Consider the following 564,298-nt stretch of genomic DNA (forward strand, 5'->3'; position numbering starts at 1 on the left):
TGCCTTACTATTTTCCACAGTAACTGCACCATTTTACATTCCCACCAGCAATGCACCAGGGTTAAAGTTTCTCAAATCCTCTCCAACTTAAGTAAAATTTTAATCTTTGTTTATATAACCCTTGATATTAAAAAGTTTTCTAATCCCTTTGTCTTTTATTCTGCATTTCTAGGTGGCATGGTTGTTTTTCAGTCCGATACAGATGTTCAAATTCTTATTATTCTATTGTACACATCTACCTTCTTTGATTATAAAAGCAATATTTACTCATTGAAAACCTACAGTTCATATAATCCATGTTTCTCGAGGTTTCACCAAGCTTAGAGTACTGATGTGATCACATTAATAATAGTATCTGAAATTTTACTGCCTCTTGCTCCCAGGCAGATCTTCCTTCCTCCTGTTCTGCCCTGCCTGAGGTCGGTCCTGAAAGTCCTCAGGAAACCCCTGCATGAACTGCGGTGGTCTCGGGGTGGGGTGGGGGGCGGTGGTGGAAGTGTTATAGTCACTGATGTAATTTCTGGGGAAGCCACTGGAGGGCAGCAGCTCCCTCCCACTCTTTACCCTCGCTCTGGTGAAGACACTGACTCGAGGCCAATTCCCTTTTTGAAGCAGCAGCTCTAAGATCATGGCATCCGGTCCCATCACTTCATGGCAAATAGATGGGGAAACAGTAGAAACAGTGGCTGGCTTTATTTTTTGGGCTCCAGAATCACTGCAGATGGTGACTGCAGCCATGAAGTTAAAAGACGCTTGCTCCTTGGCAGAAAAGCTATGACCAACATAGACAGCATATTAAAAAGCAGAGACATCACTTTGCCAACAAAGGTCCATCTAGTCAAAGCTATGGTTTTTCCAGTTGTCATGTATGGATGTGAGAGTTGGACTTTAAAGAAAGCTGAGCACCAAAGAATTGATGCTTTTGAACTGTGGTGTTGGAGAAGACTCTTGAGAGTCCCTTGGACTGCAAGGAGATCCAACCAGCCCATCCGAAAGGAGATCAGTCCTGAATATTCATTGGAAGGACTGATGCTGAAGCTGAAACTCCATTACTTTAGCCACCTGATGCGAAGAACTGACTCATTTGAAAAGACCCTGATGCTGGTAAAGATTGAAGGCAGGAGGAGAAGGGGATGACAGAGGATGAGGTGGTTGGATGGCATCACCAACTCGATGGACATGAGTTTGAGTAAACTTCGGGAGTTGGTGATGGACAGGGAGGCCTGGTGTGCTGCAGTCCATGGGGTTGCAGAGTCGGACGCACTGAGCGACTGAACTGAACTGAACTCTCAAAGTGCTGCATGGCAATTACTGTACAGAGACAGGGGTGTGTCTGTCATATAGTTTCTGGTCACACTTTGTCACTTTGGTTTCTACAGCCCCATGAGGAAACTCAAGCACAAGTCTGAATCCAAAATTAACAATTGATGGAGAAAGTGAAAAAAAAAAAAAAAAAAGCTTTAACAACTGATAGCTGGACGCTGATAGCTGGCCGTAGTGTTCCCCCATTGAAAACGAACAATTCTACAAGAGTTTACAATTATCAGACAGTCATTCTGATGGTGGAACAAGGCATTAACTATACCATGCCATAATCATATCTAAACACAGCTAGAAATAAAGGCATCCAAGCACCACAGAAATGTCCAAACACCTCCCTTTTCTAGTTGCATGAGTGACTATGCCTTCCTAGGTAAAAATTAAAATCCCCAATCATTGAATTGCCCCTTCCTCAGGACAGACCTCAATCTGGAACAAGTCTTTGCCTCCCTGTCAGTCAACCAGCCCAAGTCCAGATGCTAATGAGACCCTCCTAACTCATTCTTAACCTTGATCCTCCCGGGTCCTGGAGTGTGCATTCCCCCTTTCTGCAGGATTATAAACCTAACTGTTATCTGACAACAGTTGTATTTCTAGTGGCTTTTTTTTTTTTTGCATTGGGTCTTAGTTGCTGCGTGCAGGCTCTTCTCTAGTTGCAGCACGCCGGCTTCTCATTGCGGTGGCTTCTCTTGTTGCAGACACATGGGGTTCAGTAGTTGCAGCTGGTGGGCTCTAGAGGGCGCAATCAATGGTTGTGAAACACGGGCTTGGTGGCTCCGAGGCATGCGGGATATTGCAGGACCCGAGACTGAACCCGTGTACCTTGAGTGGGCAGGCAGATTCTCAACCACTGAGCCACCGAGGGAGTCCCTCCAGTGGCCTTTGACTGACAAGCTTTGCCTGGAGATGTTTAAGAGATTTAGGCTGCTGTCACCACTCTGCTTCGTCACTGTCTCACCCCCTCTTCCAAACTGATGCCTGCAGAACGACTGGAGTTTCAGGTGAAAAAAATTTTGTGTTTTTTTCTGAAAACTTACAGTGAACATGGAATACTTTTATAATTTAAAATAAAATTACACCTTTAAAATAATAGTACCTAAGAGTGTATATACTCTTCTGCCCACTACACCACTGATAAAAAAGCTTTGAACATCCCTATGATTTTCTCCTTGTTTTACACATCAAAATCATGACTATACCCTTTCTCTCTCTCTCTTTTTTTAATTGGAGTATAATTGCTTTACAATGTTGTATTAGTCTTTACTGTACAATGAAGTGACGCTGCTGTATGTATACATATGGCCCCTTCCTCTCGGACCTCCCTCCCATCCCACCCCTCTAGGTCTTCACAAAGCAAAGAGTTGAGCTTCCTGTGCTTTATCATAGGCTTCCACTAACTATCTATGTGTAAAATAGATAGTTTGTGTGTATGCGTGCCAAGTCACTTCAGTCGTGTCCAACTCTGTGGACTGTAGCCCCCCAGGCTCCTCTGTCCATGAGATTCTCCAGGCAGGAATACTGCAGTGGGTTGCTATGCCCTCTTCCAGGGGATCTTCCTGACCCAGGGATCTAATCTGCTGTTTCTTATGTCTCCTGCAATGGCAGGCGGATTCTTTACCACTAGTGCCACTTGGGAAGCTCCGTAGCGTATATGAAAGTGAAAGTCGCTCAGTCATGTCCGACTCTTTGTGACCCCATGGGCTGTACAGTCCATGGAATTCTCCAGGCCAGAATACTGGAGTGGGAAGCCCATTCGATTCCCAACCCAGGGATCGAACCCAGGTCTCCCGCATTGCAGGCAGATACTTTACCAGCTGAGCCACAAGGGAAGCCCAAGAATACTCGAGTGGGTAGCCTATCACTTCTCCAGCGGATCTTCCCGACCCAGGAATCAAACCGGGGTCTCCTGCATTGCAGGTGGATTCTTTCCCTGCAGAGCTAGCATACATCAATCCTAATCTTCTGATTCGTCCCATCCTCCTCTTCCCTCTGCTTTTTGTTGGTTTTTCTACCCCTTCATTGCTCCTCTTTTTTACATTTTACTCTCCAAGAGCTTCTTTTCTTAGCTTATACATATATATTCACTTTTATACCATTCTTCCCTCCGTGAGTTCTACGGTAGGGCCTGCGAGCTCTCCAGTGAGTAGTAGCTTCTGGCAGAAGCGGGACCACCTCTTTCTGCCCAGCTTGGGAAAAATCACTACTTGATCGTGGCTCTCCTTTCTGTTGACCCTGAGTGGGGATTTAAAATGCTGTTCGATGCACTCCTGGTCACTACAGCTGACACACTGGGGCTGACCTTCCAGATGAAAATGGTTTGTCATCTCCCGACACAGGTAACAATCTTGACAATTAAACTCCCCCTCTTCATAATTTGTGATCTCATCACCACCACCTAGGGGCTTCCCAAGTGGCCTTAGTGGTAAAGAACTGCCTTCCAATGCAGATGACATCAGAGATGTGAGTTTGATCCCTGGGTCGGGAAGATCCCCTGGAGGAGGGCATGTCAAACCACTCCAGGATTCATGCCTGGAAAATCCCATGGTCAGAGGAGCCTGGCGGGCTACAGTCCACAGAGTCACAAAGGGTAGGACACGGCCGAAGCAACTTAGCACACACACACCATCACCTAGACTGAGATAATACTCTTGAACAGCCTTTAAAGAAAATGATATTGGAAGAGTGATATTTAAACTACTTAGATTAGAAGAAAAAAATGCTCATTTTTCTTGCTCTGTAAATTACTCATCGATATGAGGAACATATAAGAAATGCTGTTATTTATTTATTTTTTAAAAAATTAATTTTTTTTACTTTACAATATTGTATTGGTTTTGCCATACATTGACATGAATCCACCACAGTTGTACACGTGTTCCCCATCCTGAACCTCCCTCCCATCTCCCTCCCCTTACCATCCGTCTGGGTCATCCCAGTGCACCAGCCCTGAACACCCTGTATCATGCATCGAACCTGGACTGGCGATTCATTTCACATATGATAAGTTACATGTTTCAATGCCATTCACCCAAATCATCCCACCCTCACCCTCTCCCACAGAGTCCAAAAGACTGTTCTATACATCTGTGTCTCTTTTGCTGTCTCGAATACAGGATTATCGTTGCTATTGCTGCTGCTGCTAAGTCGCTTCAGTCGTGTCTGACTCTGTGCGACCCCATAGACAGCAGCCCACCAGGCTTCCCTGTCCCTGTGATTCTCCAGGCAAGAACACTGGAGTGGGTTGCCATTTCCTTCTCCAGTGCATGAAAGTGAAAAGTGAAAGTGAAGTTGCTCAGTCGTGTCTGACTCTCGACTTCAGCCTACCAGCCTCCTCCGTCCATGGGATTTTCTAGGCAAAAGTACTGGAGTGGGGTGCCATTGCCTTCTCCGAGGATTATTGTTACCATCTTTCTAAATTCCATATATGCGTTAATATACTGTATTGGTGTTTTTCTTTCTGGCTTACTTCACTCTGTATAATAGGCTCCAGTTTCATCCACCTCATTAGAACTGATTCAAATGTATTCTTTTTAATGGCTGAGTAATACTCCATTGTGTATATGTACCACAGCTTTCTTATCCATTCATCTGCTGATGGACATCTAGGTTGCTTCCATGTCATGGCTATTATAAACAGTGCTGCGATGAACATTGGGGTACACGTGTCTCTTTCAATTCTGGTTTCCTCGGTGTGTACGCCCAGCAGTGGGATTGCTGGGTCATAAGGCAGTTCTATTTCCAGCTTTCTAAGGAATCTCCACACTGTTCTCCATAGTGGCTGTACTAGTTTGAGAAGTGCTGTTATTTATTAATAATTAGAAATAGGTCTATCTTATCTGATATGGCAACTTTATGTAATAAACTATTATGTAATAATAATACATATTTATTATGTAATATGGAGACGGCAATGGCACCCCACTCCAGTACTCTTGCCTTGAAAATCCCATGGGCAGAGGAGCCTGGTAGGCTGCAGTCCATGGGGTCGATAAGAGTCGAACAAGACTGAGTGACTTCACTTTCACTTTTCACTTTCATTCATTGGAGAAGGAAATGGCAACCCACTCCAGTGTTCTTGCCTGGAGAATCCCAGGGACGGCGGAGCCTGGTTAGGCTGCCATCTATGGGGTCGCACAGAGTCGGACACGACTGAAGTGACTTAGCAGCAGCAGCATTATGTAATAAACTTTATGTAATGAACTATTTTCCTTTATTAAATCTTTTACTTCCTAAATCTTTACTAAATAAAGTTTTTACTTATTGAGTACCCCAATTCATTCATTTCAGTCAATGAGATTTTTTAGAGTTCCTCCAGCTGCATTTAATATTTCAGAGTCATGCATATCCTTTTTGTGTTTTTCTAAATAAATCCAAATTGAAGCTTTTATGACTTGTCAGAACTTTGTTCTGAGAAATAACACGTCCCAGAACAGCCCAAAGGAACACAGAGGAGCCATTTTCATTTTTAGTACAGAACTCCATACAATATGACCATCAGAGACAGTTGTACTCTTTATATTTTCACGTTCCTACTGGCATTGTGAATTTTTTATCACTGAAAAACTTAGCAATTCTCAGTGTGGGGACCCAGATGAAAATCTTCACAAGTTCAGAGAAAGCAAGATTATTATAAATAAAAGACTGCAGACACAGATGGAAAAATATCAAGATCAGTGTTACCAGTGTATTGCTGCATTCCTGAGGCATATTTTTATTTTGATCCAAAGGCCTAACAGGTTTTTGAGAGGTGGAGGAAGGTGGGGGGGAAAACCCAGCTTTGCCTTTTATTTAGTCACTAAATAACATATCTGTTAATACTTAATTTCATATATAATCAAAGTAAACATTTATCTTAGGCTTTCCGTGTGTCATGCCCTCTCTTGAGTTTCACATATATTGACTTGTTTACTCCTTAAACAACGCCAAGATATCAATACTATTCTTATGCCTGTTTTACAAATATCCAAACTGAGCCATAGAGAGATCAATATTAATAAATTACCAATGTTGTCCACTAATTAAGTGGTAAGGTTAATTTTAAACTTCAGAAGTCTGGGTCTTATAGTTGTAACCTCTTCTCTATTGGATAGAATCCTGAGACAGTGATCAGACCCCCATCCTCCTCCCTGATCCAGGCTGGGCCACCCTAGGCCAGTTGAACACTTCCTGTAATTCCTGTCTCAAGTCACAGGGGAAAAGGCTGCAAATGTTTGGAGTCGGTACATCCCAGTTGAGTGGCTATCCTGACAGGCCACCCGTCCCACCAACTTTTCTTGAATTCTTGTCCCTGACTCTTCAGATCTGACCTGTTTCCAACTTGTATCCAAGCCTGCTTTGCCACCCTTCCCATGGATTCTGTAAGCTTGTCACCTAACTTCCGGTAAATCCCCTTCTGCTTGAGTTGCCAAAGTCACTTTCTGTTTCTCACAACCAAAGAGCACTAATAGGACACCACTGGATGCTGGGGAGGATGCCTGTTTCTTTAAATGCTCTCTGCTGTACGCGTGCTGTACACAAAGGGGGTACCTGGGCATCGAGCAGGGCTAGCCCTGCGGGTCAGTGGCCTAGATGCTATCCTAGATCTTCCACCTACTGGTCTCTTATCTACAAATGGAGCCAATAGTAGTACTTATCTCAAAGAGTTGCCCTGAAGATTTAATGTGAGAAACACATACAGTGCTTGGAAGAGTATTTGGCATATACATGTGTGTGTTACTCAGTTGTATCTGACTCCTTTCGAACCTGTGGACTGTAGTCCACCAGGCTCCTCTGTCCATGGGATTCTCTAGGCCAGAATATTGGAGTGGGATGCCATTCCCTTCTCCAGGGGATCTTTCCAACCCCGGGATCAAAACCAGGTCTCCTGCCTTACAGACAGATTCTTTGCCATCTAAGCCCCCAGAGAAGTCCACTTGTCATGTGCTTAGCATCCAATATATATTACGTTTTCTATTATCAAATGAAAATCATCCCAATGATTTTGACCTGTATATATTGCTATATATAATATATAGCAATAATTTAGGTCCTCACATATCTAAGCAAGGTATTAGTTTAATTTAAAAAATCTCCAGAGAGAAAATTTCTGAATAAATCTATATGTATGAAAAGATGTTCTTTAGGTTCTGTATCACTCTCATTTTAATATATATTTTATCTAGTGAAATATTTCTTCTTGTTTTAACTATTCCCTGAGATACAATGCTGTGACTATATTAATTTTTCATATGAGTAGGTGAATGTCTGTAATAAAACATGGTGGTGGCAGTTTAGTCACCGAGTCATGTCCAAATCTTCAACCCCTTGGACCGCAGCCCGCCAGGCTCCTCTGTCCATGGGATTCCCCAGGCAAGGATACTGGAGTGGGTTGTCACTTCATCCTCCATTGAAACATTGCAATAAATCTTTATTCTCTCTGAGAAGATCATCTCGAAATGTGTATAGATAAAGCCACTTCAGTTTACTTTGTATAATTAATGAAGCTTTAAAATATGAGTTCTGAGTAAAATTTCTAGCATCTTTTTCTCCAAGGAGGTTGCATTCACTCTGGACTTTTTGGAGGCAGCTTTAGTAGGTGAGTGATTGTCAACCTTGTGAAATAGCTAAGTGAGAAACATATATTGTTTTTTTCCTATTGACCTGAATTATCTTAATTGGCTCCACTGAATTCATTAGATAAATATTCAACCCTCAGATTGTCTTTCCTGTTTAAAAGATCAAAGTAGGCACTGAGAATGGTTTCTGATTAAAAAATGCAATTCATCTAAAATAGAGGCAGCTAACTATAAAATAGCGTAGCACCAAAGTTAAGCTTTTAAAATGAAAATTAAAGTTTCAATTGCAGAACTCAATATGAGTAAGTGAGAAAGAAAGTTCTCTTTAGGAAAAACAGAGACAAAAAACACATAAACAAGACAAAGACATTTATAGGCATAGAGATAATTCAAGCAAGTGAAAACATAAAAAATAAAGCTATTAAAAACATCCTCAGAGAGATAAGTAAGGATATGAACTCACGAAATAATAAAGAACCCTTGGAAACTGAAAATATTATAGCAGAAGCAAAAACTTTAATAAATGATTTGGAAGATACAGTTGAGGAGTCTTCCAGAAAGAAGGAAAAAAACCTCAAAAAGATGGAAATTGGAGAGAAAAAAAAGTACAGGATTACCGCAAAACATCCAATTTCTATCTAAAATGTGACTACCTCTAAGATAAGGATTTTTTGTTTGTTCTGTATATTGCCTAGAACAAAACCAGACACATAGCACATCCTCAATGTGTACTTTTTTTTTTAATGAAATGAGTTGAAGACATAAGAACAGAGAAAATAGAAAGGAACAAATTATCAGATACAAGAAAAATTTCAGCATATTTCCAGAGTAAAAAGATCTTAACATTCAAAAGATTCCTTAGCATAAGGAATGGGGAAAGACCCATATCAAGATACATGATTGCAGAACTTTAGGAGATCAGAGACAAAGCTTCCAGAGAGGAGGAGAAAATTCATGCACAAGATCAAGAATCAGAGCTGCTTTGAACTTCCCAAGAGCAAAGCACGAACTATGTCAGATAGCAGTTAGGAGTTGTCAGCATGTGATTTTATACATTCTTTTATATGTCTTATGATACAGAGAAAGCTATTTCACTTATGCACAATGACAGAGAACAATCGACTTTAATATCACGTAGAATCAGTACTTCTGTGCCACACGTGCGTGCGTGCTAAGTCGCTTCAGTTGTGTCTGATTCTTTGCAAACCTATGGACTGTAGCCCACCAGGCTCCTCTGTCCATGGGATTCTCCAGGCAAGAATACTGGAGTGGGTTGCCTTGCCCTCCTCCCGGGGATCTTCCCAACGCAGGGATCGAACCCACCTCTCTTATGTCTCCTGCACTGGCAGGCGGGTTCTTTACCACTAGTGCCACCAGGGAAGCCCCCCAGCGCCACTGAAGTCTTTTGAAATAGTCATCAAATATGAAAAGCAGGTTCATGTCTTGAATTTTGTAGCTTGATATAGTTCCATGGTGCCAAATTAAAATTAAAACCACTAACTATTCAATCTGTTGAAGGTGCCCTCATTGCATGCAATTCTAACAGGTAGAAAATGGAGGCAAAAAGTGGACATTATAGGACTTCCTGGTGGTACAGTGGATAGGAATCCATCTGCCAATGCAGAGGACAGGAGTTCGATCCCTCGTCTAGAAAGATTCCACATGCCTTGGGCAACTAAAACCTGTGTGCCACAACTCCTGAGCCTGTGCCCTAGAGCCCACGGGCTGCACATGAAGCCCGAGTTCCTGGAGCCGGTGCGACAATGGAGGCCACCGGAGTAAGAAGCCAGAGCAGCGCCAGCAGAGAGCAGCCCTTGCCCTCCTCAGCAACAGAAGGCCCAGCACGGCCGAAGAGCAATCATCACAACAACAAGTAGATACAGTTTTTAAAAAAGTAGAAATTATATAACACAAAATTGATCCTCTGCTGCTAAGTCACTTCAGTCGTGTCTGACTCTGTGTGACCCCATAGACGGCAGCCCACCAGGCTCCCCCGTCCCTGGGATTCTCCAGGCAAGAACACTGGAGTGGGTTGCCATTTCCTTCTCCAACGCATGAAAGTGAAAAGTGAAAAGTGAAAGTGAAGTCGCTCAGTTGTGTCCAGCTCTTCGTAACCCCGTGGACTGCAGCCCACCAGGCTCCTCCGTCCATGCGATTTTCCAGGCAAGAGTACTGGAGTGGGGTGCCATTGCCTTCTCCGAATTGATCCTCAGATGTCCACTAATAGAGACTTCCCTGGTGGTCTAGTGGGTAAGACTCTGCATTCCCAGCGCAGGGGGCCTGGGTTCAATTCCTTATCAGGGAACTAGATCCCATGTACTGCAGCTAAGACTTGGGGAAGCCAAATAAATAAATAAGTGTTTTTTTAAAATGTCAACTAATAGAGTAAAAAAAAAAAAAAAAAACTAAAAATGCTTACCTCTGGCCAGTATTCATGTGGTGACCAGGGCCAGTGATACTGCCACAAGGCTCTGTGTATCTGGATTGTCGATCTTTGAATATCCAGGTACTTTCAATCGTAAATGACGGAAACTCAACTCAATCTAATTTTAACAAGAAGACAGTGAAAAGGCTCCAGGCAATGTGAAGTCTGAGGATGGGTCCTGCTTCTAGCATAAGTGGATCGAAGGGTGCAAATCACATCATTAGCTCTCTCCTTCCACCTTTCTCTTCGTGTTTCTCCTTCTTGCTTCTGTTTTTCTGTGTGTAGCTTTATTTTCAGACAGGTTTTCTCCACATAGGAACAAAAATAGCAACTAAACAGCCCAGGCTTACATTATTCTCACAAGTAGCAATTCCAAAAATAAGAATGCGACGTTTACTGCCCTAACATTTGCATCAATCTTTGAAAACAACTTAGATGATGTCACTTGCTTCCTCCTCAACTGAGTGTCTGTCTAAGGGCAGTAAGTACTCTGATTGGGCAGCCTGGTTCATCAACCCATGTCACTGACAGGTCCGCCTGAATCCCATGAATTGGGAGGGAGAGAGAGCTTTCAAAAGGAATGGATGGAAGAAGACTCCTCCATATCCACTACCCCAAAAGTAACAGATGGCCACTCACATGAAATTTTCCCCTAGGAGTCAAAAGTCTTCATGGTATTGGAGACAAAACTCAGCGGTTCTGTGTTTTTTAAATTAATTTTTATTGAAGTATAATTGCTTTAAAACTCAGTAGTTTAACAAAGCGCATACTTGAGAAAATTATCACCTTGACATGATGGATGGCTTAATTCAAATTTAAAAAAAGAAAACACGCACAACATTATCGAAATCACTGGAGGTATAACATCCTTGGTTTCTAGGAGATATGTAAATGATTCTATTGTATTTTTAAGTTGTAAATGGATGTTGCCAGGTTGCTTGAAACTGGAGTGTTAGTAGCTCGCTTGGTCGTGCCAGACGCTTTGTGACCCCATGGTCTGTAGCCCGCCAGGCTCCTCTCTCCATGGAATTCTCCAGGCAACAATACTGAGGTGGGTAGCCATTCCCTTCTCCAGGGTCTCCCGCATTGCAGGCAGATTCTTTACTCTCTGAGCTGCCAGGGAAGCCCAACTTGAAACTGAAGTCACAACTTTGTCCATAGGACTTTACACAGAGAGACACATCTTGGGAGATAAATGCAAATCTCAAATTATTTCTATCCACATGTGCCCCCAACATCGTACTAATATTTGGTGGCCATGATATTCCCACAGTCTCTGATTCTTGAAATCAAGTGTGGACTCATCCTCTTTTTTGAAAAGTATCTCTCTTCTACCACTTCAGTTTATAATTATTTTTGGCTGCGCTGGGTCTCCGTTGCCATGCGCGGGTTTTCCCTGCTTGCGCCAAGCAGGGCCTGGACTCTCCAGTGCTGAGTGCAGGCTTCTCATCGCAGTGGCTTCTTCTGTTGCTGAGCGCAGGTACCAGGCACACGGGCTTAGCTGCCCCACGGCCTGTGGAATCTTCCTGGACCAGGGATCAAACACATGTCAGAGTCTTATCTTATTCTTAACCCTCAGGGAAAGTCCTCTACGACTCTAATACAGCTCTGGGACTTGATCTGACCAAAACACATTCTATTCCTTTTGCTTAGTAAATCATCTTTCCTTGAATCTGTCAGAACCTGCCTGACTTCCAGCTTCTCTATCTTCCCTCTCCCCACAGACGCCAACCATCTGGCCCCTAAAATAAACCTCAGTGTCTGGAAGGCATCCTACCAATTGTCCAGGGACTTGGCACACAAGTTATACTTACTGTTAGACCAGCTCTGACTTCAGGCTTCAGTAACTGGGCTTCTGACTTGTCCAAGCCACATTTTCTGGCTATCAGTTCTAGATCGGTTATCAGTTCTACATCCCTGTCTGTTTCCTGGGCCTGAATCCCCGGCTTAGAAACTTGTTGGGAACCTCTCTCTAGACCTGGAGACTTTGCTTTGATCTTAATCACTCCCTCCCCATTCTTCTCATCCCAGGGACTGGGTACTCACTGTTGATCTGAAACAGATTGCCAGATATTTCTCCAGCAAAGATGCGTGTATGTGGGCTCAGCAGAGAATTACAGTTCAGGGTCTACAACCATGGTGAGCCATGTGCAAGTCCCCACAGAGCCAGGGAAGGAGAACATTTTTATAGAGGGAAGAACGGACAGTAAGAATTAGTTTTCCACAGTCCACAACTTTTCATCGGCTGAGTCCTTGCCAGGAAAGAAGTCTTCTTTCTTCCTGTTGGACTCTGCTATCCGCACAGAATGTGAGAGCTTCCCCATTCTGGCCTCTCAATTCGGTTGAGGTTTCTGTTTATTATTTTTTTCCAGCACCATGACCTCCGCATGAATATCTGACAGGTGACTCTCGGTATTTGGAGATCTATGTAGAGAAGCATTAAACATCTACCATCTGAGACCTTCCAACTTCTTCGTGTTGGGCCCATGCTTTCCTGGACTGTAGCCTGCTGTCTCTTACTGAGGCTTCCAGAAAGTTCCAGCCTCTTCAGCTCATTTGTTGTTTTTCAGTTGCTCAGTCGTGTCCAACTCTGCAACCCCATGGACTGCAGCATGCCAGGCTTCCCTGTCCTTCATTATCTCCTGGAGTTTGCTCACACTCAAGTCCATTGAGTCAATGATACCGTCCAACCATCCCATCCTCTGTCGCTCTGTCTGCTACTCTATTGGTTCCTTTCTATGCCTATTTTGCCTCAGCAGGGGGAACCCATTTACAGCCCTTCTCTACATCTCTAAGGAGAGCAAGGTCATTTCCTGTCCTGCTGCATTTTCTCAATAGTTTAAGTTCCACTTCATGAAAAAGTTGCTCATTAAAAAGAGTAATTTAATTGGGTGCTTGGAGAAGATGCCAAGCTGGATTGTAGGAATTTTTATACTTCTTTTGTGCTATGTTCATAAAAAGAATTTATCCTTAACTTCCCTTACCATTCTAGATTTTGTTGTTTTTTTCTCTCCGTCACCTTTAGTGTTGGGGAACAGACTCTTTCCATTTCATAGGACTTGGAGTCACGAAATTCTAACAGCCTTTGTCTCAAAGGTTAACCCAGGACCAGGACCTGGCCATGATCTCACCAGGATCACTTTCTTCCCCTGATTGGCCAACCAGAGAGGTTGGCCATACCAGAAGGATTGGCCAGCCCTTCCCTAGGATTTCATGTGTACAGATTTTTCAGATTATTTGTTTATTTGTTTATGGTTCTGCTAGGTCTTCGTTGCTGTGTGGGCTTTTCTCTAGTTGCGGTGCACGGGCTTCTCATCATGGTGGCTTCTCTTGTTTCAGAGCACAGGCTCTAGGAGGGCAGGCTTCAGTGGTTGTGGCACGTGGGCTCAGCACTTGTACACAGGGAAGCCCTGACGTGTACAGGTGTGGACAGAAAAGTGGCGGAGTTGTGCTGTGATATAGCCTGGGGCTGCTGGAGCTGTCTTCCCCACCACATAAGAAAGGCACCCAGAATGAAGATATGAAACCAAGATGCGAAGATACAAAATTAGGGAATGCAGCAAGCCAAGTAGAGATGAGAAACGAGAGAAACTTTTAATGAACACGCTTCTTGCTCTTCCCAATATGTGAACCAGTGAGCGGCTTTTTATTTTGTTTTAGCTAGTTTGAGTTGAATTATTGTCCTTATAATTAAGAGTCCCCACTAATAGAAGTTTATTTGAAGATATTCACATATCTAACCAAAATCCATCTGCTGGAGTCCTGGGGGCTAATCTCTCCCCTATCTTCCCCTTCAAGTTCTAACCCAATGGATAGGAGAGGTAGAAAGAGTTCTTCCTTATAATCTGTGTTGGGGGTTCCCTGGCACTTCAGTCATTAGGATTCTGCGCTTTCACCACCACGGGCTCGGGTTTGATCCTTGGCTGGTGAACTAAGATCCCACAAGCTTCGAAGCACAGCAAATAATAACAGTAATATTAATAAAATGTGTTGATATAATGTGGCTTCAGTCTGAGGCTAAATTCGGGCTAATCTCAATTCCCCGAGTCTCTTTAGGCCCTCAGTTCCTCTAGGCCTGTCAACCCATCTTTAGGGAGAGTGGGTCTGCAAGGAAGGCACTCCCTCAACCGGCTTTGGGTCGACCTGCCTCAGAAATCCTGTCACCTGTAGAACAGAAAGTGAAAGTCACTCAGTCGTGTCCGACTCTTCACCAGAATACTGGAGTGGGTAGCCTATCCGTCCTCCATGGAATCTTCCCAACCCAGGAATCAAACCGGGGCCTCCTGCATTGCAGGCGGATTCTTTACCAGCTGAGCTATCTACATGGCAAACGCAGCTGCTGGTGAAGCCTCTGAACTCCCTTTGTAGTGCCGCGCTCCTGTCTCCAGTGGCTTGTCTTGATGCCACTAATTACATCAGTCACTCTTGGTGCAGAAAAGGATGGCACCCTCAGGAAACCAACCTCTACAGAAATCTTGCTTCCTCTGGAATGTGAAGGAGAGTCATTCCCCTTACGGGGTCCTTCTGTCCCTTCCTTAGCACCTCACCCTAGCTCCTCCCACATTATTACTGCTGTAGCTAAGTCACTCAGTCATGTCCGACTTTCAGCAGCCCCACGGATTGTAGCCCGCCAGTCTACTCTGTCCGTGGAATTTTCCAGGCAAGAATACTGGAGTATGACAGAAAACCACAAAATTAGGTAAAGCAATTATCTTTCAATTCTAAAAATTAAAAAAAAAAGGAATACTGGAGTGTGTTGCCATTTCCTACTCCACGGGATCTTCCTGACCCAGGGATGGAACCTTCGTCTCTTGCATCTCCTGCATTGGCAGGCAGATTCTTTACCACTAGTGCCAACTGGGAAGCCCATATCATTCAAAGTACCTTTGTTTAAAACAGCATATTTATTTGTTTGGTAGCATTGGGTCTTAGTTGTGGCTCGTGGGCTCCAAGGCTCCAGGCTCAGTAGTTGCGGAGTGAGGGCCTAGTGGCCTCTTGGCATGTGAGATCTTAGTTCCTCGACCACAGATCGAACCTGTGTCCCCTGCATTGGAAGGTGGATTCTTAACCACAAGACCACCAGAGAAGTACCTCATTCACAGTACTTTACCCTCAGGGGTTGGCATAAAAATCAGGATGGAACAATCAGAGTTGGTCTCTGGACTTTCTGAACTGAATGGAACCTTCTATGCCCCCTTCCTCAGATAACACCACCTTCAAAGTCACTCTCCTTTCTCCGGGTCTTCATACAAGCTCTCCCTTCAAATGGAATGCTTTTCACTGTCATCTCACTTAAATAGCCTTTTGTCTTTTTTTTAGGCTTCTGATGAAATAAAAGTCACGTTTTATGGCAAGAAAAGAAAAATTTAAACATAAGATTTTTCTCTGACCGTCTGGGCCTCCTCCCTTCCCTTTAGCGTGTGTTGTGTGTCTGCATTTACCAGATCTCGTGAGGGGATAAACATTCCTTCTTCATCCTGTAAAGGGTCGTGATGACACATGACTTGCTTTGTACCTGCAGACCCAGATTGTGTAAACTGTCAATATGTCTTTTGATGTTTAACTTTTTCCTCATAAATGTATAACTGGGTTTTGACCTCTAGTGGGTAAAACAGTCCTCAGAGCCTTCTGAAAGACTGTCTGTCTCCCAGATTGGCTCGAAAAAAAATTTCCATTCTTTTCTTAGATTGATTATTGATTCATTTTTTTTCTCAACACGTCAAATATGACTTCCTCAGCTTAAAGATGAGCCCCTCAAAGAGGTTTTCCCTGGCAGTTCTGTTGAAACTAGCTTTCCCTCGGGAATTCCCTGGCTGTCCAGTGGCTGGGACTCTGTGCTCCCCTTGCCAGGAGCTCAGGTTCTTTGGTCAAGGAACTAAGATCCCACAAGCTGCAAAAAAACAAGCTAGAACTCCCACTGTGATCTCCATCTCAGCCCCTTATTCTACAACAGCAGCAAAATGATCACTGTGTTTACGTATAGGCTGATGTAAGAAAATAGAATATATTTACAATTAAAAAATGAGATAAAGACGTACTTTCAAATATCTTTTAAAAATACACTATAAGAGACAAATTGGGGAGGGAAGTTCAAGAGGGAGGGCACATATGTACACTTATGGCTGATTCATGTTGATAAGGCAGAAACCAACATGATATTGTAAAGCAATTAGCCTTCAATTTTAAATAATTTTTTTTAAAAAGGGGGGAAATGATCCCAAACCTGGATTGGGAAGATGTTGCATTCCTGATAAAATGCTTAAGGAGTTTTCTGAAATGTAACTGGTTAGGACTTATTCTGGAAAAATCAATCACCTGTCCATTTAACTGAGTAGAGTGACCTAAATGAGCATTCTTTTATCCTCAATCTACGGGCTTCCTGGGCTTCCCCTGTGGCTCAGCTGGTAAAGAATCTGCCTGTAATGTGGGAGACCTGGGTTCGATCCCTGGGTTGGGAAGATCCCCTGGAGAAGGGAAAGGCTACCTACTCCAGTATTCTGGCCTGGAGAATTCCATGGAGTGTATAGTCCTTGGGGTTGCAAAGATCTGGACACGACTGAGCGACTCTCACACTTCACACACTTCACATGGGCTTCCCAGGCGGTGCTAGTGGTAAAAAAAAAAAAAAAAAAAAAAAAAAACCCACCTGCCGATGCAGGAGACGATTTAGCACATACACAGAATTAATTAACTGATTTTCCTATGAAACAAATAACATCTTACAGTATCTTTACTTGCTATATTTATTCATAACTTGTTTCTAGTCTTTACCTCAAACTAGACCATAAGGTATTCAATTAAGTTCCAATAGGTCAGGGACCAGATGTATATTACTTATGTCCAGAAACAATTAGCATACTACCAGGCAAATAGTAGGAGCTGCCAGGATATTTGTTAAATATCAGTCATAAGTGAGTGAGTAAAATTTTAATGTGTGCCCATTTACAGACTGGATACATTTAAATAAAACTTAGTGTGACTCTCCTCTTTTCAAGACAAGTTACCCCAAAATGTGGTCCCTTGTTGTTTAGTTGCTAAGTCGTGTCTGACTTTTCGTGACCCCACGGACTGTAGCCCACCAGGCTCCTCCGTCTATGAGCTTCTCCAGGCAAGAATACTGGAATGGGCTGCCAGGCCCTCCTCCAGGGGATCTGCCTCCCAACCCAGGGATCAAACCTGGGTGTCCTAGGTCTGCACTGGCAGGCGAGTTCTTTACTACTAGCACCAACTGGGAAGCCCTTGACATGTTGAATATTTTAAGTTGAAGGAGTTTGAGAAAAACAGCAGAAGCAGGAAGGTCACGCTGACCTTCCTTTTGCCCTTCTCCCCTGAAGCAGGTTATAAAAGCCTCAGGTGAGAGGTGCCCTCCTTGTGCCTGGAGGAGAGGAGTATTCTTACCTCTTGAGACAAGTGGATCTGAAGAAGAATCCTGACAGACAGGACTTGCTAAGTTTCCCTCAGTTTACAACCCTTGCCTCACACGCCTTATCCTATCGCATTTCTTCCTAACTGCCCTCCTCTTCCTAGTTCTAAAAGGGAACAGGTGGGCCTCTTTAGGTGTCTGCAGTTTGCATTCCTACCTCCTCAGTAGGTACTCTAAAGAAATGCTTTTCATCATTAACAGAAGATGGGAGAAAGGAGGGAATGGCAAATAACTAGACGTTTTTCTTTTTCATATTCCTTCTGTTTGAAATCGCATAAGGTGAGGAATTGAGTGTGCAACACCATAGAGAAAACACTAAAGTATAAAGCCTGCTCCTCAGAGGCCTACAGGGACAATCCTTTGTACCCAAACAGATTTTCAGTTGGGCACCAAAAGGATTAAGTGATTTGTCTTGGCTTTTGTACTTCATTAGTGCCAAAGTGGCTAGTTGTAAGTCACTGACACCTCAACAGGTAAAGCATCTCTGTGTAACTGTTAGGAAACCATCAGCCAAAACCTTCTGCCCTGGCCAGGCATGATAATAATCGCTTGCATGAGCTATCTCACAACAGGAGGTCCCGATGAGGAGCAAGGAACTGACATGAGCTGCTGCCAACCAGAAGAATTCGGGAGAGTTTGTAAAAAGGAGGGAGGAGATGCCAGCTTATAATATGTCCTGCCAACCTCCCAGAAACCCTCACTCTGGGAACCATCTTGACTGAGAGAGGTCCATGCTAAAGACCCTGGAGTTGGACCAAATACGGGCCCAGGCAAGATGATTGGCCAGAGGTAACTAGAAGAACTAACCTCACCACCAGGAACCCTGAGACTGTAAGCAGGCAGAGCACTTCTCTGGGTTCCCTTCCCCTGCTGCTCTCCACTTGAGCACCCCTTCCCAATAAAGTCTTTTGCACTGTCAGTATGTGTGTTTCCTAGGACACACACTTCTGAGTGCTAGACAAGAGCCCACTCTCAGTAACATAACTTCTAAAAGAATGCATTGCAAATGACCTTTGTATGATTTTTAACTTACTTAATGCTCTCTCATTTAAGATGTCTTTTATTCTCTTCTAGATTGCAGCCATATATAAATTAAAAGATGTTTACTCCTTGGAAGGAAAGTTATGACCAACCTAGACAGCATATTAAAAAGCAGAGACATTACTTTGTCAACAAAGGTCCATCTTGTCAAGGCTATGGTTTTTCCAGTGGTCATGTATGGATGTGAGAGTTGGACTATAAAGAAAGCTGAGCACCGAAGAATTGATGCTTTTGAACTGTAGTGTTGGAGAAGACTCTTGAGAGTCCCTCGGACTGCAAGGAGATCCAACCAGTCCATCCTAAAGGAGATCAGTCCTGAGTGTTCATTGGAAGGACTGATGCGAAGCTGAAACTCCAATACTTTGGCCACCTGATGCGAAGAACTGACTCATTGGAAAAGACCCTGATGCTGGGAAAGATTGAGGGCAGGAGGAGAAGGGGACAACAGAGGTTGAGAAGGTTGGATGGTATCACCGACTCAATGGACATGAGTTTGGGTGGACTCCGGGAGCTGGTGATGGACAGGGAGGCCTGGCATGCTACGGTTCACAGGGTCGCAAAGAGTCGGACAGGACTGAGAGACTGAACTAAACTGAGATGCAACTTTACTCCAAAAAAAAAAAAAAAAATGTGTTGCTAAATCCTTCATTAGATCTAGTAAGTGTCTGAGATGCAATAGGCCTCCTACATGTCTTCCTTCCTTTTGCCAGTGAGGGTTTCCAGTTACACAAATGTAGGTCTAAGGACACTGGAGAAGAGATTTTCAGCCTCGCACCATTCAGGCAAATGTTTAATGTCCAACCAAAGAACTAATTCTACACAGGACAAAAATAGATGGAAATGGGTTATTTGTGGTTCAGAATGGCTTGCTTTTTTGAAAGCACAGAACTATTTTCATTTTTATATCATGCTCTCTTCTGTACAATGACTTAGAAATATAGAAATTTTCAAGAGTATCTGTTATTCTCAGTGGCACAAAATGGATATTTAAAAGAGCCTAAATGGAAAATAGAATGCAATTCACTGTACTGCTGCTTTCAGTATAATTTGAATCTTTTTTTTTAAAAGACACATACTGTTTTTCTCACTGATCATGAAAGAAATATCTATCATGAATATCTATCTATAAAATATCATGAAAGAAATATCTATCATGAATAAATATCTATCTATAAAATATACGAAATAAAAATCATCAGTAATCCCAAACCCCAAAAGTAATGACTATTGACATTTTGGGATATTTTCTTTCAGTCTTCTTTCTACAGATAAGATCCATGTCAAGGGCATGAGACCTATGCAGTCACACAGTACTCGTGTTCAGAAGAACCCTACCTTTGGCTTAAGACTCGTTGCTATCTTGGAATTAGTAATGATTTTTGAACAAGAGTTTCTGCTTTTTCATTTTGTACTGAGCCCTGCAAATGATGTAGCCTGTCTAGTCTAGAGATGTTCACACACACACACATACTGATTATATACACATATATTACATGCATATAGGGCTTCCCTGGTGGCTCAGAAGGTAAAGAATCCACCTACAATGCAGGAGACTTGGGTTTGATCCCTCAGTTGGGAAGATCCCCAAGATAAGGGAATGGCAACCCACTCCAGTGTTCTTACCTGGAGAATCCCATGGACAGAGGAGCTTGGCGGGCTACAGTCCATGAGGTCACAAGGGTCGGACATGACTGAGCACCTAAGTACACAACACAGACAATATAAATATACAATATATTTATTAATCTGTCATTAAAATTCTTTATAAACAGTTTAAAATTTTGCATAATATTTCATAATATGGAAACATAATTTCTTATTGAATTATGTTCCTATTTTTGGTACTGAGATTGTATAAAATTTTGTACTGTTATAAATAATGATGAGGGACATCTTTTCATATTATTTTAAAATATATTTCTAATTATTTCCATAAAATAACATCCCAGAAGTAAAACTGAAGATTTGAATATTTTGGAACTTTGTATTTAAATTGCCAAGTAGCTTTCCAAGTAGAAAGATTACTATTATTAGCCAAGTACAAGAAATTCTCCTTCATACCCTTAGCAGCAAAAAATATTATTATTAAGAAATATTTGTTACTTGAATAAGGTAAAATATTATCCAGTTACCTTAATTTCTATTTCTTTGACTACTAGAAGTTTTAAACAGTATATATTAGTCATTTTTATTTATTTTTTTGGAATTGCCCCAGAATGCAAATTTCTCAATGGTTTTTTTAAGGTCTTCATATCCTCCCACTTCCACTTTATCTTCCACCTCTCTCTTCCTTCTCATCCCCCCTGTATACTCTCAGCTCCAACTACATTGAATTTTATTCACTTCTGAGAAGTTGTCATGCTTTCTCTTCCTTCTGCCCCTCCAAACATTCTACATACGATTTCTGGACATCTTTTCCTGTAGTTCTCTTTCTGGTTAGCTTCTATTTGTCTTCAGCTCTCAAACATAATTTCCCTTGAAAACTTTCCTTGAATCTCTAATTAGATTGGGTACCCCAACTAGAGACCAAACCTGCACTTCTTTCTTTCTTTTAATTTTGGCCAGACAGCTCAGCTTTCAGGATCTTAGTTCCCCAACCAGAGATTGAACCCATGCCGTCTGCAGTGGAAGTGTAGAATCTTAATCACCGAACCACCAGGGAAGTCCTTTCTTCTAAACTTCTTATATTGGAATAATTTTAAATTTATAGAAGAGCTTGCAAAGCTAGTATAGAGTTCCCATATACTCCTCACCCAGCTTCTCTTAATAATAACATCTTGCATATAGTGGTATGTCTGGCAAAACTAAAACGTGAAAACAGATAAGATACTATTAATTAAAATACAGACTAATTTTTTTCACTAATATTCTTTTTCTGTTCCAGGGTCCAATCTAGGAGACCATATTGCATTTAGTCATCACTTCATTTTTAGTCTGCTATACTTCTTATGTTATAGTACTTGGTATATTTTATTCCCGTTGCTTCCCTCCTAGAATTTACGTTCTATGAGAACAGGGACTATGTATCTTTCACCATCGTATCCCCATTTCTTACAGTATTCATAGTAAGTAGAATATGACTGAGTATATCACTGAGTATAAAACGAGACTTTTCTTAGAGAAATCTCTCAATAAAGGGAAAGCACATCCACTTACTTTCTTACAAAATCTCTCATATTGTGGGGCATTTTCTCAATTATTTTACTCAGAATCATAAAACAAGGTTCAAGGAACACACATCAGCCTGAAACGACCTCATTAAATGCTGGAGGCTTAGAGATCTTCTGTTGGGATCAGGAAAAATGTTTTAAATGTCTTTTAAAAGACATTTTAGAACATTTAGTTATCTGCGTTTTGGAGGTTGTGACCTCACCGTTGCAAGGCTGCATGTCCTTATAAACAAGGCTTTTAAAAGGAGGTGGGTGGGGAGAAGAGGAGATGGAGACTGAGGGACAAAGACGCATTCTAAAGTTCACTGTCAAAAGCTTTTGCAGCTATTCAAAGGAGGGAGTGCAGCACTTCTCTGATCCGAACTGCTGTCTCAAAAAAAAGAAAAACAAACTGCTATCTCAGAGGCTTCCCTGGTGGTCCAGTGGCTAAGATTTCAAGGCAGGGGGCTTGGGTTCAATCCCTGGCCAGGGAACTAGACCCCACAGGCTACAAGTAAGAGTTCAGATGCCGCAACTAAAGATCACGCATGCTGCAGTGAAGACTGAAGATTCTGTATGCCTCACCTAAGACCCGATGCAGCCAAATAAGTAAATAATTAATTAATTAAAGAACCAAAAAAATACTGTCTCCTGCCTTGAACTGCTACAATAGCCTCCTAAATGATGTCTCCTGAACTCTCTCTGTGCAACTACAATTCGCTGTCCATCAACATCCAGAGTGATTTTTTTTTAAAAATTCAAGTCCTGCAATAGTTTTCCAATCGATCTCTGAATAAAGATCAAAATCCTGAATGATATACAAATCCTTGAGCACTCACTTTCCTGCCTCCCTCTAGCCTGCAAATCTCAACTTCAAGCCTCACTTCCCGGATCTTGTGTGTCCTCCAGTATATGCTCTCGGCCTTCAGCTGAGCTTTTCTTAATAGCCCTTGTGAGAGTTATAGTTGTAAGTATAAACTCTGTGAGAGCAAGAGTTAGGTCAGTTTTTTCTCACTTTTATATTTCCAACATCTAGCAAAGTACATGGCATAGGTAATCTGAAGCACTTGAAATTAGTTAAAAAAGTGAATGACCTCCTTCTGTAACAGTGAGATATCTATCAGTTCAGTTCAGTTGCTCAGTCGTGTCCAACTCTTGGCGACCCCATGAATCGCAGCACGTCAGGCCTCCCTGTCCATCACCAACTCCTGGAGCTCACTCAGACTCACGTCCATCGAGTCAGTGATGCCATCCAGCCATCTCATCCTCTGTCGTCCCCTTCTCCTCCTGCCCCCAATCCCTCCCAGCATCAGAGTCTTACAGAGGTCTAAAAGAGGAACCTTTAATGTTTGTACTTTTCAGTTTCTGGGCATCCAGACGTTACTCTGAGTTTTGACATCATAAGAAATGACCATCTAACCTGGCGACGACCTTCCAATTCTATGATTCTGGGATCAAATACCTGTTCAATTTAAGTAAATCTTATTTGTAGATCCTCATTTTTAGATGTCTTATCAATCAAGATAATAATTAGTTATTATTATGCTGCCTAATTCTTTGAGAAATCTTTCATCTCTACCTAATTTCAATCTGATATTTAGCACATGAGAATGTCCTCCCCGAGCCCTCTCGGCCAGGGTTGTTTTTCAGGTATTCCAAATTCTTCCCCTGGCTAAAGACATTTCAGGTGTCCTACGAATGAGGGCTCACTTCCCAGCATTTGCAGCTGACACAGAGAAGGAAGGTAACTCTGTGCAGCATGCATTTCATGAAATCTCCTTGGAAAGTAAAGTTTTGCTTCTCTGACTGATTCAGTTCCATAACTTGCGTGCCTCTTATAAGTTTGAGGAGTGGCCACCAGGCAGTGGTGTAGAAAGAACTGTCAACTGTTTGTACTTCATATAACCTATCTGGGAGGTAAAACTGAATTAGCAACAACTGTATCTCCCAGGGGCACAATGCTCTGTGCAATGTGCTTGGAGAAAGTTGTTATCAGAAGTTGTGTCTTGCTCAGAGAAGCCACAATGCTCTATATCCCTCAGGCTATTTCTTTACTCACTGGCCACAGGCTTGACCCGGAGCTCTAGCCCTAAAGAACTCTCTACATTCCCTAAATGTCCCAGGCACATCTTCCTCCTTCTTCCTGAAGGTCATCATAGTTGTCTATTCAAAAGATCACAGATTTTTTAAAAAGCCTGCCTTCCAGGGGAATTTAGGGGAGAATGGATAGATGTATACGTATAGCTGAGTCTCTTTGCTGTCCACCTGAAACTATAATAACATTATTAACTGGCTATACTCCAATATAAAAAAAAAGTATAAAAAGTAAAGAAATAATTTAAAAACCTTCTCTTTTATTTCCATAATGATTATCATCCTGCAATGTAATAAATATTTTATTTGTTCCCAGAATTTGTCTACTTACTTACACTAAAATGTATTCTCCTTAATGCAGGAATTTTTGTTTGCTTTATTCACTGTTGTAGTCTTAGTGCTTAACACATAGTAGGTGCTTAATAAATATCTGTTCATAAAATTGATGATGTCCAATCAATATAATAAAGAACATTTAAGATTAACTATATCGTGCATAGAGTTTAATGCAGTTGTTCATTTCAAATTGTCAGACAAAATTCTCCAACTTAAAATACACACACAACAACAACAACAACAGCCCATTACTTTGGGAGAGTATATATACAAGTGGAAGAAATGAGGTGCAGAATTAGGGAATTCAGACTAGAAGCACCACTGACGAGTGAGAACTTGAGGACAGTCTAAGTCTGGTTATATATCACACGTGCAGGTGGGGCCTTGGTTGCTAGAAATAATTGCCCTGAATAATTTCTGAAAGTTTCTGCCACTCCTGATCTGCTTATCTCCACTGTCCCCAGGGCTCGGCAAACCTGGTTTGCTTCCTTGCCAGAGAGGTGAGAAGATGATAGCAGAATCAGTGTTTTATAACCATGGGAATGGGGTGAGGTAGCTTCCTGGGATGAGGACTGGGTTACAACAGCGGTTTCAGGAACCTGGTTCCACCTAGCTGGACCTGTGCAGGCACTGGCTTCCCCAGGGTTTTCTTGGAGAAGCAAGTAACTCAGAAAATGCACAGGATTGTCTGCCCCTCTTTCTTGCCTTCCAACAGATAGTTCTGAGGCCCATACATCCTCTCCAGAGGGTCCCATGTGGCTGAGCAACCAGTTGTGTTTCTTTAAGCTACAGCCCTCTGCTCCTTACTCTTCCTTCCCTGGAATTGCATTCATCTTCCTTCTCCACCCATATCCTATGTGCAATAAAAATGAGCTTGCTAAAGAGCCTCTTGATGAAGGTGAAAGAGGAGAGTGAAAAGGCTGGCTTAAACTCAACATTCAGAAAACTAGGATCATGGCATCCAGTCCCTTTACTTCATGGCAAATAGATGGGGAAAAAATGGAAACAGTAAGAGACTATTTTCTTGGGCTCCAAAATCACTGCAGACAGTGACTGCAGCCACAAAATTAAAAGATGCTTGCTCCTTGGAAGAAAAGTTATGACAAACCTAGACAGCGTATTAAAAAGCAGAGATACCACTTTGCCGACAAAGGTCCATCTAGTCAAAGCTATGGTTTTTGCAGTCAAGTACAAATGTGAGAATTGAACCATAAAGAAGGCTGAGCACCGAAGAATTGATGCTTTTGAACTGTGGTGCTGGAGAACTCTTGAGAGTCCCTTGGGCTGCAAGGGGATCAAACTAGTCAATCCTAAAGGAGATCAGTCCTGAATATTCATTGGAAGGACTGATGCTGAAGCTAAAGCTCCAATACTTTGGCCACCTGATGTGAAGAACTGACTCATTGGAAAAGACCCTGATGCTGGGAAAGATTGAGGGCAGGAGGAGAAGAGGGTGATAGAGGAGGAGATGGTTGGATGGTATCATCGACTCAATGAACATGAGTTTGAGTAAACTCCAGGAGATAGTGAAGGACAGAGAAGCCTGGTGTGCTGCAGTCCATGGGGTTGGAAAGAGTCAGACATGACTGAGCAACTGAAAAACAACAACAAAGCTTTGTCTCAGGCTAGAAAACCCAGGCTAGGGCATAAAGAAGAGGAGGGACTTGTCACAATTCAGTTTCAAAAACATTACACTAAATCAAGACATATCTTAGCCTTCAAATTCTTCTCTCATGTGTCATATGGCAAAGAAAGTAGATTTTTACTTCAAAATATTAATAGTTAAAATATTACTATCTAGGGGCTTCAGTGGTGGTTCAGTGGTTAAGACTTCAAAATTTCACCACAGGAACATGTGTTTGATCCCAGTTTGGGGAAGTTCTGCATGCCACAAGGTACAGCCAAGGAAAAAATCATATATATATATATATATATATATATACACACACATATACATACATACATATACACACATATATATATATATATGGAGAGAGAGAGGAAGTGAGGTACACGAGAGAATACATTTTAAAATATTCAGTTCAGTTCAGTCTCTCAGTTGTGTCCAACTCTTTGTGACCCCATGGACTGCAGCATGCCAGGCTTCCCTGTCCATCACCAACTCCCGGACCTTACTGAAACTCATGTTCATCGAGATGGTAATGTCAAACCATTCATCCTCTGTCATCCCCTTCTCCTCCTGACTTCAATCTTTCCCAGCATCAGGGTCTTTTCCCATGAGTTGGTTCTTCACATCAGGTGGCCAAAGTATTGGAGTTTCAGCTTTAGCATCAGTACTTCCAATGAATATGCAGAACTGATTTTCTTTAGGATGGCCTGGTTGGATTTCCTTGCTGTCCAAGGGACTCTCAAGAGTCTTCTCCAACACCACAGTTCAAAAGCATCAATTCTTTGGTGCTCGGCTTTCTTTAGGTCCAACTCTCACATCCACACATGACTGCTAGAAAAACCATAGCCTTGACTAGACGGACCTTTGTTGGTAAAGTAATGGCTCTGGTTTTTAATATTCTCTCTAGGTTGGTCATAGCTTTTCTTCCAAGGAGCAAGCGTCTTTTAATGTCATGGCTGCAGTCACCATGTGCAGTGATTTTGGAGCCCCCTAAAAAAGTCTCTCAGTGTTTCCATTGTTTCCCCATCTATTTGCCATGAAGTGATGGGACCAGATGCCATGATCTTAGTTTTTTTGAATGTTGAGTTTTAAGCCAGTATTTTTACTCTCCTCTTTAACTTTCATCAAGAGGCTCTTTAATTCTTCTTCGCTTTCTGCCATAAGAGTGGTGTCATCTGTGTATTTGAGATTATTGATATTTCTCCTGGCAATCTTGATTCCAGCTTGTGCTTCATCCAGCCCAGCATTTTTCATGATGTACTCTGCCTATGTGTTAAATAAGCAGGGTGACAATATACAGCCTTGATGTACTCTTTTCCCAATTTGGAACCAGTCTGTTGTTGCATGTCCAGTTCTAACTGTTGCTTCTTGACCTGCATACATATTTCTCAGGAGATAGGTAAGGTGGTCTGGTATTCCTATCTCTTTCAGAATTTTCCAGTTTGTTGTCATCTATACAGGCAGAACGGAGAAGGCAATGGCTCCTCACTCCAGTACTCTTGCCTGGAAAATCCCATGGGTGGAAGAGCCTGGTGGGCTGCAGTCCACGGGGTCGCTAAGAGTTGGACATGACTGAGCGACTTCACTTTCACTTTTCCCTTTCATGCATTGGAGAAGGAAATGGCAACCCACTCCAGTGTTCTTGCCTGGAGAATCCCAGGGACAGGGAGCCTGGTGGGCTGCTGTCTATGGGAGCCTCTGTGGGGTCACTCAGAGTCGGACACGACTGAAGTGACTTAGCAGCAGCAGCAACACAGGCAGAAAGTGAAAAAGAACTAAAGAGCCTCTTGATGAAGGTGAAGCAGGAGAGTGAAAAAGTTGGCTTAAAGCTCAACATTCAGAAAACTAAGATCATGGCATCCAGTCCCATCACTTCACGGTAGATAGATGGGGAAACAGTGGAAACAGTGTCAGACTATTTTTCTGGGCTCCAAAATCACTGCGGATGATGATTGCAGCAATGAAATTAAAAGATGCTTACTCCTTGGAAGGAAAGTTATGACCAACCTAGACAGCATATTAAAAAGCAGAGACATTACTTTGCCAACAAAGGTCCATCTAATCAAGGCTATGGTTTTTCCAGTGGTCATGTATGGATGTGAGAGTTGGACTGTGAAGAAAGCTGAGAGCCCAAGAATTGATGCTTTTGAACTGTGGTGTTGGAGAAGACCCTTGAGGGTCCCTTGGACTGCAAGGAGATCCAACCAGTCCATCCTAAAGGAGATCAGTCCTGGGTGTTCATTGGAAGGACTGATGTTGAAGCTGAAACTCCAACACTTTGGCCACCTGATGTGAAGAGCTGACTCATTGGAAAATGCCCTGATGCTGGGAAAGATTGAGGGCAGGAGGAGAAGGGGACGACAGAGGATGAGATGGTTGGATGGCATCATTGACTCGATGGACATGGGTTTGGGTGGACTCCAGGAGTTGGTGATGGACACGGAGGCCTGGTGTGCTGCGGTTCATGGGGTCGCAAAGAGCTGGACACGACGGAGCGACTGAACTGAATTGAACATAGTCAAAGGCTTTGGCATAATCAGAAGCAGAAGCAGATGTTTTTCTGGTTTTCTTTTGCTTTTTCAATGATCCATCAGATGTTGCCAATTCGATCTCTGGTTCCTCTGCCTTTTCTAAATCCATCTTGAACATCTGGAAGTTCATGGTTCACGTACTATTGAAGCCTGGCTTGGAGAATTTTGAGCATTACTTTGCTAGCATGTGAGATAAGTGAAATTGTGCAGTAGTTTGAGCATCCTTTGGCACTGCCTTTCTTTGGGGTTGGAATTTTTAAAAATTTTAAAAATTACTATCTAGAAAACGTCAAATAATCGTAAAGTAAAAAGTTGGTAGAATTTCAAGTGAAGACTGAAAGACATGAAGATGGGTTATTGTAGTCAGGAAAACTTCTCTAAAAATGTATTCATTCACTCAAGAAAGAGTATAAAGCACTAACGTAGGTGCTGGAGATAACAAGTGCTGGAGTAGTGAGCAAGACGTATGGACCCTTCTTCTGAAAGGAGCTTAAATACCACGGAAAGAGACAAATGACAGACAAATAAATACTTAATATAGTATTTGACGATGCAATGTCAAGTGGTAATAAATGACATGAAGAAAAATAAAGAGCAGAGGACGGATAGACTGATGAAATGTTCTTTTGGGGAGCATGGTTAGAGAAGGCCTCTCTGTGAAGGAAACCTAAGCTCAGACGTTCATGAAGTCAGAGAAGGATTCTTGGGAAAGTCCAAGGACTAGCACCCAGCTTTGCACACTCAAAAGACATTTGTTGGATTAGCCTTTTTTTTTTTTTTTTTTTAATTTTTTGGCTGCACTTCGAGGCACATGGGAGCTTAGCTCCCTGACCAGGGATTGAACCCAAGCCCCCTGCATTAGAAATGCAGAGTCTTAATCACCGAATTGCAGGGAAGTCTCAAGCTTTGAACTGAGAATAAATACAGAGTAAGGGAAAGAGAAAAGCTTTTGCCTATCCTTTTTGTCTCAAAATTGTCTAAGTCTGAACCTCTACTAAATTCCTCTTGGTGGCTGGTGGTATTTTTTAAATTAATCAACATCAAAAATCGAAGCTACATTACTGCAAGACTGCCTCTAATCTATTCTAGCTCCATTAATTTATGTACCTCATATCCATATAAAATGGTATATACTTTGAAAGCAAAGTCTATATTCTTTCAGCATTACATTCCCTGAAATATCTAGTATGGTGCCTATCACAGAGTCAGTAAATACTTATTTGTTGAAGTTAAATTTTTATTTTTATTATCATAAGTGCTTCTGGGGACAAAAGCATCAGACTTCTTGAAATTCCTAAATCACAAATAGGTGTTTAGTTTAGCCTCCTTGAAACTATGCATGCCCTGATTTAAAAAAAAAATAAAATGCATGGTCTTGAACAGTTTACCTAACCTCTCTGAGCCTCAGTGTGTAGCAAATGGAAATAATAATTCTTATTTCACAGAATTTGTTCGTGCAAGAATTTTAAGATTTCTTTTAATGTGGACCATTTTTAAAATCTTTATTGAATGTGTTATAATATTGCTTCTGTTTTCTGTTTTGGTTTTTTGGCTGTGAGTCATGTGGAATCTCACCTCCCCAATCAGGGATTGAACACAAACCCCCTCCATTGGAAGGAAAAGTCTTAACCACTGCACTGCCAGGGAAGTCCTTGGCACAAGAATTTTAAAAAGAACATAAATCATCTAGTATAGGATCAGACACATGGTAGTATTTACTAAATTGTTGGAAACCAAGAAATAAGGAATTTTCAGGGTTGATCTGGATCAGGTTATTTGATCATGTAAAGAATGTGCTAGTTTTTTGTTAACAGCATTTGTTATTAGTTATTTCCAATAATGAAATCGTAATATTCTCACAAGATTAATTCTTCAATCAGCTTTACTAAGATATAATTTATATGCAATAAAATTAATCAGTTTTCAGTGTATGTACAGTCTTTAATGAATCCATACAGTTATGCAATCAACCCCACAATCAATATGTAGAATATTAACATCACTGTAAAATGTTCCCTTATCCCCTCTTTGCAAGAAGTTCTATCTTTGTAACCCTCAGATCTGGCAACCATGATTTACTTTCAGCAAAAGATACTTTCAATTTATTAAGCAAATATTTATGAAGGCTTTTTATTTGAAAGTCCTTGAGCAAAATACTTCATAGAATACAAAGTAAGATAGTTTGTGCCCTTAAATAGCTTAACATCTATTCTAGTTTTATGCAATTTTGAGATTGCTGCTGCTACTGCTATTGCTAAGTTGCTTCAGTCGTGTCTGACTCTGTGCGACCCCATAGACGGCGGCCCACCAGGCTCCCCCGTCCCTGGGATTCTCCAGGCAAGACCACTGGAGTGGGTTGCCATTTCCTTCTCCAATGAATGAAAGGGAAAAGTGAAAGTGAAGTCGCTCAGTCGTGTCCGACTCTTCGAGACCCCATGGTCTGCAGCCTACCAGGCTCCTCCGTCCATGGGATTTTCCAGGCAAGAGTACTGGAATGGGAAGTTTCCATATGCATTATGCCCATTAAAAAGGACAATGGCACCCCACTCCAGTACTCTTGCCTGGAAAATCCCATGGATGGAGGAGCCTAGTAGGCTGCAGTCCATGGGGTCGCTAAGAGTCGGACACGACTGAACGACTTCACTTTCACTTTTCCCTTTCATGCATTGGAGAAGGAAATGGCAACCCACTCCAGTGGTCTTGCCTGGAGAATCCCAGGGACGGGGGAGCCTGGTGGGCTGCCAACTATGGGGTCGCACAAAGTCAGACACGACTTAAGTGACTTAGCAACAGCAGCAGCAGCAGGAAGAAAAAATATTGCAAACAATTCCCTTTCTAAAAAGAACACTGAATGAGAACAGGTAACTTCATGAATGCCACTAATTATAATTTAAGAAGGCATACATTCATGATTGCATGATGAACTAGATTATTATTTAAAAGTAAGCAGTTTTTAAAATTAAATAACATGCATTTTGGAAAAAAGTAGAAAAATCCTAAGTGCACAGCCTGATCTTTCCAGGTTATTTAATGTCAGCCTAGACCAGCTCTCTGACCAACACAGTAAGTAAAAAGGCAACATCCTAAAGCCTTTTGGTTTAGATAGAATTATTACATCGTTGGAAAAAAAGAGGTAAGAGAATAATGTTCTGCAAAGGCTCACAAAGAATCGTGGGGATAAGTAGTGAGAAAATGGATGGCCCATTAAAATTCATGAGGAAATGCCGGTTAAATTCCATGAATAACAAAGCGATTATTATGCAGGATCAGGTTTTCCTTTCATCATTACAGAAAGACACAAAATCATTATTGTGATCTGCCATGTGGTTTTCCATTGTTGTTAGATGCTGGGACCGGCCTCTTAAATGTTTCGTGTTACCCAGGGGAACGGTCACAGTGGTGACGAACCGTGGTTGCAGTGCACATGGCTTTCTGTGGCTCTAATTGTCCATGCATCTAAAGCAAAGGAAAGGAACAAATTAAAAAGATGAGCAGAATGGCTGGGTGGGCATTTTCTTGTGATCACAAAGAACTGAGTCTGTCCTCAAACTTAGCGTCCTTTGTGTCACGCTTTACACCTGCCAGTTGCGGAATAGGTGAAGCTGGTATTTGTGTTTGGAACCTCCTTAGCCAATACCATGGGGACTGCAGTTAATTTCAGACGTGCTAATACAAGCGAATCAAGGAAGGGTATTAACATCAGGAGAAACAACAATCTGAAAAATAATCCTTTAATATGTGTATCAGTTCAGTTCAGTTCAGTGGCTCGGTCGTGTCTAACTCTTTGTGAAAGATGTGTATAGTGGGGCCAAAAATGTATCCACACTGTAATTCCAATATACAAAAAAAAAAAAAAATGTTTCTCTTTATTTTCTTTGATGGACCGAATTTTATAATGGGAGGGAAAAAAAAGACCCAACCTTTAAGCTTGTCAGTTCAAGGTACCTTCCTTTTTTTTTTTTCAGTTTAAAAAAATAGTCACTTTTTTTTTTGGCCTCATCACTAGACGTGCAGGATCTTAGTTCTCCAACTGTGCCCCCTGCAGTGGAAGCTCTGAGTCTTAACCACTGAACCGCCAGGGAATTCCTATAAATAGTTACTTTTGAATAATACATTTTCTTTTGGGTAGGTGCAAAAACCTTTCACATTACTTTCCCGTTAACCTTGCTTCTCTTCCAAATAGTGTGTCTGGATGTACAGAAGGACTTACGACCTTGTGGTGGGGAGGAGAGGAGAGGCCTCAGATCTCTGTGTGGTCTCAGGATGCAAATTTGTCCCTGTGGCAGAATGGCACCTCTGTGGACTGGTGGCCATCGAGGGCCCCTTTGAGATGTGGCCAGTATTACGTGGTCTTTGGGCAGTGTGCTGGTATCATCACTGGGTCTGTGGTTTAGGTCATTTGCTTTACACACTAAAGCCTCTTAATTGCCCTAGACTCATCCTTATTTCTGTGCTCTCTCACCAGGATCCATTGCAGGTCACATCAGAGCCAGGACCACTGCTTCAGGCTGATCCATCCACCCACTTCTCTGTGTCATTGTTGAAAAATCCACTGTATCAGTTCTTGTACATGTGTGTTAAGTTGCTTCAGTCGTGCCCGACTATGCACTCCAGCACGCCAGGCAACTCTGTCCATGGGATTCTCCAGGCAAGAATACTGCAGTGGGTTGCCATACCCTCCTCCAGGGGATCTTCCCAAGCCAGGGATCGAAGCCAGGTCTCCCACATTGCAGGCAGATTCTTTAGCGTCTGAGCCACCAGGGAAGCCCATATCAGCTCTTAAGCTGAGTCAAACAGAAGCCGGGCATGAGCCCTTTCACAAAGCCCTTTCAGCTTTCTCCTCATGCTGTCTAACATATCATCCTCCTCTAGAAAGTTGCCCAGCAGAAAGGCACCAAAACACAGGGGTCTAACTCTCCTTTCCACCTTCAGAGCCACCACTCATCGTCCACTCCCTCTCTGTCTCTAAACGGACTTTCTCTACATCCTCCTGCTTCACTAGAAAAAGGTGGGCACTGAATGTCTCCATCTTAACGGCAGACAGGGGTGATCCTAACAGTGTAAGTGGTCTTCCTCTGCAAGACAACCAGGAACTGGGGATTTACAAGATGTTTATTTTCCCCCCAATATTATTCCAATTTCTTTTTGAAGGAGCATGGCAAATACTCCCTAATTATATAAGCTATCGGTTCAGTTCAGTTCAGTTGCTCAGTCATGTCCAACTCTTTGCGACCCCATGGACTGCAGCACACCAGGCCTCCCTGTCCATCACCAACTCCCGGATCCCACTCAAATTCATGTCCATTACGTTGGTGACGCCATCTAACCATCTCATCCTGTCGTCCCCTTCTCCTCCTGACTTCAATCTTTCCCAACATCAGGGTCCTTTCCCGTGAGTCAGTGCTTCACATCAGGTGGCCAAAGTATTGGAGTTTCAGCTTCAGCATCAGTCCTTCCAATGAATACTCAGGACTGATGTACTTTAGGATGGACTGGTTGGATCTCCTTGCAGTCCAAGGGACTCTCAAGAGTCTTCTCCAACATCACAGTTCAAAAGCATCCATTCTTCAGTGCTCAACTTTCTTTATGGTCCAACTCTCACATTCATACATGACTACTGGAAAAACCATAGCCTTGACTAGACAGACCTTTGTTGGCAAAGTAATATCTCTGCTTTTTAATATGCTGTCTAGGTTGGTCATAACTTTTCTTCCAAGGAGCAAGTGTCTTTTAATTTCATGGCTGCAGTCACCATCTGCAGTGATTTTGGAGACCCCAAAATAAAGTCTGCCATTGTTTCCATTTTTTCCCCATCTATTTGCCATGAAGTGATGAGACTGGATGCCGTGATCTTTATTTTCTGAATGTTGAGTTTTAAGCCAACTTTTTCACTCTCTTCTTTCACTTTCATCAAGAGGCTTTCTAGTTCTTCTTCGCTTTCTGCCATAAGGGTGATGTCATCTGCATATCTGAGGTTATTAGTATTTCTCCTGGCAATCTTGATTCCAGCTTGTGCTTCATCCAGCCCAGCATTTCGCATGATGTACTCTGCCTATAAGTTAAATAAGCAGGGTGACAATATACAGCCTTGACATACTCCCAATTTGGAACCAGTCTGTTGTTCCATGTCCAACTCTAACTGTGGCTTCTTTACCTGCATACAGATTTCTCAGGAGGCAGGTAAGGTGGTCTAGAATTCCTATCTCTTTAAGAATTATCCACAGTTTGTTGTGATCCACACAGTTAAAGGCCTTGGAGTAGTCAAATAAAGCAAAAGTAGATGTTTTTCTGGAACTCTCTTGCTTTTTCGATGATCCAGCGGATGTTGGCAATTTGATCTCTGGTTCCTCTGCCTTTTCTAAACCCAGCTTGAACATCTGGAAGTTCATGGTTCATGTACTGCTGAAGCCTGGCTTGGAGAATTTTGAGCATTACTTTGCTAGCATGTGAGATGAGTGCAATTGTGCGGTAGTTTGAACATTCTTTGGCATTGCCTTTCTTTGGGATTGGAATGAAAACTGACCTTTTCCAGTCCTGTGGCCACTGCTGAGTTTTCCAAATTTGCTGGCATATTGAGTGCAGCACTTTCACAGCATCATCTTTTAGGACTTGAAATAGCTCAACTGGAATTCCATCACCTCCCTTAGTTTTGTCTATCAGTGTTAAAAAAATTTATGACCATGGAGGAGAGAAAAAAGAAATTTGTGATTTCATATTTTAGGCTGTTCATTATTTAGGCCTTTGGGGAAAACAGAATTTCAAAATGACTTTCAAAAATTTTCCAGTTTGAAGCTTGAGATAGGGAGAGTGCATTCTGGTTCTTATTTGGAGAACTTTAACTGCTTTTATTTTTCATATGGTCCTTTCCTCTCCTCTCTGTCTTTTCCAGATTCATTTAATTCTTCCAACAACAAAAGACTCACAGTTGCCTTGAATCTATGGATAGTTAGAAAAACAAGGCATGGACACACCAAAGCTCCCACAGGAAGTGTGTACCTTACCTTCTGTGTGCTTCCATTTCTTTTCTTCCTTTGAAAACTACTAAACATTGGTGAGAGGAGTGTTTTGGATGCTTTGTAATATGTACGGAAATACCGTCTTAGATCTCAAGGATCTTCTACCTTCAACTTCTCTGCGGTAGAGGGTCAAAGAGATAACCAGGAATGGGATATGGTACATTGTCTTTCCTATAAGCTGTGTTTACAATGATGTGGAAAAGACACTTTTGCAAGCTCCCTCCATGTTCTCATAACCAGTAAGATGTTTATAAATAACTACTTATTTGCACAAATAGGCTTGTTTATTGAGATATTCCTGAGGTGCTTTGAGAGTTTTTCATGTAAATAGTTCAGATATATAGAAAAGCAAAGAAAATAATAAATGTCTATGTTATTTTTTAGCTGCTAAGTCGTGTCTGACTCTTTTGAGACTCCACAGACTGTAGCCCGCTAGGCTCCTTCTGTCCATGAGATTTCACAGGTGAGAATACTGGAGTGGGTGGCCATTTCCTTCTCCAGGGGATCTTCCTGACCCAGGGATCGAACTATGTACTTAACAGCAAATCTTAACATGTTGCCATATTAGTTTCAGATTCTTTTAAGAAAAATAAAAATTACTAACATAGTTAAAGCAACCATTTCATCATCTCATTTGCTTCCCTACTTTACCACAGGTAACCAGTGTCCAGAAGTCAGTATGTATCCCTTGTTTTTTGTTTAATATTTTATTACACAGGTGTAGTAATTTATTTTACTACATTAGCAATGTTATTATTTTTGTGTGTTTAAAAATGTTACTGAGACAGTATTATGCTGTATTTAAACCTTTTTTTGTATCATGCTATAAGTGTACTTTTGCAACTTTACTAATATAGAATTTATTTCTATCTTATTTTGCATGTTCTCTTCGTGTTTTTACTTCCTTTTCTGTATTTTCTCAGCTTCTATTAAGTTTTTATTTTTCCTCCACTTCTACTGGCTTGGATATTGCATATTAAAAAACATTAACCTTTATTTGTTATGGGAATAAAAAGAACTTTCTCTGGTAAACAGACAGGATTTCAGATTTATTTACATAATTGCTTATGCGATACAGAAAAAATATCAGAAAACAAATTGTGCTATTTTCTTATACGCTTACACATTTTGAAATCCATCTTTTCTTCACTGTAATTATACAAAAGCTTTAAGCTTTCATTTATTTTTCCCTTGGATTCTTTCTCTTTTGGTTAGAAGTTCATGGTTGTCAAGTATATTTTCTTTATAATAGTAAAACTAACAAGAACTTAACTTTGCTTCTCTTTCATACTTATATAACAATACACACTTTCTTTTTATTAATTCAGTGTTTACCCTTAAACTTATAACATGCACACTCAACCAGTCTAAGATATTGTCAGCCTCTTTCGAACAATATACAATCTTAGAAGCATCAATTCTCCCATCGTTCATGTTACTATAGTAATTTGATTTCACCTTTTCAAAAACCCTCTCAAGTTAGAAATAAGCATCTATATTCCTATAAATCCTCGGTTTAATTTAGATTTACCAGTAAGTTTTACTAACTTTTCTGTCCACAGTTAGTACTTACAGCCAATGTTTCTTCCTGGTTTCATTTTCCTTCATACTGAACTATAGACTTGAGTATATTTTAAGCAGCAATTTATTACTATTAAACTATTTTAATATTTGTCTGACTATACATTAACTTCAGCCTCACTTTCAAATGATACTTTGCGTATAGACTTCTTGACAATTTTTCCTTAACCATGTGGTGATCCCTGCCATTCTATTGTTTTTTCTCTATTTTACTGATGAGAAATCTGCTGATAATGTATTATTGTTCACTTGTAAGAAATGTTTTTTATCTTGTTGCTTTAAAGATTCTTTTTCAGTTTTGTTCTATGTTTCACTTTGTTTAGATGAAACATATGATATATGCTTCATATAAAACATGTTTTATAAACATTTATATGTTTCATATGAAAATATGTGATTTTTTGTTCCTTGCTTGGGCCTCAGTGATTACCTACTCATATATTGCTTCTTTGTTGAATTTTGTTTATTCTATCACTCTGGAGCTCCTTTTCAACAGCTACTGAGTCTTCTTTGGGATTTCCCTGGTAGTCCAGTGGTTAAGACTCTGCCTCCCAAGGCAGGGAATGCAGGCTCCATCCCTGGTTGGGGAACTGAGCCTGTGCATCACAATGAAGGAGCTCGCACAGACAAAATTTAGAAAAGCAAAATCAATAAAAATAAATATGTAAAAAATGCATAGGGTCTTTTTATTCTGGCCTCATATCTCTTAAATTTCTTTTTCATGTTTTCTATCTCTTCATAATTTTGTGATTTCCTAAGCTCTGTCTTCTACTTTACAATTTTCTCTTGATTTGTTTAAACTGTCCATGGGCTTTTTAATGTCAAAGAAATATATTTTTAATGTTTAATTTTACCATGTTTGCAAATCTACCTGTTTGCTTTTATCATGTTTTCTTCTTCCATTATGGTTCTATTTTTTAGATTGTTTAAATAATTTAAAACATTTATTTTATACTTCAGGTTTTCCTGTTATTTCTGGTTCTTGAGATCGTTTTCCTGTTTGTTGGGTTTCCTAATCTCTCTCCTGATGGTGTGTTTCTTCATGTGATGTGTAGTTTTTTGTTGTGAACTCATTAGTAGGGGATGTTTACTCTATGGAAATTCCCTGCAAGGGTCCTCACAGAAGACCGTCCCCCAGAACAGTTTTTAATTTTCTAGTAGATCTGCATTCCCCTTTGGTTTTTGGCATCTAGGAATTTTTCTCTTTCTAATATTTTATCAAGCATCTGTAAGCTTTTTTTTCCATAAGGTAAGAGTGGATCATTCAGATTTAATGCACTAGGTTGCTGGAAATTCCATGTAGTCAAAAAGATGAATTTTCTCTCTAATTTACAATTATGTAAAAAGAGACATGGCTAACTTAGTGTAAAGTAAAAATTATACATATGTGCAAAGCCTTATAACTATCAACTAAAATTTCATCATTTTAGTACTCCCTAGATTATTAAATTAGATTTGTTTCCTTTGTCTAGATTGTATTTCCTTTGTGTATATTTACTTTGTGATGAGATTTGTAAAGTCGGTGGTGTTGGATAAAGCTTAGAAGTATTTTGTAAGAATTGGGTTTAATTCTGCTTAGTCAAATTTCTTGTTCAGTTCAGTTCAGTCACTCAGTTGTGTCTGACTCTCTATGACCCCATGGACTGCAGCACGCCAGGCCTCCCTGTCCATCACCAACTCCCGGAGCTTGCTCAAACTCATGTCCATTGAGTTGGTGATGCCATCCAACCATCTCATCTCATCCTCTGTCATCCCCTTCTCCTCCCACCTTCAATCTTTCCAAGCATCCGAGTCTTTTCCAATGAGTCAGTTCTTCACATCAGGCTGCTGAAGTATTGGAGCTTCAGCTTCAGGATCAGTCCTTTCAATGAATATTCAGGATTGATTTCCTTTAGGATTGGCTAGTTTGATCTCCTTGCAGTCCAAGGGACTCTCAAGAGTCTTCTCCAACATCACAGTTCAAAAGCATCAGTTTTTTGGTGCTCAGCTTTCTTTATGGTCCAACTCTCATATCCATACATGACTACTGGAAAAACCAAAACTTTAACTAGACATACCTTTGTTGGCAAAGTAATGTTTATGCTTTTTAGTTGCCTAGGTTGGTCATAGCTTTTCTTCCAAGGAGCAAGTGTCTTTTAATTTCATGGCTGCAATCACCATCTGCAGTGATTTTGGAGTGATTTGCAGTGATTTTTACAGAGATAAAATTCTGACCCTGCTAAATAGAATGAACTGAGACAGAAAATCCAAGACAGAAACTGCTCTTTTTATTTTTTTTCCAGTTTTTCCTTTTTTCATTCATTTAGATTTCGTATCTAAGGGATATCGTACAGTATTTTTCATTCTCTCCTTGACTTACCTTATTTAGCTTAATGTCCTCAAGGTCCATCCATGCTGTAAAACATTTTATTTTATTTTATTTTTGACTGAAGTATAGTATACAAAGCGCAGTATAACACAAATATACAGTGTTGTGTTAATTACGTCGTACAGCAAAGTGACTCAGTGATCACGCGCTCAGTCGCTCAGTCATGTCCGACTCTTTGAGACCCCAGGGACTGTAGCCCTCCAGGCTCCTCCGTCCATGGGGATTCTCCAGGCAAGAATACTGGAGTGGGTTGCCACGCTCTCCTCCAGGGGCTCTTCCCAACCCAGGGATCAAACCCAGGGCTCCGGCATGGCAGACGGATTCTTTACCATCTGAGCCACCAGGGAAGCCCATTCAGTTATACATACATACAGACACATATATATTCTTTTTCATATTCTTTTCCCTTGTGATTTAACTGTATAGAATACAGTTCCCGGTGCCATACAATACGACCTTGTTATTTGTCTACATTGCTCTTTTTAGATAGGGTGTAATAATTGGAAAATAAAGTGAAAAAGTTGAAAAACAAAAAGTTGGAAAAATTTCTCCAACAGAACCTATCACGGATTTTAACTGTATAATTTAAAAGCATAAATCTCTACTTCTGCTACATTTTTCTCCCATGAAGAAATGATGCTTGAATAATCAGACATCTATATGAAAAAATAGAACCTTGACTTTCCTGGTGTTCCAGTGGTTAAGAATCTACTGGACAAGGGACATGGGCTTCATCCCTGGTCAGGGACGATCCCACACGCCACAGAGCAACTAAGCCCATGTGCCTGCCACAACCACTGAAGCCCGCACACTCCAGAGCCCAGGTGCCACAACTTCCAAGCCCAAGTGTCTAGAGCCCATGCTCTGCAACAAGAGAAGCCCCTGCTCACCACAACTAGACAGAGCCCACCCACAGCAGTGAAGACCCAGTGCAACCAAAATTCAAATAATTAATTAATTAAAATTTTAAAATTAATTAATTAAACAATTTAAAAGACCCATAGCTTATACAAAGATCAATTCAAAATGGATTATAAATCAAACTATATAACCTGCAACTATAAAAACTCTAGAAGAAAACACATGAGAAAATCTTTGTGACCTTGTATGAAGCAAAGATTTCTTAGATACCACACCAAAAGCACACACACACACAAAATTGGTAAATTGAACTTCATCAAAATTAAACTCTTCTCTCTGAAAGATACAATTAACAAAATTAAAAGGCAAGCCAAAGACTAGGTAAAAATGTTGGCAAAGCATATATCTGATAAAGGACTTGAATCTAGAATCCATAAGGAATTCTCAAAACTTAATAATAAACTAAGTAACCTCTCCCTCCCACACACCAGTGGGCAAAAGATTTGAACAGATATTTCACCAAAGAAGATACACAGACTATAAATAAATACACAAAATATTGTCGACATCATTCCATAGAGATATGCAAGTTACAACCACAATGACATCTGACTACCATCCATTAGAATGGTAAAACAAACAAACAATCAAATTGACAATATCAAGTCCTAGCAAGAATGGAGAGCAACTGGAATTCTCATCCATGGCTGGTAAAAGTGCAAAATGGATCAGTCACTTTGGAAAAACGGTTTGGCAGTTTCTTGTAAACGTACATTTATCATTTGACCTAGCAATTCCACTCCTATATATTCACTCAAGAGAAAAGAAAATATAAGGTCACTCAAAAATCTGTATGCCAATGTCTATGGTAACTTTGTGCATAATCACCAAAAACTGGAAACAACCTACATTTCCTGAATTAATGAACTGATAAATAAATTGTGGTACATCCATAGATCAAAATACTACTCAAGAATAAAAAGGATTACATTGTTAATACACACTACAACTGTATTCAACTATAGCTGAATCTTAAGGTAATTATGCTGAATGAAAGAAGCCAGACTAGAAAAGAGTACATACTGTCTGATTCCTTTCGTATAATATTTTGGAATAGGCAAAACTATAGAGACAGAAAACAAGTGGTTGCCAGCATCCAGAGGTGAAGGAAGTGACTGACGCACAGAGGAGCACAAGGGAATTTGTTAGAATAATGTAACTGTCTGATATCTTTACTCTAGTGGTGGTTATATACTATATGCACTCATCAAAAAATGCATACAACTAGGGACGGGGGAGCCTGGTGGGCTGCCGTCTACGGGGTTACACAGAGTCGGACACGACTGAAGCGACTTAGCAGCAGCAGCAGCAGCAGCATACACTAAAAGGGTTTACCTGGTGGCTCCAAGATAAAGAATCCACCTGCAATGCAGGAGATAAGGGTTTGATCTCTGGGTGGGGAAGATACCCTTGAAGAGGGCATGGCAACTCACTCCAGTATTTTTGCCTGGAGAATCCCATGGACAGAGGAGCTTGGCGGGCTACAGTTCACAGGGTTGCAAAGAGTCAGACATGACTAAAGTGACTGAGCATGCATGCATGTATACACTAAAAATATGACTTTTTACCATTCAGAAATTAGGGCTCAATAAAATTTACCACATCCCCAAAGTCTCATACACACGCTCTATCACAGATTTTAATGGTCATATTTAAAAAGTATAATTCCTCTCTTTCTCCTATGAAAAAATTATATCATAACTGAGAAATCAATAAGGACAATAAAACTTTAAAAGTTAGAATGTAAAATACTTATGATACAAAATCTTTGTGCTTTGAAATAAGTAACATTAAATATGTACAGTATTTAAATGTTTACTTATGTTAGTAATTTCAATCTTTTTTACTTTTTGATTTTATGAGTTAAATGTGAATAAAAGGTTTTGTTTTTGTTTTCTTCCTAGAGATATAGTACTGTTTCATTTTTTTCTTCAAATAATGTTGATGCTGGAGTTTCTCAGATAAACCCAGCTTGCCACCTTCAGGCAAGTGAAAGATTTACAGAGACGGTCACCAGAGATAAAATATTAATTTTGCAGATTTCTCAGTCATCTGTAATTAATAATATCTTGGTCACTCCATTAGTGTCTTTGTGAGATTTCCTCTATCCAAAATCTTTCCCTGGCATTTACTGCAATCTTTCCAACTTTCAAAGCTCAGTTCAAATAGCATTAACTCCAAAAAATCTCTGGTCACTCTAGCTAGTTTTTCCTCCTGTAATTATTTAGCTCTTTGACTACTAGAAGGTAATGATAATCTCTTATGTGTATTTTTATGCCTCTGTATGGCTATTAAGAAGGATGAATAATATGGTTGTGCTTTCTAATACTTACTGAACGAACACATGAATGAATGAACAGGAAGTTAAGAGTACTCTTTGAGCTTTCTAAAAATATCTATATATTTATTTATCTTTGGCTGTTTTGGGTCTTGGTGGTGGCACGCAGGATCTTCACTGTGGTGTGTGGACTCTAGTTGTGGCACACGAACATGTGGGATCTTAGTTCCCCAACCAGGGACTGAACCCCCGTCTCCTGCATTGGAAGGCGGATTCTGAACCACTGGACCACCAGGGAAGCCCCTCACTGAGCTTTTATCTGAAAGAGTTCCTGTTTTATTGATAGACTAATGGGAATGCCACACATTCATGCACAATTATTACATATATGTGTAAAATATCAATTTTCACTGACAATGACTAAAAGTGTCACACGCTTTATTAGCTTCTGCATGAAATAAAATTTAAAACTAATTTCTTTGGCCACACCACACGGCATGTGGGCACTTACTTCCCCAACCAGGGATCAACTCTCAATCCCTGCATTGGAAACACAAGGTCTTAAAGACTACCAGGGAAGTCCTTCAATTAAATATTATTATTGATGAATGATTAATGACTGCTTGGTAAGTGGCCTTGTGATACTTATCAAATCTTAATATATGCACACCAAAAAAAGAACAAAGAAAGAGAAGAAAGTAGGATGATGTTGATTTTTTACTTTTGAACTGAAGGGTTCAGAAAGAGTTCAGTCGCTCAGTCATGTTCGACTCTTTGTGACCCCATGGACTTGCAGCACGCCAGGCCTCCCTGTCCATCACCAACTCCCAGAGTTCACTCAAACTCATGTCCATTGAGTCGGTGATGCCATCCAACCATTTCATCCTCTGTCGTCCCCTTCTCCTCCCGCCTTCAATCTTTCCCAGCATCAGGGTCTATAAGTTCAATGGTATGGCCATCTAACTGTTTTCCTCAAAATGCCTAAATCTCTAACATCTACAGGAATGTTAATAGAATATATAACAGTGGCATAGGGTCCACTACCTCACTTATAAAATTCTCTATTGTTTCTGTCTGACTGTCTGGTTTAGGGAGTGAGGTTCTTCTTCATGTCTCCATTCCCTGCAAAACATACAAGCTTCCCTCTCACTTTCCAGGCCTACATGCATCCAGGACTGCTAAGTGACTAAATGGTCATAGTTTTGGCTTTTAACTTATTTTTAAAGGAGGAATGGTCCATACTTCAAGTGGCTCATCTTGAATGCCTGCCACTAGGACTTTCTAGTGAAGGATCCTCTTTCTCTTGGTTACTTCAAGGGCGCCTTAATCCTTCAATCAGTTCTTCCTTTCTCCTTACATTCTCTCTTCTCTCTGCCCTCTCGAGGCTCAGTCTTACCTGCCTGAGAAAGGCAATAACCAGTTCTTCAAGCACACACAGAAGCTCCGATCTAGGCCTCTAGGTCGGCTGTGTACTTATGTCTTTGTTTCTTCTCTGGTGAGGACTGGAGCAGAAGAAAACTCTTTGGTTTACAAGAAAGACAGAAATTAAGGAGAGAGACAGAGAGGAACAATCAGATTCATATTTGGGGATACAAATTTGTCACAAATGCAGATGTAGTACACCTACTTTGATTAAAAGTTTCTTCTTCCTCTTCTAGCCCTGCGTTCATTCTCAAGATGTGAACGTACTTTTTCTCCCTCATCACTACCTCTGTGTTTCAAGTCTCCTAAAGACACCCTGTAATTACACCCCCAACAATTTCACTGACCATGAATGATGACACATACACTGTATCAGCAGCAGCTTTTTCTGGCTATTCTCTTCTCTCTTTTCATTTACCTTCCTTGATTCTAATCAAACATCTCCAAGTGCATTAAGTACATTTTTCAGTGTGCTCTCTAATTCTTTTCCCACCCACTTACAGTCTGGCTCTTATCTACTTCTCTTTACCAAAACAACTATTGGTTTGGTCAAATTCATGGATTAAAAAAAAAAAAATCCACGGACTTTGACACTATCGCTCACTCTCTTTCTTGACTTTCTGTTATGATTAACATTCAACATATTGCCATTTTTCTGGTGTTTTTTTGACTTTCTGGATTTTACTGTATTAATATCTGTGATGATTTTTCTTTCTGTACCACTTGTTTCTTTTAAATTATAACCATGGTTCTCTACTCTCCTTTCTTTCTGAAAAGGATTTAAAAATTATGTGTGTGTGTGTGTGTGTGTGTGTGTGTTAGCTTTCTCTAGCTGCAGTGAGTGAGGGCTACGCTCTAGTTGCCGTGTGTGGGCTTCCCATGGCAATGGTTTCTCTTACTGCGGAGCATGGGCTCCAGGCTCTTGGGCTTCAGTGGCTGCAGCTCACAGGTTCTAGAACACAGGCTCAGTAGTTGTGGCACATGGGCCTAGTTGTTCCGAGGCATGCGGGATCCTCCCGGATCAGTGCTGGGACCCGTGTCCCCTGCACTGGCAGGCAGATTCTTCACCACTGAGTCACCAGGGAAGCAAACTGAGATCATTCTGTCCTTTTTGAGATTGCGCCAAAGCACTGCATTTTGTACTCTTTGTTGACTATATGAGTACTACTCTATTTCTTCTAAGGGATTCTTGCCCGCAGTAGTAGACATAATGGTCATCTGAATTAAATTCGCCCAATCCGGGCGTGTCACCATAAAGAAGGCTGAGCACCGAAGAACTGATGCTTTAGAACTATGGTTCTAGAGAAGACTCCTGAGAGTCCCTTGGACTGCAAGAAGATCAAACCAGTCAATCCTCAAGGAAATCAATCCTGAATATTCATTGGAAGGACTGATGCTGAAGCTGAAGTTCCAATACTTTGGCCACCTGATGTGAAGAACCGACTCATTTGAAAAGACCCTGATGCTGGGAAAGATTGGAAGGCAGGAGGAGAAGGGGACAACAGAGGATGACATGGTTGGATGGCATCACTGACTCAATAGACATGAGTTTGAGCAAGCTCTGGGAGATGGTGAAGGACAGGGAAGCCTGGACTGCTTGGGAGTCTCAAAGAGTCAGACACAACTGAGAGACTGAACAACACCATCACCAGGGAAGCCCCAAAACTGACTTATCATGCCCTGTACTCAGCAATACCTTGCCAATATTACAAATGTATTTTTGCTTTTTTGTGATTTCTCTGATTTGTCATAGTTTAAATTTCTAGCAGAATACAGGATGTTAGGAGATTCCTTTAATGGATAAGAGAAATCTGGAATGTCCTTCTACAGATTTATTCGTGTAGAACTCAGGTTTGGAGAAGTTATTAGAAAGTTGCTCTCACTAAAAATCTGATAAACCTGCATTTTAGGAGATGCTTATCAATCCCATTTAAAAGGAGTTGGTATACATATATTTTTAATGAGTATAGCAAAATCTTAAGGTCCAATGACATCTTTTGAAGCCTAGTCAGATAGGAGAGTAGGGACTTCTAGTTAATGTCAAGTGATAATTTGAGTTGTCTTTGACAGTAAATACTGGTTAAGTCTAACAGCAGGAAGAGTTGGAAAGTCCAAGAAATAATCTTCTTGCACCGCTTTTGTTATGATTGACACTACTTACAAAATTGCAAGTTTCTACAACAGAAAGACCTGCTTTGCAAAGTACCTATCCTGAAAAATTCACCCCACCTCAATCGTTGTATATGTGTTTAACTTCTCAATTCTTGTGGTTTCCAAGGAATCAACAACCATTAAAATGAGCTTAGCGGACTTCCCTGACAGTCCAGTGGTTAAGACCCCTTGATTCCAGGGCAGGGGGCACCGGTTTCATCCTTGGTTGCTGAACTAAGATCACACAAGATGCCCGTGGTGCAGCAAAATAAATAAATAAATGCGATTAACTTCTCTGGAAATCAAATCATTCATCCAACCATCCAGTAACTTAAAAAAAATATTAACAGCCCACTTTGAAACACTTTGCTGGGTCGAGTGTATCACAGTTTTCTAAAGTTGCTGCCCTGCGTCTAGCTGGGGGAAAGGAGAAGGAAATATGCATGTAAATAGAATTTAACATGCAGGGTCCTGCGCATGTTCACAGTGTCCCCAATGAACAGCGCAGGGAGCCTAATTTTTGACACTACAGAACAAGAAGTTCAGGTGTGCCTCTCAAAACCGTGTGCCGTTGCAGGACACTTCAGTACGAGCAATTGTGGCTCAGCTAGTAAAGAATCCGCCTGCAATGCGGGAGACCTGGGTTCGATCCCTGGGTGGCAAGATTACCCTGGAGAAGGGAACAGCTACCCAGTCCAGTATCCTGGCCTGGAGAATTCCATGGCCTGTTATAGTCCCTGGGGTCGCAAAGAGTCGGACACCACTGACCGACTTTCACTGAAGGTGACAATGCTGTGGAATGCCAAACGCTAGGAAAGATTTCAGCTCCTGACAAAGGGTCACATCACGCTAGGTATGTGAAGGTTGGATATGTCTGCAGCGACCACTGATTAAAAAAAAGGCGTCTCCCAGCCCTTGCGCACAAGCGGAGACCCTGGACCGGGCCCTCCTGGACGTCGGGGCTAGCTTCGCGCGCGCAGCCGCAGCGCACGCGGGCTGCTTGCGGGAAGCACCCGGTAGCCGGCGCTCCGCTCGGCGTCGGGGAAGGCGGGCTCCTCGTGCCACGTCATCAGGCGGCTCCCCCGCCCCTCGCCCGAGTCGCACGCGCGGAAGTAAACACCGCGACGTCATCAGGGCGCGTCTTCGCCTCTCCCCGCCCATCTCCCCAGGACCGGTGGACGTGCTCACCTCCGCTCCGGGCCAGGTCTATGTCCCGGTTTCCCGCCGTCGCGGGCAGGGCGCCAAGGCGGCAGGAGGAAGGTGAGAGATCGAGAGACCTCCAGGAAGAGCGGCCTTCGGCAGGTTCCGTCGCGGATAGAGGTGCGGTCCGCGGGACTCCGTAGAGGCCAGCGGGAGTGGTAGCACGGGGCTTTGGGGAGGGGGCGGGGGGATGAAAGTCCGCCTGAGACAGGAGGAGAAAAGGAGGCTGCAAGGTGCAGCCTTCCTGTCGCTCTCTAAGCCGGAGGCGAACTTTGCGTCCAGTGAGCCACTTTGGACTGGAGAGGGGCGGTCCCAGATCTAAGTTGGGCGAAAACCCTGCTGAGGGGCAAAAAAGTGCACCCCAACGCCGGGACGCGTTCTGCTCTTAAATAGGCTCAGAAAGCCTTTGTTCTCTACCCACCCGTTCCCCCCCACCCCTCCGCCCCTCCGCCGGGCCGCCAGCCTGCCTTTGGGTACGGTATGAAGGGAGCCAGTTTCCAGGAGCCAGTTTCCATGGTTACCCACCACTTGGCCTTCTGGGATATCAGTCGCTCTGAACGGGGACCTAACTTGAACCGTGAATCAGAAGCAAATACAGGTGGCTTTTCATTCAGCCGAGAGTTTTTCTACCCTGTTCCAGTTTTAGGGTCTATTATTTAATAAAATTGGGTTTTGTGCTTCTGAATAGGTATACCTGCAAATATATTGCCTTGTGCTAGGCTTACTTTGTCGGATACTTTGAGTCAGGCATTAAGAAATGCTCAAGTTGATCTCACTAAAAAGTTGCTTTGAGCTTAGAAACACTCGCTCGCAAATGGGATGTAAGCGATTTCACCGAGAAGTCATGGGTTGATTCTTTCCAGCCCTAAAATTCTATTGTCACTCTCTTTTTCAGTTTTGGGAAATTGAGATAACTTTACAGGCCTTTTAATTGCACCTCCACCCCCACCCCCGCCCTGTCATTACAGAAGAGAAAGGATGCACATCACAGGAGGGAGGAACTACTCCAACTTTTCCCATTCAGAAACAAAGAAAAAAGCTTATTCAAGCTGTGAGGGACAATTCATTCCTTATTGTTACTGGAAATACAGGAAGTGGTAAAACAACTCAACTCCCAAAATATCTATATGAAGCAGGTAATTTTATTCTGGGATAATATTGGGAGCATTTAAAAATATCCTCTTAAAAGCTAATAGGACTTCTGTATTATATAAATGCCTGTCATTTGTTTTACAGTCCGATTCTTCTCTTGGCACACTGTCCTTGTATGTTTCGCTCTTTTTTACAGTCTTATTTCAGATTCCGGAATTATTTGAAATGGCATTTTCAGTTACCATAAAAATTCCAGATAGAATTATAGGTAGATATTGATTCTCGGCTGTAGAGTAGGCTGTCTTGCAGTAGACTGTTGAACGTTAGGTATTGAAATGATTTTCAGGGGAAGGGATATATTGATATCTGTTGCTGACATTACTATTTCTGGGTTCTTTTTCCAGAGTGATATCAGGTAACTGTTTATTCCTTGATTTTCCTAACACCAAGCCAGCTAACAAACTACCCTTACAGTGTCTTTCCTTTCAATATGGTGAACTTTATATCATAAGGTTGGTATACAGCAAAATTATGTTGGATATTATAAAAATTTCTTAGCTTATATATTGGAGAAGGCAGTGGCACCCCACTCCAGTACTCTTGCCTGGAAAATCCCATGGACGGAGGAGCCTGGTGGGCTGCAGTCCATGGGGTCACCAAGCGTCAGACACGACTGAGTGACTTCACTTTCACTTTTCCCTTTCATGCATTGGAGAAGGAAATGGCAACCCACTCCAGTGTTCTTGCCTGAAGAATCCCAGGGACGGGGGCTTCTGGTGGGCTGCCATCTCTGGGGTCGCACAGAGTTGGATATGACTGAAGCGACTTAGCAGCAGCAGCAGCAGCTTATATATTAACTTACTCGGATAAGTCAGGTCTTTTAAGATGCTGTCTGTTGGGCTTCCCTGGTGTCTCAGTGGGAAAGAATCTGCCTGCCAATACAAGAGACGTGGGTTGGATCCCTGGTCTGGGAAGATCCCACATGCAGTAGAGCAACTAAGCCCATGCGCCACAGCTATTGAACCTTTGCTCTAGAGCCCAAGAACCGCAACTCCTGAAGCCCTCAGCCTAGAGCTTGAAACGAGAAGCCCATATACCACAACTGGAGAGGAGTCCCTGTTGCTGAAACTAGAGAAAGCCCATGCACCAGTGAAGACTCAGCACAACGAAAGATAAATAAATAAGTAATTTTTTTAGAAAGATGCTGTTAAGACATACCACTATTTTACATACTATTAGTAAAGAAAAAAATACCATCAGTTATAAGATCCATTTTGCTTTCCGAGATACTAAAATGGTAGAACCTATGAAAAGTGGTATATTTAAACTTCTGTGGAAAAAGTAAATCTATTTTAGGAAGTGTGTGGAATTTTATGTCTTCCCAGGGGTTAAAAATTTTTGGCTTACTCTTTAGAGTAAATCTTAAGACTGAAATTGGAAAAAATCTAATTAAAATATGTACATTTAAATGGTTGTTAATATGTATTCTTATGTATGTGAGAATGGTTATTATGTATATGTGTATGGTTATTCATATATACTCTTATTTTTAATTAATACTTAAGTTTCCATGGTGCAAATGTAAGACAATGTGTTGTTAATTTTGCCAAGTTTTCTTTTAGAAACTCTTGAACAGTTTGTATCGATTGACCAGAAACAGTTTAATGGGAAGCAGTGGTTAACATTTTTGTGTATTTTACCTCTGCATTTGGTAGGGTTTTCACAACACGGTATGATTGGTGTGACCCAACCACGAAAAGTAGCTGCCATATCTGTTGCTCAGAGGGTTGCTGAAGAAATGAAATGTACATTAGGATCCAAAGTAGGATACCAAGTTCGTTTTGATGATTGCAGCTCCAAGGTACCCAAGTTCTGTTTGTATTTAGTTAAGTAGTGTGAAGTTATAGAAAGAGTGGGAAAAGTTATGGAAGATTTTGACTTCAAAATTCCATCTGCATTTTAAAGAAACAAAGCCTCAGATTAGAATTAATTTGTATTGCCCGTTATTAATGTCTTGTCCTGGGTGCCTTCCCTTTTCTCCTTTTCTCCCTTCTCAATTAGTTTTGTGACAGTTATGTTGACTTTTTCATAGGATTCCCTTGTGTATTTTAGCCGTAACAGTTCTTGACATGTAACTGACATTTGTGTTCTTTGAAAAGCAATTTTATTATAGTAAAATATACATAAAATAAGATTTACCATTTTTAGTATTTTCAGATCACATTTAGGTAAACAGTGCAGTGGCATTAAGTACATTCATAGTGTTTTGTAACCATTACCACTCTCTATTTTCCGAACACTTTCACCATCCCAGAAAACAGTGCTGTATCTCCACGTTCCCATCCTCCCACCTCCAGTAGTCCCTGGTACCTTCTATTCTGCTTTACATCTCTATGTATTTCTATATACTTAAAACGTGGAATCATGCAATTTTGTGTGGCTTGTTTCATTTAGCTAATGTTTTCAAGGTTCATCCATATTATATGGTTGAATTCTTGAAGTCAGTGCAAAACTGATAGTTAACAAACTTATTGAGCAAATATTTGTTGAACATCTTCTGTATTCATGGTAATAGTTCATAGCCACATTCAGAAATCCCCTCAGGATTTCTGAATCCTGAACCAGATGCAAAATAATCCCTGATTTGCTTATGGTCCCTAATAGGAATGGCTAGCAATAATGGCACAGAATAACTCCCCAAAATACTGTCTTTGCATTCCTGGTGGTCACTGCTGGGATTTTTCTTTTCTCCTTGGCTTGTTTTATGGATAGCTCTGTTGTTAACTCCTATTCTCACCTTTTAATGCTAGTCGGCTGATCCTATTTTTGTAATAGGACAATGGTCAGGGAGGAATAGCATGAGAAGAATGGTGCCACCTTCCTTTTTTCCCTAAGTTCTCTAAAATAGCAGCTGAGACAGGAGGACGAATCCCATTTCATTATTGTTTCCCACAGCTTGCTCACCAGAGGTCACTGTGTTGTCTTAACCACTTTCCACTGACTTCATTGTATTTCCTTATTGTTGCTTTATCCCAGAACATTCCCCTTAGTTTTCCTGCCTGTGTAGATCACAAGTTTCATAATTTACCATCCATGTTATTAAAATATATTATTAGACTATTTCATGTACTCTCTTATTTAGTCAGATTAGTTTGATCCCTTGATGTCTGTACATTTGAGAGGAAAAATTTAATTTGCGAAACAGGAGTGCATTTCTGTGATTTTTATTTTTATGTGTATGTTAATGTACTCTGCTGTTTGAACATTAGGAAACAGCAATCAAATACATGACTGATGGATGTTTACTGAAACATATTTTGGGAGATCCGAATCTTACCAAGTTCAGTGTCATTATTTTGGATGAAGCCCATGAGAGAACTCTAACTACAGTGAGTATTTAACTTTATTACTTATTTATTAGACAGTTTTCTTTCTTTGGGGGTAGCTTTGTACTGTACAGTGAATTGCCTTCCCTTCCTTACATTTTAATCAATTAAAATATGAATCCTTTGGTTAAGGAAAGCAAAATATTTAAAATAAGTTGGTTGTTATGTACACTTGTGACTTATTAGAAATTTACTTTTCTTTCAGGACATCTTATTTGGTTTACTGAAGAAGCTATTTCAGGAGAAGTCTCCTAACAGGAAGGAGCATTTAAAGGTCGTGGTGATGTCAGCAACAATGGAATTAGCCAAGCTCTCTGCATTCTTTGGAAATTGTCCAATATTTGATATACCTGGAAGGCTTTATCCAGTCAGAGAAAAATTCTGCAATTTGATTGGTCCACGAGATAGAGAAAATACTGCATACATTCAAGCGGTATTACTTGTCATCCTTATTATGTCTTTTCTGTATCTATGATTCTAGTTGACTGAGTAGTTTGGTAATTCATTTTTTCTCTAGTGTTTTAATGGCAGCCTTTATAGGTCCTAGGACTTTTGAGAATCAGATTTAATTTTTCTGTGGAACTGAGAGAGCTGGCGGTAGTGGTGGTGGGACTTTATCTCCACTAGCATTTTATGCTTGTGTTTCTTGCTTTAGATTGTGAAAGTGACCATGGATATCCATTTGAATGAAATGGCTGGAGACATCTTGGTTTTTCTGACTGGTGAGCATTCAGTACTAGGTTTAAAAATTTTGCCCTTTATACGAGGGGAATGTGGCACCACACTACTGTGTACCTTTGTTGGAAAATCTAGGCTCTACTCATTTTATCCTAGCCTTTTATGGTTATCTGAGTAGTTTTAGATGTTGTATTTATTATAAGATAATGTAACATAATTTTACACTGCCCTAAAAGCACAAGTCTCCTTGAAGTGAAGTCGCTCAGTTGTGTCCGACTCTTTGCGACCCCATGGACTGCAGCCTCCCAGGGTCCTCCGTCCATGAGATTTTCCAGGCAAGAGTATTGGAGTGGGTTGCCATTTCCTTCTCCAGGGGATCTTCCTGACTCAGGGATTGAACCCGGGTCTCCTGCATTGCAGGCGGACGTTTTATCCTCTAAGCCACCACAAGTCTCCTTAGTAAACATATGTAAAATACACTGACCTTTTAGTAGGAAGATACTAAATGGTAAAATATTAATATTTTTATTACCATATATAGAGCTGTTAACCACTAAACAGTCCTGGATCTGAATGACTAATTTCATTATTTCAAAAGACGTCCTACTGGCTGCTTTCTTCTTTGAGTGGTGGGATGGTACTGTGTGGTAGCAGTGCACAGGCTGTGGAATCCGTGTCTCATAGGCATGCTTTTTTGGATCAAAAATAGAATAGTTACATCTCAGACTGGTGTGATTCTTCAAGTAGCAGCATTCTGCTAACAGATCTGAGTCATTTCATGGCTCACCTCCTACACTGCCTGTACTAATGTCAGAAGTGAGACATTGTAACAATCTCTTAGCCTTTTTAAGGAACTTAAGTATTTTTGACATCAAATGCAGTATCCCCTATGGTAATGATTAACTTTATTGAATCTTCCCCAAATACCATGTTAGCAAGATGAAAGACTTGATGACTGTAAATGTTTTTATTCCTTTAGAGATTTAAATTCCTTGGAAACTGGTATTTCCTGTATTTTTTATTTTATGTTGGGATTGGGTACAACTTGTGTTCATCTACTTTAGATCAAATGAGATGTTTAAAATATGCAAAACTAACATAAATCTAGAAAGCTTTTTCTTTTTCATTCTTAAATTAATTTTGCTGTTCAGTTGCTGACATTATTTTCTCCCCTCATTTCAGGTCAGTTTGAAATCGAAAAAAGTTGTGAGTTACTTTTTCAGATGGCAGAATCTGTTGATTATGATTATGATGTCCAAGATACCACTCTAGATGGCTTGTTAATATTGCCCTGTTATGGATCTATGACAACAGGTAATTACTCACTAGAAAAGAAAATTGATTTTTAAAGAACTTTATATTGAATAATCTATTGGATAATCACATGTTTACAACAGTATGCAGATAGTAAGTGTTTAGGTTAATGAATTTCACAAAGTGAACTCACCTTTGTAACCAACAGCCCAGATCAATAGTGTTTGGATAACCATCCTTCATCCCTTGGGAGACATGACTTTTTTTTGTTTTTAATTGAAGCCTTTTTACATTCACTTTTTTAAGACTTTGGTCATCTATCCCCCTTATTGTTGTTAAGAGAGGGCTGTGTCCTCTCCCAGCAAAACAAAAATATTGTTATGAATTTTTTGAAATGAGGGCTATAATTCCTTGATAGTAGTACCATAAATTAAATCTAATTTGCCACTGCCACAGAATTTCTAGGAATCTTATATATCCAGATGTATCAGAGAGTGGATTGTTTTCTTTTTGTGTAGCCACACATACTAGTCTACTTTTCAAGTACGATGTAGTTCTTTTTTAAGTTCAGAGAGCAAATTCTAACTCTGATCATTCTATTTGTTCATAATAAATGTTACTGAATGAGGTTTAGATTTGTTTTGTATAACTATTGTATTATGGAATTTGACTTGTAATGCGAAAGGGAAGTTAACCTGTAGTCTCCTATTTAGACTTTGACTGGGATTAGCATTTATGTAATGCAAAAAAGCAATTGAATGTTTTTATATTTTATGTGTAGTTTTGTTTTTGTTGAGTAGGTGGTTCTTATCCATATATTAACAAAAACAGTTCAGAAACGTATGTGTTGGTAAATAACCGTAGACATGCCGTTTTAGAAATTCCTTTTGTGATGATGGTATTGGGCCCACACACTCAACATTGACATCTATTTTAAATTGTTACATCTTCAAGGGAATTCTTAGGGTCTTTGTTAGGTATTTAAGGTTCTCATTTATTTTGGAGATTCTGTCTACTAATTTTTTTATAATTTACTTTGTAACTGATAAGGTAATTCAAAACCTGCTATAGTTGCTTTGTGTTAATTGTTCATACATACTTCGTATAAAGTTCATTCTTTCCATCTTACTGCCACATTGAAAATAATAGTTCTTTATCTGCCATTGCTTCTTGTTTATCTTCCTGAAATTCAGTTTTTATACTATTAAAGCTTGCTAGTGACCTGTTCCTCAAATCTCATGGCATTTTTCTATTAGTTTGTATTTTGATTTTGGGTTAATAATAAGTCTCCTTAAATGCTGTTGTGTAGGATAGTTATTTGGTTCTTCTGACCACTATTTCCATAAGGCTGTTGCCTTACCACTCTCCCTGGCCTTTGTTCCCCTCTGAATATGACTATTTTCTAAGGTTTCTTCCTTAGCTTGCTATTTTCTTAGAATTCTCTGTTTTGGAGAGGTTGGCTTCTAGGATTCACCTGTCACTTCTTTGTGACTACTCCTGAAAGCTGTCTGTAGTTCAGTCTCCGGTACTCTAGGCCTCTTGGGTCTCACAGGGCTTTCTGGTTTGCCTTTATCTTCTCCAGAGCCTTCGTTTTTCATCTTTTTTTCCCCTCATTGTCATTAGAATTGGGATCCTCAGTTTGTTTTCCTGGGTTGTTAACATATCCAGCTAACTGATTTTCCCTGATTTAATTTGCCATCCTACCTGCTGTGGTAAATATAATCTTCCAAAAGCACAGCTCTGATTGTGTCGGTCTCCTATTCAGTACCTCCAGTCATTTCCTATTGTCAACTGAGTTAAAATGCCAGCTTAATAACTTGCCGTTCATTTTCCTTCCAATATGACTTTAGCCAGCTTTCAGCCTTAAATATCAGTGTATGTGATTTTCTTTGTTGGTGTATATCAGTTCACTTCAGTTTCTCAGTCGTGTCCAACTCTGCAACCCCATGGACTGCAGCACACCAGGCTTCTGTGGCTTCATCACCAACTCCCGGAGTTCACTCAAGCTCTTGTCCATCGTGTCGGTGATGCCATCCAACTGACATGTTGTCCCCTTCACCTCCTGCCTTCAGTCTTCCCCAGCATCAGGGTTTTTTCCATTGAGTCAGTTCTTCTTATCAGGTGCCAAGCAATACCTTCGTTTATTTCATTCTCATTGGACTGTTCAGTTCAGTCACTCAGTCGTGTCCGACTCTTTGCAACCCCATGAATCGCAGCATGCCAGGCCTCCCTGTCCATCATCAACTCCTGGAGTTTACCCAAACTCATGTCCATTGAGTCAGTGATGCCATCCAGCTGTCTCATCCTCTGTCCTCCCCTTCTCCTCCTGCCCCCAATCCCTCCCAGCATCAGGGTCTTTTCCAGTGAGTCATTTGTTCCCATCAGGTGGCCAAAGTATTGGAGCTTCAGCATCTGTCCTTCCAATGAACATTCAAGACTGAATTCCTTTAGAAAATCAGTGACTTGGTTGGATCTCCTTGCAGTCCAAAGGACTCTCAAGAGTCTTCTCCAACATCACAGTTCAAAAGCATCCATTCTTCAGTGCTCAGCTTTCTTTATAGTCCAACTGTCACATCCATACATGACCACTGGAAAAACCATAGCTTTGACTAGACGGACCTTTGTTGGTAAAGTAATGTCTCTACTTTTTAATATGCTGTCTAGGTTGGTCATAGCCTTTCTTCCAAGGAGCAAGTGTTTTTTAATTTCATGGCTGCAGTCACCATCTGCAGTGATTTTGGAGCCCCCCCAAAATAAAGTCTGTTTGCATTGTTTCCCCATCTATTTGCCATGAAGTGATAGGACCAGAAGCCATGATGTTAGTTTTCTGAATGTTGAGTTTTAAGCCGACTTTTTCACTCTCCTCTTTCACTTTCATCAAGAGGGTCTTTAGTTCTTCTTTGCTCTTTGCCATAAGGGTGGTATCATCTGCATATCTGAGGTTATTGATATTTCTCCTGGCACTCTTGATTCCAGTTGGTGTATATAGGTAAATGGTAAGGATGAGAAATTGGGTTTGAGTAGAGCCGTTACTGAAGCATTCTGTTTGTTTATTTATTCCCCTTTTGGTTCCAAGGGCACTGTAAGGTGAGCTACTGGTGATCCATATGATCATAACCATGTTTATTGTAGCAGTTTATGACAGTGCAAAGAGGCATTCGGATGGAGCTGATGAGGTACTGAGTAATGGGTGAGATGGAGTTTGCTGAAGCAGAGAGAAGGTAGCATTCCTGGGATCTAAGGCTTTCTTTATAAGCCTGGTAAATACAATATAGCACTTAGTTTCGTTGTTTTTGCTACTTTGGGTTGTGGGGAGAGACCTTAATACAGTGTTATTTCTTTTATTTCCTATTAGCTTGAGGAACAGAAAGCTTGCATTTGGGAGTGAGGACCGGGAAGAAGGGTTTCCTGCCTATAGCCTGGAGTGAGGGGGTTCGGTAGGTTTGGTGTTGAGGTAGACCTTATGAGGTGGATATTTTATATTTGCTCTTAACTTCTGAGCTAGCTGTGAGTGTGGCTATTTTAAGGAAACATCTTTAAATACCTCCGTGCTTGACATAAAAAATTCTCATCTGTCAACTGTGAAGAAGTGCTGAGGTGTTCCTACTACCACCAGGTCATAGGACCCCCTGCTCACCGGGCTGAACTCCCCCTGACCCCCACCCTTGTGATGTTCATTCAGGCTCAAAATATAAGAGCTATTTTTTATTTATTTTCCTCTGGCAGCATTTTTGTGATTCTGTGTTTGTTCCTTCCTGAACTTGAACTCCTCCTTTCCCTTTTACTCTCCCCCGCTCACTGTTCGAAATTCTGCTATTTTGTTTCACAAGTGCAACCAACTCCGTGAAAACCCTTCCTGCTTTCCGTCCTCACAGCTGGCTTTTCTCTCTTCTTTGTTTGACCCTCACTGTGCTTCACTGTGCCTCTGGTGGCATTTAACACTTTTAACGTGTGTTACGCTTGTTTCATCCCCTCTGTGAGACTGTGGACTTCCTGAGGACAAGTACTGTGTGTTGAGAAAGTTCTAACTAAATGTTTTAGAGTTCCAGGTTTTTCTCTTTCTGCTTGGTATTGTTATATTAATGTCTTATACCAAACTCAAGAGTAAGAACCTTATTGTTTCTCTCAAACCTTTTCTGTCTTCTTACTTCCTCCTTTTTGTTCAGGTCTTACATTCCTTCATGTTTGTTGTGCATTTAGGGAAAGCTAAACCCCTACAAAATTTATGAACTGAAATATGCTTGTTGCTTCATAAGTGACAATTATTTGCATTGAATTAGGCATTTTTCCCACTCCAGTACTCTTGCCTGGAAACTCCCATGGACGGAGGAACCCGGTGGGCTGCAGTCCATGGGGTCATGAAGAGTCGGATGCGACTAAGTGACTTTACTTTCACTTTTCACTTTCATGCATTGGAGAAGGAAATGGCAGCCCACTCCAGTGTTCTTGCCTGGAGAATCCCAGGGACGGGGGAGCCTGGTGGGCTGCCGTCTATGGGGTTGCACAGAGTCGGACACGACTGAAGTGACTTAGCAGCAGCAGGCATTTTTAGCACTGAAGTAATTCTCTAATTCAGTGCAGAAGCCTTTTGTGGAGGGTGGGAATCTTAGATTTTTTTTTTAAGTAATGAAAGCCATGGCTGTTTTTCTAGAAAAATGCACATACACCCATATATATATATATGAATATATGCATAATCAGATTTCTTTATTTTACAGATAGAGGCTAAGTGATGTTCCTGAGGTCACATGGTGAATCTACATTTGATTACTGGTTGTTTATTCAGTAGTGGAGGGTCTAACAGTGCATGTGTTTCCACAATAGATGAAGAAAAGGAGAGGAGTTTTACCTTGAGGTGGTGTAGAACATTTTAAAAGAGGAGAAACTGCTCATTTAGATTATTGCATACATCCAAAAATAGTTTTTTCTCTTCTGATTACAAAACAGAGATACTTCTTTCAATATGTCGAGTACCAAGTGTCTAGGATAGTTTCCTTAAATGTTAAGATTAAAGATGTGGGGGAATAAGGCGAGTGAGTTTCACATAAAAGCTTTTAGTCTATGTGTTTTCTCCCCAAATGAAAAATTTTATCTTATCTTAGAAAGAAATACATACTTTTTTAAAACAATAAAATCATCACAGTAAGAAAAATCATTAAACGTAGGTGCCACCAACATGATTAAGTGATAATCACTATTAATATTCTGAGGTATATTGTTCTGACCTTTTTATTTATACATTTAGATATGTTTTATTGTTTACATTTTTTTTAAAGAAAAATGGGTTGATTTTACATATGCTCCTTTGTTTTTCTTTTCTGCCCTTTGTAGAAGTTTTAAAAGTACAGAAAAGTACCAAAAAATGCCTTTTCCACTATGCAGAATTAACCTAGATGGTGTCTCTCTTTAAAGAAAAATTACTCAATTGAGGGAAAATGGTACAGTGTCATTATAATGAATTCAAGCAGTGTACAAAATTACAAAGGTAAACTTAAAGAAATCACCTCAAACTCCATCCAGAAATAACCATCTTTAACATTAGAAAAAACATTCTTCAGATCTCTGTGTATGTGTGTGTGTGCGTGTGTACATATAGAAGGATAAATAAGTAGGTAGGCTGAAAGAAATACCTTTTCAAGAGTGAGATTATACTATTAGTTGCTTTTTTAGAAAGTAATTTTACTTGAATTTACTTGAAGGAATTGTTTAACTTTTAACTTCAAAGTAAATCTTTACCATGAGATATTTTATAATAAAGATTGCTCTAAGTTTAAACAAATGAAAATATTAAGCTGAAGTTAATATCTTCCTTCTAGACTATATTTGGTGCTTACTTTAGCAGCACATATGCTAAAATTAGACAATATTTGATTGGAGATCTTATCTATTGCCTGATTTGAAAGATGAAGACTTAAGTACTTATATTCTTCTATATCTTCCCCTTCTGATTTTTGTCAGTTATTTTTACATTGTTCAGATGTATTCAGTGTTTATCATCAATCCTTTACCATGATTTTTCCATTCCTAAACTACTTTTGATTAATTTTAGATTGGGTAGATTTTAACCTTTTTTTTTCTTTTTTTTAATAGAAGGGATCCTGGGCGTTTTTGTTTTTTTTTTTGTAGTTCTTTTGTTTAAGAATGTCAGGCTTTCTCCTTTATACTTGAGCTACATCTTGGCTGGGTTTTATGTTCTTGGGTTGCACTTTCTTTTCCTTAGAACTTGGTAGACGTTGTCCAGTTGTCTTCTGGCATTGAGTGTTGCTGCGGAGAAGTCTGAGGCCAACCTGATTTTTTTTCCCCTCCTTGTAAGTGATTTGTTTTATCTGTCTGATTGCTTGAAATTTCCTATTTTTATCCTTAAAGTTCAATAGTTTCATTTAGAATATTTTTTGGTGTTGAGTGTTTTATAGTAAAAATTTCCTGGAATTTTATGTGCTTTTTAAAAAAATCAACTTTATTGAGGTATACTTTTCATACAATAAACTATGCCTGTTTTAAGTATACAGTTTCATGAGTTTTGAGAAATGTACATATATGTGTAGGGGCTTCCTAGGTGTCTCAGTGGTAAAGAATCCACCTGCCAATGCAAAACATGCAGGAGACGTGGGTTCAATCCCTGGGTTGGGAAGCTCCCCTGGAGGAGAAAATGGCAACCCACTCCAGTGCTTCTGCCTGGAAAATCCCTTGGACAGAGGAGTCTGGTGGCTGCAGCCTATGGGGTTGCAAAGAGTCAGACATGACTTAGCAATTGAGTACACACGCACACGTATCTGTGTAGCTACCCCACAAAAACGATAAATTGGTTGCTGTTTTGATCTGCAGTTTTAATCGTTATGTTGGATTGCCTCGCTTCTATATATTTTAGCTTCCTTCCAGTTACGTTATCTTTTCAACTACATTTACTGATTATCTCAAGCCTTTTCTCTGTGTCAGAAATTTGATTTTCAGCTGTGTTAGTGAGGATTCTCAAGATATTTTTGATGCACCCAAAAATGACTTCCAGTGGGGGTAGAGTTTGAGCTGAACAGTGTTGTACTACTTTTATTTTGTTCCAGAATCATTTTTTCCCCCTTTGATTAAGTTTCTGTTTATAGCTCTGTGTTCCTTTTATACACATTTTCTCTTTCTTTCTCTTATCTCTCTCTCTCTCACACACACACACACATACACACACACACACACATTCTCTTTCAAACATGTTTCTGCTTTAGGAACAATTTGAAACAAATTTTATGAGGATGTTTCAGTTGGCCTTACATATAATATGTAACATACATGTATCTTAGGAATATTAAGAGTGTTAAGTGGTAGAGCCTCAGTGTCTTTATTTCTTGGTAGATTTTGAAACATCTTTCTGCCTTTTTGCCAATCCTCCCTGCTCGCCTGTTAATTTACATCCTGGTACCTTATTAGGTGGGCTTACCTGGTGGCTCAGTGGTAAATAGCTTGGTGGAGGAGACATGGTAAAGAGCCACTGCAAGAGATGCAAGAAATGCAGGTTTGATCCCTGGGTCGGGACGATCCCCTGGAGGAATGTATGGCAACCCACTCCAGTATTCTTGCCTGGAAAATTCCATGGATAGAGGAGTCTGGTGGGCTACAGTCCATGGGGTCACACAGAATCAGACATGACTGAGAACTAAGCTCGCATGCAGTGAAAGTATTGTTTCCCCTTTTCTTTGTGGAAACTGAGAATGTGCTTTAGGACATATGTATTTAACTTTTCCTCCGAACCTTTACAAAGAGACATAAAATTGGCATATGTTCATACTTGTGGAATATGGTGTTAAAGTATATGGGTGAAATGTAAATATGGAACAAATGTGAGTCTTGTCAAAATAGCAGGTTAAGGACTTTTTAATTGACTAGTGAACAGTGATAAACTGAAATCTTGCTTGAACTGAAGATGAAAATTAGGTACTTTTAGAAATGAATTAATTGAAAAACAGAGTTGATCATAAACATGTTCAGAATGGACATTTCTAATTTATGTAAACTTTTACGGTAATGTGGAATTTTAAAAGTAGAAGGATCTCTGTTATTTATACCATGCATTTTAAAATTTATCAATTCATTGAACTTTATTGAGCATTTTCTATGGTCCAGGCATTTTAGGTACTGGGGTGGGAGGGGAGTGGTATGTCTTGAATAAGAGAAAGTCCTTGTTCTTACAGAGCTACATTGTAGTAGAATAGATAGACAGCAGATAAATGTGTAAACATAATGTGAAATACTGGGTAGTGTATGACTCATTTGAACTATCTGGAAGAAATGAGGTACCTAAATCTAAGAAACGCCTAAAAAATAATCTTTATCACTTACGTGTCAGTTGCCTTTCTAGCACTTTTTTTTTACTTAAGTTAATTTCAGGATGATGTAGAAGAGCAGTAATGGTTGACTTGGTTTTAAACTTGCCTGTCTATATGTGAATCTTGGGCAAGCCACTTGAACTCTCTGGGCTTTAGTTTTCTCATCTATAAAATGAGATGGTTGGCCTAGTACATGATTTTAAAACTGTGCTCGTCTGTGTCATTCCTTTTCTCCTTTGTGAGAGTTCAACTTTGGTCTGTTTTATATACTGGGAATACCTGGATCTTTATAAGGTTTTATTTGGAAACACGTTTTGTACTTTATTTAAAAATAGGTTTGGTTAAGATTTCCTTGGCTGCTGAGGAGAGAACAACTTGAGGCTGCTCAAGTAGAAAAATTTTTCTAAATGAATATGGGTATATCTTGTGGAAATCAAATGCAACTATGCATTAAAATTTTTTTCTTTTTACAGTATATGTATATACTGTTCAGTATAAATGTATATGTTGAAATATATATATATACAGATACAAATACAAATTTATATATACAAATATAAATACGTATGCTGATAATTTCTTTTCATATGCCAGTAGATTGACTTGTGTACTTCCTGGAATGACCAGGGAGTCACCAGATCTCCATTTTTGGAGATCACTGAAACAGACAATCTACCAAATCTCTTGCTTGACCCCTTGAGCTTTTCCTTCATCCCACCATGACCACTCATTTGAAAACCTAGCATTGTAGACTTTGTCAGTATCATCATTTCTGACCTTAGTTTTAAACATCTTTCTGATGATTACTTCCTGTTTCTGCCAATTCACTCTTCGAATTTAACAATTTTCAGAATGCATCAAGACTTTTAACAGTTTTCACTTATCTCCTTTCACCTATGGTGTTATCATTTCCTTGCAAACAGCAACTCTCCTATTCTGTTCTCTGCTTAACCAGGCAGGTGGGCAAGTCTGGCCAAATCCATCTTTCTACTTGTTTTATACCATGTCTCTTAAGGCTTGGAGATCACCAGGCACCCAGAAATACTCTCTTGAGAATTGTTACAGATGATTCATTCTTTCCTCTCTTTAGACTAGCTTTCCTCTATATATATTAGTCACTTCCCTATGGTTTACAAGTTTATTTTTCCTCTTTGCAAGAGACTGGCCTAATCAAATTGAGCATCTCTTGGACCTTATTCCAAGAGATTCAAAGGAGAATGAGAACTGGTCCAGTTGGAGAGAGGTTTATCCTTGGCACCATAAACTATGGCCAGAGGAGCAAAGTTACTCTGAGCATTGCTGCTGGGGCTCACCCTTCAGAATGCGTGGGTAGTGAAAATCAGGATGGTGTTACTTGTTGAGAGATGGAGTCATCTGAAAAAGGAGAAGGAAATGGCAGCCCACTCCAGTATTCTTGCCTGGAGAATCCCAGGGACAGGGGAGCCTGGTGGGCTGCTGTCTTTGGGGTCACATAGAGTCGGACACGACTGAAGTGACTTAGCAGCAGCAGCATCTGAAAAAGTAAAAACTGATTAACCTTAGTTAATCAGTCTTTAAAGCATAGAAAGGTTCTTAATCTGTAGTGCATGGATGGGCTTTAGAGAGCCCCCGAACATCCTGATATTGTTAGAAAAATTTTGTGTATGTGTACATGTGTGATTTTTAATGGAGACGAGGCCCACAGTTTTTAAAGTCTCGAAGGGAGCTATGACCTACATAAAGGACTGCTGTAGGGTTAACTTTAGCAAGAGTAATCTGGTTCCGTGGATCTAGATATCTTAATAGTAAAAGATGAGTAAAAGAGCAGTTCTTGCTATTGTATTTTTAATTCAAGATAATTAAAGAGGTAAAGAAAACAACTTCTAATGGAAAGAAATGAGTTTTTCAGAACTTGAGTTTGACACATGCATGTTACACATGCATGTTGTGAATTATTCTTTTCTTTTCATATATGTTTTAGATCAACAGAGAAGAATATTTTTGCCACCTCCACCTGGAATTAGAAAATGTGTCATATCCACCAATATTTCTGCAACATCTTTGACAATAGATGGGATCAGGTAAACTTTTAAAATTCCTTTGAAAGCCAAGGAAGCCACTTAGCTAATCGTAAAATATGCAGTTTGTGTCTCTGTGCCCGCCACCAGTTCCCCTCTCACCTCCTTAACTTGTAATCACCCAGCGTTTTTTGTAATTATTGTTTGCTCTGAATAGGAAATGGAGTAGGAGGTGCATATAGTATTTCTGTTGGTACTTTTAAATACTTGTACTTGGCAACTTGTAGCTTCCTCTTCCCAAATGTAAGATTATGTGTAATGTTTCAAGGATTTCTTTAAGTGGGAGGCCAAACCTGTTTTTCTATGTTCCCATTACCAGCAGATACCTAAGAGGATCTGATATTCCCTTCTGACCTGTCAGCTCCACTTCATATAGTTAGCTTTGTAAACCCAAGTATTTATCTGGAGGTACTGTTTCTTGCTTTTCAGCTGTTTGTGAAATGGACTTTATATTTCAGTGTAATCAATGATGCCATCAAATTTTTGAGAAATTTTGTAGCGAAACACTTGGAAATTTTAAATCTAGACTGAGAGCTAAATGAGAAGTTCTTTTAGACCTTTGAGCCACATTCCTTCTGGATGTTTATCTTTTACCCAGTATATTTTATGTCCTTAACTAAGTCTGTCTCTGCCAAAGGATGACTGGACCTGCCGCAAAGGTTCTGTATGTTTCTTTTGGGTAAAATGATCCTCCAGATCTAAGAGGAAGTTTAATTTCCTCTGCTTCTCTTAACTTTAAAAATAATGGTTTCACTAAGGGCTTAGGTGAGCAATTCTCTTGAGTAAATTAATCTCTGTAATTTTTTGTTTCCAGCCAAGGCAATATTCATGAAATAGCGTCTTTCAGAATGTTCCCTTAGTGAATGATAGACTTAGTACTGTTTCTGACTAAGTTTTTAACCTGACTTGTTCTCCATTTAATTGGCTTAAAGTGGTGTTGTTAGAGAGTAAATGGAATTAATTCTGAACCTGTTAGAATGATTTAGAGCTGATTTTCAAGTTTTTCATTTGTTGTTGTTTAGTCACTAAATGCGTGTCTGACTCTTGCGACCCCATGGACTGTAGTTCATCAGGCTCCTCTGTCCATGGGATTTTCCAGGTAAGGATACTGGAGTAAGTTGCCATTTCCTTCTCCGGGGGATCTTCCCCACCCAGGGGCTGAACCTGCATCTCCTGCATTGGCTGGTGGATTCTTTACCACTGAGCCACTAGGGAAGCCCTTATTTTCTATGGGACAACATAAGATTTACATTGAAAAGTGGATAATAAAGTAGTATTTATTCCATATACAGTGTTGTGCAACCACCACCTCTATAGCGTCCTAAAACTTTTCATCACCCCCAAATAAAACTATATACTTTAAGGAGTTGTTGCCCATTTATGCCTCCCCCCTAGCGCTTAGCAGCCACCACTTAATGAATACCCTATGTTGGGTCTTTCATATAAATGGAGTTACAGCATGTGATCTTTTGTGCCTGGCTTCTTCCACTCAGCATGTTTTTTGAGGTTCATCTGTGATGTAGCATGTATCAGTACTTCATGCTTTTTTATAGCTGAATAGCATTGTTATATGTGTAGACCATAATTTGTTCACCCTTTCATCTCTTAATGGTTAATGAACATTTACGCTGTTTCTACCTTTTGGCTCTTATAGTGCCCCTATAGTGCACTATGAATATATGTCAGCAAGTGTTTGTTGAGTGGGCTTCACAGGTGGCTCAGTGGCAAAGAATTTGCCTGCCGGCGCAGGAGACGTGGGTTTGATCGCGGGGTGGGGAAGATCTCCTGGAGGAGGAAATGGCAACCCACTGCAGTGTTCTTACTTGGGAAATCCCATGGACAGAGGAGCCTGGCGGGCTACAATCCACAGGGTCCCAAAGAGTGGGACACGCCTGAGCACACACACATGCAATATGCTGAGTACTTGTTTTCAGTTCTTCTGAGTGTATCCCTAGGAATGGAGAGTTTGAGTCATATTGTAATTCTACGTTTAATGTTCTGAGGACCCACCAAACCATTTCCCACATTGGCTGAACTATTTTACATTTCCAAAATAGCAGTGGAACCAATAGAGTTCCAATTTCTTCACTTTCAGGTTTTACCCTTAACTGAAAAGTTGTTGTGTAGTTGTTAGTTTGATAGAAAAGAAGTATCTAAAGTGGTTAAAAATTAGCAAGTCTTTCCGTATTTTCTAGAAACTTAACTTTTTTCCATGCTCTTTAGATACGTGGTGGACGGTGGCTTTGTGAAGCAGTTAAATCACAACCCCAGGTTAGGATTGGATATCCTAGAGGTGGTTCCAATTTCAAAGTAAGTCTCTGTGTTAAGCCTTTTTGTTCAAAGAGCAGTTCATTAGATAATTTCTAATTGCTTTGAGAAAGAAAATGAATTACTTAGGAAAAAATCACAGAACATTTTGGGGACTTTTTTGTTGTTTTTTTTTCCTAAAGGAGTGAGGCGTTACAGCGAAGTGGCCGAGCTGGCAGGACTTCCTCAGGAAAATGCTTTCGGATCTATAGTAAAGATTTTTGGAACCAGTGTATGCCTGACCATGTGATCCCTGAGATTAAGAGAACTAGTTTGACGTCTGTAGTTCTGACCTTAAAGTGCCTTGCCATACATGATGTAATAAGGTATGTAGACAATTTGAAAAAAAAGAAAAATGTGTTAGGGAGTCAGGTTTTTTCCTCTGAAATTTTTTTGAAGTATTTGACAGATATGGCACTCCATTTTCAAGGTTTAACTAAACCCAAATAAAAGGTTTCTTTCCCTTGCTTTACTGGGTTTTGATCCCTTGCTCATATTTTAACCTTGGCTTAATGGAGTATTTCAGGCTGGTGTTTATTTGGATCATTTAGTGACCACTGTTTGTCTGTAATGAAAGGTATACAATGACCTTAATTCCACTTTGAAAGTGTTATGTTTTATTTTGGGGGGGATTAGCATTTTTTATGTAGCCAGCATGGTACCAAGTACCATGAGAGGGGAATACTCAGTAGGTTTTGCTTTCGCTAAGCTTAAATTCTAATGGGGAAATGAGATTGAGATATGAAGCAAAGAATAGAACAACTGTTAAATTTTAGTTAAATGTTGAACTATATAATTAGTATGGGACAGAATATTGTAGGGCCTTGAAATTTTACCATTATAAAATGTATGGTAGAAGAAATAGTGAAAGAAGAGTATTGTCTTTGTCTTAATTTTGCTTTTAATTGCCTGGGGATGTTGAAGTGTCAGGAACCTAGGGAGAAGATGACCATACATTCTTTTCTTTTTTTCATGCATTCTTTAAATTCATAATAAGGGAAATAGTTACTAGATACATCCAGATATGTTTTATATACTCTTGGAAAGCCATCTAAGATTTTTTTTTTTGATAGTTATTGTAACAGCAGAGATTTTCTAGATGAGAATAAAAATCCTAGAAAGAAGAAAGCAGATATATAAAATTGTTTCATATATGATACATATGAGAAAGGCCATTTTAAAGAAATCTAATTGACCAAACAGATGAACTCAGATTGAAAGTATTTATAAAGGCTAACAGAGCAGCATATAACCAAGAATAAATATATATTAGAAAACTAGAAACAATAATTGCTCAATATCATCTGCACTGAATTATTTTTCCATCTTAAGTTTTAAGACTTAGAAAGTACTGAAAGTTTTTTAAATGTTAGAGACCAAAAAAAAAAAAAAGACTTCTTTCCCCACCCCTCTTTCTTTTTACTTCTAGTTTTATTGAGATATAATTGACATACAGCACTGTGTAAATGTAAGGTATACAGCATAATGACTTATATACATTGTGAAATGATTACTACAGTAAGTTTAATGAATATCCATCATCTCATACAGATAAAATATTAAAGAAATAGAAAAAAAGTTTTTTTCCTTATGATGAGAATTCTTTCATATATAACATACAGCAGTGTTAATTATATTTACCATGTTCTATCTCCCCACCACAGAGAACCAGAATTTGAAGTAGATGGTATAGTATTCATAGGTAACAAAAGAAAATAGAGCTTTTGTTGTTACTGTGCTTCCCCATTCTCCTCCATCAAGGATGATTTTAGGGACTTTCCTGGTGGGTAGCACAGTGGATAAGAATCTGCCTGCCAGTGCAGGGGACACAGGTTCAATCCCTGGTCTGGGAAGATCTCACATGTCATGGAGCAACTAAGCCAGTGCGCCACAACTGCTGAGCCCACCTGCCCAACTACGAAGCCGGCACACTCCAGGACCTGCGAGCCCAAATACTGAACCTATGAGCCTCAGCTGCTGAGTCTGTGAGCTGCAGCTACTGAAGCTTGCACGCCTAGAGCCTGTGCTGTACAAGAGAAGCCCCTGCGATGAGAAGCCCAAGCACGACAGCAAAGAGTAGGCCCTGCTTGCGGCAACTGAAAAAAGCCCGAGTGCAGCAACGATGACCCAGGACAGCCAACATAAACAAATAAATAAACATTTTTAATAAAGAATGATTTTAAAACTGAAAAGAGAACAAGTCTAGATAAGAAGGGATGACGACTAGTATGGATTAGAAAATACTGAGAGAAACCCTAACAACTGCAGATGAGGTTGTCTTGAGGCTTTAGACATTATTTCCACAGTACTAAAAGAACTTGCTGATATAATGTCAGAGGTACTGTAGGTCATCTCTGAGAAACTATGCAGAACAGGTTACCAGAAAATTGTGAGCAACTAAAAAAAAATAAATTCTCTATTTAAGAAAAGAGCAGGTTATAGAAATAGCTGCCTAGTAAGCTTTACATTGATTCTTAGCAAATTCTACCATTGTTTATTGGAAAAAGGTTTAAGAGAATATAATGTTGGTTTGTAATCATCAATGTGAATCAAAATGGATCACAAAGAATATGTCCTCAAACCATTCCCTTTTCAGTTTGAAGACAGGACCATTCACATAATGGCTGCACCACAAGAAGTGATTGAATGATAACCTGATGTCTCTTGTTTTCACCGCAGTATTTAACAAGGTTACATCTGACATCTTTGTGAATAAGAATATGACAATACTGCTGAATTAGGGTATAGCTGCCAAATAGCCAGACCCAGAAAGTATTGATTAATTGTTCACCAAGCCTTGATGGGGGTTTTACTGGTAATATGCTGAATTTCACTTTTTCCTGATAAGCAATTTTAATGAAAATATTAAATAAATGTATTAAAATAACGATTTCCAGATTTTTGGTAAAAATTTGTATACCTAATAGGTAGATGATTAAAACTAAGATTTAGAATGGTCTCATAGGCCAGAACCTGGGGCAAAAATCACCAAGGTAAAAGTCTGAAAGGGTATATCTTAAATCCTATGTTTTGATTGCACATTAAAGAAATTCAATGTGGAAAAGATCTGAAGTTATCTGATGACCACAAACTTAATATGAGTTTGCAGTTATTCTGTTTAAAAATTTTAAAAAATCCTACTGCATAAACTATGATTATTAATAGACTGCAGTGTCCAGATGATTGGGAATTATAGCATTCCTGTTCAGTATTGGTCACTCCGCATTTGGAATTCAGTTTTGCATGTCATTGTGTTTCATGAGGAGTTTGACAAACTAGATTGTTTCTTAAAAAAAAATGATAATTATGTATGGTGGGTCTCTTAGAAACCAGATAATACAAGGAGAGTTTGACAGAATTGGTACTTGATATAATCAAGGGGAGAAATAATTGTCCTTTTAACAAATCTAAAATGGCTCTTGTGTAGATGAGGAAGCTGACTAGTTTGGTATTGCTCTAGGATTGGGGTCACAAAATCTGGTCCAGGCTCATTGATAGTTTTTGTAAATAAAATTTTATTGGAACACAACCATGCCTTTTCATTTATGTATGGCTGCTTTTGCTTTAGCAGTAGAGTTGAGTGGTTGTGACAGAGACCATATGGCCTGTAAAACCTAAAATATTTACTGTCTTGCCTTTAAAAAGTGGCTTCCCTTGTAACTCAGTTGGCCTTTAGAAAGTGCTTGCTAACTCTTGTTCTAGCATATAACAGGACTTGTTGGTACAAGTTGTAGGAAAGCTGACTATAGAACAGTTGACCAAATTTTTGTTTGTTTATATTGAAATAGAGCTGTCAGTCCTGGAATGGACTTTTTTTGTGTAAGATATTGGACCTTTTGTCCCCTTTTGGACCTTTTCCAAAGTGAGAAATTGGAGTGGATAATGTATCATCTCAAAACTAATGGTGGAAAAATAATCCAGTGCAGATAATAAGTAATTACTGTCCCGGTGGGCAGGTGTATATTCACCTTGGTTATATGTCTCTCTGCTGTCCTTTGTGAATATTACTTTTTTCCTTATTTGAAGAAATAATTATCTTCAAGTGTGAAATAGATCCCATGCTCTAGAGGTATCTCTCAATAGTCATACTGACCTTTGTGAATACTGTTAATTGTCTTATGTTGCTTAATGATAGTGTGGTATGTAAGAGAATGTCCTTTCTTTCAGGGGACATGCTCTGAAATATTTAGGGGTAGATTGGCATTGTATTTGCAATCTGTTTGGAGACAGTTCAAGAGAAACTAAGTCCATACATATCCCTACAGACAATAAAACAAATTGGTAAAGTTAATTGAAGATATTTATCATTGTATCAAAAACCGTTTTGAGGTACTGTTAAATAATTTGTAATTTTTTAGCCACTTTCAGTTAATTCTTCACTGTTTTTTTAAATTGTAATAAAAATTACAGACTGCAGAACAGAATAGATGATATTGGCTATGAAGAACCTTTGTTAAGTAGAGAGGAGTCGTGAGAGTATTGCAGCTAAGGGGGAATAAAGAAAAGGGCTTCTTCAATTAAATAGGAGAGTGTGATTCAGAGAAAATGTCCTCCTTTGTGGAATGCTGATGACCATCATAGAATGCTAAAAAGAAAAGAGAGAGAAAAGAAAGACTTGAAAAAACAGAAGGAAAACCTTTTAAAGAAATTTTCAAATCTGTATAAAATCTTGCCATGTTCAAGGAATGAAGTCTCATTTTATGTATCACTTAAACACACAGGTTCCCCTATTTGGATCCACCTAATGAAAGACTTATTTTGGAAGCTCTTAAACAACTTTACCAGTGTGATGCTATTGACAGGTAAAGAAGAAAAACCCTTAAAACCAACTACAATAGATGTTAATCTGTCTCTTTTTTTTAAAGGGTTCTTAATATTTCCCTTTATCATTAGAAAGTGATTTGTTTGAATTGAATGGATTGTTTTCCCTGAAATTAGAATTTGTTCTCAGTCTTCCCTCACCACAATTCTGAAATTATACCATAATATTGTTTTTTTTTTTTTTTTTTAGTATTGGTAGTATTTAACAAGTAATTTGTAATTTCTGAGCACCCTTTCTATTGCCAGGCATTGTGCTGGGCACATCAAAATAATAAGCGAGCCAGAGTCCTTGTTCTCATGACTGTGATGGGAAAAGATTTGGTAATTATTATTGTCTCATTTCCTTAAGGACATTTTCCATGCTTCTGTAGCATTGTGTGTCTGTTATTATATTACTTTATTCTTCCTTATTGTTTAGTTTGTTGGATATATAGGCCATTGAGAGCAAGGAATTTTATCATCTTTATGTATTATGATTATACAGTAGAAGTGAGAAATAGATTTAAGGGCCTAGATCTGATAGATAGAGTGCCTGATGAACTATGGAATGAGGTTTGTGACATTATACAGGAGATAGGGATCAAGACCATCCCCATGGAAAAGAAATGCAAAAAAGCAAAATGGCTGTCTGGGGAGGCCTTACAAATAGCTATGAAAAGAAGACAAGCGAAAAGCAAAGGAGAAGAGGAAAGATAAAAGCATCTGAATGCAGAGTTCCAAAGAATAGCAAGAAGAGATAAGAAAGCCTTCCTCAGCGATCAATGCAAAGAAATAGAGGAAAACAACAGAATGGGAAAGACTAGAGATCTCTTCAAGAAAATTAGAGATACTAAGTGAAGTCAAGTGGGCCTTAGAAAGCATCACTACGAACAAAGCTAGTGGAGGTGATTGAATTCCAGTTGAGCTATTCCAAATCCTGAGTGCTGCACTCAATACGCCAGCAAATTTGGAAAACTCAGCAGTGGCCACAGGACTGGAAAAGGTCAGTTCTCATTCTAATCCCAAAGAAGGGCAATGCCAAAGAATGCTCAAACTACCGCACAATTGCACTCATCTCACACGCTAGTAAAGTAATGCTCAAAACTCTCCAAGCCAGGCTTCAGCAATATGTGAACTGTGAACTTCCTGAGGTTCAAGCTGGTTTTAGAAAAGGCAGAGGAACCAGAGATCAAATTGCCAACATCCGCTGGATCATGGAAAAAGCAAGAGTTCCAGAAAAACATCTATTTCTGCTTTATTGACTATGCCAAAGCCTTTGACTGTGTGAACCAGAGATCAAATTGCCAGCATCCGCTGGATCATGGAAAAAACAAGAGAGTTCCAGAAAAACATCTATTTCTGCTTTATTGACTATGCCGAAGCCTTTGACTGTGTGGATCACAATAAACTGTGGAAAATTCTGAAAGAGATGGGAATACCAGACCACCTGACCTGCCTCTTGAGAAATCTGTATGCAGGTCAGGAATCAACAGTTAGAACTGGACATGGAACAACAGACTGGTTCCAAATAGGAAAAGGAATACGTCAAGGCTGTATATTGTCACCCTGCTTATTTAACTTCTATGCAGAGTACATCATGAGAAACGCTGGACTGGAAGAAACACAAGCTGGAATCAAGATTGCCGGGAGAAATATCAATAACCTCAGATATGCAGATGACACCACCCTTATGGCAGAAAGTGAAGAAGAACTAGAAAGCCTCTTGATGAAAGTGAAAGTGGAGAGTGAAAAAGTTGGCTTAAAGCTCAACATTCAGAAAATGAAGATCATGGCATCTGGTCCCATCACTTCATGGGAAATAGATGGGGAAACAGTGGAAACAGTGTCAGACTTTATTTTTTTGGGCTCCAAAATCACCGCAGATGGTGACTGCAGCCATGAAATTAAAAGACGCTTACTCCTTGGAAGGAAAGTTATGACCAACTTAGATAGCATATTGAAAAGCAGAGACATTACTTTGCCAACAAAAGTCTGTCTAGTCAAGGCTATGGTTTTTCCTGTGGTCATATATGGATGTGAGAGTTGGACTGTGAAGAAGGCTGAGCACCGAAGAATTGATGCTTTTGAACTGTGGTGTTGGAGAAGACTCTTGAGAGTGCCTTGGACCGCAAGGAGATCCAACCAGTCCATTCTGAAGGGGATCAGCCCTGGGATTTCTTTGGAAGGAATGATGCTAAAGCTGAAACTCCAGTACTTTGGCCACCTCATGCAAAGAGTTGACTCATTGGAAAAGACTCTGATGCTGGGAGGGATTGGGGGCAAATGGAGAAGGGGATGACAGAGGATGAGATGGCTGGATGGCATCACTGACTTGATGGACGTGAGTCTGAGTGAACTCTGGGAGTTGGTGATGGACAGGGAGGCCTGGCGTGCTGCGATTCATGGGGTCGCAGAGTCGGACTCGACTGAGCGACTGAACTGAACTGAACTGTTGTTTCTCTTATCAGTGTCCACAGTGTATCATATTCCTTATATTGAATTGAATTTCTAGAGGTAATTTAAAGTTATCTAACTTATTCTGAGTGATAAACATTTCACTTGTACTCTTTGAAGGCAGAAAGACTTAAGAACTTTTTCTTTCCATTAAGGAGTGGCCATGTGACCAGATTGGGTTTGTCTATGGTAGAATTTCCTCTCCCTCCACATCTGACATGTGCGGTAATAAAGGCTGCTTCTCTCGACTGTGAAGATTTACTGCTTCCAATAGCAGCAATGTTGTCTGTGGAAAATGTCTTCATTAGACCTGGTAAGAAATTCATTGATGAAATTTTTTTAATTAATAGAGTTTATTTTTTAGAGCATTTTTAGGTTTATAGAAAAATTGAGGGAAAGTACAGAGTTTTCCCTATTATTAACATTTTTCAGTAGCATGGTACCTTTGTTATAATTAAAGAACCAACATTGATACATTATTATTACTGAAGAGTTCACTGTTTGTGTTGTAAATTCTATAGGTTTCGGCAGATCTGTAATGACACATATTCACCGTCAGAATATTGTGCAGAGTAGTTGCACTGTGTTCCACCCAGTCATTCCTGCATCCCTTCCCCCAAACCCTTAGCAACCACTGAAATTTCTTTTGTGTGCCTTTTTCAATATCGTCCACTATATATTTCGACTATACAGATTCCTGTATTCCTGTACTGGAAGGTATTCCTTCCAATACCTTTTCGGATTGACTTCCTTAGCAGTGTGCTTTTATGGCTCCTCCGTGTCTTTTGGTGGCATGATAGCTCATCTCTGTTTTTTGGCGGGAGCACATAGACTTTCTCCAGTCATAGCTCATGGGGCTTCTCTAGTTGCAGCGTGTGGATTTGGTTGGCTCATGACATGTGGGATCCTAGTTCCCCGACTGGTGTCGAAGCCATGTCCCCAGTGTTAGAAGGTGGACTCTTAACCACTGGACCTCCAGGGACGTCTCAGCTCATTTCCTTTCATTGCTGAATAACATTCCATTGTGTGGAGTTTGTTTATCCATTTTCCTATGGAAAGACCTCTTGGTTGCTTTCAAGTTTTGGCCGTTTCAGATAAAGCTGCTGTAAACATTTGTGTGCAGGTTTTTGTATGAACAGCTTATTGCCAAATTGTACGATAAGAATATGTTTGTATTTATAAGAAAGTGCCAGACTGTCTTCCAAAGTGTTTGCCATAATGCATCCGCGCCAGCAGTGAGCCTGAAATTCCTGTTGCTCTACCTTCTCTACAGCTTCTTGTGTTGGCACTGCTTTGGGGTTTGGGCCGTTCTAGTAGGCGTGTAGTGGTATTTCACTGTGGTTTTGATTTGTAGACCCCGATGGCGTACGATGTTGATCGTCTTTTCGTGTGCTCATTTGCCATTTGTGTATCTTCTTTGGGGAGGTGTCTCTTCTGGTCTTTTTAAATCGGATTGTTTGTTTTCTTGTGTGTGTGCTCAGTTGCTCAGTCATGTCCCACTCTTTGCGGCCCCATGGACTGCAGCCCACCAGGCTCCTCTGTCCATGGAATTTTCCAGGCAGAATTACTGGAACAGGTTGCCATTTCCTACTCTAGGGGATCTTCCCCACCCAGGGATCGAACCTTTGTCTCTTGCATCTCCTGCATTGGCAGGCGGATTCTTTACCACTGCTCCACTTGGGAAGCCCTTTGTTTTCTTATTGTTGGGTTTTAGGAGTTCATTGTATGTTTTGGATAACAGTTCTCTATCAGGTGTGTCTTGTACAAGTATTTTTTCCCAGTCTATGACTTCTTTTCTCATTCTCTTGACTTTGTCTTTCCAGAGCAAAAGTTTTTAATTTTAATGAAGTCCAGTTTATCAGTGATTTCTTTGATGAGTCATGCCTTTGTGTCATATCTGAAAAATCATCACTGTACCTAAGTTCATCTAGATTGCCTCCTATGTCATCTTCTAGAAACTGATGTCCTTCTGTTCCAGCCCCATTTGTTCAAAAGACTCCTTTCTCCACTGTAATGCCTTTGCTCCTTTGTTAGAGGTCATTTGAGTGAATTTGTATGTGTCCGTCTCTGGTCCATGTATTCTCTTCCACTGATGTGTTTTTCTGTACCTCTGTGAATAGCACACTGTCTTGATTATTGAAGCTTTATAGTAACTCTCGAACCTAGATAGGGTTATTTCTCCAGCTTTCCTCTTCCCCTTCCTAAAACATTGTTTTAACTTTTAGTTAACTTTTAGTCTTAGCCACTGGGTCTTTCCCTTTTCACATAAACTTTAGAACTTGTTTGTTGATATCCACAAAATGACTTTCTAAGACTTTAATTCAGATTACATTGAGTCTATAGATCAAATTGGAAAGAAGTGACATCTGGACGGTATTGTCTTCCTACCCATGTATGTGGAATATCTATTTATTTATATCTCCGGTAATTCACTGAACATTTTTTTTTTTAATTACTGAACATATTTTCATCACCATATATCTAGCCCTGCTGCTGCTGCTGCTAAGTCGCTTCAGTTGTGTCTGACTCTTTGTGACCCCATAGATGACAGCCCACCAGTCTCCCGCGTCCCTGGGATTCTCCAGGCAAGAACACTAGAGTGGGTTGCCATTTCCTTCTCCAGTGCATGAAAGTGAAAAGTGAAAGTGAAGTCGCTCAGTTGTGTCTGACTCTTAGTGACCCCATGGACTGCAGCCTACCAGGCTCCTCCATCCATGGGATTTTCCAGGCAAGAGTACTGGAGTGGGGTGCCATTGCCTTCTCTGGTATCTATCCCTACAGGACATGAAACTGAAGATAAACGATTTTTTCATTTTGTTATTCTTTAACTTAGTTTTTTGAAGTATAGGGGGTATATAACGATCCTGGCTGAGAGAATTTCCTTTAACTGGTAAAGGAAGATAACGTGGTGAACCTTTGCCTTGTTACAGTACATTAGTAATATATTAACTTTTTTTTCTCTGTGATCAAAAGAAATGGTAGCTCAGCCCTTGTACCCTTAGAGAAAGGATTATTTTGAGGTTTTCATGTCTTTAGACTTCTGCTTCTTTCCTTTCTTAGCGTGTCAATATGCGACACAACTTAGTTCATCATATGTAAGCTTTGCTCTCTTCTACTCTGTGTGTGGGGAGGGGAGGCACAACTTTCTTTTCTTTTCAAGGAGCTCCTGAATTGATAGTGTATCTTGCCTACAACCCAGACTTAACAGTAGTGTGCTATCTCACTGGCCATATCACTTTATGGCTATGAGTGTTGGTTCAGATTGGTTTATTATTGTGATGATTATAATGGAGGATAAATTTTTGTATAAAAATACTCTGTAGTCCAATCAATGTTCTACCTATCCCAAATAGATTGCAATGTAGTATTGGTGTTTTGTGTGTGTGTGTGTGTGTGTGTGTGTGAAGGATAGAGAAACCTGGTGTGCTGCAGTCCATGGAGCTGCAAAGAGTCAGATATGACTTAGCGACTGAACGGCATATATATATATTTATATGTGTATATATTATTTATACTGGTCACATTTATATATATTCTTGTGTATACATATATGTATACACACGTATATGTGTATATATTATTAAATTATACTATTAACATTTATTTTATATGTTATTTATTTGTGTATACATATATGTACACACATATATGTATTATACTATTTACATTTTATATGCATTTTTTGTATATATGTATATGTACATCTATATTTTATATATATATTTATTTGGGTATACATACATTACTCCTTGGAAGGAAAGTTATGACCAACCTAGATAGCATATTCAAAAGCAGAGACATCACTTTGCCAACAAAGGTCCATCTAGTCAAGGCTATGGTTTTTCCAGTGGTCATGTATGGATGTGAGAGTGGGACTGTGAAGAAGGCTGAGTGCTGAAGAATTGATGCTTTTGAACTGTGGTGTTGGAGAAGACTCTTGAGAGTGCCTTGGACTGCAAGGAGATCCAACCAATCCATTCTAAAGGAGATCAGCCCTGGGTGTTCTTTGGAAGGACTGATGCTAAAGCTGAAACTCCAGTACTTTGGCCACCTCATGTGAAGAGTTGACTCATTGGAAAAGACTCTGATGCTAGGAGGGATTGGGGGCAGGAGGAGAAGGGGATGACAGAGGATGAGATGGCTGGATGGCATCAGCAACTCAATAGACATGAGTTTGGGTAAATTCTGGGAGTTGGTGATGGACAGGGAGGCCTGGCGTGCTTCAATTCATGGGGTCGCAAAGAGTCGGACATGACTGAGCGAGTGAACTGAACTGAACTGAACATGCACACAGACACACACATCTCTATTTATTTTATATGTATCATTTATTTGTGTATACATATGTGCACACGTCTATATTTATTTTATATATATATTATTTGTGTATACGTATATGCACACCCACACATACTGTTTATTTGGCTGTCCTGCATCTTAGTTGTGGCACATGGGATCTTTTAGTTGCAGTGTGTGGGATCTAGTACCCTGAGCAGGGATCAAACCTGGGTCCCTGCGTGGGGAGTGTGGAGTCTTAGTCACTAGACCACTGGGAAGGTCCTGCAGTGTAGTTTTTTTAAGTATCAGAATTTTGATTCTAATAGTATCCTAATTGCAGTTTTTTTTTTTTTTTCCTAGTAAAATACTATATGCAGTAAATAAGGTTGGCTGGCTTTTGTTAGGTAGTATCAAAGCTAATAATACTCTTTTTCAAAACTATTATAGAGTATTGAAGTGAGAGTCAAGAGATCAGGATTCTAGACTGTTGGTCTGGTTTTTCTGGATTTCATTTTTTATTTGGAAAACCAGGGAGTTGGATTGAGGTGATCCAACTCTAACAGAAATGTTGAGAGTTGTACTTTTTATACCTTTTATATCTAGTCGTACCTTTTATATCTAGTTTCAGCAAGTTTTTAACATTCTGCTGCATTTGCTTTATTATTCTATTCTCTTTGTTTCTCTGTGCATGTGTGAAGTGAAAGTCGCTTAGTCGTGTCTGACTCTTTGCGACCCCATGGACTATGCCCATGGAATTCTCCAGGCCAGAATACTATAGTGGGTAGCCTATCCCTTCTCCAGCGGATCTTCCCGACCCAGGAATCGAACCAGGGTCTCCTGCATTGCAGGCAGATTCTTACCAACTGAGCTATCAGGGAAGCCCTTAAAAGTGAAAGTTACTCAGTCACAACCTTTTGCGACCTCATGGACTACACAGTCATGGAATTCTCCAGGCCAAGAATACTGAAGTGGGTAGCCGTTCCCTTCTCCACGGCATCTTCCCAACCCAGGGATTGAACCCAGGTCTCCCGCATTATAGCCGGATTCTTTACCAGCTGAGCAACCAGGGAAGCCCTGCATGTGTACATATATATATTTATAAGTATTTATAAATATACATTTTATTTCTTTTTCTGAATCATTTGAGAGTAAATTGGAAACATTGTGCTCCCTTACCACAGAATATTTACATGTAATTTACTAAGAACACAGGCAATCTCTTATTTAACCATGGCACATTTATCAAAATTAGGAAAATTAACATTGATACCTGATGCAATACTATCATCTAGTCCAGAGTTCATATTCAAATTGTTCATTGTCCCTAGAATATACAGAAGTGGTTTTAGAATCACTAAGCTATACCACTGTGAAAGGCAGTCCTTTATAACTAGAGTTCAATATTTGCTTATAGTTTTTTTCTTCTTTTTTAAATTTTTATTGTTTATTGTTTATCTTTTTTTTGGTTTTATTTCTCTCTTCTTTTTTTTTATTTTGAGGTAAAATTTGCATGTAGTGAAAAGTTTAAGTGCTGTGTCTGTAATTCAGTGAATTTTGTGAAATACATTTACTACTGTAACCCATACTCCTGTCAAGATCTAGTTTTATCACTCCAGAAAATTCTCTCAGTGCCCCTTCTCAGATTCCATCCCACCTTCTTACAGCCAGCCTCTTTTCTGATTTTTTCAGGTTAGTTTTGCCTCTTCTGAAACTTCATGTAAATAAAATTATATAATATGTGCATTTTTGTGCTTGGCTTTTTTTGGTCAACATATTATATGTGAGATTCATCCATATTTTTGTATGTATCAATGCTTTGTTTTTTTTTATTGTTGACTAGTATCCTGTTGCATACTATAATTGGTTTATCCATTATCCTGTTGACAGACGTTTGAATTGTTTCTTGTTTGGTGCTATTTATGAATACAGCTATTTTGAACATTCTTATGCAAGAGTTTTGTAGATATATATTTTTTATTTATCTTAGGTAAACTAAGAAATTGCCAACTCTTGTGGTAAATTTTGAAATCAGTGTTGTTTTGGTCATTCTATATTTTTTGCATTTCCGTATGTTTTTAAAATCAGCATATTAGTTTTTTCAACATAAGCCTGCTAAGAATTTTGATAGGGATTTTGTTGAACCCTTAGCTGGCTTTTTGCCATTTCTTAATATATCCTTGCTCTAGGGATTATAATACACATCTTTAATTAAAATTTACTCAAAGTTAATATTTTATTGCTTCATGTGAAATATAAGAAACATTGGAATTGTTTAGTTCCACTTATTCCTCCATCATTTGTGTTATTATTGTCATATATATTATATTTACATAGATTATAAACCTCACAATTTACAGTAGTATAATTTTTCCCTTAAGGCTTCATGTATCTTTGAAAGAAGTCAAGAGAAGAGAAAAATTAAGTTGTTTCCATAGCTAGAAGTAAAATTCCAGGTTTTTAAATTCTTATTTAGAACCTCTATCTGTGATAGACTGTTAGTTTTGTAGCCCTTGAAGTTGTTCAGGTCTTAGGTTTTGATTATATGTTCTTTGGTTTTTCTTCTTTATTAAGTCCTTGAGGTGGTTTTTGGTACCTAGAGGGCTTTTACTTGGGTTTAGGAACAACTTTATTACAGTTTAGCAACTTCAGGAAAGGAGGGACTTCCCTTTGCTTGCCTAATATTTGGCCTTTAGATATCTATGAACATAGGACAGTCTAATTCTTTAGAATATTGAGATAATAGCCAGTAGGAATGTCTTGTATTTTGTGCTTTGATGGGAAATTCTTAAGTAAGTTTTGTCTTTATGAAGCACTTGATATCATTGATGTTAATGGGTATAAAGGATGAATTACCCTGAAAGCACTCAAATAACACAGAGATTTATCAGTGTTTTTAAATTCCAAACAATGAAAATATAACTGTAAAGCAGTCGCCTTGTGTATTGTCTTGTCAGACTCAGGATTAGGTTTTATTAGGTTTACTTGGGCATCTGCACAGTCTTCCAGAACATCAGGACAACCTATAGTTTTTTGGTAGGTTTCTCTGATCTTTCTGTTGAACATTTGGGTGGTCTCATATATGACAATTCCATAGGTAATATCATATTCAGTGGTGAAAGCCTTTCCTCTAAAACAAAGATGCTCACTTTAGCCGCATCTGTTAACATAGTATTGAAAGTCTGAGCCACAGCAGTCAGACACAAAAAAGAAATAAAAGGTATCCAAATTGGAAAGAAGAAGTAAAACTTAATCACTGTTTGCAGATACTATACATATCTCAAGATGACTCTCTTGAACTTTTTTCTTTGTTTTCTTCTTTCCTACCAGGAGCTCAAACTCGAAACCTCTTGACACCAATGTTTTTAAGTTATTATCTCCTAGCGTCATTTATATTTGTCCTGCCTTTCCATTCTTTTTATTACCATCCTAATGGGGCTTCCCTGGTGGCTCAGACAGTAAAGCGTCTGCCTACAGTGCAGGAGACCCGGGTTCGGTCCCTGGGTGGGAAGATCCCCTGGAGAAGGAAATGGCAACCCACCTCAGTGTTCTTGCCTGGAAAATCCCATGGACCGAGGAGCCTGGTGGGCTACAAGTCCATGGAGTTGCAAAGAGTCGGACATGACTGAGCGACTTCACTTCACTTCAGACATAGAAAACTCTAAAATTTCTGCCAAAAAATTATTAGAACTAATAGTGATTTCAGTAAAGTTGCAGGATATATTATTAATATTCAGAAATCTGTTGATTTTCTATTCACTAATATATGAACTATCAGAGAAAGCAAGAAAGTAATCTATTTTGAATTACATCAAAAAGACTAAAATATTGTTAATAAATTTAATCAAAGAAATACTCTGAAGACTTTAAGTTACTGAGGAAGGAAATTAAAGATGATATAAAGAAAGGGGATGATATCTCATGTTCTTGGGTTAGAAGAATTAGTATTATTAAAAAGTCCACACTACTCAAAGCAATCTATGGATTTAATGTAATCCCTTTTAAAATACCTGAGACACTTCACAGAACTAGAACAAATAATCCTAAAATTCATATGGAATCATGAAAGACTCTGTATTGCCAAAGCAGTATTAAGAAAAAAGAACAGAGCTAAAGATGTCACACTCCTTGACTTCAGAGTGTACTACAAAGCTACTGTAATCAAACAGCATGGTATTGGCACACACACACACACACACATACACACACACACAAACAGACACTTAGATCAATGAAACAGAGTAGAGAGCCCAGAAATAAACCTGTATACTTACGGTTCATTAATGTATGACAAAGGAGGCAAGAATATACAATGGAGAAAAGACAGTCTCTTTAGTAAATGGTGCTGGGAAAACTAGACAGCTACATACATACTTGTGGAATGTTTGAAAAAGAATGTATAAAAGAATGAAATTAGAATGTTTTCTCACTCCATGTGTAAAAATAAACCCAAAATGGATTAAAGACCTGAAAGGAAGACCTGAAACCAAGCAGAACACTCTTTAACAGATGGTGTGATCACTCACCTAGAGCCAAACATCCTGGAATGTGAAGTCAAGTGGGCCTTAGAAGGCATCACTACAAACAAAGCTAGTGGAGGTGATGGAATTCCAGTTGAGCTATTTCAAATCCTGAAAGATGATGCCGTGAAAATGCTGCACTCAATATGCCAGCAAATTTGGAAAACTCACTAGTGGCCACAGGACTGGAAAAGGTCCATTTTCATTCCAATCCCAAAGAAAGGCAATGCCAAAGAATGCTCAAACTACTGCACAATGGCACTCATCTCACACGCTAGTAAAGTAATGCTCAAAATTCTCCAAACCAGGCTTCAGCAATATGTGAACCGTGAACTTCCAGATGTTCAAGCTGGTTTTAGAAAAGGCAGAGGAAAAAAAAGAAAAAAGAACAATAAAGAAAAGGCAGAGGAACCAGAGATCAAATTGCCAACATCCGCTGGATCATGGAAAAAGCAAGAGAGTTCCAGAAAAACATCTATTTCTGCTTTATTGACTATGCCAAAGCCTTTGACTGTGTGAACCAGAGATCAAATTGCCAACATCCACTGGATCATGGAAAAAGCAAGAGAGTTCCAGAAAAACATCTATTTCTGCTTTATTGACTACTCCAAAGCCTTTGACTATGTGGATCACAACAAACTGTGGAAAATTCTTCAAGAGATAGGAATACGAGACCACCTGACCTGCCTCTTGAGAAACCTATATGCAGGTCAGGAAGCAACAGTTAGAACTGGACATGGAACAACAGACTGGTTCCAAATAGGAAAAGGAGTACATCAAGGCTGTATATTGTCACCCTGTTTATTTAACTTATATGCAGAGTATATCATGAGAAAACGCTGGGCTGGAAGAAGCACAAGCTGGAATCAAAATTGCCGGGAGAAATATCAGTAACCTCAGATATGCAGATGATACCACCTTTATGGCAGAAAGTGAAGAGGAACTAAAAAGCCTCTTGATGAAAGTGAAAGAGGAGAGTGAAAAAGTTGGCTTAAAGTTCAACATTCAGAAAACTAAGATCACGGCATCTGGTCCCATCACTTCATGGGAAATAGATGAGGAAACAGTGGAAACAGTGTCAGACTTTATTATTTTTTTGGGCTCCAAAATCACTGCAGATGGTGACTGCAGCCATGAAATTAAAAGATGCTTACTCCTTGGAAGGAAAGTTATGACCAACCTAGGTAGCATATTAAAAAGCAGAGACATTACTTTGCCAACAAAGGTCCATCTAGTCAAGGCTATGGTTTTTCCAGTGGTCATGTATGGATGTGAGAGTTGGACTGTGAAGAGAGCTGAGTGCTGAAGAATTGATGCTTTTGAACTGTGGTGTTGGAGAAGACTCTTGAGAGTCCCTTGGACTGCAAGGAGATCCAACCAGTCCATTCTGAAGGAGATTAGTCCTTGGTGTTCTTTGGAAGGACTGATGCTGAAGCTGAAACTCCAATACTTTGGCCACCTCATGTGAAGAGTTGACTCATTGGAAAAGACTCTGATGCTGGGAGGGATTGGGGGCAGGAGGAGAAGGGGACGACAGAGGATGAGGTGTCTGGATGGCATCACCAACTCGATGGACATGAGTTTGGTTGAACTCCGGGAGTTGGTGATGGACAGGGAGTCCTGGCCTGCTGCAATTCATGGGGTCTCAAAGAGTCGAACACGACTGAGCGACTGAACTGAACTGAACTGTAGCAATATTTTTTTGGATCTGTCTCCTACGGCAAAGAAAAAAATATATATATTGTATATGTGTATATATATACACATACACACACACACACACCACCCCCCCATACAATAGAATATATTTATCTTGGGCATAAAAAAGAATGAAATTCTGCCATTTGCAACAAATGGATCAAGTCAGACAGAGAAAGACAGATGCTCTGTTATCATTTATATGTGGAACCTAAAAAAAGAAAATAGTGTGTTATTTGCTCAGTTGTGTCCTACTCTTTGTGACCCTGTAGCCTGCAGTCCATGGGGTTGCAAAGAGTCGGATACGACTGAGCGACTTCACTTTCACTTTTCACTTTCATGCATTGGAGAAGGAAATGGCAACCCACTCCACTGTTCTTGCCTGGAGAATCCCAGGGACGGGGGAGCCTGGTGGGCTGCCGTCTATGGGGTCGCACAGAGTCAGGCACGACTGAAGCGACTTAGCAGCAGCAGTAGCAGCAGCAGCCTGCCAGGCTCCTAGGTCCATGGGATTCTCCAGGCAAGAAACCTGGAGTGGGTTGCCATTGCCGTCTCCTGGGGGTCTTTATGACTCAGGGAGTGAACACAGGTCTCCTGAATTGTAGGCAGATTCTTTACCATCTGAGTTACCACATATGCATTTATGTAAATAACAGAAACAGACTTACAGATATAGAGAAAGAAATAATGATTACCAGTGAGGAGAGGGAAGCAGGGACAGGTAAATTTGGGGTATAGGATTAACAGATACAGACTGCTATGTCTAAAATAAATAAGCAAAAAAGATATATTTTATTGCACAGGGAAATATAGCCATTATTTTATAATAGCTTTAAACGAAGTATTTGTTGTTCAGTTACTCATTCATGTCCAACTCTGTGACCCCACGGGCTGTAGCACACCAGGCTTCCCTGTCCTTCACCATCTCCTGGAGCTGTTACTCAAACTCATGTCCATCGAGTCAGTGATGCCATCCAACCATCTCATCCTGTGTCATCCCCTTCTCCTCCTGCCTTCTATCTTTATCAGCGTCAGGGTCTTTTCCAGTGAGCCAGCTCTTTGTATCAGGTGGCCACACTATTGGAGCTTCAGCGTCAGTCCTTCCAGTGAATATTCAGGATTGATTTCCTTGAGGATTGACGGGTTTGATCTCCTTGCAGTCCAAGGGACTCTTCAATAGTCTTCTTCAATATTATATTATTAATATAAAGTATAGTAGTAGGATTATACTTAAATGAAGTATACTCTGTAAAAATATTGAATCACTATATTATTGTTCATCTGAAACTGATATAATATTGTACATCAACTATACTTCAATAAAAGCAATTTGTAAAATCTGGCTGCTCTGTTTCAATTTTTGCTGGCCTGCCTCTATTGGTATTACACCAAGCTGTTAGTCTCCCCGGATTGCTAGGTGATTGATCTCTTGTTTTTAACAGTGCCCTAGAGCACAAATTGCTACATAGTCTGATCTAAATAAAGTTAGACACCTTGGCAGAGGCATTCCTTGGCGTCATCCAAATCTAATTGCTTGAGGCAACAATTGCTATTGGTTTCTTCTTCATACTTGGAGAGACACTCTTCTTACATGTACATATGTGATTTAGGGTTAATTTTTAAACTTAGATCATCAAGAAGTTTAGCTGCGACAAAATGCAGCTTCAGTTTTTGAGCATGTGACTTGCTGAGATCTTGTTATATCCCCAAATATGTATTTGTTGTCCAGCTGCTATATAGTCTTTATAGGTTAAGCAATTCTTTCTTGGGTCTTAGTCTTTGTAGATCACCTAATTTAGTTTATTACATCTGCTCTGCTTAGACGCTCAGTTGTGTCCAACTCCTTGCGACCCCATGGATTGTAGCCCACCAGGCTCCTTTGTCCATGGGATTCTTCTGGCAAGAATACTGGAGTAGGGTGCCCTTCCCTCCTGACCCAGGGATCAAACCCATGTCTCTTCTGTCTCCTGCATTGGCAGGCGGATTCTTTACCACTGGTATCACCTGGGAAGCCCAGTTTATTATACTTATTGGTAAAACTGGCTAGTATTTTCAGATCTATCATTGAATAAAGATTTTTAAACATCAAAATGATGATGCCGTCAACATTTTTAATAATCTCTCTCTTGCTGTAGTAAGCTGTGTACACAGTGTCTGCTAGTATAGATGTTGCTTTAGAAGTCAAACAATGGAGTGAGGGCTCTTAAGTGTTTTTAAGATGGTAAAGAGCATTGCCTTAAAATGGACCAAATTTAAAATAACATTGTGTTGGTTTTAAATTTTTTAAAAATATTTAAACTGTGATATATTTAGAGATAAGTGGTACTTTATTACAGCCTTACTCCCCTGCTTCTGCTCTGAAGATTGTTGTTATTGAAACTCTTCCTATGTAATAGTTTTGTTTTCTGGTTGATTGTATATAGAAAAGTATTGCATTATCTTCCCAAAGGAAGAAGTTAAGCTGATACAGTCTACAGTCTTGTTTTGCTGCTTCAGTTCCTTGTTTATGTTTTTTGCCTCAGAGCATTATTTGTCTGAGGTGAAACTGATAATAGAATTTCATCTGGGGAAAGATAAAAAATTAAAGAAAATGACAAGTCTACTGGGAAAGTAATTAAAGATAGATAGTCAAACTATTGTTCAGTCAGAGGATAAACTTGCTGAGATTGTCAGAACTGTGTGTGGTAATGGTTTTTTTTACTTTTCTACATTTCCTGAATTTACTTTGGGACTTCTGTCAGTTTTAATTTTAATTAATTAGGTTATTTCTGAGGGAAGAGTTAAGGAAAAGAAAAAAATATTCTCTGTATTTTCTCTTGGCTTTGAGAATAACTGGGAGGAGAGACAGAGAGAAGGTAATAGCTGTGTGGGAAGGACAGCCAGAAAAGCAGTGGGCTCTGTACATGTTTTAAAGTCTGAGCAGGCAGCCACCATGAACAACAGAGATCCAACGCTGACCACGCAGAGTTAATCATCACAAAATATAAACTGAGTTTAGAATTGTAATCACTCAAGTTTATTGTCCAACTCTTTTTGACCCCAAGGACTGTAACCCCCTCTGTCCATGGGATTCTCCAGGCAAGAATACTAGAGTGGGTAGCCATGCCCTTTTCCAGGGGATCTTCCTGACGCAGGGATCAAACTGGGGTCTACTGGATTGCAGGCAGAATCCTTATCATCTGACCCATTAGGGAAGCCCTCACTGCAGTTACTCTGACGTTTTAATAAGAAAGGGTAAGCGTTTGTGTGAATAGTCGTGGTGGGTGTTGCAGCCACACTGAATGTCTCTAGGGTCAGGTGCAGGGAAGGGAAGAACTGAACCATCAAGAGGCTTCTCTGAGGTCCATAGCCCAGAGGTCCGAGGCAGCAGGGACTCTGTTTATATCCATTCAAGGATGTCGGAGCCCCTGGTTGATAGGTAAGCTCGTCTCTTAGTGTTGGAAGCTAACACATGGTTAATGCTTTATTTTAGTGCATTTTGTCTTTTGGCCTAGTATCTTTAGATACTATTAGATAAAATAGATACTATTAGATAATTAGACAAAATTAGATATTTCAGCTTAAAAAATCAATGCTCATGACTGATTCAAGACATGAGCGTTGTATCTTTACCTTGACAGGACCATTTGTGTGGTGTGTGATAAATCATATTTGCTCCCCTTTTGTCTCTAGCTACTTCCTTCCATTGTTACCCAGGTCACTTAGGTGGAAACTACTTAAAACCTGGGATGGAAGACTTTATATCTTCGTGAGTGTTTTGTTTAATCAGATTGCATTCTTCCTAATACCAGGAACTGATGCTTTGCAGATTCACATTGTAGTCTGTGTAAGTGCTGCTCCCTGCAATTAGGCAACGTGGGGCCTCTGCTCAGTCTAGCTGTGATGGGTATAATAGGAGCTGTGGCTTGATGTTGCGCAATGAAGGAAGAAGCCCTAGAAAATTTTGAGGAAAAAAAAATGTGGCCAGGGGACTCCGAAAGAGATTAGCCTGGGTAAAGTGCTGTGTGGGGAACTTGGGCAATCAGTGAACATATAATTCCTGAGTGGGATTGGGTCAAAGTCACTAATAGATAAATCAGAAACTTAAGGGTGAGCAAAAGAAACCAGACGCATAAAGTACATTTATATAAAGTTTAAAAACAAATAAAGCCCTTTCATTGGGTTAAAAGTCGGAATGTGGTTATCCTTGTGGTGGGGGCTGAGTAGTTATTGAAAGAGAGTGAAGAAGGGGCTCTGGGATGTTGGTAATATTCTGCTTGTTGATTTGGCTGTCGAGTACATTGGTGTGTTGGATTTGTGAATATTCACTGAGCAGTACACTCAGAACCTGTGTAGTTTTCTGTATGCATGATATTCTTCAGTATAATATTAAAAGAGAAAAGTTTGTAGTATTTCGGTTTTACATATGTGATGGTCCTAATTGTCTGTAATTAGGAATTGGATAAATAGAGGTGGGTTAAATTGTGTTATATCCTTATACCCCTGAGAAATACAATGTAGGTATGTTTGAGAATGAATGCTTCTATACATACTTAGTTAAACTGTTATTAAATAAATAAAAGAAGTATCAGAAGAAACTTATGAAGAAAATAAACCATCATACACAATGCTTATGTGTGTATATATGTGTGTGTGTGTGTGTGTGTGTAGAAAATATCTTAAAGGACACATACTAAATAGTTAACAGTGGTTAGCCCTGAGGATTGACTTGTGGATAATGTGACAAAGTGGGAAACATTGAACTTTTACTTTTTTTTTTTTAATGTGAACATTGGTTACTCTTACGGTGAAAACAAATAGTAAATTCCAGATACTCTTTTAAAGGTAATTTGATTGAGAAGTAATGTTGCTATTCTAGCAAAAATCTCCAAAGTGATTAAAGAGGAAAAGGAATTGTGGGAGTAGTTAGAGGTCTACAGTCCCCCACCGAAGAGTTAAGTCATTCTCCATTATTTCCCCTCAGAGGGTGAGGCAGATTTCAATATGCTTGAATAAACAAAGGGAAGAAAGAGGCTTGATGTAAAGTGGAACTAAACTGCCTTTCCAACTGTCATTTTAGTTGATCCAGAGTACCAGAAGGAAGCAGAGCAGAGACACCGAGAGTTGGCAGCTAAAGCTGGAGGATTTAATGACTTTGCAACTTTAGCCGTCATCTTTGAACAGTGCAAATCAAGGTATGTGAGATAGTTCTTTGAACTGGAGAGCCTTCGTTTGAAATACAGCTTCAGTAAGAATATGACTTCAGACAGTAAGTTTCAGTGGGGATTATACTGACCTCAGTGTATTTTTGTGAACATTAGTGAGATTTCTCTGTGAGGTGACTGTGACCGTCATTTATTGTGTAATATTAACTCTTGTCTTTCTTCTCTGCTTAACCTTTCTTGAAAACTGACCTCATAGAATTTTGATTCTGTATAACTAGTTTAGATGAGAAAATGATTGGATGTTTGTTAAAGCATATATATATAAAGAAATCTATTTACAAGTTATTTTAATTCACTTAGAGGTGTATTAATTTGTTTTTTCATATTCCTTAAAGTGCTTTCTTATTAATTGGACAGGTCTCATAAAAGAGCTGACAGTTGCTTATCTGTTTCTAGTTGTGTGATAGAAATGAGAATGTTAGACTTGCACTTGTGAAAGATACTTTTGAGACACCAGTGTTTTTGTGTTGCAGTGGAGCTCCAGCTTCATGGTGCCAGAAACATTGGATTCATTGGAGGTGCTTATTTTCTGCATTTCGTGTTGAAGCTCAACTTAGAGAACTGATCAGGAAGCTTAAACAGGTGATTGCTGTGACTTTTTTTCCCCTTGAGTGGCGTTTTGGCAAGACCTTCTGAGTTCTCTCCCCAAAACCGTGTGTATTATAGGGTGTTGAAGAATGACTTGTAGGAACAAACGCCGTTACTGACCCTGTGCACACAACTCTGTTGTCCCTTATCCTTTTGGGAGGCTCTTTTCCTGGCCTTGGGTAATTTCCTCATAGTCATGTGCTTATCAGTTCTCAGTTGAACTCTTGAAGCCCTCCTGTAGATCTCTGGGGTCCTCTGCAGATTGCTTCTCTCCTGAACTTTGGCTGGGGATTCTAGCCATCTTGGTCTCTCTGGATTCTCAGCTCTGTCTCTTTAACTCAGGGAGTTCTCCAGGTTTCACTCGGGTTTTTCCTTTCCTGTACCTTGGTTCAGAATCTCTCTCAAGGTTGACTGTAAGCTGAAACAGTTGTTGGAGTTAATTCATTTTTTTTTCCTTCATTTATTTCTCAGACTCGTTGTCCTTCATATAGTGCTTTGGAAATCATTATTTCATATGTTTTGTCCATTTTTTTGGTTGTTTCAAGCAGAAGGGTCAATCTGGTGCCTCATATTCCGTATCGGCCAGAAACAGAAGTCTTTAGAAATTTGGAGTTTTCAAACCAAAAGATTGTTTCAAGTTGTTCTCTGAGACTTACCACTATACATGTATTCTGTCTACAGCAAAGTGATTTCCCAAGAGAGACCTTTGAAGGCCCTAAACATGAAGTCCTGCGAAGATGTCTTTGTGCCGGTTATTTCAAAAATGTAGCTCGAAGGTAAGCACTAAGAGCTTAAGAGACGGATAGAGAAATATAACTGTATTTGATGACCATATTGAACTATTTAATATTACAGACAATTTGATTTAAGCTCTGTGTTTATGATGACATCAATTACAGAGAACCTTCTTATAATTGTCGCTTGTGCCGGGGAAACTGCAGTGGCTGAGAGTGGGATATTGAAACTCATGTGGGGAGGAGGGGAGTCTGCAGGACAGCTGTCCAGCATGGGGGGTTAGTGCCCAAGCTGAGGGACAGTGGTTTTCTTGCAGAGAAGTGGCTCTTTGTGGAGCGTGAAAGCCAAATAGGTTGAGGATGGCATCCCTGATGAAGGATGGTTTGGTGTGGACTGTCAGGGCTTGAGCAGGATTGGGGAAGGTACTCACATGGGAATTGTTTGGTTGTTTGAATGTCAGAGTCTGAGTGAAGGGAGGGCATCTTTGTGGGAAAGGGGCAAGAGTGGTGGTGATGGGAGATTTGTTATATACAGAGGAGTCGATCACATAATTGAAGACATTAAAGTAAATGGTGAAGGGAGTTAAAAATACTAAAAGAAAACAGGAATGAGCCCTGTGGTATTGATTGAAATTTCAGATATTACAGTTTTTATTTTTTATTAAGTGGATGGATAGATAGATACGATAATAAAAAATAGGTGTTACTCTGTGTGTGTGTATGATATGTATTTGTATGTCTGTAAATATTTATGTAACCTAACTATGAGATGGACTAGGAGCAATAACTATAATAGCAGTGAATACACTTTGTGCCCAGATCTTTTTTTTTATTTTTGGCTGTGTCAGGTCTTGGTTTCGTCACTTGTGGTCTTTGTTGGATCACGCGGGATCTCCCGTTGTGGTGCATGGACAGACTCTAGCTGTGGCATTCGGTCTCAGTAACTGCAGCGTGTGTGCTTAGTGCTCCACAGGAATATGTATAAAGTCTTATAGGAAATCCGTTGTGACAATTAAGGTTTCACTCTGATAAGTTTTTTGAATAACCTTTGTGTAGGGAAGTACGGAAGAGGATAAGAATTTCACATTAACAGGAATTAGAAAAATTATAGATAAACTGTTCTAATTATATTTTAGAATAGTGAAAATTATTTATACCTTTGAAAAGAGATGTAGTATAATAAATGTAAAGAATGCTGTATTTAAGTCCAAAGACCTATGTTTGGGACTTGCTTTCACCATGTATTAGCTCTTTGATCTTGAGAAATGTGGTATCGTAGTTTCCCAGCCAGGGATCAAACCCATGTCCCCTTCATTGCAAGGCTGATTCTTAACCACTGGACCACCAGAGAAGTCCCTCTGCACAGATTTTGACTTGGAACAGCCATCTGCCACATAAAGGACCTTTGGAGAAATAAGGCTGGAAAAGTACACAATGAGCCCCAAACATCTTATTTTACCTGTAAGCAAAGTGGTCATCAGTGAAGGTGGAGGCCATGTGACCAAGTACAAAGGAGCCAGTTTGAATAGGCCCAGGCTGATCGAAGATGGGATATTTTGACATTCATAATACTGATAGTAATGGATTGAATAAAATGTGAAATCCTGGGTCTATAATCATATAAATTAACAAATGAGTAAATTAAAAGTTTAATGACAAATGGAATTGTTTACAGAGTTGAGCACCTTTTCACAAATTTCTTGTTAATTACAAAGGGAAAAAGTAACTTCTTAGTGAAGAAGCCTGGCAGATGTTACCTAAATCAGACAAGCAAAGTGAACATCATCAGAAATGAAGTAAATCAAAATCTTGTTCCTCCTGATAGGATGTAATAAAAACAGAACATCTCTTCTGTGATATTCTTGCCAAAGATCTGTAACCTGAGTCTAATTGTCTTAAAACAGACAAAATCAAATTGAGGGACATACTGCAAAATAACTAGCCTGTAATCGTTAAAGGTGTCAAGATCTTGAAGGTCAAAGATAGACTGGGGGGTGTTTTCCAGAATAAAGGAGACTAAAGGATCATAAAAAGTAAAGGCAATACATGATTTCTGAACTGGGTCGTTTTGCTATAAAGGATATTGTTAGGACATTTGATAAAACTTCAGTGGGTTCTGAGAATTAGATGCTAGTAATATATCAATGTTAATTCCCTGGTTTTGATGGTTTTACGTTGGTTATGTAGGAGAATATTCTTGATTATAGGAAATACACACTTTCCTATTTGGGGATTTGGGGATGATGAAGCAAAAGATTGGTGACTAACTTTCAAATGATTCAAGTAAAAAAGATTTTTGTACTGTCCAAATATGGACTGTGTAGATATATATATATACAAATAATTATAATGCAGTCTGACCTGGGTTATAATAGGAATATATGTAAAGTTTTATAGGAAATCAGTTGTGTGATTAAGCTAAGGTTTTATTCTGATAAGTTTTTGGAATAATCTTTATGTAGGGAAGTAGAGAAGAGGGTAAGAATTTATGAAGTTAATAGGAATTAGAAAAATTATAGATGAACTGTTCTAATTGTCTGTTTTAGAATGATGAAAATTATTTATACCTTTGAAAGGAGATGTAGTATAATACAATATAAAAAATACTGTATTTATGTCCAAACACCTATGTTTGGGACTTGCTTTCACCATACATTAGCTCTTTGACCTTGAGAAAGCTATCTAATTTATTTGAATCTCAGTTTTGATCTTTTAATAAAGTACCTGGCTGTCAAAACTAGTAGGTTTATTTGATGCTTCATTATGAAAGCATTTTGGAAATTCTAAAGCACAAATACAATATTATTGTTAATATTACTACTTACCAACCAGAAAGTTTTATAATTAAGTAAAATCACTATATAAGTTGTCTCATTAGTTTTTTGTTTTTTGGCTGCACTGCATTGCTTCAGGAATTTTAGTTCCCTGACCAGGGATCAAATGCACGCCCTTGGCAGTGGGATCACAGAGTCTTTACCACTGAACCACCAGGGAATTCCCTGAATCATTAATTTTAAGATGAATTGGTAGAGAAGTTATAGTGACAGTTAAATAAATACAAACCTCTCCATACAGTACTCCTTGTAGTAGGACATATAATTTTTCATTGTTAGTGCTGTACTTATTTAATTGTTTTTACTGTTCTTGTCTTTGATCCTTTGGTTTTTCGGTTCTTAGGTCTGTTGGGAGAACATTTTGCACAATGGATGGGCGTGGAAGCCCAGTTCATATTCATCCTTCCTCAGCAGTAAGTACCTGAATTTTTACTAATAGAAAGAAATTTCTTCCTATTGTAAAGGAAGCTGTAGAAATTTCTTCCTTTTGTAAAGATGTAGGAATAAGTAATATACAGATGTCTTCTACTTTTCTCTGAAAAAAGAGATGTGAGGATATGTTTAGCATATATCTTATTACATAAAGGTATTGGTTGATGTGTGCCTCCTATTTGATCGAAGAATATAAAAATTAACTCAGAAAACCTGAGGCTGTTAATGTTTGGTTGGTCTAATCTGGAATAAGGCAGGTTATTGAGTTGTCATCCTTAAATGAATTCTTTTGTGTAGCTTCATGAACAGGAAACCAAACTTGAATGGATCATTTTTCATGAGGTATTAGTTACCACCAAAGTTTATGCAAGAATTGTGTGTCCAATCCGTTATGAATGGGTGAGAGACTTGCTACCCAAGTTGCATGAATTTAATGCACATGATTTGAGCAGTGTGGCCCGCCGTGAAGTGAGAGAAGATGCGCGAAGGAGGTGGACCAATAAGGAAAATGTAAAGCACCGAAAGGGTGAGTGAATCACGTGTTCTAGAGCGCAGGCGTCCACATTCTCATATAGTTGCAGAAATGCTGTTACAGAGCTTCGGTCCTGGCTGTCTCCTCAGACAAGCAAACAGTTGTCATGAGCCTCAGACGTACTTTGACTTCCTTCTTTCCTTCCAGTTAATCATGTTTTTCTTAACCCCTTTGTCCAGCAGCATTATTAAAAATATCTATTGAACTTTGGCCATGTGCTAACAACTTCAATAACCCCATTAAATTTCCACAATAACCGTATGAAGTAACTACATATCCCCACTGTATGGATGAGGAGATACTTAGCAGCGTACAATAATTTGCTGAAAATCTCAAAGCTAATATTTGGTGAATCTGGAGTTTGAATCCAGGAAATTTGATTCTGTGGCCTCTATTCAGTCATTATGCCAGATTGCTTGCCAGTAGTGCTTTACTATTTTTATTTCATTTATAAAATTTTGTGAAATATTACCTCGAACATTTTTTTTTCCAAGAGATTTTTTTTTTCTTGAAATGTTAGGCCCCTAATTGCAGTAGTTAATATTACTACTTATCAACCAGAAAGGTTTGTACTTAACTATAAAATGACTAAGTGTCTCATTAGTTTTTGCTTTTTTGGACCATTTCCTTCTGGAGGCATAAACACTTGTAGTGAACTAGGACAGAAAGCTTAATTCTCAGCTCACATGTAAAAAAAAGCTTTTCAGCAAAACTTTTGGAGGCTGATTGATGGAACAAATTGCATTATCCTTATTTAACATCACTGGGAAATAGAATGGGGGGGATTTTGCCCAAGATTATAGAAGTGTCATTGGCAATGTTAACTGCTAGGTGTCTTGTTGCAGTGTATAACTGCACTATGGGCTTCTCTCATGGCTCAGTTAAAGAACCTGCCTGCTGATGCCGGAGGCGGGGTTTGATCCCTGGGTCAGGAAGATCCTCCTGGAAAAGGAAATGGCAACCCACTCCAGTATTCTTGCCTGGGAAATCCCGTGAACAGAGGAGCCTGGTGGGGTTACAAAAGAGTCAGACATGACTTAGCAACTAAACAGCAACGGGAATAACTGCACTACTTGCTTCAATTAGGGTCAATTTTTCTGAGTTCTCAGGCCTCTATACTCTTATTTTTAACCAGAGACTTTATATCATTTCTTTTTAAAGGGCAAAATTTAATTTCCTTTTTTGCCCCCCTAAACATTAAAAAACAAGAGCATCTCTTTCTCTTAACATTTCTAATACCGAACTCAAAACTAAAATTTTATTGGATTAATTTGTAATGTTTTCAGATGGAATATCCAAAGAAGTCCTAAAGAAAATGCAAAGAAGAAATGATGATAAATCCATATCAGACGCACGTGCTCGTTTCCTCGAGCGGAAGCAGCAGAGGTCCCAGGATCACAGTGACACACTGAAGGAAACTGGCTAAGCAGTGAACCCTGCAATTCAGGAAGTAGGAAAAACAGCCAGAAAATGTGTTTCTACTTTGCCATTTATGTCAGACAGCACTACCAAGAGGAAGTGGTCAGCAGCTGTTTTTAAGCATAATAGTTAAAAGCAAATCAGAGCTCATCGGTACCAATAAATGGAAGTTTCAAAGAAAAACATTGAGTTGCCATAGTCATAGGCAATGATACATGAAACCAGTGAAAGACAATATATGTGGTATTTTCCTCACTTCAGTTTTGCTGGCCTTAACTGGTATCAAATGCTGTCAGTGAGATATTTTCAAAGAACATTGAATTGTATTTAATCAGTATGTATTCCATTTGCATTGAAGCATTAAAAGTTATTTTCCTTAAATCTCTTTAAGGCCTTCTTGTTGCTAATAGAGTAGTACTATATCAGGTTATCAGGTTTGTGACCATTTCCTTCAGAAGGCTAAACATAAGAGGTTTTTACTCAGCAATACTTAGACGTCTAACCGTTTAATTGCTACAGAGCTTTATAGATATTTAGAGAAAATACTTAATCAATTAGTAAATAAGAAAATTGCCTATGGCAAGATTCTTTGTTGAATTAATATTAATCCTTAAGTTGACTTTTCTGGAATTATACAAATTCCTTTTTATATAAAACTATATTGTTTAAAACAGTAGCTATAGCCATTAACCAAAGGACAGATGATACATATATGGTCTTTTTTTAGCTGTCCCTGCATACTTGTATCAGCACCACATATGTAAATGTGACAGTGTTTCAAACAGCCTTCCACCTGGCCTACTGTCTTGCCTCCAGCTGCTTGGATAGGACCATTTAAACATTTATTATGCTGATCTTGAAATGGGATTTTCAAAGCAGCCAACTCTACATCACCAGTGTTTCAAATTGGAACTTGAGGCTAGTTAGTATCACACTCAGGCCACGCTCAGCATTTGTCCACTCTGTTGTTTACTGCCTTGTATTCTAGTTATTTGTGTATTTGTCTGTCTCCCCCACTAGATTATACGCTCCTTGTGGGCAGGGACTGTGTCTTTTTCATCTTTGTATCTTTCATGGCACCTAACACAGTGCTTTGCACATAGTAGTCATTCAATGTCTGTTAAATAAAGCTATTAGTGTTGTTCAAATTCAAAAGACATCATAATGTGTGTTTTTAGTTATTTTTTGCTAAAATTTAAGAATCTAAAATTTTTATAGATAACAGTCTTTTGCAATTCTTTCCTTTGGCATTCTTCTGTTAAGTATTAGAAACTTGAAGCGTTTTTTGAAAAATCACATGAGGACCCAAATCCATGTTTGTTCTTGAGGTAAGGTGAGTGGGAATGGTTTCTTGGAACATTCTCAGCACTGTTAATTGGTCGTTTTGAATCTTCAGTGCTCAAGACACTGTTTCAGCATGTTAGCCCTGTCATCTTCTCTTCCCAGGTCTACGTATCAGTGTATTTCCTTTGATGTGGTGGGGGTGTATGTGGATTCTTGGAATGAAAGCTCTTTTACTTCAGTAAATTATTATTAAGCACACATTCTAAGTCTATATCTATAATTTCATCAGTTTTTCCAGTAAGGTTCTTTATAGCATTTTCCCCTAGTTCAGGATCCAGTCAAGAATCATGTATTGTATTTAACATTCTTTAATATGGAAAAGGTGTCTTCTGGTTTTGTTTGTCTTTCACATTTAACCTTTTTAAAAATTGAAGTGTAGAGAACTTGGGATTAACAGCTATACACTACTATATATAAAAGAGATGAATGATAAGGACATGCTGTATAGCACAGGGAACTATATTCAGTACCTTACAATAACCTATAATAACTGTACTCAACATCTTATAATAACATCTTATAGTGGGAAAGAATCTTAAAAAATACATATATGTGTATGTATATATAACTGAAACATTGTAAATCAACTACAGTTTAAAAAATAATTGAGAAAATAAACTGAAGTACAGTTAACCTATAACCCTGTTATTTCCAGGTGTGTAACACAGTGATTTGATATTTCTGTACATTACAAAATGATCATTACAGTAAGTCTAGTTACCATCTGTCACCATACATGGATATTACAATATTATTGACTCTGTTCCCCATGCTGTACATTTCATCCCCAAGACTCATTTATTTGTTACCTGTGAAGGTAACAAACCTGAAGACTGTATCTCTTGATCTCTGTCACCTATTTCACTCATCCCCCTAGTCCTCCTCTGTCAACCACTTGTTTATTCTCTGAATCTATGACTGTTTCTGTTTTGTTATGTTTGTTTTATTTTTTCAGATTCCACGTAGAAGTAAAATCATATAATATTTGTCAATCTCTGACTTATTTAGCTTAATACCCTCTAGATCCATTATGTTATTGCAAATGGCAAGGTTGCATTTTTTTTTATGACTAATACTCCATTGTAAATATTTGTATCACATCTTAACCATTCATCTATCAATGAATACTTAGGTTGCTTCCATATCTTGGCTGTTGTAAACCATGCTGTGGTGAACATAGGGATGCATATATCTTTTAGAATTAGTGTCTTTGTTTTCTTCAGAAAATACCCAGAAGTGGAATTGCTAGGTCTTAGGTTCTATTTTTAATTTTTGAGGAACCTCTATACTGTTTTCCATAATGGCTGTGCCAACTTACATTCCCACCAACATTGTAAGAGGGTTCCCTTTTCTCCATGTCCTTTCCTACATGTATTTGTTGTCTTTCACATTTAACATATTTGAATAACATTTTTGACATTTTTTAATAACAGGTTATTTTATACAATAGAATGTTCTCAGTTTGGATTTCGCTAATGTTTCCTCATGGTTTTGTATTTGTTACTGGAATACTACATAGGTGATACAGTATTTTTCCCAAGGCATCAAATCTGGAGGTATATGGTGAAAGAAAGAAAGAAAGAAAGAAAGTGAAGTTGCTCAGTCGTGCCCAACTCTTTGCGACCCCATGGATAGTAGCCTGCACCAAGTTCCTCTGTCCATGGGATTTTCAAGGCAAGAGTACTGGAGTGGGTTGCCATTTCCTTCTCCAGGGAATCTTCCCAACCCAGGGATCAAACCCAGGACTCTCACATTGTAGACAGACGCTTTACCATCTGAGCCATCAGGGAAGTCCAGAGGTATATGGTATTTGCCCCTTATTGGTGATACTAATTTTGATTAATTGGTTAGGGTGGTTTTTTAAATTTCTTCAGTCTAGTTACTTTTTTTTTTTTTTAACTTTACAATATTGTATTGGTTTTGCCAAATATCAACATGGATCTGCCATAGGTATACACGTGTTCCCCATCCGGAACCCTCCTCCCTCCTCCCTTCTAGTTACTCTTATAATTAAAAAGTAGTTTGTGGGAAGAAATACTTTAAAATTATATGAAATAGCCTGTTCCTCATAAATTATTAATTCTCTGAATTTATCAGCTGATGATTCTTGCCTGAATCAGTTGTATTCTTATGGTTGCAAAATGGTGCTTTTTTCCCTAACTGCTTCATATACAAGTGATCCTTGAACAACATGGGTTTGAAATGCGTGGGTTCCCTTATACACTGTGCTTAGTCGCTCAGTCATGTCCAGCTCTTTGTGACCCCATGGACCCCATGGGATTCTCCAGGCAAGAATATTGGAGTGGGTTGCCATGCCCTCCTCCAGGGGATCTTTCCAACCCAGGAATCGAACTGGGGTCTCCTGCATTGCAGGTGGCTTCTTTACCAGCTGAGCTACCAGGGAACCTGTTATACACAAGTTTTTTTTTTTTTTTTTTTTTCAATTAATACCTAGTAGAGAATTGGATACTACATGTGTTCATTGAATCTGAGGATGCAGAACCACTGATATGGAGGGCTGACTGTAAAGTTATATGAGGATTTTCAACTGCAGGGAGGGTGGGCACCCCAGATCACAGAGGTCTTGAAGGGTCAACTCTATTTATTTAATGGCATTGCTTTGTAAGGAAGAACTTTCCTTGAGGTAAGAATTTCCAATAAACACTTGGGTGCCAAAAACAGCATAAATCAAGGCAGAATTAGAAAACTCAGGAGATATCTGAGAGGGGTGGTAAACAGTCTTACTTTATTTGGTGCATTGAGTGTGTGTGTGCATGTGTGTATGAGTAATAGGCTGAAAATACTGGTTGAAGACAGATTATGGAAGGCTTTGGAAGCCAAATTATGGAATTTGGACTTACTTGGTACTATATGGGCTTCCCTGGTGGCTCAGCTGATAAAGGATCCACCTGCAGTTCAGGAGACCTGAGTTCAGTCCCTGGTTGGGAAGATCCCTGGAAAAGGGAACAGCTACCCACTCCAGTTCTGGCCTGGGGTATTTCATGGACTACAGTCCATGGGGTCACAAAGAGTCAGACATGACTGAGCAGCTTTCACTTTGGTACTATATATGAATTTATTGGCAGGGAATGACATTATTACATCTTTGAGGTAATTGTGACAATGGTATTGATAAGAAAAATAGATTTCTACTGAGAGGACTGTGAGAGAAGTATGAGAGGAATTTTGAATCTAGTTAAGGTGGAAAGAGTCTTGGAGGAAAGGTTGTGGTTATGGAAAAATTTGTTCTTAAAGAGGAACAGACATTTCTCTAAAGAACACATACAGATGGCTAACAAACACATGAAAAGATGCTCAACATCAATCATTATTAGAGAAATGCACAGCAAAACTACAATGAAATATCACCTCACACCAGTCAGAATGGCCATCATCAAAAAGTCTACAAACAAATGCTGAGAGCGTGTGGAGAAAAGGGAACGCTCTTGCCCTGTTGGTGGGAATGTAAATTGATATAGCCAGTATGGAAGACGGTATGGAGATTCCTTAAAAAACTAGGACTAAAACCACCATATGACCCAGCAATCCCACTCCTAGGCATATACCCTGAGGAAACCAAAATTGAAAAAGACACGTGTATCCCATTGTTCACTGCAGCACTATTTACAATAGCTAGAACATGGAAGCAACCTAGATGTCCATCGACAGATGAATAGATAAAGAAATTGTGGTACATATTCACAATGGACTATTAATCAGCCATAAAAAAGAATGCATTTGAGTCAGTTCTAATGAGCTGGATGAACCTAGAGCCTATTATACAGAGTGAAGTAAGTCAGAAAGAGAAGGATGAATATCACATACTAAGGCTTATATACGGAATCTAGAAAGATGGTACCGAAGAATTTATTTGCAGAGGCCTCAAACAGAGGCTCTGTATCAACCTAGGGGGGTGGGATTGGGAGGGAAGTTCAAGAGGGAGGGGTACGTGTGTACCTATGACTGACTTATGTTGAGGTTTGACAGAAAACAGCAAAATTCTGTAAAGCAATTACCTTTCCATTAAAAAAATAAAAAGAATGAGGATTCACCTTAAAATTACTGAATAAAATAAGTGAAGATGAATGTTATCATAGAAATATGGGCAAAGAAGATGGTCAGTCATTTTGTGAAAGGAAGCCTGGTCAATAAAACACTGAGTCTTACTAGAAATTCGGGAAGTGCAGTTGAAAATAAGTGAGATCCCATTCTTTTCCATCATATTGGCAGCAATTAATATGCCTGAAAAGTGTTGGCATAGGATAAATTGCTCTTAATTTAGAGGACATACTAGCAATATTTATAAAATTGAAAATGTGTGCAACCTGTGATGCAGCAAGCCCAACTTTAAATTTATATCCTAGGAACTCTCTGAGAGTATATAAAATATTCTGTTTCTAGTAAAATTTGACTCCTAGAGATTTAGAATCAGTTTGAAGATTTATATTACATACAAATTATTAAAATATTTCTAGTAGTAAAAAGTTGATAATTACATACATAGCTATCAATAGGGGGAAATGTTTAAGTAAACTGTGATATGTTCTTATGGTCAAATTCTTTATATCAGTGGAAGTGATTTTTGAGACTCCTGTTGCCAAACAGGTGAACCACTTTACATTCCTAACAGCAATGTAGTGAAGTACCTTTCTTACTGTACTGTATGAATGTGGTCCCTCAAATCCTTGTAAATATAGACAAGAAAGTGTCTCATTATTAATTTACATATTTAGATATTCTAGTCTTTTTCCTTAGTTTTAAATTGTCTACAAGAAATGAAATTAATAAAATTAACTGATAAGAATTTGATAGGACCAGATAAGATAGTAAGTATTTAACTTCCAAGGCATACAGTCTGTTGCAGCTACGATGCTGTTGTAATATACAAGCAGCCATGGACAGTACAAAAACAGATATGGCTGTGTTCCAATAAAGCTTTATGGACAATGAAATTTGAATTTCATGTAATTTTTGCATGTCAAGAAATATTCTTTTGATTTCATTTTTTACCCACTTGCACTTTATTCCAGAAAAGCTGCTTTTCACAAGCCCGTTCTGATTCAAATTATTTTAATTGAAAACAACTTAATTTCATGAAATACTAAGGGCTTTTTTGGTTTTCACTTTTTTTTTTAATTTATGTTTGGCCATGCCATGCAGCTTGTGGGATCTTAGTTTCCTGACCAGGGATCAAACCTGGGCCATAGCAGTGAAAGCACCAAGTTCTAACCACTGGACCACCAAGGAATTCCCAACTTTTCTTTATAGCAGACCTGACAGGATTGAACACAGCAGTAATTTAATTTGTTAAAAAAAACTTTGTTATCTTTATTCTCCCAAAGATTTTCAAAGTAACCTGTATTACTTTAAAGGAAACCTGAAAATACAAATAATACAAAACTCTAATGAAGCTTTGAAGATTTTTCAAATAATCAATTATTTTACTTGTCCAGATAAAATCTAATATATGTTTCTTAACCTGATTTGCCTTGGTGCTCAGCTAAATCATAAGAAATAAGATGGGATGACCCAGAATATAATCTAACACCCGATGTGGTACTTTTTGTATGTGGTTGATATTTACAAATGCTGTGCTAACTCCAGGTGTGATTATTCACAAGGTAAGTTGGCCTGGGCTTCAAATTAAATAGGTAGTACAGTCGATAAATGCTATAGTAGCTTAAGAAGTAAGGCAAATAGATTTTAAGGTGTATTTTTAAGTAAGGGTTGGACTTGGACTAGCACAAAAAAGGAGACAGAATTTGTGTGGTTGCAGAGAGGACTAAGGGATAAACAATGGAAAGATTATCAATGTCACCTTGAGAAGGGCTCTTTTGAAGGGTTTTGAGGTTTCCAGTTCTATAATTTGGATTAAGATTAGATAGGTCATATGAATGATAATTTGAGTGCTGCTCATTCTTACAGATAGGAAAATTTGAAAGTCAGCGTGGACTAGAGTTTTCTTTTTACAGCGTGCAGCGCTTATAGACTGCCGTTTTGTGCTAGTTTGCTATTCCATCTAGTTCACATTCAAGAAATGGAATTTTTAAGGCCTCTGCAGTAATGAGTATAATCTCATCTCTCCATCTGATCTGATGGCTTAGCTTGATAGTCCCCAAATATGGAGACATGAAGCACTGTTCATCTGGTTAGTTTTTATTCTCACCCCGTGGAAAGCTTTATTTTGAGTAACCAACTTTATATATCAATTGGCCTAACCCAAAGAGACCTTTTTCATGCCTTTTGGTGCTGATAGGACTGGCTTAGAAAAAAAAATTTTTAAATCAGTAAATACGATGTAGGAAAAAAATTGAAGTTGGCATATTTTTCATTACTGGAGTGTTACAAAATGAATAGTAATTAGATGGTTGTGTACTGTACAACACTAAACTCAGTTATTTGGAATATGAGCAACAAAGAAAAGGAAGGAAGCAGGTTGTGGGTTTATTTTACCTAATGCACTTTTATCACCATGACACATCGAGGTTTAAGGCATTTGAAAAAAACGGTAATTTCTACATTTGCTACATATTCAGATCCCACTACATTTGCAAGACTACTATATATATCACTTCACAGTGATGAACCTGAGCTCTTTAAGATTCAGAATTGATTTCCCCATATAAAAAATGTTTTTTAGAACCTTTTCAGGGACTTCCCTGATGGACCAATGGCTAAGACTCTGTGCTCCCAATGCAGGGGGCTCAGGTTTGATCCCTGGTCAGGGAACAAGGTATCACATGCTACAACTAAAGATTTTGTATCCCTCAACTCAAAAAAGATCCCATGTGCCACAACTAAGACCCAGTGCAGCCAAATAAATAAAGCCTTTTCAGAAGATTGTAACATTTTGTTTAAAATTGTTTTTGACTGTGCTGGGTCTTCATTGCTCCGCGGGCTTTTCCCTAGTTGCAGCAAGCAGGGGCTACTCTAATTGTGGTGTGCAGGGTTCTCACTGCGGTGGCTCTTCTTGTGCATGGGCTCAGGAAGTAGTTGCAGTTCCCTAGTTCTAGAGCACAGGCTCAATAGTTGTGGCTCAAGGGCTTAGTTTGCCCATGGCATGTGGGATCCTCCATGTCTTCTGCATTAGCAGGTGGATTCTCTATCACTGAGCCATCAGGGAATCCCCTTAACATTATTTTTCACTGTTATACACTGAAGTGTTTGGTAATCAAGTAAATCCTGTTTCCTTGACTTTTCCTTGACTTTCAGTTAGCCAAAACTTTACCAAATGTCAGTCCTTAATATTCTCTTCTGAGGATGAGTTTATTATAATACCATAGTAAGGCGACAAGGCTGGAAAAGGTCAGTTTTCATGCCAATCCCAAAGAAGGGCAGTGTCAAAGAATGTTCAAAGTACACTACAATTGCGTTCATTTCACATGCTAGCAAGGTAATGCTCAAAATCCTTCAAGTTCGGCTTCAACAGTACATGAACCAAGAACTTCCAGATGTATAAACTGGATTTAGAAAAGGCACAGGAACCAGTTGTCAAATTGCCAACATCCGTCGGATCATAGAGAAAGCAAGAGAATTCCAAAAAAACATCTAATTCTGCTTCACTGACCACGCTAAAGCCTTTGACTGTGCTTTAGTGTTAGTCACTCAGTTGTTTCCAACTCTTTGTGACCCCACGGAATATAGCCTGCCAGGCTCCTTTATCCATGGAATTCTCCAGGCAAGAATACTACAGGGGGTAACCATTCCTTTCTCCAGGGGGTCTTCTCAACCCACGAATCAAACCCAGGTCTCCTGCATTTGCAGGCAGATTCTTTACCATCTGAGGCTGTGTGGATCACAAAAAACTGTGGAAAATTCTTATAGAGATGAGAATACCAGATTACTTATCTCCTGAGAAACCTGTATGCAGGTCAAGAAGCAACAGTTAGAACTGGACATGAACAACGGACTGGCTCAAAATTGGGAAAGGAGTACTTCAAAGCTGTGTATTGTCACCCTGCTTATTTAACTTCTATGCAGAGTACATCATGTGAAATGCCAGGCTGAATGAGTCACATTGCCACGAGAAATATCAACAACCTCAGATATGCAGATGATACCACTCTAATGGCAGAAAGCAAAGAAGAACTAAAAACCCTCTTGATGAAAGAAGAGAGTGAAAAAGCTGGCTTAAAACTCAACATTTTTGCATTGGGTCCCATCACTTCATGGCAAACCGATGGGAAAAAAGTGGAAACAGTGACAGATTTTATTTTCTTGGGCTCCAAAATCACTGCAGATGGTGACTGCAGCCATGAAATTTTAAGACATTGTTCCTTGGAAGAAAAGCTATGACAAACCTAGATAGCATATTAAAAAGCAGAGACATCACTTTGCTTACAAAGTTTGTATAGTCAAAGCTGTGTTTTTCCCAGTAGTCATGTGTGGTTGTGAGAGTTAGACCATAAAGAAGGCTGAGTCCTAAAGTATTTATGCTTTCGAATTGTGGTGCTGGAGGATTCTTGAGAGCCCTTTGGACAGCAAGGAGATTAAGCCAGTCAATCCTAAAGGAAATCAACCCTGAATATTCATTAGAAGGATTGATACTGAAGCTCCAATACTTTGGCCACCTGATGCAAAAAGCCGATTCACTGGAATTGGCTCTGATGCTGGGAAAGATTGAGGGCAGGAGGAGAAGGTGACAGAGGATGAGATGGTTGGATGACATCACCAATGCAATGGGCATGAGTTTGAACAAACTTAGAGATCGTGAAGGACAGGGAATTCTGGCATGCTGCAGTCCATTGGGTTGCAGTCAGACACGACTTAGTGACTGAGCAGCAACAGCATTGCTGCATAGTGCATTGCTACTTGTAGAACTATCCCTGCAGTGTAACAGAATTTTTAAATTGGTAGGAGAACATGTTTGTGGGTCATGCCCTGCTTTGGAAACGGTAACTCCAGGAGGTGAAAGGAGACAGTTGTACATATTTAGAACGGGGTGGGCTGGCGGGGTGTGGGGGGGCAGTGAAGGGGGAGCCCATAACAATCATTCTCACCCCTTCATTCTGTAGATCTTCTCAAGCTTCTTTTTGACTTTTGTTTTTCCATGTGAAAGGGAGGTTGTGACACAGTATCTGATTTTGTTGATCAGTAGTGTTGGTACTATTCTGGGTTTTTCTGTCCCCAAAGCTCTGTGTATCACTATATTTGAACCAACTTTTCTGAGCTGACTTTTTAAGGTAATGTTCTGAGCTACTTCATTCCTCTGCTGGAATCTGATTTAACCTTTAGAAAACTTTGGAGGGCCCTAAAATATGCTAGATTCTAGATTGTATTCCCACAGGGGTAGACTGGACTGTTTACTTGGAACATGGTTGATCCTGATGCAGAATAGATTCAGTTCAGATCTTATTGCTATCTTTGATACATTATAAAACTTGTCTATATAAATCAGGTTTAGGACAGGCCTGGGCAGAGTGATAACTGAGTATATGTTAAGGTCCATTTTATACTAAAATAATACCATGAAAATTATTGTCTTGCTTTATAAATGTCGTTTTGAGTGAGCTTTACCTGATCGGTGACTTGTTCAGGATCAAAATAAAGGGGGCACTGATACCCAAGTCACTTATTGGCCTTTAATATGCTCTTTAATCCTGCTGGGATTCATAGCAGTAGTCCTAGGGGGCTGAGATGTTTCTCAAAGCTGCTGTTTAAATGGCAAAACCACTTATCTTACTTAGGTAATGCTAAAGTATATCCTTGATTTCATTAAAATCTGAATTTAAAATATTTGGTACAGTGGGTTAAGTTTAAACTTCTGCTTCAAAATTAATCTCTTAATGTCTGAGAAATGCCTTTACTTTGTGGCTTTTGCAATGCAGTTAGTTCAGGCTGTTTTTAAAAGGTCAAGTTAAAAGGTATGGGCCTTAAATCCACCATTGCTTGAAGATGAAAACTACAGAGGAATCCTATAATGAAGTTTTTCTGATGTGTCATTCTCACTGATATGTATAACACAGGTCCTGGCATAATGTTCAGGAGACAATCAAGTTTTCTTGTGTAGGTTTTGAGAAACTGGCACTCCTCGAAACAGCTGACAAGTAATGCAGTTTTTGCTATTGGCACTTGGTATAACTCAAAGCAAGTACCTACTATTGAATATTCTGCTAAAAATACCTTCAAATTCAAAAGAATGACTATTTTATTAACATTGCTACCTTACTAAAATATTGGATTTCTGAAACCAAAAGCCATGATGACAATAACATTTATAGTCTTATTAAAAGACTTTGTCAGAGTTCAATAACCTTATAAACCAGATAACAAACGCTGAGTGTTTTTCCCCCTCCATCTTCTCTAACTTAAGGTAGTGCCTGAAAACAAAGCCATTTAGTTACTGCTCAGGTAACCGTTAACAGTGACTCAGCCTCTAGGGCTTATAAACAAAGTATTGATAACCTTTTGTCCTGCTTCTACACATTAACAAGAACAGTGTACTACCATAAAAAGCTGTCTCATTATCTCAGCCAAAAATCCTTAGTTAAGGCACAGATTTGGGTTTTGGTGTTATTTTTTTTTAAGTTTATCATCTAGTACATTTTTTTCTCTTGAAAAATTCTAGATTTACTGAAGGATACAGTGTTCAAAATGAGTTGGTATACTGTAAATGATTGTGATAACAGGGCATTCATTTCTCTGCGTGATGACACAGCAGTCGCTTTAACAATCTCAGTGCATTTTTGGTTACATATTCCACACCAAATATCCAAGCTAAAATCCATTGCTTTGTGGATTCTGACCGTACATTTAAAATTAGAGGTCTGTCTGAAAATGCAAGACTCTTATTAATAAAATTTTGGTCGCCGGTTCATACTATAGCTCATTTGTATCCCGGATTCTGAGACTGGAAATGTAAGTTGATTAAAGCTACTGCTTTAACTGTGTAATAGAGCAGCAACACCTTCAGATCTTTAATTTAGAATTTGCATCCTTCCAAAAAAGATTCAAAGCAGCTCGTGTTTAAACTGGTTATTAGGTCATTTCAAATGCTGCAGAGTACAGAACATCTTCAAGTATTTAGCTTAACAAAACATAATGAAATTTTGCCAAGCATAAATATTCACTCTGATGACATGGTGGTGGGGCTTTTCTTTGCAGAATAGTCTATCTGCTATTTTAACTGCCAGATTCTTCTCTCATTCTCAGTATGTGAGACATACTTTGGGGAAAACATTAAAAGCAATTTAAATGATTAAGCAAATTTCTCTAAGTAAAACTGCTTGACACACAAAATTACTGTCTCCCTAATAGGGGTTTTATGTTTAACTGAAAAGGGCACTAAAAATAATTAATGTGTACTTGAATAGCTCAAGATCTTTCTGGAAAAACCATTACATCTCTTTTAAAACGAAAGGAACAGAACGAAAATTCTTTTATCCTTTATTGTATTTGTGCTGTTATGAAGCATCCTTATAGCTTATATTTAGCAACAAAGTACTGGGAAGATTATTAACTGATACTGAATACCGTAGACACCTTAAAGCAGTGAGAAGATACGATGCTTCAGCTTTGAGGTACTTGCATTCCCAAACACTGCTAACTTACACTGTTGAGGTGGTCCCACTGAAACACACCGCTAATAGTTAATCTTCTCCAAGAGCGAATCTTAGTCACACGGAGGAAAAACCCACCTAAATCTTTGAGGCTCATTATTTGACATGGCTGAAAAAAAAGTCTTCCTGCTACAATTTCAGTCCTATTCTTGAGCGCATTTAGGACACTCAAAATCTCCAGCAAATTACTAGGCTACACTCATAAACACGTCTGCCAAAATGTCCGCAGAAACGTTAAGAAAGGCCATCACAAGGTCTATTTGAGATACCTCATCAATGGCCTTCACTGCCCTTTGAGTCAATTGTTTAACATCCGAAGAGACTATTAGCTCTGCTAGAATCCAAGCGTCAGCTTCTCCAACCGTCAGAAGGGCAGAGAGGATTTTAAGCCCCATTCCAATGCCCCCTCCTTGGGATGTAACCACCACCCACCCACCACACGGAACCAGGCGGGGGAAGAGGGCAGCAGCCTACTGCCAAGAGCGCTCTGCAGGGAGCCCGTTTCCCTGAGTCACGGAGAGGGCGGGAGGCTGGGCCCATCTGCCCATGCCACGTCCTCTTCGTAAAGGACTCGATTTAAACAGGGCGCATAGGGGAAGGCAGCAGCACCGCCATTCTTCAGGGCGGCCCAACAGCCACCTCGTTCCCAAGAGACGCCGCACTTCCCCAGAACTCGCTCTGCATTCTGGCAGCGACCAGCCGACCTTTCCCGACCAGCGTCACGTGCACCCGGAAGTACGTGGGTGGGACCTAAAGCGCCCACGGAAGTGACGTTGGTCGCCCCTAGTCGCATGATGTGGCAAAATGCAAAAAAAGGTGGTGGAGGGGGAGGGAAAAGCAAGCGGCTGGGTAAAGTGATGAGGCCAAAAAAGTAGTCCCTTCGATGCCTCTATTTATTGCAGTGTCGCAGCCGTCAGCGAGTCCCTCGGCGCACTGCGACCCGAATTCCTGCGCACCGCGGTACCGCGGCACTCCGTGGAGGGGTACATAAGGCGGAGGGGGGGTGAAGTGACTGGGGCGGAGTTCTGTTGCCGGGATCCCTCCGCAGGGCTCAGCCGTTTCCGGAGTCTGCGCTGCGCCCGGTTCCGCCATTGCGGCTCTCCCGGACCCTGGAGCCTCCGCCCCCGACCTGAGCTCTTTCGTCTGCCTGCCAGTTTCCTGCGTCCCCGGAGACTCTCCTGCTGAGCCCAGCCTCCCCCCTCCCCCTTCTCCTCCTCTCCTTGGAGAGCCCGGGCAGCCACTGCCCCGCAGCCCCAGTGACAGGAGGAGACCATACCCCCCGACAGCGCCATGGCCCAGATTCTGCCAATTCGTTTTCAGGAGCATCTTCAGGTGCGGTGGGCCGGGGCTTGTGAGGGCTGTGGAGACGAGGGAGGTCTGAAGGAAGAAGCGGGAGTCTGAGTCCAAGCCAAAAAGAGTAGAATCGGAGGAGGGTGGGTATCGGTTCCTGAGGTAGATGGAGAACGGTGCACTATCTCGGAAAGCTTAAAGGGTTAAATGATTGATGTGGGGCTTGGGTGGCAAGGAAGCGAGTCGAGATCCGTAGGGGAGCGAGGCCACGCTGGGGTTTGAAGGCCGCTCTGTCTTCGCTTCCTGGATGGCGAGGACTGCGCATGATAAACCCTTCCACCCCCCGGTTTTATTCAGTTCATTCATTTGGGTTCGTGGAGCCGGGGACGGGGGGAGTTGTGAGGTGGTGGTGATCTCCCGCGTTTCTTCCGGAGCAGGAATTCTCTTCTCCCAAGCCAGCGCAGGGCTGTCACTTCTCATTGCTCTCTCTCTCCCCTCTCCCCCCATCGTGCCTGCACCTAGGAGTTGTGGCGCGGGTGGGTTGGGGAGGAGCAAGCTTTTTTTCTTCCTCCCTCTGCGCCTCTCAGAGGGAAGGGCACCTTCCCCGGGGGTGGGGGAACGACAGCAGCTCCTCTCTTGCCTTGCCCAAGGCAGTAGGAACAGGGAAGGTCACTGAAGGAAAAGGAGGAGGATAGAATGGGGGAATGTATTTAACTGTGTGGTGTCAATTTCAGAGTGCGTGGGGCGGGGGTGGGTCAAGGTTCTTAGGGGGACTCGCCTTTTTTCACTTTCTTAATTTGTCTGCGGATGGTGCAGCTTTTATCCCCTCTTTGGTTCTAGAAAAGAGAAATGAGTTGTTCAGAGGTTATCGTGGGGTCTGCCGGAGGTTAGCAGGTAGTTGGCTTGGCGTTGAGTACCTCCCTCAGGATTGCAAGGAATTGAATGAACCCTGGGGATATGGCACACTTGCCCTGAGATACGCAGGGTTATTTGGTCTGTAATTGGCTGCCTTTAGTAGGTTCTAGAGTTCTTCCTCTTGGTGCAGTATCCTGTAGGCAACAGACTGTCTTTATCTGGCAGCTTGCCCATGGCGGGCCCAGGCAGGTGATCATTGGAGGACTTGACTGAATTAAGTCGTCTTTTGAGCTTCTGATTTTCCTGGTTCACCAATCCTTGTTTTACTTTGGCTGAAATAAACTTATTCATAAAGTATGTTTTCTTTCCAGTTACCTCCTTAAAGAGTACTGCCTCCCCTCAATCATTTGAAGGACTAATTCGTCATGATAAGATGTCAGTGGTTTGACATGACACTGATGCTAGTGACCTACTAGACACTTTATCATGGAATGCTATTTACTTTCTGCCATTGTTACAACGTATATAAAGCCTTCTTGTATTAGGTTTAATATTCTGGCTGTCAACATAAATTCGTTTTTTTACAGATTATCACCTTTGCTTGCATCAGCAAGACTTCTTTTCCTTTGTCTTGAAATATAATGAGTAATCTTTACTCAAAAAAATGAGTTAAGTAATGTACTTTTATTCAGCCATTTTTGGTTTTCAGATAACTCATCCGATGCAATAGAACACTATTTGACAAAAGGTCAAAAAACATTAAGTGACAGAATGGACCCAGAAATTATTGTTCATGCTCCATCCAAATTTTTATTGCTGTGGTTACTATTGTTGAATGTGAAGGGTTAGGAAAATAATGTCTTTGAGTATGAAAGGAAAACACACCCTTGTCCTCACACTGTATAATCTTCCTGTAGACAAAAGTATGTAAAATCATACACAAGAAAAGCAGTTAACAATTGCTGTTTGCTTTACAAAACAGAGGCATATCCCACTAGTGAATCTTGTTTCTTGACTGGTGGTAGTTTGAGCAATAGTTTTCTCATTTCTATTAATGAAGAAACAAGATTATTGAATAATTCCAAAGGTTGGACTTCAACCGTGTCACTAATTGAAGACACATTTAATATGGGTTTCCTTTCTAAGTGGTTCATAGTTTTTGCAAATTCTTGAGTGAAGCCATCTTCTCAAATACTTTGAAGAGTTGAGTGTAAAGTAGCTATGCAAATATACTTAAAGAATTCAGTCTTTAAATTTTTGGAGTAGTATATATATCCCATGCCTAAGCTTAAGCTTGCGATGGTGACTGTATACTAAGGATTATTTTAATTGGCATCTTAGGTCTTTGACCTCTGAGCCCCTGCCAGTTTGCTAAGTAGCAAAAACTTTCTGAAACACTTAAGATAATAATTGGGAACAAGAATTGAGGAACTTGAGTGTAGCATTAACCTGTGAAAGCTTCAGAGGGTGAACTTGAAACGAATTTATTTTTATACCATCTAACTACTTAGACCAACCAAAGGGTCTGTCATCAAGGGTTTACAACTACATCAAATGAACTTAATATTTTAAGTTATGAAGTTTTTTTTTCTTTTTTAAGATGTTTAGGCTGATAGCAGTGAACAGATGAGTGCCTATTTGAACAAGATTTTGTTAGAATTGCAGGTTCTGAAAAAAATCCTAGGCTGTGTATAGAGTGCCTGCAGTTATCATTTCTTAGCTCATTTAGTATCTTTATGCTGATTGACACATTCTGCTGTATTCCCAGGTTTTTTGGGTCTGAATTAAAAATCTCCCAGCCGTGTTCTTTTCCCTTTGATCCATAAATGCAGGCATGGAATGTGTTGTGAACTCAGTGGTGGGGGTTCTTGATAATGGTTATTTTGATTTGCAAAGAGAAAGCAGTGCTGAGTTACTGGGATATGTTATATGCTTAACTCTGCCACCTGGAAGAGTCATACTGCCTAGAATTATGTGGCAGTCTACTCTAGGAATAGCTTCCACATTTAAGATGTATCAGGTTTTTCAGTATTTTCCTAATGGTCAATTTACTCAACTTCTAAAGGGGTGTGGCTAATTCTAAAGGCTTCCCTGGTGGCTCAGAGGTTGAAGCGTCTGCCTTCAAGGTGGGAGATCTGGGTTCGATCCCTGGGTCGGGAAGATCCCTGGAGAAGGAAATGGCAACCCACTCCAGTATTCTTGCTTGGAGAATCCCATGGCTAATTCTAGGGAATGTGCTTTCACTCTGTTTAGGAAATAATTTAAGACATAAAATGCTGTGTGTGTGTGTAGAATCACAGTCGTTTTCATTTTGGTGTGGAGTGAAGTACATGATTTCAGGAACCTTAACCTATAATATTTGAATTATATTTAACAAGATGTTTTCCTGTTAGTTACTATGTGGCTTTAACTTTTTGAAAGCTACTCTGCAATAGACTTTCTTCCATGATGAAAATTTATACTAGCTACAAAGGCATATTGAGCACTTGAAATGTTACTGTTATGACTGAAGGACTAAATTTTTACTTCTTTTCAGTTAGTGTGTAAATGTCAATAGCTACATGAAGCTATTAATGAGGACATTGGACTGCACAATTGCAGGCAATGCTGATGTGCTTTGTAAGAGTGAAGATTTATTTGGTCACCCATATTTATATGTCTAGAACATTTAAAAATATTTATTTACTTGACTGCATTGGGTCTTCGTTGTGGAATGTGGGCTTGCCCTGCAGCATGTGGGATCTTGGTTCCTGTGCCAGGGATTGAACCCATGTCCCCTGCATTGGAAGGCGGATTCTTAACTACTAGACTCCCAGGGAAGTCCCTAGGACATTGTGTTAGCTAACTCTTATTAATACAGAGTGTTGGTTGAATACTGTCTCTTTTGGGAAGTGGTGATGATGGATAGTGACTAGTGAATGGAAGGAGCAGCACTTGTGAGAGTGTGTTGTGTCCTATGAATGTGGCGGGTGCTTCCAAGTCTTCACTTAGTATCTTAAACAGCTGGAGAATGAGACTCAAACTAGTGCCGAAAGGAACACTGCAGAGTGGGATTTAAATCTAGGTCTTCTGACACTAAATATTTCAAAGAAAAGCAATGATTGGCGTTAAGATGGTTATGCAGTATCTTGGTGTGCTTTTTTTTTTTTTTTTTTTCTGTTGGACTTTGCTCTGAGAAGTGGCTTCTCTACTGCTTTAATGTGTGGTTAATGATGTGGTATAGTAGACAGAGCAGGGGTTTGGAGGGTGTTGAGATCAGGGCCATCCAATAGAAAAATCAAGCCATATCTGATTTTCCAGTGGCCATATTAAAAGTAAAAAACAGGTAGAATTAATTTTAATGTTTTGTTTAACTCAGTGGACCCCAGATGTTGTTATTTCAATGTGTAATCAGTATAAATCTTTCAGGTGAGATATTTTATATTCCTTTTTTGGGGGTACTGAATTTTCAAAATCTGATAGGTATTTTATGCTTAGAGCACATCTCAGCATTCATAAAGTTATAGTTGGAAAAACAGGTTTGCATATATAGGTTGTTCCAAAATAAGTTTGCCATAATTGTCTTGATTGTTACTGTTTAATTTTAATTAACTTAATATTGAAAATAAATTCAGTCACAATGACAACATTTCAGGTGCTCGGAACTGCATGTGGCTTGTGGAATATGGCTGGAGTATTGGAGAAGGCAGGTTAAGACTTGCCTCTTGCTCCTTTTTCTCTCTAAAATAGGTGTACTACCTCACAGAGTTATCGTGAAGGTCTGTCTATCATGTATGTGAAAGTACTTGGTGTATCATTTGAAGGGTATTGTTAGCTATATAATTTTTGTCCAGTATATTTTGGTCAGATACCTCTCAGCCAGTGACACATATATGTAGACTTAAGACCTAGATTTTTATGGTTTATAAATATTTGGTACTCAACCTGAAATTTGAATATTTACTATATATCAACAATTATGTTACAATAAGGACAAAGTGGTGAACAAAACTGACTGCAGCTTGCATTGACTAGTTCTCAGAGGCTGTCCACATGTAATTGTAACCATGGTTGTTACTGAATGTTTGATACAATGCAGGGTTTAATACAAATAGTCGTATGACACAAAATTGATTCTGTTCTGAAACTACCTAAAAGAAAGAAATTTGTACATTAATCATTTCTTATATCCCATGAGTGCTCACATGTGCCATTGGTACATCCGTAATCAGTGTCGCTTGGTCAGACAGATGAGACTCCTAATAAACCACATCTGATAAAATGCCCACCTGGAATGCCAGTCAGGCCTTTGTTAGTGTTGTTTATTTGTTCTTGTATAAAATGATAGTGCAGAAATGTGTGTTCACTTAGATAGGAAATGAGATCTTAGTCCTTCATATTAGAAAGAGGCTATTTTTAAAAATTTATTTACATAGCTGCGCTTAAGCTGCTTCATAAAATCAAATTGTAAGCCATAGCAAAGTTTACAGCTCTAGATGTCCTTCCCCCGCCCCCCCCCCAACCCTTCTTGGCCAAGCGCCTGAGGCTAATGCTCTTAACTCAGGGGGGTGGCAGGAGGCCTGGATCTGAATGTATTATGCAAAACCCATCTGTCAGACTTAGATTTTTGTCCCTTCTTTTGTGTTACAAAAGACATAATTTAAGATAGAGGGTGTAACTATTCATCAAATCTTAATTGTCCTGAAATCTACAAGATCAAAAATTGACCATTAGAGTTATTTGAACACCTACTGTTGTGTCAGGAACTCTGCTAAATATTTTACATTCATGATCTCACTTGATTAGCAAGAACATCCTTTCAGGTAGGTAAGGTTAGCCTTATTTTGCAGATGGGGAAAATAGAAGTTCATAGCAGTTAACCTATAGAGTCGCACACAGCTAGTGAGTGGGAGGTTAAACGTTAATATTTGCTCTTTCATTGTGGCATGTTGCCTCACTTGGTGACTGATCTGTATGCTTTGTATATGTGCTGTGGTGATCTTTGTATACATTCTACTAGTAGGAGGAGCCTGGTAGGCGTCAGTCCATGGGGTCGCTAAGAGTCGGACACGACTGAGTGACTTCACTTTGACTTTTCACTTTCCTGCATTGGAGAAGGAAATGGCAACCCACTGCAGTGTTCTTGCCTGGAGAGTCCCAGGGACAGGGGAGCCTGGTGGGCTGCTGACTATGGGGTCGCACAGAGTCGGACACGACTGAAGCGACTTGGCAGCAGCAGCAGTTGGTTGTTTTTAGGTCAGTAGTTTTTATATTATGAGAAAAGTAGGGGCCAGGTGAACCAACATCTGATTTTCTGTGCCTTTAAACAGATACTTAGCTGAGGTTTTTCAAAGGGCTTTATCCAGGTTCCTGGTAAAAAGTTGTGCAGAATGATTGGGATCCGGTTAACTTGTAATATCCAAGAATTATCTATATCCCTTTCATAAGGCTGAACTCAAATTTCTCTTTCTTTCCTTAATGACTGGAGAGTGAATATGTTCCAGTCTGAAGCCACTTGTGAAAGCAGGAAACTTCTCCCTTACTGTATTATTCATGTTTTTTGTGTTTATTCTAGTGTAAAACTAGACTGGAACTCAAGGAAGACTCTTGTGCTGGGGGAGGAAGAAAGGGGAAAGTGGGAGTAGAGCACGCTTGTTCAGTTTGAATAGCATAACCATAGATGGGAAAGGGGTTAGAGATTTGTGGGATTGGGCTTTGGAGGCAGAACTGCCGGTAATATTAATACTTCCTGTTGTGAATCTTTGGGTAAATAAGGGCTTTTCTTTAAGTTCTGAAGTACAGCAGATTTTATTATTTATTTATTTATGGCTGTGCCTTGAAGCATGTGGGATCTTTAGTTCCCCTACCTATAAAGAAAGCTGAGCATCGAAGAATTGATGCTTTTAAACTCTGGTGTTGGAGAAGACTCTTGAGAGTCCCTTGGACTGCAAGGAGATCCAACCAGTCCATCCTAAAGGAAATCAGTCCTGAATATTCATTGGAAGGACTGATGCTGAAGCTGAAACTCCAATACTTTGGCCACGTGATGCGAAGAACTGACTCATTGAAAAAGACCCTGATGCTGGGAAAGATTGAGGGCAGGAGAAGGGGGTGATAGAAGATGAGATGGTTGGATGGCATTACAGGCTCAATGGACATGAATTTGAGTAAACTCTGGGAGTTGGTGATAGACAGGGAGGCTTGGCGTGCTGCAGTCCATGGGGTAGCAACACACGGAGTCAGACACGATTTAGCAACTGAACTGAACCTGTGCAGGGATTAAACCTCTGCCTCCTGCAGTGGAAGCTTGGATCTTAACCACTGGACTGCCAGGGAAGTCCCCTGAAGTACAGCAGATTTTAAAGCCTATTTTTGAAAGAGTAGGAACTGGGTCCATTGAAACCATTTTGTCACATTAAAATTTTTAATTATGCAATATACCATTGTGTAAAATGTCTCAGGTGTTTAATCCAAGCTCTATCTTCTTAGCTTTCCTCAACTTCCTCATTTATTAAATAATTAATACTTTTTGGCAGTTGTTAAGTTAGACTATAGTATGTGTTTGTATTTATATCATGATACTTAGCCCATACAGATATTCAAATATTCATCCTTAGCCCTTTTGCTGGAGGGCCTCTTCATCCAGTAGAGTTGAACATATATGCTATGCAAGAGGGGGAAAAAAATGCCTATTTAGTGAATTATTGAAGCCAAGCTCTTGGAGTTGTACCAGATTCTCCTCCTCCTCCTCCTCGTTTTCTTCATCCAGTCCATTTCTGAAGTGGGGGAGGAAGAATTGAGGTCTTGGGGGTTGCAGTTTTTAAGGACCCTTGGAATCATGTGAAATGAAAAATGAGAATTGGATTGAGAGTTGCTTTCATCTATTTCTGACCAGCTGCTCATCTGAGAAAAAGGGCTTAAAGACGACTATTGTGGATAGAGGGAAGCAAAAGACTATCCACATATGCTTAGCTTGACAAACTGACTTTGGGTAGATCTCATTATTTGAAAGATTAATAATTAGGGAAGACAACTTGTAGGCAGAAGATAGTTTACAAAATCTATCTCTTTCCCAGTTCTCTATAATACTTTACATTCTTTCCTACTGAACTGTGCAAATCTATGGCAGGTTTCTTTTTAAAACCTCTGCAAAGAGTTTCCTTACATAAACAGTCTTACCAAGTACTCGTATTACTGAGTCCTTTCACAGTTGCTTCTGTTTGAATTGAATACTACAACATCATTCAGTGAAGGCTACCATGGACTTGAAATCAGCTGCATTGGTAAGAGGTAACACCTCTTATTATTCTTCTCTGTATTGCCTCACAGTTAAAACTGTCTGATGTTGTAAGCAAACATTTTGAATACTGCTTGAAAACCAGTCCATTAGGGAGATGTTTCTGGAGATTATAATCCAAAAAGAAGTGTAAAACAACTCCTGATACATAAAAAGAAATCAGAGGCATGTTATAAATTTACCATGATTGCACCATAATGAATTTTTTAAAAGCACTGTGATGGAATGGAGATGACTTTTCTACTGCTAATGAAGACTCTGTTGTGAAACATGCATTTGAAGAGTTTAAAATGGTTTCTGAAATGTTAACAGTAGACAGTCATTTCCAAGTTACTCTATACCTTTAAATGTCTATAAACTTAAGTCAAATGACTACTTGAATTATATATTAAGCACATCTAAAATTAAAATTAACCATTTAAAAATGAACAATATAGTGGTATTTAGTACGTTCACAATATTTTGCAGCTATCACCTGTATCTAGTTCTAAAGCATTTCATTAAACCAGAAGGAAACCTCATGTGCATTAAGCTGTCTTCTTCCTCCCATCCCCCCAAACTATTAATATGCTTTGTCTCTGAATTTATCTGTAAATGGAATCATACAGTCTGTGATCTTTTGTGTCTAACCTCCTTTGCTCAGCATACTGTTTGAGGTTTAGCCATATGTATTAGTATAAGTACTTCATTCTTCTATGGCTGAATAATACTCCTTTGAATGGATATACCACATTTTATTTTTCCTTTCATCAGCTGATGAACATGTGTTCATTCTACCTGTTGACTGTTGTGAATAGTGCTGCTATGAACATTAATGTACAAGTTTTTGTTTGAATACCTATGTTTAGTTATTTTGAATGTATACTGAGCAGTGGAATTGTTGGGTCATATGGTAACTGCACTCTGCAGTGTGGGAGATCGGGGTTTGATCCCTGCGTCGGGAAGATCCCCTGGAGAAGGAGATGGCAACCCACTCCAGTATTCCTGCCTGGAGAATTCCATGGACAGAGGAGCCTGGCGGACTACAGTCCATGGCATCAGAAAGAGTTGGGCATGACTGAGTGACTAATACTGTAACATTGTGATAAACTCTGTATTTTACCTTTTTGTGGGACCACCCAACTTTTTCACAGCGGCTACACCATTTTACATCCCCATCAGCCATGTATGAGAGTTCTAGTATTTCCACATTCTCTCCAACAGTTATCAGAAGCTTTTTTGGATGACCAGGGAATGGTCTGCTTGGGAAAATGAATACCCTGTTGGGTGTTTTTATTTCTGTGTGTTCTCTCCCAATCTTTGTAGTTCTGCCCTCCATTAAATTGTGTGTCCTGCTTTAGATTGCATTTCCATTTCTTCTGAGATAATTAATACCTGTAACCACCACCTAGAACCAGTCATAGCTTTGGTAGCGTTCAGTTGTTTTGTGCCAGCTAAATGGCATTTATACATGAAAGGGCAAAACCTGGGGAGTCACATCTATCTGCAAGATTTGGGGTGTACATGTATTCCCCTGCAGCTTGGTTAGAATTACTATGTGATATTTCATCAAATTATTGGGTTCTTATTTTAAAGAATGAGTCACATATAAGGTTTGAAATTTTCCAGTTAGCTGGCTACAAGTAGGAAAAATTCTTTGAGTCTCCTGATAGTTTACCAAAGCTAGTAGTCTTACAGTTCCTGTCTGCAACTATGGTTCCTTCCTGAAAGTATTAAACATTTTGGAGTGAGTGACCAGAGTTAAAAATAAAAAATTCTCCTGAGAATGATTGCTTCAGAGATTTACATGGAATAGAAACAAATGTATATGTTAAGTATGGAGTCTACAAGGGCATTTTTATTTGTTGCTTAAAATTTGTGAAGTACATAGAAAACAGTGGCTGCTATACAATTGATGAAAGAACTAAAGGAATGCTGCGTTTTCAGCATTTTTAAAATTTCCTATAGAAAACAGCAATCGCAGTTTTTGACGTTGTGCTAGTTTCCTGGAAAGGCTCAGCAGTTACTACTGTCAGCATTTTCTTCACTGTGATTAATGCTGGTGAAGGTAGAGGATGTTTGGAACTTTCAAAGGAAGTCATGCTGAGTGAAATCCTTGGGTAGGAAGTTAACCAGATCTTCAAGCACTTAAAAATATCAGTATTGGGTGACATCCAAGTATCAACAGGACTAAAATTGTTGACTTCTTTACTCTGTAGCCGTAAAGTAAATAAAGACTTAAGTCTTTATCAAGATACAAGATTCAGGGACTTCTTCTCTGCCTAGTGGTTAAGCCTGTGCTTCCACTGCAGGGGGTGAGGGTTCCATCCTTGGTTGGGGAACTAGGATCCTGCAGGCCACATGGTGCACCTCCCCCTCCCCCCAAAAGACTCATGATTCATTTACAAAAAATGTAACTGAAGTGGGATTATAAGAGAGCAGGCACAAAAACTGCCTTGTCTGAAACACAGTATCTGTACATTCTTCCTTTACGTTGTAACTATTAAGACAAAAAAGGAGGAAGGAACCGCAAAGTGTAAAGCCAAGCACTAATTGTGAAACATAATCCATAATAATGCTGTCATAGACACAAAGTTTAATATATTTTGATCTTCAGCTGATTCAGCTGGTAAATGAGTTGTGTCCTGAGCTTACTAGTCATTCATTAGGAAGCAGACTCCCCGGGTGTGCTTATAAAGAAACCTGTTTCCAGTAAATGTTCCTGTCTGATCAGATGTAGGAAGTGCTGGATGAAATTAGTAGACTCAAAGCAAATTTGTTATTCTTTAAATTGTATGATATTTGTAGGCACAGACACAATTGTGATTGATTGCTTAGACAGACGTTAGGCTGATGGAGAGTGTCATTTTTAGCTAGTCAAAGAATTGGACATTGAAAAAGTAGTCTGGTTTTAGTTGGTTGAATTGTCTGATGGCAGAATTTTTTACCCTTTTTATTTTTTCTACCCTTTTTAATACATGTATACTATTGGATTAATATAGACATAGTCCATTTGGTTCCTTTAACAACGTTTTCATAGTTTGGTCACTAATGTATTCTAATAGATGCTGACTCAATGTCAATGGATTTCCTGATTTCCTTGATACATGAAGGTTTTTCCAAGCTTTCTTTAGTAACAAGAATTTTGAAAAAAAGCGATTCCCACATTGGCCCTCACTATGTAATGTTAGTAGCATAACATCAGAGCCAATCTGTTTTCGAATAGTTTGTCATGAGACCATGGTCCCAGAGTTAAATAACTGTAAAAGGATAGAAATCTCTAAAACAAATTCTTATGTGCCCCCATGCTATTCTAAGAGCTTGTGTGCTTAGTCTCTCAGTCGTGTCTAATTCTTTGCAGCCCCATGGACTGTAGCCCACCAGGCTTCTCTGTTCATGGGGATTCTCCAGGCAAGCATACCGGATGGGTTGCCATGCCCCACTTCAGGAGATCTTCCCGACCCAGGTATCAAACCCAGGTCTCCCTCATTGCAGACGCATTCTTTACTCTCTGAGCCGCCAGGGAAGCTCTAAGAGCTTGCCATTTATTAAACTGCTTAAACCTTTTATGCAGCACCTAATCATGCCTTACTCCCCCTCATACAGGGATAGACACTTTCTCTTTTCTGTTTGCCACATGGACAGTTAAATCAAGTATAGTTTCAAAACCAAGACCGGAAAATCAAAGCTTAAAATGTTAAAAACTGATGAGCATTTAACTTAGATTTCTGAATCTAATATTGCTGAAGTTAAAAAAAAATTTTTTACCAAATTTCTTTGATTTTAATACAGTCTCTTTCAGAGTCAACATTTTTTAAATTGAGGGTTCATCTTACAGTTGTACTCTTTACGCAAAAGCTTTTTGACATTGATGAGCATCTTAGAAATTGAGGCAGTGGTGGTTTATCAGGCACAGAGATGGGCTTTTCTTTTCCCCTGTTCTCTGAAGAAATTACATCAGCACCTGGGCCTTAGCTATTTGAATGTTTAGTGCTTTCTTGAAAGAAACACGCAGAGTGAGGTGGGCTCTTCCTTGGACCTGTAGCATTGAACTTTGTAGACTTTTTTCCCTTAAGCCTCCTGCAGCTACCTGGGCTCTGAAAGTTGTAATTTTTTTCTGCTTCTCCTTGTCTTGTCTGAAATCCTTATCTAAGGTGCGTGTGTCTTTTTGCCAGCTGTCCTTTATATTTTGCCAGAGTTTAATTTAAAAAAAGTTCTCCCTTTCTCCTTGTTGGACTTGCAAGAAAAACTTCTGAAAACAGTGCTCTCCAGTAGAACTGTGCAATAATGGAAATATCATTCTGTGCTTTCCAGCATGGTAGTCACATGTGGCAGTTGAGTACTTGAAATGAGATCAGTGTGACTGAGAAACTGAATTTTAAATTTTATTTACTAAGCTAAAGTACATGGCTACATGTGACCATATTGGACAGTGTAGCAAACCTCTCAGTTCTAATTGTCAGATGTTATTCAGCTCCTTTACAGAGCAAAATCAAACCAGATGAATGGTTTGATTTTCATCTCTACCTTTTAAGGTTGTATTCTGCCTTCCTGCCCTACAGGTAAACTGTCCAATAAAGTCTAATCCTTATAGCTTCAATTTAATTTTCAAGTTCTGTAAGCTTTTCATCCCTTTTCTAAAACTTCAAAAAATAATAACTGCACATTTTCATAATACTGGTGAGAGCATATACCCAGTCATCTAGATTTTTAATGCTATTTTGCTGTATTTGTTTTAAACATTTTTAAAATTTAGGCTATTATAGTGGTTCATAAATATTCCAGTATGCATGCATCTTTAGAAAATAAGAAAAGCTTTTTATAATCACAGTAGCATTATAACATCCTGATAGTTAATTCCTCAATGTTCTGAAAACCAGTCCATATTCAGATTCCCCTTATTGTCCCTAAATGTTAATTTGGTTTGTTTAAAGCAGGATCCAGGCAAGATCTGTATGTTGCCTTCAGTTATGACTCTTGTAAGAAACATTCTAATTCTTACAGAGTTTGAGATTTACAGAAAAGTTGAAAAATGGTACAGAGATTCTTTGCACACTTTACCCAGATTTGTCAGTTCTTAATTTTTTTTTTGCTACATTTGATTTATCCTCTTTCAGTACATTTTTTTAACTGAACTGTTTGAAAGTGTTTTGCGGATATGATGCCTCTGCCACTACATACTCTGCTGCTGCTAAGTCACTTCAGTCGTGTCCAACTCTGTGTGACCCCACAGACGGCAGCCCACCAAGCTCTCCCGTCCCTGGGATTCTCCAGGCAAGAACACTGGAGTGGGTTGCCATTTCCTTCTCCAATGCATGAAAGTGAAAAGTGAAAGTGAAGTTGCTCAGTCGTGTCCAACTCTTAATGACACCATGGACTGCGGCCCACCAGGCTCCTCCATCCATGGGATTTTCCAGGCAAGACTACTGGAGTGGGGTGCCATTGCCTTCTCCTATACTACATACTCTAGTATGTGTTTAATAAGAATAACAGAATGGTCTTATACAGCCATATTGTAGTGATTGAGGTGAAGAATTTGACAGACTAGTGTTAACCTCAGGCTCAATTCAGATTTCATCAGTTGTTCCAGTAATGTTCTTTGTAAGAAAATTCAGGATCATGAATTGCATTGAGTTGTCCTGTCTCTTTTTAAAAGAATATAGGTCATTTTTCTTGTGGCATGTTCCCCATTTTGTGTTCGTCTGATGTGTCTTCCTGATTGAATTCAGGCTGTATGTCAGGAATACTGCAGAAGTGATGTGTCCTTTGTAATGCTTCACATTGGGAAGGGAAGCACATGCTGTCATTTTGACTCATTGCTAGTTGTGTTAACTTTTATCACAACCCTTGCATGAGGGTTGAGTCTAACAGTTTTCTTCACCATAAATCTCCTTTCCCTTTGTTTTGTGGGAAGATATTTTGAGACATTACAAATACTTGTTGTTTCTCAAAATTTCATCTGTTCTTGTATCCGTTGATGATTTTTGTCTGAATCAATTATTGTGTTAATTGCAAAATACTGACTTTTAAAGAATTCCATCAGTCTTTTACCATTTTTAAGTTAGCTTTCTTCTGCAAGGAACAACTTCTCCTGTTTTATTTATATTAGTGCAGAATCTTGGGTTTCATAAATCCTTTAATCTGTAATTATCTTGAAAAGTAATTAGCCATATACAATTAGTAAAGAAATGTTGTCCTTTTGTGTAAGAATATTTGAGCCTTTAGAACTATTGAGAGGCAGGAATGGCAGAGGCTTTCATTCTTTAAGAAAGTTTTTATTTGAGGAGCTATGGTTTAGTTGGGTAAATGGATCTGAAATAGTGGGGCATGGGCAGATTAGGAAAAATTGGGAAATTTTGGTTTTAGAAATGTATTGGGGGCTGGGGAGCGGTGTGTGCGTGTTTGTCTGACCCAGCTAGCTTCAACTCTTGGGCGCACTAAGGGAGAAAGTGCTTTCCACTTCAGCTGTTTCTTAGCCTTGAGCTCTTTAGGGTAAAGAGAATTATTTCTCCTGACCTTACACCTTCTGTTTGCATTAGCTTTCCTGGCTTGCTCCCTAAACAAAGGTTTAGGAGATATATTTGCCAAGTTTGCTAGAAAGCCTCAACAGTACTGTTCCATGTGCCCCTAAAAATAATAATTGAAGTAAAATGGGGTTACCTGGCGTGGATATATTACATGATTCCATGTTATGTGATTTTGAAGAGTCTCGTCTCTACCTGACTTTTAATTGGGTAAATTAAAGAGCAGAATTGGAAATTTTAAAGAGTAATTTCCTTTTCTCAAAAGAAAAAACAAACAAACATGCAGTGTCTACTAAGTTGAGCACAGAGAGACTAGTAATCTTTTTATCAGTAGTTCAAAGAAATTCACACCCTGAGTTTTAGCCAACTTCTAGCACAGCTGAATTAAGCAGATAAAATGCAAATTCAAAAAAAGCTAATCTTGAGCTGGCCGAGTACTCATGTATTATATGTGCTAATAGTATCTATTGAGGCTTTACTATGTTCTGAAAGCACTTCGGTTAAATCCTCACAGTTGTGGGAAATGTACTATCATCTCATGTTTCAGATAAAGAAATGGTAGATATACAGAGATAACTGATTTACCTTTGGTCATTTATGTGGCAAAACTAGGGCTAAACCCAGACATTTTTTCTCGTATGAATCCACAAAACTGATTTTGGATGGCATTTGTAGTTTATAATCAGAGTTATGCATTTGTATGGTAATTGTCTATTTGAATGGAGAACCTTCTGTGTTCTCTGGATTGTGGGGAATCTGAAATAGTGTTTCTGACTACAAAACTAAGAATGCAGTGTCTTTTTTGTCTTTTGGCATGTAATCTAAATTGGGGGGACAGGGGAAAAGGAAACAATTCTGTATCATTTGTAAAATATAATTCCAGGGCACTCCAGAGTTTGGGTGTGCTGATTAACATAAAATCTATTTACAGTCAACCCTCCTCTCCTTATCTGTGGTTTCCCATACATACAAAGGCCTTAACCAGCATCTGTGGACTTTTGATGTCTGCCAGGGCACCTGGAACCAATCCCCAGTGGGTAACTAGGGATGGATGACTACTTATTTTTTAGCATCTGAACTAGATTTAAGTGTCAAGTCTTAGAGTAGTGCCACTTACAGACTAGTATGCAGAATCCAGCCTGGAAACAAAACAAACTGCGAAGTTTGGTGACTTCTTCACAAGGGAGCAGTCAGTGGCTGTGTGCTTCTGTGCATGTGCCATTAGTGCTTTGGTTTTTTTTAACGGAGACTAGTGTTGTTTCTTTTTAAGGGAAACTGGAAATATATATATATATTTTAACCTGTGCATAGGGTATCTAAGATGGAAAAGTATCCCTAGTTGCTGGCGGGAGAGAGGTATTACTGGAAACGTGGAGTGAGTGCCTTTTTTTTTTTTTTTTTTTTTTGAGTGAGTGCCTTTTAATAGTAGTTATACCCGTTTATCACCCCACTCCAGTACTCTTGCCTGGAGAATCCCATGGATGGAGGAGCCTGGTAGGCTGCAGTCCATGGGGTCACACAGAGTCGGACACGACTGAGCGACTTCACTTTCACTTTTCACTTTCATGCATTGGAGAAGGAAATGGCAACCCACTCCAGTGGTCTTGCCTGGAGAATCCCAGGGATGGGGAGCCTGGTGGGCTGCGGTTCATGGGGTCGCACAGAGTCACACATGACTGAAGGGACTTAGCAGCAGCAGCAGCAGCATACCCTTTTGTATAGAATGAATTCTTTGTCATATGCATGTCACAACTATTCAAAAAGAAAAAGATTCATTTTTTTTGGACCGAAGGGTATTTACTCCATATTCTTATTTTATAAATAATAGTTATAAAATAATAAAAATTATTTGAAGTTTAAAAAAGATACTTTATTATAGAAACTTCCAAGAATATCTCAGAATATTCCCAGCTTCAACAGTTGAGAGTCCCTTGGATACCATGGAGATCAAATGACTCAGTCCTAAAGGTAATCAACCCTGAATGTTCATTGGAAGGACTGAAGCTGAGGCTCCAATAGAGTTAAGCCACCTGATGGGAAGAGCTGACTCATTGGGGAAGATGTTGATGCTGGGGAAGATTCAGGGCAGAAGGAGAAGGGGACCAAAGAAGACATGGTTGGATGGCATCACCGACTCAATGGACAGGAGTTTGAGCAAAGTCCAGGAGATGGTGAAGGACAGAAGGGAAGCCTGGCATGCGGCAGTCCACGGGATCACAAAGACTCCAACACAGTTTAGCGACTGAACAACAAACAACTTCAAAAGTTGTGATATTTTGCTAATTGAGAGGATAAAAAATGTGGACAGTTTGAGTATTATTGTGTATTCTCTGAAAACAGCTGCAAGTATGTAGATGCTTAGCATGTTCTCTGAATTTATTAATGGTTTGTTCCACAGTCTGTGATTCAGTTTCTGTGGTATATAGCTCATATACCATTCAGTTCAGTTCAGTTGCTCAGTTGTATCTGACTCATTGTGACCCCATGAATCACAGCACGCCAGGCCTCCCTATCCATCACCAACTCCCGGAGTCCACCCAAACCCATGTCCATTGTGTTGGTGATGCCATCCAACCATCTCATCCTCTGTCGTCCCCTTCTCTTCCTGCCCTCAATCTTTCCCAGTATCAGGTGGCCAAAGTATTGGAGTTTCAACTTCAACATCAGTCCCTCCAGTGAACACCCAGGGCTGATCTTTAGAATGGACTGGTTGGATCTTCTTGCCGTCCAAGGGACTCTCAAGAGTCTTCTCCAACACCACAGTTCAAAAGCATCAATTCTTCAGCGCTCAGCTTTCTTTATAGTCCAACTCTCATATCCATACATGACCACTGGAAAAACCATAGCCTTGACTAGACGGACCTTTGTTGGCAAAGTAGTGTCTCTGCTTTTGAATATGCTGTCTAGGTTGGTCATAACTTTCCTTCCAAGGAGCAAGCTTCTTTTAATTTCATGGCTGCAATCACCATCTGCAGTGATTTTGGAGCCCAGAAAAATAAAGTCAGCCACTGTTTCTACTGTTTCCCCATCTGTTTGCCATGAAGTGATGGGACCGGATGCCATGATGTTAGTTTTCTGAATGTTGAGCTTTAAGCCAGCTTTTTCACTCTCCTCTTTCACTTTCATCACCATTAGACCTTTATAACTGACTAGAATATTTTATGGCTAGTATATGTTGTTTTGAAAATGAAACCTGTTTAAAAACATTACAGTGTGTTGGGTTTTGTTCTTTGTCTGCACTGTGCAGCTTGTGGGACCCTAGTTCCCTGACAAGCAATCAAACCTGGGCTTGCAGCAGTGGAAGTATGGAGTCCTAGCCACTGGATCGCCAGGAATTCCCTTCGTTGTATTTTAAAGTTTTAATCTACACAAATATCATTAGACATAGATATCTAGTATGATAACCCTTTTATGTGACCCCATTTTGAGAGTGCATCTAAACCAGAATTGTTTTGGGATGTTTTCCTTTTTAATATACCCTTGGAAAATTTGGGAAGAATTGGTGAGTGTTCTGGGCTGGAAAAGGTCAGTTTTCATTGCAATCCCAAAGAAAGGCAATGCCAAAGAATGCTCAAACTGCTGCACAATTGCACTCATCTCACACGCTAGTAAAGTAATGCTCAAAATTCTCCAAGCCAGGCTTCAGCAATATGTGAACCGTGAACTTCCTGATGTTCAAGCTGGTTTTCGAAAAGGCAGAGGAACCAGAGATCAAATTGCCAACATCCGCTGGATCATGGAAAAAGCAAGAGAGTTCCAGAAAAACATCTATTTCTGCTTTATTGACTATGCCAAAGCCTTTGACTGTGTGAACCAGAGATCAAATTGCCAACATCCGCTGGATCATGGAAAAAGCAAGAGAGTTCCAGAAAAACATCTATTTCTGCTTTATTGACTATGCCAAAGCCTTTGACTGTGTGGATCACAATAAACTGTGGAAAATTCTGAAAGAGATGGGAATACCAGACCACCTGATCTGCCTCTTGAGAAATTTGTATGCAGGTCAGGAAGCAACAGTTAGAACTGGATGTGGAAAAACAGACTGGTTCCAAATAGGAAAAGGAGTATGTCAAGGCTGTATGTTGTCACCCTGCTTACTTAACTTATATGCAGAGTACATCATGAGAAACGCTGGACTGGAAGAAACACAAGCTGGAATCAAGATTGCCGGGAGAAGTATCAATAACCTCAGATATGCAGATGACATCACCCTTATGGCAGAAAGTTAAGAGGAACTCAAAAGCCTCTTGATGAAAGTGAAAGAGGAGAGTGAAAAAGTTGGCTTAAAACTCAACATTCAGAAAACGAAGATCATGGCATCCGGTCCCATCACTTCATGGGAAATAGATGGGGAAACAGTGGAAACAGTGTCAGACTTTATTTTTTGGGGCTCCAAAATCACTGCAGATGGTGACTGCAGCCATGAAATTAAAAGATGCTTACTCCTTGGAAGGAAAGGTATGACCGACCTAGATAGTATATTCAAAAGCAGAGACATTACTTTGCCAACAAGGGTTCGTCTAGTCAAGGCCATGGTTTTTCCTGTGGTCATGTATGGATGTGAGAGTTGGACTGTGAAGAAGGCTGAGCGCCGAAGAATTGATGCTTTTGAACTGTGGTGTTGGAGAAGACTCTTGAGAGTCCCTTGGACTGCAAGGAGATCCAACCAGTCCATTCTGAAGGAGATCAGCCCTGGGATTTCTTTGGAAGGAATGATGCTAAAGCTGAAACACAGTACTTTGGCCACCTCATGCGAAGAGTTGACTCATTGGAAAAGACTCTGGTGCTGGGAGGGATTGGGGGCAGGAGGAGAAGGGGACGACAGAGGATGAGATGGCTGGATGGCATCACTGACTCGATGGACATGAGTCTGAGTGAACTCCGGGAGTTGGTGATGGACAGGGAGGCCTGGCATGCTGCAATGCATGGGGTTTCAAAGAGTCGGACACGACTGAGCGACTGAACTGAACTGGGCATTCTCACTGAGAAGTATCAGCAATGAGGAAAAATTCTTACTGACCTTATTTGAAGAGGTGGGAGAAAAAGTAACTTTCTGTTAACCTATTGAAATAGGTCACTTATCCTAACAACTGGGAGAGACTTTTTAGGAAGGAGAAGTTTCCTATTTATTTATGTAAATAGGCATTACTTAAGTATGCTTCTTAAAATGTTTAAATGTGTAGATTGGTGAGGATTTGCCATCTAGTTTTTACTTAATTTTTTTTTAATAAAGTATAAATCTTTCATATGCAGTACAATGTTGATAGAGAAGGTTAAAAATATATATACACAGCTTTCTTGGTAGAATGTGTTTAATGAGAAAAAGTAAAAGTACTACATAGATTGAGGAGAAGTATCAGGACGTGCCCCCACTTTGCACCAAATCTTTGCTTTTTTCTGCAAATAAAACAGCTATGAGGCTAAAGGTCTCTGCTGGCTTTTGAAGACATTTCTTGATGCATTTATCTGGAGATCTGGGAAAGAATAAAACACATGTTTCTTGACTTACCATTTTCCCTCCTCTTTATTATCTCATAGTGTTTTCTTCTCTTACAGTTAGTTGTCTTCTACCTACCTCTTATGTGGAGGAATAAAAAAGAATCTCTTGGAATCATTTAGTTCAGTGTGTTTGTGGTTTGCATCCTTGTTTTAATTTTACTGTTTGATTAGCACTGTTTATTTTTACTTTCTCAGACATTGTAGGATTTAAGCTGTGACAGCTGAGACTCAAAATTGCTTTTGGTGAATTTTTGGTAGTAACTTAGAGGCCTAGAATTCTTTTAAAGAGTAGTTTAGAAGATAACTTGTTGCTTTTATGTATATGGTTCTGGGAGCTCTAGGATCTACTGAAATATTTTTTTAATTATTGGAAAGGAAACTCAATGAAACTTGAGCCTGAGGACTGGTCTACTCAGAAATACAAATGTATCCACCTCTTATGAAATTAGACAGCCTGGTTTGCATAAGGCATCCCTTAACCCCCCGACAAGGTCCCTTCATGGATTGTTGAGGACCACTTCTTTATCTTCCTCCATTAGTTCTGAAACTCAGTGTCACTAAAAGTTAAAGTTAGGAAGAAATGAAAATTGGTAATTCATAAAGTTGTAACCAAACTCACTTATAAGTTACATATCTCACAGCTTGTATACTTGCCTTGCACTACAGCATATACTTGAGCTTGTACAACTAGTTAATCTTCCACTTTATTACCATGTTTGTGTTAATAGTTAGACAATTGCTTGGTTACGTACCCTGGTATTCAGTGACCAAGTTACTGTAACTATACTTTATCATTGTACCTACAGTCATTGAGGTGTAAGAGGGAAGTGAAATTACAATGTAGTCTCTTAATCTTACGTTGTATTCTTTTGAAATCCTGGACTGGTTATAGTTTAGCACTATTAGCAGAAGAGTTTGACAGAATAATTTATGTAAAAGACAGTTACCTTTAGGGCTTGCCAGGTGGCTCAGCAGTAAAGAATCCACCTGCCAGTGAAAGAGACATGGGTTCAATCCCTGGGTCAGGAAGATCCCCTGGAGTAGGAAATGGCAACCCACTGCAGTATCTTGCCTGGAAAATTCCGTGGACGGGGGAGGAGCCTGGAGGGCTACAGTCCGTGGGGTTGCACAGAGTTGGACAGGACTGAGTGACTGAGCATGCATCACAGTTACCTTGGCTCAGCTGGTCCAGAAAGAGTAGTGACAGTGAGTTTTCTTTTCCCGTGCTTAAAAAAATTTTTTTTTCATCTTCCTGCTTTAAAATTTTTGTTTGTATTTTGTTCCATGTGAACTTGTTACCTATTGGAGGAAAAAAATAAAACCCTCCCGCTGGTCAAGGCTAAGAAAGCCTTCAGGTAGCCTTTGAGTGGTGGTCTATTATACTACATTTAGTCACCTAGAGAAATGACCCAGTCTGGTAGAAATCTCCTTCTCCTCTTGTTCTCAGTTATATATTTAACTAGTTTTTAAAGATGTGTCATCTTTAGATCTTGTATATTTGCTTAGCAAATTAATAGCTTCTGCATACACAAAGCAAATCTGATTCCATTATTTTCCTTGTTAAAATCCTGAAGTAGTTTCCTTAGGATCAATTCCTGATTCTTACTGGGGTACATCTATCTTACCAGTCTAGCCCATACTTGTGTTTGTAATCTTAATTCTCCAAAAACCTTTCATACATAATCTCTATTCCCAGTGTTACAAGAGCACTTAGAATTCCCTTAGCAGACCACACTTTTTTTTTTTAGTTATTTATTTAGCTGTTTTGGGTCTTCGTAGCAGCACATGGGCTTAGTTGCCCCACAGCATGTGCGATCTTAGTTCTCCAACCAGGGATCTAACCAGCATCCCCTGCATTGAAAGCAGATTCTTAACCAGTGGACCACCAGCAAAGCCGCAGCAGACCACACTTTCATATCTCTAGGCCTTAATATGTGCTCATCCTTCTGTGGTGTGTTCTCTAGTCTACTTCTGTTGAACACATTCACTGCCTTGCCTGTAGGCTTCCTTTGACTGGATCTCTCTTACGTATCTTTGTTTTGGCACTTTTTGCCAAGTATTGTAACTTACTTGTCTGCTCTGGCTGATCCAAGTTACTTTAGACCAAGAACCCTGTGAAATTTTTAACTCTCTCATTTTATGCTATAATTTATCAATAATTTTCAGTTTCCTGAAGTCCAGTACATATGATCAAGTAACTACTAAATCCTAAAGGGGATTAGAGAGGACGATCTAATAGTTCAGAAATCCCAAGCCATGAAACATTGATTACCTCAGGTTCCTTGACCCATAAAGGCTACCTCTCAGATGTAGCTCTTACCTTTATATCTGTCTGTTCTTCCTCTTAGTTGTCACCAGATGGTTATACCTCTCAAGTTACAACTGCAGGATTATAACAAAACAATTGAAAACCATACTTGTTGGAAGAGAGAAGGTCCATTATATTAATTGCCTCATTTGAATCCGTGTAATGGAGTTGTCAATGTTGACCTTGAAGTAGTAATGGTTAAATGAGGATTTGTAATGATGACCACACATGAATATCAAGTCTTTCTAATTCACTTGGTAGCATGATTTATTAATATTTTTTGTTTTTTTCTTCCCTCAGCTCCAGAACCTGGGTATAAACCCAGCAAATATTGGCTTCAGTACCTTGACTATGGAGTCAGACAAATTCATCTGCATTAGAGAGAAAGTAGGAGAGCAGGCCCAGGTGGTAATTATTGATATGAATGACCCAAGTAATCCAATTCGAAGACCAATTTCAGCAGACAGCGCCATCATGAATCCAGCCAGCAAAGTAATTGCACTAAAAGGTATAAACAGATTGTGTTTTTTTCTTAAAACTTTTCCTATAGGAATTTATTCAAATACAGTAATTAGAATCTTTTTTTTAGTATATTAAGTTTGGTTAAACAGATCTGCAAAGTGAAAGCTGTTACTGTGATTTTTTAAACTATTTTCATGACTTTTACTTGGCATAATTCTGTGAGCTGTCTTACTTTCTACACATACTTGGAAAATTTTAAGATTTAGATTAAATGAATTTAAGCTTTATATCTATGGTGTGGTAATATTATATTAAAAACATAACCCCATTTACAGAAGACACAAGAAATTAGTGATTTGTTTTCTGGAGTAAAATATACTTTACTAGTATTAGCAACTATACATTGCAGAATTTTGTTATGGTGATAAACTTGCTCTTCATTCTGTGTCTTTTTTATATGTCAGGTTTGTGTTACATTTAACGAATTCTAAAACTGGCTTGAACTTAGACTGATTTTTAAAAGTGTGTGTGTATATATAGGTAGGTATTAACTTTTTGGAATCAATGGTGTTAGTTTATTCAGACTGACTTTTTAATTGTCATAGTAGGGAACTAACTCTACAACCTGGCAGTCCAAACAGAGTTCAGAGGCCCTCATACTTTCTGGGAGTCTTACGTTAATTTTTTTCCTTTGAACTTTAGACTGAAAGTAGAATTGACTATTTAAAACAGACTCTTACGAGGGCTAGGTAACTATCTCAACTTGAAAGAGACATTTAGTTGGCTGTTTTTTGGTTTGTTGCTTTTCTTCTTGATAGTAGGAGGAAGTGTTCAGATTCTTGGTAATTTCTTGGTAAATTTGTGGGTGACTTGTTCCAGGTGCTGAAGTATTTAAATAGACTTGTTTTTTCCACATGATTTATATTTTGTGTTTAGTAGTGACACTGTTTGGAAATTAAATTGATTGGGCGAGGGGTGGACTGAAAACATACTCAAAGAAGTCATTGTTACATCTCTGCAAGATAGAAGTTGATCTCATCTCTGGGAAAGATGGTCCAGATTTTACCTGGGATACTTGTTCTGTGGCAGGGGTCTGTTGTTTGCAGTACATATTTAAGGTAGTAAGTTCCCTTCAGCCTCCTTAAAGAATTTAAATTCAATTGCTTAACAGCTCTCATTCCTCTATTATAAGGCCATCGTTTTAATTTTCTCATAATTCTTTTCTATTTTTAATGTTGTTGTTATTTTATCACATTTCTTAATGCTTTCTTATGTGTGCAGATGGTGAGTTTTCTTAAATTAGATTGTATTAGTTATTGTCCTGTTTTATAAAAAGAATAAATTGAAAGAGTTTTCAGAGCCCCATACAGTAATACCATTATAGATCTGTGCCTTTGTGTCTACACTACATAGTTAAGCTGTCAACCCTTGCCCTCCTCCCCAAAACACCCCATGTACATATGCTCCAACCTCTTTCACATAAAGAATAAAACATGTAATTAACTAGGGGTTGGGGAAGAAACAAAGGAAATTTAAATTATTCCCAAATATGGCTTCCTTCTGAATCCAGTTTCAAATCCCTTAGTTTCTTTTTATAAACAGGACCGTAACTCTCACAATTGTTCAAGTCTGGTTGTGGTTTACATATTGTGTGGGATGGGGATAACATTCTTCATTTTATGGAAGAAGTTTTTACCCATGTAGTAATTAAGGAGGGTTGTGGTACAAAGCTGTATGTTTTGTGTCCCGTCCCATCCCTCTCTCCACCCCCACTCCCTTACTACCTTATAATTTTTGTTCTTCAGGAGCCAAATTCTCTGAGGCTCAGGAATGGAGTTTTCCTTAGTCTCTAAGGACTAATACGAATTAGGCAACCTAATGTTAGCTGTGGGCTTTGATCTCTATTAACTTAACCCAAATCACTTTTTGGATTGTGATGGGTCTCAAATTTTCAGTATAAACCTTTGCATCTGACTCAGTGAACTCTTAACATTCACAGCAGATTTCATCTTCTTTTACTAAATGTTTGCTGTTTTAACTGGTTGAAGCTTGAATTTTGTTCTTACCTTTAATATATTAACATCTGAAACCTTCCTCCTTTGTCTTCCTCTCCTTTTCTGTAGCACCTCTACCTTCCCTTTGTATCTTAAACCAATACAGTGTAGCATGCACCTCTCTCATGTGTTAGTGGTACAGGTAGAGTTGAAGTAGATCCTCTTCCAAAGAAGTTTCCACAAGATATATTTGAATGGGGGATGGCTGCCTTTTAAAAAGTAGACGTTTTCCCCATGTGCTTGAATCAGATTTGTTTTTTTCTGTGTACCAACCATTTTTTTTCTGTGTACCAACCATTAAGTTTATGGGTAAGCATTCTTAATTAAGTATGAAGGTTACAACTTGTTTTTCATCATTAAGGGAGCTGTTCATTTTTAGTTGGGATTTAAAACTCTTTGGAAGTAATACTATCTGTTTCAAGTGTATTTATTAGAGGTGATAGTTTTTGCTTCACGTTTAGGTGTAGATTGCTCAGTCCCAGCTCCTCAGTGGTTGCAGCTCTGTCACTGTGACTACTGTAGATGTTATTAGTCTCACGCTAGGACCATTTTGTTTGGAAGTTACAGATTTTGATGCAGAGATAGTCTGATCTAGCTAGATACTAATTTATCTTGAGCTTTGCTTTCTTAGTGATTCATAATTCTTACTTTTGTTTTTAGCTGGGAAAACTCTCCAGATATTTAACATTGAAATGAAAAGTAAAATGAAGGCCCATACCATGACTGATGATGTCACCTTCTGGAAATGGATCTCTTTGAATACGGTTGCTCTTGTTACGGATAATGCAGTTTATCATTGGAGTATGGAAGGAGAGTCGCAGCCGGTGAAAATGTTTGATCGCCACTCTAGCCTCGCAGGGTGCCAGATTATCAATTATCGAACTGATGCAAAGCAAAAGTGGTTACTTCTGACTGGCATATCTGCACAGGTAACATTTTTCTAGTTTTGAATAAAGAAAAGGTCTAGAGAATTTATGTGCTTGAAATGTAGTTTATTTTGAAATTGGATCTTCTTTGCCCATCTGACTCCCCCCCCCCCTTTTTTTTTAAAAAGAAATAAAAGTTGCTGGTTTAATCCCTTATACTGTCATACAGGTTGGAGTACTCTTAAGGTGTTTTGAGGTCCTCTCTGCGGGTTGAGGGAATGAGTTTGAGTGATTTGGAATTTATTGTGGATATTTACTGCAGAATGAGTACTCCTGCTGCTACTGCTAAGTCACTTCAGTCGTGTCCGACTCTGTGTGACCCCATAGACGGCAGCCCACCAGGCTCCTCCGTCCCTGGGATTCTCCAGGCAAGAACACTGGAGTGGGTTGCCATTTCCTTCTCCAATGTATGAAAGTGAAAAAGTGAAAGTGAAGTCGCTCAGTCGTGTCCGACTCTTAGCGACCTCATGGACTGCAGCCTACCAGGCTCCTCTGCCCATGGGATTTTCCAGGCAAGAGTACTGGAGTGGGGTGCCATTGCCTTCTCCGAGTACTCCTATATCTTTCTTTTTTTTTAAAAAAAAGGATAGTGTAAAAAGATGGTTGTATGTGAGGCACATTTTAAACATTCATGTTAAGCTTTAATAGAATGTTTGCAACTAAATTTTAAATTAAGTATCAAATCTACATTGAGAGAAAAGGAATTGTAAATCCTTCTAAAGATGATAAAGTGTTTTAATTATTTCACTGATTATTGTATCTGAAAGTTACTGGTTCGTTGGGACCCTAAACTTTATTCTGCTTGATCTTTTGTAGCAAAATCGTGTGGTGGGAGCTATGCAGTTGTATTCTGTAGATAGGAAAGTGTCTCAGCCCATTGAGGGACACGCGGCTAGCTTCGCACAATTCAAGATGGAAGGCAATGCAGAAGAGTCAACGTTGTTTTGTTTTGCAGTACGGGGTCAAGCGGGAGGGAAGGTAAGTTTTGCCTCTGGAAATTGTTTTAATGAGAATTTGCCTTTTGTCTTTCTGTTACTAATTAATTTGTTATCTGATTCCAAAATAGTCTTCTCTTTTGTTAATTTGTTTTTAACATTCAGATTGGTGGTGATTTAATTTCTTTAAATTCTGTTTCTGGTGATACTTGTCTAAAGTGAATGTTTCTTAAGCAACTTGTTTGTGTCTGCTGTTTATAGACTTTATTTCATTGCCTTTACCAAAGGCTTTCCTGTGCATTAAGAATCACTAGGGTGGCTAAAATGTACATTTGTATGCCTTCCATCTAGAGAGTCTGATTCAGTAAGTGGAGCTCATAATGTGCATTTTAAATGCTGTAGATGACTAGGTAGAGTGGACCACAATTTCAGTACCGTTGCCTTAAATCAGAGCTTCTCAACACTGACTACATTGAAATCACTTGGACAAGTTGAAGTGCTTTGCAGGGTTCTTAGTTGCAGACAACAGAAACAGGGGATGGTTGCTTAGAGCATAAAGTTTAATAATGAAGGTATAGTGGGTAGTTTGCATTAGCTAAGAAGGTTTAGAACCAAGCTGGGAGAATTAGGAGGAATAAGGGAGAGTGGGCAGCAGCCAGAAGCCCTGGCGCAGAGCTCTGAGGCCCTGCTGCTGCTGCGATTGCACTGCTGGATGCCCGCTTGGCACGACTGCCCCTGGAAACGCAGTCTGACTGCTCTCCTCATCGCCATAGCAGGTTCTCTGAAGTCTTAATATATTTTCCATGCTAAGTAGTTTTAAAAAATCAAGATCGAGATTGCTTAAAATACAGTAATCAGTAACCTGTAATCTGGGCGGGAACATACGTACAGAGGTAGCGTTCTCCCTAAAAGTTTAGAGTAATAATCCCTGAACCAAGGAATGTTGCTACCAGCCTCTCAGTAGGCTAATGATAAAAAATACAATTTAGATATTTAGATCTGAATTGATGAATTTTAAACAAAAAACCCATATACATTAGAAATTAGATGCACTAATTAAGACATAAGGCTGTGACATTTTTTGAAAAGTCCTCCTAAGAAAAAACCTTGTGTATAATTTTTGTAGTATCAGAAAACCAGTTTATAGGTTCTTGAGCTTACTTGATATATTGTGCTATATATTTTATAGTCGGCCATGGTTTTTTTAAGGGAAGGCAATTTTTTCAGTATGGCTAGTCATTCTAATTAAGGATGAGACCCTGTAACTTTCATATGGTTATATATCTTGGAAACCGAGTTATTTTTTAAGTCCATTCCTCACATGACTAAGCAAAATATATAGTAGTCTTCCATTAACATTATTTGCTCTCTCTTGCCATTGCTTGCTGATGTACAGCATCAGACATTTTAAACCAGAATGTTCTCATCCAAATTTCTGAGGTGTCTGTGATTAAAGCGACTACTCATGTTGAGTCTATACTTAATCTGTATTTAGAGTAGGTGTGGGCAGAGAAGACTTTAATAACTTCAGTTAGATTTCTATTTGGAAAATTTAATTGTAATCGAAAGCCATGAGAATGCATTTTTGTGTGTATTGTTTTACCATTCTTTAAGGTAGATTGAGATGTGGTTGAGCTGTTCAACTGACTTTTTAAAATTTTTATCTTGAAGTAATACATATTATTTGTGGGAAACGATCCTGTGCTCTTTTCCTAGTTTACCTTAATGGTTACGTCTTACATAGCCATTTAGTACATTTGACAAACCAGAAATCAACATTGGTTCAATTATATAATTGTGTAATTTTGTCATGTATAGATTGAAGATACATACTATTCCATTACCACAAAGATTACCTTCTTGCTGCCCCTTTATAGTCACAACCACTTACTGCTAGCTTGCCATCTCTAACCCCTGTAAATCACTACTTTACTTTTCATTTCTGAAATTCTGTCTCTTCAAGAATGCTTTATAAGTTGAATCATATAGTATGCGATCTTATGAAGAGTAGCCATTTTTTATGTGTTTCCACTGGACATTGTGTCTGAAAGTTCATTTTATTACTGAGGAGTGTTCCATAGTATGGTTGTTACCATATAGTTTCAGTTCAGTTCAGTCGCTCAGTCATGTCCGACTCTTTGCGACCCCACGAACCACAGCACTCCAGGCCTAGTTCAGCTATTTAGGACATTTGGTTGTTTTCACAAATAAAGCTGCTATGGTCCTTTTTAGCAGTTGATCATAAGTTTTACTTTTCTTTTGAACAGTTACATATCATTGAAGTTGGCACACCACCAACAGGGAACCAACCATTTCCAAAGAAGGCAGTGGATGTTTTCTTTCCTCCAGAAGCACAAAATGACTTTCCTGTTGCAATGCAGGTATTTTAAGCAAAACAAAGGAACTTGAAATTTGTTTTCTAAACACAAGTAATTAAAAAAGTACTACTGACAGTATAATTTTAAGTGGTGCCTTTACTCAGAAATAGCGAAACTTTGTAAAGTAATACTTCTTTATGTAATACATAAATTGGGTTATCCCAGGTTCTTCAAAATTATGTTTTCTCTTTTATCTTATACAGTTTATTAATATTCTTGTGTTTTATGTAAGAGCTTGGGACATTGCATATTTGAATCTGCAGTAAAAATGAAGAAACCATAAATACTAGTTTTTAATTTTTCATAAAAGCCTCTTGTCAAAATCCTAGAATTTTACCATCTCTGAAATGGAATGGGACTAAACTTTCTGATTGTTCATTATTACTGAAGTACTTATTTTCTTTATACAGATCAGTGAAAAGCATGATGTAGTATTCTTGATTACGAAGTATGGTTACATCCACCTCTATGACCTTGAGACTGGTACCTGCATCTACATGAATAGAATCAGTGGAGAAACGATCTTTGTCACTGCACCTCATGAAGCCACGGCTGGAATAATTGGAGTAAACAGAAAGGGACAGGTAAGGACACCTTGAAAATCAAATTAGGTGATAAAAGAAAATAACACTTACTACGGTTAGCCTTTTGCCAAAAAGTAAATGGTAATTTTGGATGTCAGAAAATAATGTATATCTAAAAATACAGATGCATATATATATTATATACTACTATGTACTCTGCAATCTCTCTTTAACTGTATCTCAAAGAGAAGGAACTATTTGGCATATAGTATAGCCACCTAAGGATTGTGTTTGTGTCTCTGTTATCAAGAGAAGTGGCTCTTCATGCAAAGAAATTGATAGGGTGACATCTGACAGATTGTATACTTTTTTTTTTTGGCTGCACCCCAGGGCTTGTGGGATCTTAGTTGCTTAACCAGAGATTGAACCCAGGCCCCAGTAGTGGCGAGTCCTAGGGCTGGACCACCAGGGGATTCTAAGACTGTATACTTTTTATAGAGTTTGCTTCCTGTAATCTGTAAGACTCATTATCAACTACAAGGAAAAAAATTCTTCCTTTGTCTTTTTTCTCACCTCTTTAATTATTACTGAATGTTTAATGTGGGAAGGTGATATGTTACAGTAGCTCTGGTAGGTTCAGTGGGGTACTTGAAAAGTTACCCAGTTTGCTGTTCTGACTTGTCACATTTGACAAACCTCCTCACACCACCTAACCCAAGTGATCTTTTTTTCTGTATTTTAGTGTTTTAATGTAATTTAAAATATTATGCCTAGAAGTATCTTTTTCCCTAAAAAAAATGGTTAAATGTTATTGACCTTTCCTTTTGTTTGTTTTCCTCCAAATTATTGTTTTTCCTCAATGGTAAATGAAAGCAGATAGGTTTTTTTTTTCTCCTTTATTCTATTAATTTTCAGAACATAGTATGTATGTGAAGAAAGAAATACTGTAGAGAAAGGGAGTCTCTCCCTACTCATCCATCCTTTCCATCGGTTCCACACCTGATTAGGTGCTTCTGCTTTAGGGAGCCCTCCCCATGGCACTTAACACAGTGAGTTACAGTTGCTTGTTTAACTACTTCATCACTGTTCTTCCTTAGGAAAGGGGCTTTTCTTTTTTAATTGTATTTCTGCACTAGTCAGTGTCTGGCACAAAAGCCACTTTAAAAATTCAGTAGCATTCATTTATTGAGTTGCATGTGCCTCTCGTGGAAAAATCAAGAATGAATGTGTCTTTTGGTGAACTAGATTACTGATAATTTATAATCATAAAGTTGTTAAGCCAGAGATAATTGTTTTAACTAAAATATCCTGAAAATTTTACCATTATATATTAATATTCATAACTTTGATTATTGATTGTTTCCCTTCCCTCTCTCCACAAGTTTTCTTTGCCAACTGCTTTGAATAAGATGAATGTTCACAATAACCTATAGGGCTCAGGGCTCTACTCTTTTGATCAGAGCTAACTATAGCTGGACCTGACCCAATGCCCTGAAGGAATGAGTATGGTTTCTGTTGGTTGCAAAATTAAAAGTGATCAAGATGACAGTCTGAACTTGGTAGAACTGAATACTTTAGAAGATACAAGAACCATCTTTTCCCCCTGTATGTCTTAAATACTGGTTTCTAGAACTCTGCTAATACAATCTAAAAATGGGATAAAGATGAAACTATGGATTTGGTATTTGGGGAAGGCTACAGAAAGTACAGTTGGAAGTGGGTTTGTTCATCTTCCTTATTTTTCCTAAGAAGTAGTATTAAAGATGAAAATGTAAATAACTATAAAGAAAGAATTCTTTTAAAAAAAGACCTCTTAACATGGGGTATTAGTGTCACATTGCAGATAGAGAATGACCTAAGCTTTGGAAGATGGAGGTCAGATCTGTAGAAAGGAAACACTTGGAGGTTAAAATTTCATTTTCCTCAAAGGGAATAATAGAACAGGCAAATATATATTACTTGTTTGGTTATTGAGTTCTCACTTACTTGGCAAATATTAAGCATTTACTTTGTGTTCAACACTGCCCTGGTGCGAAATATACAATTAAAGACAAAGATAAGTTCCTTTCTTTATGTGGAATAGTGACTGAGAAACACTGGTATGAGAAATAATGGTATGAGAACTGTCATTACGGGGAATAGAAGTAGTTTATAAGCTGGGGTGTGTACCCAGATCTGGTGTTGGGGAGAGGAATGGATGCATGATGAAGGACTCCTTTTCTCTTTGGCAATTGACAGAAATTCAGCTTTTAAGCAAATAGATCGGCATTCTGTGACAATGACTTACTTGGGGAACTGAGGGTAGGTAATTAATTGTTCTTTAAAAAGAGCAATTAGAAGTTGCTCTTTACTGGTGCCACATTTATTAAGCATCTACTGTATACCTTGCAATATATAAGGTGTGTGAGGATTTAGTGGTCCTTTCCCTCCTTGAGTATATAATTTGAACTCTGGGAATGTAAATGTAATTAAAATTACTGAAAAATCAGAGTTAAGAGGAATCTATCTTAAACTTCGTCCATGTGAGCCCATGCCATGTTAAGAATGGATGGTAGCAAAGCAATTAGAGTTTGGACTGTATGAGATCGGGAGTTACTTATATTACAAGACAGCTCTATTTTCAGTTCAGTTTAGTTCAGTCGCTCAGTCGTGTCCGACTCTTTGCGACCCCATGAATTGCAGCATGCCAGGCCTCCCTGTCCATCACCAACTCCCGGAGTCTACCCAAACTCATGTCCATCAAGTTGGTGATACCATCCAGCCATCTCATCCTCTGTCATCCCCTTTTCCTCCTGCCCGCAACCCCTCCCAGCATCAGGGTCTTTTCTAATGAGTCAACTCTTCGCATGAGGTGGCCAAAGTATTGGAGTTTCAGCTTCAGCATCAGTCCTTCCAATGAACACCCAGGACTGATCTCCTTTAGGATGGACTGGTTGGATCTCCTTGCAGTTCAAGGGACTCTCAAGAGTCTTCTCCAACACCACAGTTCAAAAACATCAATTCTTCGGCACTCAGCTTTCTTTATAGTCCAACTCACATCCATACATGACCACTGGAAAAACCATAGCCTTGACTAGATGGACCTTTGTTGAGAAGTAATGTCTCTGCTTTTGAATATGCTATCTAGGTTGGTCATAACTTTCCTTCCAAAGAGTAAGCATCTTTTAATTTCATGGCTGCAGTCACCATCTGCAGAGATTTTGGAGCCCCAAAAAATAAAGTCTTACACTGTTTCCACTGTTTCCCCATCTCTTTCCAATGAAGTGATGGGACCAGATGCCATGATCTTCGTTTTCTGAATGTTGGGCTTTAAGCCAACTTTTTCACTCTCCTCTTTCACTTTCATCAAGAGGCTTTTGAGTTCCTCTTCACTTTCTGCCATAAGGGTGATGTCATCTGCATATCTGAGGTTATTGATATTTCTCCCGGCAATCTTAATTCTAGCTTGTGCTTCTTCCGGCCCAGCGTTTCTCATGATGTACTCTGCATATAAGTCAAATAAGCAGGTTGACAGTATACAGCCTTGACGTACTCCTTTTCCTATTTGGAACCAGTCTGTTGTTCCATGTCCAGTTCTAACTGTTGCTTCCTGACCTGCATATAGGTTTCTTTAGGAACCCCCATTTGGTTTAGCAGCACCCCTTAGTCTTCTGTTTTCTGCCCTCTTTTTTTTTTTTTTTTTAAAGTGGCAGCAAGAAAGCAGCCATCACAGTTTTATATTTTGTCACTCAGTGGTCATCAGCATTAAATATATCTAGTATCTGATGCTCAAGTGAACGCATTGCAGCTGTTCATTAGATCTTAAATTGCAGGTTCTCTCAGTATGTGTGGAAGAAGAAAACATAATCCCTTATATCACCAATGTCCTACAAAATCCTGATTTGGCTCTGAGAATGGCTGTACGTAACAACTTAGCTGGTGCTGAAGAACTCTTTGCCCGGAAATTTAATGCTCTTTTTGCCCAGGGAAATTACTCAGAGGCAGCAAAGGTGGCCGCTAATGCACCAAAGGTACGTAGTTATGAAAATGAAAATTGCCATGTTTGGATTGATGCCAGCGTGGTCTGTTTCTAATACTGTTAGGAGTGGAACCAGCTTCCCACAGAGAAATGAGTATTTTTTTAGGATATGTTTTCCAGTAGAATGAGTTTCTTCTAGATTTAGTTAGTTAACTTTTCTATGCTTTAGATTTGGTTAACTTTTTAAAACTCAGATTGTTAGAATGATGTGTAGATCTAACAGGCTCTGATTTACATAGATGTAATAATGTTTACTTAGTTGGATCTTATGATAGCTACTGATTTTATGTCTTAAAGATGAAACAGATCTTGTTCAATTCATGGTACGAAGAGTTGTCTGAACTTGACCTGAATTTATCCTCATCATTTTTGTATTATGTTGGACTGAATTAATACCTTACTCCCTGACCGGTAATGAAATTTTTACTTAACCTAATATGAACCTGGAATAATACATTAGCATTATGATTAGGTTGGTATGTTTCTGATTCAGAATAATCTCATAACATTGAATCAGAAGTTTGACAGACATTGCCTGAATCTTTACCATTCAACGTGTTGAAAAGTTGAGATTTGGTTTCAGTAGATGGAATTATGCCTTTAAAATTGACTTAACAGATCCATGAAGTTATTAGTGTGATATTGAATCATCTTTAAAAGGAGTCCTTAACATTTCTGTTTCTTAAAGGGAATTCTTCGTACCCCAGACACCATCCGTCGGTTCCAGAGTGTTCCAGCTCAGCCAGGTCAAACTTCACCCCTACTTCAGTACTTTGGAATCCTTTTGGACCAGGGCCAGCTAAACAAATATGAATCCTTAGAACTGTGTAGGCCTGTACTTCAGCAGGGGCGGAAACAGCTTTTGGAGAAATGGTTAAAAGAAGATAAGGTATATTAACTTAACGTTAACATATTTTCACTTTGATTAAATACCACGTTAGCAAGTTAAAAACACAGGCTGTACCAGAACATCTCCATCCGTGATTCATTGTTTGTAGGAATGGTGAAAGAATAGACACTGCATGAGATGCATAGGCGTGTTTTCTTTTGAAAATGGGTTATTATTGTGGCATGTTGAGGTATCTTTATTTTAAAAGGGAATCCAGGATTACTTGCTTGGTGGTTAAGCTTAGTGTGAGACACTTTGCATGCTTTGCGTATTTGTCAACATGTATAAACTCATGGGGACCTAAGAATGTATTCCTGTCTCCCACATCCCACACTTGGGATGCCCAGTATTTTCAGCCATACAACATTGTATCTTTTCTTCTAGAACTTCCCAAATATCAAAATGGTGGAGCCGGTTAGGTGTGTAAGGGAAATATGTTATATACAACGTGGAATTGGTTAACAGGACATCAGGACTGATTAGCAGTGATGCAGATCCCCAGAGTCACTTCACAGAGAATGTTAGCTGGCATTACATGAAAAAATATTAACTTATTAGTTTCTTGAAGTTATTTAAATATGAATATTTGAAAACTGTTGTTAACCAGCTTTCTTTACTGTGGGATTTCTCTATCCATTTTATGTTCACTCAGTAGTTAACGAGTTTCTTTTCACATAGAGCATCTAATAGTATTATGTTTTCTAGTGTATATTATGAAAAATGTCACCTATTTGTAAGACAACTAATGAGTTTAAACAACCCATTAGTGATATTATTGCTTTCATACCACTATAGAAAGCCTTTCTCCACAAAGTGGCAATGTTGAATTGTCATGTCTTACATCAGTGTCAAGAACTGAGGTGGTCCTATTTTATAGCACTCTGGGTTGTGAATAAGTTTTAATGTTAGACCTTTCAGCTTTAGTGTATGTTGGTAGTATTTCTGCATTACCAATGCTAAATCCTTGTTTCTTGACCCAGCTTCTGGCAGTCTTAGAGGATACTGGAGGATAGAACTTCAGAGTTGGGGTGCTTGGACAGGAGTCTGCTGAAGAATAGTTACTAGCCACATAGTACTTGAGGTCCGTCCTAATTGTTTAAGATAAGGGAGGATGAGAACAGCCAAGGTAACTGAGTTGACCAATATAACAATGTAAGAGCTTTTTGGGTATCATTACCTATTTTGGTGAATGGTCATGTAGGATTCATTTGTGGTGAAAAGGACACTGGTCAGTTCTACATTAGTGTATTCAGTCGAGAGGGTATAGACTCTGATAGAACGTCTCATTATTGAATATCAGTGATAAGCGCTATTCTTTTGACATACTTATAAAATAGAAAGTCAACTCTAGTGTGTAAAGCAAAGCTCCTTTAGAGAAGCGGTTTCCAGATTGAGCAGCTTAGGCAGATTGAACGGCACAGAGGAGTGTGTCTCCATGTATACCACCTTAAAATTCTAACATATTTATCTGCTTGACTTCGTGAAATTAGTGTCCTGCTTTACAACTTTTAAACCCCAAAGTCAAGAAGATAATGAAGCTTAGGTCCTACAGATCATTCCCTAATTTTAAAGTGGTCTTTATGGTAACCTCAGCTGGCTTTTTGAATCAGATTTTCATTTGATAGCATTACATTAGGAGCTGGATTATTCTTGTAAAATTGAGACCATCTGGGACTGATACCTGAATATTCTTAATAGTGAGAAGTGCAAGATTCTGCTTCTTAAATATTTATATGCCTAACAAGATAGTTGGTAGAATCTGTACATGTGAAGTCTTGGTGGGTTTTTATCCTTAAGTAGAATGTGTAGAGAATTCTACTGAGACTTTGCTCTGAATACAAAATCAGTAGTCTTTATAACCATAACTCCTGCGTATTTATAATACATTTTGGGACAACTGGGTAACTAAATGCCTGTCATATTAGTTATTATTTATAATGGAAGTAGTAACAACTGCCTATTTATAAAATAGCTCATGGATTACTAAATAGCCTCTTTTCCCTTTGGACAGCTGGAATGTTCTGAAGAACTGGGAGACCTTGTGAAATCTGTGGACCCTACATTGGCGCTTAGTGTGTACTTAAGGGCTAACGTTCCAAATAAAGTCATTCAGTGCTTTGCAGAAACAGGTCAAGTCCAGAAGATTGTTTTATATGCTAAAAAAGTGAGTTCAATGAAACAAATTCTGAACATAAATTCATTAAAACATTAAGAGAGAAATTATCCTATAGTCACTCTCAGTTTTAATAGTAAATTTCCTTAAATTTTTATGATTACTTGGGAAAGTATAAAGCACTAGTATGGTTCTCATTTACAGAATCACTTTTCAAAAATGGAGACAGTTACTCTTGCATGGCATTTAGAACTTAAACTGCTAGGGCATGTTTAACCTATTAGAACAAATTTTTTCATGTTCAATGAGACTGAATAAGCTGATTATAAAAATTTATAGCCGTTTGTTCAAATATATTATCACCAAGATCAAGTTGTCTTATATAAACCAAGATCAAATTGAGCATCTGTTAAAACTGAATTTGTACTTTCACCAGTAGTTCTGTAGTAAGAAGATTCTATTGTAGAAGCAGTATTTATTTCCCACGGGGGTGGGGGGGGCACCCATTGCTTTTGGTTTGTTTTTGTTCTGTGATTTCTTCTGTCTTTTAAAATCCATTATTGGAGTATAGTTACGAAAAAGCCTTTAAGTAATATAAAAATGGAACTCTGCAGCAGGGCTTACATTTTTGTCTGTTTTTAGGTTGGATATACTCCAGACTGGATCTTTCTGCTGAGAAATGTTATGCGTATCAGTCCAGATCAGGGGCAGCAGTTTGCTCAAATGTTAGTTCAGGATGAAGAACCTCTTGCTGATATCACCCAGGTAAACAATTTAAAATGTATTTTGTAGAAGTTAATTTATGTAGAGAATCGGGGTGGGGGGAGCGGATCTGAGTTTAAACAACCTGGAGAACAGGTTAACTTTTTTATTTGTAGAACTTAGAGCTGTGTTTATTTATTTACATGGATAAATTTCAACTGTGTTACCTAAGAAAAGCAAGTTGTAGAAGAATGGACAGTAAGATACCATCTATATATATAGCTTTAAAACATGCAAAACAAATCCTACCTCATTTAGTGATATATGTATTAAAAATACAAAAAATATAGGTATAAGAAAACACAAAGGCTAGTCTCTGCCACTTGGTGAAGGGAGAGAGAAAATGCATATATGAAGTGGGAATCAAGGACTCTTTCGTTTTTATGCTTTTGTGTATTTTAAACAGTTCATCAGGGACTTCCTGGTGGTCCAGTGGTTAGGAGTCATGCTTCCACTGCACGGGGTACAGATTCAGTCCCTGGTCAGGGAACTAAAGTCTGGCATGTCCTGTGGTGTGGCATGCATGTGTATATCAATCAGTCAATCAAAATTTTAAATCTTGCAGTTTATATTCTGCTACTATATAGTATCTTGAAATATTTTATGGGTGTGTTTACTAGAACTAAAGTAACTGTGGAAGATAAAACTTCCTGTTAAATTATGAGGTTATGTTATCTAAATAATATTCTTTAAATCTGGAATTTGATCTGGTAGTGTTTTATGTATGAAGAAAGAGATAATGTTTAATTTCCTTTCACTTACCTGTATTGTCAACTGTATCATAAAGTAGTTTTTAAGTATCTTAAAAACAATTTCCCTTACATCTTTTTTTGCAGATTGTCGATGTGTTTATGGAATACAATCTAATTCAGCAGTGTACTGCATTCTTGCTTGATGCCCTGAAGAATAATCGCCCATCTGAAGGTCCTTTACAGACGAGGTTGCTTGAGATGAACCTTATGCATGCACCTCAGGTACGTGTTTTCATGCATTTTATAGCATGTTTCTGTCACTGTTTTTCTATAGCTGTTATTCACAGCTGCTTAGATTAAGTTATTTGAAGCTACTGAGGTTTTTCTATAGCTGTTATTCACAGCTGCTTAGATTAAGTTATTTGAAGCTACTGAGACGCCCATTCATCATTTTAGAAAATTTGGCTAAAATTCTCTTTGTACTTTCTCTCCTTTATCAGTCCAGTATTGGATCTTAAGGTGTAATCTGGATATGGAGTTACTGATACAGGTGGAGTGGTAAGATAAACTCATCCTTTTATGTTTTTCTAGGTCGCAGATGCTATTCTAGGCAATCAGATGTTCACGCATTATGACCGGGCTCATATCGCTCAGCTGTGTGAAAAGGCTGGCCTCTTGCAGCGTGCGTTAGAACACTTCACTGACTTATATGATATAAAGCGTGCAGTCGTTCACACGCATCTTCTTAACCCTGAGGTATTTCAGTGTCTTGCCTATTAGTTACCATTAATTGGTATACTGAAAATGTGTTTGTGTAACCAAATGATCCATTGGATTTAATATTATTTCACTTATTTATTTTGTCCTCTAGTGGTTAGTGAATTACTTTGGGTCCTTATCAGTGGAAGACTCCCTAGAATGCCTCAGGGCCATGCTGTCTGCCAATATTCGTCAGAATCTACAGATCTGTGTACAGGTGGCTTCTAAGTATCATGAACAACTGTCCACTCAGTCTCTGATTGAACTTTTTGAATCTTTCAAGAGTTTTGAAGGTAATTAAAAGTTCGAATCATTTTAAATGACTTAAGATAGGCAAGAGGGGTATACATCATAGGTTATTAATGGTCATAGGCTATTGGAAATTCTTTCTCCAAGCTTATTTTGATGGAATATTTTAAGTTTTATTGTCAATAAATATAGTCAGGCATCATCTGTATCAGGTTCTAGGGACATGAGGTGAATAGACTGTCTGCATGGATATATTATAGGTCAGTTAAAGGCAGAATCTTAACATACAAATATATGTAGTAGCTTTGTCATATTTGAATAAGATGAAAATACTAATGATCGGGTATATAATGATCATGTTTATATTGTCTGACTTTTGTAATGGCAAAGGATTCTAGCCGAGGAAATTTTGTGACTTGTCCGTGTAGCAGGTTTTCTCAGTCTCAGTGCTATAGACATTTTGGGCTGGATGATTTGTTGAGTTGGAGGGTATGTTGTTGTATGCCTGTAGGATATTTGGCAGCATTGCTGGCTTCAGTTCAGTAAATGCCAGAAGCATCTGCTCCACCAGTTGTGACCACTGAAAATGGGAAGAAAACCATTTCGTCCACAGTTGAGAACCACTGTTGTACTGAGTGCTAATGTGATCACTGTCAGTGGCTTTTAGATTCCTTAGCTAAACATCTGGTCTCTGCTTAACTTTTCCTCCCTCTTTTTATTGGACTACTCTAGACAGAAGTAATAAGAGATTTCTACATAATTTTCTTAATTTTTTCAGTTCTTATGTTAACTGTGTGCTACATTTATACTCTTCATTCAGTACGTAGCCCCCAGCCGCATATAGCTGTGTAAATAAAAGTATTAAAATTGAATGCAATCAAAACTTTAGTTCTTTAGTCACACTAGCATTTCAGGTGCTCAGATGCCACATCTGGTTCGTGGCTGCTATGTTAGTTAGTGCTGATCTTAATAGAGTATTTGCATCACTGCAGAAAATCCTATTGGACAGCACTGCATTAAATTCTTTTTAAGCTACTTTTGTGTGTTTTCTATTAACTGCATATAAAAGCACCTGTGTAGTGGACTTCATTCAGAATTTCTCATCTGGAATATGTTGTGATAATTAGTTTTGATATTAAGTAGCTGTCTCCTATTTCTCAACTACCATTAGTAGAAAGCATTGAATTTTCTGGTCTGTAGGGATTAAAGTATAAATCCATTTATTGAACTGATTAGTGGATTATTTAATATTGAGTTTTTTGAGCAACTAGTTTTTATTTGGGAGTGGAGTGTGCAGTATATAACAGTGTTTTGTTTGCTTGTTTTTTAGAAGTTTGGTATAATTGACATAATGTTTTTTAATTGCTTAAGTATTTTTTCAGGTCAGTTGCTCTCAAAGGTACACCTGTGCTTAATTTCAATTATTTCTTTCTTTAAGGTCTTTTTTATTTTCTGGGATCCATTGTTAACTTTAGTCAAGACCCAGATGTGCACTTTAAATATATTCAGGCAGCTTGCAAGACTGGGCAGATCAAAGAAGTAGAAAGAATCTGCAGAGAAAGCAACTGCTATGATCCTGAGCGAGTCAAGAATTTTCTCAAGGTAAGTGGTTTTGAGTAGCACATTTTCTGGTTGGCTTGAAGATCAGCAGTCCTGCAAGGGTTTGCTCATAGTTTAATTTTTTTTTCCCCTAAAAGTGAAATTCTTAGAATCTCAAAATTGTATACTGAATGATTTCTTCTAAATTTCATACTCTGTGGTTTCCTTTGAAATAAGGAAGGAAATTGGTAAGTAATATTTAAGAATGACCATCTGTTTAAGTAAAGAGAAAAAAAATCACTATCTTTAAGGAATTTCCTTTATTTCACTTTAATTTTAGAAGAAAATTTTTGTTAAGTGATTGTAGACACTCAGTGTTATTTTAGAATATCATTTAGGCACTTTTTGAATATTAAGTTCAGCTTGCCCTCAGTATTCTTTTAAGGGGCCTGTGTATGCCAAGGATTCCACTGTGTAAAGGAAATAGGTTTTTCTCTGTCATCAGTTAGCCCAATTCTAGAAATTAAATATTAATCATGCGTAATTTATAAACTGAAGGCACAGTCAAACAGAAAAACTACAGCTTTGTGACACACAAATTTGGTTATGGAAAAGTAGAACTGCCTGTGTTGGAGTGAAGAGTAATAGTTTAAAGATTCGTAGGTCTTTAAGGCACACCTAAGGGCAGTTTATTTTATTTAATGTTTAGCTTTGTCATACTTACTAATTACTTTGTGGGGAAAATAAGACTTTAACGTTGGCAGTCATTTATAAAAATTAGGAAATTACAGAACATTCAGATCCCCCCAATATGTATTTATACACTTTTAGTTCAGTTCAGTTGCTCAGTCATGTCTGACTCTTTGCGACTCTGTGGACTGCAGCACACCTTCCCTGTGCATTACCAACTCCCAGAGCTTGCTCAAACTCATGTCCATCGAGTTGGTGATGCCATCCAACCATCTCATCCTGTTGTTCCTTCTCCTGCCTTCAGTCTTTCCTAGCATCAGGGTCTTTTCCAGTGAGTCAGCTCTTCGCATCAGGTGGCCAAAGTATTGGAACTTCAGCTTCAGCATCAGTCCTTCCGATAAATATTCAGGACTGATTTCCTTCAGGATGGACTGGTTTGACCTCCTTTCAGTCCAAGGGACTCTCAAGAGCCTTCTCCAACACCGCAGTTCAAAAACATCAACTTTACACTTATATTAAAAATATATTAAATGATTTCAAAGATTGTATATGAAGTTCTTAAGTATTTTTTCTTTTGGAAGAATTTTAGATTGAAACTAAAACCAAAATATTCATTGTGTAAGTTAGTAGGAAAAAATAGCCTTTTCTTACTCCTACAGTGATCATTTTTAGATAATGTAGATTAAAGAGCTTAAACCCTTAGGAGTTTTAGTGTAATGATGTAAAATGCTGAAGTTGCCTTATATTTTAGATTAAAAGATAAACATTCCCCCAAAAGTATAATGTCTGGGCCATCGTGAATATTCTGAAGATCCTGGCTAGAATGATATGTGTGAACCCAAGACTTCTGGGGTCCGAAAAAAACATCCAAATGAGAAAGATTTGATACTCCGTGCTTGACCTAGTGTACCTATAGTACAAGTCAGTTCCTCCGTTGAGTATCAATACTGTATCCTTTTTGGAAAAACGCTACCAGATCTTAGTGATTTTGTTTTTCTTAAGCTCTCAGCTTTTATGCTTCAATTGTAATTTCTTTAGCATTGAGTTGTAATATTTGAGTTATCATATATATGTAAAGCAGGACTAAGTTAACTATTTTCACCTAATTATGATCTTAACGTTCAAAAAAAACTCTTGAAACTAGGATGTGGCTGTCTTACCTTGCTTACCCCTCGAGATCTAATTAGATGAGGAATCCCCCCTCCATGCTTGTGAATTGTGTGCAAATCTAATAGAGGAGAGTGGGTGTGAATTACGGGCTTTTGAACCAGTCAGACCTGGTTCAAATTCCTTTTCTTTCTATAATGAGCTGTTTATTCCTTCAGTAAATGCCTAGCTCTTACCTCAGGCAAATTAACGTGTTGCAGCCTCGGTTTCCCCAGCCACAAGCTGTGTTTGTGAGGAACCTGATGCCATAGGTGTTCAAGTGATAACCGTGCTTAATAAGCTGTGTTGGTGGCCTTGAAAATAAGCTATTATCAACCTTGCTAGCAGGCAAGTTTTGTTTTTCTGATTTTAAGTTATTCCTAACTTGAAGGAATTTTAATTCCCGCCCAAGTTAGAGGAAAAACCTAATCTCTTATTTAATAATTGGAGATGGGAGCTCAGTGCTAAGATGCCACTGTTGGCTATTCAGCCCAATGAGAATGAACATACTGGACCATTTACTCACTTTCCTTCCTGATCTGCCGTTTGTAGCTACATGCTACATCTTATCATCACTGGTATTCAACTTCATTTTGGAGGTACTAGTTGTATTATAATTGGTGGTGTATGTAAACTGTGATAATAAAAACACTTCTCTGAATCTAATCTTGAATATTAGACAAGGGCCAGTTATATACTAGGCACGAGGAGAGCAAAGAGTGATAGAATAAGAACTCTGCTTTAAAGTAGCCTGTAAGCAGGATGAAGTTCTGTCATTAGCGTTGACTTGTGCCCTAAACTTGTGGAACTCTAATCTTGCATAGAAAACATAAAACTGTTCTTCAGACCCATGCCTCTTGCTACTTTTGATCTTATTTTCCGTCTTTTTTTTTTCCTGGTTTTGTTGCAACCTCACTGGCCTGCTTGTTATTCCTGTAACTCCCCAAAACCTCTCCTGTCCCAGAGCCTTTGCTTGCCCTTTCCCATTTTCCTCACAGACCTTCCTGACCTGCTTCTGTACCTTCTTAGAGATTTCTAACCAAATGTCACAAGGAAGGATGTCTCAGATTACCCTCCTCCTATCTAAAATAAAACCTGTCTATCCTCACTACCCTCTTATCTTGTTCTCTTTTTCTTTATAACACTTAACATTGTCTCTTCCCACCAGAATGTAAGTCTCTTTGGGGAATGCTTACTTTGTCCCCTGATATATCTCCAAACTTTGTATTTAAGAAAACCTGAATTTGTTTATATAGTTGCCATTTTGATCCTAATGTCTCTAATCATAGTATCTAAGGAGTAACCTTTAAGTAAAATTTTAAAATGTTAATAGCATAATTATTTTATGTATGAAATCATATGCAAATTTAGGCAATTGAGAATGTATCCCAATTTTTCTACTTTTTTCAAATTTAAATTTTCTTTGCCAATACAAATAAGTTATCTTTCACAGTAGAAATCTTAAACACTCATGCATGAGACTAGAATACCTAAGTAATCTTGGATTACTTGCCAAGTATGTTTTATCCCTAAGTGGTTTATATATGTAGTAAACAAGATAAAGATTAAGTGTGTTGATGTTTGTTTTGTAGGAGAAACCTGCCCTATTAAAAAATCTTCTGCATAGGTAGATCAAACACTTTTTAGAAATGATTGTAGCCGCTGTTAGTACAGAGTTTCCAATGGTGCTAAAGGACTTTCCTTGGTGTAAAAAATCTGCAGCTGGACTTCCACTTCAGATTACAGCCATTTTGATTTTTTTATTACTATTTTACAGGATTTCTTACAACTCCAAGGTTTAGTGTTCCTGAACACTTCATAGACCAATCTTCAAATTATTTATAATTGGGTGGCTTATACATGCTAGACTTAGGAATTTTATTCTTACCTTGCAAATAATGTTCTTAGTGGCTGTCATTGAGGAAAGTCCTGTCCTGCTTAGTTCTCCTTTAGTAGACTGTTATAGAGGAATCATTTATTGAGAAATGTTTCACTGTGTGTAAATGAATTCCTGATGGAAACTGTTGTTTTTTGTGCTGTACCTTATGTCTATGGAATGTAACAGGACATGTATCAGGTAAATGCCCAGTACAGGTGTTACCTACCTGTCTGTAACATCTGTGTCAGTCTGTAAGTAGGATTATAGCTTGGTATTTGTAATGGTAAAAGCAGTTCGCAATTTAAAGATGATTTAAATGCTTTTTATTTTATAAACCTTTTTTGTTTTTAATAGCAACATGTGGTGTATTTAAATTCATGGCCGTCACTATCATTCTGCTCCTTGTAGGATTTATTATAACAGTATTAGAAGCTGGCCATATAGATTTGAATGGGGAGGGGTGTTCTAGAAAGTCATCAGTTTGAAACAAATGTGAGCCATATATGCCTAATTTTGACAATGTGAGTCTAGCTCATAAAGCAACTACAAATTCAGTTGTTGCTATTAATGAAAGTCCCGGTGTGATGATTTTATATCTTGAGTGCCGCTGGAGACTTATAAATCTTGTTACTCTTTTGTTGTAAAGGGTATATGTGGGAAGGACCTGGTATTTTGCTATGACTCTGGATATTACTTCATAAAAATTCATGGAAACTGAGTTGGACGCTCTCCAACTATTGGGACATTTCTTTCTTTAAAAGAAGAACCAAGTTTATGTGAACCTTTCCCACAAGTGTGGAACCGATTCTCATTTTACACCGATAACCTCACAGAAGAAGAAAATTAAGGTTTCTTTTTTTTCCCTCCAGGAAGCGAAGCTAACAGATCAGTTACCACTTATCATTGTGTGCGACCGATTTGACTTTGTCCATGATTTGGTGCTCTATTTATATAGAAATAATCTTCAGAAGTATATAGAAATATATGTACAGAAGGTAAGTAAAACTTAGATAACTTGAAAATATAATCTTACAAATTTTACTTCTCACGCTGGACATCTTCATCCTTTTGAAACCCTGTGCGCAATAAGAGTGGTGTGCTACAGTGGCTTTCCGTTTTTTTTTTCCCAGCAGAATCCTTTCTTGGATTAAAATTTTACATGCATTCCAAGTATGTAAAACAGAACAGAACTGCAGTAGTTGAAAAGTTGAGTGGCCTATGCCTTACTTATCTGATAGTCCCTGAGGTATCCATGTAGAGGCCATAGCCTCCAAAGCACAGTATTAAAACCATCTTGAATAAAGGTATTAGAAACTTTGCATTCTAACTCCAGAAATAGAAGGGCAGTTTGCTATGATGGAGGCCTTGTTACCAGATAATATTTCCAGTCATTCTGTTCCTTTCGCTTCTTTGGACTTATTTCTCCTTAGGAGTAACCAAGGCAGACTTCCTACTAAATTCCTTTGTCTAGTTTCAAATTTAGAATCCGTTTATTACTGACTTTTAAAACAGGTTGAAGAGGATAATGCGTTTTTCTTGCTTTTTGCCTTTTTTTTTTTTTTTTTAAGAACTCTTTTCAGTTTTGTTTCTTAGTAACATAATGACATTCTTCCTTTTTTTTAAACCGTAGGTGAATCCAAGTCGACTGCCTGTGGTTATTGGGGGATTACTTGATGTTGATTGCTCTGAAGATGTCATTAAAAACTTGATTCTTGTTGTAAGAGGTCAATTCTCTACTGATGAGCTTGTTGCTGAGGTTGAAAAAAGAAACAGGTGTAGTACTGTTTTAATCTTGACAAGTAGGATAAATTATTAGTCTCTCCTAGCATGGTATTAAATAGAAGTGTAAGCTGTCAGTTGCCTAAAACTACTCAGTACGCATGGATCTTAATTCCCTAGAGATACCTAATTGAGAAGTGATAAGCTAGCTGTAACTTGCTGTATACGGCTGTCATGTAGAATATCTGTTAATCTAGTCATTCACCTTTTTTTGATTAATTTTAATTGGAGGATAATTTCTTTATAATATTGTGGTGGTTTTTGCCATACGTCGACATGAATCACCCATGGGTGCACATGTGTCTCCCCTTCCTGAACCCCGCTCCCAGTTCCCTCCCCACCGCATCCCTCTGGCTTGTCCCAGAGCACCAGCTTTGAGTGCCCTGCTTCATGCATTGAACTTGCCCTGGTCACCTATTTTACATACGGTAATGTACATGCTTCAGTGCTGTTCTCTCAAATCATCCCACCCTCGCCTTCTCCCACATAGTCCAAAAGTCTGTTCTTTACATCTTGTGTCTCTTTTGCTGCCTTGCATATAGCATCTTTACCGTCTTTCTAAATTCCATATATATGAGTTAATATACTGTATTGGTATTTCTCTTTCTGACTTACTTCACTCTGTATGATAGGCTCCAGTTTCATCTACCTCCTTTGAACTGACTCAAATGAATTCTTTTTTAGAGCTGAGTAATATTCCATTGTACATATGTACCACAACTTCCTTATCCGTTTGTCTGCCCATGGACATCTAGGTTGCTTCCATGTCCTAGCTATGGTAAACAGTGCTGCAATGAATATTGGAGTACATGTGTCTCTTTCAAATCTGGTTTCCTTGATGTGTATGCCCAGCAGTGGGATGGCTGGGTCATATGGCAGTTCTGTTTCCAGTTTTTTAAGGAATCTCCACACTGTTCTGCATAGTGGCTGTACCAGTTTGCATTCCTACCAACAGTGTAAGAGCATTCCCTTTTCTCCACACCCTCTCCAGCATTAATTGTTGTAGACTTATTGATGGCAGTCATTCTGACCAATGTGAGAGGATGTCTCACTATGGTTTTGATATGCATTTCTCTAGTAATGAGCATTCACCTTCTTTTTGCATGTTTATAATTATGTTAAGTCAAACCACATAGCTGTGTGTTTTTAATGTAAACTATCTAAAAAGCCTCCTTTTAGGTATGATACCTAGGAACTAATTCCTGTCTGGTAAATTATCAAGTATGACAAGAGAAAAGCATTCCCTGTGTATTCCCTGAGTTAAACTTGTTTTTAAGTTGAACCTTGATATAATATAAGTTAGGAATTTCCAGTAGAAGAGAACATACTATGAGTGCTTCTAATACTTATATCATGAAGTCTTTTTTTAGCCAGGACATTGTGTGTTCACAAAGTGCTGATGTAGTAAATGAGGTTAGTGAGAAGTAATGAGGTTAAGTAGGAAGTTCCTCTAGCAGTGAAACCATCTCAAGAATAGGGTTTAATTTTAACCTGAGTTGGTACAAGTGTTCTACTAATGGTAATCACAGAATTTATATCTAAATGTTTCAAGCTAAATGTTTCAGAAAATGTTTGAAAAATTCTGCACTTAAGGACAATGGAGATGTAGAATATATACTGATTTTTATTTTTTTAAAGCTTGAGACTGATTTAAAGTGATTATTGTTGTATAGTTGCTAAGTCATATCCAACTCTTATGTGACACCATGGACTATAGCCTACCAGGTGCCTCTTTCCGTGGATTTCTTGTAACTATTTAACGTGTTATTTAAACCACGGTAAGAGTGTTGGTCATCTGAACCATTGGGAAATAAGCTATAACTTATGATTTTATGACTGCTAGAATTTTAAACCTAGAGCTTCTAAAGTTACCAGATTTTGTTCCCAGTATGTGTTTACGGTACTGCTTCTTTTTGCTGTATGAAATGTCGCATGTTAATTGTGGTAAAATTAAAAGGAACCTCAGATAATCTGGCTTGTTTTCTCATACCACATCTCTGTCCTACTCCTAAACAATAACATTACTCAGAAGTCCAGCCATTTGCCCCATATAAAAAAGAATAATCTGTGAATCTGTAGTCTCTTCTCTCTCTGTCCTATCTAGATAATGTAGCAGATAGGTCCAGGAGAGTATGAAAGACAGTCTTATATATCTTCTATGTGACATTGGACAAATCCTTTAACCATCTCTGAGTCTTAATTTCTCAGTTTCTGATAGAAGTGTTGAGAATTCAAAATAGGATATGGGAAAGCACTTTATAGACCATAAAGTACTTACATAGCATGTCAAGAGTGTGCTATTTATAATATAGTATGTGTATATGTGGGTTTTTTGTGTGTTTCTTTTCCTGTTTTATTTTCTTACTAGATTGAAACTGCTTCTGCCTTGGCTGGAGGCCAGAATTCATGAGGGCTGTGAAGAGCCTGCTACTCATAATGCATTAGCCAAAATCTACATAGACAGTAATAACAATCCAGAGCGGTTTCTTCGGGAAAATCCTTACTATGACAGTCGTGTTGTTGGAAAGTATTGTGAGAAGAGAGATCCGCATCTGGCCTGTGTTGCTTACGAGCGTGGCCAGTGTGATCTGGAGCTTATCAATGTGAGTACTGCCGGCTGACATATAGAGAAGACAGCGTTTTTAAAACCTGTTATATAATGTTACACTAGTGAATTTTGAGAGTTTCAGAGTGGTTTTAGGTAATACGGAGCATTTTTGGAAGATGCATGCTTTTTTTAAAAAAACTTTGCTGATAATTATGAACTTAAACTGGCCAAAGTAGTTGATTACATTTATATTTACCCATTGACATTTATGCCCCCGGTTTTATCACACATGTTCTCATACACTCATATGTACACACACATGTATATATTTTTTACATATACGTGTATATGTATAGGCACATCTGAACTTTTAACCTTATGAGAATAAATTGCATACCTCATGGCCTTATAAGCCTTCAGTGTGTATTTCCTAGGAATAAGTGTATTCTCTTTCATGAGCACATTATGGATAGCAACCTCAGTCAATCTGACACCAGTAGAATACTGTTAAAAACCTGTTTCATTCTGATTTTGTCAATTGACCTGAGAATGTCTTTTAAAAGAAAATTTTCCCTTTAGTCTAGGATTACATACTGCTTGTACGTGTCATATCTTTCATGTCTCTTTTAACCTGAAACAATTCTTCAGCCTTTCTTTGTCTTTTATTGACAGACATAATTGTAAAAATAGTCTTTTTCTCTTTTTTTATTGAAGGTAAAATTCACATAACATTAGCCATTTGAAAGTGAATAATTCAGTGGCAGTACATTTACAGTGTTGTGTCATCACTGTATCTCTCTTGTTCAGAGTTCTTGTTCCAAGTTTTCATCACCACACGAGGAAATCCAGTACTCACTAAGCAATTGTTCCACATTCCCCGCCTCCTTCCAGCCCCTGACAACCTCCAAACTGCCTTCTGTCTCTCTGGATTCACCTATTCTGCATATTTCTTATTAGTGAAAAATCTCTTGAAAAAATAGAATGTTCCTCGCTTTGAATTTCTCTTATTGTTCCTCCTGATTAGATTTAGATTGTATGTTTCCATCCAAAATGCATTACTTAAGTGATGTTTTTCTTATTCTGTAACATGCAAAAGCACCTGATGTCCTTAGTCCTTCAATTTGAGGGTCACTTTTTATCAAGTTGTCAGCTTCTCCATTATAGAAATAAATTTCCCCTTATAGATGTGTTTCCCCTTGCAGGTATTAAGACCATGCGAGTATCCTACTGTGTGTGTGTGTGTGTGTGTGTGTGTGTGTGTGTGTGTGTGTGTGTGTGTGTGTGTGTGTGTGTTCCCCTTGCAGGTGTTAATTAGTCTGTGAGTATCCTATTGTGTGTGTGTGTGTATGTTCGTGTATGTTTGTGTGTGTGTGTGTGTGTGTGTTCCCCTTGCAGGTGTTAATTAGTCTGTGAGTATCCTACTGTGTGTGTGTGTGTATGTTTGTGTGTGTGTGTGTGTGTGTTCCCCTTGCAGGTGTTAATTAGTCTCTGAGTATCCTACTGTGTGTGTGTGTGTGTGTGTGTGTGTGTTCCCCTTGCAGGTGTTAATTAGTCTGTGAGGAGACAGTTAAGACCATGTGAGTATCCTATTTGTGTGTGTCCCCGCCCCCAATTTTGACTGTTAATTCTTACTAAGCTATTCTTAATGTGTTGGTTGCAAAATGACAATTTTCCAGCTTCATCACTTTCTCCGCATTTATCAGTCAGCTTGCGTATTTTCATGGACTTACGAGTTCTGTGGGTTAATGACGCATGGTTTTGATTTTCAAATTATCCCCATTTTGGCTGATAGAAATCCCATGAGCCTGCCTCTCATGGCTTTGTGTCATGATCTCATTGCTCTTGAGCACATCTTGTTTCCTGGTCCAGCAAGTTATACAAGCTCATTTTATACCCTCCCCTGCCATGGATCATCCATTTTTTTGAAGGACTTTGATTTTGTTCAGTGGGGAGTGCCATTAGAAACCCAGATCTAGATTCTAGGGTGTATTTCCTTCTAGGATCTTTGAGTTGGGAAAGAATGCATCTGTGAACATACAAATTCATATACGTATGAACATATGTATGCATATACACATGGGAAAATGAACACTGAAAGAAAGCTCTGAAGGTGGACTAGCCTTACCAGATGTTAAAGCACATTATAAAACCTCTGTAATTAAAAATTGCATCCTGGTGCATGAATACACAGGCCAGTAGAGTAAAATATAAAAGTCCAAATACAGATCCACCATCAGGGTGCTTTTTAAAAGCCTTCAAAAATTAATAACTTTTTTCTGTTGTTTGAATTTTAATAAGAAAAATATATGGTTGTAAGTTACTAAAGATTACATGTAGAAGTAATGGATTTTTTTTTTTTTTGGTATGAAACACTAAATAGGGTATAATGATAGGATATAACCTAGTCAGTCTGTAGAAAGCTTTTATTGTTTACCTTGAAATTAATCTTTAATTTCTCATTTAGGTCTGCAATGAGAATTCCCTCTTCAAAAGTCTGTCTCGCTATCTGGTACGGCGGAAGGACCCAGAATTGTGGGGTAGTGTGCTGCTGGAAAGCAATCCTTATAGGAGACCCCTCATTGATCAGGTAAAATTTGCAAATGCATTCATCTTTTTAACTATAAATAAAACCTTTTCCCTCATCATATACCAAATATACTCAAATGGATCATATTTAACTGTGAGAGATGGCAGTAAAAAATAGAAGAAAATAAAGATTATACTAAAATATATATATATATATATATATATACATGTTAACGAAAATGAAGTATATCTTCTCCAAGAAAATACATCCCCAAGGAGAGAATTTCATTACATAAGACTCCCTCAACTCATCATAGCTAAAAGGATAACAGTAAATTAAACATTTAATAAAATCAGTAAGAATTACTGTTACAGATACCTGAGAAGTAACCAAATTGATTGGAAACATTCAAGACAAGGGTAAATCAGCAAAGGATAAAGACTGGTGAATGATCTAGTAGATAAATGTTAAGTCTCAATAGTAAGCAAAGAAGATGCGAGTTTATAGCTATAAATAATTGAAAACATTTTTTAAAACCTTAAAAATTGAAGGTTGTTAATAATGGTTCTTAAATTAATAATAGAAGTATGAATATGGAAGAGAGTAAATTGAAGAATATTAATTTTTCATTCCTCTTCTAGGAAGCATTTCTAAGGGAAATTCCCAAATTGATACAAAGCTTCCTAGAGCAAATATTCATTGCTGCATCTGGGAGGCATGCAAATAGCCATAAACAGAAGAATTACTGAGTATATAATGCCACATGTATATGGTTGAACTTTATGTGACCATTAAATTGATAATGAGGAGTGGTTATTAGGAATAATTTTTAATCAGGGAAAAGATAGAAATTATACAAGTAGGGTGATTCCTCTACCCATCCCCACCCCCCCACCCCCCCCCCCCCCCCCCCCAAAAAAAAAAATTTGGAAGTACACATTACGGATATATGTGGACTTACGTAGAAAGATCTTTGGGTGGTAAATTATCTGATTCCTTCTTCTCGACCTTTCATTTTCTACTGAGAGGCCAGCTTATTCTTATAAGATAATATCATCAAAACCACCGGAACTCTCAGTACTTATTGTATATCCTCTGCAGGTTGTACAGACAGCCTTGTCTGAAACTCAGGACCCCGAGGAAGTGTCAGTAACTGTCAAGGCCTTTATGACTGCAGACCTTCCTAATGAACTCATTGAACTGCTGGAGAAAATAGTCCTTGATAACTCTGTATTCAGTGAACACAGGTATGCTATGAGAGGGGTTTCCTGGCTCTTTATAGTCAGTCTTTAATTATGGCCTGTCAGTTTGGGAAAGGAACAAAGAGACAAATGTTAAGAGAATGTTATCTTAATTCTCATTCTTCTAATACCCTCTTGTGACCCTATCTCCTGAGACGAAATACTTAAGAGCTACAGTGTTTATTCGTTATGACTAATGAGCCTTTCAAATATTGCATTCAAATCTTTCTTTCTTAAGGAACCTGCAAAACCTCCTCATCCTCACTGCAATCAAGGCTGACCGTACACGTGTTATGGAGTACATTAACCGCCTGGATAATTATGATGCCCCAGATATTGCCAACATCGCCATCAGCAATGAGCTCTTTGAAGAAGCATTTGCCATTTTCCGGAAATTTGATGTCAATACCTCAGCAGTGCAGGTAAACCTTGACATTACCCGAGCTGATTTCCTGTGTAACGCCTTCTCTTGGTTCACTGTATGCATTGTCCTCGGAGAAAGGGCATAATTTATTACTGTGATAATAGAAGAGCAATAAAATCCTAACTGTTTAAATGTAATTGCTAAATGGTAAGATTCATTGTTCTATAACTGATGAAGAATTGGTTGCCTAGGTCTTGATCGAACATATTGGAAACTTGGATCGGGCATATGAGTTTGCTGAACGCTGCAATGAACCGGCAGTCTGGAGTCAGCTCGCAAAAGCTCAGTTGCAGAAAGGAATGGTGAAAGAAGCCATTGATTCTTATATCAAAGCAGATGATCCTTCATCATACATGGAAGTTGTTCAGGCCGCCAATACTAGTGGTACGACTTCTCACCTTTATGTGTTTGCCAGAAAGTGTGCCTAAGCTAAGCATTAAGTTTTACATCCGTTCTGCATTGTGTTGGAGCTAGAGACTGGTGGTTTGCCCTCCTCCTTAGTGCAGATATTAAATTCTGATCTAGTTCTAATCTGATAACTTTAAGGAGAAGAGGGATTCAGCTCATTTGGTCAGTAGTAATACAGAGACATTAATAGAAGTTTCACTATTTTGATACCTTTCACAGTTTACATTTGTTACTCTCTATACTGTTTCTTTGAAAAGGAAATTAATAGCAGTTCTCATGTACTTCAGCGAGAAGATAGATGTTGATATCGTAGTGTTTGGATTTATTCATTTGTTTTTCTGTACCTAGGAAACTGGGAAGAGCTGGTGAAGTACTTGCAGATGGCCCGCAAGAAGGCTCGTGAGTCCTATGTGGAGACAGAATTGATCTTTGCGCTGGCTAAAACAAACCGCCTAGCAGAGTTGGAAGAGTTCATCAATGGGCCAAATAATGCTCATATCCAGCAAGTGAGTTTCTCATTCAAATTTTTTTTTTTAAGGAGTGTAAAAATAGTTGGGTAACTTTACTAGCTTATTAGGATCAACACATGACAACTGAAAGTTACTAAGGAAAAACCTTACTGGAAAAATGTTGTTTCTTCATATTAAATTGAGTCCTAACTTTGAAAGGAGACTGAGTTTCGGCTTGCTGAAAATGGTTTGTGTTTTTTTCAGGTTGGTGACCGTTGTTATGATGAAAAAATGTATGATGCTGCTAAGTTGTTGTACAATAATGTTTCCAATTTTGGACGCTTGGCATCCACCCTGGTTCACCTGGGTGAATATCAGGCAGCTGTTGATGGAGCTAGGAAAGCCAACAGTACCCGAACATGGAAAGAGGTAATCTAAATGACAGTTTGATTGATGAATTAAGATGCTATTTAGGAATATTCTTTAAACTGATTAATTGAATTAACCAGCCATATTACACTTGAGTTCACATAACTGAAATTTTTAAAATTGTAGGTCTGCTTTGCCTGTGTAGATGGGAAGGAGTTCCGTCTCGCTCAGATGTGTGGGCTTCATATTGTAGTACATGCAGACGAGTTGGAGGAACTTATCAACTACTATCAGGTAATGCATTGAAGTCTTTTATGTTAACTGAGATCTTTTGCCACGGATATTCTCATCTTTAATTGCATTTTTTCTATTATTTAGGATCGTGGGTATTTTGAAGAGCTGATAACCATGTTGGAAGCAGCACTGGGACTTGAGCGAGCTCACATGGGGATGTTCACCGAATTAGCTATTCTGTATTCTAAGTTTAAGCCACAGAAAATGAGGGAGCACCTGGAGCTGTTCTGGTCCAGAGTGAATATTCCTAAGGTAACTAACCTTTCATTGTAAGGCAACTCTATAGCTAAAACAATACTTCAGTTTTCATTAAAAAAAATTTTTTTTTTCCTATTAACTAGAATTAGAGACCCATATCTAAAGCAATTAAATCTTCCTTGTGCAGGTGCTAAGAGCTGCAGAACAAGCCCATCTTTGGGCAGAATTGGTGTTTTTGTATGACAAATACGAAGAATATGATAATGCCATAATTACCATGATGAATCATCCTACTGATGCATGGAAAGAAGGGCAGTTCAAAGACATCATTACCAAGGTATGTACCTTCTTTAGAAGATAGTCTTTAGAAGGACGAAGCTCATGAGGAAATAACTCTACCTCATATATGGATTTTTGCTGTCTTAGGTTGCCAATGTGGAGCTATACTACAGAGCAATACAATTCTACTTAGAATTCAAGCCACTGTTGTTAAATGATTTGCTGATGGTGCTGTCTCCACGGTTGGACCATACTCGTGCAGTCAATTATTTCAGCAAGGTAATAATTTTTAAAACCTCAAAAATTCATAGCTAGAAACTAAGACGTTCTTGGATAACTTTGTCCATTAGCAATGTACTACATTTGTAACACACCCTTATTTTAAAGGTTAAACAGCTACCGCTGGTGAAACCCTATTTGCGTTCAGTTCAGAACCACAACAACAAATCTGTGAATGAGTCACTGAACAACCTCTTTATTACAGAAGAAGATTATCAGGTAAAACATTTTGGTTCTTGGACGTGTTCTCGAAATTCACAAAATTTAATTTTTTTCTCAAAAATCTCAAAATTTACACTTCTCAAAATTGTAAAGTTGGTATGTTTTGCAGTTTAAAAAGCCTATCATCCCTTAGGATGGTAAACAGTAGGTACTTGTGTGCCTTGGATCTAAATTTAGTCAGGTTTTCAGGATTGATAAATATGATATCTCCTAATTAAATGCCAGGTTTGCAGAGTCCAAGTTAATGCTTTAGAAAAATACTATGGTTACTTCATCCGTAAACATCTAGATTGTATATTGAGTTGAAAAAGTTTTTGATCTCTTAAACTAGTTCATAAACCTTATATGGTATTAACTCTTTTATTCACTGTTTTTCTTGGCCAGTAGCTTATCAGTACCTGTCTTTTTCCTTTGTGAAGAATTTTGCAGAAACGTAAAAGTTAAGGTTAAGCTAAATTGCCTTTTAGCTTAGACTGAGGAATGTTGATACTTGTTCATAGTACAACTTTATTGTTTGATTCTTGAATCTAGGCTGTCTTAATTACAATAATGGCTCATTGATCAAGTCGTATTAAACATATTTATCATGCAAGATACTGATCACATTACATGCAGTCAGTCATATACAGTAATGGCTCATTGATCAAGAATGATGGAACATAAAATTTAAACTAAAATGAAATACTGGTTTGGCATTTCAATGGCTTTGTTTTATTTTTTAAGGCTCTGAGAACATCGATAGATGCTTATGACAACTTTGACAATATCTCACTTGCTCAGCGTTTGGAAAAGCATGAACTCATTGAGTTCAGAAGAATTGCTGCTTACCTCTTCAAAGGCAATAATCGCTGGAAACAGAGTGTAGAGCTGTGCAAGAAAGATAGCCTGTACAAGGTGAAGAAAGATGGTGGGGTGGGGCTATTAAGCCAAATACTAGATGATCTGTGTGAGTCCTAAGAGGGCATATTAGAAGTGATTATGGTCTATAAAGGTATTAGTTTTTGCAAATATGGGAATTGCCTTTAAGCTCCCAGTTGAGGAGATGATAATTATGTCACTTCTTAATGTTGGAGGCTGTCATATGCTTATGTCAGACCTCTCTGTTAAAAAGAGAATGCATTCCTTTGTCTTTTCCTTTTCTTTCAGGAAATCCTTAATTTAAATGATAAAACTGGGAGTTTTTTTTCCCCTCATGTTATTTACCAGTTCATCATATTTGAATTTAATGTTTGACTTTCTTCCTTTGCTTTCAATAGGATGCAATGCAGTATGCCTCTGAATCTAAAGATACTGAATTGGCTGAAGAGCTCTTACAGTGGTTTTTGCAGGAAGAAAAAAGAGAGTGCTTTGGAGCATGTCTCTTTACTTGTTATGATCTTTTAAGGCCAGATGTTGTCCTGGAAACTGCATGGAGGCACAATATTATGGATTTTGCCATGCCCTACTTCATCCAAGTCATGAAGGAATACTTGACAAAGGTAATGGCACCTCTGAGAACTAATTATCTTGAGGATATGTAAAATTCCATGTATAGACTTTCTGTTTGCAAAGGTTTTCTCTAGTGTAATTAATTTAGTTGATCATAAAATATTCCTATTCTCCAGTACTTTTTAATACCTGACAAATGACATTAATGGAAAGGTAACTCAGACATATCTTGGCAGAATGTTTACACTCAGAATACCACAGAATGTATTTCTGAAGGGCAGATAGTATTATGTCCATATTGTATGGGTTTTTTTTTTTTTTTTAACGTTTGATAGAAACATTTTTTGTCAAAATAATGTCTTCCTCAAATCAATTCTTGTAACTCAGATGACCATTACTTAGTAGTGTAGATTCCCTTCTCTTTGGTTGGTTCTTGACTTTAATACGTATGCCTGTTTCCCATGGGAAAGTTACATCTGTATTCTTAATGTCCTGTTAATCTTCTCAATATTTTGATAGTTTAACCCCTTATTAAAAAATATTACAGAAGGTTAACAATTAATGACACATTTCTTAAAAGTGCATTAAACAAGCTCGGGGTATAATCATCTTATAAAATTAACTTATTCTTCTTAGTATCTGTTTTTGATGTTAGGATGTTTTTACCCTGTCCTGCTGTGGAACATTTTAAAATGGTCCTAAAGGATCCATTTTGTCAAAGCAAAACATGCTTATTAAAGTCAGTTTCGCATCTGATCTTTCAGCATGTCTGAGTTAAGGCGGGTGTCAGGGTGGGAGGTCCACTACTAACAACCCCCAGTGTAACAGTATCCTTGGGCTATCATGTCATTAGATATCATTGTGTTAAGTTACAGTTTTTTTGAGAATTAACATTTTTCTGTGTAGAAACTGCTTAAATCCAGTGTAAGAAGAAAAAGAAAGTTGCCTTATCTTAGCCACAGATGAGAATAGCTTCTTTTCTTATGCATAATGCCAACTTGTGAGACCTGGCTCTAAGCTGCTGTTAACTGAAGTGCTGTAAATTTTACTAGCGATTAAGCTGCTTTCTTTCACACTTGACTCTAGCATAAATTCTTCTGCAATAAGCTCTGAAGTTAAAAAAAAAAAAAAATTCTGAGTTTTGCTTCCAGTATGCCCTTTATTTTCACTTCTCTCATACCTTTTTTAGTGGTTAGATGTTTCTCCCCTAAACCTTTGTTGCTGATTCTACCTTTTTATGCTCAATATGGAATTTGATTTTTTTCTAAGCTGCACCTTCTGAATTCCTTTGCAGGTTGATGCAATAAAGGAAAAGGTGAAAGTTGATTCTTTTCCATCTTTAAGTCTGGAGGACTAAGTCTAAGGAATTTGCATGATTTTTTTTCCTTCCTTTTCTACACTGCTGCTTCTGCTTTTTCCCCCCAGTAAATTTTCACTAAAGCCTCTGCAAGTCCCTTAAAATATAACTATAATAGAGCTCTAGGACATTAGTAGATGTTTGCTACTAATCGGCTAATAGGCTTTAGGAAGGGCAGGAGGCTAATCAGTAGTTGGTTCACAGTCTCTCTTAAATATATTATTAAAAACTGAGCATGTTGAGTTTCCATATTAATTCCAAAGTTTCAGGAGATTTCTCTTCCCTGTCAGGGTATCTGGACCATAATAGGATTTTCTCAATACTTAAAGTAAATTTAAACAGCCTCTGGTATTATTTTGTGAGTGTGCCTGACAGTTGTTGAATTTAAATATGTATATATATGCCCTAAAAGGCTTTTGGGGGTTTTTTGTTTTTGGTTTTTTTTTTTTTTTTTTTTTGGGTATTGAAGGACTGTGATCCAGTTTCTGATCTCTTGATTCTTACTAATTTTTTGCTGAAAGTAGATACAAGAGATACTAGCTGCTTCCGAAGAGACTTTCCTCATGTTTCTCCAGGTGTCCAGTTCTTATGGTGCTAGTTCATTTTCAAGAGGAATCAAAACTTTTAAAATCATCAGATTAGCTTGCTATAATTGTTGCTAAGCAACATGGATTATTTCTGTAAAATATGGAACCATATTAACTTCTGCTTTCTATAATAAGGTACATCTCTGAAAGCTACAAATTTGCTGTTACTCATCCCTTTGGCTTGTCCAAAGTCAAATTTAGGCACCTTTTGGTTGCTCCTTCCTTCATTGGCTTGTCTCTATCCTGGTATAAATGAAACAAACTTATAAACTTGTGTCTGGTATCAAATTCTGGTGAGAAAAGGGTGGGAAGATAAAGGACAGTTAAAACAATTTAAAATAATTGGAGGAGGGGACAGTGCCTTGGAATTACGTTGAACCAAACCAGAGTCACCATTGGAACTTAGGGCAAACCTGAGTAAAATGCATTGTGTGTGAGGCCCTTCAGCAGCTAGTAAGCAAGGCAGTTAGAAAGCGTGTGTGTGAAAAATAGGTAATTGAACTGCAGTGTTATGCGTTGTTTTAAATCAAGCATGTACAACAGTCATTGCAATTACATCATACTACTTTCAAAACTCTTAAAGCATTGCTGTGGGCTGTGTGTGTTTCTTGAGAGCCTGTATAGCAACAGTCATCTTCAGATCTCACTTCTTGCTTCAGTACTTTTGCCTTTTTTTCATGCACACATACACCAAAATAACTGACTGCATGTTAACTTTTCCTCTGCAGCATATTGCAGTCTTTGTGGAAAAGCCTTTTACATTGTCGTGAATTTTCAATAGTACAGATGGAATTGAACTCAGTGACATGTTTACCTGTAATTTTTCTTTTTTAATCCAAGGATCAGAAACTTTTGTTACAGCTCTTTTAACAAAAGCTTGTGTTCATAAAAGCCTTTTCTGCTTTTCTGTTTGGAGGAGTCCAAATTGGGTCATTGGAAACAATAATTGGATATTGCTGAGCCAGAGGCTGTCCCATTAAATAGAAAAATCAATTTTTGCTGAACACGATGCTCCTCCTTCACAGTTGTTACTTTTTGTTTTGTCTCTATGCCCAACCTGCCTATGTCTGTGCCTGGGCATTGTGACATTGCTAGCTCTTCTAAATCTTTAACATACTTCTGTCTTCAACATCCGACTCAGACATTAACTTTTAAACACATATTCACTTTAGAATCTTTTCCTTGAAAGTCTGGCAATGTATTATGCAGTGGGTTTTTTTGTTGTTTGATTTTTCTTCTTAGAAGTTATTAATGTACACTCATCCATGTACTTTTTTTAAATAACTTCTTTAGCTCACTCTTGGATACTTAGCAAAACCCCATCTGACTGTCCTTGGTGGCACAGATTGTACTTTAAATTAGAGAGCTGTAGTGATTTTTAAGTTTGGGTGCCAAACAGTGAGTGTTTCTTGTGGTACTTATACTCCATAGTAGTCTTTAATTTGATAGTGGAGTAATTTTAACACATGAGCCCTTAGGTTATAAAATTTAAAAAATGAAATACAGAAGCAAACTAATAACCCATCTTCCTAGGGTAGAAAAACCACATTTTATCTGAAGGTGTCTAGAGTCTGACTCATAGCACTTTTCTCACATTTTGCTCCCTGACAAATTAGGGTGGATTAGACCCACATTTAAGATACTCACTATAAAACAATTAAAATACATGTAAAATACTGTCCTAACCTTAATGGCCTGTGTAGGATTGAAACACTGTTTTTTAAATAGTTGCAAATAGAAACTAGGTGCTGCTTTAACCTTTCTGGGACCAAGTCTTTAAAGCCTTTTCACTGAAGTCCTGCATGTCTTTTTTTGTGAGTGATTTTTCACTATTTGCCTTTTTGAAGGACATGCCGTGAACACTCATAAAAAAGTTCTATCCTGCACTCTGCCTCCCCATCTCAGCACCCTTAGGACTTTGAAACCCTCTAGTAATAATTGAGATTTGAAATTTAGTTTTACATCAAGTGTAATGATATACCAATGACAAGACTATATAGTCTAAAAGACAGATACATCACAGTTTAAAGGCAAATGGAAGTGGTATGGTGATTTCCTAGTCTGTGTCCTGCTGCCACCCTCCCTAATCCTTCACAGAATTCCAGATTCAAACTGTGCTAATGCTAGAAGGAGCTTTGTAGATTTTCTCATTCAGCTGACTCACTATATAGACAAGGAAATTTGAGGGTCAGTGCAGTGGTTTGCCAAGGTCATGCAACTAGTTAGGGAAGGATCTATGCATTCCAGCTCTTTTCTTTCACTAATATGTTTGGACTCCTCTAGAGTATTATTTCTGTCTGATACTATCCACTTTAATTTAGAATAGCTAGTATATAACAGTCATTTATTTCTTGGGCTTAATTAAAAGGTAAACATTTCTTCAAGAAGTTGGGGAAAAATCAGGCATTCCTTGGTTACTTAGAAAACAGAGCATTAACACATGCAGCCTGTCTTTATATAAAAAAGATGAAATATGGAGCCACTTGAATCTTAAACTTCAGCCGGCACATAATCAATATTGACAGAAGTTGTGCACAGTGGGCAAAAAAGATAGTTGGTTCTGCAGACATACTTACCTCGTCACAAGACTTACTTCACTTTTTTGAATACCATTTCCTTTGGGGAAGGAAGTCTTGTCCAGTCATGAGTTCATCATTGTTATCTTTAGTAGGGCTAAAACTTCATCAAAGAAAGTGGTTCCTCTGGTTATCTCCCTCCCTCAGGCTGGCTGCATCCTAGCATGCCCAGTTTTAGCCTGGCGTGAGCTTTTATGGCATTTATAAATCCCTCCTTCCTGAGGGTTTATAATGACAGTGCTAAAAATCACCTTGACTGAAGTATGAACATTGCCATTGAATTTGAAGGGGCCTGAGAATGTTCTTTCTACTCTAGTCTGTTTTATTTTGACAAAATTTAACATACTAAGGCTTTTCCACTTTCTGCCATAAATCTAGGTTTATAATAGTTTTGAGGTTCTAATTACCATTACCTGTTTTTCTCTAGGTGGATAAATTAGATGCTTCAGAATCACTGAGAAAAGAGGAAGAACAAGCTACGGAGACACAACCTATTGTTTATGGTAATCTCTTTCTCTGCGTAACCTCAGAAATATAGTAGACAAACAGTTCATTCTAAAGTGCAAAAGGCTCAGTAAGTTAAGGAATAAGTCTCTACTGTCATTTTTTTCTGAAAACAGCCTTAGAGCAGGCATTGACCTTATTCACTAAGATAATTTTAAACGCAAAGATAATCTCAGAAAACAGTTTCTTGAGATCAGAACGTGATTGATCTATGGCCTGATCATGAATTATTGCCTATTCATGAGTTACTGACAAAGAATTATTGGTGAACTCAGTTTTCAAAACTGGAGAAGGTGAGAGATCATGCCATAGTCATCTTAAGTATGCTTTATAGTAGTACATCTCTTTAAATTCTGACTGAGACAGATAACTGAATAAATAGTTTCCATTTGAAGATTTTCCAGAGAGGATCTTCAGACTGAATATTTAAGGCAATTTAATGTTTTCTTACTTGGTGCCTTTCTGAAATCCTTCCCCTTTCCGTTTCTCTCTCGGAGAACAGTGATTTGAGTAGTGAATTTGAAGTGTGTAGGTTATAGCTCTTGAACCAGGTGGTGTTGGGAGGAAGGTATACAGTTACAACTATTGTATCTCAACCTGTTAAAGGAAATGATAGTAAACAAATCTATTGTGGCATTATCTCCATTTTTTACTTTACATGAAAAGGACTTTGGGAATTTAGATGACAGGGTAGTTTTTATAAAGTTGGAAAACATAAAGTAGATTCTCAGAGATGGGAATAAGATGCTTGACATATCTGTGACAAGAAACAAGGTAGAAACAGGGTGGGTGTAATAATTGGGGGAAGCTACTGAATGGCTTCTCTTCAGGGTGTTCAGATGGATAGTCCTTGTAAGCAGTTGACAGTGGGGTTGAGCCAAAGACAGCTGTTGACAATGCCACCTTCTCACCATTCCACCCCCCGTACCACACCCCCACATACCCGCACACACCCCAGTCCTGGCCAGCTGGCTATGGAGAAGCATGATGTTAGAAAGAACTACTCTGGCACTTTGTCAGGCAACCTCCTCCTGCCCCCATTGCCTTGAAGTTCTCTGCTCTTTATTAGAGATTTGCACACTCACGGGGTTTTTCTTTATTGTTCTTGTTTTCTCGTGATTCCATTGTGATACGAAGAAACTGAGAAGCTTAATGAAAAAACAACATGCTTATGTTATTTAGAAAAAAAAAGTGGGGTTGAAATTTCAAGGTAGATGTCAATATCAAAGCTAGAAGTGGTTTTTTAACAAACTGCTGGTTCCTAGAGTTCATTCACTGAAGACAGTTTGGATTTTTATTCACCAAAGGAGAGACATTAGGTCACTTGTGGGAGAAATACTACTCTGGATTTACATTAGAGACAGATTAAGAGTACTTCTTTTGCAGGAGGTAGGGAGAGGTGTTAGGTATGTTCTTCTATTTAGCCCGTTTCTCCACAGGTTGGTTCCTCTGTACAGTAACTATTTAAACTTCATGAGAGTGTTAGCTTAGTATTTGAAAGAGGTTGTATCCTCTAATGTATTTCACACCTAATGCATATTTGAATATATCTTAACTTTTTCATTTTGGTACTGGATACTTGGTTTTGTTACCATTTAGAGACATCTAAATCAAGAATTTAAATCTTAACTTTAAAAGTTCAGTTGTGTTAAAAATGTATCTTAAAAAATTGTTTTCCTGTGCTAATTATATTGTCACCAGATAAAATGTGCAAACACCATGTGGTGGTGATAGGCTTATTGCTGAACGTCTTGCCTAAGCATGTCGAGCATGCATGTGCGTATTGCTTTAAATGACATGTGAAGTAACATCATTACTTTTACAGTTCTGGCCCTTGGCCCTGCATGGTTTTTGTTGGCTTTTTAGGCAGAACCCTTCCTAGGGTGACTGCCATGCTGAAATTGAGACAGTCAGTCAGAAGTGTCCCGTCCCTCCCCCTCCCCCCCCCGCCCCACCCACCCAAATTCATTCCAAGTTGTGGTTACACTGCTGCAGTCAGGTCGGGGGTGTGGTCATCCTGCGGTGCTAACAGTCTCTCCCGCCTCCTCGCCCCTGCCCTGCCCCTTTCTGCTCTCTTCTGTAGGTCAGCCCCAGCTGATGCTGACAGCAGGACCCAGCGTTGCAGTCCCTCCCCAGGCGCCGTTTGGCTATGGTTACACTGCACCAGCCTACGGGCAGCCTCAGCCTGGCTTTGGGTACAGCATGTGAGATGGAAAGCTGATCCTGTAGTCGCCTATTTTCGTACCGAAACATCGTCTCTACTCGCTTCTCAGTTTATAACAGGGGAAAACAGACACATGTTCTTGTAACCTTTATTTCATGAAGGACTACTTTTTGTTTCTAACTATAAACTCGGATCACCTATGTTTAAAGCTTATTTCACATTCCGCATCATTTTAGAATTTATTTTCAAAGGGGAATAGTTTCAATGTTTTATTCACTTGGGCTTTTCTTCTTCCCCCCTCATTCTTTCAAGAACTGCTTAATACTCAATCTATTGTGAAGAACCTGATTTGCACTCTGTAGTGTTTAAAGGAAAAAAAAAAAAACTCTAATATTGAATCTCTTAAATTTAGTGTATGTAAACAGCTTACAGTATGTATTGTCTAAATGCATTTAAATCTCTTTTATTCAAAGAAAAGCTAAAGCAAAAATACTGGTATATGACCATGCAAGACTGTCAATGCCAACAAAGACAACACTAATGAGCATATCCTCCGTGGGATCGCAGTGCTCTCCAAATTGTTTAAAAAATGCATTACAGACAACTTGCCTGACTTTTAAATGAGCATAAAAGGCCCTCTAACCTATGCAGGTTTCCTCATTATGCATATAGAAAATGCTAGTGTTTTTGCTCACTTCATATGTAACAGGTGCCCTTACGTTGTGCTGTATCCTGTGCTTTTTCTGTGGGACCATTCCATTCAGGAACAAAGAGCACCATGATTCCAATCTGTGTGTATTTACTAACCCTTCCCTGAGGTTTGTGTATGTTGGATATTGTGGTGTTTTAGATCACTGAGTGTACAGAAGAAAGAATTCAAACAAATATTGCTGTTCTTCAGTTTTGTGGAATTTGAAATTACTCAAATTTAAAATAAATTACTGGACTGTGGAAATAACATGGAGAATGGCAGTTTTACTTAAATCTCTCTTAAACCACAAGAACCATTTCATACTGGATACTAAGGTAGTATAGGGAGAAGGGGGGTAAGGGCTGGGACATTTGGAAGCACTGTATCACACTGTGTGCACTCCAGTCGTTCGTGAGGTCCATGCAGAGGCCAGAACAACCCATCAGGGCTGACGTGGGCTACCTCCATCATTTCAGGCAGCACTTCAGCTGTTGATCTGAGCATTTCATTCAGATGAAGAGATCATGGATGTTATATTAACTTGAAATAAGAATGTATAAGCACATAGTCAACATGCTGTTCTTCACCATGAAATATAAAGGCCTTCAAATTATATTTTAAGTTGTTTTTTTTAAATCATTGTTTGAATTCAAGTTTTTTTTGCATATGACTGAGAATGTTACTCTAAGTTCATTTCACAGTTAATTCTCAGTAGAGCTAGAGAGCCCCCACCTAGCTTTGTATTGCTCTAAAGTTGAGTCATTGACCATAAACACCACAGAAGTGCTTTTTTAAAGCTTAGAACTGCTGTCTTCCTCCCCCCACCACCTATATTCCTATAGGAAATTACAGTATTAGTTGGAAAAATCCCTTTTTGTTTTTTGTTTTGTCTTAGGGACCATCTTGCTGCTCAGGTCCTGGGAATACTGGTATTTCTCCTGGGTCTCTGCCCTCTTTCTTCATGTTTATCAAGAGGGAGAATAGTAATGGTCCCTAGGAGCTCCTTCTCAGAATCAAGATTTGTTTTCCTAGACATACTTTGAATCAACTGGTTTTTATCAACAGAATGATTTTTCTCTTTTCCCTGCCCTAATAGAAACAAGTTAAAATTTTTCAGTAAAGCTTTTCTTAGAGCATAGTTAAGAATTTTTTTTTTAACTTAATTTTAATCTGGTGCTATGTCTGTGATACCGAGTTGCCACTTAAACCATCCATAATAATGGGCTATAGTAGAAAGAGAAACTGCAGCAGTGTATTACTTAGGCTTAAACTGAGAGCAAGCTGAACTTCTGAGCTTGTCCCTCATGTGTATGTTAACACCATGAGTACTTTTCAGGGTTATTTGGAGACATGTTTAAATCACAAAACAGGTAGCTCAATACTGGGCAGTAGTATTGAGTGCTGTACAAGGAGAGACAGAATGAGTTAGTAATAAAGTATAAGGGATTTCAGTAACTTTCCTCTGAATAGGATGATGGTCAATGGTCTGACAGAAGGAACTAAAAATAAGAGTTGTTGTCACTCTAAAAGTAATTAAAACAGAAGGGAAGAATGGGAAAGAGGTTAATAGGAAACTTTCGAGGTAAATATGTTTTCAGTGATCCTCCTCCTTAGTATCCAAATGTAGACATTATATCCCCCCCCCCCCCAAAAAAAAGTGCTAATTGTTGGCAATCATTTCAACAGACATTGGTACGATAGCAAGAGGTTGGTCTCCATGTAAGGCTGCTTTAAATTAATGTAAGTTGATTTAGTCATGCAGATATCTCACTGTAGTGGTTCTCAAACTTAGGATCTGTCTATACTCAAAATCATGCAAGTTTTTTTTTTTGAAGATGTAAAGCTATTTTTATTCATAGATGACTTAATCTTGTATGAATAAAATCCTAAGCAATGTTTTTATAAAAATAACTCTTTAAAAAGCTTGTTTAGAAAGGTCTCAAAATTAAAAGAGCAATAAAAGCAGTATGAAATTTTGCAAAACAAGAATTCAAGAAAATTAGTGATAAATTTAACAAAATGTAACTACAAAATCGTGCTGAAAGAAACTGAAAATTAAAACAAATGGAGAGAGAAAATACATTCATGATTTAGAACTTGTAAGATGCCAGTTTTCACCAAAAATACCTACAAAGTTGATGTAATTTTTGTCAGTATCATGGAAGGCTCCCCTGCCATAAATTCACATAAATATGAAAGTGAAAAAACCTAGAATAACCAGCTCGATTTTGAAAAAGAATAAAAGATTTTAAACTCCCTGATTTAAAAGTTTACTATAAAGTAACCATATTCAAATGATTGACGATCCCAAAGAGCACTAGTTTATGTGGGATTGTATCTATTCCTGCTTACTCAACTATTATTGATAGTTCAAACAACTTTTTAAAACTGTTAACCCATTTAAATGACAGTAATAAGCATTGCATGTTAATGTAAGCAATAATAACATGAGCATATTTCCCCAAAGGAAAGCAAGAATGAATGGCATTGTTGTATTTTTTCCGTCTGTAAAGTTCACCTGAGCAAAGACTCTTCCGTATTCAAAAACTTGGCTTCATACAGCTATTTAGTTAGGAAAGGAAAAGAGTATTTTTTTGGCCACAGGGCATGTGGGATCTTAGTGCTTTGACCAGGGATTGAACCTGTGTCTCCTGCACTGGAAGGCAGATTTAATCACCTTTCCAGACACTTGTGATTAGTTGAAATGTGGACTCTGAAACCATGAAAATGAATCTTTTGTAGTTTATATCTGCTGAAAATCTAGATCTGGATAAGTAGATTCTGTCAGTTGTTCTTGCAAGTAAAAATGTTTGATGACAATAGCAGCTAGTTCTGCTCAGTACTCAGCTAACACAAGTCTTTTTTTAAGATGACAGTTATACTTCAGTGTGCACCAGAAGTGTTTGATGTTACATAGAATATTAAGACAAACAAGTCAAGAGTCAAATTTAATAATTTTTTTACTGCTTCATCAAGGACATTAAACTTTTTAAATTAAATGTAGGGCAGTGAAAACTATACTGACTCCTTATACAGATAGGTGCCCGTCTTGATTTATGAAAGGTGCCAGCAGTATTACTCACGGTTGCTTTTTTATCATCACTGCAAATGTCAAAACAATGGAAAAGAATGAGTATCAGGGAAATTGTTTTGACCCTTTGCAGGTGTCTTTAGAGAACCCAGGGTTCTCTGCTTTGTGAATGAAATAAAATTATGAACCTTACAAAATAGCAAAGTACAGGCGAGCTAGAAAACATGTTTCCATAACTACCAGCGTTTGTATCCTAGTAGATATGCCACGATTAACCTCAATTACGTTGTCACCAAGGGCAGATGGTCCTGTTGGGGATGCGCTGTCTTTGAACCTGGAATCGTCAATCTCTGAGGCAAACCTCAGAAATTATCTGAAGTGGAATCATACATTTAGGACTAAGTTCTCTCCAACTCAGTTACATGCTGTTGCATCACTTTGGAAACCAGTATAAACATTCTGTTTAGAAACAGTTGCTACTGTGGCATCATTCACAGTTGCAATTTCTTCTGTGCTGTCAGACAGCAGTGTAAAAGACGACTGACCTCTAAGCCTGGCTGCAGTAGTCTTTAGTGTTCTGCCCAGATGCCACTGACCTAGACCTTGGAGTTGTGCTACATTGCTGCTTATGTTGAAGTTAACAACTAACTAATGCTAATCGTTGAAGTTAACCATGGTGAGTTGCAATCAATATGCGCCTGTTACCAAAATTCTCCCTGACATCAAAGTTCTTAGGAATATACTTAATTTAGAAATACTGGCAGAATCCCCCCAAAGAGAGCTTTCAAGACAAACAGCTTTTAGCAAAAAAGGAGATCAGGAAGCTATGTGACTCTTGGGAGCTGGGAACCATCATATTCTGGGCAGCTGGTAATTATTTGGATCATGTCATGCTGAATGTATAAAGATGAAAAGGGAGATAAGGTGCCCTTAAATAGCTGAATTGTCCAGTTCCTTAAGTTCTAGGTAAAGAAAATACTGGGATGTTACGATGATAAGTAATAGTCACTTCACAATTACCATAAATTTCTATGTGGGCCCATAACCACCTTCAAGGTCCATGCAAGTCATTTCACAAGTTTCAGTACCTGCAGGACAGGAGTGAACTGAAGAGATGTAGAACCACTGCTGAGAAATTTTAGCCAGCGTGGGTGAGGGAAGAAACGTGAAACACGGCACAGGTGGGTTAGGTCAGTGCTGTCAAAACCTCAACTTTGAGAAAAATCCACAAGGTTAGATTTTAAATTCATTGTGGATGGCTATACCATTATCGATAAAATATTCAAAAACAGGTAAGGAAAAACAGACTGCAGTTTACATCTAAATTGGGAATACCCTAGAACCCCTGATCCTCCAAGGAGGACAGCAACATAGTCCTGGAAGAAGAGCTGCTGCTGCTGCTAAGTCGCTTCAGTCGTGTCCGACTCTGTGCGACCCCATTGATGGCAGCCCACCAGGCTCCCCCGTTTGTGGGATTCTCCAGGCAAGAATACTGGAGTGGGTTGCCATTTCCTTCTCCACTGCATGAAAGTGAAAGTGAAGTCACTCAGTCGTGTCCGACTCTTAGCGACCCCATCGACTGCAGCCCACCAGGCTCCTCCGTCCATGGGATTCTCCAGCAAGAGTACTGGAGTGGGGTGCCATCGCCTTCTCCAGAAGAGCTAGTAACACACAATGGGGCCTAATCACTCATAGGAAATGCTGTTTCCCACCTCTAATCCAATTTTATTATGATATGTGCCTCTCATCTTAAACATTTCTTGTTTCAGCACTCATCACTTGAATCACCAGGACTTATTAACCAAACTTTTTTTTTTTTTAGCCCAAGATAACTCTCTAACCAGGCCAAGTATATGACAGAAGAACACGTGAATGGAATTTCATCTCAAGAATACTTAGCTGGGGGAAGAAATTCAGCTTTTATTGTTAGAATTTGACAGTTTCAAACACGTGTGGTGGAACCACCATCATCATACAAAATTCCACCTAGTAAAGTTTTAGGTGACCGGTGACCTTGTCAATTAGGTCTGCTGGTCCTGGTCCAATTCCTAAAACAGTTCGAGAGCCTGGTGCAATCTGAGTACGTCCTGCATCTTGAATTAAACTTACAGTCAGTCCCAGCACTTTTGCATGGGTCAATAATTCAACCAGAGTTTCTTCATCAGGAGCTTTGACCACCACTTTGGGCTGGCCACAGTATTCCCACTCTTTGAGTAACTCAGGGTTTCTCCTTTGAATTTGCTTGTAGGCAGAAACAGCAGCATGAGAGCACTGGGCAGCCACCTTCCCCTTCCCCATCTTTAAGTCATTTCGAACCACAAGAATCATTTTGTACTCCCCACTCTCTCCGAGGATACTTGCTTCCGTTTCAGTGTCAGGATTTGTCTCCCTCACTGAGCTCTTGGGGAGCATCCCAAAGCGCATTCGGAGGCCCCAGCCCAGGCACACGCCACAGGCAACTCCGGCAACCAAGCTAAGTGCACCAGGATTAGTCAGATACTCCATAACCAGGGATCTGGAGATCATCTGAAAGGAAAAGAAAGCAGTCATTATCAAGGGAGGGAAAGTTATAGTTTATCAGATACAACACCCTGACAGTATATAAGCAGCAGTACTTTAATTCATCCAGAAAAAAGGCAATATATGTTTTGGATCTTGGGCAGGTACTGTTTCTTCTCCCCTGAGTACTAGAAAAAATTCAAGAATACAGGCAAAGCAGTTTAGATCATTTTGAATCTCAATGTGAGGAGTACATCTCTCTCAGATATAACAGCTCTGCTCCTCAGTCTTTGCTAAGTCTTGTGGAGAAAGGAAATGTTCTGTTTTACCAAAATGCCTAAAGTATCTAAAAGAACCAAGAGTAACTCACTCTTTTCTGAAATATAGTGCTTATTCACTTGTGTCTTCAATAATGCAGTAGTTCTCGATGTACCAACCCCTCAGGGAAGTTCCCGGTTGTCATAGCAACGGGCCTGGAGTGAGGTGGGCTGCTGACGTCTACCGACCCTGGCACGGAAAGCTGAAAGCCTCACACAAGAATACTGGTGCCCCTGGACATTACTGTAGGTGAAAACCCCAGTGTCAGCTTGCATGTGAATGCAAAGTACTTTTTCCATAGTTTTAATACACACTGAATTTGCCAGTAGACAACCATCATAAAAACAAAGGAAGATGATCCTTCATCCTTTATTACTTTAGAAATTCCTATTACCCCAGCAAAGCTGTTCATGGTGTCTGAATCGTCAATAAAGTATTTACATAAGTCTACATTTGAGGCTGTTGGATTCAATATACTTCAGTGTACAGGTATAAACAGTCATCAGTTTCTTCCAGTGGAATACATGGTATCTAAGCATTTATGAAGTACATCACGTTTGTAGAACTTACAAGTGGTGGCCTTGGAATTCTACAGTGTGTCATCTGCATGGCACAGATAGCAGTCCTGAAAATTCATACTTTATCATAAATGTTGTAAAAAATCGTCATTTAAGTTAAAATTAGGATGTTAAAATTGAAATTATACTATAGGCAAAGTGTGCAATGTTATCAAATATTTTAAAGTGACGACTGTACAGGAATGTTAAACTTTATTTATTTGGCTGTTTTGGGTTTTAGTTGCATCATGTGGGATCTTGGGTTGCTACACATGGGCTTTGTTGCCCCACAGCATGTGGGGGTCTTAGTTCCTTGACCAGGGATCAAACCCACGTCCCCTGCACTGCAAGGTCGATTCTTAACCACTGGACCACCAGGGAAATACTCATTTTTGAGACGTAATTCACACACTATAAAATTCACCTTTTTAAAGTGTACCATTCAGTGCTTTTAACATATCTGCAGTATTGTGCAACCACTGCCACTATCTAATTTCGGAACACTTTCACTGCCCCCCAAAGAGACCCCTGTAACCGCGAGCAATCACGTCCCATTTCTGCTTCCCCTAGTCTCTGGTAACCACTAATCTTTGTCTTTATGGATTTACTTATTCTGGACACTCGTAAACGTCAAACCATACAAAAGGTGGCCTTTGTTTCAGGGTTCTACCATCCAGCATATTTTCAGGGTTCATCCATGTTGTACCATGTATCACACTTCATTCCTTTTTCTCATAGTTTTGATACACACTGAATTTACCAGTAGTACAACCATCATAAAAAACAATGATCCTTCATCCTTTATTACTTAAGAAATTCCTATTACCCCAGCAAAGCTGTTCATGGTGTCTGAGTCAACAATAAAGCACTGATGTATTCAATGATGATGAATAATGTACCGTACCTACCAGCTGATTTTCTCCAGCAGTACTTAACAGCCTGAGTTTAGGTAAAAACACAGAAGGGATAACCTCATACTTCACAGAGAAAGTAGAAGCCGAAAGACTAAAACCACCTAATCACTGCCTCCAAACATATAACTAAATCTGCCGCACCGATATTCTTCCTTCATCTTCCTCTTCTATAACAGACGGCTGGATTTATCCAAGTTTGAATTCTACTAAGAGCACTGAGACACGGGGCATAGGGGAAGTTAGGGTGAGAGCAAGAATGAAATGACAGATCATGAGAAAGGTGACAGGATATCCACATGCTATTAAGAACAGGTATGATGGAAGTGAGCTGGAAAGGCAGTTGGCTGAGGCTAGAGAGAGATGTCTGGGGTTTCGAGTTAGGAAATAGAACATTAAGTGATACAAAGTCCAGAGTGTAGCTATAGGAATAGGTATGTACAGTGCAGTCAAAAAGCTGTCATTAAGCACATCTGCTTTCTTAATTCTTCTATTTTTATGCCTCCTTCATCCCACAGATACTAACTGGTCTTGCTCTAGAATCTAGGGGAATAAAGGAGAAACAGTCCCTTCATGCACAGAGCTTACATCCTGGTAGTGGTTTAGAGATGACCCAATCCTAATTTTGAATTTCTTTCTTATGTTTTAAAAAAAATTTTGGCCACGCCATGTGGCATGCAGGAACCTTAGTTACCCAATCAAGGATAGAAGCTGTGCCCCCTGCAGCTGAAGCGTGATGTCTTAACCACTGACTGCCAGGGAAGTCCCTCTTTCATTTTACTTTGCTGCTGCTGCTGCTAAGTCGCTTCAGTCGTGTCCGACTCTGTGCGGCCCCATAGACGGCAGCCCACCAGGCTTCCCCGTCCCTGGGATTCTCCAGGCAAGAACACTGGAGTGGGTTGCCATTTCCTTCTCCAATGCATGAAAGTGAAGTAGCTCAGTCGTGTCTGACTCTAGTGACCCCACAGACTGCAGCCTACCAGGCTCCTCCGTCCATGGGATTTTCCAGGCAAGAGTACTGGAGTGGGGTGCCATTGCCTTCTCCACATTTTACTTTAGTAAGACTTCATGTTGTCAGAACTCAAAGCTTCAGTGGTATTTTGAAGGTACTGTGTTATTTGATCCACATAACCGTTAAGAGGTCAGCATTCTTTCTCTATTTAAAAATGAGGAAATGAAGGCAAAGAGAAGTTAAAAAACAAAAACCAAAAAACACGAATGTCTGCTGGCTTCCTTTGTGCCAGACACATGCCTTGACTGGGAGTATAGTGATGAACAACACTGGCCACCGACAGTGCCTAGGTAAGTGGAGGAGAAGACAACTGCATGTCGGGAAATGTTATGGAAAGATGTTAGGGGAGTGTATAAAGTGCTTTAGCTCAGTTTAGGAGGTCAGGGAAGGCCACCTTGAGGAAATACTTAAAATGCAACAAAGCAACAAGAAGACAGAACGAGGAAAGATCATTTCAGGCAGAATGAACACCAAGCAGAAGAGCCAAAGGACAGAAATACGGTGTGCAAGTGCCCTGAAAGTGGTCCAGACAGCCCGAAGACGGAAGGGGAGAGCGGCAGAGAAACACGCGAGAAAGAAGGGCGGGCTACAGGTCGCAGAAGGCCTCGTAAGCCACGCTTAGCAGCTTGGAATTCTAGGGGTGATGAGACACTGCTGCAGGGAAATGATTTTTGTTTTCTAAAAGATCACCTGGGACTTCAGTATAAAGACGGAATTAGAAGCTGGCAAGAATAGATACAGGGGACTGATTAGGAGACTGCTATAATGTAATAACAGTAAATTATTTAGCAGTCACTAAATATTTGCTATATATTAGGTATTGACACTCTACATAAACTGTCTCCTTCGGTGTTCCCAACACTGAAGTCCTTTAAGTAAATTTGTAATTATTATCCCCATTTTTCAGATGTGAAAATTGGCTCACAGAGAATATGTCACTCACCCGAGTTCAAAAAGCCAGTAAGGGGTAGCCTGACTCCAGAGCCTGTGTTCTTAACACTACTCTACGTTGCCTTTCCCAGTAGTCTGGATGAGATGACAGTCAGACAGGAGTGGGGACGTGGGAAAGGAAAGCGGCTGAAGCACACCTGTATAAACTGGTGATTCACTGGAAGTCTGGTGATAAAAGAAAGGGAGAAGTTTAGACCACCACCTAGATTTGAACAAATGGAGACTGGGGGTATACTCTTTATTGATGAAAACAGCAGGTTTGAAAGTAAAGGACACTGAAAGGTTTCAGATATATTACATCAGATTTGACCAAAAGACATCCTGGTTGAGATGTCCAGGAAAAAGAAAAAGACATGTCATTTTAGAGGTCAGAAGATAAGCGCAGGCTACAAACGCATGTTTACAAGACCTTAACATATTGACTGAAGGCTGATAAGCGGATAAGGTCACTGGGTCAAGTACACGAGGGAAGAAAGGAACCCTGAGGAAACAGGTATTCAGGGGTAAAAGGAGTGACAAAGAGGGTCGTAAGTGGCCAAGCCTTCAGCACCTAGTTTCAGTCTTCTTTCACGACTGTGCCCAAAATGGTGACAGGCTCTACTGACAGCACTTTATGGCTCTAGATGCCTTGGCAGACACACACACACACACAAGAATTAAAAAATAATTCTTAGCAGAACCCACATATCTCATAATGCATCTATCATTTAGTTACTATATGATGCTTACAGATCAGCAGAACTTTTTATGATAATCTAACCGCCAGACTACAAATAGAACAAATAATTATATAAAAATGCATATATACAAACTTCTATGTCAAAGAATTAGAAGGATTTTCTGCACCAATTACTAGGTTGCAAAATAACCAAATATTCCACATACCAGACTCAGGTACTATCTGGAGAAAGGCAGTACATACAGAGGAGCTACTGTGTGTTGAACAGCAAGCTAAAAACCCTTTACTTCCATTATTGTTGCTAAAATAAGACAATAATACCAGCCTCTTTTTAAAGATGAGAAAAATAAAGATCAGAGAAGGTGCTTATCCACAGACACAAAACTATTAAGAGCAGTATAAAATACACTCATCCAAAAGGTCATGATGGAAAGTTTCTCATTCTCTCACCTTTGTTTAAAAACAGATCTATCAATGAGTCACCATAAACAGAAAGCAGAAAAAGTTCCAGAAAGAACCAATTTGTTTATTGCTTCTGTCCCTAATCTTATGAAGTCCCTAATTCCAAAATGCTGAGCTTAATGCTAACATCTCTGTTCTTTTAATCTATCAGCCTGATCAGATCATCTAACCCTTGTAAAAGGTGTTTCAGGCTGTCCCCCTTTCTGCGTATCTATTATAAACATTTATCAATAAACCCAGTGCTTGAAACGGAGGTAAACATAACTATTTTCAGCCTCATCTCTGTTGTCCCAGGCAATGATGGCATCGCAAAAGGAACACTTCCTCTAAGACCCTCCTCTTGGTGCCTTCCAGTGGCCAGATTAAACCCCTCTCACCAGTGCTTGTGATTCTACTGCCTCCTGAACCACGCTCCACCCGCTAACCCTGTTCCACTGGCTACTGCCCCTTGGCCTTTTCCAACCTAAAAATCCATCCTCTTGGACCCTTAAACCACTGCCTCACTTTTCCTCTTCCCTTCATCTTGAAACTTCTTCAGTTACCTGCCCGCCTTTCCCATTCGACTGAAACTGCTAAAGAATCAAGACACTATCTAGCTGCCGCTTTTTAGGCCTCATCTTGAGTTTTCTGCACCACTCACTGATAACTTTTCTTTAAACCCTCTTCCCTTGAATTCTTTAACACAACGTTCACCCTATTATCATCCTACCTTTCTGACACCTTTCCCCCATTAGCTATAGTCTCTTTCTGTTTGCCGCTGAGGTATGTATTAGCCAAGCTTACACATTTTGCCCTCTTTTCAGTCTCTACCTATGTTGTCCTATATAGCAACTATTAGCCAAATGCAGGTATTTAAACTTAATTAAAACTAAATAAAAATTCAGTTTTTAAGTTACGTATGGCCACATTTCAAATGCTCAGTAGCTCAACAACTTAGAAGTAGCGAGGGAGCTTCCCTGATGGTCCATGGACCACAAGCATGTAGACCCCAGACCAGCTGGACCTGAAGGCTGATGATGCAGACTCGCACTTAACCTTACCACCCACCCATCAGAAGAATGTCCATGAGCTGGTCATGCCCTCTTTGAACAATTACTATGAAACTTCTCTATCTTCCCCAAGTGGGGACACATGGTTTTGAGGGCCTGCTGTGGCCCCCCCTCCCTGGCAAAGCAATAAAGCTATTCTTTTCTACTTAAAGAGAGTCCACCTTTCAATGTAGGGGACACGGGTTTGATCCCTGGTCAGGGAACGAAGATCCCACATACAGCTAAACCATTTTTTTAAGTGGCTAAGCTCCACTCTGAGTTAGTGAGATATTGAACATTTCCATGACTGCAGAAAGTTCTATTGGATAGGGCTGGTTTATATATCCTCTCTCCATTCAGTCAATCAATATTTTCTGAGAGCCTATTGTGCACAGTTTTGGACTCTGGAGACAGAGCGCTGAAGGAAACAAAATCCTGCTCTTCATGGAGCTAACATTCTAGTAGGAGGAGATACACAATAAATAAATAGTTTGTAAAATGAACAATCTCACTTATTCCTGAAACAATAGATGCTGAGAATTCCTACAGCCTCTCTTGGGCTCCACACTTGAACTTCCAGTTTCTGCTAGACTTTACCACATAGATGTCTATGAAGTGGTCTAGACTATGTCCTATATTGAACTCAGTATTTTTCCTTCCCTCTCAAACTTCCTGTAATCTTTCCATATTCATTTCGTCCTAGTACATCTGCCATTATAATTAATTGTACTTATAAAGCACAAATCTGATTTGTAATTTCTCTGTAATCTGTAATTCCTCTGCTCAAAAATCACTGGATAAGCATCTAAGGAATAAGGAAACCGAGTCCTCCTAAAACTGAGTCCCCTTATCAAGTTTATGATTAATCTCTCTATCCAAAACTTTATTTTCTCTCTTGTCCACTGTGACCTCAATCCTGCGTAACTGACACTAATCAACCAGAGCTGATGACTAAAACTGCTGTTGTCAATACACTGTCAATATAGTAAAATTGCAGGTATCACATACAACTCAGGTTGTTTCTCCGGGGCAAGACGAGTTAACAGACCCTCATACCATGGACCACCTGGCCAGAGAAGAATGATAAACCAGAGACATCCTGATTCCTGAAACTATAATTATGAAAAAAATCACAGAGTTCAATAGAAATCAACAAAACACTGTAAAGCAATTATCCTCCAATTAAAAAAAAGTCACAGAAATGTTATAAAATGATTAGTTCCAGCCTCTTTGTTCTTCCCCTTAAAAAAAAAACAAAACCCTAACTAAGCACCCAATTGGAGTGGATTTGAGGCTTGTCTCCCAGTCCCTTGCTTAGAGCCCTGCAATAAACGCTGTGCTTTTCTTCACCACAACCCAGTGTCAAAAGACTGGTTTTCGTTACGTGTTGCACAAGTGGACTCAAGTTCGGTGGAGTGACAGTAAAATATAAATCCCTCAGCAGAAATTCAAAGAATACACAATTTGGTTTCAACCTACTTTACCCTTCTAACCTAATCTGCTACATAGTCTACTATTCAGTCACACTAAATTACCAGGTGTTTTCAAGCAGCAATCTCTCCCTGAATTACTTCTCTCCACTTAAAACACAAAAACGTCCTGGAGCAATTACACATAACATTCGCGACATTTAGTACAGTGCCTGGGGTAAAATGTTCAAGGATTATAGACTTCTTTATGTTCGTGTGACACAGCGGGGCAACTTTTCCATCATATTCTTAGAAGTCTTTTCTTTCCTCGTAGCACTGGACAACTTGCTACGCTGTGGGTGTTCAATACTCAGCAGAGTGTGAGGCCTGCTCGGTATTTTCTCACACGCGGAGCGAGGGCATCGATGCTGCCCGACCGGAGCCCTTGACTGGGAACTAAAATTTTGGGTCCTTCCCCTCCCCAGCAGCTAGGTCCTTTCTTTCAAAAGACGACTGGCCAAACCGGAAGAGTGGCTCCAGGGGCTCTTGGGTGGAAGACAGTTTAGAAAGGAGATGAGAGTGGGCGGGTGATTTTTTATAGAATGAAATAGTAATAAACATTCCAACTGGAGAGTCAAGAAGAACATCCCTCTCCCTGGGAGAGACCCACCTACCTAGCGCACCTCTCCTCCGCCTCACTGGCGCCTTCGCGTTCTTCAATTCTGGGTACCGAACACGCCGCTCTCACGCGAGTTACCTCTTCCGGGGTATCTCGACAACAAGTTCCGGATCAAGAACGGCAACGAGAACAGTCATTCTTCCTCTGGCTCCGCCCACAGGTCCCTAACCCAGACCCGAACTGAAATCCCGCGACGACCCGCTGAGGTGGCCCAAAGGAGAGGGGAACGTTTTTCTTTTGGAGGCAGTCTCCCGCGGGGGAAAACGGACCGGAAGTGACTCGAGCGAGTTCCGGTTGGCCGGAGCCCAGCAGCGGGTGTGAGAGTCGGTCGGGAGTCGCTTCCAGGATCCCGAAATCCGAGAAGCCGGAGTCAGAGCGGGTAGGTAAGCGAGCGCGGGGAACTGGGGACGGACGCCTGAGACGATCCTCAGAGCTTGACTTTTTCTCCGCCCAGACGGTGCAGATTTAGGGCACCGTGATTCCACTGCCAGCCGTGTTGTAGAGCGGTGCTGACTCTGTCTCAGTCTGACAATATCTAAATTATTTGGGACACCTCCCGGTGGTTGGCCACTGGTAAGCTGAACCCAGGCACTGAACTCCCGACCATTCCCCTCGTCGTGGTGGGCTTGGAAGCTGTCCTGAGCTTCTGTAGAATACCCAGCCCCTCTTCGTCTCTGGGAGTCTAGAACCTTAGAGTAAATGAAGATCTCCCTTGCTGATGACCAAGCTGTTTCTCAGGATTTGTCAGTGGGGTTCTCGTTCTCCCAACCACTAGCTCCTGCTTCTATGATCTGTCCATTTCTAAACAAAATTCAGACGTGTGAATGCCTTCTAAAGTGTTGGTGGCCAAGGGAATGGGGCCTCCCTCCGTAGATCTCTGGCAGAGGATCTTCACGTTATTTCCCACTTCCATGAGGAATAGCGTTCTCTGCCTTTTCCAAATCCCTGACCGCCTGTATTTCTTTACAGTGGGGATATTTGCAATAAAACATGAAGGTTAGCTACATCTCTAGTAAACTTCCAGGAAGCCATCTGTGACCCTATGTCACACTGCTTGAGAGTTATTTGTGACCTCCAGTAAGTTTTGCACTGTTATGTTTTGTTTTCCTGAAAATTCATACCAAAAAAGCTCATAATATGTAGGCTGTGGCACTGATACCTGTCTTGACAACATAGCTCCTTTTCCTAACTTTAATGTCTTTCACCTCTCCTTTAGAGCTTGTCAAAAATTGTGTAGACAGATTGCACTGATCCTTTGAAGGAGTTTGTACAAGCATTTCTAATGTTGTAGAGAATTTAATGTTCTGACTGCTTACTCCCTGTTGTAAGCAGCCCTGATTTTAGTTGTGTATTCTTAGCATAAATGATAATAGTAAGAAACTGTTATTTACTAGGCAACATTCTGTGCATTATGGATTATGTTTTTACTGACCTTTGGAAGAGGTGGTGGGTCGCAGACATATGAGGCAAATTTATATAGGTGTGATATGACTGTACAGTAGAGATTTTTATATCATACTTCTTTGCCCATATTATTTTAAAACGGTGGAGCTTTTTTTTTCCTCTGAGGAATATATCCTACCTGATTAGCATAATTTAATTCCTGTGATTCACATTCCAGAATAACCAAATTTCTGAAATAATGACTTAATGTGCCTTTTAGCAATTTAATACCTTGTAGCTAGTTTAATCAGTTTGTTTTTATTTACATATTTTTCTTCTTTTTGAGTTAAAAAATTTTTTCACAATTGTCTGAAATCAGGCGACAAGATTTTTGAGATGTGGAAGTATATAAATTAGATGTTACCATTTTTAACAGCTGGTAAATTTGCTTTTTGACTTGAAACTGCTAAACCTGGTCTTCTATTCTTTGTGTTCAGTCCAGTTATTCAGGGATTGATTATCCAGATTTTCTCACTTTGCAACTTCTTCTTGAGTTTGGCTTGAATTACCACTTTTTTAGGATTACAAAGATCATTAAACTTTAAATCAGAAGGCCTACAGTGGAGTCGGGGCTCCAACACTTCTTGAGTGTAGGTTGGCAAGTTACCTAACTTTCTAAACTGACCTGAATTGTGTTGATTAAAATGCTACTTACTTCATAGGACTGTCACAATGATTGAGTGAGATAGTAAATGTGAAATCACTATATAAATGACAATATAGTGATACTGTTATTTTACTCTGAAAGCAGGAAATATATCAGTGGAGAATACTGTTAACTTTGATCATTTCAAAATTTTATGTTTTGTATTATGAAGTATGTTTCTTCTCTGAAAATTTTATCACATACTTTTCTGAGATGATCTTTGCCCTCCTTTTGAACTCAATAAAAGCTAGCCAGGAGTAGTTGAAACTGTAATCTACTGTATTAGTCACCTTAGTTAATAAGTAGGTGACTTGAAAATGAGTTTAGTTTTGCATTTGGGAGTTTAAGTTTGATCTTTTTTGGCCATCAGGCACTGTCACTTAAGAATTTACAAGAGTAGAGGAAGTTGAACTTTTGGGTGCTTACATGTAGTTAACTAAAGCCTTACGTTATTTCACTGAAACTTACTGAAAGCAATATTTAGAATGAGATGCAACCTCTGTGAACACATAGTTGGATTCTTCTTACTTAATAGAGGTGAACATTAGGGCCCAGAAACAGTCAGTAATTGGCTTGCCTGAGGTCATATGGCTTAGGTAGTGCCAGAACCTGAACTGGAAATGAGGTCCCAAGTGTTCTTTCTTTCTGCTGAGGTTGTCTCCAGGCATCTTTATTTGGTTTGGCAATATTTCCTGGCGTGCACGAAAATGGTTTCTTATGTACTAAAGGGATCTATATATGTGAATACATTTTTCCCCCCTTTTTAGCTGATTTAGTCTTGTAAATTCTAGGAAAACAAAAACTATGCTTGGCAAGATTTGCAGTGGAGTGGCATAAAGATAGGAAAATTTTAGTTCTGTTCTTCAGAATAGTTACTCTTGAGTTCATGCTTCTCTACTATCAGATATCAAGGTGTCTTCTTTCTGGCAAGTGGAAAAGACAGAAGATCTTTGTAACACATGTCTCTACTTGAGTGAGTGTTCTTGTTAATGAGTAGGAGGAAGCTGTATTAATTTCTTTGCTCCTGATAAAAAAATTTCCCCAAGCTGTTTATAATTTCAGTGTAATTGTTTCATTCTGGGTAAAGAGCCACTGTAGAAGAGTTAATTTTTTGTCCTGTTAAGAATCTTTTTGCTTCCATTGATTTCACAAAACTTATTTAGTCTCTTAACTATAATTTAAAGAGTTGTCAGTATTCCAGAAATGAAAAAAATCTTTTCAGTAGGTCATTGTGGTGTTTTCTCTTATTCTTGAGGATCATTAATAAAACCTTGGTCTTTATAAAGATTTTCCTGGAAGGACTCTGTAAATAGTGTTAAGAGCCTAGGCTATGAATTTAGATGGCCTTTGTCCAAATTCCACATCTACAACTGGGTAACCCTTGAGCTAGTTACTTAACCTCTTGTCATCTCAGTTTCCTCCTAGATATTGAAGTTAGTAACTGCCTTTATTAGGGTTAACTTTACTTAATTAAAGTTAAGCGTTTAGAAAAGCACTGCTAAATATTTAACCACAGTTGTTATGTCATTGTGTGGTCTACTGAGCAGTTGCTAAGAATGTTTTTCCAACTGTCTTTGGAAAGCATATCTTTGTGTTGCTGCTTACTTGATTATTGTTACCTCATTATTAATAAAGTTTCAATAAATATCTACATGTATATATTCACATTTCATTAATATTTTACAACATATGCAGGATTCTTAACCAAATGAGTTGTTCTTGTAGGGCATTACCTCAACTTTTTTGTATTAGTAACAGTTTACATTATATGTGTGCACTATAACACAGAATTTGAGAATTGAAATTTGAGGGTTTGATGCTTAACAGTGTCTTCTTTGCATGAGAAGATCCTTTTGCAGTATCTCTTGTCATATCTGTCCATTCATCCAATCAGTGAACAAACACCTTATGTCTTAAGCCTTTTACCAAATTCCGAGGAAAACAGTGGGAAACAAAAACTAATAGATACTTTAGTTGGGAACCTATAGAGAAAAAAATACAAAAATGAAAGAATAAGCACAGTGTAATAAATGTTATGAAGGACACAAGGATTTGAGAGAGAGTTAATGTGGATATGTGCTGTTTAAGACTCTAGCACGGTGCACCAAGAATATAGTGACGTGAGATGAGGTAGGAAATATTCAGGCTCCAGATTATGTAGAGGTTTATAGGCCATGGAAATGAGTTTGGATTTGATTTTTAGGGTAATTAGCAAGTCTTTCTACAGTTTCAAGGAGGAGAGAGTATGATTTATAAGCAGTTTACTCTTGCTCGTATGTGAAGGATGAATTGAAGGGGGCAAGAGTAGAAATGGAGACATTGAGTCCATTGCAGTAGTCCAAGTGAGAGATGAAAATGGCCTGGATCAGAGTGGAGGCAAAAAAGTGGAGAGCACAGTGGGTGGACACTAAATATATATGGAGTAGGACTTGGTCTTGGATGTGAGGGGTAAGGAAGAGAGAAGAGTCAGGGATGACTGTTCTTCTGGATTTAGTAACTGGGTGGATGGTTATGCCAAGTACTGGGAGAGGAAAGGTTTGGGAAGGACCAGGTTTGTTACAGGAAGGGGAATGGGGAGGGAGAAGAAAGTACATGTTCAATTTGAGGTGATTAGGATTCATCCAAGTACTGCCATTAGGTATACAAATCTAGAGGTCAGGATGAAAAATACAAATTTCAATACAAAGGAATGCATGTAAAGAGTGATATAGTGGGTTATGAAATTGTTGGATTACAGGATGGTCACAAATTCTTTTCATCATTATATGCATACCCTTCAGCAATATGATTTTTACTTCTAGAGTCTGTTATTCCACCCCTTGTCTTTGTACTTGACTGTGTGGTTTACTCTGGGCAAAGGGACATCAGGAAGTACGACCACAAGGAGAGACTTGAAAAGCACTTGCACATAGGGGCTGGTCTTCTCATAACATTCTGTTGAACCTGGAGCCCACCATGTGAGAAAGGGCCCAGGCTAACGTGCTGGGGTGTGGACGACCAGTTGGAGCATCCAGCTTAGACCAGCCCAGCTCAAGAGCCAAGCTAGCCCAGACCAGAACTGCCCAACCTAACTCACAGAACCATGAGAAATAGTAAATGATTTTTTTTTTTTTTAAGTAAGTTTTGGAGCTCAGTTGTTTGCTACTGCTAAGTCACTTCAGTTGTGTCCGACTCTGTGCTACCCCATAGACGGCAGCCCACCAGGCTCCCCTGTCCCTGGGATTCTCCAGGCAAGAACACTGGAGTGGGTTGCCATTTCCTTCTCCAGTGCATGAGAGTGAAAAGTGAAAGTGAAGTTGCTCAATCGTGTCCGACCCTCAGCGACCCCTATGGACTGCAGCCTGCCAAGCTCCTCCGTCCATGGGATTTTCCAGGCAAGAGTGCTGGAGTGGGGTGCTATTGCCTTCTCCGGCTCAGTTGTTTAAGCACCTGCAAAAGTCAGTGGATGTACAATATTGTAAATCAACTATACATCAATAAAACGTTTTTTAAGATGATAATGGATGCAAATGATACCTCACTACGATCTTGGTGTTTTTGTGTGTGCGTTTGAATTTATTTACTTATTTTGGCTGTGCTGATCCTTTTTGCTGCGCATGGGCCTTCCCTAGCTGCAGGGAGCAGAGGCTTCTCTTGTTGTGGAGCACTGGCTCTTGATGAGTGGGCTTCAGTAGCTGTGGTACGGGGGCTTAGTTGCACTGCAGCATGTGGGGTCTTCCTGGACCATGCATTAAACCCTGCATTGGCAGGCAGATTCTTAACCACTGGACCACCAGAAAAGTCCCTTGGTTTATATTTTTTGATTATCAGTAAGGTCAGGTAGATCTCTGTTATGAAATACCTCTTCATGCCTTTTGCCTGTTTCAGTTTTGTGGCGTTATTTGTCTTTTTCTTAATAATTTAAAATTCTGTGTATACTCCAGCTACTAGTTCTTTTCAGTTATATGTTCCTCTGGTTTGTTGTCTCATTAAGATACTTTGTGATGAATTTTAAGTGTAATTTCAAGTTGTCCAATTTTTCAGTCTTTTTCTTTTATGGTTAGCTCTTTTGTGTGTCTCAGGAAATCCTTCCCTACCCCAAGGCAGAAAGGAATTTATGTTTTCTTCTACAAGTTTTGATTCTTGACTTTTAAATCTTCAGTCCATTTGGAATTGAATTCTGTGCATGGTTCAAAGTGGGATCCAGATTTTCTTTTCTTTTATGGATAATCAATGTGAATAGTCTCTCCTTTTCCCACTAATCTGTCTTGCCATTTCTGTCATGTAGAGTTCCAAATATACAAGAATCTTTTTGAAAATGTTTGTTTGTTTATTCATTTGTTTTTGGTTGTGCTGGCTCCTGGTTGCCACATGGGCTTTGTCTAGGTGCGGTGAGAGGGGCTGCTCTTCACTGTGGCGGCTTCCCCTGTTGTGGAGCATGGGCTCTAGGCTCCTGGGCTTCAGTAGTTGAGGCTTCTGGGCCCTAGAGTGTAGGCCTGGTAGTTGTAGCACATGGGCTTAGCTGCTCTTCTGGGAAATCTTCCCAGACCAGGATTGAACCCATGTCCCCTGCATTGACAGGCGGATTCTCATCTGCTGTACCACCAGGAAAGGCCAACAAGAATCTTTTGAGAAGCCATCTTTTCTGTTTCTTGGTCAGTGTGTCTGTCTCCATGCCTGTAAAGCACATCTTCATTATTTATTACTCTAACGTATGTATAGAAAGATAGATATAGTCTGGATATAAGAACTTTGTCTGGGTTGGGAGGATCCCCTGGAGAAGGCAATGGCAACCCCCTCCAGTATTCTTGCCTGGAGAATCCCATGGACGGAGGAGCCTGGTGGGCTACAGTCCACAGGGTCGCAAAGAGTCAGACATGACTGAGCGACTTCACTTTAAGAGCTTTGTCAGATATATATATTGCAAGTATTTTCTCTCATTCTATAGCTGACCTTTTTTTTTTCTTTAACAGTGTGTTTCAGAGAGCAAAAGTTTTTAAACCTGATGAAGTCCAGTTTATACATTTTTTTTCTTATGGTTCCTGCTTTTTAAATCCTAAGAAATATCTATCTACCCCAAGACTGCCAAAATTTTTTGTTTTTTTTTTTTTTTTTAAGAAGCTTTATAGTTTTAGTTCCTATGTTTAGATCTATGATCCATTTCAAATCAGTTGATCGTATGGAAATAAGGGTCAATGTTCTTTTCTTTTATAAGACTATTCAGTTGAGTGGATATTCCTTTCAACATTAAATTGCCTTGTACTTTTGTTGAAAATTAATTGACCCTATGTGTGTGGGTCTGTTTCTGTATTCTCTACTCTGTTCTATTAATTTATGCCTGTCCTTTTGCCACAGCCACACTATCATGAATACTGTAGCTTTATAGTAAAGCAAGTCTTAAAATCAGTTAGCACAAGTCTTCCACTTCTGTTGTTTATCCAAATTGTTTAGCTAGTCTAAATTCTGTGCTCTTCTATATAATTTTGAATCCATTTGTCACTTTGGATTTTTTTAAAAGCCTGCTTCAGGTTTTGTTTGAGATTGCCGTTAAAGCTATACATCAGCTTGAGGGAAATTGACATAGTAACAATATTGAGTCTTCCTAATGGTGAGCATGGTACATGTTTTCCCATTTATTTAGATCCTCCATGATTTCTTTTTAAAACCTTTTTAGAATAGGTCTTGTGCATATTTTGTCAAACTTACCTCTAAGTATTTCAGATGCTATTGTATGTGCACTTTTTAAAATTTAACTTTGTTTATTCCAAGTATATAGTATTGATTTTGACCTTCTCCTGACTTTGCTAACATTTATTAATTCCAGTGGTTTTGAGCATTTTTCAGTTTTCTCTTATTTTGACCCAAGTTATTTAGAATTATGTGCATTAGCTGCTAAATATGTTCAAATCTTATATTTTTGTTGCTAAAGTTTGACATAATTTCTAGGTTGAGAATGTGGCCTATGATGCCCATTGTTTAGAATTTTTTGTGACTTATTTCTTAGCTTAATAATCATAAGTGGTTTATGAAAAAAATCTGTATTTTCTAATTGTCATATGCTGAATCTTGTACATATTCCCCCTCATATTTTATTTCTTAATTTTGTGGTTAATATCTTCTATTTTAACCAACATTACTGAATGTTTTGTTCTTGTTTTTTTGTTCATTTGAAATATCAGTAATTAATAGTTGTTTTGAAATTTCCCAATATAATGTTGGATTTATTCATATCTTTGTGTATCTTTAACCTATTTTTATGTTATAAATTTTGGTGCTATATTCTTTTAGGTGAATTCAAATCTAGAATTGTTATATCTTCTTGATGAGTTGAACCTATTATCATTATCTCTTTCCCTAATAATGACTTTGGCCATTTGTCTTATTTTCAACCTTTCTTTATCTTACTTTTAAAACCATGGAATTTTAAAAAATGTAATTGGCAGGGACTTCCCTGATGGTCCTCTTTCCACTGCAGGGGGTGAAGGTTCGATCCCTGGTTGGGGAACTAAGATCCCACATGCCTCGAAGCGTGGCCAAAAAAAAAAATTTGCAGTATGTTTTTCAAGTGATGAGTTTAATCTGTTCATGTTTATTTTGATTATTTACATATTGGACTATTTGGACTTGTTGCTATCAAGTATTGTTTTGATGCTCCTCAACTTTAGAACACTTTAATCTTTTCTGATTTATATACCATTGCCCCAAATTCACAGTCTGTTTATAAATCACAAATTTTAGAACTATCTGGATTAAAGCCTTCATTTTGATATAAATAATCTGAAGCATGTACCCTTGTCATTTGAAGTCAAGTGACTTGACTTTTCATATTAATGACTTGTATAGAGCAGCTTATGTTCCTCAGGTATTTAGGGGCAATAAAATAGTGAGGTCTGTTAAGCAATCTGAAGTTTTGTCAGAGAAATATACAAACAGTAACAACCTACAAATGAGTCAGTTTGAATAATGAGAAGCAATAGAGCTTAGTGTTCTCCATGGGGAACATTTATAAATGCTGCTGCTGCTGCTGCTGCTGCTGCTGCTAAGTCGCTTCAGTTGTGTCCGACTCTGTGAGACCCCACAGACGGCAGCCTACCAGGCTCCCCTGTCCCTGGGATTCTCAAGGCAAGAACACTGGAGTGGGTTGCCATTTCCTTCTCCAATGCATGAGAGTGAAAAATGAAAGTGAGGTCGCTTAGTCGTGTCCGACTCCTAGCGACCCCATGGACTGTAGCCCACCAGGCTCCTCCATCCATGGGATTTTCCAGGCAAGAGTACTGGAGTGGGGTACCATTGCCCTCTCCATTATAAATGCTGGGACAAGCTAAACTTTTGAGACTTTTTTTTTTTTTGGTCTTTTTTTTTTCCCCCCTGTTACTCCAGAATTCATTGGTGAGAATTGAAAAATACTGTCATTTGACTGTTTTGTGTAGTAGAAGAAATATTGAATTTGAGCTTGAGAAAGTGAGATTGAACTCTTACCTTGTCATTTATATGCTGCTGAGTTGCTCTTTGGGGCCCTTGGAGCCCTCAATTTCTCATTTGTAGAAGGCAAGTGTAAAAATGACTGTTTCCTACAAAATGTTAGTATCATATTAGCTACTCTTTATGCAACCTGTATATCACTGTACAGAAGTAGTTATTATTATAGAAATCCAAAACCCTGGCCTTGGTCTGAGTAGGATTCATAGACTCCTAGAGTAGGAAGAAAATTCTGACAGTCTCTTAGTCTGTGTGCCTAATAATTGGATGCGGAAAGGGAGAGTCAGGGTGCAAAATGACATTCTGAAGGTCTCTCAGTTAGTGGAGTCTCCCAAATCTAGACTGTTAAATCCTTTTATTATCTTAATTCTTGACCTTACTCTCACTCTCCATCTTTTTGGTGAAAATGTTTTGCTAAGATTGCATTGGTTATAAAAAACTGAATGAACGTTTAGAAATAGATTGAGAGAAAGTGAAAAATGGGATTTTTAGGTTGTAATTTTACAAGTTATGCATTTTGCCTATGATGATAAAATCATGTTTTTACACCCAAAATCTATCAGACTTGCAAAAAGGGAGTTCCTAAAGTGTCTTTCAGGTTGTTTGTTGTTTTTTTTTTAACTTGGATTTTTACGTAAAATGTAACTAAAAATTAGACCTGGAGCAGTGCCCTTTTTCAACAATTAGAAGACTTTGATGAGTTGCATATACTTTACATTTCGCTTCATTAAGTTGAGGGATATTTTCAGCCAGAAACATATACTTATAACCTGCTAACCCATTATTAGGAGATTTACTGAAATTCTGAATGCTTTTAAATTGTTAACTAACTTGGGATTTTAATTTTTTAATTTCCCCAAACTTTAGAAAGTTCACAGAGATTCAAGGAATATTTTTCATATATTCTCATTCAAATTATGGATTTTCAGAGAACAGATTGTTGGACTGTCCATGTGATGGAGACTCTCTGGCTCAGAGCCGGATGATCTGATAACCACTCTGATACTATGCATGGTGTTGGAATTATCTTTGCCTTTCTGCTCCTGTACAAACAGAAAGCTGGGTCAGAACCTCACTGGTCAAGATGTATTACTCTTCGCTTACAGTATTTATTTATTATGTTTCCAAGAAGAAATTGCAGTTTCTTAATCTTTTTTTAGGGAAGTCTACAACTATTTTGGAATGGTCTGTGACTGAATATACTAAATAATCCAACCAGGGACACACACTCTAAAAGCAAAGAAGTTTACCAAAAGATGTAATATTCTCAGGTTGGCTGTCTTTGTGTGCCTTGTACGAAAAACACTGTAGTTTTATTGAGAAAGCTGACTTAATATTTTTATGAGAAAGTAGAATCATGTGGATAGATGGTTTTCTTAAAAGGAAGTATATTCATTTTATTTTGGAATTCAGTGATGAAGAAAATTCACTACTCTGTTTTCTTTTTATTTTCATCTTGGTAAATTCTCCAGTAAGTCTTGTGTCATTCAGTAAGTTGTATTTTCATGACATCCTTCAGTGTTTTTTGTGTCACATTAGGGGACTCACAGTAATTTAGTTTTACATTGTTTTTGCCTTACAAGTGTAGCTAATGTTTAAAATGAATGGAGCATTATAGTCTTAGTACACTGGATGTACAGCCTACAAAGAACCTTTGTGAGCTGCTTTTAGCAGTTTTCTGAGCACTTCTGCCAGAAACAAAAAAACCCCACATATTTTAATATCAACCTTAGGTTTTAAGTGTGCTTCAGCTGTATTTAAAATCTGCTAGTTACAGCCTTTTAAAGCATTTCTTGTTATCTAGATATATTTTCACAGTGAAATTATTTGATGTTTGAGTTAATCTGCTTTCGTATTTTTGTCTTCTCATCCCATCTATAGACCTGTAGAGTTTATTTCAACAATTTTATTCTTAGAAACAAAACTACGATGCATGCTATTCAAATCGATATTATAACAGTCTGTGCAAGGCTGCATTGAATGTCAGGAATATGTCTATGTGCTAGGTTCCTTTTTGAGGAGATTTCAGTCTTTTAAACAGGCTAGTAATTGGGTTTATTCCCACATCCAGGGATCTGACTGACAATATTTAGTAACAGATTTTCAGAATTTGTGCTACTTCATTAAACTGAAAAGCGGCTCTCCTTAAAACTGTTTATTTCCTCTTTCCCTTGATACATTGGCTAGAGCTTTTTTGTTGTTGTTCAGCCACTCAGTCGTGTCCGACTCTTTGCAACCCCATGGACTGCAGCACATCAGGCCTCTCTGTCCCTCACCATCTCCCAAAGTTTGCCCAAGTTCATGTCCATTGCATCAGAGGTGCCATACAGCTATCTCATCTTCTGATGCCCTCGTCTCCTTCTGCCCTCAATCTTTCCCAGCATCAGGGACTTTTCCAGTGAGTCACCTGTTTGCATCAGATGACCAAAATATGGGAGTCTCAACTTCAGCAACAGTCCTTTCAACAAGTATTGAGAGTTTATTTCCCTGAAGGTTGACTGGGTTGGTCTCCTTGCTGTCCAAGGGACTGTCAGGAGACTTCTCAGCACCATAGTTCAAAGGCATCAGTCCCTCGACCCTCCTCCTCCTTTACTGTCCGGCTCTCCCAACTGCACATGACCACTGGGAAGGCCACAGCCTTGACTGCACATATGGACCTTTGTGGGCAGAGTATTGTCTCTGCTTTTCAACATGCTGTCTAGGTTTGTCATAGTATTCTTGCCAAGAAGCAAAGTCTGCTTTTTTACCCTATAATGATTTTTAACAGATTGTCCTTTTGGTACTTTTCAAAGTGGTTGCATTGATGAAAAATAATTCATTTTTGTTATTTAGCATAATAAACCAAGATCTTTCTGTCGATGCTTCTGTAAAAATCAGTTGTGCAGGCTCTTGAATATTATAGAAAGATGGAAACCAAGTGCCTGTAAATGAATACTCGGGCAGTATTGACTATGGTTGTTTTGGAAAACTGAGACATTCCTAGAAGGGGTGTAGAGAAGCTAACATTAAGTGCCTGCTGTGTGCCAGCCAGACTCTGTGCAGGACAATTATATATAATTGTTCTGAAAGTAGAGAAAATAAACGAGAGTCCCCAGAGCAACACGAAGAACATTTAAGGATGACATGAAAATAGGAATGGGGATATTTTACGAGTAAACTCAAATGCAAAAGCTTAAATTACTTACCCAAGGTTATGCAACTAGTAAGTGATGTTGGTAGGATTTTTTTTTAGCTCCAAGGAAATAAAACTACTTTCAAGTGGGAAGGAGAACAGAATTAGAATAGCATGGAGGCATTAGTCTTGAAGAATGGAGTACAGGTGAAATGCCGCTTGCCCTGATTTGGTCTCTGATCAGTCGAGACATATTGGCAGCTTTGGGGCACCGAGTTAATGTTTTCAGTTCTGGAGGTTGGAAGTCCAGAATTAAGGTGCCAGCTCTCTTCTTGGCTGGTATGTGGCTGTCTTCTTTGTGTGTGCTCACATGACATTGCCTTTGTATGCATACATACATAGAAAGAGAGAAGTCTCTGGTGTCTCTTTTCTCCTCTTTTAAGGACACCACATCTATCTGATTAGGGTCTCACCCTTAGGACCTCATTTAACCTTAATTACCTGCTTAAAAGCCCCAACTATAAAATAAATACAGTCACTTTGGGGATTAGAACTTCAGCATATAAGGGCGGGGGAGGTACAATTCAGCACATAACTAGCATATTCTCCTGTAAGTGTGTAATTCTCTCCTTATGTAATTGAGTAATTATGGCATAAGAAATTTCTATTTGGTCTTTGTCCCAGTTCCAGGCACAAAGCTCCCCAATCCTTTGTAGTTTTCCTGAGTGATGTAAGTGAAAGGAGCACCTTTCATTCTAATGAGGCAACTTCTGTTGGGCTCGCTGTTACCTCCAGGGTGGGGACTGGTCACCAAAAAAAAACCTAGACGTGATTAGAGGGTTTGATCTTTCACCCTCGTCTCCCAACCTCTAGTAGGGGAGTGGGGCTAGAGGTTGGCAAAAGGTTTTCAAAAACTGTTTTTTAAACTGTGTATTTATTTTGTTTGTAAAGAAGTCGACAAATTAACTTAGTCTCTTACGTTATTTCTTACAAAACAAAATTCCAGACTTTTTTTCTAGAGAATTTTTTGAGTAGGAAATGTCAGTGGACTGTTTTCTTCTTTAGCATATTGTGTAAGAACACATTATTTGCTCAAATAAAAGTTCCTCTTGAAATGTCTTGTAAAACGTCTCTGAGTGGTTGCATAATACCATTGTTATTAAGTAAGAACTTAAACAGACCCAGGTTGTTTTGAATAAAACTTTGTCTCTCAAAGAAGATACCAGGGGAAAGAGTAAGACTGGGGAAATGAGTTACTGGTATTTTGTAGGGGGAAAGGTTTTAGAGTGTGTCCTTCATAACACGTAAGCTCTTTTCTGCCTTCTTACATCTTTGCATCACAAATTAATTAAATGTTCTTTATTGTGATGTAGGTAAATGGCTGTTCATCTCGAAAATGAATTGCCTGCAGAATTTGACTGAATATGAGTTTGCAGTTTTAAGTCTTTACAGAACTTATTATGTATGAATGATTAGAAGATGGAAAATCTTTAACTTCATGTTGAATGACTAGAAGATGGAAAATCTTTAACTTCTTTATTATATGGTTCATTTAAGATATATTCAGTTAATTTTATTAATAAAACCAGAAAGCATGATTTGTGGAATAGATTTGTATTTTTTAAACCTATTGTGATGGTTTGATCATATAGATTTTCACAAATTATCTTCACATTTTTTTGTAATTGCTTGTCTTTTGAAAATATTGTCACAGAAGTATGACGTAAGTTTACAGAATCAAGTTTCAGCTTCTATGACTACTATGAATGTATTGCCCTCTGAGCTCCCATACTTTATCCTGTACTTTCTGTCTCCTTATTGTTGGAGGAGTTTGTAATTTCCTCAGTTCTGTCTTGTCGCAACAAAAATTTGAAGCAACTGGACAGACCAGCATTACAGCCCTTGGACCGACCAGTGTTACAGCTCTTTGTTACAGCTCAGTTTTATTTACAAAGCAAAGGAAAATATATCCTTGAGGCGTGAGGGCATGCCAACCCAAAAGACATGAAGAGAAGAGAGGCCCCAGCCCATTTTTGGGTCCTCTTTTTATATGCTTTTTTCTCCTCCTCCTGGGCCTGCCCTGTGTAAATTGGGCTAGCCTTGGAGTGCTGGTTGTTTTACCTGAGGTCCTCACTCCGGTTTTCCGACCTTTGTTCTACCTAACATTATCATCATTGTAACTGGTATATATTGAGTGCCTATAAAAGATGAGCCAATATTAGTATTTTATGTATATTATTTTATTTAATCCTCAGAGTACCTTTTGAAGAAACTGATATATAGAGAGATGTAAAAACTTGCCAAAGCTTAAAATAGATACTGGGAAGTTTGGATTTGAATCCAGTTCTGTTAGATTCCAAAACCTGTCTTCTTTCTGCTAAGTTATTTACTGTATATCTATTTCATTGTTTTATGTTATAATTGAAGTCTTGTGTTCATCTGGTTTCCCTGCTAGACTATGACCTGCTGGAGGATAAGGATCTTCTGGTATTCACGTTTGTGTCTTCAGTGGCCATTGCTGACCCCAGAACTTTTATAGTGAGTGTTGGATGAAAGACACTGATGTAACTTATGTGGTAGCCATGAGGCTTGTGCTATGAAGTACTTTCTCTCATACAGACAGTTGCTAGGTTTACTGCTTCATATACCTGCCCTTTTGGTGTATTGCCATTTATGGTTATATGCACACTAGCATGCCCAAACACACTCCTTCATTGTCATCAATTCTGTGGACATGAGAATTTTTGTTCTCCTTTTGTAGATCCAAAGAATCAAGACCTAGAAAAAATGAGACTTAAAATCACGCAACTAGTTAGTAGCAAATCTGGTGTGCAAATCCGGATTTTAGACTCACAGTCCTCTGCTCCAGGCTCTCCATCTGTGCTGAGGGAAACCTGTGCTTTATTTCCTGATATGTTAATTTGTTTATTGAAAAATGAAGGCAACAAAAAAAGGTGTCCAGAAATGGATTGTGTCTAAAAGAAGAAACCTTCTGTTGGAGTAATCAATGTAGGCTTTTTCTTCAGCCTTTATAATCTTACATTTGTTTTCCTTTATGAAGCCTAAAGTATGGTTGGAATTTTAGCCAAGGGATAAAATAGTTCTAACTAACAAAGTGTAGGAAGATTGAACCCATGACCACGTCATATTCTCATCAGCTGAGTCTAAATCTAGCAGGACTCACGGCACGTGCAGAGGACTCAGCACTGATGAAGTGATACACATTTTAAGTAGCAAGATGTGCTTTACTGGCACCTGAAAGAGTGATACAGGCACAGGTAATCTTATGTTTTTGTATGGAATAATTACATCAGCACCGTTTATATGTTGTAATTTAGAGAGTTTAAGTAAAAGATTTACATCTATACTTGTAATATAAAGTATAATATGACAAGTCCATTTAAATACTCACCCATTCTTGGCTGCCTCAGGTCTCAGTTGAGGCACACAGGCTCAGTAGTTAGGCAGGGCGTGTGGGGCCTTAGTCCCTGACCAGGGGCCGGAACCATGTCCCCTGCATGGGAAGGCGGGCTCTTAACCACTGCACCACCAGGCAAGTCCTTAAAGAGTACATTTAACTCATCTTAAACGTTTAAAATTTTCACCTTCTATGCCTGTACATTTTTTTTCTTTCAGTAGAATTGCTTGCTAAATATAATGAATCTTGGATCTGTTGTCAACATTTTTAACATGTTTGATAATGTAATCTTTTTTTTTTTTTTTAAGTAATTCCAAAGGACTGAAAGATTGGTAAAATTTGAGTAGATAGTATGTATGTTATTAATGAATCAGAAAGACTTTAGACCTTTTAAGTTATCTGTTTGAAGGTACTAGTATTTTATAACCTTCTGTGGACAAATTGCCTCCAAATTTTAATCTGGAAAAGCACTGGGATAGCTGTTTGGAAAAGGATTGCAACAACATGGCTTTTATATGTTTAATACTTCTACTAGAGAAAATTAAGGTGTCAACACGTTGAGATAGCAGGTGGGGATTCCTACCATGTGGTTTCTGTATTGTTTCATTCAGCCACAGATGCAAGGCAGGAATATGTAACATAGCACTGGATTTTATTTTGTTTTATTAGCTCCTCAAGAGTTATTGATCTATGAAATGGCAGAGAATGGACAAAATTGTGACCAGAGACGTGTAGCAATGAACAAGGAACAATATAATGGAAACTTCACAGGTAAAGGATGGTGGTTTGAAGGGAGAAGATCTGTGGGTTTAAATGATATCCTTTTCATTGGAATAAAATTCAAATATATCTAATATATATTATCTTTTGTTAATAAAATAATATATAGTAATATAAAATACATCAAATTCTTATAAATCTTGTAAAAGATTATCTTTTGTTTCATCTTCATGGTAAATTAAATTATGGATGTATAAGGGCCTATAAGGTGATTTTTCACAGTGATAGCAGAAGCAGCTTGGCCGTAGTCACAGCAGCAGTGTTCTAGACACAGAATCCTTGCTTTTTAATCTTATGGTAAGTCTTTATTGGACTTTGTTTGCCATTCAGTTCTATCATGCTGTTTTGTAACCTTAGAAATAGATTATAAATTTATTTATTATGCTAATTGTAATTTTTGTAATTATCCAAAACGTCAGAATGTGATTATTGTGTATTTCTTTTTAAATTTTAGTTTGAGACAAATAAATTTTTATTTTAATTGAATTAGGAATTTGTGGTAAATTTCAATATGCTGCTGCTGCTGCTAAGTCGCTTCAGTCGTGTCCAATTCTGTGCTACCCCATAGACGGCAGCCCACCAGGCTCCCCCTCCCTGGGATTCTCCAGGCAAGAATACTGGAGTGGGTTGCCATTTCCTTCTCCAATGCATGAAAGGGAAAAGTGAAAGTGAAGTCACTCTGCCGTGCCTGACTCTTAGCGACTCCATGGGCTGCAGCCTACCAGGCTCCTCCGTCCATGGGATTCTCCAGGCAAGAGTAGGGTGCCATTGCCTTCTCTGAAATTTCAGTATATTTGACTCTTATTTATACATTTACCCTAAAAATTACAGTTACCATTTATATAGACAACATAAGTAAGAACTTTCCTTTATGTGTTTAAAAGAAAGTGAAAGGTTTTCCTTTTCTGTTAATTGTAATGATTTGCTTTTTAACTTGATCATTTGACATCTGAAACACATTGCAAATAATATCAGTACTTCAGCAGGGTTATAATTCTATCATAGAAATCTTCTTCTACTGGAAGGACTGAAAGCTTTCTGAAGTAGTAGTCCCCATCTGTTCATTTTGATCACTACATTGCTTTGCACAATGTGTTTGCAGCACTTAACTGACTCTTGGGTTACTTTGGTTGTCGATAAATTTTGTATCATTTCACCATGAGTCTCAGGATTCAGAGATAGGCATTGCCTGTATCACAGTCTCGTCCCATTCAGAGCTTTCACATGTCACTTTTTCACTCCTTTCAGCAAGCACATGCATTTGTATATTCTTCTTCTATTGCCTACACCTTTGGAATTTAAAATTAATGTGAGAATGGCACACTTACTGTTCTGTACCATGGTGTGCATTTGTTTGAGATTTTTAACTTGCTATTTTCTAGAGATTGTACATGAAGAACTTATTCTTTTTTCTTTGTGTATTTTGGGCTGCACTAGACTTCGTTGCTGCGTGCGGGCTTACTCTTCATGGCACTGCACAGGCTCCTCATTGCTGTGGTTTCTTGTTGCGGGACACAGGCTCAATAGTTGTGGCCCACGTGCTTCATTGCTCCACAGCATGTGGGATCTTCCCAGACCATGGCTTGAACCAGAGTCCTCTGCTTTGGCAGGTGGATTCTTATCCACTGAACCACCAGGAAAGTCCCAAGAACTTATTCTTTATTGCGGCTGCTTAGTGTTCTGTTGTTCAGGTATAACATATTTTAATCACTCCTCCATCTTATTAAAGCAAATAACACCGCACTGAATAAACTTGTACAAAAGTCGTTTCTCCTTACACCTAATCATTCTCCTAAGTAGAATTATTCAGTGACAGTTCAGTTCAGTTCAGTTGCTCAGTCAAGTCCGACTCCTTGCGACCCCATGGACTGCAGCACGCCAGGCCTCCCTGTCCATCACCAACTCCTGGAGTTTACCCAAACTCATCTCCATTGATTGAGTCAGTGATACCATCCAACCATCTCATCCTCTGTTGTCCCCTTCTCCTCCCGCCTTCAATCTTTCCCAGCATCAGGGCCTTTTCCAGTGAGTCACCTCTTTGCATCAGGTGGCTGAAGTATTGGAGTTTCAGCTTCAACATCAGTCCTTCCAGTGAAGACTCAGGACTGATCTCCTTTGGGATGGACTGGTTGGATCTCCTTGCAGTCCAAGGGACTCTCAAGATTCTTCTCCAAAACCATAGTTCAAAAGCATCAATTCTTCATTGCTCAGCTTTCTTTATATATAGTCCAACTCTCACATCCATACGTGACTTCTGGAAAAACCATAGCCTTGACTTGACAGACCGTTGTTGGCAAAGTAATGTCAAAGTTGGTCATAACTTTGCTTTTTAATATGCTGTCTAGGTTGCTCATAACTTTGCTTCTAAGGAGCAGCCGTCTTTTAATTTTATGGCTGCGGTTACCATCTGCAGTGATTTTGGAGGCCCCCAAAATAAAGTCTGCCACTGTTTCTACTGTTTCCCCATCTATTTGCCTTGAAGTCATGGGACCAGATGCCATGATCTTAGTTTTCTGAATGTTGAGCTTTAAGCCAACTCTTTCCCTCTCCTTTTTCACTTTCATCAAGAGGCTCTTTACTTCTTTGCTTTCTGCCATAAGGGTGGTGTCATCTGCATATCTGAGGTTATTGATACTTCTCCCGGCAATCTTGATTCCAGCTTGTGCTTCATCCACCCTGGCATTTTACATGATGTGTTCTGCATATAAGTTAAATAAGCAGGGTGACAATATACAGCCTTGACGTACTCCTTTTCCTATTTGGAACCAGTCTGTTGTTCCGTGTCCAGTTCTAACTGTTGCTTCCTGACCTGCATACAGATTTCTCAAGAGGCAGGTCAGGTGGTCTGGTGTTCCCATCTCTTTGAGAATTTTCCACAGTTTGTTGTGATCCACACAGTTAAAGGCTTTGGCATAGTCAATAAAGCAGAAATAGATGTTTTTCTGAAACTTTCTTGCTTTTTCAATGATCCAGCGGATGTTGGCAATTTGATCTCTGGTTCCTCTGCCTTTTCTAAAACCAGCTTGAACATCTGGAAGTTTACGATTCATGTATTGTTGAAGCCTCTGCTTGGAGAATTTTGAGCATTACTTTGCTAGCATGTGAGATGAGTGCAATTGTGCAGTAGTTTGAGCATGCTTTGACATTGCTTTTCTTAGGGATTGGAATGAAAACTGACCTTTTCCAGTCCTGTGGCCACTGCTGAGTTTTCCAAATTTGCTGGCATATTGAGTGCAGCACTTTCACAGCAGCATCTTTCAGGATTTGAAATAGCTCAACTGGAGAGTATATGCATTTATAATTTCAAGAGATGATGCCAAGAGATTTACTATTATTTACAATAATAAGTAACCTTAATTGTACATATATATACATGTATTAACTCATTTAATCTTTAACAAGACCCTAAAAAGTAACTACTGTTTTTATTTTAGCGAAGAGAAAACTGAGGCACGGAAAGGTTAACTGGCTTTGACCAGTAGGTGGCAGAGCCAGGGTTTTGATGTCCCTTCACAAGGTTTTTTTAGAGCAGAACCTGCTGGTCTTCCCTGATATCTCAGATGGTAAAGAATCTGCCTGCAATGCAGGAGACCCGGGTTTAGTCCCTGAGTTGGGAAGATCCCCTGGAGAAGGCAATAACAACCCACTCCAGTATTCTTGCCTGGAGCATTCCATGGACATAAGAGCTTAGCAGGCTATAGTCCATGGGATCGCAGAGAGTCGGAAATGACTAAGTGACTAACACTACTACTACTAGTTGGCCTTCACATTTTGAGCTCTAAATCACTTTGTTCTATGATATGATGCTAAATTGCCCTTCACAGAAAGTGGACTAATTTAGTATTCCAGTAATGTATGGGCTTCCGAGGTGGCTCAGATGGTAAAGTGTCTGCCTGCTATGCTGGAGACCTGGGTTCGATCCCTGGGTTAGGAAAATCCCCTGGAGAAGGAAATGGCAACCCACTCCAGTACTCTTGCCCAGAAAATTCTATGGACGGAGGAGCCTGGTAGGCTACAGTCCATAGGGTCGCAAAGAGTCAGACATGACTGAGGGACTTCACTTTGACTTTCAGTAATGTATAAGAGAAACATGTGTCCTGACTCTAAAATGATTCCAAAAAGAATGATAAGAGTAGAACAGCAGGACATAGCCTAGACTTGGCACAGTGTGAGTCCGGTTGTTTGCTTTTGAGGTTTCTATGCAGTCCTTCAAACATGGGATGGGAAGATAGGTGAGTTTTGAGAGTGACTGGGAAAAGTAGCATCCTGTTTTAATTTCTGCACTAATTTTTTCAGACCCCTCTTCAGTGAATGAAAAGAAGAGGAGGGATCGAGAAGAAAGACAGAATATTGTCCTGTGGAGACAGCCACTCATTACCTTGCAGTATTTTTCTCTGGAAACCCTAGTAATCTTGAAGGAATGGACCTCAAAGTAAAGAGTCTTCCATTAACTTTTATATAAACTGATTTTACTAATTCTAGAAGTCTTCCTGCCACCTGCTCTATCAAAATGGATTAATTAAATTTAGAATGTTATAGGAACATATATATTTTCCTTTTTATATGTAGTTTGAAGACAAATAGATTAGGGAAACACTGCTATTTGTTCGCTGGATTATTACAGTTGACCATTGTCTCCTATTGAATCCTTTATGCAAAGGAGAACCCTAAAAACGAAAGTTTTTTCTTCTGGCTTTACCTTCAGGAGAAATCAGGCCTGTGTACGAATCACTGATTCTTTAGCAGGTCAAGGTTCAGGATACGTGGCACTACTGATAGTTTGAGCCAATGAAAAGGACTCTGCCATGGAAATTGTGTTCTGTCTTTGAATTTAGTACTTGTAAGCCCTGTTTCTGATATCATAAAGAGCAAGTTGAACTTTTAATTGCCTTAATCATTTTATGGTTTACCTTTCCAAGATATCTATAATAATATCTTACATTTTTATTGTACTTGCGGTTTATAAAGTATTTTGTAACACTTTTTAGTTTATTTGATTCTTCTAGCAATTCTGCGAAGAAGGTAAAATAAATATACGATCATTATGATTTTAAAAACAAGGAACAGAATCAGATTGGTTGAGTGTCTTACTCCAAGTGCAGTACTTTAGAGACTCTGATCCAAGTCCTCTGACTAAAGGCTAAAGCCCTATGCAGTATATACTTGTTCAAATTCATTTCTAGTTGGAGGATAATAGCCTTACAGTGTTGTGTTGGTTTCTGCCATACAGCAGCATGAATCAGCCAGAAGTATACATATATCCTCTTAGTCCTGTCACAATTAGAGGCTGGAGTATATACAAGCAATTTGGGGGTATAGGGAGGGCGGCAGTGGGGTTTCTAGTGAGAAATTAGATTCTGTACCCATGTATCTTGTTTATTCTCTTCTGTACATCAAGAGACTATAGTCTTTAAGAGCAAAAGAGCTCAGTCCACCAAGAACCACTTCTAAACCTGAGCTAAAAAACTTCATTGTTTAAGTGAGAAATGTCTTGAGAGTGATGAATCCTAAAAACGAGACTGTGATGTATCTCATTTTTTTTTGTTTTGTTTTTAAGATTATGGCATCGTCAAAGCATTGTGGTGTCTTTTTTACTGCTGCTTGCTGTGCTTACAGCTACGTATTATGTTGAAGGAGCACATCAACAGGTATGAGGTTCAGTGCTGTTCTTGTTCCTTCCCGAATCCCAGGCAGTTTCAGAATGGAACTGTTTTGGGATTTGTTGTGGGTTTCGTTGATTTTTTAAAAAAACTTATTTTACAAGTGATATCTTAATGTCTTATTTTTAAGGTCAAATATTAAAAATATTCTTACGGTAGTTCATGGCTGCTCAGTATTTGGTATATATCATTCCTTTTTACCTTTAAGGATTTAAATGTAACTTTCCAAGCAGTGTTTAGTCAAAGCAGCATGAATTCCTTAATCACTACCAGAGTCTTCATATTTTCTATACTGTGACCTATCAAAGCTCATATACTCATCCTAGATTGAAAGTTTGGTTTTATATGTATAAAGTGGGGGGAAGTTCGCTTGCCTGTTGTTTATAAGTACAGCATAAATGAAGGGAAAATAGGACATTTTGTTAATAACTTTTGTTAAAATAGCAAAATGTTCATGTATTCTGATAGGAAATAGTTCTAAAAGGGTACCATTTCACATGTTAGAGCAGTTTACCTCTATATTCATCAAAATGCCAATGGTGATTATCTTTGGTAGGGTGGAGATTATGAACGATAGTTGTTTTTTACTTTATATATTTCAACTTGTCTGTAATAAACATATATTGCTTGTAAAATTAGGAAACAATAAATGGCATTAAAAGGAGGGGGGTGAAGCAGTTTGCTTCTAATCAGAGAAGTTTTTATACATATAAATGCAGGTTTTAAATATATTTTAAAGAAATCTGTGTGTGCTATTAAGAGTTCCCAGGGAACCGGCTTGATGGATTTACTGTCCAGTACGAGCATCTAAACTCTGGAAATCTTCCAAGTCCGTATCCCAGTGGGCTGCAGTTTGCTTTTGCTTATTAAGCATCTTGGTCTTAAATATATAAAAATAATTTTATGTACATTTTTTACTAGAATTCACAAGAATATGTTCTAGTTCCAAATATTATATAAATAACCACCCATCTCTTACAACTGTATATATATTATCATGCTTTTTTAAACAAAATTTGTGAAACTTTTAAGTGTCTTAAAAATTTTTATTCTCATAGTTATCAGTAATTTGCATATTTCCTACAAATGTCATTATAATAGTAGGAGTTTTAAAACATTAGTAATGAGCTTTATTCCAGTCACATGATTTTTTTTTTTTTTTTTTTTGGTCATCTCTGCTACCACATGTTAGAGGAATTAGGTCTCTTTAAGGAGCCTTGAATCTTAATACTTTCTATTAGAAACTTAGTGTTTTTCTTTTTTTTTAATTGTAGTTGATAAATACATTTCTGCTTAAGAATTCTGATTTTGTTTTTTATCACCTTATCTCTTTTGTTTTTCAGTATGTGCAACGTATAGAGAAACAGTTTCTTTTGTATGCCTACTGGATAGGCTTAGGAATTTTGTCTTCTGTTGGGCTTGGAACAGGGCTGCACACCTTTCTGCTTTATCTGGTAAGATTAACTTCTAATAATCAAGGTTGAAAGAGATTATGTTTTAATTTGTCCTTATACTTCAAAAGTTAAAGTTCTAATGTTTTTATTTGACTATCTTTGTGTTTTATATGTATTCTAATCCTCCAGTACTCTGTTTTGGTTTTCCTTTTGAATTGAGAATTTAAAAAGAGAAGGGAGGGGAAAAGCCTTAGGCAAATGAGATTGTTTATTTATATTAATTCAGCCAGGAAACGTTTTTTCTGTTGAGATTTCGGAACAGTGGTTCTCTTGCTTATGCAGTTACATTGTAATAGTTGAAGTTATTCAGTTGTACGAAATTCACAGGTTGGAATTGACTTGGACAGTAACTTTCTCTGTTAATAGCCAGTGAGAAATGGGGTCTCCCTCACATCCTCAGATAACCGTGTGCACAACAGGATGGTTACTCTGGTATTCTTACTGACTGCGGCTCATGAAGTGTGATGTGTGCAGAACTGATGCTTTCTTAAACTCTTTTAAATCAAAATATAAAATGTACCCTTCCTAAAAAATACATATTTTTTTACTTAGTTTAAATTAGAGAAATGAAAGAGAGGTTTTTGCTTTGGACACTGGCAAATGTAATGAAATAATGACAGAGCTAGGACTGGGGGGTGACAAGCGTGACATCGAGGGCACAGAATTTATATACTTTTAGGGTCATAGAAATGTGGGTGGGGCTCATGAGTGAAGACCTCATTAAATTTGTACCCTGGATGTCTCTCTTGTTTCACTCTCTTCCTGTCTCTGAATAATATATTGAAAACAATTTCATATTTGAAAACAGCTTGCTCTTGATGGAGAAAACAGGTGAAAATTTGTCATAGCAGTACTGATGGCTGAATAGAGTTCAGCAGTGCAAACACTTCCAATCTCTATGCTTCAATGAATTCATTTCTGAAGCAGGTATGATAAATATTAGGAAATGAGTATTCAGAAGGCTGCTTAACCAATGATCTGAAGAATAAGGATTAATCTATAATACATAAGTTCTGTGAGTTTATGGGAATTTTAAAACATGGAATTTTAGAATTCTGTTCATGACTGCTCGTTGATTTTAACCCAGATAGAAACATAAATCCTAGATAAGTGATCCTATCAGTGTTTCTTTAATTATTCTAGAAATATAATGCTATACTAGAGGTTGTGGCAGAGGAGGAAAGAAGAAAATACCAGTTCCCTTTCTGTTCTTTCCTAGACCTGTCCTCTTAGATTCCTTGGTAAGATCAGATTAAGGAACTCATTAGTAGCATTTGATTAATTTGGAAGTATTTAAAAAGCAACCCAGCTAGCAGATTCTACTGAATCTTTAAAGGGATTCTAATGAACCTTATAAATCCTATAATAAGAATAAGAAAAATTTGAAACTTAGAAGTTTCACATTTTCTGTTTCTTTTTATATCCTTGAGAAACTTGTATAAAATGTCATTTATAAACTGTGTTGTTGTGAAAACATTATTATTTTAGTTCCATTGATTCATGTAACCAGTAAAGGATTTAAAACATACAAGTAAGCATTTATTACAAAATGTATTTCAGTGAAAAGTCAAATCTTTGTTTCGTAAACTAAGTAGTTATTTCTGCCCTTGATCAGAGTGCAGGGTTAAGGGAATGTGGTTAGATTTTTCACAAGTTTAGAAGGAATTCTTCAAAAACTATTTAAAGGAAAGTATCACTCTCTCATTACTAGTTAAGCAAATGTGGAGATAAAGTCAAGGAACATCTGAAACTGTTGCATTATACATAAAAACCATATAAAACATTGTGGCGTTATCATTGCTGGTGATAAACTGGCATCCAGATGGATCAGACCATGTTTTTCAGCATTAGATTAATTTGATTGCACACCAGGCTTCCCTTTCTTCATTATCTCCCAGAGTTTGCTCAGACTCATGTCCATTAAGTTAGTGATGCCATCCAACTATCTCCATCCTCTGTCACCCCCTTCTCCTCCTGCCCTCAGTCTTTCACAGCATCAGGGTCTTTTCCCATGAGAAAGCTCTTCACATCATGTGGCTGAAGTATTGAAACTTCAGCTTAAGTATTAGTTGTTCCAGTGAATAATCAGGGTTTATTTCCCTTAGGATTGAGTGGTTGGATCTCTTTGCAGTCCAAGGGACTCTCAAGAGTCTTGGTCCAACACCATAGTCCAAAAGCATCAGTTCTTCAGTGCTCAGCCTTCTTTATGGTCCAACTCACATCCATCCATGACTACTGGAAAAACCATAGCTTTGACTATACGGAGCTTTGTTGGCAAAGTGATGTCTCTGCTTTTTAATACGCTGTCTAGGTTTGTCATAGCTTTTCTTACAAGGAGCAAGTGTCTTTTAATTTCATGGCTGCAGTCACTGTCCACAGTGATTTTGGAGCCCAAGTAAAAAAAGTCTGTCACTGTTTCCATTGTTTCCCCGTCTGTTTGCCATGAAGTGATGGGACTGGATGCCATGATCTTCATTTTTTGAAAGCTGAGTTTTAAGCCAGAGTCTTCAGTCTCCTCTTTCACTTTCACCAAGGCCTCTTTAGTTCTTCTACGCTTTATGCTATTAGGGTGGGGTTGTCTGCATATATGACGTTGATATTTCTCCCAGCAATCTTGATTCCAGCTTGTGCTTCATCCAGCCTGGAGTTTCTCATGATGTACTCTGCATAGAAGTAAAATTAAGTAGGGTGACAATATACAGCCTTGTCCCAGTTCTGAACCAGTCCATTGTTCTGTGTACAGTTCTGTTACTTCTTGACCTGCATACAGGTTTCTCAGGAAGCAGGTACGGTTGGCTGGTATTCCCATCTCTAAGAATTTTCCACAGTTTGTTATGATCCACACAGTTAAGGCTTTGGCTGTGATCCACACAATCAAAGGCTTTAGTGTAATCAATGAAGCAGAAGTAGATGTTATTCTGGAATTCCTTTGCTTTTTATATGATCCAGCAGATGTTGGCAATTGGATCCCTGGCCTCTCTGCCTTTCCTAAATATAGCTTCTACATCTGGAAGTTCTTGGTTCATGTACTGTTGAAGCCTAGCTTGAAAAATTTTGAGCATTACCTTGCTAGCATGTGAAATGAGCAGTTATGTGGTAGTTTGAACATTCTTTGGCATTGCCTTTCTTTGGGATTGGAATGAAAACTGACCTTTTCCAGTCCTGTGGCCACTGCTGAGTTTTCCAAATTTGCTGGCGTATTGAGTGCAACACTTCAACAACATTATCTTTTAGGATTTTGAATAGCTCAGCTGGAATTCCATCATTTCCACTAGCTTTGTTCATAGTAAAGCTTCCTAAGTTCCACTTCACTTCACACTCCAGGATATCTGGAGTGACCCTCCATCATGGTTAATCTTGGTCATTAAGACCGTTTTTGTACAGTTGAGGAACCAATATTGATGCATTACTAACTAAAGCAAATTCTTTATATTAGAGTTCATTCTGTGTTTTGTATAGTTTTATAGGTTTTGGCAAGAGCTTAATGTTATACATTCTTCATTAGAGGATCACAGAATAGTTTCACTCTCCTAAAAATACCCTGTGCTATACCTGTTTATTCTTACCCTTCTCATTCTCCCTACTCACAGACCCTAAGAAAACACTAATCTTTTACTCTCTCTGTAGGTTCTGATTTTGTTCATATAGTTGGGATTATACAGTATGAGTTTTTTTCTGCTTTCACTTAGCAATATGGATGTAAAGTTCCTCCATTGTCTTCATGGCTTGATACCTCAGTTCTTTATTTTGGGGGGGGCCGTGCCCCACTTCATGTGGGATCTTAATTCCCCAACCGAGGATCAAACCCACACCCACTGCATTGGAAGCACAAAGTCCCCTGGATCACCGGGAAGTGCCAATATCTCATTTTTTAAATTCCCAAATAATATTCCATTTCCTGGATGTACCACCACAATTGGTTTATCCATTCATGTATTGAAGATCATCATGGTTATTTCTAGGTTATAGCAATTATGAATAAAGCTGCTATAAATACTCATGTGCAGGGTTTTGGATATATATATATAAGAATTCAGCTCATTTGGGTAAATACCTAGGGACATGATCTGTAGATCATGTATATTAATTGATGATACATAGGAAAGTAATCAACTTTTGAATATTAACCTTGTATTCTGCAACGTAAATAGTTTCAGGACTTTGTTGTTGATTCTTTAGGATTTTCTGTGTAAGATAATCATGTCATCTGCAAATAGTTTTGTTTTTTCGTTCTCAATCTGTGTACCCTTTCATTTTCGCCCCTTGTCTTTTATTGCATTAGCTCCGTCTGATGTTGAATCGGAGTGGTGACAGGGAAATCCCCTTGTTCCCAACCTTGGTGAGGAAGCCTCTAGTTTCTCACCATGAAGCTACATATCATGTTAGCTACAGGTTTTTGTAGGTGTTCCTTATCAAGTAGATGAAACTTACTTCTGTTCCTAGTTTGTTGTTAGTTGTGTGTGTGTTTGAGAGGGTTTTTGTTGTTTTTTTTTTTTAAATCATGAATCAGTGAGGATTTGGTCAGAAGAACACTTTTTTAGATAGTCGTGATCAAAAATGGACGAAAGGTCAATATAGCAAACAAATTCAGAATGAGAAGTCTTGAAGAACAATATATTAATGTTAAAAATAAAGAGATACCCAGAATATACCATTTCCATTTGACCAGATTATCTTTAGTTCTTAAATTTGTTAGTTCTTAAACACAGAATTCCTTCCAGAATTCCTTAGGTATAATAGGGAAAATGAAGAAAAACAAGTATTTGGAAAAAATACTTTTCCGAGAAGTCAAGCAAAAGGAAGATAAAAGATATCACTGGTTTTGTTTATTTTTAATTACCTGATTGGGATGAAAGTCAGATCCCAAGAAGTTAACTACAGCTGTTTCTACTACTACTACCAAAAATGGCAAGCATTGCCGTCATTATTGTCAGAGTAATACTAAGTGAAGTCAATTCTGTTGTTTTTTACCCGTATTTGGTATTCATTTTTGTGAGGAGGTGTTGCATCCTCATCCTGTTGAACTCCAGCCAGGTGATTTGCCTTCCTCAGAGAAATGTGAGCATAACTGGTAGATCTTGCTTCCTGATGGAAGCTTCAAGGTTTGTCATGCTGTGTTTCACCTGGAACCCGAGTCTCTGACTACGGGGAGCAGATTCACCTTGCTTGCCTCTGATGGATATGTAGAGTAAGGGAGATAGAAACGTAGTTGTCTTAAGCTACCGAGATTGGGGGCTATTTGCTATTTTAACCTATCCTGACCAATAGACTAACATTTATTGAATGTTTACCACATGCTAGACTCTGTGCTCAGCTCTTTACCTGAATTATTTCATGTAGTCCTTCCAAGAGCCACTTTAGTTCAGTTCAGTCGCTCAGTCGTGTCCAACTCCTTGCGACCCCATGAATCGCAGCACGCCAGGCCTCCCTGTCCATCACCAACTCCCGGAGTTCACTCAGACTCACATCCATTGAGTCAGTGATGCCATCCAGCCATCTCATCCTCTGTTGTCCCCTTCTCCTCCTGCCGCCAATCCCTCCCAGCATCAGACTCTTTTCCAATGAGTCAACTCTTCGCATGAGGTGGCCAAAGTATTGGAGTTTCAGCTTTAGCATCATTCCTTCCAAAGAAATCCCAGGGCTGCTCTCCTTCAGAATGGACTGGGTGGATCTCCTTGCAGTCCAAGGGACTCTCAAGAGTCTTCTCCAACACCACAGTTCAAAAGCATCAATTCTTCGGTGCTCAGCCTTCTTCACAGTCCAACTCTCACATCCATACCTGATCACTGGAAAAACCATAGCCTTGACTAGACGGACCTTTGTTGGCAAAGTAATGTCTCTGCTTTTCAATATGCTGTCTAGGTTGCTCATAACTTTACTTCCAAGGAGTAAGCGTCTTTTAATTTCATGGCTGCAACCACCATCTGCAGTGATTTTGGAGCCCAAAAAAGTAAAGTCTGACACTGTTTCCACTGTTTTCCCGTCTATTTCCCATGAAGTGATGGGACCAGATGCCATTATCTTCATTTTCCGAATGTTGAGTTTTAAGCCAACTTTTTCACTCTCCACTTTCACTTTCATCAAGAGGCTTTTTAGTTCCACTTCACTTTCTGCCATAAGGGTGGTGTCATCTGCATATCTGAGGTTATTGATATTTCTCCTGGCAGTCTTGATTCCAGCTTCTGCTTCTTCCAGCCCAGCATTTCTCATAATGTACTCTGCATAGAAGTTAAATAAGCAGGGTGACAATATACAGCCTTGACGGACTCCTTTTCCTATTTGGAACCAGTCTGTTGTTCCACATACAGTTCTAACTGTTGCTTCCTGACCTACATACAAATTTCTTAAGAGGCAGGTTGGGTCGTCTGGTATTCCCATCTCTTTCAGGATTTTCCACAGTTTATTGTGAACCACACAGTCAAAGGCTTTGGCATAGTCAATAAAGCAGAAATAGATGTTTTTCTGGAACTTTCTTGTTTTTTCGATGATCCAGCGGATGTTGGCAATTTGATCTCTGGTTCCTCTTCCTTTTCTAAAACCAGCTTGAACATCAGGAAGTTCACGGTTCACATATTGCTGAAGACTGGCTTGGAGAATTTGGAGCGTTACTTTACTAGCGTGTGAGATGAGTACAATTGTGCGGTAGTTTGAGCATTCTTTGGCATTGCCTTTCTTTGGGATTGGAATGAAAATTAACCTTTTCCAGTCCTGTGGCCACTGCTGAGTTTTCCAAATTTGCTGGCATATTGAGTGCAGCACTTTGACAGCATCATTTTTGAGGATTTGAAATAGCTCAACTGGAATTCCATCACCTCCACTAGCTTTGTTCGTAGTGATGCTTTCTAAGGCCCACTTGACTTCACATTCCAGGATGTCTGGCTCTAGGTCAGTGATCACACCATCATGATTATCTAGGTCGTGAAGATCTTTTTTGTACAGTTCTTCTGTGTATTCTGCCATCTCTTCTTAATATTTTCTGCTTCTGTTAGGTCCATACCATTTCTGTCCTTTATCGAGCCCATCTTTGCATGAAATGTTCCTTTTGTATCTCTGATTTTCTTGAAGAGCTCTCTAGTCTTTCCCATTCTGTTGTTTTCCTCTACTTCTTTGCATTGATCCAAGAGCCAAGGTAGTCAATAAACAATAGTGTAGGAAATGTGTAGTAAAAAAATGTCATCAGTAAGTACAGACTATGCGTTTGTGAACTTTGGCAGTTATGGAGAAAAATGGCCAGGAAATTAGAGACAAAGCAGTATGAAATAAAAGTTTAAGGATTTGATCTCTTATTATTTAAAAAGCTATTCAAAATAATCTGTGATTAGACTTTTAATGTTTTCTTGGTGGTAGTGGTTGACATAGTTTTTTCCTTATAGATCATCATTCCTTTTGTTTTATATCTGTGAAATGTGATTGTATCTGGAAAGTCCTAATTACATCTTTCATTTATTAGCCTTCACATAATCCTCACTTAAGGAGGTGTGATGTTAACGTTCTCATGCCATACATTTTTATTCTGATGAAATAGGCAACCCTTTCCATATACCCATATAACTCTCTAGTCAAGAAAACAATTGACTATATTAGGAGAGAAATTTGGTCAGAAATATGATCCTTCTTTTGACAACAGTTTACAGCAAGGGACTTCCCTGGCGGTCTAGTGGTTAAGGCTCTGTCCTCCCAGTGCAGGGGGTATGGGTTCAGTCCTTAGGGACCTAAGATCCCACATGCTTCTTAGCCAAAAAGGGAAACATAAAACAGAAACAATATGGTAACAAATTCAATAGATTTTAAAAACGGTCCACATGTAAAACTTAAAGAAGATAATAATTTATAGTAAAATAAGTGAAAAAGAAACTGAGTTTAACAAAGAGAAAAAATTTAGTCATTCTTGATCATGGTTCTCTTTACTGGAAATTATGATTTTAAAGTGAAATAGGAAAATTTTTCCCACATAGACAAAATTTGTCAATTACGTTCTTCCCGGTATGGAAGTTACCTCTTTTGGAAGTAATCATTTAGGTAATTATAACTCACTGTTTAACTAAATGGTGATCTAAAAATGTACCCTATTTCCCAAAATATTGTTTACCTACATATCTGCCTTTAAAATGGAAAAGTTTTCTTGATTTTTAAGTTTCAGTTCAGTTTAGTCACTCAGTCCTGTCCGACTCTTTGCGACCTCATGAATCGTAGCATGCCAGGCCTCCCTGTTCATCATCAACTCCCGGAGTTTACCCAAACGCATGTCCATCGAGTCAGTGATGCCATCTAGCCATCTCATCCTCTGTCGTCCCCTTCTCCTCCTTCCCCTAATCCCTCCCAGCATCAGGGTCTTTTCCAGTGAGTCAACTCTTCCCGTTAGGTGGCCAAAGTATTGGAGTTTCAGCTTCAGCATCAGTCCTTCCAATGAACACCCAGGACTGATCTCCTTTAGGATGGACTGGTTCGATCTCCTTGCAGTCCAAGGGACTCTCAAGAGTCTTCTTCAACACCACAGTTCAAAAGCATCAGTTCTTCGGTGCTCACCTTTCTTCACAGCCCAACTCTCACATCCATACATGACCACAGGAAAAACCATAGCCTTGACTAGACGAACCTTTGTTGGCAAAGTAATGTCTCTGCTTTTCAATATGCTATCTTGGTTGGTCATAACTTTCCTTCCAAGGAGTAAGCGTCTTTTAATTTCATGGCTGCAGTCACCATCTGCAGTGATTTTGGAGCCCCCCAAAATAAAGTCTGATACTGTTTCCACCGTTTCCCCATCTATTTGCCATGAAGTGATGGCACCAGATGCCATGATCTTAAGTTTTGTGAATGTTGAGCTTTAAGCCAACTTTTTCACTCTCCTCTTTGACTTTCATCAAGAGGCTCTTTAGTTGCTCTTCACTTTCTGCCATAAGGGTGATGTCATCTGCATATCTGAGGTTATTGATATTTCTCCTGGCAATCTTGATTCCAGCTTCTGCTTCTTCCAGCCTAGCATTTCTCATGAGGTATTCTGCATATAAGTTATAAGCAGGGTGACAGTATACAGCCATGACGTACTTCTTTTCCTATTTGGAACCAGTCTATTGTTCCGTGTCCAGTTCTAACTGTTGCTTCCTGACCTGCATACAGATTTCTCAAGAGGCAGGTCAGGTGGTCTGGTGTTCCCATCTCTTTGAGAATTTTCCACAGTTTGTTGTGATCCACACAGTCAAAGGCTTTGGCATAGTCAGTAAAGCAGAAATAGATGTTTTTCTGGAACTTTCTTGCTTTTTCGATGATCCAGCGGATGTTGGCAATTTGGTCTCTGGTTCCTCTGCCTTTTCTAAAACCAGCTTGAACATCAGGAATTTCACGGTTCACATATTGCTGAAGCCTGGCTTGGAGAATTTTGAGCATTACTTATTAGAGTGTGAGATGAGTGCAATTGTGCAGTGGTTTGAGCATTCTTTGGCATTGCCTTTCTTTGGGATTGGAATGAAAACTGACCTTTTCCAGTCCTGTGGCCACTGCTGAGTTTTCCAAATTTGCTGGCATATTGAGTGCAGCACTTTCACAGCATCATCTTTCAGGATGTGAAATAGCTCCACTGGAATTCCATCACCTCCACTAGCTTTGTTCGTAGTGATGCTTTCTAAGTCCCACTTGACTTCACATTCCAGGATGTCTGGCTCTATCACACCATCGTGATTATCTGGGTCATGAAGATCTTTTTTGTACAGTTCTGTATATTCTTGCCACTTCTTCTTAGTATCTTCTGCTTCTGTTAGGTCCATACCATTTCTGTCCTGTATCGAGCCCATCTTTGCATGAAATGTTCCCTTGGTGTCTCTAATTTTCTTGAAGAGATCTCTAGTCTTTCCCATTCTGTTGTTTTCCTCTATTTCTTTGCATTTATCAGTGAGGAAGGCTTTCTTATCTCTTCTTGCTGTTCTTTGGAACTCTGCACTCAGAAGCTTATATCTTTCCTTTTCTCCTTTGCTTTTCACTTCTCTTCTTTTCACAGCTATTTGTAAGGCCTCCCCAGACAACCATTTTGCTTTTTTGCATTTCTTTTCCATGGGGATGGTCTTGATCCCTGTCTCCTGTACAGTGTCACGAACCTCTGTCCATAGTTGATTAGGCACTCTGTCTATCAGATCTAGTCCCTTAAGTCTGTTTCTCACTTCCACTGTATAATCATAAGGGATTTGATTTAGGTCATACCTGAATGGTCTAATAGTTTTCCCTACTTTCTTCGATTTAAGTCTGAATTTAGCAATAAGGAGTTCATGATCTGAGCCACAGTCAGCTCCTGGTCTTGTTTTTGCTGACTGTATAGAGCTTCTCCAACTTTGGCTGCAAAGAATATAATCAATCTGATATCGGTGTTGACCACCTGGTGATGTCCATGTATAGAGTCTTCTCTTGTGTTGTTGGAAGAGGGTGTTTGCTATGACCAGTGCGTTCTCTTGGCAAAACTCTTATTAGCCTTTGCCCTGCTTCATTCCGTATTCCAAGGCTAAATTTGCCTGTTACTCCAGGCGTTTCTTGACTTCCTACTTTTGCATTCCAGTCCCCTGTAATGAAAAGGACATCTTTTTTGGGTGTTAGTTCTAAAAGGTCTTGTAGGTCTTCATAGAACTGTTCAGCTTCTTAGCGTTACTGGTTGGGGCATAAGGGGCTTGGATTACCGTTGGGGCATAGGCTTGGATTTTTAAGTTTATCATTCAGCAATTTCATTTATAATTTTTAGTTACAATTGAAAGCTATAACTTAATTCAGATGTCCTAGAAATTCTCATCATTTCTCTAAACATTAGACGTAAGACTAGTTGCTTGATTAAATTTAAATGTTAAAATTAATGAAAATCAACCAGGAAAAATGACTTGTTTGGTCTCCTGTCAAATTTTGTAAATTGATTTGGAAGAAGTAGAAATCTTGAGGTTTGCTGAGAACAGGTATGTAACCACAAAGGAAAAGTTAGATACTGTTTATGCAGAAATAGTGATTGTTAAACAGAGAGAAAGAGATTGAAGGGAAAATGAATAGAGTCCTTCTCAAGGCTCATGTGGAAGTTGTTTGGGCCTCTAGGTTAGTTGAGGGGCTTCCCAGGTGGCACTCACATTAAAGAATACATCTGCCTGTGCAGGAGATGTAAGCTTGTGGGTTCGATTCCTGGGTCGGGAAGATCCCCTGGAGGAAGGCATAGAAACCTACTCCAGTAATCTTGCCTGGAAAATCCTATGGAAAATCCCAGTGGAGCCTGGCGGGCTACGGTCCACAGGGTTGCAAAGAGTCAGACACAGCTGAAACAACTTAGCATGGCACAGCTCGGCTAGGTTAGTTGGTTCGTTCCATTAAATCTAATAGCCAACAAATGGGCTTCAGGAGGTCTTTTAATTTCCTGAACACTATACTTGTTACATATCTTCACAACTGTGCATCTTTCTGGGAGAAAGGACCTATAGTGTTAGATTCTCCAGACTCTGTAACCCATGCAAGGTTAAGAACCACTCTTCTAGGACTTTTTTCCTACGTATGGCTATATTAGTTTGCCACTAGATGGCGTTGCTAATACAACCAATATACTATCCTGTATTTGCAGGTTCTACTCTGGGTAAATATGAAACCCTCAAATAGATTAGAGGCATATTCTGTTTTTCTCTGTATTTATGGCTGCATAATACCAGTTAATGCATGTGAATGAAAATAAGTTTTCTTAATAATTTTACACATTTATTAATTAGTTAAGCAGTTATTCGTTAGACTTTCTGTTCATTGTCATACATGTTTACATGCAGAACATACTCCCGTGGCATGCCCAGTTTCAGGTACAACGCCTTAATTCTCTTTCTTTATTATTTAAAAATATGCAAGTCCTGAAGGGTGATTTTGTTATAGGACTAACATAGTCCTATCATGGGAGGTAAGTCATAGGGCATAGTTAGAGCTGGGTTTCAACACATGGTCCAGTATTACTAACTCTGTGATATTTCACAAATATCTTAACTTTTTAAGCCTCAGTTTATTCAACTGTAAATGGGAGTGATAATAATAGTACCTATCTCATAAGGCTGTTTGGAGGAGTAAATGAAATAAGACACGTATACTTTTCAGTTCAGTGGCTAGTATATATACGGTGCTCAGTGAATGTTAAGTGACCATCATCATCATTATTATTATTATCATTAGTCATACTCTGTTTTTATTTTTAAAACACTCCTTTTCAGACATGCTTTGGAACTGGTCAGGTATATGCCCTGATAAACCTGCGGGCTTGACTTTGGAGCCCTGAGAGGCCACAGTTTAAATGTCAGGATGAATGTCATACAAATCAGCCCATACAGAGGCTGAAGCTCAGCTGGAAATTTTAAGTCTGGAGGAAAATAAAGTCATCCTAGGTGTCACATTATATTAAAAAAAATAATAAGTCAGACACTCAATCCAAAGTAATCAGATATCTGAGGAAACAATATAATTTGGTCAAAACAAGAAATAATAGAAATAGATCCACAGGGTATCTATTTAATAAAGTTAGTAGGCGTGTACCTTAATCCCAAATCAATATGTTTCAAAGAAGTAAAAAACAAGTTAGAATATTTTACCAGAGGTTGAAAACTTTAACGGAGAGCAAGTGGAAATTTTGAATTAAAAGAATAGTATTTGAAATTAAGAACTCAGTTAATGGACTTCAACAGACCACAGCTAAGACAGGATTAATTGACCAGAGAAAAGTATCTAGAACAAAAAAGGAGAGATGGAGGGAAAAAACATACTGTCTTCACAGGAACTTCAGTAAGACTGATTTGTCGTAGCTTTTGTTGAAAAAAATCAGCTGACAGTGGGCAGTCTTTAGATGGCTAAAAGAAAATAACTGCCAGCAGATGATACTCGAAAGTGACCTGTGAACAGTATTAAATAAAAATATTTTCAGAAAAACAGAAACAGTTTGCCGCTAGCAAATATGCTGTAAAGGAAATAGTAAAAAAGTGTTCTTTGAATGAATGGAAGGAAAGTAATTCTACATTAAAGCACAGAGTTTCAGGCATGAATAAAGATTAAGAAAAGAGTGTATATATGTACACATATATACATATATATACACATATATATATATACACACAAACAAGTAGGTGCTCATGCTCAGTCACTAAGTCGTGTCCAACTCTTTACGAACCCATGGACTGTAGCTTGCCAGGCCTCCCTGTCCACGGGATTTCCCAGGCAAGAATACTTGAGTAGGTTGCCATTTCCTTCTCCAGGGGCTCTTCCTGACCCAGTGATTGAACCTGCTACCTGTGCCTGAAATAATTCATTAAATGCTTGCATTATGCCTTTTTTTCATCTGCTTTTTTGTTTTAGAATTTTATAGTCATTTTGCATAAGTCCACCTGTAGTAGATGACTATTTCATGAACTTGATGTCTGTTTCATGAGCTGGTTTTGCCTGGCAAGTAGCGCAAGTTTACTGATTTCATTCATTTACTTTCCTCATATTTTTAATAAGTAATGTGTGTGTGTGTGTGCACATGTGTACACGTGCACAGCTCAGACACTCGGTCATGCCTGACTCTTTGTGACCCCGTGGGCTGTAGCTCACCAGGCTCCTTTGTCTATGGCATTTTCCAGGCAAGAATACTGGAGTGGGTTGCCATTTCCAGCTCCAGGGAATCTTCCTGACCCAGGAACTGAACCTGCATCTTGGGTCTGCTTCATATCTTTACAACTAGCACCACCTGGGAAGCCCCTTTTATAAGTAGATCAGAAGTCAGAAGAGCTTCTGTGGTGGGTAGATTTTTCTAAGATCACATCTTCCAAGCCCTCTTCTCTTAGATACTAATTTCCAGAAATCCATTAACAAATTTATTTTAGTCTTAGTATGTATGTAGCAGGTTTCCTTTCAGGTGATTCAGAACTTGAGTGCTTATTTACTAGTGGAAATAATGCCCAGAGTAAAAGCAGCTTAATAAAGAGAAGGTGACTGCTGTTAACTACTTTGATGTATCTCTGTGTGTGAATGTGTCAGAATTTTCACCTCAATAATGGTTTGGCCCAAGGGATGATGACAGCCCAGGGGCAGCACTTTTGCTGTAAAGGGGCCAAATAGTAAATGTTTTAGGCTTTGTGGGCCGTGCAATCCCTTTTGTAATTCCTCTGATCTGTCATTGTAACAAGAAAGCACCCAGGAACAGTATATAGGAATGAATGTGACTGTTTTCCAGTCAGTCTTCATTCAAAAAAAACAAATAGCAGACTGGGTTTAATCCACAGGCTGTAGTTTGCTAACCCTGGCTCTAATTCATGGGATGTCGATAGTACACCAGAAGAAGCATACTGAACTTGGGAGCCTTAGTGAACTAACCACTCTCTAAGGGTTTTTATGTGACATGTTATGCATTTGATTTCTCCATTTGCCAAAAAAGGATTTCTTCTCTCTTCCAGGTCATAACAGTAGATTTAACATGATGTTTTGGGAGAGAATATAGTTGTGCAAGTGCTTGAGTGGTCTGGAAGACCATCAAGAGGTTAAAAAAAAGGCAACTTTTCATGAAGAGAAAAGTAAAAGAATTTCTTCCGGTTGAGCTGCTTGATGACAACAAAATTTAGTTCTAATCTCATGTTTGAAACCATTGATGTCTGCAGAACCAGTCTGTTGTAAAAATACAACCTTTACAACACTGCAATCATTTTGAGAAATAAATAATTTTTGAATTACATTTAGATTGTTAAAAATAATTGGGAGAAGCGATAAGGTAATTTCAGTAGCCACATTAGAATTATTCCCATTACTAGAATATATGATTCGTAATTTTGTAAACAACCAGGTTAAAAGCAGGAACATTGGAACTTGATAATGAGAAATATATCTCAGACATGCTCCTTATATGCATGTACATTATTATTCCTAATGTTGTAAGACAAGGTGATTTAACAACTGCCAGGTAGCTCAGTGGTAAAGAATCCGCCTGCCTATGTAGGAGACCCAGGTTCAATCCCTGGGTTGGGAAGATTCCCTGGAGTAGGAAACAGCAACCTGCTTCAGTATTCTTACCTGGGAACTGCCGTGGACAGAGGAGTCTGGCAGGCTACAGTCCATGGAGTCGCAAAAGCGCTGGACACGAGTTAGCGACTGACAGCAACAACAAACTGCGTATGCTATAAATGATTATAAAGTCTGTTCTGTTTGACAGTAACAAAGAGGATGAGTCCTTCAGCGGGAATTTACAAATAATGTGTACACAGACAGTTTTGACACTAGGTGGAGCAGTTTCCTGGAGAAAGGTTTACTAAGCCCTATGTTCCTTTCAAAACAAGCCCAGCTCTTAGACAAAGAACTCTGAGAACAAAAACTATCAACAATCACCTTCAAGTTTTTAGACTCTCAAATATTGAGCTGTAAGTAGAAGGCTGAATGTATTGTACAAAATGCCTTTTCTCTTTGGCATCTATTTTAACCATTGAATTCCCTCACCTTTGGGAATCAAAATGGGAGGAATTTTCACATTAGAACTGCCTTATTTAGATGGCAATTGGTACACAGAAAAGTTTCGAAGCTATTTAGTTACATTGTAAAGTAGACCAGGTTTTATAAAAAGATATACCATCAGGGCATTATCATCTGAATGGTATTTATGAGTCAGTTGTGTTAAAAGACCGTTTTAGATTAAGAATATCATTTTATAGATAAAGATTGGTGGTTTAAATACATTGCATCTAAAAATCAGTGAATGTCAAGAGTGTTTTAAGTACCAGGAGAAACCATGGCCATAAAACTGTAAGTTTAGAATGTGGTTATCAGATATGGTAATAAGATATAAATGAATAAAGAATTCTACTTGAAAACATAAACAAAGACCATTTTAATTAAAAAAAAAAAATGGGGCTCTTTGTTATATACTAAATACAAGGAAAGTAAGTAGTGAGATATTTGCCCCTGTATAAAATTCAAGTCTGCTTTTGCCTTAAAGTTTAATGTTATTTCATTGCTAATGTGGTAAAAATTGTACATTTTAAAAAGTCCAGCATCTTGATTACTAGCAAATGTTCATAGAACTTCCCTGTCTGTAGCACCCTGTTTTCTTTAGTGAATAAGCACTTCATAGTTTGTATATGGTACTTTATAGTACTCTATTATATGTATACATATAAAGCCTTTCTTATACTTTTTGACTTTTGGCTATTTATTGCCTAAAGAAAATGTTGTTTGAAAAACTGCGTGGATATGGGTTGAAGTGAAATAGTGAAGCAGTTTCAGGAAGAGAACTATTGTAGTAATCATTTAATGCCATGAGCTGGAATAATTGTTTTAAAAATTGTTAGCCAACCTCTTCACATTTTTTCCTGCTTGACTTCTGATGATTGCTCCATAGCTTACCTGTCTATCCCTCTATAAGACAAAAAAGGGAAGAAATTGCCAAAAGGAAGGTTCTAGTGTGACCTAATATTGCTCTGTATAGGTATAATGACTCTGGCTATAAGTATGCAGTGACTCAGGGCTCTTGCGGGAAGACCATCAGGCCCTTCTTAGAAAAGATCTGTTTGCCCTTTTTTTGATGAGGGCATGATCAGCTCTGAGTCTTTCCCCAAGGAATGACTCATGTATTAACTCTTAAGAGTATCACCACATCAAAAGCAGAAACCAGGATCTCCAGGACAGGGATGGGTTTTCACCAAACCCAGAAGGATATGCACAGACTGACTGACTTCCTGTCCTGAAGTCACTATCTATTAATGTGCACTTAAATGAAAGCTAGTAGGATTCAGTTTACCTGAAATCTGTTCTTTTGAATATATATTTTAGACAAAGTATAACCTTTTTAAAAGTTCTCTTTATAAATACATGGTCCATTCCTCCTGAATATTAAATCAACTTTATGATCAAAATTGTTTAGGTTTAGAGAAGAAAAGTGAAACATATCTTTGCTTATGGATTGATTTAAGATAATAAAAATGACTTTGAAGACAGGTCCTTATAACCTAGAGTCTGATTATAGAGTTTACACATTTTCATTTTGGTTATTTTATACTTACCATAACGCTTATACTACATAACCTCATTACATTACCCTGTTACTTAGGTTGAACAGGCATTATTATTATTATTATTAATCAGACTTTTCATCAAATGAGGAATGTGAGATAGAAGTCTGAGTACATCTAGTTAAGTTACTAACAGATTTTTAGAAAACTAAAATCCACATTAACTAATGGCCAAATTACTGCTTCTTTACACACTGTACCACCTTTTATAGGGAGAGAATAGGGGCTTAATTTATAAACTCTTCTTCATAGAAAAAAACCCCACAAACACTAGTTGAACTTCTCAGTGTCCATTTGGAATCAATTTTATGCTCTAGCCTTCTAGAGTTATTTGTTGTACACCATAACCTTAGGTAAACTGTTTTCTGACTACGATGAGAAAAGCAATGATTAAAAGAATTTGAAGGGTAGAATTCCTGTTTGTAAAAGCATTTCTAAACTCCCCTGAGAGATGGACTTAAAGAAAACAAAAGTTTTGCAAGTCATACAGACAACCATTTGTCATCTCTTTTATTTATCACCCAGATATTCCTAATGAATCACATTCCAGACTAACCACGGACTCCTTTTGTTCCTCCGTGAAGGAGTGTGGCAAACAAATGTTTTCCCAGTGAATCAGCACAGAATTCTTGATTTTATTACCTTTGCCCTAAACTTTCCAGACAAAACTAATTGGAAATTTTGCCTTTGGGATCATACTTGACTTCTGTGTATGGATGATGGATTAGGCTATGAATTGACATTACAGATGTTATACAAACAACTCCAGTCTTTAGGAATGTTTTATCAGTTCTGAGGGAGCTGCCTGGAGTGGAAGAATGTCTGTCTGTCTGCTCATCTTCCTTAAAAAAAACTCATACATACACATACTACACTCTTTGGCGGGGGCAGCCCCCCAGCTGCGCAGCATGTGGGAACTTAGTTCTCCAACCAGGGATCAAATCCAGACCTCCTACATTGGAATCTCTGAGTCTTAACTACTGGCCCTCCAGGGAAGTCCCCGTACTACACTATTATTGTGATATCATATTTGTCATCTTGGTTGATAAAAAAGCTTGGCTAAATTAGACTTATGATTAACTAATATAATCATTTTAGGTTTTCACTTTTTCAAAAAATGTCTCTGGAAAAAAGGGCTCCCAAAGGAACCAAAGTTAAAAAATCCAGAAAACACTTGTCTTTAAGTGGAGCAACAATACATAGACTAGTTTTTGTCATTTACTAATTTGTGTTTGTGGTACCAGGACTGCTTTCTCAGGACTTATATAGGTACTGCTTTATCAGAGCACTGCTTAGAACTCCTCACTACCAGCTTAGGATATTTTTGTGTGTTATAATTTCAGGAATGATCATTTTACCTCTAGGATAATTTTTTTTTAACTCTAAATTTCTATTAATTTGATAGAGCCAATAGTATATTTACTATTCCTGAAAGAATGTAAATTATAGAAGTGTAACTTTTTGAATTTATCTTAAAAGAATATTTTAAGTTAAAATACTTTTCCTGCAAATACCTGTATCTGCTCTTGTTAGAAATCCTATCTCCTCCCCAACCTCCCACCCACCCCCAAGCTAACTATGGTCTTACTCTCACCCAGACATCCTCTCGCCTGGCCAAGCACTACATCTTTTTATCCTGGACAGAGCAAAATTATTCCACTATCAAAACTTTGGAAAATATAGTGTAATACAGCTCGTGAGACTAAGATATATGAGGCTTTGAACTGAAGCAAAACCAGATGTTCGATATATTACAAAGAGCTGAACTGTCTTGTTGAGCTGACTTCACTTAGAATGACTATGTTAAAGTAACCACCCACCCCAAAAAAGGACCCTAAAAACCTGTCACTCTGATGAGAGTGTAACTTTTCATCCCAATCATAAAATTTGACCTTCGGAATCATTAAAGGGAACTTCCATTGGCAGTAATTCGGAACTCTCAGAGGCAGTTTGTGAATGTTAACAGTGACCTGGTTGCTAGCTAGGAAATTTATAGAGCTTCCTGTGCTGGGGAATAACAGCCTGTGCTGTATATAGCTGTTTAACTTCCATTGATTACCACTACTTAGATTTAAGGACACTGTCTTTAAATAGAAAAATTAACTTTCAAGGACTATCATTTGCTACTTTTCCTTAAGAAGTGCTGCTTGTATTACCCTTGTCACATGGTACATTCTTTTAAATGTGCTGGGACTCACTTGATACCACAGTATATGATCTCTCGGTGACTTTCATGTATACTTGAATGAAAAGAATATGTATTTGGCTATTTTGGGGAATAGTGTTCCATGTTGTTCAAGTTTTCTGTATTCATTCTGGTTTTCAGTTTGTTTATTCTGTCAACGAAAAAGAGAAGGGTGTTGAAATTTCAACTCTAATTGTAGATATGTTTTTATTTCTCATTTTAGTTCTGTTAGTTTTTGCTTTATATATTTTGACATGCTGACAGATTTAGGATTTTTCTGTCTTCCTGAGAATTAGCCTTTTTATCATTATGAAATGTCCTTATTCATTTCTAGTAAAATAATACACCCTCTCCTGAAATCTACTTAGTCTCTTATTAATGTAGAATACTCCATCTTTTGTATGATTATTTTTACACAGTTTGTCTTTTTTCATCCCTTTACTTTTGGATCTGGATATTTTAAATGGGCTTTTTGTAGAGAGCATATACTGAGGTCTTGCTTTTTAAATCAGTCTGACACTCTCTGTGTTTTCATTTGTATATTTGGTACACTTGCAATTAATCTAATTGTCAATATGGTTGGATTTAAGTCTACCCTTAAACTGCTGGTCCCCACCCGTTTTTTATTCTTTTCTTACCTTTTTTTGAAATGAGTATTATTTTTAGGATATATAATATAACCACATTATAATGTTATACTCCCTTTTCTCCCTCCCATACTTTATGCTGTTGTTGTCTTATATTTGCTGTCTTACATATGCTGCAGTCCATGGGGTTGCAAGGAGTTAGAGATGACTGAGCGACTGAACTGTCTTATATTTTACTTCTGCGTGTGTCATATGTGTGTGTGCTTGTGTGCTCAGTCATGTCTGACTCTGTGTTACCCTGTGGACTGTAGCCCAACAGGCTCCTCTCTCCATGGGATTTTCCAGGTAAGAATACTGGAGTGAGTTGCCATTCCCTCCTCCAGGGGATCTTCCCCACCCAGGGATTGAACTCATGTCTCCTCATCTCTTGCCTTGGCAGGCAGATTCTTTATGGCTCAGCCACCTGGGAAGTCTGACGTACGTCATGGTTTTTGCTTTAAACAACTAGTTATTTTTTTAAAGAGATTTTAAAATGAGGAAAAATGGTGTTCTCTCTTTCCAGTGCTTTTCACTCCTTTGTGTAAAGTTTACATTTGCTATTACTTTTCTTCTGAGAACTTCCTTTAACATTTATTGTAGTGCAGATCTCCTGGAACAAATTCTTTTGGCTTTTATCTATCTGAAAATGTTATTACTTCATCTTTATTGTTGAAATATATTTTTCCTTAATTCTAGATTCACAGATTTTTTTTTTTTTTCCCTTTCAGCACTTTAGAGAAGTAATTCTATTGGTTTTTGGTTTGTTTCTGATGAGAAAACCCTATCTGTATTTCCCTGTAGATGACTCAGTCATACCTTGGAGATATTGTAGATTTGGTTCCAGAGCACAAGCGAGTATGGTGATAAAGCAAGTTACGAATTTTTTGGTTTCTTAGTGCATCTAAAAGTTATGTTTACTATATATTGTACTCTATTACATGCCTAAAATATATATACATACCTTAATTAAATAATAATGCTGTGGGAAAAATGGAGCCAATGAATTTGCTTGACACAAGATTGCCACAAACCTTTAATTTGTAAAGATCACAATATCTGCAAAGTGCAGTGAAACAAGATTGCCTATATAATGTGTTATTTTTATCCCTTCTGCTTTTAAGATTTTCTTGATTTGCTGAATTATAGAATTTGATTATGATGTGATTATTTCAGCAATTTGCTTGTGTTTTATTTTACGTTGATCCTGACTGAGGTTTGTTGAATTTCTTAAATCTGTGAGTTGATGGATTGATATTTTTCATCAGATCTTGAAAATATTTGGCCACCTCTTCACCAACATGCATGCACGCGCGCACGCGCACACACACACACACACACACACTTTCCCCTCTCTTTCTGGAATTTCAGTTACATATGTATTAGACTGTTTGGTATTATTCCACAGGTTACTGAGGTTCACTTCTCCATAGCCTTTACTCTGTGTATCCTTTGGTTCACATACTTTCTATTGCCTTGTCTTCAAGTTCTCTAATATTTGTCCTGTGGTATCTAATCTGTTGACTATTGAGTGAATTTTTCTATTCAGATATTACATTTTCAGCTCTAGAAGTTCCATTTTATTATATTTATACTTGTATTTCTTCCCGCGTTGTGTTTATGTTTCCCTTTAAATCAGAGATCAGCAAACTAGTTCTGTAAATGTCCAAATAATAAATGTTTTAGACTTCATAGAACACAACGTCTAGGTCAGAGCTGCTCAGTGTTACCCTTGAGGCAGAGAATTAGCCAGAGGTGATATGTATAGCCATGTATACATGGTTACCTTCTTTGAAACTCTGTAAAACTGGTGGTAGGCTGAATTTGGCCCCTGGGCTAAAATTTGCCCGTTATTGCTTTAAATCTTTGAACATATTGGGTTGGCCAGAAAGTTCATTTGGATTTTTCCATAACATAACAGAGAAACCCACTATTTCTGGGTTATGGCCCACCTAATATTTTTAAGGCCTTGTCTGCTAATTCCATTATATCTAACATTTCTGGGTCTGTTTCTATTGACTAGTGTTTCTTCAGGTTATGGGTCATGTTTTCCAAACTGTTTCCCATATCTAGCTATTTCTTATTAGATGCCGAACTGTGGTATTAAGTTGTTGATTATTTGGATTTTGCCATCATCCTTTACAGAGTATCAGTTTTTTTGTTTTGGAGGGCACTAAGTTACTAGTGGGCTGGCTTGGTCCATTTAAGTCTTTTTAAAACCTCTATTATGATCTATTTAGTTTTTACTAGGCTCTTTCCAAGGTCATCCCTGAATGCTAAGTCTTTCCATTCTAGCTCAACAGAGTTCAGGTGTTTCCCAGCCCTGGGTGAAGTCTTGGAATTGTTCAGCTTCTTTTCTCACTAATTGTACTTTGCCAGGCCTTATAGAATCTCATCATAGCATGCAATGCAGCTTTGTATGCTAGAGTCTCAGGGGGGGACCCCCATACACAAATGGAGAGTCCTTTCTCTGCATTAAGTATTCTGCCCCACAGATTTCAACCACTCAGCACCCCCCAAACTCAAATTTTCTTCTCAATGCAGCAGTACTACCACGCTTTTCTTAGGGTCTTCCTCTTTGGACAACAGATTTTATTTTATTCTTAATTTTACTTTTTGGCTGCACTGGTGTTCGTTGCTTTGTGCGGGCTTTCTGTAGTTTTGGCGAGCAGGGGTACTCTAGTTGCGTTGCGCAGCTTCTCGTTGCAGTGGCTCCTCTTGCTGTGCAGCAAAGGCTCTGGGCATGCAGGCTTCAGTAGTTGCAGCGCTCAGGCTCAGTTGTTGGCATGCAGGCCTAGCTGCTCTGTGGCATATGGAATTTTCCTGGACCAGTCATTGAACCTGTGTCCCCTGCATTGGCAGGCCAGTTCCTATCCACTGCACCTCCAGGGAAGTCCCATGGACTATGGATTTAAAAGCATTTTTTTTTTAAATTTGGCTGCCTCAGGTCTTAGTTGTGGCACACAGGATCTTTTTGTTGTGGCCGGGGGACTTCAGAGCATACAGGCTCAGTCGTTGCGGTGCCCAGGTTTAGTTGCTCTGCAGCATGTGGCACCTTAGTTCCTCAATCAGGGATCGAACCCAGGACCCTGGCATTGGAAGCTCAGAGTCCTAACCACTGGACCACCAGGGAAGCCCCCTGCACTGTGGGTTTTGCTGCAGACACGCAGTGTGTCTACACATGGGAAGCAGAGTCGTCACAGGGCTTCTGCATCTGTATCCTTTTCTCAGCAGTCAAGAAATACCGGACTGCCTGTGGTACAACGTCTGAACAGAATTGTTCCCTGTATTTTGTAAGGATTCCAATTGTTTTGTGTAGGAGTGAACATCTGTTCCAGTCACTTCATGATATAAGGCAGAAAACCCTTAGCCACAGGCCAGAATCTCTAGTCCATGCATATCAATACTTGCCTACTCGCATGAGAGCTGGAACCTCCTGCTCAGTACACATGGTATTACTTTTATGTCTTGCGGTGAATCTTTCCAGGTAGCCTTTGCTGCTTATACTGTAGCTTTTTGTCTTTATCCCTCGTTTCTTCATTTAATATGGCTTACATGTGATTCTTTTATGTTTGATAGCATTGTAGTAAATTCTACGTTTTAGAAAATTGACTTAAAAGGTAATTTAATACGTGTAACTGTTAAAATTCTCTTAATCAAAATGATCGTCTTTTGGTTTTTGTGTTTGGATTCTTCATGTAAACTAATATTTATTTCAGTCAAGTCCATTATATTTAGGAACTATTAACCTGTAATGTTAAAAAGAACTTTTGAGGCTTGCTATCACTTAACATAGCTTAAACTAAAATGTCGAGGTACAGGCTAAATGGGGTCTTGAGAATGAGCAACAGACCAGAAGCTGAGTTATTCATGTTCATTTTGTCTGGGAACCACCACATCTGCCACTAAGGCTGAGTAATCATGACTTATAAGTGTGGTTATGGAAAGTATATATCAGTTTAATTGTGTGAACCATCCTTTCTTTAGGGAAAATATTTTCAACAGATTGCTGAAAATTTTCCCTTTTTAGAATCACTTAAAATTAAAACTGTGAATAAGCCTTTTATCTTGTTGAATGACCTGTTTAATCGGTTGAGGTGCATATTTTATTTATATTTCTGAAATAGAAATGTAGTTTTTTTCCTTCCTCTGTATCCCAGAAATCTCATTATTTTAGTGTCTAAGTTCAAGTTGTGTTCTCCTAGAGTTCATTTCTAGAGGATAGTTGTGTAGGGATATCATGAACAAACTCTTGAATTTCTTTTGTTTTGCCTTAAGTAGTATCACATTTCTCTTGTGTGTTTTCAAACAGTGAATGTGAAGTTAACAGGTTTTTTTTTTAATTATGTCTGATGCTTGTCTGTAAATGTACAACAAGAAATTCAGTTCCTCTGAATTCTACAGACTTTAGTGTGTGTGTGTGTGTGTGTATGTGTAGAATCACAAAATAATTCCTTTTTCTGTAACTGTGAAATATCTTTTATGCACATAATAATATTCAGAGAAACAGCTGTATATTTCATGATTAATTACAGCTTCTCAAAAAATATACCATTCCTTTTAAAAAATTCTATAATTATTTTTAAACTTATTATTACTATTTATAGTTTTCTGTGAATTAAAACTCAAGAAAAAGAGGAACAGACTAAAAATTCACATAGGTTTCTCTTTGGCTCAGAGGAAAACTTTATAGTTAATTGATTCAGTGCCAAGTGTAGGCCTTCTTTTTATAGATTTTTATTTGAACACAAAGTACCACTGCATTTAGGGGGAAATGGAGTTTAGATTTATGAATATCTTTCTTTTTCATATTACATGCAACAAAAAAATTTGCTTAATATCACCTTTTATTTTGATAGCAACCGGAGTTCTTTAATGTTTTATTCTCATTGCTACATCTTATTCAGTTTGTCTTTGAACCACAAATTCTTTTACCATGTGGTTTAAAAAGACTTTTTTAAATCCAAAGATCACTTACTATATGTGTGTCTATATATACATCCATATGGGTGTGTATAATTTTTTCTACAAATACACTATTTTTCTTTTTAACAGTGAATAGGTAATACTTTCTGAGGGCTTACTATATGCCCAGCACTAAGTCAAGCATATTTATATAAATTGACTAATTGAAACCTCACAGTGTCCCCAGAGTGTAGGTCCTGAAGGTGTTTTATCATTACCATTTTATAGATGAGGAAAACAAGACTTAGTAAGAGGCAGAGGCCAGAACCTGAGTCAGTACATCTGGCTGTGGAAGTTATGCTTATGGCAACAGTATGTTTTAAAGTGAATACTGGCATCATGTATGTTAGAGCAACATGTTAAGAACATCCAGCTTCCAGAGCTCACACTTCATGAGAACCTTGGAAATTAGCAATGGATTTTATTGTTAGCTTGATTGTATTTAGTGTTTTTTAATTTTGGAACTAGATAAAGCCATCAAATGAATCTAATTCTTTTGCCTTGCTAAAGAGTGGGTTAAGTGATTTTTCTGAGGTTTCTTATTTTCTGACCCTTAATAGACTATAAGAACCTACTTGAAACCCTAAAGGAACTTGTGTAAAACATACATGTTTCCATGTCCACTTATTGAATCAATTTATGCTTAGGGGACCCAGGAATTAATACTTTTAACAAAGCCCCTTGTTGATTATTATGCAGATACCTCATATTGGCATACATGTTCATTTGAGAACCATTGTATTTAAACCTTTATCACACATCTAAATACTAATTCATTTTAATCTAACATATTATTATTAATTTATAATGTTTCAAAACATAGGTACAAAGCAGCACAAAATCTTCCATAGAAAAAAAGTACTTTAAAAGAAAAATTCATTGGTACTGGTTCTACAATTTTATTTTTGTTTTACAATCTCAGTGAGAAAGATCAGTGAGGTAGTTACTTCATCAACTATTGTTTTTTGAAATATAGTTAGTTTATAATGCTGTGTTAGTTTCAAGTGTACAGCAAAGCGATTCAGTTATACATGCGTATGTATATATTTTTTCAGCGTCTCTTCCATTGTAGGTGATTGCAAGATACTGAATATAGTTCCCTGGGCTATACAGCATGTCCTTGTTTACGCGTTTTATGTATAGTAGTGTATATATGTTAATCTCAAACTCCTCATTCCTGCCCTGCCCCCCACTATTCCCTTTGGTAAACATAAATTTATTTTTCTGTGTCTGTATCAACTTTTTAAAGTAAGGAAAAAAGTAGTATTTTCAAAGTATGCCTAAAAGAATAGGGACACAGGAGGTTTTTTAGAGGGGATAGCATTCTCACAAATGAGATGTTTGGATAAATAAAATAAGAGTCAAGTGAGAAATCATGGTTTCCAGAGACTTGTGTTAGGGAAAGGAGGTTGACTACAAAAGGACACAAGGGAGCTTTTTGCATTGAGGAAATGCTGTGTATCTGTATCCTGATTATGTGACTAAATATAATTGTCAAAACTTACTGAACAACAGATCTAAAACAATGACTCTTACTATATGTAAATTATATCCCCATAAATTTGAAATTGTTTTTTTAAAAAGTAAACCTTGAAGAGATTCTGGGAGTGATTATTTTTTCAAATTATCAGTTGCATCTTGAAATACTTGGGTGAATTCTTGTTCTTTAAAAGCTAACATTTTTCTATTAATGTGTGGTGATTAAGGTAACATTAAAATAACATCATAATTCCTTTTTCTTTAATATTTCTCATCAAAGTTTTCTCTTTTTTTTTTTCTTGGTAGGGTCCACATATAGCTTCAGTTACATTAGCTGCTTATGAGTGCAATTCAGTTAATTTCCCTGAACCACCTTATCCTGATCAGATTATTTGCCCAGATGAAGAGGGCACTGAAGGAACCATTTCTTTATGGAGCATCATCTCAAAAGTTAGGATTGAGGCCTGCATGTGGGTAAGATGTCCATTTTCATGCTTACCTAAAATTAACCTCACTGTCTTGATTCTTTGTACCTTGTTGAAATTGAATCCAAACATATACCACGTCAGTAAATAATTGATAAAGTCACCAACTACCTAACTTCCATGGAAAAGAAATCTCTAGAGCTTCTCTTTGTGAATAACATGCAGAAGGAAGGCAGGAGACTATAGGTACCACCAGGTATTGATGCCAAGGAGTCAATAGCAGGGAAAAGGAATATAAATGATGCAAATATATTACTTTGTAAAGTTTTACTGATGTTTATAAAATATGATAATCACATAGCAAATGGTTATATATCAATCCAAACTTGGTAAGTATTATATGTCTCTCTCTTAGATTTAAATACTCTGTGTTTAGTTTTAGAAGATTCGTTTCATTTTCTGAGTTGTTGTAATACTAAAGTAAGGTCAGACATTTCTTAATAAACTAAGCTTTACTGTATTTGAGGTGAGATCAAACTATATGATGATTTACTTTCAGTAGTATCAATTATTCTTTTTATGGCTTGGTTAATATATTTTGGGAAATTTTGAACTATGTGATCAATGATAAATGTATTTTAATCTGTATATCTATACAAAGCATTTTTTTATATGCCTAAATTCATTCAGGTGTCTATCACTGAGGAATAGCTCAGTTGCTAAAGACTTCCTATTACCATTTGAATTACTTTTTAATTTATTATTTGGAATTATTAAGTTTTATGTTCCCTAGAACTTTTTCCCTCTAACAATTTCTTACAAAATAGGAAATGTGAAACACTTCTCTTAAATGCCTTAGTTAAAGTGAAGATGAATACAGTGCCCACAGGAGAGGCAGTTTGAAACATTCAAATGTTAGAGGTTATGTTGTGCTTTAAAAGAATTAAAAGGGAAATGCCATATATTGAATTTGTTGAATATGAAAAACAGGAAAAATTGTCATATTTCCTGTTACTGTCTTAAAAATACTGGAAACAGATTCATTGTACTAGTTGCATATGTTTTATAAATTTCATCACATTACTCCTTTGATAAAAAGCTGTTAATAAAATAACTAGTTACTCGGAACATGCTAGAAAGGGGGTATGTATATAAACTTCAGTTTTCTGTTTTTCTTTTGTTCTTTCAAAATGGTTTACGTGGCTCAATTAACACTAACGCCAACAAAGACGTTTTCATCCCAGCTGGCAGTGATAACTGCCTCTTCCAAATTCCCATGGTGTGTATTATCTGAAGCGCTTATTTGGCCTGGCTCCATGCGTGCCTCAAATTATTTAAATTGGCTGGTGTAGTGGCTTACTTCCCCAAATAAATTTTTAGTTTCTCAAAAAAATTCAGACTGTACCTTAAATTAAATGTATTACCCTCACAACAGTCAGCATTAGGCTTGGCTTGTAGTATTACAAGAATGTCAAAAAAACGCTGATTAATTGTCTGTTTGTCTGTTCTTCATATTCCCTTCTTTGAAGCTGTCTTTTGTGACAATAAATGTAGCACATATCAAGTTGTGTTTAAATTGGTTCCTGTTGTTTTCACCATTTTAAGGACAGTCCTTTTAACAAAAGGTGCTGGGAAAACTGCATATGGTTACTGTTGTTTAGTCCCTTACCTCATGTCCGATTCTTTGTAACCTCTGCACTGAATACAGAGGTTATGTGTATGGACAGAGGCTCCTCTGTCCATGGGATTTCCAAGCAAGAATACTGGAATGGGTTGCCATTTCCTTCTCCAGGGGATCTTCCCGGGATCAAACCCATATCTCCTACGTTGGCAGGCGGATTCTTTACCACTGAGGCACCAGGGAATCCCAGGGAAAACTGAATATCCACTTGCAAAAGAGAAAGATTGGATCCTTACCTTATACCATATGTAAAAATTAACTCAAAATTCATCAAAGACCTAAACTTGAGTTCAAACTCTAAGATGCTTAGAAGAAAATATAGAGACAAATCTGCATAATGATTGGCAGTGGTTTCTTAAATAAGACACTGAAAGTAGAGGCCACAAAAGAAAGAAAATACATAAATTGAACTTTGCTAAAATTAAACCTCTTGTACATCAAAGGATACAGTATCAAGAGAGTGAACAGAGAACCCACAAAAAGGAAGAAAATGTTTATAAGTCATATATCAGATAAGGATTTAATATTCAGGATGTTTAAAGAACTACGCAACTCAACAATAAAAAGACTAACAACCCAATTAAAAAGTGGGCAAAGGACTTGAATAAACACTTCTCCAAGGAAAAGACACAAATGGCGAGTAAGTACACAAATTCTCAACATCAGTAGTGTTGGGGAAGTACAGATCCAGCCATAAGGGAATACCTATTAGGATGGCTATTATTCTTTTAAAAAGAGTAATGAGTATTGGTGAAGATGTGGGGAAGCTGGAAAACTCCTAGGTTGCTGGTGGGAATGTAAAATGATTCAGCTGCTGTGAAAAAGAGTTTGGTAGTTTCTCAAAAATGTAAACATAGAATTACTCTGTGACTTTCTTCTAATGTAAATACCCAAAAGAACTAAAAACCAGGACTCAAATATAAGTATAGAAACTTCCAGTTCACTGTTAAGCAACATTATTCATATTATCAGAAAGGAGGAAATAACCCCAAGTACCCTCAATAGATGAATGGATAAACAAAGTGTAGTATATACACAGAATATTACTCAGCCATAAAAAGCAATGAGGTTTTTATACATGCTACAATGTAGATGAACCTTGAAAACATGGTAAATAAAATAATCTAGACATAGAAAGATACTGTATGATTCCACTTAAATCAACTATCAAGATAATTCAGATTTGTTAATAAAGACAAAAAATAGATTTGGAGGGACTTCATTTGTGGTCCAGTGGTTAAGAATCCACCTGCCAATGCAAGGGATGTGGATTTGATCCCTGGCCTAGGAAGACCCCACACGCCATGGAGCGACCTAAGCCGACGTGCGGCAACAACTTAGCACGTGTGCTGCGACTGCTGAAGCCCACGCGCCTGGATCCGTGCCCTTAGATGAGAGAGACCGCTGCAACAGAGAGTAAGCTATGCTTGCCGCAGCTAGAGAAGGCCCGTGCACAGCAACGAAGACCCAGCGTAGCCAAAAATTAAATACCTATTAATAATTAGTTAATTTAAAAATAAGCTCCGTGAAGCGGTAGTTTGTTTTTTTTTTTTTTTAAGTAGATTTGAGATTACCAGCATTGTGGGGAATGAGAAGTTAATGCTTAATGGGGTAACAGTTTCCATTTGGGTGAAGAAAAATACTGGAAATATTTTTTATATTTTATCCTTTCATAAAATTGATCTCATTTGTGTTCACATCTATATTTTTTGTCTCATTATAAATATAGTAAATCAGTAAAATCCTTGAAATATGTACTTCCAGTTATAAAAATCAGTGTTAACCTCAGTTTAAGTCTGTTCATATAGGTCTTTGGAGCCCATTAAAATGAATTGTTTGGTGTTGCTGATCAGTGGGTTACCTTTTTTCAGTTTGTATCTTTCTGATACTTCACAATTTGTCTGTATCACTAGTGTTCAGTTCAGTTCAGTTGCTCAGTTGTGTCCGATTCTTTACGATCCCTGTCCATCATCAACTCCCGGAGCTTGCTCAAACGCATGTCCATTGATTTGGTGATGCCATCCAACCATCTCATTCTCTGTCATCCCCTTCTCCTCCCACCTTCAATCTTCCTGAACATCAGGGTCTTTTCTTTGCATCAGGTGGACAAAGGATTGGAGTTTCAGCTTCAGCATCAGTCCTTCCAAAAAATATTCAGGACTGATTTCCTTTAGGATGGAATGGTTGGATCTCCTTGTAGTCCAAGGAACTTGCAAGAGTCTTCTCCAACACCACAGTTCAAAAGCATCAATTCTTTGGCTCTTGCTTTCTTTATAGTCCAGCTCTCACATCCATACATGACTACTGGAAAAACCATAGCTTTGACTAGACGAATCTTTGTTGGCAAAGCAATGTCTCTGCTTTTTAATATGCTGTCTAAGTTGGTCATAACTTTCCTTCCAAGGAGCAAGCATCTTTTAATTTCATGGCTGCAGTCACCATCTGCAGTGATTTTGGAGCCCCCAAAATAAAGTCTGTCACAGTTTCCATTCTTTCCCCATCTATTTCCCTTGAAGTGATGGGACCAGATGCCATGATCTTCTTTTTCTGAATGTTGAGTTTTAAGCCAACTTTTTCACTTTCCTCTTTCACTTTCATCAAGAGGCTCTTTAGTTCTTCTTTGCTTTCTGCCATAAGGGTGGTGTCATCTGCATATCTGAGGTTATTGATGTTTCTTTGATTCCAGATTGTGCTTCATCCAGTCCAGCATTTTGCATGATGTACTCTGCATATAAGTTCAATAAGCAGGGTGACAGTATGTATACAGCCTTGACGAACTCCTTTCCCGATTTGGAACCAGTCTGTTGTTCCATGTCCAGTTCTAACTGTTGCTTCTTGACCTGCGTACAGATTTCTCAGGAAGCAGGTCAGGTGGTCTGGTATTCTTGTCTCTCTAAGAATTTTCCACAGTTTATTGTGATCCACATGGTCAAAGGCTTTGGCATAGTCAATAAAGCAGAAGTAGTTTTCTGCAACTCTCTTGCTTTTCTGATGATCCAACTGATGTTGGCAATTGGATCTCTGGTTCCTCTGCCTTTTCTAAATCAAGCTTGAACATTTGGAAGTTCACGGTTCACGTACTGTTGAAGCCTGGCTTGGAGAATTTTGAACATTACTTTACTAGCGTGTGAGATGAGTGCGGTTGTGTGGTAGTTTGAGCATTCTTTGGCATTGCCTTTCTCTGGGATTGGAATGAAAACTGACCTTTACCAGTCCTGTGGCCACTGCTGAGTTTTCCAAATTTGCTGGCATATTCAGTGCAACACTTTTCACAGCATCAACTTTTAGGATTTGAAATAGCTTAACTGGAGTTCCATCACCTCCATTAGCTTTGTTCATAGTGATGCTTCCTAAGACCCACTTGACTTCACATTCCAGGATGACTGAGTCTAGGTCAGTGATCACACCATCGTGATTATCTGGGTTGTGAAGATCTTTTCTGTATAGTTCTTCTGTGTATTTTTGTCACCTCTTCTTAATATCTTCTACTTCTGTTAGGTCCATACCGTTTCTGTCCTTTATTGTGCCCATCTTTGCATGAAATGTTCCCTTGGTATCTCTAATTTTCTTGAAGAGATCTCTAGTCTTTCCCATTCTATTGTTTTCCTCTGTTTTTTTGGCATTGATCACTGAGGAAGGCTTTTTTTCCTTGCTGTTCTTTGGAACTCTGCATTCAAATGGGTATATCTTTCCTTTACTCCTTTGCCTTTCCTTCTCTTCTTTTCACAGCTATTTGTAAGGCCTCCTCAGACAACCATTTTGCTTTTTTGCATTTTTTTTTCTTGGGGATGATCTTGATCACTGCCTCCTTGATCAAACCTCTCTCTGTAGTTCTTCAAGCACTCAGTCTATCAGATCTAATCCCTTGAATCTATTTGTCACTTCGCCTGTATAATCATAAAGGATCTGATTTAGGTCATACCTGAATGGTCTAGTGGCTTTCCATACTTTCTTCAATTTAAGTCTGAATTTGGCAATAAGGAGTTCATGATCTGAGCCATAGTCAGCTCCCGGTCTTGTTTTTGCTGATTGTATAGAGCATCTCCATCTTTGGCTGCAAAGAATATAATTAGTCAAACTGATTTCAGTATTCACCATCTGGTGATGTCCATGTGTAGAGTCTTCTCTTGTGTTTTTGGAAGAGGGTGTTTGCTAGGACCAGTGCATTCTTTTGGCAAAACTCTATTAGCCTTTGCCCTGCTTCATTCTGTACTCCTTGGCCAAATTTGCCTGTTACTCCACGTATTTCTTGACTTTCTACTTTTGCATTCCAGTCCCCTATAATGAAAAGGACATCTTTTTGGGGTGTTAGTTCTAGAAAGTCTTGTAGGTCTTCATAGAACCATTCAGCTTCAGCTTCTTCAGCGTTACTGGTCAGGGCATAGACTTGGATTACTGTGATATTGAATGGTTTGCCTTGGAAACAAACAGAGATCATTCTGTCATCTTTGAGATTGCATCCGAGTACTGCATTTTGGACTCTTTTATTGACTATGATAGCTATTCCATTTCTTCTAAGGGATTCTTGCCCCCAGTAGTAGATATAATGGTCATCTGAGTTAAATTCACCCATTCTGTGCAATGCTTCATAACTTTTCTTTTCATTTATTATTTCAAATTCCATTAATAGTTATTAAGCTTCCAAGTATTGGAAATTCACAGTGAGTGAAACTTAACATGGAGCTTTATATTCTAATAAGGGAAATAGTTATGGGAAAATGTATATATATGTATTGTGGGAAAATTATATAAGTATTTAAACTAATTGTGATAAGTGCTATGAGGGAGAAATCTATTGCATAATACAAAGATATTTTCCTAGTCTGTGATTCAGGGGAAATTTCCATGAAGCAGCAATGTTTCAATGAATATGTAAAGATATGCTCAGTCTCTCAGTCATACCACTGGCCTGTTATCTCACTTTACTCCTTTAAGATAATAAGGTATAAAGTGAGGAGGTGTAAACTAATTTATTAGTTAATTCATGGTTTTGGTTTTTTTTTCCTATTGTGGTAAAATATACATAACAGGTTATGTACACAATTTATTGGCATTAAGTACACTCACAGTGTTGTGTAACCATCATCAATATCTACTTCCAGAATTTTTTTGTCATCCCCAAACAGAAACTCTGCACCCATTAAACAATAACTCCTCGTTCCCTACTCTCCCCAGCCCCTGGTAATTTTGAACTTTCTGCCTCTGTGAAATTGCCTATTCTTTATACCCCATATAAATGAAATCACACAGTATCTGTCCATGTCTGGCTTACATCACTTAGCGTAATGTTTTCAAGTTTCCTCTGTGTTGGAGCATATATCAGAACTTCATTCCTTCCTGAACTCATTTTAAAACTGACCTCAAGGGAAACTGGAAGCACATTTTCTCTTTTTGTTTGTAAAACAATCTGATAATTTTACTAGAATTGGTATAATTTTTTTAAACATTGCTCTAAAAACCTTAAATTTCTCAGTGGTTCCAAGTTACCCTCCAAACTTTGGCTTTTAACCTCTGTTTCATGTTTGTAGTAGTTAGAATATTTAACGGAAAAAAGACTTTGTTTTTTAAGATTATTAACATACTGATAATACCAAACTACTATAACTTCTGAGTAGTCAGCATATATAAAATTTTCTACTCCTGGATTTTTAGCATTAAACTTATAATTCCTAACACAGAAAAGCAAGATGCTTGTAATTTACTTGTGATTCCACTTGACAAAATTTTTGAAAGTATAAAAATTCAGGACTTTTCTCCTCCTAAAAATCTTTTCATAAAATTGACACTCTGGGAAGTTATTGTGTTTCTCTCTTGGTTTTGCATATTTTGTGCACATTAAACTCTCCTCCAATTCAAGAAACAGGAACTTCAAGATAATAAATTGATATATAGTCAACAATTTTTAGAAGATTTTCTGAATTATTGCTTGACTAAATACCACTTGTCTTTCTTTTGCAATAAGGAAGCCAGTCATTTCTTCCCCTTAATTAAACTTAGGCTGACAGTTTATAGTGTTCCACAGTTTATTTAGTTTTGTTTTTTTTTATGTTGACTTCGCAAGAATTATAACATTGTTTTGTAAGAATCATGAAATTATGGGACTTCAGTATCCAACTTCTGTGTTTAGAATATAATGTGTCTTGAGGGGACCTGTCTGGAAGACTATATTTCCTTTTTACTTACATGCATAAAAAGTAGAATACTAGCTCCTGATCACCATCTCCTTGCTAATATGGGAAAACATGAACAGAATTATTAAAATGTAACAATGAAAATGATCAACTAAGTATAGAATAGTTTGTAGGTCTTGATTTCATTTCAGTTCATTATTACTTCCTTTTAACTTTAAGAAAATTTGTTGTGAGTTTGAATGATATGATTGTTTTCAGAACTGTTGAACATTTGAGAAGAGGAGAAGTTCATGTTTTGAATAAAATGTTGCAATTAACTTTTCTTCTTACTTTTTGTCATAAAAAAATTTAAGTACAGGAAGTTATATAATTAATTCAATATACTATTACCCAGCTTTCACTAATGGCTACCCAGCTTTCACTAGTCAGCTTTCACTTGTGGCTAATACTGTTTTATCTAGACCCTTCCTCACTCAACTCACAATTATCTTGAAGCATACCCCAGGTAACATAGCATATTTTATCTGTAAATATCAACCTTAGGACTTAAAAAACATTGTCACACCTAAGAGAATTTACAAATAGCCTCTTTAAATCTGTTACCCAATTACAGTTCAATTTTTTTTATTATTTATTTCATTTTCTTTTCAATATCTTTGGATTGGTTGATGAAACTGGATTGTTTGTCAAGTATAGTTTTCCATGGTCTGAATTTTACTGTTTGTATTCCAGTTGGTGTTATTTAAATATATTTCTCTCTTTCCTGTGAATTGATTGCTGGATTGAGAAGCTTGGGGGAAAATTATTTTTTTACAAGAATATACTTTATGGTCTAGTGTATTCTGTACATAGTGCAATAATGTCTGGCTGTCTATCTGTTTATATTAACACCATTATTATATAAGTCCATTATTTTACTGGGGTTTATAAAATGGGGGCATTCCAATTGCATCATTTTTTCTTTGGTTAATGACTGGAATACTTTTGTAAAGAGAAACTTCTCATCATCAATTTGGTTACCCTGAGTTATCTTCCATATAGATAAGACAGGATAAATAATTGACTGTTTCTCTTTATTTACCAGTTTTTAAAATAATTAATTCTCTAATATCCTCGAGAGGAGGCAAAGTTAACTTTTCTTGTTTCAAAGAATATGATTTATGCTTTCTCCCAGGACCTTTCTCTGTGTATGTCTCTCCCCTTTCTCTGTTCTTTAACTAGATATTTAACTAGTCTTATTCTTTTGGCACTTCAGTATATTCTCTTGCTAACTCTTGGCTCACATGTAGATAATGCAGTTACACTTGGAGATGGTTGATTTTACACACTGGAGTATAGCACTGTGATCACGGGATGCTTGAATTTGGTAATGTTCCTTGAGGATTCTTATCAGGGCATTAGCAGGCAGAGCCATAGGACAGAGCAAACAAAAAGACCTAAAGTTGCTTCTGAAAACTACCGAAGCTTTTTCATTCACTATGATTCAGGGCAGAGAAGGGTAGCTCAAAGTTAAGAATTTTCCTGGGTACTATAGGTCTCTTGCATTATTATCTAACCTGTATTTAAGCCATTTAAGTTCAAACCAAGTTCCTGATTCTTTTACGTTTGCTTACCTTTGTTTTCATCCTTATATCCTAAGATGATTGAAAAAAAAAATTCTCTTCAAAAACAAGAATCCACAAAGTGACTGAAACATGAGTCACTCAATGTCCTGAGGAAATCAACATTTTTCCTGTGGTGAAAATTTATCCATCCTAATGTTGAGATTTCAGGGGGCTTCCTGACCACAGTTTGTTAACTCTGCACACACAAAAAAATTTGTTACTGGGATTAAAGTAACATCCTAAATACAAGAAGATTTCCTAGAAAATATATATCTAAGAGCTATACTAGCGAGTGCTCATTAGCAAATCATTTGAAAAAGGTAGGAAGATTGACAAAAATAACTGTGTATGAATATATATTTATGTATAAATTTTTAAAAATAAGGGGTTATAACAAAACAATTTCAGATAAAACTAGAGGTTGCCAGTGAGGAGAGGGAAGAGGGGAAGGAGGGAGCAAGATAGCCATAGGGGATTAAGAGGTACAAACTATTGTGTATAAAATAAATAAGCTACAAGAAAAATAGGCCGTAGGGGGATGGCTGTGCCCAGGTTTATTGATAGTTGTGTGGTTGGTGTAAATGAGTGAGGCAGTAGGCCCAGTAGATTGGTTGATCCAGTGAATAGGATTAAGGACATTGGTATTAGTGTCCATGTTTGTCCTTTGGTGTTGTGGGTTCCCATTATATGTTTTGATACAAGTTGAAGTTTTCATTGTTGAAGGAGATGAGGCGGTTGTTTATTAGTCTGTTTGATGTGGGGAATAATAAGCTAGGAAATAGGACTATAAGAGTAATGAGGGGGAGGCCTAGGACTATAGGGGTAATGAAAGAGTCAAATAATAATAACTTTATAATAACTTTAAATATAATATAATCTATAAAAATTTTGAATCACTGTGTTATACACTTGAAACTAAATTTACAAATCAGCTATACTTCAAAAGTCTAGAAAACTGTGAGCTATTTCTAGAATTAATAAAATGAAAAGAGATGTAAAAATAAGAGCAGAGGATATAAGTAGAGATGCTGGAGAACTGACTAACATTAATTTACAATCTGCAGTGTACCCAGGATTGCCTGAGAATTCAGTGTATGCTATCTGGCCAGGCATTGTGTAGATCCGTATTAAGGTCAGGATTCAAACTCATGTCCTCCTGATCATGTAGCATGTCTTTTCCTTCCTAATATATACATCTTAACATGCTTTTGGTGATATTGAAATTTAAAGATTTAATCTGCTTCGCATCACTGTGTTGAGAAAATCTCATGTAAATGTTTTGTTTTTTTTATGTAGGGTATCGGTACAGCAATTGGAGAGCTACCTCCATATTTCATGGCCAGGGCAGCTCGCCTCTCAGGTGCTGAACCAGATGATGAAGAGTATCAGGAATTTGAAGAAATGCTGGAACATGCAGAGACTGCACAAGTAAGATCAGTGGGGGGGAAATAGCTAGTTATCCCTTAAACAGGTTATGATTAAGGTAAAATTTTTAATAGTTTCTCCAAATAAGAAAACTGCCAGTGTAAAAAAAAAAGATCATACAAGGTTTAGTGTAAAATATTTAGAAAAGCTGAATCATAAAAAATAATTATAGAGACTTGCCTGGTGGTCCAGTGATTAAGACTCTGCCTTAAAAGGCAAGGGACGCAGGTTCAGTCCCTGGTAGGGGAGCTGAGATCTCACACGCTGAGGAGGGCCGCTAAGCCTGTGCACTGCAACTAGGAAAAGCCCGGTGCTGCAATGAAGACCCACCACAGCCAGAAAAAATGATTATAATCATGATCTTAGAGAAACAGAGAAAGAGTCAACAAGACAACTCAGACTAAACCAGGATAAATTCATGTAGCCAGTGAGGTTAAAGAGCTGAAACATTATGTGTCCGTTATGTGTTTATAAGTCTTACTGAGCAGACCACTGAATAAATAAGGGGGATAAATAGGTGGACCACTTGTGAGCCCAAAATAGTAGAACTGTCTAATTACTTGTTTGAAAAATAATAGTTTACCATGTTTAGAGGAAACTTAGTTCCCCAGTTAAGAAGGGAGAATTAAGATAAACTTACCCACTGTTGTGGGGGGAAAAGGCTGAGGCCTTTGACACCTGAGCAAAAACTATATATAGTTTTTTGATATATATATCAACCTGTATCTTAGTGTTACTAGGTTGGTGCGGATGTAATCGTGATTTTGGACCTTGAATTTTGAATCGTTATAACTAGGCTCAGACGCATCATTATTATTCAAAATAGGAGCCATTACAATCAACACATTTTTGCCAATGAGAGAGAAGTTTGTTTATTCCTGTAGCATAAAAGTCCATGCTTTGGGATTCAGCGAACTCCTGGAAAGCATTTCCTGCCTCCTGCTGGTTGTGGAAGCGTTTTCCTGCAGATGTTGTTGAAATACTTGAAGAAGCGGTAGTCAGTTACTGAGAGGTCAGGTGAATATAGCTGATGAGGCAAAACTTCTTAGCTGATTTTGTAGAAAACTGCAGATCTTTGTTGTTGTTGTTCAGTCACTAAATTGTGTCCAACTCTTTGTGATATCATGAATTGCAGCATACCAGGCTTCCCTGTCCTTCACTGTCTCCCTGAGTTTGCACAGACCTCGCATCCATTGAATCAGTGATGCCACCCAACCATCTCATCCTCTGTCACCCCCTTCTCTAGTTGTGGATATGTCTGGTGGTGAAAGTAAAGTCCAGTGATTTAAAGAACAGTATTTCATAGGAAGCTGGAATGTTAGGTCCATGAATCAAGGTAAACTGGATGTGGTTAAGCAGGAGATGATAAGAGTGAGCATTGACATTTTAGGAATCAGTAAACTAAAATGGGTGGGAATGGGCAAATTTAATTCAGATGACCATTTTATCTACTGCTGTGGGCAAGAATCCCTTAGAAGAAATGGAGCCCTCATAGTCAACAAGAGTCCAAAATGCAGTAGTTGGATGTAGTCTCAAAAACGACAGAATGATTCAGTTCGTTTCCAAGGCAAACCATTCAACATCACAGTAATCCAAGTCTATGCCCCAACCGCTAATGCTGAAGAAGCAGAACAGTTCTATGAAGACCTACAAGACCTTCTAGAACTAACACTAAAAAAAAAGGTCCTTTTCATCATAGGGGACTGGAATGCCAAAGTAGAAAGCCAAGAGATCCTGGAGTAACAGGCAAGTTTGGCCTTGGAGTACAAAATGAAGCAGGGCAAAGGCTAACAGAAGTTTTCCAAAAGAATACACTGGTTGTAGAAATGGTTAACTTCCCTAATTTTACATGCTTAGAAGTAAGGCTGAAACCAGAACTCAGAATGGCAGCACCGCTAGTAAATTCCATTTACTGAAACAATGTCCATAGATGGTTGAGTATCCCCATTTGTGGTAACTGATACCTCTGTCCTTTGTGACACTAATTATTACATGTCATTTAACATATCAAAACCTTTTATCTGTATAAAATCAGCAAGTTGAAGTCAAATCATTTTTTCACTTGTATAGTTTCTTCAGTCTCTTCTCTCTACCAGTTTTTTGAAACTCTTCCAGCATCACTTTCCACTTGGTGACATAAATTAATTTATCAATTCTGTTTTTTTCTTGGGGTCATCACTCTGGATTCCTGCATGCTCCTACTCCAGTCTGTATTTGGTGGTGTTTTTTTTTTTTTTATTTAAAAAACCCTCTGCACTATTATTTTTCTCCTGATTTAGATCCCTTATCTTCCCCTTTCTTGACTTTGCTGTTTAGTTGCTAAGTCTTGTCCAGCTCTTTTGGGACCTCACAGTCTGTACCAGGCTCCTCTGTCTGTGGGATTTCCCAGACAAGAATACTGGAGTGGGTTGCCATTTCCTTCTCCAGGGGATCTTCCCGACCCAGGGATCAAACCTGGGTCTCCTGCATTGCAGGAGAATTCTTTACCGCCTGATCTACCAGGGAAGCCCAATGCCATGCTGTGCCCTCTCTGTGGTTAGTCTTTTTGGTTGTTTTGGTTTTTTTCTCTAGAAGCTATTAAATTCATTATCTGAGATAGGGGTCTTTTTTTTTTTTAAATCAGAACTCGAGTTTTATTGTTCTTTTATTTTTTGGCTGTGTTGGGTGTTCATTGTTGTACACGGGCTTTCTCTAGTTGCAGTGAGCAGGGGCTACTCTCTAGTTTTGCACAGGCTTCTCGTTGCAGAGCACAGGCTTCTCGTTGCAGAGCACAGGCCGTAGGGCATGCAGGCTTCAGTAGTTGCAGCTCGGGCTCAGTTGCTGTGGTGCATGGGCTTTAGTTGCCCCGAGGCATGTGGAATCTTCCCAGACCAGGGATCAAACCCATATCCCCTGCGTTGTCCTGCATACTCCAACCACCAGGCCTCTAGGGAAGTCTGAGATATGGTCTTTTTAAAATTTATTCTGCTGGGCACTCAGGAAACTTGTCAACTTAGTGTCCTCTAGTTTTGGAAAACTTTCTTGTATTTTTTTGTGTGTCAATTTGCCATGTTTGGTCTCTAGTCTTACTATCTGGAATTTATTATTTTGATAATCGTATCTATATCATATCTTTTTTATTTTTCTTTATAATTTTCCTCCTAATATTTATCTCATTTGACTTTGTATCCAATTTCTTCAACTCTTCTTCTATAATTTAATATTAAAATGTTTTCCCACTGTCATGTATTTATTTTGAAAAAGCAGTTTGTATTATACTTCCCCCAAAATGGCTTATCTTTTTGAAGATATTTAGTTTCTTCAAGTTTTCAGTACTCTGGGCATTTTTTTTCCCCTTTGTCTGTTCTGTTTCCTGTTGGAAGCTTTCCCCAAAGCCTGGTGATCCTTCTTTTTCTATTTATATTATATATAAAAATAAAGCACATAAAGCTGAATGGGAACTTTGTATGTTGAGGCAAGGTACAGGAGTGGCCGGCCACCTGGTTTATTGGAACCTCTGTGTATCTGTTCCTATCCATCTTTCCTTTGGGATAGTTCAATTTTTCTAGTGATGGGTCTTCTGTTTTCTTGCTTAGGGATTATAAACCTTGCCCTTGACATTCTAAAGCTAAGCTGTGGAAGGCAGGTTAAAGATCCTCATTTACTGAGTAGACTTTCACTTAACCTGCTTTGTGGTAAGTCTGACAGTGCCTGCACAAATGTCCTGAGTCCAGAACCCTTGGTTTTCTTTGTTTAGAGACCATGGTTGATGTGTTCTTTAGGACTGGGGCAGGAAGTCGTCTCATAGTGCAAAGTACTATTTATACTGTCTCCTTGCTTTCAGCCCTGTCCTCATTTCTTCTGCAGTTCTGATGATGATCCATTGTGCAGTTCTGTAGTATTGAGACAAATCACTTTGCTTCTTTTCCGTGTCTTTCACTGCAGGCTCTCAGATACAATATTTTCTTTCCATCTGCCCCTGTCTTAATTAATTAATGCTAGTTTCATCAAAGACAGAGCTCAGTGTTTCTGTTTGGGGTTATTATTGAGATAAAAGGTGTTCCAGTTATCTATTGCTGAGTATATAAACCACCCCAATATTTAGTGATTTGAAACAAGAATAGCTTATATTGCTCACAGCTGTGGAATTTGGGCAAAATAGCTTGACTGTCAGTTGAAGTATCTACTTCCAAGATGGTTTACGTATATAACTGGTAAGCTGATTCTGGCTGTTGGTTTGGAGTTCAGTGGGACTTTTGGTTTAGGACCTCAAGTTATTCTTCATGGGGCTTCTTGGATTTCCTCATGTCATGGCACCTGAGTTCTGGCAAGTGTTCTGAAAGATGCACATTTTCCTGTGACATAACCTTGGGAATCCTAGTCGCTTTGCCACCGTGTTGGCGCAAAGTAGATCACTAAAGCCAGCGCAGATTGAGAAAGGGAAATTAGACCCGCCTGTCCATTCGAGGCGTAAGCAAAGAATTTGCAGTTGTCTTTAATCTCCCCCAGGGGCAAAGGTCTTATGTGGTCATCTTGACATAAAAAGCTTACTGTACAACTCGAATTTCTCTAGGAGGGAGAATGAGGTGATAATTGATCTTGACATCATGCAATGTGAGCAATTGTAGAAAAGGAATTTAGACATGGTTCCTAGAAAGAGGGAAGTGATGAGCCTGTCGGATATTAAAAAGTTGTCTCTCCTGTGGCAGGAGGATATACTCATGTGAGAAACTGTAAAGCTTTGTCTTAGAATTAGCCAGTGAAAGCTTATTGAGGCCCACATTGGCTCAATTTTTTTTTCATATTGGCTCAAAATTCTTGTGAGTTTTAATTGTGTACAAATGGAATTGCTATTTCCAAAAAGAATGAGTTCCTTGTCTCACTCTATGTGATACCTTTCATGGATCCCTACATAGCAACTCCCTGCCTTGAGTAGAGCCTTAGCTGGATGAGGCATTTCATTCTTCACATTTTTTTGATACTTGGGTTGTAAATAATGCATTCTATAAATTTGTCAACTTCCAAAAACTCAGGTCTTCTAGAATTTGATGAAGTAAATCATGCTTCATCTTATTCATGTAATTTGAGCTCTTAAAGACTTTTGCATCTTGAAGACTCTAAATCTTTATCTACCATTAGCATAGTAATCTTTTTCCTTCATCGATTACGACCATAATTATTTTGATTACTTTTAGAATAGATCTTCTCTAATTCTTTGTTTTAAATTGTACACAACACTTCTGATGCTTATGAGGTTTAACTGTTTTTGTCCTATAAAGCCAATAATTACCATCACTATTTTAGGGTAAACTCCTTAATTTCATACTTGCTTGTATTAAAAAATCAAGTAAACAAAATATATACCTCTGTTTCATGTTCTTTAGTGAGAAATTTGAGCAAGCTCCCAGAGATAAGGGAGGACAGAGGAGCCTGGCATCATGCAGTCCATGGGGTCACAAAGAGTCAGACACAACTTAGCGACTGAACAGCATCAGAAATTATATACTCTTCATGAACATTTTATTTAAAATTTATATCCCAAATTACAGTTAACATCTAGTTAACTACAGTTAACATCCCAAATATAGTTAACATATATAAACTAGAAATAATAAGTAAAATAGTTTAATAAAAGTAACTCATCCCTAACAATTTTGTCATTTTCCCTATCAATTTTCTTTTGATTAATTTCATGAGAATCTATCTATAAGGCACTTGAATGAAGTGCCTCAAGACAACCATGATGCAGAAGATTTTTTACCCAATTTGAATAGGAAACACTCAGGAATCTCAGAGCCAATACTCAAACCAGTTTTCTGACTTTGAGATTAGTGCTTTGTTTACTGTAAGCCAATATAGCAACATTTTCATACAGGTTAAGGCAACAAGAAATGAAGAACTGATTAAAAAATTTTTTTCTTGCTACATTGGATTTTTCTTTTCTTTATTGTCTTTAATGCCTTTTTAAACAGTATCCATCCATTTTTTGACTTTTACTACAGATTTCAGTGTATAGGTATATCTGTCCCTACATACTTCTCCCCAGGTTAAGATAAGAGGTTTTATGAGGCTTTTCACTTTTTAAAAAATGCTTATTTGTTTGTTTATTTGTGGCTGTGCTGGGTCTGCATTGCTTCGCAGGTTTTTCTCTTGTTGTGTAAAGTGGGGTCTACTCTCGGGTTGTGGTAAAAAGCTTCTCATACCCGTGGCCTCTCTTGTTGCTGAGCACAGGCTCTAGGGTACAAGGGCTTCAGTAGTTGTGGCTCCTGGGCTCTTGAACACAGGCTCAGTACTTGTGGTGCATGGGCTTAGCTGCCCTGCAGCGTGTGGGATCTTCCCAGATCAGGGATCAAACCCGTGTCTCCTACATTGGCAGGCGGAATCTTTAGCACTGAGCCAGGAGGGAGTCCCAACTTTTATTTATTTTGCGGGTGAAGAATAGTTGGGGTGGGTTGTTGCCAGTTGCCACATTTTAACTTGGCTGAGAGTACTAATGTTTTAATTCATGAGTCACAAATAAGTTTGTCAGATATAATATTTTTGTTTTTGTTTGTTCTTACTTAACACTGTGGAATATTACTATATCCAAGGAAGATACTTTAGTTGTCTTGATACACTTTTGGAATACATCCTTGTGTTTGCTTTTTATTTTCACTATGCAGATAAATTTACAACAGTTTTGTCGCTTTATTTCTTAAATCAGTGATGTTGCAAACATTTTTTATGTTTTTAGTAACAAAGTTGTCTTAGGCTCATTACCTCTGTTATTATTTCCAGGTTTGCATATTTACATATTGTGTTAAGGCTTATAGATTGACACTTTCCAGAAGTATTAAAAACTGTAAACCCACACACATCTGCTCCCCAAAGTAGGATAATAACCACCATATTCTAGACTATTTTCTTTGTATGGATAACTTTTTTTTAATAAAAACTAAAATCATACCATATGTATTAGTCTTAGGTCCTTTTTCAACATATATATCATAACACATTTAATGCTGATCTTTAAAATTGTGTTCTTATTCAGTTCAGTTCAGTTCAGTTGCTCAGTGGTGTCCGACTCTTTGCGACCCAATGAATCTCAGCACGCCAGGCCTCCCTGTCCATCACCAACTCCCGGAGTTCACCCAGATTCATGTCCATCGAGTCGGTGATGCCATCCAGCCATCTCATCCTCTGTCGTTCCCTTCTCCTACTGCCCCCAATCCCTCCCAGCATCAGAGTCTTTTCCAGTGAGTCAACTCGTCACATGAGGTGGCCAAAGTACTGGAGTTTCAGCTTTAGCATCATTCCTTCCAAAGAAATCCCAGGGCTGATCTCCTTCAGAATGGACTGGGTGGATCTCCTTGCAGTCCAAGGGACTCTCAAGAGTCTTCTCCAACACCACAGTTCAAAAGCATCAATTCTTCGGCACTCAGCCTTCTTCACAGTCCAACTCTCACATCCATACATGACCACAGGAAAAACCATAGCCTTGACTAGACGGACCTTTGTTGGCAAAGTAACGTCTCTGCTTTTGAATATGCTATCTAGGTTGGTCATAACTTTCCTTCCCAGGAGTAAGCATCTTTTAATTTCATGTCTGCAGTCACCATCTATAGTGATTTTGGAGCCCCCAAAAATAAAGTCTGACACTGTTTCCACTGTTTTCCCATCTATTTCCCATGAGGTGATGGGACCAGATGCCATGATCTTCGTTTTCTGAATGTTGAGCTTTAAGCCAACTTTTTCACTCTCCACTTTCACTTTCATCAAGAGGCTTTTTAGTTCCTCTTCACTTTCTGCCATAAGGGTGATGTCATCTGCATATCTGAGATTATTGATATTTCTCCCGGCAATCTTGATTCCAGCTTGTGCTTCTTCCAGTCCAGTGTTTCTCATGATGTACTCTGCATATAAGTTAAATAAACAGGGTGACAATATACAGCCTTGACATACTCCTTTTCCTATTTGGAACCAGTCTGTTGTTCCATGTCCAGTTCTAACTGTTGCTTCCTGACCTGCATACACATTTCTCAAGAGGCAGATCAGGTGGTCTGGTATTCCCATCTCTTTCAGAATTTTCCACAGTTTATTGTGATCCACATAGTCAAAGGCTTTGGCATAGTCAATAAAGCAGAAATAGATGTTTTTCTGGAACTCTCTTGCTTTTTCCATGATCCAGTGGATGTTGGCAATTTGATCTCTGGTTCCTCTGCCTTTTCTAAAACCAGCTTGAACATCAGGAAGTTCACGGTTCACATATTGCTGAAGCCTGGCTTGGAGTGTTCTTATTACAAAGTGATTATATACAACTTATTGTAGAAAATTGATATTTGTATACTTTCAAAAAATCTTTCCATCCTTCATTCTTTTTCCTGTAAATATTTGTAAGTGAATCGTATTCTATCTATTATTTTGACTTGTTTTGAAAATAAAAACATAATGAACATTTTTCAGTGTCATCAACTATTTTTTACATCTTTGTTTTTTTTAAATAATTTTCTTTTTGACTGCAAAGTATGTTTATTGTATAAAATTTTGAAACTACAGAAAAACAAAAACACCTGCATCTACTTTACCCTTTTTTTTTTTAGTTTGCCCTTTTTTTTGTATTTAGTGTATTTTTCATTTTCCTATTGATTGCCATTTTTAAGGTGATTCTTTTTGTCATATGCTTCCAGTAATTTTTCCATATTGTTTATTGTGTGTTTTACCATGTTTTGCTTTTTAGATAAGGAAGTTTACATTTTATCTTTATTCCATTACCTTAGATGTTTCCTTTTAGAGTTATGCCTAAAATTACCTTCCTGAACCCTTATGATTATGATATTCCGGTGCATTTCCTTTTAGTCCTTTTATGGTTTTATTCTTTTACTTTTAAATCTTTTATGTATTAAAATATTTTTACCTATCATATAATACAGGAATCTAAATTTCTCTTTTTCAGGTTATTACCTATTTGTGTATTGTTCTGACACAGTTTTCCCAGTGATTTTAACATGATAGTTTTCTCTTAGATTTTGTTGTTATAAATTGAATATTATATTTGTGTAGATAGTTAATTAATGGTATATAAAAATATTTTTATTTGGTAATCTATAATCCTAACATCTTTTTAGCTATAGTTTATCGATTGGGATTTGAAAGTTTTTATAGTAATCAGTTTCATAAAGATGCAAAATTTTGTCTGACTTTGGTGCTAGAATTTCCTCATAGATGGTGTTCTGTAGAACCCCCAACTTGACAAGGTCAATAAAATAGGAAAAAGTTGGATCAATTTTAGCTAGAACAGCAAATTAGGTAAAATAGCAAATTAAGTAAAATGACATGAGGTGGGAAATGTGTTTTTTATTTTTGAAGGTAAAGCCCTGTGGTAGAATTGAGTTTATCAGCAGGAAGAGTGAAAAAAAAGCCTTGGCTGTTGTTGCCTTACCATGTGCTCTCCACCTCTGTTAAAGGATGTAGATGCTTTTATAGGAAATTGTTTCTAGGTAACAATTTTAAAGCTAAGTATTTACCTAAATTCCAGTTTGGACTGATGGTTGGATTTTGTTCTATAGGTATTTGGGGGAGGAAAAAAAGATGATTAATGCATTTATTTAAATTCTGATTCTTTATGGTACCTACTTTATTTTTGTGACACAAGAGTGAGATTAGGCAGTGTTTTTCCACTAAGCTGACTTCCTTTTGCCCTTGGCTTCCTATCATGTTTTTACTAGATGTCTCTGGGAGGTAGACATGAATGAATGTAGCTTCCTATGACCTTGACCAATTCTAGCATCATTTATGAAAGTTAGGTCTAGAGAGCTGTTTATGTGCCTTGTGAACTATTTCATGCAAGATTTAATTATTCTCTTTATGATTTTTTGTCCTTTGTTCTGTTAATGATATCACCATCCTCATAGTCACTTGGAGTAAAAATCTAAGTCTCTGATGCCAGCCTCACCTCCCATATCCAGTATTGTTCAAGGCCTGTTGATTCTACTTATTGCCACAGTATCTTCAAATCTGTCCTCTCTTTTCCCTTACTACTGCTGGTTCATGCCTTTATCACCTTTCCCCTGAACATTTCTAGTGACTCTCTAATAGATCTCCTCTTCCAGCCCTGTTTCCCCCAGTCTATTTCCAAATAAAGCAGCAAAAATAATTTTCTGAAAAATTCCTCTGGTCGTGAAACTTTGCTGCTCAAAAATCTTCCCATTCAGGTTGTAGTCTGACCAGACTCGTAAGAAAGCCTCAGGATTCGGAGAAAGGGGGTGATCCTTACCTCAGTCACATCCTGCTGCAAGGCTGTCCAGGCCAGCTTTTCCTGGATCAGCCCAAAGTTGTGAATTTCTCCCTAAAGAGTATAATTAGCAGCATTATTCACCTGAAAGAGGGCACGTGTTTAAAAAAGAAAAAAATCTTCCCATTCCCTGGAAATCATCTCTTGCTATATTTTTCTTATGTCACTTTCTGCCTTCTTTTAGAACTACTTTTAGGCTTTTCTCTTCTTACCCAGGAGCTCATAAGCTCCATGAGAAGAGACCACAAAAGAAGTATTTTTGGCAGCACCTGCATGGTCTTGCACATACTACTCAAGTGGTAGGTTCTTTGAATGCACTGGAAATATCAGTCAAGAGAGAAAATGTACAGTTACATGAAACATGTTCATTTAATATTCATACTTTTTTATTAGCATCACAAATAAGATTTTTTATTGTCACTCTTACAAGTCCGAATTTTATACAGATTTCTAGACTGGTAACTGATATCCATCAGCTTGTTCAACTGTAGTCCCTGTCTCTTTCCCATTCGCTTTTCCAAAATTACTACCTTCATCATGAAACATGAGTTTCCTCAATTCAAACTTGGGAAAAAAGCATTTTTACTTTTCTAAGAAAGACATCATAGAGCAGATAAATAGATTGGCAAGCGTTTTCCATGTCTTTTCCAAAGCTGTCTGGACTCAGTTTATTGACAGCTTCTTTCAGGTCATCCTCTGGTTTTGGCAGATCTGTTGGTGCTGAGTGTGAGGTTTTCCAAGTCTGGTTGTTTACTGCTTTTCAGTAAAACCAACAGAGCCTAAATGAAGCTCATCACCATCGGTAATCTTGACATCAACACGAACTTTACTCGTGGGCTGCCGTTTTTTGACCATGGAACACATTTTGTCACAAGCAGGACCTGTGCCATGAAAATCAGCCAATTTTTGCCCTGAACATCCTCAGTAATTAGCTTGAATTTTCTAAATGCAACTTCATCATTTTGCAGATTAGCTAAGCTCACTTCAGAAACATGACCCTTGCTGTCCAGTGTGATTTGGGTTCCTTGAGTTCTCATGACCAGTTTTTCCAATATTTTTATGTTGGACGTAGTTGGTGCTTTCTCACATTATTCCAGTTTTTCTTAGAACATGGATCAACCACTTTTCCTCTAGTCTCCCTTTTTGCTGCCTTTTGTAAGGTGCTTAATCTGGCAGACTGCCATGTTGCTGCTCAGTCAAAAGGGAACATTTAATCTTATTCCACCACAAAATAAAATATAAAATATTTTCAACACAGAAATCCTCTTACATAAAAAAGATTTAATTGTTTTCCATCTTTGAGTTTAATAATCATCCGATTACAAAGCACTATAGAATTTAAAGAATCTTTCATTAAAAAAAAAAGTTTATCTGAGCACTTCCCTGGTGGTCCAGTTAAGTCTCCATACTTCCACCTCAGTGGGGCATGAATTTGATTCCTGGTTAAAGAAGTTTCACTTGCCACGTGGTGCAGCCAAAAAAAGTCATATGAAAGCAAGAGTTGAAGATGATATAGTAGACATCATTAAGCTAGATGACATAATTTTTAATTCACATTTAGTAAAACAAAGCTTGTAAAGTTCTGTGCTTTAGGGGAAAAAGTGAAGGTTATTGTGGTGACTTGTTTATTCTATAAGCTGCATAACCAAAGGAAAGAAAAATTAAAGACATTGGAATAAAAGAGTTTTAGAAAAGAATAAAGTAACTTATTTGCTTCATGTACCCTAAAAGGTTAGGTCAGCCAGGGTTATTGAAGTAATGGGGAATGGGAACATGGGGGTGATTGTGGTATTTCTGTGTTTAAAACTTACACAATAGGGTTTTAGAAGAATATGCTTTGAATAAGTTTGCTTTCCTAAATGACATCTGTTCAAGTGACCTAGCTACTTGGATTCTATGTTGCAAAATATTAGGTTGCTGACTGTGAAAGTTACCGTTTCTTATTATTCTGTCACTATAGAAAATTGAGAATTGAGTTAGAAATAAGAAATTTAAATTTCTTAGAACTTCATCTTTTAAAAGAATACAGTATTCCCCTCCATATTAATCGTGGTTAGCTTGTCTTTTTATTGGGTATAATTCGTGATTCTGTACATCACCTTAGATTAAGTAGTTCCTCAAAAGCTGTTTTGTAATTTCTGGATTTTATTTTATTTTAAAGGAGCTTTTCTTAGCTTCTGTTTAGGACAGCAGTATTTAAATTAATTAATACTTGCCACTTACACTTAGTCTGATTTATTGAAACTGAGTCCCCAAGTTAAGTTTAAGTACTGATAACTTTGACTAGTGTGTATTGAATATATTTTAGGCTAAAAATACCCTTTTTTGACTTAATAAGATCTATATCCTATTCAGAAATTTCAGGTTACTTACATTATTTTATTTAGTGAAAACACATAACTTAAGAACCAAAAAAGTTCATCACTTGTGCTGTTCTCTTTTTTTATATTGAAGTATGGTTGATTTACAGTGTCTCAGTCTACAGCAAAGTGATTTAGTTGTGTGTGTGTGTGTGTGTGTGTGTGTGTGTGTTTCAGATTCTTTTCCATTGTAGGTCATTACAAGATACTGAGTGTAGTGTAGTCAGTGAACATCCCCTCAAAGCACAAGGTGATAATTAAAGGGTTTTTAATTTTACTTTTTTTTTGCTAATGATAGAATATATGTTTGATCATTTGAGGTTAGAGACAATGGGAAAGCATTTAATAATGATTATTTACACACTCACTGAAGTGCTTTAACATTCCTGTGATGGCGTTTTTTTGTTAAGCACATTTTCCTATGAAGTGTTTGTAGTTGCACAGACCGTGTCAATGCCTGCTGGTTTTTCCCTCTGTGAAGTATCTGTTCCTTTATAATATATACAGAGATTTATGAGCGACTTCATGGTGTGGATGATCAGAAACCCACCAGGACTCATTTTCATATAATTTAGTGCCAGTTGAACACTCTGGGTGTCGGTTGTTGCTGGGACCTGTTTTTGACTCTGTTGAACCTTTACTGGCTGTGGTTTGTCTGGCCATCACATGACTTCTCTGAAAATTCCCCCTCCCCTTCATTTCCAGTAAACTGTTTGAGTAGGAGTGAGTCAGAGTGAAACCAGCTTCCCTGTAACCACAGGGCTTGTTAAAGAATTTGTCAACGTGGACTCTAGAGGGTTTGCATTAAGCTTTGCAGTAACTGCTATGGTTTGTGTTGCGTCAGGAGTTCCACAGAAAAGCTTCCTGCTTTCAAGATCCCTTGCTTGTTTGCAAAGGGTTAAACTGATCAACTTTACCATAATAAACATTAGAGACACATTAAACCCATTTATTTTATCATTTAAAGGCTGTGTCAAAGCTACCAAGGCTTATTGTAATTTCTCTTTTCAGAATCAACCAACCACACCCAACAACGTTAAGTTTGTGAAAAGGCAGGCCTGCTAGATCTTCTTTCAGAGCTGGCTCATGATTTTACCACTAAGTACCATCAAGATTAAGCAATTCCAAGTGGTCTCTTTTGAAGGATTCTGTTGCAGGATATTGCGACTACTAGCTCAGTTAGCTTTGGGTACATAAAGGTCGCTTACATTTGGTTCAACAAGAAAAGGTAGCACTTAAAATAGTTATGTAGTTGTAGTTTTTTTAAGCACATGTAGCATAGTTATGGTGGAATTCTTAATGCCTCATTTTATTTGCTTTCTCGGGAAGGTTTCACTTTATTTTGAATTCTTCTCTCTCCATTCCACTCCCAGACTTTTGATCTTTCTTCCTTTTCCGACTCTTCTGTTTCTTTAACCCATTCTTAGAATGGTATTAACGGGAAAGAGAGTTTTGCAGTTCGACACAAAATGCCGAATGAATGACCATTGGGAAACTTGTCTGCTCATTGTGCATTCCTAAATCCGTTTGTTCTTACCTGTTCATTTCTGTATTTAATCACTTCATCTGGGGCAGACTTTTATTTTAAATATAAATGTAATAAATACATTTAAATTAAACCTCCTAAAAATCATTTTTATTCTGCTTACCTTTTTTGTGTGTAACAAAATCAATTTAGGGAAAAGAACATGATAGAAAATTTTGAGCTAATTATTTCTCACAGGAAAGACTACTACAGAATAATGGAAGTTTAAAATTATTTATATTCTAGAAGAGAAACATTTGTTTTGAAGATCAGGCAATTCTAGTTGAAATTAGATGATTTAAAAATGAAAATAGAGGTTAACACAGTCATTTTCAAAGCAATGAGTAATGTTTAAGATTTTTCTTGTTTGCTTTAAACACTGGAGAAAAATATAATTTTGTTATATGTCTGCTTTGTTCTGCTCATTTGCACACCTGTTTACAGATATGGGGTGGGGAGACAAGCAGTGAACAGGCATTAGGTTACCTTTGTTAAACTAATTTAAAGATTTTATTCAGGTTTGTGTTTCAAAGACCTTTTGTAAAGTGCCTTTAGAAAGGCCCCTTTCACTGAAACTTGGACTGATGGACTTCATGTATACTGTGCTTTTGCTCATGGGTTTGCAAATCAGTAATACGCTAAATACAAACCCACCCTCTGTTGTATCTGCTGAATGCTCCTAGGGATTCTGGCCTAAGATGAGAGTTGATTCAAGACATGGACTGCTCATTTCCTATTTCAAAAGGTGATTTTGTTTCTAATTAGTCAAGGTTCTTGGTTTATCATAATAGATCTGGAATCCTCTCTTGCTGAGTATTTAAGGAAATTTTTCTTGGTAGTGTTCTTCCCGTTTTCCTGTCTTGGGCCTTATAATGTAACATGACTATCCTGCTCTTAAACTAAAGAGTTATGTGGAAGTGGGCATGGTCATTAGTTCATTTCTCCCCTCAAAAGTAGGCATGTACTCTATAGACTTCCTTCTCCACATTCCCTGATAAGGGTCTTCATCCAATAATTTATCAAAACTTAAGAAAACTTATATTTTTACTACTTCTTGAAGTAAAGACTTCAGTAAGTTTATAGGCTGTTATTTAAATCTGTGCTTCCGTTAGTTTGTTTTAAATTTCCCTGTTTCATCTTATAAAGGGTGCAACCCTCATTCTATAAGTTTTTTTTTAAACACTTCCCTTTTCTTCTTTTCATAAATTTTCATCCTCTTTTCATAACTTAGAAATGTCAGTTACCTTTTCAGCCTTTCTAGAGAAAATAATTGTTTACTTTTTATATCTAATATCCCCAAAACCCTTTGATCATTTTAATTCCCCCAAGTATCTTTATCTAATTCTTTTAAATCTTTTCTAACATGAAGTTGTCAGAACTCTACATGATTTTTTACTATTTATATATTTGTGTGTTTTCAGATTTCTACAACTGCAGACCTGTTTGGCAATGAATTTTGCTAATTTTTTTAATAAATTGTTTACTTTAATAAACTGTTTACTTGGGAGACCACACTCCGTTCCCTTTCCTTTGTTCATAACTTAAAACATTCATAATCCATCATTTTATATTTAAATAATCCCTAAATGTGTTCTCCTACTGTTGTCCACTTTGAAACTTACCTGCCATGTTTCCTCCTTCTCAAGTTTACATGATCCTTAAATTTATTGCCACGATTTTGGCACTTCCTATCTTAAAATTCTAATTTCAACTATAGATTTGGAACTTAAGCTCTGTTCCTTTTTCCAGGACCATTTATAAACTTGTTTAGTGGGATGATTGGTTCTGTCTTAGGAAAGAATCCTACTATTTGCGTTTTCATCGTAGAGATGATCCCATTTATCTTTATCCTTGGTTTTCAGTCTTTAAATTTCCTGTCCCTGACAGCTTTGTAAATTCTGTACTGACCTGGTATTCATAGCTTTGCATGTTCAAGTTTATCTCAACCATTTTTAGTTTTTTCTTTTTCACATTCACAGACTCATTTTCTTGTTCTTACATACACAGCAGATTGTCATATGATTTTTGTTTTTTAAATTCCAGTTTGAATCTGGAAATAAAAGTTATTTATTAGTTACTTGTAACCAAAATACAATCAATTATAAATGCTAAAAATAGAGGGTGATTTTTTTTCCCTCTCTAGCATCAAATAAGATTTGGTAAATACCCTTTCTGGTGAGACATGAGGAGATCACATGAGGAGATACTGGCTTCAGACAGGAAAAAGAGAAGAAAAGAAAAATGCATTACTTGTGTAATGTGTCATTTCTAATAAATCTTGCATACTCAGACATTTCCCCTGAATGTCTAGAGCACTGTTGTTCTTCTTGGGCAACAATGTTCATTGTTATTTCAAGTAGAGGCCGGCAGGCACTGATTGGAGTGGATGCCTGCCTGCCTGCCTTCCTAAAAATCACCATATGGTTTCTTTTCAACAGAAATCTAAACAGGGATAGAGAGAGAAAAAAAAGCAGCAGATACTGGCCGGTTTTACTGCTGATGACTTGGACTATGCTGTTGTTGTTCAGTAACTAAGTCAGGTCTGATTCTTTGTGACGCCATGGACTGCAGCATGCCAGTCTCCTCTGCTCTTCACTATCTCCCAGAGTTTGCTCAAATTCATATCCATTGAGGCCACTCCAACCATCTCATCTTCTGCCACCCCTTTTCCCTTCAATCTTTCCCAGCATCAGGATCTTTTCCAATGAGTCACCTCTTCACACAAAGTATTAGAGCTTCAGCTTCAGCATCAATCCTTCCAGTGAATATTCAGGATTGATTTCCTTTAGGGTTGACTGGCTTGATTTTGCATTCCAAGGGACTCTGAAGAGTCTTCTCCAGCACCACAATTCGAAAGGATCAGTTCTTCAGTTTTCAGCCTTCTTTATGGTACAACTCTCATATCTGTACATGGCTACTGGGAAACCATAGCTTTGACTATACAGACCTTTGTTGGCAAAGTGATGTCTTTGCCCTTTAATACGCTGGCTAGGTTTGTCATAGCTTTCCTTCCAAGAAGCAAGCATCTTTTAATTTCATGGCTAGAGTCACCATCTGCAGTGATTTTTGGAGCCCAGGATAAAAAAATCTGTCACTGCTTCCACTTTTTCCCCTTCTCTTTGCCATGAAGTGATAGGACTGGGAGGGAAAAGCTCTGAATGGTTACCTGGACCTTCCGAAAAAGGTTCTCTACTTTTTATCTGAAAATGTTAACAAATGCTGAGGGTAAGCCCCTAAGAAAGCCTCCTAAAACCTTACTTTTTCCATCTCTTCTTCCTCCTGGACCACCCAATAGTTGATTTGTGAGTTTTAAGATAAGTGGGCTTCCCTAGTGGCTCAGATGGTAAAGGGTCTGCCTGCCTTTTTCCTCTTATTTTCTGGAGACAAGAATGTGTTGATTAAGAGGTGGCATTCAGAAATAGTAACCTCATCTACCATACCCTCTTTTCATAGAGTATTTGGTAAACCAATTAGTTGTACAAGGCAGATTTGATAGATTTTCAATTCTTAATGCATTTCCTTCCTTCACTCCTTCCTGTTTTATAGCTCTCTTCCTTCTTTGATATTACTATGTTGCTCTTCTCTTTTTGAAATTAGAAACTAAATGAAAGCCTCTTATCCCTTTACTTGTTACGTTGTGCTTAAACTGAGCTCACAGAGTCTCTGAGTAAGAAATTGGAAAAGATATTTTATTTCATCTGGTCTCAGGTTTTGGGGGGCTTCCCAGGGACTTCCCTAGTGGCTCAGACAGTAAAGAATCCGCCTGCAATGCAGTAGACCTGGGTTCGATTCCTGGGTTGGGAAGATCCCCTGAAAGAGGGCATGGCAACCCACTCCAGTATTCTTGCCTGGAGAATCCCCATGGACAGAGGAGCTTGGCGGGCTACAGTCCATAGAGTCAGTCATACAGAGTCGGGCATGACTGAAGTGACCTGGCACACACGCATGCAGGTTTTTTATCTTGATGGTAATATTAATGCAAATAGTTTTGTCCCATAATCAGTTTTATTTCTAAATTATCATGGTGATAGGTATTATTTATCATCATCTTGCAGAAAAGATGAAATTGTGGCTAACGGAAGTTTGGAAACGACATAGTTGGTGCTCTATCATTTTTGCTGCATTAAGTCTGTAGAAATGGTGTTCGTATGTTCTGTTTCTAAGCACTTTTTTGGTTTTTCATGCTTTCCTAGTCATTGTAAGCTTCCCAGTTCTTCATGTCTTTCTGCATTTCTGCCAATTGCAACCCACCATACACAGATACACACTAGATTATTCCTCTGTCTCTCAAGGGAAAAAAACTTGCTGGAACTTTTTCCCCTACATTCTTAGCCTGGCTTATTCCCTCACCTCCATTAGGTTTTTAATCAAACATCACCTTTTCTCCTCAGTCCTTCTTCAGCTATTGTATTTAAAATTACAACTTACCTGCCACCCCACTCTTTGGTTTTTGTCTCCTCCCATTAGACTGTGAGCTCTGTGAGGATCCAGATTATCAGTTTAATTCAGTATATCTGTTGTTCCATGTGTTTGACATGGACTAAACATTTGTTGAATTAATGTTTAAACACAGTCTCCTCATCTTTACTATGTTGTGTGCATATACTGTATATATATATAAATGTATATATATAATGTACATTATATATATATAAATGATAGAACAAAATAACATACTTGGTGTTCTGTCATTTGATGCTGCATATATTTCATATATATTTGATACATATGCATTTAGTTACAGCAAATTTGGAAAACTCAGCAGTGGCCACAGGACTGGAAAAGGTCAGTTTTCATTCCAGTCCCAAAGAAAGGCAATGCCAAAGAATGTTCAAACCACCGCGCAATTGCACTCATCTCACACGCTAATAAAGTAATGCTCAAAATTCTCCAAGCCAGGCTTCAGCAATACGTGAACCGTGAACTTCCAGATGTTCAAGCTGGATTTGGAAAAGGCAGAGGAACCAGAGATCAAATTGCCAACATCCGCTGGATCATGGAAAAAGCAAGAGAGTTCCAGAAAAACATCTATTTCTGCTTTATTGACTATGCCAAAGCCTTTGACTGTGTGGATCACAATAAACTGTGGAAAATTCTTCAAGAGATGGGAATACCAGACCACCTGACCTGCCTCTTGAGAAATGTGTATGCAGGTCAGGAAGCAACAGTTAGAACTGTATGTGGAACAACAGACTGGTTCCAAATAGGAAAAGGAGTATGTCAAGGCTGTATATTGTCACCCTGCTTATTTCACTTCTATGCAGAGTACATCATGAGAAACGCTGGGCTGAAAGAAGCACAAGCTGGAATCAAGATTGCCGGGAGAAATCAATAAACTCAGATATGCAGATGACAGCACCCTTATGGCAGAAAGTGAAGAGGAACTAAAAAGCCTCTTGATGAAAGTGAAAGAGGAGAGTGAAAAAGTTGACTTAAAGCTCAACATTCAGAAAACTTAAAATCATGGCATCTGGTGCCATCACTTCATGGGAAAGAGATGGGGAAACAGTGGAAACAGTGTCAGAGTTTATTTTTTGGGGCTCCAAAATCACTGCAGATGGTGACTGCAGCCATGATTATGACCAACCTAGATAGCATATTGAAAAGCAGAGACATTACTTTGCCAACAAAGGTCCGTCTAGTCAAGGGTATGGTTTTTCCAGTGGTCATGTATGGATGTGAGATTTGGACTGTGAAGAAAGCTCAGGGCCAAAGATTTGATGCTTTTGAACTGTGGTGCTATAGAAGACTCTCGAGAGTCTCTTGGACTGCAAGGAGATCCAACCAGTCCATCCTAAAGGAAATCAGTCCTGGGTGTTCATTGGAAGAACTGATGCTAAAGCTGAAACTCCAATACTTTGGCCACCTCATGCGAAGAGTTGACTCATTGGAAAAGACTCTGATGCTGGGAGGGATTGGGGGCAGGAGGTTAAGGGGACGACAGAGGATAAGATGGCTGGATGGCATCACTGACTCGATGGACGTGAGTTTGAGTGAACTCCAGGAGTTGGTAATGGACAAGGAGGCCTGGCATGATGCGATTCATGGGGTCACAAAAAGTCAGATACGACTGAGCAACTGAACTGAACTGATTTAGTTACCAGCACTAATGGGTTGAATTTATTTGCTTTTAAATAAAAATTTTGGTTTTTTAAAAAGATTCTAATTTTGTCTTCTAAAATTCTGTATAAATAGTAAAAACCAAAACTCAGCATTTAAAGCTTTTCTTCTCTTTTTGTGCTTGAATTTATTAACTAATTTAACATTAATATGTTTGTGTTATCAAAGCTCCTAATTACCACAGATTCATTAGGATCATCTGTTTAGTTCAGTCACTCAGTTGTGTCCAACTCTTTGTGACCACATGAACCACAGAACACCAGGACATCCTGTCCATTACCAACTCCCGGAGTTTATCCAAACTTATGTTCATTGAGTCAATGATGCCATCCAACCATCTCATCTTCTGTCGTCCCCTTCTCCTCCCACCTTCAATCTTTCCCAGCATTAGGGTCTTTTCAAATGAGTCACCTCTTCGCATCAGGTGGCCAAAGTATTGGAGTTTCAGCTTCAACATCAGTCCTTCCAGTGAATAATCAGGACTGATCTCCTTTAGGATGGACTGGTTGGATCTCCTTGCAGTCCAAGGGACTCTCAAGAGTCTTCTCCAACACCACAGCCCAAAAGCATCAATTCTTCAGCGCTCAGCTTTCTTTATAGTCCAACTCTGATATCCATACATGACTACTGGAAAAACCATAGCCTTGACTAGATGGACCTTTGTTGACAAAGTAATGTCTCTCCATTTTAATATACTGTCTAGGTTGCTCATAACTTTCCTTCCAAGGAGCAAACGTCTTTTAATTTCATGGGTGCAATCACCATGTGCAGTGATTTTGGAGTCAAAAAAATAAAGTCTGCTACTGTTTCCACCATTTCCCCATCTATTTGCTATGAAGTGATGGGACTGGATGCCATGATCTTAGTTTTCTGAATGATGAGCTTTAAGCCAACTTTTTCATTCTCAAAAGGCTCTTTAGTTCTTCTTCACTTTCTGCCATAAGGGTGGTGTCATCTGCATATCTGGGGTTATTGATATTTCTCCGGGCAATCTCAATTCCAGCTTGTGCTTCATCTAGCCCAGCGTTTCTCATGATGTACTCTACATATAAGTTAAGTAAGCAGGGTGATAATATATAGCCTTGATGTACTCCTTTACCTATTTAGAACCAGTCTGTTGTTCCATGTCCAGTTTTAACTGTTGCTTCCTGACCTGCATACAGATTTCTCAAGAGGCAGGTCAGGTGGTCTGGTATTCCCATCTCTTTCAGAATTTTCCACAGTTTGTTGTGATCCACACAGTCAAAGGCTCTGTTGTAGTAAGTAAAGCAGAAATAGATGTTTTTCTGGAATTCTTTTGCTTTTTCCATGATCCAGCGGATGTTGGCAATTTGATCTCTGGTTCCTCTGGTTCCAAATCCAGCCTGAACATCTGGAATTTCATGGTTCATGTAGTTGAATCCTGGCTTGGAGAATTTTGAGCATTACTTACTAGTGTGTGAGATGAGTGCAATTGTGCGATAGTTTGAGCATTCTTTGGCATTGCCTTTCTTAGGGATTGGAATGAAAACTGACCTTTTTCAGTCCTGTAGCCACTGCTAAGTTTTCCAAATTTGCTGACATATTGAGTACAGCACTTACGATCATCTGTTGGAGAGGGAAAAAGTTTAGATTTCTTTTTTTAATTGAGATTTATTGTGAATTGGCAACATGAATGCAATATTAAGAGTAATTTATAGTATGTTACAAACCACTTTCAAAAAGAGTTTGACACTATCTACATAAACATCACTGAAATACAGCAGTTCCATTTTGTGTATATATACCTAGCAGAAAGATGCTCCAAAAGACTTGTACAAGAATAGTCATAGCAGCATTATTTAACTCCATACTAGAAGCAACTCTAATGTCCACCAATAGCAGAATAAATAGATTAATATAAAGGCAAGAGATTGATTACTGCCATATTCAACAGCAGATGTGAATCACATGGACAGTAATGTTCACCTACAGAAGCCAGAAATAAAAGAGGACCTACTTTATAATTCCATTTATATGAAGTTCAAAATAGGCAAGCTACATCTATTGTAGTAGAAGTCAATAGTAGTGGTTGTTTTGGGGTTAGAAGTAATTACTAGGAGGGCCAGCAGTGGGGTGTCTGGCGTTCTGGTAATGTTCTATGTCTGGACCTTGGTGGTAGTTACATGGGTGTGTTCATTGTAAAATTCCACCAAGATGTATATTTTAGATTTATATATATTACTGTATATCTACCGTACAGTTAAAAAAATACTTTTTACTGCCCTCCCCCCAAGGTAAATTTGGTAATAAATATATGAGTGCATGTAGAAATTCATTATTGGAAAAGGCAATGCACCCCACTCCAGTACTCTTGCCTGAAAAATCCCATGGATGGAGGAGCCTGGTGGGCTGCAGTCCATGGGGTTGCTAAGAGTTGGACACGATCGACTTCATGTTCACTTTTTACTTTCCTGCATTGGAGAAGGAAATGGCAACCCACTCCAGTGTTCTTGCCTGGAGAATCCCAGGGACGGGGGAGCCTGGTGGGCTGCTGTCTATGGGGTCGCACAGAGTCAGACACGACTGAAGTGACTTAGCAGCAGCAGAAATTCATTATGAATTATGAACTTGACCCAGATGTGACTGAGCTTCCTATTTTATACACAACACTCTGAAATGTGTGTCAATCACAGATTATATATTCCAAGTGTATCCTTTTATGTGAAAAAACTTAACTGGTCATTCACATATAATTTTTGAAAGGTACAGTGTGGATGAAGTGCCATAGAACCTGCGACAGACCTTACTATCATTGTATCAATGACTTTGGGACCTTTCTTTTGTACCATATTCCATATTACAGACGACATTGATTGTACTTAGAGCCTATGCACCTGTAACTGAATTAATGAAATAATGAAATAGGCTTAGTGACTAACACAGCAGTTTACTTACACCACACGTGTTGATCTCACATTTTTATTCTGTTCATTAAAAGACAATGCTATTTGTGACCCACTAAGTTTTCACAGCATGCAATCTCATAAAACCTCATTAAATACTAGAAACAAATATGAATAGTAAAAATATATGAATTTTCAGATTTCTACGTGGATCAGGTTTTTAGTACTTACTAAATTTAGCTCGTTGCCAAAATAAATGTTTCTTACTGTTTCAAAAAATACACAGATCTTCTTTGTGTTCATTTTTGGACATGACTTCATAGATTTTGATTAAAAAAACAAAATTTTTATGTTATATTTTTATATATAATACCCCCATTTTTGAAGGGGAAAAGATAGCCTTTATGTTCAGTTTTGTTTTTAACATGTCAGAGAGAAGAAAACCATATCACATTTTTAGATAGTGACTGACAGAAGCAGGCAATAGATAATTCTAGTTAGAGAATCCAATACTGTTTTATAACCATTATTTTTAACTTCGTAGTAACTTCATCTACTGGCTGGGATATGGAGAAGATAAATGTTTGTTCATTACATATTGGAATACACAGATTTCTCGTATTTGTCATTTACAGATTTTTGCCCCACTTGAGAACCGTCTAAGGAACCATTAGTTCCTTTTTCCTTTGTCCTTCTTTTAACTGCTGAATTTCTATGTTTTTTAATTGCGATATAATTAACGTCTAACACTGTTAGTTTTAGGTGTACAGCATAATGACTTGATGTATGTACATGCTGCAAAATGATGACCACAGGAAGTATTGTTAACATCCATTACCACATATTGTTAAAGAAAGTTTTTTCTTTTGAAAAACTTTTAAGATCTGCTCTCTTGCTGCTGCTGCTGCTGCTGCTAAGTCACTTCAGTCATGTCCAACTCTGTGCAACCCCATAGACAGCAGCCCACCAGGCTCCCCCGTCCCTGGGATTCTCCAGGCAAGAACGCTGGAGTGGGTTGCCATTTCCTTCTCCAATGCATGAAAGTGAAAAGTGAAAGGGAAGTCGCTCAGTCGTGTCCGACTCTTAGCAACCCCATGGACTGCAGCCCACCAGGCTCTTCCGTCCATGGGATTTTTCCAGGCAAGAGTGCTGGAGTAGGGTGCCATCGCCTTCTCCGATCTACTCTTTTAGTAACTTTCAAATATACAATACAATCCTGTTAACGAGAATCACCATGCTATACATTACATCCTCAGAACTTAGTTTATCTTTTAACTGGAAGTTTGTACCTTTTGACCACCGATGCCCATTTCACCCACCCTCCCTTCCTCTGCGTCTGGTAGTCACCAGCCTGGTTTTCTGTATCTGTGATGTCAGGATCTTTATTTAGATTGCACATATAAGTGAGATAATTTAGTCCTGCCTTTTTTATGACTAATATTAGCGTGTGTGTGTGTCTGTCTATCATATCCCACATTTTCTTTATCCATTCATCCATCAGTAGTCATCTAGGTTGTTTCCATGTCTTGGCTATTGTAATAATGCTGCTATAAACTGGGGGCGGTTCGGGGGGTTGCAGATATTTTTTTCAAGATAGTGATTTCATTTCTTTCGGATCAAAACCCAGAAATGCCCTGGTAGCTCAGACAGTAAAGTGTCTGCCTGCGATGCAGGAGACCTGGGTTTGATCCCTGGGTCAGGAAGATCCCCTGGAGAAGGGAATAGCAACCCACTCCAGTATTTTTGCCTGGAGGATTCCATGGACAGAGGAGCCTGGTAGGCCACAGTCCATGGGATCGCAAAGAGTTGGACATGACTGAGCGACTTCACTTACTTATGGTAGTTTTAATTTTAATTTTTTTTGTAACCTCCATACTGGTTAGTGGCTCAGACGGTAAAGCGTCTGCCTACAATGTGGGAGACCCGGCTTCAGTTCCTGGGCTGGGAAGATCTCCTGGAGAAGGAAATGGCAACCCACTCCAGTATCCTTGCCTGGAAAATCCCACGGACAGAGGAGCCTGGTATGCTACAGTGCATGGGGTCACAAAGAGTCGGACATGACTGAGCGACTTCACTTTCTCACTTTCATTTTTCATCCTGGTTGTAGCAATTTACATTCCCACCGACAGTCACCGTTTTTTCTCCACATCTTTGCCAACACATTATCTCTTGTCTCTTTTATGATAGCCATTCTAACAGTTATGAGATGTTGTCTCATTACGGTTTTGATTTCCCGGCAATTAGTGATGTGGAACAACTTCTCCTATACCTGTTGGCCATATGTGTCTCTTTTTGGAAAAATATCTGTTCGTATCCTCTACCTATTTTTAAATTAGATTTTCTTTTCTGTTGAATTGTATGAGTTCCCTATATGTTTTGAATATTAACCCCTTATTAGGTACGTAGTTTGCAGGTATTTTCTCCCAGTTGGTAGGCTGACTTTTCTTGTTGCTGATGAAAGAAGAAAAATATCTTCGCTAAGACCAAAATCAGGGGGCTTACCCACTATGTTTACTTCTAAGAAGAGTTTTATGGTTTCAGATCATCTGGTCTAGTGTTTAATCCATTTTGAATTGATTTTTGTGTGTGGTGTAAGATAGGGGTCCAGTTTGATTCTTTTGTGTATGGCTTTTTTTTTTTCAATACCATTTATTGAAGAAACTGTTCTTTCCCTAATGTATATGCTTGGCTCCTTTGTCATAAATTAATTGATCATATACATGAGGGTTTATTTCTGGGCTCTCCATTCTTTTCTATTGATCTATGTGTCAGTTTTTAAGCCAATATCATATGCTTTGTAATACAGTTTGGAATCAGAAAACGTGATGGCTCCAGCTTTGTTCATCTTTGCCAAGATTGCTTTGGCTATTCTGGGTGTTCTGTCCTTCTGTACAAATTTGAAGATTGTTCCTGTTTCTGTGAAAAATGCTTTTAGAATTTTATTTGGGATTGATTTGATTCTGTCGATTGCTCTGAGTGGTTATGGACATTTTAACAATATTTTTCCAATCCATGAGTGTATCATGTCTTTCTAATTTCTTTCCTCAGTATGCAAGTTTTCCACTTCTTGGTTAAATATATTCCTAGGTTTTTTATTCTTTTTTTGTATAACTGTAAACACATATTTTCTTAATTTCTTTTTCTGATCGTTCACTATTAGTGTATAGAAGCACAATAGATTGATTTATTTATTTGTCTTTTTTTGGCCGTGCTAGGGCTTTGTTGCTCCCGGGCTTTTCTCTTTTCTCCAGTTGTCATGAGGGGGCCCTGTTCTCTAGTTGCAGTGCTCAGGCTTCTCATCGCGGGGGCTTCACTTGTTGCAGAGCAGAGGCAGTAGCTGCAGCACCGCGGGCCCAGCAGTTTCGGCTCCTGGGGTCTAGAGCAGAGGCTCAGTATTTGTGGCACATCCACTTAGTTGCTCCACTGCAGGTGGGATCTTCCCAGATCAGGAATCGAACCTGTGTCTCCTGCATTGGCAGGCAGCTTCTTTACCACTGAGCCACCACGGAAGTCCCCACGATAGATGTTTGTATATTGATTTTTGTTATCCTCCAACTTGGTTGAATTAGTTGATTAGTTCTAACAGTTTTTTGCTGAAGTATTTAGGATTTTGTGTATATAATATATCATCTACAAACAGATATGGCTTTACTTTTTAATTTTCCATTTGAATAAAAATGGTAAGAGTGGACGTCCTGTCTTGTGCCTGAATTTAGACGAAAAGCTTTCAGTTTTTCACAAGACTATGATATTAGCTAAGGCTTTGCTGTACTAGATTCCTTGTGTACCCCCTTTTTGAGAATTTGTGTGATGAATGGATGTTGGATTTAGTGAGATGCTTTTCTGCAGCTGTGAGATGATCATGTGGTGCATCACAATTTGCATATGTTGTTTAGTCACTAAGTTGTGTCCTACTCTTTTGCAACCCCATAAACTGTGGCCCGCCAGGCTCCTCTGTCCATGAAATTTCTCAGGCAAAGATACTGGAGTGGGTTGCCATTTCCTTCTCTAGGGGGTCTTTTGACCTAGGGATCAAACCCTTGTCTCCTGCATTAGCAGGCAGATTCTTTGCCACTGAGCCACCAGGGAAGCTGTCTAAATCCCATTTGATCATGGTAAATAACCCTTCTAATGTGTTGTTGAATTCAGTTTGCTAATTTTTTTTTTCTTTAATAGAAAATTATTTAATTAGTATACATGTGTTCCCCATCCTGAACCCTCCTCCCTCCTCCCTCCCCACACCATCCCTCTGGGTCGTCCCAGTGCACCAGCCCCAAGCATCCAGCATCGTGCATTGAACCTGGACTGGCATCTCGTTTCATACATGACGTTTCACATGTTTCAATGCCATTCTCCCAAATCTTCCCACCCTCTCCCTCTCCCACAGAGTCCATAAGACTGTTCTATACATCAGTGTCTCTTTTGCTGTCTCGTATACAGGGTTATCGTTACCATCTTTCTAAATTCCATATATATGCGTTAGTATACTGTATTGGTGTTTTTCCTTCTGGCTTACTTCACTCTGTATAATAGGCTCCAGTTTCATCCACCTCATTAGAACTGATTCAAATGTATTCTTTTTAATGGCTGAGTAATACTCCATTGTGTATATGTACCACAGCTTTCTTATCCATTCATCTGCTGATGGACATCTAGGTTGCTTCCATGTCCTGGCTATTATAAACAGTGCTGCGATGAACATTGGGGTACACATGTCTCTCTCCCTTCTGGTTTCCTCAGTGTGTATGCCCAGCAGTGGGATTGCTGGATCATAAGGCAGTTCTATTTCCAGTTTTTTAAGGAATCTCCACACTGTTCTCCATAGTGGCTGTACTAGTTTGCATTCCCACCAACAGTGTAAGAGGGTTCCCTTTTCTCCACACCCTCTCCAGCATTTATTATTTGTAGACTTTTGGATTGCAGCCATTCTGACTGGTGTGAAATGGTACCTCATAGTGGTTTTGATTGGCATTTCTCTGATAATGAGTGATGTTGAGCATCTTTTCATGTGTTTGTTAGCCATCTGTATGTCTTCTTTGGAGAAATGTCTATTTAGATCTTTGGCCCATTTTTTGATTGGGTCATTTATTTTTCTGGAGTTGAGCTGTAGGAGTTGCTTGTATATTTTTGAGATTAGTTGTTTGTCGGTTGCTTCATTTGCTATTATTTTCTCCCATTCTGAAGGCTGTCTTTTCACCTTGCTAATAGTTTCCTTTGATGTGCAGAAGCTTTTAAGTTTAATTAGGTCCCATTTGTTTATTTTTACTTTTATTTCCAATATTCTGGGAGGTGGATCATAGAGGATCCTGCTGTGATGTATGTCAGAGAGTGTTTTGCCTATGTTCTCCTCTAGGAGTTTTATAGTTTCTGGTCTTACGTTGAGATCTTTAATCCATTTTGAGTTTATTTTTGTATATGGTGTTAGAAAGTGTTCTAGTTTCATTCTTTTACAAGTGGTTGACCAGATTTCCCAGCACCACTTGTTATGCTAATTTTTTTTAAAGGGTTTTTCCATCTATGTTCATCAGGGATATTGGCCTATAATTTTCTATATTTGTAGTGTCCTTATCTGGTTTTGATTTGGGGGTAATGCTGGTCTCTTAAAATGGAGTTAGAAGTGATTCCTCCTTTTCAGTTTTTTAGAAGCATCTGAGAAGATTGGTGTTAATTCTTCATTAAATATTTGATAGAATTCACCGGTGAAACTGTCTGGTGCTGGACTTTACTTTGTTGGGAGGTTTTGGATCACTAATTCAACCTCCTCGGGCTTCCCTGGTGGCTCAGAGGTTAAAGCGTCTGCCTGCAATGCGGGAGACCTGGATTCGATCTATTAGTATGTTTACATTTTCTATTTCCTCATGATTCAGTGTTGGTCAGTTGTAGGTTTCTAGAAATTTATCCATTTCTCTAGATCGTTCAGTTTTTCAGCATGTCATTGTTCATAGTAGTCTCATGACTCATAAGTAGTCTCTTAGTGTTTATCAGTTGTTGTGTCTCCTCTTTCATTTTTTCTTTTATTTCTATAAGTCCTCTCTTTTTTTTCTTGGTGAATCTAATGAAAATTTTGTCTAATTTATTATCTTTTCAAAAAATCTTGTAGTTGTATTGAGTTTTCTATTGTTTTCCTAGTGTATTTTATTGACTTCCACTGTGACTTTATTTCCTCCCTTCTAACTTTGGACTTAGTTCTATGGGCTCTCATTCCTTCAGGTGTAAAGTTAGGTGTTTGAGATCTTATTTCTTAATGTATTCATTTATCACTCTGAATTTTTATCTTGGAATTGCTTTTGCTGCATCCCATAAATTTTGTGTTTCCAATTTTTTGTGTCAAGACAATGTTTTTATTTCACTTTTAAGTACCTTGACCCATTGATTGTTCAGTAGCATGTGGTTAAATCTTCACATATTTGTGAATTTTCCAATTTTCTTCTTGAAATTGATTCTTCGTTTCATACCACTGAGGCCAGATGAGAATACTGATATGATTTCAGTCTTCTTAAATTTATTAATACTTATCTTATGTTCTAATATGTGATCTATCCTGGATAATGTTCCATGTGTGGTGAAGAAGAATGTATACTCTGCTGCTTTGGAATGGACTGTTTTGTAAATATGTCCATTAAGTCCAGCTCATCTTACATGTCATTTAATTCCAATGTTTCCTTATTGATTTTCAGTTTGAATGCTCTATCCATTGGTGAAAGTGGAGTATTAGAGTCACCTTCTATTATTGTATTGGTGTCTATTTCTCCATTGAGGTATATAAATACTGCTTTTTTACTTTGGTATCTCTTAGTTCACTATAGCTTTGTGGGTCTCATGGACACAAGCCCTGTTGACTTTCAAAGCTAGATGTTTGTGGGGCCCGTCTATCAGTTGGAAGTCTTAAAACTTAGAGCATCAGATGTGGGTTTGTGGGGAGCCAACCCTTTCACTTTACAGGAAGAAGATGGGAGTTGTGCATTCCGTTCAGTGTGTTCATGGGAGGACATGAGTTCAAGAGCCTCCTATGTTGGTATCTTGAATGAGAACTCTCTAATCTCCTATTAAAACTTCTAAATCTCCATAAATTATTTTTAGAATGAAGTTTCTTTGCATTTTTGAAATGTGTTTATGTGATATATTCTGTTGCATGATTATAGAATTTTACCCTAATTTCCAATTTAAATAGAAATTCTGGTTGTCATCTCTGGCTTAATTATGTAAAATCTATAAATTGGATATTGAAACTTTCATTTTTGAAAGTAGTTGAACCATTCTTTTCTGGTCACTTTTTTGGGGAAAATGTGTTGTATTTTATAATCCAGCATCCTATAGGTACTGAATTTAAAATTAATTAATTAAGTTTCCATTATTGCAGTCACTTTATTTTATCAAGTTAATTCCCCTACTTCTTCTTGTAATTCTAGAGTTTATTTCCTAACAATCTTCATATTGCTAGTTTGTGTGAGTCCATTATAATTCAAAAACAGAATAGGTGATATGTGACTCCTTTGAAATTATACTTCATTTAAAGGAGACTTATTCAAATATGTAATATTTAATAATATCACTTACATTAATAATATTGTTGAGGATGTCAGCACTAAAATGAAATGTTCACTTTGCATTTAATAAATTAATGATTCATATCTGTATGTGAAAGAACTCAGAAAGAGTCTTGATAACAGGTAGGAAATTGCAGTTAACAAACATTTTATTCTGTTTTTAAGAGGAGAAAGATTTTAAAATTATGAGTTGTGTTTCATTCTAATTTCTGTGAAGATGATAATTAATTATACCCATTAATTATGTTGTTTACCACATGTAATATTATTTCATTGTAGAAAATACTTAATTACATGGTTATTAGTATCTTAACAAGTTAATATTTCAGAATGATTGTCCATGATGCTAAAACAACTTGCAATATTAAGTCATTATTACTGTCTTAACTCCATTTCTGGTTAATACAGAATAATAACATGATACAATATATTTGAGTAGAACACAGAAATTAGCAAGTCATTTTTATATGCCAAAAGAACTTCGCAAATGCAGTTTATTTTAACACAAATTCCTCTTATAACGAGAAATTATTATTGAAGCAGTTGCTCTGTGAATTTTAATATGGACTGTGGAGCCAATTCAGTGTCACGCCCAAGAAGAGCATTAACTCAACAGAAATTTTAACATATATTAAAAAGCCATTGATTTATAAAACTGCTGACCAGTTACCTCACATCGATGGTGATAGATCAGCTCAAACTAACATAAGCTGTTAACCAAATACATATTTATCTCTAGTAACATTGCATTCATTTAACATGTTAGAGATTTTCTGTTGCTTTTAAGGAAATCTTAGAATTTAATGTGATCCCTTATCATGAGAGTGAAAAGGTTTACTGTTACCACTTGAAGATAAATATTATTGCAAATATTTACATCTAAGTGAACCTCTTCAAAAGTTAGTATTTTGCAATCTAATTATAATTGGCTATATAGTTTCTCTTATCTTCATCATAAATATTTCTTAGGAAAAAATACGAAACAAAAGTAGTACAGAAATATTCATACTGGAAAGCATTGTCTGCTTTTCTTTATGAATCCTTGAAATCTCAGTAGTTAAGTACTTATTGTAATTTCTCTTCATCTTATCTTCTGTAATCATTGGAAAAATGTTCCTTGTGTCTCTCGTTCTTACTTTCAGAAGCATGATAATCACTGTCAGTGGGAGTGGGAAGGATAATTTTATTTACTTGTATTTTGTTTATTTACTTCTAAAAAGTAGAAAGTGATCTATGAGTACTAACTGTGAATACATACTACTTATTTAGGTAGAGCTAGAGGATGAAACTCTGAGCTCTTGGGCACTAAAATTGTGAAATACATAAACGTTGTGAAATGTGAGTCCAGAGAAATGAAACTGTTAAAAGGAATTTGGTTTTAGTTGTACATATTTTTTTTTATGAAGAATGACAATTGAGGAAGTAATCAGATTGAACTTGCTACACTGTTCCCACAAACACAAGAAAAAAGACTAAAATGAAGTATTAATTTCCTTTGATATTTAACTTTAAGGTTGAAAACTTAACATATTGACTTGTTAAACTTTTCCTTTAAATGATTGTTGTTTATTATGGTACACATTTTTTCTTGGCTAGTTTATTTTATCTGATGGCCTAAACCGAATAGCAAATTTTTTTTGAAATTGTCCTTTAAACATTAGTGAAAGAGGGTTTTTTTTGCTGAATGTGTGTGTGTAAGTTGGGTTTATATTCTAATATTTTATCTACAGCACATTTTTCTCTCTTTAAAAGAGAACACAAATAGAAATATTTTAATGCATAGAAAATGTTACTTTTACATCATTAGAAAGCTAGCAGATTAAAGTATTGAAGTTGTTTAAAAATAAAAAATTTAAAACTGCAGAGCAGCAAAGAAAAACTTATAACTGCATTTAATGTGTAGAACATTTTAGACGATTTAAAAATGATGTTTTTAATAAATATGTTAACAAAGCCTTTAAAGCGATACCAGTAAGTTTTGAATATGACTTTAAAAGTGAAATAAGTTTAAAAGCAACAAAGTATAGTTATGTTTATGAGATCTAAACATGAGTTAATTTACCATTGTAAAATATTTCAGATTTGGTACAGATACTAGTATAATGCTTCTTTGAGCTTGTTTTCATTACTCTGGCAAGGAAAAACAAAATTCTGCCTCGAGCTGTATACTCCTGCTGTTGGTTTCTTGTAATGAAAGTAACTGTGCAGACTTATTAGTTTAAATAAATTTTTATGGCTTATTTAACATATAAATGTAATTTTAATTCTGAGAATATTGTGAAAGACGTGGAAAATAAATTAATAGGAACTGAAAGTAGCATGGTCATTCTCTGTGTATGTGTGCGTGTGTGTGTGTAACACATAATAAGATTTGTGAAATCTGTTTTCAGTAGATGACTTTCAGACTTTTTAAAAAGCAAAGCTCCCTATTAAAAAGGCACTTAACTTATTTTCTTTGTGAGACATGCTAGCTAAAAGTTAATTTGAAAAAGAAGAAAGAGAGTAAAGAGAGCTTTCTATTTCACTGATTTGGGTAGAGTGAGTCTTTTCCTTCAAATAAAGATTCTTGAAGTGCTCTTAAGGATAATTGATGATGAGCACCCAGGAATCCAAAAGAACAGGGAGCCTTTTCCATTGTTTTTGTCTAATTTCGGATGAGTAAAGAGATTATGTCAAGGGATAAAATAGCTCCTTACTTTCAAGGTGTTTTTTAAAACATGATTTCTTGAACTTATGAAGGCTTACATATTTGTATTATTTTGTATGTTAGCTGATCTGCATAATGTTAAATATTTTCTCCTCTATGTAACCAACTAATATAATCATACCTGTTTTCTAATTTAAATGTATGTATGTGTGTCTCTATAGTAGAAAAATAACAAAAGTTTAAAATAATGGCACTGTCATAGTCACTTGCTTTAAATAAATGCAAGAATCTAAAACCTTGAAATTAAGATAAAGGGAAACAGGACAGCAAACCTTTCAAATTCAATGCTTTATTGATCTTGTCTACACCATTTTACACAAAAAATGAATTTTTTGTAACTTTATATATTGAGGATTGCATAAATTCTGTGGTAGAAAAATGTTCCTATATTAATCTGACTTGGAAGATAGCTTTATAAAAACTTTTGTTGTTTTTAAAATAAATTTGTATACTTCTTGTTTTCTTTGTTTTACTTTTTCTTCACAGGTGAATACCATCTTTCACTAAAGTAGATTTGCTCTGAAGATATCAAGAGCTGTAAAGAAAGACATTTTCCTGAATTTATATTTTTAATACTTGGGCTATAGTAATTAAAATTTTATAACTAATTTATAATCTAATAGTATTGTTTGGTATATGTAAAACTCAAAACATTTCTATTAATTATGGCCAGTTTTTATTTAGTGCTTATATGAATTTCAAATTTAGATATTTGTGAATTATGTAAGTTATTGAAAACAAATGGAAGTATAATTTGTTTTTAATGTTAATAGGAAAACTGATTTCATTATATATCCCTAAACAGTTTTTAAATCAATAAAATCAGTGTTTCACATTTAATGCAATAAATGTTAATTTTAAGAAAAATTAAATCTTCAATTAGAAAAATTTTTTTAAATACAAAGAACTCTTTGCTGTGGTAATTCAGTTGTTTAAAAATATTAAATCTGAAACAGTTTATTTACTGAAATAGCCTAATCTGAAAAGAAAAATTCTGTCTTTGAAAATAAGTTGTAAAATTACAAAATTGTATTGTAGAATTTAATGATTTAACTTTGAGAGCCTGTATGTTTGATTACAAAGTATTTGTATTAACTGCTAATGTCTTTAAAAATATTGCTTTAATTGCTTTGACTTTCTCACCATCCTCAACAAGTAAGTAGGAGGAGGGTCTTCCCTTTTTTGCGTGTGTAATTTCAGTATTCACTGTTGTGGTAATAGAACTGTTCAACATAATATTTTGGGTTAAAGTGGTTTTGGTGTATTTGTTTTTTTAAGTTGGAATCCACAAATGCTTTAAACCCTATTCCTGTTCTATGAAGGAACCTTCTATCGTTTATATTATGAATATTCTATACGATTATTGAGAAAAAAATAAATAGTTTCAGCATGCACATGCTAGAAGAAGAGTGTGGAATAAACTACCCAGCCAAATGTATATTTCAGTCTGGGAGATGACATGGTGAAATAAAAAGAGCACTGAGTTTAGAGTCTGAAGAATCTGCTCTACTTGCACCCCAGGATTACTGAAAGGCCTGAGCCTTTTCAGTAAAATGTTTGTGAAAACCATTTTTATTTCTAGCACAAACTTTGCAGTGTAGGACGTTATTTGTTTTGGGGGTAATGAATGCTAAGTTACTGCCACATAACTCTTTTTTCATCTCCTGGCTAGTAATCAGTAGAGGTGTCTTCATTTTCTGTCTTGGAAAATTCTTTGATTTCCTACCCTGCTATTAATCAGGGAGTAAGTCTTGTGAATTATTAAAGGAACGAGAAAGAGATAAGTAGTAAACTAGCATTTCCAAAAAAATGGGTTGGTTTATAACATTTTGTTCATCTCTAGATAATCCAAAGAGAACCAAAAAAATGCAGTAACAGTGTCTTGGCTTATTCTTGAAATGTATTATAAGTTTATATTTAAGGTTGTGTAGTTAATGTTTTACGAAGATTTTATTCACATGTTTTTCAGTGTAACCTGCTGTGATTTTTTTTAATATCATCTTATTAAATGAATCACTGCTTTCAGATTATTAGACATTTAATATTATAAACTGTAAAGAGCCATCTTTCCTTCTTCTACTTTTCATTAATTTTTTTTTTTTTAGTTAATTTTTATTGGAGTAAATTACACAGTTGTGTTAGGTTCTATTGCTCAGGAAAATGGATCAGCCATACATATGCATATCTACCCTTCTTTTGGAGGAACTGGGAGTTTGGGATTGACACGTATACACTATTGATACTGTGTATAAAATAGACAGCTGAGGGGATTATTAATGTTTTGATATCCTCCTTTTATATAGGATTTCGCCTCCCGGGCTAAACTGGCAGTTCAAAATCTAGTACAGAAGGTTGGATTTTTTGGAATTTTAGCCTGTGCTTCAGTAAGTAAATTGTATTTAAATGGTGGATTTATATTTTGATTCAATTTGTTTTTAAAGTGTATGAATTTAAAAAAGTTATCACTTTTAATGAGTATGTAATTTTATTAATCATTCATCTTACTCATCAAATGAGCTGTTTTCTGTTGGTTAGGTTTCTATCTTATTTACTGACTTGTAAGCATTTCATCCTGCCATGATGACTTCACACCTAAATGGCTTGATTCAATAAGAAAAAAGAGACAAAATCCATCCTTCCCATAAAGAATATATAATGAAGTACATTTAAACAAATAACAATGACTTCATTCTTTTCAGAGTTATAGACAGGTACTCCTTTTCCAAAGCCTCAGGCATATAGTTATAAGGAAGAATTCATATAAAACCTCCTTAAGTGACTGTAATACCTAGCTTGGTAGTTGAAACATCTGTGGCAAGATTAAGGGCATCTGTGGCCACAGTGAACTAAGAAACTATTTGTGTCATACTATTTGTGTCTCACACAAGAAACTTAAAAACAAAACTTAATGTCTCAAATTGCAAATTTGTGAAATTGACAATCCTTCTTGAGTTGATGTTTATCCTGGTCCTTTTCTAATATAATAGAAACAGTTATATTTGAAATGAAGCATTTTGATCTAAGTTTTCTTTGGTAGTTTGTACAAAATTCTTGATAGTTCAGTGGTAGATTTGGCCAGAATACTAGATGCACCTAGTTAATATGATAAAAGTTGCAACTGTAAGTAAAATTCAGAAGATTATTACCTGCTGGCACATAGTTTCTTTACCCATTATATATTAGAATATGAATATATCTGAGTAAACTCTTTCCCACCATAGCAAAGTACATACCCAAAAAGGGAAGACATTTGGTGCCAAAATTTACAGGAAATCAACCCTGAATATTCATTGGAAGGACTGTTGGTGAAGCTCCAATACTTTGGCCACCTGCTGCGAAGAGCCGAGTCACTGGAAAAGACCCTGATGCTGGGAAAGCTTGAAGGCAGAAGGAGAAGGGAGAGGCAGAGAACGAGATGGTTAGATAGCATCACTTACTCAGTGGACGTGAATTTGAGCAAACTCCAGGAGACAGTGGAGGAAACGCAAAGGAGCCTGGCACGCCACCTCTGTGGGGTCACAGAGAACCAGGCATGATACAACTGAAGAGCAGCAGCAAGCGATCAACATTCTAGAGATAGTCTAAAATGTACACGTGCCTCTAGTACTGTCTTTTAACCCTGGCAGTACTTGAAATTTTCATCATCTAACTTTTCTTTTTATTGGAGAAGCTCTTTATCATAATATTGACAAATATTGAGCAGTGTATAGGTATGTTGTAGTGTGATGCAGTGAGATGAGAACTGGTTTTGGAGTCAGGCTTACTTAGGTTCTTAAACCAGATTTTCCTCTTAGCTATGTAATTTCAGTCAGTTTACTCTCTTTGAGCCCTAGTCTTCTAATTTTGGGACTTCCCTGATAGCTCAGTTGGTAAAGAATCCACCTGTAATGCAGGAGACCTCAGTTCGATTCCTGGGTTGGGAAGATCCGCTAGAGAAGGGATAGGCTACCCACTCCAGTATTCTTGGGCTTCCCTTGTGGCTCAGCTGGTAAAGAATCCGCCTGCAATGCGGGAGACCTGGGCTTGATCCAAAGGGGGTCTTCCCCTGGCTTGGGAAGATCCCCTGGAGAAGGGAAAGGCTGCCCACTCCAGTGTTCTGGCCTGGAGAATTCCGTGGGGTCGCAAAGAGTCAGACATGACTAAGCGACTTTCACATTTCTAAGTTTTAAAATAGAGCATCAAGACACTCATTACTGATATGAGGATTTAGTCAGTTCAGTCACTCAGTTGTGTCCAACTCTTTGCGACACCATGAGGATTTAAGATAATATATGTGAATTGTCACAGTGCCCATCCATTTTTTACTGTTATTCATCAGCTTTGAATCAACCCCTGAGTGCTTGGACAAAGAAGTGAAAGCTGTATTTCCTTTTCTCAAGGATCCTGAAATCTAGTGAGGGAGACGGTGCTAAGTGAAAGGTACTGTGGAAACCCAGCAGTATAGGATTAAGCTGAGAGGCCTGAACGGTGATAATGTCCTTAGTTTAGAAGCTAAGAGAATAGTGTGGGAGCCATGCTGTTTGGGTTGAAAGCCTGCTCTGCCGCCACTGATAATGAACAAATTGCTTGACCTGTCTGTCTCACTTTTCTTATCTATAAAATGGATGTCATATCATATAACATTGTTTTGGAAATTGAGTTGATGTAAAAATCCTAGAAAAGCACATAACAATTCAGTAAGAGTTAGCTTTCCTCATTCCTGGGGAAAATACAAGTATCTTTGATTTATTGAAGCAAAAAATATTTATTCTTTGGCATTCACCTATGCCTTTGTCTTCCCTGCTAAAATTCCACTTTCTATGCTAGCCAATCTTCTTTATTTTTGACTAGGAAGAGTCAATTTTTAACATAAATTAATAGATCTGACCCTCTAGGAAATTAATATATATATTAAAGTATTAAAAGTATATATACTTTATTTAAGGTGAGGTAAGTAAAGAGTAAGGTAAGGAGAAGTTTATTAATTAGTAATTTTTTTGTTAACATTTAAACTAAGATAAACAAAGCTAGCTGAGGGAAAATCTCAAAGCTACATAATAGTTCTTTTTATTCTAATCTGCCTTTCTGTGTATTAGGTTAACAGTTGAAAAAAAGTAAATAACATGCCTTTGTAAAAACAAACAGTGATTATTCTCTTCTGAGAGTATCCAACATACAACTTCTAATTTTTATCCACTCTGATTTGCATATCTTGTATACTTTAATTTCCATTTCAGTTTGAGGTAGAGCCTGATAATAAAGGGAATCTATTAAAATTTTAAATCATAGAGTTGTGAGAGTCATATGAGGAAATAAAAGAAATGACGGTTGTAAGGATGTGGAAGTGATACAATTATTAAATGGTTGTAAGACATGAAATTACAGAAAGCATTTAAATTTGGATAAGAAAAATTATATTATTGAATTTGAGTATTATTAATAAAAGAATACTTGAATTCTGAGTTAGTTATGGCATTGTTTTTAAAAGAACATACGTGACAAATATCTTTTAAACAACTGGGCTTTTCTTTGGAAGTACAAACATGAAATTATATAAATTAATTAGCTTATAAATGGTTCCACCAACAGACTCAAGGACAAGAGTACTTCTTTGGCAGAAGAATGGATGAAGTACTCAAAAACAGCTTGTGGTTTCTTTGCATTTTTGCATGAAATTGTCTTTTAGCATTCTTGAAATGTGGGAATATTCAGGAAAAGTATTTGTTGTGAATCACTTCTTTGTCTGGGACTGAGTATTCACAACATCTGTATCTGTGCTCTTGTGTTTCCACACTTGATTTTTTCCTAGAATAAATCACATGGCCCTGTGGCCTTGGACGGTCATAAAGTAAAATACAAATAATTAATTTTTTTATGTTGAAAAATGAAAGCACATCCCACCTGTAAATTTATTTGTGAATTTACAAGAACGTTTTCTATAGAGTAGAGCACTTTCCAGATAATCTTATTTCAAGCCAAAGATTTTAGGACCCTAATAACTACTGAAATAATCTTGAGGCTTTTTCTTCATTTATACCTCACTGCTGTCAAATGGTCAAGTATCTACCGAATGGGATTAAATTCCAGACAGTCTAGCACTGATCAGGGAATCCATACCTCTCTTTGCAGTGGTAGACAAGGATTAATGCATAATTCCACACACCTATAGGTAGTAAAATTAAACTGTTTTTTGGATTATATATGGATGTTTCATTTTATTTTTTCTTTTTTGAATAGATTCCAAATCCTTTGTTTGATCTGGCTGGAATAACATGTGGACACTTTCTTGTACCTTTTTGGACTTTCTTTGGTGCAACCCTGATTGGAAAAGCAATAATTAAAATGCATATCCAGGTAATTATACCCTTTGACTCCCTGCTCAATGATGATGAACCCATTAAAAGGCACTGAAAACATATTCCCCTTGCTCTTTCCAAGACAAATTGTTAGGATTTTGAGTTCTGCTCCTTAGTGGATTGGTATTCAGACACAGAACATCACTGAAGATTACTGGGGGCAGTTTTCCCTTCTTCTGTTGGAAAATTATTCCTCCTTGTTTTCTTTCTTTCCTTCTTTTGTCCCTTCCTTTCTCTGTATCGTTATTTCACTTTTGCCTTTTGAAACTTTTAACCCAAGACTTTTACCAAACAAAAACTGATCATGAGCTGAGGAAGTATTCTCTTTCATTAATTCTACTTTTCTTTCACATATTCTATATATAACACTTCCTCTCAAGGCACCGATATCCTTTACAAAATACCAGCCAGGTGTTAGTGTGGAGAATGGAGAAGAAAGTGGGCCCTGAGGAGGCGAAGAGATGTGGGTTTTGGTTAGAGAAGTGAGAATCTGCTAGTCTCAAAGCCACTCTTAACATAATCTTTAGGATAAGGATGTGGGGGAGGTGTGGGGTTGGAGGCAGTGTGAGTGTGTGTGTGTACTAGAGCAGAGAAAAGAGACCAAGGACTTAAATGAGAGGAAATGAATATATGCTTCTAAGACTTTGATATGAGTTGATAGGAGTAGTATAAAAGGCAAATCCTACTGGAATAAAATAGAGTTAACATGCAAAAGATTGTCTTAATTAATGAGGCTTGCAAGGAAGCATTCACCAGAGGAAAGGCAAAAACAGTGAGTAATGTCTTCAACCCTGGTCTGATTCCATAATAATTGAAAGGACGTCTATCCCCCAAGTTTCTACTCACCACCTCTCTACCTCCAGTTCTTAGACGAATAAAAAGGAAGACTTGAGGGACTTCGCTGGTGGTCCAATGGTTAAGAACCTGCCTGGCCATGCAGGGGGAGCAGGTTCAGTCCCTGGTCAGGGGCCAAGGGAGCCTACACACTGCAGCTAGAGAGTTTGTGCACCACGAAGAAGACCCCATGTGCCAAGCTAAGACCCGAGGCAGCCAGATAGATAAATAAGTTTGTTTTTTTTTTTTAAAGGAAAACTTTAGCTGCTTCTGCCTGCCCAGTTTCTAATATTAGATTTTGGTGTTTAGGATGAGTTTATTGAGCTTGTCTTCTAATCCTGCCATGATAATCACTTGAAATTTCAAGACTTTATTGTTATTCTCCTTCAAGGAATATAGTTTCTCCTACTTATATTAAGTAAGTGTGTTGTTCAAGACGATGGGTTTTTAAATACTGGAATGCTAGTTATTTGGTAAAGATTTAAAACACTGTAATAGGATTTTTCTAATAATAAAATCATTTCACTTTTTGAAGTCCTTTGAGAGTGTTAATACTTAAGGAACAATAACAGATTCTTTTCATTCCCTTTATAATAGCAACTTCTCTAGGAATCCATAAACTTTATATATTCTGCTTTATGAATTATACTGACTTTCTATAAAATACAGTAAAATATATTATGCTAAAAGTACCCTATAGTTATAGAGTTTTTAACATTCTCAGTTTTTTTTCAAGTTATGATAATAATGCTTAATTTTTTAATTTAGTGCTTCACACTCTAAAGTACTTAATGTATGCCATCTGATTTAATTCTTATAATCCTGGGATAGAGAAATTACTACTCCCATTTTGTAATTATCAAACTTAGAGAAGGAAGTAGGTGCCTAAAAGAGTAAGTAACAGCTGGAATTTGAACCTGAGTCTTTCGGCTTCAACTTCATTGTTCTTTCCACTCTTTTGCATTGCCTTACTGTAATTTATTTATATGATCTCAAAAACTGAAATGTTTAAGGCCTGTTATTTGTCAGGATCTATGCCAAGCAGTTTGCATTGGTTATCTCAGAACAATCCTGTGATGTGGTTATTATCCACATTTCATAGATCGGAGGGCCTAGAATTCAAACCAAACTCTAAAGTCAAAGCTCATTCATTCCCTGTATCTGTGTGGAAGCAAAGAAAGAAGGCTAAAATCCATCTGTGTTTCTGAAAGGAAAAAAATCTGAGTTCCTTCACTAAACTGAGACCACGGGATATGTTTGTTGTGTTCCGTTGTATCAGAGAGACATACTTTCTAAAGGCATGTCACTTGATGTGCATCCAGATGTAGCTCAGGGCCACAAACATTTCTCATTCCTTGGGTAAGCAGTATTAGTGAGTAATATAAACATTACAAGTATTTCTAAAACAATAGGGCAGACACACTACACACAGACTTTTCTGTAATTTGATAGTAAACTCTTCTGGTCCTCTTCTCTTTTTTCCTCAGTTTAAACTAGACAACTTCCCTTGATATATGTTGTTACTTTTATTTATATCTTGCTGTCTGTTAAACATCCCCTAAAAGAAATCAACCCACCTAATAATGTTAATTAAGGATTTCTCTTTCTACTGGACAAGTTCAATTCCTGTGCCTGTATACAGTCCCTTAGAAATATTTCTGTTCTCCTAAATGATGAACAAAGGAAGAAGTCAACATGCTTATATAATATTTCATGTACCATATAATTTACTTACCATGTGTATTCTTTATTGCCTCTCAACTTTCTCCCTACCACCAAATGCACACATACTGAAATATAAGCTCCGTGAGGACAGTTTTTTGTTTCTTGGCTCTCCAAGGTATTCTAGTGCCTAGAATAGCATCTGGCATGTAGTTAGCACTCAGTAAATATTTAATATATGATTCAGCCTGTGATTCTTCTTTCCAGAATCTGGAGGAATCTTCTTTTGCAGATGTATAGTTTCTTCTTTGTTCTGTTGGTGCCATTAGTTCCCTACACTCATATCTTTTTTTTTTCCTACTCTACCCTTATTTTCTTTGTACACATGGTTGATTGGGCTCTTTGGGGATCTGTGCCTTTTTTTTATTATTTGGTAGAATCCCCATTCAGATGATTCTGAGACATATGTTCTTAAATGTTCTGAGACATATGTTCTTAAGTGTCTTGCCTAGCACAGTGAATTTTCAAACTGTTATATATAAAAAGAAAGTCTTGTTTTGTTTTTAAGAAATGAAATTGTGCAATTATCCTGGCATTGGCTTATTTTGAATGTTAGGAAATGATGGTAGGGAAAACACGTGGTATAGTCACTGAGAGGCAAATCATTAGCTCTGTTTTTTAGTAAAAGATCTATAGCTCTGAGTAACTGGCTTTTAGTATGGATACTTAGAAGAGTCCTATATATTAATGCTTTTCTCATAAATGATCTATACTAATTGTCTTATTAGCTTCATAATCTTCATACACCATTCGTGTAGGATTGTTTATAAATCATCATCCATCTTGTAACTGTTTGATATCTATATGTGCTTACTTTTTTCATAAGATAAGAAATATCTTTTTCACATTAATAGATACCTAAGTGAAGTGAAAGTTGCTCAGTTGTGTGCGACTCTTTGTGACCCTTGGACTATATAGTCCGGAATTCTCCAGGCCAGAATACTGGAGTGGGTAGCTCTTCCCTTCTCTAGGGGATCTTCCTAACCCAGGGATCAAACCCAGGTCTCCTACATTGCAGGAGGATTCTTTACCAATTGAGCCACCAGAGAAACCCAATAGATACCAGTAGATACCTACTGCTACTGCTAAGTCACTTCAGTCGTGTCTAACTCTGTGCAACCCCATAGGCAGCAGCCCACCAGGCTCCCGCGTCCCTGGGATTCTCCAGGCAGGAACACTGGAGTGGGTTGCCATTTCCTTCTCCAATGCGTGAAAGTGAAAAGTGGAAGTGAAGTAGCTCAGTCATGTCTGACTTTTCTCGACCCTATGGACTGCAGCCTACCAGGCTCCCCTGCCCATGGGATTCTCTAGGCAAGAGTACTGGAGTGGGGTGCCATTGCCTTCTCCGATAGATACCTAAACAAATACCAAAAAGGACTATGAACTTATTTTTCTAGCCTTATTTCTTTCTCACATGTCCAACTGTGCAACTGTCAGTGTCTTTGTTAACCCTAGGACATTGATTAAGAAAATATCATTGCCTGATTAATCTTCTACTGAAATAACAAGCTTTAGTCTGAATTAACCACTTTGGTGAGATGCGCAGTGGATGGCTAACACGATGTTATTTAATTTCACTTCCCTCCCATTTAGTCGTATAGGCTATAGTTATTATTTAATGCACAGTAACAAAGCACTGGAGAGTTTGTTTTTAGGAATTAAAAGAATTTAGAATTACTCATATTTATTCAGAGAATTGGACTTTCCAGGTGATTCAGTGGTAGAGGACCCACCTGCCAATGCAGGAGATGTGGGTTTGATCTCTGGCTCAGGAAGATCCCCTGGAGAAGGAAATGGCAACCTACTCTAGTAGTCCTACCTGGGATATCCCATGGACAGAGCAGCCTGGCCGGCTACAGTTCATGGGGTAGCAAAAGAGTCAGACATCACTTAGTGACTAAACCTCAACAACAATTCAGAGAATTATTATCAGTCCTTTAAAGCTAAATTTTAATATCATTTTCAGAATCTCAAATTAGTTGTACTTATGTGACCTTTTCTTTCTTTCTGTGAACTTCTGTAATACACTGTTTTTACTGCTGAGGCCTTTACAGTTTATCCTTATACGTATTATTTTTTGTACTTAATCGTCTTTATACTGTACATCGGAAAACTCGTAAATTTCTTCAGCATATTAAAGAAGTATTCTTCCCATCTTTGTGTTCCATAAAAGTCTTATTAATGCTTACATTATCCATAGTAAGTACTTTTTGTAATATATGCTGAGTTGAAAATACTTGCTACCTGTAAGCCTAAAGGCATCTTTCTTTATGAGTTAAGTAAGGAATCAGTATCTTAATTAATGAAGAATACCTTAGTAACACCAAACAGAAAATTCCCCAGATCTGATGAAGATTCCCCAAAACTTGTTGATATCTCTGCTTGTACCCTCAGCCTGAAAATCCAAGCTTATTCAGGATCTGAGAATGAAACTTTCAGTGATACTTTTTAAAAAACAATTGGCATATAATTGCTTTACAGTGTTTGTTAGTTTCTGGTGTACAGCAGTGAGAATCAGCCTTAAGAATACAGGTATCCCCTCCCTCTTGAGCCTCCTTCCCACCCACCTCCCTGCCCCACTCCTCTAGGTCGTCACAGAGCGTAGAGCCGAGCTCGCTGTGCTGTGCAGCAGCCTCCCCCTAGCTATCTGTGTTACACGCGGTAGTGTGTACACGTCAGTGCTACTCTCCCAGTTCATCCCGCCCGCTCCTGTCTCTTCTCTACATCTGTCTCTATTACCGTGCTGCAGATATGTTCATCAGTACCATTTTTCTGGATACCATAGATGTGCATTAACATACTGTATTTGTTGGCTGAGTAATAATCCATCGTATATATGTACCACATCCTCTTTATCCATTCATCTGTTGATGGACATTTAGGTTGATTCCGTGTCCTGGCTGTTGTAAATAGTGCTGCAGTGAGCACTGGGCTACATGTGTCTCTTTGAATTATGGTTTTCTCAGTTTATATGCCCTGTAGTGGGATTACTGGGTCACTTGGTAGTTTTTAGTTTTTTAAGAAACCTCTATACTGTTCTCCATAGTGATTGTATTAATTTACATTTCCACCAATAGTGCAAGAGGGTTCCCTTTTCTCTACATCCTCTCCAGCATTTATTGTTTGTAGATTTTTTTTACGGTGGCCATTGTGACAGGTGTGAAGTGATACCTCATTGTAGTTCGATTTGCATTTCTCTAATAATGAGCTGTGTTGAGCATCTTTTCAGGTATTTGTTGGTCATCTGTATGTCTTCTTTGGAGAAATGTTTGTTTAGGTCTCCCGCCCATTTTTTTATTGGGTTGTTTGTGGTTTTGATATTGAGCTACATGAGCTTGTATATTTTGGAGATTAATCCTTTGTCAGTTGCTTCCTTTGCAAATATTTTCTCCCATTCTGAGAGCTGTCCTTTCGTCTTGTTTATGGTTTCCTTTGCTGTGCAAGAGCTTTTTAGGTTCAATTAGGTCCCATTTGTTTAATTTTGTTTTCATTACCATAGGAGGTCAAGAAGGATCTTGCTGCCATTTATGTCAGAGTGTTCTGCCTGTTTTCCTCTAAGAGTTTTAGTATCTGGCCTTACATTTAGCTCTTTAATCCACTTTTAGTTTTTTTTTTGAATGGTATTAGGGAGTGTTCTAATTTCATCCTTTTACCTGTAGCTGTCCAGTCTTCCCAGCACTGTTTATTGAAGAAGCTCTGTTGTCCATTGTATATTCTTTCTTCTTTTTAAGGACAAGGTGACCTTGTGTGAGGTTTATCTCTGGTCTTCCTGTCCTCTTCCATTGATCTATATTTCTGTTTTTGTCGCAGTACCATACCGTCTTGATTACTGTATCTTTGCAGTGTAGTCTGAAGTCAGGGAGCTTGATTTGTCTAGCTCTTTTTCTTTCTCAAGATTGCTTTGACTATTCAAATTCTTTTGTAAAAACTGTCCATAAAGGATATGGAAGATCCTCTGGATTAGATTTAGCCCAGACACCTGTCATCAAACTGATCAACTTTAATTTCAGTGATGGAGGCCATACGGGAACCCATGACCTCAGTTGTATACTCCATTCTAAAACACGTAGAACATGTGGATCATGCACCCAGCCTTGGGTTTCGTGACTCATATTTTTCCCTCAGACATGGTCATGTATCCTGGCAAGATGAGAACTGTGCTTAAGGAAAAACATCTTTCAAATACAAAGTAGGTAGCATTTGTCAGATGGTGTTTGGTTTTGTTTTTTAAGAGCTTTTTAAATTGCAGTTAGCACTGTTGTCAGAATTGTGAGTTTATATTGGTTTTTTTGATAATAAGAGAAATCTTTATTTTGACTGGCATTTTCTTTACAGAAACTCTTCGTGATCGTAGCATTCAGCAAACATATAGTGGAGCAGATGGTGGCTTTCATTGGGTGAGTAACCTTTAAGGGCTAATGCTCTCATCATGGTTTGAATGAGAGGACAGGTGTGAAAAGGAATTCTTGTATACAATTTTTGTGATAGCTCTTTATTCTTGGAGTAGGAAAAATATTTTGCCCCATTATTAGTTAAATTGAAGGTAAACCTCTTACAGTAGGGAGTGATGAAGCTCAGATTATCCTTGTTTAATTCTGAGCCAAACATGTATCAAGTCATATAATTCTTGATTTAAAAGAAGCTTTGCAGTTTGAGACTTGCCTCTCCAAAGAAATACAAAATTCTCTTTAGTACAAGACATGTGTATATCGTTAAGAGTTTAACGGTGCTTTGGTACAATGCTATGACTTTCAGCCAAAATTGGATGCCAGATACACAGTTGTATTTCATTTGTATATAATCCTACATAAAATATTAACATTTCATTAAGTAAGGCTTGATAAGATACCAAAATATGTGTTATGAATCTATTACTTCATTAGAAAAAAATTAGGCCGTTTTAAAAGGCTATCCGAAGCTTTTATTTGTATGTCTAAATGAGTAACAGCAGTTTTAACATATGCTTTAAATGACAGTGTCACAAACTTTTGGACTTGACTTTGATAAAACAGTATGGAAAGGACTGTTTGGTTAATCAAATTAATGTCAACTTGAATGTGAATCCTGCCAGATAGTAAATGAGCCCTTTTTTTTCAGTATATGATTTTTTTTTTAATTCAGTGTTTGTGAGTGAGAGGTTTTCTTTTCATTTAATAGCATAAATGTCCTATGGTGGGTTAGTGGGAAAGTGTTAAATTGTGTTTAAAATGTGTAAATTGAAGTGTCCTTTATGTAGTTTAACACAAATCTTTATCCTAAAACCTTTTATTAAAAAAAACTTTTATGAAAAATTTTGCTCTTGAAAACTTGCCACTTGATAGTGAGTTCATAAATACTAGTTTTATTATTCTTTGGACCGTTCATTGTATATTACTTACTCTTTTCTGTGTATGGTATGTTCTATGATAAAAGAGTTGTTAAAATTTTCTGCTTAGGTATTAATATAGTAATTGAGGAAAAACATATTCTTGAGAATATACTCAGTGGAGTCAACCATTGATTTTACAACCTACTCTTCTGATTAGGAATATAGATTATGTTTTGTAAATTAAATTTTAATTACTCCAGTTTTTTGTTGCCTGAATTCTTACTTAAAAAGTGGTTTTTAAGTCACAATATGTCACATTCAAAAAGAAAGAAGGAATATTCTTGTCCCTTTTTTGAAATATGAAGGTGACATTTCATCCTTTTAGATTATTGTGCCACCTTGAGAGAATTCTGAAGAACGTACAGGACTACCACACCAACCCACACGCAGGAACGACTGTGCATGCAGCACAGAACATTCATTCTTTCTCCTCTTTTCATACTGAACATTTATAGAAGGAACTTCTCCAGCTACTTCTACATCCTCACCACTAGTACCTTGTGTTTCCCCACCCTTTAGAGTTTCTAAGAAGTTACGTTAGCTACCTATCTCAAACACACACAGCCAGTTTCATTTCCTTCCAGTCTATCTGCCATACTGCAGTTAGTAACCTTTTAAAAATCATGTCTGACCTTGTCACCACCACTGTCTTCACTCTCTGGTTCTTCCTTTTCTTGAAAGCCTTCATTTTTTTTCCCCTTCATTTTTTTCAAAAAAATTTTTAGTTGAAGTACAGTTGATTGACATTGTATTTTCCATTATGGTTTATCACAGGATATTCATATAGTTCCTTGTTGTTTTTCCCCTTCATTCTTAAGGTAAAGCTAAAACTCCTTACCATGGTCTCTGTAGCCCTGAATGATCTATCCCCTGTAGTTTTCTCTGCTTGAGTCTCCCACAACTGGTCTTTGCTCGTGTTTTTCCCTTTGACCTGCTCAGGGTTTCTCAACCTTGACACTATTGACATGTTAGGCCAGATAATTTTTTGTTGTTGGGGACTGCCCTGCGCATTGTAAGGTATTTAGCTGCACCCTTGTCCTCTACTCACTACATGCCACTAGTATCTCCCAGTTGTGACAATCAAAAATGTCCCCAGACATTGTCACATGTTCCCTGACAAGTAGTAAACTGCTGCTGTCACCACCAATCCCTCTGAGAACTACTCGCCCAGAGAATATCCTTTAGACTTCAGCTATTATCTTCACAAAAGCATCTTCCTTGACTGGGTCACAATTACCCTTTTTCCTAGGGGCCTCTTAGCAGTATGTAGTGCACGCACTGACAGTTGCGTTTTTACATTCATGTTTGAAGGGTGTATGGTTACTGTCCTTTTGCAACTACCCTGTAAGCTTCTTAATAGCCGAGGCCATGCTTATTTTTGTCTGCTGTTGTGTCCACAGCACCTGGCATCTTGATTGACACATAGCAGGTTCTTGATAAATATCTGGTGAATAAATGAACACGTGGTGTCCAAATAAAGATCTGGCCAGTAGGAATTATCAAATGATTTGTATAGCCCAGATTCTTCTGTTTCCCCAGCCTTTAGAGTTTCTAAGAAGTTACATTACTTATCTATAATAAATAGCAATATGAGATTTCCCTGGGGACCTAGTGGTTAAGACTGTACTTCCAATGCAGGGGGCACAGATTTGATCCCTGGTCAGGGAACTAAGATCCCATTAAGTGTAGTCAAAAAATAAAGTTACAGTAAATAGCCATAAAAGTATTTTTAAGCTAGACCAACATACTAAAGTAACAATTTCTTATTCCTTATATTTTTCAAAATCAGTAGTCCCTTCCCTTGACTGTCTCCTCTAGCACAGCCCCTAAAAAATAATAATAATTCCAGTGATTCCTCTTAAAGATGATTTTACATAAAGTTATTCTGAGATATTCAAGACCTACTGGAATGGGTGGTAGTTTGGTTTGGTTTTGCATGTATCATATTTTAAAAACTATTTGCAGGACACATGTTGGAATGTCCTGATATCATCATTCCCCCCCCCCCCCCCCAGCACTATCTACAGGGATTATCCATCAACTTGTTTTCCAGATAAAATATTAAGTAGTATAAACAATTAGACCTAGCAGTATAATAATTCTTTATTACCAGATGCTAATGGGTATCTTTTCCATGGGGATGGTCTTGATCCCTGTCTCCTGTACAATGTCACGAACCTCTGTCCATACTTCATCAGGCACTCTGTCTATCAGAGCTAGTCCCTTAAATCTATTTCTCACTTCCACTGTATAATCATAAGGGATTTGATTTAGGTCATACCTGAGTGGTCTAATGGTTTTCCCTACTTTCTTCAATCTAAGTCGAAATTTGGCAATAAAGAGTTCATGATCTGAGCCACAGTCGCTCCCAGTCTTGTTTTTGCTGACTGTATAGAGCATCTCCATCGTTGGCTTCAAAGAATATAATCAATCTGATTTTGGTGTTGACCATCTGGTGATGTGCATATGTAGAGTCTTCTCTTGTGTTGTTGGAAGAGAGTGTTTGCTATGACCAGCGCATTCTCTTGGCAAAACTCTATTAGCTTTTGCCCTGCTTCAAATTCTGAAAGAGATGGGACTACCAGACCACCTGACTTGCCTCTTGAGAAACCTATATGCAGGTCAGGAAGCAACAGTTAGAACTGGACATGGAACAACAGACTGGTTCCAAATAGGAAAAGGAGTATGTCAAGACTGTATATTGTCACCCTGCTTATTTAACTTATATGCAGAGTACATCATGAGAAATGCTGGTCTGGAAGAAGCATGAGCTGGAATGAAGATTGCCAGGAGAAATATCAATAACCTCAGATATGCAGATGACACCACCCTTATGGCAGAAAGTGAAGAGGAACTAAAAAGCCTCTTGATGAAAGTGAAAGAGGAGAGTGAAAAAGTTGGCTTAAAGCTCAACATTCAGAAAACTAAGATCATGGCATCTGGTCCCATCACTTCATGGGAAAGGGATGGGGAAACAGTGGAAACAGTGTCAGACTTTATTTTCGGGGGCTCCAAAATCACTGCAGATGGTGATTGCAGCCATGAAATTAAAAGACACTTACTCCTTGGAAGGGAAGTTATGACCCACCTAGATAGCATATTAAAAAGTAGAGATATTACTTTGCCAACAAATGTCCGTCTAGTCAAGGCTATGGTTTTTCCAGTGGTCATGTATGGATGTGAGAGCTGGACTGTGAAGAAAGCTGAGCGCCAAAGAATTGATGTTTTTGAACTGTGGTGTTGGAGAAGACTCTTGAGAGTGCCTTGGACTGCAAGGAGATCCAACCAGACCATCCTAAAGGAGACCAGTCCTGGGTGTTCATTGGAAGGACTGACGCTGAGGCTGATACTCCAGTACTTTGGCCACCTCATGTGAAGAGTTGACTCATTGCTGCTGGGAGGGATTGAGGGCAGGAGGAGAAGGGGGCAACAGAGGATGAGATGGCTGGATGGCATCACCGACTCAATGCACATTAGTTTGGGTGAACTCCGGGAGTTGGTGATGGACAGGGAGGCCTGGCGTGCTGCGATTCATGGGGTCGCAAAGAGTCGGACTGAGCGACTGAACTGAACTGAACTGAATGGATATCTTTATCATCTTTGTAATAACTTTTATCTTTTAATTGAATTCTCCACTTAAGCTTGACATGGTTTGTTTTCCTATATTTTGAAGTAGGAAATGCTATACAAGGGTTCAGGTGATAATTAATAAATAATATCCCCAAGCCTCGACTGAAAATTAACTTAAACCAGGAGAATGAATTTTTAGTAGACCTAAATCTCTTATTTTATATCATAATAAATAGCTTAGCAGTTTATTTCAGAAAAGGAAAGGAGACAATTAAAATAATTTAAAAAAAAGGAAAGGAGAACAGATAAATTGATTCCATAGATTCATTGAACTGAACTGAAAATACTGCATGTAATATGCCATAGAAATATTCTCCTTTCTTAGCTCTCCCTCTTGACACTGTTAATATGATAATTGTGTGTGTGTGTGTGTTTGTGTATGGCAAATCATCAAACTAAACTAGTAAAATTTGGAATATAGCACTTTGAAGGATATTTAAAACTTCAGTTCAGTTCAGTCACTCAGTTGTGTACAACTCTTTGCAACCCCGTAGACTGCAGCACGCCAGGCCTCCCTGTCCATCATCCACTCCCAGAGCTTGTTCAAACTCATGTCCCTTTTTCCATTTCTTTTTCTTGGGGATGGCCTTGATAGTGATCAAGGCCTCCTGTACAATGTCACAAATGTCTGTCCATAGCTCTTCAGGCACTCTATCAGATCTAATCCTTTGAATCTATTTGTCACTTGCACTGTGTAATCGTAAGGGATTTGATTTAGGTCATACCTGAATGGTCTAGTGGTTTCCCCCACTTTCTTCAATTTAAGTCTGAATTTGGCAATAAGGAGTTCATGATCTGAGCCACAGTCAGCTCCCGGTCTTGTTTTTGCTGACTGTATAGAGCTTCTCCTTCTTTGGCTGCAAAGAATATAATCAATCTGATTTCGGTGTTGACTATCTGGTGGTGATGTCCATGTGTAGAGTCTTCTCCTGTGTTGTTGGAAGAGGGTGTTTGCTATGACCAGTGCGTTCACTTGGCAAAACTCTATTAGCCTTTGCCCTGCTTCATTCCGTATTCCAAGGCCAAATTTCCCTGTTACTCCAGTTATTTCTTGACTTCCTGCTTTTGCATTCCAGGCCCCTATAATGAAAAGGACATCTTTTTTGGGTATTAGTTCTAGAAGGTCTTATAGGTCTTCAAAGAACGATTCAACTTCAGCTTCTTCAGCATTACTGGTCAGGGCATAGACTTGGATTACTGTGATATTGAATGCTTTGCCTTGGAAACGAACAGAGATCATTCTGTCATTTTTGAGATTGCATCCAAGTACTGCATTTCGGACTCTTTTGTTGACTACGACTACATTTATTCTAAGGGATTCTTGTCCACAGTAGTAGATATAATGGTCATCTGAGTTAAATTCACCCATTCCAGTCCATTTTAGTTCTCTGATTTGTAAAATGTCGACATTCACTCTTGCCATCACCTGTTTGACCACTTCCAATATGCCTTGATTCAGGGACCTATGCAATATTGCTCTTTACGGCATCAGATTTTACTTCCATCACCATCACCAGTCACATCCACAACTGGGTGTTATTTTTGTTTTGGTTCCGTCTCTTCATTCTTTCTGGAGTTATTTCTCCACTGATCTCCAGTAGCATATTGGGCACCTACCGACCTGGGGAGTTCATTTTTCAGTGTCCTATCTTTTTGCCTTTTCATACTTTTAATGGGGTTCTCAAGGCAAGAATATTGAAGTGGTTTGCCATTCCCTTCTCCAATGGACCATGTTTTGAACCATATTTAAAACTGTTAAGTCACTTCAGTCGTGTCCGACTCTGTGCGACCCCATAGACAGCAGCCTACCAGGCTCCCCCGTCCCTGGGCTTCTCCAGGCAAGAACACTGGAGTGGGTTGCCATTTCCTTCTCCAATGCATGAAAGTGAAAAGTGAAAGTGAAGTCGCTCAGTTGTGTCTGACTCCTAGCAACCCCATGGACTGCATCCTACCAGGCTCCTCCGTCCATGGGATTTGCCAGGCAAGAGTACTGGAGTAGGTTGCCATTGCCTTCTCCTATGTACCTACAATTAAGGTAGTGATGAATTGTTACGGTAGAGTAAAAATCAAAAGAAAAAATTAAGACAAAGTCAGCAACAGTTCAGATTTAAAATTATGAGATACTAAGCCAAGGAAGCATGAAAAATGAATCCTGAGAGTAAGGACAGCTATGGAATATAACGTAAAAAGAGCAGGTAGGCTTTGGACAAAACAAATCTGAGTTTGAATGTAAACGCTGACACAGGCTGCTTATTTAATTCCTCTCTGTATCCACTTGTAATTGCTGTTGTTGCAAACAGTGTTCTTTTGAGTAGCATTTCTTCCCCAGTTTCAGGAGACCACTGGTGATCTTTCCAACTTGCAGTCAAAATGTGAAATGTTCTATCTCAAAATACCCTACATGTAGTTGAAATGCACTCATGTCAGTGATTTAAAATTCTAAGGCATGTGGATTTTTAAAATGCCTTTCCTCTCCATTTTTATGTTGCCTCTTTTCACCTCTTGTTTTCCAAAGTTTCTGCTGACTGTGAACAGAATGGTCGAGTATTAGGTGACTATTTTATGTGCTGTCAGGGAAGATTGAGGAAGGCTTACTTCTCCTAAAGAAAGTACCCGTTTCTTTACTCTCTGATGAGTAAAACGCCTTTTACCAGGACAAAGTTTTTCATCAAAGAGTTTACAAGTAATTCTTGAGAGTACTATTTATTAAACACCGTGAACACTTCACACACAATTGTGGTTACTGTTTAGTTCTAATTCCAGTCCTATATGATCAGTATTTTCCTTTCTTTTATTGATAAGGATGTGGACTCAGAGTGGCTATAAATAACTCATATAATTTTTTATTTTAGTCTTTTTAACTTAATAACATGTGTATCAGACTATATGTAATCTTTTGAGACTTTTTGCTTATTGTTATGGTGCTAATATTTTTATGTGCTGCTGAAATCGTTCGTTTTGGGTTCCTCCTCACCAAGGGGGTCGCCCACACCCTCGCTCTCAGGGTGTGTGTCTCTGCCTTGCTTCTAACAGTTTCTCTGTGTGCTCTCCCACTTGCTGTGCTATGTCTCTGGTAATAAACTTTGTACCTGAAAAAAAAATTGTTCATTTTGACCATTGTATATTATCCCATTTATTCATCCACTCTCCCATTGATGAACATTTGAAATGTTTCCTTTTTTTTGCTTCTTTGAACAAAAGCATTTGAGAAATGCTTCTATGAGCATTTCTCAGTGCAAGATAGGTGAGCAAGTAGTAGAGCCTAGAGTATGATTAAAGGGAGAGCTCGGAAGCAGGAGAAGATGGATAAAAAAGAGATTGGACATAAGCAAGATGACTCTTAGTTTTGATAAGTTAGTTTTGCCTGGGGTTTTGTTTCACATTTTGTCTACGCAGGTGTACATGTGGCCTGCCATGTCAGACTACTCACCTCCCCAGGTGGCAAGGGAATAATCATTTAGAGTTGACCATTACATCTCTGGTGGTGAGATTTCTTATCAGTTTTATACAGCTCTGAATGCTGTACTGATGGCTGAAAGAAATATCTCTTCCACAAATGGCTCTAGTCTTAGTGTGACGATGAAATGGCCCAGCTACATAATAAGTATGCCTTTGACCTGTGGTATTTTTAGTATAGCATGTCATGGTATGACACTCGTAAGGTCCCAGAGAGCATATAAGCCCTACCTCCAAACTTTATTGTAATTTTAAAGGTAAATAATTCCCCTCCCTTGACCAGAAATAATATGTAGATTTATTTCTTGCACAGTTCTGGAAAGTAACCATTAGTATCAATAGGCTTAAGGAAAGATATCCCTGTTATCTACTCCTAAATCAAAGGGTTTATCTACTTATATATGAAACTCTGAACAGATATAATGTCAGTAACATATTCTGAAAAGTTAGAAAAAGGTAATAGCCTTGAAAAAGCCTTTTGGTTTATGGTATTTTTGTCAAGAGGACAAAGAAAAGGATCTGAAAAAAGATTAAGCATGTGATGGATTTTTTTTCACTCTCTTGTATCCTAAGCTGAAGTAAGTCAGAGGACAGAACCAAAGAGGGAACTTTGGAGCTTCAAAGGCCTTACATTTGTTACAGCCTTTTTTTTTTTTTTAAGATTTTAAACTTAATTTTTATTTAATTTTAGATTTTCTCCAATGAAAGACTTGGACCTATTTCTTAAAGAGCACGACCAAAGTCTAACTTTAAAATCATGATTAAGATGACATGTTCCTGTATTCTCACGAAATAGAGGATGAGAATTCCCAGAAAATAACATCAAGACTATGACTCGTAACAAACCATAAGCAGATCATTGGCTCATTGTTCGGTTGCCAGGGTCTTATTGGAAGACAAAGTCCCCAGTTTAACCACACAAGAAAGTTTCCATAATTCAGTCATTGAACTCGGGGGATGGGGTTGACTGGAGCAGGGACTTTTTACCAGATACAGAATGTTCCATGCTCTGCTGTCTCCTGTTTCTGAGTTAACTTGACGTTTGACCTCAGAGTCGGACTTGCCTGTGGCAAGAGAGATCATTTTAACCAGAGTAATTAAGTGCTTGAATCTTAATGTTGTTTCTTGTTGGTCAGGTGGTCAGAATGAGCTGTGTTTGCCTGGACTTTTTCTTCTACAGAAAAAAAATCTGTCCTTTCATTTAAAAATATAATGGTTTGCATACTCAATTCTCTTTGACTTTTTTTGATCATTGTAAGATAATCAGAAAAAGTTATGGAAGTGTAGAACACAAATAATTGTATTAACTGGAAGAGGATACAGAGATTTTTAAGACCCCAGCTGCTGAGACTCAGTTGTACATACTGACTTTAATATATATAATCTTCTATACTTCAGGTAGAATACTCCTTCCTCTTCATGTCCTCTTCCTGTAGTTTATCTTCTCTTTTGACTTTTAACTCCTTTGTATTTTTGTTATAGATACAGGTGAGGCAGGATAGTGAAAGGTTAAAGCAAGATCTCTGGAGTTAGACTGTAAAGTGAGAAATGGACATTGTATTAGGAAGTTAATATTAACCATAATTAGAGCATTTCAGTAGAATGAGGAATACTGAAACCCAGTTATATCAGACTACATTGTGAGTAAAGAAAAAGTCAGGCCAAGGTCACACCTGACACATTTTTAAGTGTTCTATAAATATGTTGATTAATTGAACTCATTTATTCATTATTAGGGGAGACCTCTGTATATTTTAGGTTGAGGGAAATACTCTAGTAAAAAGCTAGAGATGGAAAATACAAATGAAAAAAAAAAGGAAGGACATGGGTTGGATATTAGCATTTAGTAAGAACTCTGCCAGATGCTTTACATATTTTTATGAAACTGCATAATAAAATCTGTAGGGTATTATCACTGGCTTCATGGGAAACTGAAACGTATTCAAATTCATGTAAATAGTAAGAAATGTAAGGAGATAGGATCAAAAGCCTGAGTGGATTGATTTATCCTCCTTAACCACTTCTTCCTTCAAGGCTGAAATGAAGATTTCCAAATCTTTTGAAGTGGAGAAGAGGGACATTGAGATAGCTCTGTAGAAGACAATGAAGAAATCTGCTTGAAGTTGGAGATTTGGATGAGAGAGCTGGTTCCCAAAGGCTGCCTCATGTGACAAGAAGCCGGCATGAGTTCTTTCTAGCCGGTCTCCTTGTTCACACTTGTATCAGCCTGGCACTGCTGAAACTTGGTGCTACTGGGGTTATTTTGAGAAACCTGCTGGGGTTGGTACTGTAGGTTTAAATGCATTTTTTCCCCCTTATTCTTCTAATCACCCTTATGGATGAAGTTCATTGAGGTCAGAGATCCTGGCTTTTCTTTTTGAGGTTATGTACTGCATTTAGTGATTTTCTGCCTAATGGTTGGAGTAACTAGATTTTTCTTGATGAGATTAAATTCCTGTCAATAGTCACTTTTTTTTTTTTTAATCCATTTACCATCATGATATAAAGGCCAGTGAGGTTCCATGCTATTTCACCTTAAGTTTAAAATTCCACAAACTATTCTTTATTCTTGACCTTTGGGTCTGTGGGTCCCTGTTGCTGATTTCTTTTCTTTCTTAGAACTCAGTGGATTCAGCCAGCCACAGATGAATTTGTCACCATATAAAGCTACCATCAGTCTGTCATTTTCTGTAACTGAAATCAGTTGACTTTTAACAGGGTTTTGTTTGGCAGCCAATCACTTTACTTGGTTCTCATAGACCACTTCTTTAGCTCTGGCCTCATTCATTAACATAAATGCCTGTTTGGCTTCTGTTGCTCACGTCTACATTCCGAAATGAGGTTTGTTTTCAAAAGCTTCCCTTTAATGACAGCGTATTTCAAAGAGTAGCTGCTAATTGTAAGGAGGTATTACTTTCATTTTGATTCTCAAAGAAAACAATTCCAAATGTTCAAAAGCAAGTGCAGTTGCCAATTACTTTTTTTGAAAGACGCTGGTGATAGAAATATGCTGTGAGGCAGTAGAAACCATACACCTGATGTTTCTCGATAAAGCAATGGTCTTCCTTCTACACAGCAGCTAAGAAACTGACGGTGTCAAGTGTTTATAATTCTACTCAGCACACAATAGACTAACTTGAGTACAAAAGAGGTTTTAATAATTTGAAAGGGGCACAGCTGTGAATGAAACTCAAGATGTTTTAATCCCAAATCCTGAGGTTGAATCACAACGAATTTTAGATGGTGCCAGAGACTATCAACTCAAACTTATGTATATGAGAAAGCCCTAGATTTTAACACTTTCATTTCAGTCACCTAGTATTACTGGATCTCAGTTTTACTAGGTTAAATATAAGTTGATTTGCAGCTGACACCATTTCGTTTACTTGTCATATTCCTGGGTTAATTAGAGATCAATTTGTTTCTCTTTTTCTGTCTCTAATCTCTGAGGACTAGAAGGCTATAAATATTAATGAATGTTAGCATGATGACCTTTGGCTTCTTCAGAAAGATTGTTTGATGAACTACCTCCCCTCTTGCCTTGCCTGCTTCATCTCCTGAGCAGTCTACCTTAGGAGGCAAGAAAGGTTTTGTTTTTTGGGGGGGGGGTTTTTTGGTGGTTTGTGTGTGTGTGTGTGTTTTCATTTGTAGGGCAATGTATCATTGTTGAATCAGGCTAGGAGCCTGAGATCCATTCTGAGTCACTATGAATAGAGTTCTAGTACTATTCGGGCCCCAGGGAAACTGGTGGTTAAATACTGTGAGAATCTTTATCAGACAGGAAATGACAACTCATTAAAATACTAACCGTTAAGCCTGTTTAGATCCTGGCCTCACTGCCCAGCGGGGGCGGGGGTGAGGGGGGATGGTTATGGAGGAGTGGTATTCAATTCTACTGCATTTGACTAAAATGCGCACATTTCTGAAAACAAAGAATTACTTATGGGACTGATATCGAGAAAGGGACTTGCTAGTCCACCTTGTCACTGAACTTCTGCTTTACTGTCATTGCCTCTTTTGTTCAGAAGACAGATGAGCATGTAATGGAGATGGGGTACGGATGGGCTTTTATTTCATCCCTGAAAATATATCCTGCTAAGTCACTTCAGTCCTGTCCCAACTCTGTGCGACCCCGGAGACGGACAGCCCACCAGGCTCCCCCATCCCTGGGATTCTCCAGGCAAGAACACTGGAGTGGGTTGCCATTTCCTTCTCCAGAAAATAAATCCTACTAGTACCTTAACTGGGCTTTGCTGGTGGCTCAGACAGTAAAGAATCTGCCTGCAAAGCAGGAGACCTGGGTTCGATACCTGGGTTGGGAAGATCCCCCGGAAGAGGGCATGGCAACCCACTCCAATATATTTACCTGGAGAATCCCATGGACAGAGGAGCCTGACGGGCTATAGTCAGGGGGTCGCAAAGAGCCGGACACCACTGAGCGACTAAGCACAGCATAGTACCTTAATTATAAAATTTAATCTCTTTAGCAGAAGAGTCTGTAGCTTCAGTCTAGAAGAGTCTGTTTAGGACTCCTCAGCTCCCAGGCCAAATCTCAACTGATAGAGGAATTCTCTGGAGTCAGAGGATAAATTTGATTTATTGATTTACATACAGTGATCCTCACTCAAGAAAATTCTAAAAACTCTAATATTCATTTAAAACAAATATAAGTTTAACTGTGGGCACAAATCTCAGTTTCTTGAGGTCTGGCTGTCTGGGTTCTTAAAGGTCCTCTTTACAGTGGTCTGTAAGAGCCACTCTAAAGCATGGAAGGGCAAGAGAAAAGAGAGCCTTGGTCTGGATCTTTGTAGAAGTAGCTGTCTTTTTTTCTCTAATATGTTACCTAACAATTTTACACTGAGTTGTTCTGCTAACTAAACCTTAAGATATTTTGACCTTTTGGGAACAGGTAAAGTTTTTTATATATATATATTTGTATATGTATTTGTGTGTGTGTGTATATATATATATATATTTGTATATATATATAGTATTTGTACCCCTTGCAGTTCAGTTCCCTGGTCTATTCCAGTGGTCTCCACCATTGGTGGGACTAAAATAGAACTTCTATTTATATTTATTTTCATCTTTGTCATTTCCTTTTTTTGTGTATTTTTGTAATGTAAATAGCATTATTATGGTTCTACAAATAGACATAATTACGGCTATACATCCATGGAGGATATAGCTTACCATCAGTCTGGTTGGCACTCCCTCAATCCATATGTCAGAAGATCACAAATTAGGTATTACAAGTACAGGGAAGGAGTGTTGTTTAGTTGCTCAGTTGCGTTTGACTCTTTGCAACCCCATGGACTGTAGCCCACCAGGCTCCTCTGTCTGGGATTTCCCAGGCAAGAATACTGGAGTGAGTTGCTATTCTCCTCCTCCAGGGGATCTTCCTGACCTAGGGATTGAACCTGTATCTGCTGTATCGGCAGGCGGATTCTTCACCATTCAGAAGCCCAGGATAAGAGTAGGAGTTCTCAGTACAAAAGGGGCTTACAGGGGGCACGCTGCAATTTATTGTCTTTTCTATGCCCCATTAATCAGAAATATTTGCTAAAGATAGCATGAAAGTCATCATAATGAGACATTTTAAATTGTTTAATGCTTCATCTATATTTTATCCTTTTAAATTTGTATTTATACATTTTACTCTTTGCATGAATAATATCCATATATCAAAAATGTTCACAGACCATTGTTTCTAGGCTTCTCTGCCTTTAAAAGCTGCTTTTGGTGCTATCAAAAAACAGGCTACTTCAAAAAACTATTATGCTGTCTAAATTGTAGCAGCAGTAGACTTGATTAAACTCTTCTTTTCCCTTTCTTTTAATACTACCCCTGAACTGTATCTTGTAAAAACATTTTCTCACATTCATAAGCTTTCAGTGGTTAACTAATCACACCCTGAGAATGTTATTTAGATGTTCTAATTAATCATCAGAAGAATGTTAAATAAATCAGCCTCAAAGTACTGCACAAATACTGAAGTAAAGGTTTAAAGAAATGTTTCTTAATTTTAAAACCTTTTTTTTTTCTAGGAACAACAAAGGTATATTGCCCTTTAGCCTTTCTTGGAATCCATGTCAGACAGTTTCCAGTATATTGGAAAGCCAATGATATGACATACACAATCACAGCAATGCTAAAAGGTCCTCAGAAAAAGTGGTCAAGAAAGTAGATCTTATATTAGAACTTTACTTTATTAATTGTTTAATTCCCTTAGGCATTTCAACTGCTTAACCTTCACATAGGCACTGTGTAAATAGAGCTAAACAAGACTAATCAATGTTTTTAAAGTTTGTTACTCTTGTGTTATTAAGCACTGTGCCCCAGTTTTATGATGGCACTTAATTATAGTAAAAAAAAGAAAAAACACATCTGGCTGGAAAAATCCAAAAAGAACCATGAACATGAAGATTTCAGGTCTTTTAATAGTAAGTGCTAGTTTGATGACTATGTCCATGATGGAAAAGAGATTCAAAGTAAATCAAATGGTATGTTTTTTATATCTAGTGAACCAGTTTGTTTGAAAGTAACACAGTTTCAAGGGAGTTCCTTGAAAACTGAATAACAAGGACCTATGAATTTTTGGAATGGGTGTATATGCTCATGACTAACCAACAAATGAAAATGTAAGCATTGTGAAAAACTGGAGTAATCACATCACCCACTCTATGCAACCTCTGCTGATTGTGATGCTTCTTCTGGAAGATTTTTCTGGCTTTTTGTGGGACCTTTATTTATAATGAGTTGATATGGGGAGAGTTTAAGATACAGATTTCTTATCAGATAAGTGATTCCAAAAATGGAGTTACATATATGCTTTAAAAACTAGAGAAAAATAATAGATTTTGTTTGTATATTGGTCAGGGCCCTTGACAGAATTTTGCAGAGAAGTTTGTCTTGTTTCTGTTTTAACATATACTTAGGTGTATAAGCATGCAGAATATTGTTCCCAGGAAACTCCTTTTGAGCTCTGGGTGGGTTTAGACTTCTGTGGATTTCTTTTCTCCTCCTCTTTTGTTTGCATTTTCTGAGGATTTCTTTCTTTCTTTATTAAGTTCAAAAATATTTCCATTTAAACAATTTGATGGAAATTTGTTTCTTCATGATTATATTATCTGAAAAGTGTTTTTGTATGTCAAGAAATAAATATCAACGTATTACTATCCACACAACTTTTTTTTTACCCACCATGCTGAAGGTCTACAGCAAGGAAAAGTGGATGAGATTAATTTTATTCTTGCTTTTGTTTTCCCTTCTTTTTTCTTTAAGGCTTTGTCACCTAGAGAAAATGGCTGTTTACAAGGCTAGTTTAAGTATATTTAAATACAACTGCTGACTGGAAAATAGTATTGAATAACAATACTTTGAACTTAATCAGCACCTAATTGCAGCATCTTACCCACCCACTATGAGTTGAGATGAGAGTCCTTAGCCAGGTGCACAAGGTCCTCTGAATTTAATGGCTTTCAGAAAAGACATTAAGTTATTTCCTAAGCCAACTATAAAAAGACACTCAACTCTGTTGCAGATTATTCCTCCCTCCTTTCTTCATGCATGTACCTTAAATGAATCCTGAATGTCAGAATGGACTCTTTTTTTTTTCTAGAATGGGCTCTTACTTCTGCTGCTTGAAAATAACTTGAGGGATGAGGTCATGGGGATGGCATTCTTGTTTTCCTTAAATGCATGTTAAGAGTAAAAGCTATAATTTCAGTTTTTATCTAGTCTATTACTTAAAGAGCTTTAGTGTTAATTTAGAAAACTCTAGTATAAGAGTGCTTTGTATAAGCTGAGGCTTGTGTGCCCTAAGCCATTGTTTATAGACATAAAAAAATTAAAACTAAGATTTTGAGGCATATATTTAAAAACTTGAGGACTTGACTAATAGTTCGTTATGTAACATTTATTACCTAGATTTCAAATATGTTAACTTTTTAGATTTATTGGGATCATGTGGCACTTATTCATAATAGTTTTGGTCAATATGTTGCTATAAAAGACTTTTAACTTCTATTTTCAAGTGTTTCTAGTATCTTATAAAAAACTGAATCTCCCATCCCACCACCCAAAACTCTAAAGCATGTAATAACATAGCACCTTGAAAAATTAACCTCTATATTAGCCCAGGATAATTCTTTGAAAGTTACGCATCATGTAAACGTATATTCTCTGTCAGCCCAAAGAGTAGCCCTAATGGACTTACAGTGGCAAATCACTTAGGCTTTTCAGTTATTTTGAAAGGAATTTAGAATGATTGTTGCTAGTCCCTTCCTCATTTCCCTCAACAACAGCAAAGTAGCACCTTTCTAACATTGGGTCTTGAGTCTTAATTTTCTCTTTAAATAAGGACTTGACCCTGGAGCCCAAGAACGATTTGAGGAAAACTGTAAGCCGTAGTTTTGCTGAGCTTTGGTCTGAAGTTAGAGGTCTGAAGAAACAGGATACACATAATGGAACCCAGCTCTTGGAGGACATCAAAAAGGAAATTTTCAAGTCGTTGCTTGTATATCCTAGCTGTTCAAATAAGCCTACAATCATTTCAATCTCGCTAAATAAGTTTTTTTTTTTTTAACTAGCCACCCGTGGGAATTTGAAATGATGATATAAGGTATTGTCATTAAGGGTGAAAGAATAAACTTCTGGGAGTTCCCTGTTGGCCGGTGGTTAGGACCTGGCACTCTCACTGCAGCGGGGCCAGGTTCAGTCCTTGACCAGGGGACTAAGATCCTGAAGCTGTGCACCAGGCGAAAAAACCAAAAAGAATCAATTTCTGAAGAAAAGTTCTTAAAAATCTGCAATCTTCAAAGCCACTCTTCTTATGCATTTATTTCATTGGATTTTTTTTATATTTCTGTGGTTTGTTTCAAGTGTAAGTGGATGAGCTATTTGCATTCTTTTATGCATTATATAAAGAACTACCCAAGGAGAGTCTTTCTTTTAAAGAGAAAGTTTGTACTGTTGTTGCTCCTTTGTAGAAAGGTCATTACCGAAAAACAGCAACAGAGTTCAGAGACAGCTCTTCTGGTTTACCATGCTCACATGAGGCCACACAGAAGGCTGTGAGAGGAAAGGAGACTTCATCTTTGAGGGCTGTCTTATGGGTCTTCTGGAATCATCCACGCAAGTCACTGCCCCTACTACATATATCTCTTCAGGCCTTTTAACATATCTTTCAGTATTCCTTAAAGGACTTTTTAAACAGCTTCACCCCACACTGGTCTCTCTTTTCTCCCTTCAGTTTCTTTGGAATGTGTCTTCTGTACCAAAAAATTGAGAAATTTATTACTGATTTATAAATTCTATTGTTCGCAAATGAGTTCATGTGTGTGTGTGTGTGTGTGTGTGTGTGTACGCGCGTGTGCGTGTTTTGAATCCATATAATAATGATTTGAGTTCTTGGACATTGACCACTTCTTGCAGTTTTTTTCTCTCCCCATAGCACCAATTACAGTTTGGATATAAAATAAGGACTCTATTAAGGGCTTGTTGGTTGATCATTAACAGACCAAAGAAAAGTGTCAGCCAGGACTATGTATTTGTTACCCTCTGATAAATATAGTAGCAAGAAGTTTCTCTTCTGTACTCCTGCTTTTTGTTAGAGAAAGCAGCAACTGAAATTGTTCTAGAAAAAAGGTGGTGACATTAATACTTGCTTAAAGAAGAGAACTTTAGGCACTGTTGCAAATACAGAAAATACCCTTTGCTGGCCCCAGGAAAATGACTGGGCTCATTTAGCTTTTAGCCCTATTATGAAAGATGAGAAAATAAAGCTTATAGAAAGTAGAGATGTTTGGTTTTCTAAGTCGCCCCAAGTTACCGTTTTTTAAAATGCCTGCAAGCATTTCTAAATCGGGAGCCTGGTAGCTCCAGTTACCAAACCGGTTTAACAGCACTGCTGCACACATTCTAGGTGAGAGGGAGCTCTGAGTCCATCAGCTTATCAGAGATCACTATCCCAGTCATCTCAGAACAAGTTGTTTAGTAATGTTGTGTAGTTTCTATGTAAGCCGTCCACCAAAAACCACGACGTGATTCAAGGTTCATAGTTCCTTCTTTGTTCCTTTGTTAATCACTGACTTCTGACTGGTAGGAGGTGCCTCCCAAATTTGCTAATGCATTCTTTTTGGATAAGGATGACGCACAGATTGTCCTAATAAGGACTTGGATTGAGAAAGGACCGCCTCCTCTGAGAAGATGGGACAAGTCAGTGAGAGGGCGGGCAGTTTCTTTTTCAACCAGGGATGACACAAGCATAAGTCATTTCCTTATTAATCGGTTCAAACCAGTTCTTACAGGAACTGGTGGTGATAAATGTGAGACTTCTCAGAAGTCATTCATTTTACTCTTTGTACCACACCAGTGTGCAGCATCGGCTGAGCTCGCCTCACTCTGAGAACTAACTCTTCTACTAGAAGGGACTCTCAGCTCCTATTTCCTTCTTAAACATGTTGATGGGAGAGAGTTGTCTCCCGTAAGGGGTTGTGAAAGGATGAATTTTTATCCACTGGGAAGAGTTCACAGGATTTCGCCAGCTCTGCTGATTGTTGTTGGGTTTTTTCCTCTTTCTGTCTAATCCCTGTTTTTTTGAGTCAAGGCGGTAAGTGGATTTTCCTTTAACATTCTTTCCTGCTTTTCTTCCCAAATGTGTCTTTCTTCCTGGGGTTATTGTACCACGCCTCCAGTGCTGTCCCCGGCATAGGTCCGTCTCTGCAGAAGCCATTCCAGGAATACCTGGAGGCCCAGCGGCAGAAGCTTCACCACAGAAGCGAAATGGGCACACCGCAGGTGAGACTTTTCCCTGGTTTTCTTCTTTTTCCCACCCCCACGGTTTCAGGCTGCAGTTACATTCACGGCACTCACTGGCATTTTTAGGCAAATAGAGTGAGGTTTGTCAGGCTTAATAGAAGTTTGAAGCTCTGTGTACCCTCTACTGGCAAATGTGTCTTTGTCTAAAGCAGAAAAATGTAGCTTTTGTTTTGTACTTCTCCCCAAAACGAGCATTGGGTTAATGGAAAATAATGGATATGTTCTGTAGAATGAGTTATTACCTTGATCTTCAATGATTTATTTATAAGTAGCAAGTATACTTTCCAAGTGGATTAGAAAGTTAAGATTTATAGCATAACAAAATATTGGATTTAATGAGTTCATTTGAATATCCATTTTGGCTCTCTTTTTCTTTTCATTGATGGGAAAATAATCTTTTTTAAAAAAATATATAAACCAAAGCTGTTAACATAACTGAACTTAAAAACTTTAAGCCTGCCTTTTGTATAAACAGTTCTGTAGCAAAGAAAGGAAATGACTAGGAGAGGATGAGTAAGCAATAACCTGAAATGGGGAACTTGAAGGAAGCATAGGGCTATTTTTGTTGTTGTTTGGTTTTGTTTTTTTTTAATGGCCTTACAACTCTTTATGTGGTCCTTTGCTGCCCTCAGTTGACTAAACATAACTACAGAAATAGATAACATTTATGTTTTAAAAGCTGCTCCTAATATTGGAACAAGAATATATTTAAAACTATCTTGACGCTACTCTACACGTATCCCCATGGTGACTTCAGATAGTAGAATTTCATCAAAGACTTTATGTAGTGAAAGACAAGAAATGACCTCACACCCCATTCTAAACTATATTCAACATTCTCTTTAACAAAGTGAAACCTTTAATAACTGGAGGTAAGAAGGCCTGAATGTAGATTTCAGGGTAGCTGAAGAGATAAGACTTTTCTTTTTTAATTGTTTATTAGGTTATAAGCTCCAAGTTCTCATTACTTTCGTTAAAACATGGTAGATGACTCCGTTTACTACCAAACTAATGAAGCATTTCTCGTGGGTTGTTCTGCCTTTCTTCCTGCAGGGAGAAAACTGGTTGTCCTGGATGTTTGAGAAGTTGGTTGTTGTAATGGTGTGTTACTTCATCCTGTCCATCATTAACTCCATGGCACAAAGTTACGCCAAACGAATCCAGCAGCGATTGGACCCAAAGGAGAAAACCAAATAAGCAGGAAAAGTTGTTAACTGCAGAAATTAAAATGGAAGGGTTCTGCCTTAAAGTGGGAGGACTCCAGATCAGGAAGGAAAATTTCCTTTTCCAACCTGTATCAGTTTTAATTCACCACCCCCCGCCCCCGAAAGCAGTTTAATCCACATCTTGCACTGACATACTTTTCCTTTGTTAAGGTAAGGTATCCACCCTCAGTTCAATCCAGGTTTTATTAGGATGGAATGTGATGTTCAGCAGCAAAGTTAACAGAAACTGGCCTTCTATTTGTTACTTTCAAAGGCCCACGTGGTACAATTAAAGAATTCCAACCACCACCCCCCCCCCCAAAAAAAATTCCTAAGTTATGTTAAATATTTCAAGCTTTTAAGGCTTGTCAAATATGACCTCTTTGTTTTTCTGAGTCATCACAAGTGTATATAAGTTACACTGGATTGGGTAACAGTCTTGCATGTCTATCATGGTAAAAGTAATATGCCATCCTGCCCAGCCCTTCTTCTCCCACCTTCGAAAAAAGGCCATTTTATGATGCATTGCACACCCTCTTGGGAAACTGATCTTTCAATTTTGAGACAGTATAAGGAAAATCTTGTTGGTGTCTTACAAATGAGCTGACACCATTTTTTATTCTGTATATTTAGAATGAAGTCATGAAAAAACTTTATAAATACATCTTTGATCATTCCAAAATTGTGTCCATTTTCTTGAGCGTTTTTTTTTAAAACTTCCTTTTAGCTTCTACCAACTAAATTCAGCCTTGCCACATCCACCGCAGCCACAGCCTCTTAAGCCTTCATTTATTTGCATGAAAGGGCCACTGCCAGGTGTTTCTTGGTTGGGTTGGAATTGGGCAGCTGGCTACAGACTGCTGAAAGGGCAGCTTAGGTACTGGTGTGTGGAGGCGACTTCTTGGTTTGTGAAAACAGGAGAGATTATAGTATATAAATCAAAGGACATGGAGAGAAAAATAACCTGTTTTAAAAGAAAAGAAGCTTTCTCACAGCTATTCATTTTTAGCTCAGCACGTATTCTGATTTTAGCAGAAATTTACTTTTATATATAACCTAATTTTCTTTCTTTCGTAAGTGTTTGTTCTTATGTGATTTTTCCTTTCGGATGTTTCTGGTTGAACTTGGTCATTTTATTTTGCTGCAGACGGGGCAGGGTCCCAGGAGTGGGGCAGTGATAAGTAGTCTCACTTTTCGCCTTTAGGAAAATTGGTACTGACAATATATTGAGTATAGAATTGAGTTTAAATCTCAACAGGCCAGAAATGCCTGGTTTGTTTGATCAAATCCTGCCTGAATGTCTGCTTGTTTTGCCTACCGTCGTGACATCTCCATGGCTGTACCACCTTGTCGGGTAGCTTATCAGACTGATGTTGACTGTTGAATCTCATGGCAACAGCAGTCGATGGGCTGTCTGACATTTTGGTATCTTTCATCTGACCATCCATATCAAATGTTCCCATTCAAACATTACCCAGCACCATGGTTTATGATTAAAAGAATTGGTCCTTAGGTCTAGTGGCACTTTGAATCTTTCGTGCCGTACTACTGTATCAATATCAAGAGGATTTTATGCAAAATTGGGATAGTCTGTGATCAAAACTGAATAAAGGACAAGCAGCCTGCCTTGTGAGTTTTGGAAAGGTTACTTCTTAACCATCTTTTACCCCCTACCTAGAAACTCTAGCAATAGTTACTTACTTGAAAAGCGGTACCCAGATGCTTTAAGTAAACTCACGTTAACCATTATGATTTTTATCTTTAGGGTTTGTGTAAGTCTCTAAATCAGCTTCCAGTTGTCTGTCATCACCTTCACCCGCATTTTATTTGGTGTTTGTCTGAATAAAGGAAAGAGGAAAGCAAATCTGATTTGTACTGTCTGTACTAGATTTGGGGATTTGTTGATAAATTTATTTTGGGGTAACATTAAAAAAAAAGCCTTGTTCCTTAGGCTGAAGGTCTGAGTGATTATAATACACTTAACTTGTGACCGCGGCTTGTTCATTCTTTCAAATGAATTTGCTCTGAAAACGAATGAAGAGCAGCTCTCCTCCTTCCCTCCACTGCGTGCTCAGGTGACCCCGCTGAATCCCAGCTGGATCCATGTGCTACCCTTCTGTTCCTGCAGTTGGTTGGTTCCATTCTTTAATCCACCAAAGCAGACACAGACAACAAGATCCCAAAGACACCCCCAGTTAATTCCAGCTGATTGGAGACCAGAAAATTTGTAAATAGATGGTTTAATGTTCCTGCACATAAAAAAAGGGGGGGCCTGGGAATTCTTTTGATTCCATCTCTTGTTTAAGTCTCTTCTGTGCCTTAAATATCTGCAGCATCTTATGTGTCTCAACTCCAAGAATGTTAAGCAGTGACAGTACAAGGCAACACATTAAGGTGTATACACGAGTACTGGGGAGCACCTCCCTTCAGACAGCGCCATGCAGGAGCGTGCAGTGTTTTCTGTATTCTCTGTATAATCATAACCCAGAGTGTAGAGCTCAGAGGAGAGAATTATATTTTCATTTGGATAATGGCCTCTGTATCTGTTCTCCAAATCCAGAAAGAGACAAGGCTGGAAGTGATACCTCTGAACTACACTAGTTCATTAGGTATGTAGAGTAACGTGCGCTCCTTGCAAACCAGCTCAGCCTGTGTTCCCAGTGTGCTCTGTGCTGTCTGCAGCTTTAGGAGGGCAACTTAAGGCTTGGCACTCAAAGCGATCCAGTCAGTACAAATTAGGCAAGAAGCTAAATAAAACAACTAACTGCCCTCTTAAAAACGGGTGAACTCTCTTTTGACTGACCCATATGTGAAGAACTCATGAGACCCCAATCTTTTTAGCATCAGAAAGCCTTTCCATATGTTTTGAAACCCGTTTGCCTCCATGCGCTTAGTCTGTTAACAGTGGTTTAGATTTTTGCCCCCAACATATTGTGACCTGGAGAAAGTTTTTAACTCAGCCTTGATTTCATCTATAAAAAGAGAGATTATATATAGCCAGGTTGTCCTAAGGATGACATCAGATAAAATGTAAAGAAGCTGTTAATGTTAGTATGTTAGCAGTTTTTTAATTCATTAAAGACAGTATTTGCTACATGTGAGAATTTTACAACATTGCATTTGCTCACTTGAAAAATAGGATTTTAAATGCTGTCTGCATATGTTCCCTTGTTTGGGAGTAAATATGCTCTAAAGAACTTATTAACTAAATCCAATATACAAATGAATAGAGAAAAGCAGAAATTAATGAACTAATGACTTGATTAGTAGTACCAAAACCTTCTCAAATCTAGAAATAGGCCTCCAGGCCTCTTGCCTTCTGGGATGGCCCACTCTTTGGCTTGGAGTGTGTTTCTCCCATGGCGGCTCTCGCCTTTTGAGACTGCATTGTCTGTGATGTGCATCTCTAAGTAAATCTGCTTCTTAACCTATCAAAAAAGTGGGGAGGGCAGCTAGTCTAATTAAGGTACAAAGCACAGATACACAAATGAATATGAATCAGTTACTATGAATAACTGAAAATTCTTGTCTAACCTTGGAAAAAGAAGTGTCACTTAGTCGAGTCTGACTTTTTGCGAACCTGTGGACTGTAGCATGCCAGGCTGCGCTATCCATGGAATTCCCCAAGCAGGAATACTGGAGTGGGTTGCCATTTCCTTCTCCAGGGGATCTTCCTGACCCAGGGATTGAACCCAGGTCTGCATTGCCGGCACATTCTTTACCATCTAAGCCACCAGGGTCTAACCTTACCAGCTTTAAATGTTGACATTTTCTAATTTGTTATATAGTTAATGCTAAAAAGTCTAGAAGGTAGATGAAGAAAAAGGGAATGGTCAGCTTTTAATACCTTTATTGGTAACACTCCGTCTATAATATCCAGTGAGATTTGCTAAGTGTCAAGAGGTTCTAAACAGTAAAAGGAAAAGCTGATTTGGTGGTCCACCAGGTCTTCCCCAATAGACTGAAAGTCCCATTCCTATTAGAAAAACACACAGGGGGGCCTTCACTGGCAGTCCGGCGGCTGAGACTCCATGCTCCCACTGCAGGAGGTGTGGGTCCAATCCCTGGTTGGGAACTAAGATCCCACAGGACGCACGACACAACCAAAAAGTAGAAAAAATGAAAACACAGATTGGTTTATTCTATTGATAAATAGTTATTTATTGATAAATAAAAAGGTTAAGACAACCTAAGCAGGAGTTTTAAGTGGCCATTTTTGAAAGCCAAGTAACATTCCACCTCTAACTGGCGTGATCAAAAGCTTCTCTGGTAGTCCCAAAACATAGTAAATGAAATGCTACACAGAACTCCCGCCTGTGAAGTGTTTTGTTCCTTTATTCTCAAAGACAACAAGAAAAGAAAGCACATGATGTTCTTTAAAATTCTGAAAGCAATGGAGTCTTTTGTGTCTCGTAGTCAGCGGCTGAGGTTCCTGGCCCCTCCCTTTCCAGCAAGGCCAAGAGGTCACTTGAGGTTATGTCTTTGCCTTGAGAATGAGGGCTTGAATTGCAGCAAATAACCTACATGTATTTGCATACTGAACCAGAACTCACAAGAAGGGTTATAACAAAAACCTGTTCTGGACAGCTGCTTACTCATTGCCTTTAGAGCTGTGCGGCTCTGGGACAGGCAGTTGCCAACTGTTCACTCATTCTCTTTGACCTACTAGCCTTCCACGGTTTGCTGTGTGGGTGTTAATGCTACTAAAAAAAAAAAGAAAAAGTTGTTTTACATGGTACCCGCTCTCCCCATACACCCTGGATTCATTTGAGATCTGAGATATTAGACTCTGTAGTTGGGATGCCGGCCCAAACTGTGGCCCGGAGAGAGTGAGTCAGTTCTAAGTGGCTGGCTGAGTCTCGGAACAGAAATGAAACGCAACTTAGAGGCTTTGTCAGCCAAATCCACAAATGTGTGGCTTTTTGAAACATCGGACATCTGTTCTTTTTAATTTAAACCTTTTTAAAAAGCACAGAGTTACTTGGCGCCTTGCTCCTTTGTGTCAGCAGCAGTTGCTGCTGTAACTCAGTAAAGCCTCAAATCAGAGTTAGAAAATTTGGCATCTTTCAGGGCACACCTCAGAGACTAAGTGGAGCTGAATTGCTTGGGGAAGGGAAGAGATGATTTTACAGCACACGGTCTGTTTGGAAATCCCCTTCTGGGGTAATCAGCCCAGGTGTTCAACCCGTTTGTTAACCATTTCCAAATGACTCAAAGGACATAAAGGGAAGGCTTGGACACACTCCAGCACTGTTTCTACAGTGTTAGTATCTGTTTGGGTTGGAAACTGCATTCCTGAATTCTTGAGGGGAGGGCTCTGGCTTTTTCTGGGTATCCTTGGCTGAGAGGGACCCCTGGGCCACCTATCTAAGCTAACAGTCGCAGCCTTCTTCTGAGTTTCCAGGGAGGAGTGCGGACAGCTTGCTTTGATGGCCTTCCACCCAGAGCCCTTTGGGGAAAAGCCTTGTTTATTCAAGGAGGCCTCTGCCGGCCACTTTTCTCTCCCCCCCACCCCACCTAATTCCAAACGTCATTTCCCTTTGTTGCCATTTATCCCCCTTTAGGGAACAGCATGAGCAGCTTTTTCCTCCAGGCCACTCACTTGTGACTGACCCAGCCCGACAGCATTGCTTAATTGTGTCCCGGTCTGTTTCTGACGGAGGGAAAAATTGTTTTTGTGGACTGAGGCAGTTTGGGATTTGCAAAAAGGGATGGGTTCCGCCTTTCCCCAAAGGTGGGGAATGCCTGTTCAGATTACTCTTGTCTTCCTCTGGCTCCTCACCAGGCAGCAAAGAACAGCTCGGGTTCACTTCTCCCAGCAGGAAGTGCTGACAACCTATGCTCCATATCACCAGAGAACCCTGTTGTCCTCGACCTCCTTTTACAACTTAAAAAAATGAAAGCCAAAAATAACGAGGGAAGGCTTTTTTCTGCCCTTCGTTTCTGAGGGCGCTTCCGAGTGTCTTGAGAATCGCTTTCACTTGAAAGACGGTCCTAAGCCTCTTAGAGCTGCCAAATTTCTCTACCGAACCTCACGTGGTTTGGCCACACTCCTGAGACTCTTCAGATGCCTCTTCTCCATTCGGCCCTTTGCACCAACCTCCCTTCCACTCCCATGTCCCCTCCAGAGTGTGTTCCTTGTAAACAGCCCCACATCACCAGCAATCAAGATTGGCTCCCAGGGACCTCCTCTGACGTGCCCTGTACCGGGAAGCACAGTGGATTTATGGTAACTTTGATAACGATTGCTTGCTTGCTTCGCACCAGGCAGGGTTTTCAGTGTTGTTTTACATTATTGTATTTAATCATTAAATCCTTCCAACAGCCCCATGAGGAAATGAAGGCAGAGAAGTTCAGTGATTTGCTGGAGGAAGCAAGGAAGTAGAGCAAGAATTAAACCTAGGTGTTCTGGCTGGCTCTTAGCCACTCAGTTCCATGGAAAGTCCAGTGCAAAAGTCCAAGTGTCTGCTTACTTGTTTCATCTTGTGATCACAAGGTAGGTGATGGGAAAACTGAGATAGCAGAAAATCAAGGCGATAGCCCCAAAGCGTTTGGTATTTAACCAGATGACCAGCCTTTGCTTTGCGTGTCCCTGTACCAGCTCCACTCTTAGCCATCCTGTGTGGGCAGGTTTCCAGAATGATGTTTGCTGTGACTATGATTGCAAAGCAGTCTGTACAAAGGTACACACCTTTTTTCTTTTTCAGAGCACTGTCACCTCTTGAGTTTTATTTGATCTTCATAACAACCCTAAGAAACAGGGCCAGTTGTAGTTTTAACCACATTGAGGGGGAATTTTTTTTTATTATTCACTTTTCTAATCTCTACTGGTTTAAGACACAGTAGGGAGGAGACAAAGTGTTGAAAAGGGATCTCCTTTCAAGAGCTTACAGTCTTCTTGGGGGTTATGCAAATATGCAGGTAACTACAAATGTAGAGTAAGATGGAGGCCATGAGAAAAAAAAAACTGGGAAGAGGAAGAGAATTGCTGAGCAGGAAGGATCAGAAAAGGTTTCATCATGATGTGTGTGGCATTTGAATTTCCAAGTAGGGGTGGGGTGAGGTGGGGTGAGGGGAAAGCCCTGTGAGAAACACCAGGAAGCACCAGAGAGGGGGTTGTGTTGAGGGCGGGTAGAATAAACAAGACCCAAGACCAAGAAGCCTTCAACTTCTGTTATTCTCTGCCTCGCTTCGTTTTGTTTCCTTTAAAGTACGTACATAAAATACTCATCTGTTGACTTGGCCCAAAAGTTCGTTTGGGTTTTTCCATATTTTTTCAATGTACTATTTGATCCGTTGTTTTTAAAAGCTGTTACTTTGGCCGTGCTGGCTCTTCGTTGCTGGGTGTGGGCTTGGTCTAGGTGCTGTGAGCGGGGGCTACTCGCCAGTTGCTGTGCTCGGGCTTCACGCTGCGGTGGCTTCTTTTGTTGCAGAGCACGGGCTCAGTCCTCACAGCTCATGCGCTTGGTTGCCCCGTGGCACGTGGAATCTTTCCTGGTCAGGGATTGAACCTGTGCCTCCTGCATTGGCAGGCAGGTCCCCAACCACCAGACCACCAGGGAAGTCTGGGTTTGCCCATAATACTGTACAAAAAACCCGAGGGAACCTTCTGGCCAACCCAATAGTTTGTCTGTTTCCTCATCTTCACTGTCTCCTCCAACTCGACCCTAAGCACCAGAAGGGCAGACACTGTTGTGTTCTCCTTTGTATGCTCAGAGCCAAGCAGAGGGTGGGGTCATACTGAGTGTTTGCTGAATGGATATTGCAGTGGGTGAAGCATTAGCGGAGATCCAAAGCAGGCAGGAGATGCTACCTAAGTAGAATCCAGGTAAGGAGGAAGTAAAAGATGGAGTAAATGAAGAAGGAACCAGGGAACCCTGAGCAGACAGCAATAATCATCGATCACTGAGCCAGGAATATATTAATAGGAGGATCAAGTTGGAGGGGGAGAGTCATTGTTCTGTTTCGAATATATATGAAGGGAAGAGACCAATAGAATAGTAGGACCTTGTATAGGAATATATAGAGTTTTCCCAACTCCCCAATTCCTAGTGAATGTGCCATCCACAGACCACTCCCTGTCAGAAAATAAACTTGACTTTTTCAGAGAATTCTCTAGAATAGGGGTCCCCAACCTCTGGGATCTGATGCCTGATGATCTGAGGAGGAGCTGATGTAATAAAGTGTACAATAAATGTAAATGCACTTGAATCATCCCCAAACTATCCCCACCCCCCAATCCTACCCCATCAATCTGCAGAAAATTGTCTTCCATGAGCACTGGTCCCTGGGGCCAAAATGCTGGGGACTGTGGGTGTAGGGTGGCATGTCCTCTATACTTTGCTGTAGGTGATCATCGAAGCCTCCCCATGGTATGCGGCAAAGAATGGCCCTGTGACTGGACCTTGGAGCCACAGGAAACTGCTTTAAAATTCCTCCCCACAGTTGTATCCTGCTGGCTTCCCCAGTGGCTCCTCCCTCCTAGATCAGGGAGGATGGTAATTCCTGGAGAGATCGTCTGTCTTTATAAGGAGAAAAGTTTGGCAATGTGATTTCCTGTATATTTCCACCAGAGTCCAAGATTCCAACAGTGCTCGCCTAGACAGCAGCAGCAGCCACCTAGAACCCAGATGCCGTTAGTATTCCCAAGTAAGCGGGAGGGCATCCTCCCAGCCACCTCTGCCAAGCCAAAAAGTCAGAATCATGGCCTTATTACACCTTCTAGAGCGTGTGGTAAAGGCAGCTTTCCATTTGGCTGCTTCAGTGCCGGGGTTGTTTACACGTTTCAGTAAATGAGTTATGCTTATTGAAGTTGGCTTGGGTAGGAGTTCAGAGTCAATGACATATGACCACAGTCATACCACTCACCGGGAGCACCACAGTTCAGGAGAGACTTGCTTGTGTCATAATCCTTGGGTAGAGAAGAGGGGCACAGAACTTGAGTATTCCCGCCCCGCCCCCCCCCCTCAGGAGGGTGCACAGTTTTTGAAGCCTGGGAGAATTGGGGTGTGACCATTCCTGGCTTTTGGAGGGAATCAGATGAAATGAAATATCTATCTGGTAAAAGTATGGGTGTGCAAGTGCTTTGCACAATTTTAGAAGACGAAGCTGCAAAATAGGGCTTGTAGAAAAATGTAAGATCAAAGAAATTTGCAGATGTTCTGCATTTTCTTCTTCAAACATCATCTGGACATAAAAGACATCCCTGGTCTCTACAAGGAGGAGATAAAAGATTCTTTCATACATAAATGATTTCCAACTTTATACAGCTTTTTTTTCAGGCTGCTCCCAGACTTTGATATATTTACTAGCCTCCCGTCCAGTGGGCAGTGTTTGTTAGAACATGGTGAGACAGTAGGACCCCAAGTCTTTCATTTCTCCCTTCCTCCTCTGCCCCTGACTCAGCCTGGGGCGTTCTGTCATTCCTGCACCCTATTTCTGTGATAGTTCAGGATGACCAGGCCCATTGCTACTTCCACCCCTTGTTGCTGCCTTCTGATTAGTCTGACTTATTCCTCTCTTCTTCAGACTATCTCCAGGTTTTCATATCCTTTTAAAAATAATTTGAGTTATTTTATGTTTATGTTGGATTTTTATAACTTTGTTAAAAAAAAAACAAAAAAACAAACATGCAAGGGAGACTTCCCTGGTGGTCCAGTGATTAAGAATCCACTTGCCAACGCAGGAGACCCCGGTTCGATTCCTGGCTTGGGAGGATCCCCTGGAGAATGGATAGGCCACCCACCTCAGTATTCTTGGGCTTTCCTGGTGGCTCAGATGGTAAACAATTCACCTGCAATGCGGGAGACCTGGGTTCAATCCCTGGGTTGGGAAGATCCCCCAGAGGAGGGCATGGCATTCTCGCCTGTAGAATCCCATGGACAGGTGAGCGTGTGTGAGCTACAGTCCCTAGGGTTGCAGAGAGTTGGACATGACCGAAGTGAGCATGCACATACAGGAGTTCAGGGATGGAATTTAGATTTCAGACCAGGACTTGCAAGCCAAGGCAGTTCTTCACTCTCTTAATATGGTGTTTGAATTTATATTGCCTGAAGTGGCTTCTACTCATATAAGATGACTTCAGAAACCAAATATTTTCAATTCTATTTCCAGGTCCTTGGTTGCATCTAATAGCTGTGAGATCTGTTGCTAATATAGGACCTTTAATGGGTTTTATTGTGTGTCTGTAGTTTTGCGGCTTTACATCTCTTCCAGAGTTTGTTAGACATTTGTATTAATCTGTTCAGTAAACAGAGAGTATCTACATGAGCCAGGCACAGGCTGTGCAGCAAGAAATCCACCAAATGGTGAACTCCGTAAGGGCAGGAGGCAGGGTTACCTCGTTTTTAAAATTTCCCCATCTTTGCACAGTCTTTCCTTCCAGGTGTTCAATGGATGTTTGTTGAATTAAGCTCATATCCTGCCTCTTTCATACTGGTCACATGAGCCGAGCTTAAGCAAAGGCCTCTTTTTTAGGAAAGGAAATTCCCACCTTTCTGCCTCCTGTCATGTTTCTCTATCTGTTCCCATGAACTCTCACCTAGTAAGGACAAGCTTTGTTCAACTCCAAGGTCTACAATTCCCAGGATTTTGCTCCTGAAATGTCTAGAATAGCCCTGTCCAGCAGAAATATTATGCAAGCCATATATCTAATTTTTAAGATTTTAGTACCTGTACTTTATAATATGAAAAGAATAAAATATAAAAAGAAACAGGTATTACACCCATTTGGATAATTTACTTAACCTATTGTGTCCAAAATATCATTTCCGTAGTTTAATATTAATCCTTTACATGATTTTATTAATATTATCTTCAAAATTCAGTATGTATTTTATACTTACTAACCACATGTGTCTAATGGCTACCTTATTGGGCACCAAATGTTGGACAAAAAGATCGTGTGAAAACCTTTTGAGTTTTTGCATACTTACCATGTAAATAATTAAATCCAAATAGGACAAGAGAAACCATGAAAGAGTCCATTGTACTGGCTCCATCACTGGCAAAGGAAATAAATTCAAGTAAGACAGAATTACTTGCTAAGTGACATGTAGTTCGGCTTGTTGTTTCTTTTTATACTGTTCTTTTTTTCTTTTGGCTGCACCACTGCGGCTTCCAGGTCCTTAATCCCCTGACCAGGGACTGAACCCAGACCCTTTGCCTGTAAAGGTGCAGAGTCCTAACTGCTGGACCATCAGGGAACTCCCTATGCTATCTGAGTAAGTTATTCTTAGATTTTTTTTTTTATCATTAGGTAAAATCCATAACTCAAAACCATTGAATCTTTTTTTTTTTAGTACTTGTAAACTGCAGTTCTTTGGGATCATCAGATCATCATCGTCAGTTCTCTGACCTTCCTTTTCATCTCTTTTTTGCTTCACTTGCTCCCTAGCGCCTACATGATGAGGCTTTTCTATCTTTCCCCTCTTCTCCCTTGAATCCATATCTTCTCCAACACTGACCTGACACTGTGTTCTCTAGAAACTTAAAATATTTACATTGTTTTTCTTAACATTCCTGCTAGTGGGAAATGGGATTTCATTTACTAATAAGGCTGACATTGCATCATCTGAGACATTTCAGAGTATAGGAATAAAAACTTAGTTAAAAATATAAAGCCAGATTTTTTATGCTCACATTCCTAAAACCCATAGGAAACAATGTGATTGATATAGATGAGCAAATATCTCTTAAATAACTGTTATAATTTGCCAAAAATGACAAGTTGGTGGACAAAGCCATATTTGGAAGGTAGGGGGAAGTCCAAGAAAGGGTTCGCTGCCAAACCCTGGGCTCATGGGGAGAGAACAGCAGGATGGGAACATATGGAGCATGTTTTAAGACAAAATTTGGACAGGAATGCAAGTGTGATAAACATGGTGGTCAGGAGAAGAATCACTGGTATGTCCACTGCAGAGCAGAGTACAGCGCCAGTGAGGAGACGTTCCAGACAAACTAAAAGTCTAGACTAGAGGTCCCAGTTCACTCTTCTTTACCTTGTACCACATCTTCCCTGTTTAAAAAAAAAAAAAACTGAACACGGACATGGGAAAGATGTTTGTGTGCTGTGTTCTCAGTTGCTTGGTCATGTCTGACTCTTTGTGACCCCGTGGACTGTAGCCCACCAGGGATTCCCCAGGCAAAAATACTGGAGTGGGTTGCCATTTCCTCCTCCAGGGGATCTTCCCGACCCAGGGATCAAACCTGTGTCTCCTGTATGTCCTGCACTGGTGGATTCTTTACCACTGAGCCACCTGGGAAGCCCTGGGCAAAATAGCAAGCAATAATTGGGAAGCTAGAATTGTAGCTCCAGATATGGAAAGAAACTTAACTGCCTTGTAAGCTTCTTCATTTAGACTTCATGGTATTGGTCCACTTATCCTTAACATTTCTTCAGTGCCTGGCACTGAATGGATACTGGTTGGATGAATGAATGGACTAAGAGTGATCTGTGGGCCCCCTTCCTGAGTGCTGAGGGACAGGTTAAAGAGAGAGAAAGGTGTTGCTGGTTGACCGAATAATATTGGTGAGGGGTTGTGGGGGAATCCTCAAAGCTGGAAGCAAGAGAATTAATGGGAAGAAACAGGTTCTACTGCTCAAAGAGTTCTTAAGAAAAGCACAAATGGAGGAGAGTGAAAAGGCTTGATTAAGAAGTAGGCTTGGCTTCCCACTGTACTCACTGCCTGCAGGGGTGCATCTTGGCTCTGGGGTAAGCCTGAGTGACACACGGCGTATCAGTTACTCAGTAATCTAAGAAATTACATGTTCAGGGACTTCCCTGGTGGTCCCGTGGCTGAAACTCGTCACTCCCCAGTGCAGGGGGCCCAGGTTCTATTCCTGGTCAGGGAACTAGATCCCGCATGCCTCGACTAAAATTCTGCAAGCCACAACAAAGACTGAAGATCCCGAGCAGCAGAGCTAAGATCCAGTTCAGCCAAATGAATGAATAAATATTTCTTAAAAAAAGAAATTACGTATTTGAAGCTTTTGGATGTCTCTGCCCAGGAAATTATGAGTCTATCGTCGTAGCTGGTTGGTCATTTTGTTGTTGTTTAGTCACTAAGCGGTGTCTGATTCTCTTGCGACGCCATGGACTGTGGCCCTCCAGGCTCCTGTGTTCACGGGATTCGCCAGGCAAGAATCCTGGAGTGGTTTGCTCCAGGCCTTTCTAATACCAGCCCTTATTTTGAAGCTCTGACATCAACTCTTTGGTGTTCCATTTTTAAGTTATCACAACTCTAATAGCAAAAACTTTACATTATTCAAACTAGATAAAAAAAATTTTTCATGTAAACATTTAAAACAATTTCACACATATTTAGGTACCACATCTAACAAATAATGCAGTTGTACATTAAAAAATAATGTACATAAAAAAGGTTCAACTCACATAAATGAATCGCAGAAGGCAATGGCACCCCACTCCAGTATTCTTGCCTGGAAAATCCCATGGATGGAGGAGCCTGGTGGGCTGCAGTCCATGGGGTCGCTAGAGTCGGACACGACTGAGCAATTTCACTTTCACTTTTCACTTTCCTGCATTGGAAAAGGAAATGGCAACCCACTCCAGTGTTCTTGCCTGGAGAATCCAGGACGGGGGAGCCTGGTGGGCTGCCGTCTATGGGGTCACACACAGTCGGACACGACTGAAGCGACTTAGCAGCAGCAGCAGCAGCACATAAATGAGTGAACCCAGGGCTCTGATTGGAGTTTACTTCGAATAGTCACCTGCCATTGATTCCATGAGTTGGCAAATTAGAAATACATTTGTTCCCACTGGTACTTTACGCATTCTTTTCTCAAATATAAAATGATTTCAACGTATGGCTTTCTTTAAGCTTAAGTTGGCAAAGTTCCTCAGAACCAGCTTACCCCTAGTGAGGTAATTCAGTTACAGAGCTTCATTAAGGCTGGTTTGCTTTGGGAAACTGTTTCAGTGTTTGGGATCTCTGCAATGCTAAATTATTACTTTTAACTTTATCTTGTAAAAATTATGATCTAATTATTTTTAAGTACTCTCGGTTAACAAAATACAGCAGTGGGTGTGCCTTGTAGCAGATGAAGGGACCACTTTTTACATTCCTTAGAAATAAGATATGGTTCAGTATTTTAAATCATAGCAACAGTTGATAAGAAAAACAGCAAAAAGGTAATCATTTCCATATGGAAAGAGAAGGAAGAAACCAGTGAATCTGCGAACTGTCTTTTTTCCACATAAAAATAAGGCACCACTGGTAGCCCTGGCAGAAAGGGCAAGTGGTCTATTTGTTTCCCATTTTCCATCTGTTAACACACTGCACGTGATGCGTTTTATTGAAATACGCCATTCCCCTCAAACTCAGCTGCCAATTTCCAAATGTGTTTTGTCCTAAATGAGACCAACATCTATAGGTATCAAGTTCACCTAGCACAGTATTTCTTTGTAGCTCAGATGGTTAAGAATCTGCCTGCAATCAGGAAACCCGGGTTTGATCCCTGGGTTGGGAAAATCCCCTGGAGAAGGAAATAGCAACCCACTCCAGTATTCTTGCTTGGGGAATCCCATGGACAGAGGAGCCTGGAGGGCCACAGTCTGTGGGCTCTCAAAGAGTTGGACACAACTGAGCAATTAGCAATAGTAATATATTAGTATTTCCTTGGTGATAATTGTATCAACCTAGTGACAGTTTGGTGAAAGCTCTCACCGCTTTTATTGAAAAGAATAGACCTTGAAGTATATTACCTTATAATTACCTTCTTCCACACCAGCTAAATACTTATCAGTAATTTAAAAACACTATTTGAGCAAAATCAATTCCTACTCTGGAATTCTAAGATGTAAAAGAAAAACAATTTTCTGATGCCCAATTTAAGAAAAGCAAACAAAGTAAACACTTGCTTATTTACTTTTTGCACTTAAGCACGATATACATTAACAAAATCCTGACATTTATTTTTAAATAGCTGCTTAAACTGGAAAATCTTACCCTGTTATAGAATAACATACTCAAAAAGAGATGTTCACATCATAGCATTTGACAACAGCTCCCTCTTGTGGTCCAAAACATTTACTTCAAAGATGAATATATTTAAATACAGAATTGTAATTTCTTAACTTAAAATTGTGCTATGAAAGTTTAGCTCATATTTACTGAATGCTTTTTGGAATAAAGAGGGAAGTTTCCTTTCTGATAGCTTCAAAGTTGTAACATCTCAGCCAAGTGTTCCCAAAATTCTTTAAAGAAGCACCAATTTTTTTTTCTTACAAAGGAAAATACCAAGTAGATGTTTTCATTGAAAACATGAAAGGTTTTCCTCCTCTGACGCTATAGCATAAAGAAGGAACCAGCATTCGACTTTAGCATCAGCAGACTGGAATTTTAAAACCTTACAGAGAAAGCAGTACTGCAAGTATTTTAGTCCAAAATTGACTTAAGGTAATTTTTCCTCTTGGTTCAAAATCAGAGGTTGCAGTAACTAGCAATAACCTGTTCTAACAACGTGAAACTGTCCAAAAAATCCTCTTCTTCAATTCCAAATTTTGTGTACTGATGAAGGTAGGCTCTGGTGAAAGAAACAGAAAATACGAAACAAAAATCTCAGGCAACTGAATAATTCGGAATCAAATAACAGCTCTTTTGTAGCTCATGAACATGTGAACATAGAAAACTCTCTTAAAAGTCTTATCTTTGCTTCAATGTTTACTCCAAAAGTTAGCAAACTTTCAAAATTTATTTCAAGCTCCATCTATTCAAGACAGTGACAATAAAAGGCAATAGGAGGGGAATTCCCTGGTGGTCCAGTGGTTAGGGGAGCTTCCCAGGTGACTCAATGGTAGAGTCCACCTGTCAATGCAGGAGATGCAAGAGGCATGAGTTAGACCCCTGGGTTGGGAATATCCCCTGGAGGAGGAAACAGCAACCTGCTCTAGTATTCTTGTCAGGAAAATCCCATGGACAAAGGAGCCTGGTGGGCTACAGTCCCTGGGGTCACGAAGAACTGGACAGGACTGAGCGAGGATGCACGCGTGCCAGTGGTTAGGACTCGGAGCTTTCATAGCCAGGGCCTGGGTTTCATCCCTGGCTGGGGAACTATTATTAAGAAACCTGCAAGCTGCCAGGCGTGGCCAAAAAAAAAAAAAAACAGCACATAGGGGAAAAAAAGTGTGTTCAGATTTGGCTGTCTACCCAGCACATATTCAACACCCTAGAGGAGATGACTGGGTTCTCTATAAACTCTTAAGAAGTGCCTGGGAAGTCTCATCTAAGGTGTGAAACTGTAGAAACACACGGGTCCGGTTCTAGGAATGAAATGAAGCCTCCTAAGTGTTTTTCAGACAACACTTAATTTGCACTTATGCCAGGTGATCTTGTTAATAGCCCCAGCCCCTCAAAATGTTCTGTAGGAGGAGAAATCAGAATATCAAGAGCAGACATGAATTCAGTTAGTGAAAACAGCTGCTACCATTTAATGGCAGTGGGACAGGAACTAGACCAGAACTATACAGAAAGTGCACAGTCCTGAGGAGCTGGGGTTCAGGGAATGGCCATGTACAGGACGGGAGACCCTTGGGAATCCTGGCTAATCAAAGTTCAGGCTTATCCAGTCATCTGAGGAGTTCTGCTGTCACATTAAGTAACTGGCAGAGGACAGGGAACCCACTAATGCAATTCTTCACATCAAGCAGACATTTCATAGTATCAGGTGGAGCTGAACTTGCTATATCCTTCTTACTGAGCAAGATCAGGATCTCGTCCATTCTCAAGGATCTTATTTTGGAAAATGACTATGGAACAGTTCTTGAGCATTTACTAGTCAGGCACTGGACTGGATGTTTTTTCACATTATTATCTCATTTTAACCTTCACCACATACATCCTCTCTTCTGGATCCATCATACAGGAAAGGAAGTGAAGCCAGAAGGAACGTGTTCAAAGTTTCATATCTACAAAGCGCTTACTCCATGGCACAGACTGAATGTGTTCCTCCCAAATTTACACAGTGAAATCCTAACTCTCAAGGTACTGATATTAGGAGGTAAGGCCTTTGGGACTGAGATGCGGTCACCACAGTGGAGCCCTTGTGAGGGCAGCGACAGGCCCATGAGCGCTCCTTTGCCTCTGCCGCCAGCTGAGGACACAGCAAAAAGACGCCATCTATAAACCATGAAGTGGGTCTTCACTGGACATCGCATCTGCGGGGATCTTAATCTTGGAATTCCCAGCCTTCAGAAATAAACTTCTGTGGTTTATAAGCCACCCACTTTATGCTATTTTTGTTATAGCAGCCCAAATAGGCTAATACACTCCAGAACCTGCCTAGCAGTTATCTGCCTAAGGTTAGGAAAGGTTTGTAGATTTCTTTTGTACTTACCTGGAAGCAAACATATTCCATGCTTTACCCACAATCATATCAAGTGGCTTTACTAAGGACTGGCTATTGCTGACCAAGGCTGCAGACTTCTCATATTTCCTAAAGGCTCTCTGGGTTTTCCACACACTGAAAGCGTGAACAGGCTCTAACCAGGAAGTATAGAGAGCTGGGTCTTTAAATGCTCCTAGAGTAAAACAACAGGCTGTTGTTCATATCACAAATCATCAATTTTGGCAACAAATTAATAAACAGATACTTTCTTTTCCATTTCACCAGAAGTCTTTTGTACTGCGTTTTAAAACTAGCTTTGTATTGCTTTTGGATAAATGATCCATGTTCATCATTATTAAAAAAATTCACACCATTCAGAAAAGTATTAAGAAAATTTAAGTCAACTCAACAGCTGAAATGTCACCACCCAGAAATAATGACTATGAACAGTCTGCTGACCCTCTCTTATATTGGAATTTTACACGCATGCTCTCATGTGATTTGTATTTTCCATCCACCAATACGCTGTGAACCTCTTTTCCATGTCAATAAATATCACTCATATTTTTAAAAGCTTCTGTGAACATATCATTTACTTAACACATTTCCTACTGCTGGGCATTTTGTTGTTCCCACATTTCTGTCAGTGTGAAAGATACTGCAATGAATATTTTTGAAAGAACACCTCCATGTACCTGCATCATTTCCTGTGGGCAAATTTTTTAAAGTTAGATTACTTTACATGTCCTTTTATTAACTCTCTTATTTTAAAATTTAAAATGAAGAATATGAAGAAAGTACCGCATCTGATTGACTTGATAAGACCTCTTAATTATTACTAGTTTTTTATTTTAGGGTGTTACAGGGGCTTTCCTCATGGTTCAGTGGTAAAGACTCTGCCTCCCACTGGAGGAGACGTAGGAGACAACGGCTCGATCCCTGGGTTGGGAAGATCCCCTGGAGAAGGGGATGGCAACCCACTCCAGCATTCTTGCCTGGGAAATCCCAGGGACAGAGGAGCCTGGTGGGCTACAGTCTATGGGCTCTCAAAAAGTCGGACACAACCGGGGGGGTAAACAACAACACAGGGATGAGACTGACTCTCTTTATGTCACAGCTGCCACCGTGCCGCACCAAGCCGCACTCAGTCGTGTCCAACTCAGTCGAAGGGGTATGAACACAAGCGTGGGGTGTGACCCGTGCAGGACCAGGCCTGCCCTGCTTTGCTTATGCCTACGTGATCTGATGGAAAAGGCGATGGCAGCCCCTCCAGTACTCTTGCCTGGAAAATCCCATGGACGGAGGAGCCTGGTAGGCTGCAGTCCATGGGGTCGCGAAGAGTCGGACACAACTGAGTGACTTCACTTTCACTTTTTACTTTCATGCACTGGAGAAGGAAATGGCAACCCACTCCAGTGTTCTTGCCTGGAGAATCCCAGGGATGGGGTTGGCGGTGGGGGGGGGGGGGCATGGGGGGCCCCTCATGGGCTGCCGTCTCTGGGGTTGCACAGAGTCAGACACGACTGAAGCGACTTAGCAGCAGCAGCAGTACGTGATCTGATGGCTGAAGCGCTAACAGATGGCTCTAAGCCTGAAGCCACAGGTGAGGATGACAGAGCAACCAGATTCAGGCAGAAAGAATTAAAACTTGTCTCTTATTTACACCACTTCCATTTTGGTGTCTGGTCACCTACTGGTACAGGGGTTACATTTTGCTACTAAAACAGAGGTGTTATTTTTCCTTTCTTTAAAAGAATGAATTTGGGGGACTGGCATTGACATATAACTGGTAAGAACTACTGCAGCATAGGGAACTCCCTTCAGTGCTGTGTGTGACCTAAATGGGAAGGAAATCCAAAAAAAGAGGGTATGCATGTATAGCTGATTCACTTTTCTGTATGCCTGAAACTAACACAACATTGTAAAGAAACTATACTCCAATAAAAATTAGTTTAAAAAAATTCCAAGAGATATAGGGGAAAAAAAAAGAATAAATGCAGGGGGAAGTTCCCGGTGGTTCAGTGGTTAGGGCTGTGAGCTCTCACTGCTAAGGGTGTGGGTTCAATCTGTAGCCAGGGAACTAAAGATCCCACAAGCCACATGGTGAGGCCAAAAGAATAAGTTCAAGGACTTCTTTTTTTTTTTAAAAGAAACCATCTGTACCATGAACATCTGCAAAATGTGCGTCTTAATTTTCACCCTAACTTTGCTCACCCACATCCGCACTCTGCACATCTTTCCCACGAAGGATGACCAAGTTAGCAATGGAAGTGTTAAAATGAGTCTCTTTGTTGACAGACATTTTACCAAGAGGAGGAAGTCCTGATAAAGGTGGCCGCACCTGCCAATCAATACCTACCAAAAGAAAAAAAAAAGATTTTACAAATGGCCTTGAACAAGAACAGAAAAATGTTAAGATGATATATGTATTTTATAGAAATTTCCATTTGATAAGTACAAGTTAGGGGGGTGGCATTCTGCTAAAAATTTAAACATTCTTATCTGGTTGACCTAAAGTGATTCAAACCATTCAATTCTGAGACAGGCATGAAATAATTCTTCACTGAATATTAAAGGATGACAGTAGGTACAAAGGATGGAATTCTACACTGCAATAAAAAGAAACTGACTATGGATACACAAAAAGACACAGATAAATCTCAGAGGCATGATGCTAAGTGAAGCAAGTTTGACTGAAAAGGTTACATACTGTTTGAGTCCATTTATAGGACTTTCCTGGGCTTCAAAATCACTGCAAATGGTGACTGCAGCCATGAAATTAAAAGACGCTTGTTTCTTGGAAGAAAAGCTATGACCAACCTAGACAGCATATTAAAAAGCAGAGACATTACTTTGCCGACAAAGGTCCGTATACTCCTCAGCTATGGTTTTTCCATTAGTCATGTATGGATGTGAGAGTTGGACTATAAAGAAAACTGAGCGCCAAAGAATGGATGCTTTTGAACTGTGGTGTTGGAGAAGACTCTTGACAGTCCCTTGGACTGCAAGGAGATCCAACCAGTCCATCCTAAAGGAAGTCAGTCCTGAATATTCATTGGAAGGACTGATGCTAAAGCTGAAACTCCAATACTTTGGCCACCTGATGCAAAGAACTGACTCATTGGAAAAGACCGCGATGCTGGGAAAGATTGAAGGCAGGAGAAGAAGGGGACGACAGAGGATGAGATGGTTGGATGACATCACCAACTCGATGGACGTAAGTTTGAGTAAGCTCCGGGAGTTGGTGATGGACAGGGAAGCCTGGCATGCTGCAATCCATGGTGTCACAAAGAGTCGGACACGACTGAGCGACTGAACTGAACTGATAGGACCATCTAGAAAAGGCAAAATCATAGGAATAAAATTCAGATCAATAGTTGCCAGGGGCTTGGGGTGGAGAAAAGAGACTGTCTACAAAGGGGTGTGAGGAGACTTTTTGGAGCCCGGAAATACTGTCTCAATTGTGGTGGTGGTTACATGGTATTAAGTGTGTCAAAACTCATGGAACTATCCACCTAGAAAGAGTGAACTTCATTCTACATGTCTCTCTGAATAAACAAGCAAAACAGATACAAAAATGGTAAGGGATGTAGAAACACAAAGCAAAAATAGGATTGAAAACTGACTAGTCAAAGGGAAATATTAAGAAAACACTCTTAAATTATACATAAGATAGGGAAAAATTTCAGTGTGCAGTAACAGTTCGATTTTCAGCAAAAGAAATTTCAGAACAAATAAAAAAAATACTGGCGTACTGAAATCATTGATAGTAATAAGACAAACAGGCCAATTTAAAAATCTGGAAAGATGTTTGAGCAAACATTTCACCAAAGAAGATAAACAAGTAGCGAATAACCACATGAAAAGATGCTCAACATCACTGTCATTAGGAAAATGCAAACTGAAACCACAAGGAGACACAGCTTCACAGCATCTAGTATGGCTCGGCCACTGGCTCTTAACTGCACCACTAGGAATGGCTAAGCCGCTGGCTCTTAAACTGGCTTTACAACCATGTGAGGCACATCTGCCTTTGACTCCTGCTCAAGGAATGTTGCTAAACTTGTCTGTTTATCATGACGACTGCCTCTTTCCTATCCTAGCAGGAAACTAAAGGTTTGCTTTCTGGAGAGGAAAGGACTGAGTGTCTTCAGTCTGAAGAACGCCAGGCAGAGCTAAGGGCACGGTGCACACCAAAACTAGAGAGCAAGTGAGACCCAGGATAACCATGGGCCGCCCCCCGCCGTCCCCAAGACCACTAGGGCTTTGTCTAAACCCTCTGGGCAGAATATCTAACACAGCAGACAGGCAAACAGAATATCCAGTATGACAGACATACACGGGCTACAGAGGGCAAAAAACACTGGACTGAAGCAGGTCAGAAGGCTCTGGTGAAGGTTTCTCTAGGAAGATGAAACTGACAGAATACTTGAATACAGGCAGAGCTTGCAGATTTTGCATGCTTGGTTCCAACCACCACAATAAAGTCAATTATCCCAAATTAAAAGACACTTGCTCCTTGGAAGATAAACTGTGGCAAACTAGACAGTGTATTAAAACGCAGAGACATTACTTTGCCAACAAAGGTCCAGACAGTCTAAGCTATCGTTTGTCCAGCAGTCATGTATGAATGTGACAGCTGAACCATAAAGAAGGCTGAGAGCTGAAGGACTGATGCTTTTGAACTGTGATGTCAGAGAAGACTGTTGAGAGTCCCCTGGAGACTTCTCCCCTGCAAGAAGATCAAACCAGTCAATCCTAAAGGAAATCAGTCCTGAATATTCATTGGAAGGGCTGAAGCTGAAGCTCCAATACTCTGGCCACCTGCTGCGAAGAACTGACTCACTGGAAAAGACCCTGATGCTGGGAAAGATTGAAGGCAGGAAGAGAAGGGGACGACAGAGGATGAGATGGTTGGATGGCATCACCGACTCAATGGACATGAATTTGAGCAAGTTCTGGGAGACGATGAAGGAAAGGAGAGCCTGGCGTGCTGCAGTCCACGGGGTCGAAAGTGTCAGACGTGACTGAGAGACTAAACAACAATCCCAACAAAGCATGTCACACAAATGCTTTTTCATTTTCCAGAGCATATAAAAGTTATGTTCACACTATACTGTAATCTATCAATTCTGCAATAGCACTGTGTCTAAAAAAACAGCATACCGACCTTAATTTAAAAATACTTTATTAGTGCTAAAAAATGCTAACCGTCATCTGAACTTTCAAGTTATAATCCTTTTTTTAACTTGAAAGTTGTTTTGCAATAGTAACATCAAAGGGACTGTCCTGGTGGTCCCAGGTTGAGAGTCCACCTGCTGATCCCCAGTCTGGAAGGATCCCACAGGCTGCAAGGTAGCTAAGCCTGTGAGCTGCAACTCCAGAGCCCACACTGCAGAGCCCGTGCTCTGCAACAAGAGGAGACACCACAACGAGAAGCCCGGGCGCCACGACTGGGAAGTAGCCTCCGCCACCACCACGAGAGAAAGCCTGTGCGTAGCAACACAGGTCCAGCACAGCCAAAATAAAGAAATAGTGGTTTTGGAAAAAAAAAAAAAAAAACACACATGAGGACATAAAAAAATAGTAACATCAAAGATGACAGATCACCATAACAAATATAATAAGAAAAAAGGTGGGAAATACTGTGAGAATTGCCAAAACGTGCCAGAGATGTGACGTGAGCAAACACCGCTAGAAAAATGGTGCCGACAGATTTGCTAGGTGAAGGGTGGCCACAAACCTTCAATCTGTCAAAGAACACAATATCTGCGAAGTGCAATAAAACGAGGTATGCCTGATATTAAGAAACAAAAAATTTGGACAAGTAGGGAAACGGGGCTGAATAATTGACAGGTACATAGAAAAACTAAGCAAACGAGAAAACAAGGCAATCATTAACGCCAAAGAAAACAAAAAAAATTATACAGGAAGGGAAAAGTAATCACAGGATGCTCTGTTGCTCAGCTGTGAATAGCATTTACTTGATCATGATAGTATAAAACTGAGTATCGCTTTAACCCAACGATGACACTACTGTATCAGAAAGATGAGGAGACAGAGGGTACTTCAGGGCTTAGGGTTCAGTGTTAGGAAGAAGCTGAATCCTAACTCTCCATGGTGGGAAGTAAATAGGTAGTAAATAAATGAAAAATCTATAAGTGGCAATATGTAGATAAAAACAATAACAAACAACAACAGAGTTTTGAGAGACAGTTACCTTTAACAAGGAGACAAGAGAAGAAGATTATGGACTAAGAATTTTTAACAACCAGCTTCATAGAATTAATTCACTCTTTAGGTACATATAACGAGTTGTGGCTTATATAGTAGAAAACTATGCAGCTACTAAAAAGAACAAGGCATGTCCAAATGAATGAACTGGAATAAAGGCTACACAATACTACACTCAAAAAAGCAGAACAACAACAACAAAAATACATAGTGAAGGCTATGGTTTTTCCAGTGGTCATGTATGGATGTGAGAGCGGGACTGTGAAGAAAGCTGAGTGCTGAAGAATTGATGCTTTTGAACTGTGGTGTTGGAGAAGACTCTTGAGAGTCCCTTGGACTGCAAGGAGATCCAACCAGTCCATTCTGAAGGAGATCAGCCCTGGGATTTCTTTGGAAGGAATGATGCTAAAGCTGAAACTCCAGTACTTTGGCCACCTCATGCGAAGAGTTGACTCATTGGAAAAGACTCTGATGCTGGGAGGGATTGGGGGCAGGAGGAGAAGGGGACGACAGAGGATGAGATGGCTGGATGGCATCACAGACTCGATGCACATGAGTTAGGGTGAACTCCGAGAGTTGGTGATGGACAGGGAGGCCTGGTGTCCTGTGGTTCATGGAGTCGCAAAGAGTCGAACATAACTGAGTGACTGAACTGAACTGAATGTGATGTTAGTTTTATTTAAGTGTGTTTATATATACGCCCTTAGAACTTCGACTCTCATGTGAATACATTAATGCAAACTAGCAAAAATAAATCAACTAATAAAGTTTTTAAATACTATAAGTAAAACTTAAAAGTAAATAAAATTGTAATTTAGCTTGGTTCAGAGGGCCAAGCCAAAAGCTGCGGAAAATTCTTCCCAGGCCTTAATGGTTTAATCAAGAAACTACCAGCATGTACCCTGCTGATCCTTAGGGACCAATGACGTTTGTGTTCCTTCCGTGTCCCCTTTTGGGAAAGCAGTGTCTACAGTTATCCTCCACCTGTTCCAGCATGGTCTATAGGGAGTGGGGCGTCCTTAGAGAGCTGTACTCAGGAAATCTCACCCGAGAAACATAAACCCACACCTGGACCTGTTTTTACATGACAAGGTTCTGCGTTTCAGGCTGATGGGCTAAAGCAGTGTGCTAGGAGGCTGGCGTGCTAACTCTGGAGGGCCTGGGACGGGTTAAGTGCGTTCTGCAAGTGGGAGGACGTGACGCATGAGGTGACAGAGGGCAGAGGGTGGCAGCCAGCTCCCAACAGCGACTCCTGTGCTCCTCGCCCCTGGTGTTCAGGCTCTCGCATGGTCTTCTCCCCATGGGACAGGCTTGACCTTAATAACCAAAAGGATCATGCGAAATGATGGCATGTGACTTCCAAAGCTAGGTCATAGGAGACACTAACTGCTGCCTTGCTCCTTCCTGGGCCACTCTTCCTTCCTGTTCTGAGGACATGGAGAAAGATACATTGCTGAAGGCAATACTGATGGGGTCGATCTTCACACAGAGCATTCCGATAATGCATGAGGAGCTTTAAGACTATATCCTTCAACCTGGTTAGTGACATAAATACATTTATTCATATATTTACTTTGGTCACCTGATGTGAAGAGCTGAGTCATTGGAAAAGACCCTGATGCTGGGAAAGATTAAAGGTGGGAGGAGAAGGGGACGACAGAGGATGAGATGGCTGGATGGCATCCCCGGCTCAACGGACCTGAGTTTGAGCAAAGTCCAGAAGATGCTCAAACATCTGGCGTTCTGCAGTCCATGGGGTCGCACACTGTCAGACAAAACTGAGTGGCTGAACAACAGAAATTTATAGGAAAACATTTAAATGTTCAAAATTCATATCTATAACTGAAAAAATGTTGGTACTCTAAATTCCCATATGGAAAAATGACCTGAGAGGGCCCAGAGGCCCACGTCATAAGCTACCCTGAGGTACACTGTGTTCCTTGAGAACAGGTATTGCCAGAAAAACAGGTCCTGTGGCCAAAAAGTTTCCAAAGCGTTACTTAAGATGTGAACTTTCCACTTATCTCCAAACCTCAGGCACTATGATCTAAAATCCATAAGGTATTACAGTAAATGTAGAGGAAATCCACTCTCATAGTACTGAAACCTAACTGATTGTAATCTGTGGTAAAATATACACTCCCAAAATTGTACACAGTAGTGACTTCAGTTAAACACGACAGACTGAACATACCAGTTTACTCCTCAAATCTCACTCACAACACAGGAATTTTTTTAAAAGGCACGAAAAAAATGGAAAGAAGATAGCGGTGACAGAATTTTCGAAGCTGGAAAGCAAATGAACCAGTGGTTACTGAGGTAGCAAAAACTGAGATTTCTGCCCACAGTGAAGGTCCTAGAAGCTGACCAAGTGCTTCTAGAAGAGGAGGAGATGGGAGGATTAGTTAAAAACCTGTATGAGAAGCAGTGAGAGCTCCAGGCCCTTCCCCAGCCCCTGCAGTAGGTGGGCTGCCCCTCTCCATCTTGGAAGGGGGTTTCTACTCAGTAAAGGCGAAACCTCTGATTTTCAGCAATAAACACCCCAGATAAAGATCTCTGCACTCATAAAGTTTACAGTGTCATGAGATAAAAGATCCACTCTAAGGAATTCCAGAATGCTAGAAACAAAGAGGAAATCCTAAAAGATACAAGAGAGATTAGAAATCAGACTGAAGTGGGACTGCTCAGCTGTAACACTGGAAGCTGGAAGATTATAGAGCAAGGCTTTCAAGACCCTGAGTAAAAATGATTCCCAGCCTCAAATCCTATACCTGGCCGAATCATCAATCAAATAGAAAAGCAGGATAATGATATCTGCAGCCTGAAAATGTTTACCTTCCCTGTACTCTTTCTTACAAAGCTCCTGGAGGGTAATGTCCAGATGAGGGAATAAGCCTAGAAAGAGGAAGATCTAGAATCTAGGAACCGGGCTAGAATACAGAAAGAGGCAGAGAGGCCAGTGCTGGCTGCTTCTCAAGCCTGCAGAGTAAGGGTGATGGCCTCTGGAAGGGATATCTTTAAGAAGATAATGGAAGTAATAAGATTACCTGATGGGTTGGCTGAGAAGAGTTTCATTTTTACGGGAAAGTTTAGGGGTAGATTCGTAATAGGTACAAAGAGTATCAACCAAATAATTATTAATTCTAGGAGGAAAAAATAAATGGTACATGAAATAAAATGTAATCTGTGTATGTAGTACATGGCTCAACTCTGAATAAAATTTACATAGCAAAAATAATACAAACACTGAAAACTTATTTTAACTAGACTGGGAGGCGAGAGGGAAGGTGTGTGTATGTGTGTGTAGAGGGTATAAGAAGATTTAATTCTCAGTTTTACGCTAGGAAGGCAGAGGATATCTAAACCTGGAAAATAAAACAAATAACAGAATAAGGAAGATTTTAGAAATGGAGGCCAATTCCAGAAAGAACATCTCAAATGACTGAAACAGTGCCCCCTGGGCTGTGGAGAAGTGGAGAGCTGACTGTTCTCTTCCCCATTATAAATTCATACTGGGCAATTATGTGACTTTTTAAAAATTTAAGATGTACTTTACATACAATGTGATGTACAGATTTAAATATACATTTAAATGAGTTCTGACAACTTGATTCTTTTAAAAAAAACTACATTCATATATTACTTTGATAAAAATAAAATAGAAATAATTGTCACACTCATCTGAATTTTTTTTTTTGAGAAATGAAACTGTGAAGTGATTAAGAAATCTTCCCAGGATATTCTGGTGAGTTTTTATAGGAGCCTCCCAGATCAGAAGAAGGCACTATTATTTCAACTGGCCCAAGCCAGTTTATATTGGGAACTTCAGTACAGGCATTTTTCCCAGCTTGTGGGCTGCATATTTTTAAAATACCCTTTACCTTCTTCCATTTTCGCATTAGAAATGAGCATCTGTCTCAAATGCTTGAGGAGGCCAGCCCAAGTAAACGTGCTGTATGCCAGTGAATTCTCAGACATTTGAGGAATGTTACGAACACCCAGCATCTTGAATTCTGGATGGGGAACTAAATTCTCCATTAAGTCTCCTGCAAAAAAAAAAAAAAAATCTGAACTCAATTCTTAAATTCCATGTTATTTTCGCTGGCTCATATACAACCATGATTGGACGGCTTGGGGGGACCAAATATGTTTTCTCCTCCAAGGCTAAAACTGCTTAAATTTCAAAATGTAAATACAATTTCAGAGACAATATGTATGAATGCTTGATTAATGCTAATGCTTAATCAACTAATGCTTGGTTTTGGCACCTATTTGAGCATGAATGAAAAAAAAACACACTTTGCCAAAAGGAAATAATAATTTTTTTTAAGTTAAGAACCTGGAAATGTGAATGAAATATTTAGCTAAACCTCAGGAAATCAAAGTAAGCATTAGAGATAATATATTTTTATTGTCATTCTGTGTTCACTAAATGCCCGCTTAGAAATTTTCTTAGATCTCTAATTTATTTTATTTGGTTAAATGATAAGCAGAACCTCTTAACATTAAACTCTACTTGGAAAGAAGACAAGATTAGTAATTCTTGAACACAGGAATATGTCTATCTTTAGAACGTTATACTTGTCATGAAAGAGAATGAAGGAGAAAGGCTATACTTTGTTTTTCATTCAGAGCTTACTTATTTAAAAAATATTTTTATCTTTTTAATATATCTTGCATATATTTTATACATTTATAGAAAATACTCCTTTCTAGAGGAGAAAGAAAAATCTATTACCGTAACATGAAATTTTTTTTTTTTTTTTTCCGTAACATGAAATTTAAATCTTATGGGGACTTCCCTGGTGGTCTGGGGGACTGGGTTTAATCCCTGGTCAGCAAACTTGATCCCACGTGCTGCAACTAAAGATCCCATGTGCCACAGTGAAGGTTGAAGATTCTGCATGCCACAAGAGCCTGCGCAGCCACATAAAGAAATAATACTAAAGAATAAATTTTATGATAACATTGATTGCAAACTCATAGCCTATGTCCTAATGTTAAGAACAAATTCTGACACAAACATCTACAAAATGTTGCACAAATTGATCTTATGGCTAGTGGTGTTTCCTCTAAACGTAAGAAGCCTTTTCTGTAAAGCAGCTAGGGCTGAATTCTGTCACATAGCATGTATAACAGAAAACAATCAGCAAATAATCCCTGAATGCTAACGCACAGATTCTTAAAATCTGTGTTTCCCTCCAGCTTTCTTGTTCACCTGGTCTCATCTTAACCATTCTTGGCCTTGTCAAACTCTGAGTTTGTGTCCCCACAAATTCCCACATTGAAATCCTTACCTCCAAGGTGATGGCTTTAAGGAGGCGATGGGGCCTTTGGGAGGTGAAGTCTCCTTATGAAAGAGACCCCAGAGAGATCTCTTGGCCCTTGTGCCATGTGAGGACAAAGTGAGAAGAGGGCCATCTGTGAAGACGGCTTCCCATCAGTTCTCCACAGGCAGTCCAGTGGATTTTTCACAACGCGATTATGCCAACAACCTCCTTAAACTCCTTCAGAGGCTTTCCCCTGCTCTTAGATTAATGAGGCAGCCTTTACATGCTCATGGGCTTCCCTGGTGGCTCAGACGGTAAAGCGTCTGCCTGCAATGCGGGAGACCCGGGTTCGATTCCTGGGTCGGGAAGATCCCCTGGAGAAGGAAATGGCAATCCACTCCAGCACTCTTGCCTGGAAAATCCCATGGACGGAGGAGCCTGATAGGCTACAGTCCATAGGGTCGCAAAGAGTTGGACACGAGCAACTTCACTCACTTTCCCTTTACATGCTTACAGGGACCTACAAGGTCGGCCCCTGCTCACTCCCCTAGCCCCAGGTGTTAGTCATCCCCTACACCATTGTCTGTGCTCCAGTGACACTGGATTTCTCTCTGTTCCTAAAGGGCCATGCTTCCTTCTGCCACAGGGCCTTTGCACATGCTATTCCTGTCTCCCTCCCTTTGCTTAGTTAACTCCAAGTCTTCATCCAGCTTTTTGCTTGTGTTAACTTCCTCAAGGGCTGAATTCTTTGCCTCATCAGCCTAAGTCTGGTCCCACCGTGACCCATTCTCTTGGATCTGCATTCCTTTCCTTCAGAGCATTTAACTCAGTTTTTAATTACACCTTCTTGGCATAATTGTTTAGTGTGAACACAATGTCTACACTGGTTCCTCACTGGATCCCCAACATTTAGCATAGTGTCTGGCACATGGCAGGAAGTCAATAAATACTGGTTGAATGAACAGATGTGCAATATGGTGAGTACTGTGGAATGCACAGAAATTAACAAGACACATGTCGCCAAGGAAGTTGCAAATTAGTGGGGACTACAAGACACGCACATGACAGACTCCTCCAAGGAAACACATGACGCTAATCACAGCGGCGGCATCTGGGAGGGGTCAGAGGGTGACTTCCTTTTGATTGCATATTCTTTTGTACTCCTTGAAAAAATATGTGCGTTTGTCTGTGTAACTCTTAAAGATAAGCAAACACACTTAAAGAAATAATAAAGGCAAAAAACATTAAGTAACATAAAGGAGATACAGAATGCCGAGGGAGTACAGGGGTAAAGAACTTGCCTGCTAGTGCAGGAGATGTAAGAGACATGGGTTCGATCCCTGGGTCGGGAAGATCTCCTAGAGGAGGGGATGGCAACCCACTCTAGTATTCTTGCCTGGAGAATCCCATGGACGGAGGAGCCTAGCAGGCTACAGTCCATAGGGTTGCAAAAAGTTGGATATGACTGAAGTGAGCGTGCACACACAGGAGTTCAGAGGTGGGAGGGTTAATTTGGGACTTCCCTGGTGGTCTAGTGGCTAAGACTCTGTGCTCCCAATGCAGGGAGCCTGGGTTCAGTCCCTGGCCAGGGAATTACATCCCACAGGCTGCACTAAAGATCCTGCATGCCTCAACTAAGATCCGGGGCAGCCAAATAAACATTAGAAAAGAAAAAAAAAATTATCACTTGAATTGGATCCTAAAGGATGAGTAGGTTTCAGTAGAAGTGAAGAAGGGAAGCAGGAAGTGATTTTTAAAAGAGGAGACACCGAGCCAAAGGAACAAAGAAGCAAAGTTCCAGACTGAAGAAGGAAGTGGAGACAGGATGAAAAGCAAGTGGGGAATCTATGCGGAGGAGGCAGAAGGTGACAAAAATGCAAAGTTAAGACTCAGAATATGGAGGCCAGGCTAAGGAATTATGACAAATCTGGCAGGTCATGTGTGAGCCACAGAATAGGGGGGGAGTAGAATACGAGGATTAGATCCATACCTCGGGGAGGCTCATTGGGGTCAGTGTGTCAGGAGGACAGATGCCGGGGGAAAAGGCAGGCAGCAGGAAGGGAAGCAGGGTTAGGACCACCTTAAGCCAGGGATGTCCATGTAGCTGCAAGCTTCTGTTTTTATGAAACAGAGACAGAAAGAGAGAGAAAGGCAGAGATTGAGAATAAAAAGAACTTTGTATTCAGGGGGAGCACGCAATATCAGTTAAGAGATGCTGACCAATTGAACCAATGTCAGAGAGACAGGGAGGCAGGAAAGAATGCAGACAGCTGGGAGAGATGGCACCAACAGGTCTGAGCATACTGATGAGATAAGAGGACAGTGGGAGAAATTCACGCAACAGGAATGGAGGAAGTGGGGGAGGGGAGATGAGCCAGGGGGAAAATGATGAATCCGTTCAGGGCATGCTAAATTTGAAGAGGGACAGGCAACTATTTGGGAAAGGGTAGGGCTGAGACGTATAGATTCCTGGGTCCTTTGCATCTGGATGGTTTGAATGGATAAAGCACCACTTGACAAATAAGCTGAAAGAGTGGTGGGTTTTATTGCAGAGTGATGAAAATGATGGTTATGAAACTTTGTGAATATGTTAGAAAACACTGATGTGCATATTTTAAATGGGTAAGTTGTATGGTATGTGAATTATATCTCAAAATTATTTTTTAAAATAGGGAAGGAAAAAGAAAAAGAAGAAAAACAGTCCTGAATAATGGAATCAGTAGAAGGTTTTGAAATGAGGGAGATGTGAGTATACCTTCAGGTAGAGGGGAGAGCCAGAGAAGAACAGCTTTGAGGTTTTCACAACATCAGACTTCTCTACAAATAACCCACAGGGACACAAATACCTAGTGGATTTCTCCTGTAGTGAAATAAGCCTTCCCCGGAGTAAGTAGGCTGGAACACACTTCCCAGCTGATGTGCGAGGACTTGATTTATATCACAGAAGGAGACCTGCTTGATATTCATCAGCTTCACACAGATCTTATGAACAGCATCGTTCTCATGAACAAGGAGGGCGTCTGAAGATCGGTATAAGTGAGAAAGTGTCAAAATGGAGTTGTAGTTCTGAACAATAACCTGGAGAGGAAGAGGCCACAAATAAGAAAGGTAGGAGAAGGACTTCCCTGGTAGTCCACTGGCTAAGACTCCACGTTCTCAATGCGGGGGCCAGGGTTTGTGCCCTGGTCAGGGAACTAGATCCCACATGCTGAAACTAAAGACCCCGTGAGCCACAGCTAAGACCTGAGGCAGCCAAATTAATAAAGAGTAAAAAAAAAAAAAAAAAGGTAGGAGAGAATAGCAATTAAGAGGGCATCCACTTAGGTTCAAATCCTGGCTCTTCCACTTTCTAGCTATATGATCTTAGATAAGTTACATAATCTCTCTCTGTCTCAGTTTCCTCATTTGTAAAATGTGGGTAATAATTATACCAGCCTCTTAAGACTTCTAAGAATTAATGCCAGAATACCAGGAAAGCACTTAGGATAGTGCCCTGTGTATAGTAAGGGTTCAGTAAACGATGACTACACTATTCCTTTCACTATTACTATCATACTTTCTACATCATTTCCTCCTGTGACTTATTTCATCTCCATTTTATTATTTCTCCTACTAGGCTGATCAACAGCAAATTGGCTTACATAGAAATGTCCTTTCAGTGGTAAGAAATGAAAACTCTTTGAAGGTTGACAATGGCAGGTCAAGGTCCCTGCTTTACAGGCAGTAGCCAGAGGGACTGACCCAGGAATGGGTTTCTGAGAGAAGATGCACAGTTTTCTTCTTTGGAATTTTTATAAATAAGGACACCTCATTTGCTTGGGAAAGTTTAAACAAAGTTAAATGAGTTGTTCATGAAAGTATCATACTGTATACTCACTCCTGACACAATAACTTAACATTTCCAAGGAAAGGATGAGACAGATCTTTTACGTATGTTTGTTTTAAATCACAAACACTACAAAACAGAAATTTTTAAATTGATATGTTCATACCTCACCAGTTCCATAAGGCCATATAATCTGATTCATTTTCAAAGCGCTTGAGTACTGATCTTGTAAGTTCTGAGTAACGAAGGCTCCTAGCCCAGATCCGGTGCCTCCAGCCATACTCATTATGATGAAAAAGCCACTCAAAGATTCGCATTTCTCTACTTCCTTCCGGATTAGGTTCATTATAGATTCTTCATGCCTGGGTCCATGAACAGAGTATCTATGCAGTCAAAACAAACATCTTTCAATTTAACCAGAGTGATGGATTGCAGAGAAAAGTACAGGAGAGAGAAGGCTTTCTAAACCTATGGAAGTGAACTACCTCTCATGAGACATACAGGTACCCTGAGTGACCAAATTTTATATACACAAGTTAAGGGGACTTCCTTGGTAGTCCAGTGGTTAAAAGTCTGTGCTCCCAAAGTAGGGGGCACAGGTTGGATCCCTGGTTGGAGAACTAAGATCTTGCATGCGACACAGAAGGGCCTAAAGATAACAATAATAATAATATACACCAAAAATAAAATGAAAAATAGAAGAAGAAAATAATAAGATACACAAGTCGAACAGTTTTTAAAAGTGAATAGGACTGCTGCTGCTGCTGCTGCTAAGTCGCGTCAGTCGTGTCCGACTCTGTGCGACCCCATAGACAGCAGCCCACCAGGCTCCCCCGTCCCTAGGATTCTCCAGGCAAGAACACTGGAGTGGGTTGCCATTTCCTTCTCCAATGCATGAAACTGAAAAGTGAAAGTGAAGTTGCTCAGTGTGTCCGACTCTTAGAGACTCCACGGACTGTAGCCTACCAGGCTCCGCCATCCATGGGATTCTCCAGGCAAGAGTACTGAAGTGGGGTGCCATTGCCTTCTCTGAGAATAGGACTGCTAGGAGAGCCAATTTACTGGGAATAGAAAATTCTCTTTAATAGGCCACTCCTTTGGCTAGAATTACCACGTGGTTCTAAAGATTCAGTTCAGTTCAGTTCAGTCGCTCAGTCATGTTCGACTCTTTGCGACCCCATGGACTGCAGCATGCCAGGCTTCCCTGTCCATCGCCAACTCCCGGAGCTTACTCAAACTCATGACTATCCAGTTGGTGATGCCATCCAACAGTCTCATTCTCTGTCATCCCCTTTTCTCCCCCCCTTCAATCTTTCCCAGCATAAGGGTCTTTTCCAATGAGTCAGTTCTTTGCATCAGGTGGCCAAAGTGTTGGAGTTTCAGCTTTAGCATCAGTCCTTCCAATGAATATTCAGGACTGATCTCCTTTATATGGACTGTTTGAATCTCCTTGCAGTCCAAGGGACTCTCAGTCTTCTCCAACACCACAGTTCAAAAGCATCAATTCTTTGGTGCTCAGCTTTCTTTATAGTCCAACTCTCACATCCATACATGACTACTGGAAAAACCATAGCTTTGACTAGACAGACCTTTGTTGACAAAGTAATGTCTCTGCTTTTTAATATGATGTCTAGGTTGGTCATAGCTTTTCTTCCAAGGAGCAAGCGTCTTTTAATTTCAAGGCTGCAGTCACCATCTGCAGTGATTTTGGAGCCCAAGAAAATAAAGTCTGATACTGTTTCCATTGTTTCTCCATTTACTTGCCATGAGGTGATGGGATCAGATGCCATGATCTTAGTTTTTGGAATGTTGAGCTTTAAGCCAACTTTTTCACTCTCCTCTTTCACTTTTATCAAGAGGCTCTTTAGTTCTTCTTCGTTTTCTGCCATAAGGGTCACGTCATCTGCATATCTGAGGTTATTGATATTTCTCCCGGCAATCTTGATTCCAGCTTGTGCTTCATCTAGCCTGGCATTTCACATGATGTACTCTTCATATAAACTAAATAAGCAGAGTGACAATATACAGCCTTGACATACTCTTTTGTCGATTTGGAACCAGTCTGTTGTTCCATGTCCAGTTATAACTGTTGTTTCTTGACTTGCATACAGATTTCTCAGGAGGCAGGTCAGGTGGTCTGGTATTCCCATCTCTTTGAGAATTTTCCAGTTTGTGGTGATCCACACAGTCAAAGGCTTTGGCATAGTCAATAAAGCAGAAGTAGATGTTTTTCTAGAACTCTCTTGCTTTTTCGATGATCCCATGGATGTTGGCAATTTGATCTCTGCCTTTTCTAAATCCAGCTTGAACATCCGGAAGCTCACGGTTCAGGTACTATTGAAGCCTCGCTTGGAGAATTTTGAGCATTACTTTGCTAGCATGTGAGACGAGTGTGAATCTATAATATTATGGTACAACATAATCTTCAATATTCATAACAGTACTCCTAAAGCAGGAATTCTAACTTTGCCACACATTAAAATCACCTTGGGAAGCTTTGAAAAATTCCAAAATTCAGACTTCATCCCAAACTGATTAAATCAGAATTTCTGGATGTGAGCCCTAGGCACTGGTATTTTCTAAAGAATTCAGGCAATACTACTGTGTAGTCATATTCCCTATTAACTAGAATACTTGGCAGATAAAGATACTGTATTGATAATAAGTTGGCTGGCAGAATAACAGTGAAAAAGTGGAAACCCTTCTGCAAAAGATACTTGGTTTCAGCAATACCTAGACCTGAAGCATACAGAAAGGTGAGACAGAATGAGTGACTTCTGGGTGAAATCACACTCTAAATGTTAAAACAGAAATTCAAAGTTTGGTATGAGCTTCTCAGGTGGCTCAGTGGTGAAGAGCCCACCTTGCCAATGCAGGAGACATGGGTTTGATCCCTGGTCAGGAAGATATCCTGGAGAAGGAAATGGCAACCCACTCTGGTATTTTTGCCTGGGAAATCGCATAGACAGAGGAACCTGGTGGGCTACCATCCATGGGGTTGCAAAAGAGTCAGACACAGCTAAGTGGCTAAAGAACGACGTTTAGTATATCAACTGTGCAGTTATAACTACACTGTTCATCAACTGTGCAGCTGTATCTAAACTGAAAAGCATGAGAATTATTCTTACCCATAGGCCCAGTTGTTTCCAGAACCTTGCTTTTGACAGAAGCATGAATGCTGGCCATATTTCCATCGGCCAGAACAGGTGGCCTTTGACAGTGTTTGATTGATAACTTTAGGTTCCATGTCAACAAGGACAGCACGAGCAACTGGAACTAGAGAGGGGGAAAAAAAAGATCAAAAGAAAAATAATGCATATAATCTTATTTGGGGTAACTCAGAGCATAAACTTCTCTAAATTAAAAAAAAACAATTCAAAGATTGAGAATAGAAAGACGTGTCATTCTGCTTAGAAAGTGAGGTGGGCAGCAGCAGGCAGATGCAGATGGTTCATATGCCCAGCATTCTGCTGGCAGGCTGAATAAATATAGGCTAAAACGATGACTGGGTCAGGTCTACAAACATCTGTTGAGTGCTTATAATGTGCTATGTACTGTGCTAGAAACACAGAGATGAAGACAGTATGAATCCAGCCAGAGGAAAACCAGGGAGGGAAGCAAAGCATAGCAACACTGAATCATGAAGCGATGTGATGGGACCCAGAACAAATCCACAGTAACACAGGCGCATATTCAGAAGCACAAAATACCAAGGGCACAAAAAGCATCTCAGGATTATTGAAGCAGAAGATGGAGACGCGGGGTGTAAGAAATGATGGACAGGATGGGAAGCGGCAGGGCTCAGATATTAGAAGTCCTAATATACAATGCTAAAAACCTTGAAACTTGTTTTTCAGGCAATGAGAAACCACTGGAAACGTTCAAGGATGAAAGGAATAGTCACGTGTCTTTTTTTTTTTTTATGTCAGATGTCTTTATTATTTTTTTAAACAGCTTTTTACTACATTTATTTCTTTACTTATTGTTAAGTAAGTTTAAGTACTTATTGTTAAGTAAGTAAGCAAGGCATATGGGATTGTAGTTTCCCAACCAAGGATAGGACTGGCCCTCCCTGCAGTAGAAGTGTAAAGTTTTAACCACTGGACCACCAGGGAAGTCCCTCAGGTGTCTTTTTGAATACAGCAGTGTGGAGGATGGACGTGATAGATGCAGGAGACCAGGCAGGGAAACTCAGGAGTGTCTTGAAACAATCCAGATGAGGAATGACAAGAGCCAGAACTAAGGCAATGACAGCGAAGATGGAGACGGGAGAGGCGTTTCAAGGGACACGTAGGAGATAAACTAAGCAGATCTGAACGTAGGCAGTAAGAACACTGTTTTTAAGGGAAAAACAATGCATGCCCTCGGGTATGGAGATGTTGAGTTTGAGGTACACATAAGAGACACAGGTGATGTTCACTAATCAGTCTGCAGCTTGGAAGAGACGCTAGGCTACAGATTTGAGAGTAACCAGTATAAAAGATGGAGCAACATTTCAGAGTCACTGAATTTGCCCAGAGAGAACTACACAAGTGAGGAAGACACTGAGATGCAACCACTAGAAAAGTTCAGTGACTAAGAAGAAGGAGTTTCAAGGAGGGAGTTTTGTAGTTAATGTTATCAAATCTGGTAGAGAAGTTAAGTGAATTAACAAAAACAGTTACTGGCTCTAGTAATTAGGAGATCACTGGGAATTTTTCATGGGACAGTTTTCAGTGGTATTGTAAAGCAGAAGCAGGATTATAACTGGTAAAGAGGGTTCTCCTTTGAGAATCTTAGATGAGAAGGAAGGAAAAAAGCTATAGTCAAGAGCCAAGTTTTATTTGGTTGGTTGGTTTTAGATTGGCAAGATCTGAGCAAGCTCATAGCCTGAGGACATGATGCCACTGGAGAGGGAAAGCTTAATACAAAAAGAAAGGGCTGAGAACAAAATCTTTCTGCTGCAAGATGAAGGGGGTTCAGACACCATGTGCAGGGCGAGGCCTTGAAGAGATTGGTTATGTGGACCACACATACCTCCATTTTCCTCCTCACTGAAGAACCTTTCTTTGCAAGATGCTTGATACGCCTCATTCTCCCTTTTAGAGCAGAGTCCTCGGGAACAGTGTGAGTCATTAAATAAAGCATCAAACACTTCAAAACCAATCTGATTGCCACACTGACCAAGCTGCACTGTTACTATTGACATGCTGAGAAACAAACCAAAACAAACTCCTTCGAAAAAGTGAGCAACCTGTAATAGAAAAAATATGGTCTTAGAGAACCACTACATTACTAAGAACAAACAAAATATGTTCAGTTCAGTTCTAATAAAAATATATAATTTGTAAATACTATATACAGATAAAATACCTATGTTGTTTAAGGAGCCAATCATTCAAGGAAATTGTTCTTTTTCTGTATATGGTTTCGGGACTTGAGACTGCTGTACCCAAATCCATTCATACACAGCTGAACAGTTTCCAAAATCTCACGTGTAATCGCAACTTTCTACGCATGCGTTTAAAACAAACAAAACAGTGAATTCTGGTTGAAGTAATTCGTAGTATCCATGTCACACCAAAGGGACATAGAAAATGCAAAAGTGAGCTCAACGGTAGCAGACTTAATTAACATTAATTTTCTTGCTTCTAAATAATAACTTTCTCTCTCCACCAATCAACTTTCTGTACTGGTAACTATCTTAACACTTAAAAGAAAGTCTTTGTATTTAGCTCAAATAAGACAGCAAGGAAGACGAGACTTAGAAGAAAAAAAAGGAGCAATAGTAGAGCAAGTATCCACTACTTTTAACAATAAAAAGAGACAGTTTTTGGTAAAGACCTTATTATGGGGTCAATGCAGCACTGGAAGGAGCCGTGGCTTGTAAGCCAGACTCTGTACTTAAAATCATCAAACAACTCTGCAAAATTAGTATCATTATTTTTATATTACCGATAAGGAAACCGAGGCTCTGAAAAGTCAGTGACTTTCGCAAGGCCACTGAGCTGGTACAGAGTAAAGCCAACTTCTGCCTTTCTACACCTCCCCAGGAGCTCCCCATTAACCCCACTCACTGGCAACCCCAGGACCAGCCGTTTCCGCCCGGTTCAAACTTCACGGGAGCAACATTTTCCTAATGCGCAGGCTCACTTTCCATACCGAAAAAACTACAGAGAACGAATGCGCATGTTCCACATACAAGCAGATTTGTTGTGGTTTTCTCCCCCCGCCCCCCCATTCAGAAAGGTTAATTACGCATGTTCAAATTTATCAACTTCAGACACGGCACGCATGCTCACTGTCCATCGGGCTTTAGCTGACTCTGCGCATGATCTAGCTTCCAAGCGAGGCTTCGGAAGCGCTTCTGCGCATGCTTCCGCCAGTACCTGGCCCAGGCGGCGGCACTGCGCACGTCCGTTGCCCATAGTTCGGCTTCACGGAGTCCTGTGCGCATGCCTCGGTGCCGAACTTGAGGAGCCAGTCTGGGGCCTAGGCGCAGACGCACTGAGCCCCAGCGGCCGGTGATGGCGGCAGCGGCGGCGGTGGCTGCGGCGGGTCCGGGCCCATGAGGCGACGACGGAGGCGGGACGGTTTCTACCCAGCGCCGGACTTCCGAGACAGGGAAGCTGAGGACATGGCAGGGGTGTTTGACATAGACCTGGACCAGCCAGAGGACGCGGGCTCTGAGGATGAGCTGGAGGAGGGGGTGAGGCCCGGGGTCCCCGGGGGTGGGGTGGGGGGGGCACCCGAGGTGACAGGGCCGGGGCGGCGGCGCGGGCCCGGGAAAGCCCGGCGCGTCCGAGGGCGCGGAGACCCGGGAGCGGGGGGCGCGAGTCGTTCCCGGAGATCCAGGAGGAGTCGAGGCGCCGCGCGGCCCGGAGCGGGGCAGCGGGCGGGGAGAACCTGGCCCTCAGGTGTGAGGCCGCTGCTGGGCTTGCAGGTGCCGGTCGCGCCCCTCGCCCCGGATGAGCGCAGCCGGCAGCAGCCCGTGGAGGGGACGGGGACGGGCGCGCGCGGCGGACTTGCCCGGAGCCCCGGGACCTGAGTGTGCGGGACGCGCGTGCTGCAAGCGTGTGCGTGTGCGGGGGGGAGGGGGACTGCGTTTGCTGGGTGTCCCGTAAGTGCAGGTGAAGCGCGGAAAGGGTGTCCCTTCGACTGTAAGATCTCAAGTGTTGCATCTTCAGACGTCCCACAACCACCTCTCTTCTCGGCCTGTCGCTTCTCTCCTAGGAAGCGCTCAGCTGTTAGAAGTGACAGCTGAAAACTTCTGTCGGGAGTAGCGCTGCCGCTGCAGTTACAGCCACCAGGAGTTTTATTTCGGGAGCAAGGGGGCTCTGCTGCATCTTCCAGGGTTTGTTTGTTTGCTTTTTTTTTTTTTTAATTAAAAAAACCCCTTCCGTGTGACTTAAAAAAATAATTTATAACGACACACGGCATTTGTAACTTATTTTTCCCTTAGTTATAGATGTCTATATTTTTTTCGAAATACTTGATGTAATTTTGGGGTGGAAAAAAACCAACGTTGACAGCTGTGATTTGGCTTGCCAAAAATAAATTGCTTGAACTGAGACTTGTGAATGGTGGTGTGAGGGCTTTCCTCGCTGTAATTTAGGGTGCTAAATTTAGAATTGTTTTTCCTAAATGCATAGTTCGTTTTTACCTTTGCTGTCTTAGTTATTCTTTATTCAAGATAAATTTATTGCAAAATCACAAGTTGTACCTGACGTTCACAAATAGTGTTGTCATGCTAAATCACTGATTCTGGGGCAAATGACCATCAGTGATAACCTCATGATAATTTAGATTGTAAATTCCATGGTCTAGATGAGTACATGGGTTTATGACTCAAGTCAGATATTTGCTCTAACTACAGAAGGGGCCTCCCTTTTTTTATCTCCCACCCTATCTCCTCCCTCTGGCAAGTAAGTTGTTTCCTGCTTGTTGACAGAAGATGCTATATATGTTAAATACTTTAGGAAAATAGGTTTTATAGAACAGAAATGCTCTTCTTATCAGTTGAGTCTAAATCGAAATCAGGCAGTGTGGGCTGTGTGGAAGGTGGGTATTGAGATATATACTTTTTTTTTTTTTGGTGGCTGCACAGCGCAGCTAGTGGACTCTTAGTTCCCCAACCAGGGATTGAACAGGTTTCTGGCAGTGAAAGTGCCAAATCCTGACCACTGGACCGCTAGGGAAATATCCCTGATGTATATTTTTTAGTATGCTTGCATATGGAATTGCAGTTAGCTTCTCAATGGAACAAATATGGGATTACTTTCATTACATATAACATACTCTCATCAGTTATATTGGCTCCATATGGCAGTGGCTTGGGAGCGAAGCAGGGGAGGAAAGGATAAGGGTGCTTTATATCAATAAAATCTTCACCAGTTGAACTGATAAAATTTCCAGACCTTGGGTTTATTATGAGCTGAAAGTAAAATACCGTATTAAGATTCTTGCTGTGAATTAGGACCCCTCTTGAATGTTCGTTCTGCTGGGTACAGGCAAATAGGATTTTGAGCAGGTGTGGAAGAGGAGGTCAGAGAAATTGGTGGAAATAGGAAAGAGGAGGAAATATGACTACTACCCTAGGGAGAGGAGCTTTAATTACAAAGGTAATTAAAGAGGATTTTGAGGAAGAGGCTTCAGCAAAATATATCTAACATAGCAGTGCTTTTGGAGTCGAAAATGTTTCTTTTGAGTGTGTTATTCTAAGAGATGCAAGGTGGACAAGCAAGGAGTTGGAGTGGAATTGGGTTGGCCACCCAAGGAGATTCAGTGACATCCAGGTTTCTCTATAGGTTTTAAAATTCTGAAAAATGAGAGAAATTTAGATTCTTAGAAAATCTGACTACTGTGAATTTCTAATAATATAATTAGAATCCTGTTTGTGAATTTGTATCCTTTAGTGTGTCCATCCATCAGGTGCTCAGTAGTATCCAACTCTTCGTGACACCGTGGACTGTAGCACACCAGGCTCCTCTGTCCACGGGATTCCCAGGCAAGAAATCCGCCAATTTCCTCCTACAGGGGATCTTTCCAACCCAGGGATCTAACCCGAGTCTTCTGTGTCTCCTGTATTGCAGGCGGATTCTTTAACCCCTGAGCCACTGGGGAAGCCCCCATCCTTTAGTACACAAGCTTTTAAAACATTGGTGCATATCAGAGTAGCCTCACATCCTCATTTTACAGAAAGGAAACTGAGGCATCAACCAGGGATATGATTGCCCAAGACCACGGAGATAACTAGTGGTAGTATCTTCTGACACAATTCAGTAAGCTTCGTTGCACAGCTTCTTCACTGCATTCACTAGTCTTGTTTGTAATGTACCTGTTTGTGGTGTGTCAGAGCCAATTCAGATCCTTCCAGCCACGCTCACTGACTGCATGATCTCAAATAAATTGCTTAACCTCTCAGACTAAAGACTCAGAAAAAAGACTTTTTTCTTCTCCATAAAATGAAGACTGTGTGAGATAGAGTATATCAAGTACTCTCAAAATATCCTGGCACATTATGTAGTTAGCTGGTTTATGGAAATAGAGCTTGTCAGTGTTAACTGATTGCCAAGGAACCAATCATTCAAGTTTACCCTCATCTATACATAAAGACATAATAATAAATGCAGTTATACTAGAGGTACTGCATTTTTAGAACAGCAGTTTGTTTCTTTCCTTCCTTGCTTTTTTTCTCTTTGTCGTTGGTCCTATTTAGAAATACACCCCCCTCCCCCCCCCCAGCTTTTTAATTTTTAAATTTTTGGCCATGCTGGGTCTTTGTTGCTGTGTGTGGGCTTTCTCTAGTTGCAGAAAGCAGGGGCTACTCTTTAGCTGTGGTGCGGTGGCTCCTTTCGTTGTGGAGAACGGGCTTTAGGCACAAGGGCTTCAGTGGTTGTGGCATGTGGGCTTAGTTGCCTTGTAGCATGTGGAATCTTCCCAGACCAGGGATTGAACTTGTGTCCCCTGCATTGGCAGGCAGATTCTTAACCACTGGGCCACCAGGGAAGTCCTAGAGATACCTACTTTTTAGGTATGTGACACTGAGTGAATCTATATTAGTGAATATATGTATTTATAGTAAATAGATGTATTTACATGGCGCAGTTAATTTTTCAGTGACTAAAAGATGAGAATTAGTTTTAAGTACTATATTAAAACCAGTGGTTGAAAGGGTTTTTGTTTTTCTGTTTCATTGGTGATAATATAATTTGGGAACAGAGTTGAAACTAAAGGAAAGTTTTCCTTTAGAAATTTTTTCATTAAATTATGAAAATGTTGGAAACCTCTGCTTTCTGTGAAGACACAGGTTAAAAGAGTAAAAGAAAATTGTTAATGCAACTTAAAAAAATCATGAATTTTTACTCTGCTAGTTCAAAATTTGAAATAGAGACTTCCTGCCGAATTTCAGATTGGGTTAGTAGATTTTTATTGAGCAAAAAGTTTAAAAAATTTTTAGTGTTTTGAAAAATAGTGGTATATAAATAATATGTATTCAGATGTTCATGATTATTAATATCTCAATATCTTGCATTTTATTAGATACTTACTGTAATGTACTTTTAAATAGCCAGTATTTGAGGCCAGATTTACTTCTTTTCCCCAGATTACTGAACCTTATTTTATAAGGAAATATCTGTGAACAGGCAGGCAAGTAGATAAATGACTTAATGAATATTTAGATTAAGGATATTTTTCACCCATTCTGTAACAATTTATTTAAAACTTTTTAAACAGTTTGTTTAAATTTTTATAAAATTGGGACTTAAGGCATATTAACTTGAATTTATGTATAATTTTAATTTAAAACTTTGTAAATAGTCATTCTGATGGGCTAGTTTGAAACAGTTACCTTCTATAGTACCTTATTGTGTAGTCACTAAGTCCTGCGTCCAGCTCTTTTGTGACTCCATGGACTGCAGCCTGCCTGGCTCCTGCATCCATGGAATTCTCCAGATAAAAATGCAGGAGTGGGTTGCCGTTTTCTTCTCCAGGGGATCTTCCCAATCCAGGGATTGAACATGCGTCTCCTGCGTTGGCAGGAGAACTCTTCACCCCTGAGCCACAATGGGGAGAATTCTACTTTGTCAGTCGTAGTGGCACATACACAAAAAAACATTAGATGGGTCATAAAGCTTAAGGCAGAAAAAAAAATCTGCATAAAGTTTCCTGTGAAGGATAACCGTCAGTATGTCCTGTAGAATAGCTTGGTGTTTCTGGTGTTGGACTTCTAGATACCATTGAGTAGCAGAAAAAAATTGTGCCTCAAAATGCTTGTGCTCCAGAAGTAACGGTAGGAAGTTCTAAGCCCAGATGCAGGTGGCAAGACAGGCCTGGCTGACTCCGGAAGTGAAACATAGCCCCAGGGCATGTGGCTTCTTTCTAGGTGGCTTCAAAGTTGTGGCTCAGTGTTAATTACTCTGTAGTCTTTAATTTAGAATTAAGTAAAGTGAATATTAAAGATAAAACAATTATATAATACCAATTTTATAGAAGTTAGCCTTTTGTCTTTAAAGTGAAGTCTTCATAGGTGATTGTATGAAGCCCCAGAGACCCCCCCCCAAAAAAAATCCTCTAATGATAACCACCCCTGCCTGCCCCTCCCACACAAAAGAAGCTGTATCAAGTTGAAACTGCAAGTATTTTTTCCCTTGATACCGCACCCCCCTCCCCCCACTCTACCCCATTTGCTTAGGTCTAATCATGAGACACACATCCTTGGTGTTAGACTTCATCCTGAGTTGTTCACACTGTGGGCAAGTTCTGACTAAAACACTTGTTTTGAGAGCGCATTTGACCACTCATTGTGTAAAAATACTGTCCATTGCCTTTGTGTATCATGACTGTGTACTGGTATCTTTGAAGAAAGATGAGTTCACCTAAATATTCATTGAATTATTCCAAAATTCTTAATAAAAACTTTAAAACTTCTAATTTTTTGATGCCTTTGATAGAAATTGAGAGTTCATAATCAGACTGTATTTAAGAATACTCATTTTAAAGCTACATTTTATAATACTAATAACTGAGTTTCTGCTGCCAGGTTATATTTTAGAGTTCCGTGACTTTTAGTATATTTATAGAGTCATATAGCCATCACCAGAATTTAGTTTTAGCACATTTCTGTCGCCCTCAACAGAAACTCCTCACTGCCATCCCCAGCCCTCAGCAGCTACTAGTCTGTTTCCCATACCTGTAAATGTGCCTTTCTGGAGCGTCCATAAGTGGGCTTATATATTACGTGGCCTTTTGTGTTTGGCTTCTTTCACTCAAGTTGATGATTTAAGGATCATCTTTGTTGTAGTATATATCAGTGTTTCATTCCTTTTTATAGCCAAATAGTATTCCATTGTTAATGTCAACGACATTTATCATTTCACTGGTTGATGTTCATCTGAGTCGTTTCCATTTGGGGGCTATTGTAAATAATGCTGCTATGAACATTTATGCCTGAGTCTTTGTGGAACATGTTATTTTCATTTCTCTTGGGTAGATACCAAGGAATAGATTTGCTGGATCATATGGTAAGTCTATGTTTAATTTTTGAAGAAACTGCCTAACTTTTCCAAAGTGGTTATACCATTTTACATTGCTGCCAGCAGTGTATAAGGGTTACAATTTCTCTGCATCCTTGCCAAACTTTTTTTTTTTGTCTTTTTAATTGTAGCTATCCTGCTGAAGCTATCCTAGTTGATGTGAAGTGATATCTCCATAGAGTTTTGGCTTGCACTTCCCTAAGGGCTAATGATACTGAACGTACTTTCATGTGACTTTTGGCCACTTACCTTCTTTGTGGAAATGCCTGTTCAGATCCTAACCTATTTTTTTTTAAGTGGGTTACTTATTTTTTTTATTATTGAGTTATAGAAGTTCTTTGTATGTTCTTATTTTATGGATTGTGAAGATTTACTCTCTCCTAGTTCTTCTAAAAATTTTATAGTTTGTAGTTTTAGTTCTTACATTTAGGTCTGTGACCCACTTTTACGCATGGTGTGAAGGTAAGGATCCAAAGTAAATGTTCACATGTGGATATGCGATTGTCCTGAACTGTCATTTATTGAAACAAGTCTCTCTCCCATTGAATTTTCTTAGCATCTTTGTCAAAAATCAGTTGACCATAAATGGAAGGGTTTATTCTGCGCTCTCATTTCTATTTCATTGATTTATATTTCTGTCCTTATGCCAGTACCACACTGAATTAATTGCTGTTGCTTCATAGTACATTTTGAAATCAGGACATGTAAGTCCCCCAACTTTGTTCTCCTTTTTCAAGACTGTTTTCACCCCACCCCCACCCTTGATTTTCTGAGTGAATTTTAGGATAAGCTTGGCACTTTCTGCAAGAAAGGGACTAGGTGTTTTTAAAAGATTGAGTTGAATCTGTAAACCAATTTGTTTAGTATCGCCATCTTAACAATGTTAAGTTGTCTGATGCATGAACATGGAGTGTCTTTTGATTTATTTAGGTCTTTTAAAATTTCTTTCAGCAATGTTTTTGGAGTTATTAAATATTGAAACCTTGCACTTTTGTTAAATTTATTTCTAAGTATTTTATTCTATTGATGCCACTGTGAATGGAGTTATCTTAATTTCATTTTTGAATTGTTCATTTTGCTATTGTACAGAGGGTTAAATTAAGTTTTGCACTCATTTATACTATGGTCAGAATAAATGTTTGGCCAGTATGACTCCACACAATTTGAGACTGTTGCTTAACTGTTTTGCTTTGATCAGCCGTATCATTCATGACAATGTCTTGGAATGGTTGTGGTTACCTTAGGCTTGGTTAGGTTGCAGTTACATAAGGTTGCTAGCATTATGTTAGTCTTACCAAAAGCATGTCAAAATAACTTTTTATAAGTCATTTGATTAACTCAGAATGCGGTACCTTTAGTTTAATAAAATGCAGAATACATACTTTGAATACATGTAATTTTTGAAGGAGAAATCACCCGGTTTTGTTTGTAGATCATTGATGAGCAGCATCTATGGCTTAGTTGTCACATAAAATTAAAAGTGAAATCCCCCCAATATTGTTTGTGTGCTTTACTTTGTTCATCACATTTACCTATTAATAAAGCATAGAGAATTCGTAAGCTGATTTCTTTCATTCATTCTCCTTCAGTAATGGGGTGAAGCATTACATTTTTAAATTTCTTGTTTATGGGATTATTTATTTTTAAAACTTTAACATATTTTTCAGGGTCAGTTAAATGAAAGCATGGACCATGGGGGAGTTGGACCATATGAACTGTAAGTATATTTGAAAAGGTTTCACTGTGCTGTCTTTTTTTAATTTAGGTTATATCAGCTCCAGTTTACAGCCATCATGTGATTTTAGTAACCTATTCTTAAATATATAGTCATACAGAGACTTGGTTTATTGAGCTTGGCACCAATATGAAAACATATCTGGGGTTTTGAGATCATGTATGGATTTTGAGAAGAAGATTATTAAAATTCAGAGTATTCTGATTATGAGTCTAAGTGTGTAAAAGATTTTTATTAGTTTAATATGGAGAACTACCTTTTCCTACTGAACAATAAAAATTTTAGAAATGCTCCCCAAATCAAATCCCTCTTGTTTTGCTTGTAATGCGTCATCTAAACAGAGATTTGTGCATTCTTGTGTCATTCTGGGAAAGCTTCATTAGTTGACTAAGGTGTATCCCACCTTCAAGTAAAAAGCCTTGGATTGTGGGGAAATTAAGATCACTCATAGAAAGCATTTAAATGACAGATAAATTGCTACCCTTTTTGGAACCTTTAAGTATATATGGAAAGATGCATGGTTATAATTTAATAACAAGAATTTTTAGCTGAAAACTTGAACTAATTGGGTACTTTTAGAAAGTGCTTAGATTTTCTGCTGATGTTGCCAAGTACAGTTGGATAATATCTAACCTCAGACATTTTGAATAAACTAAATTTGAATAACTAGAAGACTTTTTTCCTTTGTCAGCTTAATAAACTTGTTCTAATTCATCTTAGTTTGGGAGTACTTGATGCTTATGAAAATCAATAATCAGTAGCACATTCTGTAAACAAGCAGATCAGCAGACAGTTCTCAAGCCACCCTAATCTTGACCTACCATGTCATCGAATCATTAACTTAGAGCACAGATACTAAATTTGCTATCATGTACTTTTTTCCTTTTACTTAATTGGAGTATAATTCTCATTCTAACAATATGCTGAAGGTAATTTAACTTCTCACAAATTTACTTTTGGTTTTGTTTTTCTCCCCAGTGGCATGGAACATTGTGAGAAATTTGAAATCTCAGAAACTAGTGTGAACAGAGGGCCAGAAAAAATCAGACCAGAATGTTTTGAGCTCCTTCGAGTACTTGGTAAAGGGGGCTATGGAAAGGTAGGAAGTATTTTGAAATGAGAGCTGTCTTTGTCTGTCTCGGGTAGATTAATGTTTACACCGTTTCCAGCTGTCTTCTTCAGTCTTTGTAAGCTCTCAGCAAAGGACAGGATCATTTAACCTGGTATTATTTGAGCAATGTATAGAAGCTCTCCTCTTACTACCATTCACATAACAGCCTGGCACTTTGTGGGTACTCAGTCAATATTTGTGGAATAAATAAATAGGCAGCTGGGCTAGGGAGTATCTGTTATTAGAGGATTCATTCCTTCCTTTTGTTAAATGGTACCGACTATAGGTATTCTTTTAAAAAACAAACTACTCCTTACTTTCAAGAGGCATGGCACATTAGATTAGTATCAGTTACTGAGACCTTAATCTAAATTGATTTTCTTTGACTTGCAGTATTCAGAGCAATAGAGTTAGGGCAGTTGAAGAATTTAAAAGAGGAGAAGAAAAATGAAGAACATCTTTTGGTTTCATAGTTTTGCCAGAAACTTTCTAATTTAAGACCTCACCTTTGAGTGTTCTATTCAAGAAAATTTGGACATTCTGTTTGCCATTCTTTTTCAAAAGACAGAGTTTGGGTAACATGTTAGTACTTAAGATTAAGCTTGAGAACTACTTATGCTATTGTGTAGTGTTAATTTTTGCAAAACATGGCATTTGTAGTTTATTCTTAGGCTTTAGGACACATTCTCGTCTGTTTTAATCATTGTGAATGTATAGCACATGCACTGTGAATCTCATATTTTAGCTGTTGCATGAGAGGATATTATGGCTAATCATTTTAAGGCTTAAGTAATTCCTGTCAAATATTAAATAGTTATATGTGAAGCATCTCTGAAAATTTATGAGCTATTTTATAATTTCTGTGTGTCTAGGAAACATGATTATAGTCTTTTCTATGCAAACTTGGATTTTATAAAGTAACATGGAGTGCTTGTTTTATAACACAGAGTGCTTGTTATTAGATGGTAATGACCACTTTTGCCACCAGATGTCAGCAGAATAAACAGGAAGGTTCTGTGTTGTATGACAGTTTTCACTACTAAGGACTTCCTAGGTAGCTCAGCTGGTCAAGAATCCTCCTGCAATGCAGGAGAACCCAGTTCGATCCCTGGGAAGTGAAGATCCCCTAAAGGGACACGCTACCCACTCCGGTTTTCTTGGGCTTCTCTGGTGGCTCAGATGGTAAAGAATTTGCCTGCAATGTGGGAGCCCTGGGTTGGGAAGATCCCCTGGAGGAGAGCATGGCAGCCCATTCCAGTATTCTTGCCTGGAGAATCCCCAAGGACAGAGAAGCCAGGTGGGTTACGGTCCGTGGGGTCGCAAAGAATTGGACACGACTGAGTGATTAAGCACACTAGTAAATCTTGAATGTAGTCTGGCTCTTTTAGCTCATCATTTTTGTACACAGTCCTTGATGGTGCTAGTTTCTGTAAGAATATAGACTGCTGTATCATTTGCTTCGTATACCTAGGAATTAAGGGACTGTGACTTAACATAGTTTAGCTTTTAATAACACACACTTTTATTTTTCATCCAGGTTTTTCAAGTACGAAAAGTAACAGGAGCAAATACCGGGAAAATATTTGCCATGAAGGTGCTTAAAAAGGTGATTTCTCTCCTCCCCCTCAACTATGTTCTTAATTGCTATAAAATTGATATTTTGGTCTAAAATTCTCAGTTAAAAATTGTATTTCTACCACAATTATAAGTCCTCTTGGAATGTGGGGTACATTTTATCATTCTTACGCCTGTTTTATTCTGCTTGGTTACTTGTTGAGGGTGCAGAGGAGATCGTTTCATTTCTCCTCTGAGGTTAACTCTTTAGCCCTTTGTTCTGGTCTCTGTATTTCTAAGTAATAAGCATGTTCTGCTGTGACTTAATTCAGTAGTTTTAGAATTAGAGATTGACTTCCTGTTTTATTCCTTTCTTCCTTTTTCCCATCCTCATCTGGCATCATTTTCTTTCGATCTACTGTTGCCTTCTCAAACCTCCCATCAACTCTAAAACACCTTTCAGGCCAGTGTATGAGCACACTTATGAGATAAGTGACTAGTCCTGTTTATTTTGCTCGGGCCACCCCAGAGGAGCCTTCTGTCCCCTGCTCTCACCTGTGCTGATCTTTCTCTCGGCATTGCTGTCATTCCTGGACTTCCCCTTCACTACAATCCTTCAGATCCTCCTGACTCCGTCAGTGTTGGATCCTTGGTTTCTTGGATCCCAGATTTTCCTTTTTCTTAGTTTGTGTCCTGTTCCCTTGCTCTGGTGACCATTTACTGGTGATTTCCTGAGAAACTGAAAGCAGGGGAATTTGATATTCCAAATTTTTGCAGTGATGTGTCTTGCTTTGATTCTTATTATTTATTTTTACTGTTTCAGTCTTAAAAGTTTTCGTCTTTTAGCTCCAGGGAATTTTCTTTTATGATCTCTTCGATAATTTTCCTCTGGTTGTTTTCTTCTCTTAGAATTGTGTTTACTTGGGTGTTGGACCTCCTAGACTGATCATCTGTTTTTCTTTCCTTTCCACTTGTCCATTTCTTTATCTTTTTGTTTACTTTCTGAGGTTTTTCCTAGAAATTTATTTTCTAATCATTTTTAAAATTTAGTGTATTTATTTGGCTTTGCGTTATGGCTTGTGGGATTTTATTAATAGTTGCCCGACCAGGGATCCAGTCCAGGCCCCTGGCAGTGCAAGTGCAGAGTCTTAATCCCTGGACTGCCAAAGAATTCCCTTACTTATATTTTAAAAACTATCATATTTGTAATTCCCCAAAGCTCTTTTTGTTGTTTTTTTTTCTTTTTATACCTATTTTGTGAGTACAGTATTTTCCTTTATTCCTCTGAGACATTTTAATTATAAATTCTTTGAAATATTCTTTTGTCTGATGGGCGTGTCTCTTGTCTAAGTTCCTATTTTCTTTGACTTTGATTTAGTGTTTTGTTGCCATGTTAGGGGCCTTCTTTACATGTCTGGTGTCCTTGAAGAGTGGAACTCTGAGAAGCTGATCAGAAGCTGAGTACGTGTAGCCTTCTCCAGTGTGCAGTCATGAGATTAGCTGGCAGTTGACTAAGAACTTCTAAACGTCAGTGTCTAAAGGTCTTTTTTCTGATATGGATCAATTCGTGCTGGGAAAGATCCTCTATTATTCTGCCTAGAAAAAGCATTCTGGGGCTGGATGACAGACAGGAGATGGAGATCTCACCTTTCAACATCAGATTTTTACTGAAATCATGTTTGTTTTGTTTTTAACTTTATTGATGTATAGTTGCTTTACAATGTTATGTTCATTTCTGCTGCACAGCAAAGCGATTCACTTACACATGCATATTCTTTTTCATCCATTATGGTTTATCACATGACATTTATTATAGTTCCCTGTGCTATGCGGTAGGTCTTTGCTGTTTATCCAGCCTCTGTGTACTAGTTTGCATCTGCTAATCCCAAACTCCCAAACCTTGCCTCTACCTTCCCTCCCTATCCCCAGCCACGAGTGTATTTGCTTTGTGCGTCTATTTCTGTTTTGTAGATAGCTTTATTTGTTGTATTTTGTTTACGTAACTGATATATGGTATTTTGTCTTTCTCTTTCGGACTTTGCTTAAATGTGGTAGTATCTAGGTCCATCCGTGTTGCTGCAGATAGCATTGTTTTGGTCTTTATTATGGCTGAGTAGCGAGGTCAAGTTTTTACTTCAGCACTCTATCTGATCCTTCACTCTTTTTTTTTTTTTTCTGGAGACCACATCTCTCCAAGTGGTAGTTCCTGGCTGGTTACTATAGATTTGGGAATCTTGCTGATCTATCTGTTCCTACAGAGACTTTGAGATAATCCTCCTGTTTTCAGCCCTCCACCTTCTGCCTTCTATAGTCCTTAATGATTTCATATTGTTTTCCTTTTCTTTCCTTTTATTTTTACTTTTAATTTTTGAACACTGCTAGGGCTTTATCTGGTGGGTCAGATGGTAAAGAATCTGCCTGTAGTGCAGGAGACCCAGGTTCAATCCCTGGGTCCTGAAAATCCTCTGAAGAAGGGAATGGCTACCCACTCCCAGTATTCTTGCCTAGAAAATTCCATGGATAGAGGGTCACTGGTAGGGTCACAAAGAGTCAGACAGAACTGAGTGACTAACACTAACTGTTCAGGGCTTTGTAGATGGATTGCACGTTTTTTGAGTTACGCCTCTTTGCAGGCATTTAGGTTTGCTCATACAACTGCTTTATCCCCCTCTGTTTTCACCTTTTGAGATGCAGAATTACATGTGTTTCTTTGTTTTATTAACCTTGGATTGTGTATGTTTGGTTTTTTGTTCTTTTGGTTTGGGATTGATTTCTGAAAATATCTCACTGTCTTAAAATCTTAGTAGGAAACTATATTAAGACAATGAAAATGACTTAAAAAAAAAAATACAATGTTTATATATCATCCTATTGTCCCTGATTTTTACTTAAACAGTACAAATGACTTCTTAATTTAAAAACTGAGGAACAAATACTGTGACCACAACTTTATTGGTGATTGTCTTAAAGAAGCAGTTTAGGTATTTTCAACTTCAGTTTCTGTATCAGTAAGCCAGAATTAATCTGCTGTCTGGCTTTCCCATTGGAATCATTTGAGATTATGGATTTTTTTATCTATACAGTATTTTAAGTCTAAAATTGGAGACAGTATAAATAATACTTGTTCTTGCAGTGTTGAAAGAAGTACTGGTCAGGTTTCTTAGAATAATCCATTCCTTTTGATATGTTGTTTATGAACGCCTGATAATCAGGGCTGAGCAAAATTAGTCATAATTATATCTTAAGTGTCTGGCACAGATATCTTTAATGGAAAGAAGAGGGTTTTTTTTTTCCCCCTACTGATGGTAAGCGGGTGTGGATTAATATATTGGGAAGTCCATAGACGTAACTGCTGCCATTTGTCAGGCTTCCTTTTTGTGCCCAGGCATTGAAGACCTAACTTGCTTTGCCTCTTCTTTTGCTTAGTTACCATGCGTTCTCACTGTGTGGCTTTTCTTTCCCTAAGCCTGGCTAGAGAATCACGCACTGTCTCATTCTTTCCTTGCTGTTCCCGAAAAGCTAGGGTTAGGTCCAAGGTTTTAATTCCTAAATCCCTAGGTAAAGATAACTGTGTTCTCCCTTTGAGTTTCTTCTTTTGATTTTGTTATCCCTGGAAGCAGAGAGTACTAACCCTCTTGGCCTGAGTATGTGGTAAAAATTTACCTCTTTCTAACCTTAAAGATAAAATCATAAACCAGATGTTCCCTTGTCTTAAATGAGTTGCTTACGTCTGAATAATCCATCTGGATTTATTAGTTCTCCTGGGCTTGTTTACTCACTATGAGAAGCTTAGAATGTTGAGGAATAGACTGTTTCCAACAACTATCTCTCTGTCCTACCAGTTGCATCAAAATGTATACTCTAGAAGCAAAATATCATTGCCCATGTCATTAGTTCAGCTTACATTGTAAATTTTACAACCTTTGGCCAAAGGCTTGTAGCTCACAGATTGGTCATGTTTCTTTCATTCCTTCTTTTACTGAACCAGCTGAGACTCTGTAGTGTGCTAGAGACTAGGATTTAGCACTTGAGACGAATGTAATCTATGCTCTCACTCTGCTTACTGTGTAATTCAAGGGAAGAACTGATAAGCTTATCTATAATTTCTACTCTAGTCAAAACCTTCCCACTTTGAGGATTAAGCTTATACTAATCTCTTAGTGTTTATCAGTCATTTTCCCCCCACTCTCAAGTCTTATTTTCCTGGGTGTATTCTGTATCCTTGTATTAAATAAGTAATCGATTGCCTAGCCTTCTAATTCCTCATTGATCTCAAATCCATCAGCGTTCACCTCCATTTCACATCGCCAGGCCCCATAGTTGTATCGTCCTCTTCTGAAACACTGGACTATAATAGAACAACATTCTCGCTTTTTATTCCTATAGTGCCTGGTCTTTGGCCCTTTTAGTGCTTTGACCTTTCTGTTTTTCCCTTCAAGTTCTTAGTCCCCTTTTAATTTTCCTTATACCTACTCTAGCCTAATCAACATGCTCTGCCACGTCAGTCACCTGCTATCCCTGGTTGACCTTATCCTCCAGAACGCTCTCATCAGTTTATCTGTTAATACTCCTTTATTCCTGTATCTCAGTTATTGAACATCACTGGTAGAAATCACACAAACTTTAAATTGCTACTGGGAAAAATTCATAGTCCCCAACTCACGTAGACCCTCAGTACCCACCAAAGGTTCCTAGCCAGCCCCTGCCATTCTCTGCAACTAGTAGAGACTTTACTGTCATGTCAGTCCAGCTATTCTTTTTTAGCAAATTGCCTCTCTTCCTAATTGAGGCTGTCGGACATGATTCCCTTCACTTTTCTTACCCTAATGCTGTGTTGTCTGCATTTTCACCTGTCTTCATCTCTCTCTCTCCAGGCTTAGTGGGAGATATGTTCTTCCTCCTCTCCAAGGCCAAACTCTCTCTTTATGTTTGGATCCCCTCTCTTTCTGCCTGTTTAGCGTCTTTTTGTCACTTCTCTTTCTGCATCCTGATTTCATTCTCTGTTTAAATATATTCATGTCTTTGCCATATTTAGAAAGTAAATCCTTTCTTTACTCGAAGTTTATCATAGCTTCCAGTCTCTGCCATTCATAGACTAATTTCTTAAGAAGTCATTTTCTATTATTTTTTTTACTCACTATCTTTTGAACTCACAACTCTACTATTTTGATGAAACTCTTTCCCTTTGTCAGCAGGGATCTAATTGCTGGATCCAGTAGTCTTTTCCTTCAGTTCAGTTCAGTCACTCAGTCGTGTCCGACTCTTTGCACCCCCATGAATTGCAGCACACCAGGCCTCCCTGTCCATCACCAACTCCTGGAGTTCACTCAGACTCACGTCCATCGAGTCGGTGATGCCATCCAGCCATCTCATCCTCTGTCGTCTCCTCCTCCTCCTGCCCCCAATCCCTTCCAGCATCAGAGTCTTTTCCAGTAAGTCAACTCTTCACGTGAGGAGGCCAAAGTATTGGAGTTTCAGCTTTAGCATCAGTCCTTCCAATGAACACCCAGGACTGATCTCCTTCAGAATGGACTGGTTGGATCTCCTTGCAGTCCAAGGGACTCTCAGGAGTCTTCTCCAACACCACAGTTCAAAAGCATCAATTCTTTGGCACTCAGATTTCTTCACAGTCCAACTGTCACATCCATACTTGACCACTGGAAAAACCATAGCCTTGACTAGACGGACCTTTGTTGGCAAAGTAATGTCTCTGCTTTTCAATCTGCTGTCTAGGTTGGTCATAACTTTCCTTCCAAGGAGTAAGCGTCTTTTAATTTCATGGCTGCAATCACCATCTGCAGTGATTTTGGAGCCCCAAAAAATAAAGTCTGACACTGTTTCCCCATCTATTTCACCATGAAGTGATGGGACCAGATGCTGTGATCTTAGTTTTCTGAATGTTGAGCTTTAAGTCAACTTTTTCACTCTCCTCTTTCACTTTCATCAAGAGGCTTTTGAGTTCCTCTTCACTTTCTGCCATAAGGGTGGTGTCATCTGCATATCTGAGGTTATTGATATTTCTCCTGGCAGTTTTGATTCCAGCTTGTGCTTCTTCCAGCCCAGCGTTTCTCATGATGTACTCTGCATAGAAGTTAAATAAACAGGGTGACAATATACAGCCTTGATGTACTCCTTTTCCTATTTGGAACCAGTCTGTTGTTCCATGTCCATTTCTAACTGTTGCATCCTGACCTGCATATAGGTTTCTCAAGAGACAGGTCAGGTGGTCTGGGATTCCCATCTCTTTCAGAATTTTCCACAGTTTATTGTGATCCACACAGTCAAAGGCGTTGGCATAGTCAATAAAGCAGAAATAGATGTTTTTCTGGAACTCTCTTGCTTTTTCGATGATCCAGTGGACGTTGGCAATTTGGTCTCTGGTTCCTCTGCCTTTTCTAAAACCAGCTTGAACATCTGGAAGTTCACGTTCACATATTGCTGAAGCCTGGCTTGGAAAATTTTGAGCATTACTTTACTAGCATGTGAGATGAGTGCAATTGTGTGGTAGTTTGAGCATTCTTTGGCATTGCCTTTCTTTGGGATTGGAATGAATACTGACCTTTTCCAGTCCTGTAGCCACTGCTGAGTTTTCCAGATTTGCTGGCATATTGAGTGCAGCACTTTCACAGCATCATCTATCAGGATTTGAAATAGCTCAACTGGAATTCCATCACCTCCACTATCGTTGTTTGTAGTGATGCTTTCTAAGGCCCACTTGACTTCACAGTCCAGGATGTCTGGCTCTAGGTGAGTGATCACACCATCGTGATTATCTTGGTTGTGAAGGTCTTTTTTGTACAGTTCTTCTGTGTATTCTTGCCACCTCTTCTTAACATCTTCTGCTTCTGTTAGGTCCATACCATTTCTGTCCCTTATCAAGTCTTTCCTTAACTCATCCTTAATTTACCTCTCTGTTGCACTGAAGCTATTGACCACAGCATTTTGAAACTACACTCCCCTGACTTCTGTGGTTCTTTTGTGATTTTTTCTTCCCTAATTCTTCATCTTATCTTCTTGATGTCTTGCTTCTCAGACTTTCTCAAAATTACTTATTTAAACAATTCAAACCTCCTGAACAGGTAAAAAATAACACCTTTGAAGTTTTTCAAACTTTGCAGAGTTGCAAGAATAGTACAGTGATCACCAGTTGTTAATTTTGCCGTATTTTCTTTGTCTGCCGTTCCCTTTATCTCTCCTCTCTCTGTATGTACACATATGTATATTCAAAGTTTTTATTTTTTTATTTTTTATTTTTTCAAAGTTTTTATTTTTTTGCTATACAAATTGAAAGTTATTTGCAGATATGGCACTTTGCCTTTAAAATCTCTAGTATACATAACCACAATGTAATTATCACATTTGGGAAGTTTAATATTGGTATACAATTCTGTTTTCCTGATACATTGTCTAGAGTCAAACTTCCCTAGTTATGTCAGTAGTATCCTTTACAGCTGTTTTTTGTTTTTAATATCGAGGATTTAAAGAAGGATCACACCTTACATTGAGTAGTCTGGTGTCTTCAGTTTCCTTTACTCTAGAGTCCTGTGTCTTTAGTTTCTTTTGCTTTAGTTTCCTTTACTTTTTTGTCTTTCATGACACTAACATTTTTTGAAGACTCTGGGCCAGTCATTTTGCAGAGTGACCCTGATTTGGATATGTTTCATTATTTCCCAATGAAAATGCTTAAATTTTAAATTTAAGTTAAATGCTTTCTGCAGGAATAATTACATGAGTATTGTGTCCTTAGGAAGCTCATAGTGTTAGTCTGTCTCATTATTTGATGAGTTTGATCATTTGGTTAAGGTGGTGTCCACAAAACTTCCCATTCTACCTCTGCCGTTTTCCCTCTGTAATTAAAAAGTATCTATGGAATGAAAATTAGAGATTCTGCTAATATTCCATCCTAATAATCTTCTATACCCAGTGGTTTTACTATCCATCATTTCTTAGCCAAATCAAGTAATACTCTGGTGATTATAAAGTGGAGACTTTTCTGTTGTATCATTTTTTTCTATATTAGTTGTCATTTTTCTGTAAAGAAGAGATTTTCATATATTTAAAAAATTTTAAAAACCATTTTTATGTATTTTTTGGCTGCACTGGGCTTTCTCTAGTTGCGGCGAGCAGGGGCTCCTCTCCAGTTGCACTGCACGGGCTTCTTTTTGTGGTGGCTTCTCTCGTGGAGCACGGGCTCTAGGCACAAGGACTTCGACAGCTGCAGCTTGTGTGCTGGGCTCTAGAGCACACAAGCTTCAGTAGTTGTGGTGACAGGTTTAGCTGTGCGCTGGCATATGGTATCTTCCTGGAAATCCATGTCCAAATCTGTGTCCCCTGCATTGGCAGGCAAGGCCTCAACCATGGACCATTAGTGAAGTCCCAAAGTTTAGTTTTTTAAAGCAGTGTGGACTACTTTTTTCATAGTGTTATCCATTTCTTTCATTATTCAAATTTTGGTATGAAAAATTTCCCAAATTTTTCTGAAGAGAGCTCTTTTAAGAAGGCTTCTGTGTTCTTTAACATATCCCTGTTAGTTTTGGAGTACTTCCTTTCTGTACAGTAGTGTGCTCCAGGTTTACCTTGCGTGTTCCCTCACCCTGGCCTGGCACCATCTATTTTTCCATGGAGCCCTGGTTTGTTTGGTAGAGAAACCAGGATCTGATTTCTAAGCTATGGTCTTTGCTACTGAAGTGTCATTCTTCTGGCTTTTTCAGAACAGAGCTAGGAAGTTTTGTTTTTGTTTTAAATCATGGCTTCACATTGATATTCCTAATTTCAGTCCAGTTCTTTAGGGTTCTTTTTTCTTCAGTCTACATTTGCATCTTTCTCCACATTGAGAGAAGCCTGATAACAACATTTACTCATTTAGTTAGTGGTACAATATATGCTAATAGTTTGAGAATTATAATACCAGTAGTACTAGTAGTAGCTGCAAGCCTACTAAGTGTGGCCTAAGATTTCCTTGCAATTTTTGTTATGCTTACATATATGTTACTTAAGAATGTGCAGTGTAAAGTTATTTAAGTATCTTCTTTCTCTTTTTGTGGTAAAATTATCAAAGAATTGGATTGGCCAAAAAGTTCACTTGGGTTTTTGTACTATTGTATGGAAAAACCCAAATGAACTTTTTGGCCAACCTAATAAAAGTCAATTAAATTTATGTATTTCTCTTGTATTCAGTTTTATTTGCCTCCCCTGTCCTTGTTGATTTAATATTTTTTGAAATGTATAAAACATCATGGTTCAGAATTCAAGATCTCCATTTTATAATCACATATGATATTGATTCAGGTAAGAAGAGAAATAAATGATAAAACTATTAAGCTTTTACTTAAAATTCCTATTCCTTTTCTTGCCTTCCCACAGTTGTTAGCTCTTTTTTTTTTTTGATAGGTTTCTTTTTGGGATTTTATTTTATTTTATTTTGTTGGCCGCACCACACAGCATGTAGGATCTTAGTTCCTTGACCAGGGATTGAACCCAGGACCTTAGCAGTGAGAACTAGACTGTCAGGGAATTCCCTTTCGTTAACTTTTGACTTATCTTAGTTGTGCTCATTATTGCGTTTATAAGGATGTACATATTATTATATTTTTATTTCCTCTTTTACACAAAAGGTAGCATACTGTGTATACTGCTGTGCCATATACGTTCTTTTGCACCTTGCTTTCATAGAGATATTCCTTGTTTTTTAAAAAAATATTTATTATTTTTCTTTCTTTATTTGGCTGCTCTCTTAGGTGCAGCATGCAGGGCTTTTAGTTGTGGCATGTGGGATCTAGTTCCCTGACCCACGATTGCACCCACGCCCCCTGCATTGGGAGTGCAGAGTCTTAGCCACTGGACCACCAGGGAGGTCCCCCTCATTCTTTTTATAGCTTTATAGGGTTTTCATTCACTGTCCTGTGCTTAGGCATTTAGGTTGTTTCTAATGTTTCACTTTTACAAATATTGACAGTATCCCAACCAGTAGCCTTGTGTACCTGCTTTTTCATGTCCAGAACAATGTATCATTTCCCCAAAACTTTCTTCTTTGTTTCCATTTCCTCAGTGACACTGTTAGTTACACAGAAACCGTGGTATCATTCTTCTCAAATCTCATTAGTCAGGAAGTGCTTCTGCTGCTGCTGCTAAGTCGCTTCATTCCTGTCCGACTCTATACGACCCCTTAGAGGGCAGCCCACCAGGCTCCCCCGTTGCTGGGATTCTCCAGGCAAGAAAGTGCTAATGATGCGGTTTTACCCTTTTTCCCCCCAGCTTCGTTTTCTTAGTTACAGATTTTACTTCTTGCTTACTTTACTAGCCTCCTAACAGATGTTGTTTCTTCCCTAAAACTTCACACTGCTACTTGAACTGTCTTTCTTAAAGACAAGGGTTATTCATTTACCTTAGCTCAAGATTTCTTCTCAGCCTCTAAAAATATAATTCAAATGCCTTTGCCTCGATGCTCAGACTTTCCATTTCCTGGCCTCCACCTGTATCTCCAGCCTAATATATCTCCTAAATGCTTCTAACCATACTGAGCTACTTAATAGATCCTCTCAACATGCCCAGTCCTGTCAGATCTCTTTTGCATTGGGAATGCCTTTTTTTTTTTCTCCACCGTCCACATTTTATCTTAGTAACTTTTTATGACACAGCTCAGGTATACCACCTGCAGGAAGACTTCAGGCTGTCGTATCTAGTTCTGCCTGTTCACCCACAGCACCTGGTGCTTAGCTCCATTGACTCCTCTCTCTTCCCTGGGACTTTGGGCTCCTATGGGCTGGAGACTCCTATGAATTCTGCTTTCTTGTTAAGAGCCTAGAAAAGAGTATACATTCAAAAAAGTTAGTGAATATCTGAATAAACTTGATCTGTTTACATTAAAACAAATTATTTAGGTTTTCATTTACATGTTTACTGCAGAAAAATCCAAACAGTGCAGATGTATATAAGGGGCGAATGTCTTCCGTTTCCCCTGTCTCAGTCTCTAGTGAGACCTAAGATTAATAGTTTAATGTTGGCAAGAAAAGCACAAAATAGATTTTCCCCATCCTATAGGATAAAAATGTCTACTATTTTGTTCTTATAGATCATCTCTTTTCCTTTAGGCAATGATAGTAAGAAATGCTAAAGATACAGCTCATACAAAAGCAGAACGGAATATTCTGGAGGAAGTAAAGCATCCTTTCATTGTGGATTTAATTTATGCCTTTCAGACCGGTGGAAAACTCTACCTCATCCTTGAGTATCTCAGCGGTCAGTACAGTTTGGTGTAATTTTTTGCATTAGCTCCAGAAACTTGTTCAAAACATTATTTTTCAATAGAACAATGCTTTTTCCCAGTGTGACCAAATAGTTCTTAAAATCGGCAAGTACATTAACATAAGGAATTCATATGGGACCAAATGTTTCTTTTGGTAGACAAATATGAAGGAAACTTTAAAGGTTGTCTTTTTTCTTCATCTGTAATGTTTTATCTTAATTCTCTTGTAATCAGTTAACAAAATAACAAATACCTAATGGATAGCCATCAAATTGACTGCACTTGGGTAAGATAATAAAATTCAATAAACCACTAACTGAAAAGGAAAACTTAGAATATTGTTTAAGGTAATGAGTATTTTTGGTATTGCATCTTTAAACAGAAGTGTTTTTTGTTTAATGTAATTCTACAGATAGATTTTTCAGTTTTACATTGGAAATCTCCCACTCATTCCAGGACTTACCCCTTCCTAGGAATTCATGGCACCCCATAGCATTTTTAGATCGCAGGTATCTACTTTCAGCAAACACACTTGAGTTTTCTGAAAAACAGATTTCACAGTAGCCTGTAACATGGAATAGAAAGCTGCACAATTTAATAACTTTTTTGGGACTGTTACCCTTTTTTCTTGTAACTTTATTTTAACATAGTTTCAGATTTACACAAAAAAGGTGCAGCTTACGTAAGACAAAGAATTCCCACCTACTATTCACCTAGATTCCCCAAGTGCTATCATTTTACTACAGTTGTTTTGTTTCATCATTCTTTTTTCTCCCTCTCTGTATATGTATATATGCAGGTGTGTATATAGATATATATATACATAAATATGTTTATAGACATATAAACACACATATGTGTTTATACATAATTTTTTTCTGAACTGTTTAAGAGAGTGTTGCAGACTTGATTTCCCTTTATCCCTAAATATTTCAGTGTATAATTTTCTGAAATTAACCACAGTATCTTACATAACTCTACTAAAATTATCAAAATAGGAAATTAACACTGATAGCAGTAATCTCTTTCCTTAGTTTCCCATAATCTGTAACAGTTCCTAAGTCTTTCTTTGTCTTTCACGACCTTGACAGTTTTGAAGTCTAGTTTGTAGAATGCATCAGTTTGGGTTTATCTGGTGTTTCCTCAGGATTAGACTCAGGTTATGCATTTTTGGGAGGACCATCGAAGTGGCGTCCTGTCCTTCTCTGTGTATCAGAGCAAGAAGTACATAAGATTTGTATCTTTGTTCCATTACTGTTGATTTTAACTTTGATCATACATATAAGGTGGTGAAGTTTTTTGTGTGTTTTTTGATGAAGTTTTTCCTTTTTTAATTAGTATCTTAAGGAGATACAAATATCTCATCTCTCATCAAGCTTTCACATAGTTTTAGCATCCATTGATTCTTGCCTGAAACAGTTAACTATGATGATTGCCAAGTGATTTTTCTTATTCCATCATGCCTCCTTCATTTATTTGGCATTCTGTTGTAACAAAGAGCTTTCTGTTCTCCCCCATTATAAAAAAGAAATTTATCTATTCTTTTATTTAAATAATTGTGGACCATGGATTCATTAGAATCCATGGATTCTAAGATTATCTAGTAGACTATAACACTTTGTTAACATCGTAACATTGTTTATTTTGATATTCACATCATGCCATACTATTTACCTAAGACATTGACAAATTCATTCTGTTTTAAAGTTCTAAAAATGTGGAATGTGGGCATTCACTAATTTGCAAGGATGATTTAATTACGTATTAACATTTTTCTACTCACCGGTGAAATGTTAGAGAAGCTATAATCAAGATTTTTTTTTAACCTCAAGTCTGAAATCTGTTGTAAATATTTTGAAGTTTATAGATGTAAAACCTAGAATTCCCAAACTTGTGTATTTCACATAAGAAGAACACTGCTAAAAATGGAATCCTGAGGACTTAGTTTTAAACCTATAATTTTTAGGATCTGTTTTTTATTTTTAAAGGGTTGATGTCTTTTAATTATGGTTAAGAGGAAAGCACAGACCCACTCATTAGAAGTGGATTGTTGGAAATAAAGATTGCTGTATTTCTAATGTCTTTTTCTTTTCTTTACAGGAGGAGAATTATTTATGCAGTTAGAAAGAGAAGGAATATTTATGGAAGACACAGCCTGGTAAGTGAAATTTTTGTGGTTGCATGAATTCAGGTAATAATTCCTATAATTAAAAGCAAAGTCCTGTTCCCACTTTGGGCAGCCAGTAAATTGTTCTGGAGCCAGTCAGTCACTTAGGACTCAATGGGGAGAAGCAGCTTTGGGTCTTGGCAGCTATTAGAGATCACATCATTCCTTTGCCCCCAGGCCTTGGGTGGAACGTTCTTCACACCAGTTCCTAACAGAACCATTCTCACTGGGGCTTTATTTCCTTGAATTGGTAAGCTGCCTGCCTTGGCTCTGGGTGAGTGTGGTTTTCCAGTGAAACTTTTATGTGTGGACCCATGGAAAGTATCAGAAACCATCTCCTTTTTTTTGTAGACTTTCCAGTTCCCAAGGTGCAGTCTTAGGGAGGTGATAAGTCTGCACACATCATCTGTGGATTGATTCAGTGGCCAGGATGGGATCTACCCTTCTATTTCTTAAGATGGCATCTGCTTCAAATTAAAAATATACATACCCTTTTGTGAGATGACAGTACTGGGTAACAATAAATCAGTTTATCCTACACATTAATTGAATAGAAAACACTTAAATGTTTTTTTCTACCTTAATTACCAAACTGCATTCCATTGTTTAATTTCAGGCCTTTTCTAACACAGAAGCTGCATTTAAGAGCCTTAGGGATGAAGTGCCCTTTTTTGGAGGAGGCTCTCTGAGCCGTGTTGGAGGCTGTGTTTGTGGTCCTGCTGGCTGTGAAACTGCCTCAGTTCTCTAGGACACACCCTCTCCATCCTGGAGTAATCTGCAGGATTGCAACATTGTTATGCAGCCAGTATTGCAGTGCCTTGTGCTTTTCGAATCCAGACAGGGTTGACTCAGCCCTTTATTCTTTTGAGGTAGATAAATTTGAGTGTCACACAATTTATAGTTGTGGGCTGGCTGGCAAGAGGGAGGGCAGATACTGTGGGCATGAGCTGTATATAAATATGCAGCTGTATTAAGTAAGGGATGAGTGGGCTTTTAAGGGTCAGGTTATAAGGTATTTTTTAAACTAAGGCTTGATCTCGGAGAATAATGAAGTTCCTATTTCCTATGGAATTTAAAAATTGGGGGTGGGTGGGAGAAATTTGCTTTGATCTGAATGACTATTGGCCCAGTTCCCACATAGACAGAACAAAACATGACCAATGACAGTTTGGCATAATCTGGACTTCTTTGCAGTTTTAGCAAGATGTTTTATTGATGAAATAAAACATGTTATAGTTTCACTAAACAAGTGAAACATAAATGTCTCCATGCATTTTGGCAGCAGCCTATGCCATCTCTTCTCCCCATACCCACCCCCACTAATTTGGTCTTTGGTGCATGTCTATTTCTTTCAAGGAATTTTGCTCCAAACATAAACTGCTTTGAGTGGATTATTCTTTTTAATTTTATTAAATCACTTTTGTTTCCAGCTTTTACTTGGCAGAAATCTCCATGGCTTTGGGGCATTTACATCAAAAGGGGATCATCTACAGAGACCTGAAGCCGGAGAATATCATGCTTAATCACCAAGGTGGAGATATACTGTAAACAGTTCTATAGTAAATAATCATCTTAAAATCTTCCCACACAGGTTCATGGTCATTTTCAAAGCCCCATATTCATGTGTCTGTTACTATACGTTCCTCCCTCAGAATTTATAGCATCATGATGCTTGTACTTACGGTTAATGAGATTGAAAAGAGTTGAGGATAACTGGCCACTCAACTCCCTTTTCTAGTTTAACCTTTACTCTTTATAGCTTTGTCCTTCTTTTGAAATCCTTACATAAAGTGTGGTGAGCCAAAAGCCAGTCCAAGTACTAATTTTGGTTTGTTTCTTAAGTTGGAAAGTGAATCTTAACTTTATAAATCGAGTTTTCTTTAATGATGAAAATACAGAAATATTAGAAACAGTGTTTTTATGATAAATTTTATTAATGCTATATAAAAGAGAAGGAGATTAGAACTGAACCAAACCATTTGATTATACTTTGGAAATAAAATGTTTAGTAGGCATCAGTTTATTCTTGCTGTTTGTAACAAATGTAGGAATCAGACAGACTAATATTCTATACAGCTGTGGGTACAGCCGAGTGAACCTTGATTGTAACTGCATGTTGGTACAGACAGTTCAGCTTATCTGAGAGTAACCTGGGCTGGGGAGACTTGGCAGTTCACTCACATCCCAGAGGAGCAGCCAGCCAATCCGGGTATCTGGGGGTTAGTGGCAGCTGCTGATCCTTAGGTGTCTATCCGAGGACACAAGAGGTAGTTAATGCTCGTACAGAAAATGGCTTATGGAGAACCGATGCCAGAATAAATGTTTCAAATTGTGGGGTTTTTCTCTTTTCTTCTCCCCCCTCCTTTTTTTTTTTTTTTTTTAAAGAAATGCTGTATTTAACCACATTTGTCGTGGATATCTATGTATCTTCCTTTCTCCCAGTTCTGTCCTCATTGCCTCAGATTTAGATTCTAAATTCTAAGACAAGGGATAGAATAGGCATGTGATTAATTAGCTTCTTTGATCCATAACCTAAGTGTATCAGGTAATTCTGTGGAAATGTCCTATTTCTTCTTCTGTGTCAGAGTGAAGTACACATTTACATGTGAGTTAATAGTCCATTGCCTTTTCTTGAAATAAACTTGCAATAGTAGGGTCCCTGGGGTTGCTGAACCACTGGATAGCTAATGACAGGTCGGTAGGACTAAACTTGAACTGAAGTGTTCTTTGTATAAGGTGATGACTTTTTTACTTTCTGGATCAGAAATGATGGTTCCATGCTATGTAGCAATTTCATTTCTTTTTCCAAACTGCATTGACAGAATAAGCTAACTTGTTATAGTGACTAAGACTGTTTTAAGAACAGTTAGGTCACAGTTCATGGTGATAAAAGCAATATATTTGAAGTACAGTGTCACACCTCACCTTTGTTTAAAACATGCAGAATATTTTTTTTTAGGGTCTGTATACTTAATCCAGACTTCATCAAGTTTTCCTAGGACTTACTTGCTCAGGATGATAAAGGATTTTTGGTATAAAGTAAAGCTGGAGCCTTAGACAAGCTGTTTTGTCTTTTTCTCATATTTATTTTCCCACAAGATAGATTATATCACTGGCAAAAGTAGTTTTGCCTTACCCTTCACAAATTAGCATCCTTATTTTTGGATGGAACATTGCTAGTTCTTGATCTCAAAAAATAAATTTAAGGCAGAAAAATTAAAATGAAAGGATAGATTATTATCTTGTATGAAAACATTTAAACACTGCACGTACTTAGAATTCTCAGAATAACCATCTTTAATCTTTCCTTCTAGGTCACGTCAAACTAACAGATTTTGGACTATGCAAAGAATCTATTCATGACGGAACAGTCACACACACCTTTTGTGGAACAATAGAATACATGTGAGCTGCATGTTGAAAGAAATATTACTGGTTTGGGGGTAATAGCTAACTTTTACCTGGTTTAAGTAATAAGTGTGCTAAATTTTCTGTTGCACTATTTGATTCTGTATCTTGTAGGAATTTTAATTCAGATGATATGCAACTAGTGGACTGTTTAGGTGTATTATTTTTCTCTTTGTAGGGCCCCTGAGATCTTGATGAGAAGTGGCCACAATCGTGCTGTGGATTGGTGGAGTTTGGGAGCATTAATGTATGACATGCTGACTGGAGCAGTAGGTGCACAGTTAAAAGCTGCATGTATTATGATCTGTGCCGAGTAGTTACAAAGTCATTACAGGAAGAGATAATGTCTGTTTTTGGAAAATGTTACCAATGAAATTATTTTTCAATGAAGTTATTTTTAAAAAATCTAACACTAGCAATGCTTAATTAGTGGTATTATGGGCCTCTGTACTTTTAGAAGTATTTTCATCTGTACTTTTTGAAGTATTTTCATTTAGATGATCTATGTCATGGCCTGTGGTCCTATGAATCAGAGGCAAAACAAGTATTGCCCTTATTTTATAGATGGACAAAGTGAAGCATAAAATCAAATGGCTCACCCATTATCACACCAGGCTAATGGTGGAAAACCAGTTCCTTCCAGGACATTGCTTTTTCTCTGTGCCATTGCTTAAAAACTACAGCTCTTTAGCGGTCAGTCATCCCACATCACAGCATACATTTCTGATCTCTGTGTAACTAATTCAGGAAATGGATAATTCTGTTATTTAAAATTTGATATTCTTTCTATGCTAAGTTTTCTTACTCTCTTCTCTTCTTAGCCCCCGTTCACTGGGGAGAATAGAAAGAAAACAATTGACAAAATCCTCAAATGTAAACTCAATTTGCCTCCCTACCTCACGCAAGAAGCCAGAGATCTGCTTAAAAAGGTAGGATTCTAAAATTAGCACTCAACGCATAAGTCTCAACTACTAGGATTTAAATAGACAGAACTGAGTATATATTTTGAATATAGAATCATACACAGATGTTGACAAAAAAGCTTACAGTTTTTGCTTCCAAAGTACAAATGTGTTTATTTAAAGACTTTCTTTTCTTTTTATTCCCAGACAATATTTGGAAGTAATTAATAAAGCATATGTTCTCAAGGCAAAATAGACCTGCAAATTCTATAAAGAAAAAAATAATCAGTTTGATTAAGTTCATCAGTGTTTTTCTTTTCCTTCCTAAAAGCTGCTGAAAAGAAATGCTGCTTCTCGTCTTGGAGCTGGTCCTGGGGATGCTGGAGAAGTTCAAGTAGGGACTGGCATGTTTGGTTATTTGAGGGGAAGATAATGCCAATTTTATATATTTGTGAAGGTTATATGTAGTTGCTCAGAAGTATATCTTATTTTGTGATTGGTAACTTCAGATAGTCTGTTAATTTGTCAGTCCAGTGAAGTCTGTTCCCCTTAATCTTTCTTCCTGCTTTTTTTGTTTCATTTTTTCCCAGGCTCATCCATTCTTCAGACATATTAACTGGGAAGAACTGCTGGCTCGGAAGGTGGAGCCCCCCTTCAAACCTCTTTTGGTGTGTATTCATGAGAGCATGTAATTTGAGAGACCTGGTACTTTTTTTACAATAAGAAAATCTCAGACCAGTTAGAAATATTAATGATACAAAAACCTTTGGCCTATCCTCTCTTCTCTTCACAATCTGTATTCTGCGCAGTCTTTTAAGGAACTATAGCAGCAATTGATGACTGTATTAACTGGTTTTAAGTTGGTTGCTTAAAATAATAAAATCATTTAAGTAATTGGGACTTTGAGTTTTCTTGCTTTGTTTTTGTTTTGCTTAACTCAGCCCATTTTGAATTTGCTTTCATATAGCAAAGTGTCATAAACTAGGTGGCTTAAACAGAAATTTACTGTGTTGCAGTTCTGGAGGCTAGAAGTTCAAGATCAAGGTATTGTCAGGGTTGGTTCTTGCTACAGGCTATGAGAGACTGTTTCATGCTTATCTGCTAGCCTTTGGTGGTTTGCTGGCAGTCCTTGGCATTTCTTGGCTTGTAGGCACATCATCCTGTCTTTTCCTTCATGTTCATGTGGCATTCTCCTTGTGTGTAGATCTGCATCCAAATTTTCTGTTTTTTTGTAAGAACACCAGTCATTGGATTAGATAGCATATTCAAAAGCAGAGACATTACTTTGCCAACACAGGTCCATCTAGTCAAGGCTATGGTTTTTCCTGTGGTCATGTATGGATGTGAGAGTTGGACTGTGAAGAAAGCTGAGCGCCGAAGAATTGATGCTTTTGAACTGTGGTGTTGGAGAAGACTCTTGAGAGTCCCTTGGACTGCAAGGAGATCCAACCAGTCCATTCTGAAGGAGATCTTTGGAAGGAATGATGCTAAAGCTGAAACTCCAGTACTTTGGCCACCTCATGCAAAGAGTTGACTCATTGGAAAAGACTCTGCTGCTGGGAGGGATTGAGGGCAGGAGGAGAAGGGGACAACAGAGGATGAGATGGCTGGATGGCATCACTGACTAGATGGACGTGAGTCTGGGTGAACTCCGGGAGTTGGTGATGGACAGGGAGGCCTGGCGTGCTGCGATTCATGGGGTCGCAAAGAGTCGGACACGACTGAGCGACTGAACTGAACTGAACTACTCCAGTATGACCTTATCTTAACTAGTTACATCTGTAATGGCCTTCATTCCAAACAAGGTTACATTCTGAGATCCTGGGGTTAGAACTTCATCATGTGAATGTTGGAGGGACACCATTCAAACCATAACAATATGTTTATAAGTGAATGAGTTAGTGTATTAGTTCTTTCTTTTTCCCATCTCAAGAATTTGAGAAAAGATAATTTCTTTTTCTGTTTCTTGAAGTGGAGGAAAAGGAGTAGGATAACGATGATGGTTATTTGGTCCTAGGAGCACAGGGGTTGCTTGCTTTAAAATTTCAATATATTTTAAAATTTAAAATTTGAACATGACCGTCAGGGTAAAACCCTCATGTACCAACTGCCCAGCTTGAAAAATTATCAGGTCATCTTGTTTAAACATTAACATAACCACCATGCTATCATAATAACTAAAAAGCTAACAATTTCCCTAGTTGTTTCTTTTTTTCCCTGTTGTTTTGATTCAATAAGGATTCAGTCAAAACCTGTATAGGTTGACTGTGTTTTTTTAAGTCTTAAGAAACTGATGAGTTTCTTAACTGATCCATAGATCAGTTCAGCTCAGTCCCTCAGTCGTGTCCTACTCTTTGAGACCCCATGGACTGTAGCACGTCAGGCTTCCCTGTCCCACACCAACTCCTGGAGCTTGCTCAAACTCATGTCCATTGAGTCAGTGATGCCATCCAACCATCTCATCCTCTGTCTTCTTTTCCTCCTGCCTTCAATCTTGCCCAGCATCAGGGTCTTTTCCAATGAGACAGTTCTTCGCATCAGGTAGCCAGGAATTTCAGCTTCAGCAGTCAGTCCTCCCAATGAATATTCAGGACTGATTTCCTTTAGGATGGACCAGTTTGATCTCCTTGCACTCCAAGGGACTCCCAAGAGTCTTCTCCAACACCACAGTTCAAAAGCATCAATTCTTTGGCACTCAGCTTTCTTATGGTCCAACTCCCACACGCGTACATGACTACTGGAGAAACCATAGCTTTGACTAGATAGACCTGGTATCTGCTCTCAATTCCTCCTTTGAGGACTTACTAAAGAAACTTTACCATATGTCCTGTGCAGTTTCTCATATTTTGATTTTGCTGATTTTAACTCCATGACATGTCCTCAGCCATGTTCACCTGTTCCTCATATTTCTGAGAACTAATAGTACAGATTTAGTTTAGATCTGATTCAGATTAAATTTTTGGTGCTATATATATTGATCAGAAGGTATAATGTGTACTTAAACATTTCTTTTAGTGATGTTAGTGGTCATTAATCATTGCCTGTATCAGTGGTTCTCAGCCAGGGTTGATTTGGCAATGTCAGAGACAAGCAGTCACAACTTAGGGAGGAGTGCTACTGGTACGTACGAGTAGAGGCCAGAGATGCTATTAAACATCCTGTAACGCACCGGACAGCCTCCTGCCACAAGAGTCATCAGGTCCAAAATGTCAATAGTGCTAAGGCTGAGAATCTAGAGCCTAGTTAGTTCCAAGATTTTGTTAAGGGTTTGAAAAATTGTCCTAGTCTAATAATCATTATTCATTCTTTATTAGCTGGAATTGTCCTGTGAAAAGATATTCTTACCTTAGCTGTTTGGTTACCTGAGGCACAGTTTATATAGAAAAGGCAGGATAAAAGTTTTCTTTCCCAGTTCGTGAAATAATGAATTAGTTCCCTAGCATCTTCCAAAATTGACCAATGAATTATGTGATTTTACTACAATTATGAATTCATGCTGTTTAACATATTTGAGTTTTAATTCATTTCAGTTATTTTTATTGTTCAACTTTTCTCATCTTTAGACATCTTTTCCATCCTGTTGGTTCCCAAGCTCTTTTTTTTTTTTTTTTTGCTTTGCTATGCTGTGCAGCATATGGAATCTTACTTCTCTAACCAGGGATTGAACCTGGGCCACGGGCAGTGAAAGTGCAGAGTCTTAACCACTGGACCACCAGGGAAGGCCTGATTCCTGAGTTCTTTTGACACAACCACGAGTCTGGTGTTGCACCAAAGAGAAGAAACAGATCGCGTAGTCAGATTTAGGTGATAATATTCCTTCACAAGAAAATACACTCAGGCAGAGCAGAATATTATTCTTGCTCCTAGAGAAATTTAAAGGAATGAAACAAGCTATGGGAAGAATCTTTTATCTAGAGCATGTTATAAGTGTACTTTGTGTTTAAACTCTGCTTCAAGTTTTTTACAGCTTTGCCAATTTTGCAGATTGTCTCTAAAAAGGGATTTAGCCACTGGGCTAGGCACACCGAAGCTTTGTGAGAGGGGATGATTTATTCTCAGATTTTTAATAGAAATGATAACTAAAGATGTCATTTGACCTTTGATACTTTATAGTTGTATTTATTTTTCAATCTGTGCCAGCTCAGGCTGTTCTACTCTTCTATTACAGTCAAACCCTGAGAAAAGAGCTTTATCTGGAGCCTTCTCTAATGCATGTAATGCTATTGATTGTTATGTATAATACAGTCTCGGAGAAGGCAGTGGCATCCCACTCCAGTACTCTTGCCTGGAAAATCCATGGACGGAGGAGCCTGGTAGGCTGCAGTCCATGGGTCGCTAGGAGTCAGACACGACTGAGCAATTTCACTGTTACTTTTTACTTTCATGCATTGGAGAAGGAAATGGCAACCCACTCCAGTGTTCTTGCCTGGAGAAGCCCAGGGACAGGGAAGCCTTGTGGGCTGCCATCTATGGGGTCGCACAGAGTCGGACACGACTGAAGCGACTTAGCAGCAGCAGCAATACAGTCTGTTCACCATTTTCTAATTGTTTTTTTTTTTTTATAAAGCAATCAGAAGAGGATGTGAGTCAGTTTGATTCCAAGTTTACACGTCAGACACCTGTTGACAGCCCAGATGACTCAGCTCTCAGTGAAAGTGCCAACCAGGTCTTTCTGGTAAGTGAAAGACTTTCCAGTGTAGCCATGGGAAATTTAAATATGAGGATGGGCCCTTTTCAATAAGAAAATTAGAATGTAGATAACCTGAGTTGTTTTTTTCAAGTTATCCGCTTATGACTTATCATTGATAAGTAATTGATGTTGCATAACTCAGCATTCCATTTTAGCGATTAGAATCAGAGTATATGATTCATTTTTTGAATAGGCCGCTGACTTAAAATGTTTGCTCAGCATCTTAACTAAAAGCCACACAGCCATAGCAGTAGGAGAAGGGCTCATAGTAACTATTTTATTCCTGAAACTGCTGAAGATTTTTATCTGTAGGGGATTTTTAATCTGTTGATTTTGAATATTTGACACCAAAATACATTGCTTCATGTGTGATTGTAAGCAAATTAACCCTAAGGAGGAAGTATCTATATTGATTTATACTTTGTCTCCCCAGATAGAAAACCAAAACTTCTAGATTTTGATCAACAAAAATGATAGATTTATACCTGATGACCATCAATGCATATTATTTGCCTAGTGCTTATTTTATTACTATAAGTACATGTCATTTGTTTCCCTCGTCATTTGTCATTATCCTTTGGTATTTCTTTTTGGACTATCTGTAGGGAGAATAGAATATGGGAAAAGTAATCATTTGGAAATTTTTTCTCCCTTGTTTGCTAGTTCACAGGATTTGCCATTAACTTCATTCTCAAATCACAATGTGACACAGTGTGGTATCTTTTGGGGCGGAGGGTCAATTCTAAAGTTAGCATGGAACAGAAATCGTGTAAAATAATACTTAAATCACCATAGTACAGCATGCTTTTGAGTAAACAACACTGAATAGTAATAATTCTGTAAATGTATGATTACAGAGTAGTATAATATAAATGAAAAATATAATTTTATAGCATTTTAATTACTTAAGAAGGAAGATGAATGCATTATGTCTACATGATTTGCAAAATTACTGTATCCCCCTTAGTAAAATCTCTCATTTAGGGGAGTAGGCATGATTCATTTCCGTGCTGTTGCTGCTTTCTTTTTTTTCTCTCATGATGTGGAGTTTTATTTTCTACTGATGTGGAATTTATACCTTTGATTCAACATACAGACCTTTTCTTCAGTTGGGTGTTACAGAGTTTTAGCTAGTTTGACAATTTTTTCCCCCATTAAAAAGTTTAGAAACATCTTACCTTGCTACAAAGAAATCCAAAGTTGTGGTGGCAGAAGTTATGGAGCTAAGCTTTCATTCCGATTTGTTAAGCTTCTCTTAATTAAATTGAACAAGTAATGAACATAAGAACAATTCATTTTTAGGTGGTAACCAGAATTCTGTTCACAAAGATTTCTTTTAAAATTAATTTAAAATAGTAACAGCCCACTTATCTGGGGATTGTGACTGTAGTAACTGCAGTTCAGTATTTTTTTTATTGAAAGATAATTGCTTTACAGTATTGTGTTGGTTTCTGCCATACAACAATGCAAATCAGCCATAATTACATATATAATCCCCTCTTTGCCGCCCCTCCCTCTCCCGTCCCGCCCGTCTGTGTCCTCGCAGAGGGCCAGTCTGGGCTCCCTGTGTTCTGCAGCAGCTCCCCACTAGCTCCGTTTTCACGTGATAGTGTATGTGTCAGCTGCTTTCTCAGTTCACCCTACCTTCTCCTTCCCCCGCTGTATGCACAAGTCCATTCTCTACCTCTGAGTCTCCATTCCTTCCCTACAAATAGGTTCATCTGTACTATTTTTCTAGATTCCATAGGATAATTGCCTTACAATACTGTGTTGGTTTCTGTCACACAGTGCAAATCAGCGTAAGTGTTGTGTGTTTGTGTGACCCTCTCTATTGACCCTCCCTCCCACCCACCCTCCAGTAGTTTAAATCCTAATAGAATTAAAGGATATTCAAAGATGATTAAGGCAGAGTCTGGTCCTCCTGGTTAAGCTTCAGCTCACTAGAGCATATGTGGGAATGGCCTTGGTGGTCCACATGTAGCTGTCACAAAGTATGTGCTCTATAGAATTGCACCTCACTCTTCAGGACTTCACCCAAAGCCTTATTGAGTCTTTTTATAATAAGTCAAATGCCTACTTGTAGGTCACAAGGATAATAGAAAGGAAGATAAGTACAGGATTAACTGTTAAAGGGATGAACATTAACAGCAAGATAAATGATAGCTGGTAACCTAATAGCCAGGTCCAAGAAAGAACTAAGGCTACCAAACTGCATTATTGCCTGTTACAGTTAATAGTTTTCACAGTGTTGGCCCTTATTTGTCAGGAAAATACAAGTGTATTCAATCATTGGCATAAAACCAGAAAGACCATATATGCCAAGTTAGAGAATTCTATTTTTATTTTGGCCTAATAATGAGAAACTGTTGGGGGGATGAGAATATTAGTTGCTTATATGTATGTGGCTAGAAACAGTAGAATCTCTCTGCATATATCTTTGTATTTACCATCTTAATGTAGAGCCTGTATTTTTCCTGTTTTGTTCTACTTCTTTTAATACAGTGAAATTTTGTTTGCTGGCCTTTGGGGTTCAATGAATTCTGCTGTCTTGGGGTCTATGCCTCTAGAAATGGCTGGAAGGAAGGTAATGGTGTGAAATGAGATTGAGGAGGTTGGAGAGTAAACACATTGGTGATTTTAGGTGTACATCATTATCTTGGTGTGTCAGAGACCGAGCAAAAACATTTTCTCGACGTTCTGTAGTCCACTGTTACTATCTTTCAGGGTTTTACATATGTGGCTCCATCTGTACTTGAAAGCGTGAAAGAAAAGTTTTCCTTTGAACCAAAAATCCGATCCCCTCGAAGATTTATTGGCAGCCCACGAACACCTGTCAGGTATTCAGACTTTGTTATTATTTTTTAATCTAGAAGAAAGCACATTGTTTAAGAAATTTATGCCAAGTTACATAAATGGAAAATCTGTCATCCTATTTGGTTGGCGTAAGCACAGCATCTCTACCTTCTTATATTGCAAGTGATCCATCTGTGACTAATCAATGAGAAAATGCTATATAGTTTACCTTCCCTCCTGAAAGTAAGCTGCTGCACTGCAAAGTGTCTTCTTTAACCATTCAACATTTATTATGCACCAGGGATTGTGCTGTGTGCTAGAGACACATGATTATGACAGGAATTGTCCTTGTCCTGATGGAAGCTTACAATTCAGTGAGTCAAAACAAACAAAGAAGGAAATACAAAAAATATGTAATTACAAGTAGTGTCAAATGCTTTGTGGAAAAAAAGAATGTGTTAGTAGAATGCAAAAAATAACATAGGGGCTCCTATTCCTGAAGGAGCTAGCCATACAAAACAGAGAGGCACAGGGGTGTTACAGGTAGAAGAAAGCGCTGCAGAAGTCCTCAGGGAGGAAAAGCTTGGCTGCCTTCTTGGAAATGAAAGGGAGGTCAACATGCCTGAAGTGTGGTGAGTGAGGAAGAAAATGGCAAAGGTTTGGAGAAATATTTTAAATGCAATGAGAAGCTGTTTTAAGTAGGGGAGTAAAATAGTTTTTTTTAAGTATCACTGATGGTTTTATGAGGGCAAGTGTGGAGGTTAAGAGACCAGTTAGGAAAGTAACAATTAGTCTAGGGGAGAGATGGCTCAACTTCTGCCTCTGTACCAATACATATGAAAAGGAAATTAATTGAAAAAAAATCACATTACCCCACTTGCTTTAAATGTAAGGGAAATGTTTCTTGTTGAGATAGTACTTGAGACAAATGATAGCTCTTCCTTGTCTTAAAGCCCAGTCAAATTTTCTCCTGGGGATTTCTGGGGAAGAGGTGCTTCAGCCAGCACGGCAAATCCGCAGACGCCTGTGGAATACCCCATGGAAACAAGTGGGATAGAGCAGATGGACGTGACGATGAGCGGGGAGGCTTCAGCACCGCTTCCAATACGACAGCCAAACTCCGGACCGTACAAAAAGCAAGCTTTTCCCATGATCTCCAAACGACCAGAGCACCTGCGTATGAATCTATGACAGAACAATGCTTTTAACGAATTGAAGGCAAAAATGGTGGGGAGGGGATGTGTGAGCATCCTGCAGGGTAAAACAAGAAGACTCAAAATGACAGTCTCGAAGAGTCAGTGTCATGACATAGAACACTTTGGACAGAGGAAAATTAAACATGGATTAAAAAAAAATCAATCAATGGTGCAAAAAAACTTAAGTGAAAATAGTATTGCAGAACTCTTAGGCACATCAATTAATTGATTCCTAGCAACATCGTCTCAACCTATCAAGGATTTTCATGTTGATGGCTCAAAACTGACAGTATTAAGGGTAGGATGTTGCTTCTGAATCACTGTTGAGTCCTGATCATGTCGAAGAAGGGTTATCCTTCCATTAGGCAAAGTATGAATTTGCCTATAATACTTGCAACTAAGGACAAATTAGCATGCAAGCTTGGTTAAACTTTCCAGCAACATGGAATCAAAGACGAAAAAAAACTTATCAATTGATGTTTTACGTGCAAACAACCTGAATCTTTTTTTTATATAAATATATATTTTTCAAATAGATTTTTGATTCAGCTCATTATGGAAAACATCCCAAACTTTAAAAATGCGAAATTATTGGTTGGTGTGAAGAAAGCCAGACAACTTCTGTTTCTTCTCTTGGTGAAATAAAAATGCAAATGAATCATTGTTAACCACAGCTGTGGCTCGTTTGAGGGATTGGGGTGGACTTGGGGTTTATTTTCAGTAACCCAGCTGCAATACCTGTCTGTAATACTAGGAGAAAAAAAAAAAAGAATCTACTTAATCATTTCTGTTTGCAGTACTGTTATGTGCTAAGCTTAACTGGAAGCCTTGGAATGGGCATAAGTTGTATGTCCTTCATTTCATCCTTATCCTGGGCCTGCATTGCACTGGAAAAATACCACCACCTTATACCAGTATTTAGTTCAAGACGTCAAACATGTTCAGCCTGTGGCTGAAGGACAGAAGCAAGTCAGGATAAAATGCATATCGTGGGGCGGCAGAGAGGAGGGAAATCCAGGGGAAGAGGGTGTTGCCATGGTCCACTCTCTTGTGTCTAATGTCTTTACAGCAATTTGGTAAGGTTTTAAGTTTTACTTCTTTTTACTGTTTTTGCTGTCTACCTTCCTTATATTTCTTCCTCAACGGTTTTAAAAGGAAAAAAGATGTTTTTTTCTCCTATATTGGGGCTACATTTTTTGCTTATAAAAATATTTGATGGCCTTTTGATGAATGTCTTCCACAGTGAATAAAACTTAGTGACTTAATTTAGGAAACATGTTAACAAGACACTGTGTTTTGTAGTTGTAACGAAGTCTACATAAGTGATTCACAGGCACAAAGAATAAAAATAAAGGTGACTTTACCTTTCTTAAATACTTCCTGCCTTAAAAGAGCATTTCCGTGACCGTAGATGGTGAAAGGGTTTAATATCTGCAGAGCTTTATAAAAATATATTTCAGTGCATACTGGTATAATAGATGATCATGCAGTTGCAGTTGAGTCTTATCACCTCTTTTTTGTTTGTCTTTTATAATGTCTTCAGTCTGAGTGTGCAAAGTCAATTTGTAATATTTTGCAACCCTACAGTTTTTTTAAATAGATGCTGCTTGCTATGTTCTCCAGACCTTTTTGAGCCATAGGATCCAAGCCATAAAATTATTTATGCATGTTGAATTCAACCAGAAAAGAGACAAGCTTTGCTTAAACAGCAATTCAAGTGATAGAAGATGAAATCCTATGACATTAAGCAAAAATAGAACCAGGAAAAATGATTGGAAATACACCTTTTCAATTGTGGCACTAAACAATTGGTAACAGCTCATCTTTGGACAGAAAGTTTAAAAAAAAAAAATCCCTCCCTCTAGACCTCCTCTTCCCTATTGCAGCAGTCTACTGAACTTTATAACTATAACTAGTATATTAGAAGCTACAATAATGATAAGGGCAGAAATTGTACTTAAAAGTGCAGGTCTTTATGATGTTTAAAAAAAAAAAACAGAACCCAAAAACTATGGTGATAGATACAGGCTTCATTTCAGACTGTAAATGACTTGTCCTATTCTGATACTTGTTTCAAATATGTTTACTAACTATTAATATTGTGTTGACTGCCTGACCAAATTCGTTAAAGTTTTACACCAAAATATTCCTCCTCAGTCCTATTTGCTAGTAACATTTGCATTGTGATTGCCTGGCTATAACCACCCCACAGGTAAACCATTTTCATTATTAGTACTGCCAGCAGTAGTGGCAAACACTGTAAGTAAACTCCTGCATAAAAAGCATTAATTGCATACCTACCATCCATACAAACAAGAGTTTTTCAAACTTTAAACATTAAGTGAAATTAATTTTCTATACTGTGGCCAAGTTTATTGAGAAATTGTTTCATAAATGGATATCCCTACTATGACTGTGAAAACTTGTCAAGTGCCACTTTAGTGTCACAGACAGAAAGCACACACCTATGCAATATGGCTTACCTTATATTTATTTGTAAAAAACCCAAGCATAGTTTAAAATATATGTCAGTAATACTAGTCTTGAGTTTCTGAAAGGGTTATTATTCCAGGTAAGTGTATAAAAAGAGATTTACGTGTTTTTCTTTCATCACTTATTTTCTTTAAAATCAGCTATTTACAGGATATTTTTTTATTTTATACATGCTGTTTTTTAATTAAAATATAATCACTGAGAACTGAAGTTTACTAATTTTGATTTTATAAGGTTTGTAGCATTATAGAATAAACTGGGATTTATAAACCAGCTGTGATTAACAATGTAAAGTATTAATTATTGAACTTGAACCAGATTTTTAGGAAAATTGTGTTATTTCTTTTTCTCCTTTATGGTCTTAACTAATTTGAATCCTTCAAGAATTTTTCCATACTATTTTTTGAGATAGAAGGTAATGGGGGTGGTGTGGGGGGGGGAGAATGCATGTATGGTACTCCATAAATTCAACATTCTTTAAGAAATACGTGATTATAAATAAACTGCATCCAAGCCTTGGATTTTATATTTAAAATAGGACCTAACTATTTTGGTTATTCAGTCATGTGGTTCCTAGCTTACAAGGGCTAGATCTAAGATTATTCTCATGAGAAATGTTGAATTTATGAAGAATGGATTTTGAGGCTCTGAAAATGGTTAATTCCTCAAATATAAACATCAATGTCCAAACATCTACCTTTTTTCCATAGGAGTAGACGCTAGCAAGCTGGACAAAATAATCATTAAGTATTTGTCCCACCATGACCTGTGGTCTGTGGCTGACTGATACAAAATTCTTCGTGTGTGATTCTTAATTTACCACTACAGCACAAGTATTATCTCAGTGGATTATCTGAAGTAACATTTGAAAGAAGGGTTCATCTGTGTTTGCTCTTTTAAAACTTTTTTTTCCCCTACCCCAAGTTGGCTTTGCATCTATCAGAGTAAATAAATTCTTCAGCTGCCTTATTAGGAGTGCTTTGGAGGGTAACACCTTTTCTGCTTTTCATCTTGTGTTTACTGTATTAAAGTATTTGATTTCAGATTGAATGAATGTAAATAGAAATTAAATGCAAATTTGAATGAACATAAAAGTGATTTTTTTTATTATTATCATTATTACCCTAAGATAGGAAGAAATAACTACCAGATACACAAATGGTTTCAATAATTTTTCCCATTTATATGCTAGATGTGTTCAGGTTCTCATATTTAATAAACTATATATGTGAAGAATAACAGTTGTAAAAATTGCTTTTGTGGAGAAACTGAAGGAACAAATTTGTAACAAGTTTTAGTACTGATCTTCTTAGGTGTTAAACATCTGTGATTTCCAAGTTCTGTCAAAGTAGTAGAATGTAATAAAAAAAAGTTCATTTGAAAAATTATGTGAGAGCCAGCTTCACATAAAAACACTGAAGGACTTTCTTGTGCATCAGTTTTTTCAGCTGTATTTGCCAACTTCATTATTTGATGTGTATGCACAAGATTAACTTAGTGGACAAATCTGTTTTTAACTAATATCTCAATATATCTGCTGTAAGATGGGCGTTTTGTGTAAACCATCTCTATTTATGAGGTAATTGAATCACATTTGCCAATATAGTTTCTCTATAGAAGTTCTCAAATGGGACTTTTTTTTTTTATAAAACAGTAGTGACTCTTGATGTTAAGTCTTTCAGAGGGTATGATCTGAATTCACAGAATAAATGGGTTCTAATTCCTGTTTTTGAGCTGAAGGAATAAAAGTACAGAAATGCCTCTACTTCATCAGTGCTATTAGTGAACAACACAGCTCTCCTGCTGCATTTCCCTCCTTTTCAGTTCACAGTGAAGTGCTTGCTTGCTTGTTAAAACAAAAAATCCCCCACTGTCCACCACAGACTTGTTATTCAGTCATATTAAGAAAGCTGTCCATATGGCCATAGGGTAATCAGGTATTGTGTTAGGGCTGAAATAACCCATGTGGTAAGATGTTACTCTTATGTTTTTACCAAGAAGTTAGCGTATTTTTTACACCCAAATTCTAATCTCAAATTGTCTTTCTTAACTCATCCCTTGCTGTATACCCAAATAACAACTATTGGCTTCATCACAAAATTAGGAAGGTGTTTTTTTTTTTAATTTTTTTTTAATATTTGCAGTGATTCTCAAAGTAGGTAACACAGTTCACTATCCTTATTAATCCATGCTGGTGTAGTCTTTGTCTTACCAGTGTTGTAAATCTGCTGAAAATTTCTGCCTCTACCCCCTAACTTCTCCTTCTTACCACTGTCTTTTTTTCTTGTGTGCAAACTGATAGATGGTAAACAAGAAAATGAGCAGAGGTCTCACATCAAGATGTAGATAATAACCAGTCCTTCAGACCTGTCACAGATCTTGAATCCCTCATGAGGTTTCAAGGGGAGAGAAACAAATACCTGTAGGCAAACAAACCACTCTCCAAAGTTTTGTTGGTCTTTGTACAAGCTTTAATCTCCCAAGTAATGATGATTCAAGCATGAGGTTCCAACACTCTTTTAGAGAAGCTAGTTATAAGGGGAGTTCTTTTTTAACAAATTTTTTTTGGCCCAGGTGGCATGCAGGACCTTAGTTCCCCAACCAGGGCTTGAACCCACACCACCTGGATTGGAAGCATAGAGTCTTAACCACTGGACCATCAGGCAAGACCTGGGGAATTCTTTTCTAAGAGTCTGAGTTGGTCTTGTTTGTCACACTATTCAAATCATCATTGAAACCAGCTGTATGTAATCCATGTGAATTATTTTAATAGTTAATTCAAGAAAGTCCATGGCACTATACAAAAAGCAAAATCATGAACATTAAAGCTGAGGGCAGGATTGTATGTATTATATCCACAAAGAAAAGCAATTTGTCTTTTATTCTCAATGACTGCTAATCATACTACAGAGAATAACAGTACTAAAATATTTCATCCTCAGTAAATTAGTCTTCCTTAGAAAATTCTGATTGTACAGGTAAAATATAACATTTATAGCTTTCATTTAAAAATACAAATTTTAGGAAAAAATTTAAGATTTTTAGAATGGGAATTATAAAAGTCAATGCTAAATAAAATTCTACTTTCAGGTAATGTGTATCTTAAAATATGATGAAAAATACTCTTTATTCTGAAAACAGTGTCTGGAAAGAATACCTGAATTCCTCTAAAACCAGTAGCTGTATTACCCAATTGTCATTTGGTAACATTAACAAGAAAACACATTTACAATTTAACACTGCCATCATAAGTCAAATAAGGATAGAATAAATGTTTCATATGCATTAGGCTGAACATTACATATATAATATAGGATCTTTCATTTAATATTTTGATAAACTGGACTACACACTTAACTATAATACTCTAAAACCATTTGGGAACATTTTCCTTACCTTCCAGCCCTGAAAATCCATTCTAATGTCTTTACCAGTAGTCACTGTAACCAAATAAAATTAGTGTTTTGTGGCCTTAATATTAAGTTGAAAACTTAATATATTTGAAGGTGTGATGAAGTGGCTCCATCTTTCCATTTGTTTATATGGTCCGAAATCACAGTTCTGCACAACGGACATGTTTTTTCTCTGTTAAACCATAAGGTAATGCACTCTTCACAAAATATATGCTGTAAGGGAATTACGAACTTTTTATAGTTGGTAACATTTTAACTTTAAATTCATCACACTGCAGAAAAACAGTTCATTTTACAAGCAAGACAACAAAGTATAACATTCAAGAACACAGAGTGTTAGTGGCAGAGACAAGTATTCTGACTCGTCCTATCCGCCTAACCACCTTTAATAAAATACAAGTTATGTTTAGGTGATGACTTTAAGATCAAGGATAATGACTAAAAGGGGCTTTCCTGGTAAAGAATCTGCCTGCCAACGCAGGAGATGAGGGCTCAATCCCTGGTTGGGAAGATCCTCTGGAGAAGGAAATAGCAGCCCACACCTGTCTTGCCTGGGAAATCCCACAGGCAGAGGAGCCTGGCTGGCTATAGTCCACGGGGTTGCAAAAGACTCAGACACAACTTTGCAACCAGATGACAACAACATAATGACTAACAGCTTAATACAATCTTTGAGAGTTACAGGAATAACAGGAAATGGCCTTATACAATCCAGTAACATGCTGGTATTCTTAAAGACTAGTATTCTGTTATTAAAAATAGTGTGTTTTCCAGTCACTTTGGTATCCTGTTTGCGATCCCTTCATACACGCTTCTACATAAAAACTATTAGAACATAAGGGACAAAACTTAGCTAACCTACCAAACCCCCAATCACAAATAAGAAATTCACAGTATGTGCCCTGAATGCTAGTTTCTGCTAAACAATATACATATTTTTTCCTGAAAATTAACATAAATGTGACTTTTCCAAGTCCAGAGAAGTGCTGTATTAAGGTTGCTTAAAAATAGAGTTACCTGACAGATGAGAAGAATTGGCTTTTGAAATTCAGCTTGACATATTGAACAAATATCATCCACATCTGAACACTGTCTCTTGCTGGCAGGGACTCCGTAACTCTATTATATAAAGATAAGGTTCTGTTCCTTAAATACATAGGTGATAACTGTATTTCTCAAATCTCCAAGGAACTAGGCATTTGAAAACTTTACCAAAGGATATAAACATTTCAAACCTGATCTATGTATACAGAATCATGTCTGCATCAAGGTGAACTCATTACATTATACATAAACAGAATCTTGGAAGATTGTTAGATTCGTTGGATTCCCAAATAATGATAGTGCTTGAAATTCATATGCAATGTGAAATATAAGAATTATGCAATCTATATTCATGTACTATGTGACCCAGTATTGCCAAATTGAGCCCACTTACTACCTATGACACTGGTTTAAAGTCAATGCTGAGCTTGTTTGGCTGAATGTAACTCATGTAGAGACTGCTTTAGATTTCTGTGCTCCACATTGGAGATTGATTCAATAGGTCCAGATATACCAATAAGGTAACCCAGAAATCTAATTTTTGAAAGCTTTCCACATAAGTTCAATATGAAGAAGGTTTGGGGGGGGACCACTAAACAGTGTCCTGCCACTAAATCTAAAAATAATTTTAATTATCATCTTTATCACAAAACCCAGCATTTAGTACTAGCAAAGAATGATAAAATTTTACAAAAGAACTGTAATTGCAAAACGTCACTTGAGTAGCGCTCTACTGTCAAAACTCAACACACATCTTTGAATTTCCTTTTCTGAAGTCCTAAAAAAAGTTTCTGATCTTGTTAAGATCTTATAACTTCCTTACAAATTCAGTAGAATTTAGTCATTAACGGGGTATGACAAAATGTTATAAATGAGATCATCTTTCTGTAGAAATGATGTGGAAAAGGGAGCTCAGGAAAAGAACACCCAAGTTTCAGTCATAGTCATCAGACCAAGTGTGACATGACTTAGCAACCGAGGCTATGATCTAAACTTACTTTCAAAAGTTAACAAAATCAAAGGATATAAATAGAAAATTAAAAATTTTTGAGATCAGTGATGTTAAAGATTCTAGACATAAGATACTGATGGATGATCTTGATGCCAATTTCCCTTCAGTAAATGCCATTTAGAAGAGTGCACTGCACATGGATATGCTGACAAGCTTTTAAAACAGCACTCTTGTCTGGTACAATGCAGACTCCCTTCAGGTGAAAATACCCTGATGATGATTGCCATTTCCAGGGGCAACATTAAGGAACATGAGAATCTCAAGAATGAAATAGAGTGTTGATGACTGTGATAGTCTCTTAATGCTTCCTGGAGAAAATACCAAAGGCATTTCAAGCTCTATTAGATTAATTGCTACAGCAGAAGCCTAGTACAATGTACTCAATAGCTAAATTCAAAAGCTAAAGTCTGGGTTTTATTGGTATCTTTTTAAGGAAAGAAGTCTGAATAGGATGCAGTGAAACTTGTTACTATGTTACTATCTTAGGGAAAGGGTCCTGGCCAGTTAGTTTAGTCCACTTCATTGGTAAAATCCTGTTGTTTTTTTCAAACATATATTATTAGATTGGCATTCTTGTAAGTCAGTCTCTTGAGTCCTGACCACTTAACTGTTGAAGTACCTAATGGACTCTATAACTGAGAATCAAACTCTGAAATCTGGTGATCACACTTATATACTGAGAACCTCTGAGGCTAATAAATAGCAAATGAGCCATTATCATTTGAGCTGTGACAGACATCCTTTCTCTGCAGTTTGTTACATCAGTAGAATCACTGATGTATAGTAAAGTTATAACTGACAATGGAATCTCAATTTTAAAGTTTATTGATACCGTCAAGAACTTATTTGTGCATACGGAATTCAGTATTGGGGAAATTTTTCCAGTAAGAAAATTCCAAGGGACATGATTTTTGGTAGTAAGCTTTCTTCATGTACACAATAAATTATAAACACTTTCACAGAAGCTGAATAGGAGTTAATGAAAACACACAAAGCCACTAACTGTGGATTAAAAGAGAAACAAAAGTTCATATGATTTTTGGGAAATGTTTATAAAAGGTTAAAAATAGGCAATCTGAAAGGGCAGGAGACACATTCAAATACACAATTACTTCATCAACCATTAGGTGTTGTCAATGCACAAATTAACAAACGGGTCACAGAAATAAAACCTTTATCATCATAACCTCAAGTGCCAAAGTACTAGAAGTATTTCTAAACAAGCATGTAAGTCTGCATTTGTAAAACTACCGAACTAAAACAATTTTATAATGAAGAAAGGTAAAAAGTTTCCTATGATAAAAAATACTTACTGGTCGTGTAACAAATATTCGCAAAACCCGTCTGAAAGTTCTCAGGTGTCCAAAAAAGTCCAGAAGCTGAAAGGGAAAATAAATCCTAATTCATTAATTCAAAGAGCCATCTCTGTTAAACTTAGAGATCAATGCTAATATCAAATACTGCTATTAACAATGCTCATTGCATACCACAACTAATCATTTCATTCTAAATATACTTAAAATCCAATTATGGGATATTTTACTCAGCTTATCAATTTCAGCCAATTCGTAACCAAAATGAAGTACATCTGAATGCCTAGAGTTACAATCTGGTCAAGACAAATATATACTTAACTAAATCAAAGGCAAGGCAATTTTACCTGGTTCACATGTCCTTAACATATTTAAAATTTCATAAAGTGACTAAGTTGAGGGGACAGGACAAGATACTCCACTAGTTTGAGAATTATGTACCTGATAGATGCTACTGATGGGGGTGGGTATGTTCTCTTCTACTCATTCTCTCCCTTAGATACTGCATGCTACTCCCCCAATAAAATCTGAGAACCACTGGATTAAGATAAAGATACCTATTTCCTTTTCTCCATTTCTAAGTAAAGAATCTGCCATTTATTTCAAACTAGTGATATGAAGATAAACTATAAAACAGTTAAAGACAAAATCAGTTACAGGTAAAATCTGTAAACATTATTACATGAATCTATAAATGACAAAATTTATTATGTTACCTACTTTTAGTATGAGGTAGAGTAAAGCCAGCAATATCCCAAGACTCCATCTAGTTACATTACCAAACTCCCCATAGCTTATAAGGTAACGAAACCAAACTGGTATGGGAACAAAAGTTCGGTAATACTGACATAATTCTTCTAAAAGCATATACCAGTAACCCTAAAAAGGAAGAAAAAAGAAAACAGAGCCAACGAAGCTACTTATATACACAGCACAAATACTCCATATTGGACTGAGAGCATCATGAATATACGGCACAATAACACAACTATAAAATTAGTATTCATAATGATTATGAGTAACCTCCTCAACTTGGTTCTCAGATGTTACAGTCACTGGTTTGTTTTCAAAAAATTTCTAGAGTGACAGTGAAAATGTTTTATGTACAATAAAATATCTTGCTGACTACAAAAATTTAAAGTTTTAACTGAATATGAAAAAACACCAAATAACTGCATATAGTCAGTTATCAATTATCAATTAATAATGCCCTGGAGGAAAACAGAAGTATAAATGTAAATATTTTCCCATATATGATGTGGGGACTGACTTTTAGATTATTCCAAAGCAAGTACTGTATAATTGATTTTATTGGAACATATTTTGTTTCAATAGGTCTGAGATAATATAATAATTAGGTTATTGAGCAAACTGGAAAATTATAAAAAGAATCATTTAAGACTAAATGGATGAGATGGTTGGATGGCATCACCGACTCAATGGACTTGGGTTTAGGTAGACTCCGGGAGTTGGTGATGGACAGGGAGGCCTGGTGTGCTGCGGTTCATGGGGTCGCAAAGTCAGACATGACTGAGCGACTGAACTGAACTGAAGCACTGATATGGTTTGCTAACATCTTTCCAATAAAACATAGTAGATCTTACCTTGGATTTAAAAGGCATGATCAAAGAAGGCACCAATAAAATAAGGCATTTTAAGCCCATGAAGAGGAATTTCAGAATGAAGTCTGTAATTCCAACAACCCAAAGAACTTCCCAGAAGCTTGAATAGTCCAAAGTAGGATTTAAAAAAATTAAGCTACCAAGAGAAGAAAAACACAAAACTTACTAAAAGCAACATAAAAAGATAAAAACATCAAAACTTACTAAAAGCAACATAAAAAGATAAAAGTGCTGACAGGGGTTCTAAATTTGCTACCAAATAATGTGTACAAAATATGAGTTTGACAAGTGCTAGAGTTTATGTAAAAAGATTATTTTGGTTATTTTAAACAGACTTTTTAAATGTTTTCATTTCAAATCTTTCCTCAAAGAAAACGAAGAGTCTTCCTAACTTGTCATGATGGATATCCTCTAGCCTGTAATCTAAAAAATTCACAAATGATAGATATATGTCATTCTCTCCTTAACCAACTCCAGTCAGGATTCTCATCCCTCCTTTCCAGTGAACTGCTTCTGTCAAGATCATCAACTCCCTCCCTCTTGCTAAATTTGAAGCTCACTTTTTCCATCTTCCCTCCTTGAAATATTTTCTGCGTGGACTTCTGACACCACTCTCTTCAAGTTGCTCTCATATGGTCTAGTTGTTCTTAATGATTGCTTCTTAAGTCTACTTCGCTGCTACTCCTCTGGCTAATCGTGGGCATTGTCCAGTCCTAGGCCTTCTTCTCGGTCTATACTTTCTTTCCCAGGTTCGTCTTGTCAAGTTCCATGTTTTTAAAATATCCACCATGTGCTGATAACACGAAAATTTACAGCTCTAACCTCCACTCTGAGCTTATGACAAATAACTATAATCATTTTAACAGTTCTACATGGCCTCTCAAACTTAACATGTTCAAAACAAAATTACTGATTTTCCTTCAAAACCACTTCCTTCCCCAGTCTTTCCTAGCCTAGTAAATGGCACCACCATCCAGCCAGTTGCTTAAGACTAAAAAACCCAGGCATCACCCTTGATTCTTCCCCTCACCCACCCACCCAATCCAATCTGAGTGGTATCAGCTACACCTACAAACTATATCCCAGATTTGTCCACATCTCTCCAATACCACTGAAACCCAGATTTCTAGTTATCTGATTAAAGCTGAAAATTCAGAACACTTCCATCTGACTTGGAAACTGATCAACTACTGTTCTTTAGCAAGTTTTCTTCTAGAAACAAATATCAAGTGTTCTCATCACATATACACACAAGAAGGTAACCAAGGGAGGTGATGGATATGTTAACTTGATTGTGGTAATCACTTCACAATGTATACATATATCAAAACATGTTCTATATTTTAAATATATACAATTTTTGTCAAAAAAAAGGTCACCAACAACAATCTAATGGTATTTAGTAACTATTGATTATATAAGTAAAAATTTTAGTATCAAAAGTTATTTATTGAGCACTTGCTATGAGGCAAGGCACTGGGTATAAAACATGAATAAATCACTTTAAGCTCACTAACCTGGAACTAGACAAATACGTAAAAATTGAACTCCAATAGTAAGTATGTACAAGTAAAACTTTACAAAGTGCTATGGAATATATGATTATATAAAAATATGTGATTGTGCACTTGGGCCTCTAATTACCTGTAATAAAGTGACTGAGAATGAAAGGTGTAATATAAAAGAACAGAAGATCCTGCTAAGAATACCAGTAACCAAGCACACTGAATCTTTGAGCACCTTTCCTGAAAAATAAATAATTTTATAATTCATTACTTTGAATTATGCCAGAATTTTAAATATCATTTAACTATTTTACTTTAATGACTAATTTATTAACTTAAAATGTTTTAATAGATTAATTTATCTTAATAAAAATATAGATTATTTGTTAAATTGTACATATCATTCTATTTTATATAGCTTTAATGAACAAAACAACACAAATTTAAACAGATTTTTAAAATACAAGCTTCCTCATTGTGTAACAACATTACCTATGTTTCAAAGCCAAATCTTCTACAAACTGACATAAAGAACCCACCTAAATGAAAACTTTACTTCTGTAGCTCCCTATATTTGCCTTCCTAACAAAACAGGCGTGCAGAAAATGCATTAAGTTATCAGGGTTTATAATTTTAAAAATTCTCCTACAATTCAGTAAGAATTTGTTTTTAATCTGTTTTATAATTAAGTTTTAATTACTAGTTTAATTAAAAGTTTTACTAGTTTTAAACCCTAAATTAAACTTTTATGGTTTGATAGGGTGTAACTACAAATTTTCAGGTCAAAATATATGATTCTTTACACAGATATAACCCTTTAAAAGTTGCTTGAGGATGAAATTTTATAAACTAATCCCGTTTTTGCAATAATTTACAAGAATAGGACTGTGACTATAATTAAGAAAAAACTTCTTGGGTTTAGTTTTCTTTAAATAAGAGAAACCTAAATAATTCAATACCCATTTGTTCAATGTACACTTTTAAGTATTTTAAATCTTCGAGTACAATGGCTGAAGTTTTAAATAATGGTCATATTACTTAGTATAGTCAAATTAACTTAAAACATGAAGGCACTTGACAAATCAGACCATATGGTGATCTGTCTAGGTTTTAATCCTTCTGTCTAGCTTTTATCAGGAACCCAACATACAAAGAAAATACGGTGAAACAATTCAGTATTAGGACAAATCATTTATGCCAGGTCATTTAGATAACAACATTTAATATGGATGTTACATTATACCTATTTAAATTTATCAAATAAACTATCTTAATTCCTATTTCTCTCAAAATGAGCATATAATTCTACAGGGAAAAACATTTAATGATTTTTTAGTTGCTGGTTGTACTTACTCTTAGAAAAACCTGATTTACAATGCTTTTGTTTGCATATATAAAAGTTGTAAGCAGCCCAATTCCAAGAGAAATTCCTGTTAGAAAATAAGGTCCAGTTAATTGAAATTTTAAAAAAAAGAGCTAACATAATGACATGATTTTAAAGGAAGCATACACAATTTTAAAAGCTAACAGAAAATAAGAAACTGAAATGCATGAAGTAGGTTACCAATAGACAGAGAATTAGCTGAATATAGCAATGAAACAACTCAGTGCTTTTATCATACCCTACCTGTTGTATGCTGCATAACAAGTTTGACACCCAGAATCAAAATATATGGAAGACTCTTCTGCAACCACTTGAAGAGATACCGGAATTCTGAGAAGGAGCTGCTACCATGATCTCCATACTCCATGTCGCTATCATCAGGTTGCCTGGCTTCATTGTGGGTGTGACTCCGTAAGCGACTATGGGTACATCCGTGGGTACAGCTGTGGACACCTGACCTTGTATTTCTGGAGCTTGGATTTTCAGCACATTCTTTAGGTAGGGAGCTTATCGGGATATGAACATCTCCAGAATAAAGACAGGAAGCTTCTCCTGTCAGTCTTGCTTGGACACACTGGGAGGCTGAGGCATCCTCACTGCCTGCAGCTCCTGAAGGGCTGTGCAGTTGACTACAGTTGGCTTGCATGGCCCTTGAATACTTGTTCTGTGATTTCTTTGCTTCACGGCTCTGTCTCCTAAAAATCAAAGAGCAGAAACTATTCTAAGTGAACGGTTAAGTACAGGCAATATGTGGCTCACTAGGAATTGGTTATTCGCTAAAGGAGAGGCTGGTAATCACAGCAGATGAGTTATTTTCAGGTTATCTAGCACTCCTCACTAGACGACTCCTTCTTCCCCACTGACGCGAAGGCGCTGCTACCCTGTGCAAACTATCTTTCAGGGAACATCTGCCACGGAAAAAGTTGCCCTTCAGATGCCTCCAGTTCTCTGACAGAAGGAACTGGCAAAATACTCAAAGTATGGGTGCCCAGCAGATGTTGACAGTACTAATAGTACTCATTCATACTAGAACACCCAGTGCATTTACTCGGCTCAACTAGAAGAGTGAATCTGTTTTTTTAATGCCTACAAAGGCTAAGAAGAAAACATCAAATCTTAACTCCGTATTAAGCAACATCATGCGTAACTGATACTAATAATAAACATTTCATTTAGGTGACCTACAAATTTCCTTTTATGCTGAAACAGCTTTCCCGAAGCTAATAAGTTTCCAATAATAATTAACACCAAGAAATATTATCCTTCCCTGCCACCCTCAAAAATATCTTTTAAGACTTTGGGAGTCACCGTGTAATTGCTAAACGACTATTCTGAATAAGGATAATTACGTAGTCTGCACATTAAAAATGCGACTCTGGAGGGGTGGGAAATCCGGCAAGAAAACATCGGCATCCAAAGATCCCTAAATGACGAGTGTGGGTGGCCATCAGAATCCAGTTGAAAAGCAGAGCTTTTCTGCCGTTTCCGTAGGAGGAAGCTGGGGTTAACGTCAGGGCAAGTTTTGTGTCATTCTATTTCATTTCTAGGTCTGAAAAACAATTTTTTTTCAGTGACTGTTGGGCGGTTTGGTTTTTAGTGCTCTTCACCAAAGGCTTTCACCGATGCTCCAACGCCACGACTGCCATTTACTTCCTCCAATCTCTGGATACACCGACGCCGGATGGGTCAGTTTCAGCGTCTTTTTCCATAAATAAAACCCGAGAACCTTCCCACTTTCCTTCAAGCATGAAGCAAGAAAGGGGACAGAAAGGGAAGAAAAGTAAAATGCAAACGGCTCTTCCGGAATCTCCAGGATAGACTTTTCCACCCACGTTCGAGCTTCGAGTGCCTCTGTTATTCTCCCCAGAGCCCATTTCGCCGCGGCCCCTCGCCTCCTTCGCCCGCTTCCCCCAGGCCTGACCTCTCATGACGATGAGCGGACCGAGGCCCAGGCAGCGACGGCAGGAACAGCGAGAAACGCCGTCTCGAGGCCTTCGGTCAGAGCCATCACCTTCAGACCCCGTCGCCGGCAACTCTGGCCCAGCTCGGCGACGGCGCGCGCGCTCCCGGACGTCCTCACGTGCGCGCGCCCCGCCCCCGCGCGACGCGCCGAGGGCCAGGCTGCGACGGCGGGGCGGGGCGGAGGCCGCCGGTGGGTGTGGGCTGTGAAGAGAGGCGTGCGGCGGAGGACCGGCCGCGGGCGTCGGCGTTAAACAATCAGCGTACGTGCGTCTGTTTGGGGCCTCCAGAACCTGCCCTCGAGGGAGGAGCCTGCAGTTGGGGGCGGACCTAGTCCCGCCCCGGCTCTCCCTGCCTCTGGAGGCTGCCCTGCCCTTTGGTCGCTTGGCTCGCGTCCGGCGACGCGTGAGGGGGAAGAGCCACGTTGGCGAGGGTCGGCGCGCCCCTGAGAGGGCGGGACGGGGCGGGAGCGTTCTGGTGTCGGCCACCTCAGCTGACCCACTTGTGAAGTTGTAACTGAACTGGGTTTTTGTTACATTCCTAAAGTTGCTCTGTGAGAACGAGGCCCTGGCGAAACCTGAGGAGATCAGGAGCAGAGAGAAGTAGGGGATGGTTTGGGAGAGAACGGGGTGGTATAAATATCAATAGAAATTAAGAGTTTAAAAACCCAGTGGGGTGTAGAGAACGCTGTACTATCTTCGCGGTAATTGTTAACCTAAAACTGTTCTAAAATAAAAGATTTATTAAGGAAAACTTTAAACAAAAGAAACACAAAAATCCTTGCCTCTTGTTCCCGAGCCAAAATATATCATAAATGATATTTAATTGTATTCTATGAATCTGCCCCATTCGCGACAACTACCAATAGTACTTTGAACCTTAAGTTTTTTATCTTTAATTTCTAGAAGTTGACGTCAAGTAAATCTTGGTGGTCTTTCTATAGGTCTTGAAATTAAATATTCCATGCCGCTGGTGAGCTGTTCAGTCTTTCCTCACTAGAGGATAAATTTCATACATATGCGCACATGTCATGAATTGAAAATCTAGTGGGAAAAGTGATACTTTTTTTTTTTTTTAATTTGGTCTCGATTTAAATGGGGACTTCCCTGGTGGCTCAGACGGTAAAGGATCTGTCTACAATGTGGGAGACCCGGGTTCGATCCGGGTCGGGAAGATCCCCTGGAGAAGGAAATGACAACCCACTCCAGTACTCTTGCCTGGAGAAATCCATGGATGGATGAGCCTGATGGGCTACAGTCCATGGGGCCGCAAAGAGTCGGACACGACTGAGCGACTTCACTTTCACTTTTCTGCTTTAAAACCATTTAAAACTATTCACAACATGGCTCAGAGGATAAAGAATCTGCCTGCAGTGGAAGAGACCCAGGTTGGATTCCTGGGTAGGCAAGATTCCCTGGAAAAGGGAATGGCCACCCACTCCAGAATTCTTGCCTGGGAAATCCCATGGACAGAGGAGCCTGGTGGGCTGCAGTCCATGGGGTGGCAGAGAGTCTGACACGACTGAACCACTAACACACACAGCTTACACAACAGCTTTGCCCAAGTTAGTTTGATGGCGTGTGTGCACCTTATTTCCTCGTGTATCAGAGTACAATTGAACTCACTATTTAACCTGAATTAACCACTTTGAGGATATTCTTAAATCAGATTATTTTTATTACCAAACCATTTCTTTTGGTTAAAAAGGCATTCCCCCTCCTTCCCACAACAGGTGTTAGATCTACTTCCCATTGTCAATTAAGATATTGCTAGATATTTTTGTTTGTTTTGGTTTTTGTTTTCTGTTTGTTTTTTGATATATGGCTCCATGAACTTCACAAAGTCTTCATGACAAATTAGGTTCCTTTGTCAGAAAGTCTTAATCTGTTTGGGTTGCAGTAAGAATATGGCCTGGATGGCTTATAAACAACAAATTTATTTCTCACAGCTCAAGAGGCTGGGAAGTTCAAGATCAAGGTGTGAGCAGATTTGATGTCTGGTGAGTTCCTGCTTCCTGGATTATAGACAGTTTTGTCTCTGGCTGTGTCCTCACATGGTGGGAAGGTGGTAGAGCTTTGGAAACTCTTTTATGAGGGCACTAATCACCTTCATGAGAGCCCTTTCTTAATGCTCTAATTATCTACTGCCACCTCTTTATACTTTGCCAACAAAGGTCCGTCTAGTCAAGGCTATGGTTTTTCCTGTGGTCATGTATGGATGTTAGAGTTGGACTGTGAAGAAAGCTGAGTGCCGAAGAATTGATGCTTTTAAACTGTGGTGTTGGAGAAGACTCTTGAGAGTCCCTTGGACTGCAAGGAGATCCAACCAGTCCATTCTAAAGGAGATCAGTCCTGGGTGTTCTTTGGAAGGAATGATGCTAAAGCTGAAACTCCAGTACTTGGGCCACCTCATGTGAAGAGTTGACTCATTGGAAAAGACTCTGATGCTGGGAGGGATTGGGGGCAGGAGGAGAAGGGGCCGACAGGGGATGAAATGGCTGGATGGCATCACTGACTCAATGGACGTGAGTTTGAGTGAACTCTGGAAGTTGGTGATGAACAGGGAGGTGCTGCAATTCATGGGGTCTCGAAGATTCGGACACGACTGAGCGACTGAACTGAACTGAACTGAGCCTCTTTATACTATCACACTGTCGATGAGGTTTCAACATAGCAATTTTGTGGGGGACACAAGAATTAGGTATGTAGCAAAGGCTGAAGCCAAGCTCTGGGTTATAATGAATTTTTAAGGAAACTTATTTATGTAGTATATTATATCATTCCTACTACACCATGGATATTTTTATTTTAAACTTTAACATTTACGAGAATTTAGGAAACAGAAAAAATAGACTCACATAATCCAGCTACCACCACAATGAGGCATCAGTATGTTTTAGTACACTGATAATTTTAGAACATTTGCAAATTTAGTACATTTATATACCTTAATATAATGTTTAAATTCTCATTTTAACATATTTATAATTTATTGAAGGTATGCTAGTTCATATTGAAAGTTTTGGTATACTTGAAACTGCATTCCACTCGACTGAAAAGTAACATTTGAAGAAGAGTACTGAGTTAATGACAAGATTTGACAGTGACAGACTTATCTGATAAATTTTCTTTCCACTGTCATCTAGAATGTTGGAAATGGATGTTTTAATTGATAAACTCAAAAACATTTGTTGAGTACTTACTGTCAAAAATTATAGTAGATTGTTGGAGATCTAGACATTAAAAAAGACACAATCCCCATCCCACAGTGAAATATGTGGTTAGACAGGTCTTCAAGCAAGTAATTATAGTATATTGGAATAAACACTATAATTGAAGGTTGTGTGAGGTGCAGTGGATGCAAGAAGTGGGAGCGTTTAACTTTGCCAGGCAAGAAATGCCTTATTAAATCTGTGATATTTAAGATGAACATTGGACTTTCCTGGCAATCCAGTGGTTAAGACTCTGCACTTCCATTGCAGGGGCCATGGGTTCATCCCCTGGTCAGGGAACTAAGATCCCATATGCTGCATTGTGTGGCCAAAGACAAAAAAGTTGCATATTGAAGATTAAGTTGAAGTTTACCAGGATGTAAGTAGTAATAGGACATTGCAGATGAAAGCAGTATGTGTAATGTCATGGTATTGTAATTGCACAGAAATTGAGGGACTTAGTTTTTTTGTTTCTGAAAGAGTAGGGTGCATATGAGGGAAGAGTAAGAGTAAATAGGGGCTAGAAAATGAAAGATTTTGTGGGTCTCATTTAGGAATTTATTTTAGTTTATTCACATGGCGAAAGAGAAGCTATTAAGTTTCAAGCAGCAGAATTATGTGGCCATATTTGTATTTTTCCAGAAAATTCTCATGCTAGTAACTTACAGCAATGCAAGCTCAATTGGGAGACTGTTACAAGTAGTAGAGTAGGACATGAGAAGGTCTTGAACTTCTCAGTGAAGTGGGATTCTAGAGGAAGAATGCGTATGGAGAGAGGAGATAGAGTCAATCGGATTAAGGGTGGTAGATAGTTACACTTCTCTTCTCGAGCTAGTTTTCCATACCTGCTGCTGCTGCTGCTGCTAAGTCGCTTCAGTCGTGTCTGACTCTGTGCAACCCCATAGACGGCAGCCCACCAGGCTCCCCTGTCCCTGGGATGCTCCAGGCAAGAACACTGGAGTGGGTTGCCATTTCCTTTTCCAATGTATGAAAGTGAAAGTGAAGTCGCTCAGCAGTGTCCGACTCTTCGTGACTCCATGGAATGCAGCCCACCAGGCTCCTCCATCCATGGGATTTTCCAGGCAAGAGTACTGGAGTGGGGTGCCATTGTCTTCTCCGGTTTCCATTCCTACCAGCACCCATATCCTTGGGTAGGCTTTTTCCAGGCTAACTCATGCAACTTACTCTGGCTTCTGAGATACTGGGACGAAAGCAATTATAATTTAGCAGAGGCTTGCAAAACATTTGCATGTTGGGACTTGCCCTCTTATTGCTGGCAACTCTTCTATCACCATGTACTCAAATTAGGGCTAGCCTCCTAGAAGATGAAGGGCTACTTGAAAAGAGTCCACAGGTGTCTTAACCATCTTGGCCTCCTCAGTTGTGGCCCCAGACACATGTGTGAGACCATCCTAGACCATCTAACTCCAACTAAGATGATTCAGACCAGAATAATTAGCCAATCAACCCACAGAATCACAGGAAATAATAAATATTTTGCTTTAAGCCTCCAGATTCAGAGCAGTTTCTTTCATAATAAGAGCTAACTGATACCCTAAGTGACCAAGTAGATGTGAAGTGGGAAAGAAGTGTAAGATGAATCCCCAGTTTGTTCCTTGGGTGGATGGATAAATCAGTTGGAACGCTATAAATATGAGAACAAGTATAAATATTAGAATGAGTCATAGATCATAGGAAATGCATTTTTTATAAAAGGCCCAAGTTTGGAGGGATAACAATACCTTCAGCTTTGGAGGTACTCAATCTTAGGAGTCCATGGGACATACAGGTGAAGATATCCAGTTGGCAGTTGAATATAAAGATCTGGAGATAGAAAATTTGGAGTAAAAGCTGTAGCTATGAATAACATTACTTATTCTCATTTATTAGCTTTTAGAACTCTTTTCCTTGGTATTTTAGACAGTGTTGTCTACAAATAGAGACAATCTCTTCCTTTTCAGTCTGTGTGTCTTTCTTTATCATTTTTGCTGTAACTTTCATCACATGTTGAATAGGAAGGGTTCATGAATATTCATTGCAATATTCATTGGAAGAACTGATGCTGAAGCTGAAACCCTGGTACTTTGGCCACCTGATACAAAGAACTGACTCATTGGAAAAGACCCTGATCTGGGGAAAGATTGAAAACAGGAGGAGAAGGGGATGACAGAGGATGAGATGGTTGGATGGCATCATTGACTCTATGGACATGAGTTTGAATAAACTCTCAGAGTTGGCGATGGACAGGGAGGCCTGGCGTGCTGCAGTCCATGGGGTCACAAAGGACTGGACACAACTGAGTGACTGAACTGAATTGACGAAGAGTTAGAGTAGACATCCTTGTCTTGTTCTTGATTTTAGAGGGAAGGCATTCAGTCTTTCACTATTATGTTAGCTGTCAGTTCAGTTTAGTCGCTCAGTCATGTCCGACTCTTTGTGACCCCATAAATTGCAGCACGCCAGGCCTCCCTGTCCATCACCAACTCCTGGAGTTCACTCAAACTCATGTCCATTGAGTCAGTGATGCCATCCAGCCATCTCATCCTCTGTTGTCTCCTTCTCCTCCTGCCCCCAATCCCTCCCAGAGTCTTTTCCAATGAGTCAGTTCTTCACATGAGGTGGCCAAAGTACTGGAATTTCAGCTTTAGCATCACTCTTTCCAAAGAACACCCAGGACTGATCTTCTTTAGAATGGACTGGTTGGATCTCCTTGCAGTCCAAGGGACTCTCAAGAGTCTTCTCCAACACCACAGTTCAAAAGCATCAATTCTTCAGCACTCAGCTTTCTTCACAGTCCAACTCTCACATCCATACATGACTACTGGAAAAACCATAGCCTTGACTAAACAGGCCTTTGTTGGCAAAGTAATGTCTCTGCTTTTGAATATGCTATCTAGGCTGGTTGTAACTTTGCTTCCAAGGAGTAAGCGTCTTTTAATTTCATGGCTGCAATCACCATCTGCAGTGATTTTGGAGCCCAAAAAAATAAAGTCTGACACTGTTTCCACTGTTTCCCCATTCTTTTGTACATATTAATACCATTTTTCAGGTTCGATGAGTTCCCTTATTTTCCTAGTTTAGTAAGAATTTTTATCCTGAATAGATACTGAATTTTGTCAAATGCTTTCCCACCTTTATTGAGAAATCATCTGGTTTTTCTTCTTTAGTCTGTTAATATGCTAGATTATGTCACCTAATTTTTTTCTTTTTGGCTCTGTCACGTGGCTTGCAAGATCTTAGTTCCCTGACTAGGGCTTAAACCCGGCCATGGCAAAGAAAAGGTCAAGTTCTAACCACTGGACCACCAGGACCACCAACTGATTTTTAAATGTTGAACCAGACCCTTCATTTCCAGGATAAACCCCACTAGGTTGAAGTGTGTTATTATTTTTTTTTACATGTTGCATTCCATTTGCTAATATTTTGTGGTGTGTTTTTGCATGTATGTTTATAGGAGATACTGCTTTTCTAATGTCTTTATCTGGCTTTGGTAATGAGGTCATGCTGTTTGATTTGGAGATGTCTCCTGTTCTATTCTCAGAAAAGATTGTATGGAATTAGTATTATTTCTTTGTCAATGATTTGGTAGAATTTGCCAGTGAAGTCAGCTAGCCTAAAATTTTCTTTATGGAATGATTTTTAAACTACAAATTTAATTTCTTTAATAGATATAGGATTGTTCATGTTATATATTTCTTTTTGAGTGAGCTTTGCTAGTTTGTACCTATGAATGAACTGGTGTAAAATTGTTTGTAATATTCCCTTATTATCTTTTAAATATTTGTAGTGTCTGTAATTATATTAGCTTTCATTCCTGAGTTTGGTAATGTGTCTGCTTTGTTTTTTTGGGGGGGGGGGAGCAGTATAGGTAGAAGTTTATAGATTTTATTGATAAATTAAACAAATTTATTTTGGTTTTATTTACTTTTCTCTGTTGTTTTCCTGTTTTAATGTTATTGATTTCTGCTCTTTATTATTTTCTTTCTTCTGTTTGGTTCAGATTTAATTTGCTCTCTTTTATCTGGATTATAAAGGCGAAAGTTTAGATCATTCGAGATCTTTATTTTTTTCCAATTTAAGCATATGATTTTATACATTTCCTTCTAAGCACTAGTTTGGCTGAATTGCATGAATTTTGATTTGTTATATTTTTATTTTAACTCAGTTCAAAATATTCTAATTTCCCTTATGACTTCTTTGATCCCTATGGTTTCTTTAAAAGTGTGTTGTTTAATTTCCAAATATTTGTGACTTTTCCAGATATCTATTATTGGTCTCTAATTTAATTCTGCTGTAGTCAGAGAGCATGCCCTTCATGATTTCAATTCTTTGAAATTTGTATTATGACCTAGCATATCATATGTCTCGATGAATACTCCAGGTGCACTTGAAAAGAATTAGTATTTTGCTGTTCTTTGGGTAGACTGTTCTGTAAATACCTTATTATGTCAAAGTTGGTTGATAGTGTTGTTTAGGTCTTCTCAATTTTTGGTGATTTTCTATTCTAACCATTGCTAAGAGAAATATTGAAGTCTCCAAGAATAATTAGGAATTTATAATAGCTGTGTGAATAAGAAATATATTTGGTCTCTGCCCCCGCTTTCTAACACAAAGCTTCTAAAACCCTTGTAATTTCCTAAGCAGTGGAGGTGATAGGAGCATCTTACATAGAGGTCCTAAACCCCCTGAAATGTTCTGAGTGACAGGAGCTGCTTTTGTTCTAAGGAGTTGACCTTGGTGGGCTTCTGGAGAGCTTCAGGATGGGAGCTGGTCACCAGAAATACCAAGCCGTGACATAAAGCTTGGAATTTTCAAGCCTGCCCTCCATCTTCAGGAGAAGGGAGAGGGAATGGAGACTGAGGTAATGATTGATCCTACCTATATAATGAAGCTTCAATAAAAATCCCTAAACTATGGGGTTTACAGAGCTTCTAACTGGTAACACTTGCACGCCAGGGCATAGGTATATTCCAGCTTTATGGGGGCAGATGCTTCTACACATGGAACCCTGGTAGACTTTACACTGTGTAACTGTTGATCTATATCCTTTACAATACCTTTTATAAAAAACCAGTCACCATAAGTAAATATTTTCATGAGTTTTATGAGCCATTCTACAAATTATTAAGCCTGAGGGAATGGTTATGGAAAGCCCCAACTTTGTAGCCAAGGTATAAAAATGTGGATACCCTAGGGACCCATTACTTGTGAGTGCCATCTAAATTAAGGACAGTTTTGTGGGACGGAGCCCTTAAGTCTGTGGAGTCTGACCCTATCCAGAGTAGAACTGAATTAAAGTATAGGGCATCCACTTGCTATCCAGAGAGTTGAAAAATTAGTTGATTTGGTGAAAGAAAAAAAAAAAACCCCACATGCTTTGTTTCAGAACTATTCTGTGGGTAGAGGAATAGTTTTCCTTTAGTTGGTATCAAAGAAATGGGATTTGCAAGAATGGCTCCTGTCTCAAGGAAACATAGGAAACATGTAGTTTGTGGGAAAAAGGGGTGAAAGGATGAGGATGGGGAACTTTTGACCCCTGAATGGCTACCTAGCCACCCATGGTATGAAACTTCAGCTGCACTGCAGTAAGTTACTAAAGGTAAAAATTACCAATGGAATTTAGCAGTGGTGGTAGATTCCAACTCCTGAAAAGTTGGCTTATTGGATCTGTAAGGAAATGAAAAATAATAAGAAGCATGCCAACTATATAATCCCTTGGTTATTGGTATCTGTAATAGCCAAAATGGAATGAAGTTCTGGGTCAGGCCTTGTTGCTGGACCTAACTCTGATTTTGGATGGTCTGAACTTTAGTCACTAGTCTTAAAGCTTCCCTCAAAGAGAAAAATTATGCCAGAGCAACAGAAATTAGCTGTCATATCTCTCGTTGCCAAGAAAGTAGTCAACACAGGGGTTTCAGAAACTCCTGAAACCAAGAGGTTTAATGTGAAGGAGCTGTCTCATTTTGTAGATCAGTATCATCAGCCTTCTGAAAAACCTTTACTAAAATGGATAGTGAAAATAGATAAATTAGGAGCAGCAGCTTTGGTTTTAAGTCTTACAGTGTAGAAGAGTTTGTTTGGGTTGATATAGGACTAGAAGCTCACTCTTGGCTCACAGATGGCTGTACATGATACAGACACACAGGACACTATTCTGGAACCAACAACCAGCATCACAGATGACGAAAGCCACCATAAACGGTGTTTATTCTGAGAAGGGGGACCACCTGGCTCCCCCTATAATCACCAAGTAGAACACCACAGATGAAGCCACTGATATGCTTTGTATGCAAGCCATGTGGGACTGGCTTTATATTAACTGGGTTATTCACCCACTGAATTGCCCATTACTCAGGTTATGGTAGGTGCTGTGATTAAGGGACCCCTGTCATATGGGCACCCCATATCACTTTTACTGCTGCAGAATTAAATAACAGTTTGAGAAGTCCTATCAGATTAGCCATTTCATCTTCCCAGGACAGGTCTTACTGAAACCTAAATCATTAGAGGAGTTAACAAGAAAATGGGGGAGAGACAGAGGGAGAATCAAAGGACTTGTCTTAGCAGAGTGAAAGTCTGTGTGTTGTTGAGAAATAGGACAAATGTGGTGGGCATTGATGATGCTGAAATAAGAGGGTTGATGCAGCACTATCAAAGCTGGGTGAACCAGTGAACCAAGGGGACTCACTGCTAGTCCCCCAACATTAAAAGGCCCTAAACAAGTCTGCTCTATTTATCTTCATTTCAGTTCAGTTCAGTCGCTCAGTCGTGTCCAACTCTTTGTGACCCCATAAATTGCAGCACACCAGGCCTCCCTGTCCATCACCAACTCCTGGAGTTCATGCAAACTCATTTCCATAGAGTCAGTGATACCATCCAGCCATCTCATCCTCTGTCGTCCCCTTTTCCTCCTGCCCCCAATCCCTCCCAGCATCAGAGTGTTTTCCAGTGAGTCACCTCTTCGCATGAGGTGGCCAAAGTATTGGAGTTTCAGCTTTAGCATCACTCCTTCCAATGAACACCCAGGACTGATCTCCTTTAGAATGGACTGGTTGGATCTCCTTGCAGTCCAAGGGACTCTCAGGAGTCTTCTCCAACACCACAGTTCAAAAGCATCAATTCTTAGGCTCTCAGCTTTCTTCACAGTCCAACTCTCACATCCATACATGACCACTGGAAAAACCATAGCCTTGACTAGACGGATCTTTGTTAGCAAAGTAATATCTCTGCTTTTGAATATGCTATCTAGGTTGGTCATAACTTTCCTTCCAAGGAGTAAGCATCTTTTAATTTCATGGCTGCAATCACCATCTGCAGTGATTTTGGAACCCCCCCCCCAAAATAAAGTCAGACACTTAGAAGGATGTAAAAAGCCAGAAGGCACAAATTACACTGAGAAACCTTAGCCAGAATTGCCTAGGGTGATAGATAGGTTAACCAAGGTAAAGATTTACCAAGGGGCCAAGGTCTTCTGGCCAGACCCCCAAAGCTATATGTACTTGTGTGGGTAAAGTGGTCAGGTCTAGAGAGATTTCTGAGACTTCCTTACAACAGAGCCCCCACGCACTGTGGTATGGAAACCCATTTATAAAATGCTAATTTGAACTTTAATCAAATTGAGAAATTATAGAAATAGAAGAGTTGATAAGATTATAAAATTAGAAGGTTTTGTGTAAAGAAATTGTGTCTCCTTTATCTGAATGTTTTATGGGAAAGACTATTATGTCTGACTGGGGAATGTGTCCCCTTGCTGTTGTTTTAAAACCAAAATCTGTTGATGAAGTCATGATACAGGCTACAGCTAGGAATGTCAGCATTGGTGGGGTTAAGGTGAAAGTTTGAAGAATAGTATGTTTGAATAGGCTTTATATGAAGTGGTTGGGTCTTTTACCTTGCTTATATTATGGTGATGAACATTTATTTGGGGAACATTTCGCCTACTAAGTATTGTAAAACTGGAACAAATGTAAATCTGCCTTTGAAGCAATATTATTTGGTTAAATGGAAACCAATTAGATTGCCTGAGTTCAAACTACATAGAGTACGAACTGGAGTGCTGACATGGACAAATTCTCTGTTCAATAGCTGTGTATGAAGCATAGACTGGGCTTATTGCAAAAGCCTGTGTGCACTTCCCAGCATTGAGTACTAGGACTTTAGTCTAGAGAATTGCTATCTGAGGGGCAATTACTGGCTTGCTATCAGGCATTAATAAAAACAGCCCATATGACTGAAGGATAGAAAATAATCTTGAAACCTGAACTAACTATGATGTTTCTGGATGGCATCAGAAAAGCACTCTGTCAGGGAAGGCAATAACCCAGATGAGTTCCATAATAACATGGAAATGGTTTATACAGCATCATGCTACCTGTGGAATGCAAGGATCATGTACTCATGAGCAGGGAACCTTTTTTCCCCTAGGACTAACTTTGAAACTATATGAAGAGCTGCCAGATTGTGTTATCACTTGAACAGTACCCTAATAAACAGCTCTCAACTGATTATCATATGTGAAACAGATTGCCAGTTCAGGCTCAATGCATGAGACAGGGTGCTCAGGGCTGGTGCACTGGGATGACCCTGAGGGATAGGATGGTAAGGGAGGTGGGAGGGGGGTTCAGGATGGGGAACACATGTATACCCATGGCTGATTGATGTCAATGTATGGCAAAAACCACTACAATATTATAAAGTAATTAACCTCCAATTTAAATAAATAAATTAATAAAAAAGACATATTACTAATTACAATGTGTAGGACTTATTTATATCAAGATTCAAACTGAGAAAAATGAGATAAAAATTTTGTGACATTTAAAACAACATTAAAACAAATTTGAACACTGGCTGGGGAAAAAAAAAAAGAGCTGCTTGGTTTATAGATGGGAGGTGTAATATAAACAGATAACCAACCTGATCAAAGGCCACTACTCTGATCAAAGAGAGTAAAAACAAATCAGCAAGATGGGCTGAATTGCACGCTGTTTTCCTAGCAGTGGTGGGAATTGAAAAATGATAAAAGCCCCTATGTTTTAGTTGTTACCAACTTATGAATGATGGCCAATGAAGGGCAATGGAAACCTGATCTATTAAAGGGATGCCTGTATGGGGCACCTCTGTGGGAATCACTATAGACATTTGAGGGGCACATTGAACCCAGGTCTCCTACATTGCCGTTAGATTCTTTACCATCTGAGCCACCAGGGAAGCTGGTAGGATATGTCAGTACCTATCAGAAGAATCCCCTTCCTGGACATTTTGAATTTTTTTTGTGTGTGTGATACTCCAGGTCCTATGAAAATCATCTGAAGCATGTTGACTTCTCTTGTTTTTTTCAGCACCCAGTCATCCATTGGATTGAGACTGTAAGGTCCGTTTTATCCTTTCCTTCTCCCACCCCTCCACCATGGGTTGCAGTGTCAGGACAGTTCTGTCCTTCCTCTATGCTACTCAGGGATTAATCTCAGCCTTGTGCTTTGCATCATATGGTTCAGTTCTCAGGGACTTTGCTACTTATACTACTCTGGAGTGTACCTCCAAAATGAGTCCTAGACATATGCTGGTTCATACACAGAAATAGAACCCTTTTTCGTGTTCTCTTCTCTCTTGGATACTCCTCAACTTCCTGCCCTGTGCTGTAGGTAGAATGATGGGGTTTTTTAAGGAACTGAAGTTGCCTGTGCCACAGCAGGAGTAAACCAGAGAGAACAAATGGGGATTTCCCTCCCACAGTTCTTTGAACCCCAGGGACCTGTTTTCTTAGTCCTCTGTCTACAAAGACAGGGTTTTTCTAGGAGTTTTAGTTGCCCAGCTGCCACTGTGACAGCTTCACTTGGGCACCCATCCTCAAGTAAAACACACACACATATGCATACACACACAAAAGGAGAAACTCCTGTATGGGCCCCTTCTCCAGTTTTGACTCTTTTCCTGAATATTGCTTGTGTTGATTTTTTTGTTCAAGTAGTTGCTTTTTTGTATTTTATCCAGAGTATGTAGTTATAATTAGCAGTTAGGACAAGCTTTATTGGACTATGCCTTCTTGGCTGGCACTAGAATCTCTAAATATGTATTTCTTAAATTAGGCATTTAATGTCTGTCTCTTCTATTACATGCAATGTCAGCAGGGACTGTTTTGGCTTTGTGTATTACTGTATCCCCATGCCTAATATAGTTCTTAAGTGAAAGAAAGTGGAGTCGCTCAGTCATGTCCGACTCTTTGCGACCCCATGGACACCAGACTCCTCCGTCCATGGGATTTCCTAGGCAAGAGTACCAGAGTGGGTTGCCATTTCCTTCTCTTGGCATATGCTAAATAGCAAATAGGTATTTATTTAATAAGTGAGTGAATGGACCATTTTCAGACCAAATCTTATTTGATGTTTTTTGCAGCATTCTACACTAAGGATTGTTCTCACCTGGATTCTTTCTTGCCTAGGCTTCCATATTACTGTGTTCTACTGGTTTCCCCTCTTCTCTAGTATTTTTTTATAGGCAAGTTGCTACATCTTTATGATTCTTACAGGTTCAGAAAATGCTTGTAAAAGGGGGACACCTACATAATCAGCCCACAGAGGCATAGGTACAACCTTAGTAATAAATGCTCAATCATCATTTCACCATCCTAGAACACAGAAGGTATCTGTTAATTAAGTGGTGACATACCTTTGCTCAACAGATTCTCCAACTTGGGGATCTGGCAAAGGGACTGAGAACTTCCAGGGAATTTGACTTTGAGGGCAGTGGATTTCATTACAGAACTTGCACAGGACTGGGGGAACAGACTCTTAGAGGGCACAAACAAAACTTTGTATGCACAGGACCCAGGAGAAAGGAGCAGTGATCCCACAAGAGACTGAGCCAGACTTGCCTGAGTGTTCAGGAGTCTCAGGTGGACGCGTGGGTCGATAGTGGCCTGCCGCAGGGTTAGAGACGCTGAATACAACAATCCTGGGACCCACAGGGTGTGCTGGCATAAGTCTTTTTGAAGGAGGTTGCTGTTACCACCATTACCCCTACCACAGTTTGGCCTCAGGCCAAACTACAGAGAGGGAACATAGCCCCACCCATCAAGAGAAAATTGGATTAAAGATTTACTGAGCTTGGCCCTGCCCATCAGAGCAAGACAGATTCCCTCACAGCCAGTCCCTCCCATCAGGAAGCTTCCACAAGCCTCTTATTATCCATCAGAGGGCAGACAGAATGAAAACTACAATCACAAAAAAGTAACCAAACTGGTCACATGGATCACAGCCTTGCCTAACTCAGTAAAACTATAAGCCAGGCCGTGTAGGGCCACCCAATGGACCATGGTGCAGAGTTCTGACAAAACATAGTCCATTGGAGAAGGAAATGAAAAACAACTTCAGAATTCTTCCAGTCCTGTGGCCACTGCTGAGTTTTCCAAATTTGCTGGCATATTAACAGCATCATCTTTAGGATTTAAAATAGCTCAGCTGGAATTCTATCACCTCCACTAGCTTTGTTCATGGTGATGCATCCTAAGGCCCACTTGACTTCGCGTTCCAGAAGTTCTTATCAATATGCTTGCCTTGAGAACCCCATGAACAGTATGAAAAGGCAAAAATAATGACACTGAAGATGAAGTCCCCAGGTCAGTAGGTGCCCAATATGCTACTGGAGAAATAACTCCAGAAAGCATTAAGAGGCAGAGCCAAAGCAAAAACAATGCCCAGTTGTGGATGTGACTGGTGATGGAAGTAAAGGCTGATGCTGTAAAGAACAATATTGCATAGGAACTTGGATTTTAGGTCCATGACTCAAGGTAAATTGGAAGTGGTCAAACAGGAGATGGCAAGAGTGAACATTGACATTTTAGGAACTAAAATGGACCAGAATGGGCGAATTTAATTCAGATGACAATTATATCTATGACTGTGGACAAGAATCCTTTAGAAGAAATGGAGTAGCCCTCATAGTCAACAAAAGAGTCTGAAATGCAGTACTTGGGTGCATCTAAAAAATGATAGAATGATCTCTGTTCGTTTCCAACACAAACGATTCAGTATCACAGTAATATAAGTCTATGCCCCAGCCACTAATGCTGAAGAAACTGAAGTTGAATGGTTCTATAGAGACCTACAAAATCTTCTAGAAGTAACACCAAAAAAAGATGTCCTTTTCATCTATAAGGAACTGGAATACAAAAGTAGAAAGTCAAGAGATACCTGGAGTAACAGGCAAATTTGGCCTTGGAGTACAAAATGAAGCACAGCAAAGGTTAACAGAGTTTTTCTAAGAAAACGCACCAGTCATAGCAAACACCCTCTTCCAACAACACGAGATGACTACACGTGGACATCACCAGATGGTCAATACTGAAATCAGATTGATTATATTTTTTGCAGGCAAAGATGTAGACACTCTATACAGTCAGCAAAAACAAGACCAGGATCTGACTGGGGCTCAGATCATGAACTCCTTATTGTCAAATTGAGACTTAAATTGGAGAAAGTAGGGAAAGCCACTAGGCCATTCAGGTATGACCTAAATCAAATCCCTTACGATTATGCAGTGGAAGTGAAAAATAGATTCAAAGGATTAGATCTGATAGATAGAGTGCCAGAAGAACTGTGGATGGAGGTTCTTAACATTGTACAGGAGATGGTAATCAAAATCATCCCCAAGAAAAAGAAATGCAAAAAGGCAAAATGGTTGTCTGAGGAGGCCTTACAAATAGCTGAGAAAAGAAGGGAAGTGAAAGACAAAGAAGAGGAAAGATGTATCCATCTGAATGCAGAGTTCCAAAGAATAGCAAGGAGAGATAAGAAAGCCTTCTTCAGTGATCAGTGCAAAGAAATAGAGGAAAACAATAGCATGGGGAAGACTAGAGATCCCTTCAAGCAAATCAGAGATACCAAGGGAACATTTCATAATAATAAAGGCACAATAAAGGACAGAAACACTATGGACCTAACAGAAGCAGAAGATATTAAGAACAGGTGGCAAGGATACACAGAAGAGCTATACAAAACAGATTTTAATGACTCATATAACCACCAATGTGTGATCACTCACCTAGAGCCAGACATCCTGGAGTGTGAAGTCAAGTGGGCCTTAGGAAGTATCACCATGAACAAAGCTAGTGGAGGTGATGGAATTCCAGTTGAGCTATTTCAAATCCTAAAATATGATGCTGTTAAAGTGCTGCACTCAATATGCCAGCAAATTTGGAAAACTCAGCAGTGGCCACAGGACTGGAAAAGGTCAGTTTCCATCCCAATCCCAAAGAAAGGCAATGCCAAAGAATGTTCAGACTACCACAGAATTGCACTCATCTCACACGCTAGCAAAATAATGCTCAATATTCTCTAAGCTGGACTTCAGCAGTATGTGAATCGTGAACTTCCAGATGTTGAAGCTGGATTTAGAAAAGACAAAGGAACCAGAGCAAATTCCCAATATCCATTGGATCATATAAAAAGCAAGAGAATTCCAGAAAAACATCTGCTTCAGGTTTATTGACTACGCAAAGCCTTTGACTGTGTGGATCACAACAAACTGTGGGAAATTCTTCAAGCAATGGGAATACCAGACCACCTTACCTGCCTCTGAGAAATCTGTATGCAGGTCCAGAAGCAATAGTTGGAACTGGACATGGGGCAACACACTGGTTCCAAATTGGGAAAAGAGTCTGTCAAGGCTGTATATTGTCACCCTGCTTATTTAACTTATATGCAGAGTACATCATATGAGATGCCGGGCTGGTTGAAGCACAAGCTGCAATCAAGATTTCCAGGAGAAATATCAATAACCTCAAATATGCTGATGACAAAACCACCTTTATGGCAGAAAGCAGAGAAGAACTAAAGAGCCTCTTGATGAAAGTGAAAGAAGAGAGTGAAAAAAGCTGACTTAAAAACTCAACATTCAAAAACCGAAGATCATGCCATCCAGTCCCATCAGTTCATGGCAAATAGATGAGGAAAATATGGAAACAGTGAGAGACTTTATTTTCTTGGCTCCAAAATCATTGCAGATGGTGACTACAACCATGAGATTAAAAGATGCTTGCTCCTTGAAAAGCTATGACTGACCTAGACAGCGTATTAAAAAGCAGAGACATTACTTTGGTGACAAAGGTCCATCTAGTTAAAGCTGTGGTTTTTCCACTAGTCTTGTATGGATGTGAGAGCTGGACCATGAAGAAAGCTGAGCACCGAAGAACTGATGCTTTTGAACTGTGGTGTTGGAGAAGACTGAGAGTCCCTTGGACTGCAAAGAGATCCAGCCAGTCTATTCTAAAGGAAATCAGTTCAGAATATTCATTGGAAGGACTGATGCTGAAGCTGAAATTCCAGTACTTTGGCCACCTGATGTGAAAAACTGACTTATTGAAAAAGACCCTGATGCTGGGAAAGATGGAAGGCAGGAGGAGAAGGAGACGATAGAGGATGCAATGGTTGGATGGCATCACTGACTCAATGAACATGAGTTTGAGCAAGCTCCTGGAGTTGGTGATGGACAGGGAAGCCTGGCGTGCTGCAGCCCATGGGGTCGCAGAGTCAGACACGATTGAGTGACTGAACTGAACCTGATACCTTTGCTGTCCCCTTGTCACCTGTTATTAGGTCCTCTCTGACTCTTTCCCCCTACTTGTCTAGCTTATTCTTGCTTTCCTATACACATTCTTCATGCATACTCAGACACTTCAATCATGTCTGACTCTGCAACACCATAGACTGTAGCCTCTCAGGCTTCTCTATCCATGGGATTCTTCAGACAAGAATACTGGAGTGGGTTACTGTACCCTCCTCCAAGGGATCTTCCTGACACAGGAATCAAACCTGCATCTCCTGGATCTAATGCATCATTGAAAGTGGATTCTTTACCCACTAAGCCACCAGGGAATCCCTAGAGTAATTATCAAAAACATGGTCTGTAGTGCCAAACTCCCTGAATTCAGGGACAAATTCAGGACAAATTGCTTAACCTTGCTCTTTCTTCATTTTCACATCATAATGGGCTATTGTAAGGAATTTTTACCTATTTATTTACATAATTGTGAGAATTATACACATATATAGACATTTATATACATAAATGCATGTATGTCCACATACATATATACACACTCCATGTATAGCACTTTAGTCTAAGAACATGGTAAACACTGTACCTCTTAGTTATCTTTACAAATTAAACTTAATACCCTTCCTTAAATGTATAGCAGTTCTAGATCTTTTCTCATAGAAGAGTATTAAAATTTATTTAAATGTTTATGTATCATAATTATATATTTTTTCATTTTGTAAATAGATTTCTTGAAGGAGCTGTTTGCTCAAGAAAAGAAACTTTCAATTTGTTCACATCCAGAATGAATAGATCAATTTGAAATATTCTTCATAAAATGGCTATAGGAAGCAGCAGTGCTAAGAAACATGAATTTATGAACATAGCTACCTGCTTTTTTCCCTTCAGTTTGATTTAAATTTAATATCCTCCAACAATGGAAAATGATTTGTGGTAAAGAAATGAACTGGAAGAAATAGGAAAATGGAAGCAAGATGTCATTTCTTTTTACTATCCAACAGATTTACCATCTGCTTTAAAATGATGTTGACCATTTACAGTAAATGAAACAAAATGCTTTTTAAAATAATGTAACACTTTAAACTATTTTTACTACCAAACTTTCCCTCCCCAGTGAACACATTCATCTGACTGAGCAAAGGTTTATTTAAGCTACACTTACATCTATGTTGTTTTTAGCTCATTTCCTTTTTAAAAAAGCAATTGGTGAATTTATTTCCCAGCTTAGCTGTTATAATAAAATATAAAAGGCATTTCTGTTTTGGCCTCAAGTATAACATTATCAAAAGCTATGAGAGTTACAGCAGAATATAGGACAGCATAAAATTAGAAACTGCTGGTGTTTCCTTAGCAGCAGTTACCGCACTTGCAATTTCCCACCCCCTGCCCCCTGCTACCAGCAGAAATCTGAAAGTCATCTCTGTGTACCAGACAACAAACCCAAAGTGTGTTTTTTGAATAGTAGCTTTACTGAGATATTATTCACATAACTTGCAATTTACCCTTTTGAAGTATACAATTCAGTAGGTTTTAGGGTAGTTACAGAGTAACCATCATCATTATGAATTTAGAATATATGCTGTACTGCAAAACAAAACCCAATCCCATTAATAGTCACTCCTCATTCCCCCATCTGCCCTTCCACTAGCAACCACTAATCTACCTTCTGTCTCTGTGGATTTGCCTATTATCAGTTCAGTTCAGTTCAGTTGCTCAGTCATGTCCACATGGGCTGCAGCACGCCAGGATTCCCTGTCCATTACCAACTCCCGGAGCCTACTCAAACTCATTGTTCATCAAGTCGGTGATGCCATCCAACCATCTCATCCTCTGTCGTCCCCTTCTCCTGCCTTTAATCTTTTCCCAGCATCCAGGTCTTTTCAAATGAGTCAGTTCTTTGCATCAGGTGGCCAAAGTGTTGGAGTTTCAGCTTCTGCTTCAGTCCTTCCAATGAATATTCAGGACTGATTTCCTTTAGGATTGACTGGTTGAATTTCCTTGCAGTCCGAGGGACTCTCAAGAGTCTTCTCCAACACCACAGTTCAAAAGCATCAGTTCTTCAGTGCTCAGCTTTCTTTATGGTCCAACTCTCACATCCATATATGACTACTGGAAAAACCATAGCTTTGACTAGATGGACTTCTATTGGCAAAGTAATGTCTCTGCTTTTTAATATGCTGTCTACGTTGGTTATAGCTTTTCTTCCAAGGAGCAATTGTCTCTTAATTTCATGGCTGCAGTCACCATCTGCAGTGATTTTGGAGCTCCCCAAAATAAAGTCTCTCACTGTTTCCATTGTTTCCCCATCTATTTGCCATGAAGTGATGGGACCAGATGCCGTGATCTTAGTTTTCAGAATGTTGAGTTTGAAGCCAACTTTTTGCCTATTATAGACTTTTCATATAAATGGAATCATAGAGTATGTGTCTTTTGTGACAGCTTCTTTCACTTGGTACAATGTTTTCAAGGTTTATCCATGTCAAAGCCTGTATCAGTACTTCGTTCCTGTTTATTGCCCAGTAATATTCCATCATATGGATATACCAACATGTTTATCCATTCACCATCCAATGGACGTTTGAGTTGTTTCCCAGTTGTTGACTGTTAGGAATAAATGATGCTATTAACATTCTCATAGAAGTTTTTATATTGGACATAAATTTGCATTTTTCTTGAGTACATATATAGAAGTGGAATTAGTCACATGGTAATTCGGTTTAACTTTTTGAGGAACTACCAGACTATTTTACAAAGTGGATGTACTGTTTTACATTCTCACTAGCAGTGTATGAGTGTTCCAATTTCTTCACATCCTTTCCAACACTTGTTATTATCTCTTTGTTTGTAACCATCCTAATGGAAGTGAAGTGGAATCTTACTGTGGTTTTGATTTGCATTACTCTGATGGCTAATGTTGTTGAACATTTTTTCATATCCATTATCATCCATTTGTATGTCTCTTTTACAGAAACGTCTTTTCAGAGACTCTTTAAAAATTGGGCTTTTTGTCTTCTTGTTATTGAATTTAGAAATTTTTAGTTGTTACTGAATTTAGTATATTCTGGATACAAGTTCCATATCAGATATATGACTTGCAAATATTTTCTCCCATTCTGTAGATTGTCTTTCACTTTCTTAATGTGTGTTTTTTTTTTTTTTTCGGCTGAACCACTTGCAGCATGTGGGATGTAGAATCTTAATTTCATGACTAGGGATAGAACCCATGCCCCCTGCAGTGGATGTACAGAGTCTTAACCAATGGATCACCAAGGAAGTCCCTTCTTAATGATATTTTTGAAGCATTAACATTTTAGTTTTATTGTAAAGCAATTACCCTTCAATTAAAAATAAATCTAAACTTTTTTTCTAATTTTGATAAAGCCCAATTAATTTTTTTTCCTTTGGTTGCTTGTTCTATCTAATGTCATATCTTAGAAACAGTCACCTACTCCCAAGGTTCATGAAAATTTACTTCTATTTTTTTCCTAAGAGTTTTACAGCTTTAGCTCTTGCATGAGGTCTGTGATCCTTTTTGAGTTAATTTTTATATATGATGTGAAAAAGGAGTTCAAATTAATTTTTTGCACTTGGATATCCATTTATTGAAAGACTGTTTCTTTCCACTCTCTTTCCCATTGAATTTTCTTGACATCTTTGTTGAAAATCAGTTGTCCATAAATGTAAGACTTTATTTCTGGCTCTAATTCTGTTCTATTTTCTGTTATGTCTGTTCTTACACCAGTAACACACTGTTATGATCACTGTAGTTGGCTGGTATGTTTTAAAATCAGGAAATTTTGGTCCTCCAACTTTCATCTTCTTGTTTGACTGTTTCAGCTAAAAATTTGTGTCCTTTCATTTCTATGTGAATTTTAAGATCAGCTTGACAATTCCTGCAATTATGTGTAGCTTTCATACCTTTATCTATTCATTTAAATATATCCTTGAAAACACATTTTATATTTTTAAACAAAATTACAATTAATTTTTGGTGACTTTTTTCTCTCCCCCAATATTTTATTATGAAAAATTTTAAGTGTAGAGGTTAGTTGAAAGAATAGTACAATAAGTACCCATATACCCTCCTCCTACCTCCCAGTTTATATTCTATAGGTAACATTTTGATATATTCATGTTATCATATAACTAACCATTCCTAGCCATAACCAACTAGTCTATCTTCTGTCAAATCATCTTATTACTTTGTGCATTTCAAAACAAATTGCATATATTCTCAGTATGCTTCACCTTTAAAGACTTCAGCTTATGTATTGTTAACTAGGGTTTAATTTTTCTACAATTTTTATATGTAAAGTGAAATGCATAAATCTTAAGTATACATTCTGGTGAGTTTGACATATATACATTTACCTGTGTAATCTTAACCTTTATCAAGATATAGAATGTTTTCATAACTCCAAAACACAACCCCCTCTCTTAGTCAATTCCTGTCCTTAGCCAATGTTGAAAGCAATCACTATTTTTTTCACCATAGATTTAGTTGTTATAGAACCTTATACTCTTGTACAAGCCTTCTTTCACTCAGCATAGCATTTTTGAGATTCATTTACTTTTCAATTATTCATACTCTTTGAGATTCATTCATTCTATTGTATGAATCAATAGTTTTTTGTTTTTGTTTTGTTTTTTGCTAAATATAACATCCATTGTATGGATGCCCCACAGTTTATTTCTCCTTTTTCCTGTGGATGAACAAATTTCCACTTACCTGTTTCACTAAAAAGTTCTGATAACTGGCTTTTGTTTACATCAAAGTTATAATTATTATAATAATATAGTAATAATCATCTGGAAGCTTTGTAAGTGTGGAAGTACTTTTTAAATTAAATAAATGCTTTTTTCAGAGTCTTTAAGTAACATATACTAGAGATTATGCAAACTTCAGTTGCCAAATCATGTCTGACTCTGTGACCCCATGGACTGCAGCACGCCAGGCCTCCCTATCCCTCACCATCTCCTGAAGTCTGCCCAAGTTCATGTCCATTGAATCGGTGATGCCATCCAACCATCTCATCTTCTGTTGCCCTCTTCTCCTTCTGCCTTCGATCTTTCCCAGCATCAGGATCTTTTCCAATGAGTTGGCTCTTCACATCAGGTAGCCAAAGTACTGAAGCATAAGCTTTAGCATCAATCCTTCCAATGAATATTCAGGGTTGATTTCCTTTAGGATTGACTGGTTTGATACCCTTGCTATCCAAGAGACTCTCAAGAGTCTTTTCCAGAACCACAGTTTGAAGGCATCAATTCTTCAGCACTCTGCCTTCTTTATGGTCTACTTCTCACATCTGTACATGACTACTGGAAAGACCATAACCTTGACTATACGGGCCTTTGTTGGCAAAGCGATGTCTCTGCTTTTTGATGCACTGTCTAGGTTTGTCATAGCTTTCCTTCTAATAAACAGTCATCCAATTTCATGCCTGCAGTCACCATCCACAGTGACTTTAGAGCTCAAGAAGAGGAATCTGTCACACTTGCTCCTTTCCCCTTTCTATTTGCCATGAAGTGATGGGCAGGATGCCATGATCTTAGTTTTTTCAATATTGAGTTTTTAGCCTGCTTTTTCACTCTCCTCTTTTACCCTCCTCAGGAAGCTCTTTAGTTCTTCATTTTCTGCCACTAGAGTGATACCATCTGCATATTTGAGGTTGTTGATATTTCTTCTGGCAATCTTGATTCCAGCTTGTAACTCATGTAGCCCTGCATTTCGCATGATATGCTCTGCATATTAGTTAAATAAACAGGGTGATAATATTCAACCTTGATGTACTCCTTTTCCTATTTGGAACCAGTCTGTTGTTCCATTAATTAAAGTTCTAATAAAGTTAGAACTTTAGCATAGGTTAGGCTTTAGCATAGTCATTGTAGTCGTATTCATTTTCCACAAAGGAGTAAAATTTAAATCTGAAATAGCAGAGGAGTTTTATTGACCTCCCTAACTATATTGCTTTCTCTTCCTTTACAGCAGCAGAGCTTCTCAAACTTTCACATTTGTACGAATAACCCCAGTCATCAGGGGATCTTGTTAAAAATGCATCTTCTGATTTGGTAAGTTTGGGGTAGAGCCTCAAATTCAGCATTTCTAATAAGCTCCCAGGTTATGCCAATGATTCTCATCCATGGAATAGCAAATATCTCTAGCCAAACTGTACTGCTTACCTTTCTATGAATCCATCATAAATTCCCATTTCCATTCCCGTATATGTGTGTATGCTAAGTCACATCAGTCGTTGTATCTGACTCTTTGCAACCCTGTGGATTGTAGCCTGCCAGCCTCCTCTGTCCATGGGATTCTCCAGGCAAGAATATTGAAATGGGTTGCAGTGCCCTCCTCCAGAGGATCTTCCTGACCCAGGGATCGAAACTGAGTCTCTTCTGTCTCCTGCATTGGCAAACGTGTTCTTTACCACTAGCGTCATTCGGGATGGCACTAGTGGTAAAGTAAATATAAGTATTTTTATATTGTGTTACTCAAAATATAAGTGTCTTTAAAATATTCAAAGTCTGAAAGGAAAAGAATCCTTAAAGCAAGAATGGGACATTATGAAAAAAGAACAAGCAGATTTTTAAAGGAATTCAGTATTCTATAAATGAAAAACATTTTCATTAAAGTTAAGAAATAAAACTTTAATAGAAGGGGTTAAATCTTCTCCAGTTACTTTCTTCATAGTAGGAAGATGGCTTCCAGCAACAGCTAAAACTGCAATTTCCTTGTTTATGTCCCATAGGACATAAAAACTTCTCTAACCATAGAATAAAAATCTTTCCCAGGACTTCCCTGGTGGTCCCGTTGTTGGGAGTCCACTTGACAATGTGGGGGACATGGATTCGATCCCTGGTCCAGGAGGATCCCACATGCCATGGTGAACTGGGCCAGGGTGCCACAACTACTGAGCCTGTGCTCTAGAGCCTGCGAGCCGCAGCTACTGAGCCTGTGCTCTAGAGCCCACGAGCTGCAGCTACTGAGCCCTCAAGGTGCTACTACTGAGCCTGTGTGCCTAGGGCTCACGCTTCACAACAAGAGAAACCACCGCAATGAGAAGTCCTTGCACCACAACAATTGCAGCTAGAGAAAGCCTGAGTGCAACAGCGAAAACCCAGTGCAGCCAAAAATAATTAATTAATTAATTAAAAAAATCTTTCCTTGTAGTGTAATTGGTTTAATACACAGCTGATAGGGAAATGCCATGTGTGGCAATAGGATGGGTCATCTTTCCCTCAGTTAGTGCGCTCCTTGGGAGAAAGGAGTGAGTACCTGAACGAGTAAGTTTTCTTTTAGCAGGAAAAGTAGAGGAATGAATGCTTGGTATGCAACTAATAATGCCTCTATCATGAATAGGCAAATTTCAGATTCAATGAAATCTTTTTTTTCCATAAAAATTTTGAAAGTTGTTTAACATCATGCTAGAATACAAATGGAAAGTAGGAAAAACCCCAAAAACCCAACTGCAATCATTCTATCTACATTTGTCTTCCTTTGTATTTGCTAGGATTATTTCATTGCATGTTAAAGAATACCCAGCTTAAACTGGCTTTAGTTGTAAACGAAGATTTTATTGAAAGCTAATGGTATCACAGATAGAAAAATAATGCTGAAGACAGAGTAAAGATATAGATCAACCTCTGAAAAAACTGGCACCAAGAGTGTAAAAGTCATGAGAGCTCACTTTCTCTCTTCCGCTCCTTTCTGAGCAATTTTCTTTCTGTCTCTACAGTTGACTGCCTTTGTTTCCGTGTTCCATCCAAAGGGAAGCAAGGCTGCTGATAGCTCCAGGATTTTTACTTAGAGCTTCAGCAGCTGCTGGATAGAGACTGACTCAACTCCTTGGATTCAAAGCCCGTATAATCTTGGGTGTGCTCTGATCCACCCAGACGCCCACTTCTAGAATTAATTATGGCCAGGGGTACAAAGTTACATTTTTCAAGATGGTTGGTCCCATGAAAACAATGTGGAAGCTAGTCAAATAATACTATAGATGTCCTATAAACTGATGACAAAAGATTTAGGATATTCAGTATCTTCATATTATGTCCCCCATAAAAAAATGACACTGCATAAGTAGGGCAGAAAATTAGGAAACAGCACTTTTTGTTACCAAGTAACATTAGGTTAAATAAGCAGGGTGACAATATACAGCCTTGACGTACTCCTTTTCCTATTTGGAACCAGTCTGTTGTTCCATGTCCGGTTCTAACTGTTGCTTCCTGACCTGCATACAGGTTTCTCAAGAGGCAGGTCAGGGGGTCTGGTATTCCCATCTCTTTCAGAATTTTCCACAGTTTATTGTGATCCACACAGTCAAAGGGTATGGCATAGTCAATAAAGCAGAAATAGATGTTTTTCTGGAACTCTCTTGCTTTTTCTATGATCCAGCGGATGTTGGCAATTTGATCTCTGGTTCCTCTGCCTTTTTTAAAACCAGCTTGAACATCTGGAAGTTCACAGTTCACGTATTGCTGAAGCCTGGCTTGGAGAATTTTGAGCATTACTTTACTAGCGTGTGAGATGAGTGCAATTGTGCAATAGTTTGAGCGTTCTTTGGCGTTGCCTTTCTTTGGGATTGGAATGAAAACTGACCTTTTCCAGTCCTGTGGCCACTGCTGAGTTTTCCAAATGGGCAGGCATATTGAGTGCAGCACTCTCACAGCATCATCTATCAGGATTTGAAATAGCTCAACTGGAATTCCATCACCTCCACTAGCTTTGTTCATAGTGATGCTTCCTAAGGCCCACTTGACTTCATATTCCAGGATGTCTGGCAATGAGAAACACTGGGCTGGAAGAAGCACAAGCCGGAATCAAGATTGCTGGGAGAAATATCAATAACCTCAGATATACAGCTGACACCACCCTTATGGCAGAAAGTGAAGAGGAGCTAAAGAGTCTCTTGATGAAAGTGAAAGAGGAGAGTGAAAAAGTTGGCGTAAAGCTCAGCATTCAGAAAACTAAGATCATGGCATCTGGTCCCAACACTTCATGGGGTAGATGGGGAAACAGTGGAAGCAGTGTCAGACTTTATTTTTTTGGGCTCCAAAATCACTGCAGATGGTGACTGCAGCCATGAAATTAAAAGACGTTTACTCCTTGGAAGGCAAGTTATGACCAACCTAGAGATAATATTCAAAAGCAGAGATATTGCTTTGCCAACAAAGATCTATATAGTCAAGGCTATGATTTTTCCAGTGATCATGTATGGATGTGAGAGTTGGACTGTGAAGAAAGGTGAGCACCGAAGAATTGATGCTTTTGAACTGTGGTGCTGGAGAAGACTCTTGAGAGTCCCTTGGACTGCAAGGAGATCCAACCAGTCCATCCTAAAGGAGATCAGTCCTGGGTGTTCATTGGAAGGACTGATGCTGAAGCTGAAACTCCAATACTTTGGCCACCTCATGTGAAGAGTTGACTCATTGGAAAAGACTCTGATGCTGGGAGGGAGTGGGGGCAGGAGGAGAAGGGGACGACAGAGGATGAGATGGCTGGATGGCATCACAGACTCGATGGATATGAGTTTGAGTAAATCCAGGAGTTGGTGATGGACAGGGAGGCCTGGTGTGCTGGGATTCATGGGGTTGCAAAGAGTCGGACACAACTGAGTGACTGAACTGTACTAAACTGAACATTAGGCTTCTAAGTGGCAAGCTAATCCCATATATTTCATTCCTCAGTAGAATATTAATTGGAAGTAGGAGAGTGACCTTACTTAGAATAAGAAGGAAGGAGCACCAAAGGTCTCCCATGCTCAAAAATATTTCCCACACATTCTGTAAGTTAAAAATTGTTATGGCTTAAAGTTAAAAAATGAGTATGTGCCTATCAGAGCTGATACTTAATAAATATTTAGTATGAGGAATTAAGTATTTCAAATCAATATTTATTTTACCTAAAAATGTAACTTTTAAAATTGTAAAAAAAAAAAAGTAATATGTGATTAAAGTTTAAGATAGAAATAGTGCAAGAAGATCTCTATTAAAAAGGAAAGTTCTTTCTTCATCTTGAAAGTAATCTTAGTTAGGAGCCGTTGATGTGTTCCTTTTTATCTCATTGTTTTTAGTTTATTTTAGGCTTTGTGATTAACTTTTAAAAATAATTTTATAATTAACATACCTTTATTATTTTTTTAATTAACATACCTTTATAATGAAGCTAAACAATATAAGAATGTATAAAGAGATATAATCCGCTTTTTCTTCCAACCTCAATTGGCTGGCAAAGCAATTTTAACAATTTGGGTTACATCCTTCCATCCCATTCTGCATACTGATGTATACTTATATGTCTTTTCTCTTAAAAAGGAATTGAGGAGGTAGCTGTGGAGAGACTCAAACATTTGAGTCTGTGGTAATCACTAGCCACACATAGCTATTGAACACTTGAAATGTAGCTAGTCAGAATTAAATTGTGCTGAAGTATGAAATACATGCCAGATTTCTAAGAGTTAGTTTAAAAAAAGAATGTGAAATATCTAACAAATAATTTTTATTGATTACACATACAATGATAATATTTGGGGTATATTGGGTTAAATAAATAGATTATTAAAATTTTGTCTATCTCCTTTTAATATAGCTATAAAAGCTTAAAATTACACATGTGGCTCACATTACCTCTCTATTGGGCAGGGTTGCTCTGAAGTAATAGATGAAGATTCTAACACTTTAATTATTGCATAATAGTCGGTAACAGGGATGTGAAGCAATTGACTCATCTTTCTCCATTGATTACATCCAAAGTTTTGTAGCTCATTTTGTTTTTTCACTACTGTATCAAATATTTATTTTTCTGTGAAGCAAGTCATCTAAATTAGTGACTTAAAACCACAGTATTTATTATTTCTTAGAATTCTGAGAGTTGGCTCGTCAGTTCTCATCTGGGCCAGCTTAGCTGGAACTGGAGGGTTTAGAATGGCCTCACTCACATATCTGGGGTCTCAGCTAGGATGGTTTCCAGGGTCTTCTCCACATAATCTCTCATCCTCCAGGAGGCTGTTCCTATCTGCAAGAAAGAGCAAGCTCCAATATGTAATTACTTTTTAAAACATTTTTTAACATTTTAAAATAATTTAATTTATTTATTTATGGCTGTGCTGGGTGTTGTTTGCTGCTCAGCCTTTTTCTGTAGTTGCAGTGAGTGGGGGCCACTCTCTAGCTGTGGGGAGCAGGCTTCTCATTGCGGTGGCTTCTCTTGTTGGAGAGCATAGTCTTCAGGGTGCTCTGGCTTCAGAAGTTGCAGCACATGGGCTCAGTAGTTGCAGCTCCCAGGCTCTGGAGCACAGGCTCAATAGTTGCTGGGCTTAGTTTGGCTTAGGCTCCATGGGATACAGGATCCTCCTGGACCAAGGATCAAACCCCCATCTCCTGCATTAGCAGGTGGATTCTTCACCACTGAGCCATGAGGGAAATCCTGCAATTGTATTCAAACTTCTGTTTGTGCCACAGTTGTACCATCCCATTGGTGGAAGAAAGTCACCAAGTCCAGGATTCAAGAAGTAGAGAAGTAGACTTTAACTCTCAGTGGCTGCTGCTGCTAAGTCGCTTCAGTCATGTCAGTGGAAGGAATACCAAATCACACTGCAAAAAGGACAAGCATGCCAGGAATCATGAATAAATTAAAGACAGTTACCATGATACGATAACCATGATAAGAGATATCCAATGTCATCAATGTATTTATCTTGCATTTTGAGGCCTTTATTTCTGTAGGATAGATTCCTTAAAACTGAGACTGTTTGCTCAAATATTTTCCAAGTTTGTTGAAGCAGTTTATATTCCTACCAGCATGTATGAGTTTCCTTTACTCAGTCCCAGATATTATCACACTTTATGGTTTTTGGAAATCAGTGATAAATGATAACTTATTTTTGTTTTTATTTGCATTTCCTGACTAGTGAGGTTGAGCATTTTTTCATATTTTTATTGAATGTTTGAATTTCTTCTTTTGCACCTTGCCTATTGTATTCCTTTTCCATTTCTTCTACTGGTCATTAGTTTCTAATTAGTCTGTAGAAGCTTTTTGAATGCTTGGGACTGTAACTCATATGTTAGTAATATAAATATTTTCCCAGTCTATTTGTTTTGATTTTATTTATGCTTTCATGATAGAAAAAACTTAATTCGATTCTTCTCCCCTGCCCCTGGTAATCTATTTATTTTAATGTCTTAAGTTTTTTTTATTGATGTGTAGTTGATTTACAGTGTTGTGTTAATTTTTGCTATACAGCAGAGTGATTCAATTATACATATATATACATTTAAAAATATCCTTTTCCATTATAGTTTATCTCAGAATATTTAATATAGCTTCCTGTGCTATAGCGTGGAACCTTGTTGCTTATCCACTCTGTAGTGTGCATCTGCTAACCCCAAACTCCCCCTCCACCCCTCTCCCACCTCGCTTGGCAACCACAGGTCTGTTCTCTATGTTTGTGAGTCTGTTTCTGCTTCGTAGATAGGTTTATTTGTGTCATAGTTTTAGATTCCATATGTAAATGATATCATATGGTATTTTTTTTCTCTCTCTCTGACTTACTTCACTTAGTGTGATAATATCCCATTCCATCTAGATTGCTGCAAATGGGATTGGTTAATATTCCTGTTTGTGTACGTGTGTGTATACATATATGTATATGTATCACATCTTCTTTATCCATTCATCTGTCAGTGGACATTTAGGTAGTTGCCATGTCTTGGCTATTATGAATAGGGCTGTTGTAAACATAGGGGCTTAAGTATCTGTTTGAATTATAGTTTTGGATATATGCCTGGGAGTGGGATTATGGGATCATATGGTAATTCTATTTTTAGTTTTTTGAGGAACCTCCATACGGTTTTCCATGAGGGTGCACCAGTGATTCTTCTTAATTAAAGTCTCCCCCACACACCTCCATATTTTTATCATTTTTTATGTAGATACCTAAGTCATTTGAAGTTCATCTTTGTATGTGATATGATATAGGTGCTGAGTTAACAGAATTTTCATTCAACTATGCATAGTACAATCCTTGTTAAAATGTCTTCATCAGATAGGGTTTTTTTAATGTGACATAAAGAATGGAAGTAAGAAGTCAGTACTGGTGTGTGACTCTACCATGCCATCAAAGAACTAGGCTGCTTCTCACTTTCAGTTCGACAGTCATTAGATTATTATTTTCTTTCTCATGTAATACAGTTTCTATACTCTAAGCATCACATTTATGTAATAGACAGGAAGAATTTTTCAGGGAAAAGGGTAAGAGGCAAATTCTTTTTTTTTTTTTAAATCAAAAAACAATAGCTTTCCTGGAAGTTCTACCCATTAGATTTCTAATTATGTCTCAGTAATTTAGGTCATACCTGAATGGTCTAGTGGTTTTCCCTACTTTCTTCAATTTAAGTCTGAATTTTACAATAAGGAGTTCATGGTCAGAGCCACAGTCAGATCCCGGTTTTGTTTTAGCCAACTATATGGAGCGTCTCCATCTTTGGCTGCAAAGAATATAATCAATTTAATTTCAGTATTGACCATCTGGTGATGTCCATGTGTAGAGTCATCTCTTGTGTTGTTGAAAGAGGGTGTTTGCCATGGCCAGTGTGTTCTCTTGGCAAAACTCTGTTAGCCTTTGCCCTGCTTCATTTTGTACTCCAAGGCCAAACTTGCCTGTTACTCCAGGTATCTATTGACTTTCTACTTTTGCATTCCAGACCCCTGTGATGAAAAGGACATCTTTTTTTGGTGTTAGTTCTAGAAGTATTGCAGGTCATCATAGAACCATTCAACTTCAGCTTCTTTGGCATTAGTGGTTGGGGCATAGTCTCAGATTACTGTGATATTGAATGGTTTCCCTTAAAAACGAACAGAGTTCATTCTGTCATTTTTGAGATTGCACCCAAGTACTGCATTTCGGACTCTTTTTTTGACTATGATGGCTACTCCATTTCTTTTAAGGGATTCTTGTCCACAATAGTAGATATAATGGTCATCTGAATTAAATTCACCCATTCTGTGAATTTAATTCTGTGAATTAGAACAACTCTGTGAATTAGTTCACTGATTCCTAAAATGTCAATGTTCACTCTTGCCATCTCCTGTTTGACCACTTACGATTTACGTTGATTCATGAACCTAACATTCCAGTTCCTATGCAATATTGTTCTTTACAGCATTGGACTTTACTTCCATCACCAGTCACATCCACAACTGGGTGTTGCTTTCGCTTTGGCTCCACCTCTTCATTCTTTCTGGAGCTACTTCTCCACTCTTCTCCAGTAGCATATTGGGCACCTACTGACCTGGGGAGTTCATCTTTCAGTGTCATATTTTTTTGCCTTTTCATACTGTTCATGGGGTTCTCAAGGCAAGCTTGCTGATAAGACAAAGTACCTGAAGAACTATGGACAGAGGTTCATGACATTCTCTTTGTGACTCCATGGACTATACAGTCCATGGAACTCTCCAGGCCAGAATACTGGAGTGGGTAGCCTTTCCCTTCTCCAGATGATCTTCCCAACCCAGGGATTGAACCCACGTCTCCCTCATTGCAGGCACATTCCTTAGCAGCTGAGCCACAAGGGAAGCCCAAGAATACTGGAGTGGGTAGCCTATCCATTCTCCAGTGGATCTTCCCGACCCAGAAATTGAACTGGGGTCTCCTGCATTGCAGGCGGATTCTTTACCAACTGAGCTATGAGGGAAGCCCATTGTACAGGACGTGGTGATCGAAACCATCACCAAGAAAAAGAAATGCAAAGAGGCCAAATGGTTGGCTGAGAAGGCCTTACATATACCTGAGAAAAGAAGAGAAGCAAAAGGCAAAGGAGAAAGGGAAAGATATATCCATCTGAATGCAGAGTTCCAAAGAACATCAAAGAACGATAAGAAAGCCTTCCTAAGTGATCAGAAACAGAAAAGCAATAGAATGGGAAAGACTAGAGATCTCATCAAGCAAATTAGAGATACCAAGGGAACATTTCATGCAAAAATCGGCACAATAAAGGATAGAAATGCTATGGACCTAACAGAAGCAGAAGATACTAAGAAGAGGTAGCAAGAATACACAGAAGAGCTATACAAAAAAGATCTTAAGACTCATATAACCACCATGGTGTGATCACTCACCTAGAGCCAGACATCCTGGAATGTGAAGTCAAGTGGGCCTTAGGAAGCATTACTATGAACAAAGCTAGTGGAGGTGATAGAATTCCAGCTGAGCTATTCCAAATCCTAAAATATGATGCTGTGAAAGTGCTGCACTCAATATGCCATTAAATTTTGAAAACTCAGCAGTGGCCACAGGACTGGAAAAGGTCAGTATTCATTCCAATCCCAAAGAAAGGCAATGCCAAGGAATGTTCAAATACCGCACAATTGCACTCTTCTCACATGCTAGCAAAGTAATGATCAAAATTCTCCAAGGTAGGTTTCAACAGTATGTGGACAGAGAACTTCCAGATGTTCAAGCTGATTTAGAAAAGGCAGAGGAACCAGAGATCAAATTGCCAGCATCCATTGGATCATAGAAAAAGCAAGGGAATTCTTAAAAAAACCTCTACTTCTGCTTTATTGACTATGTCAAAGCCTTTGACTGTGTGGATCACAACAAACTGCAGAAAATTCTTCAAGAGATGGGAATACCAGACCACATTACCTGCCTCCTGAGAAATCTATATGCAGGTCAAGAAGCAACAGCTAGAACCGGACATGGAACAATGGACTGGTTCCAAATTGGGAAAGAAGTACGTCAAGACTGTATATTGTCACCCTGTTTATTTAACTTATATGCAGAGTACATCATGTGAAATGCCAGGCTGGATGAAAAACACAAGCTGAAATCAAGACTGGCTGGAGAAATATCAATAACCTCAGATATGCAGATGTCTCCACACTTATGGCAGAAAGCGGAGAGGAACTAAAGAGCCTCTTGATGAAATTGAAAGAGGAGAGTGAAAAAGTGGCTTAAAACTCAGCATTCAAAAAATGAAGATCATGGCAATCAGTCCCATCACTTCAGGGCAATAGATGGGAAAACAATGGAAGCAGTGGCAGACTTTATTTTGGGGGGCTCCAAAATCACTGCAGATGGTGACTGCAGCCATGAAATTAAAAGACACGTGCTCCTTTTAAGAAAAGCTATGACAAACCTAGACAGCATATTAAAAAGCAGACATTTTTTGCTGACAAGGGTCCATCTAGTCAAAGCTATGGTTTTTCCAGTGTCATGTATGGATGTGAGAGTTGGACCATGAAGAAAGCTGAGTGTCGAAGATATGATGCTTTTGAAATAAGGTGCTGGAGAAGACTATTGAGAGTTCCTTGCACTGCAAAGAAATCCGACCAGTCAATCCTAAAGGAAATCGGTCCTGAATATTCTTTGGAAGGACTGATGCAGAAGCTGAAACTCCAATACTTTAGCCATGTGATGTGAAGAGCTGACTCACTGGAAAAGACCCTGATGCTGGGAAAGATTGAAGGTGGGAGGAGAAGGAGGTGACAGAGGATGAGATGGTTGGATGGCATCACTGACTCAATGGACATGAGTTTGAGTAAGCTCTGGGAGTTGGTGATGGACAGGGAAGCCTGGTGTGCTGTAGTACATGGGGTTGCAAAGAATCGGACACGACTGACTGTGAACTGAACTGAACTGAGGGAGGTGAATAGTTGACTGAACACACTTCTAGCCTAAATAAAATCAGGGTTCTGAATGGAATTTGTATCACAGCTATCAGTTTCTGCCAGAAGAAATAGGTTTATTTTCTTCCAAATATATACTCAATTATTCCAGCACCGTATAATATGTAAAACCATCTCGATTCTTTGATAAGATTCTCCTATATAGTTTAATCAATTTTGGACTCTCCATACTTTCTACTGATCTATTTTTCTGTTCCTGTGCCAATAATATACTGTTTTATTTACTATGGCTTCATTTTAAGTTGAATTGTGATAAGACGTATCTCCCTTCACTGGTGTTCTTTACCAAATACTCTTGATTAGTGTCATGTATTCTTCCACATGAATGTTAGTGTTATTGTCCAGTAAAATCAATATATCAATCAGTACATTATTGATGTAAAGTCAGTATATTCTGACTGGATTTGTATGCATATGTTAGTTAAAAATAAATATATTCTGGTTCAGTTACTAATTTGGGAATAATTGACATCTTTATGATTTTAATCCTTATTCAAGAAGATGATATATCTTTTTTTAAGTAGTATTTTCATGTCATTTTGAAAGGTCTAAGTTTTTATTTTTATGCAGCCAAAATGTATAAAATTTTTTTCTTTATACAATCTGAATTTGGTAACACATGCTTGAAAAGGCCTTTTCCACTCCAAGATTATAAAAATATTCATCCATGTTCCCCTCAGTATTTTTATGCTTTCATATTTTATCTTTAAATTTTGATACATATGGACTTTATTTTGGCATAAAGTAATGATTCAGCTTTAAAAAAGTCTAACCAGTTGTCTCATTACATTTATTGAATAAGTCATCTTTCTCCCACTGATCTGGAATGCTAACTTTTATCATATACTGAATTCAGTGTGTATTTGGGTCCGGATTTCTTTTTGACATTTGTCCTGTTTCTATTCTAATACAGTAAATATTCAGCATCTTTAGAGAGCTGGGTGATTTCACCAAGATGATTAACCTTTAATTCCCTGTGAAATCAGTGTTTTTCTTCCAGCAAAGATGATTTCTCCTGTGTTTGAATTTGGCAGAGAAGCCGCTTGTCCTTTCCCCAGGGACAGCAGCTAGTTTTCATTACCTTAGAGTAGGGATGAGCATCTATATTAGAGGACACATATGAGTTCTGAGGTATTTTAATGTTATTAATTCAGAAACCGAGGATGCCTGGGTCCCCTTGTCCCTTTGGTGTCCCAGACTGAGGAACTTTAGGGAGCTACATGCAAGGATGAGAATATAATAACTTTCTCTATGGAGATATGTCAGCTATTTCTTCTTTCTCCAAAACTAGTTGTTTCGGAGGAGACCCAAAGAAACTTCAGTAAGAGGCAGAAGAAAATAGAGACCTGAGTCATGAAGAAGATGCAGATAAGGCCCAGTCAATGCCTTGAATTCTGACCAGTCATGTTAACCACTCCTCCTAAGAGCTTATGGGCCCAGAAAGGTCTTTTGGGGTCAGTAGCATGAGGAGATGGAGCAGAAGTGTTCCCTTCCCCTGAAATCTGCAAAAGTAAAGCATATACCTCCAGTGTAACCAAAATGTCCCAGAATTGAAAAGTTAAGATGAGGTTGGTAGTAGTTGTGGTGGGAGCCAGTGTGCCCTTAGTCTTTTTGTGTTCTCAATCTATGCATTTTCACAACTTTTACAAAGCCCAGTGCCTTAGAATTTCTCATTAAAAACTTCAAGAATTACCTTTAGGGTAATTGACCTCCTAGTTGAGGGTATCTTCCACAGTCTCTCTGAAAATATTATTACTTCAGGATCTATTTTGAGGTAGTTTTTGATGACATAATTCTAGGTTGACAGTTATTTTCTTCTCAGACCTTAAAGACATTATTCCACTGTCTTCTGGCTTCTATTATTGCCATTGAGAAATGTCCTGTTATTGCTGTATTTTTCTCTAGCTGATTTAGGATCTTTTTCTTACCTTTGTTTTTTTTTTTTTCTTACCTTTGGTTTTACAATGATGTGTCTTGGCATGGATTTCTTTTTATTTAGAGTGGGATTCATTTAGTTTCTTCAAAGTCAGGATTTGAATTTCATCAATTCTAGAAGATTCTCAGTCATAATTTTTTGAACATGACCTCTCCTCTGTTCTGTCCATTTTCCCCTTCTGGTGCCAGATGCACATTGGACCTTTGCACTTTATCATCTATGACCCATAATTTCTCTTTCATCTTTCCATTTCTTTGTCTCTATGGTATATTTGGGGCTTCCCTGGTGGCTCAGTTGGTAAAGAATCTGCCAGCAATGCAGGAGACTTGTGTTTGATCCTTGGGTTGGGAAGATCCCCTGAAGAAGGAAACGGCAACCCACTCCAGTATTCTTGCCTGGGAAATCCCATGGACAAAGGAGCCTGGTGGGTTACAGCCCATGGGGGTTGCAAGAGTCAGACATAACTTAGCAACTAAACCACAACCACCACCACAATGGTATATTCTAGGTAACTTCCTTGGGACTGTCTTATAGATCACTAATTATTCAGCTGTTCAATCTTTCCATTGATTTTATACTTTTAAATATTATATTTTTGTTTCAAAAATTCTGTTTGGTTTTCTAATCACCACCCACTCTCATGCTGTTTTTTTTTCTTTTTTTGACTGTGCAGCAGGATTTCAATTCCTTGATCAGAGATTGAACCCAGGCCTTGGCAGTGAAAACACCAAATCCTAACCAGTAGATCACCAGGGAACTCCCATTGTCAGGCTATTCTAATCTTTTTTTTTTTTTTCTAATTTTATTTTATTTTTAAACTTTACATAATTGTATTAGTTTTGCCAAATATCAAAATGAATCCGCCACAGGTATACATGTGTTCCCCATCCCGAACCCTCCTCCCTCCTCCCTCCCCATACCATCCCTCTGGGTCCTCCCAGTGCACCAGCCCCAAGCATCCAGCATCGTGCATCGAACCTGGACTGGCAACTCGTTTCCTACATGATATTTTACATGTTTCATTGCCATTCTCCCAAATCTTCCCACCCTCTCCCTCTCCCACAGAGTCCATAAGACTGTTCTATACATCAGTGTCTCTTTTGCTGTCTCATACACAGGGTTATTGTTACCATCTTTCTAAATTCCATATATATGCGTTAGTATACTGTATTTATGTTTTTCCTTCTGGCTTACTTCACTCTGTATAATAGGCTCCAGTTTCATCCACCTCATTAGAACTGATTCAAATGTATTCTTTTTAATGGCTGAGTAATACTCCATTGTGTATATGTACCACAGCTTTCTTATCCATTCATCTGCTGATGGACATCTAGGTTGCTTCCATGTCTTGGCTATTATAAACAGTGCTGCGATGAACATTGGGGTACACGTGTCTCTTTCCCTTCTGGTTTCCTCAGTGTGTATGCCCAGCAGTGGGGTTGCTGGATCATAAGGCAGTTCTATTTCCAGTTTTTTAAGAAATCTCCACACTGTTCTCCATAGTGGCTGTACTAGTTTGCATTCCCACCAACAGTGTAAGAGGGTTCCCTTTTCTCCACACCCTCTCCAGCATTTATTATTTGTAGACTTTTGGATCGCAGCCATTCTGACTGGTGTGAAATGGTACCTCATAGTGGTTTTGATTTGCATTTCTCTGATAATGAGTGATGTTGAGCATCTTTTCATGTGTTTGTTAGCCATCTGTATGTCTTCTTTGGAGAAATGTCTATTTAGTTCTTTGGCCCATTTTTTGATTGGGTCGTTTATTTTTCTGGAGTTGAGCTGTAGGAGTTGCTTGTATATTTTTGAGATTAGTTGTTTGTCAGTTGCTTCATTTGCTATTATTTTCTCCCATTCTGAAGGCTGTCTTTTCACCTTGCTAATAGTTTCCTTTGATGTGCAGAAGCTTTTAAGGTTAATTAGGTCCCATGTGTTTATTTTTGCTTTTATTTCCAATATTCTGGGAGGTGGGTCATAGAGGATCCTGCTGTGATGTATGTCGGAGAGTGTTTTGCCTATGTTCTCCTCTAGGAGTTTTATAGTTTCTGGTCTTACGTTTAGATCTTTAATCCATTTTGAGTTTATTTTTGTGTATGGTGTTAGAAAGTGGTCCAGTTTCATTCTTTTACAAGTGGTTGACCAGATTTCCCAGCACCACTTGTTAAAGAGATTGTCTTTAATCCATTGTATATTCTTGCCTCCTTTAGGCTATTCTAATCTTGAAGTTCCCCAAATGTTGACAGTAGTTAAAGTTGGTTGATGGGTATGCGGAGGATTCACTATGCTTTTTTAAATCTACTTTTGATATGTTAAATAATTTCCATGATGTTTAAAAATTGGAGAGGAAGTGTATGTCATCAAACTTGCAAAGGTTGGAGATAACTGATTAATAGGTCACATAAAACCATGGAAATTTACATTGGAACTTGGAGAAGACAGAACTGTGGGACATGGAACTTTTCTTGGAATACCGTGTCAGATTCTGAGTGGATAGAGGACAGCAGGAAGGGGGGCTGTGATATGTTGTTCATTGTTGTTCAGTTGCCAAGTCATGTCCAACTCTTTGCAACCCCAAGGACAGCAGCACGCCAGACTTCCCTGTCCCTCACCATCTCCCGGAGTTTGCACAAGTTCATGTCCATTGAATCAGTGATGCCATCCAACCATCTCTGTTGCCCTCTCCTCCTTCTGCCTTCAATCTTTCCCAGCATCAGGGTCTTTTCCAATGAGTCAGTTCTTTACATCAGGTGGCCAAAGTATTGGAGCTTCAGCTTTAGCATCAGTCCTTCCAATGAATATTCAGGGTTAACTTCCTTTAGGATTGATTGGTTTGATCTCCTTCCTGTCCAAGGGACTCTCAAGAGTCTTCTCCATACCACAGTTTGAAAACATCAATTCTTCGGCACGTTGCCTTCTTTATGGTCCAACTCTCACATCCATACATGACTACTGGAAAGACCATAGCCTTGACTATACAGACTTTTGTTGGCAAAGTGATGTCTCTGCTTTTTAACGCACTGTCTAGGTTTGTCATAGTTTTCCTTCCAAGAAGCAATCGTCGTCTAAGTTCATGACTGCAGTCACCATCCGCAGTGATTTTAGAGCCCAAGAAGAGGAAATCTGTCCCTGATATGTGGGATATGTGATTTGTGGGTCTATTCAATTTTCTACAGGGCCTAGAATCAGATAATCACCTCATATACTATAATACGTACCTTTGAACGTCATGAGTTTGCTGGTGTTTTTAGTTTCAGGGATTTTGGAAAGGTGTAACACTGGCTTCTGCCGGGTTAGTATAACTGCTCCATTCTGGCTAATCTAGTATAGTTAATCTGACCTCATGATTTAACTGGTATCCGCAGCCAATGTATGCCCTGCCTGAGATTGACTAAGATAAAGAAGGTAAGAGGCAATGAGGAAAATAATAGTTCAGACTTCTTTTCTTAGGTAACACAATTCTCTCTTCCCACCTTCTCTCCTGTCATGAAACTTTGAAGAAAATTTTTAATTAAAAAAATTTAGAGTAGTAGTAGAGCCTCGCATTCAAAGATCTTCCATACACAAGGCAAGGCCTAAAATATGTCCTTGGAATCACCAAGGTTTCTCTTGCAAACATTTTAACAACGTTTCTCTGTTTTAAAATATGTGGTTACGTATGTCATGTTATTAGATCTTTACAGCAACCCTCTTGGGTGAGGCATTTATTACTAAGTCATTTTATAAAAGGAGAAAAAAACAGTCCCTTTTGCTTTACTTTAGTAAATTCAGGTTCCTCAGTTTGACATCTCATTCCTGGCACATAGTGGGGGCCCTCAATAAATACTTGTTGGATAAGTGTCATATAAAATATTGTTGGATTTATGAGATTTTTTATTTTATATACAGTTCCAAAAAATGAAATTCTCTTTTGGCGTTGGCATCCTCAAATATAGTCTTTTTGAGTAGTCTTTGCAATGATTTAAACAAGGAAATTTTTATTTGGAAAAACTGAGTTAGAACTGGTTCCTTGAGCTGTTGTCCACCCTCCAAAAGTGTATAGTCAGGCTATCATATATAATTGACAACTTAATTAGCTACAGCTTTTCATTAAGGTATGATAATAAAATCATAGTGAAAAATTTAGAAGTTTTTAGGAAAAAAACTCAAGTTATTAACATTTGAACTGGGGCAAATAATAACGTCATTACTTTAGAATAAAATTTGGCATATGAAAAGTTTGATAATGAATTGTAGTAGGATTAATCACACTCTTCAGCATTTGCTGAGTGATACTTGAAGCTATTATAAATGGGAAATAAATTATAATTGTATTGCTGCTGAGATTACTATCTTTCTCAGAAATCTAGAACATTACAGCAGAGACACACATGAGGGCACTCTAATCAGCCAGAAGCTGGGAATGCATAAGTATTTGTTACCACGAATGAGAATTTAAAGAAGTCAAAACCGCTACTACTTTTCAGATGGAAAAACGAATGCACAAAGACATTGTGAGTCTATGTACCCTATTCTTAGAGTAAATAAATTGAGTATTCAGTTTTTTTAAAAAGATTGTACAGCAGTCCTTTGTCACTGAATTTATGCTAGAGAATTTTGACTCTTACCTTGGCAATACTTTATTTAAAATCTTTACCCATGGCATGATATAATTTATCTGTGAGATGTAACAGTTAAAATATTTATTTCTGTGAATTTTTGTTCCACAAAATGTTAGTTGTGCTTTTTTTTTATGGGTTAAAGCTCAACTGATTTCTTTGGTTACAATCCTTAGTCTTTTCCCCATCTCTGATATGTTCCTAGATTGTTCTTTGGCTTTCATATAAATATAAAAGCTAGAGGAATTGCTGTAGTAGTTAATAGAACATAAAAGAGCATAGAAAGTTGCCTCTTTTGGAAGATCAGTGACTTTCACTGTAGAGACACAGCAGGCACAAGGTGCCCTCTCAGTGAGAGAGCTGAAAGAACAAATATTATGATCCCACCTTCCTTCCCACCCTGATTTCCTGCCTCGGTTCGCTGTTGGCCAAACTCAACCAAAGCCTGAGAACCCTTTTGATGTGGTCTGTTAGATCAGCCTCTTTGGGCAGAGCGCATAATGGAGAAGGATGGAGAGTGAATCTGGAAGGATAAATGGAAGATATATGTCAGCTTTAACAGCATCATCTTTTAGGATTTGAAATAGCTCAACTAGAATTCCATCGCCTCCACTAGCTTTGCTCACAGTGATGCTTCCTAAGGCCCACTTGACTTTGCATTCCAGGATGTCTGGCTGTAGTTCAGTGATCACACCATCATGGTTATCTGGGTCATGAAGATCTTTTTATATTTCTGTGTATTCTTGCCACCTCTTCTTAATCTCTTCTGCTTCTGTTAGGTCCATAGCGTTTCTGTCCTTTATTGTGCCCATGAAATGTTCCCTTGGTATCTAATTTGCTTGAAGAGATCTCGAGTCTTTCCCATTCTATTGTTTTCCTCTATGTCTTTGCAGTGATCACTTAGGAAGGCTTTCTTATCTCTCCTTGCTATTCTTTGGAACTCTGCATTAAAATAGGTATAGCCTTCCTTTTCTTGTTTGCCTTTAGCTTCTCTTCTTTTCTCAGCTATTTGTAAGGCCTCCTCAGACAGCCATTTTGCCTTTTTGCATTTCTTTTCCTTGGGGATGGTCTTGATCACTGCCTCCTGTACAATGTCATGAACCTCTGTCCATAGTTCTTCAGATACTTTATCAGATCTAATCCCTTGAATCTATTTCTCACTTCCACTGTCTAATCATTAAGGGATTTGATTTAGATCATACCTGAATAATCTAGTGGTTTTCCCTACTTTGTTCAATTTAAGTCTGATTTTGGCAATAAGGAGTTCATGATCTGAATAGTGAGCTCCCAGTCTTGTTTTTGCTGACTGTACAGAGCTACTCCATCGTTGACTGCAAAGAATATAATCAGTCTGATTTTGGTGTTGACCATCTGGTGATGTCCATGTGTAGAGTCATCTCTTGTGTTGTTGAAAGAGGGTGTTTGCTATGACCAGTGCGTTCTCTTGGCAAAACTCTGTTAGCCTTTGCCCTGCTTCATTTTGTACTCCAAGGCCAAACTTGCCTGTTACTCTAGGTATCTCTTGACTTTCTACTTTTGCATTCGAGTTCCTTATGATGAAAAGGACATCTTTTTTTGGTGTTAGTTCTAGAAGGTATTGTAGGTCTTCATAGAACCATTCAACTTCAGCTTCTTCAGCATTACTGGTCAGGGCATGGACTTGGATTACTGTGATATTAAATGGTTTGCCCTGGAAACCAACAGAGATCATTCTGTCATTTTTGAGATTGCACCCAAGTACTGCATTTTGGACTCTTTTATTGACTCTGAGGGCTACTCCATTTCTTTTAAGAAATTGATGTATGATAAAACCAATACAATATTGTAAAGTAATTAACCTCCAATTAAAATAAATAAATTTATATTAAAAAAAAAAAAGAAATTCTTGCCCACAGTAGTGGATATAATGGTCATCTGAGTTAAATTCGCCCATTCCAGTCCATCTTAGTTTACTGATTCCTAAAATGTCAGTGTTCACTCTTGCCATCTCCTGTTTGACCATTTCCAATTTACCTTGATTCATGGACCTAACATTTCAGGTTCCTATGTAATATTGTTCTTTACAGCATTAGACTTTACTTCCATCACCAGTCACATCCACAACTGGATGTTGTTTTTGCTTTGGCTCCACCTCTTCATGCTTTCTGGTGTTATTTCTCCACTCTTCTCCAGTAACGTATTGGGCATCTACTGACCTGGGGAGTTCATCTTTCAGTGTCATATCTTTTTGCCTTTTCACACTGTTCATGTGGTTCTCAAGGCAAGAATACTGAAGTGGTTTGCCATTCCCTTCTCCAGTGGACTACATTTTGTCAGAACTCTCCACCATGACCCGTCCATCTTGGGTGGCCCTACACAGCATGGCTTGTAGTTTCTTTGAGTTAGACAAGGCTGTGGTCCATATGGTCAGTTTGATTAGTAGTTACATATGGATGTGAGAGTTGGATGTGTGGAGAGTTGGCTGTGTGGAGAATAGGATGTGTGGAGAGTAGGCAAGTATGGATGTGAGAGTCATGTATGGATGTTTCCAGTAGTCATGTATTGATATGAGAGTTGGACTATAAAGAAAGCTGAGCACCAAAGAACTGATGCTTTTGAACTGTGGTGTTGGAGAAGACTCTTGAGAGTCCCTTGGACTGCAAGAAGGTCCAACCAGTCCATCCTAAAGGAGATCAGTCCTGAATATTCATTGGAAGGACTGATGCTGAAGCTGAAACTTCAATACTTTGGCCACCTGATGTGAAGAGCTGACTCATTTGAAAAGACCCTGATGCTGGGCAAGATTGAAGGTAGGAGGAGAAGGGGACCACAAAGGATAAGATGGTTGGAAGGCATCACTGATTCAATGGACGTGAGTTTGAGCAAGCTCCAGGAGTTGGTGATGGACAGGGAAGCCTGGTGTGCTGCAATCCATGGGGTTGCAAAGAGTCAGACATGACTGAGCAACTGAACTGAACTGATGTCAACTGCTGTATTTATAGCACCTAGAACATTGTGAGACATAATTTTTTGACATATAAAATCAAGGTTTTTTAAAAAAAAATTTATTGGCGTATAGCTGGTTTACAATGTTGTGTTAGTTTCAGGTACATAGCAAAGTGAATCAGTTATACATATATCCATATATATCCATTCTTTTTTTAGATTCTTTTTCCATGTAGACCATTAAAGAGTATTGAATAGAGTTCCATATGCCATACGTATGTTCTTCTTAGTTATCTGTTTTATATATAGCAGTGTATATATGTCAATACCAATCTCCCAATTTATCCCTCCCCACTTAATGTAACAGCTTTATTAAGTATAAGTCATGTATCAAACAACGGACCCATTTAAAGTGTATAATTCAATGGGTTTTAGTATAATCACATTATTAAGAGCTGTGCAACTGTTATCATAATTAATTTTAGAACATTTCCCCACCCTCAGGAGGAAACCCCATGTCCATTACTTGCCACTCCCATTTTGTCCGTACTCTGGCCCTGGGAAACCACTAATCTACTTTCTTTTTTTTTTTTTTTGGAGCCCGGCCCGCGAGGAGCGTGTCTTGGCCTTTGCACGAGCCTTGCCTCCTTGCTTGCCACGACCAGACATGATGAGAGTATAAACTCACCAACATAAAATATCACTAATCTACTTTCTATCTCTATCAGTTCAGTTCAGTTAAGTCGCTCAGTTGTGTCCGACTCTTTGTGACCCCATGAATTGCAGCACGCCAGGCCTCCCTGTCCATCACCAACTCCTGGAGTTCACTCAGACTCACGTCCATCGAGTCAGTGATGCCATCCAGCCATCTCATCCTCTGTCGTCCCCTTTTCCTCCTGCCCCCAATCCCTCCCAGCATCAGAGTCTTTTCCAATGAGTCAACTCTTCACATGAGGTGGCCAAAGTATTGGAATTTCAGCTTTAGCATCATTCCTTCCAAAGAACACCCAGGACTGATCTCCTTTAGAATGGACTGGTTGGATCTCCTTGCAGTCCTATAGGATTTGCCTATTCTGGACATTTCGTATAAATAGAATCTTAAAATGGATAATCTTTTTTTTATAGAGGAAATAAAATCTTTTTAAAAAATTAATTTTGATTAGAGGATAATTACTTTACAGTATTGTGATGGTTTTAATCTTTTATGACTGGTTTCTTTGGCTTGGCATGTTTTCAGGGTTCATCCATGTTGTAGCATGTATCAATATTTCATCCCTTTTTATTGTTCAATAATATTACATTATGTGGATATATTGCATTTTATGTATTCAGTCATCAGATGATGGGTAATTGAATTGTTTCTGCTTTTTGGCTACTATGAATAATGCTGCTATGAACATTTGTTTTTAAGTTTTTTGTGGACATGTTTTCATTTCTCTTGGAAATATGCCTAGAAGTGGAATTGATGGATCATATGGTGACTATTGGGGCTTCCCAGGTGGTGCTAGAGGTAAAGAACCTGCCTGCAAGTGCAGGAGAAGTAAGAGACATGGGTTCAATCCCTGGGTTCAGAAGAGCCCCTGAAAGAGAGCATGGCAGCCCACTCCACTATTCTTGCCTGAAGAATCCCAGGGACAGACGAGCTGGGCAGGCTATAGTCCATGGGATTGCAGAGAGTCAGACATGACCAAAGCGACTTAGTTCGCATGGTAACTATACATTTAACATTTTGAGGAACCGCCAGACTGTTTTCAAAGCGAATGTACCATTTTACATTCCCACCAGCAATGTATTAGGGTTCCAGTTTCCCCACACATCTCCAACACTTATTATTGTCTTTTCTGTTATAGCTGTCCTAATGAATGTGAAGTGGTATCTTATTGTGGTTTTGACTTATATTTGCCTGATGGTCAGTGATATTGAGTATCTTTTCATGTGCTTTAGGCCATTTGTATATTTTCTTTGAAGAAATGTTTATTCAGTTCTTTTGCTTATTCTTATACAGCGTTATTTTTTTCTTTTTAAAATCAACTTTTAGGTGTTCTTTATATAATCTAGATACAAATCCATTATAAATATATGATTTAAAAGTATTTTCCCCATATTTTTGTGAGTTGTCACAAAAGTTTTTAATTTTTATAAAGTCCAATTTATCTGTTTTTCCTTTTGTCTCTTGTGTTTTGATATCATATCTAAGAAGATTTTGCCTAACCTAAGAGCACAAAGATTTACTCCTTTATCTGTTTGGGCTGCTGTAACAAAAATATCATAAAAACAAGAGAAACTTCTACGTGGCTGATAACAACAGAAATTTATTTCTCATTCTTCTATAGTCTGTGAAGGCCAAGATCAAGATGCTGGCAAATTTGTTATCTGATGGGGACCTGTTTCCTGGTTCACAGACTGCTGTCTCTCACTGTATCCTCAGGTGGCAGAAAGGGCAAGGGAGCTGTCTGGGGTCTCATAAGGGCACTAATCCCATTTATGAGGGCTTCACCTTCATCACCTGGTCACTTCCCAGAGGTTCACTTCTAAATACCACTTTGGATATTGAGATTTGGTATATGAATTTCGAGGGATACAAACATTGTCTATTACAGTTTTCTTTTGTGAATTTTACAGTTTCAACTGTCATGAGTAAATTTTGCACCTAGAAATTTTAATAAATATTGCTGAATAAATAACATTGTTGCATTTAAACTACTCTTTATAGCCACTGTTGGTGAGGATATCTGAGAAATGAAAACTCTAACACAGTATCTTTGAGAATGTAAGTTATGATAACCTTTTTGGAGAACTGTTTGACAGTATGTGTAAGTTTCTAGTGCATATACCCTCTGATCCAGTAATTTCACTTCTAAGAATTTATCTTACAAATATATGGTAGAGGTGCTGTTAATCAGTTCCACTTAACTTTAACAGCTCACCAGAATAATCAACACTGTAGTTCTGTCTTGAAAGTACACACTAACACTAATTAAGTGTACACTAATTCCCATCCTAAAGCCCACAGTCCACTGAACTCTACGCTGAAAAAAAGCTGAAGTGGGAAATTGTCAACCTTATGTTTTGGCAATGGTTTATGCAAGACACATGATATACAATTATACGTGATCAGTGAAACTCATTCTCCAAATAAAAGACCCTGACAATAGACAATTTGACAAATAGTCAAAATATTAGAGAAGAACATATTTACTATGTGTCTTAAGTTAATATAAAGCTTCTGAAACATTTTGCATCAATTTTTACATTTTCCTTGAATTGATTAAGCAACCACTGGTCCCAATAGGGTTAGATGAGATGGCTTCTACTCTACTTATTCAAGAATATTCATTGTAGCATTACATAAAACAGCAAAAATTTGGAAATAACCAAATGTCCCACCACAGGGGGTTGGCCAAATAAATTATGAAACACTTATGTAATGAAATGCTAAGTGACTGTAAAACATGATGTAGATATATTTATACTGACATCAACAGATGTTTAACATACATTAAGTGAAAGAAAGGAAATTATTAAGCAGAATGTATAATAATCTTATTTTTATTAAAATAACTAAAAAAACTGTTCCTGCAATAAAGCCACACATATATGATAAGGAAAGAAGGTTAAATTATGACTACTTTCCATTGCTACTCCTGCCCTTCTTATTTTTCTAAGAAAGAAAGGTCCTTGATTTACTTGACTAATTACCTAATAATGGGATCAGTTTGACTGCAAACTAGAAAAGCCTGCAGACTACTCTACTTGAGAAAAGAAAAGGGAAACATGAAAGACAGGGAAGAGCAAGGAGGTTTATGAAAAGGTGACTATGAATTGGGAGGAAGAGACCATGTGAGAGAGAGAAAGCAGTTTTGTGAAGTGGAGGAAAAATAAAATGAACACTTTGGAAATTTTGTAATATAATTTTCATGTTATTTCTTTTCTGAACGGTGCAATAAAGCTCTCTGTTGCTTACCAAGCTTTTGGAGTTGGTGTTGTGTTTTTTAAACCTAGATACTGATTTCAAATATGGATAGAAAAAAATATCAGAAAAAATTATACCATATCACTGGTAGTGATAATCTCTGGGGAGATAATTTTGTGGGGGAACTTTCATTTTCTTTGTTGGATGTTTCTTTAAGTGTGAATGTTCTGTAATGAGCATGCATTCCCTTAGTTAAAAGGAAGCAAAATATAAAACTGTGGGGTTTGTTCCCTTATCTCAGGGCAAAAGGTGAAAGTAGTGAAATAAAAATGACTTAATTCTATCCAGGGTTTTTAGATCAAAGCTTTCCCACTGATACTATTAAAACAACCAGCTGCCTTTATTTTTTATTTTTTGATTGAGGTATAGTTGATTTACAATGTTATATGTATCAAGTATACAGCATGCTGCTGCTGCTGCTAAGTCGCTTCAGTCGTGTCCGACTCTGTGCAACCCCATAGACGGCAGCCCACTAGGCTCCTCCATCCCTGGGATTCTCCAGGCAAGAACACTGGAGTGGGTTGCCATTTCCTTCTCCAATGCATGAAAGTGAAAAGTGAAAATTGAAAGTGAAGTCGCTCGGTCGTGTCCAACTCTTAGCGACCCTATGGACTGCAGCCCACCAGGCTCCTCCATCCATGGGATTTTCCAGGCAAGAGTACTGGAGTGGGGTGCCATTGCCTTCTCCGACTATACAGCATAGTGATGCATAATTGTAAAGGTTATACTCCATGTATAGTTATTATAAAATATTGGATATATTCCCTTTGTTGTAAAATATATCCTTGTCCACTGTCTTTAATTTTGAAGGTATTGACTAAACTTAATTTTCATTACAGATATTTGCTCAACTACTGTAGCACTTGGAATTATCAGCTGTGTAAAGGATGAGCGTGTGTGTGTGTGTGTATGCACGCACACACATAACCACATATTGTTAAATAATTAAAAAAATAATTTATTTGTTTGTTTATTTTTGATTGCTCTGAGTCCCCTTTGCTACACTTGGGCTTTTCTCCAGTTGCGGTGAGCAGAGGAGACTCGTCATTGCAGTGCATAGGCTTCTCATTGTTGTGGCTTCTCTTATTGCAGAGCACAGGCTCTCAGCACATGAGTTTCCATAGCTGCAGCACGCGATCCCAGTACTTGTGGCTTGCGGGCCCTAAAGAGTGTTGGCTTCAGTATTTATGGCACATGGGCTTAATTGCTCTGCAGCATGTGAGATCTTCCCAGACCAGCAACTGAACCCGTGTCCCCTGAATTGGCAGGCAGATTCTTATCCACTGTACCACCAAGAAAGTCCTGTTGAACAATTTTTATCAACTTTATAGTTCATAAATCTTTTCAAACAGTTTCAATGACTACTTGTTCATATATGGTTTTTTTCTTATTTTTAAAATAAACTTAACTTTAGAGAAGTTTTAGGGTCACAGCAAAATTGAGAGGAAGGTACAGAGATTTCCTCTGCACTCACTCCCCAACATATGCACAGCCATCCCCATTATCAATATCACCCACCAGAGTAGTACATTTGTTACAACTGATGAACCTATATTGACACATCATTATCATCCAGGCTTCATAATTTGCATTAGGATGCACTCTCGGTATTGCACATTCTATGGGTTTAGACAAATGTGTAATGACATGTGTCCACAGTGCTTGTTTATGTGCTCCGTCCCTGTCGTGTCTGACTTTTTGCAACCCTATGGTCTGCATGTAGCCCACCAGGCTCCGCTGTCATGGTTTTTCCCAGGCAAGAATACTGGGTCGCCATTTCCTCCTCCAGGGGATCTTCCTAACACAAGGATTGAACCTATGTCTCCTGTGTCTCCTGATTGGCAGGCGGATTCTTTACCACTGAGCCACATGAGAAGCCTGCTATATCCACCATGCTGCTGCTGCTAAGTCACTTCAGTCGTGTCCGACTCTGTGTGACCCCATATACGGCAGCCCACCAGGCTCCCCCGTCCTTGGGATTCTCCAGGCAAGAACACTGGAGTGGGTTGCCATTTCCTTCTCCAGTGCATGAAAGTGAAAAGTGAAAGGGAAAAGCTCAGTCATGTCCGACTCTTAGCGACCCCATGGACTACAGCCTACCAGGCTCCTCCATCCATGGGATTTTCCAGGCAAGAGTACTGGAGTGGGGTGCCATTGCCTTCTCTGATACCATATCCACCATATGGTATCATATATTGTAGTTTTACTGCCCTTAAAATCCTCTGTGCTCCTACTAATCATCCTTCTCTCCAGGCTGCCTACTCCATTCTGGACTAATGGAGTATTTATGGGTCCAAAAGGATATGGGAACAAAGGAATGTTATTCATGAGTTTGAGCATGATTATCAGGCATAGGCCTGAGAGAGAGCCTAATGTCAGCAAAAAGAGCCAGCAGACCCAAAGAAGTCTGAAGCAGGAAGGCATCTCAATACCTAGGAGGGCCCAGGTAGGAATGAACACGTCAGCTTGAATAGATGGCAGCTAGAAGCCCCAACATCATGTCCATCTCTGGAATTTAGGAATTCCAGAAAAGGCAGGAGAGGGACATTCTGCATTCACTGAGATTAAGTTCCTGCCCATTAGGAAGAATGGGAGTTTAAAATAGGAATTAAATGTAGTGATATAAAAATCAAGTTAACTTCATGTACTTCTAAGTTAAAGTCTGAAATCTATAAAAATCTAAATATGCTGCCATTGTCTTACTAGAATGTTTTGAAATGTAGTTTCTTGCGTCTGAAAAGCTTTAGGCTATCTTCCAAACATCATGACTAGAAAAAAGGTGTCATTGTCCTTGATTCTGAGGACATATTGCATAAGGAGTAGATGTATTAACCATAGCTGTGTAGAATTAAAATAGTACCTTGATAGATACTCAACAAAAATGTGTACTTATATTCACTAAAAGATATGCTCCAGAATATTCATAGCAGCATTATTTGTAATAGCTCAAATCTAGAACCTAACCAAATGCCCACTGATAGTATAATGGAGAAATAAACTGTGGTATGTTTAAAAAATGAAACAGTTTGTAACAGTGAGAAGGAGCAATTTATGACAGCATGACTACATTTCACAAATCTAAACCGGGTAGAAGAAGCCATTCACAAAAGTATGAACGTATTATGTCATTTATATCAAGTATAAATAAAGGAAAAACTATCAGTTAACTGTCAGGATAGTACTTACCTTGGGGGGTGCAGTGGCTAGTGAGTAGAAGTGAGACTAAATGGTGCTTCTTGGGAGTTAGTAGCATTATACTTCTTGATCTGGTTGAGTATATATGGATGTGTTTGTTTTGTGAAAATTCATTCAGTTGTACTTATATATGTCTTTAAAAAGTACTGTGGCTCTTATGTACTTGTTCTTCCTTTCAGCATTCAACTGTGCAGTTTCCAGTTTATGATTTGTCAAAAAAGCAGAGAGTCAGGTAAAGAAAAGTTAAGCCCTGAAAAATGGGATGATCAAAATTTTTAAATTTTTTCCTTTTTACACTGATAGATATTTTCTTCTACTTAAAAGATGATTGCTCAAAATAGTAGAGTAATTTTGGAAGGACTCCTGAATTTGAAAGAAAACTACATCTTGGAATACCTAGTACTTAAGATGATTTCCATGTGAGGATGCTAAGGAGTCTAAACTTGCTTTATGAAGATGGACTTTCTTGAACAGCACCACTTAGATAATTCAGCATTCAGAGCATCAATGAAAACTTAGCACTTTAAATCTGGCTGGATTGTAGATAGAGACTGTCATGTTAGATTTAGTACAACTGTAGAATTAATACTAAAAAATCCCATGCTGCACAGTTTTCCCATATGTTACATAAAAATGCTATATAGTTTCTCACTCACAAGCTGCTACATTAGAGTGCTAGCTGATTTTATGCCTTCTTCTTGCTTAATGTTTTCATTTATAAACAACCGAATTTTAAGCCACATTGGTCAAACAATCTATTGCAAAATAATTTAGAGTAAAACTATAATAAATTTATACAAAGTATTGATTTAACATTTATTTTCAAACTATAAAAGTCAATGAACCATAAATCTGTAAATAAATTGGTGAAGCAAAAGACATAAATGACAGAAAATTGGTCACTGTGTCGTGTATTTTCTTTTTAGATGGTTACATAGGGAAAATATATGAGAGGAAGCTTCATAAAATTTAAAATTAGTAACATAAAAATAACATAATGCACAAAGAAGTAGACTGTCTCAACAAAATTGTGAAGAAAACCACCCAGGAATCTGGTTCATAATCTTGACATACTGGCTTCACCATTCTACTGAATGATACCCTGCAAAGGAAAGCATCTTCACACTCTTCTGCTTCCAAAGATTTTTGGAGGCAGATAGATAGAGTCTATTTAATTCTTAGAATATCATGTTTCTGTTTGTGTGCATATGTTTGAATATCTTTACTATTTAAAAGACCGCACTGAAGACATCACCTTGGCCCCCAGTGGATGTTTGAATCCCCTCTACTACGTGCTTTAAACAGTCATTCAGCCTGGATTTGATCACCTGCAGTGATGGAAACTCACTACCTTCAATACATTTTGGTCCATTTGTTCTAGCCTTGACTGGTTCCTTAGGGATTATGGCAATGCCAGTTTAGTCTCATTTTGTCAGATAAAACCTTTTTTTTCTAAAAAAAACCCTTTGAAATCCAGTTTCAGTGGTGTCAACTGGGCACAAGAGAGACCAAACAAGAGAGTCACTACGTTAATGAAGATACACCATCATCATTGCTTAGGAAAAAAAGAAAGTCCTTCACTTTGACACATTTAATTGATAGTTGCTGTCTTCATTAAATATTATTAGTGTGAAAAAAAAGACGGGTTTTCATTTGGAAAATTATGTTATAATGAAGTACATTCCCATTAAAAATTTCTGAGATCCACCCTGATTGGACTAGTTTAGGTTTAGTTCATGTGCCTATCACTGACCCAGGGGCCAGGCGAATGGGATTATTAGCTCCGTCATGTGCTCTAACTGTAGGGAGGTGTTCTGTCAGATCATGTTGACTGTGACAGGGTGAACAGTGAATCACAAAGGAAGATGAGGCTGTGGTCAGGTCTGCTGCGAATGTTGTGCAGGTTGTGCACTACACAACCCCAAGGGTTACCTCTCATACCGTCTGCAGTGTGACTGGCACCACCTTGGAGTTCTGTGGTGCATAACCTATGCAGCTGTATGCAGTACCCTGGCTGTGACTTGGAAAAGGAATTATTATCATTCTGGAGAAGCAAATTACAAATGTCCACTGTTCTGATTAACTATATTTGAATATCTGTTTGTTCCCAAAAGGCTTAAGAGGATACTTATTTTTTTAAATAAAGGTAAAAATTATTTTTTAAAGTTGACAATGCAGTCTAAATAATAGAACAATGAATTTATAAGCAGAATAATTCTGTAATTCTATTCACTCTGCCTCATATGTATTCAAACAAATGTTTAAATAAACATCTTGTCCAGCATGTGGTTATTTTGTGAGAGTCATGATTTTTCCCAAAAGTTAAGAGGGTACTTAATGATCCTCAATCTTATCTGGTCTATTTATATATTCTGTCTCTGCAACAGTGGTTTTCAGTTCTTTTTTCTCCTGTTACAATATGAACCAAGAATGGTTTTCATGGAAGTGCATACCTAGGTTACATAAATTCTGAAGTGTGTGTTCTTGAACTCCATTTGTTCGAACTCCTTTGTTGCTTATTCAAGAAAGCACACCTGTGGTCTCTTGAGCACCACAGGAAAAGAGAGGCGTGGACCTGATTGTGTGTGCTCTGTTCATGGCGATGTGACTTCCTCCCCTAATCAAAGCAAGCCGGGTAAAATGGGAAATGCTTAGAGGATCTCTAGTAAACTGTGTTTTGAGTGATACCTGCAAGAAGCAGTGACAGGCATTTTGGTATCCTGGATGTCCATATATCTGCTTAGGCAGCGCACCTGATCTATCACCTGTGCCTATCTGAGCGAGTGACTTCCCTCGTGGTTCAGATGGCAAAGAATCTTCCTGCGATGCAGGAGACCCGAGTTTGATTTCTGGATCAAGAAGGTCCCCTGGAGAAGGAAATGGCAACCCACTCCAGTATTCTTGTCTGGGAAATCCCATGGACAGAGGAGCCTGGCAGGCTACAGTCCATGGGTTGCTGAGTCAGAAGTGACTGAGTGATTAACACTTTTGCTTCACACCAGACATACAGAATCAGAAATTGCAGGAACGGGGCCCAACGAGCTGTGGTTTAACAAGCCTTCTAGGTGAACTTAATACACACAGAAGTTTGCGGACTTAAACCAATGCTTCTTGAACTTTATCTTTTGGCCGTGCCCTGGGTCATGTGGGATCTTAGTTCCCCGACCAGAGATCCAGTGAACCTGCGCTCCCTGCATTGGAAGCAGGGAGTCTTAACCACTGGGTCGCCAGGGAAGTTCCAGTGCTTCTTGAACTTTCATATGCATAAACATCACCTGGAGATCTTATTAACTGCAGATTCCGGTTAATAGGCATACTGATGCAATGGTTACATACAGATCCCTCCTTCAGGACTGAACCTCCCGGGAACCTCTCTGGGAATTGCCTTCAGTCAAAGAGAGCCACCTCATGCAAAGTCATGCCCCCTTCCAAGGGGTAGCCTGCGTCCAATGGCTGGTTGACACTCAGGAATAAAACTCCTACCCCTTTTCCTCAAGGCAGAGAGCCCTCACGGGAATCTCTGATCTCTAGACATCCCTGTAGAGTCAGCTGAAGCCTCTCTGGCTTCATAGTTCAACTTCTCCCGCTTCACAAACCTGCTGTCCTCACCTCTCATAGGTGTTGTTCCCTACATAGAATTGCCAGATTTAGCAAATATAAATGCAGAACACCTAGGTAAATTTAAATTTCAGATAAACAAAAATAATATTTAATATAATGAAGTGAAAGTTGCTCAGTCGTGTCCAACTCTGTGACCCCATGGACTGTAGCTCGCCAGACTCCTCTGTCCATGGAATTCTCCAGGCAAGAATACTGGAGTGGGTTGCCATTTCCTTCTTCCCAACCCAGGGATCAAACCCAAGTCTTCTGCACTGCAGGTGGATTCTTTACCATCTGAGCCACCAGGGAAGCCCAATATTTAAAATCTCATTCAAATATGAAGGAGAAATCAAAAGCTTTACAGACAAGCAAAAGCTGAGAGAATTCAGCACCACCAAACCAGCTCTCCAACAAATACTAAAGGATATTCTCTAGACAGGAAACACAAAAACGGTGTATAAATTCAAACCCAAAACAATAAAGTAAATGGCAACGGGATCATACTTATCAATAATTACCTTAAACGTAAATGGGTTGAATGCCGCAACCAAAAGACAAAGACTGGCTGAATGGATACAAAAACAAGACCCCTACATATGCTGTCTACAAGAGACCCACCTCCAAACAGGGGACACATACAGACTGAAAGTGAAGGGCTGGGAAAAGATTTTCTATGCAAATAGGGACCAAAAAAAGCAGAAGATAAAATAGACTTTAAAACAAAGGCTGTGAAAAGAGACAAAGAAGGTCACTACATAATGATCAAAGGATCAATCCAAGAAGAAAATATAACAATTATAAATATATATGCACCCAACACAGGAGCACTGCAATATGTAAGGCAAATGCTAACAAGTATGAAAGGAGAAATTAACAATGACACAATAATAGTGGGAGACTTTAATACCCCACTCACACCTATGGATAGATCAACTAAACAGAAAATTAACAAGGTAACACAAACTTTAAATGATACAATAGACCAGTTAGACCTAATTGATGTCTATAGGACATTTCATCCCAAAACAATGAATTTCACCTTTTTCTCAAGCGCACATGGAACCTTCTCCAGGATAGATCACATCCTGGGCCATAAATCTAGCCTTGGTAAATTCAAAAAAATTGAAATCATTCTAAGCATCTTTTCTGACCACAATGCAGTAAGATTAGATCTCAATTACAGGAGAAAAACTATTAAAAATTCCAACATATGGAGGCTGAACAACACGCTGCTGAATAACCAACAAATCACAGAAGAAATCAAAAAAGAAATAAAAATTTGCATAGAAACGAATGAAAATGAAAACACAACAACCCAAAATCTGTGGGACACTGTAAAAGCAGTCCTCAGGGAAAAGTTCATAGCAATACAGGCATACCTCAAGAAACAAGAAAAAAGTCAAATAAATAACCTAACTCTACACCTAAAGCAACTAGAAAAGGAAGAAATGAAGAACCCCAGGGTTAGTAGAAGGAAAGAAATCTTAAAAATTAGGGCAGAAATAAATGCAAAAGAAACAAAAGAGACCATAGCAAAAATCAACAAAGCCAAACGCTGATTCTTTGAAAGGATAAATAAAATTGACAAACCATTAGCCAGACTCATCAAGAAACAAAGGGAGAAAAATCAAATCAATAAAATTAGAAATGAAAATGGAGAGATCACAACAGACAACACAGAAATACAAAGGATCATAAGAGACTACTATCAGCAATTATATGCCAATAAAATGGACAATGTGGAAGAAATGGACAAATTCTTAGAAAAGTACAAATTTCCAAAACTGAACGAGGAAGAAATAGAAAATCTTAACAGACCCATCACAAGCATGGAAATTGAAACTGTAATCAAAAACCTTCCAGCAAACAAAAGCCTGGGTCCAGACGGCTTCACAGCTGACTTCTACCAAAAATTTAGAGAAGAGCTAACACCTATACTACTCAAACTTTTCCAGAAAATTGCAGAGGAAGATAAACTTCCAAACTCATTCTATGAGGCCACCATCACCGTAATACCAAAACCTGACAAAGATGCCACAAAAAAAGAAAACTACAGGCCAATATCACTGATGAACATAGATGCAAAAATCCTTAACAAAATTCTAGCAATCAGAATCCAACAACACATCAAAAAGATCATACACCATGGCCAAGTGGGCTTTATCCCAGGGATGCAAGGATTCTTCAATATCTGCAAATCAATCAATGTAATACACCACATTAACAAATTGAAAAATAAAAACCATATGATTATCTCAATAGCTGCAGAGAAAGCCTTTGACAAAATTCAACATACATTTATGATAAAAACTCTCCAGAAAGCAGGAATAGAAGGAACATACCTCAACATAATAAAAGCTATATATGACAAACCCACAGCAAACATTATCCTCAATGGTGAAAAATTGAAAGCATTTCCTCTAAAGTCAGGAACAAGACAAGGGTGCCCACTTTCACCATTACTATTCAACATAGTTTTGGAAGTTTTGGCCACAGCAATCAGAGCAGAAAAAGAAATAAAAGGAATCCAAATTGGAAAAGAAGAAGTAAAACTCTCACTGTTTGCAGATGACATGATCCTCTACATAGAAAACCCTAAAGACTCCACCAGAAAATTACTAGAACTAATCAATGATTATAGTAAAGTTGCAGGATATAAAATCAACACACAGAAATCCCTTGCATTCCTATACGCTAATAATGAGAAAACAGAAAGAGAAATTAAGGAAACAATTCCATTCACCATTGCAATGGAAAGAATAAAATACTTAGGAATATATCTACCTAAAGAAACTAAAGACCTATATATAGAAAACTATAAAACACTGGTGAAAGAAATTAAAGAGGACACTAATAGATGGAGAAACATACTATGTTCATGGATTGGAAGAATCAATATAGTGAAAATGAGTATACTACCCAAAGCAATCTATAGATTCAATGCAATCCCTATCAAGCTACCAACGGTATTCTTCACAGAGCTAGAACAAATAATTTCACAATTTGTATGGAAATACAAAAAACCTCAAATAGCCAAAGCTATCTTGAAAAAGAAGAATGGAACTGGAGGAATCAACCTGCCTGAATTCAGGCTCTACTACAAAGCCACAGTCATCAAGACAGTATGGTACTGGCACAAAGACAGAAATATAGATCAATGGAACAAAATAGAAAGCCCAGAGATTAATCCACGCACATATGGACACCTTATCTTTGACAAAGGAGGCAAGAATATACAATGGATTAAAGACAATCTCTTTAACAAGTGGTGCTGGGAAAACTGGTCTACCACTTGTAAAAGAATGAAACTAGAACACTTTCTAACACCATACACAAAAATAAACTCAAAATGGATTAAAGATCTCAATGTAAGACCAGAAACTATAAAACTCCTAGAGGAGAACATAGGCAAAACACTCTCCGACATACACCACAGCAGGATCCTCTATGACCCACCTCCCAGAATATTGGAAATAAAAGCAAAAATAAACAAATGGGATCTAATTAAACTTAAAAGCTTCTGCACAACAAAGGAAACTATAAGCAAGGTGGAAAGACAGCCTTCAGAATGGGAGAAAATAATAGCAAATGAAGCAACCGACAAACAACTAATCTCAAAAATATACAAGCAACTCCTGCAGCTCAATTTCAGAAAAATAAATGACCCAATCAAAAAATGGGCCAAAGAACGAAATAGACATTTCTCCAAAGAAGACATACAGATGGCTAACAAACACATGAAAAGATGCTCAACATCACTCATTATCAGAGAAATGCAAATCAAAACCACTATGAGGTACCATTTCACGCCAGTCAGAATGGCTGCGATCCAAAAGTCTACAAGTAATAAATGCTGGAGAGAGTGTGGAGAAAAGGGAACCCTCTTACACTGTTGGTGGGAATCCAAACTAGTACAGCCACTATGGAGAACAGTGTGGAGATTCCTTAAAAAACTGGAAATAGAACTGCCTTATGACCCAGCAATCCCACTGCTGGGCATACACACTGAGGAAACCAGAATTGAAAGAGACACGTGTACCCCAATGTCCATCACAGCACTGTTTATAATAGCCAGGACATGGAAGCAACCTAGATGTCCATCAGCAGATGAATGGATAAGAAAGCTGTGGTACATATACACAATGGAGTATTACTCAGCCATTAAAAAGAATACATTTGAATCAGTTCTAATGAGGTGGATGAAACTGGAGCCTATTATACAGAGTGAAGTAAGCCAGAAAGAAAAACACCAATACAGTATACTAACGCATATATATGGAATTTAGAAAGATGGTAACATAACCCTGTATACGAGACAGCAAAAGAGACACTGATGTATAGAACAGTCTTTTGGACTCTGTGGGAGAGGGAGAGGGTGGCATGATTTGGGAGAATGGCATTGAAATATGTATAATATCATATATGAAACGAGTTGCCAGTCCAGATTTGATGTACGATGCTGGATGCTTGGGGCTGGTGCACTGGGACGATCCAGAGGGATGGTATGGGGAGGGAGGAGGGAGGAGGGTTCAGGATGGGGAACACATGTATGCCTGTGACGGATTCATTTCGATATATGGCAGAAACAATACAATATTGGAAAGTTTAAAAATAAAATTAAAAAAAAGAAAAGTTAAAAAATAAATAAAAAATAAAATAAAATAAGCATGTCCCCAATATTGCATTGTTTATTGTTTATCTGAAATCCAAACTTAACTGGGCACCCTGTATTTTATCTGGCAGCACTATCCCTGTAGCACTACCAAATAAACTTCCTGCATGTAAATCTCAGAGTCTCAGAGTCTGTTTCCCAGGGATCCTAATTGACAAAATGACAGTTAATCAAGTAACAGTTGGTTCTGGGAGATACTCGGAAAAGCAGACTGAAATGGGATTTTGGAGCTGTTTCACCCAACAACTGGCTTACAATGAAGACCTGATCACTGATGTAGATGTTAACCCTTGCCAAGTGGTTGTTGTGTAATTGTGAAAACTCTGCCTGTGGGTAACTGGGATGGAAGACCAGTGGAAGGGGATGCTCTGGAGGGTTCTTTGAGAGTTCCAAGGGATGTAATTGACTTTGGAATTGGATGACTATTTCTCCAGTCTATTAATGCATTATAGAAAGATGATGAAAGGCTGAGGGTCATTAATCACCTATATACATTGAAGTGTGAAACCAGAGACCCTCCTTGCCAGCAAATAAAGAACCACTAATACAGCTGGAATCAAGATTGCTGGGGGAAATATCAATAACCTCAGATATGCAGATGACACCACCCTTATGGCAGAAAATGAAGAGGAACTAAAAAGCCTCTTGATGAAAGTGAAAGAGGAGAGTGAAAAAGTTGGCTTAAAGCTCAACATTCAGAAAATTTAAGATCATGGCATCTGGTCCCATCACTTCATGGGAAATAGATGGGGAAACAGTGGAAACAGTGTCAGACTTATTTTGGGGGGCTCCAAAATCACTGCAGATGGTGACTGCAGCCATGAAATTAAAAGACGCTTACTCCTGGGAAGGAAAGTTATGACCAACCTAGATAGCATATTCAAAAGCAGAGACATTACTTTGCCAACAAAGGTCTGTCTAGTCAAGGCTATGGTTTTTCCTGTGGTCATGTATGGATGTGAGAGTTGGACTGTGAAGAAGGCTGAGCGCCGAAGAATTGATGCTTTTGAACTGTGGTGTTGGAGAAGACTCTTGAGAGTTCCTTGGACTGGAAGAGATCCAACCAGTCCATTCTAAAGGAGATCAGTCCTGGATGTTCATTGGAGGGACTGGTGCTAAAGCTGAAATTCTAATACTTTGGCCACCTCTCACGAAGAGTTGACTCATTGGAAAAGACCCTGATGCTGGGAGGGATGGGGGGCAGGAGCAGAAGGGGATGACAAAGGATGAGATGGCTGGATGGCATCACCGACTCGATGGACATGAGTTTGAGTAAACTCCAGGAGTTGGTAATGAACAGGGAGGCCTGGCATGCTGCGATTCATGGGGTCACAAAGAGTCGGACACGACTGAGCAACTGAACTGAACTGAACTGAACTGAATCATTTGGAGGCCAGAAAAGACTGAGGAACAGAACCAGGACTTATAAATAGCAGAATCCAAAGAAAATTGGGTTTTCTATCATGTCAGTTCTGTTATAGCAAGGTCAGGAGCCTGAGTGGGAAGAAGTGGTACCCTGAGATTTGAGATGAGAGTTTATATCAGTGAGTCTATATATAAATTCAAGATCCTCTGGGTCAAAGCATTAAAAATTCTTCTGAATCCTCTGAGCTTCCAGAAGTAGCCTACTCCTCCCTGTTAAAGGAGTGGGCCTCCCTTTCTTTTTTAAAAACAATTTTTATTTATTTTAAATTGAAAGCTGCTCAGAAAACCCTGGCAGTCATAGGAGGGGCAAGGAAGGCAACTATTTCAGGAGAGTGGGCTGGTTTTTTTGCCAAAAGCCTGGGCAGAGCAGTCTGGATCACATGGCACCCTCCCGAGTGGGACCCCAAAGTATCTCCTGTGTGCAAGGATCCCTGGATTTGCTCCAGCCCCACCCTCTTCTTCAACCATATGGATGGCAGAAGAAAGATCAGAACATACAGCCCACTTATGACTGGAGAGGATAACTTGTCATCTGGCTTTGTGGAGAAGGTTCCACCTTATGCTCAGAGTACATTATCTTTACCATGTGCTAGCATACCACATTTACAAGGGAAAAAAAATGTAAAATACTTGAATGAGATTGTATTATAACCTTAATATTATTGACAGTATCTGCTTTCCAGGCTGAAGTGATTCATTCATTATTCTAGTCCTGCTTCAGTCATTTATAATTTGTGGTAATTATGCTTTTCTTTCTAATATAAAAATGTATAAAAATAAAAACTTGAAAAGGCAAAAAAAAAAAAAAAGAATGCTAGAGTGGGTTGCCAGGGCCTTCTACAGAGGCTCTTCTTGATTCAGGGATTGGAACCCATGTCCCCTGTGGCTCCTGCATTGCAGGTGGATTCTTTACCACTAAGCCACAGGGAAGCCCCCTAGATTCCATATGCATTAATATACAGTACTTGTTTTTCTCTTTCTGACTTACTTCACTCTGTATAAGAGGCTCTAGGTTCGTCCACCTCACTTAAACTGACTCAAATTCATTTCTTTTTTTGGCTAAGTAATATTCCATTGTATACGTGTACCACAACTTCATCCATTCATCTGTCGATGGACATCTAGGTTGCTTCCATGTCCTGGCTATTGTAAATAGGGCTGCAGTGAACATTGGGGTACATATGTCTTTTAGAATTGTGGTTTTCTCAGGGTATATATAGGCTTTCCAGGTGGTGCTAGTGGTAAAGAACCCACCTGCCAATGCAGGAGACCCAAGAGATTCAGGTTCAATCCCTGGGTCAGGAAGATCCCCTGGAGGAGGACATAGCAGTCCACTCCAGTAATCTTGCCCAGAGAATCCCATGGACAGAGGAGCCTGGTGGGCTACAGTCTATGGATGGCAAAGAGTTGGACATGACTGAAGCGACCTAGCACATATGCACATACAGGGCATATACCTAGGAGTGGAATTGCTAGGTCCTATGGTAGTTTTCAGAGAAGGCAATGGCACCTCACTCCAGTACTCTTGCCTGGAAAATCCATGGACAGAGGAGCCTGGTAGGCTGCAGTCCATGGGATGGCTAGGAGTCGGACACGACTGAGCGACTTCACTTTCACTTTTCACTTTCATGCATTGGAGAAGGAAATGGCAACCCACTCCAGTGTTCTTGCCTGGAGAATCCCAGGGACGGGGGAGCCTGGTGGGCTGCGGTCTCTGGGGTCGCACAGAGTCAGACACAACTGAAGCGACTTAGCAGCAGCAGCAGCAGCATGTCTTCTTTGGAGAAATGTCTGTTTGGTCTTCTGCCCATTTTTTGATTGGGTTGTTTGTTTTTTTGATATTGAGCTGCCTAAGCTGCTTATATATTTTGGAGATTAATATTAATACTTTGTCAGTTGCTTCATTTCCCCTCTCTTTCCTGAAGATGATTTTGGGGGTTCTGTCTTATAGGAAAATTCATGCTTTTCATTGGATTTATTCCCATTTTGTTTCCTGACCATAAAACCAATAACTAGGTCACGACATAATCTACCAGGGAAAGCGGTAGACCTGCAGAGGGAGAAAAGGACTATACACCAAAGTTGCTGTGGGAGTTAGCTGACAGGTAACCTTGGGAACCAGGAGAGCATATAGGCCATAGATTGAGTTTCCTGGGAAACAGACTCTGAGGTTGCTAAATCAAAGAGCACTGAATAAAGTTGGGTAACAGAGTTTATTGATAGTGGGCCAATATCCCACGATACAAGATTTAATACCTGTTAAGGATCCAGGGAAATGGTAGATTTTCCATTGTGGTTTAATCCTATATTGAATATAGTTCCTTGTGCTATACAGTAAATCCTTGTTGCTTATCTCTTTTACATATAGTAGTGTGTACCTGTTAATGCCATATTCCTAATCCCTCTTCCCCCTTTCCATTTTGGTAACCATACTGTGCTCAGTCACTCAGTCATGTCTGACTCTTAGTGACCCCATGGACTGTAGCCCACGAGGCTCCTCTGTCCATGGAATTCTTCAGGCAAGAATACTGGAGTGGGTTGCCATTTCCTACTCCCGGGTAACCATAAGTTTGTTTTCTATGTCTGTGAGTCTGTTTCTGTTTTGTATGTAGATTCATTTGGATTATTTTTTAGATTTCACATTTAAGTGATATCATGTTATTTGTCTTTGTCTGACTTATTTCACTAAATATGATATTCTCCATGTCCATTCATGTTGCTGCAAATGGCAATATTTTATTCTTTTTATGGCTGACTAATATTCCATGTATACATATTCTTAAGTCAAATATCTGTTGATGGGTACTTGGGTTGCTTCCATATCTTGGCATTGCTGTCAACATGGAGGTGCATGTATCTTTTCAAATTTGTGTTTTCATTTTTTCTGGACATGTGCCCAGGAATGGGGTTGCTGGATCATATGGTAGTTCTATTTTTAGATTTTTGAGGAACCTCCATACTGTTTTCTATAGCGGCTGCACCAATTTACATTCCCAAAAACAGTGTACAAGGGTTCCCTTTTCTCCACATTCTCTCCAACATTTGTTATTTGTACACTTTTTGATGAAAACCATTCTGACAAGTGTGAGGTGATATCTCATTGTTATTTTTATTTCATTTTCATTTCTCTGATAATTAGCAATATTGAGTATCTTTTCTTGTGCTTGTTAGCCATCTGTATATCTTCTCTGAAAAAAATGTCTATTTAGATTTTCTGTCCATTTTTATTGGATTGTTTGTTTCTTTGATATCAAGTTGTATGAGCTGTTTATGTATTTTTGGATGTCAACCAAAATGACATGGCCAAAATTTGTTGGCCATGTCATTTGCAAGTATTTTCTCTCTTAGAGCTGCTTTTGCTGTATCCCATAAATTTTGGAAAGTTGTATTTTCATTTTTATTTATCTCAAGGAATTTTCTGATTTGCCCTTTGATATCATCACTGACTCATTGGTTTTTTAGTAGCATATTGTTAATATTGTTTAGTCTCCATGTGTTTGTTCTATTCCCATTGTTCTTATTATAGTTGACTTCTAGTTTCATACTATTGTGGTTGGAAAAGATGCTTTGTATAATTTCTATCCTCTTAAATTTGTTGAGACTTGTTTTGTGACCTAATATGTGGTCTATCCTGAAGAACATTCCAGGTGGGCTTGAAAAAAATGTGTATTCTGGGTTTTTTTTTTTTTTGTTATATACTTTCCTGTACATATAAATTGTGGTCTGTTGTGTTGTTTAGGATCTCCGTTGCCTTATTAATTTCTGTCTGGATGATTTGTCCATTAATGTCAATGGGGTATAAGTGTCTCCTACTATTATTATATTATTTTCAATTTCTCCCTTTATCTGTTAGTATATGCTTTATATATTTAGTTCCTGTATTGAGTATATATTATTAATGAATATAATATCCTCAATTTGTACTGATTCTTTTATTATTGTATAATTCCATTCTTTGCCCTTTGCTATAGCCTCTGTTTTAAAGTCCATTTTGTCTGACATGAAGGTTTTTTTTTTCCTTAATCCAACCAGCCATCCTGTGTCTTTTGATCAGAGCATTTAGTTCATTGACATTTAAAGTAATTGCCATTTTATTACTTGTTTTCTGCTTGTTTTTGTAGTTCTTATCTGTTTACTTCTTTTGTTCTCTTGTGGTTTGATGATTTTCTTTAGTAGTATTTTTGTTTGTTTTTCTATATCTATTGTAGGTTTTTGTTTCATGGTTACCATGAGGTTCATCTGTGTTGACCCATTATTATATATACTTGTTTTAAACTGGTAGTCATTTAAGATCAAACACATTCTAAAAAACCTACATTTTGTGTTTTTGATATCATGTTTTACATCTTCATATGTATCCTTTAATTGTTTATTGTAGTTAAAGTTGCTTTTAAACTTTTTTGTCTTTTAATCCACGTACTGGCTTATTTAAATTGTCTTCAATCCTTACTATGTATTTGCCTTTCCTAGTGGAATTTTCTTTTTTATAGATTCTTACTTCTTTTCCTTTTAGAGAAGACCCTTCAACATTTTTTTTAGAGTAGGCTTGATATTGATGAAGTCTTTTAATTTTTGCTTATCTGAGTTCTTTATCTCTTCATCTATTCTAAACGATAATCTTGCTGGGTAGAGTATCCTAGGATGCAAGATTTTCCCTTTCAGTAGGGAATATATCACACCACTCCCTTTGCTTGAGTTGGCACTGGACATGAAGTTGGACTTCCTCTCTGCTCATTGATCATCACTGCCCTCTCAGGGACAGGATCTGAGCCCAGATTGTTGGAGCAGAAGCCCTGAGGGTTGGACTTGAGCTAGCTCTGTTTCCTTTAAGTGTGGGCTTTTCCCCTCTCCCTGTATCAGGACCTTTTCCCCAGAGGAGGGGAGTACTGAAGCAAGGGGGGCCCATGCCCGTACAGAGGTCCAGTGTGCTGCCTGGACCTTAGTCAGGCAGAGCCCTTAGTAGACAGAGACCTTAGTCAGATCTTTTCCCTGAATATGGGAACCTCAGAGTAAGTGCCTCACCGTGGCATGGAGCGAGTAGAGCCAGAGTGTTTGCTAGGCACAGGCTGGGGCATCTGGGGAGGTGGTCATGGAAAACACCACAGCCACTAGGGCAGACCTCTTGCTCCCCTGCCTTTGGGGCTGGCCAGTGCGTGTGTGCTACTCATGAGCAAAGTCCAGGCTTCTCAAGAATTTCTGTCCATCCAGTGGTCCTCCAACAAGCCAAAAGGACTTGTTTCCTTCAAGTAGGACCTCGAGCCTGGGATTCCCAGTCTGTGGCTTGACTCACCTGGGCAGGTGTCAGCCCATCCAATCTCCTTTCTCTTGTGAGTCCCCTCCTAGGGGCACAGATCCAGACTTGATCACAATTCGTCCATTCCTACCTGACTACCCATGTATCTTTTTTACAGTCTTGGTTGTACAGAACTCCTGCCAGTTTCCAGTTAGTCATCAGTGATAACTGTTCCACATGTAGATGTATTTTTTATGCGTTTGTGTGGAGAGGTGAGCTTTACATCCTCTTACTCCACCATCTTGATCTCTCGATCACTTTTTGAATAGCAAGACCTTAGACTAATATTAGACAGTTTCATTACTTGCACCCTAAAACTATTTCTCATTGAAACAATAACTTGCTAACTTTTGACAACATAGTCTGGCTCCCCAGTATGAAAGAAGAGGATTTAGCTTATTTATAACTACCTGTATTTTCTTTTTCTCAGCAATGGTCCAGTTATTTCTGAATCTCAGACCTCTTCAGGACATACTGGCTTCTTCCTCATCTGTATCCCCTAGTGCATATTCCTGCTATATCCTCCTTTGCTTTGCTTCATCAACCAGTAACATTTCTCCAGTTGCTTTTTGTCTTCCAGAAATATAAGGCAATTTCTTATTTGTTAATGACTCCTATAATAGAATAGTAGCTGTCCCCCAGTATCATCTTCCTTAATAATAGAACTCCCAATTTTTAAGTGGATATGTGGCCACCCAGAATAAAGTTTGCACCTGTCATTCTTCCCACAGCTAGCTACAGCCCTGTGAATAAATTTTTTGCCAAAGGGATATAAATGAAAGTGCTCTTTCATTAAGAAGCATCCTTAAAAGGAAGGCACATCCTTCTTCATCCTTTCCATCTTCTTGTTGGCAGTGTTGTTAAATATTTACTGGCTATAATTCAAGCAGTCATTTTGGACCCTAAGGTGATCTTGGGAATAGAAACAAGGATGAGCAAAAAATGAGGAGTCTGAGGTCCCTAACACTAGGCTGACCACTTCTGGCCTTGTGGAACATAATAGAGAAATAAACTATCTTATTTAAGACACTATTATTTTAGATTTTTCTGTTATTCGAAATGAACTTAATCCCAAATTACAGAGCTGCTCTAGCCTTCATTGTTGTACTTTTAATACCTTTTTCTCCTTTGTTCACATGGTGTGGCATGGACCTTAATTCCCCAACCAGGGTTCGAACCCACACTCCTGCATTGGAAGCACAGAGTCTTAACCACTAGACTGCCAGGGAATTCCTTTAATGCCTTTTTTTTTTTAATTCCTTTACTATGATTTTAGAGACTATTAAGAAGGGAAAGATTCAACTCATGGGTCTGATCTTGAATCTGGACTCTAGATCATTCTTTAAGACATTTAGATATAAGAACAAAATTAAAATGGCCATGAGGGAATTCAAATAAAAGAAAAAGAATCATCTACCCTTTGGCCATCCCACCACTTCACAAATTCTCTTTCTCTGGTTCCCTTTCCAGGTTTCCAGATTTAATCACAATTTTATACTTTACTTTTTCTATTTATCATCAGCATTTTCATAAGCTGTATACTGCTTCTAATTATGATTTTAACTATATAGTTTATTAAGTATATGTATCATAATTGATTTAACCCTTCCTCTAGTTCTATTTATTAAAATAATTTCTTAAGAGTGGGATTACTAAATCCAAAGATTTGAACATTTCTATGGTTATTGAAATGTATTATCAAATTGTAACTCCAAGGGACTTTCCTGGTGGCCAAGTGGTTAAGACTCTACACTTCCAATGCAGTAGGCCTGGGTGGAATCCCTGTTCAGGGAATTAAGATCCAACAAGCTGTGTAGTGCAGCAAAAAAAAGAAAAGGAAAGAAATTGTAACTCCAATACAGATTGAATTCAGGTAAATGAAGGGGAATGAATTCAGATAGGATAAGAGCTGGGGTAATGATGTTGAGATAGTCATGTGTGCCTACCAAGTCGCTTCAGTCATGTCTGACTCTATGTTACATCTACTCTATGGACTGTAGCCCACCAGGCTCCACTGTCCATGAGATTCTCCAGGCAAGAATACTGGAGTGGGTTGTCATGCCCTCCTCCAGGAGATCTTCCTGACCGAGGGATCAAACCCAAATCCTTTGCATTGCAGGCAGATTCTTTACCACTGAACCACCAGGGAAGCTGTCTCTCCCCTCTTCATCCCCCTAATGTACACGAGACAGCTGGATCCCTTTAGAACTTCTCTTGGTAGCTTGTTTAGTCACTAAGTCATGTCTAATTCTTTTTCAGTCCCATGGACTGTAGCCCACCAGGCTCCTCCGTCCTCTGCATTTGCCAGGCAAGAATACTGGAGTGAGTTGCCATTTCCTTCTCTATGAGATAGTCATAGTCCATTGAATATTCAGGGACAGTGATTGTAATAGAGTTTGAGTAGTGAGTGGTGTGTGGATAACTAAGGTCCCATATTGAGATCTGATTGTGGAATGCCAACCGAAGGGAATTGGGACTTTATTCTGCAGGCGGTGGGAAGCCCGTGAAGATTCACAAAATGACAATGACAATGAAATTTTATAACAATGTTTGGATGAATTGTAAGAAAGGATTTGAGAGAGGAAATATGAGGTGAGGAGGGAATAGGGATATATGGAGACTGCTTTGAAATTATTACAGTATTCCAGAAATAAGAGGAGACACCTGGTCACACAGGAAGTGGAATGAAAACCTTCCAAGTTAATGGTGGCAGATTAGTTGGGCTTGATGTGTCTTCTCTCTATTGTTTTTGAAAAGGCTCAAAGAAATTTTAAAATTTCTGTACAGATTAAAAAAAAAAACAAATTGGCAATGATAGTGTAAATTTTAAAATGAAAGCCTATGTGTCAAAATAATAGATTCTTTTTTTAATTGCATCATGATTTGGTTGAACTGGAAGCTGTCAGTGATACTCTTTTGAACCTTTGAATGTCTAAGAACAGAGAGAATACTGATTGTCCCCCACCATCTGTTTCATCATCTGCCTCTGCCCCAGGATTAAGGGGTTGTACTGGTCAGAAAAACAGTCATATCCAAAACACAAAGGAATGACCGCTCCCTAGGAAAGCTAATAGAATTGGGGAAGGAGTGGCTAAAGGAGACTTCAGCCATAATTCTATTGTTTAAAAAAAATCTTTTTTATTTTGTATTAGAGTATAGCCAATTAACAGTGTTGTGATAGTTTCAGATGGACAGCAAAGGGACTCAGCCATACATATATGTGTATACATTCTCCCCCATCCAGGCTGCCACATAACATTGAGCAGAGTTCCACATGCTGTACAGTAGGTCCTTGTTGATTATCCATTTTAAATATAGCAATGTGTACTTTAAATATAACAATGTATAGCAACGTCCATCCCAAACCCCCTAGCCCTTCCTCCCATCCTTTCCCCCAGCAACTATAAGTTTGTTCTCCAAGTCTGTGAATCTGTTTCTGTCTTGTAAACAAGTTCATTTGTATAATTTCTTTTTAGATTCTGCATATAAGGAATGTTATATGATATTTCTCCTTCTTTGTCTGACTTACTTCATTCAGTATGACAATCTCTAGGGCCATCCATGTTGCTGCAAATGGCATTATTTCCTTCTTTTTTATGGCTGATAATATTCCACTGTATATATGTACTACATCTTCTTTATCCATTCCTCTGTCGATGGACAGTTAGGTTGCTTCCATGTCTTCTTCCATGTTCCAGCCATAATATTAATGTTTGGTTTTATACAAAGAGAATCTATTTCAATATCACTCATATAATTAGAAATGTTGAATTAAACAAACCCATAAATACCTGAGTACATTGTACTACATTTCCTACCAATCTTTAACCTTTATTTACTTTATCACTTAATAATCTTTTGCTGATTTTCTTCGTAGGCTTGAATAGAGTTCTGTTTTCTAACTCATCTTAAATACTTGTCTCGGAGTAATGTCCTTTTCAAGGTTTGTGTAGAAACGTCAGGACTTGAGGCTATTTTACCACAAAAACATCTATTCTGGCTTGTCCTGTCACAGTCACTACCCTTCAGGTGACCCTGTTTGGAACTGGGCTAAGTGATGAGCTGTTCTGCTTCAGGTTCCACTTCTTGTTCCTTCTCTCTTTCTTCTTTATGGTCCTATGAGAGTGTCTCCCCACAAGCAGCCTCTGAGCAAAAGAGAGCACTTCAGGGAAGAGTCAGCTACCCCAGCTATTAGTTTATCATTCAGCATAGAATCACCACTTTAGCAATCAGTAATCTGCCTCTGAGAGAACAATTTAAAAAGTCTTCATTTAATCCAGAAAATTGTTTTTCTAAAAGGGTCAACATATCTAGGAGAATAAATGCTGTCTTTAAGCAAAAATCTAATATTTAAGCCCAAAACATCATTTCAGAACAAAACTATATAATATATTTTTATTACAATTCACTAAGAAGAGAACAAAAAAGAGATGGGTTTAGGTCCAGGTTTGCTAAAAGGAATGTTGTTACATCGCTTCAGTCGTGTCTGACTCTTTGCAACCTCATGGGTTATTGCTTTGCCAGGCTCCTTTATCCATGGTATTCTCCAGGCCAAGAATACTGGAGTGGGTGCCATTTCCTTCTCCAGAGGATCTTCCCGACCCAGGACCTTCTCAAAATATAGATTATATACCGAAACGTGTTATTATAGATTACCTTCCTTCGGGATCTTTAAAAATAGAATAGACAATCATTCCTCTTGAATGATTTAGCTGCAGACCTGCTTGGAAGCAAGAACTGAAGTAAATGCTCTAAAGTTTGTCTAATCTATGATCTCTAACAACCCTTATCCCTAGCCACTGACTTTATCCCAGGTCATCATGGCATGGCAGAGATATAGAAATTGATGAGACATAGATGCTGGTAGTGACATCACAGAACTGAGAAGAAATTATTACAGTACTCTGTCAGTCCACCAACTGAGCAGTTAGCATAAGCTGGACTGTGCAGCATAATCCTTCAGTTATTTCTAGAATCTTGATAACTCAATCAATCCATTCTTGAACAAATGAAGGAAAATAGTTACCCCACCCCCAAGGAGATATGATAAAGCTGTGATTCCAATATGAGCATAATATTGATCAGAACACAACAATGATATTCTTTTCCTCATATTCCTCCATGATGTCCAGTTCTTGTTCAAAGTCCAATACATATGACATTGTTTTTAAAAAAGTGGTTCATGGTGTACATTTATTGGAAATTCTGTAGAATGCATATAACCGACATGAATCTCCTACTATGAATTCGTTTTTCAAGAAATGCATCTTTCTTCATTATTCTACAACTTAATTTCTCTCTCTCTTTAGTATCATTCTGCCAAGCGACCTCCTGCCTTACACAGTGCCCCAGTGTCAGGGTGGAAATGGGTAGTGCCTCGTCCTTGTTCATCGGGGCGTGCTCACGTCTGTTGGAGTGTACCACCTCCTGTCTGCCTCCTCTGACTTTGGCCCAGGTGGTTGTTCCATTGTCTCTCTTCCTGACTGCAAAGCCTCTCTGGATGTGCTCTGTTTCCCTACTTCCATGTTCCCTCACCACTCTTAGACCGCAGAAAACTAGGTGGGATGTCTAAGCTCCTGCCCCAAGTCTGTGTTACTCTCAGGCATGTGGGAAGCATGTTGCTTCTCTCCACACCACACTGAGGCCCAAGGGAGGCTTCGAGGCCGCCCCTTCCCCACGTGCCGAGGCACAGGTGTTTCCTGTGCGCCCTCTCCATGCTGGGAACGGAGGACTCTGGTATCTTGAAGCCTTCTTGGGCTCTCTCTGGGGATGCGCCACAGGTTTCCTCTACCCTTGTTTCCTCACAGCACATTGGATAAATTGGAGAAGGACCTTGAACACTTTCTTAGGAACTCAACAGTGTCTAAACCTGCTTTCCTTCTGATTTCTTTTTTCATCTTCTAGTTGAAGTAAACTTTATTTAGTCTCAAGCTTCCCTGGTGGCTCAGATGGTAAAGAATCTGCCTGCAGTGCAGGAGACCCATGATTTGATCCCTGGGCCGGGAAGATCCCCTGGAAAAGGAAATGACAACCCATTCCAGTATCCTTGCCTGGAGAATTTCATGGACGGAGGAGCCTGGCAGGCTACAGTCCTTGGGGGCACAAAGAGTTCGACTTGACTGAGTGACTAACACTACTACTACTTATTTCGTCTCAGTGGTACGGGACCTCAGATCCTCCGAACTATCCATGCTCATGAGATTTCCAGCTTTGGGGTTTGTCATATTTGAAAATGTTTTCTGCTGTAACAGCCCTTCCCCAAGGTAATCAGTGCTTCACAGTATAGCTTTCATTGAAGATATAAATGAACTAGCAAGAATTAGAAACACATCTGTAAATATATCAAAATATGGTGCCACTATACTGACTGCTATAAGAGATTTAATGACAAGAGGCAATGAGAGCTGGAAGAGTTCAGTGCCAGGTAAGAAGTAGAGCATCTCCTACCTCCTGCCCCCCTCTCTCTCTCTCTGGCAAAGCATAAAAAGCACCTAGTTTTTTCTTTTGGTTCAGCCTGATTTTATCTCGTATTGCACTCTCAGGCAGGTATCTATTACTACATAAGTCGAGATCTACTTGACTGGCATCTGGAAAGCCCTCTCCCTGGAAAAGGAGAGCTATTTCTCTGATATTTCAGGGTTTGAGTTAGAACCTAATCCTACTAAACCTTGGGTGGGGAGGGGGTCCCTCAGTGGGTGCATGATGGCTGCCCACGTACCCTCAGATAGGAAAACTGGCAAGAAAAAGTAGAAATAAATGAATCTCCTCTACCTTGGAAATTAGTTCTTTTCAACAGATTGTGTTAGCACTTGGAATCACTGCCTTAACTACTAAAATTGATTAAATTAGCAGCTCTGTATTTTGCCAAGATTTTTATAGGCTTTTCTCCCCCTTCTCAACAAATTAAAACCTGGCTTGGAGGGGAGTATAGTAGACTGGAGACATTTCTCCTCCTGTTGCTGGATGCTGGTGTAGCAAGCTTTTGACAGTTTTTAAAGAAAAAAATTTACTTCTTGATTACTCTTCCTTATGTGTCTTATATCAGGACTGCAGCATGGGTGTGTGGGAGGAAAACTAATGTAGCATTGAAGGGTTTAATAAATATTTGTAATTTGGGGTTTTTAAATCATTGATTCACAGATGTGTATTATTATTATAAAAAATAGAATTGTTTCATTTCAAAGATAATGCTAGATCTTTGGTAATATGAGTTGAATAAAATATTCCACATTATAATGTCAGACCTAGTGCAATCTAACAGATTTAAAGCAGCATTTTTAATTTGTCATAAAATATAATAGCTGCTAACAATCGTACTCACTGCCCCAAATGATAACACTCTCCAAAGTCTAGAAAAGATATAATGTTTAACTTAAATAATACAACAATAGGATGTGGTAGAATGATGAAGAAATATGTATTATGATGTTCAAAGTGATATTATAACCTCGACTTTCAATCCAACTGAAACACACATTTTTACTAAATTCTGTACTAACAACTTTGAAAGTATGCGTTTTTGCTTGTGTTATAATTGGAAGTGAAAATAGGACACACACATGATATATAGATATAGATATAATGATCATAGCAATGTCTTTTTAAAACTGTGCATGAATAAAAGCCCAAAAGGCAATGCAGTGAAGTATTGTTAATGCTTGTCTTTTGGGTAGTGGGTATATAAACACGATTTTAAAATTTCTTTCTCCTTTCTGACACTCTCAAAATCTTCTTTAACAGGGACATATTTCTTTTATGTTGGCCAAATGAATGAAAATTTCTATGTTTAAAGCATTTATTTCCATCACTTGTGTTTATTGAGTACACTATTTTCTTTCTTCATGCTCCTCATGATGGTTTGGGAAAGTGGGATAAGCAAGAATTAAATGCTAACATGGTCGCTGAGATGCATCATCTTCTCCACACAGTTTTACCAGGAAGCAGGTATCAGAACAAGGATCAAACACACTTTGGTCTTCAAAGTAATAAAGACACTGAATAGTCATAATTTCAGTGTAACTCTCCTCCCTCTGTGACTAGATAGATGGCTTTGCCTTTGAACTGACCACTGTAAAGATCCAGGTGTGTAAATGCTCAGATCTTTCTAAGGTTGACAACTGCTTCCCTTCACATTTCATTTTACATAATGATTTCAATGTAGGAATGTCACGGTGTAAAGTGGTAGGGAAATATAAGGTGCTAAAATAAGGTAAAGCACTATAGTTGAAAGGCTATGAGAAAAAAAGGCTGTGGAGTTGCCTGTTGATTGCTGAGGTTTCTGCAGATTTTATCTATACATTGAGTGAATCCTACTGATGGGGAAGGCAATAGAACCTGAACAACAAGGATCAAAAGGAGAGAATGTCTTTGATCATCTGTTTGACGGAAAGTAGTAGTCACAATTTACTTGAGTATTTTGTAGGTGCTAAAAACTCATCCAAAATAACTTTCTCATCTGTTTTTAATGCAGCTGTCAGCACTGGTTTGTACAAAGATTTGTTTAAGAGTCTAGGAAAACAGGCAAATGCATACCTTATAATTTCCCTACCACTGTTTCTTTGGGCTTTATTCTTTACCAGCCCTGTTCTCTAAGAAGAATCACTATTTTATTAAACTTGTATTGAGAGCCTTAGGGGCAATCCCTAGGTTATGATATCTCTCAAAGACCGTCTTTAAAATGTTATAAACAAATGGTTTAAATGAATCTATAAAGATTGTTTCATTGTTTCCCTATCAGAGAAAAGACCTTGGGTAATCATTTAAGAAGTTAAATGAAAGAAAGATCCAATGTATACAAGATGTAGAGTAGAAATCACAAAAATATAGGTTTCCAGAGCAGAATGAGCCTTGATGGGTACCCCACCTGAGAGTGTTCAAAATATGATATAGCTCTGAAGCCTTCTAGAAAAGACTCCCACCTGTTTTTTTACACTAACACCTTTGCGCCTGACAGGGTCTGTGTGCTAGGACCAACTGACTAGGGCAGCATGGAAGAGAAGATGGGCTGGAATTTTGGCTAGATGGGAAGATCCCTAGGTCTGGAACATGGTCAAGAGTAGATAATGATCCCCAAGTTCTGGCAGATCAGAAATGGCCAGCAGGTGCTGGGTAGAACACAGCCTGCTTCTGAGAAAACCTAGGTAAGTCAATCGGGACTAGGTAGTTGGATGTGCAGGGGTGGAACCAAGAGTAAAGAAATGGCAAAGAGTTGGACAGTGGGTCTCCCTGTAAGAAGGATTCTAAGAGCAGAGACCTGGTAGCCAGAAAGGGATGGAGAGTTGGAATGGATAGACAAAGACAAAATCAGGGTCAGTTCCTCTATTGTTATTGTTCAGTTGCTAAGTTGTGCCCAACTCTTTGCGACCCTATGGACTGCCACACACCAGGTTTCCCTGTCCTTCACTATCTCCCAGAGTTTGCTCAAACTTATGAACATTGAGTTGGTGATGCCACCCAACTGTCTTATCCTCTGTCACCTCCTTCTCCTCCTGCCCTCAATCTTTTCCAGCATCACGTTCTCTTCCAGTGAGTCAGCTCTTCGCATCAGGTGGGCCAGAGTATTGGAGCTTCAGCATCAGTCCTTCCAATGAATATTCAGGGTTGATTTTCTTTAAGATTGTCTGGTTTGATCTCTTTGCTGTTCAAGGGACTCTCGGTTCCTCTATAAAAGGGTGATAATAATAAAATCAAAATCACTCTCAGAATATTGTTGAAAGAATTAAATGAGGTAATGCCTGGAGAAAAATAACTCAACTGAAAATAGATCCAGATCAAGAAAGAGCATAAAAGAAATAAGCAAAGTAGATCCTCAGAGTGGATGCCCAGGACTCTTTGAATGGTTTTCATGTGCCCAAGTTTTCTAATTAGTACTTCTCATTTCTGGTATCTCAGAGCCCTCAGAGACTGGAACCTTTCCTGTCCTACCTTCCACCTAACCCCAACTCTATAGAAGTATCATTTCATTCAGTTCAGTTCAATTAAGTCACTCAGTCGTGTCTGACTCTTTGTGACCCCATGAATCGCAGCATGCCAGGCCTCCCTGTATATCACCAACTCCCGGACTTCACTCAAACTCATGTCCATTGAGTCAGTGATGCCATCCAGCCATCTCATCCTCTGTTGTCCCCTTGTCCTCCTGCCCCCAATCCCTCCCCACATCAGGGTCTTTTCCAATGAGTCAAGTCTTTACATGAGGTGGCCAAAGTATTGGAGTTTCAACTTTAGCCTCAGTCCATCCAATGAACACCCAGGACTGATCTCCTTTAGGATGGACTGGTTGGACCTCCTTGCAGTCCAAGGGACTCTCAAGAGTCTTCTCCAACACCACAGTTCAAAAGCATCAATTCTTCGGTGCTCAGCCTTCTTCACAGTCCAACTCTCACATCTATACATGACTACTGGAAAAACCATAGCCTTGACTAGATGGACCTTTGTTGGCAAAGTAATATCTCCGCTTGTAATATTCTGTCTAGGTTGGTCATAACTTTCCTTCCAAGGAATAAGCGTCTTTTAATTTCATGGCTGCAGTCACCATCTGCAGTGATTTTGGAGCCCAAAAAAATAAAGTCTGACACTGTTTCCACTGTTTCCCATCTATTTCCCATGAAGTGATGGGACCAGATGCCATGATCTTTGTTTTCTGAATGTTGAGCTTTAAGCCAACTTTTTCACTCTCCTCTTTCACTTTCATCAAGAGGCTTTTTAGTTCCTCTTCATTTTCTGCCGTAAGGGTGGAGTCATCTGCATATCTGAGGTTATTGATTTTTCTCAGACCTCTCCACCATGACCCATCTGTCTTGGGTGGCCCTACACGGCATGGCTTAATTTCACTGAGTTAGACAAGGCTGTGGTCTGTGTGATCAGATTGGCCAGTTTTCTGTGAGTATGGTTTCACTGTATCTGCCCTCTGATGCCCTCTTGCAACACCTACTGTCTTGGGTTTCTCTTACCTTGGACGTGGGGTATCTCATCACAGCTGCTCCAGCAAAGTGCAGCCGCTGCTCCTTACCTTGGACGAGGGGTATCTCCTCACGGCCGCCCCTCCTGACCTTGAACATGGAACATATTTCCCTGGTGGCTCAGACGGTAAAGCGTCTGCCTACAGTGCGGGAGACCCGGGTTCAATTCCTGGGTCAGGAAGATCTCCTAGAGAAGTAAATGGCAACCCACTCCAGTATTCTTGCCCCCAAGAATACTGAAGCCCCAAGAAAAGGGGCTCAAAAAAATATCAGGAAGATCTCCTAGAGAAGTAAATGGCAACCCACTCCAGTATTCTTGCCCCCAAGAATACTGAAGCCCCAAGAAAAGGGGCTCAAAGAAATATCATTTCATTACCACAACTAAAGTCAGGTTCTACATAACAAAGCTATTTCTGCAGCCCCCAAATAATGTTATCAATGGAAATTTGTTTTCCTCTGTTTGGCGTTATCTCCTCATAGGGAAATAATCTTTTAGGCAAGTAAAATCTCATACCTGATCCTAGATTCTCAAAGCCAAAGGGATCATAAAAGACAAAATAGTCCAACACAATACCTGAACCATCTATAACACCCTTGTATTTGTTGTCAATGCTGCATAACAAATTACCCCAATATTGTTGACTTAAAATACAAGTATGATCTCAGTTTCAGAGGATCAGGAATCCTGGAGTGGGTGGTATTGCTAGATCACATAGTGATTCTATGTTTTACCTTTTGAGGAACTGCCAGACTGTTTTAAAGTGGATGATCCATGTTGTATTCCCAACAACAGTGTATAAGGATTTTAGGTTCTCTACAACCTTATCAATATTACCTGTTTTTTGACTCACATCACAACTGGTGTTAGTGGTATCTCACTGCGATTTAATTTGCATTTTCTAAATGACCGATTTTTGAGAATCCCTGTTTTCTGAGAATGCCTACATAATGTTGAACATCCCCTAATGATGAGCATCTTTTCTTTTGCTCTTAACCATTTGTATATTTTTGGAGAAACATCTATTCAGATCTTTTAGTTGGGTTATTGGTCTTTTTCTTTCCCCTTCTTTTAAAACTCTCTTAACAACTTTCATATATAGCATATGGCAGTGTTAATTATTAGGTTGATACAAAAGTAATTGTAGTTTTGCATTGTTGAACTTTGCCTTTTGTTATTGGAACATATTCTTAAATAAATGTGGTTGTGTTATACATCATTTTAATGTACATTTCTCTCTTTTTGTTTTTTGTGGGTTTTTTTTTTTTTTGGTAATGACATTACTTGGTGTTTATTTTACATTTATTTTAGACTAAGGAAATGTTAGACAAAAAGCAAATTTGAGCAGTTTTCTTATTCAAGTTCAAAATGGGTTGTAAAGCAGTGGAGACAACTCACAGCATTAACAATGCATTTGGCCCAGAACTGCTAACACATGCGCAGCGCAGTGGGAGTTCAAGAAGTTTTGCAAAGGAGAGGAGAGCCCTGAAGGTGAAGAGCACAGTGACCGGCCATCGGAAGTTGAGAGCCACCAGTTGAGAGCCATCATCGGAAGCCGATCCTCTTACAACTACACGAGAACTTGCTGAAGAACTCAACGTCAACCATTCTATGGTCATTTGGCATTTGAAGCAAATTGGAAAAGTGAAAAAGCTCGGTAAATTTGTGCCTTATGAACTGACCACAAAGCAAAGAAATCATCGTTTTGAAGTGTCATCTTCTCTTATTTTATGCAACAACAATGAACCATTTCTCAATCAGGATTGTGATGTGCAACAAAAAGTGTGAAGTGTGATGGTTTCTACGACAGCTGGTGATGACTAGCTCAGTGACTGGACCGAGAAGAAGTTCCAAAGTACTTCCCCAAGCCAAACTTGCACCAAAAAAATGTCATCGTAGCTGTTTGGTGGTCTGCTGCCAGTCTGATCCAGTACAGCTTTCCAAATCCCAGTGAAATCATTACATCTGAGAAGTATGCTCAGCAAATCGATGAGACGCACTGAAAACTGCAACGCCTGCAGCTGGCGCTGGTCAACAGAAGGGGCCCAATTCTTCTCCACGACAATGCCTGACTGCACGTCCCACAACCAGTGCTGTGTGGTTTTGCCTCATCCTCCATAGTCACCTGATCTTGTCTTCAAACATCTCGACAACTTTGCAGTGAAAGTGTTTCCACTACCAGCAGGAGGCAGAAAATGCTTTCCGAGAGTTCGTCGAATCCCAAAGCACAGATTTTTATGCTACAGGAATAAACAAACTTATTTCTCGTGGGCCAAAATGTGTTGATTGTAATGGTTCCTATTTTGATTAATAAAGATGTGTTTGAGGCTAGTTATAATGATTTAAAATTCACGGTCTGAAACCACAATTTGTACCAACCTAATATATTAATCATTTTGTGCATTCTATCCCTAGTGCTTATTTGTCTTATAACTAGCAGTTTATACCTTTCAGCTGCCTTCATCCAATATCCCCCACCCCATCCCTATTAGTTTTTTTATCATTGAGTTGTAAGCATTTCTTAACATATTTCAGATACTAGTCCATTATCAGAGAAGGCAATGGCACCCCACTCCAGTACTTTTGCCTGGAAAATCCCATGGACGGAGGAGCCTGGTAGGCTGCAGTCCATGGGGTCACACAGAGTCGGACACGACTGAAGCGACTTACTAGCAGCAGCAGCAGTAGCAGCAGCAGTCCATTATCAGATATGTGATTCACAAATGTTTCCTCCCATTCTATGGGTTGTCTTTTTCTTGGCGGTATCTTTTGAAGCACAGAAGGTTTTAATTTTTGTGAAGTCCAGCTTACCTATTTGTTTTTTCAGTTGTGCTTTTGGTGTCATATCTAAGATGGCTCTGTCTAACTTCAAATCACAAAGACTTATTCTGTATATTCTTCTAAGAGTTTAATAGTTTTCGCACTTACATTTAGGTCTGTAATCTTTTTGAGTTGATTTTTGTGTGTGGTGTGGGGAAGGGATCCAACTTCATTCTTTTGCATGCTGATATTCAGTGGTTCCAGCACCATTTGTTGAAAGGTTTATTTATCCATTTAAAACTTTAGATAATTTTGTATAAATATTAATAATACCTAAAATTTGTTGAGCACAATATATGTGCTAAACACTGTTCCAAGGTTTTATGTATGCTACTTTTTAACCCTTACACTAATTCTAAAGGGACTTTATCTCCCACAAGGGTTTCCCTTGTTTCTCAGGAGGTACAGAATCCCCCTGCAATGTGGGAGACCCAGGTTCCATCCCTGGGTCGGGAAGATCCCCTGGAGAAGGAAATGGCAATCCATTCCAGTATTCTTGCCTGGAAAATCCCATGGATAGAGGAGCCTGGTGGGCTACAGTGCTTGGGGTCACAAAGAGTTGGACATGACTGAGTGACTAACACTTATCTCCCTATGAGGCAATGATTGGGGAGATGAAAATGGAGAGAAGAAGGAAGCTGAATGTTAATTGCTTCTCAGTGGCAGAAAGAAGAGCTGGAAGGAGGTAAACCGAACTCTTTTATTCTCTTCCTTGCTTTTAATACTAGTGGCAATGACTAGATTCCCTGATACGGATGCCATAATGTTAAGAGAAAAGCAAAAGACAGGGGATCTATTCAAATTCTCTTTTGCTGCTATCACCAGGAAAGGTGATAAGATGTTTAGAAGAAAAGCAATGGTGGCGGTGATGCTTAGAGAATACAGTATGATGTCACTGAGTTTAAAACTTTTGGCCCAGAGCGATTATAGCTAAGAATGAAAGACCTTGCAGATGTAATAACTCTGTTGTTGGCATCATTTTCATTCAAATGTGAATAAGAAGTTCTGGAAGACTCAAGACTTGCTGTTTTTCACAATGAATCAGGTGCTCAATTCTGTCAGTCCTAGAAAACAGCTTGGCAGCTAGTGCAGACAATATCCTAGAATGGCTTTTAAAGTGGATGGTTTGTCAGGGGCTCTGTATCAACCTAGAGGGGTGGGATGGGGAAGGAGATTCAAGAGGGGATATATGTATACCTATGGGTGATTCATGCTGAGGTTTGACAGAAAACAGCAAAATTCTGTAAAGCAATTATACTTCAATAAAAAGTAAATTAATTTTTTAAAAAAGGGATGGTTTGTGATTATTTAGGAAGAAAAGTGGTGACAAGTAGGAGATACCATGGGTTTGATTTCAGGTGGCCTCAGCCTGCAATGACTTGGAGCAAGGCTTGGGTTGTGAACCAGAGACTGAGGCTAGGTCACGGTGGTGAAGGCACCAGATCCTAGCCACTAGACCCAGTGGTCAGTGACAAGGATCCTGGCCCTTCGGTTCAGTTAAGTTCAGTTGCTCAGTCATGTCCGACTCTTTGGGACCCCATGAATCACAGCACGCCAGGCCTCCCTATCCATCACCAAATCCCAGAGTTTACTCAAACTCATGTCCATTGAGTCAGTAATGCCATCCAACCATCTCATCCTCTGTCGTCCCCTCCTCCTGCCTTCAATCTTTCCCAGCATCAAGGTCTTTTCCAATGAGTCAGTTCTTCACATCAGGTGGCCAAAGTATTGGAGTTTCGGCTTCAGCATCAGTCCTTCCAATGAACACCCAGGACTGATCTCCTTTAGGGTGTACTGGTTGGATCTCCTTGCAGTCCAAGGGACTCTCAAGAGTCTTCTCCAACACCATAGTTCAAAAGCATCAATTCTTCGGCACTCAGCTTTCTTTATAGTCCAACTCTCACGTCCATACAAGACTACTGGAAAAACCATAGCCTTGACTAGATGGACCTTTGTTGGCAAAGTAATGTCTTAGCTTTCTAATATGCTGTCTAGATTGGTCATAACTTTTCTTCCAAGAAGCAAGCATCTTTTAATTTCGTGGCTGCAATCACCATCTTAAAAAGCCCCTGGCCCTTCGGCTTTGCATGTAAAGTTTTTATTAGAAGGAAAAAGAGTACAGTACGTGTGGATAGACACACAGGCAGCCTCAGAGGGAGAGTCCCTGAGTTGCTGAGCTGTTTTAATTACTTTTAGGGGGTATTTCATCCAGGTTTCCTTTGGCCAGTCATTCTGATTTGCCTGGTTCACAGTCTGTATTTGTTATATCTCAGAATCCTCCCATGTGTGCACACGCATCTCTTAGCCAAGATGGATCCTACTGAAAAGGCATCTGGGTAGAGCATCCCTTGACATGACTCCCATTTGGCCCCCAAGGAAACTTTCCTGCACATGTATGGTCAGGGAGGTCTCCTGACTTTGGGAACCAGAAATATGTGGTCTGTGCAGGGTCCAGCCTCCTCCCTTAAATGCCCTGCTATTCTTGTCTTGGAGTTTTAGTCAATAGAGAATGAATCTCCAGTTGCTTTACCCTGTGTTGGGATGGTGGGGCGGGGGGGGGGGGGGCGGGCCATCTGCCTCCTGCCTCAGGTTCACCATTCAAGTTGACATTAACAAGTTGACATTTGTTACTAATCCTCTATTTGTACATGTACAATAATGTGTAATAGTTAGCAGTAAGAGCTCTCCATAAATTATATTTTCAGGTTGAAAAACAATATTTGAAATTGACATTGTATGTTCAGTCACTTCAGTCATGTCTGACTCTTTATGACCCTATGGACTGTGGCCTGCCAGGCTCCTCTGTCCATGGGATTCTCCAGGCAAGAATACTGGAGGGGGTTCCTATGCCCTCCTCCAGGATCAAACCCGAGTCTCCTGCATTGCAGGCGGTTTCTTTACTGCTGAGCCACTGGGGAAGCCCAAGATTGACATTAGTAACTTGTTTTTGTTGTTGTTCAGTCATTCAGTTGTGTTGGATTCTTTGAAACCCCATGGACTGTAGCATGCAATGCTTCCCTGTCCTTCACTGTCTCCTGGAGTTTGCTCAAACTCATGTCCATTGAGTCAGTGATGCCATCTCACTATCTCATTCTCTGTTGCCTGCTTCTCCTCCTGCCCTCAATGTTTCCTAGCATCAAGGTCTTTTCCAATGAGTCAGCTCTTCATATCAGGTGGCCAAAGTATTGGAGCTTCAGCTTCAGCATCAGTCCTTCCAATGAATATCCAGGATTGATTTCCTTTACGTATGACTAGCTTGATCTCCTTGCTATCCAAGGGAATCTCAAGTCTTCTCCAGCACCACAGTTCAAAAACATTAATTCTTTGGCGTTCAGCCTTTTTTAGTAATTTGAAGAAGTAGTAATTCTTTTCTAACAATGATCTGGCACTTTGAAATTGAATAAGGTTTAGAAAAAGATTTTATTTCTATGTGTAACTGCATTTCCTTGTTGACCTGATTAATTATATCTGTTCTGTTTACATAAGAACATATTTTAGAGTAAAACTCAATTTAATAAATAAACAAACTTATTATGATGTAATTACTTTTGTAAGTTGCATGTTTTAAAAGTCAAAAATTAGAATGTGGATTGCAAACTATTCTACTTGTAGCCTCAGGGAGGTTTGGCTTATAGTTCTGTAATTTTGTTTGGTTTAAAGCTAAACGTGTATTAATATGGAGTGCAAGACTTACAATTGGAGTCATTTCATATTGATAAAACAAAGTTTTATTTAAAAAAAGTTTTGTTTAAGACGGGTAAAGGGGAAGAAAAACATCTCTAAGTGAAAGGAATTTCTGATTAAGCTTCATGTTTCTCCATACATAAACATCATATATATTATTTATGGACATAAAGTGTGGATGTAAACATGGATAGTATGAATACAAGAAGAAATAGTACAAAAGTATGCATGGGAGTAATATAAATTAACTTTAGGATTGTGATTATCTCTGGAGAAATACGAAAGATGAAGGGAGAATTTAGGGCTTTAGTTTTGGCTGTAATATTTCACTTCTAAGAAGAGTGAGAAAGAGGGTGGGTTTCTCTTTATTTTCTTTATGTTTGAAATATTTCACTAATTGAAACTTTGAAAATGAAAAAGAGAAAAGCTGCTTAATTCTGATTACTTTTCTAAAGGATCAAAGTGTTTACCTCCTGTTGACTTGAAAATATGGTTAAAAGGCTTAAAGGGTGCCTAGGGGTTTGATTTTTATAATCTTAGTGTATACTAAAAAAACAACAGCTACCATTGTTAACCACATACAGTGAGCCAAGCACTATGCAGGATGCTTCAGATGAGCTCTCTACTGCTCTGACAGTAACTGTGTGAAGAAGTTATTTCTTTCATTCCCATTTAACAGATGGCAAGGTGAACTATAGTTCCAATCCGTTACTGGTGATAAAATATGCTAAGTGAAAATTCAGACTCCCAAATGTCAAGTTAAATATCCCAAAGATCATTTCTCATGTAATAATTTTGTTTTTCCCAAGAGGTATCTCTGCATTTTAGCATGTTTACTTGAGAAAAATTAAAAAAAAATATGGACAGGGAAAAAGAAGATAAAAATTGCCTATAATTTCAGTATCACCTATAGAAAATTACTGCTAGATCTTGATAAGTGCCCTTTCATGTGTTTTCCAGGAATAAATTTCTGTGAACTTTCAAATGTTTTGAGAAAGAACTGTATCAGAAATTTCTCTATTAGTATTGCTTCATGCCATATTACACAGAATAAATTTTTAAACTTCCTTTTATTCCATATATGTCTATATTTTTAAAAGCAGAGTTTAAAACTGAAAATTTTTATTTACAAAGTTATACAACATATATAAAAAGAAATTAAATAAGCTGCTTTTAAAAACAATGTTGGCATTTATTATAATGATATTTCTAATTCAAAGACAAAGTGGACAATTACTACGTTATAAACTGCCAGTAAATTGTGGGATCAATAATCAGGATGTTACCTATTGTGGATAACTCATTTTAAAGGACAGATGGCTCTTCATTTTAAGGAAAAAAAGGAAAATGACTATACAAAATATGAAAACCACTATTTCTAAATTTTAAATTTCTATCATGCAGTTGTAATCTAGAATGCTCAAAAGTTAAATTGAGAAAAGGTACAACTTATATATTGTTTCTAAATCCTTTTAGATATTTTATGTTTTCCCAAATTCTTTGATTAATTCAAGAAATATGACATGAAGGTTATCGTGACATCTTTCTGCTCTTCATTCCTGGAGAATATTCCCATGGGAAATGAAACTTTCATTCAGTTCAGTTCAGTTGCTCAGTCATGTCTGGCTCTTTGCGACCTCATGGACTGCAGCACACCAGGCTTCCCTGTCCATCACCAGCTCCAAGAACTTGCTCAAACTCGTGTCCGTCGAGCCAGTGATGCCATCCAACCATGTCATCCTCTGTCGTCCCCTTCTCCTTCTGCTTTCGATCTTTCCCAGCATCCGGATCCTTTCCAATGAGTCAGTTCTTCACATCAGGTGGCCAAGGTATTGTAGTTTCAGCTTCATCATCAGTCCTTCCAATGAATATACAGGACTGATTTCCTTTAGGATGGACTAGTTTGAGCCCCTTTAGTCCAAGGGACTCTCAAGAGTCTTCTTCAGCACCACTCAGACATTATTTGTGTTATGTTTCATGGAAAGAAACATTGATTTCTATTTTATTTCCCAATTTTTTTAATCGTGGGAAAATAGATATAACAAAATTCACTATCATAACTGTTTTTAAGTGTATAGTGCTGAGGCATTAAATGCAGTGATATTGTTGTGCAGCCATCACAATCATCCATCTCCAGAACTCTTTCATCTCAAAAGCACAACTTAAACAGTAACTCTCCATGCCCTCCTCCCCTGCTGCTGCTGCTGCTAAGTCACTTCAGTTGTGTCCGACTCTGTGCGATCCCATAGATGATAGCCCACCAGGCTCCTCTGTCCCTGGGATTCTCCAGGCAAGAATATTGGAGTGGGTTGCCATTTCCTTCTCCAATGCATGAAAGTGGAAAGTGAAAGTGAAGTCACTCAGTCGTGTCCGACTCTTAGCAACCCCACGGACTGTAGCCTACCAGGCTCCTCTGTCCATGGGATTCTCCAGGCAAGAGTACTGGAGTGGGGTGCCATCCCTTTCTCCACCTCCTCCCCTGAGCCCCTAGTAACTGCCACTCTACTTTCCGACTCTATGAATTTGACTAGTCTAGGTATCTTTCATAAGTGCCCTTATTACAGTATTTGTCTTTTTGTGACTGGCACATTTTACTTAGCAAAATGTCCTCAAGATTCATCTGTGTTATAGCATATGTCAGAATTTCCTTCCCTTTAAAGGCTGAAGACATACCATATAGCACATTTTGCTTATCCACTCATCTGTTGATAGACACTTGGGTTGCTTTTATGTATTAGTTATTGTGAATAATGCTGCTGTGAACATAGGTGTACAGATACCTCTTCAAGACCTTGCTTTCAATTCTTTTGGTTATATACTCTGAACTGGAATTACTAAGTCACATGGTAATTCTATTTTACTTTTTTTGAAGAACTTCCATACCATTTTCCATAGCAGCTGTACCATTTAATATTCCCATCAACAATGCACGAATGTTCCAATTTCCCCATATCCTTGCCAGCACTTTTTTTTTTTTTTTGATCGTAGCCATTCTAATAGGTAGCATCTTCCCAGTAACTTAGACAGTAAAGAATCTGCCTGCAATGCAGGAGACCTGGGTTCAATCCCTGGGTTTGGAAGAGCCTCTGGAGAAGGGAATGGCAATCCATTCCAGTATTCTTGCCTGGAGAATCCCATGGACAGAGGAGCCTGGCGGGCCACAGTCATGGGCTCACAGACAGAGCAAGTAACACTGCACTGCACTACACTATTCTAATAGGTATGAGGTAACTCTCTGTAGTTTTGATCTATATTTCCCTCATGATTAGTAATTTTCAATACTTTTTCATGTCCCTATTAGCTATTTATGTATCTTCTTTAGAGAAATATCCACTGAAGTCCTTGTCCATTTCTTGTTGTTAGTGGTGAGTTTTAGGAATTCTCTATATATTCTGGATATTCATCCCTTATCAGACATGATTTACAAATATTTTCTCTCATTCTTTGGGTTGATTTTGTACTGTCTTAATTGTATCTTTTTAATTAAAAGATAAATGTAAAACACTTTTAATTTTTATGAAGTTGAATTTGTCTGTTTTTTCTGTGTTGCCCATGCCTTTAGTGTCACATCTAAGAAACCACTGTCCAGTCAAATGTTGTGAAGGTTTTATCCCATGTTTTCTTCTGTTTTACAATTTTACATCTTGCATTTACGTCACGTATCCATTTGAGGTTAGGTTTTTGTCCATGGTGATAGATAAGGATCCAACTTGATTCTTTTGCATGTGGATATCCAGTTGTTCTGTCCATTATTAAGAGTGAGATACTGAACTCCAACGATCATTGTAGAACTATCGATTTCGTCTTTCAATTCTGTCAGTCTTTGCTTCATATATTTTGATGGTCTGTTATTAGGTGCATGAATCTTTATAATTGTAATATATTCTTGTTATATTAATATATAATGTCCTTCTTTATCTCTTTTAAGTTTTTTGGTTTAAAATCTGTTTTCTTTCATATAAGTATAGCCATTTTACTATTGCATGAATTTTCTTTTCCATCTTTTCACTTTCAACCTGATTGTCTTTGGACCTAAGGTGAGTCTTTTAGACAGCATGTGGTTGGAGCATGTGGTTTTATCCATTTTGCCAATCTGTCTTTTGACTGGAGAATTTAATCTATTTACATTTAAAGTAACTACTGATAAGGAGGGATTTACTTAGGTCATTTTGCTATTTGTAATTTTTATGCCTTAGCTTTTTTGACCCTCATTTCTTACATTACTGTCTTCTTTTGTGTTTAGTTTGACTTTTTTGTGATGAAATATTTAAATTTATTTACCATTTCCTTTTTTGTAAACTCTTTGTGGTTACCATGGGGATTGCATTTAACATCCTTGAACTATAGTTATAATACTGTAATTTGAATTTATACCAGCTTATCTTCAATAACATACAAAATTTCTTCTCCTTTAACAGCTCCATCATTACCTCATTCAGTTTTGATGTCACAAAATCACACCTTTATACATTGTATGTCTAAAAAATAAGTTAATATTTAAATGTATCAGTCTCTTAAATTGTGTAGAAAACAAAAAGTGAAGTTACACCGTAATATCAACTTTCATAACTGCCCATGTGCTTACTCCCTTTACCAAGACCTTTATTTATATACTTAGTTTTGGCTGCACAGGGTCTTCACTGCTGCTCGGGCTTTCTCTGGTTGTAGTGAGCAGGGGCTACACTGTAGCTGTGGTTGTGGTGTGTGGACTTCTCCTTGCAGGGCTTCTCTTGGGGCAGATCAGGGACTCTAGGCACACAGGATTCAGCAGTTGTGGCAAGTGGGCTTAGTTGCTCCACAACATGTGGAATCTTCTCGGAGCAGGGATCCAGCCCATGTCCTGTGCATTGGCAGGCAGATTCTTAACCACTCAACCACCAGGGAAGTCTGAGACCTTTATTTCTTCATACAGCTTTGAGTCACTGTCTAGTGTCTTTTTGTTTCAACCTGCAGGACTCCTTTTATTATTTCTTGCAGGAAGGTCTAATGGTCATAAATTCCCCCTAGTTTTTGCTTACTTGGAAATGTCTTTATTTTCCCCTCACTTTTGAAGGTCAGTTTTGCCAAATATAAGCTATTTGGTTGGCAGTTTCTTCTTCTAGCACTTTGAATATATCACCCCACTGCTTTCTGGCTTCCAAAATGTCTGATGAGAAATCTGCTAGTTATCTTACTGATCCCTGCTAGTTATCTTACAAGAATCCCTTGTATGTGACAAGTTGCTTCCTCACTGCTTTCAGAATTCCCTCTTTGGCTTTGTACAGTTTGATTATAATATATCCTGGTGTTTGTCTCTCTGAGCTCATCTTGGGGTTCTTTGAGCTTCTTGCGTGTTTATATTCATGTATCTCATGAAATTTGAGAAAGAAATTTAAGAAGGTTAGATCCATTATTTTTTCAAATATTCTCTCTGCCTTTTAAATCTTTCTCTTCCCGTTTTGGACTCCCATGATGTGTTATGCCAATCCCCTTAATGGTATCCCACAGTTCCCTTAGGCTCTGTTCACTTCAACCTTTTCTCTTTCTGTTTCTCAGATTCAGTAATTTCCATTGTCCTTCTTAAAGTCTGCTGGTTCTTTCTTCTGCCTGCTCAAATCTACCTTTGAATCTTTGTAGTGAACTTTTCATTTCAATTATTGTACTTTTAGCTCCAGAATTTCTTTATGGTTTCTTTTGAGGTTTCTAATATCTTTTCTGATGTTTATATTTTGTTTGTACATCGTTTTTTTTTTTATTGAAGTATAATTAACATACAATATTATATTAGTTTCAGGAGCAACATAATGATTCGATATTTGTATATACTGAGAGATGACCCCGATGTTAAATCTAGGTACCATTTAGTTAACATAGAAAATTACAAAAAATTTCTTTTTTTGTGTGCTGTGAGTTTATAAGTTCTGGTTTTTAGTTTTGTTTTGTTTTGTTTTTTTTTTTATTACTGTTGACTCTCTTTGTGCCAAAGTGAGGTATAAACTTAAGGTCTTCTCAGGTCTCCTCTGAACCTGGGCCTTCTCTTGGCCATGCAAGGTTACTTTCTAATTTTTCCTGTATATATGGTTGCTTTGGAATATCCTAGTCTGGCCCTTTACTGCTGCTGCTACTAAGTCGCTTCAGTCGTGTCGGACTCTGTGCGACCCCATAGACGGCAGCCCACCAGGCTCCCCCGTCCCTGGGATTCTCCAGGCAAGAACACTAGAGTGGGTTGCCATTTCCTTCTCCAATGCATGAAAGTGAAAAGTGAAAGTGAAGTCGTTCAGTCGTGTCCGACTCTTAGTGACCCCATGGACTGCAGCCCACCAGGCTCCTCTGTCCATGGGACTCTCCAGGCAAGAGTACCGGAGTGGGGTGCCATTGCCTTCTCCAAGTCTGGCCCTTTAGATCCCTTGAAAATCAATTCACTTCCAGTGTGGGGCTTACAACAAGGAATGTGGGGTATGCAACAACAATGGCCATAGCTTCTTTATCTGCACCTATGTGACTGTTGTTGTTCAGTCGCTCAGTTGTGTCTGCCTCTTTGCAACCCCACGGGCTGCAGCACGCCAGTCCTCCCTGTCCACTCCCACCTCCCGGAGCCCACCCAAACCCACTGAATTGATGATGCCATCCAACCAACTCATCCTGTTGCCCCCTTCTTCCCCTGCCCTCAATCTTTCCCAGCATCAGCTCTTTGCATCAGGTGGGCAAAGTACTGGAGCTTCAACATCAGTCCTTCCAATGAATATTTAGGGTTGATTTCTCTTAGGATGGACTGGTCTAATCTCTTTGCTGTCCAAGAGACTCTCAAGACTCTTCTCCAGCGCCACAGTTCGAAAGCATCAATTCTTTAGCACTCACCCTTTTCTATGGTACAGCTCTCACATCCATACATTACTGGGAAAACCATAGCTTTGACTAGACAGACCTTTGTCGGCAAACTAATGTCTCTGCTTTTTAATATGCTGTCTAAAAGCAGCAATCAAGTGAGTAAAGCACAGATCCCTGGTATTTGGAAGTTAGGGTTCTTTTTGCCCACTCTGGCTTCTGCAAGCTGTGTGCAGGCTGCTTCAGGAACGCATGCATATCTGCCTACAGTGAGGCTGAGGTGTGGGGATGCTTAGCTACTACTGTGATAAGAGCTGAAATTGACTGAAATTAAGCACAATTTACCATTCAGCTTTCCTCTGGAAATTGTGAGCCTTTGATGGACTCAAGAGTTCCAAAATTACATCAGACCAATTCTGCTAGTTATAATTGTTGTCTAGGTGGGGAGACAGATTTCTGGTGCTTTCTCTACTCTGCCATCTTTCCAGAATCTCTTTCTTTTATTTTTTAAAGCTATTGAGTGCTTACTATATACCAGGCACTGTTCTAAACATCTAGTAAGGGCTTCCTTGGTGGCTCAGTGGTAAATAATCCGCCTGCAGTGCAGGAGTCATGGGTTTGATCCCTGGGTTGGGAAAATCCCCTGGAGAAGGAAATGGCAACCCACTCCAGTATTATTGCCAGGAAAACTCCAAGGACAGAGGAGCCTGGTGCGCCACAGTCCATGGGGTTGCAAAAGAGTCGTACGTGACTTAGCAACTAAACATTCAGTAGTTTACTGCTGGAGCCTCCCTAGTGGCTCTGATGGTAAAGAATTGCCTGCAGTGCCAGAGGCTGCCTGCAATGCAGGAGATGTGGGTTAGATCCCTGGGTCAGGCAGATCCCCTAGAGAAGAAAATGGCAATTCACTCCAGTATTCTTGCTGAGAAAATCCCATGGACCAAGGAGTCTGGCAGACTACCCACCATGGGGTTGCAAGAGTTGGACATGACTTAGTGACTAAACCAGCAACCAGTTTACTATAGTTTTTTTTTTTTCTCATTTGAATAAATATATACTTTTACACCTAATTTTGTATTTGTAACTCTCCATTATTTTTCTTAAAGAGGGTTCCTAAAATTTTATGGATTTCAGGATACAGAAAGATTGAATCTTCCCCTTCTGTGGCATCAAGAAAGTAACATGCTTTAGGGCTTCCCTGGTGGCTCAGTGGTGAAGGATCTGCCTGCCAATGCAGGAGACACAAGGTCAATATCTGCTCAGGGAAGATTCTACATGCTTCATAGCAACTAAGTCTGTGTACTGCAACTAGTGGAGCCCATGCACCCTGAAGCCTGTGCTCCACAAGAGGAGGTACCGTGATGAGAATCCAACGCACTCCAACTAGAGCATGACCCCTGCTCACCGCAATCAGAGAAAAGCCCGTGCAGCACTTAAGTCCCAGCACAGCCAGAAGTAAAAATTATTTTTTAAAAAATAAAGTGACATGCTTTAATTCAAAATGATGCCTAAATTGTCTAATCTTCAGTGTGGCCCCTGGTTTTCATTTTTGCTTCTTGGACACATTATTATCCCTACCCAACTCTTTGCCAATAGGAAAGTGTTACAACAAGATCTGGAAGGCAAGCTCACTGAAACATATCACCTTTTGCCTGCTTTGTGCTGTGCTCTGTTACTTCAGACTCTTTTCGACCCTATGGACTGTAGCCTGCGAGGCTCCTCTGTCCATGGGATTCTCCAGGCAAGAATACTGGAATGAGTTGCCATGCCTTTCTCCAGGGGATCTTCCCGAACCAGGGATCAAACCCACGTCTCTTACATCTCCTGCACCGGCAGGCAGGTTCTTTACCACTAGTGCCACCTGGGAAGCCCTAGAGTAAATTTCTAGGGTTGCCAGAAGTAGCAAATAAAAATACAGAATTCCCAGTTAAATTTGAATTTCAGATAAATGTTACTTGGTACATACTAAAAAAAAAATGTTGTTTATCTGAAAATTTGATTTAAGTGTAAACCTTTATTTTATCTGGCAACTCTGAATTTCTCAAAAATAGTCCCTCCAGGACAGGAATTAAGTTTTGTTCATCTTTTTGTAGAACTAGAACAGTTTCTCAGATCAACGTTAGTGGTGTAGAATACTAACTTTAGCGGCTTCTTTTAACCTTTTCTGGGAAAGAAAAATCTAGTGCAACTTGTGGATCCTCTTCCCCAAAAATGCACAAGAACAAAACACTTTGCACACAATTTCAGAGCCCTGAGGCCCACCTTGTAAACTGTCTCTTCCTGCCCTCCCTGCAGCCCAAGACTCCTGACGTAGAGCTCCTTGTTCGTAAATTTTATGATTTAGGAAGTACTTTTATCTTCACAACAGTCTTGTAATAAAACTATCCCATTTTGTAGATGAAGAAACTGAGACGTGGGTTCAAAAACACTGCATGCCCAGTAATTATGATGAGTTCATGATTAAATGGACTTGATGAACTTAAATGCAATTCTTCCTATTTCAACTCATGGGCTCTTGGCACTGTGATAACCTGCCTCATTAGTCTTCCTTCTTAAAATATTCTGATTTCTACCAGTGTGTTGTTTTGTTTTCTGTTTTTAGCTGTGCCACACAGCTTGCAGGATATTAGTTCCCTGACAAGGGAATGAACCCAGGCCCACAGCAGTGAAAAGCGCACTGGGTTCTAACCACTGAGCCACTAAGGAATTCCCTCCACCAGGGTTTTTGTGTGAAAGTCAGAGTGGGAGACTGATGAGGGCATTTGGATGAGGAGTCCTAGGCACTAGTCTCTGTGCCTTCTCTAGGAAGCTGTATGACACCCTGGTTTCCAGACAGCTCACTCTCATCCTTTCTAGGGAATCTACTTCCTTTTCACTTAATAAAACTCTTGCTAGTTAAACCTGCAGGAAAAAAAACAAAAACAAAAACAGAAAAAAGAAGCCATAGAACTTTGACTAAACACTTTACCTTTCTGGGCCTTAGCTTATCTATCTGTACAATGAAGAATCTGGACAACATTCTCTGAGAAGCACTAGTATTCTGTGATTCGAAAGGGCCCTTCTAATTGTCCAAATTTTCCTAGTAACCAAAATAAAAACGACTTTTTATTATTTTATTATTTACTCCAACCCTCTAAGGTACAGGGATTACAGATGTAGGAATTTGCTGTTGAAAGGTTTAGGAGACATATGAACTTGTTCTACTTGGCCGGGCGGGGGCGGGGGGTGAGGGGGAGGGGGCGGTTTCCAGGAACTAGGGTTTAAAGTATTCTGTCTCAACCCAGCCAAGGTATGAAGGGAGTCTCTAGGCACAGAAGAATGAGATGAACCCCCTTGTGCAAATCCTGGGTTTGCAGGGCGAGAAGAGCATTGCTTGAAGTTCCAGGCTTTGCTTTTATCATCACACTTTGGTTCAGCTTGAGGGAGAAAGAGCCTAAGTGCTGAGAGACCCCACTCAGATCATCAGCCCTGCTCAGCTGTTGTCAGCTACTTTACATGGAGCAAAGGACTTGGAACCTCTGGTACTTGGAGGTACTTTCCCCATTTCAGGATTTAAAGGGAAACTCTTTCTTTGAAGATCAAGGGAAGAGAGTCCTGGATTCTGTTCCCTGGTACCTAAAAGAGCAACTAACTAAATTCCTGTGCCAATGGCTGTATTTTCTTCCCCTACATGGGTTCAACATGCCTGAGCCTAATAAACATTTGAGACGTCATGGGAATCCTCACTAACGTGTGTGTGTGCTCAGTTGCTCAGTCATACCCAATTCTTTGCAACCCCATGGACTATATAGCCTGCCAGGCTCCTCTGTCCATGGAATTTTCCAGGCAAGAATACTGGAGTGCCATTTCCTACTCCAGGGGATATTCCTAACCCAGGGATTGAACCTATGTCTCTTGCGTGTCCTGCACTGGCAGGTGGACTCTTTACCACTGTGCCACCTGGGAAGCCCCCTAAGTATTAATAATGACTTTAAGTCAAAATAATGTGTCAAGGACTTTCCTGGTGGTCCAGTGGTTACGACTCCACACTTCCACTGCAGGAGGCAAGAGTTCAGTCCCTGGTTGGGAAAGTTTCACATGCTGTATGGTATGGCTAATAATAATAATATGTCAAGAAATATCTTGGCCGTTACCTTAGTGGGTTTTCCAATTTGGGAATACTTCTAAGAAATTCTTACAAACCAAATTGCTTTGCCTCACCTTCATGATGGTGAAATTGTCAAAGTCAGAAGATGCCATTCCAAAGAAAAAACACAGCATGTGAAAGAAATCAGAGACCTTAGCACCGTGAATCTAAGGGAAGAAGGAGCCTTCCTTTTTCTTCTCTTCCTCCTCCCAGACAAACTTCATCCCTGGAGATACTCACAAGTCACCTCCTCTGTGATGCCTTACCCATTCCATTCCTATTTCAGGGAAAGTTTGAGACACAGAGTATTCCAGACTAATATTAATAATTTGGTGCCTCTTCAAAACAATTCACTTAAGAATATTTATCCAATGTCTATTAGGTGGGGTTAGGGAGAAACCAATATTTTTATTATTATATTAAAAAAGAGGTTCTGCTACTTCTACTGTGTGAAGTAGAGCCAATATTCTGGAAAAAAAGAAATCTCATTTTTCTGTGATTCTTGTTCTCATTTCTATTTTCTTTTGCAATTTACTGAATCAGACTACTTGGGAGACATACCAAAGAATTTAAAATTTAGGCTTTGTTCAACAATTTAAAATTCATTCCAGAAAAAACAGCTTGGTGCTATGCATGACTTGATTTAAGAATTTCAGTTGACTTCATCTGCAGCTGCTCACGGCAAAACTCATCAACAGACATAGGACAGCTCTAGAGAGGAGATCTTTGGTTTTTTATTTCCATGTGAAAGTATTATCTTTGGTGGAAGCAAAACCAAATTATCTTTCACCAGAAAGTTAAGGAGTTCTGCACAGAAACCTGAGTTAATTAGCACATTTCTGGTCTCTCATTCCTCAGTTCAGCCCTGTTCCTCAGCAGAACGGAGCTGTGTGCTCCCTCTGGCTTTCCACAGCCCTCTACGTTGCCTTGATTAGAGACAATGTTCATCACATGATTTGTAACTGTCTTTGCATCTTTGTCCTCAAAAGGCAATGGCACCCCACTCCGGTACTCTTGCCTGGAAAATCCCATGGATGTAGGAAGGCTGCAGTCCATGGGGTCGCTGAGAGTTGGATATGACTGAGCGTCTTCACTTTCACTTTTCACTTTCATGCATTGGAGAAGGGAATGGCAACCCACTCCAGTGTTCTTGCCTGGAGAATCCCAGGGACGGGGGAGCCTGGTGGGCTGCCGTCTATGGGGTCCCACAGAGTCGGACACGACTGAAGTGACTCGGCAGCAGAAGACTGTGAGCTTGCTTAGGTCAGAGACCGTATCATCTTCATGACGCCTAGTAAGCCCTCAACAAATGAATGAGTAAATGCCATAATGAACTAAGATAGATGAACAGGCACCAGGACTACATGTGGACAGCAATGAAAGATCTGAAGTCTCACTGGGCAGAGCCTTCTATATGATAGTCAGAAACCCTGAGCAGTCTTACATTGCCAAACGTTCAAAGATTTTAGTCACCCATTGGCTCTTTTTTGTGTGTTCAGAGTCCACACTAAGTAATCACCATCTCTAATTTGATACAAAACAAAAATGATTGTAATCCAGATACTGACTAATCCAGACAGACTAATTTCCAGACAGACAGATCTTTACACATACTTCTTATTAAATTATCATAACACCCCTGTGAGATAGATGTTATTAGTCTCTAATTTATAGGTTAAATAACTAAATTCAGAAAGACTTAGTAAAAGCTCATAATCTCCAAGCCAGGAAGAGATGGAACTGGCCTTTGAATCCACCTCTGCTTTCTGATTCCACTATAACTCCCGTTAGAGTTACACATTACATACCTCACTATGGAGCTGTAAGGAACAAGGAACACTCAAGCATTACATTAATTAGAATATCATAATATAATATTCAAGAAATCAGAGACCAATTCTTTCCAGCCTCAGCCCCGAAACTGAAATACAGTAATGCTAGACATAAAAATCTATTTCGATTTTCCCTCAAGGAATCTTCCTCTCTTATCCACATAGTGAGCATTAACAATTAATGGGAAGTGCTTTCCAAACCATATAACATCGTTCTTAATATTTATGATGCCCACGAAACACACAAACATCTGTTCTGTAGAGTGATAGCTATTGAAGGATACTTAAGTGCCAAGTACTCTCATTCATGTAGATGAGTCAAAGCTTTAAGCGGTTGCCCCTCTGGAGATATCTAAATAGCAAGGATTACAAGAAGATGGGAAGAAGATTATTTTAGACTCCACTCATCTTCAGGAGTATTAGTTCATTTCATTATGGACAAAAGCATACAGTAATTTTAAATGGAATAAGATCAGATCAGATCAGTCACTCAGTCGTATCCAATTCTTTGCGACCCCATGAATGGCAGCACGCCAGGCCTCCCTGTCCATCACCAACTCCCAGAGTTCACTCAGACTCACATCCATCGAGTCAGTGATGCCATCCAGCCATCTCATCCTCTGTCGTCCCCTTCTCCTCCTGCCCCCAATCCCTCCCAGCATCAGAGTCTTTTCCAATGAGTCAACTCTTCGAATGAGGTGGCCCAAGTACTGGAGTTTCAGCTTTAGCATCATTCCTTCCAAAGAAATCCCAGGGCTGATCTCCTTCAGAACGGACTGGTTGGATCTCCTTGCAGTCCAAGGGACTCTCAAGAGTCTTCTCCAACACCACAGTTCAAAAGCATCAATTCTTCGGCGCTCAGCCTTCTTCACAGTCCAACTCTCACATCCATACATGACCACAGGAAAAACCATAGCCTTGACTAGATGAACCTTTGTTGGCAAAGTAATGTCTCTGCTTTTGAATATGCTATCTAGGTTGGTCATAACCCTCCTTCCAAGGAGTAAGCGTCTTTTAATTTCATGGCTGCAGTCACCATCTGCAGTGACTTTGGAGCCCAGAAAAATAAAGTCTGACACTGTTTCCACTGTTTCCCCACTTATGTTTAAATGGTTGACATGATCTTTCATACTGAGGATGACTGAAATGCACTCTAAAGCTGAAGTTAAAATTTCTCTTTGAGAAACAAAATTAGAAGACTCAAAAGGTTCTTTTGATGGGTGCAATCATTCTTCAGCAGGAATGACATATCTAAGAAATCCTCTGTTAAAGTAAGACTGAAGAGTTGGGCACACCCCATATCCAACTAAGGTGGCTCAGAGAGCAGGGCTGGCTTAATGTAATTACTAAGAAAGAAAGTCTTGCATTCTGCTTGTAAAGAGAAAAATGTTTATGGAAGGCAGTGGTCAGCTTGGATTTTTGATAGCAGAGTTGATCAGTGGAGCAGGAACTTCCTATTTGACAATAAATTCCTATTTGACAGGAACTTCCTATTTGACAATAAATAAATAACTATTTGTGGTTTCGTGTATATATGTGCATGTGTTAAGTCACTTCAGTTGTGGCTTACTCTTTATGATCTCATGGATTGTAGCCCACCAGCTTCCTCTGTCCGTGGGATTCTCCAGGCAAGAATACTGGAGGACGTTGCCATTTCCTCCTCCAGGGGATCTTCCAGACTCAGGACGGAACCTGCATCTCTTACGTCTCCTGCATTGGCAGGTGGGTTCTTTACCAGTAGTGCCACTTGTATACAACACACACAGACACGCACATGTACAAACGAGTACTGCTACCTAGCCTTTCCCGGCTGACACTTCTTAAAATTGCAACAAACACAAGATTAACCTAGCAGCAACAACACTATTGGCAACTAACAATTGTTGAATTAGTTATCAAATGTCAGGCATACTTCTAAAGCTCTACTTATGAATTACCCATTGAGTGTTCACAGCAAGCCCTTGAAGTAAAAGAAAATGCCTGCAGAGATTCCATAATATGTGCCACATTATGTGCTACTGAGTAGTGGAGCCTAAATTCTAACATAGGTAGGCTGTAGGCGTTCTTAACCACTGGCTGGAGTTGAGGGAGCAGGGTAAACAACATGAATAAATTTAAATTAGATGTTCAAGTTTTCTTTTGTTTCTTTAGTATGCAAGATACAAAACAAACTATTTCGAATAAAATGTTGAGTGAGGCTCACTGTAAGCCTAGTATTCTTTTCCCATAACATTTTGCATTTATCTCTGTCGTTGCATTTACTGCCCTGTGTTATCATTCTCTTTGTTCATTGTAATGATCCCACTTGATCCCAACAACTGTATTTTTTCCCTTTTATTTACTACTGTATTCTTTGTACAAAGAACAGTGTCTGACAAATGATAGGTACTGAAGAAATATTTGTTCAGATTAAAAGATTAAAAGTTCAGACATCGACAAGGGTATTAGTTGATTAATAGTTAAAATAGAAACAAAAGTCAGCCAGATCTTATCAGAACTGAAAATTCAGGAACAGAGTTTATTCCCTATTCTGCACTGTACCCATGGTATCTTGCCTCTGTAATTTTTGGCATAAATATTCCATTTTCCTTTTTTAAAATAGCCTCCCTTTGCTTGTATATAATTTCTGCTCCTTCATAATTTTGACTTTTGTAAACTCTGGACAGCCTTCCTTTGAGTCTTCCAGGCTAATGCTGCAAACCCCATCTCCCGACTCTACATGAGTTGGAACTCTTCAAGTTCTGAGCCCGCTGCAGACTCAATACTTACTCATTTAGAATTTCAGGAGAAAGATCCGGATCGGTTCAGCTTAGGTCACAAGTTCTCCAATTGTCCAATAAGCTGAGGCTGGGATGTCACGCGTCAAAGATGGCTGTGTAGGCTTGGCTTTTTGTCAAGAAGACAAGTTTATCTGAAAGGATGTGTGCACCCCTAAAATGGGTCTCCTACAAAGGTCAATCTGATATTTTTTTGATTTGAAATGTAGACAGTTTTTAAAACCATCAAAGAGTATATTCTAAATTGCAAAGAAAATTTATAGTCATACACTGACTGTATTTTAACAGAATTTCTATGGGCTGCCGGCTGCCATTTTCCAGTTGCTCACATTTTCATTTTTGTTCTTTGAGTGCTTAAGAAACACAGATGTATTTTCTTTCTTGCCATGCAATGAAAATGTTCTATTTTGATATGGTATGTGTTAGTCATAGTGTTTGCATTTTCTTTATGATATCAAGAAGTTAATCTGTTCCACTTTTTCTAGCTAGTGTAGTTAAGAGCTTTTGATGGTTTCTTGTGATAATTGCATTATGATTTTCACCCTCTTCTGTTTTTGACTACATAATTTCTGAAGCATTAAGAGAATTGCCTGAAATTTTACTTGTAGTTCTTGATTTAATACCCGTGCTGAAGAGCCCTAGATTGCCCTTAATTTACAAATGAATTCCAAAAGATCACTTCTAAGTCAGTTTGAAACTGAAACACATTCTCCTAGTGTTCCACAAGAGGTTACTTAACCTATAATATATTCACTCAGTTATTCATTCCCTTAGGAGCCAGCATTTTCCTGGCACTGTCTTAAACAACCGTGGGTGCAAAAGGAAAGAAACAGATATGGTCCCTGTCCCCATGGAGTTTATAATCTATGGGAGGAACACAAATTGGCAAACAATTACACTAAGGCTAATAGTAACAGCTAACCCTGTTTGGTGTATAAGAGTTCTACAAAAACATTCGTGGATGTGTGATTCAATAGGTTAAAGCTGACTAATTTATATTCATCATATCATTTAATCACAATTCTCTGAAGACTTAACCTTTTAAAATCTCTAATCATAACTAAACTGGTTAGTAATTCCTACTCAAAAAGACAAATTTACAGTGGATATCTTTTTCAACCTTTATTGATATAGAATATATCTATGGAGAAGTGTGCATATTGCAAATACAACTCCGTGCGTTTTCTCAAACAGAACACAACTGATCAAGAAACCAACTTTTTCAGCAACCCAGAACCTTCCTTGTGCCTCATTACAGCCACTACACCCTCAGAGATAAAGGATATTATTTAAAAATTAAAATAGATGGGCTGGTATCATTTAATAATGCATTTGAGAAGAAAGATAAATTTAAGTAAATCCTAATTTGTCCATTTGAAATTCAATAAAATGTGTTACTAAACTTGTTTTTCTTATTACTTATGATTAGATTTATCTGTACAGATTAAAAATCCAAAATAACAATGGCTTAAGTAAGGCCATTCATTTATTTTTCATTTGAAAGAGGTTTAGAAGGAGATATTTAGAGCTGATTTGGCAGCCCAGCAGTTTTCAGACACCGGGTTTCTTCTTTTTTAACATTGATTGTTCTTTATTTATTTGGCTACGCCAGGTCTTTGCTCCCGAATGCAGGACCTTTCAGTTGCAGCTCGAGGGTTCTTTAGTTGCAGGCGTGTGAACTCCTGGCTGCAGCTTGTGAGATCTAGTTCCTTGACCAGAGATTGCTCCCGGGCCCTCTGCACTGGGAGCATGGAGTCTCAGCCACTGGACCACCAGGGAAGTCCCAATGCCAGGTTTCTTCTGTTTTATAGATCAGACATTCTGGTGCATAGCTAGTCATGGTCCAAGGTGGCTATTGGAAATCCGACTATCAAGTCTATAATCCAGACAGGAAAAGGAGGAAGGGCAGAAGGACTCTACCTCCCAGCTGACTAAGTTTGCCTTTAAGGAGTCTGTCCCTAAGTCCCACATCATATTTCTGCTTTTACCTAATTGTCCAGAATTTAGTCATGAGGTCACATGGTTTTAAGGGAAGTTGAGTTTTTAGCTGGGTAAATCGATACCTCCAACCATATAAGGGTTCTGTTAGTAAAGAAGAAGGAGAGAGCATATTTGGGGTAGACAACCACTAGTGTCTACTATAGTTATATTAATTTTCATTATAATTACTTATCATACATCAGATGGTCTAGCAAAAATTTTCCTCCTGGGAAGGGAAAAAATGGAAACTTAAGGGTCATGTTTAAGAAAATGAGAGATGAGAGTTCAAAGAAAGTTCATTTACTATATAACACAATCTTTTAGCCAGATTTAATTTCTTGCTGGAGGCTCTGGAAGCCTCTATGGGCCTGAGTCTCACTGGTAGAATGTAGAGCTATACCTGCCCTCTAATTACAGCACAGAGTCATGGTTAGAAAAGTTCTCTAAAACACTGTGTATGTGTCTGTGTGTGGTGTGTGTGTGTGTGGTTTAAGCACTGGCTAGAAAAATTCAAACTGATAATTTTCAGTTCTCACAGGCATACTTTTTTTTTTCAAGTTTAGTGTTTGGAGATCAGGAAATGGATAAGTGTTACAGTAGAACCTGGCTTATTATATGGATTTGTAACTAGAACATGTTAGGTCTTGCCTCCCACAAGAAAAACTACTTACATAAAAATGCTAATGCACCATGATTAGAAGGCAGGTACCACTCTCATCTCCCTTTTTTTTTTTTACCACGTTATTTTATTTTTTACCATGTTATTAATGTTGGGCTTAGTTCCATGAGGAGGGCTGGGTGAGACTGGAAGCAAGTTGTACTTTGAGGCTTTCTTGTGTATCAGTTTTATTTATTTATTAGCTGCACTGTGCAGCATGCAAGATCTTAGTTCCCTGACCAGGAATCAAGCCTGTGCTTCCTGCATTGGGAGCTTGGTCTCTTAACCACTGGACTACCAGGGACATCCCCTTGTGTAGCACTTTTGAACAGGTGAATTCTGGTTAGAGTAAGCCTCGTGGGCACTCTGTACTAGTACAGTTAAGGATGTAAATAAACATCAGGAGGATCAGGAGGTAGAAAGGGAGATCAGCAGCTGCCAAAAGAGCATGTCTCTAAAGAAGTATTGTCTGGGACTACCTAGGAGCTGGCACCGGGAAGCGAGAGTGAGAGATGAGAATTTCTATAGAGAGAGAGAATGGAGAAGGGGAGGGCAGGGATACAGGGAGGGTCCCAAGTAGGCAAGAGAGTTGCAATGAGCATATGCAGGGCCCCAGGCTTCAGGAGAAATGGCAGCTGTACTGGAGCAAGGGCCAAGTGGCTGATTCAGTGGATGTGATGGAGCACCTGCTGTATCAAAGACACCATACTAGGAGCCATGGGGGACACAGATTTATTTATTTTTCTTAGTGTATATATATATATATATGTTTTTAATTGAAGCATAGTTGACTTAACAATGTTTCAGGTACATAGCAATGTGATTCAGTTATACACGTACACATATTTATTTTTGAAGGGGACACATTTAAATCAGACATGGATTCAGCCCAAAGAGTGCTGTTGGTCACCATCCTCTGTCAAGAGAGAGAAGGTATTTGCTTAAAGTATGCCACAAAGTTCAGGGTGATCAACACTATAAAAGAGGAGTAAATGATGTGTTTGAGAAGTAATGAGGAGCGGGGTAACTGAAAGGATGAAAAAGTGAAGTAAGGAAGGGAGAGGGGACTGTAAAGATTTGAGGAGACATGTCTTGAGTTGAATCTTGAAGGCTGAGCAAGAAGAATAGGGTTTTGTTTGTTTTTAGAGAAAGCAGACAAAATCCATTTTGCAAGTTTTTTGTCATTACTGTTTTTTGGCATGTGGGATCTTTTTTTTTTTTTGAATTTTAAAATTTATTTATTTGGCTCTGCCAGGTCTTAGCTGCAACATGTGAACTGTTAGTTGCAGCATTTGGGATCTTAGTTCCCTGACCAGGAATCAAAGCTGCACCCCCTGCATTGCAAGGCCAGAGTCTTATCTGTTGGACCACCAGGGAAGTCCTAGGGGGATTGAGTTCTTAAATGTAAGAAGAATAGAGTTCTTGGCAATGGGAAGATAGAGCTAAGAGACGCAGGGGAGCTGTGAAGAAGGTGGGGCTAAGAGGCATGGCAAAATTCTACTGTCCTACAGAGAGCATAGGTGGGCACCCAGTACCTTATAATCGAGAATCTATTCTGTGAAATAGTCTCTGATATGAGAGCAAAGAAAATACATGCTCTTTCCCTCAGTCTAGAGTTTCTACTTTTCTCCTATTCCTGACATACCTTGACTTTGCCATCTGCGTCTGCTGCCGTCATCACAAATAGACTTAGGGACACTCTGTTCTTTGACCTTTCAACTTAGATGGAGTAGCTACAGACAGTGTTGGAGAAGGTGGAGCAAATTAGAGAGAGACATGAGTGAAAAGTAAGGGGTCGGGGGACGATGATGATTGCAACAGTGGTTCCTTTATAATAAACTTGGTGGATTTACAAGATTCTCTTTCGTTGTACCTTTGAAATCCTTCCTGAGGAATAACTTCCTCTAAGGTGCAGCAGAAAATACATTCTTCTCAGTTCAGTTCAGTCCCTCAGTCGTGTCTGACTCTGCGACCCCATGGACTGCAGCACGCCAGGCTTGCCTGTCCATCACCAACTCCCGGAGCTTACTCAAACTCATGTCCGTTGAGTCAGTGATGCTATTCTTCTCAAGTGCACATGAAACATTTTCCATCATATATTGAGCCACAAAATAGTCTTAATAAGTTTAGGAAGACTGAAATCATATTAAGTATATTTTCTGTAATCACGCTATAATGGTATGAAACTAGAAACTGGTAACAGGAAAATTCACAAATACATGGAAATTAAACAACGTACTCCTGAACAACCAATGGGTCAAAGAAGAAATAAAGAGGGAAATAAAAAAAAATATTTAGATGAAAACACAATATATCAAAACTTATGGGATGCAGCAAAAGCATTCCAAGAGGGGAGTTCATAGCAATAAGTGCCTACACTTTTTAAAAAACATCTCAAATAAACAACCAAACTTATCAGTGAACCAGAGAAAGAACAAGCTAATCTCAAAATTAGCAGAAGGAGGGAAAAAAAGATTAGAGTAAATATAAATGAAATAGAGACTAGAAGGACAATAGACAAGATCTATGAAACTGAGTTGGTTTTTTGAAAAGATAAACAAAATTGACAAATCTTGGTTAGCTAGCCTAACCAAGATAAAAAAGAGAAATCAAATATATAAAATTATAAATGAAAGGGGGAACTTTAAACTGATACCACAGAAATAAAAAGGATCATGAGACCCTACCAACAATTGCATGCTGACAAATTGGACAACTTAGAAGAAATGGATAAATTCCTAGAAACATAAAACCTGCCAAGATTGAGTCAGTTTAGAAAATCTGAACAGATCTATAATGAGGAATGAGATTGACGTGGTAATCAAAAGTCTCTAAGGAAAGCCAGATGGCTTCACAGGTGAAATTCACCAGCCATTTAAAGAAGAATTAATACCAATTCTTCTCAAACTCTTCCCCAAAATTGAAAACTCACTTGATGAGGCCAGCATTACCTGATACCAAAGCCAGATAAGGACACTTTTCTAAGTGAAAAGAAAATTATAGGCCAATATCTCTGGTGAACATAGATGAAAAAATCCTCAACATAATACTTGGCAAAGAAAATTGAACAGTACATTAAAAGCATCATTCTCCAGGATCAAGTGAGATTTCTGAGGATCCAATTTTAAATTCTTCTCCATGTGATTATCTAGTTTCCCCAGTACCATTTATTATAGGAGAAAGAAGCCCAGCAACAACTTTCACCAAACTCCCCTGTTAACAGCCTTGTCAAGAGAGATTCAGAAGGTAGAAGGGAAGCAGGAGCCATTATTGTTTCTCCAGCATCAAAGGCATGTGGGCCTTGGGACTTCCCTGGTGGTCCAGTGGTTAAGACTTCGCCTTCCAATGCTGGGGGTGCGTATTCAATCCCTGTTTGGGGACCTAAGATCCCACATGCCTTGTGGCCCAAAATCCAAAACAGAAAACAGAAGTAATATTGTAACCAATTCAATAAATATTTTTAAAAATTTTGTTAAAGGCACATGGATCTCAAGAGATAGCTAAATGAAGTTTTATAATATCCTCTGGATGTCTACTGAATTCCCTCTTCCTTGGCTACGCAGGCAGCTGAGATAACTTTTGAGATTTCCTTATTTCCTCAGTTTATTGGTGGTTTTTCCATGAACTTTGTCCCCCCAACCCTTTCCAAAGAGTTATAAGCCTTCTATTCCCCACATTAAATCTCCTCCTACCTGAAGCACCTACAGTGGTTTCTGTCTTCTTAGTATATCCTGGTTGACAACACATAATGAAATGGAAACTTTCAGTAGGAACTAAGTATTTTAGGAAAAGAGATTTATATTCTCTGCACACCTGAATTTGTGGTTGCGATACATACACATATACTCACTTCACCACAAGCAGCTGAATCATAGGTTTCTTTAATTAACAGCAATGCCTCCTCTTCTGTCTCCCCACTCTTTTGATTCACTGACTAAATCCAGTCAAATCCTGAAATCCCAAAGAACGGGGTTTAGGAAATGTGCCATTTCTGAATCCTAGGTATAACTGTATTTCAGGATGAGCAAAATTCTGTTTCATACTTGCTTTCATTTCCTTTCCATGTTTTCTTTAGCCCTGGTCTTTACCCATTTCCTAAGTCTGTACCACGTTCTTGCCATGTTTCATCTTTTCTCTTTGGGCCCAACTCTCCATTTACTGCTGCTAATCCAACTCTCGGAGAAGGCAATGGCACCCCACTCCAGTACTTTTGCCTGGAAAATCCCATGGACGGAGGAGCCTGGTGGGCTGCAGTCCATGGGGTCGCTAGAGTCGGACACGACTGAGCGACTTCACTTTCACTTTTCCCTTTCATGCATTGGAGAAGGAAATGGCAACCCACTCCAGTGTTATTGCCTGGAGAATCCCAGGGATGGGGAAGCCTGGTGGGCTGCCGTCTCTGGGGTCGCACAGAGTCGGACATGACTGAAGTGACTTAGCAGCAGCAGCAGCAGCAGCAGCAGCAATCCAACTCTACACATGACTAAACAGCTCTCCAATCACCCCAGCATGCAGATGCTGGGAGTAAAAAATAGGAAAGGCATAGTCCCTGTTCCAAGGAACTTACAGGGTATTTTGAAACATTATATGTGACTTCAATCCTGATGTTACTAGAATGTTATTAATAGTTACAAAATGTACACTCTTTAAAAGACTCTTTCAAAACATAGAATTAGATACGGTGAGACTGTAATCCATAGATTTACAACTCAAATGAACTCTTGCATATCAGGTTAATTTAAAGCATGCCCACTTGGCTATTAGTGAGCAGTTCTTAATGGAAAGGAGTTGCATCAATTGATTTATTATACAGAGGGCAGGATCCAAGCTGTCACTGCTTTGTATCTAAATTTGATTCCTAAAGGGTATCCAGGTGAAAGAATCACTTTTCAGATGAAAGAGGACAATTCTAAAGAACACATGATGGAGTCATAAATACTTATGTTAGCCTGAGGCAAGCAAAGTTTATGTGCGACTCTTTTTGAATATTTATTCATTCTTTGAGTGGTTTAAATTAGTACTTTCACTCAAAGCCCCAAAGGCATTATGTTTTCAGCAAAACTAATCATCACTTCCTGATAACACTAACTGACTTATGTATGTTTTTCTTCTTATCTTGCTGTTGAGAGAAGGAAGTCATAATGCTAAGCATCTGGTTTCAGTATTAAGCTTCAAAGAAAGAGTTACAACCTATCTTGCAGAGAACTGGTATACTGAAATCCTTTTGCTCTTTTAATTTACCTCCTCAATCTAGTCGCACAGTGTAACCTGTGGACCACCCAGATGAGAAGGGGCCGCCTTCAGTAACGGAGGCTCTTTACTTCGTGTGCTCATTGAGCCCCCTAATCTTGTTTTCAAAAGTCAGGCTGAATTTGGCTGGTTCAGGTACCATTTTTTTTTAACAAAAAGACTCTTACTTCATGACATCAGTAAGTTATCAGAAGGATTAGATAGATTTTTTTGTTGTTGTTTAGTCTGTCTCGTATCAGACTCTTTTATGACCCCATGAATTGTAGTTTTCCAGGCTCCTCTGTCCATGAGGGTACTGGAGTGGGTTGCCATTTCATTCTCCAGGGGATCTTCCTGAAGTAGGGATTGAACTCCCATCTCCTCGTCCCCTGCATTACAGGCAGATTCTTTACCACTGAGCCACCTGGGAAGACCAGGTAGGTAGATAATAAAATAAAAAGTCACTCAGTCGTGTCCGACTCTTTGCAACCCCATGGACTGTAGCCTATCAGGCTTCTCCATCCATGGGATTCTCCAGGCAAGAATACTAGAGTGGGTTATCATTTCCTTCTCCAGGGGATCTTCCCGACCCAGGGTCTCTCAAACCCTGGTCTCCCGCATTGGAGGCAGACGCTTTAACCTCTGAGCCACCAGGGAAGCCCAGAAGGTAGATAGAGCAGCATAAATATGTGTATTAGCACTCTTGTTGAAGGTAACTGAAACCAACTTGAAGTAGCTTGACACTGAAGAGGGAATTTATTATATTTGTTAAAGGTCATCTCAAGCTGGAAGACAGCCAGGTTTCAGGAAACAAGTGGCATCGGACCCAGGGGAATTGTTAAGATTCTGGCTCTCTTGTAATCTGCTCTCTGCACAATTGGATTTTTCTCTCCATAGACCAAGTTTTATGCTATAGAGTTTTACTTTTGTTGTTGTTTTGTTTGTTTGTTTTAAATTTGGGGAATCATAAAGGCCTCTGGACAGATGCCTTGCAAATGTCAAAGTCTACTTTATGTTCACAAACATTTAAAAAATAAATTTCTATTGTTTATTTATCTATTTATTCTTGACTGCCCTGTGCTTCACTTAGGGCTGTGGGCTCTGTGTGAAGGCCGTTCTCTAGCTGCCCTGTGTGGCTCCTCTTGTTGTGGAGCAGAGGACCTCGGTGTGCAGGTTTCAGCAGTTGCGGTGCACAGGCGGAGTTGTCCCACTTTACATGGATTCTTCCTGGACCAGAGATTGAACCCATGTCCCCTGCAGATCGAACCCACGTCCCCTGGATTGGCAGGCAGATTCTTAAGCACTGGACCACCAGGGAAGTCCTCACAAACATTTAAGCTACGGAATATCACTTTTAAAAACTTAAAAAAAAAGTATAAGGAACGCTTGAGACCTGGCATGTTAGTAAATACAGATTCAATAGGGATGCATTTTTAAGAGCTTATCTTAATTACTTATGGGAAAAATCCTTTTTACTTTTTCAGGAGATTATAGTATTGATTTCAGATTTATTCCTAATCAAAGGAGTAAAAACTTATACAAAAATCTTTAAAATTATGCCTTCTAATTCATAACACATTAAACATATTAAACCACTAAGCTGGTTTACCTATAATAAAGCAAATTAATCTTCATTTTTCATGAAAAAAATTGCATGTATTATGTGTACTAAAGCCTTTCCTGTACTAACTTAAGAGTATGAGATGTTAAGATTTTTTGGATGCAATTCTTAAAGGAAGATCAAGTTTATGGACTTTGATTAAGTCCATAAACTTAAGTCCAAAGACTTTATGTCTTTGATGGAAAGACAGTATAGTCCTTTATTGTTGCATGAAACACACACACCTATACAAAACAAGTAAAACAATGTTAGTGAAAACTCAAAGATACTTTAATGATAATCAGAAATTAAGATATGCAGGAAATATAGAGAATAGGAGAAATAATTTTAAAATTAATCTAGTGATTGTGAATTTATATAAGGGCTGAAAAATAAAACAATATCATGAATATCATTTCAAAGAGTTCTTTCTCTTAAGTATGAAAATATCAAACAATTTTGATTTTGCTTTCTTATTGTTAATTAGTGTTTTTGGCTTGGGCACTTTCCAAACATTCTGAAAAATGTTTAAATACCAGCAAATATATTTGCATACAATTGGCTAAAAAAGGCAATTAGAACTTGATTAATATGTAAATTTCATCCAGTACAAATACATCTATGTTGAGCTTGTTGAGTAAATCTCTCTTGCTGCAATAGAAACCCAGGTGCATTTATTTACTTTAAAATTGAGCAAACTGATTCATAAAGTTTGATCTGAGAAAGTGAATTTGCAATCCGACTACCAAAAAAAAGTTTTTCATTTGTTATTGACTTAATTACATGACATCAAACACACAATGAAACTAGCTTTTTATAATATAGTTATCTTGTAAACATATTTTTCCTGTGTAGAAATTTTTCCTTACTATCTGGAATACAAAGTTAAAGATACCCATATAAATAATGTGAATAAAACACCTCTTATTAGAGCTGTGTGAAGAGACTGCTCCATTTGGAGAAAACACACAAGACCAGGAATTTAAAATCCCATGCCAGGAGTGACTTCCATCATTGTCTCCCACTAATTATGTAGGAAGCCTTTTTGAGATTCACTACAAAAATTTGGCAGTTAAACTCTAGAGGCTAATTATATTTCTCAGCCATCAGTCAGAAGGATTAACCAGTGACTTTTAAATATATACTGTAAAAATCCAGTTAAAAATTGGTCCTTTGGCAACTTATTTTATTTTATTGATATTTTTAATATTATGTGACATTTGGTGCATACCAAAGAGTAGAAGTAACATGTCTAAATATAGTGATGAGTGCCTGCCTGTTACTGACCACCCCGTGTAGGAGCTAGAAGGTTGCCTTTGCCTTTGCAGCAGGTGCTTCTGCCTATCCTATTCTTCTGCTCTACCTCCTAAGTACTCTGTATTCTCCTGTCTTGGTCTGTTTAGGCTGCTATAACAAAATACCACAGACAAGATGACTTGAAAGCAACAGAAATTTTTTCTCATGGTAATGGAAGCTGGATGTCAAAAAATCAGGGGGCCCACGTGGTTAGCTTCCATGTCTGGCGAAAGCCTAATTCCCAGTTCATAATCAACCATCTCTTCACAGTAACCTCACATGGTGGAAGAGGCTAGGGAGCTCTGTCAGGCTTCTTTTGTTGTTGCTTAGTTGCTCAGTCGTGTCCAGTTCTTTGCAGCCCCATGGACTGCAGATTGCCAGGCTTCCTTGTCCTTCACTGTCTCCTGGAATTTGTTCAAACTCATGATCATTGAGTCGATGACTCGTGGCCATCCAACTATCTCATCCTCTGTTGCCCCCTTCTCCTCCTGCCCTCAATCTTTCCCAGCATCAGGGTCTTTTCCAGTGAGTCAGCTCCTTGCATCAGGTGGCCAAAGTATTGGAGCTTCAGCATCAGTCCTTCCTATGAATATTCATGGTTGATTTCCTTTAGGATGGACTGGTTTGATCTCCCTGCAGTCCAAGGGACTCTAAAGAGTCTTCTCCTGCACCAGAGTTAGAAAGCATCAATTCTTTGGTGCTCAGCCTTCTTTATGGTCCAACTTTCACATCCATACATGACCACTGGGAAAACCATAACTTCGACCATATGGACCTTTGTCAGCATAGTGATGTCTCTGCTTTTTAATTCAATGTCTAGTTTTGTCATAGCTTTTCTTCCAAGGAGCAAGCATCTTTTAATTTCATGGCTGCAGTCACTGTCCACAGTGATTTTGGAGCCCGAGAAAATGAAGTTTATCATTGTTTCCATTTCCACCCTGCCCCCCATATATTTGCCATGAATTGATGGGACTAGATGCCATGATCTTTTTCTGAATGTTGAGTTTCAAGCCAGCTCTTTCACTCTCCTCTTTCACCTTCATCAAGACGCTCTTTAGTTCTTCTTCACTTTCTGTCATTAGGGTGGTATCATCTGCATATCTGAGGTTATTGATATTTCTTCTGGAAATCTTTATTCCCACTTGAGCTTCATCCAGCCCAGCATTTCTCATGATATACTCTGCATATAAGTTAACCTGCCAGGCTTCTCGGTCCATGGGGATTCTCCAGGCAGGAATACTGGAGTGGGTTGCCAGTTCCTCCTCCAGGGAATCCTCCCAACCCAGGGATCGAACACATCTCTGTTATGTCTCCTGAATTGGCAAGTGGGTTCTTTACCACTAGGGCCACTTGGCAGGCCCCTCTCACAATCTAGTCACCTTCCAAAGACCCTACTTCCTTATACCATCGTATTAGGCATTGGATTTTAACACAGGAGTTGCGGGCGGGGGGAACGAGGGAAAAGACATTCAGACTATAGCAATTACTCTTCTTTTAAAATAATTTAATCATGTATATGTATGTCTAAGCAATGTATTACTCAGTTTTCTTTGTGAACCTTATAAAAGTGATATTCTGTATATAGCTTTCTGCCACCTGCTTTTTTTACCCAGTGTTATGTTTCTGATTCATCCTAAGATTATGTTCTAAGATTCATATGCTGTTGCATATGGCTGAAGCAGGACTTTATGACCTACTTTTTCCACTCATTCTTGTGTTTCTAAGCTACATCCTTGTTGCTGTGTATCTGAGTGACCTTGGGCTTTCTCCCCAAGCCAGAGTTTTATTACTTTAAAATATAAACAATAACTACTATGCAGGACTGTTGTGAGAACCAATAAATTATTGTTTTCCCTCCTTCTAAAAACAAAGTCTTCTGATAGTTTAGTGTTTTTCCCTTGTAGGAGCCCTGACTTTTTTCCTCTGGGATTTTTAAGGTCTTCACTATCACACCAGTTCATTATCCCAGTATGTCTAGGTGTGGATTTCTCTTTATTTTTTTTTAAAGCTTTATTTATAGAAATATTTATTTACTTGGTGTGTTGGGTCTTAATTGCGTCGTGTGGATCTTTCCTTGCAAGGGCTCAGTGGCTCAGTAGTTGCCCTGCATGGGTTCAGTCACCCCAGGGCATGCGGAATCTTAGTTCCTGACCAGGGTTCAGACCTGCATCCTCTGATTTGAAAGGTGGATTCTTAATCACTGGACCACCAGGGAAGTCCCGGATTTATCTTTATTTATCATGCTTGATCTATGCTGTGCTTTATCTACAGATTTGTCTTTAATCGGTTCAGGAAAATTCTTGGCCATTATCTTTTTCAATATTGCCTTTCTCCTAGTCTCTCTATTCTTTTCTTCTAGAACTTTGATTAGACATATATTGAACCTTGTTCTATCCTTTCTTTTAAGTCCTCTCATATTTTCTGTCTCCTATGCTCTCTGTGCTGTATTCTAAGTACTTTACTCAGATATGGTTTCCAGGTTATTAATATTGTATTTAACTGTTTTTGTTCTGTTTTTAACACATTCACTGAGTTGTTAATTTCTCCTCTTGGCCAAAAAGTTCTGCTTTTTAACTAATCATTCTGGCCATTTTAATAGTCTCTTGTCTCTTAATCTGTTTAATCCCATATTTGATTTCTTTAAATGGCTCTTAAAACGTTATTTGTAAGTGACAGTTCCAGTTCCTGCTCTTCAGTTCTTATAAATTTATTTTTTGTTGTTTTCTGTTGATCCTAACTCATGGTGGTTTATGCGTTGGTAATTTTTTTTTAATTGACAATGCATATTTTATTGAACTTAAGTTATGGAAACCCAAGGACCCAAATTGGGAGGGAATTTCCTCCAGAGAGTACTTGCATTTGATTCTGAGGGGTGGTCTGGGAAGCAGTTGATCAGGGATCTCTGAGGCTCCTTTCACAGAACCAGGCTCAAAGGAGGGATCTCAGGTGTAGTTCTGACACCTTGCTGTGTGCCTTCACGCATCGTCTCCTCGTCCTGGGCTGCTGCCGGCACTTGACCATGGCAGCTCTGGCTCTTCACATTTGCATATTACCTCCTGTTCTTGTCTGAGCTCACTTTTGTTTTTCCCTCTTTGACCTCTTTCATGAAACCCCAGAAAAACTTTCAAATGCTTTTTAGTTTTGATTCAAATCAGGTTTAATTCTCTCATAGCTGATGGCCCTTCAGCTTATTTAGCTTTCCCAGTTGCCAGAAATAGATGTCTATATACAACATTTCTAACTGAGTAACAATTCTTGGATGAAAGATGTGGAGGATTCTTCCATTAGTATAATGTTAAGCCTCTCCTTTCACTAAAGTCCCTGTCACAGAACTTAAGTTCTGTGCAGAAGGAATATTCAGCTGAAAGCATTCCTCCTTGGTGATCCAGTGGTTAAGAATTTGCCTACCAATGCAGGGGACATGGGTTCAGTCCCTGGTCCAGGAAGATTCCGTATGCCGTGGGGCAAATAAGCCTATAAGCCACAACTAGTGAGCTGGAGGGCTCTAGACCCTGCGGTGTGCAACAAGAGAAACCATCAGAGTGAGAAGCCTCTGCACCACAGTTGGAGAGTAGCCCCCACTCGCCACCACTAGAGAAAGTCCATGCGCAGCAGCGAACACCCAGTGCAGCCAAAAATAAAAAGAAAGAAAGCATACATGTGAATTATTATCTGTGTTGAGAAAAATCACTTATCCTGGATAAATTATTTAACCTCTCTGTTTCCATCTGTTGTACTATCAAATGGGGACATACTTCCTACTGTGTGTGTGAACTCGGTTGTGTCCAACTCACTGTGATCCCATGGACTGTAGCCTGCCAGGCTCCTCTGTCCTTGGGATTTCCTAGGCAAGGATACTGGAGTGGGTTGCCATTTCCTCCTCCAGGGGATCTTCCCAACCTAGGGATCGCACCCATGTCTCTCGGGTCTCCTGCATTAGTAGACGGGTTCTTTACCACTAGTGCCTCCTAGGAAGCCCCAGGAATGGGATTAGTATTTACCACCGCACAGTGTGTTAGTCAGTCAGTCGTGTCCGACTCTTTGCAACCCCGTGGACTGAGGCCCACCAGGGTCCTCTGTCCATGAAATTCAACAGGCAAGAATACTGGAGTGTGTTGCTGTTCCCTTCTCCAGGGGATCTTCCTGACCCAGGGATCAAATCTAGGTCTTCTGCATTGCAGGCAGATTTTTTACCATCTGAGCCACCAGGGAAGCCACTTACCACCATATCTTCCCACAAGTTGTAAGGAGAAAATGAGACTCTGTGCTAAAAAACAAACAACAACAACAACAACAAAAACCCTTGAAAAATCATGAAGTGAGAAACAAAATACAATGTCACTAATAGTAACTACCATTTATTGAGCATTTCCTATGTTTAGCAATTTGCTGAGCTCTTTATAAAACTCTCATTGGCTCCTTACAGCAACCCAATAAAATGGATGCTAATATCCTGACATAAGAGTTGAGCACATTAAGACTCAGAAAAACTAGAAGTATGAGATGATGGTACTGTTATTTAGGCACTCCTTATTTTCATCATGAAATGATCCAGTTCAAAAAGAGAGCAGATAATTCCTCAAGGTAAGTTAAGCACTGCCATATCTCAATTTTCTGGACTGTTTTCCTCTCAAATAATAAGTATTTTGCAAGGATGCATGCCCATCGAGATGCCTGCAATGTTAAAACTTCCAGCCTGAAGAAGTGATGTATTTTTGATAAAAGCAACTTAAGCTGTGAAGACTCCATTGCAATTTGTACAGCTGTGTAATCGACACTACTAAAAGGCAAGTTAATATATTATTCTACTCACAGAACAGCAGTTTGATTCCTATGACTTCTTGGCACATCTGTTTGGGATATAAATCCTAAGCAGACTGAGCAGTCACTTTCTAAATCTTCAAAATGCTTTACTAAGCAAAGTCTTCAGTGTGGTTAAGGGGGAAAAAAATTAATGGACTCCCAAGTGAATGGAGTAGTCTCGCTCACAGAGAGTGTTTAGGGTAGGTGCAGGCAGACTGGGAGCTTGAGGAAGGTGCAGTCTGAGGTAGAGCATGGCACACAAGCCTAAAAGCACCAGAAGGCGAACTCTCTTGCCAACTTGAGATAATTAATGAAAATGGGTTGCCCATGTTTGCAACATGTTTAATTTTTCTTATTGGCAAGAGTTCAAATTATATGTTAAGTGGGCCTGATTAGAGATGCCAGTTATTACTGGCCTTCTCAGATCAGTTTCTAATAAAATCCCTATCCACTGACCTTACTGAGTGGTCAGTGGACCACATGACCGTGACCATGGCTACTTGGACACCTGACCATAATCTATATCCAGTGACATATGCCTCATGTACTTTGGTTTAAAAGGAGAGAAAAAGTGAAATCCGCTCTCTCAGGAACCGACAATAAGAGACACAGAAGAGAGCTGCAATATTGGTGTATCCTGGAACTGGAAGGCCATCAGAGTCCAGAGGCTTGAGTGGCCACTTTTGTAGACAGGTACAAAAAGTCAGTGAAGAAGGCTGGTCTAGAGAGAGTGGTGCTGATTCACTGAGAGGTCAAAAAGCCCTGAGAGATGATGGAGTGTCCTTCCTTACTGTAGCTATGCTGCAGTTCCACTGTGCAGGCCTCTTCCCGAGGCCTTGTGGTTCAATTTACTTAAAATTTAGTGAATATATATGTTTTTTTCTATTGTTATTCAGTTGCTAAGTCATATCTGACTCTTTCCAACCCTATGGACTGCAGTACGCCAGACTTCCCTGTTCTTCACTATCTCCCAGGGTTTGCTGGAACTCATGTCCATTGAGTCGGTGATGCCATCCAACCATCTCCTCTTCTGTTACCCCCTTATCCTCCTGCCCTCTATCTTTCCCAGCATCAGGGTCTTTTCCAGTGAGTCAGTTCTTTGCATCAGGTAACCAGAGTATTAGATCTTCTATAATCCCTTCTTTCAACCTGTGTCTTAGTGATGACTAATTTACCTTTAGTAACTTGACTCAATCTCTGTTTCTTGTAACCAAACCAACCCAGTGTGGATCAGACATCACTGTTCTGTTTAATGCTGCTCTGGGTGTTTATACCTAGACGATCTTCAAAAGTACCCTACTTGTTTCCTGTTTAAATAGGACTCCTGCATTGCAAGTGGCAGAAAGCCACATCAAGCTGACTGGAAAGGGGGGATTTTTACAGGAATAACTGGAGTATCTGATGAAACAACCTAAGTCTGGAGAAGAACAAGGATACTCCTGAGCCTCAGGGACGACAAACCAAGGACTCAAGCCCTGTTGGAACTCTAGCTCTACTTCTTATGTCTGCCTCTTTCCTTTTTAAAATTCTCTCTCCTTGCTGCAGACTAAGGTCCTCTACGTGATAGAAAGCATATCCTCCGAGCATCCCAGGTGTGTGCAGAGCTATATGGTTTAGTGATTAAGGAGCATGGGCCCCAAGTCAGATGTGATCGTTTTGAATCCAAACTTAGCCATCAACTAGCCGGGAGGTTTTTTGTTTTTTTTTTCTAACTTTTATGTTTTTAAAAAGTTGTTTATTTATTTATTTTGGCTGTGCTGGGTGTTATGTTGCAGCACATGGGCTTTCTCTAGGTGCAGTGAGCAGGGGCTCCTCTCTAGTTGTGGTGCTCAGACTTCTCATTGCGGTGGCTTCTCTTGTTGCAGAACACAGGCTCTGCACGAGGGCTCAGCAGTTTTGGCTCGTGGGCTCTAGAGCGTAGGCTTGGTAGTTGTGGCTCACAGGCTTAGTTGCTCCGTGGCATGTGGGATCTTAGTTCCTGGAATAGGGACTGAATCCATGAGGACAGGTGGATTTTTCCACCAGGGAAGTCCCTAGCAGGGAGATCTTGACCTTTAAGCTTAACCTTGACTTCTGCATAACCTCTCTAAGCCTCTGTTTCCTCCTCTGTAAAATGGAGATTAAAAATAGGTACCCATCTCCCAACATTGTTGTGAAGATTATGTCTGATAATGTATGTAAAGCGTTTAGCGCAGCATCTGGCACTCAATTAAGTTAGTTCTTATTATTACTTCCCTGCCAAGTGCAAAACCAGAAAAGGCTTTTCCTGAAGGTAGATCTTAGCATCTGATACAAATACATTTACAGGAAAAAGAAAGGCAGGGTCTTTGGTAAATTTCTCCATCAGCAAGTTGCCGGAGGTTGAATTGCAAGGGACCAATCAGAAGTAAGGTTTGCCAAGATCTGACAGTAGATTCTAAAAGCAGCTCTTTTTAACTGTCACTGGAGGGCCCTAACAGGCCCAGGGATTCTCAAGTAGGACCTCGCTCTGAAACTCGCTGACAGCCAAGGCGCAGTCATCCATGACCACCGGAGGGTGCCAGATCGTCAGCATAGGGAGCGGGCCCAGGCAATTTGGCTGACCTCGGAGACTATTCTTGGAGAATGAACTGAGAGAAGGAAAGAGGGCCGATAAAGAAGTGTGTGCCTCACTGGCTTATTGGGGGCATCATGCCAGCTGGAGACTCTGGAAATGTGAGCCAGGAAAACCCAGAGCCTCAGGAAATCTCTGCACGAGCTTGGACTGAGTTGAAGGCTCACACAACCAAGTCTCAAAGAGAGCAGGCTGGAAACCCAGGAAACTGTTGAAACATCAAGACAAGAGGATTGTGAGAGATAAGAGTCAGATTTGAGTTGAAGAGCCTTTAGAGAAGGCAAAGACCAAGATCAAGATCAAGATGGAGCCTGAAGATGTGACCTAAGGCAAAGTCAATGGAGGGCAGGAGCATCTAGGCTGCTGTCTGAGTGGGGAATGTGGAAACTCTCAAACCAGTTCAGGCTGAACTGTCAGAATGGTTATTTCAGTCTTAATAAACGCTGCTAATTAGTTCAATCATGCTCCAAGATTATAAATATTAAAACACAAAGTTATTTAATATATAATTATCTAATATATGGGCTTCCCAGGTGGCGCTAGGGGTAAAGAACTCATCTGCCAGTACAGGAGTAGTAAGAGACAGGGGTTCAATCCCTGGGTCAAGAAGATCCTCTGGAGGAGGTTATGGGAACCCACTCCAGTATTCTTGACTGGAGAATCTGTGGACAAAGGAGCCTGGCAGGCTACAGTCCATAGGATTGCAAAGAGTTGAACACGACTGAAGCAACTTTGTGCTCCATGAGAAAACTCATTTTAGGGTACAGCTGTAGAAAAAATAAAAGGGCTGCTAGTCAGCAGTCCAGAGGCAATTTAAAAGACAACATTTATTGGGCTTCAAAAATATGAGAAAGATAGAAAAGTATAAGTAAAACAAAAATGATTTGTACTCCCTCAGTGGCACCCCACTCCAGTACTCTTGCCTGGAAAATCCCATGGGCGGAGGAGCCTGGTAGGCTGCAATCCATGGGGTCCCACAGAGTCGGACACGACTGAAGTGATTTAGCAGCAGCAGCAGCAATTTTAGTTGGTCGTTTAGTCTTATTTTAAATATATACTTTATGAGTATATTCATTTTGATATTCTGCCTTTTACACCCACCATCAGTTTACAAGTATCTTTCTGTGTAACAAAATTATTCTTAATGACTGCATATGGGAGCCATGAATTTCATGTGGATGCACCATAAATTACTTTTACACACTTTCACTCTTACTGAATATTTAGATTGTTTTCAATTATAAATTATGCTATGATGGATATGTTTTGTGCATAAAACTGTGTTCACATTTCTGATTATTTCCTTAGAAGCTATTCTGGAAAATAGAGTTATTGGTTCAAAGAGCCTGAGTGTTTTAAGTCTCTTGCTATATAAGGTCAGATTGTTTTACAGACATTTTGGCCAAATCTGTATTATCTCTACATTCTCACCAGCACTGAATGTTGTTTACTTAAGTATTAATAATATGATCTTTGATTAACAATACTGATAGAACTGTAAAGTTTAAAATATTTTTAGTCATTTGAATCAATATTACATCTGTCATGAATTATCTGTTTGTGTCTTATATTTATTCTTCTAAATTTGGAAGGACTTCCCTGGCAGGCCAATGGTTAAGACTCCCCTTCCACGGCAACGGGCTTGGACTTGATCCTTGGATGGGGAACTAAGATCCCACAAGTCACATGATGCAACTGAAAAGGAAAACAGAAACAACAAATATTTGGATCACAGTGTTCTTCTTATGCATTTATTTAAATAAAACATAATAAAGAGTTTAAGAGACCTCCCTGGTGGTCCAGTGGTTAAGAATCTGTGCTTCCAATGCAGTGGATACAGGTTCTATCTTTGGTTGGGAAACTAGACATAAATTGCAAAACATAAAGGCAACAAATTTTAACTGTAGGAGCAAAATCTGTATTTAAAAAATATAAATAAATAAAAAATTTTTAAAATAAATACTTTAAAGTATGTTTACCTTTTGTCCTATTAACAATTGGCATCTATTTTTATTGTTCCACCTTGCTTTACTTCTTTTATTTAATTGAATTTATTTGTTAATTTGGCATTTCATCCATTGATTTAATTTCTATTGTGAAACCTTGCTTAGAGAAGTTATTCCTTCTATTTAATTGAATTTGTTAATTTGGCATTTCATCTATTGATTTAATGATTATAAAGTTTTTCCTTATCTAAGAGATGAGGTGAATATTCTCATCTTTTCATCTTATTGTATTTTCATTTAGTATTTTAAGATTTTATCTTATATATAACACTTGAAATTAGCAGGATTTCCTTTTGAGAAGTGATGTAAGGTGAGAATCAGTGTACCTTGTGTGGTGTGTGTGTGTGTGTGTGTGTTATTCTCTCAGTCGTGTCTGACTCGTGCAACCCCATGGACTGTAACCCGCCAGGTTCCCATGTCCATGGAATCCTTCAGGCAAGAGTATTGAAGTGGACTGCTATTCCCTTCTCCAGGGGATCTTCCCCCCAAAAGACTGAACCCAGGCCTCCCACATTGCAGGCAGATTCTTTACCATCTGACCTGATAGTAAAGCAAAGTACTTGTGACAGGGCTCTCTTCTTGTAAAACACAGCCACTGGTCCTGGTGAAGGAGCTTCATGGCATTCAGGATCTCCCTGGTTTATTCCATGACTTACTCCCTTAGTTCCATGAGCATCAGACACTGAATTGCTTCTGTGAGTTGTAGCCGCAGGAGGATTTCCAAAGTTTTCTCTGCTCCCTGGTACTTTGAAGTAGGGAACCCATTTGGCTGTTTCACTCCCTAGTTTATGCTGCTGCTAAGTCGCTTCAGTCGTGTCCAACTCTGTGCGACCCCATAGACGGCAGCCCATCAGGCTCCCCCGTCCCTGGGATTCTCCAGGCAAGAACACTGGAGTGGGTTGCCATTTCCTTCTCCAATGCATGAAAGTGAAAAGTGAACATGAAGTCGTTCAGTCGTGTCCGACTCTTAGCGACCCCATGGACTGCAGCCTACCAGGCTCCTCCGTCCATGGGATTTTCCAGGCAAGAGTACTGGAGTGGGGTGCCATTGCCTTCTCCACCCTAGTTTATAAGAGATAGTAAAATCAGAATACTCAGAGAAAGAGGTTCATTTGGATCTGTCTCAGCTGCTCCAGGCTCCAGTGGTCCAAGCACATTTTCAGAGGATACTGGATACCTGTATCCAGCTTGAAGGTTTCAAACCTCTGAGGTAGCAGTGACAGTAAATGATTCCCATTCTTAAATCAGATAGTTGATTTAAGATTTAATTAATTTAATTTAATTTTTTATTTAATTTAATTAAGATTGATTTAATACTTCTTCCATATGTATTGATGTTGCCAGAGCCATGGCTCTCTTCTATTTGGGAAACATGGCCCTCACAGCATTTTTTAAAAAATGTATTTATTTAGTCCATGGTGGGTCTTTTGTTGCTCCTGGGCTTTCTCTATTGTGGCGAGTGGGGTACTCTAGTTGTAGTGTGCGGGCTTATCACTGCGGTGGCTCCCCTTGCTGTGGGGCACAGTCTCTAGCGCACGTGCAGACTTTGGTAGCTGTGGCTTGCAGTCTCAGTAGTGCAGCTTGTGGCTCTAGGGCTTGGGCTCAGTTGTCACTGCACTTTCAGAGGCATTGGCTTCAATGGTGCAGAGCTATTTGGATCATGGTAAATCAGAGTTGGGAAGGAGACAAGCCAGTCCTTAACTGCTAGAATGCTTTATCTAACTCTGGATCCGAGGGAAACTTTTTCTACCTTTTAAGAAGGTTAATTTTGGTCCAGGAAAGGCAGAGGCCTGTGAGAACTCCAGGAATAACTCAATACCTTTGGTGAACCCAGCTGAGTAGAAAGTACAAGGCCACCACATGGACATCCATGGGGATCTCTAACACAATTCTTGGAGTTGGCCTGGAGTTAGTCAGCCTGCTACTGCCAGTGGTCAAAGAATCTGGTTTGCGGGCTTATGTCAGATTGGGGAAGTATCTCATGAGATTCTGCAGAAAGAGCATGACCTCCAGGAAGTCATACAAGTTGCTGTTTATGAATGACTAAGACAACGCGTAGGCAACATAGCAATGCCACGTATTTAAGACTTAATCATGGGCAGTCTTTCTTTCACTTTCCTTCCAGATCAGGGAGAAGTTGCAGCTTCCTTAAAAGTTTTTATTTTGTAAAGACCTATGCCGGATGTCAGAGATCAGTAGGAGCAGTTAGTGATCTCAGATAGATGATTTGTAGAAGTTGTGGTAATTCTACAGAGGCACAATTCCCTGTTTATTACAAAAGATGCTGGGACTGAGATGAAGGAGGCAACGCAACTGATGAAACTGTCACAAAAGGGAGGTGGCCAGTTACACCTGCTAACTGAAGGTCTCTGACTCTAGCTCTGAAGGACACCGGATCTGTTGAATGGTCCCACTTACGTTACAGTAAGGAGGTTCTTTTATTTCTGTATCTAAAAACCACCTTCCTGGGACTTCCCTGGTGATCCAGGGGCTAAGACTCTGTGCTTCCAATGTAGGAGGCCTGGGGCCAATACCTGATTAGGGTTCTAGATCCCACATGCCACAACCAAGATTCACGTGCCTCAACGAAAAGATCCGACATGCGACAACTAAGACAGGGCCCAGTCAAATAAATACATAAATACTTTTAAGAATTAGTAAGAACAGTAAAGCCACTTCCCTGGAAGTCTCGTGCTTATCCAGAATTCTGGAAACTGAGATCATGGGTGAGATCTGACTTGGCTGGGAGCTGATGTCATGGGAGCACAGGCTATAATGATGGCAGAAATATGACAATGGGGAGAGGGAGTGGGTTTTTTGAGACGTGGTAAGGTCACAGGCTTCCAGTCAGAGCCAGAGATCGAGGGACAACATGTACATCAAATGTCCCCAGTTCCTATCCATGCTTCAGTAATCTTATATCAGGCGGGAGAGAGACCAGCTAGAACAGAGAAAGCTGTCTGACCACCTTGAATCCACCGCTGTTTCTTCTTCTTTTTTTTCATGTGGCTGGTTTTGGCTTTTGATATAATTTTTATTTATTTATTTATTGGCTGTGCTGGGTCTTCATTGCCACACTTGGTTTTTCTCTAGTTGCGGTGAGCAGGGGCTACTCTTCACTTCGGAGTGTGGGCTTGTCGTTGAAACGGCTTCTCTCGTTGCGAAGCACAGGTTCTGAGCGTGCCACCTTCAGCAGTTGCAACTTGCAGGCTTGAGAGCGTGGGCTCAGTAACTGTGGTTAGTTGCCCTGCAGCATGTGGAATCTTCCTGGACCAGGGAGCGAACCCGTGTCCCCTGCATTGGCAGGTGGATTCTTAACCACTGGACTGCCAGGGAAGGCCTCCATCTTTGTTTCAATCTGAAGACTGTAACCCACAAACCTGTATTCCACTGACATGTGAAACATCCCTCTGTGAGCCTAAAAACTAGGCTATGCATAGGCTGAGGTCCAGTAGACTCTATAGTGGGATGAATGGGACCTATTTGAACCAGGCTCAATAGATAAAGTAGCCTGCTCTGTTTTAGACAAACCCAGCCACCCTGCCTGCTAGTTGTGAAACAAATAGAAAATGTCAACTAGTTGAGTTGAAACATAGACCTCACTTCATTTGGCCAACTGTTTGGTTTAATTAACAGACATACTTGCAGACACACTTTGTCTCAGTTATTTTTAATTTAATGATGAATCTTAATTCAGCCCTTTTAAAGGAATGGCACTGCAACTTGCCTGTTATCCTAAACACCTTTCTATTAATGTAAATAAATATATTTATTTCTATAAATAAGCGAGATAAAAGCCATGGTTACTACTGAATACCACTATTTTAATTATTATGTCATCATGATATATAGCATAGTGCGAAGTCGGTAATTGGTAACCTGCTCCCAGGATAATGTTTCTTTGTTTTGTTTTGGGGGTTTTTGTTTGTTTACTTTTTAGCTGCACTGGGTCTTTCATGCAGCACATGGGCTCTTCACTGCTGCACGCAGGGCTGCTCTTTAGTCTCAGCACACGGGCTAGAGCACTCAGGCTTCAGTCGTCATGGCGCTCGGGCTCAGCTGTCCCGCAGCATGTGGGACCTTCATTCCCGGAACAAGGATTGAACCCATGTCAGTTCATGGGGTTGCAAAGACTCAGACACAACTGAGCGACTTTCACTCCCACTCCACTCCAACATCGGCAGGCAAATTCTTAACCACTGAAGCAGCAGGGAAGTCCCGGGACAATGTTCATGTTAGCCTCTTTATCCACTCACCTTGGCCTTCTGAGGTAAAGTAGAGCCCACTACTTCTCAATGACCCGAATCATCGTTTTTATAGGTGGGGATGACACCCCCTAAGCCCCGCCAGTCCACCGTTGCTCTAGTTTGAGTGCCCCACTTGCTCTCCGTCAGTGGCTTCTGCAGCTCTCCCAGGGTCAAATTTGAATCCTTAGCACTTGTGGTTGCCAGAACCACCACGTGACGTTGTCTTCTACCACTGAGGCTGGGATTTTTTATTTTTGTGGTTAGCACTTTCTTTAACAATGTATGACCATGTATAGGGTCTCACCCAGCTCTGCCGCACGAGGGGACTCACAGGTGAGCCCCTGTGTTCCAGTGCAGAGGTGGAGCAAGATGCCAAGATGGCCACCATCTAAGGACAGGTGGGAAGTCCCCACAGGCCTGGCTTGGCTGATGTGCAGCCAGACGGGCCCATCCCCACGACTGGCCTGACCCAAAGACCGAGGTGGTGCAGACGGTGAGGCAGGCGGTTCAGCAGCGATGCAGCCACACAGGTGCCCTGTGTGTGCCTAGACGTATGCTTCCCAGTGCCTCTTATCAAACTCACTTCGATCGAATGGCAGTCCCTGCGTCTCCTCTGTGGGGCTGGAACTTGAGATGTAATAAAAAGGTTTCCTACAATTGCAACTTTTATAGCCAGCAGGCAAGATGTTTTGCCTGCAGAGAAATGATAGCTCTGTTTTTAGACCCTCAAAATACCATATGGACCCTTCAGTCTTCAGTGAGCTCCCCAAGTGAGACTATTTGAGGGCAGCCCTCTGTATCGCACTCAGGAATCTCTCACACTACTTCTCTGATGAAATGACGACTCAGGGTGTCTATCCAGAGATGTGCAAGTGAGGTCCCTAGTGTGACAGAGTTTAAGTGTTGGCTTGTGATATGGTATGCAAGTATGTGTTAGTCGCTCAGTCGTGTCTGACTCTTTGCGACCCCATGGTCTGTAGCCCCCCAGGCTCCTCTGTCCATGGAATTCTCCAGGCAAGAATATTGGAGTAGGTTGCCATTCCCTTCTCCAGGGGATCTTCCCACTCAGGGATCGAACCCAGGTCTCCCGCATCGCAGGCAGATTCTTTACCATCTGAGCCATCAGGGACACTAGTACAAATATGAGGCTCCGTATTGTGCTTGGGAGGCTTCCCTGGTGGCTCAGCTGGTAAAGAATCCACCTGTAATTTGGGAGACCTGGGTTCGATCCCTGGGTCGGGAAGATCCCCTGAAGGAGGGCAAGGCAACCCATTCCAGTATTCTTGCCTGGGGAATCTCCATGGGCAGAGGAGCCTGGTGGGCTACGGTCCACGGGGTCGCAAAGAGTCACGACTGAGCGACTACAGGTACAGCACTGTGCAGGATACGTGGTGGGGGCTGGGACCGTTTCAGTGGAGATGGATTACTATAGAAAGAGACTAATCTGCCCTCCACCACATATGGGGCCATTCTGATAAGATTCAGCACTGTGGGAATAAGGTCAAGAGCCCCGAGGACTCCCAGGGCTGAGACATGTTACTGGTACTAGAACTCTAAATGCACTTTCACATAGAAGTACCGTTACTAAATGGTGGCCAGAGCCTTTAGCATTATTAGTACAATATTTAGGTACATTAGGGTTCTGTACGTTTTTGTGGACTGGCCTTGGGGCAGAGACACAATTTGTAATATTGTTTCTATAGGATATCTTGTTCCCAGTTCCAGACAACAACCCAACAAATAAACTAATAAGCTGGGAATTGCATATTTTGAGGCTTTTCACTGGTAAATACAGTAGATTCATAAGGCTTTTGTGAACTTATAGCCTGTGGTCTCAGATATTGGCTCTGAGCCCAGAAGTCCTCCTCTCCGCTCTGTCCTCTCTCTGCTGACCATTGTGATTGAATTCCTCATAGCCTCAAGAGTCCATCAGCCAGTGTTGTCCCTGTCCTCAGACCCACCTGCAGGCATTCCACTAAGTCAAAGCTGAGTACAATTGGTCCTCGTATTGACCAGTTCTGCGTCCGAGAATACAGAGGCCAATGATGGGACTCCAGCCTCCATGGATTTTGATATCGGCAGAGGGGCTTGAAAGCAGTTCTCCCACAAATACTGAGGGCTGACTGTGCCTTTAATCCTAAATTTTTAAATGAAAATATTTCAGAATTACAAAAAGGTAAAAAGAATAAGGCACCCTGATGCACCCTGATGCACCCATCTCAGAAACAACGTATCACCTGTAGCAGGAGTCCCACTTTCTGGGATCTAATGCCTGATGATCTGAGGTGAAGCTGATGTCATAATAATAAAGTGCACAAGAAATGTAATGTGATTGAGGGCTTCCCTGGTGGCTCAGTGGTAAAGAATCCACTGGCCAGTGCAGGAGACGCGGGTTCGATCCCTGATCTTGCAAGATCCCACATGCCACGGAGTAACGAAGCCCGTGCACCACAACTGTTGAGCCTGTACTCGTAGAGCCAGGGAACCGCAAATACAGAGCCCGTGTGCTGTAAGTACTGAAGCCCGTGTGCTCAAAAGCCTGTGCTCCACAACTAGAGAAGCCACCAAATGAGAAGCCCATTCACTTCACCTGGAGAGTAGGTGAAGTACTTACACCTGGAGAGTAGGTGAAGTACTTACACCTGGAGAGTAGGTGAAGTACTTACACCTGGAGAGTAGGTGAAGTACTTACACCTGGAGAGTAGGTGAAGTACTTACACCATTCACTACACCTGGAGAGTAGCTTGCCCCAAATAGAGAAAAGCCCATGCAACAACAAAGACCGAGCACAGCCAGAAGTATATAAATAAATAAAATAAAACTATAAAACCATGTAATGCACTTGAATCATCCCCAAATCGTCCCCCTATCCACCCACCGAGGTCCATGGAAAAATTGTCTTCCACAAAACCGGTCCCTGGTAACAAAAGGTTTGGGGACTGCTGACCTATATAGGTGAAGCCCCTGTAGCCTGTCTCTGGTCTCATCTTATCCTGGTCCTAATCCAAGTATTTGGAAATGGGGACTCAAGCCCTGTTGTAAAGGTCTCAATTTTAGGAGGTGGAGAAAACAGTCATTATGTGTGAGGCTCATGTGTCAGAAGGAGGCAGGGAAGGCAGTCCGGGAAGAATCAGTATATGGTGTCACATGAGCTAGATTTGTCTAGCCTGGCAGATGGTCTATGTCTGGAATCAAGGCCAGGAAATGAGTAACCATAGAAAAGAGTGGTCAAGAATGGAAAAGTCTCATCAGAGAGGCCACCCCTCTGAGTTCAACATTTCTAGGCTCTAGGAACGGGGCAATGTTACATGAAAGTCCATTCACTCGCTCAGTCATTCATTGTTATTCATCCAGTAAATCAGTCCCTGTGTCTAGATCACAAACATTAGAGGAGAGATATATAATCAAGAACAAAAAAAAAATGGCCCTATTCTGCAGAAACTTCGATTAAAAGAGGAGAGGACAAGGACTTCCCTGGTGGTCCAGTGGTTAAGGATCTGCCTTCCAGTGCAGGGCTCACAGGTTCCATCCCTGGTCAAGGAATGAAGATCCCACGTGTTGTAGGGCAACCAAACCCACTCGCTGCTGCAACCAGAGAGCCCACATGCCGCAGCTGTGAGCCTGCACGCTCTAGAACCCTTGCTCTGCAACAGGAGAAGCTCACCACAACTAGAGAAAGCCGGCGCACAGCAATGAAGACCCAGTGTAACCAAAATAAAAAAGAAAGAAAGAATCCACAATGTAGCTTCTTAGGGAGGGTGTAGAGGGTTGGGTGGCACAGTGAGGATCTAAGAGATGTTCTGGAGTTTAAAGGAAGGGGATGAGAACAGCAGAGGTCAGAAATTCAGATTCAGTGGGTAAGGATGAGTCAGGTGCTGACAGAGGTCTAGAATGAAACAGTTCAGGCACTGGCCCGACGGGACAACTGCCATCTTCTGCTTACAGGTCCTCCACTCTAGATACCACCTGCCTGACAAATGGACTCCAGAAACCACACTCTAATGCCCACACTCCTCTACTTCTGCTTCTCTTTAACGCCCACCAGACATTTGTGTCCTTAGGACTGCTGTCTATCAGTGAACAAATGCTCCTACTTCCTCAGCTTCTTTTCAGGACATGTTTTGGAGGACCATTCCAGCTCATCAAGACCTTCGTCCCACCTCTCCTCCCCCATGACCGTTACTCCCCCAGCCCTGTCCGCCCTGCTGCACAGAGAGCTAGAGTTCATTTCTGTTACATGCAACGAGAGACCTCGCTGATCTCCCACCACCTTCTAGCCTGAACTGAAACCTGGCTTTCCCCTGAGGTTACCACTTCCCCTGCAGTCCTTTTCAAGTAGAAGCTATTTATTCCTCCTTGCCCCACATAGAGAGGCGCTAGCAACATTCTTCTAGCTCCTGAAGCTAGAAATTGAGCAACTTCTCCTCCCTTCTAGTATGAAAACCCTGCCCCACTGAGGTCCTGCCATTCAACTAGCCACCTTCTCTCCTGTCATCTACCAACCTGGTTACACCCTCACATTTTGTTAAATGCCTGGCTCATTTCTTCATCCTCTGGGGAGAGATTTTGCTGACGTTGTGAAACACCCACTCACTGGCCCAGCTTCTTCTTAGTTTCTCGACCTTTCAAACTCAATGTCTTCACTTCCAGTCTACTTTAGTGCCTCCTATGGCCACACCCTGTACTTTGTCACCAGCGGTGCAGGGCCACCATAGAAAATGCAAACTCTCTATCACTATGACTACCCATCCGGCTCTCTCTTCTGATGCAGCCTGATGAATTGAGGCCTCTACAAATTTTCAGCTATGTTTTCAGCTTATTGGGTAAACCTTTTCACTGGTTTCTCATTAGCTTTCCCTTTAGTATCCATCACTATTCTTCCCCAGCTGTACACGATCAGGTGAAACTTTATTTATTAATTTACTCATTAATACTATTAAACAAATATTTATTGTGTGCCTACTATGTGCTAGGTACTGTGGCTACAATGGCACAGCTTTACCACTGAGGAGCTCAGAGTCAAGACAGAAGCCAATCCCATAATCACACACATAATCACACACCAGGATAAGACCCTGGGGTGGGGGAGCAGAGCCAGGGTGTAGAACAGAGAATTTCAGGAAGAAGAAGCAGAATGAGGAAATTCCCGGTGGTCCAGTGGTTAAGACTCCATGCTTCCCTTGTAGGAGACATGGGTTTGATCTCTGGTGGAGAAATTAAGATCTGACATGCCTCATAGTTAAAAAAAAAAAAAGAAAAGAAAATTTATTGAACTGAATAAAAATGAAAATACAACATATCAACTTTAAAGAATTATTAACAAAAGAAGTTTGCCAGTTTAAAAAGAAACAGAAGGAGTGAAACTCTGAGGCAGAATAAAGTGTGGTTTGAGGAAATGAAACAAACAAACAAAAAAAACCTATCTGGTTGGAGACGGAAAATTAGAGAGTGGTGCAAGGTGAGGCTGAGTGAGAGCAGTGACGGGGTAAGATCTGTATTTTGAAAAGACCACTGTCAAGGAGTGACTAGGTGGAACCCAGGGGCTTTTTCGGGCGGTGACACTGTTCTGCATGATACTGTAACGGTGGATACATGACAATATGCATTTGTCAAAACCCATTGAACTGTATCATACAAAGAGTGAATCCCAATATGAACTATGGGCTTTAATTAATAATAGTATTTTAACACTGGGAGGCTACCCACTCCAGTATTCTTGGGCTTCCCTTGTGGCTCAGCTGGTAAAGAATCTGCCTGCAATGTGAGAGACCTGGGTTTGATCCCTGGGTTGGGAAGATCCCCTGGAGAAGGGAAAGGGTTCCCACTCCAGTATTCTGGCCTGGAGAATTCCATGGACTGTAGAGTCTATGGGGTCATAAAGAGTCAGACATGACTGAGCAACTTTCATTTTCATCAATTGCTAGAAGTGTATCTCACGAATGCGGGATCTTAATAATAGGGGAAACTGAGGGTAGAGTAGAAAGGGGTATAAGAGAACTCTCTGCACTATGAGCTCAGTTTTTGTAAACTGAAAACTGCTGTAAGAGATAAGGCCTACTAAATAACAAAAAATAAATATAGGGAAGGAGGAAGACCACTGATGGCTGTGAGGAAAGTAGACTGGAGACAGAGGAGATATGGGCAAATCATGAGAAAGATATCTCAGAAGTCCAGGCAAGTCAAGACAATACCTCAGACCAGAGTGGCGATAGAGAGAAAGGAGAGAAATGGAGAGAAGAGGGTATTGACAAGACTTGGTGTTCGATTGCATATGGGTTGGGAATCAAGGGCACCTGAGATTTCTGTCTTGCCCAGTTTCCTGGTTGAATGGTGTCACTTGATGATTAAATGAGACTCTAGGACTATTTTATCAACACTGTTACTATTGGCTGAGAAACCACTGAACACATAGATTCTAAGTATGCTTGTAAATGTGATGCTCACACAAAAGTCATTTCATTGCCTGCTTTTCAGCTCTGTGATCATTCCCTGCCAGACCTTGTTTAATAGGGAGACTTCCCATGAGTCCTGTTCTTGCTTTAACTGTTGATTGAAGTAGACAAGGTTACTTGGCTTTTTCTGGGCCTTAATATATACACCAGTAACACAAGAACGCTGAACCAGATGGCCTCTAAAGGTTGGTAAAGAGCTGGGATGGGGCATACCAGTGGTCTCTCACAGTCAGATTTCTTCCAGATACTGACTTGTTCTTCCTGCCTGTCTCTCCCCAACCCCTGGGGCTCCGCAGTGAATGCTGACATAGCCTATTTGTTGGTCATTGTTCTGCTCCTGGCAGGGTTGCAGGTACCGGATTCTTGATTCTCTAATTCCAGGAGTGTGACTAGGTCTGCGTGAACCCCGGTAACCTCGAGCAACTGTGGACCGACATCAAATGCTTGTCTCTAAGTCAGGTTTGGGACACAATCCCAGGTGGTCCCAGAGGAACTTTAGTCCTCTGTGTGTTTCCATGTCAAAATCAAGCCTATCTTCTGACAGCAGAACAAATGTGCTGGCATCCTGTTCCAAAAACCAAATACACAGACTCCAAGGAGCCACCAGCCCTTTCGTCAAGGTGCCTTCTAGAGAATGCTGTTACCATTCAGTACCCCTGGGTCTACCCTCTTTTCAGCCACAATAATAACACAGCACAGCACCTCTAACTGACTGAGTCATGCCAACTTTGTTGCCAACCCACAATCAACAAAGTAGGGGGCTGCCCCTCAGTCTAAATTCTCCATGTAAACTCCTATCTGTGGGGTCTTACAGGGGAACTCAAGGTCATATGCTATAGTTGTGGCCATGATGCCTTTGCATATCATGGCTTGTGTAAAAAAAAAAAATCGTTGAAGAAATTCCCTGGCAGCCACTCCACACTTCCAATGCAGGGGTATGGGTTCGATCCCCGGTTGGAGAACTAAGATCTCCAAGATAAGATAAAATAAAGTTAAATACTTCATTGAGAACTGCTTAAAGTAAACACAACGACAGAAGTCTGGCATGAAAAACCAGCACTACATTGAAACCTTTGGCTTGCATGCTCAGTCGCTTCAGTCATGTCTGACTCTTTGTGACCCCATGGACTGTAGCCCGCCAGGCTCTCTGTCCGTGGGGTTCCCCAGGCAAGAATCCTGGAGTGGGTTGCCATTCCCTTCACTTAGGCTCAGACTAAGGACTGTCTCAGAGAATCCAAAGACCTCGTGCTCCTGCCACTTCTTCCTGGCAGCCCTGAGAAGCACACCTTATGGAAACTATCACTGATTTATCCCTACCTTCCTGCAAGGACTGTGGCAGAGTTTCCCTGTGCCTTACTCTGCTCCTGATTTGAGTGATGAACCCTGCCCTGTGTTATGTTCAGATTACTCCTGCCCTCTGCCCTGCTTCTTCCTCAGAGTCCCTGAATGAAATAAGTGCCCTCTAACTTTCCATCTCATGAATGAGAAAGCTCCCTATGGATGAAATCCTTCCACATTTAGATTACTGCTCTGGCGTGTAAGCTTATCCCCCAGTGGTAAATATGTTAATTCTATATAATGTCTGCTACACTATAATTTCTTCCTTCTGTGGAAAGCTTATTAGTTTGAGTTAAACTGCAGGTTGCTGGCCAGGCACTGTATTAATTGTCCTTGGTCAAGAGCCAACACTGTCAACTCTGTCTGGGGGAAAGGGGAGTGGCTTAGTGATAAACATAATAGTCTCTTGCTGCTCCTGAAGGCAGCCAGTTAGTCCACAGCATTTCCAACAACGGATCCCAAGGCCTGGTTTGAACAAAGAAGCCGAGGCAATTAGAATACACCTGAAGCACTTCTGTGATTATCTGATTAGTGTCTGTCTTTCTGACTAAATAATAAATTGCATGGGAGCACATAGTATGTGGTCCACAGGTATTTCACAAATGAATGAATAAAGCTGAAAGGATTCAGAGAAGTTGGGGAAGTCAGGAGGAGACTTGAATGAGTCAGTGCTTTGACTATGTCAGGTTATGAGTAACCTAAGTTATGAGTAAGCAGAACCTGTAATGCAGAAGAGACGCGCAGACTAGATGGGAAGAAAACCAGGCAGTAGTGAGTGGAGAGTGTGGCAGACACACAGCGAGTAGCTGAGTCACTTAAAAGTAAAGATTCACAAAATCTGCAGCTGAGGTCTTGGAACTGCCTTGAATCCATAGCCACCCTCCTATTCCTGTTCTTCCTGATCCTGATGGCTCATCCTTCCCTGCATTTCTATAAATATCTATCTTTATAATAAACCATCTGTTAGTAAAGGTAACTTGAGTGAATTGCCCCTTGTTGGGAGTCCCAGCTTTAGGGAGCCTGAAGATAACACATGACAGCCTAGGAATCATTATTATTTTTCCCATGAAGCACTTTATCCCTTTCTGTGGCCATCACACATGAAAGTGTCCTGACATACTTGAATTCAGAGTGGAGACAGTTGAGGCTTAGTCTATAACTCCTGCCATCCTTATCTTATTTTTTAACCCCACATTTTAAGAAAACTCTCTTATCACACTTGACCTAGGATAGCCAGATTTGCTTGGCCACATCAGCATTTTAAGGTTGAAGATTAGAGGAATTCCAGCTGAACTATTTCAAATCCTAAAAGATGATATTGTTAAAGTGCTGTACTCAATATGTCAGCAAATTTGGAAAACTCAGCAGTGGCCACAGGACTGGAGAAGGTCGGTTTTCATTCCAATCCCAAAGAAAGGCAATGCGAAAGAATGCTCAGACTACCATACAGTTGTGCTTATTTCACATGCTAGGGAGATAATGCTCAGAATCCTTCAAGCAAGCTTCAATAGTAGGTGAACCAAGGACTTCCAGATGTACAAGCTGGATTTAGAAAAGGCAGAGAAACCAGAGATCAAATTGCCAACATTTGTTGGATCATAGAAAGAGCAAGAGAATTCCAGAAAAACATCTATCTCTGCTTCATTGACTATGCTAAAGCTTTTGACTGTGTCAGATCAGATCAGTTGCTCAGTCGTGTCCGACTCTTTGCGACCCCGTGAATCGCAGCACACCAGGCCTCCCTGTCCATCACCAACTCCCGGAGTTCACTCAGACTCATGTCCATCGAGTCAGTGATGCCATCCAGCCATCTCATCCTCTGTCGTCCCCTTCTCCTCCTGCCCCCAATCCCTCCCAGCACCAGAGTCTTTTCCAGTGAGTCAACTCTTCGCATGAGGTGGCCAAAGTACTAGAGTTTCAGCTTTAGCATCATTCCTTCCAAAGAAATCCCAGGGCTGATCTCCTTCAGAATGGACTGGTTGGATCTCCTTGCAGTCCAAGGGACTCTCAAGAGTCTTCTCCAACACCACAGTTCAAAAGCATCAATTCTTCGGTGCTCAGCCTTCTTCACAGTCCAACTCTCACATCCATACATGACCACAGGAAAAACCATAGCCTTGACTAGACAGACCTTTGTTGGCAAAGTAATGTCTTTGCTTTTGAATATGCTATCTAGGTTGGTCATAACTTTGCTTCCAAGGAGTAAGCGTCTTTTAATTTCATGGCTGCAGTCACCATTTGCAGTGATTTTGGAGCCCCAAAAAATAAAGTCTGACACTGTTTCCACTGTTTCCCCATCTATTTCCCATGAAGTGATGGGACCGGATGCCATGATCTTCATTTTCTGAATGTTGAGCTTTAAGCCAACTTTTTTACTCTCCACTTTCACCTTCATCAAGAGGCTTTTTAGTTCCTTTTCACTTTCTGCCATAAGGGTGGTGTCATCTGCATATCTGAGGTTATTGGTATTTCTCCCGGCAATCTTGATTCCACCTTGTGTTTCTTCCAGTCCAGTGTTTCTCATGATGTACTCTGCATATAAGTTAAATAAACAGGGTGACTGTGTGGATCATCACAAACTGGAAAATTCTTAAAGTGATAGGAATACCAGACCACCCTACCTGCCTCTTGAGAAACCAGTGTGTAGGTCAAGGAGCAACATTTAGAACCAGACATGGAACAACTTGTTAGAACCAAACATGGAACAGACATGGAACAATAGTTCAAAATTGGGAAAGGAATACAATAAGGCTGTATATTGTCACTCTGCTTATTTAACTTATATGCAGAGTACATTATGCTTAATACTAGGTTGGATGACTCACCCGCTGGAATCAAAATTGCCGGGAGAAATATGAACAACCTCAGATATGCAGACGATACCACTCTAATGGCAGAAAGCAAAAAGGAACTATTAATAAAGAGCCTCTTAATGAGGGTAAAAGAGGAGAGTGAAAAAGCTGGCTTGAAACTCAACATTCAAAAAACTAAGGTCATGGCATCCAATCCCATCACTTCATGGCAAATAGAAGGGGAAAAAGTGGAAACAGTGACAGATTGTATTTTTTGGGGCTTCAAAATCACTGCAGATGGTGACTGTGGCCATGAAATTAAAAGACGCTTGCTCCTTGGAAGAAAAGCCAAGACAAACCTAGACAACATATTAAAAAGCAGAGACGTTACTTGGTCGGCAAAGGTCCATCTAGTCAAAGCTATAGTTTTTCCAGTAGTCCTGTACAGATGTGAGAGGTGGACCATGATGAAGGCTAAGCACTGAAGAATTGATGCTTTTGAATTGTGGTGGTGGAGAAGACTCTTGAGTCCCTTGGGCTGTAAAGAGATCAAACAAGTCAATCATAAAGGAAATCAATATTCATTGGAAGGATGCTGAAGCTAAAGCTCCAATACTTTGGCCACGATGTGAAGAACCAACTCACTGAAAAAGACCCTGATGCTGGGAAAGATTGAAAGCAAAAGGAGAAGGGAGTGGCAGAAGATGAAATGGCTAGGTAGCATCACTGACTCAATAGACATGAATTTGAGCAAAGTCTGGGAGATAGTGGAGGACATAACAACCTGTCATGCTACAGTCCAGGGGTTTGCAAAGAGTCAGACACAACTTAGTGACTGAAAAACAACAATAACCTTGGTGTTCCATTGGCTAAGACTCTACTCTTCCAATGCAGGGGACCTGGGTTTGATCCCTGGTCAGGGAACTAGATCCCACATGCTGCAACTAAGAGTTTGTACTGCAACCAAGACCTGGCATAGCCAAATAAATAAATGCACAAACGTTTTTAAAAGAGATCAGAAGGAAATAAGTATTATTTTGGAATAATATTTATGAGGAGTTGTGAAGATCATTTTTATTATATTATTGATAATTACTGCTTGATTATTATGAGTCATCAATTGGTTGATTGGACCACCATGCTGTCAATTATCCCCATGGTCCTGAGCTTTTAAAAGAAGATATTTATTTATTTATTTGGCTGCACTGGATCTTAGTTGCGGCATGCAGAATCTTTAGTTGTGGCGTGCAGGATTTAGTTCCCTGACCAGGGATGGAACCCAAGCCTCCTGCATTGAAGGTATGGAGTCTTAGAGGAAGTCCTTCCTTAGAGGAAGACTCAGGGAAGTCCTCTGAGCCATTTCTTCTGCCTGTATATATTGGTTTTTATTGCTGCTATAACAATTTACCACACCTCTAGTGGCTTTGTTGTTGTTCAGTTGCTCAGTCATGTTCGGCTCTTTGTGACCCCAGGGACTATACAGCACATCAGGCTTCCCTGTCCTTCACTATCTCCAGGAGTTTGCTCAAACTCATGTCCACTGAGTTGATGACGCCATCCAACCATCTCATCCTCTGTTGCCCCCTTCTCCTCCCACCCTCAATCTTTTTCAGCATCAAGGTCTTTTCCAATAAGTATTTAGTGGTTTAAACAACAGAAACTTACTCTCTTAACAGCTCTGAACATTAGATGTTCAACACATGCCCCTCTGGACTAACATCAAGATATCATCAGGGCTTCCTTCCTTTATGGAGACCTTAGGGAAGAATCTGTTTCCTACCCTTTTCCCACTTTATAGGATGCCTGCATTCCTTGGCTTATGGTACCCTTCTTCCATTTTCAAAGCCAGTAATGGTGAGTTGAGGCCTCTTTACATCACATCTCTTTTACCCTCCAAAGGCACATCTCCCTGTGACTTCATGTGGAAAAGGTTTGCAGCTTTTAATAACTCACATGATTATCCTGAGCCCACCTAGATAGTCCAGCATAATCTTCCCTGGCATATAGTAATAATCTCAAGGTTGTTAACCTCAATCATATTGTTTACCAAGTGAGGTAACACATTCAAGATATTCGCATGTTACAGGGATTAGGACATGGACATTTTAAAAATTACTTACTTTTATTTATTTATTCCGCTGTACTGGGTCTTAGCTGTGGCACACAGAATCTTTAGCTGTGGCATGTGCATTCCAGTTCCCTGACCCAGGATTAAACCCTGAACTGGGAGCACAGAGTCACAGCAATGGACCACCAGGGAAGTCCCAGGACACAGATGTTTGTTGTTGTTGTTCTGTTGATTCTTTTTTTTTTTCTCTTTCCTTTATTTTAATTGGAGGCTAATTGCTTTACAATTTTGTGGTGGTTTTTGCCATACATTCACATGAATCAGCCATGGGTGTACATGTATTCCCCATCCTGACCCTCCCTCCCCCCTCCTTCACCATCTCATCCCTCAGGGTCATCCCAGTGCACCAGCCCTGAACATCCTGTCTCATGCAGGACTGGCGATCTATTTCACATATAATAGTATACATGTTTCAGTGCTATTCTCTCAAATCATCCCACCTTCGCCTTCTCCCACAGAGTCCAAAAGTCTGTTCTTTTTATCTGTGTCTCTTTTGCTGTCTTGCATATAGGGTCATTGTTACCATCTTTCTAAATTCCATATATATGCATTACTATACTATATTGGTGTTTTTCTTTCTGACTTACTTTGCTCTGTATAATAGGCTTCAATTTCATCCACCTCATTAGAACTGATTCAAATGTATTCTTTTTAATGGCTGAGTAATACTCCATTGTGTAAATGTACCACAGCTTTCTTATCCATTCTTCTGCCGATGGACATCTAGGTTGCTACAATTATTCTGCAGTTACACACTGTAGTTACATATTCTTTTATGCTTTATTATCTCCATTTTATAGTTGGAGAAACAAAGTGGTTAAATAATTTGTGCAATGTAGCTGCTAAGTGGTAAAGCTGAAATTCAAACTAAATTTTTCAGACACAAAAACCCATGCACTTCCACTATATCACTTGGCCTTCCAAATTTTCTGTGGAACTTAGCTTACCCACATAAAAATTGATACACCACCACCTTGATTCTTTCAGGGGTTTTAAGACTGACTTTTCTGGACTCTTTAAAGATATACTTGGTGTTGCTCATCTTTAAAAAAACATGTTTCTAGACAATACCTTCTCTATTTCTCCACTGAGGTGTAAAACCAGGAAAACTACTAAACACACTAAGTATTTCCCTCAGAAAGAGATCATGGATACTTCTGCCAATCAAACAGGAAGGTTGTGGACCTGAGGACTGCCCATGGGGATTTACTGATCAGATTCATGGTTCAATCAAGTGTTCTCTCTCTCTCTCTTTAAATATTTATTTGGCCACTTCCGGTCTTAATTTCAGCAGTAGAATCTTCAAACTTTGTTGTGCTATCCAGGATCTTTAGTTGCAGGATTGGGAATCTATTTCCCTGAGCAGGGATCAAACCCAGGCCCCCTGCATTAGGAGTGCAGAGTCTTAGCCACTGGACCACCAGGGAAGTCCCTAAGTCCTCTCTTTCCATCAGTGACCCTCAGATACACCTGCCTCTAAGAAGCCAGTGAAGGCGGCACTGAAATACTTTTTCAGAGAGCTCTGTCAAGTCTCACCCTCACTCTTAACCTTGCAGTCACTATGACCAGCAAGCTTACAGACCAGGCTCACTGCAGATGCTTCTCACCAAGGTGAGAGATCTCTAATGGCTGCTGAGGCTCTGCGAGCATGTGGTCCTTCTCTGTGTGGACCCACATGTATTGAGAGTCCTTCTCTGCCGGGTCTGAGTACTGTATGTTCTCTTTCCAACTCTGCCTTTTCCACATTTCCCGTGACCCACTGTGACACGCCAACTGTTTGACTGATCAACAGCTCTCCTCCCTGCAGAGTGTTTGCATGTACTTTGGTCATCATATCTTGTTCTGCCCTCTGATATTTATTTACTCACTCTTGACTTCTGTTGATTAATTGGCCTTTGTCTTATTGCTGCTCAAACCCGTGGCATTTCTTGTTGCTGCCTTGTTCTCTCATACACTCAGCCTGCTGCCACATTCAACATGAATGCTGTTTCCTTCAGAATTCTCTGTGGGTAGGCTGAGCATAGGGGCTTAAGTGGTAAAGAATCCACCTGCCAAGCAGGAGATGCAGGTTCGATCCCTGGGTTTTGGAAGATCCCTGGAGTAGGAAATGGCCACCGACTCCAGTATTCTTGCCTGGGGAATCTTGCCTGGCTTAGAAAGGTCAGGTAACTTGTCCAAAGTCTCCTCACTAGTAGATGATAGGAAGATCCAGGATTTCAACTCCATTTTGTCAGTTTCCAAAATGTAGATTTCCACTACCCTTTCTTATGGTTGTAGGTTCATATCTTAGTTTGCAACATTTTAAGAAGTGCAGTTAGTCAGTTCACTTCAGTCGCTCAGTTGCGACCAACTCTTTGCGACCCCATGGACTACAGCACACCAGGCCTCCGTGTCCATCACCAACTCCCGCAGTTTACCCAAACTCATGTCCATTGAGTCAATGTTGCCATCCAACCATCTCATCCTCTGTTGTTCCCTTCTCCTCCTGCCTTCAACCTTGCCCAGCATCAGGGTCTTTTCAAATGACTCAGTTTTTTGCATCAGATGGGCAAAATATTGGAGTTTCAGCTTCAGCATCAGTCCTTCCAATGAACACCAAGGACTAACTTCCTTTAGGATGGACTGGTTGAATCTCCTTGCAGTCCAAGGGTCTTCTCCAACACCACAATTCAAAAGCATCAATTCTTCGGCACTCAGCTTTCTTTATAGTCCAACTCTCACATCCATACATGACCACTGGAAAAACCATAGCTTTGACTAGATGGACTTTTGTTGGCAAAGTAATGTCTCTGCTTTTTAATAAGCTATCTAGATTGGTCATAGCTTTTCTTCCAAGGAGCAAGCATCTTTTAATTTCATGGCTGCAATCACCATCTGCAGTGATTTTGGAGCCCCCAAAAATAAAGTCTGTCACTGTTTCCATTGTTTCCCCATCTATTTGCTATAATGTGATGGGACTGGACGCCATGATCTTAGTTTTCTGAATGCTGAGTTTTGAGCCAACTTTTTCACTCTCACTTTCATTAAAAGGTTCTTTAGTTCTTCTCTTTCTGCCATAAGGGTGGTATCATCTGCATATCTGCTGCTGCTGCTGCTAAGTTGCTTCAGTCCTGTCCAACTCTGTGCGACCCCATAGACGGAAGCCCACTGAGCTCCCCCATCCTTGGGATTCTCCAGGCAAGAACGCTGGAGTGCGTTGCCATTTCCTTCTCCAATGCATGAAAGTGAAAAGTAAAAGGGAAGTCACTCAGTCGTGTCCAACTCTTAGCGATCCCGTGGACTGCAGCCCACCAGGCTCCTCCGTCCATGGGATTTTCCAGGCAAGAGTACTGGAGTGGGATGCCATTGCCTTCTCCTCTGCATATTGAGGTTATTGATATTTCTCCCGGCAATCTTGATTCCAGCTTGTGCTTCATCTGGTCCAGCATTTCTCATGATGTACTCTGCATGTAAGTTAAATAAGCAGGGTAACAATATACAGCCTTGACATACTCTTTCTCAATTTGGAACCAGTCTGTTGTTCCATGTCCAGTTCTAACTGTTGCTTCCTGACCTGCATACAGATTTCTCAGGAGGCAGGTCAGGTGGTCTGGTATTCCCATCTCTTGAAGAATTTTCCACAGTTTGTTGTGATTCACACAGTCAAAGTCTTTGGCAGTCAATAAAGCAAAAGTAGATGTTTTTCTGGAACTCTCTTGCTTTTTTGATGATCCAACCGATGTTGGCAGTTTAATCTCTGGTCCCTCTGCCTTCTCTGAATCCAGCTTGAACATCTGGAAATTCATGGTTCACATATGGTTGAAGCTTGGCTTGGATAATTTTGAGCATTACTTTTAGGAAAGAGAATATCAACTAGGGACTTCCCCAGTAAAGAATTGGCCTACAATTCAGGAAATAAAGAGTTTGATCCCTGGGTCAGGAAGATCCCCTGGAAAAGGGAATGGCTGGCTACCCACTCCAGTATATTTGCCTGGAGAATTTCATGGACAGAGGAGCCTGGTGGGCTACGGTCCATGGGGTCACAAAGAGTTGGACCCGACTGAGTATGCACATACATAATATCAAATAGTCAGGTAAGCAGCAAGAAATACCATAGGGAAAAAAACAAACGGGAATTTTGATTACCCTCTGCTGATAAGATAAAATGGAACAAAGGTGGCTGAGTAGGGTAGCATCCTAGAGAGACCCAGATAGAGTGCCTGGTCCCCTCGCTGTCCTAGAGGGGTGCCAAGGTATGGAATCAGTATGGATAAGAAAACAAGGTGAGCCAATGAATAAGTAGAAGCAAAGGGGAAAGAAAGGACTATAGCCTGGAGGAATTCCCAGCATGGAAGCAAATACCAGTGGACTTTGTTACAAGGCTCCCATGTCAGCTTGCATGGATTTGCCAAGTACAATAACACAGTCTGAAAGGGAACAACAGACTGGAACAGAGACAGTGTATGGTGGCTTGTGCAGCAAAGAAATGATCTTGAGATCTGAAGCAACTGGCTTGCTTGGTTCTTTCTATCAAGAATCTCCCACCTCTTAGAAGGTGATGGTGACTGAAGGATTGGGGAATTGTTGATCTGGGACAGGTCAGGAGGTTGTTAGCCATGTGTGTAAATTCTCACTTGAGGCAGTGGGAAATGCCAATATCATCGAAGCTAGCAGAACTGGGAAATAGTCAAGGAATCAAAATACTGGAAGCTAGGAGAGTCTGAAGGGAAGATGCGAGTGAGGGATGTCGTCCAACGATCCCAGAAAGGGAGGCTGGGTAGAACAGTGGAAAGACTATAGCATTCTTGTCTAGAATAGCTAAGCCCTGTTCTTTTCTAGAACAGTTCTTTCCTAATCCATTGAGACTGTAAAGGCCCTATAAACAGCGTGTGGTTGCTCATCTCCATATTAATTTTCTACCAAATCCACTTGCCCTTATGGTTTCCATTTCTATCCCTAGACTCTGCTGCTCAGCATGTTTCTTTGGCCAGGTACTTCATTAAGATAATCTTCTTGGTCCTCTATTCCAGCTTCGATCCTTGACCAGATTTGCTATGACTCCATGCTCTGCAGCCTGTCTTATCCTGTCAACCTGGTTAACTCATCCCAGAACACCCCCCTGAAGCCTTCTTAGAGTTGGGCCCGCAGTGATGTTCCTTCCATTCCACCTGGGAACCTGTAGAGTGTTGCCATACCACTGACCATGCCCTGCTAAATATCGAGATGTTCAGGGACTTCCCTGGTGATCCAGTGGCTAAGACTCCACAGTCCCACTAGAGGGGGCCCAGTTTTGAGCCCAGTCAGGGAACTAGATCCCATATGCTGCAGCTAAACCTAGATAGCATATTAAAAAGCAGAGGCATTACTTTGCCAACAAAGGTCCATCTAGTCAAGGCTATGGTTTTTCCAATGGTCATGTATGGATGTGAGAGTTGGACTGTGAAAAAAGCTGAGTGCTGAAGAATTGATGCTTTTGAACTGTGGTGTTGGAGAAGACTCTTGAGAGTCCCTTGGACTGCAAGGAGATCCAACCAGTCCATTCTAAAGGAGATCAGTCCTGGGTGTTCTTTGGAAGGACTGATGCTAAAGCTGAAACTCCAATACTTTGGCCACCTCATGCGAAGAGTTGACTCATTGGAAAAGACTCTGATGCTGGGAGGGATTGGGGGCAGGAGGAGAAGGGGACGACAGAGGATGAGATGGCTGGATGGCGTCACCGACTCGATGGAAGTGAGTCTGAGTGAACTCCAGGAGTTGGTGATGGACAGGGAGGCCTGGCATGCTGCGATTCATGGGGTTGCAAAGAGTCAGACATGACTGAGCTACTGAACTGAACTGAAGAGTTTCTATGCCATGATTTTTTTAAAAAAATCCCACATGCCGCAACAAAGATCCCATGTGCTGCCACTAAGACCTGGTACAGCCAAATAAATAAATAAATACTAAAAAAAGAATCATGATATTCGGTTGGGGGAAATGTTTCCATTATGGCAAAGGAATCCATAGATCTTTTAGGAAAATAGGAATAGCTAGGTTTTCCAAAATGACAAGTAATACAAGAAAACCCATTTACCCCACCACTAACCTTGAGCATCCTTTATAATTACATTTCCTGAACAAAACAAGGAAAATTTTTCTGTCATTCACTTTATTCACAGATACCATGTATAGGAAAATACATGAATCTTAAGTGTACAGCTGGATGGATTTTTGCAAAGTGAACACACTGGTTTAATCAGTACCCAGATTAAGAAACAAAATGTTATCAGCATCCAGTCCTCTCATATCCCCACCTGATTAGCACTCCCCATATGGTAACCACTTTTCTGACTTCTAACAACATTGATCAGTTTTTTCTGTTTTAGAATTTCATATAAGTGGAATATATGTTATGTGTTCTTTTGTATGTGGCTTTTTCGAGTCAACATTGTATCTGGAAGATTCATCCATGTTGTTGTGCATAGCAGTAGCCTGCTCTTTTTCATTATTATATAGTGTATTATATGAACATACTACTATTTGTTCATCCTACTGCTGTTGGACATTGGGATTATTTCCAGTTTTTAGCTATTATGAATAGTCCTGCTATGAGCATTTTTGTACATATCTTTTGATACACATATGTATGCATATCTGTTATGAATATTATCTAGGAGTAGAACACAATATTGTACATGTGTTCGATTTTAGTAGATATTGCTAAACATTTGTTGTAACCAAGGATTTTTTTAAAAATCCCTCCTAAATCCTTGGGAGCCAGAAGGAAAGGGATGCAGAAGTAAGCAGATAGAAATTTGGCTGGTAGGGACTTCTGTGGTCCAGGGCCTAAGACTCCAAGCTCCCAATGCAGGGGGTCCAGGTTCAGTCCATGATGAGGGAACTAGATCCTACATATAGCAACTAAAGAACCCACATGCCACAGCAAGGATCTAAGATCCCACATGTGACAGCTAAGAGCCGGTGCAGCCAAATAAATAAAATAAATATGTACATAAATATTATAAAAAAAAAGAAAAAATTGACTGCAGCGCCAGCAAGTGCAAGTTAAAAGCAACTCTTCCCTCTCCTTTGTCATTTTTCTTTTGGTCAGGTAGTTTTCTTTCCAAAGGCACAGAGCTTGGAAAATAGATGCCATCCAGGTGCAGTTGGAAGGTGGAATCCTGCAATACCAGGGCTTAGTGTGAAGATTCTCAGCTAAGTCAATATAGGATACCAAGCCAGAGGAATTAGAACAACTGAAAACTGGGCAAGAGGTCAAAGTCCAAGCAGCCTGAAGGAGAAAGTAGAGTCCCGTGAAGAAGGGTTGACACAATAGAAGAGGGACATGCCGGCATAGGTTGGTGTGTAGGGTCAAGAATCCAGGATGAGAAGAGAAAGAATAAGCAGGGGAAGAGTGAACGGCAATAGGTGTGCGTGTACACCAGCCTGGGGTTGAATGAGAATGGTCAATTGAGTTTAAAGAAGTGAAAAAGACAAAACAAGACAAAATAATCTCATCCTACTGAAAACCAAAGCTGAGTAAGCCTTGTCTGGAAATGTCTTGTGAGGATAATTGCAAACTTCTGGGAACTTGAGAATTGTGGGGGTGGGATGAGTATGGAGTTTTCTGTCAGAGATGTAATGTTTGTGTAACACACGTCTCTCCCAGCCACTCCAGTTTGATGGTACAACTGGATAATATGGAGAGAAGCAGCCTCCACGGGGAGATTGCTGGAATCTCAAGTCCCCTCCGTATCTCTCAAGGATACATGGGGGGAGGGGATGTCTCACACGGATTTCTGAGTGGCCATTCACTGACTCATATCACTAACTATAGCCGGCATGCAGCAGCTTCTCTGCTAAAGCAGAGAGAGATGCCTTCCTCCCACCTGGTTCCATAATTAAGCCACAGAAAAGGGTGATCTCGGGGCCCTGATTCTTTGGGTGCCTTTAATGGTACAGCACTTTCATTTGACTTTGTTTTTCACTTGAACAAAAAACTGAGATGGCAATGTGAGTGACTTCATAATGTACCATACTCAAAAATCACCTCTCCTTATTGACCTCCCCAACCCAGTCCTGTAATTCCTAATATTATATAATAATGCTAATATACGTGTAATAATATTAATATATAATCATTCCTGATAACACTATTGTAAGTTACTATTAAGTTACTGTTACTATTGTAACCTGAAGCAAGTTACTCAGCCTCTCTAATATTTAACTTTCTCGTAGGTAATATAGCAAGAAAAAGACCCACCTTTCAGAGTTACTGTGAGAATTACATGAGATAATATGTAAAGAGCTCAGGGAAGGGGATACTTCCACAGTGTCTTTCTTATCACCCCTGGTGTTCCCCTGCCCCCACGAGAGGAGTGACCAATCTGGTGGATTAGATTCCTAACCAGGCCATTTTCCCCAGCAGTGAAGGTCATGCATGATGTATTGGATCATGCATGTGGGTATGGTGCCCTCCGGGTTCTTCTCCCTCTGCCCTCATGGGACTGAGTGACACTCCAACCCAAGCGTGCTCTCAGGCTCAGAGAGAGAAGTCAGCTAGTCTGTAGTTAAACTGTGCAGCCTGGCTTAGCCAGTGTCCGTTTTGATTAGGCAGGATCCTAGCTGTCCTGGTGGTCACATAGTTTTAATTTTGCCTATGAAAAAGGCCCTGTAAGCATCCAGTTCTAGGCATGTGACCTCAGATTACCTTATCAGACTGTGCAAGCTTAGCTAAAATTCAGGTGTCGTTCTTCTTTTGCCACTGTCTCCTGTGGATAGTTCTCTCTCCAGACCAAAAACGTAGGGGCGGGCATGGCTGCGGTCTAAGGTAGGATTCTGGTATTCTTAAGCCTCTTTAAGAATACCAGAACCCTACTTTGACTCTGGTGTTCTTAACCAATGGGACTTGAAACCAACCATAACCGTTAACAGTATTAATATTAGTAGTGTTTTGGTTATCTGTGACTGCTTACTAAACCACTCCAAAATGTAGTGGCTTAAAACAAGTCTTTTTTTATTTTTTAATTTCTCATAATTATGTGAGTTGACTGGTTGGGGCTCTGCTGGTCAGTTCTGCTAGTCTCATTTGGGTCTCTCACATGCTGTAGTCAGATGGCAGCTAGGGCTGAAACCTCCAGGATGGCTTCACTCCTGGGTCTGACACCTTGTCAGGGATGTCTGGAAGGCCAGACCCAACAATGGATGTTGGTAAGGCAAGACCTCACTTTCTCACCAGGTAAACCCAGGGCTTCTCCGTTTCCATGTGGACTTATCAAACGGTGCTCAGGGCTTCTGAAAGATGGAAAGTAGAAGCTACCAGACATTCTTAGAGCTTAGAGCTGACTCACTGGGAAAGACCCTGATGCTGGGAAAGATTGAGGGCAGGAGGAGAAGGGAGAGACAGAAAATGAGATGGTTGGAAGGCATTAGCGACTCAATGGACGTGAGTTTGAGCAAATTCCAGGAGATAGTGTAGGACAGGGAAGCCTGGCGTGCTGCAATCCATGGAATCACAAAGAGTCAGACACGACTTAGCGACTGAACAACAAAGGCTTGGAACAGACACAGTGTCACGTCTGCCATTACTATTCTTTAAAATAAGTCACAGGGACTTCCCTGGTGTTCCAGTGGTTAAGACTTCGCTTTCCAATGCAGGGGGTGCAGGTTCAATCTCTGGTCAGGAAGCTAAGATCCCACATGCCTCGAGGCCAAAAAAACAAAATATAAAACAGAAGCAATGCTGTAACAGCGAATTCAATAAGACTTTAAATATGGTCCACACATTAAAAGAAAAAAATTCCCCTGATTCAAGGGGAAGGACTAAATAAGAGTACAAACATTAGTAAGTATGGTTGATTGGGGGTCATCAATATAACTGACTTTCATAAGAAATATTAGTATCAATTTCATTTGCAGTCTCTGAATTCAGTGAATGTACACCAGGATTTACCTCTCTTTTGATTCAGGGTAAGTTTTTTCTATATGTGGTACACTCTCCACAAAGTGTTTCCTGAGAGATGGGGGCCCTGGTGTATGTATGCATACTAAGTCACTTCAGTTGTGTCCGACTCTTCCCAACCCTTTAGACTGTATCCCTCCAGGCTTCTCTGTCCATGGGATTCTCCAGGCAAGAATACTGGAGTGGGCTGCCATGCCAGCCTCCAGGGGACTTCCACACCCAGGGATCGATCCCACATCTGTTGTGTTTCATGCACTGGCACGCGGGTTCTTTACCACTGGCACCACTTGGGATACCCTATAGGACCAGTGATATACCCCAACATATCCAGTCACTATCCTTTGTACATGGTTTAATTTACAGTCATGCAAATGAAGCCTCTGTTGACCCACCGTCTCCAATTTGACCTCATAGGGTTGTGTAGAGGATTAAATAATATCACTTATGTCAATTGCTTGACACTGTGTGTCAGTGAGAACTCAATGATGGTGATTATTATTTTATTATTACCAGGCTCTCTAATATATTGGGCTGGCCTTGGTAACAAAAAGTAATGAGATGACTTTGAGAAGTCACAATTTGCCCGGGCATCTGAGTGATGAATACCCAAGAAATCAGGTAACGTCGTTAACCTGAGAAAATGGGGACAGAACAGGTTATCAGCTGCCCACATGGAAGATGAAAAGAGAATCCCCAAGTGCAGGAAGTGCCAGAAAAACAGCAACAACAAGAAAAAATAGAAATTGTCTGAGGCCAAATGAATAGGAGGAAGAAATTTAGAGGAGAGATATCAGAACAAAAGGAAGAATCATATATAAACCACATTTGTTTCTTAGTCGGCAATAGGCCCTAACAGGCAATGAGAGTGAAAAGTGAAAGTCGCTCAGTCTTGTCTGACTCTTTGTGACCTCATGGACTATATAGTCCATGAAATTCTCTAGGCCCGAATACTGGAGTGAGTAGCCTTTTCCTTCTCCAGGGGATCTTCCCAACCCAGGGATCAAATCCAGGTCTCCCACATTGCGGGCAGATTCTTTACCAGCTGAATCACACGGGAAGCCCAAGAATACTGGAGTGTGTAGCCTTTCGCTTCTCCAGGGGATCTTCCCAGCCCAGGAATCGAACCAAGGTCTGCCCACATTGCAGGCAGACTCTACCAACTGAGCTATCATAAGGACAAGCTAATAGAGATTGCCTGGAGAGGGGAATGAGATGAGGAGCTGCCAGGAAGCAGCTTGCAAGAAAGACAGAGCCAGGTACCGATTAGACCGAGAGACCAGTGGGACCCACGTTCCCTTTGGAGTGGTATCAACCTTTCAACACAACCAATTATGGAGAACCCAGACAGTGAAAGGCAAAGGGAAAAAACAGCCCTTGGAAGGTAAGAAATCAGTTTGTCCAGAGTGAGGAACCTGAGCCAATCAAAACAGCTTTGGTCTCATCATGATTACAGTGTTAGCATTTAGCCAGTTTATAACTCACTATCTAGAAATTTCCTTTTCCCACATTTGTTACTCTAGTTTTCCTCTTAGTTCTCCTAGAAAAACAAAAACAAGAGCTAATAATCCATTTGAGAACAAAGAGATTAAATAAGATTTAAGTAAAGCCATAGGGGTAAAAAGCATTTTATAGACTTATAAGTACACTACAAATGTGAAATACTATTATTTTTAAGGGAAGTAGATTCAAGTGTCACTCAGAGAGGGAGTGTGTTAGAGCCCCATGACTGAGGTGAGCAGTTCTAAAGCTGAAGACAGTGGGGAGTTGTAAAAACCACAGAGAGACCATAGTAAAACCTTGGCTAATTATAGACCTTCTGAGCCCCACTCCAATACTCACCCCCCAAACTCACCTCTGTCCCTTCTCTCAACAGCTTTGAGAGAGAAAGTGCTTGGTATTATTTACATTCAACTAAGTTTGTGACTGAAGTTGCAAGGAAAAAGACAGTGAGTACTTAACCACTGTATTAAGTTAATAAACAATATCTAGACACAGGTAATTCAGAAAGAAGTGCTGAGAGTAAATAATCATCATCATCGTCACTCCTAGTTTCATTTGTACCAGAGAAAGAAGAATTTTTGAACAGAGGGGAGCAAAATTTATGGAGAAATACTTCAGTAGTGGGCTGAAAGGAGGGAAGTCATAGCGATAGTTTAGATAGGAGGGTCTTGTAGGGGTTTTGGTGCTAAGTTAGCCTGAAACTGCAAAGCCATAGAAATGAATCAGAAAAGATGTTTGACTTTTTCTATAAGATTCAATATAAATTTCACATATTCTTTAATTCGGCAAGTATTTGTTGAGTACTTATACATATGGTACTATCTGCCCTCATGGAACTTATATTCTGGAGGGTGAGGCAGAAAATGAAATAATACATAAACACATATTTAAATAAATTTTCAGGGAATGATAAATTCTATGAAGATAATTAATTTGGAAGAGGGGATGGAGAATGATTGTGTACTCACAGTGTATTTGTTTCCTCTACACTTAGCACAGGAAGGCACATTCTGCTTTCATACTCCCTCCCTTGTTTGCATGTGTGACACACGCCATTGCCTGATTTTATTTACTTACTTAATTTTGGCTGCACTGGGTCTTCCTTGCTTGGGCCTCTCATTGAGGTGACTTCTCTCTTGCAGAGCCTCAGGCTCTAGGGTGCTCAGGCTTCAGGAGTTGTAACCTCAGGCTTAGTGGCCCTGCAGCATGTGGGATCTTCTCTGACCAGGGATCAAACCGTGCCCCCTTCATTGACAGGTGGATTCTTAACCACTGGACTGCCAGGGAAGTCCCATTGCCTGACTCAAAATACTACTTTTATTATGACACTTTTCTACTCTAAAACCTTCAGTGACTTCCTACTGCCTTTTTTAAAAAGCAAAGTTTAAAATAGTGTATCTATCTATAGCTGAATCTTCTTTATTGATTAATATTATTTATTCTCCTAGATCTTACTAAAGACATGTGGTATCCTTTTAATGTTATTATTAACCTCAACAACCTTACAGGAAAGAAGGTAATAAATAGTCAACTCCATTTATGACACTCCAAATCTTTGAACTATGGAATCACTAAATGCCAGCGTATGAATGGCCTTGGAGTCAGTTGAGATCAACTCCTTTTTTTTCACAGGTGAGGAAACAAGCAAATAAATTGCTCATACATGGATGCCCAGCCAAGTAAGGCCCTGTTAAAACTAGAATTCAGCCCTTCTTTTTATTTTATTTCTTTTTGGTTATGTCGGCTCTTCATTGCAACATACAGGCAACAAGGGATTGAACCCATGTCCCCTGCTTTAGAAGGCAGATTCTTAACCAGGAAAGTCCTGAACCTACCTCTTCTGATTCCCACTTTCCTTTCCATTACACTGTGTCATACATATTTATACATACATTTCTACATGGTTTAATCAGAGCACATATGCTATGTTGTGTCTCTTCTGTTTATGTGGGCTTCCCTTGTGGCTCAGATGGTAAAGAATCTGCCTGCAATATGGGAGACCTGGGTTTTTACTCTATGTCCACATTTTCATGTATGGTCATTAAGCTAGGTTCTTGTCATCTGGGATAGCTATATGGCATTCTATCATATCCATATAGGCTATGGTCCTTTAAGAATCATTTTGAGTTGCCCCCCACAAAAGAAAACTAGCCTACTTTGTCTAAACTATTTTTAATAATATAATATCTGTAGCTGCTTCACAAATTAAGTTTTTAAAAAATCATGTATTCTTAATCTGATTTACTTATTTTTTTTTCCTAAAAGTGGGAATGCTCATTTTGTGTTTTTTCTAAGTGCCGTTTGTATTTGTTTTTTACAGTATATAAAAAGGTCAAAGTGTAAATATATACGAAGTACGAAATTGTTTTGCATTGAAAAGTATCAAACTTATTTACTAAGGATTCAAAATGTGTACATATTTACATTCCTGATTATTCTCTGTAATTCATCTCTTTGATCATGGCTATTCTGCCTTTGAATATACAAAAAAGGGTTTAGGAACATATAATCCTTCTCCACCTTCCATCTAGAAAAGAGAAGGAAAGAGTCTTACAAAGGTGAATACCTCCAAAGTTCATTCAGTACTTCTCAAAATGTCTCAAGACTTATGTCTTTGGGAAAATTAAGCCCAGACTGATAAGCTAATGACCATTTTGTGGTGTTACAGTATCTTGTGTTTCTTGAAAATCATTACTGTAAGAAAAAACAAATTTAAAAAATTTCTAGTCTGTATTTAAATTAGGTATTGAATGGACTGCTTTCATCCAGAGAAAACTTTAAAGAGCAACACACCCACTCATAAATTGAGTTTTTTAATCATTGTTATTTTTATAGTTCCTTCATTTCAATATTTGGAAATCACTAGTCACAGATGCTGCATAGTTGGACACAACTGAGTGATTAACACTTTACACTCATAATGCTATGGAGTAGGTAACTAGGAGTAGGTAAGAGCTGAAGACTAGAAAGAACTTCTCATGGGTAGCATTGCTTGCTCAATTGTCTTGTTGTTGTTGTTGGGGGTTTTGTTTTGTTTTGTTTTTAATTTTTGGCTGCGCTGGGTCTTCCTTGTAGCGTGCAGGCTTTCTCTAGTTGAAGTACACAGGCTTCCCTATTTCCGGCAAGTGGGCTTAGTTGCCCTGCATGTGAGATCTTAGTTTTCCTGACCAGGGATCAGACCCGAGTCCCCTGCAATGAAAGGCAGATTCTTAACCACTGGATCACCAGGAAAGTCTCCCAAATTGTTAATAACTATCATTCATTGAGCCCTTGCACTAACTGACATTGTGCTAAACATTATGACTATATTATATCAAAAGCTATGGTTTTTCCAGTTCAGTTCAGTTCAGTCGCTCAGTCATGTCCGACTCTTTGCGACCCCATGAATCTCAGCACGCCAGGCCTCCCTGTCCATCACCAACTCCCGGAGTTCACTCAGACTCATGTCCATCGAGTCAGTGATGCCATCCAGCCATCTCATCCTCTGTGGTCCCCTTCTCCTCCTGCCCCCAATCCCTCCCAGCATCAGAGTCTTTTCCAATGAGTAGTCATGTATGAATGTGAGAGTTGGACCATAAAGAAGGCTGAGCGCCAAAGAACTGATGCTTTCAAACTGTGGTGCTGGAGAAGATTCTTGGGAGTCCCTTGAACTGCAATGAGATGAAACCAGTGAGTCCTAAAGGAAATCAGTCCTGAATATTGGTTGGAAGGGCTGATGCTGAAGCTGAAGCTCCAACACGTTGGCCACCTGATTCGAAGAGCCGCCTCTTTGGAAAAGACCCTGAGGATGGGAAAGATTGAAGGCAGGAGGAGAAGGGGATGATAGAGGAGGCGATGGTTAGATGGCATCACAGACTCAATGGACATGAATTTGAGCAAACTCCAGGGATAGTGAAGGACATGGAAGCCTGGTGTGGTGCAGTCCATGGGGTTGCAAAGAGTCAGACAGGACTGAGCGACTGAATAGCAACATTTCTGTGTAACATATTATGCTGAAACTTAGCAGTTTAAAACAACAAATAGGGCTTCCCTGGTGGTCCAGTGGTTAAGAGTCCACCTTGCAATGCTGGGGACACTGGTTCAGTCCCTGGACTGGGAAGATCCCACATGCCTCAAGGCAACTAAGCCTGTGTGACACGACCACTGAGCTGGTAATTAGGGAGAGAATAGGCATCTTTTCTGAAAAGCAATATTTAAATGGTAGTGTATTTAAGTTACCTATTTGGGCAAACCAAATTATCCTAAAACTTTAGGTAACTAATAGAGATGTTGCTACCTGAAAGTGAGATTCAGCCATAACAAAATCCTTAGATCCATAAGTAATTTTGGAACAGACAATACACTTTGGGGAGAGTGTTAGTGAAAGACTACGTTACCTTGAAGAGATTGTAAATATAAGCATAGCAATTTTTGATATGCTGCAGGTGAAGGCTTGCAAAAAATTAGGTAATGTTATTGGAAACTGGAGGGAAGGAAATCCTTAATATATAGTACAAAAAGTTAAATAACACTGTTGCCCACAGTAACCAAAATGCAGGAAATGTGACTAATGAACTGGGTGGTCTAGCTAGGGAGATCTCCAAGCAAAGGTTACCTTTTGTTGCTTATAGTAAATGTGAGAGCAGAGAGGTAAACTAAAGGACAAAGTGTTAACAGTTTAAACAAAAGGCAAACAGAATTTAATGGTTTTGAGAATTCTCAGCCTCTCTAAACAGTGTGCGTTCAGTCACTAAGTTGTGTCCAACTCTTTGCAACCCTATAAACTGCAGCACGTCAGGCTTCCCTGTCTTTCACTATCTCTCAGAGTTTGCTCAAACTCATGTCCATTGTGGTCATCGTTGGTGATACTATCTAACCATCTCATCCTCTGCCGCCCTCTTCTCATTTTGCCTTCAATCTTTCCCAGTATCAGGGTATTTTCCAATGAGTTGGCTCTTCTCATCAAGTGGTCAAAGTACTGGAACTTCAGCTTCAGCATCAGTCCTTCCAAGAAATATTCAGGACTGATTCCTTTTAGAATTGACTGGTTTGGTCTCTTTGCAGTCCAAAGGACTGTCAAGAGTCTTCTCCATCACCACAGTATGAAAACATCAATTCTACAGTGCTTCGCCTTCTTTATGGCCCAACTCTCACATCCATACATGACTACTGGAAAAACCATAGCTTTGACTATACGGACCTTTGTCAGCAAAGTGGTGTCTTTGCTTTTTAATATGCTGTCTAGGTTTGCCATAGTTTTCCTTCCAAGGAGCAAGCATCTTTTAATTTCATATGGTAAACAATGCTAAAATTAAGATGTACCTTCTGAGCTACAAATCCAAGGCTCTGTTAGTACATGGTCTTAAGACGAAGCAAAGAGTGTGATTGTAAAATCTTTACCTAAAGTCTCAGAAAGATTGAAGGTTGTACATCAGAATACTGTTTGGTCCTCTAAGATTAAAGGTGTTTCACACAGTCTGTCCGTAAAATGATTAAGGACCTAGGAAGTATAAGGGCATTGCCTGTCAGTCATCTCATCAGAAGCCCAAGGTAGAGAATAACTTATCTGAAAGATATTTGTAGGTGTGACTTTTATCTAATGGAGTGGGCCCCAATAACATTCATGTAAGACTCATAGCATTTAAAAAATAAATACTTATGCAGAAACATTGCCACCTTGGACTGAAAGGGGTATAGAAAGCAAAGCGAGAAGAACCCTTTGGACCCTCAAGTTCCACTGGCAAGAAGTAGGCTGAGACAGTAAGCATGGGCTATCTTTCATTATAAAAGGGCGTGTCGGGGGATGACTCAGGGGTCAGAACCAAGACTCCAGAACATGGATCTGAGAGCCAGGGAGAATTACTCCCAGGTTTTGAGACTTAATTAAGGTTTGTTCAACATTTGTTCAGCTGGATTTCAGAACTATAATGGGCCAGTGACTCCTCTGTGCCTGCCATTTTCCCTCTCTTTGAATAGGATTGTCGGTAACGGTTACCCTGTTACACCTGACTCACCGTTGTGTGTTGGGTGTATGGAGGAGCACATAAGTTGTCATTTAGTTTCACAGGGGGAGAGGAACTATATTCAAGTAGCTATATTTAAGGAACTACACTCAAGGAGCCTCAAGGAGTGATGAGGAGATGTTGGATTTCAAGCTGAAACTGTGATGAGATGAGACTTTTGATGACTTGGGGAGGAAGTGAGTATATTTTGCATGTGGGAGGAACATGAATCACGGGACCAGAGGATGGACTGTGGTAGCCAGCCTCCAAGGTAGTTCTCAATTATCCTTGCCTCCTGGTATTCACACTTGTGTAGCCCCTCCCCCAAACACACACACACTCTATCACAGTTGGTCTGTGTGAGCAACCTCATGTGCCAGAAATGATGTATGTTACTTCTGAGATTAGGTTATTAAAAAGACTTCAGCTTCCATCCCGGTCTCTCTCTCTCTCCATCTCCATCTCCATCTCTTGGATAACTCCCTGTTGGAGAAGCAAGCTGCCACGTTGTATATAGCTCTAAGGAGAAGGCCACCTGGAAGAATACTCAAGCCTCTGGCCAATGGCCAGCTAGAAGCTATGTCCTGCCAACAACCATGTGAGTCAACTAGGAAATCAATCCTCCAGCCGTACGCTAGCCTTGAGATGACTGTAGCTCCAGCCAATATCTTGACTGCAACCTCATGAGAGACCATGAGCCAGAACCACCTGGTTAAGTCACTCTCAGATTATTAAACTTTGGGAACTGGGTAAGATAGTGAAATGCCTGTTGTTTTAAGCTGTGAAGTTTCAAGGTAATTTATTATGCAACAATGGATAACCAACACACCAGCCCAAGAGCCAGGACTTGCCAGCAGAAACTGAGACCACCAAGGGAGGGGCGGTCTGTCTGCAGTTGGAGTCACAAAAAAAGATGCAGCCACTACTGGAGACACTGCCTGAAGCACAAGGAGAAGGAAAGACCTACTCTCTCCACGGCCCCTACGTCTCACCTCTGCCTCCATTGGCCAAACCAAACCACAAGGAAATCGATAAGGGAGCCTGAAAAGTGTCATTTGCAAGCAGCAACCTCTTGCAATACAGAACAGGGCAGAGGAAGAAAAGGAAATTAATCTGAATACAAATAGGCAAATTTCCAGCACAACCAAGGACCTTTTTCACATGGAATTCCCAATACACTCTTCAGAAGCATGATCTCAAACTCCAGTTTGGAAAATAATGGCCTAAATGGGTCTTCCCCAAATCTCTGTAAGCTCAAATCTTAGACATCAATTATTATCCACATTATTTTATTTACTTATTTTTGGCTACACTAGGTCTTCAGTGCTGCGTGAGGGCTTTCTCTAGTTATGGCAAGCAGGTGTTAATCTCTAGTTGCAGTGGTTGGGGTTATTGTGGTGGTTTCTCTTGTTGCAGAGCACAGGCTCTAGGGCATAGGCTTCAGTAGTTGTGGCTTAGCTGGGGTTTAGTTTCTTTCTTTTTTTTATATATATATTTTTTTAAATTTTATTTTATTTTTAAACTTTACAATATTGTGTTCATTTTGCCAAATATCGAAATGAATCCACCACAGGTATACATGTGTTCCCCATCCTGGGGTTTAGTTTCTTCTCCTCATGTGGAATCTTCCAGGACCAGGGATCAAACCTGTGTCCCTTGCCTTGGCAGGTGGATTCTTAACCATCGAACCACCAGGTAAGCCCTTATCCACTTAAATGCAAAGTCTTTCTCTGCTAACCTTTTGTTCCTTATTACCTGGGGTAGCTTCATCTTCTTTCAATTCTACAACATTTAACCTATACTCATTTTAGGTATTTTCAAACACAACTTACAGTTATTTAGTGCATGTCTTATTGTCTGAGATTAATAAGCTTCTTGAGGATCAGATCTGTTTCTAATATATTTTTGCATCTTGCCCCAACATCATAACACGTCGTAGTACAGAACCTTGCTCATAGTAGATATCAGTAGGTATTAAGTGAATGAATGAGTGAAGGTCAAAGTCAGTGGTAGAAATGGTATAAAACTGTTACCTTCTTCTATATTACTATCAGTATTAAATCCCTCTTGGTTCTTAGAACCAAGAGATTCTAGAATAATCCTCTATTTTCTTGGCTGGTTACATCCTTTGAACTCCTTTGAACCCTTTCTTGGGTGAAGAGTACAATAACATTGCAAACCGGTTTGTATCTTGCCAGGAATAATTATCCTGT

General features: G+C 39.0%; 7 protein-coding genes and 1 long non-coding RNA gene across 20 annotated transcripts; 5 read left to right on the plus strand and 3 right to left on the minus strand.

The window, feature by feature from the left end:
- Positions 1 to 47,325: 47,325 nt before the first annotated feature.
- DHX40 (DEAH-box helicase 40) lies at positions 47,326 to 97,178 on the plus strand. 2 transcript variants are annotated; one of them, XM_027517986.1, is made up of 18 exons: positions 47,326 to 47,560; positions 48,409 to 48,576; positions 50,248 to 50,393; positions 51,802 to 51,921; positions 52,124 to 52,351; positions 52,574 to 52,640; positions 53,779 to 53,910; positions 64,123 to 64,222; positions 66,443 to 66,529; positions 66,670 to 66,852; positions 71,248 to 71,328; positions 73,936 to 74,093; positions 89,333 to 89,447; positions 89,951 to 90,059; positions 90,747 to 90,841; positions 93,977 to 94,046; positions 94,363 to 94,591; positions 95,884 to 97,178. In XM_027517986.1, the coding sequence occupies exons 1-18, from the start codon at positions 47,449 to 47,451 to the stop codon at positions 96,021 to 96,023; spliced, it is 2,340 nt and encodes a 779-aa protein (XP_027373787.1). In that variant the 5' UTR covers positions 47,326 to 47,448; the 3' UTR covers positions 96,024 to 97,178. The 2 variants fall into 2 exon arrangements, with proteins under 2 accessions (XP_027373787.1, XP_027373789.1); XM_027517988.1 differs by having other exon boundaries at positions 47,326 to 47,500.
- Positions 97,179 to 109,701: 12,523 nt separating this feature from the next.
- CLTC (clathrin heavy chain) lies at positions 109,702 to 179,924 on the plus strand. Of its 4 annotated transcripts, none has more exons than XM_027517991.1 (33): positions 109,903 to 110,250; positions 132,950 to 133,157; positions 135,826 to 136,094; positions 136,908 to 137,069; positions 139,294 to 139,407; positions 139,815 to 139,988; positions 143,741 to 143,938; positions 144,635 to 144,835; positions 146,847 to 146,999; positions 147,591 to 147,713; positions 148,547 to 148,684; positions 148,994 to 149,158; positions 149,274 to 149,454; positions 150,849 to 151,012; positions 155,534 to 155,659; positions 156,295 to 156,437; positions 158,812 to 159,046; positions 161,456 to 161,578; positions 162,620 to 162,765; positions 162,998 to 163,181; positions 163,375 to 163,567; positions 163,940 to 164,097; positions 164,305 to 164,469; positions 164,596 to 164,703; positions 164,788 to 164,955; positions 165,089 to 165,238; positions 165,328 to 165,459; positions 165,568 to 165,678; positions 166,405 to 166,575; positions 166,938 to 167,159; positions 168,404 to 168,424; positions 172,057 to 172,132; positions 179,842 to 179,924. In XM_027517991.1, the coding sequence occupies exons 1-33, from the start codon at positions 110,209 to 110,211 to the stop codon at positions 179,874 to 179,876; spliced, it is 4,959 nt and encodes a 1,652-aa protein (XP_027373792.1). In that variant the 5' UTR covers positions 109,903 to 110,208; the 3' UTR covers positions 179,877 to 179,924. The 4 variants fall into 4 exon arrangements, with proteins under 4 accessions (XP_027373791.1, XP_027373792.1, XP_027373793.1 ...); XM_027517989.1 differs by lacking the exon at positions 179,842 to 179,924 and adding an exon at positions 174,217 to 175,257 and having other exon boundaries at positions 109,907 to 110,250; XM_027517990.1 differs by lacking the exons at positions 168,404 to 168,424; positions 179,842 to 179,924 and adding an exon at positions 174,217 to 175,255 and having other exon boundaries at positions 109,702 to 110,250.
- On the minus strand, positions 179,915 to 188,750 carry PTRH2 (peptidyl-tRNA hydrolase 2). 2 transcript variants are annotated; one of them, XM_027518003.1, is made up of 3 exons: positions 188,520 to 188,687; positions 184,260 to 184,432; positions 179,915 to 180,545 (listed from the first exon to the last, which is right to left on the minus strand). In XM_027518003.1, the coding sequence occupies exon 3, from the start codon at positions 180,543 to 180,545 to the stop codon at positions 180,006 to 180,008; it is 540 nt and encodes a 179-aa protein (XP_027373804.1). In that variant the 5' UTR covers positions 184,260 to 184,432; positions 188,520 to 188,687; the 3' UTR covers positions 179,915 to 180,005. The 2 variants fall into 2 exon arrangements, with proteins under 2 accessions (XP_027373804.1, XP_027373803.1); XM_027518002.1 differs by lacking the exon at positions 184,260 to 184,432 and having other exon boundaries at positions 188,520 to 188,750.
- VMP1 (vacuole membrane protein 1) lies at positions 188,682 to 318,707 on the plus strand. Of its 4 annotated transcripts, XM_027517999.1 has the most exons (13): positions 188,745 to 188,903; positions 203,639 to 203,721; positions 205,271 to 205,372; positions 209,678 to 209,813; positions 210,939 to 211,029; positions 212,385 to 212,495; positions 239,060 to 239,227; positions 249,891 to 250,022; positions 285,695 to 285,775; positions 289,608 to 289,724; positions 296,618 to 296,679; positions 315,434 to 315,536; positions 316,611 to 318,626. In XM_027517999.1, the coding sequence occupies exons 3-13, from the start codon at positions 205,297 to 205,299 to the stop codon at positions 316,752 to 316,754; spliced, it is 1,221 nt and encodes a 406-aa protein (XP_027373800.1). In that variant the 5' UTR covers positions 188,745 to 188,903; positions 203,639 to 203,721; positions 205,271 to 205,296; the 3' UTR covers positions 316,755 to 318,626. The 4 variants fall into 4 exon arrangements, with proteins under 4 accessions (XP_027373801.1, XP_027373800.1, XP_027373799.1 ...); XM_027518000.1 differs by lacking the exon at positions 203,639 to 203,721 and having other exon boundaries at positions 188,682 to 188,903; XM_027517998.1 differs by lacking the exon at positions 203,639 to 203,721 and having other exon boundaries at positions 188,745 to 188,907.
- Positions 318,708 to 331,425: 12,718 nt separating this feature from the next.
- TUBD1 (tubulin delta 1) lies at positions 331,426 to 355,707 on the minus strand. Of its 4 annotated transcripts, XM_027517995.1 has the most exons (10): positions 355,495 to 355,706; positions 354,791 to 354,928; positions 354,455 to 354,671; positions 352,567 to 352,714; positions 349,605 to 349,821; positions 348,459 to 348,690; positions 344,224 to 344,388; positions 336,323 to 336,463; positions 334,118 to 334,301; positions 331,426 to 332,308 (listed from the first exon to the last, which is right to left on the minus strand). In XM_027517995.1, exons 3-10 carry the CDS (start codon positions 354,624 to 354,626, stop codon positions 332,206 to 332,208), a joined length of 1,362 nt encoding a protein of 453 aa, XP_027373796.1. In that variant the 5' UTR covers positions 354,627 to 354,671; positions 354,791 to 354,928; positions 355,495 to 355,706; the 3' UTR covers positions 331,426 to 332,205. The 4 variants fall into 4 exon arrangements, with proteins under 4 accessions (XP_027373796.1, XP_027373797.1, XP_027373794.1 ...); XM_027517996.1 differs by lacking the exon at positions 354,791 to 354,928 and having other exon boundaries at positions 349,605 to 349,800; positions 355,495 to 355,707; XM_027517993.1 differs by lacking the exon at positions 354,791 to 354,928.
- A 212-nt stretch (positions 355,708 to 355,919) lies between these two features.
- Positions 355,920 to 396,486, plus strand: RPS6KB1 (ribosomal protein S6 kinase B1). 2 transcript variants are annotated; one of them, XM_027519044.1, is made up of 16 exons: positions 355,931 to 356,126; positions 356,651 to 356,771; positions 363,621 to 363,670; positions 364,667 to 364,787; positions 366,337 to 366,405; positions 377,444 to 377,591; positions 379,699 to 379,756; positions 381,196 to 381,296; positions 383,080 to 383,170; positions 383,352 to 383,442; positions 383,995 to 384,102; positions 384,407 to 384,469; positions 384,666 to 384,743; positions 388,643 to 388,750; positions 391,490 to 391,602; positions 392,512 to 396,486. In XM_027519044.1, the coding sequence occupies exons 3-16, from the start codon at positions 363,639 to 363,641 to the stop codon at positions 392,747 to 392,749; spliced, it is 1,419 nt and encodes a 472-aa protein (XP_027374845.1). In that variant the 5' UTR covers positions 355,931 to 356,126; positions 356,651 to 356,771; positions 363,621 to 363,638; the 3' UTR covers positions 392,750 to 396,486. The 2 variants fall into 2 exon arrangements, with proteins under 2 accessions (XP_027374844.1, XP_027374845.1); XM_027519043.1 differs by lacking the exon at positions 356,651 to 356,771 and having other exon boundaries at positions 355,920 to 356,126.
- A 1,505-nt stretch (positions 396,487 to 397,991) lies between these two features.
- Positions 397,992 to 408,733, minus strand: RNFT1 (ring finger protein, transmembrane 1). The gene is made up of 9 exons (XM_027519045.1): positions 408,462 to 408,733; positions 406,784 to 407,235; positions 406,510 to 406,586; positions 405,296 to 405,396; positions 403,634 to 403,787; positions 402,750 to 402,908; positions 402,030 to 402,095; positions 399,678 to 399,779; positions 397,992 to 398,873 (listed from the first exon to the last, which is right to left on the minus strand). Exons 2-9 carry the CDS (start codon positions 407,184 to 407,186, stop codon positions 398,739 to 398,741), a joined length of 1,197 nt encoding a protein of 398 aa, XP_027374846.1. The 5' UTR covers positions 407,187 to 407,235; positions 408,462 to 408,733; the 3' UTR covers positions 397,992 to 398,738.
- Positions 408,734 to 410,306: 1,573 nt separating this feature from the next.
- LOC113878237 lies at positions 410,307 to 456,373 on the plus strand. The gene is made up of 3 exons (XR_003506949.1): positions 410,307 to 410,498; positions 432,253 to 432,335; positions 454,740 to 456,373. It is a non-coding gene; the product is annotated as an uncharacterized LOC113878237 (long non-coding RNA).
- The last annotated feature ends 107,925 nt before the right edge of the window (positions 456,374 to 564,298 follow it).

Source organism: Bos indicus x Bos taurus, chromosome 19 (assembly GCF_003369695.1).
Source record: "Bos indicus x Bos taurus breed Angus x Brahman F1 hybrid chromosome 19, Bos_hybrid_MaternalHap_v2.0, whole genome shotgun sequence".
NCBI classification, from domain to species: domain Eukaryota; kingdom Metazoa; phylum Chordata; class Mammalia; order Artiodactyla; family Bovidae; genus Bos; species Bos indicus x Bos taurus.

What these genes read in the sequence shown, in the direction of transcription:
- RNFT1 (XM_027519045.1), bottom strand. Translation starts at nt 407,186, where the DNA reads ATGCAAGCCAACTGTAGTCAACTGCACAGCCCTTCAGGAGCTGCAGGC. An exon ending in TGTTATGCAGCATACAACAG is followed by an intron (nt 406,587 to 406,783) that starts GTAGGGTATGAT and finishes ATTTTCTAACAG; the next exon opens with GAATTTCTCTTGGAATTGGG. An exon ending in TAAATCAGGTTTTTCTAAGA is followed by an intron (nt 405,397 to 406,509) that starts GTAAGTACAACC and finishes TTTATTTTTCAG; the next exon opens with GAAAGGTGCTCAAAGATTCA.
- TUBD1 (XM_027517993.1), bottom strand. Translation starts at nt 354,626, where the DNA reads ATGTCAATAGTAACAGTGCAGCTTGGTCAGTGTGGCAATCAGATTGGT. An exon ending in CAGTGAGGAGGAAAATGGAG is followed by an intron (nt 352,715 to 354,454) that starts GTATGTGTGGTC and finishes CCCCCTCTCTAG; the next exon opens with TTCCAGTTGCTCGTGCTGTC. An exon ending in CTACAGGAGAAATCCACTAG is followed by an intron (nt 344,389 to 348,458) that starts GTATTTGTGTCC and finishes TTTTTTTTGCAG; the next exon opens with GAGACTTAATGGAGAATTTA.
- RPS6KB1 (XM_027519043.1), top strand. Translation starts at nt 355,986, where the DNA reads ATGAGGCGACGACGGAGGCGGGACGGTTTCTACCCAGCGCCGGACTTC. An exon ending in GGAGTTGGACCATATGAACT is followed by an intron (nt 363,671 to 364,666) that starts GTAAGTATATTT and finishes TTTTCTCCCCAG; the next exon opens with TGGCATGGAACATTGTGAGA. An exon ending in GGGATGCTGGAGAAGTTCAA is followed by an intron (nt 384,470 to 384,665) that starts GTAGGGACTGGC and finishes ATTTTTTCCCAG; the next exon opens with GCTCATCCATTCTTCAGACA.
- VMP1 (XM_027518000.1), top strand. Translation starts at nt 205,297, where the DNA reads ATGGCAGAGAATGGACAAAATTGTGACCAGAGACGTGTAGCAATGAAC. An exon ending in GGATTGAGGCCTGCATGTGG is followed by an intron (nt 239,228 to 249,890) that starts GTAAGATGTCCA and finishes TTTTTTATGTAG; the next exon opens with GGTATCGGTACAGCAATTGG. An exon ending in GCGAAATGGGCACACCGCAG is followed by an intron (nt 315,537 to 316,610) that starts GTGAGACTTTTC and finishes TTCTTCCTGCAG; the next exon opens with GGAGAAAACTGGTTGTCCTG.
- CLTC (XM_027517989.1), top strand. Translation starts at nt 110,209, where the DNA reads ATGGCCCAGATTCTGCCAATTCGTTTTCAGGAGCATCTTCAG. An exon ending in GTGATCTGGAGCTTATCAAT is followed by an intron (nt 159,047 to 161,455) that starts GTGAGTACTGCC and finishes TTTCTCATTTAG; the next exon opens with GTCTGCAATGAGAATTCCCT. An exon ending in GGAGACCCCTCATTGATCAG is followed by an intron (nt 161,579 to 162,619) that starts GTAAAATTTGCA and finishes TATCCTCTGCAG; the next exon opens with GTTGTACAGACAGCCTTGTC.
- DHX40 (XM_027517986.1), top strand. Translation starts at nt 47,449, where the DNA reads ATGTCCCGGTTTCCCGCCGTCGCGGGCAGGGCGCCAAGGCGGCAGGAG. An exon ending in CATCTTGGTTTTTCTGACTG is followed by an intron (nt 52,641 to 53,778) that starts GTGAGCATTCAG and finishes CCCTCATTTCAG; the next exon opens with GTCAGTTTGAAATCGAAAAA. An exon ending in TTGACAATAGATGGGATCAG is followed by an intron (nt 64,223 to 66,442) that starts GTAAACTTTTAA and finishes CATGCTCTTTAG; the next exon opens with ATACGTGGTGGACGGTGGCT.
- PTRH2 (XM_027518002.1), bottom strand. Translation starts at nt 180,545, where the DNA reads ATGATCTCCAGATCCCTGGTTATGGAGTATCTGACTAATCCTGGTGCA.